We start from the raw sequence: 568594 nt of genomic DNA on the forward strand, positions 1-568594 counted from the left end.
GGGGGGGGGCTGGCAGTGGCCGTGCGGGGGTGGGGCTGGCAGTGGCCGTGCGGGAAGCTCCTCACTGCAGGGTTCTGTTCTGGGGGCGGGGGAGGGCGGTTACCAGGCAGGGGCTCAAAGTTGCAGGGGTGAGGGGAGCGGATCCTTGTGCTCAGAACCTGTCCTTGTCTTGTTGGGTGCTGGTTCACTGAAGGGGTCTTTCTTACCCCTTTGTGCCCCTCTCCCCTTCTGGGCACCCCCTTTTCTACCTCTGAGCCCTCCTTCATGCCCCTGCTTGAAGCCCCTGGCTCACTCCAGCCTCATGGGACCCCCCTTCTCTTATTTGGACACCCCCCCCCCCCGCTCTGTCCTTCCCCTGAGCTGACCTCCCTGCTCAGATGAGCACTGTGTCCTTTCCTGCCCCACCGCGGTCTGCTCAGACCCCCATAGTCCTAACTGTTTTTGCAAATTCACAAGGGCCCGGGAGAACCCTGAGATACCCTTTCCAAGAACTGGCGGTTCCCTGCCTGCCTAGGAGGGGCTGAGTCAGGGGCTCACCCCCCCCTTCTGTAGTATGAGCCTGGCATTTCCTGCCACCTCCCCACAGAGGCCGGAAGGGAGCTGGTGGGAGTTCCCGGCTTCCTGCTTTGGGGTCCAGGAGGGTCCTGGGGGCATTTTGGAGGGAGCTTGTACAGTTCAGAAATTTGACTCAGTGGGGATATCCCTTCCCTCTCAAAGGGACCTCAGGGCTCAGGGGTCCCTTGCTCAGCCGTCCCTGAGAGGTGGTTGTAGTCTCTGCTTGCATACAGCAATGGTGGGGAACTCAGCACCTCAGAAGCACCTCAGAAGCAGCCTGGCCACTGTCAGTGGCTGTGAGAACATTCTCTGTTTTAGCTGCACTAACTGGAATGTTCACACTCCCACTCGGGTCAGGGACTCCCCTCTGACCCTGCTCGGAGCAATGATCATTCCCGCTTCCATGTTTGGCCTCCAGGTATTTTGCATTTTTAGAGTCAGTTTTGTGGCCTGAAATACTTTTCTGTAGCAAGAGAGAGAGGTCTATCTACCACCTCTTCCATGCTGCCTTCCTGGGTTTACTCCGGCAGCTCTTTGAGGTCCCTTTGCTCGTGTTAAGGGCTGCCAGGACCTCCCTTCTGCCTGGACACAGGGCTGCCTTTTTCTGGAGGTTCCTGTTAGTTCCCAGGCTCTGGCGTCCTTTCCCTGAGTCTCAGTGATTGCTGGTGGTCTCAGAGGGTAGCCAGCCATATGGGGTGTGAGGGGCTGGGGTCCAGCCCGGTGAGGCCCAGGTTCTGAGGGCCCCAGATTCAAGCACTTGGCTTTTGCCCTCCCGTAGAGGCCCCTCGGCACCCTCTTGGGGGAGGGTTGGGCTGAGTGTCAGCTGGCTCCCAGGGTCAGGCTCCCAGCCAGGCTGGGTTCCCTGAGCCCCGCTGAGCCGTTCCCTGAGCCCCGCTGAGCCGTTCCCTGAGCCCCGCTGAGCTGTTCCCTGAGCCCCGCTGAGCCGTTCCCTGAGCCCCGCTGTGCCGTTCCCTGAGCCCCGCTGAGCCGTTCCCTGAGCCCCGCTGTGCCGTTCCCTGAGCCCCGCTGAGCCGTTCCCTGAGCCCCGCTGAGCCGTTCCCTGAGCCCCGCTGAGCCGAGGATCAGATAAGCTTGTGGTGACATGTCCCCTGCGAGTCCAAAGTATGAGCTTTTCAGAAGAACGCCTTATCGCCTAATCTCACAGCCCCTGTTAACACTGGGTGGGGACAGGTAATGGCCGGGAAGGGCAGTGCCCACAGCGCCAGCCAGGAGGGAGGATGGTGGGCAGGGCCGCCCCTGCAGCCAGCAGCAGCAGAGGATATTGGGGCACTTGAGCCTTCCCTTCTAACATCCCTTTCTCCAGAAGACTCCAGAAAACACACCCAGCCCATTGTCACCCAGGTTGAGGAAAGTGTGTTCTGTGGCTGGTGTGTATAAACAGGAAGTGCCCACGTGGGGCCTGGAGGTAGCCGGTGTCTTGAAAAGCAGGTGTTGGGGGGTCACTGCCTACTCTCGTCGTGGGGGGTGGGGGGGCAAGGGACTCACAGTCTGCCCGTTTGGAGCAATTGCTGCACCCTTGACTTCGGGGTGCAAAGGATGGGCCGTGCCTGAAGAGCCAGGCCCCCTGACTTGGGATGGGCTGACCCAGAGGCCGCGGCTCCTTCCCCGGTGTCCCCCCCATTCTCTGGAGCCCCTCCTCGTGCCCGTCTTTCCCCTCCTGCCCAGCTTCCCCTCCACGTTGGTTCTGACCTGGGCTGGGTGCGGATAGTGCCGGGTGGGGGGGTGCTGGGGATCTCTGGGTGCAGCCTGGCAGCTGGCAGTCATCTTCTTTCCCTCCCTGCCTCCCTCCCTTCTTCCTTCAGGCCAAGCGTTCTCTTGCGTCTCCCTCCTCTTCCTGCCCTGGAGCAGCAAACAAACCAGCAGGCGGCTCAGGCCCAGCCTGGCTGGCTGGCAGGACCCTCAGCCTCAGCAGCTGCAGCTGGTGGGCGGGAAGTCCCCCTGCCCCAGGCAGGGCACTGCCTGTCTGGTGCGGCTGGCCAGCGGCTCCCGGCCCTCCTGGCAGGACAGCAGCTCTTCCCTGTGGTTCGGGGACCATCAGCCCCCAAGACTTCCCAGGCAGACAGTGGGGAGAGGTGAGGAGCGGGGAGAATCCAGGAGTGTCTGCTCCTTTTTGAACCCCGGGGCTGGGTGGAAAGGTGGCAACTCCCCCCACCCTTCAGCCAGGCCCTCAGGCTTCAAGGACGAATTCCTGGGGGTGGGACCCACCTGGGACCCACCCTCGGACCCACCCTTCCCTCCCCTTCCCCACCCTTCCAGGTCCAGCCTTTCCCTGGACACCCCAGCGGTCGCCCTAGCTCCTGTCAGTTTAGGCTCTGGTGATGGCTGCAGCACCTCCTGCACTATCTGCCTTCCTTCCCTTTCCCCTGCACCTTGGACTCAGCAGGGGTTTCTGGCCCCTGTGACAAGGGAGGGCCGCCCGGGTCGCCCTGGCCTGCACCTGCACAGTGGGCCTGCCTGCCTGTCTGCACGGACCGGACACCTGGGCTTGGGCAGGGACAGAGCTGGCTTGCAGGCAGACCATGTGAGGTGGACGCTCCAGTGTCCCGGCAGGGGCCTGGGCAGGCAGTGGTGACACGGCTGAGGGGCGGCTGGGGAATTTCTGAGAGTGTGCCTTCCCCGGTCTGTCACAGGTGGGTGGACAGGGTGGACCGGGTCACAAAGGTTCAGTGACATCAGGATATGCCAGTGCGTTCCAGACTCACACGCGCAGCTGTGGTGTGTTACTACGTATAAGAATACTGTCCATAAAAAATTTAGTTAAAAAATGGAATTACAAAAGTTATATGTTATGTACTTTTTAATGTTTTTAAATTCTTTTTTTTTTTTTTTCATTTTTCTGAAGCTGGAAACAGGGAGAGACAGTCAGACAGACTCCCACATGCGCCCGACCGGGATCCACCCAGCACGCCCACCAGGGGCGACGCTCTGCCCACCAGGGGGCGATACTCTGCCCATCCTGGGCATCGCCATGTTGCGACCAGAGCCACTCTAGCGCCTGAGGCAGAGGCCACAGAGCCATCCCCAGCGCCCGGGCCATCTTTGCTCCAATGGAGCCTCGGCTGCGGGAGGGGAAGAGAGAGACAGAGAGGAAAGCGCGGCGGAGGGGTGGAGAAGCAAATGGCGCTTCTCCTGTGTGCCCTGGCCGGGAATCGAACCCGGGTCCTCCAAATGTTTTTAAAATCTTATATACATAAGATGCTTTGTGGCCTGACCTGTGGTGGCGCAGTGGATAAAGCATCGACCTGGAAATGCTGAGGTCGCCGGTTCGAAACCCTGGGCTTGCCTGGTCAAGGCACATATGGGAGTTGATGCTTCCAGCTCCTCCCCCCTTCTCTCTCTGTCTCTCTCTCTCTCCCTCTCTGTCTCTCTCTCCTCTCTAAAAATGAATAAATAAAATTTAAATAAATAAATAAATAAAGGAATCTACATATTTGATGCAGTTTAAAAAAAAAAAAAAATGCTTTGTGAGCACTGAATGAGTGGGTTTTGGAGCCCAGTGTGTGTTTTTACTTGCCTTCTGGGTGCAAGCTAGGATTAAAGATGATGGCCCAATAGTTCTTGGATCTATTGTTTGATTACTGTAAAGCCAGTAGGCAGGGCCAGGGCCACTATCACAGCAGCCTCCTGGCCCATGCAGGTTCGCATTGGATTTGGACAGTCGGTGAAGAAACAACGGAGCCAAAAACTGATGGGCCATAGTCTTTAATCCTAGCTTGCACTCGGCGGGCAAGCAAAAAACACACACTGGGCTCCAAAACCCACTCACATTCAGTGCTCACAAAGCCAATGACTCATCCGAGTTTCCTAGAATCAAAGGTTTCTAGCTCACCAGGCTTATTCTCCTCAGTTCCCCATCTCCTTCCTTATCCCAGATACAAACTCGGCACAAACTGGCATCTCACTCAGCACTCCGCCATCTTGGCTGCTTCTCCTGGCCACATGGCCTCTTTCTGCTCTCTGCTCTGCTCCCTCTGCTCTCTCATGCTAATCATCCCAGGAACCAAGAGCGCAAGTTCTCGTTCTGCCCCCACTTTATATTGTAGCTTCACAACTTCTAATCCAATATACAAAATAGGGAAGTCCCTAATACAAAGTCACTTCTCTGAGGCATGATTGGATTGTACCACCCCACATCAAAAAGGGTAGGAAAGGCTTAATCCCAAAACCAAGCCCCAGGCTACGAGTATTCTACCTGCCCACAGAGACACACATTAATATCACCTGGGCGACGGCCTCCTCGTGGGCAGCGTTATCTTTAACAAAGTGAGCATAATATATTTTCTCTGCCCAACAATTACCTTCTGTCCAAATCTAATGCCAACCCGCATAAGCCAGGTGGCTGTGATGGTGACCACGGCCACTGGCTTTACTTTTGGCGTAGATATCGCTGGATTCGATACAGATCAGAAAGGAGCCACCACCACCTTTGAGCGCTGGAGTAGAGAACTGGCTGCTGTTATTCTTCCCAAACATGGCTGTTGTTGGGCAGATAAAATGTATTATGCTCGGCCCTGGCCGGTTGGCTCAGTGGTAGAGCGTCGGCCTGGCGTGCAGAGGTCCCGGGTTCGATTCCCGGTCAGGGCACACAGGAGAGGCGCCCATTTGCTTCTCCACCCCTTCCTCTCTCCTTCCTCTCTGTCTCTCTCTTCCCCTCCCGCAGCGAGGCTCCATTGGAGCAAAGATGGCCCGGGCGCTGGGATAGGCTCCTTGGCCACTGCCCCAGGCACTAGAGTGGCTCTGGTCGCAACAGAGCGACACCCCGGAGGAGCAGGGTAGATCCCGGTCGGGCACATGCGGGAGTCTGTCTGACTGTCTCTCCCCGTTTCCAGCTTCAGAAAAATACAAAAAAAAAAGTATTATGCTCACTTTGTTAAAGATGGCGCTGCTCACGTGGAGGCCGTCACCCAGGTGATATTAATGTGTGTTGGGGGCGGGCTGTGGGCAGGCAGAATCCTTGTAGCTTGGGGCTTGGTTTTGGGATTAAGTTTTTCCCACCCTTTTTGATGTGGGGTGGTGCAATCCTATCATGCCTCAGATAGGTTACTTTGTATTAGAGACTTCCCTATTTTGTATATTGGATTAAAGGTTTTGATTTCTACACTATAAAATGGGGGCAGAACGGAAGCTTGCTCTCTCGGTTCCTGAGATTAGCATTAGAGGAGAGAGCAGAGAGAAGAGCAGAAAGGCCACGTGGAGGAGGCCAGGGGAAGCAGCCAAGATGGCGGAGTGTTGAGTGAGAAGCCAGTTTGTGCAGAGTTTGTGCAGGGAGAAGGAAGGAGATGGGGAACAGAGGTGAATAAGTCTGGTGAGCTAGAAACCTTTGATTCTAGGAAACTCGGATAAGTTAGTAGCTTTGTGAGCACTGAATGTGAGTGGGTTTTGGAGCCCAGTGTGTGTTTTTACTTGCCCGCCGGGTGCAAGCTAGGGTTAAAGATGATGGCCCATCAGTTTTTGGCTCCGTTATTTCTTTACCGACTGTCCGAATCCAATGCGAACCCGCATGGGCCAGGCTGCTGTGGTGGTAGCTCTGGCTACTGGCTTTACAGCTGTCCTTCTGGGGACCGTAGGCTGGCTGACTTTTCCAGCCATGCGTGAGGAACCCGAGATCTCTGTGGAAGAGGCTGCCCGGGACCTGCAAACAGAGTAGTGGACGGAGCTGGAGGAAATGTGGGAGAAACAGATGCTGAGCCTGGAGCTGGAGGAAGCGCTGGAGGAGGAAGCCATCCAGGTTTGGGAAATTCACCTGGAAATGGAGCAAATGCTGGAGAAGGAATCACAGGTTCATCAGTTGCAGCTTGCCCAGAATGTTGTGCAGAGCCAGCAGCTGGGGGAGGCGGGGGCTGAGCCCGGAGCTGGGGCCGCAAGGTCTGCAGAGCAGAAAGCAGCGTATCCCAGGAGCTCGAGCTTGGCAGCGGGTGCTGGATTTTCCGTTCCTCTTTGGAGGATGAGGAGAATCGGGCTAGAGTTGTGATCCGCAGTCTCCAGAAGGTGAGAGCCCAGCCACATAATGTACTTTCTACAATCCTGGTAGGTCTGCAATTTTGGGACATAGCGCTGGATGCCATCATGCTCTCTGGAGCAGAGATGGAAATGCTGACTGCCATTGCCACGTGCTCCTCTTTGGGACAGTGTAAGACCTGCCAGGATGGCAGGGATGAGGCGGGAGGCTAAGGCCCCATGTGCGTGGACCTATTTCCTGGACTATGACCGGAGTGAGTACTGGCTTTTTTTTTTTTTACATGGGCTTACGGATTTTGGACAATGTGAAATACCCTGATGGGGGTGGGGTCGGCTTTTTTGAAGGACCTCTCCCTGACCTGGGAAACTTTTCCCTTGGCTAGAAAGATGTCGAGGGCATTTAGCGCTTTTCTCAAAGTGCTCAGAGACTGGTGAAGTGTATCTTTGTAATTGTTGAAATCGTATGATTTGTCATGTTGTAATTTGTGTAATGTGCCTAATTTTTTTGAACAGAGATGCCGGTGGTATAGATTGGGAGTAGTAAAGTAAGCATAGGGGTGGACTGCTCAGCAGATAAAATATATTACGCTAATCTTGTTAAAGATGGCGCTGACCATATGGAAGCAGGTTGCATAGGTGATTGCTTGAAATGGGCGTGATTGCATGAATGTTTGTTGGGAGCTGGTTGTGGGCAGGCAGGATCTTTGTAGCCTGAGGCTTGGTTTTGGGACTAAGCCTTTGCCACCCTTTTTGATGGGTGGTGCACTCTCCTGAGGAATCCCATTATGCCTCAGATAATGTTGGTCAAATAAGTTTTTAAATATGATATATGTTTGCTCGTTTATAGTTTGTATTGTGTGTGGGGAACAGGCTGTAAGTAGGCAGGGTCATTATAGCCTGAGGCTTAGTTTTAAGACTAGCTTTTCTCCACACCTTTCACTGATTGCTTGATGTGGGGTGGTGCACTCTCATGAGGAATCCCATTATGCCTCAGATAAGTGACTTTGTATCAGAAACTTCCTTATTTATATATTGCATTAAAGGTTTTTGTTTCTACACTATAAACTGGGGCAGACCTTGAGTTTGCTCTCTCTGGGTTCCCGAGATTAGCGTTAGAGGAGACAGCAGAGAGCAGAGAAAGGCCCTGTGCAGGAGGCCAGGAGAGCAGCCAAGAAGGTGGAGTGCTGAGAGAGAAGCCAGTTTGTGCAGAGTTTGTGCAGACAGATGGGGAACTGAGGTGAATAAGTCTGGTGAGCTAGAGACCTTTGATTATAAGGAAACTCGGGTAAGTCAGTAGCTTTGTGAGCACTGAATGAGTGGGTTTAGGAGCCCAGTGTGTGTTTTTACTTGCCCGCCAGGTGCAAGCTAGGATTAAAGATGATGGCCCACCAGATCTTGACTCCATTGTTTCATTACCATCTTTTCGAATCTAATGCGAACCTACTTGGGCCAGGCAGCTGTGATGGTGGCTACGGCCACTGGCATTACATCTCTGGTAGGTCAAAGATTTGGGGATATAGGGGTGTATGCCATCTTGCTCTCTGGATCAGAGATGGAAATGCTGACTGCCATTGCCAGGTGCTCCTCTTTTGGACAGCATAAGACCTGCCAATACAGCAGGGATGAGGGTGGAGGCTAAGGCCTTATGTGCGTGGACTGATTTCCTGGACTACGACCGGAGTGAGCACTGGCCCATTTGTTGGATGGACTTTCGGACTTTGGACAAGGTGAAATACCCTGATAGGGGTGGGTGGCAGTTTTGCTAAAGGACCTCTCCCTGCCCCGGGAAGCTTTTTCCCTTGGCTAGAGAGAAGTCTGACGACATTTTGCACTTTTTGCCAAGTGCTCAGAGACTGGTGAAGTGTATCTTTGTAATTGTTGAAATTGTATGATTTACCTGAGCTGTGGTGGCGCAGTGGATAAAGCGTCAACCTGGAACACTGAGGTGGCTGGTTCAAAACGCTGGGCTTGCCTGGTCAAGGCACATATGGGACTTGATGCTTCCTGTTCCTCCCCCCTTTCTCTCCCTCTCTCACTCTCTCTCTCTCTCTTCTCTCCTCTAAAATAAATAAATAAATAAATAAATAATGTTAAAAAAATTGTATGATTTTTTTTATGTTGTTGTAATTTGTCTAATGTGCCTAATTTCCTTGCACCAGAATGCCGGTTGTGAGATTGTGGGTAGAAAAGTGAGCCTTGGGGTGGACTGCTCTCATGTAATATATATTATGCTCACTTTGTTAAAGATGGCGTTGACCACTTGGAAGCCTGTCGCCCCAGTGATTGCTTGAAATGAGCGTGATTGTATGACTGTGTGTTGCGGGCAGGCTGTGGGCAGGCAGGATCCTTGTAGCTTTAAGCTTGGTTTTGGGACTAAGCCTTTTTATCCCTTTTTGATGTGTGGTTGTGCACTCTCAAGAGGAATTCCATTATGTCTCAGATAATGTTGGTCAAATAAGTTTTTAAATATGATATATCTTTTCTCGCTTATACTTTGTATTGTGCGTGGGGAACAGGTTGTAAGCAAGCCAGGTCGTTATCGCCTGAATCTTAGTTTTAACACTATGCTTTTCCCCACATCCTTCACTGATTGCTTGATGTGTGATGGTGCAGTCTTATGAGGAATCACATTATTCCTCAGATAAGTGACTTTGTATCAGAAACTTTGTATCAGAGGCATGGGGGCTGTGAAGTCAGCTCAGATGAATAAGCACCACAAGGATGAAGACAATTTTTGTACAAACATATGCAAGAAGTTTTAAAAGGTGCATTCAACATCCATTTTCCTGCAGAAATAATTGTCATGTCAGACAGCTTAACTCCTGAAACAAGTTTAGATTTTAACAGAATTTTAATTCTCTCCTATATTTACCAATGGAATCAGAGCCTTGCTTGGGGTGGCTCTTCTTTTCCCCTTGTCACCACACAGGCTTAATTTTAAGCATTTGTTGAGTACACTTTATAATACCTTTACTTCAAAATTGTAAGAAATACTTGTCTTTATGTTAACTTAACAAAACATAGTAAATGCATTTTCAAGTAACATTTCTATCCCATTAATTAACAGGCAAATTAAAGTGCAAAATAAGGCTGGAAAATTCGAGTGTGGCTTTTATTATTTTTCTATATTATTAATAAAAATCCACACCTTTATTAGGTAAATTTACTGTTTCAAGCTTTGCAGCTTGCAGTAGCAGCCTGAAGTTTGAAGCAGTTTAGCCAAAATTAGCAAGTTTTTAGGATTCACATTCTATTCTACTTAAATTTAAATGAGCGCGCTATATTTACTCCAATTAAATTAGAAATTTGGCCCTGGCCGGTTGGCTCAGTGGTAGAGCGTCGGCCTGGCGTGCAGAAGTCCCGGGTTTGATTCCCGGCCAGGGCACACAGGAGAAGCGCCCATCTGCTTCTCCACCCCTTCCCCTCTCCTTCCTCTCTGTCTCTCTCCCGCGGCGAGGCTCCATTGGAGCAAAGATGGCCCGGGCGCTGGGGATGTCTCCTTGACCTCTGCCCCAGGCACTAGAGTGGCTCTGGTCGCAACAGAGCGATGCCCCCGAGGGGCAGAGCGTCGCCCCCTGGTGGGCATGCCGGGTGGATCCCGGTTGGGTGCATGCGGGAGTCTGTCTGACTGTCTCTCCCCGTTTACAGCTTCAGAAAAAATACAAAAAAAAAAAAAATTAGAAATTTGTAGGGATATCATCTTTAATCCTAGCTTGCACCTGGTGGGCAAGCAAAAACACACACTGGGCTCCAAAACCCACTCACATTCAGTGCTCACAAAGTACTGACTTATCCGAATTTCCTAGAATCAAAGGTTTCTATTTCACCAGATTTATTCACCTCTGTTCCCCATCTCCTTCCTTCTTGTAAGGTCCGTGGATGGAGGGATGGTGATGTAGGGACTCAGACCCGCCCACTTTGGCTAGGACTGCCCACAATCAAGCCCGCCAAAGGAAGCTTCCCAGGAACCATTTGGAAAGATGCGATAGTCTGCCAGCCAGTGAAATTTCACCACGTCATAGTAGCTCCACTTCCCTAGAGGGACCCTTTAAATATTTCCCATGCGGTTTAATCTTTGCAACTTCCCTAGCCTCCATGTTTCTTTCCTCGGGGCCAGGGAACTTTGCCGGGTGGGGTGTGCACTCTGTACTCAATAAAGCCATTTACTTATTCCACACCTTGCAGTTCTGGCCCTCTTCCTTCCTTCTCGGCGGGGAAAAATACCTTACACTTCTCTCTCCTCTAATGTAATCTCAAGAACCAAGAGAGCAATCTTCCGTTCTGCCCCCATTTTATAGTGTAGAAATCAAAACCTTTAATCCAATATATAAAATAAGGAAGTCTCTAATACAAAGTCACTTATCTGGGGCATAATGGGATTGCACCACCCCACATCAAAAAAGGGTGGTAAAGGCTTAATCCCAAAACCAAGCCCCAGGCTACAAGGATCCTGCCTGCTCACAGCCCGCCCCCAACACATTAAATCACCTGGGCGATTGCTTCCATGTGGGCAGCGCCATCTTTAACAAACTGAGCATAATAATATTTTATCTGCCCAATGTGACATTCGAATAAAACCTATAAAATACATTAATAGGCTTGAGAAAATAACTTGAAAGGAACTAGTCCAGTAAGTACAGCACATTCCCGGAATAGATGAGACCAGACTCCCAGGATGAATAAGACAGATGAGTCCTAGAGATAGGGAAGTCGTTAGACTCCCAGGATGACTAGGAACTGATGAGTCCTTGAGATAAGGAAGTCGTAAAAACTCCTAAGATAGTTAATGTGACCACATCCTAGGGGATAGATAGGGACATTTCCAGCTGGGGGCTTTCAACCGTATGACTGGTTACTAAGGCACATGACTAAAAATTTAATTTGGAGGAGCCAATTGCTAAACGCCAAATCCGCTTCTGTATGAACTGCTTGCTTGCTACGCTATAAAAACCCCTAGACTGTAGGCACTCGGTGTGGCTCTTGTTACTACCACTTGAGTCCACCCCTGCGCAGGTTTTATTTTCCTTTGTTTTGTTCTCTAATTCTTTTGGCCATAAAGATTTGTCTTAAACTCTCCAAGCGTCTCCAGTGTCTGTTTTACCCAGTGAGTGCTACACCCAACAAACAGTAAAGAAATAAAATGAGTTTAGAGAAAGAGAATAACTGGAAAAATCTGTATTTTTCCCAAACTCTTAAATATTTCTATTTACTAAAGAAAATCAGATAATAACACAACTTTAAAAAGCATCTCAGTCTTCCAACCATTCATAAATTCTAAGAACTGCAACAACCAGCAGCCTAAATCCACCTCAGCCCCCCCCCCCCCCCACCTGGGAAGCCACCGCCCCTGCTTGCGCTGTCGCAACCAACCCCCAACCCGGGGACGCCAAAGAGGCGGCCACTGAACTGCGCGGTGAGAGAGGGCACGCGCCCTCGGGGCTAGCCAGCGCCGGTGGCAGGGAAGGCCAGAGGCCCAAGGCAGGAGGGGGAGGCGGGGCCTCGCTGACAATGAGCACTAGCGGAGGAAACCAAGGTGTGGGAAGTTCCTTGGGGCAACAAGCGGGTCCACTGGGAAAACACACGGGGAATCCCCAAAACCGTCACACATGGGCGGCCCATGACACCCAGGATGCCCAGGCGGGCGCACACACGCCCACGCCTTCCCTTCTTTCCCCCCACACTGTACTTAAAAGCTTCACTCTCTAAAGGCTTTGACGGGAATGCAGTGACAAAAACAGATAGACAAACAGCAAAAACAAATAGACAAACAGGCGCCACCTTCCCTCGAGCTCGGAGTTCGGAATATCTAAACTCAACCGGGGTTCCCTAAAAGCGGGCTGCCCCCAAATCTCCTAACCTCGCATCCAAGGGTAGACGGCCATCGGCTCTTTCCTGGCCCGTCAGCCAGGGCTTGCGCGGCAAAACAGTCGTGACCTTGTTCTACTTCCCCGGGTTTGAACAAGAAAGCTCCGTTGTGCAGGCCGATGGCGGTCCCTCAATCCCGGGACGAGCCCCCAAAATGTTAATCCTAATCCGGAGGGACTCGAAACACTGAAGACACAAACAAAGTCCGTTGATTACACATCAAAGCTTTATTGTCTAGCTTGGCCAAGCGCTGGTAACTCCCACAAAGGTCTGAGGGAGAGAGCGCCTGCCCTTTGCTCTACTTTAGTGTTTAAAGTTTTGTAAGTGGGAAGTACAGAAGCAAAAATTGTAATTAGGAGCCCCTTACCACTATTGGTTATAGTCATATGTCCTTTAACATGATAGGACCACGTTCAATTTGCAAACCATACATTATTTTGGAGAAAACAAAATTTGCAAGTCAACACAATGGCAGAAAGATATCTTTTTACATATTAAAAGGTATTCCTATATTATCTAGTGTTCATCTGCTATCTCTCTGTCCAGAGTCACACGTGTTAACCACACGCATTTATTATACATGAGAGAGGTAATATACCCGCAAATGGTTCATTGCTATAAGAAAAGGTTTGTTTTGGCTTTTCTCTCCCTGCCCCTGGCTAGCCATTCACCCCTTTGCCCATAGGTGTGGTAGAATGTCTGGGGATCCATGTTTTCCTCCCCTTTGCATTTACAATACAATACCAAGGGCCATCCTGGTTATGCCAATCACACAGTACAGAGACTACTCTCACAATTTCTCTGCACACCTTAACCCAAACTAATAAAATGTTCTCCAAGCCTCTTAAAATATTAATATTAATTCTGTAGTTTTTGGTACCTTACAACACCTGCGGGTGAAGTGGCTCAGTGGCTCCTCAATGATGATTCAATATTTGTACATGTAGGAGACTGCAAGTGGACAAAGATCCCTGCAGTTTAAGATTTAGGCCAAAAAGCTACAGCTCTTCCCCACAAACCTCTAATTAAGTTGCTAAAGGCTATGCCTGTCCCCACACCTCCATGTTACTTGTGAGGCTGCTGGTTTCCACTGTGCCAAACCCCATGTCCCTCAAAGAGACTGGAGCCAGTTTTGTTTTTACCCTTTGTTTTGTAAAGTTAAAATGTTACACATATTGGGGATTTTCTGCACTTGGGAGAATTCTTGGTTTGCCTCGGAAATGTTACTTTGTATCTGCAAATGGCTTTTTGTTTTGCAACTGACTTTTCTTTACACTATAAAAATAAAGCTTTTGGGGGTGCAGGCTCAGTTCTTGCAAGTTATTAGCTTGGCAGGAGACCTCCCGATCCCATCAAAAAAGCAGAAATGTCTTACTAATTTTTGCATAACTTTATAGATCTTTGTACAGACAGTGTCTTGAACATAGTAGGTACACGATTTATTGAGCTGAGTTGAATTTTCTTTGAATATCAAAATAGTGATTTGAATATATATTCTGACAAAACAATCTTTATTTCAGCATTATATATACATCTTGTGTCTAGCACAGTATACAGAACTCCCTGGTGATCGATAAATAGTGGTTTAATAAATGTCTTGTATATGTTCTAAAAGTACAGATTATGCTCTATATAATGAACTGTAATATTATAAAGTAGTTAATTTATCACCTTAAAAGGCACAGCATTAGTTAATGTTTTTCAAATAAAAGATTCCATATGAAACATTTTATGAAATAATACTGTTTTTTAGAGTTGGGGGTATGGATAAACACATAACAGATGAGATTTTCAACAGGGTCATTCAATTCCATATGTTATTCATTTAGAGATTACTTTCCAGATTAGTGATTTATAGCAACAATAAAATCACTAGTTCCTAGGACATAACATAATTGTGGTTGTTGTTTATTAAGACAAATAAAAACTACAGTTGTCATTCCTGTTTTACAGAGCTGGGAGTGATTCTACAGTAACAGCTCACGTAGCCCTGATTTTTTTGAACTTGTAACTCTGAGATCTAATAGAGCCACTGATTTTGCTTTCTCAAAATCAACAGTTCCAGCCTGACCATGTGCTGGCGCAGTGGATAGAGCGTCGGACTGGGATGCAGAGGACCCAGATTCGAAACCCTGAGGTCGCCTGCTTGAGCGCGGGCTCATCTGGTTTGAGCAAAAAGCTCACCAGCTTGAGCCCAAGGTCGCTGGCTCGAGCAAGGGGTTACTCAGTCTGCTGAAGGCCTGTGGTCAAGGCACATGTGAAAAAGCAATCAATGAACAACTAAGATGTAGCAATGAAAAACTGATGATTGATGCTTCTCATTTCTCTCCGTTCCTGTCTATCTGTCCCTATCTATCCCTCTCTGACTCTCTCTCTGTCCCTGAAAAAAAAAGAAAAGAAAAAAAATGAACAGTTCCACACCACTGGCTGGGGTGGCTGTTATCGACTCATTTGAAGCCCTAACTCCATTTGGAGACTGGGCTTTTAAGGGGGTAATTAAGGTTAAGTGCGGTCATAAGTTTGGGGCCAGGAAAGGACTGGTGGCCTTATAAAAAAAAAAATAGGAAAGTCACCAGATCTTTCTTTCTTTCTCTCTCTTTCTCTTTGTGCATCGACAGAGGAAAGGCCATGTGAGCACACAGAAAGAAGGTGGTCATCTGCAAGCCACAAAGAAAGGTCTCACCAGAAACCAACCCTGCAAGAACCTTGATCTTGAACTTCTAGCCTATAGAACTGTAAGAAAATAAACATGTTATTTATTTAAGCCACCCAGTTGTGGTATCTTGTTATGGTAGCCCGAGCAGACTAGGACAGTGGGCAGTTGCCACCAAGACCACAGAGGCCCAGCCCTCTCCAAAGGCCTGTCCGTGCTCCCCCTCCCCTTTCCAGTGTCAGGGTGAAATGGGGTGGTGGCAAAGGGGACAGCTTGTCTCATTTCTCTCCCGGGTCCACAAGCAGACAGACTCTTGCTTGCTTGAGTGTGTGTGTTTGTCATCAGAATGAGTGGCCTGGGTGTCTGGGCATGGAGAAGGGGAAGACCTAAAGGTCCCATTTGTCCTTGATGCAGGATCCTCAGACAGACAGAAGCTTCAGTCCAGATTACACTACTTGCAACTTTGACAATGTTCTTAAAGTCTTTGAACCTGAATCTTTTCATTCATTGTTGGAATCCATGGGAGTCTGAAAGACCAGAGTAACAGGCTTTATTGAAAGGAAGAAAGGAACCCTGCCGGGGGAGAAGAGCACGGGTTATAGACTAGGGGCGAATTATATAGTGTTTGGGATAGCCTGAGGGGATGTTCCCTTTTACAGTTTTAGGATTTCAGCTTTCTGGAATGCTCCTTCTTGGGGCAGGTTGATCAGCTTTCTGGAATTCCTCCATCTCAGGGGAGATAGTCCAGTAAGGGTGAGGTTTGACAGATAAGCAAAACATCAAGAGGGCAGTTTGGAATTCACGTATCTATCATTCATAAAATGGGAAAAATTCCTTACAGGGTTCTTTTGAAGACAATGTGTGTAAGGCACTTGACACAAAACAGTGGAGCAGTGTTTTTGGTTTTTTTTTACAGAGACAGAGAGAGAGTCAGAGAGAGGGATAGACAGGGACAGACAGACAGGAACAGAGAGATGAGAAGCATCAGTCATCAGTTTTTCGTTGCCACACCTTAGTTGTTCATTGACTGCTTTCTCATACGTGCCTTGACCATGGGCCTTCAGCAGACCGAGTAACCCTTTGCTCAAGCCAGCGACCTTGGGTCCAAGCTGGTGAGCTTTGCTCAAACCAGATGAGCCCGGCTCAAGATGGCGAGCTCGGGGTCTCGAACCTGAGTCCTCGGCATCCCAGTCCGACGCTCTATCCACTGTGCCACCGCCTGGTCAGGCTGGAGCAGTGTTTTATTGAGTTCTTATACTCTGCTGTGTTAGACGCTGGGACTGCACACGGTGAATGTTAGTTCTCTTTTTTTTATTTCTTTCAGTGTTAGGACAATTACATTGTGTATGTGTTCTTTTGACTGACATCTTTTTATAAATTAGGGTATTAGTAACTAGCACACTACTAGGAACATTGTAAGAGCTTAATAAATAACTGAACTAAATTAAACTGAATTAGGAGAACCACAGGAAATTTCTAAGAGACTTCAGAGATGAGGGTTTTTTTCCAAATACTGTTTCTTACCTTCTTCCATAGAAATTGCTGGGCACAAATGATTAAAGGAGAGAGAGAGTACATATTAGTCTATGCTCAGTTTCTCAGATTAATCTACAGTAAGAAAAATGAAGTGCCAAAATTATAATAGTTAATATTCTGGGCTTATTCTTCATAAATTTAGTAAAAATTTAGTAACAAAATGATAACTGATAGAACAAATATATTTATGAATCTTGTTAAAAATGGAGATCTACTTGTTTCTGGCAAGTCCTACTCCTTTTTATCCCAATAAGCTATAAAAGATTGCATTCTACTTTCTTCTGAATTAATACAATTAGTTCAGCATATTTTAGAAACTCATATCTTGATTAGAAGGAAGAGAGGGAAGAAGGAAGGATGAAGGAAAGAAGAAAAGGTGGAAAAGAGAAATGACAACTATAAGTGCATATTCAGTAAATAACTTTTTAATAACCATCTTCAAGCTAATATAGGCCTAGAATTTTTTAATAACTCTTGATTAATAAAAATGCTTACATCTCTTGACTCAGTAAACTGCTCCTGAGATTTCTTTTTCCTAAGGTACCATTTAAGCAGAAAAGGAAGATACAAACATCTATTGCAGAATCATCTATGTCAATTAAAAAGAAATGATCTAATTGTTTAGAAAATGATCACGCTCCATCAGAAACACACCTGTGCAAGGTGACCCTTTAGGTCAGTGGCTTCAAGCCTGGCATTCCTGGTCTTACAGCTTTGTGAGGATATCTTACAAATAAGGTCTGCAAGCTATTTTCAGACTGAAAGAGGCCTCACACTGAGGAATCTGCTGTGCGGATTCTGCAGTGTAAAAGATCTGCCTCCTATAGAAGTCTATTGGGGGTGGCGGATTCTACCTTTGGAATTTTTCTGCTCTAGGAAAAGTTCTAGCGTGAAAAAAATTAAGCAACATGCTCTATATTTGAGCGGAATCTGCTGCGGCCTCCCATTGACTTGAACAGGAGAGGAAGAAATGTGTCGGAATTGCATTTCTGCCGTACAGGGGATCTCTCTTCTGCGGAATCCACGGGTCTCCCATTGAAGTAAATGAGATGTGGATTCCACTGCAGAAACCGCTGCTTTATAGTGTGAAAGAGCCCTGAGAGATACCATGCTGTGCAGAAACTGCAGTGTATTCTATGACGTAGTTCACACTGTTCTATATAGAAAACTTGCCACTAATCTGGAAAAAACAGATCCATCAGTTAAGCAGCTATTTATGGAATGGTAGCCCCAATACACTAGGTAAGGAGGTCCATTAGTAATAAATATTTCTCAATATATAATTATTGTTTTTGTGATTAATCACTGTTTAAATTATGTTTGATTTGTAGCAATGAGAATACATAATGCATATCAGGTATTTACATTCCGAATCATAACTGTAGCAAAATTACAGTTATGAGGTAGCCACCAAAATTATTTTTTGGTTTGGGGTCACCGCAACATGAGGAACTGTATTGCGGGGTCACGGCGTTAGAAAGGTTGAGAACCACTGCTCCAGAGGGAAGCACTCCCGGGGGAGGGAACAGAAAAGGGAGATGGAATGTCTGTCTGCGCCACAGACTAAAGCCAAAGCTAACAGATGGATCTGACTCCATGCCATCATATTCATCAGTCAGCCTCTCAAAATCTGTTACCCAAAGGGCATCTCAAAACTCATACATCCTTAGTGGAGCAGTACAGATTAAACAAGCCAGCTGCTGTGTGTGCATCACTAGGTGGACCGCATTTCTTCCAATATTTAATGCTCAAGAGTGTGTCATCGAAGCCTTTCCATGCAGCAGATGGGGGCACTAGAGCAGCGACCCCTGTGTTTTGGTCGTTCGACCCCCGCCGGGGTCGCGACCCACAGGTTGAGAACTGCTGCAGTAGAGCCTATAGATTCCTGAGATGAATTTACTGATAGGGAGATTGACAAATAGACTGGTTTCAGGCAGTAATTTTTTTAAAAATTATTTATTTATTCATTTTAGAGGAGAGAGGGAGAGAGAGAGAGGAGAGGAAAGGAACAGGAAGCATCAACTCCCATTATGTGCCTTGACTGGGCAAGCCCAGGGTTTTGAACCGGCGCCTCAGCGTTGCAGGTTGATGCTTGATCCACTGCGCCACCACAGGTCAGGCTCAGGTAGTAAATTTTAATTATTAAAATAATTTCTAATAAATCTCACCACACCAAGGCTACACATACAGATAATTCATATATCCTAAAAGGCCCATTTTGACTAGTTTCTCAATCATAGAGGCATAAAGTCATTTTCATCTCCACAATTTGGTTGAATGCTAAAAACTATGCTTGCCTGGTCATCCTCAGCTTTCTGAGACAAATTTGCTATGGACTGAAATTGTGTTCCCTCCCAGCCCAAATTCATATGTTGAAGCCTTACCCCCAATGTGATATTTGGAGATGGCGACTTAGAGGATAATTAGGTTTAGATGAGGTCATGAGGTGGGGCCGTCATGATGGCACTTCTGAGCTGATAGTGACCCCGTAACTCTTTCTCTCTCTGCCCTGTGAGAACAGAGGCATTCTTCAAGCCAGGAAGAGCCCTCACTAGAACCTGACCATGTAGGTACCCCGATCTCAGACTTTCAGCTTCCAGACTACGAGAAAACACGTCTGTTTTCTAAGCTTCCCAGTCCTGGTACTTTGATATAGCAGCTCAAGCAAAGACAAAAATTCATAGAAAAGGTTTTTCCCTCCCTGTCTCCCTCCAGGTGGCTAAGAAAACTAAAGTGATTCATTATCTTCAGGGCACTTACCACGCTTCACAATTCTCTCACACATTCACCTGTTCAGTGTCCGGCTCCTGTGTGGGTCGGGCATGGACACACTGCTGCAGCCTCAGCGGCTGTTATAGTGCATGGGTCATAGCAAGCACTTGGTAGTCCCAGGTTTTGCTGGGAAGGAGCAGAAAATGGAAGTAAAAGGCTGATACCTCCCACAAGTTCAAGAGAAGCTGGGTGTCCCCCCTGAGGTGGGAAGCTGCTGGACTCGAGGCCTGTGCCCTCCTCTCCTCAGCCTGGTCACACTGACCTCCACCTTCTTCTCTATCAAACTTTGAAATCGGACTGAAGATCTTAGACATAGTCAAAGGCAACCTTCACTAGCCAGGCAAGGAGTGAACACTCACAGAGGTATGCAGTAGACTTATCAAGCAGTAAAATCAAGTTTTCCTCTTTTGTTTCCAATATTAGTCCTGAAAAAGCTAGTGCCTGGCAGAAGACTGTGATGTCACTTTCTTGTCTTCCTTTTCATGACTTCTGCACCAGTTTTATTGGTTGAGGCTTATCTATTTGTGCTGTCTAGAGAATGAGAATTCTTGATTGAATTGTTGAATACCCAACCACATGCGATTCTGGACTGAGAAACAGCATAGCCAGTTCTGTTATCAACTCAGAAGCTGCAGTACTTTACTGAGTCCTGAGGAGTTTGTTGTAAACACTTCTTTAAAAAACAGTATTTTCATGAACTTTTAAAAAATACTGATTACTATTAAGTGCCACACCCTATACCTCTATTATGCTTTCTCAAAATGATGCTTTCTATTAGACAAAGCCTGAAAAAGGACTTAAACATGTAATGAGAAATGGCCTGTACGAAAATGGCTGTTTTTCTCTGGGTCACAGTGCTGATTAGAAAGAACTAAGATAAAGGCTCGATTTTATTTACTCTCCATGACAAGTCATTATTTTATACTATAAAAATAACTTTTGAAAAAAACCCTGTCAAAATCATAACATTTCCCATACAATTTAGATTACAATGAAACTAAACCACTTAAATCAGATTGCCCAGAATTGTATCATTAGCTGTGAAAAACTGCACAAGGGCAGACACATAGATAGATCTCTGGTAATAGGACCATTTGGCAGGGTCTCTTACTTGCAAGAGTACAAACACGTAATGTGGCTGCAATCCAGAGGAAAGCTTTTGTAGGAGATTGTAGTGGGCTATTAGCTGCCAAAGTCACCTCCCTGTTCTAGATAGAATCTCAGCACATCCTCTTTGATTTAATCCACACAAGCCTAACCTCAATTACTCACAAGCCTCCCCTGTCGCAAATTTTAAGAGTCAAGCAAGAGTCTAGTAATTTCTATCATTTTCAATCTTCACTTTAGTATTTTTTCTCAAATTGACAGCACAGTTAATAGTTTATAAACAATATTTTTGCTATTCCCAGATAACAGATACCTCACAACAGAAAATAGCATTTTTATTTTAATAAAAGGAAGAACTGTGGAGATACCCCAGTAAGTGACCTGTTAACCTTGTTAATTTGATCATATTATGATGAAAAAGTGATGAAGACTCTTCATCCAGTAATAATGAAAACTATGACAAAAAGTCCTTTCTGGAAGATTCCCCACCAACCGACTGTTGTGAACTTTAGCCCATTCTCTCTCTCCGATTGCAGCTACTTCTTTATCTGAAAACTTTATGCTGAGGGGGGAGAACATTTGAAAGTAAGTAGCATAGAAAGAACAAGAGAAAGAATACTGCTGACAGCCAGGCAAAGAGTAAAGACCGAATAGCTGTTGTTAAGAGGTTTATCAGCCCGTCTGTCCTACATTAAACATATGGCTTTCCCCTGCTTACCACTGTAGATGAAAATCCGAGCTGGAAAGGTGATATATTTGTGAATGTTTTGAGCACAGCATATTTTATCAAAAGCATCAAACTTTATTAGAAGTTTTCATTTCCACTCACTTTGTACTTTTGAACTTTGACTGCATAACCAATATGAAACGATACCTCTGGCAGCTGCAGAAGGAAAGAGCACTGTGAAGTTCTAGGTTCAAGTCCCACTAACAGTGAGCAAACCAGTCACTTCCTGTCTGCAAACAGGGAGGGGCGTGTGAGAGGCTCTGCAAACTGCTGCACGAGCGCTAGGGATTTCTATTTACAGACACTGGCCTGGAGATGTAGGGATTTTCCCCCCAAGAGAAGTGAAATTTTGTAATATAATAGATAAAAAATACATAGTATTAAGAGTCTAAATTAACTGGACAGTTTCATTCATGACTCCAATAAAAGGATGAATTATAATTTTTTTAAAATTAAGACAGCCTACCAGCATTTAAGAATTTCTCAGTGAGGCACTAGTTTTTCTTTGTCCATTTCCACAATTTACCCAGGTTTCTCTCTCTTAAGGGGTCAAAGGCATTCAGTACATTTGCCTTTTCAAGTCAAATGAGGAATCTGTATGTTTATTTAGAAGTCAAAGCATCCCTCATGGAAATGGAAATGTTTAACATAAGCTAATCTTTAAGCGTGGTCCCTTCCCAACACCGAGCAGGCAGGCACAGGCTGGCAGAAAGCACCAGTGAGACTGACGGGCTTCTGGAGAAGACGTTACAACAGGGAGACAATCACCCAAGGCCTAGTATTTCTCACCAGAATTTTAAATCATCACTCTTCCCTTCCCTGTGTCTATTTAGAAAAGAAAAAAGTAACTATCAAAATATGCTTTTTATTCAAAGAAATAACAGATTTCTTTTAAGACGCTTGTCTTTGGGTTATTAGGATCAGAAAGTTCATTTGTCCTCTGCCATCAAAGGTGCTATAATCAAGTTTATATATATTTATTTTAAAGAGAGAGATGTCTAAAACCCTAGAGAAACCTCGGCCAATACAAAGAGGCATGGATAATGATGTAGGCAAAAAAAAAAAATACTAATCCTGGATTTCTTTTAAAGTTTTAGCTATCTTGCGGCATTTCTTTTGCAATTAAAACAACCTCGTAAAGGTGAATGTCTTTTATTATAAAAATTGCTGTTACATCACAGCCAACATTCCAAAATAACATTTTAATAAACATGTGTCTTGATTATAAAGTAGAGCAGAAACCATAATCCTTTTTTAAAATTGATTAACACCTGCTGATGTTAACATGGATCAGGAGGACACTCCGCATGCTCACCATGTGTGCAGATGAGATGAGGAAGAGCACCTATGTTATTCAGAACAGTTACAAGTGTTACTTGTACAATATAAACAACCGCTTACAACTGGACATTAAAAAAAAAAACCAAAACAACCAAAACACTGAAAGTTCGAAGTGTCACAATACTTTTGAGATGGGAGGAGCAAAGCTTGTTTCCTTTTCTTCACCTCTGTGAGTTCAATGTGGGTACAGGAAGAGCCACAACTCTAAGTCCGGGAAGGAGGCAGCTCTTCCTTCCCCATCTCCCAGGCTTCTGTCTTGCTCTAAAACACTGCCTGCACGCACAAGCTCCTCCGCTCTCACTCACAGGCCTCGGCATGCAGCGTCTGCACGTGAGCCAATGCGGATCCGTGCAGCTCAGTCAGCGTTTGAATTCCAGTGTATTCGCTCCGTCGCACTGTACAGAGACCAAGGACAGAATTCCTGTGTTCTTTTACTCAGGAGGCAGGTTACTCCTACAGTATTTGGATGCGTTGTGTGTTTGGGGTTGCGATTTGTTGGTTGTTATATTGAACCTCTCCCATGATGATTATCCTGGTGGAAAAGCTTAGAAAAAGTTAAAACAGCAGTTTTAAAAGTTCTTTCTCCTCTCTCAGCCAAGAAGCATGATGCACACAGGACTGCAAGGAATTCAGGAAGGCAGAGTGTCGGTACTGTAGTTCCAAGAAGAACAATCCGCTCCTTGCAAGGGGCTGGGGTTACTGCAGGCAAACCAGAAACTCAGAAAACATCCATCAACTCCTTCAATGTAAGAAGCTATACTGAGGACTTATGTCATGTACGTAGTTGGCATACCCTTTACCGTAAGAAGGGATATCCTCTTTATTCAAACAGTAGATGTACGATATTCTGGAAACTTAATATAGACCAGGGGCTGGTGGAACCTGATTTCTACCTCTTCTTCAATCCTCCCTTTAAACTGTATTTTTCTTCTGGACTCAGGACTCTGATCATTATTAGTGAGGCTCAGAAATAACAACCAAAATGACACAGCATTCAAGACCATTCTTTCCTGCCACCACAGGAAGACGCCAGATGGCGCTATGGCACTCGGTCCAGATCATCCAGTTGTCAAGCTGTTCCATGGCCTAGTTAAGCTTTTCACGCTGGATCTGGAAGTAACATGCCTGAAAAAAGGTTCAAAACAATTTCAAATTTACTTTGAAAGAAATTACATAAACATAGCAATGTATATGGGACTAAAGGAAGGAAACCCTTTGTTATTCCAAAAGTCAAACAAAATTAGTTGCTTTTATTTTTGTTTTCTTCCAGCCTCCCTATCCAATGTCTTTATTGCTAGGTTGCAAAGAACAGAGATAACACTTTCCCTCTAATTTTAAAACAACTAATAAAACTTTTCACAAGCTATATAATATTCTTTACAAAGTACAAATACTATGTTTTCCTAAGCCACTATTAATTAGACATTTAGAGCAGGGGTCTCAAACTCGCGGCCCGCCGAACAATTTTGTGCGGCCCGCAGACTAATCCATGAAGTTCAAAATATTTTGGATAAAATTAAGTAAGCCTAGGGGCCTACTTGTATTTTTCATTTCTCTAGCATCCTAGCTAGATATTAGCTTAGTTAACAGCAGTTGTGATGCGAACTACAGTTTCTGGTCGTTTTGTGACACTGAGTAAACTGCATGTATGATTGTGCTTGTACTGATTTTTTTTTGTTTTCAACTGCAGTGAGAAAAGTGTTGCGTAACAGTTGCCTTTTGTAGACCTAGTGCGGCCCGCCTAACGGGTGTGATCTTGCTCTGCGGCCCACATGCTGAGTTGAGTTTGAGACCCCTGATTTAGAGTATGCTGCTCATTATAAGGTGCTCAAATAACTACAATCAGAATCATTTAGTATGTTTGTTAAACAAAGATTAAGTATCATTCCAGATCTAGCAAGAATTCCAGGAATGAATTTTTTGTTTTTAGATTTATTCATTTTTTTTTTTCGATTTTTTTTTTTCATTTTTTCATTTTTCTGAAGCTGGAAACGGGGAGAGACAGTCAGACAGACTCCCGCATGCGCCCGACCGGGATCCACCCGGCACGCCCACCAAGGGCGACACTCTGCCCACCAGGGGGCGATGCTCTGCCCATCCTGGGTGTCGCCATATTGCTACCAGAGCCACTCTAGCGCCTGAAGCAGAGGCCACAGAGCCATCCCCAGCGCCCGGGCCATCTCCGCTCCAATGGAGCCTCGGCTGCGGGAGGGGAAGAGAGAGACAGAGAGGAAAGCGCGGTGGAGGGGTGGAGAAGCATATGGGCGCTTCTCCTGTGTGCCCTGGCCGGGAATCGAACTCGGATCCTCCGCACGCTAGGCCGACGCTCTACCGCTGAGCCAACCGGCCAGGGCCATATTTATATAGATGGTTTACATTTACAAGCATTTGTAATGCTTTAAATGATCAATTTATAGGAAAGATTGGGTGGTGATTAATTTGCTTTAGTATTTTGAAGAATGACTGATTAGTACTTTTCTTTAATATATTATCATATTTTAAAATATTGATAATATGTGCTCTAAAGGCACTTAATGTTTACGTTCAACTTATATAAAGAAGTAGATAATGACAGATTTACAATATGGTAAGTGAAGGACAGATTTTAAGATAACAAATATTAAATAATACCTATACTTACTTTTAAGGTCGTGAACATTATGCCCTGTTCCCCATGCTGAAGATATGGGTCCATTAGATCCTCAATGAGATGTACTTCAGAGCCTAAATTCCTAATCCTGCCCAATGAGAAAGAGATAGATTAAAAAAATGGGAAGAGGACATGAACAGACACTTCTCCCAGGAAGAAATACAAATGGCCAACAGATATATGAAAAGATGCTAATCTTCATTAGCTATTAGAGAAATGCAAATCAAAACCACAATGAGAGGCCCTGGCCGGTTGGCTCAGTGGTAGAGCGTCGGCCTGGCGTGCAGAGGTCCCAGGTTCGATTCCCGGCCAGGGCACACAGGAGAAGCACCCATCTGCTTCTCCCCCACTCCCCCCCTCCTTCCTCTCTGTCTCTCTCTTCCCCTCCCGCAGCCGAGGCTCCATTGGAGCAAAGATGGCCCGGGCGCTGAGGATGGCTCCTTGGCCTCTGCCTCAGGCGCTAGACTGGCTCTGGTCGCAACAGAGCGATGACCCAGATGGGCAGAGCATCGCCCCCTGGTGGGCATGCTGGGTGGATCCCGGTCGGGCGCATGCGGGAGTCTGTCTGACTGTCTCTCCCCGTTTCCAGCTTCAGAAAAAAAAAAAAACAACACAATGAGATACCACCTCACGCCTGTTAGATTAGCTATTATCAACAAGACAGGTGTTGGAGAGGCTGTGGAGAAAGAGGAACCCTCATCCACTGTTGATGGGAATGTAAAGTAGTACAACCACTATGGAAGAAAGTATGGTAGTTTCTCAAAAAATTAAAAATAGAACTACCATATGACCCAGCAATCCCTCTACTGGGAATATACCCCCAAAACTCAAAATTACTAGCACGTAAAGACACATGCACCCCCATATTCACTGCAGCATTGTTCACAGTAGCCAAGACATGGAAACAACCAAAAAGCCCTTCAATAGATGATTGGATAAAGAAGATGTGGTACATATATACTATGGAATACTACTCAGCCATAAGAAATGATGACATCGATCATTTACAACAACATGGATGGACCTTGATAACATTAATACTGAGTGAAATAAGTAAATCAGAAAAAACTAAGAACTATATGATTCCATACATAGGTGGGACATAAAAATGAAACTCAGGGACATGGACAAGAGTGTGGTGATTACTGGGGGTGAGGAGGGGAAGAGAGGGGGTGGGGGGAGAAGAGGGGCACAAAGAAAATCAGATAGAAGGTGACGGAAGACTATATGACTTTGGGTGATGGGTATGCAACATAATCAAATGTCAGAATAACCTAGAGATGTTTTCTCTGAACCTATGTACCCTGATTAATGTCACCCCATTAAAATTAATTAAAAAAAAGATTGTTATTTCTACTTATGTGTATATCCCCTTCTGAATCTATTTGAGGGGAAAAGTAAGAATAGCTCAACAATGAGGTAATGCCATAGTGGAATGGGTTAAGAGAAATAATATTTTTTTTCTAGTGGAGGAGCATATATCTGTCATTAGTTCAAACAAAGCAAAAGACAGACATGTTAAAATAAGCAGTCACTAATATTAAAGTCAGAATGATTGGTCACCTGGCCCGTAGCACCACATATAGGAAAACAGGAAACAAGTCATCCATGGACCACAAGAAGTCTTCCTGAAGTGATGCCAGGACACTCTGAGAGATCTCTTCAAAAGTCTGCTGGATGACTTTAAGTTTATCTGACGGGGTAAATGTTGTGCTGTTGAAAATAAAAGATAAAAAGATACCTTATAATTCTCTTAATAGAGCTATTTCCTATTAATTTTTTGAAAGTACTCCCTCCTGGGGTACATGTGCCTTAAATTGGACACATCAGGCATAATGAGTTGCTGGAAGGCCTGACCTCTGGAATTGCACGGCTCTTTGAGAAAAGACATTGCTAACCATCTATGATGTACTTGGAACAATTCACTAAGTCATACAGAATCTCCTTTTACCCAAGTGAATCTTATTTCCCTAATATATGCTCTTCTCCGAGTAAGAAGTTCAGTTAATTTCCATTTGACTAAAGATGTGATTATATGGACCAGTACAGGGTAGACGCTCCAGCACTTCTGAAAATGCGAGAGCCTTGTAGAGTAAAAGGTAACCTCCAAAGAGCCTTTCTCATCTCCAGGCTGACTGACACCATCTAGGAGTGGGGGGGGGGGGGGGTGCTTAGAGCTTAAGTAAAAATAATAACATTAATATCTAACACTACTTTGATTTATGTGATTTTTCAACAAATCAGAGATTACCTGATCTGCTGTAGACATTCTACGGCTGAGGCAAAACAAGCATCTTTTGTGGTTGGCAAAACCTGCAAAAAGAGAATTTATGAAGCTCAAAGAGCAAAGCTGTCTTTCACCATCATAATAGAATGATACTGAAGGCAGGGTGCAGATCTTTGGTGAGTAATTCATACTTGTGTACTATTCTACCATATTGTTTGGTATCTCAAAATTTCTTGATATCTCAAATCCCCCATTCCAAAGAAAAGCACAGTTGCTTAGGAAACTAAAATTTACTATACCTTTTTTGTCTCTCCAAGGATTGACAAGGTCACTGGCCAAAATTTCCTACAATGGAATCCATACAAGTTGTTACTTACAGTAAATTAATCCCCATAACAGGTGGTGGCTATATTGGCTTCCCTGTGCCCATTTAAAACAACTGTTCCATAGACAGGTTAAGTTTTAATAAACATTCCATAAATAATTTAAAAGTTTCTACCATGTCCCTAATGAATTTGTCATTCTATACTCTAGTAACCTTATACATTATGGATATTACCTAATAATGGCCAGAATCTTTCCGTCACTCAGTTTTGTTATGGTTTTTGTTTGTTTTTTTACAGGGACAGAGAGAGAGTCAGAGAGAGGGATAGACAGGGACAGACAGACAGGAATGGAGAGAGATGAGAAGCATCAATCATCAGTTTTTCATTGCGAAACCTTAATTGTTCATTGATTGCTTTCTCATATGAGCCTTGACTGCGGGCCTTCAGCAGACCGAGGAACCCCTTGCTCGAGCCAGTGACCTTGGGTCCAAGCTGGTGAGTTTTTGTTCAAACCAGATGAGCCCGCGCTCAAGATGGCGACCTTGGGGTCTCGAATCTGGGTCCTCTGCATCCCAGTCTGATGCTCTGTCCACTGCGCCACTTACTGGTCAGGCTCCTTCACTCAGTTTTATCTTTTTTTTTTTTATTTTTTTATATTTTTCTAAAGTTGGAAACGGGAAGGCAGTCAGACAGACTCCCGCATGCACCCGACCGGGATCCACCCGGCATGCCCACCAGGGGGTGATGCTCTGCCTATCTGGGGCTTTGCTCTGCTGCCACCAGAGCCATTCTAGCACCTGAGGCAGAGACCATGGAGCCATCCTCGTGCCCAGGCCAACTTTGCTCCAGTGGAGCCTTGGCTGCAAGAGGGGAAGAGAGAGACAGAGAGGAAGGAGAGGGGGAGGGGTGGAGAAGCAGATGGGCGCTTCTCCTGTGTGCCCTGGCCGGGAATCGAACCCAGGACTCCTGCACGCCAGGCCAACACTCTACCACTGAGCCAACTGGCCAGGGCCTATCTTATTTTTACTATTAAATTATCCCACTAAAATTTTTTACCTTCCAATTCAAATTTGTTCACTTTTTTGATAGCACAAATTTATAAATATTGGGAGTTTGAGTGATCAGCCTTATCACATCACTAGAAAGAAAGCATAATTTTATGCTTAGTATTCCCCTGGAATATCAAGAAACAATGCCTTATAATAAAAAGAGCACTTCTAAAACTTTTCCATTAGAAATTATAGATGAGGAAGAAGGAAAGAGAAGCAAGGAAGGAAGAAGGCCAAAGCCTGAATGAACACAAATAGCTTTTCCTGAAAATGTGAATATACAGAATGGGGCAAAAGTAGGTTTACAGTGCAAGTACACAAAAACATTTACTCTCGTATTATAATTTATTAATTATTCTATTATTTTCCATATAAACACCTGTAAATCTACTTTGCCCAACCCTATATGTATTTTGCTTTAAGGAACTGCAAAATATCAGGTGGGATAACTCAAAATACACACATACGCAAATAAAAAACACATTTCAAAGAACAATTGGGTTCATACTCATCTTCAAAAATTTTCAAAAATAACAATTGAAGATGACTATTTTGTGGCATAAGATACATATGCAAATAAGTAATAAACTGTAAATCGTATATATAATTAGATAGCAAAGTATCACATTCATAATAATGCTGTTTGCATTTTAAAATAAAGCCACTTGCCCTGGCCGGTTGGCTCAGCGGTAGAGCATCGGCCTAGCGTGCGGAGGACCCGGGTTCGATTCCCGGCCAGGGCACACAGGAGAAGCGCCCATTTGCTTCTCCACTCCTCCGCCGCGCCTTCCTCTCTGTCTCTCTCTTCCCCTCCCGCAGCCAAGGCTCCATTGGAGCAAAGATGACCCGGGCACTGGGGATGGCTCTGTGGCCTCTGCCTCAGGCACTAGAGTGGCTCTGGTCGCAACATGGCGACGCCCAGGATGGGCAGAGCATCGCCCCCTGGTGGGCAGAGCGTTGCCCCATGGTGGGCGTGCCGGGTGGATCCCGGTCAGGCGCATGCGGGAGTCTGTCTGACTGTCTCTCCCTGTTTCCAGCTTCAGAAAAATGCATAAATAAATAAATAAATAAATAAAGCCACTTGATTTCACGCATAACTACTTTACTTACCTCTGCACCCCAAGGAAGCCCAGAAGAGCTATATCTGCCTGCTTATTTAGTCGCAGAACACACTCCCAGTAAATGTCTTCCTCACGGTCATTATCCAGGGCATAGAGCATGAATAGTGGTGGGTACAGGCGAGGTAGCAGCACAGGAAGCAGTAACCCAGAACTTGTTACCACGTAACTACAAAATATTGAGTGAGAGGGAGAGTCTTTAAAATTAAAATTCAATACAGAAGCCAAGTTGAAAGTAAAGATGGGGCCCTGGCTGGTGGCTAAGTGGTTAGATCACCAGCTCCAGGTATGGATGCTCTGGGTTTGATCATTTCCCCGTCAGGACACCCAGGAGAAGTTGACCATCAGCTTCTCTCCTCCTCCCTCTTCTCTCTTCCCCTCCTGCAGCCAGTGGCTTGATTGGTTCTAGCCTGGCCCTATGTACTAAGGCTCGTCAGCCTCAAGTGCTAGCTTGGTACTCTAGCCTTGGCCCCAGATGGGGCTGCCATGTGGATCCCAGTTGGGATGCATGTGGGGGAGTCTGTGCCACTATCTCTGCCAAATAAATAAATTAGATAGATAGATGATAGATAGATAGCAGTTATAATATCATTCTACTTTTACATATGGATGAGTTCACATGAAGAACTTAGCCTGAGTTTTGTCCTGAACCAACTGTGAATTCTTTTCATAACTCAAAATCTAACTGAAAACCTACTTGATTTCCATTATGAGACTGATTTCTCTGATTATTCTAAATATATTCTAGGTCAGCATGATGTTACTTTGTCCAACTGCCTTTGAGCCCAGTCATTTGTGGTTGCACTTTCATGACGTTGAGAGCTAAAAGAAATCTCAGATTACCTAGTCCAACCACATCATTTTAGAAATAAGGAAACTGAGACCTACAGAAAACACCTTTTCTGAGTTCTTTGGATAGGGTCGTTTAGTCCCCAACCCCTTTCGTCACTGCCTCACACAGCTCCATTTACCCCGGCTCTGGTGATTCGGATCTGGACTCTGACTTCCCAGGGCAAAAGGATTTCCTTTCAGTGGGCAGAGGAGCAGAGAGAGGAATTGTGCTGCCCTCTTCAGGAAGCTCAGGAAATAAAAACCTAAAGAGTAATAAAAAATATACTTTTATAACTATACCTCCAGAGTGTCTAAAAAACACATTTCTGTTATTTAATCTATTTAAGGACCTACAGAATCAAACTTTATATCAACCAAATATTTTAGTTATATGAGATTCTTAACTAATGCTTTTCACAGAATAAAATTAAGAGCATAGCTAATGAATAATACCACTAAAATCTTCATGTGCTATGAGTTTCTTTTCTGTATAGTTATTTAAGAATAAGGAATTCTGATCTATATGATATGTTTCTTGTGCTGGTAAATCTCATCTGAGGATAATTTGTATAAACTCTTCGAGCTGAGGCCACTATTCTCAGAATATAAATAAGAATCATTAAGAAAAAAATGACAACCCAACTATTGTAAAACATTTTTATAACTTTTTTACTGAATTTATTGGGATGACATTGATTAATAAAATTATGTAGGTTTTAGGTAAAATTGTTTATATAAAAAGTTGCCGAGGCCCTGGCTGGTTGGCTCAGTGGTAGAGCGTCGGCCTGGCATGCAGGAGTCCCGGGTTCGATTCCTGGCCAGGGCACACAGGAGAAGCGCCCATCTGCTTCTCCACCCCTCCCCCTCTCCTTCCTCTCTGTCTCTCTCTTCCCCTCCCGCTGCCCAGGCTCCACTGGAGCAGTTTGCCCGGGCGCTGAGGATGGCTCTGGGGCTTCTGCCTCAGGCGCTAGAATGGCTCTGATTGCGGCAGAGCTACGCCCCAAGATGGGCAGAGCGTCGCCCCCTGGTGGGCATGTGCATGCCGGGTGGATCCCGGTTGGGTGCATGCAGGAGTCTGTCTGACTGCCTCCCCTGTTTCCAGCTTCGAGGGGGGGGGGGGAAGTTGCCGAAAAAATTTTCTAAGTGATTGAGCTGCCAGATTGTCGAGCTGCCAGATTGTCGAGGATTTTTCTAGGCTTTGCATTTGCCCTACATTTTACTCCAGTCTCTTGTATTGAAATGGTGGGCTCTGTCATGAACAAGTTTATTGTCCTCTTTATTTTTACAGACTTTTACCAAGACTCTCTCTCTCTAAAGGCAGTCTGTAATCTTCTCTGTTTTTGTGGACTTATACCCTGCCTCTGCCCCTAATTTTAAAGCTGGGAAAGCTAAGAAAGGTAGAAAACATCGTCATTATGCCCAGCTTGCTGATGTTAGAGCTGAAACACTCCAGGCCCAGGGGTCTTTATAGTAGATCAGACTGCCCGCTAAAACCTGAAACATTTTTAGATCCATTTATTAATTTCGAGGCCAGAAATATAAGGGAGTTTTCTGAGACAAACCCATAAACTTGTGTGTAATTATCTCAACATAATATTTTCTTGTTGGCTTAAACCCAGTAAAAGATCTTGAATTTCACTAGTTCCAGATTAACTTGCTGCCTTGCTTACTTGCTTGCTTGCTTTCCTCCCTTAGTGTCTCTGCTAAGATGTTACCGTATTTCAGGCCTCTTTGACCTTCTGTTTAAAACAGTAGCATCTTACCTCCAGTCCCATCCTCTTTCCCTCTGTCACATTTATTATCATCTGACCTCCTACGTATTTTGTTTACTCTGTTCCCACGACAATGTAAGCTCCATGACAGAATAGATTCAAAGCAATCTTTTTTATTGTTTTGTTCACTGATAAATTCCTCCAGGAGCCAGAATACTGGCTAATATACAGATGCATTCAATAAATGTTTGTTGAATAAATGAACAAACATGATGCTGCTCTCAAGGGACAGGACATAAATACTCAAGGACAGAACGTCATATTAGAAATTCTGAGGTTAGGTTTCAGAGACATGATTTTGCCTAGCAATGAAATCCAAATAAGACTACTATATTTCATACCAAAATCAGAATTAAACAACATATTTATTTTAACCTTCTATTATACTTAACGAGTAATAAAGATATAAAGGAAATAAATAGCAATAGCTAAGGTTCTTTTTTATATTTTAGCATAAAGTAAAAACATGTTTTCATTATTCAATCTATTTAAAGATTTCTGCCATAAAACCATTTTCTTGATGAATAATTTCTGCGATAAAGGGAAACATTAATGATTCTTCACAAAGTTGTAATCTCTAGATTCAGAGTGAAGATACCCAAACATTAGTAAAAATTAGTATTCCACAACTTGCAGACTTCAACAAAAAGATCTTTACTTGACCAGCTGGAAAAGTCGCTTAAGGTAGGACTTAATCTCCTTCACAGCCTCCTGCAACAACCGGCGGTTGGCTCCCACACCCACGTACGTCATTCTATACACTGCAACCAGTGTCTCCACCAGCCTGCCCAGGGGGTGCAGAGGAGTGTCGCAGGCCTGAGCAGAGAGAGTCAATGAAGTCGGTCACCGTGCATTAACAGAGAAAGAATCAATCAATAAATAATAAGTTTTTAAATTTCAGGGGTCAACATTTGAACTAGAAATATTCAAATACTCTTAACTTTGCTGAAACTGATGAGTCTACCCAAATTATATGAAGTAGGAATTCCTAATCTTAATAAAAAAATCCTTCTCACATCTTGGGAAAATACCTTCAGATATACTGATATAGCCTAACATTAAAAGATAGGTTCTAACATACTTTAAAATTCACCAAAAATTTATAAAACGTTACACTGGAGAAAACTAAAAAATGACTTTGATTATACTTTGAAAGAGTAATTTTTCAGTTCCCTTGATTTTTCTCAGTATTCCCTTCCTGTACCTCATGTCAATGCATGTCACACTTTACATCGTAGCTAATGACACAGGATTTGAGAAGGAAGTAAAGACAGCGTGAGCAGGGGATGAAAGCAGACCAGATTGTTTATATAATCTCTAATTTGCTAGTGTTAGCAATGAAAAGCCATTTTAAATTCTGACCCTAATTCTTAACAATCCCCTTGAATATTTTACAAACTTACAAAGCTTTATTGTCATTATAGGGCAATCTTCATGCAGAAATATGTTTTAGTCACAGAATTAACAAAATAAATACATAGAAAGTAAAAAACAGGATCAGGATAAAAATGAGTTGTGAGTAGACTTCAATGATAAATTTTGGTGGCTGCATCATTAAATCACAAGACGAATGTAATTTTGACTACAGCTTTACCTTTATTAAATATTTCCTGATGTCATCATATTTCTCCACTGAGAAGGCACCAACATGCTGAGGAATGAATTCCAAACTCTCTAGTGTCTGAGTCTGTGAGCGACTTAATATCTCTGGACTAGTAAATGGAAAAAAAAAAAGCTTATTAAGAATTTTACATCAAGAAAGCAAGATAATTGAAATGTGCACATAAAACACAGTCACCAACTAAATATAAAATGGAGCAGTGTTTGGACCAAATGATCTCATAAATTGTAACTGATCTGCTATTAAGTTTATAACAGTCATTCCATAGCGATTAATGTTACTTCATAACAATAAGTTAATGAAGATCTTACTCCAATATAAACCAAGGTGTTAGAAGATACTATAACATTAGCTTGAAAAGAGAACTAGTGATAAATTTGTTAGAGAGAGAAAAATGGAATAAAAGGGAGAGGGAAAAGTAAGGAAAAAGGAAATCAAATAAAAGAGCAAAGACAAATAAAAATGAGCCCAAGAAGTAAGGAGATAATGAGGATGCTACAACAGGTGGTGAGGTAAGCACATAACGGATAAAGGGAAGCTTTGGATGAAGAGGTTAAGACAAAACACATATTACAGGTATTGATTGACTTACGACCTGTGCAACTTACGACCATTTGACTTTACGACCACAATCGCTAGCCATGACTGCTCCGCATCTGGCAGCGCAAGCGATGCCCAGCTGGGCGTATGACAGTGCAGACCAGCTTTCGGCAGCACTACCATCTCCACGTGCACCATTCAACCAACGGCCAATAAAATGTTTCATATATTTTGATATATTTTGATATATTTTGCAATTGGGAAAATGTTTCCTATGGTATTTTTTACACCTGTATTTTGTATTTTTGTATGCACCTGTATTTTGTAATTTTGTATGTTTTGCAAATATTAAACCAGTTGTACTGGTAATAGTGTTTTACTTAAACCTGACAAATGTAAAAATAAGAAACAAAATGGTGTAGAGATGATACAAATGGTATAAAATGAACAAAGAAAATTATGATATATAACAATAATAAAAGAAAATTATGATAAAATATGACTTAAAGATTTTTATAACATCATTTCACAGTACTGTACATATAGCCTACTCAACTTACGACCAAGTAGTGTTACGCCCGGTCCGTTGGAACCAATCGTGGTCGTAAGTCGAGCACTAGCTGTAGTAGTAATCAACAGAAGCTTTTGGGGTTGTAATCTACTATTAAATTACAACCAATCAGAAATTAGAAACAGTGCACAAATCATTATTATTGTACTATTTTAGAAAAACAAATAAGATATGGTTTTATATAAGTTAATTCATTCCCTTTCCTTGGAATTTAGGTAACAGTTAACCAAAGTTAACTGGAGGCCTAAACTATCAATGTCTACAATAACGGGCTCTATTAGTGAAGGCTGACCATCTGCATCACACACAAGGGCAAGTGCACAGTTCCAATCAATCCTAAGAGTTTCTATTTCTTCTACTGATAGAGTAGAAGATAAAAATCATGAACTCCATGAATGAAACACTATAATCAATCCCTATGTATCCCGAATACAGAGGACCCAAACTTCCTTCCACACTGCGGTTCTTTAGGGCCAAAAGCTCGGCAATGCTGGTGGAAGTCACGGGCCACGTTAAAGAAAAGGGTGTGAAAACAGGCAGGCAGAGAAAAGAAAAGCAGGGAAAAAGAATGAGAAAATGAGATAAAGGGAAATAAGAAAAAGTAGAAAAATAAAGGAAACTTAAAAAGTACATCTGTAATTTTTCTTTTAGCATGTCAAAATTGTGCTGCTTTTGACAGGCCTCCGAAGCACACTGATGGTAAATACGCAGGCATCTGACCTGCTGTTTCCCCGTACGTAAGACATCATTTTTATCTAGTTGCTTTCAAAATCATGCTTTTTCTATTTAAATATGATGTGTTTGTACAAGGATATATTTGTTTTTTCCCCCCAGGATATGGCTTGCTCAGCTTCTTGAATATGTAGGTGTATGTTTTTCACCAAACTTGGGAAGTTTTCAACCATTATTTCTTCAAATATTTTTTTGGCCTTGCAATTTTTCTCCTTTCCTTCTGAAATTCCAAGGACACGAATATCAGACAACCAGGGCCTTAGAGCTTCACTTTTCTGTTTTTCAGTTTGGGCAATCTCTATTAAACTACTTTCAAGGTCACTAAACTCTTCTGCTGTCATCTTGATGCTGCTATTGAGTTTCCTCGAGGACTTTCTAAAATTTTGGTTACTATATTTTTCAATTCTAAAATTTTGATTTGGTTCTTTATAGCTTCTGTTTTTTGCTTAGACTTAACAGTTTTAATATTTGTTTCAAGGGTGTTTCTGATTGCTCATTTGAGCATTTTTATATTACTAGCAGCTACTTTAAAATTTTCAGATAATTCCAAACTCTATGTTAGGGTGTCACTGACTTCTACTGATTATATTTCTCCAAATTGTTAGGATTTTCATGGTTCTTTGCCAACTAATTTTGATTATGTTATGAGACTCTGGGTCTTATTTATAACAAATGGAGAATTTTTTTTTAAATAAATTTTTATTAATGGTAATGGGATGACATTAATAAATCAGGGTACATATATTCAAAGAAAACATGTCTAGGTTATTTTGTCATTAAATTATGTTGCGTACCCCTCGCCCAAAGTCAGATTGTCCTCTGCCACCTTCTATCTAGTTCTCTGTGCCCCTCCCCCTCCCCCTAACTCTCTCCCTCCCTCCCTCCCATGTCCTCCCTCCCCCCCCCACCCATGGTAACCACCACACTCTTGTCCATGTCTCTTAGTCTCATTCTTATGTTCCACCAATGTATGGAATCATGTAGTTGTTTTTTTCTGATTTACTTATTTCACTCCTTATAATGTTATCAAGATCCCACCATTTTGCTGTAAATGATCTGATGTCATCATTTCTTATGGCTGAGTAGTATTCCATAGTGTATATGTGCCACATCTTCTTTATCCAGTCTTCTATTGAAGGGCTTTTTGGTTGTTTCCATGTCTTGGCCACTGTGAACAGTGCTGCAATGAACATGGGGCTACATGTGTCTTCACGTATCAATGTTTCTGAGGTTTTGGGGTATATACCCAGTAGAGGGATTGCTGGGTGATAAGGTAGTTCTATTTGCAGTTTTTTGAGGAACCACCATACTTTCCTCCATAATGGTTGTACTACTTTACAGTCCCACCAACAGTGAATGAGGGTTCCTTTTTCTCCACAGCCTCTCCAACATTTGCTATTACCTGTCTTGTTGATAATAGCTAATCTAACAGGGGTGAGGTGGTATCTCATTGTAGTTTTGATTTGCATTTCTCTAATAACTAATGAAGCTGAGCATCTTTTCATATATCTGTTGGCCATTTGTATCTCTTCCTGGGAGAAGTGTCTGTTCATGTCCTCTTCCCATTTTTTTTATGGGATTGTTTGTTTGTTGTTGAGTTTTATGAGTTCTTTGTAAATTTTGGATATTAGGCCCTTATCTGAGCTGTTGTTTGAAAATATCATTTCCCATTTAGTTGGCTGTCTGTTTATTTTTATATCAGTTTCTCTTGCTGAGCAAAAAACTTTTTATTCTGATGTAGTCCCATTCATTTATCTTTGCCTTCACTTCTCTTGCCATTGGAGTCAAGTTCATAAAATGTTCTTTAAAACCCAGGTCACAAATGGAGAATATTGACATGATTAATAGAATATGCATAGAAGGCTTGAAATTATCTTTAGAAGAATCTGCTTGTAAAGTTGACTCTTGGCTGGTACCTGTGCATTAAACTTCCTAAAGATTCCCTATACTGACCCTGACTAGGAGGCAGCACAGTGAATAGAGTATCATACTGGGACAATGAGAACCCAGATTCAAAACCCTGAGGTTGCTGGCTTGAGTGTGGGCTCATCCAGCTTGAGCATGATCTCACTAACTTGGGTGCAGGGTTGCTGGTTTGAGCGTGGGATCATAGACACGACCCCATGGTCACTGGCTTGAGTCCAAGGTAGCTGGCTTGAAGCCCAAGGTCACTGGCTTAAGCCCAAGGTCGCTTGCTGGCTTGAGCAAGGGGTCACTCGCTCTGCTGCAGATCCCTGGGTCAAGGCACATATAAGAAAGCAATCAATGAACTAAGGAGCCTAAGGAGACACAACAAAGAACTGATGCTTCTCATCTCTCTCCCTTCCTGTCTGTCTCTATCTGTCCCTCTCTCTGTCTGTCACAAAAAGAAAAAAAATACCTTATACTGATATAAAATATTTCCTAACTGATAAGGGTATTTTGTTGTCCACAGACTATATAACAATGTGTTTTAAGATGCATATCTTCTTTCCTTCTGGGACTGTGGAATTTCAGTAGTTGCTAAACAGAATCCCCATTAAAAACATTGGGCAATGAATCTCTAATGGGTTTCCCTGGGCAGAAACATTGTATATTTGTGGCTGCATTTTACTCCTGGGGGAAGGAGTGTGTTCTGTGTGATCCTCTCAAAAGAGAGAAAGCTGGGAATCTTGCACAAAGACTCCTCTACACTCCTCCCTTCTGATCTGGTTGTGTGTCCTTTCTGAGTTGCTGTAATAACTCTTCTCTGTGAATACGACTCTGTTGAGTCCCTCTAATGAATTACTGAATATGCAGTCATCTTGGGAATCTCCGAAACAGCTGATATTTTTCTTCCAGCTTTCTGTGGGCTGTGGTTCCTGTGTCAGTTCACTTCCGAAGCCTTAGCAGTCCTGTTTGGCTCTGTCTGTGTGTACCACTCAGTGGTCAGTCTGGGACCTGGCTGGAACTCTTCCTGTTAGCTCAGTTCTCAAAGTGTTGGGTATGCCAACTAGGAGCAAATCCACCCGTGTGCAAGTATGGGGTGAAACCAGGAATTCATAAACAACCTTGCAAGGTGCTTTCCAGAGCTCCTCTCTCTGCACTCCCTCCACAGCATGTTCTGGTGCCCCTTTTAGGTCCTCTGGCCAGAAACTGCTTAGTCCTACCAATGTGCCACATCTAGGGCCATGCGGTAGGAGGCTAGAGGCCAAAACATTCAGTGGGATTTGCCATGACTCCTGGACCTGAGAATCTACCAATAGCAGCATCAAGGTGACAGCAGAAGAGTTTAGTGACCTTGAAAGTAGTTTAATAGAGATTGCCCAAACTGAAAAACAGAAAAGAATTCCCTCAAGTTTTAGCTCTTGCAGGCTTCCTGCCATGGCTTCTGAAGCAGCTATAGCTGCTGCCCCTGCCACAGAAGCACTGGAGGCTGGAGCCTAAGAAAATGGAGAGAAAGGGGAGAAAGAAAACCCAGTGTATCTCCACTCTATCTCAGCTTTAGGAGTCTCTTTTTCGCATCCTGAGTCAGAAGCAGAGTTTTTTTCTGGCTCTGTCCATCTACTCCACAGTCCTTACTCCAAGGCTTCAGGTTTGAGTACAGGCTGAGGGATACTGAAGTTTAAAAACTCAGTGAATTCGTAACTGGTTCAATGGTACTTTCGATTCAGGTGTTCTTGCCCAATACACGAGCTGATACTTACTTTTCAGGGTTTTCAAATAGCTTTCCCTGTATCCTGTGTGAGTCTTATAGTTGAGTTCAGTAGAAGATCAAGGAAGGTGTGTTTTATCCTTCTTACCCAGAAAGAGCAGTACATCAATGACTCTTAAATTAAATTATAGTTTTAAGTTAAACGTGGCAAGCCTTGACTAGTTACTGATTTTAAGTTTCCTCTTTGTACCGTGTCTGCCCTACGCTGGGCAGGCGTTGACTCACCTGTCTCTGTGCTGGCGCCGACTGGCAGTCAGGGCCACAGCAATACTGTCCCATGCTTTCCAAACTTCCCCTTGGCCTGCACTTTCACAGCCCAGCTGATGCCAACATTCATCAAACACTGCTTTCCACTTCTCATCAGCTCGCACGGCCAGATTTCCTAGCTTCCTGCTAAAGAAGTAATGACAAGCTTTTATTAATCACCTTTTTTTGTGAAAAAATCATGACTAGAAACTAAATACAACTGGGAGTGCTGTGACAAAACTGACTAGATTTGATGGCGGTTCTATTTTTACAGCACTGAATAAAAATTTTAAAGAGATGGTTTTTAACTACTTAATGTTCATCAAATACTCAAGTCCATGAATTGTTAGGAACAAAGCACATCAGAATTCACTCCTTTACTCTACATTTCCACAGAATTTATTTTGTGAAATTGATTCCTGTTAAAATAAGGACCGTTTGTGCTTTGCACAACTCATAATGGGAATTGTGAAATGCATTACATACGGGGTTCTAAAAATATTGTAAAAATAAACAAAGAAAATACATCAAACTCTCATCGGAACAAAGAATCTAAGATGCTACCAAAATATAAAAACAAAGCTAAAGTTGGAATCAATTAAAAAAAGAACATATATGCCAAAAACTTGTTGGAAGAACATAATATAAAGGCTTAGATTTTGCCTTTCTTTTCGGTATGGGCAGAGTATAACATTCCACTTGGTGTATATACGTGCTTGATCTTTACTTTTCAAAATCAAGTTGTGTTGTAGGTTCCATTTAAGGATGCTTTTTTTCAGTCAACTTGGATACCTGCACCATTAATAGTGGCATTATTCTCAGATACCGAATCTTTTTTTTTTTTTTTTTTGTATTTTTCTGAAGCTGGAAATGGGGAGGCAGTCAGACAGACTCCCGCATGCGCCTGACCGGGATCCACCAGGCATGCCCACCAGGGGGTGATGCTCTGCCCATCTGGGGTGTCGCTCTGTCGCGACCAGAGCCACTCTAGCGCCTGAGGCAGAGGCCAAGGAGCCATCCCCAGCGCCCGGGCCATCTTTGCTCCAATGGAGCCTTGGCTGCGGGAGGGGAAGAGAGGGACAGAGGGGAAGGAGGGGGGAGGGGGGGAGAAGTAAATGGGCGCTTCTCCTGTGTGCCCTGGCCGGGAATCGAACCCGGGACTTCTGCATGCCAGGCTGACATTCTACCACTGAGCCAACCGGCCAGGGCCACATACCAAATCTTTATTTGAAACATCTATGCACTAAGGCGTTTATCTAAATCAAGAGTATAGATTTGGCGATCTAGTGTAGTATCAGATGACAATTCAAGAAGGTTACACTTTGTTAAAAAAAGACTTTAAAAACGTGCTCTGCATTTAAAATATTAACTAGCTTTGATCAAAGCAAGGCAACTCAAAATATTCAATAATTAATCCAGAATTAACATTAGTTACTCACAAGACTTTAGGTTTGTCTTTATCACTCTCATACAGACTAGGCTTGAAGTAGGTTCCAGTGATTTTTATCCCAGATCCCCATTCTCCACTAAAACAACCTTCAATGTAATCTCCATTTGGCATAGTGAGTGTTCCCTAGGTAAAGGTAGAAAAAAATGTGGAATTAGAGAAAGTATTTTCAATTTAAAAAAAAAGAGGAAAAAGAACATCAAATGATTAACATTTCCCTTTCTAACTTATTCATTACCAACCCCCAATTTTTTTCTTTTGTATTTTTCTGAAGCTGGAAATGGGGAGAGACAGTCAGACAGACTCCGCATGCGCCCAACCAGGATCCACCCGGCACGCCCACCAGGGGGCGACACTCTGCCCACCAGGGGGCGATGCTCTGCCCCTCTGGGTCATCGCTCTGTTGCAACCAGAGCCACTCTAGCGCCTGAGGCAGAGGCCAAGGAGCCATCCCCAGCACCCAGGCCATCTTTGCTCCAACGGAGCCTCGCTGCGGGAGGGGAAGAGAGAGACAGAGAGGAAGGAGCGGGGGAGGGGTGGAGAAGCAGATGGGTGCCTCTCCTGTGTGCACTGGCCGGAAATCAAACCCGGGACTTCTGCACACCAGGCCAATGCTCTACCACTGAGCCAACTGGCCAGGGCCTTTTTTCTTTTTTAAATGTGTATATATGCATTTGCAAAAGGAGTATATGAAAATAAAACTTGGATAAAAGAAAAAATATCACAGAAAAAACCCAGTAGCCTGACCAGGTGCTGGCGCAGTGGATAGAGCGTCGGACTGGGATGCAGAGGACCCAGGTTCGAGACCCCGAGATTGCCCACTTGAGCGTGGGCTCATCTGGTTTGAGCAAAGCTCACCAGCTTGGACCCAAGGTCGCTGGCTTGAGCAAGGGGTTACTCGGTCTGCTGAAGGCCCGTGGTCAAGGCACATATGAGAAAGCAATCAATGAACAACTAAGGTGTCGCAATGAAAAACTGATGATTGATCCTTCTCATCTCTCTCCGTTCCTGCCTGTCTGTCCCTATCTATCCCTCTCTCTGATTCTCTCTCTGTCTCTGTAAAATAAACAAAAAACCCCCCACAAACTGGTAAAATACTTTGAGCTAAATGAAATGAACACACAACTTATCCAAATATAGTACTCAGAGGCAAATTTATAGTTGTAAATACCTATGTTAAAAAATAAAAAAGATCTCAAATAGTAATCTAAAATTTCATTTTATAAAATTTAAAAAGGAGGTGCAAGCCCTGGCCAGTTGGCTCAGTGGTAGAGTGTCAGTCCGGTGTGTGGATGTCCCGGGTTCGATTCCCAGTCAGGGCACACAGGAGAAGTGCCCACCTGCTTCTCCACCCCACCCCTCTCCCTTCTCTCTCTTTCTATCTCTCTCTCTTTCCCTCCAATAGCTATGGCTCGATTGGGGTGAGTTGGCCCCAAGTGCTGAGGACAGCTCCATGGCCTCCATCTACCTCAGGTGCTAGGAAGACCTTGGTTACTGAGCAACAGAGCAACGCCCCAGATGGGCAGAGCACTGCCCTCTAGTGAGCTGCCGGGTGGATCCCAGTTGGGGCACATGCGGGAGTCTGCCTCTCTGCATCCCTTCCTTTCACTGAATAAAACAAACAAACAAAACCCCACACAATCATCTCAATAGACACAGGAAAAGCCCTTTGACAAAATCCCCAAATCATTTATGATCAAAACTCCAAACAAACTAGGTATAGAAGGATACTATCTCAGTCTAATTAACCTATGAGAAACCTTTACCTAATGTTATACTTAATTATGAAAGATTTAATGCTTTTTCCCTAAAAGCATTAAAACAAGGGGAACATGTCAACTCCTACCACTTCTATTCAACATTCTACTGGAAAGTCTAGCAAGTGAGATCAGACAAGAAAAAGAAAAAAAGCCTTCCAGATTGCAAAGGAAGAGGTAAAATTATCTTTATTTGCAGACAACATGATCCTATATGCAAAAAATACTAAGAAACACACACACACTACTAGAACTAATAAACAAGTTTAGCAAGCTTTCAGGATACGAGAACAAAATATAAATATCAACTGCATTTTTATAAAATAGCAATAAATAATGCAAAAGTAAAATTAAGAAAAGAGTTCTCTTTATAACAGCATAACAAATATAGGAATAACTAACCAATAATATACAAGAAATGCATACTGAAAACTATAAAACACTGCTGATAGAAATTAAAGATCTAAATAAATGGAGAGACATCCATGTTCATGAATTGGAAAATTCAATATTATTAAGATGGAAATTCCCAAATTAATCTATAGATGCCATCCCTATCAAAATCCCAGCAGGCTTATTGCCGATTTTGACATGACAGTCCTAAGTTGATATGAAAAGGCAAAGGATCCAGAATGGCCAAAACAATTTTAAAAAATAACAAAGTTGGGCCCTGGCCACTTAGCTCTGTTGGTTAAGAGTGTTGTCCCAAAACAAGTGTGTGAATTTGATCCCCGGTCAGGACACACATGGGAAGCAACCACAGAATGCATAACTGAGTGGAACAACAAGTGAATGCTTCCCTTCCCCTTCCTTTTCCCCTTTGTCTCCCTCCCTCCGTCTCTCCAAAAGTCAGTAAAAATTAAGCCCTGGCTTATACAGCTCAGTTGGTTGGAGTATGGTCTACAGCACAGAGCTTGCCAGTTCAATTCCCTGGTCAGGGCATGTACAGGAGCAGCTTGATGTGCCTATCTCTCTCAAATAAATTAAAATTAAAAATAACAAAGTTGAAAGACACTTCCTGATTTTACAACTCAGTATAAATCGATAGTAATCAAGATAGCGTGGTATTGGTATAGAGACATGAGGATCGATAGAATAAGTATAATTCAGAGTCCAAAAATAAACAAACTTATGATAAATTAATTTCAACAAAGATGCCAAGAAAATTCAATGGGAAGAGTTGCTTGGGCAATTAAATACCCACATGCAAAAAATCAGTTTAGACTTCTAACTCATACAATACACAAAAGTTACCTCAGTATGAATCACAGGCCTAAAGATGACAGATAAAACTATAAGACTTTTAGAAGAAAATCTTAACAACCTTGAGTTAGGCAAAAATTTCTTATATATGACATTAAAGCATAATTTATAAAAAATTTTTAATAAATTAAACTTGACTAAAATAAATTTGTGTTTTTAAGGGCTCTACTAAAAAATAATAAAACAATATAATATGAGAAAAACAGCTCTATTAACATAAGATAAGTCACAGTCTGCAAGAAAATATTTGCAAATCCTATATCTAATTAAGGACTTGCATCCAGAATATATAAAGCACCATTAAAATTCAATAAAACTATAAACAATTCTTTAAATGTCAAAATATTTGACTGGGCAAACTGTAGTGTTTATTGCTCCTTTAAACTGGCCTAACCTTTTAAAAACTATGTTTAAATACACATTTCACTGAAGAAGATATTATATGAATCACTAATAAGAACAAGAAAATATGCTCTAATGACATATGACATCATCAGTCATTAGGGAAATGTAAATTAAAACCATAACATAACACGACGTGCCCTCTAGAAAATTAAAAATATTGGCAAAGATGTGGAGAAATTAGAACCTTCATACATTAATGATGGGAATATAAAATGATTCTGCACTTTGAAAAACAATTGGCGGTTTCTTAATATGTTAAACATCAATTTACCATACAACTCAGCAATTGTACTCTTAGGCATCTACCCAAGAGAAATCAAACTATATGTTCATACCAAAAGTTGAAGTCCAATGTTTATAGACTATTATTCATAATAGTTTAAAATTCAAAATAATAGAATACCCATTAACTGGTGGAGGAAGAGATAAACAAACTGTGGTTTTGGAATACTATTCAGCAACAAAAAGGAATGAAGTATTATACTGCACATTCCGTAATACGGGAAGAGCTCAAAAGCATGCTAAGTGTAAGAAGCCACACAGAAGAGATCACGTGTTTGTATGATTTCCACTTTACATAAAAGGACCTAAAGGACAAATTTATTGAGTGATGAAGTTCATTAGAGGTTCTCTGGGACTGGGGTGGAAATGAGATGTGACTTCAAATGGGCAGGAGATGGTGATGGAAATCTTTTTACGTGATAAAATGTTCCAAAATTGGATTGCAGTAATAGTTGTGTAATTCAGTATATTTACTAAAAATCATTGAAATGGGTAAACTTCATGAATTGTATCTTTTTAAAAGGTCAAGAAAAATTTAGTAAAATACTGTATTTTACAGGAGAGAAAAGTTAGTTTCCAACCTTTCCACTAAGAGTCCAGTCATCTGAAAATTCTCCCTCATAAATAGTATCATCTTCGGAAAGTAAAACTCCATTTCCCTATGTGAAAAAAACAAAACAAAACACAGCTCACAATACATAAAATGCAGAGTAACTTAAAGAGTACATTCAGCCATATTCTGCAAAGCCTTCCTTAATTTTAAAAGATAAGAAAAATAGTACTAAGCAGTAGAACTTTAATAAATAGATCTTAAAACTTAAGGACATAGGAGTTTTTAAAATGAATAGTAACTGTATGCAAATATTCCACTCACCATCATTTTATTAAGGTGAAAGTTGCCTTCATAGTATAATCCAAACTGCGTAACTACCACGCCATTCCCTTGACACACATCATCTTGCCACATTCCCATATACTTCTCCCCTCTGAATAGAAAGAGAAATGAAGTGAAATGAAAAATCAGTGATGTTAATGATGATGTGGAGACAAAACAATTATCATATGGAAGATACTAAGCATCACCTAGGTTGGTATGTGTTCAGTATTTCTAGCACAAGTAGTTAGCTGCATCTCCTCAAACGTGAGACACTGTGATAGCAAAAGGCATCTTACTCAGAGCGATGTTCTCTCAGGAATTAAATGTTATAGTCTACCTAACATAGATCTGCATCTACATCATGTGTTTCTGTGATAACTTTAAAATATATCATTATAAAAGAATGCCAACAATTTAACTCTAAATAATTTCATTCGAGATGTGATGGGTAGACTCAAACCTATGCACTATTCTTTTATTACCTAAAAGTTTACTTACAAAAATAAAAGAAAGAAAGAAATGGGGATTATCATAAAAGAAGGTTCATGCTTGACCTACTTGAACTTAGAGAAATCTTACTAATTGCCACTAAAAAGAAAAAATAAGTACAAACACCTTGTTAAATAAGCATGTAGTTTAGTAATAATAGCAAGTTTTTAAAAATTCCACATTATGACAACATGAAGGGGAAAGAGTATATAATTAAGCCCAAAAGCAAGTCAGGCTGAGTCAATATAGAGGCAAAAGAACTATGCCCCTCCCCGAGGTTTAAGTGAACTTAACTAAGTTTGATTCTTGGGTTGCTGACATGGTGACAAGTATCTGCCCTGACAGGACAACCTTAGCAGAAGGTGTTTAGATACTATTCTGTGACCCCCAAATGGAATTTCCATAGTTTCTCTCTGACCTTTCACTCCTATTACCTTCTGATTGTACTGGAAGATTTTTCTTTGAAGAGTAGTTAAAAAGATTTGGTAGCCTCTTTGAGCCACTAAAAGCTTTTAATGTGTGAAGCTTTAAGAAAAATGGTACCAATGTTAATTTTGAATGGCCCTAACCTTATAAAAAAGTAACCTGTTGTTTGATTCACAAAAAATGAATACAATGATGCCTGATAACTATTTTCTTATTAAAATTTTTCTCAACACTGTCATATTAAGACACTTGGCCTTCATGAAATCATCACTGTTTTTTGTTTTTGTTTTTTTGTATTTTTCTGAAGCTGGAAACGGGGAGAGACAGTCAGACAGACTCCCGCATGTGCCCGACCAGGATCCACCCGGCACGCCCATGCCCACCAGGGCCAACGCTCTGCCCCTCTGGGGCGTCGCTCTGTTGCGACCAGAGCCACTCTAGCACCTGGGGCAGAGGCCAAGGAGCCATCCCAAGTGCCCGGGCCATCTTTGCTCCAATGGAGCCTCGGCTGCAGGAGGGGAAGAGAGAGACAGAGAGGAAGGAGAGGGGGAGGGGTGGAGAAGCAGATGGGCGCTTCTCCTGTGTGCCCTGGCCGGGAATGGAACCCGGGACCTCAGCACACAGGGCCGACGCTCTACCACTGAGCCAACCGGCCAGGGCCTCATCACTGTTTTTGAAGAAGTAGAGGAACCTTATCTCCCCCCCCCAACCCCCCTTAAACTCTGGGATTAGAAGCAGAATACTGTACCTTGTGATATCATCAAAGACACCATATCCTGCTTTCTTATCCATTACCCACTGGCCAATGAACATGCTGGGAGAAGAGGAAGTCAATTTTCCACTTCGTAGGAGACCATGACCATGACGCATGTTATCTTGAAAACAGCCTTCAAACACTTCACCAGAGGCATAACTGTGGTTAAAAAATGGATAAACATCACAAGCACATTGAATTCTCATGCTAAGTTTAGCACAGTTAGAAAATTCATAATTAAATTCATGTCTCACTCATCATTGTAATTATTCATTTATATGATTATTTTTCACAAATCAAAAGTCTCATTTTTGAATGACTGAGGTGAAGAAATGAAAGAAGCCATAGGTGGTATTCTGTGTTCACATGGGGAAAGTGTGCATTTGTTCTTATAGGTAAAGGAAATGAGTGATCTCTGAAAGAATGATACGTTTGTCCCTATTAGAGTCATAAAATAAATATAAATTTATAGGCAAGACATTTAGGAGATTCTATAAGAAAGTTAGGATTTATAACGTTTGTACAGATTTGCTTAGAATTAAATAACCTAATACTTTCATCCTATGATAGATGAGAGGTTGAACTTTATTTATTTATTTATTAAAAAAATTTTTTTTTTCTTCTTCTCATTTTTCTGAAGCTGGAAACAGGGAGAGACAGTCAGACAGACTCCCGCATGTGCCCGACGGGGATCCACCCGGCACGCCCACCAGGGGCGATGCTCTGCCCACCAGGGGGCGATGCTCTGCCCATCCTGGGCGTCGCCATGCCGCGACCAGAGCCACTCTAGCGCCTGGGGCAGAGGCCACAGAGCCATCCCCAGCGCCCGGGCCATCCTTGCTCCAATAGAGCCCTGGCTGCGGGAGGGGAAGAGAGAGATAGAGAGGAAAGCACGGCGGAGGGGTGGAGAAGCAAATGGGCGCTTCTCCTGTGTGCCCTGGCCGGGAATTGAACCCGGGTCCTCCGCACGCTAGGCCGACGCTCTACCGCTGAGCCAACCGGCCAGGGCCGAGAGGTTGAACTTTAAAAGGAGATTTACAGTTTGTCACAATTTACTCCTTGAAAATTATGGCTACATAAACATTTAAATTGACACGACTCTTTACAAAGCACCACCAGTCCAACAACTTTCCCAGTGTTATTACCTATAGACCCCCTGACCACACATTCTTCCTTCTTTCCAGTGGCCCGCATAATGGTCTTCTTTGTTCAGGGCTCGGTTTGGGATTCTGTATTCTCCATACCTGCCAAGCAGAATAAAAAACAGCAGAAGATGCCTTTGCGCATATTCAGCTTTTGTACGTATACACTTGTAAACATTATGACAAGGGAAAAACAAACAGATTTACCATAGGAGGAAAGGGAAACATGGAGCCTTGGTTTCAGCTGTTTCTACATATTATCTAAGCCACTTGCAGCCTTACAGGAGTAGGACAACACCCCACTATGCAGAGATTAAATGTTTTATCCCAAGTCCAATGAAAACCAGAGCACCTGTGTGCTAGGCCTGTCTCTGCCACGGATTAGCACACCATCTTGGGCAGGTAAGTCCTGGTACCCAGCTCCCTCATCTGTATAATAAGAGGGTAACTCAGTTTATCTAAAGTCTCTTCTTATTCTAAAGTTCTAGTAAAAGGAAAAGATATCACAAAAACTGACATTATCACACACATATCACCTACCCAAGCTATCTAATAATCTTTATATAGTAAAATAAATTACTTTTCTATCATAATGCAAAATACTTCATTGCTATAAATTTATCATGTAAATATATTTAAGGGATAGAAAACATGACATGCTTATACAAAAATAATGCCATTGAGTACCATTATGAAAACATAGCACATCCGATTTCTCCTTTAGCATATCACAGAAATTATGATTTAAATTCACTGAAAGGAAAATTTCTGTATGTCCTTTGTATAACAGGGGCACTACCATCTCAACAATGTCATCAACATTGCCCAAGATTCTCAGTCTTTACAACTGAGATGTGGGTAGAAAACATTTCCATTTTAACATATGCGAGGCTGTGTAATTTGAGGCCACATGGCTGTCAAAGTAATTGATGTGTTCTAGGTAAATCAAGCTACAACCTAGATTCCCAGCTCTCTTCATGTTCACACATCTGCATTATAGGCCCTAATACATGGTATGCACATATTTCTGAAAAACAGAAAAATCTACTTCTTTTGAAAATAACTCTGAACACACAATTATATGACTTGTGACTGAAGTTGAATTTACCCTAATGTTTCACACAATTTTCTTACCCATCTTCCAAGCCATTCCTGAACATGCCAGAATACCTCTTCCCATCTGGCCACTTCAAAACCCCTCTGAAATGCATAAGGAAAGAATAATACATGTCAATTTATGTCTCAGAGAATCATTACTTTCTCAGTAATTAGACTATCATCCTCACCCCAGGAATAAATCTTAAACATTTTCACCTGCCATGAGGCTTCCCTGAAAACCAGCGTCCATCATAGGTTGCATCCTTTAGGCGGGAGTCCTTGTAGAAAGTGTATTTAGCACTGCGTGATATGGGTGGTTCCTGCCTCTGAATACTGCTGCCACTTCCATAAGGTGGAAGATCAGATGTTCCCCTCAAAGCCTGATCCACGGCTTGGCTTATAGCCCGTAGCCACTTAGTCTAGGACCAAAAAGTGTCAATAAGTCTAAGGCAATAAGTCATCAAGTATTGCTTTAAATCCTGCTAGCTTTCCTTGGTGTAAATAATTTTTATGTCTTCTAATGCTTTCCTTATTAAGTTATGTTGATTGGTTCTTAGAATTCACTGCTACATGTTTAAAAGTAAGTCACGTTAAAAAAAACAAAAATCTATAGTCTTTCTATAGTCTTGGTTTAATGAAGATTTCATCAGGCGTAATCATGGATCATTAGAAAGCAAGAACAATTTTTATCTCTTTACTACCCTAAGAGACAGGAATATCTAAGTCAAAGGTTGAAAGAAAATATCATAATGGACTAACCTTTTCCTGGGGTGTTGATGAAATGAGAGTGAACTGCTCCTCAGGTGTAGTTATCTTTAAGCCATTCCTAAAACATTCATAAGGATAAATACCAGTAGGTAAGGACAACCTGTCATTACATCAATCCTCAACCATGAAAAGCAACTTGCTTATTTCGAGAGAAGCAGAAGTCAATTACATATAAATGCAGTCATGCCCTGGGTTTGGGTCCCAGAGTGGGAGAAAGGACACAGAGTTACTTTACTCTGTGTTGAATAAGGGGATGTGAGCAACAGAGAAACCCTTCCACCACTTATGATCTCTCATGATGCGCACGACAGGCCACGTGACTGTCTACATGCTGGAAGGGTAAGGCTCATTAGGCAGAGCAGGGAGGCCCCCTGAGCTTTTTTTCATGTCTAAGGAAACCACCCGGTAACACAGGGAGAGATTTAAAGTGGAGGTGGGGGAGGGAGGCACACTTACACAGCACCAGCTTCTTCAGAAAGGGGCTCTGCCCACAGCGTGGCCAAAGGGAACACATGGTGTGTGGAGAACTGTAAGAGACACAGAGACAGAGCTGAGAAAGCCCGTGTAGGTCCTGGGGTCTCTGTCGCATAACTTGCTTCAAATGGCTAATTCCACATGGGTGCCGCCATCACAGCCAAACAGTCCCCATGATATAGCTAACCGCAGTGGGTCCGGTGACTCTGCTGCAAGGATCCTGTCACACGGCTTATACATATTTTCAAGATATAAACTGAAAAAATTCCCTGAAATCCGGCCCATACCAGAAATGCAAGCTGAACGTTCTTTTTCATTCAATAGTTTCTTCAAAATCACAATAGCTATTTTTTTTTAATTAAGTGAGAGGTGACAGGGATCCACCCAGCAAACCCCCTACTGGGCAATGTTCTGCCCATCTGGAGCCACCTCTCCATTGCTCGGCAACTGAGCTATTTTAGCACCTGAGCTGAGGTCATGGAGCCATCCTCAGCATCTGGGGCCAATATGCTCTTAACCAATCAAGCCACAGCTGCAGGAGAAAGAGAGACAGAATGAGAGAGAGAAGGAAAGGGGGAAGGGTGGTGAAGCAGATAGTTGCTTCTCCTGTGTGCCCTAACCGGGAATTGAACCCAGGACTTCCACATGCAGGGCCAACGCTCTACCACTGAGCCAACCAACCAGGGCCTAAAATCACAACAGATTTTAGCACAAACTGATGGTATAATTAATTAAGTAAGTATAGTACTCCACTTTCCAGTGCCCTTTTTTTTTTTGACATATTATTATTAATTTTCTTTTACTTTTTTTTTTTTTTCATTTTTAGAGAGGAGAGAGAGAGGGAGAGAGAGAGAGAGAGAGACAGAGAGAGAGAAGGGGGGGGAGCTGGGAGCATCAACTCCCATATGTGCCTTGACCAGGCAAGCCCAGGGTTTCGAACCGGTGACCTCAGCATTTCCAGGTCGATGCGTTATCCACTGCGCCACCACAGGTCAGGCCCAGTGCCTTTTTTAAGGTTAGGAATCTGGCCTACCTGGGCGTGGACTAGGGCATCATTAAAGAGAATGAACCAGTTCACGGAAAACCTCCCAGCATGCTGCAGAGATAAGGCTCGGTTACTGCTCTCACACAGCAGTCGACGCTCTGGTCTCCTTAAGGAGTCCTGGAATTTAAAACAAATATAAAATCAAATAATCAATTATTTTAATATGCAAAGAGAAAATGAAAAAAATATAAATCACATTTAGGAAAATCTGTTGGTCCTAGATTACCTTGGTGTTAAACCTAATTTACATGTAATCCAAACATTTAATAAAATTAGAACCCAAAGGAGATTAAAGAAGATAGAAACGAACAAAGGTGAAATACATACATGTTCAGAAAGGGTTCCAGGAATGAGGAAATGTGCTGATGTTGAGAACATCCGTTGCTATGGTCCTTAGACCACCCTTAGAAAGGGGCTTATTAAAGTATTAGTACCATAAACAAGAGAGGAATGAAGAAAGTGATGACAGTTGCTAAGGACATGACACTTGGCATGGTTACCGTCATTTTCCCAGGGAAGGTCTTCCAGAAGCCCAATGTGTATTCTGCTTCCTTCCTTTTCCTGCCGAGATGGAGAGCAAGAGACTCATAACAAGAACTGGAATCCTGCAGTTTCTGGTACTCTGGAGATGTCTGGAGGCCAATATGTTAGAGAGGGGAAAATAATATAAAACAGTTGTCCAGAATCTGTAGCCTCAGTGTGGTTTAGATACATGATATTGAATTTAGGGAGGAAATCCAGCCTAAAAATAGACATGGTAAACTAAATGGAACTGAGCTAAAAGCAGGTCAGTTCTAAAAAATTCTGTAACAGACAGGTTCTAGGCAATAGAGAAATATCTCAAGGAGAAAAGAAACAAACACTGGCAATTACCAGCGAGGACAGCAGCAGAGAACTCAAGATAGACGAGGAATTCTCAAATCTTGGTTTTGGTTTCAAAATGCCTCTAGTTTGCTTATGTGGGTTATATCTATTGACATTTACCATATTAGAAGATATAGCTGGAAATAAAAATATCTTTATAATTTACTTCAAATACAATAACATTTTAAATAAAAAATAAGTACATTTTCCAAAACAAAAAACTGGCGAGAAAAGTTGCATTGTTCTATGTTTTTTCAAATCTCTTTATTATCTGGCTTAAAAGATAATGGCTGGAGTTCCATTTCTGCTACTGCATTTCATCTTTTACAGTTGAAATATATAAAGAAAATCCTGCTTTATAAAAATATACAGTTGGGGCCCTGGACAAGTAGCTCAGTTGGTTAGAGCACTGTCCTGATAACACCAAGGTTGTGGGTTTAATCCCGGGTCTGGGCACAGAAGAATCAACCAATGAATGCATAAATAACTGGAAAAACAAATTGAGGTTTCTTTCTTTTTCTCTCTTTCCCTTTCTCTCTCTCTAAAAAAATCAATCCATTAAAAAATTATATATATATATTAATATATATATATATATATTTGGGAAAGGGAGAAGTATTTTAATAGCCATTTCAAATAATTGTGACTAGTTTCCTTTGAAACTGTACCAAAACTTAAGTGATGGTTTCTTAAAGAATAGCTGAAATGTGGAACCTGAAACTACATTAACTGAACCTTTTGTACTCTGTCACATTAAAACCCACTGGTCCATCTTATACTTTGAATAGAACTTTTACCCACACATGATTTTATACCATGAAGATTGGACATCTGGATATGGGTTCACTGAGTAATGCAGATCTTATAAATATTGACACATTTTACTGTACAACATCGAATATTACATGTTAGGTAATATTATTGCCAGTCTTGTCAGAAAAAGTCTTTTAAGTATTAAAGAATTGCCAAGCTCACTGAGGTACATGTTTTCCATGTATTAATTTTTGTTTAAAAGTTCAGATTTTATCAACAAATACTGTCAATTTTCTCCTCAAAGTGACAGACTCATTTACTCAATTTTGAGAAACTAGTTGCCAAAATCCAAATCTGAATAACCAGTTTATCTGTTAATTGTTCTTTCAAGTTAAAAAAAATAGCTCTCAACTCACAGAATCACAACCTTACACTTTTCCTGGGGAAACCTCCATACTTCAGTATGCAGCAGAGCTGCCTCAGGTGTTTCCCATTTCATCATGCAGAATAGGAAAAAGACGTATAGTCTATGTGTGGTAATGGATGTTAACCAGACTTGTTGTGGAGGTAATTGGCAATATATAACTATCTCAAATCATCAGGTTATAATCTGAAATTAATACGTCACATGTCAATTACATATCAATAAAAACATGTTCAATGGCTGAGGTTAAATAAAATTAATTTTTTACTGCTTTGTCAATAATATCCTTAAGTGAATATACAAGGTGATCACTTTTTAAGTTATATAAATGTCTAATCACCATGTTGAACACCTGACACTAAAATTATATTGTAAGTCAACTGTGAGTAAAAAAAAAATAAATTTAATTTAAAAGTAAAAATAGAATTCTTATGTGAAACTGGCATATTTTTGTTTGTTTCTTTAACTGCAAGTGTATGGCACTGTAGAACACAATGACTCTGACAGCAGTTTGTGCCTCTACTTGATTCATGCTAAGGAGCCAACAGTTTTACTCATCTTTACTCTGCACTGTCAGTGCAGATGACACAGTGAAGAAGCAAATGCCTTAGCCCTGTCCTAGAAACAGTCTGATCTTGCAACCCCCTGGAGGTGTTTGGGAGCGACAGGAGTTCGCAACCAAGCTGTGACCAGTCGTGGGACAGGGCATAATCACTGGGCCTTGTGGCGAATGAGCAGAAAGTAAAATGAACAGATGATCCCTTACATTTATGAGTGATTACTTTACACTCCACAATTCTTGAAGTCCTTCATATTCATTTTTTCTATTCACTTAAGAAACATTCAATGGTTTCTACTACATACAGACTGTAAGTCAGGTATAATGTTTGGGTGCTGAGATCTTAAAAGTAGGCAAAGAAGATAGAAAAACATAAGCATACCAGGACAATGCAGTGGTTTCATTAACAGATTATCTATCAGAAAGACAATACAGTAAACTTAAAAGAAAAGACTCTGCACCCCGAGTGCACGGATATGAATTACAGCTCTACCAGTTCTCAGCTGTGCCTCAATCCTCTCATCTGCAAAAGGGGGATAATAATATCTACTTCACAGGGATGACATATGGATTAAATTAATATAAAAATAACATACTTAGTATCTGACACATGAAATGCAATCAATAAATATTAGGTATTATTATTTTTACCTAGAGAAGTTTTTTACATATATGATGTATAAATTGTACCTCAGACTTCCTAATTAACAGTTTGAAGTGACAACATAGCTAGCTACGTGTTTTGAAAAACTTCAACAGATGATTTTGATCCTCAACCCTGGTTAAGAACAAACCTAACTGGACAAGAGAATAATGGAGAGATAAAGTAGCAGCAAAACACAGAGGAGGGAGGAACTAAGTCTTAAAGCGACGGGAAGAGGAGGGAATGTGGTGCAATGAGAGGGGCTTCCTTTTCATGAGAAATTTTTTAAACAAAAATTTTCTCATTTTCATGAAAAAATGACTTTTGACCCAGGCCTTGAAGGTTTTCCATCTCGAAGATGAACGCAGGGGTGTTTCAGGAAGGAAATATAAAATGTATGAGAGCCACACCTTGGAATCTGAACTAACATGCAGGACACAAGGTAGAAAAATTAAAAAAGATATCTAGTTGAGAAGTCTGGAGTTTTTACAGAGTTTGCACCCATGAGACTGAAAATAATATAATATTTGATTCTTTGAAAAATTCCAAGTTGATCTAGGAGGGAAGATATTGAGAATATATGGAGGTAAAATCTGTCTTGTTGGGTTGTGTAGCTCAAATATTCATTGCTAAAACTAAGCCAGTTTGGGTTCAACTAAAGAGCAGACCTACACAGCCACAACAGGATCCAATGCAGAAAGCCCACATCAGCTCCTGGGTCACTTTAGAGACGGAAATGTGTCCAGATAAGGAGATAAGAGCCCAATATTGAAAAGATTCTGAACTATAAGAAACCCTGTAGTCATTATGGCTTCTCTAGAGCCCTTCAGACAGGAAATATTAAAATGAAATTACACATTTCAGTACAAGTTCAAAGGTGAATGTCTTAGGACCAGCTTTATCATACGCCCATATTCTAGAGCAGTGCTAACGTTCTAAGATTCCACCTGATTTTATACTGAAAGTAGACCTGTTAACATATGAGGAAATCCTATGACACTGATTTCTCATAGCCTATAGCAAGGTGACCCAAACACCTGGTGTGAATCTATCACGAGTTCAAGTCAGGTGCTAACTCCACTGCCTCATAGGTGTGTGTTGTTTATAAAGAAAGCCCAGGTTTTAAAGAGCTCTGTACAAGTTGTACTCAGTATACACACAATAAACTTTGACAACTATTGAATGAGTAGCACTCATACTTGGCTCTCAACTTTAGACACAGTTTTCCTAAAATGAGTAGAATTCATCTTGATAACATCCTGAGAGGAAAGTGAATCCACAGCAAAGAAAACTACATTTACCTGCAGTTGTATGTTTTTCTTTCATTTCCCTGAAGAACAATAAAATTAATTAAACATATATAAATATTAAGTTAGTGGAGTTCCAGACTGTAGGTGACATAATCCAAACAAACAAATAATAATCCTTGGCTACCCAAGTGTCCAAACAGGGTATATATATGGGAGCTTACCACTTCAAAACAAGTAGCAAGCTTTAGCAAAACTTCTGCATAATTATGAAGTCGTCTGGTTGGCAAGAAAAACAAAGTATTCAGTATTTCTATCAACTGGGTGTTTTCATCAGTCACTTCTGATAAATCTTGTAACAGCTCCTGGCTTTTATTTAGGAAATCACTGGAAATAGAAGAAAAAAAAGAGATTCAGATAATTTTGTATTGACAATACACATGATATTGAATAAAAATATTTCATTAGGTCCTAATTTATTATAATGCACATTTTTAGGTGCTATAAAATAGATGATATATACAATAACATAATAAGCCAGACAAAATTAAAAGAATTTTTGTGATTATAAGATGGGACTTTTAAGATATGAAAAGTAGCAAATGGGCCTCACCCATGGTGGTGCAGTGGACAGTGTTGACCTGGAACGCTGAGGTTGCCAGTTCAAAACCCTGGGCTTGCCCGGTCAAAGCACAGATGAGAAGCAACTACTACAAGTTGATGCTTTCCACTCCTCTCCTCCCCTCCTCTCTCTCTTTCTCTCTCTCTCTAAAATCACTAAATAAAATCTTAAAAGAAAAAGTAGCAAATGGTAGGAATAGTAACTCTATGATAGAGATGGTTAATAGACATGTGTCTGATGTTCTGAATAAATCATATACTCCATAGTTTCAGGGAATAATTGGAGACCAGTTAACATGACCTATTAATTTCCAAGCCAAAAGTCACAGCAATAAATGGCAAGACTAATTGCTCTAATCAGCTGTACTAGAGGAAACACAAAGCTCTTTACTCCAACAAAATTTGCATGAAATATTAAAATACTTCTAATTTCTTCTTTTTTCCCCCTTCAATTGTTGATTACCTAATAAGTTTATTACAGGAGAATAATAAAAAGCTATAGGTACTACTACTATAATTAACAGGAAATAATAAAAGTCAAATATATGCAAAGATTTCAATGCTGAGGTCTCCAAAGCATTTCAAACTAAAACCAACATTTAGTTTTTATCTTAAATTTTATATATAAGTTCATTATTAAAATTTTACTGTGAATTTTAATGCTGATCAGTGCCCACTGAGACTATGCTTACTAGACCAAAATACCTTTGTCAAAAGCAGAATTAATGTGACAGAATAATACACTGGGGAACAATTTTTTTTTCATTTTCTGTTGCATGAGGTTTTAGAACTATATATTTCTGCATTGCTGATTCCAAATCTGAAATCTGTTTTTTGGTGCATGCTCTAGTTTTTATGCAATTTTAATTTCTCTTTGTTACAGTTAATGGCATGCATTGGTTTTTAAATTGGAGTTAAAGGGCAACGACTCTTGGATTGAACATAACCACAAGGCAATTAATCTTTTATAAACATCACTTTTACATAATTGTAGTTGTTTTTAAATGTAAAAAATTATTATCTGATAAAAACACCCTCTTATTTTAAGATTAGATCATGGTTTCTTTGAGTAGGCATACATGTAAGAATAGTCCAGACACCTTCTGCTATATATGTAGCTGTTACACACTTCAACATCAAAAGGCACAATATTTCATCATTTGTGACATGTGCATATATTGCCTATTTTCAAGTTCCCCTTGGTGATCAAGACAAGAATTGGGCTCCTCATATTGTGGGTCATAATTGTGAGGAAATGCTTCATGACTGGACAAAAGGAAAAAGCAAAGGAATGCCTTTTGCTATTCCCATGGTTGGGCGTGAACCTAAGGACCACAGCAGTGACTGTTGTTTCTGTCTGATCCATACAAAGGTATCGGCAAGAAAAAACGGCATATGACCACATATCCTAATATTCCTTCAGCAAAACGACCTACCCCACACTCTGAGACACTCCCGGTTCCAGTTTTCAATGGTTTTATTTCTTCTAAGGACGAAGAAAATGAACATGGTGATCAAGTGTATTTTGATAAGATGCATGAGAAAATGGTTGTAGAATCTGAAGGGTCTTCTTCTGATGCCAAGCAGTCATTAACCCCTCAGCAGTTTAGCCAACCCGAATTGAATGACTTAGTAAGAGATTTGGGCCTATCAAAAAAGCAGCTGAATTATTAGCCGTCAGGCTTCAAGAAAAGAATGTACTTCACCGGTCAGCTAAAGTATCTCATTTCAGGAAGTGTGAACAAATTTTTGTGGACTTTTTTCCCGAAGACAAATACTTTGTTTACTGTCATGGTATCAGTAGTCTTTTCAGCCAGTTAAGGTGTTACCACTTACAGTCCAACAGAATGGCAGCTATTTCTTGACAGCTCTAAACAGAGTCTGAAATGTGTTCTCCTACACAACGGTAATGTTTATGCAGCAGTTCCAACTGGTTATTCAACTCATCTGCCAGAAGATTATAATGACATAAAAATTGTCCTCGACTTTCTGAAGTATGAGGAGCATAACTAGATCATCTGTGTGGATCTTAAAATGGTAAGTTTCCTGCTAGGACAACAGAGAGGTTTCACGAAGTATCCTTGCTTTCTGTGTTTGTGGGACAGCCGAACTCGGGAGAAACACTGGACACAGAAGGAGTGGCCAAAACATGAAGCTCTGGAAGTAGGGATGCAACATATTGTGAATGAACCTGTAGTTAATCGAGACAGGATCATTTTCCCCCCACTTCACATCAAACTTGGCTTAATGAAGCAGTTTGTTCAGGCTTTGAATAGAGAAAGTGAATGCTTTCAACATATTATTTCTGCTTTTCCTGCCTTGTCTTTCAAGAAGATAAAAGCAGGTGTATTCGATGGACCTCAAATTTGAACCCTCATACATGACGAAGAATTTGCCAGAAAGATGAATGAGGAAGAGAAAGCAGCGTGGCAGTCTTTTATAGTAGTTACAAAGAACTTCCTTGGCAACAAAAAAGCAGAAAACTATGAACTTCTGGCTCAAAGGATGCTATTGGCTTTCTGCAACATCGGATGTAACATGAGTGTTAAGATTCACTTCCTGAACAGTCACCTTGATAAGTTTCCTGAAAATCTTGAAGCTGTTAGTGATGAGCAGACTACTGCTGGAGCATCAAACGAGACTGTCCTCAACAAGTACACAAACACAAGAGCTACAAAATGCAAATTTTTGTCTGAATAGAATTTCAATAAGTTTTGCGCAAATTTTATGATTAAAATACATGTTTTAATAGTTCTATTTTGAAACTGTAGACAAATTCTGATGCAATCATATTTTTTAGTGTACTAGTATATTTACTGCATTATATAAATTATTCTATTTTCACAAAGATGATGCCCAAGACATTCTACTTGATTATGTTAAACTAAATGTTGAAAATTTTACAATAAGATGAAAACCTAAAATCTTGAATTGCAAAAAACTGTAGCTTACAGAGAAAAACTGATGTCAGATTTGAGATCAGAACACTCAAATTATGTAAAAACAAGTGTTCTGGTGGATGCAACAAAAATTTTGTCCCCCAGTGAGTTATTTGCCACTTAATGAACAATACAATGATGTGCCAGGCCCTGAGTATTTTATAGGCAGTCTACAAGTCTTAGCTACAAGGCCTCAAATAAGACAGAGTCACATAAGATAAGGCAAGACTGAGTCATTTTATAATCCCTTAGAGAACTATGAAATAACGAGATGTTTAACTCCACTTAGAAATTATGAAATATTAGTGTGGAAAGATGGAAAAATACAGAATAACTTTCAGGAATCCAAAAGTTCAATGGAACAAACTGGATTATTTTATAATGCAATCAAGAGCTCTAAGAGAGGCCCTGGCCGGTTGGCTCAGCGGTAGAGCGTCGGCCTGGCGTGCAGAAGTCCCCGGATCGATTCCCGGCCAGGGCACACAGGAGAAGCGCCCATCTGCTTCTCCACCCCTCCCCCTCTCCTTCCTCTCTGTCTCTCTCTTCCCCTCCCGCAGCCAAGGCTCCATTGGAGCAAAGATGGCCCGGGCGATGGGGATGGCTCCTTGGCCTCTGCCCCAGGCGCTAGAGTGGCTCTGGTCTCAACAGAGCGACGCCCTGGAGGGGCAGAGCTTTGCCCCTGGTGGGCGTGGGCGTGCCGGGTGGATCCTGGTCGGGCGCATGCGGGAGTCTGTCTGACTGTCTCTCCCCGTTTCCAGCTTCAGAAAAATACAAAAAAAAAAAAAAAAAAAAAAAAGAGAGATCTAAGAGAGAGTAGCCTGGGGAACATGTCCCATATTTTTATTAATACTTGGCTTATGTGACTGTTCCTACTTCCACCTCCATGTTCTGCTGCTGAGATCACCTGCGGACACACATGTAAGCCTTTCAGAAGTGTTCTGCTTTGCCCGCTCCTGAGAGGAGCAGGTATTACAGGTGAACACATACTCCCTCTGACCACATTTCTCTTGAACATCCTGTACTAGACAGAAATATTCCAATTCTTGTGACCCCCGTTACTTTTCAGGACTTTCTCATTTCCTTGCCTGTAGACTTTCCCAACAGGGGCCCTGGTGTGCTCTCAGGACATCTAAACCAGAGAATCTGCTTAGCTTCTCTTCTCTTGGGAGTTTTTGATATAATAGTGGCAATACTCTTTCCTTACATGGCTCGATTTGTAGTTGTTACTCAAAATATAAATATATTAAAGGCAGAAACAACTCAAGTGTCCATCAACAAATGCCACATTTGGATAAACAAAATGTGTTATATATATATACAATGGAATATTATTCAACCATACAATGGAAAAAATTTTGGTATATCCAACAACATGATGAACCTTAAAAACATTATGCCTAGAGAAATAGGCCAAACAGAGTAGGACAAATATTATATATTTCACTTATACAACAGGCAAATTCATAGACAGGAAATAGAATATATGTTACCAGGGGCTGGGGGAGGGAGAAAAGGTAAGTAACCGTTTAAGGGTACAAAGTTTCTGTTGGAGATGATAAAAAAAAGTTTTGTTTATAGGTAATGGTAATGGTGATGGTTTACAAAACATGTGAATATATTTGATGCCACAGGAGTGTATACTTATGAATGGTTAAAATGATAATATGTTGTATATATTTTATAATAATGATTATTATAAACCCTATACGTATAATGATCAAACCACCAAACTATCTTGAGATTAGTAGCTAAGTGATAAAGCAGCTAAGTGATGGGAGCCAGAGCCTTATCATCTAAGATCCACAAATGCCACATGGGCTCACTAGCTTTCCTCTAGAAGTTCTCAAACTGTTCTCTTTTAAAATGAATATTTTAAGATGACTTTAAATATTGACTGTGTAAGTAGAAGTTGAAAAAAGACATTTTCACTGCCTTTAACTACGTAAAATCCTGCAGTTCATAAACTACTGCTTGGGAAATACTGCCTAAATCCAGGCTTATCTGCTGCCATAGCTCGGTGTCACCCAGTGTTCATTAAGTGCTTTCCATTCATCCAGGCTCTGGCAAGAGCCATTCATTCATGCCATATGATTTACCTCTCTCACAAGGAGTTGGGTACTCTTAAGTACTAGGAACTCAACTCTGAAATACTAAGGGAAGGTTAACAATAAAGTATAATAAGGCACCAGGGTCAGCAAATGCCATAGTCCTTTAAGAAGTCCAGAAGCCTCCCCATGTAAATCACCACAAGTATCCACCTATTTTTGCATTCTCCTGTAATTAAACCTGCTTTTCTTTAGGCATTACTATTTGTAAAGTAACTATCCAATTTCTTTCTGCTTCATTTAATTATTGCTTTGGCTGCAGTCAGTCATTTTCTCCTATTTTCTTCAAGATTCAGCATTCCACCTATACTTTTTTCTTTTAATTGAATTTATTGGGGTGACACCAGTTTACATAATTATGCAAGTTTCAGGTGCCCAATTCTGCAACACACCTCTGTACAGCACACTGTGTGTTCAACCCCACCTACATTTTTTTTTTTTTTTTTTAGGTTATATTTTTTTTATTTTTTTTTATTTTTTTATTTTATAATTTTATTTTTTTAATACACATTTTTAATTATTATAATATGCAGATAATTAAGAAAACACCAAAGTAGTAAAGTCCATTCACCTGCTGCTTACAAGAAATATACAAAAATATTATAATACAATGCAGAATCACAGAAAGTAAAAGAGTAGAAAATGATGTCATTATATTAATATTTAAAAAATAGCAAGATCAAGGATTTTAAAATTACAACATAAAGTTAAAATATAATACTCTTTAACCTGTCATTAAAACTATGAAGGCCAAACCCCTGTATTTTGGAAATGAATGACCACATGATATGAAACAAAGAAAAAACCATGATAGAAATTTAAAAAAAATTATAACTGAAATTTATAAAAAACAAAATGCATCAACTTTTAAGATAAAGCTAAAGTAATATTTAGACAAAAATTTATAACTTTATATATATAAACACATCAGAAATATTAAGATTAAAAAATGGCCAAACTTCTGTAGTGCTAAACTCATGAAGTTGGAAGGTGAGCACAAAGAAAGTAGAAGGGCCCGACAGCCTGGGGACACAGAGGACCCACGTATGGAACCCGAGGTTGCCAGCTTGAGTGCGAGCTCACCCGGCTTGTGCGCAGGGTCGCTGGCTTGAGAGTGGGGTCACAGACATGACCCCATGGTCACTGACTTGAGCCCAGGGTTGCTGGCTTGAGCAAGAGGTCACTGGCTTGGCTGGATGGAGGCCCCACACCCCCCGTCAAGGCACATATGAGAAAGCAATCAATGAACAGCTAAGGTACTGTACCCCTTCCTGCCTGTCTCTGCCTGTCTCTCTCTCTCGCTAAAAAAAAGGTAGAAATAAAAAGCAGAAATTAATGAAATAGAAAACAGAAAATACTAACTAAAGCATAATCTTTGAAAAGAATAATAAAAAGGGATAAACTGCTGATAAGACTAACCAAGATAAAAAGATAAAGGTTCAAATATTAAGATTAAAAATTAGGGCCTGACCTGTGGTGGTGCAGTGGATAAGGTGTTGACCTTGAACGCTGAGGTTGCCAGTTCAAAACCCCGGGCTTGCCTGGTCAAGGTACATATGGGAATTGATGGTCCCTATTCTCATTCCCCCACTTCTCCTCCCCCACCCCGCTAAAATAAATAAATAAATAAAATTAATAAAAAAATAGGGGCACAAGTACAGTTCTTATGGAGGTGAAAGCATCTTAAGATAGTGGTAGGAATAGCATGCCAATAAATTTGAAAACAAAGATGCATTGAACAATTCTCCAGAAAAATATAATTAAAGCCATGAGAAGAAATAAAATCCTGAAAACATCAACACATTAAAAAAACCCAAATCAGTAGTCTAAAAACTCCCTACAGGAAATGCCCCTATGAAGGCCATATATTTTTACAGATGAATTCTACCATTTTATACTTGCTAGTGTAATCCTTTCACCAAAACTGGGCAAGTCCAGAAAAGAAAGAACATCTCTTATTCACATAAGATGCAAAAATCTAAAATATAGGCAAATTAAATCCAGCAATGTATTAAAAACTAAGACACAGACACCACTGAATTTACTTTGAAACTCAAGAATATTTAATATTAAAAAAAATCCTCTTCAACTTTTAAGAATAGAAGGGAGCTTTTTAACCTGATTAAGGATATTTAACAAAATTTAAGAAATGATAAGGATATTATTACTCTTTCTGTTAGAAGATCAAAAGTAAATGTCCATTAAATCTAAGCCATGAGTAAATATTTGAAATGCTTTCTCTTAGCATATGACTGAATTTTTTAATCTTGCCTTTGTTGTAGGACAACACTTCTTGAGAAACTACATAATGCAGAATGACTGGCCTCATAAGGGGCTTTGATATTTATTACTTTTCCAGAAACTGAATGCAAAAACTTTTATATTTGTGTAACCCTTTGCACTTTTCTGTGTGGCATCATACACATTATTTGTTCCTCACAACATAGAAGAGAACATTCTCATTTTTCAGAGGAAAAAATTAAACTCAATTTAGTGAAGACAGTTGTCCAAAGTTTCAGAAATAATATGTGGTAGCAATAATGAAAGACTAAGATCTTGTGGCTTTTCAAAACCATACTACTTCCAATGATAATCAGAGGTTACCTGCTCTTTATAATAATAAATACCTACACTATGATTTACTTGGTAAAACAACCAGGTAAAAGCTTTGCATGGGCCTGACCTGTGGTGGCGCAGTGGATAAAGTGTCAACCTGGAAACACTGAGGTTGCCGGTTCAAAACCCTGGCTTGCCTGGTCAAGGCACATATGGGAGGTGATGCTTCCTGCTCCTCCCCCCTTCTCTCTCTCTTTCTCTCTCTCTCTCTCTCACCCCTCCCTCTCTAAAATGAATAAAAAAAAAAAATTAAAAAAAAAAAAAAAAAAAAGCTTTGCATGGGCACTCAAAAACACTAAACCTATTAAAACATGACCTTTGGTTGTTAGAATAATTGGAAGGTATTTGCTTACATGGCAGGCTTAGCAAGAAGCTGAAATCCTCCCATAACCAGGAAATTTGTAGTAGATGTACAATACCTTGAGCAAAAAAGAAAACACATGTACATTAGTGTTAAAATATATATTAGTTCTTCAGAGGTTTAGAATAAGCATCTGGAACAGATACTTCTTGGTATCCCAGCCATGAGTTTCAAAACATTTGTGATGTCAGAATTCATGAACTACAAACAACTGGGCAGGTTATGTGGTAATCATAGTAATCAGGGGAAGAAAACAGCCATTTCAGTAAAGATGTTGATATAACAGAAATTTCAAAAAACACCTAAAGGTATGTAGATGATGCTAGAATTTATCTGGTACAGTTTACTTTGTAACTTAACAAATTTGAGAAAATATGATTAGAACTGTTGGATTTTTAATGAAAAAGTTTCTCTAAACTTCGCTTTTAGCTTCCTAATGAAGTCTTTAGAAGTAAATAACAGAGATAAGACAGTAAGAAAATATGCTAAACAAGCTTGAGTGAAAGTTAAAAAATGTTAGTTAACTGCCTGACCAAGTGGTGGCGCAGTGGATAGAGCGTTGGACTGGGATGTGGAGGACCCAGGTTCGAGACCCCAGAAGTCACCAGCTTGAGCGAGGGCTCATCTGGTTTGAGCAAAGCCTGGACCCAGGGTCGCTGGCTTGAGCAAGGGGTTACTCAAGTTTGCTGAAGGGCCGTGGTCAAGGCACATATGAGAAAGCAATCAATGAACAACTAAGGTGTTGTGACGAAAAACTGATGATTGATGCTTCTCATCTTTCTCTGTCCCTCCCTGTCTATCCTTCTCTCTGACTCTCTATTTCTGTAAAAAAAAAAAATGTTAGTTAGCTATCGATCTACTGCTAACAATTAAGTCTTGATATACTGCTTTGAGTCACGTACATTTTTTCTATACTCCAGGGTTGGCAAATGGAATAAAATGACTTTGAAAGAGAAGGCAGCTTCAAAAACAGCCCAATATACGCTTAAAAATAATTACAATGGTAAATTTTGTTTTATGTATTTTACAATTTAAAAATTTTTTATATTTAAATAAATTATTTATAAAAGTTAAATAATTTGTTTTGTTTTTTTCTTCTTTTCATTTTTCTGAAGCTGGAAACAGGGAGAGACAGTCAGACAGACTCCCGCATGCGCCCGACCGGGATCCACCCGGCACGCCCACCAGGGGGTGACGCTCTGCCCACCAGGGGGCGATGCTCTGCCCATCCTGGGCGTCGCCATGTTGCGACCAGAGCCACTCTAGCGCCTGGGGCAGAGGCCACAGAGCCATCCCCAGCGCCCGGGCCATCCTTGCTCCAATGGAGCCTTGGCTGCGGGAGGGGAAGAGAGAGACAGAGAGGAAAGCACGGCGGAGGGGTGGAGAAGCAAATGGGCGCTTCTCCTGTGTGCCCTGGCCGGGAATCGAACCCGGGTCCTCCGCACGCTAGGCCGTATAAAAGTTAAATAATTAAAAATAAATTTTATTTATATTTTAAATAAATAAAAAATTTTACTTGCTCCATCTATGTAAGTTATGTTAAAAAATAGCCCAAGGTATAAATAAAAAGCATTTCAGGCATAAATTCTGATTAGAGACAAAAAAGAACTGAAATAGATTGCTACAAATACAAATAAAAAAAACTGAACCTTTCACACAAAGAAAATTTAGCTTAAAAAAGTAAACTAATAGGCCCTGGCCAGTTGGCTCAGTGGTAGAGCGTTGGCCTGGCGTGCGGACGTCCTGGGTTCAATTCCCGGCTAGGGCACACAGGAGAGGCGCCCATCTGCTTCTCCACCCCTCCCCCTATCCTTCATGTCTCTCTCTTCCCCTCCCGCAGTTGAGGCTCCGTTGGAGCAAAGGATGGCCCGGGCGCTGGGGATGGCTCCATGGCCTCTGCCCCAGGCGTTAGAGTGGCTCTGGTCGTGGCAGAGCGATGCCCCGAATGGGCAGAGCGTCGCTCCCTGGTGGGCGTGCCGGGTGGATCCCGGTCGGGCACATGCGGGAGTCTGTCTGACTGCCTCCCCGTTTCCAGCTTCAGAAAAATACAAAAAAAAAAAATACAAAAATAAAAATAAAAATAAAGTAAACTAATATCAAATGTTATTTTTTATGTCTGAAACATGATGAATTAAGATTCCAACCAGTGTCTTTCTTCTCAGACAACAGCTTCAAGTATATATTTATTAAACTTTGCTTAGAATTAAAAATCACATATATTTTGGCCCTGGCCAGTTGGCTCAGTGGTAGACCATCGGTCCAGCATGTGGATGTTCCAGGTTCATTTCTGGGTCTGGGAACACAGGAGAAGTGCCCATCTGCTTTACCATCCCTCCCCCTCTTGCTTCTCTCTCTCTCTTCCCCTCCTGCAGCCATGGCTTGATTAGAGCAAGTTGGCCCCAGTTGTTAAGGATGGCTCCATGGCCTCTGCCTCAGGTGCTAAAAAATGAGTCCCATTGCAATGTAGCAAGGGCCCCAGATGGGAAGAGTGGGTTTCCCTAGTGGGCTTGCCAGGTGGATCCCAGTCAGGGTGCATGTGGGAGTCTGTCTCTGCCTCCCCTCCTCTCACTAAATAAAATTTTTTAAAAAAATTTGCATACATCTATTTGCACAAATAAGCTAGGTCCAAAAGGAAATACACTGATTATTAACAATGGTTATTTCTGGTGGATGGATTATGGGTGACTTTAAATATCTTTCTGATTATCTTTATTTGTATAGTTTTCAATAATAAACGCACTTTATTTATATTATAAATAACCTAACAGAACACCAACAGAACATGAACTCCTTGAGGCTGGTGCTTTCCATGGGCACTACGCTGTGGCTGCTATGGTCTCAGAGCTTCCCCAGAGCCAGCACTTACTGCGTATTCAGTCAAAGAAGAAAACCTATCCTCAGTTCAACAGTAACATTTAATGTACATTAAAGTAACACAAATTATATCTCAAATCATAATGTCAAAAAACAAATTAAGAAAAAGTAAGAAATACTTAAATTTTCAAATACATTTGGGATAGTTTACTTGGAAAACATGAAAAGAGGATTAGATAACTATCCTCAGTTTTATTAAGAAAATACCTTTATTTTAAAGATACTTTGTTCTTTAAACTCTCCATTGACACAACAGTAAAAACCAGACATTGGAACAGTTCCATATTTACAATCAGCAATCTGTCTTAAAATAATTTGTTTATTTATTTCCTCAATTTACTTAAGTAAACAAATATGTTCTCTAAAGAGAATGTTTATATATTCATATTTATTATAGTACATTTTATATAAAGTATACTATCAATTATCCTGCTAAAATACAGAAGGAAATATGAGAATTATTTTTAAACCTTCCCTGTAGAAAAAACTAAAATATTAGCAATGCTGAACTATAACTGGCTTAAGATTAAAATACTGCTTTGCAATTTCTATTACCTTATATCACTCTCCCTAATCTAGTCTCTTCTGATTAAGGAGCTGTTCTCCTTGGCAGAAAAACCCTGCAGAGACTGAACATGACACAGGACTGGATACTTGCTCTGTGTAACTATCCAAGAAGAGACTTGCATGCTTCAGAATGGCCAAGCTCCTGGCTTCCTTTATCCCGTGAAGGAAGCTGCTCAGGGAGGCTCCATGCTGACCAATGAGGTAACACAGCTTGCTGAACCGGCTTGCCACCTCCTGCAGCAGCTGGACAGTACTTGTGGTGCCCAAATTATCTGTAATAAAATGGTGATGATGATGACAGCATAACCTAAAGATTCATTACCTGAATACTTCCTTATGATCAAGATTATGAATTTCCCCTTTCTAAAAATACTTAACATGTTGAGATGTATTCTCAACTGTGTAACTCAATGTGTTAAAAAAAAAAAAAAGCTTAAGCCCTGGCCAGTTGGCTCAGCAGTAGAGCGTTGGCCTGGCATGCGGGGGACTCGGGTTCGATTCCCAGCCAGGGCACATAGGAGAAGCGCCCATTTGCTTCTCCACCCCCTCCTTCCTCTCTGTCTCTCTCTTCCCCTCCCGCAGCCAAGGCTGCATTGGAGCAAGGATGGCCCAGGCACTGGGAATGGCTCCTTGGCCTCTGCCCCAGGCGCTAGAGTGGCTCTGGTCGCGGCAGAGCGACGCCCCGGAGGGGCAGAGCATCGCCCCCTGGTGGGCAGAGCTTCGCCCCGGGTGGATCCCAGTCGGGTACATGAGGGAGTCTGTCTGACTGTCCTCTCCCCGTTTCCAGCTTCAGAAAAATACAAAAAAAAAAAAAAAAAAAAAAGCTTAAGAGATCAGAGAATCCAGTCATTTGAGGAACTTGTTAAAAGCACCTTCACAGAGACCTGTTCAAATTGTGACTAGTAGGCCAGGCTTAAGATCCCAGGAATAATATGTTAAGAAGAAAATTTTTCCATGTAATCTGAAAACCAGCCAAATTTGAGAACCACCGAGCTAATTTAACTCTCCTCTCATTTTGAAGATAAGTAATCTCAAGACAGGAGAAAGGAATTATCTAATTTCACACAACTGGTTAGTGACAGGAATGAAACTCACTTCTATAACTTCTACGGTTATATCTTGGTTACATTTTCAACTTTTTGTACTGACTTCTCAACTTGTCCTTTGGACAAGCCCAACACTTCAGTACAGAGAGGGTAATCCAAAAACCAGACTGCCTAGGTTACTCTAAATTTTTATAAAGGGCATCAGATTATTTGCTTTGTCCCAATCCCAAATTCCTAATTTCTAGGCCTTCTCACCAAGCCATGAGGATGAGAAGACCAGTTAAGACCAACGAAGAAGTAAAAACTCAGGCAGAGAAAAGGCAGCTTTCACTTCCTCTGAGAGCAATCCAGGAAGCCTCCAGCTGGGACTGCTTCCTTTCTCCTGCCTGTCTTGGGGTAATGGGTCCACCCACTGGCAGGGAATTCTTAGAACAGGGGATGCGACCACATTTAAAACAGCAAAATATAGTTTTTAAAAATGCAGATAGTGTCCAACTTACAAAGGAAACACTAAGTTAGTTGTTTGAAAAAATGTTTCCTCACTGAATATGTGGAAAAGCTGATGTACTAGCAAGGTAGAAGTGAAGTACTGGAGTGGGGCCTGAACTGAGTCCGCAGAGGATGCCCAGGGGTACAAAGGAGAGAAAGAGAAAGAAAACGTCCTCTCCCGGCTTTCCCCAAGGTGTTTCTGCCTCTCTACCATGAACATTCTGAAAGCTTCATTTTCTACTTCCACAAGTAAGAGGAGCTATGGGAGTGGAAGCCTAGGGCAGGGGCAGCTGGACTACTGAAGAGTGGAAACGGCTTGCCAGGCATTGACAGCCTGTGTACAAATAGAAGAGAATGGAAGGAAAGGAGAAAACCAAACTCAAAGGTTTCTTGTATATAGGAAGAGCAGATAAAACAAGAGTGTTCTACTTACCTAAACTGAGAAGAGGCCTGAGGATCTGAGACTTGATATCACTTAGTTTTGAATAAAACCGTCTTTCTGTAGTAGCCAATTCATGGAGACTGGCAATGTATCCCATAATGTTCTTGTCCACCAAAGCTAGATAGCTATCTTTTCCTGCTGTCACTCTGCTTATATATCCAAGCTAAAACACAGGACAAGAAAAGATTAAAGATGAAATATAATTTACTAATAGCAACTTGGGTAGTAGAGCTGGCTTGTATCAGCCAGCAAGAGCCAACTGGTAAATATTCAGGAATTTTGCAAGCTGATAATGAAACCATTGATAGCTTGAAATTGGCAATAAAAAAATTACCTCTCCACCTTCCCCTTCAAAATGTCAAACACTACAGATGAAAGCTTTCTGGTTTTGTTTTGATTTGAATTTTAGAGATGGCTTACCACTAGACCATTGCTATATATATATATCTGGATACATATACATATATGTACTATGTACACTATACTTTTACTATATACACTATATTTTTATTTGTTGCCAAAATGCATTTTATTTCATATTACGTTTTAGAATGACACACACACACTGAATATACAAAGATACAAATGATAAAGACACATGTCTCCAGGCTCCTTTTTGTATAAAATAGGACAAATGAGAGCAGAGAGGACTCTGGGCTACAGAACAAAATATCGAAGGTCTGGGAGTTACCTTGTCTCTTAGAAGTACTTTACAACATACAGGGATTTTCTTTAAAAGATACCTTTTTTTTTTGCTTACCATGACACCACTGAATAAAAACATTCAATGTCTTTATTTTATATCCCTATTAAAGTAGGCAACCAAACTGCAGACCCAATAGAGACTGTTAAAATCCCATTGTAACTAAAGACACATATTAGAGCCTCATCCCTTTCATCAGAGTATTCCATCTTTTATCTGGACTGTGGCATTTTGGATAGGATGTGGAGCCATGGCCAATAAATACAAAGAGTCAACTGGCATGTCTGGAATAACAGGCTATATGTACGGTAAGAGCCAAATCTTGGCCAGTGTTGCTTTAGCAAGAAAGATCTTGCTTCTGTTCATTCATAGCTTACATATTTAGCCAGAAAAACAAACACTAAGGATAAAAAACAAAACAAAAAACAGTCCATAGGACATATTACTCAATAAGAATAAGAAATCCAGAATGTACCAGCTTTGATGGTTAATTTCCTTGAGGCATATGACTTTGGGAATGTACGTAGCCTTAGTGGGGAGGGACGCACGACTTAAGTTTATAAAAAACAGAAAGTAGGAAAGCAAAGAAATTCAGATCAACAAATGAAAAAGATAAACAGTAGTAAATAAAATGAAAAGCTAAGAGAAACAGGGCAGTGATGGGAAACAGAGTGCTGCTGGTGGCCTTTCAAGCCCCTAAAAATTTTAGTTCCCACTTACAGTAAAAAATTCATCTATTCTGTTTCTATCCTAATTCACCTCTGAGAGATGCACAAATGCAGTCAGGAAACTTCATTGTAAAATGTACTTTTTAATATTCCTACATGAGGGTGTTAATGCAACAAACATTTATAAAATATTTACTACAAGGATACAGCAGTAAACAAGAAATCCTAAAATCCTTACTCTTACAAATCTTACAGTTAAGGAGGACAGACAATAGACAAAATAAATTACATAGTGTATTAGTGGTGATGTGCATTGTGGAGAGAAGGAAGTTAGGAAAAGGAGATAAGGAATGAAAGAGGGTGGGAAGGGGCTTGCAATGTTAAACTCAGTAGTCAGAGGTACCTAATAACAGGCACACGTAACAAATAACAAACACAAATTCTTTCATGTGCTACAGAATGTGGGCCTTAGGATCCAATTCCTGTTCACCTTACTACAGGAGAGAAGTACTGGAGTCTTAGGACCACTGTGATTCTCTGGAAGGCTGTCGCCTTCCATAGGGTCCTGTCGGCCACTGTAGTATAATCCAGGTTGGAAATCTTCTGTATCCACTAAAAACAAGGAGTAATCCTGGCCTGCAGCTATACTCCAAACTCCACTGTTCACCTGTAATGACAGTAAGATAATGTTAGTCCCTGATGAAGGAATCAGTACTTCAGAACCACAGGAACTGAACAGATACAGAGGTAAGAAGAAATTATTTGATCCATTTTAAATGTAGAATTGGACTATTTTAGTAAAAATCTAAAATATTGGAATTAAAAAAAGAAACACCACATCTGATTTTTTTTTTTTAAATTTTATTCAGTGAGAGGAGGGGAGAAAGAGACAGACTCTCGCATGCACCCTGACCAGGATCCACCCAACAAGCCCACCAGGGGGCAATGCTCTGCCCACTTGGGGCACTGCTCTGTTGCTCTTTCTAGTGCCTGAGGCAGAGGCCATGAAGCCATCCGCAGTACCCAGGGCCAACTCACTCCAATCAAGCCATGGCTGCAGGAGGAGAAGAGAGAGAAGTGAGAGAAGGAGAGGTGGAGAAGCAGATGGGTGCTTCTCCTATGTGCCCTGACTGGGAATTGAACCCAAGACATCCACATGCCAGGCCAATGCTCTACCACTGAGCCAACTGGCCAGGGCCTAGATCTGATTTTTTTAATTATTACTTTTGTAAGTCCCCACAGGGCTTACCCCATCCTACAAACAAGGGGCCCAGAAACTTCCTGAGCCCTATTCTGATAGCTAGCACACACCTCTTTCCTTCATTTTGGCTGTATACACATAATTAAGGATAAAAAAAAAAAAATCTAACAAAGCTAAGTTCTATTCTGGCCAACTAAACCTTTGGATACTAAAATTCGGTTCTCCCACTTGAAACTCGCTACCTCTCTGATGTGACTACACTGTGCCAACTCCAGGGTGTAGAAAGAGGCAGGACCCCTTAGAATCGACCTACGTGGATCCCCTAGACCAGCAGTTCTCGGCGAGCAGCCTTTGCAGCAGCAACCAAGGAACATGTTAGAAATGCAGACTCTCAGGCCACAGGGTTTCTGGGGGCAAGGGTGGGACCTGACAATTTGTTTTAACGAGCTCTCCAAGTGATTCTGATGTATGCAAAAGTACGCCTTAAACCAATGGTTTTCAAACCTATTAGGATTCCAGAATGATTTGGGAGCTACCATGGAAAGGCAGGCACCAGGGCTCTGTCCCCACCCCTCTCCATTCTTCAACTAAAGTAGTTTCATGTTTATCTGTTTTATGTATGGAATTTCACATAAGATTTCATTTTAAGAAAGTGTTCTGCTATGAAAACTAGTAACCCTAACATCCAGACCCAACTTCAGCATGGCTCCTAGACGGATAAGCAAAAATAACTTCTATGAGATTTATTTTTCTTCTTTTCCAAGTGAGAGGAAGGGAGATACAGAGACAGACTCCCACCCAGACCAAGATCCACCCAGCAACCTCCATTTGGGGCCATGCTTGCAACAGAGCTATTTTTAGTGCCTGAGGCAAAGGCTCCATTGAGCCATCCTCAGTGCCCTGGGCCAATGTGTTTGAAGCAGATGGTTGCTTCTCCTATGTGTCCTGACCAGGAATTGAACCTGGGACATTCACACACCAGGCCAACACTCTACCACTGAGCTAACTGGCCAGGGCCTATTAGATTCTTTGTGTCTAGATAGGCTCCGAATCCTAGATGTTAGGTGACCGTGTGAGTGAGTGTGTGAATATGTGTGCATGTGCGCACGTGCCCGCATATCTCAACTACTTTATAGCTATCCTCTTCCAGCATGACACTGTCTTCTCAAATTCGGGCTACCCAGATAACTGACTTCCTTCATTTTTGCAAAGAATGAATTAAATTTTCTTGCAGGACAAGAGAGTCTTCTTCTTAGTCCCTAAACAAAATTAACTCAGATCTCACTCTACCTTGCTTTTATTTCGTAGATTTGAGTTCAAAATGTTTTTCTCACCCTTCCCTTCCCCTCAAAATATAAAATTCCTAATGTTATTTTTATAGGTACAGCTAAATAGTAATGAAATTAAAAACTTGTAACAAACTCTATTTTCTCTTATCTGACTCTTAAATGTGAAATAAAAAGTTTATTTTCAGGGTCTCTACGCTATACCATAAAACTTTTCCTTAGTATGAATAAATGCATGTTGTATTTTATGAAAATAAAAAAATAAGTAACAATGATTTACCATATCTTTGTGACAAAATAACAGAAATAAATAGCTTACCATCAAAACGTATTATACTGAAAATATTTTTTTAAGACTTTATTCATTTTAGAGAGAAGAGAGAGAGAGAGAGAAGGGGGAAGGAGCAGGAAGCATCAACCCCCATATGTGCCTTGACCAGGCAAGCCTAGGGTTTTGAACCGGCGACCTCAGCATTTCAGGTTGACGCTTTATACATTGTGCCACTATAGGTCAGGTTATATTGAAAATATTTAAGATGGGAACTAGAAAAAATAACTGTTCCTGATATTTTATTTCAGTCTTTCCTTCTCAGGAAAACTAAGTTCACTGGAAGAAAAAGCAGATGTAAAAGTCTTTATATAGTGTTGTACGCAATGCACACTGAATACACGAATCGTTGGACTATGTATTAACATGAATCACTGGATTGAGAGGTTAACGATCCTTTTTTAGTCTTTGTTACTTTCAGTGGAAGGAGCATGTCTTGGGGTGGGGAAGATATCAGAATCAAACTACAAATACAGGAGCTCCATATTCCATTCTGTTAGGCTATCACCATATGTACTCCCCCACTCATTACCCCCCTAGTAAAAACAAATCTTATACAAGGAGACAATACTATTGATGAGGATTTAGTAGTTCTTCAGGGTGTTGGGCCAGAAAAAACATTGAGAAACATTCCTCTAGAATTGCATCAGAGATAAGAATTACCAATCTCTGAATAGCATTACAAAAACTAAAATCAATTCATGCAACAGTGAAGAAATCATCTATATTTTTACTTTCACTATAGAAAATGAAAAGGTTTACAAAAGGTTTTACTACTATGACTGTATGTAAAAGAAACCAAAACAAGAAGACATAACACCACCAAATAAGTTATGTAAAAGTCCAAATTAAGTGAGGAACCAATGAGTAGGCATTGGTAGTATAAAGTCCTAGAAGCACTTGTTTTTAAAAGAAAGAATTTTTTCATTTTTACTTTTAAAAAAAGACAAAAGAACTATGAATGTTCAATGAACAGTGGAAGCTAAGAGAAAAAAATATAACACATTAGTAAATATAAATATAACATCAAAAAAAGAACATTTGGATTATAAACAAGTGGTTTCATATTTTTCTTAAGTATAGCAAAGCAAATTTAGGTTATAAATATACAGTTCTAGTTTTTTAAAACATGAAATGGAGAAATAAAATGTATTACCACTTAGAATTCTGGAATAAGTTGCTATAGAAGTTATCAAGTTTGCAAAAGTACCTTTGCAAGACGAGGAACTGTGGTTGGAAAATCGCAGTGCCCAAGCTGACCAAAGGTATTGCTACCCCATGAATAAACCTATGAGAAAACCACAGGAAAGTAGGTAATATTTGTGAATCTGACTCTGCATGTCAATTCTGAACCTTTATAATAACATATATTTATGTTTAATTTATCCAGAACATGTAAAGTATATATATACTGCTCACAAAAATTAGGGGATATTTCAAAATAAGTATGAAGCCATAAAATATTCCCTAAGCTTTGTGAGCAGTGTATATGTACTATATAGTATATAAAGCAACAATTATACATAAATTACTCATACTAGTCTTTCCATAAATCACTTACAGTAGCCTTCCTACACTTTAAAATAACAGATATTAAGGAAATTCATTTAAATAAGACCAGAGATAATGGGCAGAGTACATGGAAAGACAGAATCCAAGGGTTACCAACACCACAAACACTTTTCAGGTGTTTAACTGCCAGGCATTGTTCTTAACAATTTCTGTATATTAATTAACTAATGTTTCATTCTCATAACTCTTTTTTTCCTCTTCTTTTTCAAGTGAAAGGAGGGAAGAGAGACAGACACCCGCATGTACACAGAACAAGATCAACCAGGCAACCCCACCCCCACCCCCCCAATGCTCTGCTCATCTGGGACCACACTTGCAATTGAGTTATTTTTAGCACCTGAGGTGAGGCTCCACAGAGCCATCCTCATTGCCTGGGGCTGATTCTCTCGAACAAATTGAGCTATGGCTCCGGGAGAAAGAGAGAGAGAATGGGGGGGGGGTGTGTGGAGAAGCAGATGGTCTCTTCTCCTATGTGCACTGACTGGGGATCGAAAGGGGACATCCACACACCAGGCTGACGCTCTACCACTGACCCAAGCAGCCAGGGCCAGTATTCTTTTTTTTTTACAGATAAGGAAACTGGCCGAGAGGACACAAATTTGTAAGTAGCACAGTCAGGATTTAGTCCCAGGAATGATCCTATACTGTCACTTACAAAGGAAATGATAAAAAATAAAGCTAAGTATCATGATTCTTTGCTCTGTACATAGGAGTACCATGGAAGACTAGAAAGCCTTTTCATATATGAAGGAGGAACTCTAGTACCTATATTCTACTAAAGACAAAAGAAAACTAGATTACAGGGACTATGTAAAATAAGTTTTGATTATTCTGATTATAAAAGTAATTCATGGTCACTGTACAAAAGTACGACAGTATAAAGAAATTTTTAAAAAGTGAAAACCACTGATGAATCAAACACTTATAAACAACTACTATTTTGTTTTGGGAACACACACATATATGCTTCCAGAAATTTTAATGTCTACTAGATATAATGTATATATCAAATGAAAAGTGCAAAATGGGACTATACTATCAAAACTGGTTTTGTCATGATGTTTTTTATTTAATGCTATACAGTGACATTTTTCTATGTCAATAAGTATAGAGCTACAACATCATTTATAATAACTATATAAAACCCCATCGTGGGCACAGCTTATTCAGTTACCCAATGAAATAAGTATATTTATTAAAAACTTCTTTAAAAATTATATTAAAAAATCTTTGAATAGACATATTTGTGTATATTTCCTGAGGATAAATTCCTAGACAAAGACGTGTGGGTCACTAAATAGGCACACCCTGATTTCTGATATATACTGACGAACTCTCTTCCAGCCGAGTCCATGCACTCTCACCAGCACTGCATGGACCTCTTCCCTACATCTTCTCCAACACTTGGCATTAAATACAATTGTTAGTAATCTGATAGCTGGGAAAATATATATTTTACCATTATTTCTATTTAAATTTATTAAGTGGTTGACCATCTTTCATTCATTGCTGGCCATTTCTATTTCTTCTTTTTTAAATGGAACATTAATGTATAAGATGCTCCCCATGTATAAGATGCACCTTATTTTGGGGACCCGAAATTTGAAAAAAAATGTATTACATAAAGTTATTGAACTCAAATTTTATTCATCATAAAATTCATACAACTCCTCAAGTGGTAAATGCAAGGAAAAAAAAATCTATAAACACTGTATAAGATGCACACACTTCTTAGACCCCAAATTTTTTGGGAAAGGGTGAGTCTTATACATGGGGAAATATGGTAAATATGCTATGATAATATTTATGTTTCAGGTGATAACACTTTGTCATATATGTTATAAATGTTTTCCCCAGTATGTATCTTAATTTTGTTTGTGGTGTTTTGCTGTTGAGGATTGTTTATTATGTAAACAAACATCATTTTTACTCATTAATTTCTGGTTTTGATGTCATGTCTTTTTCTACTCCTTGGTTATTTTTTAAAAATCATTTAAATTTGTCCTTTTACATATGAGGTTTTATTTTTTTAAATCTACATTTTTAATTTATCCAAAAGTAGAATATGTAAAATTATCTTAATTTTCTTCTGGAAATAAGTCATTGGTTCCAACAGTATACTGAACACTTTAGTTTTGTTTCTCTGACTAATCTGAAATGCCCACTTTTATCATACATTATTCTCCTATACTCTTGGGTGTATTATACTCTTGGGTCTACAGGTATATTTCTGTTCCACTGATCTTTTTTGTAGTTTTACAATATATTTTATATGGCTAATTCTCATCCTTCCTTTCTGTTCATTTTTAGAATATATGGGCTCACTGCCTATATTTACTCTCCTAGAATAATTTTGGGATAATTTTAACAAGTTATAAATATTATATTGGAGTATTTGGAAGACTGTATTAAATTTGCACTGTATTGATTTAGTAATCTGGGGAGAAATGGCATTTTTGCAACACTGACTCTTCTTATCTAAAAATAAAACCTCTCTCCCTTTACTCCTATTTTCTTTTACGATTATAAGAATTCTTGAGTTTGTATCATATGGGCTCTACACATTTCCTATTAAAACTATTCCTATTCCCTTAACACTTCGGTAGTAATTGTGAACAGCTCTTTTTTCCTCTTGGTATATTTTCTGCTTTACTTTATATAAGAAGGCTGGCAATTATAATAAATTTATTTTGTAACTGACCTAATCTTTTATTTTTAAGCCTTTTAGATGATTCAACATGTTAATAATAGCAAGCTTCTTTCCTAATATTTATAGTTATTTACATGGGCTATGTTATGTTAGTTTTTTTGTAGACTGCTATGTGAAATCCTTCAATGACTTTTTCTAAAAGATAAAAGGGATTGATGAAGAATCATTGTATGTATATATTTAAGAATAACTTAAAAACTACTTCTATTAAGAGGGTTTATGTATATTGTCCTGCCTTTAAATGGTTCTGGAGATCACTTTCAGGTCCCATAATTTTAACAGACAAAAATGCCTTTGTTTTCTTTCCTTAGTGTCTTATTTATGGAAGTTCACCAATACCCTGGCAAATTTTGAGTTCTGTTTTCAGATGAGAACACATTACAGAAAGATTCTTTGACAGGTAGACTAGTGTTTAATCTAAACTCAACTATCACATATGTGTCTTTAGAAGAGTTACTTAATTTCTCTAAATCTTCCTTTCCCCATCTGTAAAATGGAAATAATGCTATGCAATGTAAAAATCTGGAAAGATCAAGTGGGAAATGGGATTGTTGCCTGACACACAGCAGATACTCAAATAATGGTCCAATCTTGTCATGTTGGCTTTCCATGAAATCACAACCAGCTCTACTAGTTTGCCTCCTACCTGGGATTTCGCAGTAAGCGCAAGAGAATGGCAACCACCTGCCTCCAGATGGATCACTTCTTTACCATCCAGACATTTTACACACAATGGTTGAAGCCTTAAAGAAAAACATACACAAGGTAAGAAGTATTCTCAGCAAGAACCATGAATTTATCATATTATACAGTGCTTTCAAATAATAATAAACATTTCTAAAGAAAACACTGAAATAAAAATGATGAATACATTTTCAATCTACTCCTAAAGATAAGTAATTTTGGATGGTTTTAATTTATCTTTGTCTATCAATCACTAATTAGCCACCATAATTCAGAACCTGTTAAAATCATCAAACTACTGAATGAGTCATATAGTAGAATATTTGGGATAATGAAATAGAACCATACAGGAGAATTGTCTTTTTTTTTTAATGCCACAGTTGCTTATATTCTGCTAAGAATAGATATTATTATTAACCGCTGTTTTAAATAATTATTATATTTACACACCTTCAATAATGTCTAACTTGTTAGTATCTTTAAGAGTTCCTCTTAAACAAAACAAGGTTTTCCTTAAGGTAGGTGGATAGACACAGTTTAAAAATTAGGTATAGTTATTCTGGTTGCAGCTGTGAAACATCTTTCAGGTTAAAAAAAAAAAAATGTTGGGCCTGACCAGGCGGTGGCGCAGTGGATAGGGTGTTGGACTGGGATGTGAAGGACCCAGGTTCAAGACACTGAGGTCGCCAGCTTGAGCGTGGGCTCATCTGATTTGGGCAAAACTTACCAGCTTTGACCCAAGGTTTGAGCAAGGGGTTACTCAGTCTGCTGAAGGCCCACGGTCAAGGCACATATGAGAAAGCAATCAATGAACAACAACTAAGGTGTCGCAACAAAAAACTGATTGATGCTTCTCATCTCTCTCCGTTCCTGTCTGTCCCTATCTATCCCTCTCTCTGACTCTCTGTCTCTGTAAAAAATGAAAAAAGATGTTGGTTCTATTTTATAAGTTAAAAATTTGAACCATTCAAGAGTTCCAATGAAATACAATCTTATCCCAAATACGCCTTTCTGTGTCCCAACATGAGTATAATAGTCATCAAAGATGAGATGGAAAGGTACACCATGGATACTCATTTGTTAGGAACAAATTCAAGACTAAGATGAGAGTTGTTTTTTAAATCAGAGTTGGTGGTATATAACAATTTTGAATTAGAAGAGGCCAGATTTCCTCTTGAGGAAACAAAGATTTAGAAACCTTCACGGGAAAGGTTACCGCAAGTCATTTCCCAACAGTAAACCCTGGCAGCACTCACCTGGGCAGAACGTCACCATGGCCCAGCTGTCCTTCCTTCCCTTTGCCCCAGGTCCACACCTCTGTTCTCAGAGAAGGCAGGAGTGCATCTGCTTCTCCACTGTACGTAGGGGTCAGAACCACTGTACGCGTTTTCACCCGCGCAGCTTTTCTTAACAACCTGGGGGAAACTGAATACAAATCAGACATGGGTGAGGGAGTGGACGGGGGTGGGTGGGGGGATCGTTTTTGATAAACTGTTCATTTTCAAAGACATTTACTAACATGGTTTTCTGAAGCATATTCCATAGGCTCTCTGCAAAAATGGAGATTTAGTAGTCAAATGAGTTTGGCAAATGCTGCCTACTACATTCTATCCTCCCACTACCTGCCCTGAAGAGAAACACACATACATCAGTATGCTACAGCGGCTGACAAGTCCTGCACTTAAAAACTCTATTTAAATGTGTCTAACCCCACAACTTCTCCCAAACACTTGGCCATAGAACCCTTTTCTGTATAACATTTCTGTATAACAAAAATCAGTATTCCATACTTGTGGTTCAAAGAGATCTCAAATATAAAATGTTAGAGGATATTTAGGAATAAGAAAATTTTGTCCTGTCCAGGTGATAGAGCAGTGGAGAGAGAGTTGGCCTGGAACTCTACGGACCCAGGTTTGAAACCCCAAGGTCACTACCAGCTTAAGCATGGACTCACCTCCTTGAGCGTGGGGTTGCCAGCCTGAGCATAGGATCATAGACATGACCCCATGGTCACTGGCTTGAGCCCAAAGGTCACTGGCATGAGGCCTAAGGTCGCTGGCTTGAGCAAGGGGTCAGTGGCTCAGCTGGAGCCCCCCAGTCAAGGCACATATGAGAAGTAATCAATGAACAACTAAAGTGCCGCAATTATGAGTTGATGCTTCTCATCTCTCTCCCTTACTGTCTGTCCCTCCTTCTCCCTCTCTCTTGCTAAAAAAAAAGTAAATTTTGACAGAGAATTCTCCTTCAGGCTTAAGAAAATTCTGGGCTTTCTTTATACACACACACTCAAATTAATCAAGACTAAGGGTTTTACTTGCATAGATGAAAATCTAGTGGCAACAAGGATTGCTCAGTCGCACAAGAAAGTGTAATGAGTAAGTAGAACAAGTGTAGGGAACAGGGTCAGAGTAGAAAAGGTACATTTTATTACAGTCTAGGATTCCTATCTTTAGAGCTTTGCACAAAATGGGTACAAACCAGGGCTTGGTAAACTACAGCCAGTGGGTCAAATACAGCCTACTGATTGTTTTGTAAATAAAGTTTTATTGGAATGTAGCTTTGATCATTCATTTATCTATTATCTTTGGCTGCTTTTAAGCAACAACAGCAAAGTTAAGTAGTTGTAACAGAGACTACATGGCCCACACATTGTAAAATATTTCTCTTTAGCTCTTTACAGGAAATGTTTGCCAACTCCTGATCTAATCCAATATTTCTCAAACTTTAAAGCACACACTAGTAACCTGAGTATCTTGTTATAATGCATAGTCTGGTGCATTCAGCTTGGAGTGGAGCCTGATATCCTGTATTTCTAACAAATTCCCAGATGCAGCTGAAATTGCAGGTTTGTAGGACACATTTTGAGAAGCAAAAGTCTAGATGACCAAGATTCCCAAACTTATTGAGAAATGCAGAAGGAACTGTGTAATATTCTTAATATTCTAAGAATTTACTGCTAATGGCTTCAGAAAATGAAGTTTTCTCTTACTGAAGCTTAAAATGGTCTCTACTTTCAAGTCAAGCATAGTAACTCCTCATGTATCCAATGGTCACATCTGCAACTTCCTCTATCCGGAGTACAGGCCCCAACTAGGAAATAAGGAGGCCATCGCTACATTCTAGAACAACCAAATAAGACTAAAAATGAAGTTCATAAGCAGAAGTAAACATCATGAAAGTTAAGTTCTGAAGTTATTTCTAGAGCAGACATGTAACTTTTTTTTAAAACAATCTGATGACCAAAATTAAATTTTGATACTTCTGTTAACTTAGCAATTACAAAAGCTCATTTATTATAATGTGATATCAAGAGCATCTTGGATTCAGCAAAAGTCCAGTCACAAAACCTGACTGTTTCCTTACCTTGTGACAACAATCCAGGGAGGGAGAGTCTCCGGCTGCCTCCCTCTGATTCTTCTTCTCTGATATCCACAAGACTTGAACTTTTCTTTCCTTGCATTGATTCCTGTTTCACTTGTTCTTCTCTGCTATCCTTCAGACCTTCTGGGCCCACTGAACTACTACCTGCCTGAGCTCCAGGTTCACAAGGAGCTATACTATAAAAGTTCATAACTTTCTTAAGAGACAAGGCCCCAGCTTCATAGGTAGCAGCCACTCTCACACCAACAGCAGATGCACAAGAGACCACTAGGCTGTTTAGAACTGAGTTGCTTGTGGTTGGTGGGCTGTGAAGATTAGGAATTGTTTCTTCTACAAGAGGCTAAAATACATACACATAAAAAAGTATATAAAAATACAATCCCTTATACAATAGCAATAAATAACAAAACGTTTAACATCCATCACTATTTGCTAATATAAGAAACTAAAACAGAGGTCTCTTTCTCTCCAACTTAAAGGTCCGCCTGCCCTCCAAATCATGGATTTAAGAACATTATATGGAAATGAGCACACAAAATACAGTTCCTCATCAAAAGTACTTCCTTTTGAGTGTTCTACTTTTCCCTGGTATTTAAAAATAAGCCCCAGATGCTTCCATAAAATAAGTACAGTTAAAGGAAAAAGGAGAAGAAAGGTGTGAAAAACAATCTTTAATATAAAGTACACAGTGACAACCCTGGATAGAAGGATGAAAAGATGAAAGTTGTTTTTTAAAAATATTTTCTTAAGTGAGAAGCAGGGAGGCAAAGAGATAGGTTCCTGCATGCACCTGACTGGGATCCACTGGGCAAGCCTATTAGGGGACAATGCTCTGCCTATCTGGGGTGTTGCTCCATTGCAACTGGAGCCATTCTAGCTCCTGAGGCAGAGGCCACAGAGCCATCCACAGCGCCTGGGCCAACTTTGCTCCAATGGAGCCTTGGCTGCAGGAGGGAAAGAGAGAGACAGAGAGGAAGGAGAGGGGGAGGGGTGGAGAAGCAGATGGGCGCTTCTCCTATGTGCCCTGGCTGGAAATCGAATCTGGAACATCCACATGCCACTGAGCCAACAGGCCAGGACCAAGATGAAAGTTTTATCAATCACTTTCAGGAAAATTTACACAGAATACTACTAAGAAATATCAGAAAAATATTGTTTTTCAAAAAAGCTTTCCCTAAAATGTTTCATAAATGGAAATTTAGTTACAACATATAGAGGTAGCCCCAAAATTACACTCTTAAGTTTTAGTCCTTCTACTATCTCATCAGTGAGTTATTTTCCTTGACCCAGGGGCTAGGTAAACACAACAATTACCTTTGCTCTTGCTATCATGGAGAATAAATGTGATAGGTTAATAATTAAACATTTGGAACCAATATTCTTTGTGTTATGCATTGCTGTATTAGAAAGTCAAACTAAAGTTTTCTAATATCTTAGTGAAAAATCAGTTGGAATTTATTGTGAGCTATCAAGCACCATTATTTACTGAAAAGGAAAGTCTTTTAGTATTCCCACTAGCCACACACAAAAGCTTCTGACTTACCAGTATAGGTTACAATAAACAATTTGATTCCTATGCTACCCTAAGGTCAAAGGTTATACATTCATTCTTTTTTTTTTTTTTTTTTTTTTTTAACAGGGACAGAGAGAATCAGAGAGAGAGAGATAGTAGACAGGAATGGAGAGATAGAGATGAGAAGCATCAATCATTAGTTTTTCGTTGCACATTGCAACACCTTAATTGTTCATTGATTGCTTTCTCATACGTGCCTTGACCGCAGGCCTTCAGCAGACTGAGTAACCTCTTGCTCGAGCCAGTGAACTTGAGCTCAAGCTGGTGAGCTTTTGCTCAAACCAGATGAGCCCTCACTCAAGCTGGCGACCTTGGGGTCTCAAACCTGGGTCTTCTGCATCCCAGTCTGACGCTCTATCCACTGCGCCACCGCCCGGTCAGACTATACATTCATTCTTTAATTTATCCTGAACTAAAAACCAAACCAAAATATAAGTTTTTAAACATCAATTGGCTTTTGATTTTCTTAAAGGAAATAATTCCTGTTGACATGTAGTAGATACTCAATATATTTGTTGAATTAAATACTAAATTCAGGGCAGCTATTTCTGTGCAAGTAAGTGATTAATTAAAATACAGAGTGCGGCAAAAAGTAGGTTTACAGCTGTGAGTACATAAAAGTTTATTCTTATATTATTATTTATTATTGTTATTTTCCATACAAACAATTGTAAACCTACTTTTGTCCCACCCTGCACTCAACAAAATAAATATACAATATAAAACATAGGAAATATATAAAGGCTATAACTTCCTTGGTGATACAGTCCCCATGATAACTTGTTCAGAAGAATTAGCATCACTATTTCTAGCCCTTGTTTCTTAAGGCTGCTAATAGAAGCAACAATGCTATGTAGGGGTGACTATTTTAGGGGGTTCTTAACATTAGCTAAAAAAAAATCACAAAACTCTACCTTACATAAACTTCAAACTATTGTTCTGTCTCCTCTATTTAATTATATTTAACAATACATAAAATAAACAAAACAAAAAAACCCAGCAATTTTGATGAAAGACAAAATTTTAGGTGTTCCAGTCTACCAAGAATAAAATTCAATAGTGAGAAATAGGCTTGATAAATATTTTGGTTTATTTCACAAAAAAAAGATACTTTCAATTATATTTGGCCAGAAGAGAAAAAACTTGTCCTAAACACAAAAACTCTTAATGAATTAGCTGTATGACTGAGACACTATTTGCAAATACTGAATAATTTTAGTCTAAACACACATTGACAAAACTAGCATAGGTAACAAAAACTACATGTTTAACAAAACAAATCCAAAGAAAAATGCAATTTCAATGATGCTAATCTAATAATCAAATAAACTATATACAATAGTTTTAACTTCAATTTAATAAATTAGAGAAATGGCTTCTTAAAAGTCAAACTTTTACATAAGCATGTACAAGTGTAGAAATTTTCTACATGCATTCCTGCTAACTTATTACTTTTGTTTTGTTTGGATATTTATAATATCTTCCTCCAAACAGCTTATTCTTAATTTTTAAAAAATCCAATATCCATAAGATTCAGTGAGTAGACTGCAATAAAAACTGTTTTTCGAAACACCTCTAAGGGCCCTGGCCGGTTGGCTCAGTGGTAGAGTGTTGGCCTGGTGTGCAGGAGTCCCGGGTTCGATTCTCAGCCAGGGCACACAGGAGAAACGCCCATCTGCATCTCCACCCCTCCCCCTCTCCTTCCTCTCTGTCTCTCTCTTCCCCTCCCACAGCCAAGGCTCCACTGGAGCAGTTTGCCCGGGCGCTGAGGATGGCTCTGTGGCCTCTGCCTCAGGCACTAGAATGGCTCTGATTGTGGCAGAGCGACGCCCCAGATGGGCAGAGCATCGCCCCCTGGTTGGCATGCCGGGTAGATCCCGGTCAGGCGCATGCGGGAATCTGTCTGACTGCCTCCCCATTTCTAACTTCAGAAAAATACAAAACAACAACAACAAAAAAAAACAACCAAAAAACACCTCTAAGGGCCTGACCTATGGTGGCGCAGTGGATAAAGCATCAACCTGGAAATGCTGAGGTTGCCAGTTCAAAACCCTGGGCTTGCCTGGTCAAGGCACATATGGGAGTTGATGCTTCCTGCTCATCCCCCTTTCTCTCTTTCTTTCTCTCTCTCTCTCTCTCTCTCTCTCTCTCTCTCTCTCTCTCTCCCCTCTCTATAATGAATAATAAAAACAAAACAAAACAAAACAAAAAAACAACCTCTAAGCCATGTTCTCATTCTGAGGGAGTAAACAACAGGAGTGAAGAATCAAAAGCTATGCCATTTCACAAACCTGAAAAAAAAAACACCTCTTTTATGATTAGATGTTTTTTGTTTTGTTCTCTTATCTAAGAGTTTTGATAAAGCAAAATCAAAAGGCTTACAAAAGAGTAAAAAGTAGATTATCCTTTAGAAATTCATTTTAAGCAGGATTACAAACTTTATTGTATGCTACTGGTAAATAACTTTTCTCCATTTATTACAAGTTTTTAAAATGAGAGTAGTTTAAATAAGATGGAGAAAATATTAACCAACTTCACCGCTCCAAATAAAGCCTCGTAAGGACCAAGGTACAACTGAAAAAAAGTCAAACAATATGTAACACCAGTAAAGATTTTTTAAGTCTGCTTACAACTGAAGGATCCACTGCATAGCAACCTTGTCTGATCAAGGAAAGGATTTTTCTCTTCAGAATCTGAAGAGTGTACAAATACAAGTCAGGGGTCTTATGACTTTGATTAACTATAGCTTTAAATCCTAGCTTTAGTAATCATTTCTCTCCCTCTGACCCCCTAACCCCCAAACCTTTCCCTGGATTATCAGCAACCCCTGAGGCAGCAGAAGACCTGACTAATGATCACAAGGTCTGGCTTCTGGCAGGCTAAAGATAACATGTTGACCTAAGTTATGATTCCTCGTGAGCCCTAATGTGGAATGGCCCCTGAATACTTTCCCATGAAACTAGACAGAAAACACAAGAAGAGTCCTCAAAACTGTCCTCAAGATCTAAAGAAATGATTTATTACATTTACCACACCTCTGACCAATCAGCTCCCAGAACTCCCCCGAACTCCCCAACCCACAGTGTCTTGTGATTCCGCCCTATATAATCTGTAACCTACACACCATCAGGGAGTTTGGGCTTTTGAGCACCAGCTTCCTGTTCTCCTGAATGGTGCCATTCATGATAAAATAGCCAGTATTTCTCCACTGCAGTTCTCAGTGTTTACTGTTTGGCTATGCTAGTGCCGGGTGGTCTAACTCTTTCAGTTCTGTAACAGGATCTTTGTTAAACTATTTGGCCCACCAAAATGCAGTACCTTAGCCGTGGGGGGAAATGTACCAAGAAAAAAAGAAAAGAGATTTTGCTACTTGTAAAAGAAGCCTAGCATGACATCTTTCAACATCGTAAAGGGCCAGATTTTGAACATAAAGAGTAATTTTGAATTAATCCAGATATTTCCTTACCTAGGCTTACATAATGAAACATTCACAGTCAAATTCAAAAAATAAAAAGTGCTACCAAGCCTTAAGCATTTTCAAGTTTCTAAAAACAAAAACAAAAACAATTAAGACGGTTCAACTCCAGAAACAGCTTTATGGTATAAAATTTAGCAGGTACCTGGGATGGCACTGGCTCCTCACCGTTCTCTGAGTTCTCTCTCTTTGAGTCATCTGACAGTTTCTGCATGTATTCATTTACTGCCTGAGTGTCAGGGTACGATGGTATATTTCTAGCAGAAGACATATCTGTTGTTCCCACGATGTCTAGTTGGGAGGAAATGGCATCGCCACTTGTGGTCTGAACATTCCCAACATTCAGTTGGGCAGCTGCAGGTGGATGATTTTCTACAAGAGTGTTCTCAAATACTTCTCCCTGGCTGTGAGGGGTTTCAGTGGGGGGGCTGATGGCAGTGCCAGCCTGGTTTTCCGCCTGGGATTCTGACAAAGTCACACCTAATGGGCAACAATGACTGTCTGATATAATCACATGGTCTTCTTTGTCAGTCATAGTAATTAACAGCTGGCTGCACTGGTTGCATCTTTCTGGGACTGGCTTCAGATCCTGGGAAGGAAGGCACTGTACAAGTGCTAAGCTGTGGAACGCACCACAAGCAACTTGCAACACTATACGGCCAGCAAGATGTTCCACCTTTTGTGGCTTTGTCACTGGGAAGGTAGTGGTAATGAGCCCCAACTGACAACCGGTACCCCATGCCCAAATCTCTCTGCTTATTGACAACGCCAGAGTGTGCTCCTCACCACATGCCAACTGCAAAATCCTGACCGCTAACAAGGGACTGGTGTCAGAATCAGAGATGCTGACAGGACTAGGTTCTGGAACATACTGCTGGCTAGCTACCGCACACTGGCCGGCAGAGTTCTCTCCCCACATGTAGACTACGCCACTTTCTGTCACTGCTCCATTGTGGAAACTGCCTGCTGCCACAGTAACGACACATTGCCCCACCAGGGCATTTTCTAGAATGGGGCTACTTGGACAAATCTCTGCTGGTTCATTTCTCCAAGGAAGAGTCCCAAAGCTGTAGACTGCACCACCTGAAAGTTAAAAAAACAAGAAAAGGAAGTGAGGGTGTTAGTGAATTACCTAGAAATGTTATCAGCAAACTTTTAATCTACTCTAGGTTTAACAAAATAAGATTTTTACTTTGAAAGCACAGTGTAGGGATTTGGTTCAGGCATATAATATTTCAAATTTATTCATCTTTTTAACATGCTGAAATATAGTAAGAATTTCTACAAATTGCAGGAAGCTGCTTTCAAATAAAGGGTATTTCTCCTTTCCTTCGGTCTTATCCTACAAACTCGAGCATCCATCCACTGCTACTGGCTACCATCGTAGGCTATTACAGGAGCAGAGTCTAACTGTGCAAAGACAAAATGATTATGACCAGATAAAACAAGCAGAAGATAAAATTTGTTTAGGAAAAGACGCATTTATTAATATCTATAACATTCGCTACTACTGAATAAGTCACAGCAGCAAAAAATTCATGCAATGGCATAAAAATATTAGAGATTCATTTCAGCCAAAATTAGGAAATTAGCTTTATACATCCAGGTTGTTCAGAAAGCACCAGTTTTAACAAGATATGGCTGTCTTTAGGTTGTGTACCATGTGATGTGTAACTTCTAAATGTTTTTTATAATACACAGTCAGGTGCTGCTTCACAACAGGAATACATTCTGAGAAATGTATTGTTAGGCAATTTCGTCATTGTGTGAACATCATAGCGTGTACTTACACAAACTTAGGTGGTATAAGCCTACTATACACTAGGGCTACATAGTATAATCTACTGTTCTGTAGGGGAGAAAAAATAATCTTCCCTCTGGCCTTCTGGGTTCTTGGCTGAGACATTCCTTTAATAAAAGATAGGTTAACAGGAGAAAAATAAAAGTTTAGTAACATGTGTACCTCTTGTATACATTGGAAAGACCCAGGAAAACTTAGTACCGTATTTCCCCATGTATAAGACACACTCTTTTTTGAGAAATTTGGGGTCTACAAATTGGTTGTCTCTTATACAGTGGTTGTAGATGTTTTACCTGCACTTCCCGCGGATGAGGAGTTGTATGAAGTTCATGATGAATAAAACTTGAGTTCAATAACTTTAATACATTTTTTTTTTCAAATTTCGGGCCCCCAAATTAAGGTGCGTCATACATGGGAGTGTCTTATACATGGGGAAATACAGTAAGTCACCAAAATGGCTAACTAAAGCCACCACCTTCAATACCATCTTGAACTGAAGTCAAAAGATGCTGGGGTGGACAGGAGTCAGTTACGGAGGTTACCAGGAAAAGCACAGGAAACAAAGGTAAGGTTGTTATGCAGATCTGAATCATTATATTCAGTATTAATAAGTTTCTTAGTATAAAAAACAAGTATTATTTTTGCTCCCCCACAAAGCAGCAATTCAGTTGATGATGAAAAAAAGGTATCCTTTCTCTTTGGCCTATGATATGTGGCAGAGATATTTCTATGCTTACATAACTTACCACCACATCTATGTGAAAAAGAATACAACAGTGGCTAGAGGAAAGATATAAGCTTTTGTTAGGGAATTTTGAATCTGAATAAAAAGTACTGAGAAAATAAGCTTACTGGTTAAAATCTCTGAAATATTTCTCACCAAGTGATATAACAACATACTCTTGCAATAGCTCACCAACTCTTTCAATTGACATTATTCCACGAGAGAAAGCAGTATTGTAAAGAATGGCTATTTCAACCTCCCCTGCTTTGTTTAACCTAAAGGACCTCAAAACAGTGAATCAATGAAATGTCCTCATTGAAATTATGAGCTAATAATCAAATTAAATAGATACAAAAAAGCTTTAAATTTTCTAGCAGTAATCAGTATCATTTTCTCATTTAAAAAAGACAGCACTAGGCCCTGGCTGGTTGGCTCAGCGGTAGAGCGTCGGCCTGGCGTGCAGAAGTCCCCGGATCGATTCCTGCCCAGGGCACACAGGAGAAGCGCCCATTTGCTTCTCCACCCCTCCCCCTCTCCTTCCTCTCTGTCTCTCTCTTCCCCTCCCGCAGCCAAGGCTCCATTGGAGCAAAGATGGCCCGGGCGCTGGGGATGGCTCCTTGGCCTCTGCCCCCAGGCGCTAGAGTGGCTCTGGTCGCAACAGAGTGACGCCCCAGAGGGGCAGAGCATCGCCCCCCTGGTGGGCGTGCCGGGTGGATCCCGGTCGGGCGAATGCGGGAGTCTGTCTGACTGTCTCTCCCGGTTTCTAGCTTCAGAAAAATACAAAAAAAAAAAAAAAAAGACAGCACTGGAGATCTTTCTTGTATTTCAAACCACACACTTGTAAGGTAAAATTTTTTGTAACTTTGATTTAAAACCAGAACTGTGAAGTGTAAGTACAAACAGTAATAGGAGATATATATATATATATATATATATATATATATATATATAATAGGAGATATAGAATATATGTATCTTTTTTGATTGATTTTTTTAGAGAGAAAGAGAGCAAGCAAGAAACACTGATTTGTTGTTCCACTTATTTGTGCATTCATTGGTTGATTCTTGTATGTGCCCTGATCAGGAATCAATACTGCAACCTTGGTGAATTGGGACAACACTCTAACCAACTGAGCTACACCCTGGCCAGGTAGCTTGGTTGATTAGAGTGTTGTCCTGATACGCAAAGGTCACACATTCAATCTCCAGTCAGGGCATACATAGAATAGACTGAAGTTTTTATATTTCTCTTTCTCTAACTTCCTTTCGCTGTAAAATAAATAATGATATTAGCTATTACTAGTATTAGTATTATTATCCTGATACCCTTAATGAACAAGAATAGCAAAAGAGTCTCTGAATGGGTCATCTTTCAAAAATGTTTTTTCATGTACTCATTTCAATTTTATAATTGAAAAACTATAACTCTCCCTTTTCTTCTAGTTATGCTATATCTTAAATATAAGAACTAATCTGATTTCTGATAAAGAACATATTTTGAAAACAAATAGAATATAAGCTCCAGTTCATTAAAAACACCTATCCAGCCTGACCGGTGGTCCCCAGTCAAAACCCTGAGGTCACTGGCTTGATAGCAGGCTCACCAACTTGAGCAAGGGGTCATCGGCTAAAACACTTGATCATCGAACTGATCCTGTGGTTCCTGGCTTGAGCTCAAATGTCACTGGCTTGAGTGCAGGGTCATCGGCTTGGGTGTGGGATCATCGACATGATGCCATGATTGCTGGCTTAAGCCCAAAGGTTGCTGGCTTGAAGCCTAAGGTCACCGGCTTGAGCAAGGGGTCATGGCTTGACTGGAGCCCCCCAGTCAAGGCATATATGAGAAGCAATCAATGAACAAATAAAGTGTCTCAACTATGAGTTGATGCTTCTCATCTCCCTTCCTGTCTCCATCTCTTTCTGTCTCTCTGTGTTTCTCTCTCACTAAAAAACAAAACAAAAACACCTATCCAGTAACTCTCTCACCTGCTCTTACACACTCAGGCATTTGTAAGAGCTTCAGCTAGTATTTGTTAAGCCATTCTTTTCAATACCTTCGGTCAGGAGAACTCCATGTTTCACTCCAAGGGCCGCTTGAAGAACAGTCCTTTCCCCCCAGCCCGGCAATCTCTCTGGTGCTGCAGAACAGGATCCCGCCTTCCAGACATGGACGAGGCCTCTTTCTTTGGATCCTTCTGTCTCTGTTGAGCTAAGAAAAATGTTTCTGCAATTCAAGCTGTATCTTTTGTTCTTAATATTTTCATCAGATTTGTATCTTTTACCAGCACAGGAGACTGGGTCAGATCATTTGACTAGTACCTACTTTATGCTTTGGTATGACACAGGATTGGAGAAAATCTAAAGACAATCTAAATTCACAAATTATTTATCTCTCAGAAGCAAACATTTTGAAGTTTTATGATTTAGTAGCATAAAATCTCAAGATTCTACTTCTCAATACATTGACTCCTTGATTAGATATTAAAGTTATAACAGGTCCCAAGTTGGAGAGCTATTTAAAAATTTTAATTTAATTAAATTTTTAATTAAATTTTAAAAAGTGTGGTAAAAATGTATTTGATGAGAAAGAAGGGATAGGGATCCATATTTCACTTTAGACTGAGTTGAAGCTCTATACTTGCTATTAAAAATTTTTATAGAACCAAATTTATAATAGGTACCAGTAAAATCCTTCATATTCTTCTCATGTTCTAGCCAAGGAATTCTATCCATCTGATGATTCTGGTTCAAAGAACACAAAACACAAAGCTGCATAACTATTACCATATTCTACTCTCCATTCAAAGAAAAGGGAGGGCACATTAAGATACTCTTGACTTTGGTCTGGCCTGTGGTGACACAGTGGATAAAGCGTCGACCTGGAACGCTAAGGTCGCCGGTTCAAAACCCTGGGCTTGCCTGGTCAAGCCACATATGGGAGTTGATGCTTTCTGCTCCTCCCTCTCTCCCCCCCCCCCTCTTTCTTTCTATTCTCTCTCTCTCTAAAAATGAATAAATAAAATCTAAAAAATAAATTTAAAAAAGTTAAAAAAAAAGATACTCTTGATTTCAATTATACAAAGTTCTATGTTTTACCACTGACGGTACATTTTTTTTCCATACTTTTTTCTAGAACACTGAAGTCAATATTTTAATTAGGCACAGAAACTTTTTCAGTTTTACTTCATAATACTTAGGAATTCCTCTACTTTAATACTATTTCTCTAAATTGTAATTAGGCATACTATAGTTTCATGGAAAGGAAAATCCTTCTTTTAAAATATCATCTATGACTAGTTTTCTAAAGATAAAAGATGATTACAATTAAAAAGGCTATTTAGGAAAACCTAAAATCATGTGTGAGAAAAAAAATGGTTTCAAAGGCTTTAAGATGATAACATGAAGACATCTTGGCTTTTAAAAGCATAAGGAACTAGCAACAAAGCTTATCAGTAATTAGCTTTATTTTAATATCTTTCTCTTTACCAATCAACACAAATGTCACTCACTATTCTTAATAACTACCACTAAGAAAATTAAAGTGAAAAGAAGCTACATATATGTGGAATTGTTTGCTGTTTTCCTAAAAGGATAGGGGAGAAAGAAGAAATGGTTTTACCTTCTCTTCTTTGAGTCCATCGGTCAGTGAGAACACTCCATCACCAGATCATTTCTTCTTTGCAAAAGTATTTAAATGCCTAAGTGGCAAAAAGCACAAAGAACAGTGAAAGAATATTTTTGCTGTTATCTTACAGATTAAAAAAAAAAAAAAAAGGCAGCCCTCTAATAAGTGCATTCACTGGACAATAAACATACAGTGAAACTATTTAAACTATTTCATATCTTGCTTGCCAAAGAGGTCTATCTAGACTGAGCCTGCCCACTGAGCTTATAATAATGCCTGTTCACTGTCAAATGTAATGTCAAAGGAAGACTAGCTATAATTAAGCTGTACTTTGTCAGGAAACAAACTTTTTGGGGTGTTTTTTTTAAATATAAAGAAGGCAGTTCGATCTGAAAACTCAATGTGTTAAGTTCATTTCATAAACATTAAGGCTACTTTTTAAATGCCTCTAAACACATGAACATTTAAATATCAATTAAGTAAGAATTCCTAAAATCTCTTCAGTAATGTATCAGACTCAAGTAGTTTTAATTATCATTTTTTGGTAATGTACATAAAAATTAATTATTAAAGTAGAAAGTTTTTCATTTCTTAGAACTAGCAGCATTTTCCTAAAATCAATCTCAATTCAAAACCATAATCCAAAGGGAAGAATAAAATCTTCTAAAATCAACTACTAAATAGAAAAGTTATATGAAAATTATAATACAAAATATCATGACCCATCAGTTCAGAAACTCAATGTTTAATAAAGAGATAGAAATATAAACAGGCAGACAGTAATGCTCAAGGTATTTCAGCTAAGAAATTCATATTTTTAAGGGCACCAAAACTCTTGAAAATAAAGATGAGGTTTTATTTATGAATCATAAAAATACTGGGGCCAAGTTTATGATTTTTTCTGCAGAAGGATGTGGCACGGGGGCATGGTCACTGTGCTCTGAAAACAGCCCATACCAGCAGGAGTGATGTAAGATCCATCTGTTTACTCCGGGTACCCTGTGAGTTCTTATGGTGTCCCATCTGTGTATCTGGAGGAAGTTACTCTCTATCTAATGCTTATTTTAGAAAGATTTTGATTCACTCGAAGTTGGATGAAGGGTACTAGGTAAACAAAATTTATAACTGAATAGATTTGATAAATGTTATTCATTTGATAAATACAATCACTGAATGACACTATGTTTTATGTGTGACAATAATTAACTTTAACTAAAATGTACAGTTTATGCTGTACAGAAAAGCTCTGAAGCCAAATCTACCTTGTGCTGATCTATCAGAGATCAAGAAGTAACTGTTCCCTTGATTAAAGTTAAACAACACCCAGCAGAAACCGGAGAACTCCTCAGGGAGGGTGTGTAAGTACAGGAGCAGGAGCACACTTTACAACTGATTCACTGTAGGTAACTGAGTTTTCTCCTACTGTCTAATATTCAAAAATGCTGAGAATCTTTTGGTAAAGTGAATAAAACAGTCAATCTTCTCTTTTAGTGTCCTATTTTTGAATACAGAATTTTTATAAAGGAGATTTCACCTTACATGATATGATTTCTCATTTTTTCAAATTCAAAGGGAATTAAAACTCTATAAACTGTTTAACTATTTGCTTTTGTTACTTACTATATATGATAGGCACAATAATGGTCCCAAAGGTATCCATGTCCTAAGGCCCGCAACTTGTGAATATGTTAGGTCTGGCAAAGAGAAATGAAGGTTGCTGCTCAGCTCATCTTAACACAGTTATCCTGGTTATCCAGATGGACTTGATGTAATTACACGAGTCCTTAAAAGTGGAAGAAGGAGGCAGAAGGAGAGAGAAAGAGATGTGATGATGGAAGCAGAGGCAGAGAGATGCTTTGTTATTAGCTTTCAAGATTGTGTGGGAAGAGGGGGATAAACCAAGGAATGTGAGTGGCCTCTAGAAGCTAAAAGGCAAGGAAACAGATAATCTCCTAGAGTCTCCAGAGAAGAATGCAGCCCCGTGACACTCAATTTCAGCCCAGAAAGACCTGTAGACTTTTAAACTAAAAAAGTGTAAGGTAATACATTTGTGTTATATCAGCCACTAAGTGTATAGCAATTCATTACAGTAGCAACAGAAAGCTAGCTAATATATGATACAATACTACCTCATAGATGTCTTTCTGTATCCGTTTTTATAGATCTACCACATTTTGTTTTAATGGTGCTTAATGTTTGACTTCTTCCAAGAAATGTCTGCCTGAAAGTCAAACAGTGTAATGGAAACATAATTTAAAAAGAATATTAGCTAAATAATATGGGAAGATTATATCATAAAGTTTCACCTCACATACTTAAATTTAAGTGGCATTTACCAACTCCATTTACTCTAATATTTTCTTTCTTTTTCTTATTATTAATTTTAATGAGGTGACTTTGATAAATCAGGGTACATATGTTCAGAGAAGACATCTCCAGGTTATCTAATATTCTTTCTTAATTATGCATCCATACAGAAAAAATAAGTGAAAATTTTGTTTTTCTAATATTTTTTATGATTCCCCTCTCCAGGAAATCTATGAAACTTGCCTCAAACATTCAAATAGCATTTAAACTGCTTTAAATTCTTTCAGTGCTGCACATGTTTTTTTTTGTTTTTTTTTAATTTTTATTTATTTATTTATTTATTTTTTACAGAGACAGTGAGTGAATCAGAGAGAGGGATAGACAGGAACAGACAGACAGGAACGGAGAGAGATGAGAAGCATCAATCATTAGTTTTTCATTGCGTGTTGCAACACCTTAGTTGTTCATTGATTGCTTTCTCATATGTGCCTTGACCGCGGGCCTTCAGCAGACCGAGTAACCCCCTGCTTGAGCTAGCGACCTTGGGTCCAAGCTGGTGAGCTTTGCTCAAACCAGATGAGTCTGCACTCAAGCTGGCGACCTCGGGGTCTCGAACCTGGGTCCTTCCACATCCCAGTCCGACGCTCTATCCACTGCGCCACCTCCTGGTCAGGCAGTGCTGCACATGTTTAATTGTTATAAAATTGCCCAATTGTGCAGCTTCCTCTAGGGATATTTCTCCCAGGTGAGCTTCAAGGTCCTTACTCAACATTCCTTTGGGGGACAAGATCCCTGTACTTGCTCTGATACAGAAGCTGTGAACAAGAGTCAGAAAATGTGGGGTCCTCTTTTGCCTTGCATGGCCTTTCCAGATATCAGTGAGTTCTGCAAAATGAGCAAAACAGACACTAGCATCCCCTCCCAATATTATGTTCTAAGAGCCACAGAACAAAGCTAGCTTCATTTTAAAAGTATACCACTCAATACTTCAAATTATTGTCTCCTGCACAGCGAAATGTAAAGTAATTAAACTCTCAGATAACACTTTAACACAAAAAGCAAACGTTCATTCTTAATGAACTGATTTCATTTTTGGATCCCACTGGACACATACTCTCCTGTGACATTTAACAGAAAAATAAGCTATCTTGTACATCCAAAAGATGTGGTTTTGACACTATGATCTGAGAATGACCTAAAAAAAATCTTGTCTAGATATCCGAATTATTGATAAAAAGAAAAACTACAAACAATCAATAGATCTATATTACAGTAACTAGAAATCCACAGTACAAAATACTGAGTCTTGCTCCCTTCTTTTTTTTTTTTTGGTCCTTTTTTTCATTTCAATCCCTCCATCCTCCTCACCCAGCCCCCACCCCCAACAGCTGTCTGCCTGCTTTCTATGCGTGAGTCTGTCTCTATGATCCTATTAACCAATGCCACCCTATTAATTTAATAAAAATAAATCTTTAAAAAAATAAAACATTTTTGTTAAAAAAAGATTCTGGTAAGATAAAATTTTTTATATTAAGTTTAAGATGCATGTGAGAAATCCAAGAGTACATACATATCAAGTGTATACATGAATATATGAATATAGAGTTCAGAAGAAAGATTTCAGCTACAGATATAAAGTTGGGAAGGCATATGAATAATATTTGAAATTAAGAATGGAGAAGATCATTGGAGTGTGTACTAAGAGAAAGGAAAGGCAAAGATGAAGCTGTGACGAGCTCCTGCACCTAGACTGGATAAGATAAGGAACAAACAAAAATGACTGGCGTGAGACCTGGCCTGAAAGAAGAAATATGAACTGGTGTGGGCACTGAAGTGAAGTAGAGAGACCCTGGCTGTTTGGCTCAGTGGTAGAGCGTTGGCCCGGCATGTGGATGTCCTGGGTTCAAATCCCCATCAGGGCACACAGAAGCAGCCATCTGCTTCTCCACCTCTTCCCTTCCTCCTTCTCTCTCTTTCTTTCTCTCTCTTTCCCTCCAGCAGCATGGTTTGATTGGTTCAAGCACATAAGCCCTGGGCACTGAGGATGGTTCAATGGAGCCTCTGCCTCAAGTGCTAAAAATAGCTCGGTTGCAAGCATGGCCCTAGATGGGCAGAGCAACGGCCCCAGATGGGGGTTGTCAGGAGGATCCTGGTTGGGGCGAATGTGGGAGTCTATCTTCCCTCCTCTCCCTTGGAAAAGAAGAAAAAAAGAAGTGAAGCAGACAGTGCTTCCAGCAAGAAGGCGTGGTCAATTAGTCAATGCAGCTGGGATCTCAGGATGAGAACTGAAAGTGTCCACTGGACATGCCAACACAGATATCAATGCTGAGCATAGCCACAGTTTCAGCAGTATGGGAGGGGGCTGAAACCCAGACCGGAGTAGGATGACTATAAATGGGAGGTTGGGACATGAAATTAAAAGTTTATGTAATTGATTCTTTTAAAAAATGTTGAAATGGCAAATAGAGAAGCGGAGCAGTAGTTGGAGAGAAATGTGAAGATCAAGCGTGTACGTGTTTATTTGTGTTGGAGGGAGATAATCAAACATGTTTGCAGGACAATCATACTGGTTCTAGCTGCAAGGGAGATAAAGATAAAGGGCAGAACCAAGTCCCAGACAAAGTGAACCAGGAACGTGTGTGGTGGGATTGATCTTTCACAAGAGGAAGGGTCTACATTTTAAAAAGAAAGGAAATGGCAGGTAAAGAGGCAGGCACGATCACAGATTTTGTGGAGGTAGGGTAACAGTCCCAGATAATGGCACCTGTAAGTAACTAGGACTTTCCAGAATGTGTGCTACGTGTTCTAATCTCACTCCTGGCTCCATTCAGTCTGTTTTTATTTTATTTTACCTTGTCATATTTGTACATTTTTGTAAACTGCATTAATTTTTATTAGGAACAAGGCAGAATATAAATAATTTTTAAATGGGAACATAAATGTGTTAGTAGACTATTATCCCAAATGAAAACAGAAAATTAAATCATGTAGGAGTCTATGCACTCATCTATAGCATACTTTATTCTGTGAATAAAGTTCTTATGCCTTAATAATTAGTGGCAAATTTGCAAGTCATAGTATACTAACTTTCAAATGCTCAAATTTCAACAACTAAAACCACATGTATTTTTTGCATGTTACAATGCAAAAAGTTTTACTATTGTTACCAGAAAAGTTTTACTATGTTACAGATTTGTTCATCTAAAACTGCCATGGAAGCCAATAATACCTTATTCCGTTATATCCCAGCTGCTTTAACACAGTCCTGATATATGACAGGTACTCAATAAATATATGTACAGACTAGGCCTATATAAATAAGCAAGTTCCTGCTCTTAAGGAGTTTATGTAGTATGTTCTGCCTTTCTGACTAGAAGAATGACTCTGTTATGCAGAGAGTACCCTCAACATATAAAAAGCTAACTTATACTAGCAAAGTTGGGCTCTTCTAGTCTTATTCTCCTGTCTCACTTACTAGTTTAAGATAGGTGTAGTGATTAAAGTAGTAAACTAATAACAGTAATTGCAGCTACAAAATAATGAAATTATGTTTAGAAAGAAAGACATTAAGATAAAAAGACAATAAAAAAATAATAGGGAAACAAATTGTATCATAATGCTCTGAAAGGAATCTGGACATAGAGTGAATCCAATATAAAATTACTACAGATTTCAAAGTCATTTATACTCTATTTTGAAAGTCTGACTACACTTTATTACAATGTAGTAAACCAAAGTTTATACTGTGAATAATTTAAGACACTGGTATCCTACACCTCGTACATACTTAATAAATGTTTGCTTTAGAGGCTCAGGCAACATGTTTACACATAGATTAAGGCAACTTTTGACTCAAACGCCTGATTTACAATTAATCTAAACACCAACAACCGCTACTTCCTGGCTACCCTGCCACGAAAGCCTTTACCAACACTGCTGAAGGTCAACGAACATTAATCTTGCATCTAAGCTTTGACAAACCAACCACCATCAAAGGTCAAGGCCACTTCAAGTCCCAGTCCTCTCAGCCTTAATTGATGCAGTGGAAGCACTGCCTGACAGCACTGTAGGAGCCGTCTAGCCCCGTATATCCTGACCCCATAGTTCAGGAATACAGTAAATTAATGCACTGAATAGTCGGTAGGCTGGCTTAAAAGTATTTGTTTTTCACATTGTTGTTATTGATCAGATAATACTAAGTCATTGATTCAAACTATAAACTCCTAGAGGTCAGAAACTATGACTTATTCATTAGTAGACTCTTGCAGCCATAGCAACAACCACTAGGTATAAACTGAATAGAGCCCTTGATCCCAAGTTCCAATCCATGGACTTCCAAATGATATAAAAGATTTCTAGTGCTTGTAAAAAAAGTCAATATCAGACACAAAAAGGTAAGTGTCATCTCATAATAAAAACTCTCATACATAATTTGCTAATGGTATTTCCTAACAATAGACACTTATTTCATGTTGCTTCACAAATGTTAAGACACCCCAAGAAAGTCCCTTTTTCCATAGTACATGGAGACAGTTTTGAGCACAATCAGGGATACTAGTCTCTTTTATATGGCCTAATTTCACCTTGAAAAATTACTAAAAATGCACTCTAAAATGGATATTACCCATGATGGAGGTTAAACACAGGGGAGGGGTAAACATAAATACCCAGCAATGCCCACTTACCTCCTTTTTGTACCCTCTGCAAATTTTTTCAGATTACTGTAATTCCCATGAAACATTTTGATGAATATTATAATACTAGCAACTGAATTTCAAATTCATAGGTGCTGCAATAATTTGTGCCTGTTATTACATGTTGCAGTACATTTCTGACACAAATTGTTTTTCATTAATGTTTTGATATTAGTTTATTAAAAGGCAGTATTACAGAAACACAGTTCAAAGTATGCTGACCTGTTTTACCAATCAGTGACATCTAATGCTTCAGATCATCAAGGGAGCACACAACTGAACAGGGAGTATATACACCAAAAAAATAATCCTCTGGAAATGTTTCACTTACTTTGAAAATGTTAGTAACAAGTATTCTGGATTAGAAATAAAAATAATATTTAATTTACAAATTTAATCAGATTAGAGATCAGCTATTAACTTTACTATTCACTACTCAACCACTTAACATAATGTTATCATGCTTACTAATTAGTACCTGTAAATAATTATTTTTTCTGGGCAATGACTAGGACACCTGCAGTCACAGTATAAACTCAGGTATACTACATTGTAATAAAATGTAACCAACCCAAACTTTAAGTGTAATAACTAGATAGTTTCTGTGGTAACTTGGTACCTGAGTCCCTCTGTCAATCTGTTCCTCAGTACTTCCAGAGTTCATAATCAGTATTCCCTATATTTCCCAAGAGTCGCTAGAATTTAAATTGCCCTGTAGCCTATTAAGAAAAATCATTTCTCATATTCTAAGAAAAGTATTTCCTCAGGAGCACAAATCGAATAACAAAATAAAACTGAGTAAATAATTACTCAGTCTTCTCCCTGGAAACGCTTTACACAGGGGCGCTGCACAAGCACATTCTTTTCCTATTGCGGGGAGAAAATAATTCTTTTTCCAGAGTTGATTGCTTTGAGACTAGCAAGTAAAATAAAGAAAGCATATTGGGAGAGAAACTTGATTATATAGTGCTAGTTTCAGAAATTATCTTAATCATACAGAAATCTGTAAAAAAAAAAAAAGTTACAGGAGCTCCACCCAAACCTTTCTTCTCTAGAGTTAATATTATTCCTCAAGTTATTGTGTCTTTTTTCTGTGTATGTTCTTATACTATTATGTACCTTCATTAGATATATGTCTATAAATAAACAATGTATGCTATATTACTTTAAAATGTTACATAAAATGCTACATAAATGCACATAAATGTATATATCCTTTGGCAACTTGCTTTTTTCACTTGATATTATGTACTTGAGATATACCCATGTTGATGAGTACAGATCTAGTTCATTCATTTTTACCAGGGGATAGTATTCCATTGCATAAATAAACCATAGTTTATCTAATTTCCCTACTAAAGTACAGCTAAACTGTTCTACTTTATTGCCATTTTAAGAATTGCTATAATCATCTTTGCTACATGTTTATTTGGGCAATTGCCCCAAGTTCAGTTAAGAATTTGGCTCAACAAAAATTCAGGCGGTGGAAGGAAAGGACCCTAGAATAAAAGCTCAACCATTCTTAGGCCTAACCACCACCTTCCTAATGTGGAAGTCATGTAAACTGAAAAGCTGCACAATGACTCAGAAGAAAAACATTTAAATAATATGCGATAATTAAGGGAAATCTGAGTTGATCAATTTGTGGAATTATGGAGACTAGAGCTGATCTCTCTAAGCATTATTCACTGGCAGTCAACTGCAACTACCAAACTGCCCCAGTCTTTTTCTCACAGGAGTTGAAAGAATTGTCCTTTTCGAAAAAGAACTCTACAATAAACAACTACAAGAACCCAAAAAAGTACTTATTACCTCGCTGATTTAAATATTTTTGGTCTACCCATATGGATCAATTCATCCAGCTACTTGACCAATTGTTCACAGCTATTCCACCCATTGCATGATGCATGTAAACATCAAGACATAATGTAAAGACAGCACCATCACAATATAAAAAGAGAAACAGGAGATGGGGATAAGAAAATAAATGCAATACTAAATAGCACCACGTCATAGTTTGTTGCTATTTTATTTGTGGTTACCATGTATTTTCTTAAGGACTGATACCCTATAAAATCTACTACTCTCTCATTACTGATGACTGAATTGTTTGGTCATCAATAGAGGAGTTAAAGAAAAAAAAATGTTTAAAAAAACTCTACCAGAAAAATCTGTATCCTTAATACAGTTGAAATAAGTGGTAGGTTTAATTCCACAAAATTATAAAAACCGCTAAATGATTTAGAAGTTACTGAAATTCTCACAGCATTCCTCTGAGTGTCTGAGAAAGGGGTTCAAACACTACATCAAAGCAGGACTTCTTTTACACTAGCTCATAAACCACCACGTTTTACATTCTTTCCTGTTTTTCAACTCATAACTTACATAGTCTCATACTAACATAGAATTATAGAAGGTTTTTACAAGTCAGTCTTATCTTTGGAAATACTTTTAGAATGGACCAGCAATATTATATTAAACCAGGGGTTCCCAAACTGCGGCCCCCTGAGGCCATTTATCCGGCCCCCACCGCACTTCCAGAAGAGGCACCTCTTTCATTGGTGGTCAGTGAGAGGAGCATAGTTTCCATTGAAATATTGGTCAGTTTGTTGATTTAAATTTACTTGTTCTTTATTTTAAATATTGTATTTGTTCCCGTTTTGTTTTTTTACTTTAAAATAAGATATGTGCAGTGTGCATAGGGATTTATTCATAGTTTTTTTTATAGTCTGGCCCTCCAACGGTCTGAGGGACAGTGAACTGGCCCCCTGTGTAAAAAGTTTGGGGACCCCTGTATTAAACCCATGTTTTTTCATGAAAAGATAGATGATTAATAGTACTCTTTCCACCTAACTACACAAGAAACTAAAGTCAAGTGTAAGGGAAGTTCTTAACATACATCTTGCTTTTTTAACAGGCAAAATGTCCCAAGTGTTCCAAAAAAACAACCTAAATTGTGAAAGGCTGAGATTTGGATAGAAAAAAATCCAGTTGACATTGCTTAAATCTATTTTTTTAAATTATATAATGTCACTCAAATTGTCCCCCCAAAAAGCCTGCTTGGTAGTTTATTTTCTTCATAATTATCTTTTTAAATGTTAATATTGTGAAACAGCTTTGAACTTTTTTTTTGCTATAATTATGAACCTTGAATCTGTCACTAGTAGTTAAAACTTGCAAATTAAGTACAGTATTAAATTTAAACTAGGTATAGATTCCATCAGCATCTTTTCCACATCAAAATGCCCTTATGGAGGCCCTGGCTGGGTAGCTCAGTTGGCTAGAGCATTGTCCCCACATGACAAGGCCCTGGGTTCCATCCCAGGGCAGGGCACATACAGGAATCATCCAATGAATGTATAGATAAGTGAAATACATGTTTCTCTAAAAAATAAAATAAAATGAATACAATTTTAAAAAATTACAGTGGATAGAGCGTCAGACTGGGACACAGAGAACCCAGGTTTGAAACCCTGAGGTCGCTCGCTTGAGCACGGGCTCACCAGCTTGAGCAAGAGGTCGTTGGCTTGAGTAAGGGGTCACTCACTCTGCTATAGCCCCCCAGTCAAGGTACATATGAGAAAGCAATCAATGAACTAAGGAGACGCAATAAAGAATTGATGCTTCTCATCTCTCTCCCTTCCTGTCTATCTCTATCTGTCCCTTTCTGTCTCTGTCATACACACACACACACACACACACACACACACACACACACACAAATTTAATGCTCTTCTGATATACCAAAGTCAGTATAAACCACCCTGAAATCATATTTTCTCTAACTATAAGTCCATGTGTCATAAAATTATCTGGAAACTAGCCCTTGATTTTAAAAAGTGAATTATAGTTCTTACCTAAAACTATTCAGTTCTCTTTCTCGCCATTAAAAAAAAAATGTCAGTTTGGGTCATGATATAGGGAAATAAATTAATAAATTATAAAAATAGCTAATATGCATTGAATATCTACCAGGTACCAGGCACTGTAATAAATATGATACACAAAATGTTGTTATTATGAGGAAGGTACTTTTTTTTTTAGCACAATATTCTTTTTTTTTTATTATTCATTTTTAGAGAGGAGAGAGAGAGGGAGAGAGAGAAACAGAGAGCGAGAAGGGGGAAGGAGCTGGAAGCATCAACTTCCTTATGTGCCTTGACCAGGCAAACCCAGGGTTTCAAACCAGCGACCTCAGCATTTCCAGGTCGACGCTTTATCTACTGTGCCACCACAGGTCAGGCCGAGGAAGGTACTTTTATTACCAATTTAGAGATAAAGAAAACGAGGCAGAAAAGTAGCTTTCTCAATATATGTGGATGTATGTCCAGATCCAAATCCTCAGACCATAACCATTATGCTATATTAATAGAATTAAATGATTGCAAGTTACTGCAAAAGCAAATTTGTCACTGCTTTAAATTCTTTAAGTATTCATAAACTCAAAGGTCAAGCGACCACTCACCATTCATATTAATGATCAAATGAAAAAATACTGGACCAATAAGTTTGCTGAATGTTTATACCTGTTCAGAATATACGTCATACAACTGTAAAGCCTTTTAAAGAACATTCACAGCCACCAACAAATCGAAAAGGCAATAGATTAAGGAGATGCATTTATGTTCAAAAGTTATTTCCATCCTAAACCAGCACGAGAATACTGTACTTGTAATATGCTTCCTCAGCCAGAATGCTTTTCCCCTTCCCTCATCATAAAAGACCTACTACGCTGTAGTACTACCACACTTCTGCCAAACATCTATTTGTTTGTTCCAAAGTTGCCCTATTTGCCCAAAAGAGCGAACACCCGCGTCAAAACTATTTCCTCAAGGATACCCATGATTTTCCTGTCTTCTCATCTCAAAAGAGCTTACCACCCTTTGGGTAGATCACTTGACACACCAAAGGACTTGATTAAACTACTCACTCTTAATATCAAAATCATTTTCTTTCTCCGCAACCGCCTTTTCAAGCCACCAAAACCCTGGGTCCACTCTCCACTGCGACCTGCACGCATCCTGGGGCAAACCCGTCTGGTACACTCACCAAGGTTCGCGGCCAGGGACGCAGGTTTTTCTGCTCAGCACCTGGAGTGAGCTTTCAATAAATCCTCTTGAATGAATGGGTGGCAGGCAGCGTGGGTGGAGCCGGGAAGACCCCCGGGCTTGAAGGAATTTCACTCCGTTGAGACCGCTGCAGTGATGCCCCCGCTCCGGAGGGAGAAAAAGCAGCAGTGGTAAAACCCGGGGTCCGGGCGAAGGGGCGCCGTCGGTCGGATGCCGGCTTGGGAAAACGCGGGAACCGTCCCCGTGGGTCCCCGTAGCGCGCTCCAGGGCCTCGACCTGCGCCTCTAGCTCCCTCCCAGTCCCCGCCACCCGGACACTGGCGGCCCCGGCCGGTCAGCCCTCTGAAGCCTACTGCTGACCCAGTACGCACTCCGGGTCACCTGACGCTCCACCCACCGCTCCGCGGTATACAACCGGCGCGAGCTTGCAGCCCGGAGAGTCCGCGAGATCAGTTGATTCACGGGGGGCGGGGCCTCGAGCCCGAGCAGAGGGGCGAGGCGACGCGCGAGTGTCTGGGCGGGCGGCATTGCTCCTGAAGTAGGTGGGGTTAGATGTCGACGGTGTCCGGTAAGGGCCAAAATTACCCAACAGGCGTTGCTTACTCCGGGTAAAATCCTCGGAGGTACTGCCCCTCCTTTAGGTTTGGGCGGAGCCACGGGTCCTGAGGTACACTGAACATTGACATGCAGTCGCTGGGGGCTTAACCCCACCTCTTTGCTTCCTTGGCAACCGTTGGTGGTGAGAGAGGTTTGGTAGCTGCAGTCATTTTGTTAGCACCTCAAACAATAAGAGTCAGAAGGCCAAGTTTGCTACTCTTTGCAGCGAAAAGACCAAATAGCTCCAAAGTGCTTCTATGGACTGTCCCCTAACGGTGGTCGCTTCCCGCCCCCGTGAAAGACATCGCCTAGAGGAGCGGGTTGGCCCTAATGTCCACACAGTTTTCTCTACTTAGTTGCCTCAAAGGATGGAGTTGGGTAGGAGGAAATGAATCGGCCTCTCCTAAGATTCCCACAAGACTCTCCATTCCCCAATAGGAGTAAAACCAGTTTGCTAGCTCAGTCCACAGTTTCAGGACAGTCAGTTTTCTGTGACTACAGCCACACTCGGACTCAGCTCTCAATTCCTCTCAAGATTTTCCCGAGCCCCGCCGCCGCTTGTGGCACACAGTGGGTGCCAACTCTCTGCTGCCAGGCAGTGTGCCATCGCTGAATCTGCAAACCTGTATTCAGACCACCTACGACAGATGTGCAGTCAGGGTCTGAAGCTCCTGGCATAAATGGTCTCTCACATTCACTAACCCTCAACTCAGTTGTCTCCTCGATCCTTCACCCACCTGCGAAACTGTTGGTCTACGACAATTCAAGCAACATTGTTCACCCTGCACCAGTGCTGGGAAATCACATAACCCTGAGAATTGGCACCAGTCCAAACCTAAGGCATCCAACTTCAGTCGGGACTTCCATGGGACCAGGTGATTTGCCAGGCCTAAAGCAGTCTTTTACAAATTGCTACTCAGAATGTCCCATATTACCAGTCCCCTGATATTCCCAACCCTTACTCTCTTGACTTCTTACTGAATTCTACCACCCCTTCCCTTTGGTAAAAATGAAAAACTGTCTCCTACGTTTCTGAGAAAAATGAGACCACTGAGAAGGACTTGTTTTAAATCCCACCAGTCATTATTACAGAACCTGCAGCCCTTCCTTTCCTTCTCCTTAGATGGGGTGTTCTGTCCTCTCAGGGTTAATCCCTTCACCTGAACCAGGATTCCTTCCAATCCTTTTATAGACTTTGCTCCATTATTATCCCTTCTCTTTTCAATCTGCCACGAACCTGCGCGGCTAGTAAATCTGGGTCCTGAGAGAGAGGATGCAAAATTAAGAAAACAAACTCACGGAGAAAAGAGGATGGGATCGGGAGGCCTCTTCAATGCTGATAGCAATATCAGAAAGAGAGAGAGAGCCCCCAGTCTTTGCTTTATTATATAGCATACCAGGCGTCCCCAAACTATGGCCTGCGGGCCGCATGCAGCCCCCTGAGGCCATTTTTTCCCCCAACCCCCACCCCCATTCCCACCCCCGCCCCCGCCACACACCGGAAGGGGCACCTCTTTCATTGGTGCTCAGTGAGAGGAGCACTGTATGTGGCGGCCCTCCAACCGTCTAAGGGACAGTGAACTGGCCCCCTGTGTAAAAAGTTTGGGGACCCCTGGCATAGACAATTATAGCCTTTAATCCAATATACAAATAGGGAAGTCTCTGATACAAAGCCACTCATCTGATGCATAAATTGGATTCCTCATAAGAGTGCACCACCCTACATCATGCAACAACAGTCAAGAGCAGGGGTCCCCAAACTTTTTACACAGGGGGCCAGTTCGCTGTTCCTCAGATCGTTCGAGGGCCGGACTATAAAAAAAACTAAGAACAAATCCCTGTGCACACTACACGTATCTTATTTTAAAGTAAAAAAACAAAATGGGAACAAATACAATATTTAAAATAAAGAACAAGTAAATTTAAATCAACAAACTGACCAGTATTTCAATGGGAACTATGGGCCTGCTTTTGGCTAATGAGATGGTCAATGTGCTCCTCTCACTGACCACCAATGAAAGAGGTGCCCCTTCCGGAAGTGCGACGGGGCCAGATAAATGGCCTCCGGGGGCCGTAGTTTGGGGACCCCTGGTTAAGAGTGTGGAGGAAAGCTTAGTGTTGAAAAGATCTTAGTATTTAAAGAGTGGGAAAGGCTCAGTCCCAAATCAAGCCTTAGTCTACAACACCCCGCCAGCCCACAGCCCGTCTCCCACATATGTCCCTAATTTATATTTTTTAAATTTAGCTCATGTGCTGAGATTTGCATTCATCTGATTTCCCAGATTCTAATACAGAGGCAGATAGGAAAAATACAGAATGAACAGAAAATTAGCATAGCCAATGTTAACAGATACCGAAACAAGTGTCTTAGTACATTACAGGGATTAAAGCCTTTAAGCAAATTCTTAGCCAATATAACAGGATCTATAATAGAGTCTTTGCTGTTTTGAATGTCCTTAACATGTTCACCAAGTCCATGCTGACACCGGGAAAAATGGGAACCGGAGGCGGCAGCACCCGCAGTAGGGGACAGAGCCGCTGAGGGGCGGGGCGGGCCATTGTGACCACGTTCCTTCACTGGGAGGCGGGCGGTGGAGAGAACTCTGGGCGTGATTCGTCCCTCGTGACCAAGTGACTGTAGAACGCGTTTCGGTTGGCGGGTGCCAGTTAGGACGGTTGCAAACACGTTAGAGGCGGCTGCGGAAGGAGGAGGAGCTTTGGCTGAGCTTGGCCAGTGTAACTTCCTTTATCTAGTCCCCACCCCTTTTAAACACTAGTAGTCTAACCATCTCCCTGTAGCGGAGCAGTGGCAGCAGCTGCGGGGCCTGTGGCCGGCGGGCCAGGCCGGCGGCCCTGCTGCAGGGCGAACAGTGGACAATGTCACCCCCGTTCTCGGCTCCACATCGTAGCCCCCAGGGCGAGCGAAGGCAGGGACAGGGCAGTGAGTGTAAGACTGAAGCCCTACGGGTAAAGCCCTGTCTGTCCTGCTGCCGGAACCCTCAAGGCAGCCCAAGGAGGGCCGGCATGCAGCGGCAGAGGCTGATGAAATGTATGAGGCGGTGGCAGTAACACCTAAGCCCGCTGTCCCGGAGCCCGCTGTCCCGGAGCCCGCTACCCTGAACGGTAAGAAGACGGCGATGGGCGCTCTCGGGCGTACCTCTGGCTTCCCCGGCCCCCGCGGTCCCCGGGGAGGGCGCACCCCCTGGGCTCCTTCCTGCCCGGAGCAGGCTGTCCCAGGGCTGGACAGCGGGCAAGAAGGCTGGCTCTGCCTGGCGTCCCCACCCTTTATTCTTTCCCGGTCCTGACTGGCCAGTTTCTTTCTCTCGTCTCTATCAAACGTCCCATTCTGTCCCTGTTCCCATTTCCCAGCCCAGCCTGAGACCCTCCAGTCCTCCGCCCTGCCTGCCTGGGGTTCTCTTTAAGGTTCAGTGGGACTTGACTCTTTCCTCTCTTTTCTCAATGAAAACTTGAATACCCCACTTCAGAGTATGCATCTGATCTCCCCATCTTTTCCTATCCAGATGGTGCTGAAGGGAAAGAACCCGGCAAGGGCCTGGTGGTACCCTTGCCTCCCACCCGTAATGCTGATACTCGGGACAATTCAGACACAAACGTTTTAGTGTTTTTATTTAAGTTCAAACTAGCGACCGGCATAGGAGAGCCTATATAGCGTTCTGAAGTAGGCAGTTTTCAGTGGGATGGAAGCTGCTTTATTCCTTCCGACTATAATTTGAGCACGGAAGGAAAGAAAATGGTGGGAGAGGGAACTTAAAATAACTGAACAATGTGAAATGTTACTGCCAGCGCTGCAGAGAATAGTTTAGTTTTGTCCAAAGGAGAACCTACTATGGAGTCCTGATTACTTTAAAATTCCCCGTGGGACCCAAATATGTCGTCTTCAGTGACTTAACGGACTTCACTGTCACATCACCTGCCTCTTTTTTTTTTTTTTTTTTTTTTTTTGTATTTTTCTGAAGTTGGAAACGGGGAGGCAGTCATGCGGGGAGTCCCGCATGCGCCCGACCAGGATCCACCCGGCACGCCCACCAGGGGGCGATGCTCTGCCCATCTGGGGTGTTGCTCTGTTGTGACCAGAGCCATTCTAGTGCCTGAGGCAGAGGCCACAGAGCCATCCTCAGCGCCTGGGCCAACTTTGCTCCAGTGGAGCCTTGGCTGCGGGAGGGGAAGAGAGAGACGGAGAGGGGGAAGGGTGGAGAAGCAGATGGGCGCTTCTCCTGTTTGCCCTGGCCGGGAATCTAACCCCGGGACTCCTGCACACCACACCGACGATCTACCACTGAGCCAACCGGCCAGGGCCCACCTGCCTCTTCTAAAGGAGACGTGGAGTGACTCATGAGACTGTTGCTCACAAGTTTCAGAAGAGAGGGGAAAACTTAAATTTAGACTTTACTTTATAATATAAAAGTTTGGGGGTTAAGATCCTGCACAAGAATGTTTGTCTCCATGGCTACTTCTCCTTGTTCTCCCCTCCTGCGGGTAGAATCCTGTTCAACTTTTAGAATGTTGAGTAAATGTTCTAAAGAGCAAAGAGCTGGGGGGGGGGGTGAGCGTGAGGGGGATGGAGAAGAGAGGAAATGTTTGATTTAAAATAATTCTGGGCCTGACCAGGTGGTGGCACAGTGGATAGAGCGTCAGGCTGGGATGTGGAGGACCCCGAGGTCCGCCAGCTTTAGTGCGGGCTCATCTGGTTTGAGCAAGGTTCACCAGCTTGAGCCCAAGGTCGCTGGCTCGAGCAAGTGGTCACTCGGTCTGCTGTAACCCCCCCACCCCTACCAAGGCACATATGAGAAATCAATCAATTAACAACTGAGGAGCCGCAATGAAGAATTGATGTTCCTCATCTCTCTCCCTTCCTGCCTGCCTGTCCCTATCTGTCCCTCTCTCTGTCTCTGCCACAAAAATAAATAAATAAAATAATTCTGGGTAGCAGCTTGGTTAATGAAGACTGTGTTCTTTGGAGTAGAAAACAGTGTATCATAAACATGGTCAAGGCCCATTGACCCATTTGTTTCATTTAAATGCCAGAATTTACTTCCTTATTTCTATGAAATGTCTTATTAAATTTGAGTTGAGCTCTTAATTTTCTTAAAAGTTAGAATACTTAAGCCTGTGGATTCACCCAGATGATGGACTTGGCTTTGTAAGTGGGTAGTACTACTCCTTTTTCAGAATATTCAATATTGTGGAAATAAGGGAACAAATTATGTGAATTAATTGTACTTTTTTTTTTTTTTTTTTTTTTTTACAGAGACAGAGAGAGAGAGAGTCAGAGAGAGGGATAGACAGACAGGAACGGAGAGATGAGAAGCATCAATCATTAGTTTTTCGTTGCATGCTGCAACACCTTAATTGTTCATTGATTGCTTTCTCATATGTGCCTTGACCGTGGGCCTTCAGCAGGCCGAGTAACCCCTTGCTCGAGTCAGCAACCTTGGGCTCAAGCTGGTGAGTTTTTGCTCAAACCAGATGAGCCCTCGCTCAAGCTGGTGACCTCGGGGTCTCAAACAGGGGTCTTCCGCATCCCAGTCTGACGTCCTATCCACTGCGCCACGGCCCGGTCAGGCTAAAATTTATTTTTAAACACAAAGTAAATAAGTACTGTGGAAACTGATCTGCTTGGGTGATTCTCAGTGATTTTACAAACCAGTTGGTGGATGGGTACTGCTGAATGAGAGACCAAAATAGGACCTTTATATATTCTTTTAAGATTACAACACATTTTCATGTATGTCTCTAACTATGAAGAAGACCCATGTATACTTGCCCTACACTGCTGGTGAAGAAATGGAGAATTAAAGATCTGGAATGATTGTGTAACAGCTGCTGGGCAGAAGAGGCTGACAAGGAGGTGATAGATATACCAAACTCAGTTCCTGTGGTGCTTTAAAAATAACCTCTTGAGAATGTAGCTTATATTTGATAGTTTCTCCATGAAGTAGGCCTATCTTAACTTATTCTAGTCTTGATTATTTCCAATCAAAATTATTGTACATATGCAGAAGCAACATTTACCTCCCCACCCTAAATTTCTAAATTTGTTTCGATGAATAAGAATAAAAGTAGAAGTCATGAAATAGAATGAACTTACCAGGTAAATGAGTTGATATATCTTAAAAATCTGTTCTGGTGACTTCAAATTGAAGCCGAGAATGCCTTGAACAGAGGGGACTTTTGGAGAAGGTGGTAAGAGGGCAGGTAAGGTAATGAGGATGAAAACACAGGGCTGTGAAAAGGAGTGTCAAATCAGAAGAATAGAAAAATGGAGTTCTTGAGTACCTTTTTATGTTTAACATGAGAGTTGAAATTTCATTCCAATTTGTTTTAAACTTTTTTGGGGGGATTCAATAAAGTGATACAAGAAACTTCAGTTTCAGCATTTGGTATTAAGTTTCCATGGAAACAAGGTTACAACACCAAACACAAAGTAAAAGCTTATTGAGGGTTTGCTTTTTAAAAAAAATTTTAGTGGGGTGACATGAATTAAATCAGGGTACATATATTCAGAGAAAACATCTCCAGGTTATTTTGACATTTGATTATGTTGCATACCCATCACCCAAAGTCAAATTGTCTTCAGTCACCTTCTATCTGTTTTTCTTTGTGTTCCACCCCCCTCCATAACCACCACCCTCTTGTCCATGTCTCTGGAAGGTTTGCTTTTTTTTTTTTTTCAGAGACAGAGAGAGAGTCAGAGAGAGGGATAGACAGGGACAGACAGACAGGAAAGGAGAGATGAGAAGCATCAATCATTAGTTTTTCGTTGCTCATTGCAACACCTAAGTTGTTCATTGATTGCTTTCTCATATGTGCCTTAACCGTGGGCCTTCAGCAGACCAAGTAACCCCTTGCTCCAGCCAGTGACCTTGGGTCCAAGCTGGTGAGCTTTGCTCAAACCAGATGAGCCCACGCTCAAGGTGGCGACCTCTGGGTCTCGAACCTGGGTCCTCCGCATCGCAGTCCAATGCTCTATCCACTGCGCCATCGCCTGGTCAGGCTGGAAGGTTTGCTTTTAATGTCTTTATTTTGAAATTTTTCATATCAGTTTCTTTGGAAACTAAGAAATATCTGTTTAGATGTAAAACATTTCAGGTTTTCTGCAATAAAGAATTATTTGGTTACTTACCCAAAATCATAGAACTGTTGCTCTGAAACAGAAGAACATAATTTTTCTCATGCCATTTTAAAGGGATATTCCTAAGAACCTAGTACAGATTTCAGATAGACTTAAAAGAATTTTTCTACTACCTTTCTTTGTCTAACAGTCTAATATAACTGATTCTGGTATCAGTAACACAAAAAGAAGACAAGACACTAAGTTTCTGTTATCCAGTTTTATTATTACTCATCAACTTTTTGTACAGCTTTTTATGTTCTGACCTTACAAGCTTAGCTAATTTGCTGGCTCAAGGTGCTCTCTCACGTGACCACTTCTTCCCCTCCCTGAGGAGTGAGTAGGGAAGGAATTGGCAATATTATGTGGAAAAACCTCTGAGCAACAGATCTTTCCTCTTTCCAGTAGCTATTTTAAATCCTCTTTTTCTTTTGTTTTCTTTCTTTCTTTTCCTTTTTTTTTGTGTGTGACAGTATTAAGCATTTGATGTAGAAGATTTAGAAAGTCCAGAAAAGTCATTCACTTATGCTAAGAACATTTGTAACTTTTATTGATCTTTTGGCATTGATTCTTCCTGAAACTTTTGTACGCATCTAACCATAACATTTTGTTTATTCTGCAAAAATGAGGTTATTCTTTATATGCTTCTTTTAGCTTTTTGTTATGGAGAAAAGTAAGAAAGTAAAGCACCTGGAACTGTGCTTGGCACCTAGAGAGCGCTCCAGGAAGTATCTCCATGCAACTGCGTGGAGCTCTACTACACGCCTTTAGTAACTGTTCAGTGCACCATCAGATGGTTGGAGCATCATTCATTCACCCACCCTTTGTGGTTGGCAGTCTTTTGAAGCGAAACTGCACATAATCCCATTATGCTTTATTCTTGGGACACAGATTTTAAAAAATGGATGTGTTGTACTTCCTTATGGAATTCAGATGGTATACTTTCTTATAATTTAATCAGGATGTCATTTTCTAATTAAGGAATTTTAACATTAAATGTTCTTATCCCAAATTAAAGTCACCATTGTTTTTTCACTGGCTATCAGAATTCCTTTTAGGTTTCTGTGGTTCTTGTGCCTTAATTCTGAATACTTCTCTAAGATTTGCAAATAATGCTGATCTTAGATGACAAATCAAAGGATAGCAATAGATGAAACCTTAAATGATATGAGATTAGGAGAAACATAACTGGTTTTGGGTACACTGAAATGGTGAGATAATCTAGTAAGCACCATTCCAGATGCAGGACAAACTGATATACAAGACAAAGCCCTACCCTAACTCAGGTCCTAACATTCCAGAGGAGCCTGGGGGCAGACAGCATGTGAACAATGGGGAAAGTCAGAAAGGTAAAGAAGTGTCCCTCCCTAAGCGACTGAGAGGGAGCCTTGTGAGGAAGAGGCAGGAGAGGCTTCCGTGCAGTTTCTCAGATGGGAGTGCCCTGAGTGCAGGCAAAGGACAAGGGGACACAGGGAGGGCTTCGGCAGAGCAAAAGGGACGCCAGGAGGAGTGTAGTGGATTAAGACCTTATATGCCTAGTGGGCCTTGACAAAAATATGAATCTAGTAATGATAAACCCTGGAGGATTACATGCAGGGAAATAAGGTTAATTCTAGAAAAAAGAGAGGGAGAGAGAAAAAAAGCTACTGTGTTAGAATAGGGTGGAAGCAGGGAGACCAGCTGACAGGCAGCAGTGGCTTAAACAAACAAAGAAAAACAAAAAACAAGAGTGGTTTAAAATAGGCTGACTTAAAGAAATTAAGTGAATCTAAAAGTAGTAACAAAGATATGAATGGATAAGTCACAGAAAAAGAAATGAAGATTACATTTAAATATGCCTTTATGAAAAAGAAATACAAATAAGATTGTACTGTAGTTTCTCTCCTATTGGAAAAAGGCCCATACAATTGGCAGTGCATTCTTTGATCAGGCTGTGAAGAAACAGTTACCTTTATATATTGCTGATGGAAATGCAGAGTAGTTCAACCTGGTGAAGGGGAGCCATTGGCACAATCTCACAACAGCATAGATGCATTAATCAAGAATCCTACATGGGGGGATTTATCCTGAAGACATACCCCACAAACTTGAAACCATGTAGTCACAAAATTCTTGTTGCATTATTTTCAAAAGAAAAATAATAGAAGTAACTCGTGTCCAATAAGGGTTTGGTAAAATAAACTAGTATATCCACACATTAGAAAATTATGGAGCTATAAATAATAAGATCTTCCTTTACTGCAATGTGGTCATTTCTAGAATAAGTTACATGAAAAAATGGAAGGACATACAGTAATATGTGACAGAAGCAGCGAAAATATGTATTAAAAAAACTCACTGGGAGAAATTCTTGCTAATGTGTGCAACTATTATTTCCCTTTTGTGGGTAGCTCAGTCTTTTCAGAACTTGTCTCAGTTCTTCTGTTCATCTGAAAAGACTTTTTCTTCATGATGACAAAGGGGGCATCTACAGCTCCAGACTATCTGTAAAGACCCTAGAGTACAGATCTGCTTCTCCTCTGGTTCTTTGGAGGTCCCAGGGCAGCCCACCCTAGAGCCACGGCAGTAGAGTAAGGGCTTCCCATCTTTTTTCTTGTCATTTGGGCTAGTTTTACTCTCCCCGCATTTTGTCTTTTAATTTTTTCTTTCCTGAGTCTTTATGATTTTGAATTTAGATCCATAGCAATACATCTTGATTTGGGATGTGTGTGTGTGTGTGTGGCAATACATCTTGGCCCGCACGTGTGTGTGTATGTGTGTGTGTGTGTGCGCGCGCGCGTGTGCATGTGCATGTGTGTTCCTGCTGCTGCTTTGATTCTGGTACTTTCCCTGGACTTCCCTTTAAAAAACTTAATCATGCTGTAGATACTGATACATAATATGGCTACATCAGCAAACATTTCTACCTTTTCTTTTAGATTCAAATGTAGATATATTTGCTTTATTTTGGCAGGAAGTAGTCTTGAACCCTTTCAGAAGCCTGAGGTTAGAGGCAGCTGTGAAAGTCTGCCTGTCATTTTGTGCACAACTGAATTTATTTTTCCAAATAGCTAATGTCTCATTTTTAAAATATGTGGGAAAAAACTAAAAATAGTTTTATGAGCCTTTTACATTAAAATGTTGGGTAGGAAAGTTGCTCCAAAAGCAGTTTAATAAACTTGTAATTCACTGAAGGAATTTCCTTATAAAAAACAAAACGGTTCCTTTGGCTATATAAATTTCTGGTACTAGCAGTACCATTAAAATGGATGGTTCCGATTTCTGTTAAAGCAGCAGTCCCAAATTATGTTGGTGCAAGATTCTATCTGTATTATTTGAGGAAAAAAAGGCTTCTAGGTAGATATTTTTTGTGAAATGCTGAGTTAGATGTTTTCATTATTAGACTGATTAGTTTATAACACATCCATGTGCATTTTGATTCTCTAAGAACCAGGGATACAGTGTATTTAGACTTGACCACCAAATGCAGTTTTAAAAAACAGAACCATGTGATTTGGGAAGTATTGCCTTACCCATTCCTCTATCAGGATTTTGGTCCTCTTTCTTACGAGATTGGTTAAGTGGTTTGAGACAGACATTACTGAGGTGTGTCATAGGGTTCTTTTGTTTTGTTTAGTTTTAGTGACAACTGTATTAATCTGTATGGTGGCAAACTTTGTTTTATGAAAATTCAAGTACCTGTTTTGGATTCTTGCTGAAGTAGTTTATCTCACCTTGGTGCAAGGTGGACTACTTTTACATAGGCACAGCAAAAATTTTTACAAGCTGCCCTATGATCAGCTCCAGAAAGTATTCATATTGAAGTCCCAAAATAATTATGTGGCATGGAAGGAAGAAGTGAGACTTTAGCTTTGGAAGTTGAAGGCAAAAGTTAAAATTATGAAAGTATTAAAAATCGCTATCATGAAAGTATTCCTATAAATTGAACATTGAGCTTTTATACCATTTCTTTTAAGTCTGCCACAATGAATACCCTCCAAGTAAACCACAGCTAACTAAATAAGTTCATTTGTTCATGGAGTTAGAATTAGCCTAAATGTCTAAAGAATATTGCCGAAAACAACTCACTTGATTTTGGCATCTTTAATGTACTGGTTAGTATCTGACAGTAACTGGCCATAGCATAACTTGCTTCTGGAAACAGTTCTGGAATGTGCTAGTAATATTATCAGCATAAAGAGAGTGACCACGTATTTTAAATTGATAAATAGAAGGGGGAAAGCACATATATGATTCATCTAAAAGTTGCATAGATTATTTTGCTGCAAGTTAAAAAATAAAGTCTGATACAGAGCCTAGTTTTATCACACATATATAGGAAGATTCTACAGTTTTACATTTTTCCAGGTTTTTTATGTTAATGCCTTTATTAATATTTGTTTGTTATCATTACAAAAAACTCTTCCCAACAGTGTTAAAAGTGATTAAAATTGACGTGTAGCTACTTTTTTTTTTTTTTTTTTTACAGAGACAGAGAGTGAGTCAGAGAGAGGTAGACAGGGACAGACAGACAGGAACGGAGAGAGATGAGAAGCATCAATCATTAGTTTTTCATTGTGCGCTGCAACACCTTAGTTGTTCATTAATTGCTTTCTCATATGTGCCTTGACTGCAGGCCTTCAGCAGACCAAGTAACCCTTGCTGGAGCCAGTGATCTTGGATTCAAGCTGGTGGGCTTTTGCTCAAACCAGATGAGCCCACGCTCAAGCTGGCGACCTCGGGGTCTCGAACCTGGGTCCTCCGCATCCCAGGCCGACGTTCTATCCACTGTGCCACTGCCTGGTCAGGCGCCGTGTAGCTACTTTTAAAATCATATGTTTTTCTACTTAATTATCACACCTTTTCCTCTTCTTTTTATACAGATGCATGGCTACACCCATACGACATGCAGAAAAACACTATTATATTGAGACACTCTGAGGTGAATGGTAAGACAGTATATTTTTTCCTCTGAGAAGAAGATTCAAAACTGTTTTTGTGTATTACATAAAGTATTTAGAAGAACTCATATATTGGTTTAAATGTTTCCCTTTTTTATGTATCTACTTGTCTTATTTTAATAGATGATGATACACGTCCCTTTAGGTGTCACTGTTTCACTGAGAGAACAGGTAGACTAGACTATCTGCTTACAGGTCTGCCATTTCTTTGTTGGCATGGTCAACTGGACATGTGATTTAGTTGTGGTCTGTTCCTCCAAAATCCTATGTCCTTTTCCCCTTGCTCCAAAGAGCACAGGTTTTAAAGATGAATGATAGGATTTATGTCACAGGTTTTCATTTGAACAAATAAAAAGAATCAGTTTATTTGTTTTCTTAAGATTTAGAAACTTTATTATTATTGATTTTAGAGCGAGGAGGGAGAGGGTGGGGGTGGGAATAGGAGCTGGAAGCAACTCATAGTAGCTGCTTCTCCTATGGGTCTTGCAAGCCTGTGGCTTTGAACGGGAGATCTCAGCATTCCAGGTCAGTGCTTTATCCACTGCGCCACCACAGGTCAGGCAAAAAGAATCAGTGTATATATGAGGATTGAATTTGTGATTTTGGCCCCATTTTACATAGTCCTCCACCCAATGATCCTGTCTCACATCCAGATTTAGCCTACTCAGAACTTTTAAGCTATTCAGATTTTCTCATTCTAAGGTGCTGCTGTGCCCAGGTGCATAGACCAAACATATCCCTGTGGGGTTTCCCAGATTAGCCTCTGTGTATAAATTTCCTACATCCTGTTTATTTTAGGAAAAGAGTGAGACCTGTAGAATTTTAACACTCCTACTTGTCTGCTTATTTTCTTTAATGTTATGTTAAATCTAGTTTACTTGCTTAAGAAGCCACATATGAAGTTTTTAGTTAATTATAACAGCTAAAGTACAAGAAGTGAAGATTCCATAATATTTGAAGTAATGCAGCACAATAAAATAAGGCAGTTTCTAATCTGTTTTCATGGTGTATGTGTATTTTGCCTGTCTTGAGCTGATCATTTTTGGTTAGATTTTTGTATTTCTCAGTTTCTTCCAGAACCATGGGCTGCTCACATATATAGAGAGAGTGCAGACAGTAAAGGAGAAGCTCTCTTCTGTTCCACCTTATAGGTGGGGTGTGGGAAACTGAGTATAGCCTAATACCCTCTCTGGAGCTTTTATTCCTCTTCCGGCCTTTGTTAGAGCAAATTGATTTTGTGTTCTATAGATATATATGTTCAGTTAGGTTAGCAGAGTCATTTTAAAATTAAAATTAAAATTTAAATTGGTTACTTTCCAATTGAGTAAAGACCCATTTATTTTTTAGTAAGGTATTTTATTACCAGTAAGTGGTTCAGGACACTTCTGGGGATGCTGGTGCAATTAGGGATTAGTGCCTGGCCAAAAGTGATTCTTAGAGCTGGCCACTGTTGGATCCTGGTGGTTCAAGTAAGGTGGGTATAAACGTAGAATTAGAAACTACTACTAGGTAGTCGTTCAGATATGCAACAGTAAAATTTGTTAGCTGAGTTTCCCATTAGCCTAATTTGCTTTGTCCTTTTCTTATGTATTTGGAGAGTCTTTCATTTGTACCTACTATAGGATAGCTGTTAGGTCAAAAAGTAAGTTTTTAGATTTACTTTATGAGACTCATTGTGGCAGGTGATTTAAATTATAAATTTTTTTGAAAATTATTTTTAAAAAATAGAATTTTGTTTCATTTATGTTGGTAGTCTGTCAGACAATCAGCAACTTTTATTTTTCTATGGCATTTGTATCAGAATTAATCAGTTAATTTTTTTTTTATTCTTAGAGGAGGACAAAGATGACGATTTTTAAAATTGTGTAAGTAAACAGTTGAAGAATTAAGTAAGAAAATAACAGTTTGAAAAAAAAAAGAATACAGTTTGAACTAAAAGTTGTCTGCCATGATTCCTAAAATATATAATGGACTCAATACCAATAACATGGACATCTTTATGTAGATTTTCTAAATCTCTTTCGTTTTCCTAGTTATCAAACATATGTATTAAAAAAAAATCTTTGGCTTAGTAATGCCCACTTTTTAAAGAATTCTAACATTTAAGTTCAATTTCAATTTCATGGTCGTGGTATAAAGATCTACCCTAATTTATTGCCTTAATTTTCAAACCTCATTTTTTAAACAGAAGTATAATAGCTAAATGATGTTTTAGCGCTATTTATTGACTTCCTGTCAGAGCAGTTGAAACCTTAGCTTTCTCACTCCACAGGGGCCTTATTTCCCTCCCTCTGTTATATGGTGCTTATTAAATCAGAATCAGTGGTTACATTATTATAATTATGCAAATATTTATCTTCTTTTTTTGGGGGGGGGAGTGGAGAGAGTAGAAGCATCAACTCTTAGTTGTTTCACTTTAGTTGTTCATTAATTGCTTCTCATACATGCTTCATCGGGGGAAGGGGGGGCTCAAGCAGAGCCAGCAACCCTTTGCTCAAGCCAGTGACCTTTGGGCTCATGTCAGCAACACTGGACTTTAAGCCAGTGACCTTGGGATCATGTCACTGTGCTCAAGGCAGTGACCCCACAGTCAAGCTGGCGAGCCCTCGCTCAAGCCAAGGAGCCTGCACTCAAGCCAGGGTTTCAAACCAGAAAATAAAAATTTTTTTGTACCTAATAATTGAGTAATTTGACAAAGATGACTGTCAAATAAAAATACTACATTTATGCTATGTTAACTTAATACCTAGTAATTCTTCATTTCTGTGTGTGTGGAATTAATTTCCAGACTCTATTGTCTTGCTTGTTTTCTAACAACTGTTTTTTCCCCCAAATGTTGTAAGATTTTTCACATGCCTATCAAAAATATTTTCCATCTACTATATATATCTGTTCCATTTTTTTCTTGGAAATACCCTTCCTCAACATTTTATCATCTGATTCTAGTATAGACTGGTTTTCCCTAGGCCTTCTCTGTGCCTATTTTCCTGGCATGTCTCTTTGAAGTCATCTGCTGTCTCACATAACTGCACTCTTTTCTGGGATCCCCTATGACCTGGATTCTGTGTTTACCGCTGTCTTTTTAATCGTATTGTATTGGAGCACAGTCTTGTCCCTGGGAAAAGATAGACAGGCAGAAGTTTTTAGAGCTCTAGCATCTTTGAAATGCCTCCTATTTGATAAAAGTATAGAATTCTAGGTTGCAACTAATTTTTGCAGTTCTAAAGACATTTCTGCTGTTTATTCATTTATAGTGTTGCTCCTAAATCTGTTGACATTGTATGACACATTGTGTATTACTAATATTTGTCATTTCACTCTAGCCCTTCCTTCTTTGGAAGCTTTCAGTACCTTCTCTGTCCCCGGGATTCTGAAATTTCATAATATGGCTTGGTATGTACCTTTTTATTTTTTGTGTGGCCATTAAGTCTGTAGATCTCTCATTTCAGTGAATTTTTTCTTCTTCTTTTCCAAGTGAGAGGAGAGGAGATAGACTCCTGCATGTGCCCTGACTGGAATCTACCTGGCAACCCCTGTCTGGGACCTGTAATCTGCCCATCTGGGGCTTGCAAGCTATTTTTAGCATCTGAGGCTTTCTGGAGCCATCCTCAGCTCCTAGGGTGATATGCTTACATCAATCCAGCCATGGCTGTGGGAGAGGAAGAGAGAGAAAGAAGGGGTAGGGGTAGGGGTGGAAAAGCAGGTGGTCACTTCTCCTGTGTGTCCTGACCGGAAATTGAACCTGGGACATTGCTATGCTGGGGTAACACTCTACCACTGAACCAACCGGCCAGGACTCATTTCAGTGAATTTAAAAAAAATATTTTTTCTATTTCTTTTTTCTAGTATTTGTATAACTCAGAAATTGGAACTCTTAGACCAGTATTCCTGCATGAATTTCTACATTTTCCCCCTCCTATTTTCCATTTCATCTTTTTCTACTTCCCAGACATTTGTTTGACTCTGTACTCCAACCTTTCTATTGAGTGCTTGTTTTGTCTATCTTGTTTTTAGTTTATAGAGTTCTCTTATATTTGGTCACTCTTTTTTTTATAGCATTCAGTTTTTTCACCAATGGATTTTTTTTTTGCCTTTCTGAGATTAAGAATTATATTTTGTTTAAAGTTTTCATTTGCTCCTGAATTTTATCACTTCCATTACTTTCCTTCTTGTTTTGATCTCTCTTGCTTGTTGGCTTTCCTCGGCTGTGTGGTGGCTCCTGGTATCTTAAGATCTATAATAATTGGAAGCACCAGGAGTGAGCACGACTTTTGTTAACTGACAGGCCTCAGTGTAGGATTCCGGGGTCAAGCCTCTGAATTCTGAACCTGCCTGTGCTTCTGTCAGATAAACTGGGTTTCTTATGCCTGTCCCAGCTACTCTCTGTTCCACCAAGTTTGTGCTTCCTGTGTTCTGCCTTGGCATTTACTCTTTTATCTAGTCTACAGCTTTCAAACATTATAAATTACCGCTGTTAATCCTATACTGCGAATAACCTTTATTTTTCTGCCTTTAATTCTAATAACATACCTCTGATTGGATGGGCAGAGGAAACAGATTTGTCCATCATGTTTAACATACACTTAGAACCTATATTTGAAGTGTGTATGTTAAGTTTAAAGTTTTAATTCAATATAATTAATGATATTAATTTGGAGAGTATTTTTGGCTGGACCTATAATTAGCATACTATACTTTTCTAGTAATGCCTTATTCCATCGAAACCACACACCCTGCCATACTGTTCCATTAATGTGCAACATAATGAGCAGTTTTCATTAGTGCATAAAGTGTTAGAAGAAAATTTTAAGTTAATTAAAAGTCATCCTTAACATTCAAAACTTGTGGAGAAGTGGAGAGAAAACAGTAAACCTCAGCTTTATTTTTAATGGGCTAAGACGAGGCAGTAGGAGCAATGGCACAATGGGTGGGGCAGCATGTCAGCAGGTACTTGACCTTGATAGTAAGGTTTGGGTTTTGATTTGTTAGACTTCTGGGTATGATTATTTTTCTATTCTTTACCATTGAACGCTTTTTTTTTTTTAACTGACAGAAGATGAAGCAGAAGGGAGAGAGATAAGAAGCATCAACTTGTAGTTGTATCACTTTAGTTGTTCATTGATTGCTTCTCATATGTGCCTTGACTAGGGCAAGGGACCTTCAGCTGAGCCAGTGACCCCTTGCTCAAGCCAGTGACCTGGGCTTCAAGCCAGCAACTATGAGGTCATGTTGATGACCCCACACTCAGACTGGTGACCCCATGCTTAATCTGGTGAGCCTGCTATTGTGAATAATGCTGCCACAAACATGGGGGTGCATTTCTCCTTTTGGAGCAGTTCTATGGTGTTCTTGGGGTATATTCCTAAAAGTGGGATAGCTGGGTCAAAAGGCAGTTCAATTTTCAATTTTTTGAGGAATCTCCATACTGTTTTCCATAGAGGCTACACCAGTCTGCATTCCCACCAGCAGTGCAGGAGGGTTCCCTTTTCTCCACATCCTCGCCATCCTTGTTTTGTTGATGAGCGCCATTCTGACTGGTGTGAAATGATATCTCATTGTGATTTTAATTTGCATTTCTCTACTGATTAGTGATGTTGAGCATTTTTTCATATGCCTATTGGCCATCTGTATGTCCTCTTTGGAGAAGTGTCTATTCATTTCTTTTTCCCATTTTTTGATTGGATTGTTTGTCTTCCTGATATTGAGTTTTAAAAGTTCTTTATAAATTTTGATTATTAACCCCTTATCAAATGTATTGTCAAATATGTTCTCCCATTATGTAGTTTGTCTTTTTATTCTGTTCTTATTGTCTTCAGCTGTGCAAAAGCTTTTTAGTTTGATAAAGTCCCATTTGTTTATCCTGTCTTTTATTTCACTTCCCTGTGGAGATAAATCAGCAAATATATCACTGCGAGAGATGTTGGAGAGCTTACTGCCTGTGTTTTCTTCTAAGATGCTTATGGTTTCTTAGATGAATGTAACAGAGGGAATCTGGTCATTAAAAAAAAATAAAACATCGTTCAGACTTAAATATAAATAAAATGGAAATAATATAAGTTATTTATTCTTTCTGTGTGGACACAAACCGGTAGAGGTCCGCGGCCGGGGGTTAGGGACCACTGGGTTAGAGCATCGCCCAGAAGCGCAGAGGTTGCCTGTCTGCTCCCCGGTCAGGGCGCAAGCAGGAACAGACTGATGTTCCTGTCTCTCCCCCCTCCCTCCCTCTTTCTCCCTCTCACCCTCCCTCCCTTTCTCCCTTCCTCTCTCTCTAAAATCAATACAATAAATACTTTTTAAAGAAGATGATAAAGCAGAGTAAAGTGATGCAGTGATTAGAGAGGCTCGCTACTTTAGATAGGATGATCAGGAAGAGCCTCTGTAAAGAGGGAACATTAGAACGAGAGCTGAGTGAACTGAGGAAGACAAGGAGCTCCGGCCTTACAGGCAGAGGGGGAAGTGCAGGACCTCGGACAGGAACATGCTGTGTGTGCTCGAGGGACAGGAGGTCTGGCCAGCGCAGTGAGAGTGTGAGACAGGAAAGCTTGTAGGACGGGAGGCACAGAAGGCCGGTGTCCTGTCCTGTAGAACCTGTAGCTGGCAGGCCATGCGTGTAAGTGAACATTTTGTTTGACGGGAAACCTTTGGCAGGTACTGAGATACTGAGCAGGGGAGTGAAATGCTCTTAATTAAAGAGGCTACTCTGGCTGCTTTGGGGAGAACAGACTAGTTGGGAGCCTGAGTGGGCCAGGAGGCAATAACCATGATACAGGTGAGAAGCTACAAATAGTGATCAGATTACCAGTGACAGGTAGAGATAACAAGAATTGTTAACAGATTGGAGCGGGCTAACTCAGATGGAGGTTTTTGCCCCAGCAACTAGGCAAATGGCAGTGTCCCTCGTGTTTTTAGGGCATACTAACCAGTGGAGTTGGTATGTATGCGAGAAGGCACCTCAGTTAGCAGTAGTGGTTGGAGTAGAGTGACGATGGCGGGGCGGACTAACGTGGGCTAAGGAGAGAGTGGGAGATAAGAAGCCGCGTAAGGGCACTTAACTCAGCGAGGTGAGAGGAAGCATTCTGGGAGTTGTGGAGGGTGTGGTGGCAACAACATAAACACAGTCACATTGGGGAAAATATATGACAGATGGAGGATTCTTCAAAAAGGTAATTGTGAGCCCTGGCCGGTTGGCTCAGTGTAGAGGGTCAGCCTGGCGTGCAGGAGTCCCGGGTTCGATTCCTGGCCAGGGCACACAGGAGAAACACCCATCTGCTTCTCCACCCCTCCCCCTCTCCTTCCTCTCTGTCTCTCTCTTCCCCTCCCGCAGCCGAGGCTCCACTGGAGCAAGGTTGGCCCGGGTGCTGGGGATGGCTCTATGGCCTCTGCCTCAGATGCTAGAATGGCTCTGGTTGCAACAAAGCAATGCCTGGGATGGGCAGAGCATCGCCCCCTGGGTGGGCGTGCCGGGTGGATCCCGGTCGGGCGCATGTGGGAGTCTGTCTGACTGCCTCTCCATTTCCAACTTCAGAAAAATACCAAAAAAAAAAAAAAAAAAAAAAAAGGTAATTGTGGGAGCAGTGTTCTGCAGAAGTAGAATGAGATCAATTTGGTGATAGATGAGTTAGCTTCAGTGAGAAGAGACATCTCAATCCCACTGACACAGCAGGCCAAGTGGTACGAATGAATGAGTAAGGGCACATAGCAAGTCTGCCGTAAAGATGACAGGAAGTTGAGAGAAAGCCAGTGTTGTATAAGTGCCTTAATTATTTTTATAGACAGTTGAATCATACAAGGAGTTTGTTCTTAGGATACCTGAGAGCACTGTGTTTTAGGGAATGGGTGCAGAATTTCACTAAGAACATATGTTCAATAATCATTTGTTTGGAAATCACAGTTAAGTTTGGAGAACATCGGCAAATCTGAGCTGTCAATCTGATAACCTTCAGACAGTAAACATACTCTCTAAAACTGAACTTTTTTCTGTTTCTCAAATGGCATATGTACTCTTCTGCAAAGCACTTTTTGAGATAACAACCAATCAAAACTTAAATCTATAATCTTTACTCAGCTGTTAACTTTGCCTAGTTCTTTGTAGAATAGACATTTAGTACATGAAAAAAAAGTCATGAAATCTCACAAGTTACCGGCAGGTGTAGAGGAGTGTCAGGGACACAGACTGGCAGTTCCGTTACCACCTGAAACCAACAGAATTGACTAAAGCTTCAGATTCTGTAAGACAGAGATGCATTTCATAAAGTGATAATGCAGGTGTGAATATTAAGGAGTATGAGAAAGACTGTCCTTTGTATGGATGTGTGTTCCTCACAAAGGCGCCCAGGCAGGAACACTAGGAACACTGTCTATTGTACAGACCAGCCTAAAGCCCAGCTGTTTGTATTGCTGTCCTGCTGTACCTCACAACAGCCACTGGGAGGCTCCGTTGACCACCAGTTTTTATCTTTAGCTTGTGCCAGGAAAGGACTGGTTATTATGAAAAGAAGAGCTAAATGTGTTCAGGATTTACATATGCAAGAATTATGTAAAATCCCCATATAACTACTAGCCAGGTATGAAACACTGCATGTGGTAGTATTTATTGAACAACTTGAATCTACACTGGGCCTGTATATGCTGCCCGTTACAAGTGGAAAGGTAATAAGAACACAATGCACTTCTTCAGCATGACCTTTGCTAAGATGTACATTCATTCCTGTGTCCAAAAGTTGGGCTGTGACTTAGCCTCTGACTTTGGCCAACCAGCCTCTGTAGAACCTAAAAATAAAGGGCATGTTAAAAAGATTAGATAAAATCTGCCATTCCTAACAGTTCTTATCACAGCACTTAAACTGAACTAAAATCAAAGACTGGTGCTCTACTTTTGCAGGTTCTTCTAAAAAGACTTGTAACTTCTGCTGAAATTAACATCTGCCCCAAGAACTGGAGGAGGCTTGTTGTGGCAGCCGCTTACCTTGCCTGCAAGGTTTTGGGTGATCAGAATGCATTGGATATGGACTATGTCCAGGACACTATAGGCGTTGCAATTAAGGACATGTGAGTTTGTTAAGGTTTTGGTGAGATTTTTTAACCGTTTAGCAGTACCTCATGTGCCCCCATGAAGCTTATATGTTAAGAAATATTTGTAGGCCCTGGCCAGTTGGCTCAGTGGTAGAGCGTCGGCCTGGCGTGCGGAAGTCCCGGGTTCGATTCCCGGCCAGGGCACATAGGAGAAGCGCCCATTTGCTTCTCCACCCCCCCCCCCCCTCCTTCCTCTCTGTCTCTCTCTTCCCCTCCCGCAGCCAAGGCTCCATTGGAGCAAAGATGGCCCGGGTGCTGGGGATGGCTCCTTGGCCTCTGCCCCAGGCGCTAGAGTGGCTCTGGTCGCGGCAGAGAGATGCCCCGGAGGGGCAGAGCATCGCCCCCTGGTGGGCAGAGCTTCGCCCCTGGTGGGCGTGCCGGATGGATCCCGGTCGGGCGCATGCGGGAGTCTGTCTGACTGTCTCTCCCCATTTCCGGCTTCAGAAAAATACGAAAAAAAAAAAAAAAAAAACCTTTAAAAAAAAAGAAATATTTGTAAAGGTAACTTTGTGCAGAGACATAGGCATAAAATTATATACTTCTTTTGTGACCTAACAATTCATATTCCTCATCATTTAATAAGTCTTGATATATTATTGTTGTAATAATCTATTAGATAATTGTTTCTCTGCTGGTTTTGGCAGACATTTTACAAGCTCATGACCAGAACAGCAGTACAGTAAATATCTTCATGCTTTATTTATTTATTTATTTATTTTTTTACAGAGACAGAGAGAGAGTCAGAGTGAGGAATAGACAGGGACAGATAGGAATGGAGAGATGAGAAGCATCAATCATTAGTTTTTGTTTTTTTTGGTACCTTCTGGAAGCTGGAAATGGGGAGAGACAGTCAGACTCCCGCATGCGCCCGACCGGGATCCACCCAGCACGCCCACCAGGGGGCGATGCTCTGCCCACCAGGGGGTGACGCTCTGCCCACCAGGGGGCGATGCTCTGCCCCTCCGGGGCATTGCTCTGACACGACCAAAGCCACTCCAGCGCCTGGGGCAGAGGCCAAGGAGCCATCCCCAGCGCCCGGGCCATCCTTGCTCCAATGGAGCCTCGCTGCGGGATGGGAAGAGAGAGACAGAGAGGAAGGAGAGGGGGAGGGGTGGAGAAGCAGATGGGCGCTTCTCCTGTGTGCCCTGGCCGGGAATTGAACCTGGGACCCCCGCACGTCGGGCCGATGAGAGCCACTGAGCCAACCGGCCAGGGCCAATCACTAGTTTTTCGGCGCACATTGCGACACCTTAGTTGTTCATTGATTGCTTTCTTATATGTGCCTTGACCATGGGCCTTTAGCAGACCGAGTAACCCCTTGCTCGAGCCAGCGACCTTGGGTCCAAGCTGGTGAATTTTTGCTCAAGCCAGATGAGCCCATGCTCAAGCTGGCAACCTCGGGGTCTCGAACCTGGGTTTTCCACATCCCAGTCTGACACTCTATCCACTGCGCCACTGCCTGGTCAGGCCCTTCTTCATGCGTTCTTAAAGCCATCTACCAGTTCCAGTTCATTTTTAAGGGGCCTACATTTGGCCCTTGAAATAGCTGTTTGGCCACTGTTGCACAGGTCTTAGGGCCACGAGACTATTGAGAGGTTATAGCTTAAACCTGGGTTACATATTGTATATTTGCTTTTACTGGTCTTTCCCTCCTTTCCATCTGAAGTTCTGTTGTTAAACTCGCCATAATAGAAAACCACATATAAAGGTTTCATCCCTGTGCTCTCTCCTGTCTCTTTAAGAGAATTGCATGTGTTTAAAAGCAGGTCTCCTGAGTTAGAAAGCTACTCCCTCCCAGGCAGTTGGAGGGGGAAACATCACTGGCCTTCACTAGCGCTTATCTCATTTGAGAGTTTCCGAGGCTCTTGGCAACCATAGCAGTGCACTGTGGGGGCTGTAGGTCAACCCCGAGGGCACTCGCATAGCTGGCACACGTGAGAGAAGCACTAAACAAGGGCATTTGATCTACTGTGAGGGCCGAGGGTGGCAGGCAGGATGAGCCAAAGAGGTATTTCCAGCAGACTTTCAAACTGCCCACGTGACAGGGAAAATGTCTTTGTGGCGGCATTTAGCAAAGTGTGAAAGAACACCTCTTGATAATACTGAACAGCATGAAGAGCAGGATCCTGGCAGCAGGGCCCAGAGTTTGTTTCCTTTGCTCGTTACTCTAGGTCAGACTCATTCCGAAGTACCAAAGTGCATTTGTACACTTCCAAAAGTAAGATGCGGAAGCTAACATGACTGATCACCACCGTGGTGAGTCTTCAAATTGGTCCCTGAAAGAAGGAAAATTTGTAACCATGAATACTAGCCCTGCCATGGTGGCAGCTGACATTTCCTCAAAACCTGCAGCTGAGCTGGCTGGGGCTCTGGCTCTAGTTATAACATCAGAGAACAGGCAGGGAAATGTGTGGGTTTTCACAGGCGTGAGCTCCAGGGGCAGTGGGGGCCGTGTCTAGTATAGGAAGACTGGTTGTAAACAATGCCTTTTACGAATGAACAGAAAACCTCCAGGAGCGATGTTTATAACAGGCTGCTTTTGTTTATGACCTTTGGACATTGGAAGGGATTACAACAATGTTTAGTGTACACTGGGATCATCTCTCTGCTGTTGACGATTTGTAATGGTCTCATTTTGAATCTAAATTGAAAAATTGGTGTCTGCTTTCTCTTAAAACTTTCCAACATTAGAATATATTTCCCTTCAAAAGAGTAAGTTAAACTGAGCAGCTGCGATTCAGAAAATTTGCTGTACCTGTAAATGGTATGCTATTCAGCCATCTAGCCATTGAAAAAACAACAAAAAACCCTGAAGGTGCACATTCTGCAGACGTAAAGATTTTCTTCCATGATTAAACCTCTATTAATAGGCATGTTAATCCTATGAAGTACTATATTTCTAGACAATTAAAGTGTATTAGTGGAGAAAGTATAAAAGGGATAGTGAAGTGCAATTATTCCTGTAGTGAATTAAGTCCTGATTAGCTGATTATCAAAACATTATCTGATTTACATTTCTATAGACTATAAATAAAAAATTAATTTTGGAAGTAGGTTCAGTTGGGATTAAAGTTTAACAAATGAAAAAGAAATCTCTTTTCCGCTCATATTCTGACTGCTATCCAGACAGGAGAACATTGAGCCTTTTTTGACCTATCCAATGGATAAAATATTAAAACTAAAAAACCAAATATGTTAAGAAATAAGTCTCTCATGTTTGTTCAGGTATATATCATTTTTATATAATTAATTCTATCAAGGGGTTAATGTAAAGTGATGTGCTTTAACTTCACATGTAAATACTTGGCAGGTGACAGCAGTATGGTCACATAGTAAAGGCCTGCTCCCAACTTTCCTTCCCCACTTTATTGAGCTCACCCCCGGTGGCCGTGTTCCTGTTCTGTCTGTCAAGGGGTGGTGGATGTGAGCATCTCAGGATTGCATTCCCAACACGGGAGAAACACTGTTGGATTTTTAGACCTGTGCTGTATCAGAGGTTGTATCATAAAGTGGGGTTAGTCCAGCCAAGACATCTCTCATTAATCTTTCTGCCTTCCAGTTTAAAAAGTGAATCCTTTCCTGTCATAGTGACAGTTTCCCACCCCAGAAAGATGAAGGTGAACAGAAACTAGCATATGCCCTCTGACATGAGCCCCATGCACTGGGGCAGCGGGAAGGGTTCCCTTTCCCATTGAATGTGGCTTGTTTACTTATTTATTTATTTGAGCTGAATCTTTGCTGCCTCAAGAGTTTCCCCCTCTGGGATAATAGCCATGGCTCTCGATGCATCCACTTGTTGCTGTGGTGATGTGCCCACTCCTTTTGTTGGTGCATCTCTACTTCAATAAGCCCCCTCTTGTTATCAGCCTGCTGAAAATGTCTGCAAGTTCTTCAGAGCTGATAAACAGCATACATCATTCCTTTCATCTGATCTCTACAGTGGGGCCTTGCAAGCGAGTGGGGAGCGTGAATTGTACAGCTGCACTAATGGAAGTCTGGAGAAGGTGCCCGAGTCAGCAGCACAGTGCACAAGAGGGCCATAGCCTCCTGCCCTCATCCCAAACTCAGAGTGCTGGGATGCAGACAGGACCACACACAGCTGTACCTTGTTTGAACTTAGTGTTATTGACACAACTGAGTATTAGAGCCACCCTCGTAGCTTAGAGTGGTATTTTTAAAGATAGCCCAGCTGACTAAAATTGTCCTGTGTTGGTTTTGTCTCCTCTTCCTTCCCCAGGAAGGAGATGGTAGAAGTGTTGGAGGACCTTCTTCAGTATGATGTTAAGATTTCAAAGAAAATTTATTTTGGGTACTACTGGGAGCTCCGTTTGAGAGTATATAAAGACCTAGACTTTGATTTCATCCTCTCAGCCAAAAAAGAGCACGGGAGCTGGAGGTAAGGCTGTGGACTCACTGAGTGGGGTTTCTGTCAGTCAGCACAGCCAGCATCTGGGGACAAGTCATATCAACAGTGATTATAAAAATGGAAAGTTTTTTAAAATTAACCCATTGAGGAAGAGTTTATCAACCCTTCTGCATCATATATATGGAGTCTTTAATGGTTTCTACAAAGATACATTACTAAAACAATTATAGATTTCTTTTGTGACCATAACTCTGAATATTTTAAAGATTTCATTTATTAATTTTAGAGAGAGAAAGGATGGGGGAGGAGGAGGGGGACGGGAAGCATCAACTTGCTTCCCATATGTGCCTTGACAGGACAGCCCAGGGTCTTGAACCGGCGACCTCACCATTCCAGGTCAGCACTGTTCCACTGTGCCACCACAGGTCAAGCTAACTCAGAATATTTTAAATCAAATTTAATCTGTGAATGGTTTTCCATTTGAACCTCTTCCTTTCTTTATAACCATGCATGAATAATTTTTACAAATGTATCACTAAAGATATCTATGTACATAATGTACTTGCTACTCTTAATTCAGTTTGAAAATTCATGTCTTTTCTATATATCAGGGTTCAGTCCCATGAGATTACCAGACAAAGCATTAGTGACTAACCTGAGAGAGAAAATGTGTGCTGGGTGTCAAGCACTGGGTGTAGAAAGTGCAGGGGTTTTTAATGAAAATGGTAAAGGACACGGGACAAAATAATGTTTATGGTTTTGACTTCCGGTGAGTATACAGCAAAGTCTTCACAACTGAAACAGACACGTGTAAAATGGACCCTGTCTCTGGTACCTTGGTAGTTCTTTAGAGTCAGATGTTTTTCTACCATAATTAATGTGCTTCAGTCACTGGAGCTTTCGGGCCTCCCGATAAATTACAGCACGTGGGTGCCTCATTAAAACATGCTCAGAGTGCATAACAACTAATGAAGGTTGGGTAGAATTTGAATAGCTGAGTAAACACTGATTTTGCCCAAGTGTATGTTCACTATGTTTAAGGAACAAGCAGCAGATGATATTGCTGTTGGGAGCCTGTCATGACCTCGATATCTTAAACCCAATTTAAGAATAGTTCTAGTTCCCTTTGGCTCTGGCAATCTAATCGTAGCCACTAAAGGACTCACCTTAGTGAATTAGCAGGAAGTAGCATCACCATAGCCTGGCAGTGTCAGCTACGGAGGGCGGGAGTAACTCTCAACCATATAAAGGAGTGTGAATGTGTGTACTATCAGAGACACTTTTTTTAAAGGTTGGAACCCTTGTATTTTTTATTGTACCTGTGTTCTGTTGATTGCCCTTCCTAGGCCTTTTCCAGATTGTGTGGTGATGAAGACCTGCACAGAAATGTTCTGAGAAAGTCTGTCAGTGCCGATAACCTTACTGGTACTCAGCGCCCTCAAGCCGTCCTCCCTTAAGGAAGAAATGAGGGGCTGAAACATCACATCCCCCTCATCTCTAAGAACTGAAGAAATACCATCTCACAAACCAGCCAAATTAACATATCAGCTATGAGTGCACACTGCTTATCTGAAGTACTATATAATTGGATGTTAAAAACAAATAATAATGATGCCATCTTCAAGAGAGGAAACAAAACAATTAAAACTAAAAAAAAAGTTTATTATTTAAGATTTTAAATTAGTTAACTTTAATTTAAAAATTTAATTTTAAATTTAGCTCTAAGAAAAATAATTTTAAATTTAATTAACTTTAATTTAAAATATTTAATTTTAACTGTAATTTACTTTTATTTATTTATTTAAAAATAATTTTTATTTATTCATTTTAGAGAAGAGAGACAGAGAGAGAGAGATAGAGAGAAAGAGAAGGGGGGAGGAGCAGGAAGCATCAACTCCCATATGTGCCTTGATCAGGCAAGCCCAGAGTTTTGAACCGGCGACCTCAGCATTTCAAGGTCAATGCTTGATCCACTGCACCACCACAGGTCAGGCCAACTTTACTTTTAAATAGTAAACTTGGCCCTGGCCGGTTGGCTCAGTGTAGAGCGTCGGCCTGGCTGCAGGAGTCCTGGGTTTGATTCCCAGCCAGGGCACACAGGAGAAGCCCCCATCTGCTTCTCCACTCCTCCTCCTCTCCTTCCTCTCTGTCTCTCTCTTCCCCTCCCGCAGCCGAGGCTCCATTGGAGCAAAGTTGGCCCGGGTGCTGAGGATGGCTCTATGGTCTCTGCCTCAGGTGCTAGAATGGCTCTGGTTGCAACAGAGCAATGCCCCAGATGGGCAGAGCATCGCCCCCTGGAGGGCATGCCAGGTGGATCCTAGTCGGGCGCATGCGGGAGTCTGTCTGACTGCCTCCCCGTTTCCAACTTCAGAAAAATACAAATAAATAAATAAATAAATAAATAAATAAATAAAAAAAATATCTAGGTTGAGAGTAGAATCTCACTAAGAAGTCACAAATGGACCTGACGTACATGAGGGAGGCAGTCCTTAATACCTAGAAAACAATAACAAAGGAAGTGCACAGGCCACGGGGAGCATACTTGGGGAATTTGATGAACAGCAAGGGACCTGTGCTGAGGGAATGGCAGGAATGAATGTGCTCCAGAGGAAAGGCTGAGATCAGGGAAGGAGTTGGGACTGACCATAAGGCTCATGAATGCCATCCTAGGGGTGTTAGCTTTTATTCTGACATGAACTGGCACAACAGTAGAGGAGCAATGTGAATAGGTTTACACGTTAGAATAATCACATTGGCAGCTCTGTGGTGACTAGACTGTACCTTATTTCCATTATAGAACACAATGTAAGCTGTAACAATAGAGTCTATATTAATAGTAATAATAATAGCAACAATGTCATACAGATATAAAGTACGTACTGCATACTAGGTCATATACTCAGCATTTTATATAATTACATCACTTATTTTCCATAAATTGCCAACACTTGAAGATTAAAAATATAAAAATTAAAGTTTGACGATTTTTAAGTAGTCAGCCCACAGTCACACAAGTGGCAGTGTTAATGTCTAGATTCTCAGCCTGGTCATCTGATTCCAGGAATGAACCTCTCTGGATACACAACAGAGTATCCTGGGCAACCTTTAGAGTGTATCCCCATGCACTGCCTTCCAGAGCTGTATGTAATTATTCAGGAGTGGTACCTAAGCACTAGTACTATTTTCAGTGTTCTAGAGCAGTGGTCTCCAACCCCTGGGCTGCGGACCGGTACCAGTCCGTGGGCCATTTGGTACTGGTCCACGGACTAGTACCAGTCTGTGGGCCATTTGGTACTGGTCCACAGAGAAAGAATAAATAACTTACATTATTTCCATTTTATTTATATTTGAGTCTGAACAATGTTTTATTTTTAAAAAATGACCAGATTCCCTCTGTTACATCCGTCTTAGACTCACTCTTGACGCTTGTCTCGGTCACATGATACATTTATCCATCCCACCCTAAAAGATGGTCCGTGAAAATATTTTCTGATATTAAACCGGTCTGTGGCCCAGAAAAGGTTGGGGACCACTGTTCTAGAGCATTCTAATGTGCAGCCAGAATTGAAGACAACCATGTATTAAGCAACTACAGTGTAATGCCTAAAATTGAGTTATTGTTACTAAAATTAGTAGCAATGCTAAAATTAGTACAATGTTTTTCTTCAGATTTATTTTTAATGAGGTAAAATAGAAAAGAAGCTACTGAGCAGTCCTTCTCAAGGCAACCAGAATTTATCATTTTTTCTACGTATAAGTGTTAGGATTAAGTAACCTGCGTGTACATTTTAACAGAGAGAATAATTGAAGTACATCATCTATCTATTCCCACCTCAGCCTGGTCAGCCCCAGGAGGCCGATGGCCACGTGGCACTACTGCTCTCTAGAGTGCCTGTGATCGACCTTCGCTGATACTCTACATCCCACATCTGCTTTGCTGCAAAAGCCAGGGCCTTTTCCTTCGCTTCATTCATCAGAGGCAGTATAAGGTTCACATGCAGCATGTGCTTGGGTTTGCATTTCAAATACAGAACTGGCTTTTTCTCAGGAACCACTAGGGGAAGCAGAAACATTCATCACTGCAATGATCTTTATGCCCTTGACATCACCATTCAGGATGGACTTGGGAGGATTGAAATTTAAAACTGCCATGGTGGTCTTGAACAGAGTAAAAAGAAATAGTTAACACATTTCTAGTAGTACTAATTCAGTAATTCAAGAATAAGTATTTGAAACTTAAAAATATTTTCTTGGGGCCCTGGTCGGTTGGCTCAGTGGTAGAGCGTCAGCCTGGCGTGTAGAAGTCCTGGGTTCGATTCCCGGCCGGGGCACACAGGAGAAGTGCCCATTTGCTTCTCCACCCCTCCCCCTCTCCTTCCTCTCTGTCTCTCTCTTCCCCTCCCACAGCCAAGGCTCCATTGGAGCAAAGATGGCCCGGGCGCTGGGGATGGCTCCTTGGCCTCTGCCCCAGGCGCTAGAGTGGCTCTGGTCGCGGCAGAGCGACGTCCCGGAGGGGCAGAGCATCTCCCCCTGGTGGGCAGAGCGTTGCCCCCTGGTGGGCGTGCCAGGTGGATCCCGGTCGGGCGCATGCGGGAGTCTGTCTGACTGTCTCTCCTGGTTTCTAGCTTCAGAAAAATACAAAAAAAAAAAAAAATTTCTTGGTACTCTCTAAAAAGAGTTCTAGTGAAATGGTTTTCTTAGTAGCATCATCAACATGATAAAAAATAATTCAGTGACCATTGTGCTCCTATCAGTGATTAGAAGGTAGGGGGAGTAGAAATAAATGTAAAGATAGACATCTGTCAAGGACTGGAATGAACTGTAATTTTCTTTCACTTACAACCTTATACTTTAAACTAGAATATACTGTATATTTCTGACATAATAAAGTGAAAATCTAATTATATATTGGAAAACCTTGCTACGAAAAAACTTAGGTAACTATGAGGAAGAGTCCCATCCTTCAATGTTATAAGTGAAATAAAAATAATACACACACACACACACACACACACTACCTTCTGGAGTATTTCTGTAGTCATATGTATGTGAAGTTGTGGACATCACTGCATGTAGTACAGAAGGCAAGTGGGTCACACCTGTTTCTTCCACAATGTATCCTAAGTCTCCAATCTAAAACACAACCACACAATAATAGTACATTCTAAAAGCTGAGACAAAATTAGGATAAATCTTTCTGCTGCGAGCGGAATCTGCGTGTTATAAAAACATCACTGCATTGTGCATTCTTTTTTTTTTTTTTTAAGAGAGGAGAGAGAGAGAGACAGAGAGAGAGAAGGGGGAAGAAGCATCAACTCCCATATGTGCCTTGACCAGGCAAGCCCAGGGTTTCGAACCGGCGACCTCAGCATTTTCAGGTCGACCCTTTATCCACTGCGCCACCACAGGTCAGCTGCATTGTGCATTTTTAAGCAACATATGTCCTAAATATGTGGAGAAAGGTAAGGCTTAAATGTAGCCCTACCATAGTATGGAGGAAGCTCTGCATGCAACAGAACACAGAGGTGGCTTAAAAACATTCCAGGATCACACTTCCAGCCGTTGATCTTTATAGCTACAAATATTCAAGGCAGACTGCTAGCTTATAAGCAAGCAAGACATTTTCCCCCTCTACAGTGTAATTTCTTGTTGGAGAGGAGTGACATCATTTTTGCAGGGTATCTGGGTTCCCAAGAGTTTGTATTTCAAAGCACAGGTTTTCTAACTGCCCTTTGATGGGTGATAGGACAAATAAAATGTGGTATATAAAGAAAACTGAGCATTATACAATGGAATATTACTCAGCCATAAGAGGACGAAATACAGCCTTTTGTGACAACATGTATGCATCTTGAGAGTATCATTGTAAGCAAAGTTAGATGAAAAGGACAAGAACCATACGATTTCACTCACATGTGGGATACAAAACAGAAAGCAACAAACGAACAAACAAAATGAACAAACTCATAGACAGAGATAGCAGTATGGTGGCCACCAGAGGGAAAGGGAGTTGGGGGGATGATAAAGAGGATAAACGGGCTCAGATACAAGGTGACGGCAGGGGACTAGCCTGGGTGGTGACACACAATGGAATATACAGATGGTGGACTATCAAACTGTACACTTGAAACTTACAGAATGTTATTAACCAACATCGGCCAAATAAATTTACTTTTAAAAATAAAGTGCAGGTTTTCAAAGCAAGTATTGAGAGTCTGAAGAGCTTTTAGAAAAAATAATTAGGCAAAAAGAACAAAAGTATAAACAGTATAAATAAAGTGGGGTCGATGCAAAGGCAGCAACATGACACAGAGAAAGATTCACAGAGGTGGACAAGCCTACTTTAATCCTGACACTCTCATTTATTAGCTACTAAGCCTGAGGCAAGTTTGCTAGAGCTCTGAGTGCTGGTTTATTCCTCTGTAAAATGGGATGAACAATATTCCTTCATTTTCGGGACCTAGGGACTAAGTGAAAAGGAAGGGGAGAGGGAAAGTCTCAAAAGACATATCACACAATCAGAATGGATAAATGTTATTTAGACCTCGATTCTGAGGGGTAGCAGAATATGCCACCTCAAAATAGGATTGTTGGGGTTCAAGACATGCCACCCCCAAATATGTCACTTTGCTATATTAAACGATTTTGAGCTGTAAACGTGAAAAATAGCAACTTTAGGGAAAGGCTTTCTCTTATCTGCCTAGAGACAGATCCTCCAAAAGGAACTCAAATGTCATAAATCTCCTGGGAGTTTCATCAACCAAGGAAGACTGACTCTTTTCACAGGAGAAGAGACTAGAAGTTGACACTGTACCCAGACAAACTGTCACAAACTATCACATCTCCCATTTATTATTTCAAAGGCCCATTCATCTTTCCTAATAAATCATTTTATGGCTGACATCCCTTTTCAACTTTCCCTAGTAAAATGGTACTTAAGCCTGAATTCTAAGCTATCTTGGGAAGTTGTTTGATTTTCCTGGGTATATTCCATTTATACAAAAGATATATATCTTAACAAATTTGTTTGTTTTTCTATTGTTCATTTTTTATTACAGGTGGGAGTTCTCAGCCAAGAACTAAGAAGGATAGAAAATACATTTTTTTCTTCCCTACATTTCAATCAAAGAAATTCAAAATACAATGACAGGAAAAAAAACACAAACATGAGACAATCAGGAAAATATGAACAATGCTCAGATGTTTAATGTTATTAGGAAAAAAATTGGCCCTGGCCATTTGTCTCAGTGATAGAGCACTGGTCCCGCATGTGAATGTCTTGGGTTTGATTCCTGGTCAGGGCACACAGGAGAAGTGACCATCTGCTTCTCCACCCTTTCTTCTCCCCATTCTTCCTCTCTCTTCTTCTCCCTCTCTGTCTCTCTCTCTTCCCCTCCCACAGCCATGGCTCGATCAGTTCAAGCGCATTGGTCCCAAACACTGAGGATGGCTCCAGAAAGCCTACACCTCAGGTGCTAAAAATAGCTCAGTTGCAAGCATGGCCCCACATGGGCAGAGCATTGGCCTCAGATGGGAGTTGCTGGGTGGGTCCCAGTTGGGGCGCATGTGAGAGTCTGTCTATTTGCCCTCATCTCATTTGGAAAAAAAAAATTACAATATATTATTTAGTAGTAATGCTATTACAGCTATGTCAAATTTTTGTTATTGTAGAGACAATTACTGAGTTATTTATGGATAAAATGATGTGATGACTGGGATTTGCTATGTTAGAATCGTGAAAAATATCTGGCCATGCACTGTTGAAGATGAACAAAGGGTACCAGGGGGATTTATTATAGTTTTCCATCATCTAGTTTCATATGATAATGTCCCATAGAATTTTAATACTTATGATCCATAATTATATTCAGTTCATGCTGATAAAAGAAATATGGAAACTTTGAATGTTTTAGATTGTTCAGCATTTAAATCTGTGCACATCTGGCAATAATTAGAACATTATATATAATTTTCACAAAGTAGTTTTTCCTAAACAGCTATGTACTTGCAAACATAAACCCAAGCTAGTGAACTGAACTGCATTGTGTGAATGTCTTACTACAAATAAAACTGAGTTATCAATACTGATGTAAAATTTTCAATAATAATTCAAATAGAGTACGAATGTGTAAGTTCAACAGAGACTGAAAAAAACAACATATTAATATTTACTGTCATTATTACCTTTTTCTTATCATTACTTTTATCTAAAAATCAGTTGTTTTATCCAAAATATAGTATTCATAGGATATGAATACTCGGGGAGTATAGTTATGATAACTGCATGTTTTTTTTTAATCTGTGCCAGGATGAAACCTGATCTATAGTTTGTCTACTTCATGAATATAAATACAGACCCATGGGAGTTGATACAAAAGGAACAAACTACTATTTGCCATACTATTATTCTTAAATATAAATTATTAACAGCTTCCCACCCTTCAATTAGCCAATGGAAATAGCAGTAACTAAGAGTCCATTCAATTCTGTTTAAATTCATATATTACAGAGAATATATTATCATTTCTCAAAAAAATTACTTTGTCTTATTTGTTCACTGTCAATATATTCTTTTTATTAAAAAAAGGTAATATAATGGGAAATAATGCATTCCTGAAAGTTATTCAGGAATGTAATCTGTAGCATTGTTTAATTAGTTCCCTTCCTTGAAATAAAATCAGACCAGGCAAGAAATGCAAATGCAACAAATAACTCTTTTAAAGTATAGAAGCCCCTTACCTTCCAACTCTGGAGGCTGTGATAAAAAATGACATTATCTGACACCTAGCAGACACTTGTCAGTGTGTGCTATTCCAACAGTCACCTGTTACATTTCCTTTCTACTCTAAATTGCCATTTACCAGTTGGCATGTTTACTTAGATTTATGTTATTATATTTTCCTGGAAAAAGCCACAGCCCAAGGTTGATGGGAAGAAACCCTCACAAAAGATATTTTGTTCTTCCTGTGTATCTAGTTAAATAAAGTCTTTAAATAACACTGTTACATACAACTTTACAAGACCAGCTGTCAATGACCCAGAAAGGTGGAACACTGGGTCACTGGAAGAAAAGTTTTTATTCCACCTCTTCCACTAATTAGCTAGTAACCTTGGGCAGGTCATGGATGCCCTCCAGATACAAATAAACTCAATCTTAAAAAGAAAATTCTAAAGCATTTCCAGACAGAAAATCAACATGTTATGAAAAATACGTGAGCATTGCTTGTCAGTCCTAATAATTTTAGTTAGTACTCAAATGCTTGATCAGGGATTTTTTTCTCACTAAGGGATTAGGGAAAGAACAGGGAATTCTCACCCCCATAGAAGTGGCACCCAATACCAGAAAAGTGTGGATTAGGACATCAAAATTTATCATAGGGGCCTTGGTAGTTCCTGCTACCCTGATAATGCATTGTGCAGACCCAATTACTTGGAAATCAGATAATCCTGTATGAGTAGATCAATGGCCCCTTTCTCAGGAGAAACTTAAGGCAGCTGCTCAATTGGTACAAGAGCAGTTACAGCCTGGGCACATTGAACCTTCTAATAGCCCATGGTATACACCTATATTTGTCATTAAAAAGAAATCAGGAAACTGGAGGCTGTTACAAGATTTGAGAGCAATAAATAAGACTGGAAATTATGAGTCCTCTCCAGCTAGGACTCCCTTCTGCTACTGCCATTCCATGGAATTTTCACCTTGTAATTATTGACTTGAAGGATTGCTTTTTTACTATTCCTTTAAGCCCTCATGATTGCAAGTGTTTTGCATTCAGTGTTCCTTCACTTAATTTCCAGGCTCCAATGGAGCGATACCAGAGGAGAGTTTTGCCTCAAGGTATGGCTAACAGTCCTACCTTGTGCCAAAAATATGTTGCTCAAGCTATCTCTCCAGTACGAAGGCAGCACCCTGGAGTGTACATAATTCATTATATGGATGATATTCTTATTGTTCATCCAGATAAAGACACTGTGCTGACCATTTTGCAACAACTAGAATATTCTTTGAAAAAATCAGGATTTTATATTGCTCCTGAAAAGCATTTTCATTATCTTCCTATAGTAAGCAAATCTTCCTATAGTACAGTAATCTTTACCTTTCTCTCATTTATAACAAATTATTAAGGGACAACAAATTCGTCCACAAAAATTAGAAATCAGGATGGATCATTTGCAAACTTTAAATGATTTCCAAAAAAACTATTAGGAGATATTAATTGGTTTAACCTTCCTTGAAATTAACTACCAGGGAACTGAAGCCACTTTTTGATATTCTTAAGAGGCTCAGCTGAACCAGCTTCTCCTCGGCTACTTACAGCTGTGGGACAGCAAGCTTTTAAGCTTGTAGAAAAGCCTTGCAACAAGCACAACTAAAACGCATAAATCCTGAAGAATCAATTGCCTTATTAATTTGTCCCTGAGTTACACTCCAACGAGACTATTGTGGCAAGCATCAGGTCCTATTGGATGGATTCATTTAGCTGTTACTCGTAATATAAGGAAAACCTTCCCTGAAGTGTGATGGAGGGACCCGCTCTCAGGAATCTGGAAAGGGCCAGGCCCTGTTCTCTTATGGAGTCAAGGATATGTGTGTGTTTTTCCTAGGTCTGCTGAAGCTTCTCAGTGTGTTCCTGAATTTGTGAAACACCATGATGTTGGATGAGAGACTCACTTCACAAGAGCAGTTGTATAAGGCTTATTTTACTATGCTCTCATTTTTTTCTTTGTCAAACTTATTATCCAGCTAATAATGCCATGCCTGGAAAGAGGGTGAAGGGAACACCTGTTTGGATGTAGCTAAACAGAGATCTCATGCGGCCGCCTTGAAACTTTTTGAGAGAGAGTTCTGTTTATTTTTTATTTTTTATTATGTTTCTATCAAAATAGCCCTGTGTAAGATTAAGCAGGCCACGGTCTAATCTCTAAAATCCCAGGTTTCACTCTTGATTTGTGTGATTGTATGTGAAGTCTTTGTTTAATGTCTAAATGTGTCTGTTTTTAAGGCCTGAATTAAGTTCTTGCGTGAAAAAACTGAAAATGCTGGCTCTAATATTGAAAAAATGATTTCATCCCTACAAATATATAATTTTAATTGGAATAAGTAAAGCACGCTCATTTAAATGTAAATAAAATGGAATGTGGATCCTAAAGACTTGCTAATTTGGTCAAATTGCTCCAAGCTAAGGTTGCTGCAGCTGCAAGGCTTGAAGCAGGGTGGATTTGCTCACTATAGGAAGATAATGAAAATTAAACTGGAATTTTTCAGCTTTAATGCGCTCTTTAATTTGCCTGTTAATTAATGTTAAGGAAATGTTTTGATAAATATAGGAATATTGCTTGAAAATGCATTTACTATATTTTGTTAGAAGTTAACATAAAGACAAGTATTTCTTACAATTTTTGAAGTCAAGGTATTATAAAGTGTGCTCAACAAATGCTTAAAAGTTAATTGTAAGTAATATTTGAAAAGGGGGGAGTCATATCCTGGAACTCCTGCAAATTTTTTTTATCATAATTTTTACTTTAAAAAATTTCTTTTGAATGCTGATGTACAGGGTTATTCAGCAGCTGAGAGACTCTGAAATCCTGAAAGAGATACCAAACCTCTTTCTCTCGCAAACTTCTAACCTCTTTTATTTGGTCCAGCTAATAACGCTGTTTTGTCTTTTTCCAAATAGCTCCAGATATATGGAAAATGTTTATATAGGTGGATAAGGACCCTCAATCCCCTCATTGAGATCTTCTGAGCATGGCTTTTAAGGTCTATAATGACCAAGAGGAACAAAAAGGCAGAGACAGCCCAAAAGAGATCAGGCCAAACACCAGCTCTTGGCATACACCCTTAAAGGCTCCAATGCCCCAAAGGGACCTCATAGGACTCCATCAGGGCTCTGCTTCAAGAGTGGAAAGGACATTGAGCTAAAGCCTGCCAGGCTTCTCTGTCCCCACCAGGGACATGCCTTTGCTGTGGGAAAAAGGGACACTGGAAGGTAAGCTGCCCCCTCGCTCCTCTAAGGGAGAGTTCAGTCTCTTCCAGCCCTGCTCCAGCCACCTGTGACCTAAACTTGCCTAGCCTGCTGGAACTTGCCACTGAAGGCTGAAGGTGCCCAGGGCCATCGGTCCCATCTCACATTACTGTGGACAAGCCTAGGGTATTTCTTCCAAGTAGCAGGTAAACTGATCTCATTTCTTATGGACACAAAGGCCACTTTCTATGCCTTGCCTGAATATTCGGGTTTTTAGTCATCCCTTGAAGATCTCTGTTGTGGGTGTTGATAGTCTTATTTTCTGCTGCTTTGTTTCTCCTTTATTCCTCTTTCCTCAATGCCCCTTGCCTCTTTTAGGCTGGGACCTACTCTATCTCTCTCCTTTTTTCCAACTTCTGTTACAAATTTACCTTTGCCACCCAGCATAGTATATCTCAAGGTTCTCTTCAGCACCTCACAGCTGCAAAGCTCCAGGGAAAGGCCCACTAGGTTCATCTCTCCAGGCTAAAGAAAACAGAAGCTTAGTCCCCATACATGCTGCAGATGGCTTTTCCAGTCTACCTGAATTGTTACCAGCTAGAAGCAGTGGTCATTGGGACTTGGACTCTAGCTGCAAAGTGTGGAAATGTGACCACAACTTCAGTGCCTTGTGGACTTTTCCTGAATGTGTGTGACTCTTGCTCCTTGGGACAGTTCTCAGGCTAAAGTGGGGTTGGGTTACATTTACAAATAATATGAAGTGGTGATGGTGTCAACATGGACTTGATGAAATTACATTAACATGTTAAGGACAATTAAGACTGTAAGAATTTTATTTTAGATCCTGTTGTATTAGTTAAGACTTTGATAATCTAATAAGCTTTAAGCACGTTATTGTATCAGAACACTTGTTACAGTATCTGTTAGAATTGGCTATTTCAATTTTGTTGTTTATATTTTTCCTATCTGCCTCCAAATCAGAACATGGGAATTCAGATGAGTATGAATCATAGCATAAGAATTGAAGTAAAAAAAAATACAAAAGGGGGGATCTGTTGGGGACCGAATAAATAAACTGAGTATTTTTGCAATCTGGATAGAGGTGCTGGGCCCAGCCCTCACCTCACCTGCCTAGTTAACAAAGAGCTACACCTGATTCTCGTTTGTCTCACCCATGTTCTCTGGAGGAGGTTGGAAGCTAGTTTCTTATTAGTGTAAAGTAGATTTGGATGGTATAGTGGGGGTGGTTGTCTTTGATTTTCCTTGGAAACTTAATTGAATTGCTGATGGGCCATGTTTTTTCCATGAATAAAAGTGGATGCATTTCTGGGAGCAGCCACGTTACGGCTAAGGAACAGTAGAGACTGTTTGCCGTGGCATCCTCCCGAACCCATCTGTATGTATATATCTTTAAGTCTTTTATTTAATTCCATACTTTTTCCCATTCAAAGACCTCGTAATAGACTTGTCATGGCTGGACTGCGACATGTCCCTGAGACCCTGAATGCAGCAGACATGGGTTTGAATCTCAGCTTCAGTACTAGTGAGCCAGGTGAACTTGGGCTGTTTCTCTCCTTCTCTGGATCTGTTTCATCCGGTGTAAACTGGGGCAACAGCACAGCCCTCTCAGGGGGCTACCGGGAGACTCAATGTAGTGAAGCAGGCTGAGAACCTGACACAGCATGGCACCTAGGGGGTGCCCACACAGGTCACTGCGGGCATGCCACCCACACTGTGGGAGGCCCACCCAGACTGCAGTGGGGCCTGCTCCATCCAGCCCAGGCCACATGGCAGGCTCTGGGCTGGGCTCCACAGGGGCACCCGTCCCTCCTTGCAGGAAGAGTCCCTCAGGCAGCGTCCCTGGATGGGAACCAGGGTAGACATAGGACTACCAGGGGATTCTGGAAGCTTGACACAGACCTAAAAAAGGGCAGGAGGGGGGAGCAAGGCATTTAGACTAAGGGGGTGGCTTGAAGAAAGGCACAGAGGTGAGAATGCAATCCCTAGTGGAGGAGGGACACTCGGGGGGACAGTGAGCCAGGTGGCTGTAAGGGGGTCTGAGGCCACACGGAGGATTTGGAAGCCATGAGGACGGGCAGAGAGGATGTGGGGCAGGAATGGGCAGGATGCAGCAGTGCTGGGGGGTGTAAGGGGGAGAGACCCCCTTCCTCCAGTAAAAAAGGGAGGATAAGAGCCCAAGGTAGGTAGGACAGAGCAGGAAGGGTGGAAGGGAGAAGCTGTTCTGAGGCTGGGAAATGAGGACTCGGTACCAATGCACCGAAGGCAGAAGAGGAGCAACAGTGAAGGCTGCACTGGCGTGCAGCGAGCTCTGGCTCAGGCAGGTCCAGGCGCCCTCCGGGGCCAGAGGGCAGACTCGGGCCACGGCCATCACCGGGCACAGCCTTCCTGGACAGGGCCCCGGAGGAAGTGAGAGGCAGGACACCAGGAAAGGCCTCAGGATTTGGAGACCAGACAGGTGTGATCAATCCAATCAAAGTGTCCTTTAGTTAGGGACGGTGATGCTGAAGACTCTGTGTGGGGAAACACTGGTGTAGACCTATGGGGACAAGGCACTAACTGTATGTATGTATGTATGTATGTATGTATATACTTAAAAAAGAGATTCCCACAAGAGCCTAGATGCTCACCTGGGCAGGTGTGTAGATGGAGGTGCTGAGCGTGGTGCAAAACCTGACCCTGGGGGATACTTAGCACAGAGGATGCCATAAGCCGCCCCCTGCTGTGTCCGATTGGTCCATGTCTATCGGATACATTGTCTGTGCCAGTCTGTGGGCTACACAGTTGATCGAGGGGCAGGAAGTGTAGCAGGAGCCCACCGAGGGTAAGTCCGCAGTCCCCAGAGGCTTCACCGGACCAGACAGCGAGGCTGACATCCCAGGAGGAATGAGGGGCAACTGGCTAACAGAGGAGGTGATGGACCAAGGGTGTTCCAGGGAGCTGGAACAGTAAGTGCTAAGCCCCTGAGCTGTGTGGGAGCCAACTGAGTTCTGGGAATTGAAACTAGATGAGAGTGACCAAAAGGAGAAAGAGGTAGGGGGTGGGCAGAGAAGGACGGGAAAGAGCCCACTGCCTTGTGGGCCATGGTAGGTGTGTGAATTCTATCATGATAAATGGGGGTGGGGGGTACTAGGAGCCAGAGCCCAGTGAGGAGGCCAGGACACCTGGCCAGGCTGGAATTGGCATCCCATGGCATTGGGACCTAGCAGAGTGGCTCAGCTAGAGGTCTGTACAGGGGAGACTCTTAAGCCCAGCCCAGTGAGGTCCAGCAAGTTTGGGGAAGAGAAGGCCTGGGAACCTTTGAGGCGCAAGATTCTGAATTATGCAGAGCGCAGGGGCCCACCCCTCCCTGGCCCTCTGCCTGGCCAGGAGCAGAGTCCACTGCTCAGGCGACTGATGGGTACCCATTCACCCACTCTGGTCATGGCAACCGGGTGCACACAACAGGGCAGAATGAAGGCACAGGCGGGCGGTGGGGTATGTGGGCCTTTAGCGTCCCAGGTCTGCTGTGGGCACCCAGATTTCCAATCAGAGCCTGAGTCAGCACCAGAGTGGCCGCCTCGTGGCTCCAGCCCTCGCCACCCCCTCCCAGCCACCCCAGCCACTTGGGAGAGTCATTTCATTTCTCAAATTAAAAATCCATTCTGTGCTGTGAATAACATGGGAAGAGCCTTGGGAGGCTGGGCAGAGGACAGGGAGCTGGTGGGGGGATGTTTTCCAGGGCACAGAGATGCCGCAGAACTACCACTGCCGGGGAGCGAGGGCTGGCTGGGCAGGCTGGGCGCTGGGGCGGTCTCCCAGAGCAGAGGCAGGGCTGCGGCTCAGCTCCCGAGGGGCAGGCAGCAGGCAGATGCGGGCCCAATCAGTCCTCCAAAGGACTATGGGCATGCCAAAGAGGCACACAAATGCATCTGATCAGGCCTGACCTGTGGTGGTGCAGTGGGTAAAGCGTCGACCTAGAACACTGAGGTCACTGGTTTGAAACCCTGGGCTAGCCTGAGCAAGCACCTATGAGAGCTGATGCTTCCTGCCCCTCCCCCCTTCTCTCTCCTAAAATGATGGCAGCCCCCACCCCTTGGAGTGAAGCACCCAGCACCTCACTTAGAGCTCAGTAGAGGAGAGTCATCAGCTTGAGGGCTGCTACACCCAGTGGGTTGGGACTGCTCTGCACCCCTACCCAGAACCCAGATCCTGGCAGGGGGTGTTGGGGGTTGGGGGCTGGGCCATAGTCAGGGAAGGGGTACAAGTGAGGGGTTCCGGAGCTGACCGGAAGCCCTAACCGCTGTCCTCTGCTGTATCCCTCCGGCCCTCTCCTTCCAAGGTAGCTCTGGCCCAGGCTCTCTCGCTCCTGCCCCCCCCCTCCCCGAGCTGGGGCATCCAGGGGCCCCACTCAGGGCTTGGCTGGAAGCTGCTGTGTCCAGTCATTCTCTTGTCCTCAGGGGACACCTTAACAATGTGTATGTGTTGGGGGAGAGGATGGAAGAGCTCTAGAAGCCTCAAAAAGAGTGAGGGAGCTCCACTCACCCGAGAAGGGGTGGAGGAGCGAAGGAGACGAGGCCTGCTCACTCTTATTGCTGGGTGTGTAGGGCCACTGGGACTGAGGGGTCATGGGCCCATCCCGGGGTGGGGGCCGGCTGCTGAGCTCAGGGCTGGGTGAGGGGGCGCGGCGCTGCACAGAGCAGGCACGCTGGAGCCTGCCGGCCAGGAGTGGGGCAGTGAAAGGACGATGGGTCCACGGCAGCGGGGTCCCGGAGAGGCGCGGCCAGGAGGAGGTTCAGACCGCTGAGCTGGGAGGCAGGGAGGCTGGAGGGGCGAGGAGGGCTGAGGGCCTGGGCGCCCACCCCGCTGTGAGTGGGCACAGGGTCCCCAAGGAAGCATGTTTGCCTTTGCACCTTTCTGCTTTCCTGTCAAAAGACAGTCGGCTCCCTGAGACCATGTCTATTTTTGTATTTCTTGGAAATTTCACAGCATTCATTTCGGGGAAAATAAAAGCTGTCATTGCTGGAGAAATGATACCAATCAGAGCCCGAAAAGGCTGGAGAATTATCCTCCTGAAGACAAAACATTGAGGGGAATAATGCAGATTAAAAACACAAAGAGCCACTTTGCCACCGCCCTGCTCTCCCCTCCCCCTCCCCCACGGAATCACCGCATTTACATAATTCCATCTCTCTTCTGTAGAACTGGACCCAAGAAGAAGGTAAGGGGCAGACGAGGACCCTAGGATGGCCAGAGATGGAGGCAGAGAGTATGCAGAGTGATGGTCTAGAGGACAGACAGGTGGACAGACACGGGTTAGGCACAGTGGGGACAGAGCTGGCCACTCAGGGCCAGGGCCCAGTGGCAGGGCCAGAAGACCCAGCGAGGGGACGGGCACTGGGTCCTCTGAGTCCTTGCTTTGCCATCAGTTCTAGCAGGTGGGGCTCCATGGCAGTCTTAAGCTGTCAAATACTGTTCAGGCCAGCCCTGCAGGCCTGGGAGTGCTGGTGCTCTGTGGGGTTCCCGGCCAGGGACCCGGGAAGCAGAGGAGGTAGCGAGGGCAGGGCAGAGAAAGCATAGACTCCTGAAACAAACAGTAGCGTTCATCCAGAAAGCTCAGCGTTCCCTGTGCCCCACATGGGCCAGGCTCTGGGTACCGTGGTGAACCAGGCAGAAGGGGGCTCTGCCCCGAGGCTGGGAGCCATGGGAGGGAGGGCCCACATTAAAAAGCAAATTGTAGGGGAAGAAGGTAGGGCGTGGATAAAGCCACAGTCCCCCACTCTTACCCTGTCCTCCCACCAGTCCAAGTACCAGGGTCCTGGCGCCCAGGGCCTGCCTGGGACAGGCTGCAGGACAGAGCAGGCAGCCTCCCTCTCTGTCTCCAGCAGCGTGGGCTCTTCTCCACTCCCCAGTTCTTCTCTCCCTCTCTGGCCAGGGGGCTCCTGAGCAGTGGGTGCCAGGACCAGTCAAGGCTTGGAATGAGGGGCTGTCTCATCCCTGAGGCCCCCCGTTCCTGCAGCAGCCTCCAGGCCTCTCCCTCCACCAGGCCTGGGTGAGGGTTGCACAGGCAACCCAAATCACAGACGTCCTCGGGGGAGGGCTGGGATGCGGGGGCTAAACCGGAAGACCAGGAATCCCCTTACTGAAGTCCGCTCAGCGCCAGGAACATCCTGCAGCTTCTACGAGAGTCCTCCCTGGGCGCTCGGTGCTCCAGGCCTGTGGGCTTTACTGGGATGACCCATCTCCAGCCTGAGCCCCTTACTGGCCGGCTAGTGGGCAGCTCCAAGTGGGGACATGGGATCGGGAAGGTAGAACTCCTTCCTGAATTAGCAGGAGCCCTCACTCTTTCCGGGACGCAGTTGAGACTGGAATTCCCCAGCCCGGAGTCGGTGCAAGACCCTCGGGAGCGTGTCCCCGCAGCCGTCGTCCCCGCTCCCGAGCTGCCACCAAGTAGCCGGGATGGAGGCAGGAGGAAAGAGGTGGCGAGGGGGGCGGCCAGAGGAGGGTGGAGCCGCCGGCGCGCCCCCTCCCTCAGGTCCACGGGCTGCGCAGCGCGGCGCGGCCGCAGAGAAGGCGGCGGGCGCACGCAGAGAGCGGCAGCAGCCTCGCTCCGGCTCGGGCTAAGGCTCGGCTCCGGCTAAGGCTCGAGCTGGACCCAGTCTGTTCCCGCTCGGCCTGGGCGCGCACCTGATGAGTAAGTGGCACTCGAGTCTTCTCCGGCCGCGACCACCAACGCAGCCACCTTCGCCGCCGAGGCGAGTCTCTGGGCTTTGTCTGCGTCCTCGCAGTTATGGCTCCGGCTGCGGCTGCGACTCCCGGGCTCGGCTCTCCTGCTCCACGGGCTGCGCGGCGCGGCGCGGGAGGCTCGGCACCCAGAGCTCCGGGAGCGCGGGGTTGGCTCCCTCCGCGCCAGGGGTGAAACTTCGCCCAAGTTTGGGTTCTGGGGGGAACCTGTTGAAGCCGGGAGTAACCCGGGACGGTACTGGGTTCAGGTTCTTAGGGCCGTGAGCGGTTCCGGCTTCAGGGTCCGCATAGACGAGCCCCTGCCCGCGCCTCCTTTCTCCAGCCTCCGCTTTCCCCCTCCCCTGGCCTTGGCTGTGTTAGGTCGTGAACAAGAAAGGCAAAAGGCAGAGGAAACAGCCTTTCATTGAAGGCCTACTACGTGCCTGGTGCTCCCAGCTTTCCAGCAGAGGCCTCTCAATCTGCCATGGCATAGGTGTTTAGGGAGAGAGAAACAGGTCAAAGGACGCCACTTTGCGAGCGGGAGGTGGTGGCCACTCTGAGCCTTCCCTGAGGAGCCACTGAGCCATTTCACCCGCAGGTGTTGTAAAGTACCAAAGGCTACAGAATTAATATTAATATTTTAGGAGGCTTGGAGAACATTTTATTAATTTGGGATAAGGTGTGCAGAGAAATTGTGAGAAGAGTCTCTGTACTGTGTGATTGGCATAACCAGGATGGCTCTTGCCATTGTATTGTAAATGAAAAGGGAAGGAAGCATGGATTCCCTGACATTCCATCACACCTGTGGGGAAAGGAGTGAATGGCTAGCCAGGTGCAGGAAGGGAAAAGCCAAAATAAACCTTTTCTTATAGCAACGAGTCATTTGCGGGCATTTGTCCCCACCGAAACTACCTCTCCTATGTAAATGTGTGTGTGACTCTGGACAGAGAGATGGCAGATAAACACTAGATAATATAGGAATGCCTTTAATATGTAAAGAGACATCTTTCTACCATTGTGTTGGCTTGTAAACTTTGTTTTCCCCAAAATGATGTATAGCTTGCAAATTGAACGTGGTCCTATCATGTTAAAGGACATATGACTATAACCAATAGTGGTAAGGGGCTCGCTCCTAATTGCAATTTTTGCTTCTGTACTTCCCACTTACAAAACTATAAAAATTAAGTAGAACAAAGGGCCGGCGCGCTCTCCCTCAGATTTCTGTCGGAGCTGCCGCCTCTTGGCCAAGCTAAACAATAAAGCTTTGGTGTGTAAACTACGGACCTTATTTCTGCCTTTCATGTTTTGGGTCCCTCCGAATTTGGATTAACATTCCCCTTCTCTCGTTCTCCCAGTGGTGCAGGGAGGCCGCTGCTGTTGGGGACTCGGGTGACTTTCAGCCTCTGGATCTAGGCCTGCACGCACCCCTTTCCGTTGTGCTTGTGGGCCCCGTCGGGTCCCAGTTCCTCTCTAACCCTGCGCCTACCCTTCCTGCAGCTGCGGCCCCGAGGGCCATGCGGAGGCCAGCCAGGAGGCCGGCGGCCGGATGCCTTCTGTAATCGAGATCGCCAAGGACTGTGGGATGGTGCCAGCAGCGCCATGGAGGCCCCATATTCGATGACTGCACACTACCATGAGTTCCAAGAGATAAAGTACGTGAGCCGGTGCTGCACGAGAGGCGGGGGCGCAGGACCTCGCTGCCCCCTCCCCCCCGTTTCCCGTTGGGCGCTGGACGGAGCGCCACCGGGGTCCGGGCCGGTCTGCCACGCTGGAACCGGCGCGAAGTGTGCCTGCTGTCCGGGCTGGTGTTTGCCGCCGGCCTCTGCGCCACCCTGGCCGCTATGCTGGCGCTCAAGTACCTGGGCCCGGACGCAGCGGGCAGCGGAGCCTGCCCCGAGGGCTGTCCGGAGCGCAAGGCCTTCGCGTGCGCCGCCCGCCTCCTGGCCGCCAACCTGGACACCAGCACAGACCCGTGTCAGGACTGCTATTCCTCTGCGTGCGGAGGCTGGCTACGGCGCCACGCCATCCCCGACGACAAGCTCACGTACGGCACCATGGTGGCCGACGGCGAGCAGAACGAGGAGCGCCCACGGCGCCTGCTGGCGCGGCCCGCGGGTGGGCCGGGTGGCGCGGCTCAGCCTAGGGTACGCGCCTTGCGCCTTCTTCCGCTCCTGCCTCGACATGCGCGAGATGGAGAGGCTTGGCCCCAGGCCCATGCTGGAGGTCATTGAGGACTGGTGGCTGGGACCTGGTGGTGCCGCCGAGCGCCCGGGAGCCGCAGCGCGCTGGGATCTCAAGCGGCTGCTGTACGAGGCGCAGGGCGGGTACAGCGCCCCGCGCGCTTCTCACTCACCGTCAGCCTGGACGACAGGAACTCCTCCCGCTACGACATCCGCGTGAGTGTTCCCGGCGCCCCAGGAACCCCTCTGGCGGGCAGGGACCGGGGGCTCGCGGCCCCGCATCCCAGAGACCCGCGCGGAAGGGGCGGGGACAGAGAAGGAGGGGGGCGTGCGCTGGCAGAGCGCGGGAGGAGGGCACAAGTACTTTCCCTCCAGTAACTGCGGTGTTTAGCGGAGCCGCGGGAGCTCCATTTTTCCAGCCCTCTGGCAGGCTGTGAGAGCACGGAGGAAGGGACGTCCTGGAGCCCTGTGGGGCTGGGGCACGCCGGATGCCGGGGCCCCAAATGCCCCTCACAGGTGGGGAAAGCGAAGGCTCGGGGTGGGGTGAGGGGTTGGGGGCGGGACCTCCTCTCTGTCAGTTCCAGGCTAGACCAGTAGGGGTGGGGGCTTCCGCGCCCTCTTCTCTGTGTAGATGGAGGGGTTATTGTCTTTGTGGCCCTAGGCTGGGACAGTGGATGTCTTACCTGTTTGGACATTTGAATGAAATTCAGTCTGTTTGCCTGAATTTGGCTTGTTGTCCTCTGACCTCTGACCCCCAACTCTCCCCCCAGATTGACTAGGATGGGCTCACCCTGCAGGAGAGGACCCTGTACTTAGCCCAGGATGAGGACAGTGAGAAGGTGTGGGAGCATGGGGTGGGATTGCAGGGCTGACGCGGCGCTCCAGGAGGCATGGACCGGCATCTAGCACTGACCCCCACCGTTGACGTGCCCGGTCCTGGTGCAGGTCCTGGCGGCGTACCGGGGGTTCATGGAGCGCCTGCTCAGTCTCCTGGATGCCGACGCCGTGGAGCAGAAGGCCCAGGAGATCCTGCAGCTGGAGCAGCAGCTGGTAATGTGAGCAGGGGAACCTCCGTGGGCTGGGGGAGGGGACCGCCAGACAGGGCTGGGTCAACCTGATCTCCACCCCAGATCACGGTGTCGGAGTACAGTGATCTCCGTCAGGACATCAGCTCCATGTACAACAAGGTGACACTGGGACAGTTGCAGAAGATCACCCCCCCCACACACACATGAGTGTGGTCTGGTCCTGGAGGGGACGGTGCTGACCCTGGAACTCCTGGGTCAGCTCCTCTCCAGGACTCCTGGGCCCTCTTGTTGTATCTCCTGAAACTCCTCCCTGTCTTCTGTGGTCCCTGCCGCACCCAGCCCCACTGTGCCCACCCATGCCCCACAGCTGCAGTGGAAGTGGCTGCTGGGCCAGACCTTCCAGGAGGACTTCTCGGAGGATGAGGAAGTGGTGCTGCTGGCCACAGACTACATGCAGCAGGTGTCCCAGCTTATCCGCTCCACATCCCGAAGGTACAGCTGCCAGTCACCCACCCAGGCCGGCCCCGCCCCTGTATCCCAGGTCATCTTCTTGGTGAGCTTTGAATTTCCACCCCCAGCTCCGTGCAGAGGCCACACTGGGGAGGCCTGTTAGGAGCACGGGAGTAGGAGTCCTCTTCCCTAAGTTCAGACGTGGCTTTCTCCACCTCCTCTGTGGAACCCTGAGCAGGGCTATGAGCTCATCTGGCGACAGGTAGGCTTGAATGGGTCTGGATATCAGAAAAAGTAAGTGTCGCCACCACTCTGTCACCCCAGGGCCATTTTGGAGAAAGCCTCCCTGCTCTCTGACCACCTTGGGGAGGAGCAGAGGCCCCTCAATGCTAGCTCTTAGGTGGGCAGTCACCAGTGCCCCTCTCCCACTCATAGCAAGGCAGAAAACGATGCTGGCCTGTGACCCACCAGCATCAGGTACTCTGCTTGGTGGCCAGAGGTGTGTCCTGCTGTGTGGGGACCCAGCCCTTCTCCCTGACTAGGCCACTCCAAGCTCTGCCCTCATGTGCCTGGAATGACCCTCCCTCCTGGGGGCCAGGACCCAGGAGATTCTGCTAGGTCCAAGCCCAGGCTCGGGAGTATGGGTGGTGCCGGTTGGTGCTCTCAGATGGCCCAAGCCTGTGAGTCTGTCTGGATACCCAGCTGCTCTACCTGGCCCTCAGGATCCTGCACAACTACCTGGTGTGGCGCGTGGTGGTGGTTCTGAGTGAGTATCTGTCACTGCCGTTTCGAGAGGTGCTGCTGCCGGGTGAGCCTGCACTCAAGCCAGCGACCTCGGGGTTTCGAACCTGGGTTCTCCATGTCCCAGTCTGATGCTCTATCCACTGTAATTTTATTAAATTGTATTCATTTTATTTTACTTTTTAAAGAGAAAAATTCATTTCACTCAATATACTTTCATTGGATGATTTCTGTATGTGCCCTGCTCTGGGATGGAACCTACAACCTTGTCATATGAATACAATGCTCCAGCCAACTGAGCTACCCAGCCAGGGCCTCCATAAGGGCATTTTGATGTGGAAAAGATGCTGATGGATTCTATACCTAGTTTAAATTAATTCGCAAGCTATAACTCTAGTGACAGATTCAAGGTTCATAATTACAGCAAAAAAAAAAAAAGTTCAAAGCTGTTTCATAATGTTAACATTTTAAAAGATAACACTGGGGAACAAAATTTTTGTTGTATCCACGAAAACACTTGTTCTTACCTAATTTGAGTATGCTGATCTCAAATCTGACAGTAGTTTTTCTCTGTAAGCTATAGTTTTTTTTTGCAATTCAAGATTTTATGTTTTTATCTTATTGTAAAATTTTCAACATTTAGTTTAACATAATGAAATAGAATGTCTTCTTGGGCATCATCTTTGTGAAAATATAATAATTTATATAATGCAGTAAATATACTAATACACTAAAAGATATAATTGCATCAGAATTTGTCTACAATTTCAAAATAGAACATATTAAAACACTTATTTTAATCATAAAATTTGCGCAAAACTTATTTAAATTCTATTCAGGCAAAAATTTGCGTTTGTAGCTCTTGCGTTTGTGTACTTGTTGAGGACAATCTCGTTTGATGTTCCAGCAGTACTCTGATCATCACTAACAGCTCTAAGATTTTCAGGAAACTTATCAAGGTGACTGCTCAGGAAGTGAATCTTAATGCTCATGTTACATCCAATGTCATGGAAAGCCAGCAGCAGTCTTTGAACCAGAAGTTCATAGTTTTCAGCTTTTTTGTTGCCAAGGAAGTTCTTTGTAACTGCCAGAAAAGACTGCCATGCTGCTTTCTCCTCCTTATTCATCTTCCTGGCAAATTCTTCATCACTTAAGAGGGTTCGAATCTGAGGTCCATTGAATACACCTGCTTTTATCTTTCGAAAGACAAGGCAGGAAAAGCAGACATAATATGTTGAAAGCATTCACTTTCTCTATTCAAAGCCTGAACAAATTGCTTCGTTAAGCCAAGTTTGATGTGAAACGGGGGAAAAATGATCCTGTCTCGATTAACTACAGGTTCATTCACAATATTTTGCATCTCTACTTCCAGAGCTTCAGGTTTCAGCCACTAATTCTGTGTCCAGTGTTTCTCCGACCTCGGCTGTCCCACAAACACAAAAAGCAAGGATACTTCGTGAAACCTCTTTGTTGTCCCAGCAGGAAATTTACCATTTTAAGATCCACACAAATGATCCAGTTATGCTCCTCATACTTCAGAAAGTCAAGGACAATTTTTACGTCATTATAATCTTCTCGCAGATGAGCTGAATAACCAATTGGAACCGCTGCATAAACATACTGTTGTGTAGGAGAACACATTTTAGATTCTGTTTAGAGCTGTCAAGAAATAGTTGCCATTCTGTTGGACTGTAAGTGGTAACACCTAGCTGGCTGAGAAGTCTACAGATATCATGACAGTAAACAAAGTGTTTGTCTTCGGGAAAAAAGTCCACAAAAATTTGTTCACGCTTCTTGAAATGGGATACTTTAGCTGACCGGTGAAGTACATTCTTTTCTTGAAGCCTGGAGGCTAATAACTCAGCTGCTTTCTTTGATAGGCCCAAATCTCTTACTAAGTCATTCAATTCGGGTTGGCTAAACTGCTGAGGGGTTAACGACTGCTTGGCATCAGAAGAAGACCCTTCAGATTCTACAACCATTTTCTCATGCATCTTATCAAAATACACTTGATCACCATGTTCACTTTCTTCGTCCTTAGAAGAAATAAAATCATTGAAAACTGGAACCAGGAGTGTCTCAGAGTGTGGGATAGGTCGTATTGCTGAAGGAATATTAGGATATGCGATCATATGCCGTTTTTTGTTGCCGATACCTTTGTATGGATAAGACAGAAATAATAGTCACTGCTGTGGTCCTTAGGTTCATGTCAAACCATGGGAATACCAAAAGGCATTCTTTTGCATTTTCCTTTTGTCCAGTCACGAAGCATTTCCTCACAATTAATCACACAATATGAGGAACCCAACTCTTGTCTTGATTGCCTAGGGGAACTTGAAAATAGGCAATATATGCATGTGCCACAAATGATGAAATATTGCGCCTCTGACGTTGAAGTGTGTAACAGCCACATATATAACAGAAGGTGTCAGGACTATTCTTACATTTAAACCTACTCAAAGAAGCCATGATTCAATCTTAAAACAAAATAAGAGGGTGTTTTTATCAGATAATAATTTTTTACATTTAAAAACAACTACAATTATGTAAAAGTGATGTTTGTAAAACATTAATTGCCTTGTGGTTATGTTCAATCCAAGGGTCATTCCCCTTTAATTCCAATTTAAAAACCAATGCATGGCATTAACTGTAACAAAAAGAAGTTAAAATTGCATGAAAACTAGACAATGCACCAAAAAATGGATTTCAGATTTGGAATCAGCGATGCAGAAATATATAGGAACAGTTCTAAAACCTCATGCAATAGAAAATGAAAAAGAAAATTGTCCCCCAGTGTAATCTGTTAACAAAACCACTGCATTGTCCTGGTATGCTTATGTTTTTCTATCTTCTTTGCCTACTTTTAAGATCTCAGCACCCAAACATTATACCTGACTTATAGTCTGTATGTAGTAGAAACCATTGAATGTTTCTTAAGTGAATAGAAAAAATGAATATGAAGGACTTTAAGAATTGTGGAGTGTAAAGTAATCACTCATAAATGTAAGGGATCATCTGTTCATTTTACTTTCTGCTCATTCGCCACAAGGCCCAGTGATTATGCCCTGTCCCACGACTGGTCACAGCTTGGTTGCGAACTCCTGGAGCCCCAAACTCCTCCAGGGGGTTGCAAGATCAGACTGTTTCTAGGACAGGGCTAAGGCACTTATTTGCTTCTTCACTGTGTCATCTGCACTGACAGTGCAGAGTAAAGATGAGTAAAACTGTTGGCTCCTTAGCGTGAATCAAGTAGAGGCACAAACTTCTGTCAGAGTCATTGTGTTCTACAGTGCCTACACTTGCAGTTAAAGAAACAAACAAACAAAAAGATGCCAGTTTCACATAAGAATTCTATTTTTACTTTTAAATTAAAAAGTTTTTTTTTTTACTCACAGTTGACTTACAATATAATATTAGTGTCAGGTGCTCAACATGGTGATTAGACATTTATATAACCTAAAAAGTGATCACCTTGTATATCCACTTAAGGATATTATTGACAAAGCAGTAAAAAAATTAATTTTATTTAACCTCAGCCATTGAACATGTTTTTATTGATATGATATTGACATGTAACATTGTATTAATTTCAGATTATAACCTGATGATTTGAGATAGTTATATATTGCCAATTACCTCCACAACAAGTCTGGTTAACATCCATTAGCACACATAGTCTATACGTCTTTTTCCTATTCTGCATGATGAAATGGGAAACACCTGAGGCAGCTCTGCTGCATACTGAAGTATGGAGGTTTCCCCAGGAAAAGTGTAAGGTTGTGATTCTGTGAGTTGAGAGCTATTTTTTTTAACTTGAAAGAACAATTAACAAATAAACTGGTTATTCAGATTTGAATTTTGGCAACTAGTTTCTCAAAATTGAGTAAATGAGCCTGTCACTTCAAGGAGAAAATTGACAATATTTGTTGATAAAATCTGAACTTTTAAACAAAAATTAATACGTGGAAAACATGTACCTGTTCCTGTGAACTAAGCAATTTTCCAATACTTAAAAGGCTTTTTCTGACAAGACTGTCAATAATATTAGCTACCGTGTAGTATTCGATGTTGTACAGTAAAATGTGTCAATATTTATAAGATCTGCATAACTCAGTGAACCCATATCCAGATGTCCAATCTTCATGGTATAAAATCATGTGTGGGTAAAAGTTCTATTTGAAGTGTAAGATGGACCAGTGGGTTTTAATGTGACAGAGTACAAAAAGTTCAGTTAATGTAGTTTTAGATTCCACATTTCAGCTATTCTTTAAGAAACTATCACTTAAGTTTTGATACAGTTTAAACAAGGAAACTTCACAATTATTTGAAATGGTTATTAAAATACTTCTCCCTTTCCCAAATATATATAATTTTTAATGGATTTTTTAGAGAGAGAGAAAGGGGAAGAGAGAAAAAGACAGAAACATCAATTTGTTTTTCCAGTTATTTATGCATTCATTGGTTGATTCTTCTGTGCCCAGACCCGGGTTTAAACCCACAACCTTGGTGTTATCAGGACAGTGATCTAACCAACTGAGCTACTTGTCCAGGGCCCCAACTGTATATTTTTATAAAGCAGGATTTTCCTTATATATTTCAACTGCAAAAGAAGAAATGCAGTAGCAGAAATGGAACTCCAGCCATCATCTTTTAAGCCAGATAATAAAGAGATTTTTTTTTTTTGTATTTTTTATGAAGCTAGAAACCGGGAGAGACAGTCAGACAGACTCCCGCATGCGCCCGACCGGGATCAACCCGGCACGCCCACCAGAGGGCGATGCTCTGCCCCTCCGGGGTGTCGCTTTGTCGAGACCATAGCCACTCTAGCGCCTGGGGCAGAGGCCAAGGAGCCATCCCCAGCGCCCGGGCCATCTTTGCTCTAATGGAGCCTCTGCTGCGGGAGGGGAAGAGAGAGACAGAGAGGAAGGAGAGGGGGAGGGGTGGAGAAGCAGATGGGCGCTTCTCCTGTGTGCCCTGGCCGGGAATCAAACCCAGGACCTCTGCACGCCAGGTCGACACTCTACCACTGAGCCAACCGGCCAGGGCCAATAAAGAGATTTTTAAAAATGTAGAACAATGTAACTTTTCTCACCAGTTTTTTGTTTTGGAAAATGTACTTATTTTTTATTTAAAATGTTATTGTGTTTGAAGTAAATTAATAGAGATATTTTTATTTCTCAGCTATATCTTCTAATATGGTAAATGTCAATAGATATAACCCACATAAGCAAACTAGAGGCATTCTGAAACCAAAACCAAGATTTGAGAATTCCTCGTCTATCTTGAGTTCTCTGCTGCTGTCCTCGCTGGTAATTGCCAGTGTTTGTTTCTTTTCTCCTTGAGTTATTTCTCTATTGCCTAGGACCTGTCTGTTACAGAATTTTTTAGAACTGACCTGCTTTTAGCTCAGTTCCATTTAGTTTACCATGTCTATTTTTAGGCTGGATTTCCTCCCTAAATTCAATATTATGTATCTAAACCACACTGAGGCTACAGATTCTGGACAATTGTTTTATATTATTTTCCCCTCTCTGATATATTGGCCTCCAGACATCTCCAGAGTACCAGAAACTGCAGGATTCCAGTTCTTGTTATGAGTCTCTTGCTCTCCATCTCGGCAGGAAAAGGAAGGAAGCAGAATACACACTGGGCTTCTGGAAGACCTTCCCTGGGAAAATGACGGTAACCATGCCAAGTGTCATGTCCTTAGCAACTGTCATCACTTTCTTCATTCCTCTCTTGTTTATGGTACTAATACTTTAATAAGCCCCTTTCTAAGGGTGGTCTGAGGACCACAGCAACGGATGTTCTCAACATCAGCACATTTCCTCATTCCTGGAACCCTTTCTGAACATGTATGTATTTCACCTTTGTTCGTTTCTATCTTCTTTAATCTCCTTTGGGTTCTAATTTTATTAAATGTTTGGATTACATGTAAATTAGGTTTAACACCAAGGTAATCTAGGACCAACAGATTTTCCTAAATGTGATTTATATATTTTCATTTTCTCTTTGCATATTAAAATAATTGATTATTTGATTTTATATTTGTTTTAAATTCCAGGACTCCTTAAGGAGACCAGAGCGTCGACTGCTGTGTGAGAGCAGTAACCGAGCCTTATCTCTGCAGCATGCTGGGAGGTTTTCCGTGTTCATTCTCTTTAATGATGCCCTAGTCCACGCCCAGGTAGGCCGGATGCCTAACCTTGAAAAAGGCACTGGAAAGTGGAGTACTATACTTACTTAATTAATTATACCATCAGTTTGTGCTAAAATCTGTTGTGATTTTAGGCCCTGGTTGGTTGGCTCAGTGGTAGAGCATTGGCCCTGCATATGGAAGTCCTGGGTTCAATTCCCGGTCAGGGCACACAGGAGAAGCAACCGTCTGCTTCACCACCCTTCCCCCTTTCCTTCTCTCTCTCATTCTGTCTCTCTTTCTCCTGCAGCCGTGGCTTGATTGGTTAGAGCATATTGGCCCCAGGTGCTGAGGATGGCTCCATGGCCTCAGCTCAGGTGCTAAAATAGCTCAGTTGCCGAGCAATGGAGAGGTGGCTCCAGATGGGCAGAACATTGCCCAGTAGGGGGTTTGCTGGGTGGATCCCAGTCACCTCGCACTTAATTAAAAAAAAATCTATTGTGATTTTGAAGAAACTATTGAATGAAAAAGAACATTCATCTTGCATTTCTGGTATGAGCCAGATTTCAGGGAATTTTTTCAGTTTATATCTTGAAAATATATATAAGCCGTGTGACAGGATCCTTGCAGCAGAGTCACCGGACCCACTGGGGTTAGCTATATCATGGGGACTGTTTGGCTGTGATGGTGGCACCCATGTGGAATTAGCCATTTGAAGCAAGTTATGCGACAGAGACCCCAGGACCTACACGGGCTTTCTCAGCTCTGTCTCTGTGTCTCTTACAGTTCTCCACACACCATGTGTTCCCTTTGGCCACGCTGTGGGCAGAGCCCCTTTCTGAAGAAGCTGGTGCTGTGTAAGTGTGCCTCCCTTCCCCATCTCCACTTTAAATCTCTCCCTGTGTTACCGGGTTGTTTCCTTAGACCAGGGGTCTCAAACTCGCGCCGTGCGGCCCGCCCACCAATTTTGTGCGGCCCGCAGACTAATCAAACTTCGTGGATTAATCTGCGGGCCAGTCTGCGGGCCGCACAAAATTGGTGGGCGGGCCGCGAGTTTGAGACCCCTGCCTTGGACATGAAAAAAAGCTCAGGGGGCCTCCCTGCTCTGCCTAATGAGCCTTACCCTTCCAGCATGTAGACAGTCACGTGGCCTGTCGTGCCCATCATGAGAGATCATAAGTGGTGGAAGGGTTTCTCTGTTGCTCACATCCCCTTATTCAACACAGAGTAAAGTAACTCTGTGTCCTTTCTCCCACTCTGGGACCCAAACCCAGGGCATGACTGCATTTATATGTAATTGACTTCTGCTTCTCTCGAAATAAGCAAGTTGCTTTTCATGGTTGAGGATTGATGTAATGACAGGTTGTCCTTACCTACTGGTATTTATCCTTATGAATGTTTTAGGAATGGCTTAAAGATAACTACATCTGAGGAGCAGTTCACTCTCATTTCATCAACACCCCAGGAAAAGGTTAGTCCATTATGATATTTTCTTTCAACCTTTGACTTAGATATTCCTGTCTCTTAGGGTAGTAAAGAGATAAAAATTGTTCTTGCTTTCTAATGATCCATGATTACGCCTGATGAAATCTTCATTAAACCAAGACTATAGAAAGACTATAGATTTTTGTTTTTTTTAACGTGACTTACTTTTAAACATATAGCAGTGAATTCTAAAAACCAATCAACATAACTTAATAAGGAAAGCATTAGAAGACATAAAAATTATTTACACCAAGGAAAGCTAGCAGGATTTAAAGCAATACTTGATGACTTATTGCCTTAGATTTATTGGCACTTTTTGGTCCTAGACTAAGTGGCTACGGGCTATAAGCCAAGCCGTGGATCAGGCTTTGAGGGGAACATCTGATCTTCCACCTTATGGAAGTGGCAGCAGTATTCAGAGGCAGGAACCACCCATATCACGCAGTGCTAAATACACTTTCTATAAGGACTCCCGCCTAAAGGATGCGACCTATGATGGACGCTGGTTTTCAGGGAAGCCTCATGGCAGGTGAAAATGTTTAAGATTTATTCCTGGGGTGAGGATGATAGTCTAATTACTGAGAAAGTAATGATTTTCTGAGACATAAATTGACATGTATTATTCTTTCCTTATGCATTTCAGAGGGGTTTTGAAGTGGTCAGATGGAAAGAGGTATTCTGGCATGTTCAGGAATGACTTGGAAGATAGGTAAGAAAATTGTGTAAAACATTAGGGTAAATTCAACTTCAGTCACAAATTATATAATTTTGTGTTCAGAGTTATTTTCAAAAGAAGTAGATTTTTCTGTTTTTCAGAAATATGTACATGCCAAGTATTAGGGCCTATAATGCAGATGTGTGAACATGAAGAGAGCTGGGAATCTAGGTTGCAGCCTTGATTTACCTAGAATACATCAATTACTTTGACAGCCATGTGGCCTCAAATTACACAGCCTTGCATCTGTTAAAATGGAAATTTTTCTATCCACTTCTCAGTTGTAAAGACTGAGAATCTTGGGCAATGTTGGTGACATTGTTGAGATGGTAGTGCCCCTGTTATACAAAGGACACACAGAAATTTTCCTTTCAGTAAATTTAAATCATCATAATTTCTGTGACATGCTGAAGGAGAAATCGGATGTGCTATGTTTTCATAATGATACTGAATGGCATTATTTTTGTATAAGCATGTCATGTTTTCTATCCCTTAAATATATTTACATGATAAATTTGTAGCAATGAAGTATTTTGTATTATGTTAGAAAAGTAATTTATTTTACTATATAAAGATTATTATATAGCTTGGGTAGGTGATATGTGTGTGATAATGTACGTTTTTGTGATATCTTTCCCTTTTACTAGAACTTTAGACTAAGAAGAGACTTTAGATAAACTGATTTACCCTCTTATTGTACAGATGAGGGAGCTGGGTACCAGGACTTCCCTGCCCAAGATGGTGTGCTAATCCGTGGCAGAGACAGGCCTAGCACACAGGTGCTCTGGTTTTCATTGGACTTGGGATAGAACATTTAATCTCTGCATAGTGGGATGTTGTCCTACTCCTGTAAGGCTGCCAAGTGGCTTAGATAATATGTAGAAACAGCTGAAACCAAGGCTCCATGTTTCCCTTTCCTCCTATGCTAAATCTGTTTGTTTTTCCCTTGTCATAATGTTTACAAGTGTATATGTACAAAAGCTGAATATGCGCAAAGGCATCTTCTGCTGTTTTTTATTCTCCTTGGCAGGTACGGAGAATACAGAATCCCAGACCCAGCCCTGAACAAAGAAGACCATTATGCGGGCCACTGGAAAGAAGGAAGAATGTGTGGTCAGAGGGTCTATAGATGATAACATTGGGAAAGTTGTTGGACTGGTGGTGCTTTGTAAAGAGTCCTGTCCATTTAAATGTTTATGTAGCCATAATTTACAAGGAGTAAATTGTGACAAACTGTGTAAAAAGTCTTCTTTTAAAGTTCAACCTCTCATCTTTCATAAGATGAAAGTTTTAGTTTATTATCTAGTTCTAAACAAATCTGTACAAACCTTATAAATCCTAACTTTCTCATAGAATCTCCTAAATGTCTTGCCTATAAATTTATATTTATTTTATGACTCTACTATGGGCAAATATATCATTCTTTCAGAGATCACTCATTTCCTTTACCTGTAAGAACAAGTGCACATTTCCCCATGTGAACACAGAATGCCACCTATGCCATCTTTCATTTCTTAACCTCAGTCATTCAAAAATGAGACTTTTGATTGGTGAAAAATAATCATGAATAATTACAATGATGTGTGAGACATGAGTATAATTATGAATTTTCTAACTGTGCTAAACTTAGCATGAGAATTCAATGTGCTTGTGATGTTTATCCATTTTTTTTAACCACAGTTATGCCTCTGGTGAAATGTTTGAAGGCTGTTTTCAAGATAACATGCGTCATGGTCATGGTCTCCTACGAAGTGGAAAATTGACTTCCTCTTCTCCCAGCATGTTCATTGGCCAGTGGGTAATGGATAAGAAAGCAGGATATGGTGTCTTTGATGATATCACAAGGTACAGTTTTCTGCTTCTAATCCCAGAGTTTAGTAGAGGGGGGAGGGGATAATGTTCCCTTACTTCTTCAAAAACAGTGATGATTTCATGAAGGCCAAGTGTCTTAATATGACAGTGTTGAGAAAAATTTTAATAAGATAGTTATCAGGCATCATTTTATTCATTTTTTGTGAACCAAACAACGGGTTACTTTTTTTTATAAGGTTAGGGCCATTCAGAATTAACATTGGTACCATTTTTCTTAAAGCTTCACACATTAAAAGCTTTTAGTGGCTCAAAGAGGCTACCAAATCTTTTAACTACTCTTCAAAGAAAAATCCTCAATACAATCAGAAGGTAATAGGAGTGAAAGGTCAGAGAGAACCTATGGAAATTCCATTTGGGGGTCACAGAATAGTATCTAAACACCTTCTGCTAAGGTTGTCCTGTCAGGGCAGATACTTGTCACCATGTCAGCAACCCAAGAATCAAACTTAGTTAAGTTCACTTAAACCTTGGGGAGGGGCATAGTTCTTTTGCCTCAATATTGACTCGGCCTGACTTTCTTTTGGGTTTAATTATATACTCTTTCCCCTTCGTGTTGTTTCATAATGTGGAATTTTTAAAAACTTGCTGTTATTACTAAACTTCATGGTTATTTAACAAGGTGTTTGTACTTATTTTTTCTTTTTAGTGGCAATTAGTAAGATTTCTCTAAGTTCAAGTAGGTGAAGCATGAGCCTTCTTGTATGATAAACCCCATTTCTTTCTTTCTTTTATTTTTGTAAGTAAACTTTTAGGTAATAAAAGAATTGTGCATAGGTTTGAGTCTACCCGTCACATCTCGAATGAAATTATTTAGAGTTAAATTGTTGCCTGACCTGTGGTGGCACAGTGGATAAAGCGTCGACCTGGAAACACAGAGGTCGCCAGTTCAAATCCCAGGGCTTGCCTGGTCAAGGCATATATGGGAGTTGATGCTTCCTGCTCCTCCCCCCTCCTCTCTATCTCTCTCTCTCTCTCTCTCCTCTCTAAAATGGATAAATAAATTTAAAAAAATAGGCTTAAATTGTTATTATTTTTTATAATGATATATTTTTAAGTTATCACAGAAACACATGATGTAGATGCAGATCTATGTTAGGTAGACTATAACATTTAATTCCTGAGAGAACATCGCTCTGAGTAAGATGCCTTTTGCTATCACAGTGTCTCACGTTTGAGGAGATGCAGCTAACTACTTGTGCTAGAAATACTGAACACATACCAACCTAGGTGATGCTTAGTATCTTCCATATGATAATTGTTTTGTCCCCACATCATCTTTATCATCATTCATTTTTCATTTCACTTCATTTCTCTTTCTATTCAGAGGGGAGAAGTATATGGGAATGTGGCAAGATGATGTGTGTCAAGGGAATGGCGTGGTAGTTACGCAGTTTGGATTATACTATGAAGGCAACTTTCACCTTAATAAAATGATGGTGAGTGGAATATTTGCATACAGTTACTATTCATTTTAAAAACTCCTATGTCCTTAAGTTTTAAGATCATCTATTTATTAAAGTTCTACTGCTTAGTACTATTTTTCTTGTCTTTTAAAATTAAGGAAGACTTTGCAGAATATGGCTGAATGTACTCTTTAAGTTACTCTGCATTTTATGTATTGTGAGCTGTGTTTTGTTGTTTTTTTCACATAGGGAAATGGAGTTTTACTTTCCGAAGATGATACTATTTATGAGGGAGAATTTTCAGATGACTGGACTCTTAGTGGAAAGGTTGGAAACTAACTTTTCTCTCCTGTAAAATACAGTATTTTACTAAATTTTTCTTGACCTTTTAAAAAGGCATAATTCATAAAGTTCACCCATTTCAATGATTTTTAGTAAATATACAGAATTATACAACTATTACTGCAATCCAAATTTGGGACATTTTATCACGTAAAAAGACTTCCATCACCATCTCCTGCCCATTTGAAGTCACATCTCATTTCCACCCCCGTAGTCCCAGAGAACCTCTAATGAACTTCATCACTCAATAAATTTGTCCTTTTAGGTCCTTTTATGTAAAGTGGAATCATACAACACGTGATCTCTCCTGTGTGGCTTCTTACACTTAGCATGCTTTTGAGCTCTTCCCGTATTACGGAATGTGCAGTACAATACTTCATTCCTTTTTGTTGCTGAATAGTATTCCAAAACCACAGTTTGTTTATCTCTTCCTCCACCAGTTAATGGGTATTCTATTATTTTGAATTTTAAACTATTATTAATAGTCTATAAATAATGGACTTCAACTTCTGGTGTGAACATATGTTTTTATTTCTCTTCAGTAGTTGCCTAAGAGTACAGTTGCTGAGTTGTATGGTAAGTTGATGTTTAACATATTAAGAAACTGTCAAATTGTTTTTCAAAGTGGCTGAATCATTTTACATTCTCATCATTAATGTATGAAGGTTCTAAATTCTCCACATCTTTGCCAATATTTTTAATTTTCTATTTACAAATATATATTTGTGCCATTCTCGAGGGTACCTCATGTTATGTTATGGTTTTAATTTCGATTTCCCTAATGACTGATGATGTCATATGTCATTAGAGCATATTTTCTTGTTCTTATTAGTGATTCATATAATATCTTCTTCAGTGAAATGTGTATTTAAACATAGTTTTTAAAATGTTATTCAGTTTAAGCAAGAAACACTACAGTTTACCCAGTCAAATATTTTGACATTTAAAGAATTGTTTATAGTTTTATTGAATTTTAATGGTGCTTTATATATTCTGGATGCAAGTCCTTAATTAGGTATAGGATTTGCAAATATTTTCTTGCAGTTTGTGGCTTATCTTATGTTGATAGATCTTTTTTTCATATATTATATTGTTTTACTATTTTTTAGTAGAGCCCTTAAAAACACAAAAATTTATTTTAATGAAGTCCAATTTATTAAATTTTTTTAAATAAATTATGCTTAAATGTCATATATAAGAAATTTTTGCCTAACTCAAGGTTGTTAAGATTTTCTTCTAAAAGTCTTATAGTTTTATTTCTCATCTTTAGGCCTGTGATTCATACTGAGGTAACTTTTGTGTATTGTATGAGTTAGAAGTCTAAACTGATTTTTTGCATGTGGGTATTTAATCGCCCAAGCAACTCTTCCCATTGAATTTTCTTGATGTCTTTGTTGAAATTAACTTATCATAAGTTTGTTTATTTTTGGACCCTGAATTATATTTATTCTATTGATCTTCATGTCTCTATACCAATACCACGCTATCTTGATTACTATCGATTTATACTGAGTTGTAAAATCAGGAAGTGTCTTTCAACTTTGTTATTTTTAATTTTAATTTATTTGAGAGAGATAGGCACATCAAGCTGCTCCTGTACATGCCCTGACCAGGGAATTGAACTGGCAAGCTCTGTGCTGCAGACCATACTCCAGCCAACTGAGCTGTATAAGCCAGGGCTTAATTTTTATTGCCTTTTGGAGAGACGGAGGGAGGGAGACAAAGGGGAAAAGGAAGGGGAAGGGAAGCATTCACTTGTTGTTCCACTCAGTTATGCATTCTGTGGTTGCTTCCCATGTGTGTCCTGACCCGGGATCAAACTCACACACTTGATTTGGGACAGCACTCTTAACCAACTGAGCTAAGTTGCCAGGGCCCAACTTTGTTATTTTTAAAAATTGTTTTGGCTATTCTGAATCCTTTGCCTTTTCATATCAACTTAGGACTGTCATGTCAAAATCGGCAATAAGCCTGCTGGGATTTTGATAGGGATGGCATCTATAGATTAATTTGGGAATTTCCATCTTAATAATATTGAATTTTCCAATTCATGAACATGGATGTCTCTCCATTTATTTAGATCTTTAATTTCTATCAGCAGTGTTTTATAGTTTTCAGTATGCATCTCTTGTATATTACTGGTTAAATTTATTCCTATATTTGTTATGTTGTTATAAAGAGAACTCTTTTCTTAATTTTACTTTTGCATTATTTATTGCTACTTTATAAAAATGCAGTTGATATTTATATTTTGTTCTTTTATCCTGAAAGCTTGCTAAACTCGTTTATTAGTTCTAGTAGAGAGTGTGTGTGTATTTCTTAGTATTTTTTGCATATAGGATCATGTTGTCTGCAAATAAAGATAATTTTACCTCTTCCTTTGCAATCTGGAAGGCTTTTTTTCTTTTTCTTGTCTGATCTCACTTGCTAGACTTTCCAGTAGAATGTTGAATAGAAGTGGTAGGAGTTGACATGTTCTCCTTGTTTTAATGCTTTTAGGGAAAAAGCATTAAATCTTTCATAATTAAGTATAACATTAGGTAAAGGTTTCTCATAGGTTAGACTGAGATAGTATCCTTCTATGCCTAGTTTTATTAGTTATTTTAAAATTAGAGGGAAAGTGTTATCTCTGTTCTTTACAACCTAGCAATAAAGACATTGGATAGGGAGGCTGGAAGAAAACAGAAAAATAAAAGCAACTAATTTTGTTGGGCTTTTGGAATAATAAGGGATTTCCTTCCTTTAATCCCATATACATTGCTGTTTATGTAATTTCTTTCAAAGTAAATTTAAAATTGTTTTGAACTTTTTTTCAGGCATGTTACTTCCAGATCCAACGTGAAAAGCTTAACTAGGCCATGGAACAGCTTGACAACTGGATGATCTGGACCGAGTGCCATAGCGCCATCTGGCGTCTTCCTGTGGTGGCAGGAAAGAAGGGTCTTGAATGCTGTGTCATTTTGGTTGTTATTTCTGAGCCTCACTAATAATGATCAGAGTTTTGCGTCTAGAAGAAAAATACAGTTTAAAGAGAGGATTGAAGAGGAGTTAGAAATCAGGTTCCACCAGCCCTTGGTCTATATTAAGTTTCCAAAATATCATACATTTACTGTTTGAATAAAGAGGATATCCCTTCTTACGGTAAAGGGTATGCCAACTACGTACATGACATAAGTCCTCAGTATAGCTTCTTACATTGAAGGAGTTGATGGATGTTTTTTGAGTTTCTGGTTTGCCTGCAGTAACCCCAGCCCCTTGCAAGGAGCGGATTGTACCTGAAACTACAGTACCGACACTCTGCCTTCCTGAATTCCTTGCAGTCCTGTGTGCATCATGCTTCTTGGCTGAGAGAGGAGAAAGAACTTTTAAACTGCAGTTTTAACATTTTCTACGCTTTTCCACCAGGATAATCATCATGGGAGAGGTTCAATATAACAACCAACAAATCGCAACCCCAAACACACAACGCATCTAAATACTGTAGGAGTAACCTGTCTCCTGAGTAAAAGAACACAGGAATTTTGTTCTTGGTTTCCGTACAGTGTGACGGAGCGAATACACTGGAATTCAAACGCTGACTGAGCTGCTAGGGATCCGCATTGGCTCACGTGCAGACGCTGCATGCCGAGGCCTGTGAGTGAGAGCGGAGGAGCTTGTGCGTGCAGGCAGTGTTTTAGAGCAAGACAGAAGACTCGGAGATGGGGAAGGAAGAGCTGCCTCCGTCCCGGACTTAGAGTTGTGGCTCTTCCTGTACCCGCATTGAACTCACAGAGGGGAAGAAAAGGAAACAAGCTTTGGCTCTTCCCATCTCAAAAGTATTGTGACACTTCGACGTTTTAGTGTGTTGTTTTGGTTTTTTTTTTTAATGTCCAATTGTAAGCGGTTGTTTATATTGTACAAGTAACACTTGTAACTGATCTGAATAACATAGGTGCTCTTCCTCATCTCATCTGCACACATGGTGAGCATGCGGAGTGTCCTCCTGATCCATGTTAACATCAGCAGGTGTTAATCAATGTTGAAAAAGGATTATGGTTTCTGCTCTACTTTATAATCACGACACATGTTTATTAAAATATTATTTTGGAATGTTGGCTGTGATGTAACAGCAATTTTTATTTAAAAAGACATTCACCTTTACGAGGTTGTTTTAATTGCAAAAGAAATGCCGCAAGATACCTAAAAATTTAAAAGAAATCTAAGATTAGTATTTTTTTTTGCCTACATCATTATCCATGCCTCTTTGTATTGGCCACAGAGGTTTCTCTAGGGTTTTAGACATCTCTCTCTTTAAAATAAATATAAACTTGATTATAGCACCTTTGATGGCAGAGGACAAATGAACTTTCTCATCTTAATAACCCAAGGACAAGCGTCTTAAAAGAAATGTTATTTTTTGAATAAAAGGCATATTTTGATAGTTACTTTTTTCTTTTCTAAATAGACACAGGGAAGGGAAGAGTGATGATTTAAAATTCTGGTGAAAGGCCCTGGCCGGTTGGCTCAGTGGTAGAGCGTTGGCCTGGCGTGCAGGAGTCCCCAATTTGATCCCCGGCCAGGGCACACAGGAGAAGCGCCCATCTGCTTCTCCACCCCTCCCCCTCTCCTTCCTCTCTGTCTCTCTCTTCCCCTCCCGCAGCCAAGGCTCCATTGGAGCAAAGCACCTCAGACGGGCGCTGAGGATGGCTCTTTGGCCTCTGCCTCAGGCTCTAGAATGGCTCTGATTGCGGCAAAGCAACACCCCAAGAAAAACAGAGCATCGCCCCCTGGTGGGCATGCCGGTAGATCCCGGTCGGGTGCATGCAGGAGTCTGTCTGACTGCCTCTGCGTTTCCAACTTTGGAAAAATACAAAAAAATAAAAATAAATAAAATAAAATTCTGGTGAGAAATACTAGACCTTGGTTGATCATCTCCCTGTTGTAACGTCTTCTCCAGAAGCCCGTCAGTCTCACTGGTGCTTTCTGCCAGCCTGTGCCTGCCTGCTCGGTGTTGGGAAGGAACCACGCTTAAAGATTAGCTTATGTTAAACATTTCCATTTCCATGAGGAATGCTTTGACTTCTAAATAAATATACAGATTCCTCATTTGACTTGAAAAGGCAAATGTACTGAATGCCTTTGACCCCTTAAGAGAGAGAAACCTGGGTAAATTGTGGAAATGGACAAAGAAAAACTAGTGCCTCACTGAGAAATTCTTAAATGCTGGTAGGCTGTCTTAATTTAAAAAAAGTTATAATTCATCCTTTTATTGGAGTCATGAATGAAACTGTCCAGTTAATTTAGACTCTTCATACTATGTATTTTTTATCTATTATATTACAAAATTTCACTTCTCTTGGGGGGAAAATCCCTACATCTCCAGGCCAGTGTCTGTAAATAGAAATCCCTAGCGCTCGTGCAGCAGTTTGCAGAGCCTCTCACACGCCCCTCCCTGTTTGCAGACAGGAAGTGACTGGTTTGCTCACTGTTAGTGAGACTTGAACCTAGAACTTCACAGTGCTCTTTCCTTCTGCAGCTGCCAGAGGTATCGTTTCATATTGGTTATGCACTCAAAGTTCAAAAGTACAAAGTGAGTGGAAATGAAAACTTCTAATAAAGTTCGATGCTTTTGATAAAATATGCTGTGCTTAAAACATTCACAAATATATCACCTTTCCAGCTCGGATTTTCATCTACAGTGGTAAGCAGGGGAAAGCCATATGTTTAATGTAGGACAGACGGGCTGATAAACCTCTTAACAGCTATTCGGTCTTTACTCTTTGCCTTGCTGTCAGCAGTATTCTTTCTCTTGTTCTTCTGTGCTACTTATTTTCAAATGTTCTCCCCCCCTCAGTATAAAATTTTCAGATAAAGAAGTAGCTGTAGGCCCTGGCCGGTTGGCTCAGCGGTAGAGCGTCGGCCTGGTGTGCGGGGGACCCTGGTTCGATTCCCGGCCAGGGCATATAGGAGAAGCGCCCATTTGCTTCTCCACCCCCCCTCTCCTTCCTCTCTGTCTCTTTCTTCCCCTCCCGCAGCCAAGGCTCCATTGGAGCAAAGATGGCCCGGGCGCTGGGGATGGCTCCTTGGCCTCTGCCCCAGGCGCTAGAGTGGCTCTGGTCACGGCAGAGCGTCGCCCCGGAGGGGCAGAGCATCACCCCCTGATGGGCAGAGCGTAGCCCTTGGTGGGCGTGCCGGGTAGATCCCGGTCCGGCGCATGCGGAGTCTGTCTGACTGTCTCTCCCCGTTTCCAGCTTCAGAAAAATACAAACAAACAAACAAAAAAAGAAGTAGCTGTAATCGGAGAGAGAGAATGGGCTAAAGTTCACAACAGTAGGTTGGTGGGGAATCTTCCAGAAGGGACTTTTTGACATAGTTTTCATTATTACTGGATGAAGAGTCTTCATCACTTTTTCATCATAATATGACAAAATTAACAAGGTTAATAAGTCACTTACTGGGGTATCTCCACAGTTTTTCCTTTTATTAAAATAAAAATGCTATTTTCTGTTGTGAGGTATCTGTTATCTGGGAATAGCAAAAATATTAATGTTTATAAACTATTAACTGTGCTGTCAGTTTGAGAAAAAATACTAAAGTGAAGATTGAAAATGGAAATTACTAGACTCTTGCTTGACTTAAGATTTGCGACAGGGGAGGCTTGTGAGTAATTGAGGTTAGGCTGTGTGGATTAAATCAAAGAGGATGTGCAGAGATTTTATCTAGAACAGGGAGGTGACTTTGGCAGCTAATAGCCCACTACAATTTCCTACAAAAGCTTTCCTCTGGATTGCAGCAATATTACGTGTTTGTACTCTTGCAGGTAAGAGACCCTGCCAAGTGATCCTATTTCCAGAGATCTATGTGTCTGCCCTTGTGCAGTTTTTCATAGCTAATAATATAATACTGGGCAATCTGATTTAAGTGGTTTAGTTTCACTGTAATTCAAATTGTATGGGAAATGTTATAATTTTGACAGGGGTTTTGTTTGCAAAAGCTATTTTTATAGTACAGAATAATGACTTGTCATGGAGTGTAAATAAAATCGAGCCTTTGTCTTAGTTCTTTCTAATCAGCACTGTGACCCAGAAAAAAACAGCCATTTCTCATTACATGTTTAAGTCCTTTTTCAGGCTTTGTCTAATAGAAAGCATTATTATTATTATTATTATTATTATTTTTATAAATAATTTTATTTTTTTAATGGGGTGACATCAATAAATCAGGATACATATATTCAAAGATAACAAGACCAGGGTATCTTGTCGTTCAATTATGATGCATACCCGTCACCCAAAGTCAGATTGTCCTCTGTCACCTTCTATCTTGTTTTCTTTGTGCCCCTCCCCTCCCCCCTTTCCCTCTCCCATTTCCCCCTCCCCCCGTAACCACCACACTCTTATCAATGTCTCTTAGTTTCACTTTTATGTCCCACCTACGTATGGAATAATGCAGTTCCTGGTTTTTTCTGATTTACTTATTTCGCTTCGTATCATGTTATCTAGATCCCACCATTTTGCTGTAAATGTTCCGATGTCATCATTTCTTATGGCTGAGTAGTATTCCATAGTGTATATGTGCCACATCTTCTTTATCCAGTCATCTATTGACGGGCTTTTTGGTTGTTTCCATGTCCTGGCCACTGTGAACAATGCTGCAATAAACATGGGGCTGCATGTGTCTTTACGTATCAATGTTTCTGAGTTTTTGGGGTATATACCCAGTAGAGGGATTGCTGGGTCATAAAGTAGTTCTATTTTCAGTTTTTTGAGGAACCACCATACTTTCTCTTCCATAATGGTTGTTACTACTTTACATTCCCACCAACAGTGTATGAGGGTTCCTTTTTCTCCACAGCCTCTCCAACATTTGCTATTACCTGTCTTGCTAATAATAGCTAATCGAACAGGTGTGAGGTGGTATCTCATTGCTGTTTTGATTTGCATTTCTCTAATAGCTAAAGAAGATGAGCATCTTTTCATATATCTGTTGGCCATTTGTATTTCTTCCTGGGAGAAGTGTCTGTTCATATCCTCTTCCCATTTTTTTATGGGATTGTTTGTTTGTTTGTTGTTGAGTTTTATGAGTTCTTTGTATATTTTGGATATTAGGCCCTTATCTGAGCTGTTGTTTGAAAATATCATTTCCCATTTAGTTGGCTTTTCTGTTTATTTTTGTTATCAGTTTCTCTTGCTGAGCAAAAACTTCTTAGTCCTGATGTAGTCCCATTCATTAATTTTTGCCTTCACTTCTCTTGCCATTGGAGTCAAATTCATAAAATGCTCTTTAAAACCCAGGTCCATGAGTTGAGTACCTATGTCTTCTTCTATGTACTTAATTGTTTCAGGTCTTATGTTTAGATCTCTGATCCATTTTGAGTTAATTTTAGTACAGGGGGACAAACTGTAGTCCAGTTTCATTCTTTTGCATGTGGCTTTCCAGTTTTCCCAGCACCATTTATTGAAGAGGCTTTCTTTTCTCCATTGTGTGTTGTTGGCCCCTTTATCAAAAATTATTTGACTATATATATGTGGTTTTATTTCTGGACTTTCTATTCTGTTCCATTGGTCTGAGTGTCTATTTTTTCTGCCAATACCATGCTGTTTTGATTGTCGTGGCCCTATAATAGAGTTTGAAGTCAGGTATTGTAATGCCCCCAGCTTCATTCTTTTTCTTTAGGATTGCTTTGGCTATTCGGGGTTTTTATAGTTCCATATAAATCTGATGATTTTTTGCTCTATTTCTTTAAAAATGTCATTGGAAGTTTGATGGGAATTGCATTGAATTTGTATATTGCTTTGGGTAATATAGCCATCTTGATTATATTTATTCTTCCTAGCCAAGAACAAGGTATATTCTTCCATCTCATTATATCTTTTTCGATTTCCCTTAACAATGGTTTATAGTTTTCATTATATAAGTCCTTTACATTCTTTGTTATGTTTATTCCTAAGTATTTTATTTTTTTTTGTTGCAATCGTGAAGGGGATTATTCTTTTGAGTTTCCTTCTCAGTTGTTTCATTGTTGGCATATAGAAAGGCTATTGACTTCTGAATGTTAATTTTGTATCCTGCGACCTTACTGTATTGGCTTATTGTTTCTAGTAGTCTTTTTGTGGATTCTTTGGGGTTTTCGATGTATAGGATCATATCATCTGCAAAAAGTGATACCTTTACTTCTTCTTTTCCGATATGGATGCCTTTTATTTCTTTGTCTTGTCTGATTGCTGTGGCGAGAACCTCTAGTACCACATTAAATAAGAGTGGAGAGAGTGGACAACCCTGTCTTGTTCCTGATTTAAGGGGGAAAGCCTTCAGTTTAGTGCCATTTAATATGATGTTAGCTGATGGTTTATCATATATGGCCTTTATCATGTTGAGATATTTTCCTTCTATACCCATTTTGTTGAGAGTCTTAAACATAAAATTGTGTTGTATTTTATCGAAAGCCTTTTCTGCATCTATTGATAAGATCATGTGGTTTTTGTTCTTTGTTTTGTTGATATGGTGTATTACGTTAACCGTTTTACGTATGTTGAACCATCCTTGAGATTCTGGGATGAATCCCACTTGATCATGATGTATTATTTTTTTAATATGTTGTTGTATTCGATTTGCTAGTATTTTGTTTAGTATTTTAGCATCTGTATTCATTAGAGATATTGGTCTGTAGTTTTCTTTTTTTGTGCCATCCTTGCCTGGTTTTGGTATGAGGGTTATGTTGGCCTCATAAAATGTGTTTGGAAGTATTGCTTCTTCTTCAATTTTTTGGAAGACTTTGAGTAGAATAGGAACCAAGTCTTCTTTGAATGTTTGATAAAATTCGCTGGTATAGCCGTCAGGGCCTGGACTTTTATTTTTGGGGAGGTTTTTTAATGGTTTTTTCTATTTCTTCTCTACTGATAGGTCTGTTTAGGCTTTCTGCTTCTTCTTGACTCAGTCTAGGAAGGTTGTATTGTTCTAGGAATTTATCCATTTCTTCTAGGTTGTTGAATTTAGTGGCATAAAGTTTTTCATAGTATTCTACAATAATTCTTTGTATATCTACGGTGTCCGTGGTGATTTCTCCTCTTTCATTTTGGATTTTGTTATATGAGTTCTTTCTCTTTTTTCCTTGGTAAGTCTTGCCAAGGGTTTGTCAATTTTATTGATCTTTTCAAAGAACCAGCTCCTTGTTCTATTAATTTTTTCTATAGTTTTTTCTGTTCTCTAATTCATTTATTTCTGCTCTGATTTTTATTATCTCCTTTCTTCGGCTGCTTTTGGGTTGTCTTTGTTCTTCTTTTTCTAGTTCCTTAAGGTGGGAAGTTAAGTGGTTCACTTGGGCTCTCTCTTGTTTGTTCATATATGCCTGAAGTGATATGAACTTCCCTCTTATCACTGCTTTTGCTGCATCCCATAGATTCTGATATGTCGTATTGTCATTTTCATTAGTCTGTATATATCTTTTGATCTCTGCACTTATTTCTTCTTTGACCCATTCATTTTTTAAAAGTATGTTGTTTAGTTTCCACATTTTTGTGGGATTTTTTTCCTCTTTTTTGCAGTTGAATTCTAGTTTCAAGGCTTTATGATCAGAAAATATGCTTGGTACTACTTCAATTTTTCTGAATTTGCTGATGTTGTTTTTTGTGGCCCAACATATGGTCAATTCTTGAGAATGATCCATGTACACTGGAGAAAAATGTATACTCAGTCACTTTGGGATGAAATGTCCTGTAGATGTCTATCATATCCAGGTGCTCTAGTGTTTTGTTTAAGGCCACTATGTCTTTGTTGATTCTCTGTTTGGATGACCGATCTAGAGCCATCAGCGGTGTATTGAGGTCTCCAAGTATGATTGTATTTTTGTCAGTTTTTGTTTTTAAGGTCAATAAGTAGCTGTCTTATATATTTTGGTGCTCCTTGGTTTGGTGCATATATATTAAGAATTGTTATGTCTTCTTGATTCAGTGTCCCCCTTAGCCATTATGAAATGGCCATTTTTATCTCTGAGTACTTTTCCTGTCTTGTAGTCAGCATTATCCGATATGAGTATTGCTACACCTGCTTTTTTTTGGATGTTATTTGCTTGGAGTATTGTTTTCCAGCCTTTCACTTTGAATTTGTTTTTATCCTTGTTACTTAGATGAGTTTCCTGTAGGCAGCATATAGTTGGATTTTCTTTTTTAATCCATTCTGCTACTCTGTGCCTTTTTATTGGTGAGTTTAATCCGTTTACATTTAGTGTAATTATTGATACTTGTGAGTTCCCTATTGCCATTTTATATCTTGCTTTCTGTTAGTTTTGTGTCTTGTTTGATCCTTCTCTTTCGTTTTTCTATCTTTTGTTTTTATTTGGTTGTATTCCATACATCTTTCCTCTGTTGCTATCTTTTTTATCTCATGTGCTTCTGTGGTGGTTTTTTCAATGGTGGTTACCTTTGAGTAATGAAAAGGGTCCCTACCCTGTTCATTGTAGCAAACTATTTTGTGAGTACTTTTGCACTCCATCGTCCTTTGCTACTGTTAATCTCCATCTTCTCCCCCTCTTTCTTTTTGTTGTTGTCACAGTTTAAATTTGGTTTTATTGTGTTCTTCTTGGAGCTTTTACTTGTGGCTCTGTTTTTTTTTTTTTGTTCTTTGTATCTGATTGGAGAACCCCCTTTAGTAATTCCTGGAGTGGGGGGTTTTCTGATGATAAATTCCCTCATCTTTTCTGTATCTGTGAATGTTTTTATTTCTCCTTCGTATTTGAAGGATAGCTTTGATGGGTATAGTATTCGTGGCTGAAAGTTTCTCTCTTTCAGGACTTCAAATATTGGGGTCCACTCTCTTCTAGCTTGTAGAGTTTCTGCTGAGAAATCTGATGATAATCTAATGGGCCTTCCTTTATATGTTGTATTCTTCTTTTCCCTGGCCTGCCTTGAGAATTTTTTCTTTGCTGTTGGTTTGTGTCAATTTCATTATGATAGTGCCTTGGAGTAGGTTTGTTGGGGTTAAGAAAACTCGGTGTTCTGTTTGCTTCTTGAATTTGAGGCTTTAGTTCTTTCCACAGGCTTGGGAAGTTCTCATCTATTATTTGTTTGAGTATGTTCTCCATTCCATTTTCTCTCTCTTCTCCCTCTGATATACCTATTATTCTTATGTTATTCTTTTTGATGGAGTCAGATAATTCTTGTAGGGCTATCTCATTTTTTTTTAATTTTTGAGTCTCTTTCTTCTTCTCTCTGTTGTGCCTCAAGTTGCTTGTCTTCTATTTCACTAATCCTCTCTTCTATCTGACCTGTTCTATTAGCTAAGCTTGTTACTTCGTTTTTCAGCTCGTGAATTGAGTTTTTTCATCTCTGTTTGATTTGTTTTTATAGTTTCAATTTCTTTGGACATATATTCTTTGTGTTCATTGAGTTGTTTTCTGAGCTCCCTAAATTGCCTTTCTGTGTTTTCTTGTATATCTCTGGAGGATTTTTAGGATTTCTATCTTGAATTCTCTGTCATTTAGCTCCAAGGTTTCCAATATATTAAATTTTTTTCTCCATAGATTTTTCCTCATCTAGCTGTGTTACCTCTCTTTCTTTTGTATCCATGATATTCGATTTTCTCTTCCTTAATGGCATCTGAGGGTGGTTTTGTTGATAGTATTAATGAGATTTAATAAAGAATAAAAAGTTAAAAAAATAAAAAATCAAAAAGAGTTGTTTTTTTTTTTAAAAAATTAATAATGAAATAAAGAAAAATAAAATAATAATTTTTTAAAAAAGGAAATTATTCCCCCCTCCTTTTTTCCTCTCCTCTCCCCTTTTTCTTGAGAAAATCTTGTGGTGAACTGTGAATTATAACAAACAATGCCTGTGATGGAGGTCCTGAATTGGGGAAAAGTAATAAAGTGGCAAAAAAAAAAAAAGAAAAAAAAAAAAGGAAAAAAAAAAGGGGGGGGGGCGGTATGGACCCACAAAAAGCAAATAAGGAAAAAATTTGGGTCAAGAATAAAATGATTTGCTATTAGGTGTTGGTGTTGTCTAAGAGTTATGATGAGAGGAATAAGAGAACAGAAAAATGGGGGGACAAATTAAAAAATACTATTGTATTTAGTGGAACAAGAACTAGATAAAATGGAGAGCCAGGATGGGAGCACTGCTAGTGAGTTAAAAAGGATGAAGTAAAAACCCCCAAAATGCCACAAACATAAGTTTGAGTCCCAGATAAGATAATTTGTTTGTTATTGAGGTTTGAATTGAGAGGAGTATGTAAAGGGAAAGGAAGAAACTATATAGAGGGAGAAAAGAAAGAGAGAGAGAGAAAAAAAGAGGGAACCAGTAAAAGAAGAAAAAAGAAGAGAGAGAGAGAGAGTTAAGGGTTTTGGAGTGCAACCCTCATAGAGAGAAAGGAAGAGGAAGAAAAAGATAATGGGAGATGTAACACTTATGGGTAGTGTAGTTCAAGGAGAGGAGAGAGTAAGACCGGCAGAGAGTTAATCGGCCAAATTGGAGGAGGAAAAAAAGTATCAAGAATGAAGATAAGAGAAACAAACGAACAAATATAATAAAATGGGATAGGTTATAAAGTCTGCAGATTATTCTTGATTTTGAGAGGTGTATCTTCTTGCTTTTTCTTTTCTCCTCCCTCTTCCTGGTCGTGACTCTGTACCCCTGGGTTCTGCCCCTTTGGCACGCTCAGGTAGAGGTTTGCAGTTGATAAGTCTTCTATGGCTAATGTCATGTATTGTGCTTTAGTCTCGTTGGGAGTCTAGGCTCATTAGCATTTCATAGGCTCCGACAGTGAGAGAGTCCGTGTTCCTGGAGCCTTTCTCCTAGTCTTTCCTTCCTCAATAGTAGCCTGATAATCCAGCTTATGGGGTTGTTGCTGCCTGCTGCCTGGATAGTAAGAGGTTCAAATAGCTGGATAACTCCCCACTCTATTTCCACTCAGCACAGGGCTCTGGGTAAGGCTCAGTCAGTCAGAGCTGCTAGCATAATCAGGGGGCTTTCCGCCCACTCAAGACCTCTGGCTCTGCCACTCTGATCCGGTAACACAGGCGGGGCACCCACTTCCGGGGTGCTTGGAGGAAACTCTCATTCACTATCTGCGCGCGCAGACCAGGATATCCGGCCAGTAGTTTCACGCTCTGAGTGAAACCCCCAACCGCATGGAAATTTGCAGCGCTGGAATTCGCTCTCGCTCCGTCCCTGTGCGCGGCTTTTGCAAGGTGCTGGGGCGGCCCGAGATTCCGCTTTTGCCCACACAAAGGCCCTTGACTCTGCCCCTCTGTGCGATAACACGGGCGCGCCCTGCTGAGGCACTCGGAGGAATCGCTCACTACCTATCTGCGCGCGCACACCAGGATATGAGGCCGGCCGCGTTTCCCTGAGTGAAACCCTCACCAGCACAGAAAATTTCCACCGTTGGAATTAGTTCTCGCTCCCTCCCAAGTGCGGCTTTCCCAGGGCGCTGGGGCTGCCCAGAGATTCTGCTTTCGGCCCACAGAAAGGCCTCTGACCCTGCCTCTCTGTGGGGCAACACGGACACCCACTTCAAGGGCTTAGGAAGAGATCTCTCGCCCACTAACTGCGCACCAACCAGGAGAATGGGTAAAATGGCTGCCCCGCTTGTCTTTCTTTGTTTGGGTTTGGCGCGAGTGTTAGCTTGTATTGCCCGGCTTGCCACAGGAACAGTTTTTCCTCCGCTAGGATCTCCGTGCCACAGCCTGGTTCGGCCTTTTGTGCGCGGCCTGGATGTATTCACCCCCTTTGCCCGCCTCAGTTTCTATATTCACAGTTACCAGAGAAAGCCGCCCTGTTTAGGTTAGTGAGGAAGGCGGAGCATTTCTTACTCCCTATTTCCTTCAGGATTTGGTTATATATTTAGCCAATTTTTCACTCGACCATACCTTCGGGTGTATTGTGAAGCATCTGGAGGCTCCAAGTTTTTCTGTTTCTGGTTGAAGATCTTGTTGAGTTTTGGGGGAGATTTATCGGTATCGCTTCCTACTCCGCCATTACTCTGACGTCATCTGTTAGAAAGCATTATTTTGAGAAAGTATAATAGGGGTATAGGGTGTGGCATTTAATAATCAGTATTTTTTAAAAGTTCATGAAAATACTGTTTTTTTTTTTAGTTTTTTTTTAAAATAATTTTATTTTTTTTTAATGGGGTGACATCAATAAATCAGGATACAAATATTCAAAGATAACAAGTCCAGGGTATCTTGTCGTTCAATCATGTTGCATACCCATCACCCAAAGTCAGATTGTCCTCGGTCACCCTCTATCTTGTTCTCTCTGTGCCCCTCCCCCTTCCCCTTTCCCTCTTCCATTCCCCCCTCCCCCCCCCCCCGTAACCACCACACCCTTATCAATGTCTCTCAGTTTCACTTTTATGTCCCACCTACGTATGGAATAATGCAGTTCCTGGTTTTTTCTGATTTACTTATTTCGCTTCGTATCATGTTATCAAGATCCCACCATTTTGCTGTAAATGTTCCGATGTCATCATTTCTTATGGCTGAGTAGTATTCCATAGTGTATATGTGCCACATCTTCTTTATCCAGTCATCTATTGATGGGCTTTTTGGTTGTTTCCATGTCCTGGCCACTGTGAACAATGCTGCAATAAACATGGGGCTGCATGTGTCTTTACGTATCAATGTTTCTGAGTTTTTGGGGTATATACCCAGTAGAGGGAGTGCTGGGTCATAAGGTAGTTCTATTTTCAGTTTTTTGAGGAACCACCATACTTTCTTCCATAATGGTTGTACTACTTTACATTCCCACCAACAGTGGATGAGGGTTCCTTTTTCTCCACAGCCTCTCCAACATTTGCTATTACCTGTCTTGCTAATAATAGCTAATCGAACAGGTGTGAGGTGGTATCTCATTGCCGTTTTGATTTGCATTTCTCTAATAGCTAAAGAAAATGAGCATCTTTCCATATATCTGTTGGCCATTTGTATTTCTTCCTGGGAAAGTGTCTGTTCATATCCTCTTCCCATTTTTTTATGGGATTGTTTGTTTGTTTGTTGTTGAGTTTTATGAGTTCTTTGTATATTTTGGATATTAGGCCCTTATCTGAGCTGTTGTTTGAAAATATCATTTCCCATTTAGTTGGCTTTCTGTTTATTTTGTTATCAGTTTCTCTAGCTGAGCAAAAACTTCTTAGTCTGATGTAGTCCCATTCATTAATTTTTGCCTTCACTTCTCTTGCCATTGGAGTCAAATTCATAAAATGCTCTTTAAAACCCAGGTCCATGAGTTGAGTACCTATGTCTTCTTCTATGTACTTAATTGTCTCAGGTCTTATGTTTAGATCTTTGATCCATTTTGAGTTAATTTTTGTACAGGGGGAGAGACTGTAGTCCAGTTTCATTCTTTTGCATGTGGCTTTCCAGTTTTCCCAGCACCATTTATTGAAGAGGCTTTCTTTTCTCCATTGTGTGTTGTTGGCCCCTTTATCAAAAATTATTTGACTATATATATGTGGTTTTATTTCTGGACTTTCTATTCTGTTCCATTGGTCTGAGTGTCTATTTTTCTGCCAATACCATGCTGTTTTGATTGTCGTGGCCCTATAATAGAGTTTGAAGTCAGGTATTGTAATGCCCCCAGCTTCATTCTTTTTCTTTAGGATTGCTTTGGCTATTCGGGGTTTTTTATAGTTCCATATAAATCTGATGATTTTTTGCTCTATTTCTTTAAAAAACGTCATTGGAAGTTTGATGGGAATTGCATTGAATTTGTATATTGCTTTGGGTAATATAGCCATCTTGATTATATTTATTCTTCCTAGCCAAAAACAAGGTATATTCTTCCATCTCATTATATCTTTTTCAATTTCCCTTAAAAATGGTTTATAGTTTTCATTATATAAGTCCTTTACATTCTTTGTTATGTTTATTCCTAAGTAGAAAATACTGTTTTTTAAAGAAGTGTTTACAACAAACTCCTCAGGACTCAGTAAACTACTGCAGCTTCTGAGTTGATAACAGAACTGGCTATGCTGTTTCTCAGTCCAGAATCGCATGTGGTTGGGTATTCAACAATTCAATCAAGAATTCTCATTCTCTAGACAGCACAAATAGATAAGCCTCAACCAATAAAACTGGTGCAGAAGTCATGAAAAGGAAGACAAGAAAGTGACATCAGAATCTTCTGCCAGGCACTAGCTTTTTCAGGACTAATATTGGAAACAAAAGAGGAAAACTTGATTTTACTGCTTGATAAGTCTACTGCACACCTCTGTGAGTGTTCACTCCTTGCCTGGCTAGTGAAGGTTGCCTTTGACTATGTCTAAGATCTTCAGTCCGATTTCAAAGTTTGATAGAGAAGAAGGTGGAGGTCAGTGTGACCAGGCTGAGGAGAGGAGGGCACAGGTTTCTGGAGTCCCGCAGCTTCCCACCTCAGGGGGGACATCCCAGTTTCTCTTGAACTTGTGGGAGGTATCAGCCTTTTACTTCCGTTTTCTGCCCTTTCCCAGCAAAAACTGGGACTACCAAGTGCTTGCTGTGACCCAAGCACTATAACAGCCGCTGAGGCTGCAGCAGTGTGTCCATGCCCGACCCACACAGGAGCCGGACACTGAACAGGTGAATGTGTGAGAGAATTGTGAAGCGTGGTAAGTGCCCTGAAGATAATGAATCACTTTCGTTTTCTTAGCCACCTGGAGGGAGACAGGGAGGGAAAAGCCTTTTCTATGAATTTTTGTCTTTGCTTGAGCTGCTATATCAAAGAACCAGGACTGGGAAGCTTAGAAAACAGACGTGTCTTCTCGTAGTCTGGAAGCTGAAAGTCTGAGATCGGGGTACCCGCATGGTCAGGTTCTAGTGAGGGCTCTTCCTGGCTTGAAGAACACCTCTGTTCTCACAGGGCGGAGAAAGAAAGAGTTACGGGGTCACTATCAGCTCAGAAGTGCCATCATGACGGCCCCACCTCATGACCTCATCTAAACCTAATTATCCTCTAAGTCCCCATCTCCAAATATCACATTGGGGGTAAGGCTTCAACATATGAATTTGGGCTGGAAGGGAACACAATTTCAGTCCATAGCAAATTTGTCACAGAAAGCTGAGGATGACCAGGCAAGCACAGTTTTTAGCATTCAACCAAGTTGTGGAGATGAAAATGACTTTATGCCTCTATGATTGAGAAACTAGTCAAAATGGGCCTTTTAGGATATATGAATTATCTGTTTGTGTAGCCTTAGTGTGGTGAGATTTATTAGAAGGTATTTTAATAATTAAAATTTACTACCTGAAACCAGTCTGTCAATCTCCCTATCAGTAAGTTCATCTCAGGACTCTATAGGCTCTAGTGCCCCCATCTGCTGCATGGAAAGGCCTCGATGACACACTCTTTGGGGCATTAAATATGGAAGAAATGCGGTCCACCTAGTGATGCACACACAGCAGCTGGCTTGTTTAATCTGCACTGCTCCACTAAGGATGTATGAGTTTTGAGATGCCCTTTGGGTAACAGATTTTGAGAGGCTGACTGATGAATATGATGGCATGGAGTCAGATCCATCTGTTAGCTCTGGCTTTAGTCTGTGGGGCAGACAGACATTCCATCTCCCTTTTCTGTTCCCATGCAACTGTTGTGCTAAATGATTTAGTGGAGGCTCAGAAATTGGAACACAGGAAAAGGCAGGGTTTAACCTGACTCCTGGGGGCTGGGCAGGGTAGGGATAGTGGGCAAGGCAAAAACATACGATATCAAGTTGTGGTTAAATCTAGCAAACTAGAATACTGCAGTGTGACTGAGAAGAATGTCTATGGGAAAGTTGTCTAAAATTCTGCAACAGCTCTCTGTATGGCTTACCTCACTGCCTTTGAATGTAGAGGCAGCATAATGATGTCTTTTTCTAGATAGGTTCCCTGACTCAACCCCACAATCTGTCTAAATTCTAGACAGTTGTTCTCAAGCATATCAGATTCAATACCCCAGTCTTTAATAATTAATTTGAAATGTTCCTTTAAAAAATAATCCAGATTAATCCTTTATTATCTTATTGTGCCAGTGCCCTACGAATGTCCCTGTTGTCCTTACAATTTGGTGTACTCTAGGCCAACCTCCAACGGCCAGCCCCTGTGCTCACTATCTGAAAGTACACATGCAGCAAGGTTGGAAGTCCAGAGTAATGCTCTCTGGGAACAGCCCTCACCAGTGTCACCAGCACTGGTGCACAGAGACCCCCATTTTCTCGTCCCTATTTCCTCATGGGACTGAGCTCCAGTTCCCTATAGTAGTTACTTGTTTGGTAGACCTTTTACTTGCTCCCCCCACACACCCTGCCTCAGTACCTCACTTCTCTCTCTCTTTTTAAATTTTAACAGGGTAACATTGATCAATAAGTATACATAGATTTCAGGCAAACATCACTCCATCATTTGATTATGTTGTATATCCATCACCTAATGCCAAATCATTTTCCATCATCTTATATTCGTCCCTCTTTACATCCTTCCTCTTCCCCCCATCCCCCTCTCCTTCATCTCCCTCCCCCTGGTAACCACTGCATTCTTATCTATGTCCATGAGTCTCAGCTCTGTACCCCACCTATGTGTGAAATCATAGTTTTTAGCTTTTTCTGATTTACTTATTTCACTCAATTTAATGTTCTCAAGGTCCATCCATGTTGTTGTAAAGGACCCTATGTCATCATATCTTATGGCTGAGTAGTATTCCATTGCATATGTGTACCACATCTTCTTTATCCAATCCTCTATCAAGGGGCACTTTGGTTGTTTCCATGTCTTGGGCACTATGAATAATGCTGCAATGAATATGGGGGTGCATGAGTCTTTACATACCAAAGTTTTTGAGTTATTGGGGTAGATGCCCAGTAGAGGGATTGCTGGATCATATGGTAGTTCTATTCTCAATTTTTTGAAGAACAATTATGTTTTTTCCATAATGGTTTTACTAATTTACATTCCCACCAGCAGTGAATGAGGGTTCCTTTTTCTCCACAGCCTCTCCAACACTTGTTATTACCTGTCTTGTTGATAATAGCTAATCTAACAGATGTGAGGTAATATCTCATTGTAGTTTTTATTCGCATTTCTTGAATAGCTAGTGAAGATGAGCATCTTTTCATATATCTGTTGGCCATTTCTATGTCCTTTTGGGAGAAGTGTCTGTCCATGTCCTCTCCCCATTTCTTAACTGTTTCGCTTGTTTGTTGCTGAGCTTTGTAAGTTCTTGGTATATTTTGGATATCAACCCCTTATCAGAGCAGTTGTTTGCAAATATCATCTCCCATTTTGTTGACTATCTATTTGTTTTGCTGTCAGCTTCTTTTGCTGTGCAGAAGTTTTTTGTTTGATATAGTCCCATTCATTTATTTGCCTTTACTTCCCTTGTCTTTGGGGTCAAATTCAGAAATCATTCTCTAGAGCCAAGGTCCATGAGTTTAGTGCCTATGTTTTCTTCAATGTAATTTATTGTTTCAGATCTTGTGTTTAGGTCTTTGATCCATTTCAAATTGATTTTTGTGCAGGGAGACAAATTGTAGACGTTTTATTCTTTTGCATGTGGCTTTCCAATTTTCCCAGCACCAATTATTGAAGAGGGTTTCTTTTCTCCATTGTGCGTTTTTGGCTCCTTTGTCAAAGATGATTTGTCCATATATATATGGTTTTATTTCTGGGCTCTCAATTATGTTCCTTTGATTTGTGTGTCTATTTTTCTGTGAAAAACTCACGTCTCTATCGGTGTTTCTTAATATCATTTTCTAAATAAATCACCTTCCTAGAATCCTTGCCCTGTGTCTAATTCTGGGGAAAACAAAAGTAAGACACTTACCTACACAAAACTTTAAGAAATCCATATATGTGTGTGTGTGTGTGTGTGTGTGTGTGTGTACACATATATATAAAGAAATTGGCATTGACTGGATAGCTCAGTTGGTTAGAATGTCATTCCGGTACCCCAAGGTTGCAGGTTTGATCCTGGTCAGGCACATACAAGAATCAACCAATGACTTCATAAATAAATGGAACAACAAATTGATATTTCTTTCTCCCGCTCTCCCTTCCTGTCTCTCTAAAATAAATAAATAAATAAATAAATAAATAAATAGAGACATTAAATAAGTGTAGTTGATAAAACACTGCACATTTTAATAGGTGAATATGCGATATCACAACACCAAGGATATATATAATGAGGTAACACATGGTTGCACCTATAAGAAATCTATCAGGGATGCTGCAGTTTTGAGTGCAGACACAGATAGAATTGTGTGTGGTTGTAATACCCCCTAAATATTACCATCAGTGACATGACTTTCTGAAATAGTGAACAACTGGATAGAGTCCAAGCAAACCAAAGTAAATTGATTCCTCAGTTGTGGTAGTAGCGTTCCAGAAAATTCGATATATATTTAAATTGTACAAAAATACTTAACACATATATGAAGAGAAAAGTTAAGTTCTAGGCTCAGATAATTATAGAGATTTTCTTCCTGCAACACATCTGAAGACTATACAGGGCATGAGGTGATTCCTCATTCTGTAGGGCAACTTCTGGGAAACTTCCTCAAAGAGCCATGGGCATATTCCCTTTGCCCTCATTTTCTTAAGCCCTCCCCCATCCTGCTGGCTGAAATATGGAAGTGATGCTGGAGCCCCAGCAGCCATTGTGGAGCAGGAAGTTGCCATTCTCTGAGAACTTCGTGGAGCAATGCTGCCCTTCCAGGCCTGAATGTCTCTGCCTCTCGGCTTTTATATGAGCAAGATATAAACTTCTATCCTGTTAAGCCACTATTCTTTTAGATTTCTGTTTCTCAAAATTAAATCTACTTAAAGCAAAAACTCTAAGAATATGGCTCACTAGTCACACACCACTCTTGAAATTGCAATGAATGCCATGAAGAACTATTGGATACAATAAGGAAAAACAAACACGTGAGTACAGTCAGGCCAGGGGAGGTTCTTCTGAGCTCCAAATGATGATAAAATTAATTAGGCAAAGAAGTGGAAAATAAATATAATATCACTTGTTAAAAAAGAGGGAGGATATGATGGGGTATTTCATGAAATAATTTTCTCTTTTGCACAGCTGGTGATGGTTGGAGAGTAAGGGCCACAGTGCAAGAATTTTTATTTGATGAGGATCTCAGTGTGTAGCACACTGCCTGACTTGCCCAGTAAATGCTGTTGAAAATATATTTTAGTGTGTTAAAAGCTACATGGCCTGACCAGGCGGTGGCACAGTGGATAGAGCATCGGACTGGGATGAGGAGGACCCAGGTTCGAGACCCCGAGGTCGCCAGCTTGAGCGCGGGCTCATCTGGTTTGAGCAAAGCTCACCAGCTTGGACCCAAGGTCATTGGCTTGAGCAAGGGGTTATTCGGTCTGCTGAAGGTCCGCAGTCAAGGCACATATGAGAAAGCAATCAATGAACAACTAAGATGTCGCAACAAAAAACTGATGACTGATGCTTCTCATCTCTCTGTTCCTGTCTATCTGTCCCTGTCTATCCTTCTCTCTGACTCTCTCTCTGTCTCTGTAAAAAAAAAAAAAAAAGAAGAAGAAGAAGCTGCATGGACAGCGTGAGAAAATGAACTATGTGGTGTCTGTTGCTCTTCTCCCTAGTCCTCAATTCTTTTGGAAGCTTGGGCCAGGAGGATGATACAGTCAGACAAAGGAGCAGATCCCCCCGACAAGGACGCGAAGCGTTCTATGCCATCCAATCCAGAGAATGGTATGTGGCTCCAAGATTCTTTCCTTAAACTGGGAAAGTCTGATAATATCACTGTGAATGTGTGATCAAGTGAATGGGTAGAATTTCTGATAGATTTTCTGTGATTCCTATAAAGAACATGTGCACTTTTGAGTGTCCTACTACATTTATCAGTTATTATTAGTCTAAGCAATTTTTCAAGACAGGAGGGAAATAAATTGACACAATGTTTTAATTAAACTTAGAACTTCATAATTTGTTCACATTCAAAATATCACTACAAGTAGAATTTCTATGAAAACACTTGCAAAAATATCAAGCATTCACTAAATCGATTGAGATCCTTTTATCAATGGAATCCTGACATGTGCATTAAAAACTTATTGGGAGTTAGAGTTTTTCAATAACACTTTCAATAAAAATTTTCAGAAAGGGTAAAGACAAACAACTCTATGTTTGAACTGGAGAAGGGAGATCCAGAAAACATCTAGATAATTTTGGAATAAGCCAAAGGCTGGTAAGATTGGGGAGGAGAAAGCGACATTGCTCTCATAATGTCTTACGTCTGTATACTATGACCTAATACAGGGACGGGAACCTTTTTGGCTGAGAGAGCCATGAACGCCACATATTTTAAAATGTAATTCCATGAGAGCCATACAATGACCCATGTATGTTATGTATTATCCAATAAAAATTTGGTGTTGTCCTGGAGGACAGCTGTGATTGGCTCTAGCCACCCGCAACCATGAACATGAGCGGTAGGAAATGAATGGATTGTAATACATGAGAATGTTTTATATATATATATATATTTTTCCTGAAGTTGGAAATGAGGAGGCAGTCAGACAGACTCCCACATGTGCCTGACCGGGATCCACCCGGCATGCCCACCAGGAGGCGATGCTCTGTCCATCTGGGGCGTCGCTCTGTTGCAACCAGAGCCATTCTAGCACCTGAGGCAGAGGCCACAGAGCCATCCTCAGCGCCTGGGCCAACTTTGCTCCAATGGAGCCTTGGCTGTGGGAGGGGAAGAGAGACACAGAGAGGAAGGAGAGGGGGAAGGGTGGAGAAGCAGATGGGCGCTTCTCCTGTGTGCCCTGGCCGGGAATCGAACCTGGGACTCCTGCACGCCAGACCGATGCTCTACCACTGAGCCAACCGGCCAGGGCCGAGAATGTTTTATATTTTTAATGTTATTATTTTTTTATTAAAGATTTGTCTGTGAGCCAGATGCAGTCATCAAAAGAGCCACATCTGGCTCGCAACCCATAGGTTCCCGACCCCTGACCTAGTATTTCATCTAACGTTGGCAACAACCCTGTCGGAAAGCTAGCATATTCTCGCCTTGCCACAAGGAAACTGGATTTCAGATAGTTGGGTGACTTTCTGAAGTTCACAAGCAAGTGACAGAATAGGGCTTGAAGACAGCTCTTTTGGCCTTATATCCAGTGTCATTTCCCATCCCCACCACGAGCCCCTGTGGCACGTCCCAGCTTTCTTGTCCTTCACATTTGCAGCTGCCTTTCTTTCCACGCCCCCTGCCTACCAGCCAGCTCTGCCCTCTTTTTTTTCTAGGACTCTCCCAAATCCTGAGGCTTGTGCTGCAAGAGCTCAATCTGTTCTACAGCCGGGACGTGAACGGACTGTGTCTCCTGTACGACCTCCTGCACTCCCCATGGCTGCAGGCTCTGCTGAAGGTGAGCGCCTGGCAGCTTGGGAGCCTTTGCTTACTGTGGGAGCGGGAACTATGTACACCCAACAGGGTCACTTGTCAGCAGGCAGGAAATTTCAACTGGGAAATGTTCTTAGAAAGCAATTTTCAGAGAGCTATTAAACATCTTAGTTTAGGAAGGAATTAACTTAGAATATGGCAAAGAATATGGCAGCTCCTTTCTGTCCTGCCCAGGCCTCTGCCATCTCAAAGCCTTAGTTGTCCACAACTCTTTGTCCTTGAGGCCAACTGAGGGCAGCAAAAGTCTTCTAAAGAGATCACTCCAGCCCTGGCCGGTTGGCTCAGAGGTAGAGCATCAGCCCGGCATGTGGAAGTCCCGGGCTCAATTACCGGTCAGGGCACACAGGAGAAGTGCCTATCTGCTTCTCCACCCTTCCCTCTTTCACTTCTCTCTCTCTCTCTCTCTCTCTCTCTCTCTCTCTCTCTCTCTCTCTCTCTCCCCTCCTGCAGCCAAAGCTCAATTAAAGCAAGTTGTCCCCGGGCACTGAGGATGGCTCCATGGCCTCCACCTCAGGTGCTAAAAAATGGTAGGCCCTGGCCAGTTGGCTCAGGGGTAGAACGTCAGCCAGGTGTGTGGAGGTCCCAGGTTTGATTCCCGGCCAGGGCACATAGGAGAAGTGCCCATCTGTTTCTCCACCCTTCCCCCTCTCCTTCCTCTCTATCTTTTTCTTCCCCTCCCACAGCCAAGGCTCCATTGGAGCAAAGTTGGCCCGGACGCTGAGGACAGCTCTATGGCCTCTGCCTCAGGTGCTAGAATGGCTTTAGCCGCAACAGAGCAATGCCCCAGATGGGCAAAGCATCGCCCCCTGGTAGGCGTGCTGAGTGAATCCCGGTGGAGCACATGCTGGAGTCTGTCTGACTGCCTTCCTGCTTCTAACTTGGGAGAAAAAAAATGGCTCTGGTTGCAACAGAGCAAGGGCCCAGATGGGCAGATCATTGCCTCCAGTAGGCTTGCCAGGTGGATCCTGGTGGGTGCATGTGGCAATCTGTTTCTGCCTCCCTTACTCTCACTTAAATAAATAAATAAATAAATAATTTCTTTTTGTTTTTTAAAGTCAGGAAATGAGGTACTATAGTTGCATTTAGGTATCTTGAATTTTTGTTACTCTGAAGATTTCTTCCTTTTTTTTTGAAATTCAGCTAAAATTTCAACACCATACAGTAGCTTCTACTATCTGACTAGAACAAATGTTATTATTAAGAAAGATTCTTTTGAAGTTATTTTCTGGGATGTGGGTGTTATTCACTTAAGTGTGCAATGTGGTCAGCTTTATGATGCATGTTATTGTTACACTTTTTAAAATAGAAGTAACAACTTCTTTAGCATGAGCAAAGAAGCACTCCTCACAGCACTTGTTTTAAAACACCTAATTTCTTTGTTCATTCATCCATCAGTGGACACAGGTTGTTTCCATGTCTTGACACCTATGAATCATATCACAGTGAAAATGGGGGTGCACATATCTTCAAAATAGTGATTTATTTCCTTTGGATATATATATCTAGGCATTGCACACACAATGGAGTATTATTCAAGCATAAAAAAGAAGGAAATCCTCTCTTTCATAGCAACATGGATGAATCTTGAAGCATCATGCTAAGTGAAATAAATCTGACAGAGAAACACAAGGCCCTGGCTGGTTGGCTCAGAAGTAGAGCATCAGCCTGGCATGTGGAAGTTCCAGGTTTGATTCTCAGTCAGGGCACACAGGAGAACTGACCATCTGCTTCTCCACCCCTCCCTTTCCATTTCTGTCTCTCTCTCTATCTCTCTCTCTTTCCCTCCTGTAACCATGGCTCAAATAGTTTGAGCAAGTTGGCCCTGGGTACTGAGGATGGTGCTAAGGCCCTGCCTCAGGTGCTACAATAGCTTGGTTGCCGAGCAACAGAACAGTGGCTCCAGACGGGCAAAGCATTGCCCCATAGGGGCTTGCTGGGGGATCCTAGTTGGGGCACATGTGGGAGTTTGTCTCTCTGCCTCCCCACCTCTAACTTAATAAAAAAGAGAGAGAGAGAGAGAAAGAGAAACACAAATACTATATCTTCTCACTGACACATGGAATCTAAGCAAACAGATCTCAGAAACAAAGTAGAATGGTGCTGCCAGGGACTGGGGTGTGGAGGAAATGGGGAGATGTTGGTCAAAGGGTACAAAATTCCAGTTTAAGATGAATAAGTTCTGGGGGGAGGGGGGATGCTTTTGGAGAGACACTAGAATCTATGTAAACACAATAAATAAATAAATAAATAAATAAATAAATAAATAAATAAAAATTTTAAAAAGGATGAATAAGTTCTGGAGATCTAATGTACAGCATAATGGCTATAGCTAACAAAACTGTATTATATACTTGAAAGTTGCTAAGAGAGTAGATCTTAAATGCTCTCACCACACATACAAACTCAATTAATTACCAGTATATTAGGGGATGGAGGTGTTAACTAACCTCAGTGTGATAATTATTTTTCAATATATATGTATATTAAAGCATCACACTTGTATCTTAAACTTACACAATTTTATATACCAGTTATATCTCAATAAAATGGGGGGGGCTACCTGATTATTATCAGGCACTTTTTCCTCCTGGGATTAGCTGAAACACAGGTTGTTTCACTAAATGACCGTGTGTCACTAAAGTTGTTGCGCTTGCTCACCACAGGCAAGCTGTCTGCACTTTGCACTCCCTGCATCAGCCCACCAGCCTACTCACTTCTGGGGGGACCCCAGCACTGGCACGGAGGTAGAGCAGAAAAGAGTCACCACTCCAGGTCTGGATGGAGGAAGACTAGGCTGAGCTGGCCTCTCGGGTCTCATTTCTGCATCCATAACAGAAATTGTATTTCTGAAATAAGGTTACTCTGGAGCTAGGCAGGCCTTGCTGTACTCAGCCCAACCTTAGATCCTGGTATGGAAAAAATATTCCTTAGGATTGGCAGAGATGAAGTTGGAATTTTTATAAATGAACTTTTACTGGGAAATTAAGAGGAGAAGGAAACAACCAAAAGATAAGAACAGAGTATAAATAAACATATATTGTGCCCAGCCTTTGATTCGGATCTTTTTGTGAGCCCTGGTCCCATAGCTCGTGTCCTGTCCAGATGCCCAGCCCAGGTCCCAGCAGGTATCTGGCCCCAAGTCCCACTTGGAATCAGCCCGAGAAACCCTTCTCTTCCTTTGTTTAACAAGAGCAAAAGTTTCAATTTTTTCAATGAGATCAGTTAGGGAAGATCACTTTCGAAAAGGCAGCCAGTGAACGAGCCTTTGGAGCATTAGAATGATCAAACTTGAAATCATTTCTATTTGACAACTAGAGACACCTTTTTAAAGGCCAACACTTGTGCTGCTCAGCTGCTTGGGCCGTTTCCCAAGCTGTTTCTTCCCTTGGAGATTCTGAAATCCCAAATGTCACCATTTCTGTTACCAACAAACCGTTCTTGCACTGTTACCCTTCTGCAGGTTTATGACTGCCTCCAGGAATTTAAAGAAAAAAGACTCGCTCCTGCCACCTCCCAGGCACAGGCATTGTCCCATGAGGTGAGATGATTTTAGTCAGCGGAACAGCAGAGCTTCCGTGTGATGCCATTCTACTCGCAGTGCTAGTTCAAGCGGATTCAAGGCTCCAATAGAGACGTTTAATTGATGATTATGCATCTACTAAGTGCTCCTGATTGAGCTTTATTACAAGGAAGAAAACTGGCCGCTATCTCCAAAATCAAAACAACAACAACAAAGTAACACTTTCTTTTTTTTTTTTTTTTTTTTTTGCATTTTTCTGAAGCTGGAAACGGGGAGGCAGTCAGACAGACTCCCGCATGCGCCCAACCGGGATCCACCCGGCACGCCCACCAGGGGGCGATGCTCTGCCCATCCGGGGCGTGGCTCTGTTGCATCCAGAGCCATCCTAGCACCTGAGGCAGAGGCCACAGAGCCATCCTCAGCACCCGGGCCATCTTTGCTCCAATGGAGCCTTGGCTGCGGGAGGGGAAGAGAGAGACAGAAAGGAAGGAGGGGTGGAGGGGTGGAGAAGCAGATGGGTGTTTCTCCTGTGTGCCCTGGCTGGGAATCGAACCCGGGACTCCTGCATGCCAGGCCGGCGCTCTACCACTGAGCCAACTGGCCAGGGCCAAAGTAACACTTTTAGCATGTATCCATTTATTCTCTCTCTCTCTCTCTCTTTTTCTCTGAATACCCTGTGTAATATATAGCTCTGGGCTCTTTCCTGAACTGTAGACTCATAAGCAGCTGCCTCCTTCCCACCCTCCGCAGACCCCTCACACTTGGTATGTTCCCCACCGAGCTCCCGGTTGGATATCCCCCACTCGACCACACACACACACACACTAAAGCCACTCCTCTCCCAGCCTTCTGTCTCAGTAATGATGTCTTCCTTCTTGCAGGGCTCAGGCCCCAAATCCTCAGGGTCAGCTTTGGCTTTCTCTTTCTCTCATACCTCACACCTAATCTAGTGGAAAACCCTCTCAGCTCTAGGAACACCCTCTCACCACCTCCACTGTGCCACCTAAGATAAGCCACCGTCACCCTATGTGGATAACTGCAATATAGCCTCCTACTTGGTCTCCTGCTCTCCTCTTGTCCCCTGTAGTCCATTCCCAACACAGCCACCAAGAGACCCTCTCTAAAGGCAGGTCAAATCATATCACTTCTCTGCCCAAACCCTTCCATGACTTTGCATCTCAGAGTAAACTTCAAAGTTCTTACATAGCCAACAGAATGTAGCTCCCATTACCTGTTTTATGTCCCAGTTTCTGCTCCTCTTTTTTCACTCTGCTCCAACCAGATTAACACTTTCTGCTTTTTGAACTTTCTAATGATTCTGCCACAGGCCCTTTGCACTTGCTATTTCCTATGTCAGTAATGCTCTTGCCTGTATATTCACAATTTCCTTCCTTATCTCTTTCTGGTCTCCACTCAAATGTCACCTTCACACTGAGGCTTTCCTTGATCATCTTATCTAAAATTGCAACCCCCTGGTGGCATGCCCTTTCTGTCTTCCCTGTTTTATTTTTCTTCTTAACCCATCTCACCACCAAATAACACTATTTCTTTGACTTTTCTTGTCTGTGTCTCCTCACTTGAATGTGAACTCTATGAGAATGGGGATTTTTGTCTACCTAATTCACTGCTGTAGTTCCATCACTCAGAACAGTACCTGGCACATAGTAGATGTTCAATAAATATGTGTTGAATAAAGGAGTTAATATAATCTATTTTACTATTTTTTTTGCTCACATCATATTAAAAGAAATAGAAGGAAAAAAGAAGAAGAAAAGTTCTCCCCTCAATTCCAGTAATCAACAAGTCAAATAGTTAGTTGTCCAATTATAATCCTAGTGAATAAAGGTAAAGCCTAACAAACTGCTTGTTTTCATTTAGTTGTACGTGATGACACTTGACTACTAAAGACTCATGGGCTGATTAAAGTCTTGAGAAGTCTTATACCTTGTCAGAAAGCAGGTCTACATCTAAACCACAGAGTAAAGATCAGAATTTATCCTGTTTCATAATTTTCCCTTGCACAAATATTAAAATTGCTAATCAAAAAATAAGTCCAAAATACAAATTACCATTCTTACTTTCCAATAGAAGAATAGGGCATAACATGGGAGTAAGCTACCTGAGTTCTCCAGGTATTTGAGCTTGTACCTGGGGAACTCAGGTCCCTTAACCTGCCCATAGAGTCCTGGGGTTAGCAAACAGACCTTATAGAGCCACCAGAGGGAGACTGTCTGGGAACACATGACATCACAAAAGTCTGTTAGTTCTTCTAAGCCTGCGATGTGCCAGGCCTGGGGCACTGGGGTTTAGATCTACCCTAAATCTTGAATTCTTCCTACTATAAAGTATAATAAATAAGAAGTGATTGTAGGCTTTGGCTTTAAAGATGAAAAAGAAGACTTAAATAACAGCTTTTCTTAGGTCCATTTTATGTTAGTTCGTTTATCTGTGATCCAGTCTGGGTGAGGTTGACTAGGATCAGGGTTTTTAAAAAATTCACAGTGTATGCTTTTTCATCGACCAGGTGGTAGAGGTACTACAGGCAACCGCTGGTTCCCCGGAGACCCAAGAGCTGAGACAAATCCTCCAGGCTCCACACTTTAAGGCAAGTGTTTGCTAAAATAGACAAGACGCACCCATCTGGCACATGGACAATGTGGGGGAAAGAAAGAAATGTGATGAAAAATGTGCACTCTGAACAGATGTCTTATTACTGAACACGGGTGACCAACACTTTGTACTTAAACAAGTGGGACTCAGATATGAGTGTCTCAGTATCGTCATCCATGGAAGCCAAGCCTGACATATTTTTGAGGAGATATCTAGAACTTTCCATGGTATTTTATTTTCCCCTTGCAAATCCTCTAAAATTTCTGGGGCAGTCAGGGTAGCATCTTTCCTTTTCATCTTGGGAATATTTTAAGTTTTAGATAAAGTGTGTGAAGGCATTTGGATACCACAGTATAATGATGATAAGCTCTAAGGGAGGGAGAGGAATATTTGAAAAACATTTGATGGCAAAACAGAAGCCTACCTCTTAGTACTTACAGATTTTGAGGTCAATTAATCAGCAAATTAGAACTTTAAGAGAATGCCTGCATTTGGAATAATTCCTCCACAGAGCAATTTGAGTCAAAAATTTGAGTTCACAAAATAACTAAAGAACTTTCTCTGAGTTCCAGCGAAGTTCTTCCTGATAAACTTAGGGCTGTAGGACAACTGTCCCCTCACCCCATGAAATGAAAATGTTAACACAGTGGGTCATTAGAAGGAACTTTTTGATCATACTTTAAACCAGGAAACTACTTTTTCTCATTCTGTTCCACCGGGCTTTTGGCTGTCACTGACCAGTTAAACCAGCAAGGTATTTTGATTACTGCCCCACCATTATGCTTTAATTAGAGAGAATATTAGAAAAGTTGTTTTTTAGTTCAAGATCATAGGAGCACCATGGATGGCATGGGTTTCCAGAAAATGAGAAAGTAACAGAATAATGCATTTTAACAGAAATGAAAGAATATAATATATATTGCTTAACCTCTCTGTGTCTTGTTTCTTTACCTGTAAAAGGGGGACGATGAATGTGGCTGCCTCATAGGGTGACCCTGACAAGTCAATCCACCTCAAATGCTCGGAACTGCACTGGGCATGTGTGTTGGTTGTGGTTATCGATGTGTCTTACATAGTGTAAAGTCACCGTTTTCTAGATGGGGATGTCCTGTGTGTGACGTTGGTTCACCTTTTCCTTCTCTGTTCCCAGGCCTTGCTCAGTGCCCATGACACTGTGGCTCAGAAAGATTTTGAACCCCTTCTCCCCCCGCTGCCAGACAACATCCCTGAGAGTGAGGAAGCAATGAGGATTGTTTGTTTGGTGAAAAACCAACAGCCCCTGGTAAGGAAATAAGTGTATTTTCATTCATAATCATACCAGGGTTAATTGTGAACTCAATTATCTCTAGTAGTCATTTGGTCCGTATTCTGGTCTGCGGTCACAAATACAGTAAGAGACATTCAGAAAATGTGAGGGGAATCCTTCATAATAATGACTAAACTGTATCTTAAAGATTTTTGCCGGTGACTTCAAATACATTACATGTTGTGATGTTTTCACTAGGAAAGATTTTTTATTTAGTGTTTCTCTTTTTTGGAAAACACTGTGACAGATAAGAAATATATTTTATTTTGTTATTTGGCTTTCTGGCATGTATGTACATATATTTATTCAATTCCAATGTATTTGCCTAAGTTGTATTATTATTTTTTCTCCATTAATGGGAAGTAAAGTAAGTCATCCATTTGGTTTTCTAAGAACACCCCCCTTAATTAGCTGTAATCACGGGAGGTTTTATTATCTTTGTAAGGATCTAAATATTTTTTACGTCTATGTGGTTAGATAGAGAACTCAGGGGCCGTAGTTAAATGGCCTTTCCCTTTGAAGGCATGGGGTGGCCCTGCTTGGTATGAATATCCATCTGAAAGACCAGAGCTACATTGAAGAAAGCCACCAGAAAAATGGCCACATTCACTGAAAGAGGGATTCCACTGTACTTTCTCCCCAGGGAGCTACCATCAAGCGCCACGAGATGACAGGAGACATCCTGGTGGCCAGAGTCATCCACGGTGGACTGGCCGAGAGGAGTGGTAAGCCAGAGCAGCAGGGTAGCAGTGGGACCAGAAAAGGAGGAAACTCTGATTGTTTATTCCACTGTAGGGAAACCCTCTTCCCTAACTCAGGTTGGGGTTTTAATAAGTTCCACCACTTGGCTCGGTTACTAAAGAAAGAAGGAATAAACAGTCCAGAGAGATCCTGTCCCTCTCCTGCATTGACTTCCTCCATTCTAGGCACCGTATTAACGTTCTCTCAGTTTACATTCTCATAGCAACCTAACAAGGTATTAGCAGACCATTTTACAGATGAGGAAACTGAGCCTCACAGTGGTTAAATAACTTTCATTCTTCACTCGATCCTTCTGCTTTTGAAAAGGCATAGCTCTTCCCCATCCTGAGAAGCCTTTGCTGGCCCTTCTCCCAGGGCACCTCGCACTGCTGTGCTACTGAAGCAAGCAACGCTGCACCTGCTGTCCCTGTCCTCACTGCCCACGGCCCCGGGAACCTGGCGCAGGCTTTGACCCCAACATTTTAGAATAGGTACCCCCAGGATTTCCCAGTTACTGAGTCCATTGGACCTTCCTTCAGCCTTAGTTTTATGTCTTCTTTTCAAGCACATTTAATATCATTGACCATATCTTTCTTGAAATTTTCATCATCCCTCATTTCTGGCCAATGACATTATCCTGCTTCTTGTCTCCTCTCTGACAGCCCCCTGTTTTACTTTGTATTTCTCAAGGCTTAATCTTAATCCCTAGGTTTCTCCACTGTGTCTCTTTTGAACTGTTTCCCCTTTTTCCTTTTTATTTATCATTTCCTTGTGACCCTGACATCTTCATTTTTCTGTGTGATCTTACCAGTGTTCCAGTTGCATTTTACAACATCAGATTGGCAAAAATAAAGATATCAGCATCAGTTAATACCCAGGGTTGGTGAAGAAGTGTGAAAATGCAATTTTCACACACATTGTTGGTGGTGTAAATTCAATGAACCATTTTGCCTTATTAGTATTAGTATTTCACAATAAAATTTAAAATATTGAGTTAGCGAGTTTGCTACACAGCTTTGGGATAGGTGGCCCTGATTTTGCCAATATCCGTGTACCCTTCCACGTTTTATGTTCCTATTTGCTTAGGTTTGCTGTATGCTGGGGACAGACTGGTGGAAGTGAATGGAATTTCAGTTGAGGGCCTGGACCCTGAGCAAGTGATCCATATTCTGGTACCATCTCCTCTTGGCTTCTTCCTGACTCTGAAACACAAGGCTGAACTGGCACCATCCAACCGCCGTGTGCTCCCTGTAATGTGATGGGAGCTTGATTCCTCTTGACAGCTTCCTCTCTCCTGGCCCCAGGCCTTGTCTGTTTCTGTATTCTCCCCCCCCACCCACACACACACACAACCACCATTGGAAAGAGACTTCTCTTCCCAAGCTGCTCTTCCTGTCTTGGGGAGCCTGTCAGGTTTCCTGCCCGGGTCCCTCCCCACCTGGGTGCTCCACTGGAAACTGAGCCCCCATGGGCAGAATCAGACGGTGGAGGAGAGTCTGAACCTGACCAAAACACCCCTTGCTCGCCAAACATTTCTGTACAGCTGAAATCTGCTTGACATCTTCTTTGAGGCAGGCGGGGGTCGAGAGAAGTCATCGGAGGGCCCACGGGGTGGGGACGTCCTTGCTGGCTCTGCCACTGTCCTTGGTGGTTTGAACTAGAAATTTCTGACCTGGTTGTACAAGCCTCGTCTTTCCCCGTAGGTCCTCATTTCCATCCTTCCAACAGTCGCCTGAATCACAGTCCCCCTGCCAACAGCACAGCAGCTCGCGAGGCCCAGGCACACCCAAGTGATTGCGGTGGATCACAAACCCCGGCAGTCCGCATGCGGGGTTCTTTGGGGAGCGCTAACATTTTATGTGCCTCCGGTACTGAGGGGAGGGGTGGTGTTATAAGAAGTATGTGAAGCACCTAAATAATTTGCAACCACTGCTGTCAGATTCTGTGTGGTATACAAGACACTGTGAAGGGGACTTAGAGTACTGTCAGTCACTGATGCACATGCCTCCATCTCAGTCCTGGTCCAGCTGTGGAGTTGCCAGGACAACGGTGTGGGGGGTGTTGTGAAATTCCTAAGAGTGAGAACAAGGTCTTGTTAATCTCTGCATCTCCAGAGCCTGTCACAGGGTGGGTGACAGAGTGGCTCTTACCTTCCCTATGAGGCTGACAGATTCCGTCTCCTTCAAATGTGTGAGGGCCCCACGTTCCCACCCTTGGTTCGGAAGCTTATCGTTCCCCACGGAAGACTTGGGGGCCGTCATTTTCCTCACCAGGCTGGCTCCCTGAGGCAGAATAATTACTGACTGAGGTAGGAGAAGGAGTGTCAGACCGAGAGCTCCTCTTCTCCCCCAGTGCCCGTGGGAAGAAGACTGTGCTGAGTGGGGTGGTCCTGGCGGCAGCGAGATGGGGCCTCCGGGAGAGGCGGGGCCTCCGGGAGAGGCGGGGCCTCCGGGAGAGGCGGGGCCTCGGTGTGGGCTTAGCGGACGGGTGACTCTGGAGCCCCACCAGCAGCTCTGGAGCAGGGCAGGAGCAGAGCTGAAGTTCTTCTTACTTCCCATGTCTGGGTGGTAATATTTAGCTGTTGAACCCTTTTAAAATCCCTCTGGAGGAAATCACCATTAGACTTGAGCATTTGAGTTGTAACTCCATGTGCTGAATCCCAGTAACTCATTGGACTCTGTTATTTGTCATTGTTCCCCCTTCGACATTTTCTAGGCCATGTCTCGTGGCACAATCATGTTCAAAGTGGTTCCAGTTTCTGACCCTCCTGTTAATAGCCAGAAGATGGTAAGAATTTACTGAGCCTTCAAACTCACACACAGTGAGTATGAAGTACCATACTATACTGTTCTCTATAATGTGTTGAACATTTGTTCAATACTGTGTTGTATATTTTTCAATACTGACGACATGAATGAATACAATTAAAGGAGATGAGGTATCAAAAAATTAGGAAGTCACATCAAGGCCCTGGCTGGGTAGCTCAGTTGGTTCGAGCATTGTCCCAATGCGCCAAGGTTGCCGGTTCGATACCTGGTGAAGGCATGTACAAGAATCAACCAGTGAATGGCGTAGATGAAACAAATTTATGTCTCTCTCTCTCTTATTCTCTTTCTCTGTCTCTCTAAAATAAATAAGTAAAAATAAAAATAAAGTCAAACCAATAATGGTGAGTGTTTGAGCAAAAACGCTCTGATCTAAGATCCAGTCACTTTTTTCTTAGGTCTTAGACTCAGCTCAAGAGGCGAGGTTTCCATTTTGTGAGGATGGAGGTGAAAGATAAGAACAGTAAATGGAGGAGTGGAAGAAATCGTTTTGTCTCGATAGCCCGTCTGCACGGGCGCTTCTGATGGCGCCACTATGCTCCTGCTCGCAGGCGCACGTCCGTGCCATGACGGACTACTGGCCCCAGGAGGACCCCGCCATCCCGTGCACCGACGCCGGGCTGCCCTTCCAGAAGGGGGACATCCTCCAGATTGTGGACCAGAATGATGCCTTCTGGTGGCAGGCCCGGAAAATCTCAGACCTTGGTACCTGTGCTGGCCTAATCCCTTCTAGCCACCTCCTGAAGAGGTAAGAGAAGGTACTGAGAGGCCAGGGGATTTACGTGCCTAATAAAAGCATCGGAGTTCTGACAGAACAGCGTTGAGAGTGAGTGTGAGCAGGAGTGACCTGGGAGTGGTTACCAGAGAGTGGGGGGACCAGAAGTGTGGATGTGTGCACGTCTCACATCCACAGTCCGTGATGTCAGGTGACAGCTTGAAACCTGCCACAGGAGCATACTGACACGAGAGAAATTGGCAAAAGCCACACCAGGGGCTCCCCTGCCCCGGGGCTGCTGTACCAGCTTACCACTAGCAGTGGGACGAACCCGTTTCCCCCCAAACTGCGCGGGAAGCTATGGTCTCAGGGAGACCTGGGCTTCAGCTGGAGCTGGAATGCGAAGAGCTCACTCAAAGAGGCTGAGGTCAGAGACTTTGCTGGAGGTTTAGAGTCCAGGGTGTGTGTAAAAGGGCTTCCGGAGGGGTGGAGGATTATAGTGCAGAGGATAAGGGATGACCTGAGCTTTGGGGACTGAGGACAGAACAGGGATAAAGGCCTAATGAGATTAGTCCTCATGGTCTCATGATGGGCAAAATATGGTGAGGAGGCTCCGGTGGGGGTCTTCCAAGGAGTAAGCAGAAAGGACAGGTTTATCAGATTAGTGTCCAAATAAAGAACACTAGAAGGAACTGAGATCTTGTGTTGCTAAAGGAACTGTAGGCGTCCCCCCACCCCCAACATGCTATGAAAATTCTACTGAGACCAGCTGAAGGGGGCAGAGTGGCCAGGGGCCAGACCTTCGCTCTCAATCAGGGTGGCTCTAAACACATCCCATGAGGCAGGAAAAGAATAAGAGGCTGTGTATATTAGGGAATGTGTTTGACAATGTGTTTGGAGAAGAAATCTTTTTTACTTGGGTAGAGGGAGGAGAATTCTAAGAATATTTTGTCCTGGATCTATTTCATCCTAGTTAATCTGGATTGATTTTTTTTTTTCTCTCATAGTGTATTTCTTTTTTTCATAGGAAGCAACGAGAGTTCTGGTGGTCTCAGCCATCCCAGCCTCACACCCACCTCAAATCAGCCATCTGTGAGTGTGCTGATAGCCCAAACCCACCATGTGTACTTTGGGCAAACTAGCTGCCTCTCTCCAGGGCTGGCTTCCTGCCCAAGGAGAATCTTTAAAGGTCCCCAGTGCCCCAAATAACCTGGCAGCCATCTGAAATCCTACCATAGACATACATTCCTGTGGATTTAGAAGAGTTTTCAGTTTATGAAAATGCAAAGGTTCTCGTTTTGGTGACACCTTCAGTGGTCACCCCCACCTTGCAGTCCCGAGATCCGTACAGGTAGCCGACGCACACACACTGGCAAGCAAGGCGGCAAGACTACACACAAGACTTCATCTGGGTTCTCTTTGGGGGGCTGAAATTTCACACTGTTCAGGAGCTCTGATAAACAGTTGTGTGTGCCTTTGATGAATAAACGGCATAAATGGCAGACTGAATTATCACATAATGAATGTAGTTTGTTTTCTGGACAGTATTTTTCAAATGACAGGAATGGTGAGTGAAGGGATTCATAGAGAGGTAGCCGCGGCTTGTGAACTACTTCCTGCCTTACAAAGGTGGGGTCGGGTGCAGAGCCCTGGACTCGCTGAGTAAGGCCCTTCAGAAACTGCCCGAGGCAGCCCTGGGAAAGGCGTTAACAAAGGGGTGGGGCTCCGGAGGAGGGAGAGGGAGACAGAGAAGACAAAGTCAGCTTTGCCCATGGCAAGTCCTTGCTTTATTTCTCTGTTCTCTGAGTCCAAATCTATTGTTTATTTTTCTCTGGAAAAGATCTGATGACAACTATAGAGACATTCTTCTTTTACTTTATTATTTTAATTTGCATTTACATAGATTCAAGTGTCCCACCGAATATATCTCCCCCCACCCCCTTTATTCCCCTCAGCGCCCCCCCCCCAGTCCCTTCCCCTCATGCCTTCCCCCCTTCCCTCCAGGATTTGAGGTCCTATTCATTATAATGCTGTGTTATGTATACATAATTTCATTAATCTCTTTCCCTTCTCTGATTTGAAATAAGAAAATACTCTTATAATTCCTCACACTGACTACATTTTCATACTATCTTCCAGTTATGGAAACATACTTTACATGGTCACAGTAACAGCTACAATACCACCTTTAATCTTTATTTTAACTTAACATTTATCAGAAATATGAATTAAAGGTATAATTTTCATAATGATGTTTTAGTTATTTCCCTTATGTTTTGAAAAAGTTTGTTTACCAACTTCTTTAATTCATTTTCCTATTTCATTTCTCAAAGACACATGGAAATGCTAATAAAGCTAATCAGAATCTGATAACAAGTATGCCCGCTGGTTGACACATAATTTGCTCGTGTAGCCTAAGTGAAATTTTTATCAGAGTTTTTGAAAAATCCATTCTGAAAATAGCTTGCAGACCCTATTTGTAAGATATCCTCACAAAGCTGTAAGACCAGGAATGCCAGGCTTGAAGCCACTGACCTAAAGGGTCACCTTGCACAGGGTTGGTTCTGATGGAGCATGATCATTTTCTAAACAATTAGATAATTTCTTTTTAACTATCGTAGATGATTCTGCAATAGTTGAGTTTGTGTCTACCTGCTCTGCTTAAATGGTACCTTAGGAAAAAGAAATCTCAGGAGCAGTTTACTGAGTCAAGAAGTTTAAGCATTTTTATTAATCAAGAGTTATTAAAAAATTCTAGGCCTATATTAGTTTGCAGATGATTATTAAAAAGTCATTTACTGAATATGTACTTATAGTTGTCATCTCTCTCTTTTCCACCTTTTCTTCCTTCCTTCATCCTTCCTTCCTCCCTCTCTTCTTTCCTTCAAATCAAGATACAAGTTTCTAAAATATGCTGAACTAATTGTAGTAATTCAGAAGAGAGTAGAATGCAATCTTTTATAGCTTATTGGGATAAAAAGGAGTAGGACTTGCCAGAAACAAGTAGATCCTCATTTTTAACAAGGTTCATAAATATATTTGTTCTATCAGTTATCATTTTGTTACTAAATTGTTACTAAATTTCTGAAGAATAAGCCCAGAATATTAACTATTATAATTTTGGCACTTTGCTTTTCTTATTGTAGATTAATCTGAGAAATTGAGTATAGACTAATATGTACTCTCTCTCTCCTTTAATCATTTGTCTGTGCCCAGTGATTTCTATGGAAGAAGGTAAGAAACAGTATTTGGGAAAAAACCCTCATCTCCGAAGTCTCTTAGAAATTTCCTGTGGTTCTCCTAATTCAGTTTAATTCAGTTCAGTTATTTATTAAACTCTTACAATGTTCCTAGTAGTGTGCTAGTTACTAATACCCTAATTTATAAAAAGATGTCAGTCAAAAGAACACATACACAATGTAATTGTCCTAACACTGAAAGAAATAAAAAAAAGAGAACTAACATTCACCGTGTGCAGTCCCAGTGTCTAACACAGCAGAGTATAAGAACTCAATGAAACACTGCTCCATTGTTTTTGTGTCAAATGCTTTACATACATTGTCTTCAAAAGAACCCTGTAAGGAATTTTTCCCATTTTATGAATGAAAAGATTCAGGTTCAAAGATCTTAAGAACCTTGTCAAAGTTGCAAGTAGTGTAATCTGGACTGAAGCTTCTGTCTGAGGATCCTGCATCAAGGACAAATGGGACCTCTAGGTATTCCCCTTCTCCATGCCCAGACACCCAGGCCACTCATTCAGATGACACACACACTCAAGCAAGCCAGAAGCTGTCTGCTTGTGGACAGGGGAGAGAAATGAGACAAGCTGTCCCCTTTGCCACCACCCCATTTCACCCTGACACTGGAAAGGGGAGGAGGAGCACGGACAGGCCTTTGGAGAGGGCTGGGCCTCTATGGTCTTGGTGGCAACTGCCCACTGTCCTAGTCTGCTCGGGCTACCATAACAAGATACCACAACTGGGTGGCTTAAATAAATAACATGTTTATTTTCTTACAGTTCTATAGGCTAGAAGTTCAAGATCAAGGTTCTTGCAGGGTTGGTTTCTGGTGAGACCTTTCTTCGTGGCTTGCAGATGACCACCTTCTCTCTGTGTGCTCACATGGCCTTTCCTCTGTCGATGCACAAAGAGAAAAAGAGAGAAAGGGAGAGATCTGGTGACTTTTCTTCTTTTTATAAGGCCACCAGTCCTTTCTTGGCCCCAAACTTATGACCGCACTTAACCTTAATTACTCCCTTAAAAGCCCAGTCTCCAAATGGAGTTAGGGCTTCAAATGAGTCGCTAACAGCCACCCCAGCCAGTGGTGTGGAACTGTTGATTTTGAGAGAGCAAAATCAGTGGCTCTATTAGATCTCAGAGTTACAAGTTCAAAAAATCAGGGCTATGTGAGCTGTTACTGTAGAATCACTCCCAGCTCTGTAAAACAGGAATGACAACTGTAGTTTTTATTTGTCTTAAAAAACAACCACAATTTATGTTATGTCTTAGGAACTAATGATTTTATTGTTGCTATAAATCACTAATCTGGAAAGTAATCTCTAAATGAATAACATGGAATTGAATGACCCTGTTGAAAATCTCATCTGTGTTATATGTTTATCCATACCCCCAACTCTAAAAAACAGTATTATTTCATAAAATGTTTCAAATGGAGTCTTTTATTTAAAAAATATTAATGATGTGCCTTTTAAGGAGGTGATAAATACTACTTTATAATATTACAGTTCATTATATAGAGCATAATCTGTACTTTTAGAACATAAAAGACATTTATTAAACCACTATTTATCAATCACCACAGAATTCTGGATACTGTGCTAGACACAAGATGTATAATGCTGAAATAAAGAAGATTTTTTTTGTCATAATATATATTCAAATCACTATTTTGATATTCAAAGAAAACTCAACTCAGCTTAATAAATAATTCGTGTACCCTCTATGTTCAAGACATTGAACAAAGATCTGTAAAGTTATGCAAAAATTAGTAAGACATTTCTACTTTCAAGGAGATGTCTAGGATGGTGAATAAGGCAAACACCAATTGATTATATTTATATTACAAGGTAGGTAAATGTGCAGCAGCAGAGAGTTCAGATTAGTAGGAAGACAATGCTATCCTGTCCACAGCAGGGGTATTCATTTTCATCTGTGTTTGAGACGGACCGTGAAGCCTACAGGCAAAAGGACCAACATAAGCAAAGGCACAGAGGAAGGTCTTATACTATTAATGGTAACATAAGATCTGTGAAGGCGAGAAGTAGACAATAGCCTTCAAAGTTGGGTTTGGGTCATGTTGTAAAGTAGTGATTTTCAATCTTTTTTTATCTCATGTCACACATAAACTAATTTCTAAAATTCTGCACACACACAAAAAATATTTTTTGCTAATATGACAAAAAAGTATAAGTTTGATAGATTTACAAAAGAAAATAATACTACTAATTACCTACCTTTTTGCTCCAAAGTGACTTCTTAAACAACTAGGTATCTATTACTTGTATATAAAGATTTCTGGTACCAAGAATTAACCAACCAGATGCAACCTTATTATGCAATGTGACCAATAAGATGCAACTCTGTTATATGACCTTATATATTTATGGTTCAAGACAGGGCATTCAGACCAGAAGGCTATTACTGTGTTGGCTGTTGTCATTTTTTTATTTGACAATCTAAGGGAAAAGAGATCAGTGCCCCTGACTAAATAGTCAGGTATTGCATGTTTTAAAAACTCTTGTAGCACATAGTTTGAAAATCACTGTTGTAAAGGGTTTCCAGTTTTAGACTGAATGGTTTTAAAAGTTATGCTCTGGCTCTGGCCGGTTAGGTCAGTTGGTTAAGAGTGTCATCCCAAAACAACAAGGTTGTGGCTTCGATCTCCCATCAGGGCACCCGTGGGAAGCAACCAAAAAATGCACGACTGAGTGGAAAAACAAATGCTTCCCTTCCCCCTCCTCTCTCCCTCCCTTCCTCTCTTTGTCTCTCTAAAAATCAATAAAAATTAAGCCCTGGCTGGATAGCTTGGCTGGTTGGAGCATCATCCTGGAGCATGGAGGTTGTCGGTTCTATTCTCTGGCCAAGGCATATAGCGAAGCTCAATGTTCCTGTCTCAATCTCTCCCTGCCTCTCTAAAAAAAAAGGAAAAAAAGTTATGTTATGTTCCTTTATTCTCTTACACATACCTAAACTAAAGATAAAAGTACTTAACATTTATTGAGTACTTACCATGTGATTGAAGTTTTCATGCATTATCTCACTGATTCCTATCCTATATGGTAGGTATTACTATCCCCACTAATAGAAAGTAAACTGAAGCTTAGAGGTAAACTAATTTGTCCAGCATTTCAAAAGTGTATGCTTTTTAAATTTTTAACTATTTTATGTTATGTAGCCTCCCATAGCATATATTTTTGTTTAATACAGTAGACTTCTTCATCTCTCCATGTGAGAAAAAAAATTGTGAGAGTAACATTATTATAAGGTGGTCTGTGTTTTTTTTTTTTTTAATTTTTTTAAATTTATTCATTTTTAGAGAGGAGAGAGAGAGGGAGAGAGAGAGAGAGAGAGGAGGGAGAGACAGAGAGAGAAGGGGGGAGGAGCTGGAAGCATCAACTCCCATATGTGCCTTGACCAGGCAAGCCCAGGGTTTCGAACCGGCGACCTCAGCATTTCCAGGTCGACACTTTATCCACTGCACCATCACAGGTCAGGCAAGGTGGTCTGTGTTTTATTGACATAAGCCTACATATAGTGAATTTTGTTTGTGACATTAAAACATTTTAAGTTCTCTTCTCTTTCTATGCTCTTTAATAGATGACGACATGAAGATTGATGAGAAATGTGTGGAAGCAGGTAACATTTCCTCCTGATAGATTTACCAGCAGAAGAAATATGAAGCACCTCAGCTATAGATATAGATTATCTTTAAGCAGAGCCAGCCTAAAGGGCCACACGTAGTTTCTCTGGAAGCAATGTGTAAAATGCAGCCCCCCACCCTATCCTTCTCCTGTGGTTCTGACACTTGGAAGGAAAGGACAGCTGTGGGAATGTCTCCAGGTCCAAACCAACCTTCTACAAATCAGTATCTTAAAAATGACCACAGCAACACTGAGTAACACTCAGGTTTTTATTCAGTAACATTCAGCTGGAACATCTGGAAACCACCATGATCTTTGTGAAATACTATAAAATATTGAGATCAAATTTTTAAAAACCAAAAAGTATATTTTGTTATTGTCCGATACCATCTTCTGGTAGATTCTAGTATAGATAAATAGTGGCAGGTTTCAAATTTGAGAAGCATATAAAAATTTTATATTTCTTTATTAATTTTTGGGGGGGTAAATTGGGAAAAGAGTTGTAGTGGCAGAGCTAAGACTGGCTCAAGAATCACTTGGATGTTGTTGGGAGACTAGCTGGAGAGACTTCGGTCTGATATGTGAATTTGTCTAGACTTTATAGTGCTAAAAACAAACTCCCACTGAGTATGTTTTATTGGCTTTATTTAGCAATTCATAGATTGGTCAGCATCCCATCTAGCAAACAGAAAGGAGCTTGGAACAGCTGTACAAAACCAAAGCCTTTTATAGGCAAAGAGAGAAGAAACAAGGAAATTATACTAGCAACAAGGAGATTGGTTTTAGCAAGGTTAGGGGATGGCAAGGGTCTATGAGGCAGGAGAGGACAAATTATAATTAAGATAAGTCTCAGTATAGTGATGTGGGGCTTAGCATAAGTGACTCCATTTTGGGACTGTGGTCTTCTTTTTAACAATAAGCTAATCTAGTTTTTAGGAACTGAATAAAAATATAAAATCTTTAAGTAGTGGGTTTTTTAAAGATTCACAAACACTTCCTAGAATAACTACAGAATAATGCTGATATTAATATTTATTTTTCCAGGTACATGTTGTTTTTTTAAATTTGCAGTAATATTCATTTCCTTTCTACAATTTGTATTCAAATTTTTTATTAGGCAACGCATTCACATAGTTCAAATTCAAAAGCTACAAAACTATTTTCAGTAAAAACTTCCTCTCTTTCTTCACTGCTCTACTCAATTTTCTTTCTTTTTTTTTAATATTTTTTAAATTTTTTTATTTTTTAATTTTTACACCTGGTGTTCAAGGTCACAGCCATTTTTTTTTTTTTTTTTTTTTTGTATTTTTCTGAAGCTGGAAATGGGGAGAGACAGTCAGACAGACTCCCGCATGCGCCCGACCGGGATCCACCCGGCACGCCCACCAGGGGGCGACGCTCCGCCCCTCTGGGGCGTCGCTCCGGTGGGACCAGAGCCACTCTAGCGCCTGGGGCAGAGGCCAAGGAGCCATCCCCAGCGCCCGGGCCAACCTTGCTCCAATGGAGCCCTGGCTGTAGGAGGGGAAGAAAGAGACAGAGAAGAAGGAGGGGGGGGTGGGGGGTGGAGAAGCAAATGGGCGCCTCTCCCACGTGCCCTGGCCGGGAATCGAACCCGGGTCCCCCGCATGCCAGGCCGACGCTCCACCGCTGAGCCAACCGGCAATTTTCTTTCTTGAGGCAATAATCTTCCATGATCCATAAAGATGTATTTTGTGCATATGAAAGCAGTGATGTATAGTTTTTCTCCCTTCTCCACTTTCAACCTCACCTTAAAAAAAACAACAAAGCCCTGACCCAGTATGTCAGTTGGTTAGAGTGACGTCTGATAGGCCAAGGTTGCAGTTTCAATTCCTGGCTAGGGTATATACAAGAATCAACAAATGAATGTATAATTAAGTGGAACAAAATAATTAATGTCTCTCTCTCTCTTTCTCAATTTAAAATTAATTAAAAAATTTAATAATAAAAAACAAGTACAAATATGCTTTGATGGTATGCTACACAAACTATTCTGTTCCTGACTTTTTTACTTGACATTATTTATCTTGGAGATGATTCCATTTTAGTACATAAAAAGCCACCTCATATGTTTAAAACAATTATTGGCTAAATAAGATATTGTGCATTTATGCAGTCACTTATTGGTAGATGTCTGAATATGTCCAATCTCTTTTAAAGTTTATTTTATAAAGATTTTATTTAATAGAGAGGGGAGGGAGAGAGAGAGAGAGAGAAGGGGGGAGGAGCTGGAAGCATCAATTCCCATATGTACCTTGACCAGGCAAGCCCAGGGTTTTGAACCGGTAACCTCAGCGTTTCCAGGTTGACACTTTATCCACTGCGCCACCACAGGTCAGGCTGTCCAATCTTTTTAAATTATAAACAATGCTACAACAAATAGCTTTATAAATATTTTGTTTCACATGTATGAGTATACCTTAGATATAGTATTGCCTGGATGTGTGCATTGGTAACTTTGCTATATATTTTAAGTTGCTCTCTCTATAAAATCTAGTTTCTTTTTTTTTTTTTTCTTTTTTCTTTTTCTTTTCTGAAGCTGGAAACGGGGAAAGACAGTCAGACAGACTCCCGCATGCGCCCGACCGGGATCCACCCGGCACGCTCACCAGGGGCGACGCTCTGCCCTCCAGGGGGCGATGCTCTGCCCCTCCGGGGTGTCGCTCTGCCGCGACCAGAGCCACTCTAGCGCCTGGGGCAGAGGCCAAGGAGCCATCCCCAGCGCCCGGGCCATCTTTGCTCCAATGGAGCCTTGGCTGCGGGAGGGGAAGAGAGAGACAGAGAGGAAGGAGGGAGGGGGTGGAGAAGCAAATGGGCGCTTCTCCTATGTGCCCTGGCCAGGAATCAAACCCCGGTCCCCCGCACGCCAGGCCGACGCTCTACCGCTGAGCCAACCGGCCAGGGCCTAAAATCTAGTTTCTTAATCCTTAGTATCTCTTTGAAACACTACCAAGAATGTTTCAACTGATGAAAAAGTTGGGTTTTATCAAATCTTTCCCAGTCACCTAAACAAGCCTACTCAATCAAACCATTCATATACTTTCTCTCCTTGCCTCATTTCCCTGGCGTATGCAGCCCCCAGTCTTCAGGCTGGGGCATCCCTCTGTCATCCGCAGGCCCTCTAGCAGCAAAGCTCTGCAGTATCCAACAAGCTCCAGGAGCTTCCCGCAAGGTTCCACCTTTCCCTTCCTTCTGAGCCTATTTTATTTGCTCTCTTCTCTTCTATTTCATTACTTTATTCACTTAGTTAAAGCTTTTGCTGCACCCCTGCTTGTCATCATGGCCCAACTGCTTCACACCACACATCTCATTTAAGATTTACATATGCCATAGAGACATCGTTGACTTGGTCTTGATTTAGGGGGAAAAAAATTTTACTCAATAAGTTGGTGTGTGGAGGAAGCATAGGCTCAGGGAATGATACTGTTAAAATACAGACTCAGGATGGCTAGTAATATGACACTTTTGTTTTCTTGCCTCCACGGAAAACCATAGATGAAGAAACATTTGAATCTGGTAAGTAAAAAATGAGCATCTGATACTGATTTTAAAATGTATATGGTATTTCAGATTTTGGTGTAATTTAAACACATATTTAGGAATATAATACAACAATTGTTTAAATTCATCAACAGTATAACTGGGAGTTACAAATTTCACCTTAATCATTATGGTCATTTTGAAACACCAAAGGGCTTTAATTGGTAGGAATCAGGAATGCTAGACATGCTGCAGATACTGTCCTGCATAATGTTTTGAATTTCCTGCTGAACAAAACTCGCTACAAATATAAGTGAGTAGTTCTTTAATACACAATAGTGATGTCAGTTTTCACAAGACTAACATGAAAAGCTGGTGGTTTATAAGACAGCCGTTATGGAGAGAGACATTTGAACAGAATAAAGACATCGTCTTGCAATTACTAAATAATTTATTCCACACATCTGTCTACTCCATATTGATAGTAAATAAACTAGAGAGTGCCTTGATCTTCTCAAAGGTTAAACTTTTTAATGTTTTTTTAATGCTTACTCAAATATCCAGAGGAACTTTCAGAAGGTAATTGTTTTTATTTCTGGGTAAGCCAAATAAAGCTATGCTTAAGATCTTTCAGTGCCTCAAAGTGAATGCTTGACAGAATAAATTTTAAGATACATGATGTTTTAAGGGTGAAGTCAGTGGTGAAATACTCCATTTCATAGAAAATACTTTTAAATTAACCAATGAAAGAAATTCAACTTGATGAATATATTGGTAAGTAAACATTTCCTTTCAAACTTGCTGACATATATCAGTTAGAAAAATGTGCTTACTTACCAGAGATAGGATTGATATTGGTCTGTTTTCCTTATATTTTAAAATGTGTATTTAAAAAACAACAACAAAGTAAAAATATAAGAGAAAAAGATTATATGTATCAGTTCATTCTATGAACAAATAAATGCTCTTTATGTATTTTTCCAGTGATTACAACAGACTGGGATAAGTGAAGAGTAACATGTGTTAGTAAAAAGTAATTTGAAAATGATATTTTTATTTTATTTTTTTCTGGAATTTATAACAATTTTTCCAAGATTCCAATGAAAGCAGAGACAGGAGTTTTAGAGCCGCCAGACACAGTCTTCCTCATTTTTGCTTCTCACATTCTTGGACAGTTATAAATAATTGGCAGTTATAGAGCAAATACTATTAGACAGAATGAACCATTTTATAAGGGATAAAATAAAAACCCATCTCTAACAAAGAGGTTAATTATAGGACCTGCAGAAACCAATATCTACAAGTTAAAGCCAAAGACAATTTATTTTTTTTTTAAAAATCAGTTTACTTTGAGTATGTTTAAAATGTACATATACCCAATTTCTATGTTTTTACAATGACTCAACATCTTTTTTTTTTTTTTTCTGAAGCTGGAAATGGGGAGAGGCAGTCAGACAGACTCCCGCATGCGCCCGACCGGGATCCACCCGGCAAGCCCACCAGGGGTGACACTCTGCCCACCAGGGTGGATGCTCTGCCCCTCCAGGGCGTCGCTCTGTTGCGACCAGAGCCACTTTAGCACCTGGGGCAGAGGCCAAGGAGCCATCCCCAGTGCCTGGGACATCTTTGCTCCAATGGAGCCTCGGCTGCGGGAAGGGAAGAGAGAGACAGAGAGGAAGGAGAGGGGGAGGGCTGGAGAAGCAGATGGGTGCTTCTCCTGTGTGCCCTGGCCGGGAATCGAACCCGGGACTTCTGCATGCCAGGCCGACGCTCTACCACTGAGCCAACCGGCCAGGGCCAACATTTTTCTTATAAGTTTACATGAGCCAAAAATAAATTTTTGTTCCCCACCATACTAGACAGAATATATTCAGTTTACTGCTAAAATTCTGAAGAGTGTCTTCATATAGCTTGGTGCACACTATGGGACGGAAAGTGCTTAGGACTTCAGTAAGTTGCTCAGGGCTAACATAGGTATGCTGCCAGCTGATGAAATAGTGTCACTGAAGATTTGGAGATACTTTCCTGCATCTGTTCTAAGTAAGCTTCTCGTCTTCCACTGCTCCTGCCATTCCCTGTGCTGCAGACAAGGAAGAATTTGTTGGCTATGGTCAGAAGTTCTTTATTGGTAGGTATTGATTCCTAAGAGGTAGGTCTCTGTCACTTCCTAAGTTATATTCATACCAGCCTGCCATTCTTCTGAAAGCTTGTTTTGCTGATGGACATTTCCAGACTTGTTCATGTTCTGGTTTGATCATTCATCTGGTTTCTACTGAATATTTATCAAATATAAATATTTTATTTTCATCCAAACTGTTCCATAACATATTTATCTTACTCTAACGAGACAGATTCTTTACTAACTTAGTTTTTATGGCCACCTTTTCATAATCTGTCAACTGGCCAGAGCTTTCTGCAGGACTATGGACCACTCATTAAAAACTGCAGTGGGCTTTCTCCTCTGTGTGACAGTGTGGGACGGCAGGGGCGCAGGGTCTAAAATGATAAAGTAGCATGTTAGTTCCCAGACCTGGGTGCACATTGGCATCACTGGGGGATTTTTAAAAAATCACTGCACTACCTTTCTGCATCCATTCCAGAAGACTTCACTGTCAAAGCCATAGTTAGGCTGAACAGGGTAGGCATCTGCACAAAGGTGGGGAAGAAGCAGGCGGGGTTGGGCATCAGAGCCAGAGCATCTACACAGGGAGCAGGGACGATGGCAGCCCGGTGCAGGTTGTCAGAGCCAGAGGAAAGTGCAGAGTGCAGCTGCCGGCCCTTGGGTCCTCACAGCCTCTACAGAGATGCCCTCCTCATCCAGCTTGGGCTCTGACACTTCCTGCCAGGCTTCTGACACTGTCTGTGCCCACTCTGCACAGTGCTCTTTATTAATACAATAAATAAATGTACTGAGGATAATAAGAGCTGCTTTCCTTTGTTAGAGAAAGGAGTTACACATAGGGAAGGAACAGCAGGGGTGGGGTCATGCTATGATGAATCCTATAGTGTTGAAATGGCATCGTAGATGTTGGTGTGAACTCACGGTTTTCAACATTCATAGGTACAAATATAGATATGTGTGTTTGTTTGTGATATGCATATAGTCGCTAGCTCCTCTACTGAGGACCTGGGTATCTATCAGAAAGCCCTGTGGTTCGGGAGGTAGATTAAGCAGGACTCCAGGAGTTCGGCGATCACAACTAAAATGGCCAACTCTGACACTGTCACACAGTCGTGAGCAAGAACCCAAACTGTCTGTGTCTTAGTGTTTCCATCTGGGGAATGTGAGTGACAAGCCTGCTCCACTGTTTCCCCTGGCCCGAGTCACTAGCCCCCTCCTTTGGGAGTAGCCCCCTAACTGCTGTCCCCTGAGCCTGTACCTATTCTGCCTACAGTTTACGTCTCCCCTTCAGCAACCAGAGGAATTCTTCAGACACAATCAGATCATGGCACACCCATCTCTTGACCATCTAATAACTTTGCATCCCCCTTGACTACAGTCCGACCCTGGGCTGAGGCCTGTGTGACCTCCCCAGGTTCCTCTCCAGCCCCCTTGCCGCTACTTGCCCTACTGCTCACTGCCCACCGCTACACAGGCCTCCGGGCTCTTCCGCATGCACTTCAAGCGCACCCTCTGCCTGCACCTTTCAGTGGCTGTTCCCTCAGCCTGGACTGCTCCCCCCCTCCCCATGCCTCTTTAGCTGGCTCCATCGCTTCATCCAGACACCTGCTCACTGTCAGCTTTCCAGACACTTAACCTAACCCGGTACCTGAAGAAGCACCTTATCAACTATCTGCTGATCCTTCTTCTGAGCACTTACTTGCTTTAGTGGTGCTTTTTGTCTCTCCTCTTCCATAAAATGTGAATTTAAGGAGGAAATGGGCTTGGCTTACTTGACCACTATATGCTCAACACGTGGTACAATGCTTGGCACATTATGGGCTCGAGGTGCCACTTGGAGGTAACATATGGGGCATTTTGCTGTTTTCCTTCAGATGGCTTCCTGTCTTCTAGGGTCAGACAGGACTGTGTTAATTGACACTCTGGGATCTCAGTCAGGGCGTGCTCCACGGGGCTGGAAGCTGGAAGGAATGTCTCCTGCCCTGGGTCTGACGTTCTGTGCACTTCCACCCTCCCAGCTGGTTTCCGCCGCAGCATGCGCCTTTGTCGCAGGAAGTCGTCCCTCAGCCAGCTGCGTGCCAACGTGTACAGCTGCCCCGGCGCGGCGAGTGCCCCTTATGAGGAGGTGGTGAGGTACCAGCGGCGCCCTTCCGACAAGCACCGCCTCATCGTGCTCGTGGGTACGTCCTGCAGGCCTGCGTCTCCGTCCACAGCCAGCCTGTCCTTTCTGATTCAATAGCCTTGCTTTGGGAGTCGTGGTAAAAGAGTAGAACTCTTTGTGGACTGTCGTACACGCCGTTAAAAAGACAAAGCCTGTTTTATATCCCTGTGTTTATAAATAAAACATGGTTGCGTCATGCTTTTATTGTCTACAATGGAATGAGCTATGCTGTAGTGTATTTAAATTTATATAACAGCAATCTCTCTTGTGATGAAGTTATAACTGAGTTTTATTTGTTTTTACTTTGCTTGTTTAAAATTTTTTTTTCTATAAGCGTAGATGAGTGTTCTCTCCCACTGGATCATTAGTGTGTATAAGAAAAAAACATCCTTAAGATCCATTTTTCTAAGATATTGGCAACTACCTCCTTTAGAAAACTGTCAAAAATCTCCTGGGTTGTACCGTTGGTGCTACAGGAAAAGACGAACACAGTGCTTGGTGACCTGCCCTTGTGACCACCATCTCCAGATCTCCACCAAGCCGGGCCCTGCAGGGGCGGTAACCTCCGTCTTACTGCGTCTCTCTGTGTGTTCAGCTGTGACCAAGGCAGGTCCCCTATAGCAAACGACATGCCTTACAGCCAGGATCAGCGACAGAATTTACAGGGCACAGTGCAAAATGAAAGTGCAAGGGTTCCTTCTTCAAAAAACGACAAAAATTCCAGTGTGGCTAAAGAAGAGCATTTAACCCAGTTCAGTATCCTAAGCACACTCCCTGTGTAACTGCCGGGCTCTGTGCCCATGAAGTCAGCCCTGCCTCCAGCGGCACACAGGGTCTTGACTCAGTGGCCTGTGAGGAAGTGTTGCCCCTGACTCCTGTCAAGTCACAGGTCCTCTCATTGTGGAGCTGGGTTGTAACATGATACAGACTTCACTTGAAGAGGAAAGGTAGGTTATCTCCTCTAATCTAAAATGAAGCCAGGGAATTCGCACAGGGTCGCACATTAGGAGGAATTTGCTGGGGAAACGGGTTCTGGTGATTCCCCACCTTATTTCTGAATGTTGAAGAAGTGTGGGTTTCTCCACAGGTCACCAGGAAAATTCCCAAGTCTCCTGGGGTTGTTCCAATTCCTGAGACGGAAAGCTAAGTAATTTCCCTAAGAACATTGGCTCTTGGGTTTCTTCAGTAGAAGGACTGAGATGATGCTTTCACCACATAATTATGTTTGTCCACATCTAATGGGTTTTGTTTGTGACTTTTTGTGTTTAGGACCTTCTGGTGTTGGAGTGAATGAACTGAGAAGACAACTTATTGAACGTAATCCTCACCATTTTCAAAGTGCTGTGCCACGTATGTTTAGTTTTTCTTTCATCACAGTTCATGTTTTAGGAAAACTTTCTTTGTGTCTACAGTTGCACTGAGCTCTGTCATCACATCTTTGTTGTGAAAATATAAGACACATGGGATAGTTCTTAAAATTTCTAACTATATTTTAATAGAGGAAAATTATTTACTAACATGTAGCTAAGTAGGTTTTTAGAAGGTGACATTTTGTTTTTGTCTTTGTGTTTTTCTATTTCTTAAAAATCATATAAATGACCTTCCAGGAACACTAATATTTAACAATAATAGCTAACATTCAGTACTCAATCTTCCTGGCACTGTGCTTGACTCTATTTTTTTATTAAAAATTATAATATATGCACATATAATGTTATATAAATATGATTATAACATACTTGGAGGGAAGAGCTCACGGAGCTTCCTCTTCACCTCGAGGCAAGACAGAGGATATTAAGGAAACCCTTTAAAAAGCTTAATATGTGTTTCCTGCGATTTAGGTGTCAAACTATACCTACAAAAATTTAAATAATGATAGCTTAAAGGAACTGACCAGTGGCTGTAGTTTGGGGAGTAGCTGCCCTTTTAGAGTCTGTCAGAGCAGAAGTGTTGTGATGTTTCCCAAGGACTAGATCTGGGTGGATAGCGTGGGAGAAAGTCACCTAGGGTTGTCTTAGTTTCTGCCCAAGGGGAAATCTCAGCAGAAAAAGGCCAAAAGCAGAGCCCCAGATGCATCAGACTGTGGAAGAAATCACAGATGACTAGCTGGAACAGGGCTGGATTTGAGATACTCAGCAGTGGTAGAGTGGTAGTGGTCAGGTTTGCAAAATAACCTAAACATCTTCCAGGAAAGAAAGAGCTAAATGTAAACATCTGCTAAGTGTAAAGGAGCCACTGGCAGCCAGCATCAGTTTAGTGAGAATTTTCCTGCTCTGCTTCCTCTTCTCTCTGTCTGCGCTCTGGCCTTGGCGAGTTAGAGAACTGGGGGAGGAGCAGTGGGAATGCTGTGAAGGGAAGAGGAGTGAATTGATTTCCTTTCCTCACTTCAGGCTCCCTGAAGGCGGCAAGCCTGAGCAGGACGTGGGGTGGAGAAGCCTAAAATATAAGTGAAGTTTCATAATTTTAATTAGTATCATACATGGGAATGGAATTTAATTATTCAATTGAGATGGAGTTTTGTCATATAAATAATGGTGGACTTTTTTTTTTTTTGGACCCAAGATTAATCAGAAGAGTCATGGGAACAGCTAAGTTTTTATCCAGGGACAGGGGAAGATCTTGCTCCACAGAAGGGCAATGACAGACAATGAAAAAAAGTTACTTCACTCAAAGTGAGAAAGTGTTGCTCATATTTTGCCTTTTAAATGGATCGAACAGTTCTAAGTTTAAAATGAATACCTCAGGTCATGCACCGATTCACAGACTTTAACATACTATGTAAAATATAACCCAATGGAAGCCAAGGAGAAGGGGTCATCTTAGGTTTCTATTAAAAAATTTACTATCATCTGAGAACTATAAGTGTTTTAGTAGAATTTTTTTAGTATATAGCTATGGAAGAAGTGGCAAAATTGTAGGAACTCTAAGGATCTGAAGAGAGGCGTGAATAAAGAAAAGAACAAAACAAAAATGACCGCCAGGTAATGTTTGCTTTTAGAGCCTCTTGAATGTCCATAACTCCTTCTATATTTAGAACCTGTTTGAAGCTCCTACTATAGATCAGGTGTTGATCTATTTCATCCTTAAACTTTGTCGAATGCAAGTACACACTTTTTTATGAATAAGAATTTGTTGCAACGCAGATGAAAAGACTGGCTTTGCAGCATATATAGGACACAAAGTTGGAACAGTGCCTCATTAATCTTTGTGTTCTAAGAATCTAGCATGATATCTGAAACACAGACACTCAGCACATGTTAGTTGAATAAATGGATGAACAGACTATAAATCACTTTTAGGTATTCAGTGAACTCCAATGTTCCATACCAGGTGCTACTTAGGTTGAAGACTCTATAGGTATTGATCGACTTACAACCTATGCAACTTATGACCATTCAACTTTACGACCACAATCACTAGCCACGACTGCTCTGCGTCTGGCAGTGCAAGCGTTGCTCAGCTGGGCGTACGACAGTGCTGGCCAATAAAATGTTTCGTACATGTTTATATATTTTGATATGTTTTGCAATTGGGAAAATGTTTCCTATGGTATTTTTTACACCTGTATTTTGTATTTTTGTATGCACCCGTATTTTGTAATTTTGTATGTTTTGCAAATATTAAACCAGTTGTACTGGTAATGCAGTGTTTTACTTAAACCTGACAAATGTAAAAATAAGAAACAAAATGGTGTAGAGATGATACAAATGGCATAAAATGAACAAAGAAAATTATGATATATAACAATAATGAAAGAAAATTATGATAAAATATGACTTGAAGATTTTTATAACATCATTTCACAGTACTGTACATATAGCCTACTCAACTTATGACCAAATCATGTTACAACCAGTCTGTCAGAACCAATCATCGTAAGTCGAGCACTAGCTGTATAGTCCAAGTGGTCATATGAGCAATTCAGACTGAATTCAGGCTCCACCAATCTTTCCCTTCTAGAGATCCCCAAAACTCATCACCATTTCACTTGTATGTTAATGTATCTGGGCAAGACTGCAGACTGTCTTCGGCTTTCTCCATTTCAAATCTAAGACAATCTGAGGTAGTTGAAAAGATTAGTCTGGGAAGAGTCAGAACACCTAGGTTCTTGTTTTCAACTTTGCTTTTCATTAGTCTATGTATGTGAGCAAGTTAGTTACACTCTAAAATCTTCAGTTAACTATGGCAATAACATTTTACTAGCTAGGAGTGTGAGAGATGAAATAGGGTATTGTGAAATGCACTACCTAAACATAAGGTATTGCTGGTATTGCTTGCTACCTGGGAGCCGTAGGCATCTTAGGGCTCATACATAATTCAGTAGTGCTTATTTAGAAGTTAGAGCAGGTGTTCCCTTAGGGCCTTCTTGTCCACACCATGATCATTAAATAAAGGGTTAAAGATGGAATAATTTTTAGTATATGTGCTGCTGAAGTGAGCACAAAGATGGAATAATTTTTATATGAGAACTGATTTCTTATCATCAGTTCAAACTCCATCTTTTTGGTTCTAGCATTTTATTTATTGACCCGTTTATATATTCATTCACTTATTTATTTATTTATTTTTGTATTTTTCTGAAGCTGGAAACGGGAGAGACAGTCAGAAGACTCCTGCATGCACCAGACCGGGATCCACCCGGCACGCCCACCAGGGGACGATGCTCTGCCCATCCGGGGTGTCGCTATGTTGCGACCAGAGCCACTTTAGCGCCTGGAGCAGAGGCCACAGAGCCATCCCCAGCGCCCGGGCCATCTTTGCTCCAATGGAGCCTTGGCTGCAGGAGGGGAAGAGAGTGACAGAAAGGAAGGAGAGAGGGAGGGATGGAGAAGCAGATGGGCGCTTCTCCTGTGTGCCCTGGCTGGGAATCAAACCCGGGACTTTTGCATGCCAGGCCGACGCTCTACCACTGAGCCAACTGGCCAGGGCTATTCATTCACTTATTTTGATTGGACATTATCCAAATGCATGTTGATAATAAATCAAAACATTTTTGAAGACTCTAAAATCTTTTTTTTTAATTCCCTTTTTTGACAGACACTACTCGTTCTAAAAAGAGTTATGAAATGGATGGACGCGAGTATCACTATGTGTCCAAAGAAACATTTGAAAGCCTCATGTATGGTCATAGGTAAGCTAGACATTCAGAATCTGATTCTCGCTTCTGGTTGTTTTACATTCAAAATAGATTCCCTGTTTTTATGCATTGTCCAAACCTTCTGAGGGAATTTATTTTTGTTTTTCAAGAATTAAACAAGGAAATGTAAGTTGATATACTAGTATACCAATCATAGGATTCTGAGAGAATCACAGTGAAAATTTTAGAGAATTTAGGGAAGTCATTAAATCCTAGAACTCTTAATACTTTTTCCTGTCAAAAATCTTAAGAGATTTGACCATGACTTTCCATAGTAATAGCAAAAGACAAGTGGATGGTCTTTTGAAAGGACATTTGTTTTGGGGAAGGTGAATTTCAGTGTGCATGGTATAGATGGAGGTGTATGTGCAGGCTCACCGCACCATTCCAGACTGTTAAAGATACGTTATATGTTACACCTCACTACCCCTAATTATTTTTGTGCTAGCAAAGTACAATATTTTTTTCATCCCATTGGAGTTTATCTTCATGTTACTACTAATAATATTTTGCTTGTAGAAAGAGTGTTTTCTTTGTCCCACCCTTGCAGGATGCTCGAGTATGGTGAGTACAAAGGCCACTTCTATGGCACCAGTGTGGATGCCGTGCAAGCGGTCCTCGATGAAGGGAAGATCTGTGTCATGGACTTAGAGCCCCAGGTGGGTTTGCCGTGGAATACTTCGTTGTGGGCGAGTCCAGAGGCATGAGCTGTTTCCTAGCTTTTAATCCTTCCTCTTATCCTCTCGAATTCACTGACTGACTTCAAGGTCATCTTCTCCCTGGGAAAAGTGATGCTGAAATAAACAGCAATTTCCAATGGTATTGATTCTAATTTTTTGTGTGTATCAATTCTTAAAAGATTTTGACGGTGACTTTCCATAGTATCAGCAAAAGACAAATGGATATTTTTTGAAAGGACATTTGTTTTGAAGAAGGTGAATTTCAGTGTGCATGGTATAGAAGGAGGTGTGTGTGTGGGCTCACTACATCGTTCCAGACTGTTAAAGATACGTTATGTTACACGTCACTAACTCTGGTGGCAAAGGAAGGACCTGAAAAGTGTGATGTATTTGCAACCTCTGGGACAACTAAACAGCACGTGCGGTGTACTATGAATAAGGGGCCTTCTCAAACGTAGGGGTGTCGTGAGGCACACTTGGAGATGTTGGGACCTTGCTGTCCCAGGATGTTAGCTTGGAGCCCACATACCTTGTTTACCGGATCCTTGAGCAGATAGATAGGTTCTATTTTCAGCAGTAGCTTGGGACCCACAACCAGTAATTACAATGTACAAGAGATACTAACCATAGCCCTTCTTGGCAGCTTTCTAAGTTTACCTGCTAAGATCCTCAAGACTCGTAGAGGCAAGCTTCTCCAGGTTCCAAGGAACAGAAACTTACTCAAATGAGTTCCGGTCAAGCATGGGTGGGTGTAACCTTTAGAAGCTAGAGAGCTTCAGAAACTGACCCCCCCCACCAACCCGCAGCAGGAAAGCCTGAGAGCCCAGGACTATAGATCTCTATCTGCCAGCTGCCTCTTTCTGGTGGCATGCTGGACCTTGGGTAGGTCCCTGCCCAGTGGGCAGGTGCAGTGCAGGCAGAGTGACCGAGGTAACTAGTTGCTAGCAGAGATTCGAGGCTCTTATTCCCACCAGAACCCCTCAGATCTGAGGCCATGGAGACACTGTCTTCACAGTTCCAAGAATACTTTTTTAAAGAAAAAGCAAGCATGTTTTATGTTCAGACAAAGGAAAGAGGAAAGCATAAGTGACTCTTTGACCCTGTAAAATAAAAATTGTGGAAGTAAAGTCTTCCTTTGACAATTGTCCGAGGGAGGCAGAAGTAGGAGTAGTGAGTCTTGGCACTGTCAGTGATGGGACAATGTACGAGGCTGCCCCATACAGAATCAGGAAAAGCATCCTCGAGGCCCAGAGTCCCAAGTGGTTCTCCAAAAACTGTCTCCACTTGACATAAATTACTTGGTGGTTAGGCATGGAGGATTGGCAGGAGAGTGTTAGCAATTCAGGACTTAAGTGTAGTTTAAATCCCAGTACCTGGTGTGTTGCCTTTTGTAATAATTAAATGCCAAAAAGTTTAACTTGACTCCTGGTGTTGATTGTTGATAGGTTCTTAAATGCTTTGAGTGAATTCACCAGAAAATGACAGTGCTGTTTTCCTCTTTCTTGGATTCCTAAGCATTTAAGATTATATGATTGTGGAAAATGTTACTTTAAGTCATAAATAGATGCAAATAAATTGTAATTAAGGTTATTTTGACCCTAAAATATATATGCTCAGTTAAGGAAGTATTAGATGTTTTAAGATGATTCTGTCACACTCAGATAAAGTATTATTGTGGACTTTTAAATAATTACAGAATAAGGTCATCTCAATGATGTATTTTATACTGCTTTTCCCAAGAAACATCTGTGATAAAATTTAAAGCTTCTGTTTTCTGAATTAAAAAGTAAAATAAAATGGAATCTCTTTCTAAAAAAAGAAGAACATACAAAGTGTAGGTTCAGTTTTTATAATCCTTTTATTTTCTTTGCATTTTCTATAGACATTTAAAAATAAACCTTTTGTGCTAAAGAGAATTAGAGGACAAAAAATTTGTTCTTACTTGGATCAAAGCTGGTGGTCAGTGTGAAGATGTCAGTAGTATCAATGGCAAGAGCTGGTCCTCCTTGAGAATCTGTCTTTGTCCCTTGAGGTCATATTCTATTCTCTTATTTCAATAAGGGTGACATGGCTAGTAAGAGGAAGAGTTAGGATTTGAAGTAACTTTCGATTCTAGAACTCCATCTCTTAATTATTAAAATATTTTTAGAGTTGAGAACTTTGGGTGCATGAGAATCTACTCTGGCTAAAAATAACTTCTAATTTCTGGTTTTAGAAATTTGGAAAATATTCATGTTGACTCCAGGAAATCAGGATTTTTGTTTTTAAATATGTACTTAATTTTTCTGTGTAGGGTATTCAGGTGGCTCGAACCCATGAACTGAAGCCCTATGTCATATTTATAAAGCCATCTAACATGAATTGTATGAAACAGTCTCGGAAAAATGCCAAGATCATTACAGACTATTTTGTGGACATGAAGTTCAAGGTAAGACACAGAAGAAATGGAGAAATGTATTTTTTCCCTAGTCAAAAATTATGGTATTCTTTCCACAGCATCTCTATGTTAAGGAATATTATTTCTGTTTCTAATGAACAATGCCCTTATGACTTATTTTTACTGGACATAATTTATAAATATTAAAATAAAGTTTATTTCAGCCACGAATACTATACCCATCAAAGCTATCCTTCAAATACGAAGGAGAAATAAAAACATTCACAGATACAGAAAAGATGAGGGAATTTATCATCAGAAAACCCCCACTCCAGGAATTACTAAAGGGGGTTCTCCAATCAGATACAAAGAACAAAAAAAAAACAGAGCCACAAGTAAAAGCTCCAAGAAGAACACAATAAAACCAAATTTAAACTGTGACAACAACAAAAAGAAAGAGGGGGAGAAGATGGAGATTAACAGTAGCAAAGGACGATGGAGTGCAAAAGTACTCACAAAATAGTTCGCTACAATAAACAGGGTAGGGACCCTTTTTATTACTCAAAGGTAACCACCATTGAAAAAACCACCACAGAAGCACATGAGATAAAAAAGATAGCAACAGAGGAAAGATGTATGGAATACAACCAAATAAAAACAAAAGATAGAAAAACGAAAGAGAAGGATCAAACAAGACACAAAACTAACAGAAAGCAAGATATAAAATGGCAATAGGGAACTCACAATTATTGATATAATTACACTAAATGTAAATGGATTAAACTCACCAATAAAAAGGCACAGAGTAGCAGAATGGATTAAAAAAGAAAATCCAACTGTATGCTGCCTACAGGAAACTCATCTAAGTAACAAGGATAAAAACAAATTCAAAGTGAAAGGCTGGAAAACAATACTCCAAGCAAATAACATCCAAAAAAAAGCAGGTGTAGCAATACTCATATCGGATAATGCTGACTACAAGACAGGAAAAGTACTCAGAGACAAAAATGGCCATTTCATAATGGCTAAGGGGACACTGAATCAAGAAGACATAACAATTCTTAATATATATGCACCAAACCAAGGAGCACCAAAATATATAAGACAGCTACTTATTGATCTTAAAACAAAAACTGACAAAAATACAATCATACTTGGAGACCTCAATACACCGCTGACGGCTCTAGATCAGTCATCCAAACAGAGAATCAACAAAGACATAGTGGCCTTAAACAAAACACTAGAGCACCTGGATATGATAGACATCTACAGGACATTTCATCCCAAAGTGACTGAGTATACATTTTTCTCCAGTGTACATGGATCATTCTCAAGAATTGACCATATGTTGGGCCACAAAAACAACATCAGCAAATTCAGAAAAATTGAAGTTGTACCAAGCATATTTTCTGATCATAAAGCCTTGAAACTAGAATTCAACTGCAAAAAAGAGGAAAAAAATCCCACAAAAATGTGGAAACTAAACAACATACTTTTAAAAAATGAATGGGTCAAAGAAGAAATAAGTGCAGAGATCAAAAGATTTATACAGACTAATGAAAATGACAATACGACATATCAGAATCTATGGGATGCAGCAAAAGCAGTGATAAGAGGGAAGTTCATATCGCTTCAGGCATATATGAACAAACAAGAGAGAGCCCAAGTGAACCACTTAACTTCCCACCTTAAGGAACTAGAAAAAGAAGAACTAAGACAACCCAAAAGCAGCCGAAGAAAGGAGATAATAAAAATCAGAGCAGAAATAAATGAATTAGAGAACAGAAAAACTATAGAAAAAATTAATAGAACAAGGAGCTGGTTCTTTGAAAAGATCAACAAAATTGACAAACCCTTGGCAAGACTTACCAAGGAAAAAAGAGAAAGAACTCATATAAACAAAATCCAAAATGAAAGAGGAGAAATCACCACGGACACCGTAGATATACAAAGAATTATTGTAGAATACTATGAAAAACTTTATGCCACTAAATTCAACAACCTAGAAGAAATGGATAAATTCCTAGAACAATACAACCTTCCTAGACTGAGTCAAGAAGAAGCAGAAAGCCTAAACAGACCTATCAGTAGAGAAGAAATAGAAAAAACCATTAAAAACCTCCCCAAAAATAAAAGTCCAGGCCCTGACGGCTATACCAGCGAATTTTATCAAACATTCAAAGAAGACTTGGTTCCTATTCTACTCAAAGTCTTCCAAAAAATTGAAGAAGAAGCAATACTTCCAAACACATTTTATGAGGCCAACATAACCCTCATACCAAAACCAGGCAAGGATGGCACAAAAAAAGAAAACTACAGACCAATATCTCTAATGAATACAGATGCTAAAATACTAAACAAAATACTAGCAAATCGAATACAACAACATATTAAAAAAATAATACATCATGATCAAGTGGGATTCATCCCAGAATCTCAAGGATGGTTCAACATACGTAAAACGGTTAATGTAATACACCATATCAACAAAACAAAGAACAAAAACCACATGATCTTATCAATAGATGCAGAAAAGGCTTTCGATAAAATACAACACAATTTTATGTTTAAGACTCTCAACAAAATGGGTATAGAAGGAAAATATCTCAACATGATAAAGGCCATATATGATAAACCATCAGCTAACATCATATTAAATGGCACTAAACTGAAGGCTTTCCCCCTTAAATCAGGAACAAGATAGGGTTGTCCACTCTCTCCACTCTTATTTAATGTGGTACTAGAGGTTCTCGCCACAGCAATCAGACAAGACAAAGAAATAAAAGGCATCCATATCGGAAAAGAAGAAGTAAAGGGTAAAGGTATCACTTTCTGCAGATGATATGATCCTATACATCGAAAACCCCAAAGAATCCACAAAAAGACTACTAGAAACAATAAGCCAATACAGTAAGGTTGCAGGATACAAAATTAACATATAGAAGTCAATAGCCTTTCTATATGCCAACAATGAAACAACTGAGAAGGAACTCAAAAGAATAATCCCCTTCACGATTGCAACAACAACAACAAAAAATACTTAGGAATAAACATAACAAAGAATGTAAAGGACTTATATAATGAAAACTATAAACCATTGTTAAGGGAAATCGAAAAAGATATAATGAGATGGAAGAATATACCTTGTTCTTGGCTAGGAAGAATAAATATAATCAAGATGGCTATATTACCCAAAGCAATAAACAAATTTAATGCAATTCCCATCAAACTTCCAATGACATTTTTTAAAGAAATAGAGCAAAAAATCATCAGATTTATATGGAACTATAAAAAACCCCGAATAGCCAAAGCAATCCTAAAGAAAAAGAATGAAGCTGGGGGCATTACAATACCTGACTTCAAACTCTATTATAGGGCCACGACAATCAAAACAGCATGGTATTGGCAGAAAAATAGACACTCAGACCAATGGAACAGAATAGAAAGTCCAGAAATAAAACCACATATATATAGTCAAATAATTTTTGATAAAGGGGCCAACAACACACAATGGAGAAAAGAAAGCCTCTTCAATAAATGGTGCTGGGAAAACTGGAAAGCCACATGCAAAAGAATGAAACTGGACTACAGTCTCTCCCCCTGTACAAAAATTAACTCAAAATGGATCAAAGATCTAAACATAAGACTTGAAACAATTAAGTACATAGAAGAAGACATAGGTACTCAACTCATGGACCTGGGTTTTAAAGAGCATTTTATGAATTTGACTCCAATGGCAAGAGAAGTGAAGGCAAAAATTAATGAATGGGACTACATCAGACTAAGAAGTTTTTGCTCAGCAAGAGAAACTGATAACAAAATAAACAGAAAGCCAACTAAATGGGAAATGATATTTTCAAACAACAGCTCAGATAAGGGCCTAATATCCAAAATATACAAAGAACTCATAAAACTCAACAACAAACAAACAAACAATCCAATAAAAAAATGGGAAGAGGATATGAATAGACACTTCTCCCAGGAAGAAATACAAATGGCCAACAGATATATGAAAAGATGCTCATCTTCTTTAGCTATTAGAGAAATGCAAATCAAAACGGCAATGAGATACCACCTCACACCTGTTCGATTAGCTGTTATTAGCAAGTCAGGTAATAGCAAATGTTGGAGAGGCTGTGGAGAAAAAGGAACCCTCATCCACTGTTGGTGGGAATGTAAAGTAGTACAACCATTATGGAAGAAAGTATGGTGGTTCCTCAAAAAACTGAAAATAGAACTACCTTATGACCCAGCAATCCCTCTACTGGGTATATATCCCCAAAACTCAGAAACATTGATACGTAAAGACACATGCAGCCCCATGTTTATTGCAGCATTGTTCACAGTGGCCAGGACATGGAAACAACCAAAAAGCCCATCAATAGATGACTGGATAAAGAAGATGTGGCACATATACACTATGGAATACTACTCAGCCATAAGAAATGATGACATCGGAACATTTACAGCAAAATGGTGGGATCTTGATAACATGATACGAAGCGAAATAAGTAAATCAGAAAAAAACAGGAACTGTATTATTCCATACGTAGGTGGGACATAATAGTTAAACTAAGAGACATTGATAAGAGTGTGGTGGTTACGGGGGGGAGGGGGGAATGGGAGAGGGATAGGGGGTGGGGAGGGGCACAAAGAAAACAAGATAGAAGGTGACAGAGGACAATCTGACTTTGGGTGGTGGGTATGCAACATAATTGAACGACAAGATAACCTGGACTTGTTATCTTTGAATATATGTATCCTGATTTATTGATGTCACCCCATTAAAAAAATAAAAGTATAAAAAAAAATAAATAAAAAATAAAGTTTAGTAACTGCTATAATACTACTCTTATTTTTTCTTCTATTTTGGGTCTAGCTCTATAAAAAGGCCCTCAAACCACAGTTTGCAAAGCCACACAGAAACTGATATTTATATTTAAAATGAATTATTTTATTTACAAAATCATTTGAATGTTTACTTTAAAAATGCTTTAGTGAATATATCTCATCTGTATCTATATATATATTTCTAAACATAAAAATTTTTGTTAAAGATGATGGTAATAATAGAGAGGCCAAGCCAGGTAGGATTAATCAGTGAACTTTCCCTAAAATAGGGGACTCCCCCATTTTATATATTTATTTTCATCAAGTCCACTTTAAATACTTTAAATCATAATATATATTCAGCAAGGTATATAAATCTTCAGTGGACAGCTCAATGAATTTTTACACCCAGATAACCATTGCCTTTGTTAAGATATTACATCCATTTATTTTTGTGCATGTGTGGTAAAAAAAGAAAATAATAATGCAATATACAAGATTTACCATCTTAACTATTTTTAAGTGTATAAGTTCAGTAGTGTTAAGTATATTCACATTATGAAAAATATCTCCAGAACTTCATTGTCTTGCCAAAATGAAATTAATGTGGAATGTGTCACAAATTTGCATGCTCTCTTTGCATAGGGGCTATGCTAACCTCTTTATTGTTCCAATCTTAGCCTATGTACTGCTTAAGTGAGCATGAGGTATCTTTATATTATTCATTATCTTTAGTCTATCTTTTTTTTTTTTGACAGAGAGAGAGACAGAGAGAGGGACAGATAGGGACAGATAGACTGGGAGAGAGATGAGAAGTATTAATTCTTCATCGCAACACCTTAGTTTCTCATTGATTGCTTTCTCATATGTGCCTTAACCGGGGGGCTACAGCAGACTGAGTGTCCTCTTGCTCAAGCCAGCGACCTTGGGTTCAAGCTTGCTCAAACCAGATGAGCCCGTGCTCAAGCTGGAGACCTCAGGGTTTTGAACCTGAGTCCTCCACGTCCCAGTCTGATGCTCTATCCACTGCGCCACTGCCTGGTCAGGCTCTATGAGTTTATCTTCATTATTTTTATTCAATGACTACTTTTGAAGTTCTGATTCTCCAATGTGCATTTCAGACACTGGAGTCAGTGGATATATTCTCTGAGTCTGAGTCTATGGGCTTTTAAAATTATGTTCTGATGTTTATGGCTAGCTAAAGAAAGTAACAAAATTGTTTCTGGATCATGAATGTGGACACCTTGTATAAGAGCACTGCCACAAGCTTTCAGCGCCTGAGTTTATATGATTGCATCAGCAACAAGTTGTACTATTTTAATTGCTAAGGACAAATAAGAAAATAACAGCATGAATTTAATGCCTTAGTGCCAAGTCAAGGCCAAATGACCTTCATGAATGAACATTTCACAGTAGACAATATTAATAGGTGCATTAAGTCATCAGGAAGAAACTTAGGCATGCCTAATTCAATAGAACCATGTTATACTAACCTCACGTTAAAAGTGAGCATTTTGGCCCTGGCCAGTTGGCTCAGTGGTAGAGCGTCGGCCTGGCGTGCGGAAGTCCCAGGTTCGATCCCGGCCAGGGCACACAGGAGAAGCGCCCATCTGCTTCTCCACCCCTCCCCCTCTCCTTCCTCTCTGTCTCTCTCTTCTCCTCCCACAGCGAGGCTCCATTGGAGCAAGGATGGCCCTGGCGCTGGGGATGGCTCCTTGGCCTCTGCCCCAGGCGCTAGAGTGGCTCTGGTCACGGCAGAGCGACGCCCCGGATGGGCAGAGCATTGCCCCCTGGTGGGCGTGCCGGGTGGATCCCGGTCGGGCGCATTCGGGAGTCTGTCTCCCGGTTTCCAGCTTCAGAAAAATACAAAAAAAAAAAGTGAGCATTTTGTGTATGCCAAATAATGTCCTTCTTATCAATGACATTCTATTTAAACGTTTATTTGAAATGTATGTATAAGTTTTAATTATATTTAAGTGGTAATTTTTTTGGTTTTATGTTGTATATGCTTTGAGAGTTCAAGTGTTTATTATAATGTTGTTATTATAGGATACTTTAAGTCCAAACGGGAAGTTGAGAGGACTGGTCTGTCTACAAACCATTGCTTAATTTTGTAAGACCTTGACAAGGAGACAGTAGTAAGACTAAAGATAGAAACATAAGTTTTTTGTTTTTTTTTTTCATTTTTCTTAAGCTGGAAACAGGGAGAGACAGTCAGACAGACTCCCGCATGCGCCCGACCGGGATCCACCCGGCACGCCCACCAGGGGCGACGCTCTGCCCACCAGGGGGCGATGCTCTGCCCATCCTGGGCGTCGCCATGTTGCGACCAGAGCCACTCTAGCGCCTGAGGCAGAGGCCACAGATCCATCCCCAGCGCCCGGGCCATCTTTGCTCCAATGGAGCCTCGGCTGCGGGAGGGGAGGAGAGAGACAGAGAGGAAAGCGCGGCGGAGGGGTGGAGAAGCAAATGGGCGCTTCTCCTGTGTGCCCTGGCCGGAATCGAACCGGGGTCCTCCGCACGCTAGGCCGACGCTCTACCGCTGAGCCAACCGGCCAGGGCCGAAACATAAGTTTTGTTGTTTAAAATAGAAGACATTTATTTAACCTAATTTTTTATAGTTTGAAACTGAATGGAAAGCAGAGACTGTGTATTATTTCTACTTGTCTCATTAAAGTTTGTGTTATCTTTATTTTTCTACTTATCCTGAAGGATGAAGATCTACAAGAGATGGAAGAGTTAGCCCAAAAAATGGAGATGCAATTTGGCCAGTTTTTTGATCATGTGATTGTGAATGACAACTTGCAAGATGCATGTGTCCAGTTGTTGTCTGCAGTTCAGAGGGCTCAGGAGGAGCCCCAGTGGGTACCAGCAACGTGGGTTTCCTCTGATGCTGAGTCTTAAGGGTTTATGCTTAATGTTGGAGTTTTAAAATGTTCATCTGTTACAGACCTCTGGAATACTAGCTGCAATCTAATGTATGCAACTTTAGAAGTCCTGCCACTTATTAATTAATCTCACTTGAAAAAATATTTACATTGTGTAATTATGCAGCATTATCTACTTGGTTTTTAGAAAATCAAACTGTTTTCCTTTACCTTATATACAGCAATTGGTAGGAATACAAACATGGTCAACTCACTGAGTATGAGAACTCACTTTCATAGACTGTATGGTCTTTGTACAATTCAGATAAAAAGAGCTTTCCTAAATAAAGTAAGTAGTATTTAACTTCAGAAACAGTGTTTTACCTTGTGAAACTTGTTTTATGAAAATGGCTTTTACAAAAAGTGCCTAGTTGACTAACATAGCAAGAAAGATGGGTTAATAGACACAGTTCACATCTAACATCATACCCTCCAGAAACTGCCTTGCTGCCATCATTTTATACACCAGGCTACAAGGGAAAATTCTTCTGATCAGAGCTGTAGTAATCATTAATTTTCCTAAAAACCATATCTACGTTTATGCCTAAATTAGGACAGGGCAATGAATTTTAGTCCTAGAGACCAATATCTGGGGGGGGAAAAAAAAAAAAAAAAAAGCGCAAGGGGTGGGGGAGGGGAGGGGCACAAAGAAAACCAGATAGAAGGTGACAGAAGACAATTTGACTTTGGGGGAGGGGTATACAGCACAATCAAATGTCAAAATAATCTGGAGATGTTTTCTCTCAACATATGTACCCTGATTTATCAATGTCACTGCATTAAATTTAATTAAAAAAAAAAAAGGCACAAGATGAGGATGTTATTCCAAGAAGTCTTGTTTCTTTCTTCTCGAGGCCCGAGACTTCCAGGTGCTCCCGCCCCTGCATCTATCTACTGCGTGATCATTTCCCCACAACCGCACCATCCCCGCGTTCTTTCTTAAACTGTAAACAGAGTGCGGGCTTCAAAACATCTTTTTTAATTTAAAGCGTATATTGTCGTTCTTAAAAAAAAAAAACCCAACCAAATAAAACGAAAATGGAGTCATTTTTAATGATATTTCTGTGAGGCCAGATTTGCTTTTATATGTGGCTTGACAAAAACTTTTCCCAAGGAGAAATTTTGACAGTTGCCTGTATCAATACACACACACCGTCATCATCATCATCATCAATAAATAACCCGGGCTGGGCGCAGGCGGGCGGGGACTCGGCCCGGCGGCGGCCCAGTTAGGAGCCGCGAAGCCCCCGCCTCCCGCTGGTCCCGGAGGCGGCGGCGTCGCGGGGAGCTGCGCTCGGGCCGCGGCGGTTGCGCCGAGGGGACCCAGCGGGGAGAGTGTCATGAGGGCCGACTGGGGGCTTCCGCTGGAGAACCACCAGGTGAGCCGTGCGGAGCGCGTCCGCCACAACCGGTGGTCCGGGAGGGCGGTGCTGCCCTGCGGCGGCAGCTAGCCCCGGGGCGGGCCGACGCCAGCGCGCTGGGTGTCGGAGGGGGCGGCGGGCGGGTGGATGTGCGCCTCGAGCCCTTCGGCGTCCACAGGACTGCACTCCGGAGGGGGCTGTGAGTCCGTCCACCGCCGGGACCCGAACTCCCGGAACCAGGCGCTCAGTTTCCCGGGCCTGAGTGAGCTCGTTGCCATGACGACGCCCCCGTTCACAGCATCCCAGGGCCCTGCGGTTTCCCGACTGCAGGTGAGGCCTTTCCTACCGGCTCCTCCCGGAGGGCATTCAGCCGCCGGGGAAAGGAGATTGATCTTAGCCTGCGGAGACTCTTAATCCTGGTCTTTTCTCACGTTTCTCGAACAAATCGCTTGGAAAACCCTGGGGGGCGGGGGACGGACCGTGATTGCTACCCAACGCCCGCTGGAGTCTCTCCCCCCGGACACGTCAACCACGACTCCGATGGCCACTTGCGGGCCAGAGTAGACCCGAAAGCCTAGAGGCCAAGTCCCGGGGCTCCCGCTCGCTCCTGCGGCGCCCGGGGAAGGCTGCGGGGCCCCAGCGGCCTGTGCGGCGCAGCCGGATGACGCACCGTGTCCGCGCGCGCGGCCGGCCGGGCGAGCGGGAGCGCGGCCCCGGACCCGGCGGCCGCCGGGGACCTTAGAAAGAATGGGAAAGAAGCAGGTAGGTGGTAAGCAAGACTTAGTTACTTCTGAGTTATTTGCATTTTGTATTCAGTTGAACCAGCCTACTTTTGAGGGTCTTAAAGGGTGGGTTTTTGGATAGTGACACGCCATTTTTTGCGGGACGTTTGAAATGGGGAGTTAGCTAGAACGCTATTCATAGCATCACTAGAACAAAAGCGCTTTCGTGTGATTATTACTTTTCCTGCTGTAATTTAGGTTATGAGATAGTGTTAAGACAGCCTGCCTTGCCTTCATCTTGTAGCATTTATATTAATGTACAGTTTAAATGAATGGATTGCTAAATGGAACAGCTGCAGAACAACTACAAGAATATCTCATATTTAACCCTTTTGAATCAATGTTCTCCGCAAGCAGCATGAGATACTTGGAGCATTAAACTGATTTCTAGTCATTTGTTAGTGTTTTATTTTGAAAGATACCAGAATGCTTCTTTAACATAATTTCTCTGAACTGCGAACACAACTCATACTAGCAAAGCAGCATTTATAAGGGTTCCCGCCCCCCTATTCTTTCTGTCCCAAAATGCACTTGTTATCCTGTATTCAGAGTGACCTTTTTAAAAAAGCATGTTACTGTGTGGCGTAATACTTCCATTGGCTTTCCATTGAATTAGAACAAAATCTACATTCCTTCCCTCGGTCTTCAGAACCCTAATCAGTCTGGCCTCTGCCTACCTCTCTCCTGGGTAACTGCAGCAGCCTTCCTGGCCTTTGACCTGGAGCACAAGCCCAACCTCCCCTAAAGGTTTTTGTATTGAATTCCCTTTGTCAAAAATATAGGTTCCTTTCTTATTCAGTTCTCACCTCAGATATCTGAGAGGTACTTTCCCTAACTAAACTAGCAGCCCTCATCTTCCCTCATTTCTTACCAAATATATGTAAAATTTTATATATGTAAAATACCATGTAAGCAGGATCTCTCCATTTTGTTCATTAATGTATTCTTAGTACTTGGAGCAGGGCCTGGCCTGTAGGTGAAAATGAACATAGAAAGGAAGGAATTTGATATGAAATTTAGAATAGATAGACGGAATTTAAGTATTGCCCATTTGGTTCGCATTAGTACCTCCTGGCTTTCACTGATGAATAGGGTAATCAAAAGATTTGAATGAAGATGCTGCTGTAGGCTTTTACTTACAAGTCATTTTCTTCTTTTCCCCATAGCGTCCTCCACGAGCCCTTCCACCTGCACCAAGGTAAAAGTAATTTACAGTACTTTTATTACTGAGTTTTAAAAACGCAAAATGAATAAAGTGAAAAATTGGCTACCATTGTAAAGCTATAGTGATTCAGAAAAGATTTCTTGAAAATTTCAGGAACAGGCTTCCTACCAGTTTAAAGGTGAAAAATTCCCGAATCGTTAGGATAACAGTTATAATTAAATGTTCTGTTTCAAAACCTGAATGACAACACAGTAGGGTAATGGATCCATTCTGAATGTTTTAATGTCTTGTTTATCAGAATTCAGATCTTCTTTTGTTTGCTGGAATAGTTTTGTCAGAGTTTAAGCTGATTTTAATCAGTGACAAAATAAGAGTTCTTAATCTGTTTAATCTACTTTATTAATAGATAGTGGGGAATATACATATTATATGTAGATTCAGAAAATACTGGGGTTATTTTATTAGTCTTATTAAATAGCTTATTAAGCTAGCTTGTAAATTAGCAGACTGTGTGAAAGCTAATTTATTTTAAATTTGTAGTGATTTAAGTTAGTTTTCAGATCCTATAGTGATTTAAGTCAGGGCCAATATAAAAGATGTCTTATTAATAGAGTTTCTTTTCTTTTGTCTTTGTCCTGATTAAATTTGTTTGGTGTCATCTAAAGTGCTATTCAAGGTGAGTTGGTTCACTGTTAATGTAAAACTTTCTAAATATAGTATTTCATATTCAAAAGTTTAAGTTCTTAATGTTTCTTTTAAAATTGAATCTGAATGGTATAATTTGTAATACTCTCTATTTTTATCATATAATCTATGGATGCAATTTTTAAATGATGGTTGATAAATAACACTAGTTATATGGTTGATATTTGACCTTACAAATATAAAAGTACTCATCCCTAAATGGGGTCACCCAGATTATAACTCTAGGCTAGTTTGTAATTCTGTATTAAGGACTGCATCTTCCTTTGTCTCATTTAGTCAGGATAGACTGTGTAATGCTACACTAACCATAAAAATCTCAGTGACTTAATATCATATAGGGTAATTTCTGGTTAATGCCAAGTCCATTGTGGCAACAAAACAGGGCATTTGCCTTTTACCTCTTCACTAATGGTGTAGCTAGTCAGTCTATGTCCATTCTCTAGACTTTTGTCACAGCAAGGGAAGAGAAAGCTGGAGGTTTTCTTACTGGCTCTTTCAATTTTTTGGCTTCTAAATGACACGGATCTCTTTTCTTGCAATCTATCTGCCAGCACCAATTATAGGCTACACCTAAGGGGTAGGGGACTGGAAAATGTAGAGGACCAGATGAATGTCTGGTGAGCACACCTTTTGTGTCACAGTGTCTAACATTACTGACCAGCCGTGAGTTATTGGTACCACTCTATGGACTCTCTGACTTTGTCAATTTTTTGCCTTCTTCCCCTAATGTGTGGAAGTTGGCTGGACTCAGAAGAGAGGGGAAGGTCTTCCCTATTAAAAGTTCTCTTTTGACTGTTTCCTGCATAAAATTTTAGGTAGCCGTTTTTGTTCTTTTTGTTTTATAGATGATATTCCGCTTAGTCGTCCTAAGAAAAAGAAGCCGAGAACTAAACCCACACTAGGTAAGAAGTTCTTTGTTGTATGGAACTACAAGTTTTTCCAGGACCCCAGGCATGATAGACATCACAGATCAGGGAGAGACAAAAGCCCAGGAGTCCCCAGTCACTGCTGTGTTGAGGATGGAATCAAGGTCACTTTGAAGCAGTAGGATTTCTGGTGGGAGTGAGGGCCAAGACAGTAGACAGCCTGAAGTGTGTCTAGAAGGATTCATAAGATAAAGGATTGTACCACCAATATACTTACTTCCACTACATTATTACTTTTTTTTTTTGTATTTTTCTGAAGTTGGAAATGAGGAGGCAGTCAGACAGACTCCCGCATGCGCCCGACTGGGATCCACCCGGCATACCCACCAGGGGGCGATGCTCTGCCCATCTGGGGCATTGCTCTGTTGCAACCAGAGCCATTCTATCGCCCGAGGCAGAGGCCATAGAGCCATCTTCAGCGCCCAGGCCAACTTTGCTCAATGGAGCCTCCGCTGTGGGAGGGGAAGAGAGAGACAGAGAAGAAGGAGAGGGGGAGGGGTGGAGAAGCAGATGGGTGCTTCTCCTGTGTGCCCTGGCCGGGAATTAAACCTGGGATTCCTGCACGCCAGGCCGACGCTCTACCACTGAGCCAACTGGCCAGGGCCATTACTTTTTTTTTTAAGTAAGAGGAAGGGACATAAAGAAGCAGACTCCTGCATGCACCCTGACCAGGATCTACCCAGCAACCTCCATCTGGGGCTAATGCTTGAATCAACTGAGCTATCCTTAGCACCTGAGGCTGATATTTGGACCAACTGATCTATCTTCAGTGCCCAGGGCCAATGCTCAAACAAATTGAGCCACTGGCTATGAGAAGGGAAGAGAGAGAGAAGGGGGAGAGAAGCATATGATTGCTTCTCATGTGTACCCTGATCAAGGGATTGAACCCAGGATATCCATGTGCTGGGCCAATGCTCTATCCACTGTGCCAATTGTCCAGGGCCTCATAATGACATTATCATGGTTAATTTGCTAATGAAATACTAAACTGTATAGAGGCTAATAAGTGTTAAGGCTTAAGACAAATAAGAGAGTTCTGTATGGCGTCAGTTACCATTTTGTTTTTACCTTGTTGAAAATTCTGAAGCAAATTCTCCTTCTCCCCTTTTGTTCTTCTTCCTAGCCCCACTTTTTATTTTATTTTATTTTTTTATTCTTCCTTGTTCTCTCATTTATTTCTTTTCTCAACTTAAAACCCAAAGTTACAGATAAGGAGGAAGGAAATAAAAGATTTGGGGCAAAATCAGTTCTATAGGAGAAGGGGTTATTATATAGGAAACCTTGCAGTTCCCTCTTTTTCCATCATTTCAAGACTCAGTGACATATACTCAACATATCTCATTTTTTTTCACTCTGTTTCTGTAGCAAGTGCTTCTTTGGAAGGCCTTGTTCAGACTGGTATTCATAGGCCCTCTGAGAGCGTTGAGCCACCAACCAAGGAACACGTAGAGGCTCCAGATGCTCCTGTTCAAAGAAGACAGAGGAAGACAAGGCTACCTCTGGGTATGTAAAAAACCAAAGTTAGGTTGTGCTAGCAGTTACAATTTTGGGTATATGATTAAAAACCTGTCCCCATTTTTTTTTTACCATCCATATCCCATGTTTTTCTTTCTTGCTTATAATTTTTATCACTAGAGCGACTCCAATGGGTTAAGTCAAGTACACTTTAGAGCAGGGGTAGTCAACCTTTTTATACCTACTACCCACTTTTGTATCTCTGTTAGTAGTAAAATTTTCTAACCGCCCACCGGTTTCACAGTAATGGTGGTTTATAAAGTAGGGAAGTAACTTTATAAAATTTATAAAGCAGAGTTACAGCAAGTTAAAGCATATGATAATAATTAATTACAAAGTACTTTATGTTGGATTTTCACTAAGTTTGGCAGAATAAATCTTTATAAAACAACTTACTATAGTTAAATCTATCTTTTTATTTATACTTTGGTTGCTCCGCTACTGCCCACCATGAAAGCTGGAACGCCCACTAGTGGGTGGTAGGGACCAGGTTGACTACCACTGCTTTAGAGAGTATCTTTGGATCATATACATAGGTTATGAGGGACATGGTACAAATTCAGGACTAAAATAGGAAGTTTTGATTTTGATGTGAATAAGAATTTACTATATGATAAAACAGACATTTGAAACTAGTGGGAAAAGGATAGATTCTCTATTAACAATAATAAAGCAATAGCCAATGTTATATTGAGTTTTGCTTTGTCCTAGATACTGTTCACAAGGTAAACAATATTATATCATTTATTTTGCCTATCAAATTGGCAGTGGTTTTTTTTGGGGGGGGCAGTGTTTTTTAAAACTTATAAAATTCAAAAGTGTTGATGAGAAATGGGTACATTTATATGCTGCTAATAGGAGTATAAATTAGGATAGCCTGTTGGAACTTATAAGAATTGAAGCAACTACAACAGCTATAGCTACAATAATTAAAGGATGTTAACTGCAATATTGTTTATAAGAGTAGAAACTGGTAATGTCAAACATTTAACAATGTGAGCCTGATCTTTGGTAGCACAGTGGACTAAGCATCGACCTGGAATGCTGAGGTCACCAGTTCAAAATCCTGGGCTTGTCCAGTCAAGCCACATACAAGAAGCAATTGCTATGAGTTGATGCTTCCCACTCCTCACCCCCTTTTGCTCTCTCTCTCTCCTCTCTCTAAAATCATTAAATAAAATCTTAAAAAATAAAACAATGTGATACTGGCTAAAAACACCATTTTATCTATTTAATAGAAACAAATACCCATTAACAGGATTGTTAAAATGATATTGTGACATGGAAAACCATCAGTGATATATTGTTGAGTCAAAAACAAAGGCTATAAAATAGTATGTATTAGAGGATCCCATTTTGTAAAATATGTTGTATTAGTTTTTAAGGCTGTTGTAACAGATTAGAACAAACTGAGTGACTTAAAACAACATAAATTTAGTCTCTGACAGTTCTGGCAGATAAATTAAAAAATAAGGTGTGTGCAGGGCTATGCGGTCCATGCTTCCTCTGAAGGCTGTAGGAAAGAGTCTCTCCTTGCCTCTTCTAGCTTCTGGTGGCTCTTGGAAGACCTAGGCACTGTTTGGCTTATGACAGCATAACATCATTCTGTGCCTCTGTCTTCACATTTTTCCGTGTGTACCTCTTGGATTATATAATCTTTTCCCATATTTTTTGGTACTGTAATTTCAAATTTGTTTTCTTGTTTAGAGGTATAAAAATTTTCAAAATAAAAATTTGTAAGTTACTATAATTTTTTTGCCCAATTAAAGTTTTTAAGGTACGCTTACATTACAAAAGTCTTATGCATTCTTTTTTACAGTGTAGTAATTTAAAATTTTAATCTATTTTTTTTTTCAGAATTGGAGACTGCCTTCAACCAGGAGACATTTAGACCATCTTTATTACGGAATGAAAATGGTCTCGATGTGGAGCCAGCTGAGCGGCCAGTTATTCAAAAACCTCGAAGGAAGACAAAGTAAGAATTTATTTGTTTCTTCAAAGTATTCTTCAGTGATACTCTGGTGCTTAATTTGGAGCTCCCAAATAATAGCTCTGATTAAGCCTAATATAGTAAATACTTATAATTATATAGCTCTAGGGTAAGTAGTATTACAAAAATATCAATTAAACCAACCTGATGATAAATTTGAAAAGTGTAAGCCACTGAAAAAAGTAAAATATTGTACTTAAATAAAAATTCTTAGAAGCTGTCTTCTAAAAAAGAGACACAAATATAAGATTTTATAAAAGTAGCAAAAATTACATATTAAAGATACTGAAAATTAAAAGTAATTAACAAAATAGACTATTGTCATTTATTTTCTCATGTTAACAGAATTCAAATTATAACTGTTTCAGAAATAAGTAAAAATGTATATTTTAGCATAGGAAATTAAGTGTCAGATAAAACAGAATGAAGTACTTTAAAGAAGTGTACTGGAAGTTATATAACTCTTTTATTTGTATTTAGATATGACTATAAATAGTAGTCAATGTCTACATAAAATATAAAATGATATAATTTTAAGTCTGGAAAGAATCCCACAAACATAGTTTAGTCACTTCATTGTCTAGAGGAGAAAACTGAGGTTCCCAGAAATGTAGGTGACTTGCTGCATGTAACAGTTAATAACTTACCTGTTTTAGTAAAATCTGTATTTCTCTACTCAAAGTCCAAGGCTCTTTTCATTCTACTCACAGATACCTCCTTATATTGGTTTGTAAAAATTCAGTAACCATCCATTTATTTTTACATTCTCCCTGATTATAGGAAAACACAGCCCGCAGAATTGCAGTATGCCAGTGAGCTGGGAGTAGAAGATGAAGACATAATTACTGATGAACAAAGTAGTCCAGAACAACAGTCTGTATTCACTGCGCCCACTGGCATTAGCCAGCCTATAGGCAAAGTGTTTGTGGAAAAAAGCCGTAAGTAGTTCCTTGTTTTGGGATATGGGCTCTTTAAGAAGTATGCAAGTATATCCTTTGATCTAGGAATTATACTTCTGGAAACCTGAATTAAGAAAATAAGCTAAAACATGGACAAAAATTTATACACAAAGCTAATTATCACACTGTTATTCATGAGAATGAAAAACTAGAAATAACCTAAATATAAAAGAGCATGTAAATGATTTCAGTAAGGTATGCTTTATCTATTTAATCAAATCTGCATCATTAAAAAAATCTTTCTTGGAAAGACTCTAATGAAAAATACACACACACACACATATAGTTTGATCTGAAGTATAGAATGCACAGATCAAAAGAGTAGAAGGAAATATGCCAAAATATTAATGCTAGTTGTTTCTGGGTTATGGAATTTCGGTTAATATTTTAAATCTCCCTGTACCCTCCACCCATTTCTATATTCTTTGTTGTACCTTACCAGCTTTCTGCAATTGGTAGTTAGTGGTGTTGGTGGTGGGGCAGGTAATGATATAAATTCTAAAATTAAAAATATATGAGAGAACATATAGTACCTGATAGTGTTGCCATATTAAGTACAAAATATAACATTATAGCTGTACATTCTTTTGGAAAATAGTTTTGATGTTGTATAGTATGCACTGGCTATAAGACTGTTTGCAATCTAAGGAAAACTTACCGAAAGCATGGTCGTGACCATATGCCTCTCCCATGGGTGTGCTATGAATATGTTGATACAGAACTCATCTGAAACAGAGATTAGTCCTTAAAATTTACAATTTAGATTTTACGTAAGGTGTTTTAAAATTGTGGTTCTGTAATAGCCCATCTAAGGGACCTTTGCCAGTGAGAAACCTGTGATCTAGAGAGGCGACTTATCCAGGGTTTCACAGTTGGTTAGTGCAGAACTGGGACTCAGAGTTTCATGACTTCCAGTCAACTGCTTGTACTGTATACCATGTGGCCTTTTTTTATTTATTTCAGGCTATTTTCAAGCAATATCACTCATTTTTTTTTTAAGATTTTATTTATTCATTTGCTAGAGAATAGAGAGAGAGAGAGAAAGAGAGAGAGAGAGAGAAGGGAGACACAAGGGGGGAGGAGCAGGAAGCATCAACTCCCATATGTGCCTAGACCGGGTAAACCCAGGGTTTTGAACTGGTGACCTCAGCTTTCCAGGTCGCTGCTTTACCCACTGCGCTACCACAGGTCAGGCCACTCAGTAATCTTTTTAAGATTTTTTTGTTTATTCATTTTGGAGAGAGAGAGAGAGATTGGGGGAGGGGAGCAGGAAGCATCAACTCATAGTTGCTTCCTGTATGTGTCTTAACCAGGCAAGCCCAAGGTTTCGAATTGGTGACCTCAGCATTCCAGGTTGATGCTTTATCCACTGCGCCACCACAGGCCAGGCCATCACTCAGTTGTTTTTATTTTGCTTCCCCTAGCACAGAAACTTCCCTGCTAGGGTAACCATAAAAAAATACTAGTTGCCTGTCTAGCCGTTGTCTTTTCTTAGGGAGAATTAGGTGATGTACCTCTCTTTTGTTCTCCAAAATACCTGACAGCCAGGTTTGGCAAGCATGATTGAAGTGGAACTTTTCCTGCTGCCTGAGGTTCGTTTGTGGATTGGTAGATGTATGAAAAGGGACCTCCTTGTCAACAGTAAAAAGATAAAACTGCTCACCGTGTTGTGGTGTTTACATGTGAACCGATACTTTTCACAGGAATCTTCTTTTTTTTTTTTTTTTTTTACATATGGTCTATCCTAGAAAATGTTCCATGTGCACTTGAAAAGAATGTATATTCTGCTGCTTTGGGGTGAAATGTTCTGAAGACGTCAATTAAATGGAGCCAATTTAGTATGTCATTTAAAGTTGCCATTTTTTTTTGTTTTCTATCTGAAAGATCTATCCACTGATGTCAGTGGGGTGTTAAAATTCCCTTCTATGACTGTATTGCTGTCACTCTCTCCCTTTATGTCCATCAAGATTTACTTTACGTATTTAGGTGCTCCTATGTTGGGTGCATACATGTTTACAAGGATTATATCCTCTAGTTGGATTTCTCCCTTTATCATTTGTAGTGTCCTTTGTCTGTAACTATAGCCTTTGTTATAAAGTGTTTTTGGTCAGATATAAGTATTGTTACCCCAGCTTTTTTTCATTTCCATTTGTATGAAATACCTTTTTCCATCTCTTTAATTTTAGTCTGTGTGTATCTCATTCTGAAGGTAAGTCTCTTGTAGACAACATGTATATGGGTCATGCTTTCTAATCCATTCAGCTACCCTGTGCCTTTTGATTGGGGCATTTAAGCCATTTACATTAAAGTGATTATTGGGCCCTGGTGGTTGGCTCAGTGGTAGAGCATAAACCTGGTGTATGGAAGCCCTGGGTTTGATTCCTGGTTAGGGCACACAGGAGAAGCGATCATCTGCTTCTCTACCCTTCCCCTTCCTCCTTCTCTCCTCCTCCCTCAGCCATGGCTCAAATGGTTGGAGCAAGTTGGCCCTGGATGCTGAGGATGGCTCCCTGGCCTCATCTCAGGTGCTAAAATAGCTCAGTTGCTGAGCAATGGAGCAGCGGCCCCAGATGGTCAGAGCATTGCCTGGTAGGGGGCTTGTTGGTTGGGGCACATGTAGGAGTCTATGTCACTGCCTCCTGCCTCTCACATAATGAAATTAAAAAATAAAGTAATTATTTATAGTTATATATTTATTGCCATTTTATTCTTTTAACTACAATATGGTCCTCTATTTGTTTTTTTCCTTCTTCTTAAAGCAGGTCTTTTAACATTTCTTGTAGTACTGGTTGACAATAACAAACTCCTTTGGCTTTTTCTTGTCTGGGAAGCTCTTTATTTCTCTGCCAACTTTAAATGATATTCTTGCTTGTTAAAATAGTCTTGGTTATAGGTATTTCTTTTCTTCATTTTGAATATTTCATGGCAGTCTCTTCTGGCCTGAAATGTTTCTATTGAGAGATCAGCTGACAGCCTCTTTCAAGTTCCTCTGTAAGGAACTAACTGCTTTCCTTTTGTTGCTTTTAAGATTCTTTGTCTTTAGCCTTTGCCATTTTAATTATGATGTGTCTTTGTGTGGGCCTCTTTGAGTCCATCTTGTTTGGGACTCTCTGCACTTCCTGTATTGTGTGTCTTTTTCTTTTACCAGGTTAGGGAAATTTTCAGTCATTATTTCTTCAAATAGTTTCTTGATCCCTTGCTCTCACCCTTCTTCTGGTACCCCTATGATATGGATGCTATTATGTTTCAAGTTGTCCCAAAGGTCCCTTAAATTATGCTCATTCTTTTTCCTTTTTGCTGCTCTGATTGGTTTTTTTTTTTTCTACCTTGTCTTCCAAATCACTGATTTGATCCTCTGCTTCATCCAACCTACAATTTATTCACTTCCAATGTATTCTTGATCTCAGATATTGAATTCTTTGGTTCCTTTTTTTTTGTGGCAGAGACAGAGAGAGTCAGAGAAAGGGAGAGATAGGGACAGACAGACAGGAAGGAAGAGAGATGAGAAACATCAATTCTTCTTTGCGGTTCCTTAGTTGTTCATTGATTGATTTCTCATATGTGCCTTGACCGGGGGGTCTACAGCAGACCGAGTGACCCCTTGCTCGATCCAGTGACCTTGGGCTCAAGCTGGTGAGCCTTGCTCAAACCAGATGAGCCTGCGCTCAAGCTGGTGACCTCGGGGTCTCAAACCTGGGTCCTTCATATCCCAGTCTGACACTCTATCCACTGCATCACTGCCTGGTCAGGCTGACTGGTTCCTTTATATGGTTTCTATGTCCTTTTTTATGCTTGCTATCTTTTTGTTGAAGTTCTTACTTTATTCCTTGAACATTCATATAACCATTACTTTGAACTCTATATCTGATAAATTGCTTGTCTCTATTTTAGTTAGCTCTTTTTCTAGAGATCTCTCCTGTTCTGTCATTTGGGGCCTGTTTCTTTTTCTCCCCATTTTGGCTGTCTCTTTCTGTTGGTTTATATATAGTAGATAGATCTGCTATGATTCCCAGTCTTTGTAGGGTGGTCTTATGTAGTAAGTGTTCTGTTGAGTCCAGTGATGCAGTTTTCTTGATCACCTGAGCTGGGTGCTCCCAGAATGACCCCTGTGTGGGTTAATGGGCCCTGCTATTGTAATTGAGTCTTGATTGCTATTGGCCCGTTGTGTGTTGGTTTGACCCTCCGGCTGGCTAACTCTGAGGCTCTACCTCAACCAATGTGTGTGAGCTGCGGTGCAGGTGCTGACCACAGGAAGTAGAGTTTGCCTCAGCTGGGTTTGGTGCCCGATGAGCTCTTCTTCCTTTGAATATGCTGTTTGTGAAGTTAATCGGATCCTGTTCTGATGTTATTTGAAGCTGGCCACGGGGTGTGTTGGTTTTGGGCCTTTGGGTGGGAACCAGGGCAGGCCAGTGTAAGACACTGCCTGTGACTGGCCCTCAGCCACCTGTTGGGAGCAGTCTCAATGTAGCTTCTTCTGTGAATCCTTGGTTATAAAGCTCCTCTTCATTGAGTCTTGAGTTGGTTATTCAGGATGGTTGTTCTTAAATTTAGTTATAAGTCCCGTTTGGTCCTGGGAGGAGGTGAGTGTAACATCCACCTACCTTGCCTATCCTTTATTGAAGAATCTCTCTTCAATAAAATTTGTCTTGAGGGCATTAGAGAGCCATTAAGGAATGTTACAAGTCTTGTTTTTAGATGTGGGCCATGTGAATTTTCTTCAAAGATGTTTATGAAACAACCCATTTCTTTTTTGTTATCACAGAGTGCCATGCTGCATACACTGGTATTTCTTCCTAAGAAATGTAAAGTGTTTTCAAATATCGACTTACCTTTTTAGTGTTGATTTTTAAACATTAGCACTTCTAAAATTTCTAAATTAGAGTATTTTAAGCTTTGTCATGTAAAATGTATCTAGACTTCTCTCTTAGTTGGAAATTCATTATTATATTTCATTAAATATAATCAGTTTCCCAAACTGTTACTCAACATCGGTTTTGGTTTGAGAGGAAAGCACATGGACATTACTTATTGTTCCTAAAGATAAAAAAAAAGTAGTATGTTCAAGCAACTAATAGAAAAGAGTCTTTTAAAATAGGGACTAAGTCAGGGAGGCATTTTAGAAAGAAAAACAGCAAAATTTCATATTCTGTCTAAGGGTAAATTGTGGAATAAAACAAAGAAGAGACTGTCAGGGTTCTCTCTTGTTAATTAATGATTGTGTGATGAGTTCTTAGGGCGATTCCAGGCCACTGACCGCTCAGAGCTGATCAAGACCACTGAGAACATAGACGTGTCGCTGGTCGCGAAGCCCTCCTGGACGACCAGAGATGTGGCACTGTCGGTGCACCGCGCTTTCAGGTGGCTGCTTTGGTGGGACTTTTCTTAAAACAAATGTTGCTTTTTTTTTTAAAGTATTGACTGTTCAACACTGGTAAATAATCTGTCTTTTGTGTAGTAAAAGGACAAAGCTAGTTTTTACTGAAATGTTGAGTTTTATTCTTACATATAGATTTAAAAAATATTTAGCTTTTTACTTTAGTAATTCATGTGTAATAATTAAACCCTCTTTCCTTCAGGATGGTTGGTCTCTTTTCGCATGGCTTCTTGGCTGGATGTGCTGTGTGGAATGCTATTGTGATATATGTTCTAGCGGGAGATCAGCTGTCTAACCTCTCAAACCTTCTGCAACAATACAAGACCTTAGCGTATCCGTTCCAGAGCCTTCTCTACTTGCTTTTGGCTCTGAGTACAGTTTCAGCTTTTGACAGGTGAGACCACTGTGACTGCAGATCCTCCTAACTTTTCTTTAGAAGGCAGTGGTGAGCAAAATGTATCACTGATTATGGCAGTTTTCAAAATAAAATTATAGGATATTAATGTTATTTTGACTTTTTTAAAGACCAATCTGTTTTTGTTATTTTTCTGGGTAAGGGTGGGGATGGGAATACTGTGAAGAAAATACACAAAACTCTTAACTCATTTCAGCATCAACTCTTAAGTCTAAAATTTCTTCCAAATGTAATCAACTCCCAAAGTCCCAGATACAATCTAACAAATCATGTGAATCAGGTATAGATGAGAGTCTGGATAGTATGGTATATTAGTTTCCTAGCATCTCTGTAATAAAGTACTACTGACTGGGTGACTTAAAACAACAGGAATTTATTCTCTCACAGTTTTAGGGGCTAGAAGTCTGAAATCAAGGTGTCAGCAAGATTGGTTCCATTGTGAAGGGCCCTGAGAGAGTCTTCCATGCCTCTCTTCTGGCTCTCAGTGGCTGCTGGCAATCCTTGATCTTCTCTGGCTTTTAGAATCACCAGTCCAATCTCCGCCTCTGTTGTCACATGGCAATCTTCCCTGTGTGTCTGTGTCTGGATCTCTTCTCTTATAAGGACACCAATCGTATTGGATTACAGTCCATTCTAAAGGTCTCCTCTTAACTTGATCACATCTGCAAAGACCCTATTTCCAAATAAACTAGCTATTTAAAGCTAAGGAAGAGATAATAAATGTAGCATTAGCATAGAGAAAGGAAAACGGTAGTCCAGAGAGTGCAGTTTTGTAAGGAGTTTACAGTTGCACTGTGACAAGAGACTTGTATTTTCTAGGATTGACTTTGCCAAAACATCAGTAGCAATCCGAAATTGTCTTGCCCTGGATCCTACAGCTTTAGCATCTTTCTGTGAGTAAAGAGTTTAACTTGGTAATTGTGTTATCCTGTAATTTTGAATAAGAAAAAGTATAATTTTGTGTTTAAAAAGATTTATATTTTTGCTGCCTATAAACATTACTTACAGATGTTCATTAGAATTTGTAATTTAAAAACCATGATAGACATAATTTTGATAAAATTATTTTTCAGTAGAGGTTGATCTTAATAACTTTAAAAAGTTTAATTTGTTGTTTTATATTACGTAATATTTAGCTTCTGTAGTCTATTTGACATTAAACAGATTGAGCTGGCATGGCATTTCAGTCACAAGTAATACTTTTTTATCTTTCGGATAATGTGGAAAACATTTTGTTCTAAGTTATGAAAATATTAATAAAACTAGTTTTAGGACCATGAGTCAGTTATTTAATTTCTTAAAAGATCTTCTAAGTTTTTGTCAGTTCTAATGATGAAATAGTGGTCATCTCAGAACACCCTCTGTACCTGTGTTCTTGAAAAGTAATATCAGGCTCTTCAGCCAATTGAATTGATCAAATGAATTTCTTTTATGTCATCATTCCTTGAAGTACAGATTTTTTTTACCTTAATCTATAAATTCAAAATAAAATTGGTTTTAAAGTACAGTAGTGGCCCTGGCCGGTTGGCTCAGCGGTAGAGTGTCGGCCTAGCGTGCGGAGGACCCGGGTTCGATTCCCGGCCAGGGCACATAGGAGAAGCGCCCATTTGCTTCTCCACCCCTCTGCCGCGCCTTCCTCTCTGTCTCTCTCTTCCCCTCCCGCAGCCAAGGCTCCGTTGGAGCAAAGATGGCCCGGGCGCTGGGGATGGCTCTGTGGCCTCTGCCCCAGGCGCTAGAGTGGCTCTGGTCGCAACATGGCGACACCCAGGAGGGTCGCAACATGGCGATGCCCAGGATGGGCAGAGCATCGCCCCCTGGTGGGCAGAGCGTCGCCCCCTGGTGGGCGTGCCGGGTGGATCCCGGTCGGGCGCATGCGGGAGTCTGTCTGACTGTCTCTCCCTGTTTCCAGCTTCAGAAAAATGCAAAAAAAAAAAATAAATAAATAAAGTACAGTACTAATTTCATTTATCTTTTTCTCAGTGTACTTTACTGCTCTTACACTATCTTTGAGTCAGCAAATGACAAGTGACAGAATTCACCTTTACACACCTTCTTCTGTTAATGGAAGCCTCTGGTAAGATTCACAGTAACATTAGCAATTGTTGATGGTAATAACAGCGACAGTGGGAATAATGGTACTGTTCTAGTCCTTCCCCTCTTTTACATGTTTTCATCTATGAATAATGATAAAGGCCCTGTTTTTGTCTTCAAAATTGTGGCAAGAAAATACCTATTCCATTGGTTGTTAATGGATAACTATTGTTATAATCACCTGCATTTTTAATGAAATGTCTTTTTTTTTTTTTTTTTTACAAATCTGTTTTAAATCTCTTTAAAGTTATGGTTTTAAAATATGTCATTCATTATATATACAATGAACTGGAAGAGCCCTGTGCCCTCACCCCCAATCGGAGCCTAATACCTGGTAATAGTGGTGGGAGTGTGTAGCTGGGATAGAGTCGGAAAACCAGGAGATGCTGGAAAGAGCAAATGAGGGAGCTCCAACCTCCTCAGATCAGTTTCCAACCAGGAAGCTAACAGGATGGCTGACATTCCAGTTCCCCAATCTCCAAGCGGCAGTCTTATTTGAGGGAGTGGCTAGAGTCATGGGGCAGAAAGAGAAAGGAAAGATAATTCGGGCAGAGTAAGCTGCACTATAGTAGTTGGAAGGAAAACTTAGAAAAATTATTTGGCAACACTGAATTTTCATTTATATCTGTACAAAGCAGATCTGTTTAGAATTCAGTAATTCTGGAATTATATATATATTTGTATATTTTATTTTTATTTATGTATATTCTTTCTCTATATATGGAATATTTTATAGGTTATCATTTTATTCATTCTTGTTAGCCTTAGATGAGGGCTGCTATTTCTTTTTTTAGAATTCATAAAGTAGTTATATTTAGATATATGGACAAAACTAATGAGTATTTCTGTATCTTTAGGGCAGCAGGAGTTGAGGAACAGATTCTCCAGCCATGGATTGTGGTGAATCTGGTGGTGGCCGTTCTGGTTGGATTATCGTGGCTCTTTTTGTCTTATAGGCCAGGCGTGGATCTTAGTGAAGGTATTAAAGAATAAATAGCATAAGCATATCGTGAAATCTTCTGTAATGATTTCAGAAATCTTTTAATGAGTATAGCTTATAATATTTTGATAAAGACATATTCAAAATAAACATAAGAAGAATGACGATAAAGTGGTGAAACACCATGCCAGGAGAAGCAGGGAGGAGTGTTTAGAACTGGAGTCTCCAAGCACTGAATGAGGTTTTCCGTGGTCCTCGTTCATGATTAGGAGGTTGTTTTCTTTTCTTGAACACTTTGAGTATTTTATAGAAAGTCTTTGCTCTATATTTCTCCTCTTCTTTTTCTAATCAAAGTATCTCTTTATTTTATTTTTTATTAGTCTACTTTTCATATTATTTTGTATTAGTTGCAGCTGTGCAGCACAGTGGCCAGACAGTCATACACTTCACAAGGCCATAATATCTCTTTAAGTTGAAATAAATCATGCTTCATATATGTGGCCTCTGTAGGTGCAAAATAAAGTGAGTTCATCTTACCTCTTCCTCTATATGGAACAAGTTCCTAACCTTCCATTGTTTAATACAGTGTTCCATATTCTTACTTTTAGTGACATTTGCTAATCTCTAGTTCTCAGACCCCTTTTGGAACCCCTGGAGGAGAGGAGTCAGGTTAGCAAACTGCTAGGCCTTCAGCACTGCTTTAGAGACTAGTCACTCCTGTGGTGTGAGTTGTATTTCGTTGGCAAATGCTCCACAGTTTCCCCCTTGAATCTCTGATATTTTCTGAACTTTGGTTAGTATGTTCTTGATTGTTAAACATACTGAGCATTTAACTGCAATTTGATCAACTAATTACAAACTGTCTCCAAAGTCTTAGAATTGAGAACCTTCCCAACATTTCCATTTGTAAAAACCAAGACAAAAAAATGTAATCTTTTGTATTTTCACTTGTGAATGCGCCTTTTGGTGTTCCCATTCTTCTGTTGCTTGACTAACTATCCTGTTTCTTTATGCCTTTTGATATATGTCAAGTATTTTAAAAAATCTTTGCTCTTTCACTTCGTTAGTCACTCAAAGACTTATTCATACAACATTTACATCAGAGGCTTTATTAGGCTCCGAAGGTTTTCTTTTCAAATATTCTTTGGTATTTTACATATATATATGCTAAGTAATAGTTTAAATATAGAAATGTCAACTAATAACATTCCACACTGTAGTTGGGATTGAAGCTACATCTAGCTGGTGTGTGCAGTGTTCAGTTTAAATCACAAGGTGTGCCCTGGCCGGTTGGCTCAGTGGTAGAGCATCGGCCTGGTGTGCGGAAGTCCCAGGTTCGATTTCCGGCCAGGGCACACAGGAGAGGCGCCCATCTGCTTTTCCACCCCTCCCCCTCTCCTTCCTCTCTGTCTCTCTCTTCCCCTCCCGCAGCCGAGGCTCCATTGGAGCAAAAGATGGCCCGGGCGCTGGGGATGGCTCCTTGGCCTCTGCCCCAGGTGCTAGAATGGCTCTGGTCACAACAGAGTGACGCCCCGGATGGGCAGAGCATCGCCCCCTGGTGGGCGTGCTGGGTGGATCCCGGTTGGGCGCATGCGGGAGTCTGTCTGACTGCCTCCCCGTTTCCAGCTTCAGAAAAATACAAAAAAACAAAACAAAAAAACAAGGTGTGATTACTTTCCATATTATTTTAGAAAAAGTTACTAAATATTTGTAGAACCTTGCTCTCTTTTAGGGCCATATGAATTATATAACATTTTATTTTCATGTGTATAAAAAAGTATATATTATGTGGGGATAATAATCCCTCACTTGTAGGGCCGTTATGGTGATTAAATGGGATAAAGCATTAAGATATCCTAGCAAACACCTCGTGTTAGTTCCAGGTCCTTCCTTTACATCCATCCATTTCCTACAGTTAGGTGATCATGATTATTATAGAATTAGACATTTCAGCTGTTTAATGATCCGGGATTCGCCAAGTGACTTAAATTTCTTGGCGAGAGTTTATTATATTTATATTATCTCCATTATATATATTATACTTTATTTTTCAGGAGTCAACAATACATTTAAAACTTGCAAATATTAATTTTTTTGAAAAACTTTAAATACAAAACTTGTACATTTGTTGTTAGCTCATCTTTTAAATCAGATTTCACTGTCAAGAATTCTTACTTGTACTTGAGGGCTTTCTATTGTTGTATATCATATCAGTATTTTATAGGACTGTTTATAACTCCACTAAAAATCTCTTTTTGAGGTACTGGGAAACCATGTTGAGTATGATCTGTTCATTTTCTCCCCTAGAGTTAATGTTTCCCTCTGATGTGGAAGAATACCCTGACAAAGATAAAGGAATCAAAGCTTCTTCATAATGCCAACTCACCTTCAGAGGAATAATAACCCAGTACTTAGAATTTTTACCATTCTTGTTTTTAAATGTATTTTTATAAGATATGTACAGGTTTATTTAGAATTGATTTTTTGTTTATATAACACTGAAAATATTCTCAAGATTATGGAAAATGTTAAAATTGTATCTACAATTTATACCCAAACATTAATCTCAATAGCATTATTATCTTAATGACAAAGGAGATAATGAACTAGAAACCAGTGGGTGAAAGTGTTTATTTCCTTTTCTCTCAAATTAGTTATTTTTATAATCATTATCTTAAAAAGCAGTAATAGAGAAAAAGCTGTAACTTTAGTATTACAAAGGATTTATCAGGTTTACACATAAATTTAGGGGAAAAAGGGCAAAAAAGACCTTTATTATTTTTGATGTCTCCTTACTGAAGTAATTGAAATATGAAATTTGTCTTATTTTTTAAACTGACTTAGAAGTTGTATATCATGTAATAAGCATAATGAAATATAATTTGGAAAATGCTTTACTTAATGGCTAATAAAAAGAAAAAATATTTATTTTGTTCGAAAAGTGTTAAACCAAAACAGTTTACAGTGGTCTCTCGTCTATAGCAGAGGTTAGGTTCCAGAACCCTCCGCAATAGGCAAAAATCCATGAAGTAGCGACCTTATATTTATTTTATTATTTATATATACAGAACACAGTGCTCTGGTTGGTCGCCTCCTATCCATCAGACAATAGTGTGCTGTGTACAATCTCACATGGGCAAACTAGCTCAAGCGGAAATGGCTGTAGCTGTGTTTTCCATATGTGTGAGTCTTTGTCCAGTCATCTGCTGTATGCTACGTATTTTATTTCAATGTAATAGTCTTTTAATGTCTTAATATTTTGATATTATTTTATATTGTTTTCAATTTTTTTAGGCTAGAAAATGCTTATTTTACCACAAAATAATTAAAATAATAAATATATAAAAATACCTATAGACTGCAATATCCCGCTATCTAGTGAAAAATCTGTGATACAAAATTAGACATATACAATTTTAAAATCTGCGATTATGAATATTGAACCACAATATGGTGAGGAACAACTGTACTTCCCTTTAAAACCTATACTAGTGGTTCCCATTGCTGGTTGCACATCAGAAATCATTTAGGGAGCTCAGGGAAATAAAGGAGAGGCCAATGAGCTATTGGGCTAACACTCGGTTGACTTCTGCCTCTTTTTTATTATGTGTGTTTTTTTCTGAAGTGAGAAGCGGGGAGGCAGAGAGAGAGACAGACTCCCGCATGTGCCTGGCATGCGACCAACCGGGATCCACCCAGCATGCCCACTAGGGGGCGATGCTCTGCCCATCTGGGCTGTTGCTTCATTGCAACTGGAGCCATTCTAGTGCCTGAGGTGAGGCCATGGAGCCATCCTCAGGGCCCAGGCCAACTTTTGCTCCAGCGGAGCCTTGGCTGCAGGAGGGGAAGAGAGAAACAGAGAGAAGGGAGTAGAGGAGGGATGGAGAAGCAGATGGGTGCTTTTTCTGTGTGCCCTGACTGGGAATCGAACCCAGGACTTCCACACGTCTGGCCAATGCTCTACCACTGAGCCAACTGGCCAGGGCCAGACATCTGCCTCTTTTTTGCATGACAAGAAATTTGAGTAGAAATTCACTGTGCCTATTTTTAAGCTCTTTGTCAGAGAGATCTTAGTCTCTTGAAGTTTCACTCAAGGTGGGTCCTGCACTGGAAATGTTCTCTTTGAAGCTGTATCCAGTGGTGCCTCAGCTGGTATGAAACCCTATCGCTCAAGAAAACAATAAGATTATGGCAGCGATTTTTAGCCAGTGTGCTGCAGTATATGGGTGTGCTATGGCGTACGCGCATGCTGCAGGAGGCACACTGGTGTGCTATGGGTAGGGATTTTTAAAACATGCAATGCCTGACATTTACTCAGGAGAACTGACCTCTTTTCCTTAGATTGTCAAATAAGAAAATGACAATAGTCAACACAACAATAGCCATCTGGTGTGACAGAAGCAAAATCATACCTTTTTTTCTTGTCAGATAGGTCAAAATATATTTTTTGGTGTGCTGCAGAATTTTAATAATTGATTTATGTGAGCCATGAGAGGAAAAAGGTTGAAAATTGCTGCTCTATTCGGAAAGGTATCTCGAAGGCTCTGGAGCACATCAGTAAAACTATTGGTCGGCCCTGATTAGGAAGCAACTGAATATTGTGGAGAAGAGGATCGACAAATTGATGATAGAGATGGATGGCTCTGAGAATAGGTCTAAATTTGGTGTAAGCATCAAAGGAGTATCTTGCTATCTGTAAGGCTGGAGTCGCTGAAAAGGGAATTTCCTTCCTGTCACAGAAATGTGAATCCACTGGCATCCTGCCAGTCCCAGCTTTCCCTGTGATCAGCGAGGGTCCTCATGCTGACGGCAAGCTGGCAGTGCAAGAGTTCATGCTTGTGCCTCTCAGCAAACTGCAGGGAAGCCATCCTTATGAGAGCCGAGGTTTACCACACCTGAACAGTGTCATCGAGGAGAAACCTGAGAAAACTAATGGGTATTGTGGTAGGCTAAATAATGTCTTCCAAAGCTGTCCATGTTCCAGTTTCTGAAACCTGATGTGGCAAAAGAGATTTTGCAGATGTGATTAAGGTTGTGAACCTTGAACTAGAGAAGTTTTCCTGTATTATCAGGGTGGCACAGTGTAATTACACGAGTCCTTAAAAGCAGAAACTTGCAGATGATGATGAACGTTGTGATGTAGCTTGCTTTGAAGGAGAGGGCCACAAGCCAAGGAGTGTGAGTGACCTGTAGAAGTTGAGATAGCCCTTACCTGACAGCCAACAAGGAGATGGATATGGGCTTCACCCTACATCTTTAAGGAACTGAATTCTGCCAACATCCCCAAAGCAAGGAAACATCCTCCCTTAGAACCTCCAAAAAGGAATTCAGCCCTGCTGACTCCTTGGTTTTAGCCTGGTGAGACTTGTGTGGGACTTCTGACACACAGAACTGTAAGATCGCATATGTGTGTTGTTTAAGCTGCTAAATTTGTGGTCATTTGTTGTTGCAGCAATAGTAAGTTATACAGGGTTAAAGGGGGTTTTCCTCCCAACATTTTAGTAAATAAAGACACTGGAGCTGCAATGAATGAATGCCATTGGGAAAGCTGGCTACGTTGATAATATTGTAACTGGGCATAGTTGCCTTTGAATTTTTAGGGTCTTGGAAGTATGATCCCAGTCATCCTGGCATGTACAGAACCCCCAAGTAGCTGATGGAGCTGTACAGATTTTCATCAGGAAAAATCCAGTGGTGTCTATAAAAAAAAACTTTGGCTGTGATGATGGGGAAAGTTGGAGGAAGTTCATTGCTAATGTGTATCTCCATGATTGGCTCAACATCATTTTTCTCACCTTTCTCCTCTCATGGAGTGTGGGTAGAGTGCTATACTTAGTAGAGCTTCTGAGGTGTCAACAGACAAGATCCTTTTCTTTTTGGGGGTGCTAAATAAAGGGCTCAGTAATTAATACACACCTCTCCACACTCTCCCCAAGCAGAACAGAATATAGACTCCTAGGCCCCATCCCCAGAGACTCAGACTCTTGTGGTCTGAGGCGGTGCCTGGAAAACTACCTTTTAGGAAAAGATAACCCAGGTGATTGTGATATAGCCAATAGAGGAGCCAGCGTGGGGACCTCTGGTCTATTTGTAATCTATTATGAAACAAAGCTTAGATTAAGATAGATACTTTGATCTTGGTCAAATTGCTAGGTCTGTATGAAGACAAAAAAAAAAAAAAAAGGTAAAACATGGTACCTGCCTAGAGGCTTGTAATCTAGTCAGAGACATAGGTACGGGAGTTGAAGAATCTAGGAAAGTATTGTAATTATAAGTTGAAGCATACAGTATCTTGAAATTAGCTTCTACTCAGCATACTTCCTTGGAGATTCATTCAAGTTGTGTGTTTCAATAGTTCATTCCTTTTTATTGCTACATTGTATTTCAGGGTATGTATATACTGCAGTCTGTTTAACCATTTACCTGTGAAAGGATATCTCGGCTGATTCCACTTTTTGGCTGTTATGAATAAAGTTGTTATGAACATTTGTGTACAGGTTTTTGTGTGAATGTAAGTTTTTACTTCTCTGAGATAAATGCTTGGGAGTGCAAATGCTGGGGTACATGGTAATCACATACTTAGTTTTTAAAGGAATTCCAAACTCTTTTCTAGTGGTTCTACCATTCTATATTTTCCCCATGACATTTTTTTTTTTGAAGACTCCAAACCAGTTTTGTTTTAGAATGTCCCACCTACATTTTGGATTTGTTTGATTTTTTCCTAATTACATCATTCAGTTTGTTTCTTTGACCCTTTCCTGTCGACTGGAGGTTAAGGTCTAGAGGTTTGATTAGGTATAGGTTAGATATTTATATTGCATCACATGAACCATAAGAAAGAGTGTGCTGGTAGGCCCACGTCTCGTTGGCATAGTAATTAAACTCCACAGCACAGACCTAAAACGCCAACAAACTTGTATAAAGGGCCCTGGTCTATTGTGCCACACAAGAGTGCAAGGTCAGGGTCAGGTTCCTGCCCCCGAAGAACTCTATCTTTTGAAATTATCAACTAATTGAAATAGTATGAGCTATACTGAGTAGTAACTTGGAGACAGCAGTTAATTCTGCATCTGGGGTATGTGTGTGGGGTTTTATGGCTTAACAGAAAGCCAAACTTTGAGTTGGCCCTTGAATAAAAGAACAGAATCCAAATAGAATAGCAATAAATAATGACACTGAGGTAGCAGAGTGCATTTCAGACGCCCTTGGTTTCCCTATTAAAGAGTTCCAATTTATGGCCAATAAAGGAGTTCTGAAGTTTCTGGTTTTGCTTGTTTTTAAAAGTAAACTTCTTTCGTTTTAAAGGTAAAACAGTGGAAAGGGTGGGTGGCAGCAGGCCGAGAGACCCATGAATAAAACGATTCCCATCTTTGGTATGTGAAATGTCCTAAACTAGGTATCATAAAGAAAGAGTAGGGTTCAATTTTTAGTATATATGCTGCCAAAGCGAGCACATAGGGTTCAAGTATTTAAGGTGAGAATTCAAATATGTGTCTGAAGTTTTAAGCTTTTGTGGATATGACATTGCTATGTTAAATGAGTTTGGAACGTACTAGTGGTTTGGGACGGAAGATGCATATTAACGTGTTGTGTTGAGTCTATGGGACAACTGAGTAAAGATGTTCAACTAGACTGCTGGAAATAGACCCTCTGGAACTCATGAGATAGTGTAAGGAAGAGATTGATATTGGAAGTCTCCCAGAAAGAACTTGTGTAGGGAGTAGGGTTTATGATGGATTAAGGAGAAGACAAAAAATGTTCAATCACCGTGTTGACAAGACTTGCTAGCCACCAGCATGTTTTGATTCCCTTCTAAGAGAGCCTGAAATGGCCCCGGCAAGCATTTGAAAGTGACCCTCCAGGCTCACTAAGCCCATACGGCCCCAAAGCCATCCCGGGACAGTGCGGATTGCATGGGGTGGGGGGTGGGGGTGGGGGAGGTGTGAAGTGAGGTAAAAGGCGGAGAGGGCTGCGTCTGCGCAATAGCAGGCCGTCGGTTAGGCGCAGACCCGAGGGGCAGAGAATGGAGGGATGGATCCCGCCCGAAAGGTGGCCCGATCTTCCAACATCGCTGATAGCCATGGCGGGCGGAGCCATTCTCTGTTCGCAGCCCCTGCACTTCAGAGGAGTCACCAAAACTTTCTGGACATCACACACAAGAGAGGGTCAGAACTTCCTTCATTCCATAACATCCAGGAGTACAGCAAGACCCCGAGTATGTTCAAGAACCAGGCCAAGGAGGGTGCTGGCCACAAGCTGCTGGACGTGAGTGTCCCTCCACCCCCTAGTGGAGCCTGTCCCCTAGCTGACCAGCTAGCCGGCCAGAAAAGAACGAAGGGGTCAGTGCATGCCGATGGGAGGCAGGGGGACCTGCCCTAAATGGGAAGGTGGTAATACCTGAGAGAGAGCTTACTTGTGGGATCTTGACAATTATTTAACTTGTCAGAGCCTCGTTTTATTATCTGTTAAATAAATACAGTAATCACTGCCTACCTTACTTAAAGGGTTGTCTGAAGAACCAAAGGAGATAGGATATAAACACAAAGTAGTTAATAAATATTATTAGCTGCTGTCATCATCATGGTTGGGATTTTATCTATGTGGCTAAAGGGCTAAACTCCAGAATCTTCAGCAGTTACCCTTTTTTTCAATTCCTAAGGGTCTTTTCTTTTTCCAAATAGATGTCTTAACATCATTTTTTAAAATTCATCTTTTCCCTAATGAGCGGCAAATTTATTTTAGTATTTGTTTTTAATACTATTATATTGAAAAAGGTACTGTCAAAGATTTGCAATTCCAAAATAAAAGAGGTGCATTTTAAAGAGGTCTAGTAAATCACAATACTTGTCATTTCTGTTCTGTTGTGCAAACTTTGTAGTTCAGATTTCATCAGTAAAATGTCATCTTCTATGCTTATTTCTGACAAACTAATTGGAAGGTATTTCATTTTTTATATTTAAAAGGAAAAATGGTCTCATTGCATTTTTTTATATTTAAAGGGAAAAAATGGTCTCCTAACTTACTGAAACTCCATTTGTGAGATTTTTTTTTTTTTTTTTTTTTGTATTTTTCTGAAGCTGGAAACGGGGAGAGACAGTCAGACAGACTCCCGCATTCGCCCGACCGGGATCCACCCGGCACGCCCACCAGGGGTGGAAGCTCTGCCCACCAGGGGGGCGATGCTCTGCCCCTCCGGGGCGTCGCTCTGCCGAGACCAGAGCCACTCTAGCGCCTGGGGCAGATGCCAAGGAGCCATCCCCAGCGCCCGGGCCATCTTTGCTCCAATGGAGCCTTGGCTGCGGGAGGGGAAGAGAGAGACAGAGAGGAAGGAGAGGGGGAGGGGTGGAGAAGCAAATGGGCGCTTCTCCTATGTGCCCTGGCTGGGAATCGAACCTGGGTCCCCTGCACACCAGGCCGACGCTCTACCGCTGAGCCAACCAGCCAGGGCCATTTGTGAGATTTTTAACAAATAAGAATATTGTTTCTTAGTTTTTAAAGTGTAATACCATGAGCTTCTAGGTATAACATTCGCACACACATAAAATAGCTTTAGATGAAAGTATTTCCAATAATGTTCAAAATTTCAGGTGTAAGCATAGTGGCTAGACAATCATATACTTTGCAAAGTGTTCCCCTGCTATTTCTAGTAACCACCTGGCAACATACATAGTTATTACAATATTATTGACTATATTCCCTATGCTGTACTTTATATCCTTGTGACTATTTTGTAAGTATCAATAAGTACTTCTTAATCAATTCACCTTTTTTTACCTAGTTCCCCAACATCCCTTCTGTCTGGCAACCATCAGTCTATTCTTTCTATCTGTGAGTCTGTTTCAATTTTGTTTGTTTTAATTTTGTTCTTTAGATTCCACATATAAGTGACATCATATGGTAATTGTCTTTCTCTGACTGACTTATTTCATGTCTTAGCATAATACCATTCTTTTTATGACCAAGTAATATTCTATTATATCAATATATGTGTACTACCACATTTTTATCCACTTGTCTGTTGATGGGCTCTTGAGATGCTTCCTATCTTGGCTATGTAAATAATGCTACAATGAACATATGGATACATACATTCTTTCAAATTAGTGTTTTGGGTTTCTTTGGATGTATACCCAGAAGTGGAATTGCTGAGTCTTAAGGCAGTCCCATTCTTAAATTTTTGAGGAATCTCCATACTGTTTTCCATAGTGGCTGTACCGGTTTACATTCCCACCAGCAATGAGTAAAGATTCCTTTTCTCCACAGCCTCTCCAACACTTGTTATTACTTGTCTTGTTGAATTGGAAAGGAAGAAGTAAAAGTGTTACTTTTTGTAGAGGGCATACATGATGATCCTTTACATAGAAAATCCTAAAGACTCCACCAAAATACTATTAGAAACAATCAGCAATACAGTAAAGTTTCAGGATACAGAACCAATGTACAAAAATCTACTATTCCTATATATTAACAATGAAGTTTTAGAAAAAGAACATCTGATGTATTGTTAAATATGTTCTCCCATTCAGTGGGTTGTCTTTTCATTTTGTTGGTGGTTTCCTTTGCTATGCAAAAACTTTTAGTTTTGTGTTATTTTTTCTTTTCTTCCTCTTGCCCAAAGAGATATATGACAATGTTCGAGATTTTACTACCTATGCTTTCTTCTGTTTTAAATATTTTATGTATTTTGAGTTTGTTCTTATATATTGTATAAGAAGGTGGTCTAGTCTTATTTTTTTGTACCTATCTGTTCAATTTTCCCAATACCATTTATTGAATCTGACTGTCCTTACCTCACTGTATGTTCTTGTATCCTTTGTCAAATATTAGTTAAGTATATAAAGGCATGGGTTGATTTCTGGGCTCTCTATTCTGTTTTATTGACCTGTATGTCTGTTTTTATGCCAATACTATTACAAAACATTATTAAAAGAGATTAAAAAGATGCAGTGAAATGGAAAGATAGTCCATGTTCATACTGGAAGAATCAACATAGCTTAAAATTTAAATGTCCACATTACTCAAAGCAAATTACAGATTTAATACAACCATCCAAAAGGAATTTTTTAAAGAAATAGAACAAAAAAATGATCAGATTTGTATGGAACCACAACAGACCAAAAATAGCCAAGCAGTCCTGAGAAAAAAGAACAAAGCCAAAGGTACCACACTACCTGACTTCAAGTGATACTGTATGTAGTACCACACTACCTGACTTCAAGTGATACTGTATGTAGAGCAATGATAATCAAAAAAACATGGTATTGGCAGAAAAACAGACACACAGACCAATGGAACAAAATTGAAAGCCCAGGAATAAAACCAAATATAGATGGACAAATAATTTTTGACAGAGGAGCCACAAATATATAAGGGAAGAAAGAAAGTCTCTTCAATAAATGATGCTGGGAAAACTGGAAAGCCACATGCAAAAGAGTCATGGACAAAAATTAATTCAAAATGGATCAAAGATCTAAATATAAAATCTGAAACAATAAATTACACAGAAGAAAACATAGGTAATATTTGCTGATGACATGATACTGTACACATAGAAAATCCTAAAGTCTCTGTCAAAAAACTACTAGACCTGATAAGTGAATTAGGTAAGGTGGCAGGATATAAAATTAATATTCTGAAATCAGTGGCAATTTTATTTTTTCAGTGGCAATTTTATACACCAACAATAAACTGTCAGAGAAATTAAGGAAATAATCCCTTTCACTTGCAACAAAAAAAGTCTCTAGGACTAAATTTAACCAAGGACATAAAAGACTGGCACTCAGAAAAGAAATATAAGACATTGAAAAAAAAATCAAGGAAGATACAAACAAGTGGAAGCATGTACCATGTTCATGGATAGGAAGAATTAACATCATTAAAATGTCCATACTACCCAAAATAATCTATAGATTCAATGCAATTTTTATTAAAATACCAAAGGCATACTTCACAGATCTAGAGCAAATATTCCAAAAATTTTTATGGAACCAAAAAAGAACCCGAATAGCCCCAGCAATCTTGAAAATGAAGAACAAAGTGGGAGGTATCACACTTCCTGATATCAAGTTATACTACAATGCCATTGTAATCAAAACAGCTTGGTATTGGCATAAGAACAGGCATACAGATCAATGGAACAGAACAAAGAACCCAGAAATAAACCCATGTGTTTATGGTCAATTGGTATTTGACAAAGGAGGCAAGAGTATATAGTGGAGTAAATACAGTCTCTTTAATAAATGGAATTGAGAAAATTGGACTGGTATATACAAAAAAATGAAACTAGACCACCAACTCACAGCATTCACAAAAACAAACTCAAAATGAATAAAAGACTTAAATGTAAGTCACGAAATCATAAAAATCTTGAAAGAAAACATAAGCAGTAAACTCTCCAATATCTCTTGTAGCAAATTTTCTCGATATATCTCCACAGGCAAGTGATAAAAAGGATAAAATAAAATAAACAAATTGGACTATGTCAAACTAAACAAGTTTTGTACAGCAAAAGACACCATTAACAAAATAAAAAGACAGCTCACACAATGGGAGAACATATTTGTCAATACGTCTGATAAAGGGTTAATAACCAAAATTCATAAAGAACTTCTAAAATTCAACACCAGGAAGGTAAACAATCCAATTAAAAAATGAGTGAAGCGCCTGAGGAGGAGGTGGAGCAGTGGATAGAGCATCGGACTGGGATGTGAAGGACCCAGATTGGAGACCCTGAGGTCGCCAGCTTGAGCGCAGACTTCTCTGGTTTGAGCAAGGCTCACCAGCTTGAGCCTAAGGTCACTGGCTCGAGCAAGGGGTCACTTGGTCTGCTGTAGCCCCCTGGTCAAGGCACATATGAAAAATCAATCAATGAATAACTAAGGAATCTCAATGAAGAATTGATGTTTTTCTTCTCTCTCCCTTCCTGTCTGTCTGTCCCTATCTGTCCTTCTCTCTGACTCTCCCTGTCTCTGTCACAAAAAAAAAAAAAAAAAAAAAAAAGGGTGAAGGAACTGAATAGACACTTCTCAAAAGAGGACATACAGATGGCCAATAGGCATATGAAAAATGTTAAACATCACTAATCATCAGAGAAATGCAAATTAAAACTACAATGAGATACCATCTCACATCTGTCAGAATGACTCTCATTAACAAATCAACACACAACAAGTGCTAGTGAGGGTGTGGAGAAAAGGGAACCCTCCTGCACTGCTGGTGAGAATGCAGACTTGTGCAGCCACGGTGGAAAACAGTATGCGATTTCCTCAATAAATTAAAAATGAAACTGCCTTTTGACCCAGCTATCCCACTTTTAGGAATATATCCTAAGAATCTGAAAACACTAATTCAAAAGAAGGTATGCACTTCCATGTTTGTTGTAGCATTGTTTACAATAGCCAAGATCTAGAAACAGCCCAAGTGTCCATTGGTGGAAGAGTGGATAAAAAAGCCATGGTACATATACACAGTGAAATACTATGTACAATGGAATACTATGTGGTCATGAAAAAGAAGGAAATCTTACCTTTTGCGATGCCGTGGATGGACCTGGAGATTATTATGCTAAGTGAAATAAGCCAGGCAGAGAAAGACAAATATCATATGATCTCACTTATATGTGAAATGAACATGGCGAACTGAGGAATGGAATAGAGCACCAGTTTAATGTCAGAAAATATTTTCATGGACCAGCCTTTAGGGTGGGATGGATAAGTGCACAAAATAAAATTATGCTACCGGCGTAAAAACTGTGGTATTTTAAAATATAATTGTCGAACTTACGAGATAAGCATCAAGAGTGAGTCTTAGACGGGTGTAACAGAGGGAATCTGGTCATTTTTAAAAAATAAAACATTGTTCAGACTTAAATATAAATAAAATGGAAATAATTGTAAGTTATTTATTCTTTCTCTGCAGACCGGTACCAAATGACCCACGGACCGGTACCGGTCTACAGCCCGGGGGTTGGGGACTACTGGAAAAGAGGCAGAAGCAGGGTCATAAGGAATGGAGGGACAGCTTTTAGAGGAAAGGGGGTTAAGAGAATGGGATCAGAGACGGTGAAGAGATTAGTGAAATTATGTATACATAACACATAAATACATGTAACAGGCAGGACAGCAAATTCTAGAGGGAAGGGAGGGAGGGAAGGTGCGAGAGGGAAGCAAAGGGGGTGTATTGGGGGGCACCTTGTTGGGGGATGAGGGTGTTATATTGAGTAGGACAGTGATTTTCAACCTTTGTTTCTCATGCACTCATAAACTAATTACTAAAGAAAAAAGGGCCCTGACCTTTTCTTCTTTAGTAACTAATTTATTTGTGCCATGAGATGAAAATGGTTGTATTTAGTCAGGGGCACTGACCTTAGTAATTAGTGTGTGATTGTGCCATGAAAAAAAAAGGTTGAATATCACTGGAGTAGGATACTTGAATCCATGTTAACACAATATATTAAAAAAATTATTAAAAAAACCCATAGATAATAAACTTATGGATCTTGGTCTTAAGGAAGATTTTATGAATTTCACCCAAAAGTCAAGGGAAGTAAAGGCTAAATTAATGGCACTATATTAAAGTAAAAAGCTTCTACACAGCAAAAGAAACCACCAGCAAAACAAAAAAGTAATCAACCAAATGGTAGAAGATATTTAAACAACAGCTACAACAACGAGTTATTGTCCAGAATATGTAAAGAACTCAAACAACTCAACACCAAACAAACTATCTGTATAGTTTTGCGAACCAATGTCGCCCCAATATATTTAATTAAAAAAACGGAGAAAAAATGACCTAAACATTAAAAAAAAAATGGACAGAAGACCTGAACAGACACTTCTCCCAAGTAGACATACAAATGGCCAACACATATATAAAAAGATGTTCAATTTACCCTAGATATTTGGGAAATACAACTTCACACCTGTTAGCATGATACATTTTTGTGTTTGCCAACTTTTAAAATGCCTTGCCATAATTTTTTTATGGCCAATTCTCATTTATTTGTAGAGCAGACTAAATAGTCTACTACTTAAGGTCATGTAATTGGCCAGTTCACTTGACTAGCAAATGCAACACCCTGAAAGCATGAGGGCACTCATCGGAACCCATCTGAGCATGAAACTCACACTTTTCCTCAGATTATTTGAACACTGCTTAGAGTCAGCTATCTGTGTACTTTCTTACTTGTTAAAGAGAATCACTAAGTTCTAATATTTTCTCTTGCTACTAATATTTTCTCTTGCTACCCTAGGGGATAATCCCTGGGCCTTATTCATGTGAGGGTCCTTATTTCATGGTTACAGAAAACCAGAGAGGCTGAAAGAAGCCATTGCTCTTGAGCTTGGGCAGGAAAAAAGAGGATAGAAACAAATCTTTTTTTTTTTTTTTCTACTTTTTTTAAATTTTATTTTATTTTATTTTTAATGAGGCGACATCAATAAATCAGGATACATATATTCAAAGATAACAAGTCCAGGTTATCTTGTCTTTCAATTTGTTGCATACCCATCACCCAAAGTCAGATTGTCCTCTGTCACCTTCTATCTTGTTTTCTTTGTGCCCCTCCCCTTCCCCCTTTCCCTCTCCCTTTCCCCCCCTCCCCTGTAACCACCACACTCTTATCAATGTCTCTTAGTTTCACTTTTATGTCCCACCTACGTATAGAATAATGCAGTTCCTGTTGTTTTTCTGATTTACTTATTTCACTTCGTATAATGTTATCAAGATCCCACCATTTTGCTGTAAATGATCCGATGTCATCATTTCTTATGGCTGAGTAGTATTCCATAGTGTATATGTGCCACATCTTCTTTATCCAGTCATCTATTGACGGGCTTTTTGGTTGTTTCCATGTCCTGGCCACTGTGAACAATGCTGCAATAAACATGGGGCTGCATGTGTCTTTACGTATCAATGAGAAACAAATCTTTTAAGGAGTTAATAATTCCGTGTACCTGTAGCTTGCACAGAGAAGCGACCACCTGCTTCTCCACCCCTCCCCCTTCTTTTTCTCGCTTTCCGCCTCCTGCAGCCATGGCTCTAATGGTTCAAGCTAGTTGTGTCCAGGTGCTGAGGATGGCACCATGGCCTCATCTCAGGCACTAAAATAGCTCAGTTGCTGAGTGTTGGTCAAATAAGTTTGTAAATATGATATATATGTTTGCTCGGTTTGGGTGTTGGAGACAAGCTGTAAGTTGGCAAAGTCATTATAGCCTAAGGCTTAGTTTTAAGACTAAGCCTTTCTCACCCTTTTAATACTACGATCTTTCAAAACTAAGCTTTTCCCCACACCCTTGACTGATTGCATGATGTGGGGTGGTGCACTCTTATGAGGAATCTCATTTATGCCTCAGATAAGTGACTTTGTATCAGAGACTTTCTTATTTGTATATTGGCGTAAAGGTTTTGATTTCTACACTATAAAATGGGGCAGACCGGGGGCTCACTCTCTCGGTTCCTGAAATTAGCATTGCAGGGAGAAGCAGCCAAGATGGTGGAGTGCTGAAGGAGAAGTCAGTTTGTACAGAGAGAAGGAGATGGGGAACAGAGGTGAATAAGGCTGGTAAGGTAGAAACCTTTGATTCTAGGAAACCCTGATGAGTCAGTGGCTTTGGGAGCCCTGAATGGAAAGGGAAGTATTTTCCCACTGTGTGTATTTCTTGCCCGCTTGGTGCAAGCTAGGATTAAAGGTAATGGCCCACCAGTTCTTGGCTCTGTTGTTTCATTACCGTCTTCCAAATCAAATGCGAACCCCTACGGGCCAGGCAGCTGTGATGGTGGCTGTGACTCCTGGCTTTACTCTGAGCAATGGAGCAGCAGCCTCAGATGGGCAGAGCATCTCCTGGTAGGGGGTTTGTCAGGTGGAACCCGGTTGGGGCACATGTGGGAGTCTGTCTCTCTGCCTCCCCGCCTCTCAGTAAAAAAAATATAGTAAGTTACTCTTTTTCATGTAGAAAATCTGTGTTGGGCAAAGAAAGAATAAAGACAAAATTCTCTTTTCTTGGCAATTGATTTTAATATAGTGAAACTAATTGTTTTCCACCTGTCTGTCTTCAACACCAGACTGAATTTCTTGAGGGCAGGAACACTTCAAGTTGGAATCTGCACAATGCTAGAAATATGGTTGCAAATGATGTTTAATGTAAGGATAGTGAAGTCTTCTGTTAGGGCTAGGACGTAGGACTATCCTAGGCAAAGGTAAGCAAGTGGTTTTCAGAGAAAACCATGGAATGGAGGACAGTGAGTCAAAAAGGTCATTGGGAAATATAAAACTCAACAACAAACAAAGAAACAATCCAATAAAAAAATGGGAAGAGGATATGAATAGACACTTCTCCCAGGAAGAAATACAAATGGCCAACAGATATATGAAAAGATGCTCATCTTCTTTAGCTATTAGAGAAATGCAAATCAAAACGGCAATGAGATACCACCTCACACCTGTTCGATTAGCTGTTATTAGCAAGTCAGGTAATAGCAAATGTTGGAGAGGCTGTGGAGAAAAAGGAACCCTCATCCACTGTTGGTGGGAATGTAAAGTAGTACAACCATTATGGAAGAAAGTATGGTGGTTCCTCAAAAAACTGAAAATAGAACTACCTTATGACCCAGCAATCCCTCTACTGGGTATATACCCCAAAAACTCAGAAACATTGATACGTAAAGACACATGCAGCCCCATGTTTATTGCAGCATTGTTCACAGTGGCCAGGACATGGAAACAACCAAAAAGCCCATCAATAGATGACTGGATAAAGAAGATGTGGCACATATACACTATGGAATACTACTCAGCCATAAGAAATGATGACATCAGAACATTTACAGCAAAATGGTGGGATCTTGATAACATGATACGAAGCGAAATAAGTAAATCAGAAAAAACCAGGAACTGTATTACTCCATACGTAGGTGGGACATAATAGTGAAACTAAGAGACATTGATAAGAGTGGGGTGGTTACAGGGGGGAGGGGGAATGGGAGAGGGAAAGGGGGAGGGGGAGGGGCACAGAGAGAACAAGATAGAGGGTGACGGAGGACAATCTGACTTTGGGTGGTGGGTATGCAACATAATTGAATGACAAGATAACCTGGACTTGTTATCTTTGAATATATGTATCCTGATTTATTGATGTCACCCCATTAAAGAAATAAAATTATAAAAAAAAAAAGTCATTGGGAAAGAAGTGCAGAAAGTGAGTGAATGTATAGACTTTTAAATATATATGTAGAAGTGCTGAGGGGCTTGCATTCAGGGTGTGGCCAAAACTGACAGAGATGATAGGCATAGTAGAATTAACTGAAATCAAAATTCCCTGCACGTTCAGAAGAAGTTCTGGATGATGTCAGAAAGCTTTATGAGACTAATTTCTAGAACTTTTTGTTCAAGGTTCTAATAGCATTTTGACAAATAATTGTTTTGCTTATATTCCTGTCATTGAAGAGAACTTTGCTCAGATGAGGAAGGAAACGTTAAAAGGTAGCAAAATGAGGGGGAGGTAGGATTTTTTGCCAGTTTGTTAAAGACAAATTGAGCATCAGTATTCTAAAGGAGGGTTTTTTTTCTAATTATTTTGAATTTGTTAAAATGCACATTCAAAAAAGTAATAAAAGCACATTCAAAGTAGACTTACGTAATAAGGTTATCAAAACATGAGAAAGCACAAGGTTTCACAGTAAATACACATATAATCTTCCACAGTTTTATATTTTTGTGACATACAGTAATTGTTACTCAGTTCTCTTAAAGTACACATTAAATCATATAAAGGGTAGGTCAAAGGTAGGTTTACAGTTCATATGGAAAATAATACAATAAATAATAACAAAAATAAACTTGTTTTGCATACTCACAACTGTAAACCTACTTTTGCTTCACCCTGTATATAAAACACATTAAATTAGTCAGATGTAACAATAACAGAATGATCTAAAATATGTAAAAAGAATTTTAATACAACTAGATTATTATATATTTTAAAACAATAAATTCAACATAACTAAGGATTTATCACAGACTTTAAAAATCAAACAGTAATTCTTGAAAGACATGTAACAACAAAGATTCCTGAGAAGTTAATGTTTGTAAATAGGTCGTGTTAATTCAAGTATAGCAAAGATTGGGAATAAATATACTTCTTTTCAAGTTAGATTTTTAAAATTAAATTTATTGGAGTGACATTGGTTAGCAGAACTGTATAGATTTCGAGTGTACAATTTTATGATACATCTTCTGTATATTGCATTGTGTTTGCCATCCTAAGTCAAATCTTCCATCACCATATATTTGACCCTCTTTATCCCTTACTGCCCCACCCCTGCCCTCTGATAACCACCATACTGTTGTCTGTGCCTATGAGTTTTTGTTTTTCTTGTTTGTTCATTGGTTGCTTTCCATTTTGTATCCCTCATATGAGTGAAATCATTTGATTCTTAACTCTTTCAAATGTCTGGCTTATTTTGTTTAGCATGATTTTCTCAAGATCCATCCATGCTATTGCACACGGCAATTTTTAAGTTAGATTTTTTTTTTTTCTTCTTAAGTTAGATTTTTAATAGGCAGTTTTCCCCTATTTCCCTTGCCTCTTCCCTCTTCTCTTTACTTCTAACGTCTATATTAAAATGTCTTGTAATTTTTGAAGGCTAACCATTGTGTGTAGAGCCCTAAAAACAAAGATAAATACCAACCCACAAATATCAGTTAGTGAAGTTACTCTGGAGGAAATCACAATTAAAACCTCCAAACTATCTGTTCATTGCTTCATTCTAGTGTACTAAGTAGCCCAGAGGGTTAAATTCCAGTTCCAGTATAATTGAAGGAATACTGGGATAATTTGCAAGTAGGATCATTGCCATTTGTAAGATACAGTACCCAGTCCATATCAGATTAAGACTGGAATGTGCTAATGATGGTCTTTTTTTTTAGTTAATAAGAACTCATTGTTTATGCTACTGTTTACTTCTCTCCTTTGTTTCTCTGCTAACTTACTAAAATTTTGTTGAGGGTAGGGATAAGTTTTATAGTCATATTAATATTCCATTTCCTAATATCAATATTCCACTTCCTAATATCATACCCAATACTTACTCATAAAATTGAAGTAAACTTTAGTTATATTCTTCTTTGCCTTTTAAAGTTTTAATTTATTTACATTGTAGATGCTAAGAAAAACTTTGCACGAGTCTGAAAGTAAAGAACAGGACATAATACCTGAAACAGAAAATTTGGTGCCATTTGGGGATGTGGTATGTATGACTATCCTTAATAAATCTGTACAAGTTATTTATTATTTTAGATTAAGACTAGTTAATGTTTATTATTTGGTAATCAAAAAGTATGTATAGAAAAATGGTATTCTGATAACATATTCATCAATTTTCATTTTTATGAATCCGAAAAGCATCCAGATGATCACTGAAATAATGAAAAACACTCTGATTTACAGAAAAAAGAAATGTCTTCTATAGTAGGGATTTCCAAACTCAAGTTACATAAGAATCATCTGGAATAATTTTCAAAAACATTGATTCTTGGGCCTCACCTAAGATTTGCTAACTTAGAATTTGAGAATGAGGTTTATGAATCAGTATTTTAATTGAGTTGTTCAGGTGATTGTATTTATTGTCAGATTTAGGAAACTTTGAGCTACCATTTGAAAATTGACCCCACATCTCTCTCATCCAAAAAATAATAAACCCTGAAAACAAAATCAAACGCATATACACAAATACATAGGTAGGACCTGATATCTAGGCTAAGGACCAGAAAATTTTGTTTTCTCTTTTGAGTGCTATCGAGTATAGGACAGGAGGATCTGTGTACTTTTAGAACTGTCACATACTGTGATATTCTTTTACTGTTATCTTTTTTCTCTGAATACTATTAGAGTAGTTAATAGCTATGAGATAAGAGTTTCTCTTATATCTCTTCTCTAGCTCCCATCATATATTAATATACTTTTTTGGTTGAGAAACATGATGACCCTGACTGGGTAGCTCATGATCATGTAAAATGTCATCCCAATACACCAAAGTTGCATGTTCCATCCCCAGTCAGGGCACACACAACAATCAACCAATTAATGCAGAAATAAGTGGAATAATAAGCCAGTGTTTCTCTCTCTTTCTCCTTCTCTCTCTCTAAAATCAATAAGTAAAAAAATTTTTAAACTCTGACCTGTGGTTGTGCAGCAAATAAAGCGTCGACCTGGAATGCTGAGGTTGTCAGTTCGAAACCCCAGGCTTGCTCAGTCAAGGCACAGACAGGAAGCAACTGCTTCTTGTTCCCCCTCTTTTCTTTTCTCTTCTCTCTCTCTCTCTCTCTCTCTCTCTCTCTCTCTCTCTCCCTCCCCCTCTTTCTAAAATCAATAAATGCAACCTTTCTTAAAAATTTAAAAAACATGCTTAATTTAACATCACTATTTTGGGAGAAATAGTAAGACTATATTAACATACACATTTTTGATTTTATGAAATGACCATGGTGTGTATTTATATATAATTATATAACACTTAAAAAACCTCTCCTCCCTTCCCCTCCCCTGGTAACCACTGCACTCTTATCTATCTATTTCTATGAGTCTCGATTTTGTGTCCCACCTATGTATGAAATCATACAGTTCTTAGTTTTTTCTGATTTACCTATTTCACTCAGTATAATGTTATCAAGGTCCATCCATGTTGTCATAAATGATCCTATGTCATCATTTCTTATGGCTGAGTAATATTCCATAGTATATAGGTACCACATCTTCTTTATCCAGTCCTCTATTGAAGGGCTTTTTGGTTGTTTCCATGGCTTGGCAACATGAACAATGCTGTGATGAATATGGGGCTGCATGTGTCTTTACGTACCAGTGTGTTTGAGTTTTGGAAGTATATACCCAGTAGAGGGATTGCTGGGTCATAAGGTAGTTCTATTCTTAACTTTTTGAGGAACCACCATACTTTCTTCCATAATGGTTGTACTACTTTATATTCCTACCAACAGTGAATGAGGGTTCCTTTTTTCCCACAGCCTCTCCAACACTTGTGAGAAAAGATTTTTTGAAATCACTTTTGGCCATAAGCACTTATGCATGCCATTATGTTGACATACTCATTTCCATAATCTATGCTCTTGAATATGACTTCCACGTCTTTTTAGAACTGAAATTTTGAAGACCATTTTGATTTTACTCACACTTTCTAACTTCACAGTTTGTATTTTTCTTATTTGAATTACATGTTGCTAGATATGGAAAAATCTAGCTTCTCTTAAAGATCCACTAGAAGTTTTTGACAGAGACGTTTGACATCTAATTGATAGCTCCTCCCAATGCGTGATTTAGTCACACCACTTACTCTGTGAAAGTTTTGTGACTTATTCTGAGGTATTTGGCAAGGTTTCTACATGCATAAACAATAACTGCTTCACAATCTCAATACTCCTGTTTCTGATGGTCACATCCCATTTTCAGAAAAAAAAGTGAAAAAGCTGTGTCTTAAAGTTGGACTCAAAGAGCCTTTTGTGCATAGCTTTGTGGTTGCTTTCCTATTTTAAATACATGTTCCTGAGTGTTTGGGGTGAAGATATTGACATAGTTATTGCTTTGGGCCACAGATGCATCTCAGATTCTGTTGCAACATTTGTTATCTGCAGTCTGTGAGTGGTCATTATTGTATTTTTGAGTTAAATATTTTTCTATATTTGAATAGAAACTCTCTTTTCTATATTATATGATTATGTAAAAGTATAAAGAGCTATTGAAACATAAGGAAAATTAAAGTTCTTGCCCGTGATTTCATGTTGAGCTACTTGGCAGGCAGGCAGTGATTTGCATTGTATAGAATTATACAGTACAAGGTATAGCTACACTCCCCTCCTCATGTACAACCCAATTTTAAGAAATAAACAATGGTGCATGGAATCATCTATGGCAATACTGTTTAAAGTTTCTCCTAGATTATATAATAACCATTATCCCCCGCCTTTTGAATTTAAAAACTTAGAATCTTTGCTTTACTAATGTTTCCTTAAGAAGTAGACCATAGGCCCTGGCCGGTTGGCTCAGTGGTAGAGCGTCGGCCTGGCGTGCAGAGGTCCCTGGTTCGATTCCCAGCCAGGGCACACAGGAGAGGCGCCCATCTGCTTCTCCACCCCTCCCCCTCTCCTTCCTCTCTGTCTCTCTCTTCCCTTCCTGCAGCGAGGCTCCATTGGAGCAAAGATGGCCCGGGCGCTGGGGATGGCTCCTTGGCCTCTGCCCCAGGTGCTAGAGTGGCTCTGGTCGCAAAAGAGTGACGCCCCGGGAGGGCAGAGCATAGCCCCCTGGTGGGCAGAGCGTCGCCCCCTGGTGGGCGTGCCGGGTGGATCCCGGGCGGGAGCATGCGGGAGTCTGTCTGACTGTCTCTCCCCATTTCCAGCTTCAGAAAAATACAAAAAAAAAAAAAAAAAAAAAAAAAGAAGTAGACCATAATATTTTCTTCTTATGATTTCATCATTCAGATACAGTAGTTTTTTTTGTTGTTTGTTTGTTTGTTTGTTTTGTGTTTTTCTGAAGCTGGAAATGGGGAGGCAGTCAGACAGACTCCTGCATGCGCCCGACCGGGATCCACCAGCATACCCACCAGGGGGCGATGCTCTGCCCATCCGGGGCGTCGCTCTGTTGCGACTAGAGCCAGTCTAGAGCCTGAGGCAGAGGCCATGGAGCCATCCCCAGCGCTGGGGCCATCTTTGCTCCAATGGAGGCTTGGCTGCAGGAGGGGAAGAGAGAGACAGAGAGGAAGGAGAGGAGGAGGGGTGGAGAAGTAGATGGGCGCCTCTCCTGTGTGCCCTGGCCGGGAATCAAACCAGGGACTTCCGCACACCAGGCCGACGCTCCACCACTGAGCCAACCGGCCAGGGCTGATACAGTAGTTTTTAAATTAAACATTGAATGCTAACATCTTTTTCTGTATTTTTCTAAAATCAATTATATTACATTTAAAAATACTATTGGGCCATTTATTTTGTTTTATAATGTAATATAATATTGCTATTACATTTACTCTTTTTTTTTTAAAGCCAAACATGGCTAAATATATTTAGCTAATACTGCTTATTACTTTCAAGTGTTCCTGAATTCATTTTGTATTAATTTTATGGTTAAACACAAGATACAATTTTCTTTAATATCTACACACACTTTGTATATGAGAGAATAAATATTTCACAGTCCTTGGCATATTATAGTCGATGAATGATTGTTAAATGAATAAAGTGGTTTTAGGATACTGGATAAAAAGCTTATTTTAAGCAAGGTATATTTCTCATTATCATATGCAAGATGCTACATTTTATCACTTCTTACCTAATATAAAATAAAACCGATTCAAAGAGTGATGGTTGGATTTAGGTTGGTAATAAACTATTGTTTTACTTTGTATTCTTGTTTATTTTTGGTTTATTTTAAACAAATCCTGCCTATTTTTCTTCTGCATTTCTACTCTCTGGTGTTTTCTAATCACTGGATATTTCTAATGAGAAAGACTGATAAAGTGGAACTCTAAAAAAAATATGTGGTTTTGGTGTAGAATAAAATGGAAGAAAAGTTAACTTTAAAAAGTTCATTCACTGTGTTTTTTATTTTGATTGTTACAGGTTGGCTGCCTGGCTGTTCATATAAGGAGCTGCAGATATTTTACACCTAAGAGTATCCTTTCTTTTGACTTAAGAGCCATACTGTGATCATATATCAAGGCTTCGGTTATATAGTACTGCATTACAAGACACTTTAAGACTTAGTAGCTTAAAACATTAGCTATTTTATTATTAGTCACTGTCTGTGCATTCACTAGGTGGCACTTCTGCTTTGTTATCACAGCTGAGGCTGCAGTCATCTGGCAGCTCAAAAAGGCTGGAAAATCTAAAGTGGCCCATTTATGTTCTTGGTGCTTTACTAGACTCATTGGGATGCTGACATGGTTGGACCTTTCTCTTTCCATGTAATCCCAGGGTCTTGTCTTTTGTTATTTTTTTCTGTATTCTTTATGACTTTAAAAACATATTACATTAAAATATTATTTATCTTCATTACTGAAATTTGGTATCCCCTTAAAATTTTCACCCTGGCTAGTGCTCCTCTGACCTTATCCTAGTCCCAGCCCTGGTCATGTCCATTGCATGTTAAAGTAGTCACAGATCCAGGCAAGATTCGAGAGCAGAGGAAAATAAATTCCACTTTTTGATACGGAGAGTGACAAAAGATTTTTAGCCATCTTTAACCCACCTCAATCACTATATAAGTTAATAGAAAAATATATCTTCGTCTATAGTACTAATTTATTTCTGAGTAATAACTGTTCTCTTAAACATTGTTTAAAGGATTTATTTACCTTTAAATATTGATATATTGAATACCTATTATTAGATTTATCATGGCATAAACCTAGTCTTATAAAGACTTGGTGTTCCTTTTTTATTTTTATTAAAAAAATTTTTATTCCTCTCACGTAAAAAAAATTTTTTTTATTGTATGTATGAGAGAAAGAGAGAGAGGCAGGAAAGGAGAGAGATGAGAAGCATCAACTCATAGTTCTGTCACTTTAGTGGTTGGTCATTGATTGCTTCTCATACGTGCCTTGACCAGGGGCTTAAGGTGAGCCAGTGGCCCCTTTCCTTGGGCTCACACCAGTGACCCCACTGGGATTATGTTGATGACACCATCCCCAATCTGGCAAGCCTGTGCTCAAGCTGGATGAGCCCGCTGTCAAGCTGATGACCTCAGGGTTTCGAAACTGGGTCCTCAGTATCCCAGGTTGACACTCTATCCACTGTGCCACCACCAGTCAGGCCTGGTGTTTCTTTTTTACATAAATGAATTAGTGAAGAGAATTCTTTATAAAGAGATTTTTAAAGATAATTAGTAAAATTATAAAAACAATTTTTTTTTCCTTCTATTTTTCCGAAGCTGGAAATGGGGAGGCAGCCACACAGACTCCCGCATGTGCCCGACCAGGATCCACCCGGCACGCCCACCAGGGGGCGATGCTCTGCCCCTCCGGGGCGTCTCTCTGTTGCAACCAGAGCCACTCTAGCGCCTGGGGCAGAGGCCAAGGAGCCATCCCCAGCGCCCGGGCCATGCGGGAGGAGAGGAGAGAGACAGAGAGGAAGGAGAGGGGGAGGGTGGAGAAGCAGACAGGTGCTTCTCCTGTGTGCTCTGGCGGGGAATGGAACCAGGGACTTCCGGACGCCAGGCCAACACTCTACCACTGAGCCAACCGGCCAGGGACACAAAATTATTTTAATGCACACAGTGTTATGAAAGATAAACATGCACACCAATATATGTATTATAGTATAAGTGAAGTATATAGTGAAATGAATTAGAGTAGAATGCTGTTCTAAATTGTGTCTTAAATTTAAAAATAAATTACTCTCAGATGACAATTTTTGAATTTCTATGCAATTATGCTTAGAAAAAAATTTCAACTATATATTATTGTAAATGTTTATCACTTTAAAATGTTTATCACCCTGGCTGGTTGGCTCAGCTGTAGAGCATTGGCCAGGCATGTGGAAGTCCCGGGTTTGATTCCCATGCAGGGCACATAGAAGTGCTCATCTGCTTCTCCACCCTCCCCCCTCTCCTTTCTCTCCATCACTCTCTTCCCCTCCCGCAGCCAAGGCTCCCTTGGAGCAAAGTTGGCCCGGGCACTGAGGATGGCTCTGTGGCCTCCCACTCAGGCACTAGAATGGCTCCAATTGCAGCAGAGCAATGCCCCAGATGGGCCAAGCATCAACCCCTGGTGGGCATGCCAGGTGGATCCCAGGCGTGCGCATGCAGAAGTCTCTCTGACTGTCTCCCCACTTCTAACTTTGGAAAAATACAGAAAAAAAAAAAAAAAGGTAAAAGAAAAATTGCAAAGGAATTACAATGGAAATATATATAAGGATAAAAATATGAGAAATGACCTAAAAAAGATTCTTTTCCTACTTATATTGTACCTAATATTGATGGGCAAAATTATTATTTTTAAAGGGCTTTTTTACTATTTAATATGCTCTACAATTACCTCTTTCTTTATATGATTGATTTTTAGGTTTTGGCCTGAATTGTCTAATGGATTAATTTTATAATGCATTATTGTTCAATCACAACAAAATTTGCTTCCTAAATATTTATGTTTTCAGTCAATTTACAGCATTATGATAATTTGTGCATTCGCATCACTATAAACAACGTTGTAAAATGTACAAAAATGCGTAGCTTTCTACCCCAAAACACACAAAATGTCAGTAATGAAAGGAAAACCATAATTAAGTTTGATGACATGAAGTATTTTTCTGTACAGGTAATGTTAAAGTTCTCTTTTAAATATAAGAATGTATTTTATAGTTTCAAATATGCTACATTAGTTATATCTTTTTGTGGGGGATAGGAAAGAAACGAAAGCAGTACCTTTATGTTATTTTACAGTATTCTATTTCTATATTATGGGCTAGTTGATGTTTTTAAAAAAGATAAATAGCTTACTGTGAAGTATACAATCTGGTGATCGTTTCCCCTGAGTTCTTACTGTCAGTGTTTTATCACACATGCATTTGTCTGTCTTGCTCTTTCCCTCCCATCTACTATCTTCCACCCCGTCTTAGTCAGTTTGGGCTGCTATAACAAATTACTGTAGACTGGGTGGCTTAAACAACAAATGTTTATGATACGAAGCGAAATAAGTAAATCAGAAAAAAACAGGAACTGTATTATTCCATACGTAGGTGGGACATAATAGTGAAACTAAGAGACATTGATAAGAGTGTGGTGGTTACGGGGGGGAGGGGGGAATGGGAGAGGGATAGGGGTGGGAGGGGCACAAAGGAAACAAGATAGAAGGTGACAGAGGACAATCTGACTTTGGGTGGTGGGTATGCAACATAATTGAACGACAAGATAACCTGGACTTGTTATCTTTGAATATATGTATCCTGATTTATTGATGTCACCCCATTAAAAAAATAAAATTATAAAATAAAAAACAAAAAAAAAAACAAAAAAAAAAACAACAAATGTTTATTTCTCACCTTTCTGAAAAATGGGAAGTTCAAGATCAAGGTCCTGTCAGATCCGTTGTCTCGCGACAGCCTGCTTCCTGGTTTGCTGATGGTCATCTTCTTACTGGTACAGTGATATGGCAGAGAGCAAAGAGAGATCATCCTTTTTGTGCCTCTTTTTATAAGGAAACTAATTCAATTTATGAGAGTTCTACCCTCCCAAACACTCCACTTACAAATACCATCATCACATTGGGGTTTTAGGGTTCTTTTTTTAAATTTTTTATTTAGAAAACTAACTTTAACAGGGTGACATTGATCAATAGGAGTACATAGGTTTCAGGTAAACATTTCTGTAGCATTTGAACTGTTGATTATGTTGTGTAGCCATCAGCCAGTCAAATCATTTTCCATCACCGTATATTTGTCTCTCTTCCGCCTTTACCCCCACCTTCTCCCCCTCCTGCACCCGCACTTCTCCTTCCCCCTGGTAACCACTTCACTTTTACCTCTGTCCATGAGTCTCAAGTTTTATATCCCACCTATGTGTGAAATCATACAGTTCTTAGCTTTTTCTGCTTTACTTATTTCACTCAGTATAATGTTCTCAAGGTCCATCCATGTTGTTGTGGATTTTGAATTCAACATATGAATTTTGAGGTGGCACAAAAATTTAGTTCATAAATAACAGTATTTCTTTTTTCTCCATTCTTCTTATATAAAATCTCTCTACTTATTTTTTCTCCAATTATTTTTGTATGGATTAACCTCTTCAGTCTTTATAACAATTCCCCAAAATATACATACTCTCATTAGCATCAACAAAATGAAATACAACCTACAAAATGGGAGAAAATATTTGCAAATCATATATCTAATAAGAGGTTAATACTCAAATATATATAAAGAACTCTTTCAATTCAATAGAAGAAAAATCCAATTACAAAATGGGCAGAGGATCTGATAAACATTTTTCCAAAGCAGACATACAGATGGCCTATAGGTACATGAAAAGGTGCTCAACATCACTAATCATTAGGGAAATGCAAATCAGAACCGCAATGAGATATCACCTCACACTGTTAAAATGATTGTGATCTACAAGACAAGAAATAGCAAGTGTTGGCAAGGATGTGTAGAAAGGGAACCCTTGAATACTATTGATAAGAATGTAAATTGGTCCAGCCACTATGGAAAATAGTGTTAAGGCTCCTCAAAAAATTAAAACTACCCTGGCTGGTTGGCTCAGTGGTAGAGCGTCGGCCTGGCGTGCTGAAGTCCCGGGTTCGATTCCCGGCCAGGGCACACAGGAGAAGCGCCCATCTGCTTCTCCACCCCTCCCCCTCTCCTTCCTCTCTGTCTCTCTCTTCCCCTCCCGTAGCGAGGCTCCATTGGAGCAAAGATGGCCCCGGTGCTGGGGATGGCTCCTTGGCCTCTGCCCCAGGCGCTAGAGTGGCTCTGGTTGAGACGCCCCGGATGGGCAGAGCATCACCCCCTGGTGGGCAGAGCGTAGCCCCTGGTGGGTGTGCCGGGTGGATCCCGGTAGGGCGCATGCGGGAGTCTGTCTGACTGTCTCTCCCCATTTCCAGCTTCAGAAAAATAAAAAAAAAAAAAAAAAAAAAATTGAAACTAGAACTACCATATGATCCAGTAATCCTACTTCTGGGTATTTATTCAAAGAAAAGAAAAACACTATCTCAGAAAGATATCTGCATCCCCCACAGGTTCATTGCACCATTATTTACAATAGCCAGTATGTGGGGAAAGAAACCTAAGTGTCCATCCAAGGATAAAGAGATTAAAATTTTTTTTAAATAAAATGTTATTGAGTCATAAAAAAAGAAGTAAATCCTGCCATTGGCAACAACATGAATGGACCTTGAGGGCATAATACTAGGTGAAGTAAGACAGAAAAAGACAAATACTGCATTATCTAACTTAAATCTGGAATCTAAAAAAAATAAACCAAAATCCCAATTCATGTATATGGAGAACAGACTGCTGGTTGCCACAGGTGGAGTTTTGGGGGTGGGCAAAATGGGTGAAGGTACAAACTTCCAGTTATAATATATATATATAAAATATAAGCTATACCATATTTTCCCACGTATAAGATGCACCTTAATTTTGACCTGAAATGGGGGAAAAGGTGTATTATGTAAAGTTATTGAACTCAAGTTTTGATCATCATAAAATTCATACAACTCCTCATCCATGTGCAAAAGTGGGAAATGCAAGTAAAATCCCCTACAACCACTATATAAGACGCATCCAGTTTTTAGACCCCAAATATTTTGGGGGTGCATCTTATACATGGGGAAATACAGTATATGTTCTGGGAATCTAATGTATGGCATGGTAACAATAGTTAATGATACTGTATTGTGTATTTGAAAGCTGCAAAGAGAGTAGATCTTAAAAGTTCTAATCACAAGAAAAAAAGGTGTAACTGTATAGTGATGGGTATTAACTAGACTATTGTGATCATTCTGCAATATATACAAATATCAAATCATTATGTCATACACCTAAAAGTAATGCAATGTTGTATATTAGTTGTATCTCACTTAATTAAAAAAATGCTCTTAGAATCTTGGGGTTAGAAGGTATGAGATGTTTTTCTAATCAGCAAGAGTGTATAGATCTTAAAGGTGACATAATAATGATACTGTATTACAGATTTTTAAGTTCCAAGTTGATACAATGGTGTACATTTTATCAAAAAGTTAAAGAAAAAAGCTGAGAATGATGTTGGATATCTTTTGGTATTGGATGTTTGGATTACATTGGTTATTTGGATTGGCTATTGGATTACCTTTGATAAGTTTCAGTAGAACATTGAGGCTAAACTTCTATGTAGAATTAAAAGAGAGAATGTATATAATGGGTGTTTCAAAAAGACTACATTTGATATTAGATATAAACAAGATCCTGATTTTTGTTGACATTAGGGTATATGTGACTGAGATTGAAAAGTTATAAGGCTGAAAACTAATGATTAGATATGCACATAATATATAGTTTATAGATGTATTTATTCAGAAATTATATCTGAAATCAGACTGAAAATATAATGCTTCTTTTTTACGTGTATTTTGTATCAAGGTCCCCAAGCGTCAAGATGATGTGCGTAATAACATTCACTTGGATCTAATACAATATGACAATAAAGAGAAATGTGCTGTCCTGTTAGGGAGTGTTCAGGTACACCTCTATGAAGTAATTCTGGTACGTATGCAGATCATTTTTCACTTTAGTATCACACTGTCCAGTTGGTGTTTATTAAGATTTAGCTATACCTGAAGGATTCCTTGTGTTTATTATCTGCCTTCAAACTCGTGCTCAGGAAACATATCTCCCTCTGGCTACTAAAAATTTTTCTTTGGTTTATAACAGCATAATGTTTTTGAAAAATTTTTTTTGGAAGGGCCGTGGTACAATCTGAAAAATTAAGCATATTTTCTGAAATATTTTTAAACAAAACTAAAACCACAAATTCTATCTCTCAGTTGGCAGCATAAATTTCAGGGTTTTTTTTATCCTCAGCTGTGCTGCTTGCCATCTGCCCTGTGCATGTGTCATTTTGGGGTCAGCAAAAGTTTTGGGCAGAGTTTACACACAGATTTTTGTGGTTCCTTCTCTCTTGCTTTCTCCTTCCTTGGAGTGTCCTGTCCCCCACTCCCATTACAAATATTGAAACAAGAAAAATCCATGAATCCTTGGTGATCTTAAAAAGAGAGAGAGAGAGACAGCATGGGAAGAAAAAGGAAAGCCTTTTATTTTTAAACAGAAGAATGCCAGCTCCTAAAGTAGAAGGAACGATAGAATTACAAATTTACCATTTTTGCAACATTTTATAGTGAATAATAATTCAGTCAAGAGTTATCAGTGGTAAAACATTAGGTAAAAAATGTTTGGGAAACAAGATATTTGAATGGTGCCAAAGTACGAGACCACAGATTAATTGTTACAAAAGCGGAAATGTTCCTGTACAATAGTGAGATGTGATGGTTACCATTTTAACCAAGAGCTTGAACTTAGCATAAGTAATTGTAGACAACTTAACACCTAAGGTGGTATAATATGACATACACAACCTATGAATTATTCTTATCAAAAATGTTTAAGCTAGGTCTAATCAACCCAAGTCTAGATGTAATTTTTAGGAGATGGAGGAAAAGTTAAATAATGCCATGACAACATGATAAGGTAAATAATGTGAGACATACCATCATTGCTTTAAAAAGTTAAGGTCAGCCTGACCAGGTGTTGGCACAATGGATAGAGTGTTGGACTGGGACGTGGAGGACCCAGGTTCGAAACCCCTAGGTAGCCGGATTGAGTGTGGGCTCATCTAGTTTGAGCAAGGCTCAGCAGCTTGAGCCCAAGGTTGCTGGCTTGAGCAAGGGGTCACTGGGTCTGCTATAGCCCCTGGTCAAGGCACATATGAGAAAGCAATCAATGAACAACTAAAGTGTTGCAACAAAGAATTGATGCTTCTCATCTCTCTCCCTTCCTGTCTCTCTGTCCCTATCTATCCCTCTCTCTGACTCTCTCTCTGTCTCTGCCAAAAAAAAAAAAAAAAAAAAAAAGTTAAGGTCATTAAAGAAAAAACAAAGGTGCAACAACTGTTCTAGATTAAAAGAGATGCAATAACTTGGATTGAATACAGGTTTAAAAAAGTTACAAAAACATTCTTGAGAAAGTTATGACACTTAATATATACTGAATATTAGATAAAATTCTAAAATTGTTAATTCTCTAGTATGATACTAATATTGTAGTTATGTAGGAGAATATTCTTTTTTTTTTTTGCAAGACAGAGTCAGCTTATCATGTAGATTTATGTTTAACCTTTCAATAAGAAATTATATTTTCTAAAAGTACAGTTCCTCTAAGACTTCCATAAAGGAGTATTATAACTAGCAGGAACATTTTTTGTCTAAAACATAACTGTAGAAATTGACATTTATTTTTCGTACAATCTGGAATTCTGATTTTCTTCCAAATATTCATTTTATTTGTATTTTAACTACTAAATTAATACTAAATTAATCATAGGTGCATTGAAATCATTACCTAATTTTTAAAAATTTATGAAATGGTTTAAATTTTATATATGAGCGAGTCTATATTTAATAATTTTATTATTTATTTTTTTCTAGAAAGGGTGCTTTACTGAAGAATTTCAAATGTTGAATAAAAAAACAGTAAGAGCTTTATTGAAACTTCCAAAGTTTTATACCTACACTTAACATTTTATATACCTTTACTCTGATATTGTTTGTAGACTCTGATGCTGTTTTCATTCTTTTGTTGCCCTATTAGACACTATCTGAATTAATAGAAATATATTAAATGGAGAATACAGTATTTACTTACAAAATCTTCATCTCCACCTTTTTTAAAAAAATTAATAACCAATCTTACTGCTCAATGGTGAACAAGAAAATTAGAAACCATTGGGTAAGAGAGTAAAACGCCTCTAGCTGTTTCTCTGACAGTATAGCCTCAGGATTATCACTTGCTGAGGAAATATTATTTTTCTCCTTGAGTTTCTAGAGAGTTGTTTCCAGTTCTCACTTTAATTTCTTTTTAAGTACTTAAAAGTTATTATCTTGATTACTTGCTCTTCTCTATTCAGAGAGGCTTCTGCCACCAATGCTGAAACAGGGACAAGGAGCATAAAAAATAGAATAATGGACATTTGAGGTCATAACCTCTGACACCTTCTTGCATTTCACATATAAACAAGCGGGGTTTAGAGACTAAGCCAAAATATTATCTGAAAATGGAAGTGGAGGTGGGAGAAGTATGAGTAAATCTTTTAAAATATATATACATGTGTATATGATATATACATATATACATAATATGTATCTCAGCGTGTCCTATTAAGAATTATAAATTGATATCTCCACATTTTAGTCATATAATATGGCTTAACTTTAACATAAAAGTTTTTAACATTTTAGGAAGTCCATCGATTCTTTTATAGGAATTCTTTTGGTAACTTTATATTTTTTTTAATCAGGAGAATCATGATTTGGTTTTCTAATTTATAGATTTGTGAAGTAAAAATATCACTGGCTATCACTTCTTCATTAAAATAGCTTTCTGATCAAACCAATAAATTTGCCTCATGTTTAGTTTGTCTGCAGGTTGGAGGTGGAGTTTATGTTCTCCTATGGTAACTTTGGTTATGGATTCTCACATCAGGTTAGTTCTCTTTTTAAAAACTATTCTGTGGCTCTTCAGTCGCCTCATCCCCTTCTGAGCCCCAACCCTTTCCAGTCTGATAAATTCTTTAAAATAAATATTTTTAAAAGAATGCTGTTTTACTCCAGTCTAAAGAAAAATGAAACTTTGCCATTATTTGCTTATCCATTTTAAAGTAATGATCTTTTATTCAAAATATCTTTATTATAAAATTTGCTTGTGTGTGTGTCTGTGCATACTTATGTAATTGAAAACAATTATTTTAAGTATTCAAGAAGTGAGTGTAGATTTTTATATTTTAAAATATTCATTAAAATGAGTCATTGATGTTATCAGATAATTGTACTCTGATTGTTTATGCTCCTTTTCCTAGTGGTTATTTAAGTATCTGGTGTTATTTGTATCTTCCTTGATTCATCAGAAAGTAACATGCCCAAAGAAGATATCTTTGTAGCTTTGACCTGCTCCTTTAAATTCACCTCATATATCCATGTTATGGTGAAAATTTCTGTACATTAACCTATGTCCTTTCATTGTATACATAGGTTAGATTCCTATAATGAAAATTATTGTCCAAAACAATGAACTTTTTGAGAAATTGTTCTAGAAAAATTATACCAACATATAGTCTCATCAGATGTTTGAAATAATTCTTGATATCCCTGGGCATTACCACAGCTCTGGGGCATTTATAAATCCAGTCCTGTTAGTGCTGCAGTTATATTGGGGAAATGGCTCCTATACTTTGCATATAATCTTTCATTTTTAGTTTTTGCTATTTTTATAGGCTTGGTTCCTTTTTAATTATGAATTGAAAGTGGGTACAGTTTTATTAAAAAAATCTGCCACTTTGTTAACTGAGAAATCTCTGTAAAATATATTTTAAAATTTTACCTGTGGTAGATCATTATGATATTTAATGCATTTTTGAGTCAGAAGTAAGTAATATAGAAATGAAAGGCACAAACATTTTTTTTTCTCTGCTTTGACTTTTTTCCTTCTGTCTACAGTATTATCTTTTCTTATTGTGAATTAGGTCTTATAGAGGCCCCTAATTATTTAGTCTATTTTTTTTGGTGACAGTCACAGTTTATAAGCATCAACCTCAGAGATAGATTTTGTGTTTGAATATAACATGTAACAATCCCATTCTTAAGGAGAAATATCCTTTTCAAATAAAACTGGTCAAGAATAGTTTTATGTAAGTGGACTCGACAAAAGCAAGAAACAAGGCATTGTACGGAAAAGAGTAGGACATATAATAAAAGTTCAATTTTGTTTCTCTGGCTGTGAGCTGTTAGGTAGTATTGTCCCCTACTTACCTATCGTGATAACGTCTAAGAGAGGACTGCTCTGGAGGCGGATGAAGCTGCAGTCAAATCCTGGCTCTCATGCCTATTGGCTAACCTGGAACAAATTACTCATCTTCAGTATTACAGGCTCTGTAAAATAGGCATAGTTATCTACCTCAGGGGATTACTGAGAGGATTCAATAATCTTAAAGATATAAATTCTTGGCAGATATTGTTAGCAATATTCTTGGCAGTAAATGTTAGTTCTCTCGTCCTCTCTCAATTCCTTTTCTCCTTATATGGATCGTTTAAGGCCTATTTCATAGCCCAGAAGTGTAGGATTAGGGTGCACTGTAACTGTCACTAAACAGTGTTAAAGTCTACTTACTATTTTCTCCAGTTAAAACCTCTTCAGAAAATTGTCGAACCATCCATGTTTATGAATCCTGAACCACCTCCAGAAAGAAGAGACCCTGTGACGTAAGTGTTTGAAGTCTTATTAATACAGTTAGATCATGTGGGCTTTGAAACATTTAATCCATTTGATGGAGCATTTTGGTTTCGCCCTGGTCAGCAAATTGCTGCTCGCGGGCCACATGCAGCTCTTTGGCCCCTTGAGTGTGGCTCTCCCACAAAATACCACGTGCGGCATGTAGCCCCATGTTCATTGCAGCACTGTTCACAGTGGCCAAGACATGGAAACAACCAAAAAGCCCTTCAATAGAAGACTGGATAAAGAAGATGTGGCACATATACACTATGGAATACTACTCAGCCATAAGAAATGATGACATCAGATCATTTATAGCAAAATGGTGGGATCTTGATAACATTATAAGGAGTGAAATAAGTAAATCAGAAAAAAACAAGAACTACATGATTCCATACATTGGTGGAACATAAAAACGAGACTAAGAGACATGGACAAGAGTGTGGTGGTTACCAGGGGTGGGGGGAGGGAGGACATGGGAGGGAGGGAGGGAGAGAGTTAGGGGGAGGGGGAGGGGCACAGAGAAAACTAGATAGAGGGTGACGAAGGACAATCTGACTCTGGGCGAGGGGTATGCAACATAATTTAATGACAAGATAACCTAGACATGTTTTCTTTGAATATATGTACCCTGATTTATTAATGTCATCCCATTACCATTAATAAACATTTATTAAAAAACAAAAACAAAAAAAAACCATATCCACTAGGCTCCATGAAAACACTTTACTGGCTAAAGTAAAGAACTCAAATACTTTGCCTTTAGCCCCCTCTGTTGTATAAATGTTTCATATTATAAATGAAAAGCAAAAAAAAAAAAAAAAAATACCATGTGCGGGCGCTACCTCGATAAGGAATGTACCTACCTATATAGTTTAAGTTTAAAGAAATTGGCTCTCAAAAGAAATTTCAATCATTGTACTGTTGATATTTGGCTCTGTTGACTAATGAGTTTGCCAACCACTGGAAGGCCTGGCTAGAATGGGTTCAACTCCAAGGTAAAGAGAGCAGTGGATTTTTTTGCTTAAAAAGGAGAGAGAAAATTTGAGTTTCTGGTTGTAGCCCTGAAGAAAGATGGTGAGGAGGTCTGGAGACAAGAAAGCTAAAGGAGGCGGATGCCAGCTTCCTGGCTGAAAGAGCGAAGGGCAGAGCAGCAGATGAGGAAAGTTGGCTGAAATATTCCTTTTGTGGAAATAAATGAGGGCCTTTTATGATCAAGGTATCTAGTAGTTTTTAGTTTTCTGCTCTGCAGTATAGTAGTGTTTACTCGAATTCCACACGTTCCAATTGTTACTTTCAAATCTAGCCAAAAGTCAATCTCTGGTCAAAAATGTCATTAGCAAACCAAAAGTAAAATAGAATATATCAACCAGTCTTGAAATTTCTACAGTAAAAATAGATCAAAGAAAAATGAGAGAGACATTTTAATCTCTAGTGCTAAGAATAAGAAATGGAAAATATTTGAAATAGAATTAGGGAATTAGGTATAAGACAGGAAATTGTATTCTGAAATGTTTATTGTCCTATAGTCTCACCAACACTGGGTATTATATTAAAAATAAATTTTGTCTTTTTGATACTGGTGATTTGTTGAAATAGTAAAGTGAAGTGTTTTTTCTTAATGTTTATTGCTTGTTATTTCCTTATCCATTCATTTATTGATTGAATAAACATTTATTGAGTATCTGCTATGCCCCCATGACATTGCAGATGTCCCAGGTTAGAAATCCTGAGGTTGCTGACTTGAGCACAGGCTCGCCAACTTGAACGTAGGGTAGCTGGCTTGAGCATGGGATCATCAACATGATCCCATAGTCGTTGGCTTGAGCCCAAGGTCACTGACTTGAGCAAGGTGTCACTGGCTTGGCTGGAGCCTTGGTTAAGGCACACATGAGTAGCAATTAATGAACAGTTGAAATGCCCCTACTATGAGTTGATGCTTCTTATCTCTCTCCCTTCCTATCTCCAGATCTACCCTCTCTTGCTAAAAAACATTATTATAGTTCAAATGGGATGAGACCCCCTCAAAGGTGAACATAAAGAATTATGGGACAGGCCCTGGACGTTGATTGGCTCAGTGGTAGAGTGTCAGCCTGGCATATGGAAGTCCCAGGTTTGAGTCCTGGCCAGGGCACACTGGAGAAGTACCTATCCGCTTCTCTGCCTTCCCCCCTCTTCTTTCTCTCTATCTCTCTCTTTTCCTCCCGCAGCCAGGGCTCCATTGGAGCAGAGTTGGCCGGGTGCTGGGGATGGCTCCATGGCCTCTGCCTTAGGCATTAGAATGGCTATGGTTGCGACGGAGCAATGCCCCAGGTGGGCAGAGCATAACCTTCTAGTGGGCTTGCCAGGTGGATCCCGGTTAGGCGCATGTGGGAGTCTGTCTCTCTGCCTCCCTGCTTCTCACTTCAGAAAAATACAAAAAAAAGAAAAAGAATTATGGGACATAGCCAAGAAAAAATTTATACTTCTTAGGGGAATTAGGGAAAAGTATTCTCAAGAAAGACTCCACAAAAGAAAAGGTGTTTGATATAAGACTTGAAAAATGAACAGAGGTGATTTTGCAAGGGTAAGGAGACACATTCCACCAAGATGGATCATATGTAACAGGTGGGAGTCATAAGAGGCTGTGCTGTATTAGAGAACAGGGAGTAGTTAGTTGTGAGTGGCTAGGAGCGTAGGAGTGAGAAGGGGAGCAATGGAGGGTGAGGTGGAGCAGTCAGCAGGGGCAAGAGTTCGAGTTTAGGCTCTAGATCCAGACTGTATAGGCTTATATCTTGGGTCTGCTGGGTGACCTTGGGCAAGTTACTTAGGCTGTTTGTGCTTCATTTATTGAATGGGATAAAGATAATAATTACCCAAATGAGTTATTGTGATAAATAAGTTAAACATAAAGCACTTAGGACATAGTAGCAAACAGTAAAATGCTTAGTTGTTAGCTACTTATTAAAGTAATAAATATTCCATCATCACCATCATCATTATTTTAGGTTTATGCTTCTCAAATGTGAATAAATGTTACTGTTTGAGTCCTCAGAGGTGTGGCAGGGCAAAACGAATGCTCTGGAAAACATGGTGCATCTTTCTGGAGTGTTGCTTTACTCAAAGATTTTGAGAAGGAAAATGTTATATTAAAATTAACACTTATAAATTATGGAATAGAATTGTTTTTAATTATATAAATTTCTTAAGATAACGAAATGCTTCCAAGAAATGGTGTGCTTGTGTCTAACTGCATTAAGTTACACCTCCAGAGACCGTCACTGTTCTCTGTCCACAGGAGTTCTTCATTGGAAGTGTTTGGAGATGCTGCAGGCAGTACAGAACCATTGTAGAGGTTTAAGTAGGGGACATAGCATGACCAACATACATTTATAATGACGATATCAATAGGATTAAATATGGACAGAAACGGTTTAGGATTGAGTGTCGAGGATTGGTGGAAGCTATTGTATTTAGTCTACATAAAAACAATTATGACAGTCTGAATTAAGGCAATGGCTTAGGGCTGTGACAGTTACTTTTATGGGTCAACTCAACTGGACCATGTGGTGCCCAGATATTTTGTCAAACATTCTGAGTGTGTCTGTGAAGGTGTTTTTGGTTGAGATTAACATGTAATTCAGTAGACTGAGTAAAGTAGACTGTTGTCCCTAATGCTGATGGGCTTCATCCAGTCAGTTGGAGACCTGCACAGAACAAAAAATCTGACCCTCCCCAGAGTAGGAGAGACTGTCTCCTGCCTGACTGCCTTTAAACTGGAACATTGGCTTCTTCCTGCCTTCAGACTCAAGTGGAAATATCTACTGATTCTGCACTTGAGCCTGCAGACTTTAGGACTAGAACTACACAATTAGCCCCTCCCTTGAGTCTCCATCTTGCCAATTCATCCTGCGGATTTTGTGACTTGTTAGCCGCCATAATTGAATTATCCAATTCCCTATAATAAATCCATCTCTCACCTTATTGGTTCTGTTTCTCTAAACAACCTTGACTAATACAGATTTTGATTCTGAAAGTATCCACAATAGTAGCTCTAGGGGAACAGAATATTAAGGATGAATTTTCTGTATTGGTCTGTTTCTGGAACTGTTTCTAATCTCTAATCTGATTAGATTTAATACTGCTAATCATTTATAAGAAGCAAAGATCTGGGTGACTGTGTATATGATACTTTCAAACGGTTTTGTCACACTATTGAATATAATGAAATTGACTAGGTACTCTTGATGTTACGGCACAAAGTTGAGAAAGAAAAGAATTCAAATTTCTAGCATAAGCACTGCATAAATGACCTGAAATCTTCTACATGCACCCTGAAGGAAACCCTCATCTCCTGTAACAACACGGACTAAGTTACTGAAAATCAGACCCAGATTTTCATCCTGTGACTGGATGAATTACAATGCAAGTTGAACAACCAGCCTCACTGGATGTCTGTTAAAATGAGGGCATTGATTGGGAATAAATGGGATCCTTATGGTGGGAACTGTCATCACTAAACTTGAAAACCTAAATGAATTGGGAGTAGTCAGATCCCAGTTTGGTAGGGGCCAAGGGATGGCACTCAAGCACCGGAGGCAAAGTGGAGTAGTTACTGTAGTGGACACTGGTCATAGCAGCAATCAGAATAGTCTGACTCATACAGACACAGACCACTGTGGGGTGGATATTGGCTAGTTGATCACGTTTCTAAAAAAATACGTAGGAAGCCTACTAAGTTCTTACTTGATCTGTATAAGTGGAAAGTTGTAGGTCAAGTGAACAAAATTCTAACCTGAATTATAAAAACAAAGTCACAGCTCCTCGATAATGCCCAGTTTGAGCCAGTTTATAGACCCAGAACCCCTTGAATGAAGAAGAGGCCTGAACCCTTGAGGAGAGACTCTGGCACACTGCCAAAAATTTCTAATGTTACTCTCTCCCAGCTTTTTCCCAATGGAAACTAGAGCACTTTACTAGGGTAACTGTGCACAAGGGAAAAGGAGATAATCCAAGCTTTTAGAGACTACTGGACACTGGCTCTGAACTGACACTAATTTCGGATGATCCAAAATATCCCTGTTGTTGCCCAATCAGAGTAGGGGCTTATGGAGGTCAGAGATGGCCAGTGGAGTTTTAACACTGATCCATCCCACAGTGGGTGCAGTGGAATAGCCAAACTCAGCAGTTGGTGAATCCATCCATTTGTATCCTCATCCATGACCTGTGGAATGAGGGATATTATGGTGGGAAAGGCCAAATGGAAACCACTAGACCTACCTCTACCCAGGAAAATAGTAAACCAAAAGCAACACCACAGTCCTGGAAGGATTACAGAGGGTAGTGCTATCATCAAGGACTTGAAAGATCCAGCAGGTGATTCCTATCACATCCCCATTCAACTCGCTTTGCCTGTGCAGAAAACAGATGGATCTTGAAGAATGACAGTAGATTATCGTAATAAGGTGGTGAACTCCAGTTGCAGCTGCTGTGCCAGATATGGTTTCATTGCTTTGAGGAAATTAATGCACCCCCTGATACCTGGTATGCAACTGATGACCTGGCAAATGCTTTTTTCTCCATGCTTGTTAATAAAGACCATCAGAAGCAGTTTGCTTTCAGCTGGCAAGGCTCTCCCTGAGGGAATATCAATTCTCCAGTTCTATGTCCCAATTTAGTTCACAGGAATCATCATTTTTCCCTTACATAACTTATCACACAGGTCCATTACAATGATGATATTATGTTGATTAGGTCAAGTGAGCAAGAACTAGGCTTTTTTCAGATATACGGAATAGTGGTTAGACAGTTATATAATTAATGAAAAGATTCCCCTGATAACTAGTACCCTCTTGGCACATACATAGCTCTAGACTTATAGGTAGGATATTTGCATGTCAAGGTGGGAAAAAGTTAAACAGAATTCAGGGGCCTTCAACCACAGTGAAATTTTAGGAATCCAGTGGTATGGGGCTTGTCAAGATATTCCTGCTGGCCCTGGCCGGTTGGCTCAGCGGTAGAGCGTCGGCCTGGCATGCGGGGGACCCAGGTTTGATTCCCAGCCAGGGCACATAGGAGAAGCGCCCATCTGCTTCTCCACCCCCCCCCCCTTCCTCTCTGTCTCTCTCTTCCCCTCCCGCAGCCAAGGCTCCATTGGAGCAAAGATGGCCCGGGCGCTGGGGATGGCTCCTTGGCCTCTGCCCCAGGCGCTAGAGTGGCTCTGGTTGTGGCAGAGCATCGCCCCCTGGTGGGCAGAGCGTCGCCCCTGGTGGGCGTGCTGGGTGGATCCCGGTTGGGCGCATGCGGGAGTCTGACTGACTGTCTCTCCCCGTTTCCAGCTTCAGAAATAAAATTAAAAAAAAAAAAAAAAAAGATATTTCTGCTAAGGTAACAGATAAATTGTATCTGGCCCCTCCTAAACCAAAAAAAAAAAAAAAAAAAGCACAACACCGAGGGGACCTCTGGATTTTGGAGGCAACGTACTTCTCATTTGGGTGTGCTACTAGGGCCCATTTACTGAGTGATCTGAAAATATATCACAAATATCTATTTTCTTCCCTCTTTTATCTCCTTATCATTTAACATAGGATATAGAGTCGTCCCTCGCCTTATTGTGGTTCACTTTTCACGGCCTCACTGTATCGTGGATTTTTAAATTGTATATATCTAACTTTGTATCATGGATTTTTCACTATATCACAGGATTTTGTAGTATATAGGTATTTTTATATATTTATTATTTTGCGGTAAAATAAGCATTTTTAGCTTAAAAATTGAAAACAATATAAAAAAGTAATTAAAACATATTACAAGAATATTACTGTATATTCACTGGTGAGTACCCATAGAGAATTTTATATGTTGTTAAAATTACATAGGTTTAAAAGTATAGAAAATGATTAAGAGCATAGGAAGTGTTTATAAGAGTGTGAGAAAGGTTAATAACAGTGTGGGAAAGGTTTATAAGAGTGTGAGGAGGGTTTATAAAGCCTTAAAATAGAAATAAGTAATAAAAGAAATACAAGGTTGCTACTCCGCAGATTTTTGCCTATCATGGGGTGGGGGGTTCTGGAACCTAACCCCTGTGATAAACCAGGGACCACTGTATTGACTTTATATCATAATATTAAAATATTGTTAACCTTGCATCATAGTATTTAAGCTTCAGGATATTGAGAAGGGTAAACACCCAAGGACTTTGCACTTCTCTTCTGGGGAAGGGGCTAGTGAATTCTTGGGTGTGTGCACAAGAGTTATAGCATGTTATTGTTTCTTGCTTTCATTTGGAGATTAAATGTGTTTTAAGGAAATGCTTCTGAGTACCAAGTTGACAAAGGGTGAACTTGTAATAGTTAATTTTATGTGTCAACCTGACTGTGCTATGAGTTAGGAGATTTGGATCTAGAGATTGGGAGAGAGGTCTGGGCTCAAACATTTTCTGCTTCTCTTCAGAACTTTGGCTCCTTCTCTTTCGCATTTCTGCTGCCCATGATCTTAGTAGTAAGACTAATCAAGAGAGCACTTCTCTCAGGATTTCTGACTTTTGTCTTCTTTCCTAGCTCTAAGCTCTGAGGACCCAAGGTGGATAGTTGAGGTTACAGTATAAAAGAAAATGATTCAAAAGTGATAACTATCACCGGTTTTGGAAGTATACTTTTGTATTATTTCAATATTTAACTTTATTACCATTTTGCAGAAATGTTATTAAGCCACAGTCAATAGAATATCCAGCATTCTTATCCCCAGACCTAAATATTGCTGTTGGGATTCCAACTTCAACACCCCAGTCCAGACAGCCCTCTGTAGTGCGACTTGAAAAACTTCAGCAACAACCTCGGGAAAGGTAAAAAACAAAAAGCAATTTAAAAAAATCTTATTGACATGTTATTTGTATATTAATTTTTTTCTTTGAGACATAGGCTTGCTATTAATCTAGAAACCTTCATCATGGTTACAGTTCATGGGTTTAGAGGTTATTCTTGAGTTTTGCTTACCATATTTAGGTGCTTGTTTTAAAACTCAGTGCTTTGGCAAGAAAAGAGGTGAAAAATCATTTATAAGATAGTGTCAGCAAAGAGGTAACCTGGGGCAAGCCTTTTGGATTAGATGTTATTTCTTGGATCATATTGTATGTATTTTTTTTGAACCCACCATATATATTCCTATTGCTTTTTAAATCTATAACTTTATATTTTCTTTCTTTAGGCTGGAAAAAATGAAAAAAGAATATAGAGATCTTCCTACATGGAGAGAAAAAGCTATGTATTTAGAAGGACTTTTTACTCCCGAAATGGAACCTAAGGAACTTAAGGTAACCAACATAATACTTTCTCCCATATATAGCTTTTAATTCTTTTTTATTTAAAATGATTATGATAATTTAAAGTGATGACCAGATATTGTTAATGTTCTCATTATATAAAATTTATGATTCATGCAATTTACTATTTTGATAATGTGACATTTATCAATAAATATTAGTTGATAATTTATAAGGTTTAGTTTTTTAACAGCTTTGTTGAGCTATTTATATACCATATAATTCACCCATTTGAAGTGTACAATTCAGTAGCCCTTAGTATATTTGCAGAGTTGTGCATGCATTATTATAATCAATTTTAGAACATTCTTATTAACCCCCAAAGAAGCCCACACCTCTTAGGCTGTACCTTCCCAATCCCCATGTCCCCTAGCCCTACAGTCTGTCTCTATTGATTTGCTTTCTCTAGACATTTCATATAAATAAAATCATAAAATATATGGTCCTTTGTGACTTGCTTCTTTGACCTAGCATAGTGTTTTCAAGATGCATCCTTGTTGTAGCATATATCAATACTTTATTTCTTTTTATTGCAAAATAATATTCCATTGTTTAAATATACCATATTTTATTTATCCAATCATCAGTTGATAGGCATTGAGTTCTTTTCACTTTGTAGCCATTATGAATAATACTTCAATGAACATTCATGTATAGGTTTTTATGTGAGCATATGTTTTTAATTTTGGGAGTATATATACCTAGGAGTAGAATAACTGGATCACAGAGTAATTCCCTGTTTAACTTTTCAGGAATTGCCAAACTGTTTTCCATAGCAGTTGCATAATTTTACATTCAAACAGTAATGTATGAGGGTTCCAACATTTATTTTTATTTTTTAAAAAAATACAGCCTTCATGGTGGGTTTGAAGTGGTATTCCATTGTGGTTTTGATATGCATTTCTCTAATGACCAATGATATAAGCATCTTTGATGTGCTTACTGGTCATTTCTATATTTTCTTTGAATAAATCATTATTCAAAACCATTGATGATTTTTAAATTGGGTTTTTGTATTTTTATTGTTGAATTATAAGAATTCTTTACATAGTTAGGTACGACACCCTTATCAGATATATAAGTAAGGTTTAATATTTAGAAATGCAGTCTAACATATATTTTTATCTGGCAATAAAAGAGTCACAGGGATTTCAGTAGATAAAACATTGAAGTGAAATGGTAGTTATAACATACTGATATATTCATGATTTTTAATGCCTCTATTATAATTGGGCAGAGTTGTGCTGCTATAGAATAAACTGATTAGCATTACCAAATTGAATTGGTATTTTAGAGAAATTTGGAGAAGTCATTAAAAGGATTGTGGACTTTGGGTTTTTAGTGAAAGATCAGTATTTTATAAGAGTCAATGATCATTCTACCATATAATTCTTCTTGGAATTTTCTAATGATCCATATCACTTTTCAACTCATAGGCCATAACGTATCAATATTTTAATAAAAGGTAATATGTTTACTGGAGGTGTCCTCTTATAGTCCATGAAGTTGCATTATGTCATTTATCTTCTTTTTCTGTGTACATTCATCATTTTAGCACACTGTCAATTCCTGGGTATCCTCTCCCTGGAACTTCAACTCCTAGCCAATGTGGACTTTTCTTCAAATGAGTGCTATTTGGTTTGCTTTTCTTACAAATACATATCCTTCTTGTCTTCTGTAAATTTTTAAAAATGTATTAAAAGTTATAAAGACAGGGAAAAATGTTTTAGTTCTTTAAACATTTCTCCAATATATTTTCTTTTTCTTTCTTTTTTTTTTTTTTTTTTTTTTTTGCTTCTAGGGAAATAATACCAATGCGGTACCTGAAAGTCAATTTGAAGAGAATCCTGAAGATGTAACGTCAGGTTAAGAAACAAATTTACTTTTTGTATTTTTTATTGAGATAATTAAAAACAAAGTGATTAAGGGCCCTGGCTTGTTACCTAAGTCAGTGAAGAGCGTCATCCCGAAACAAGGTTGTGGGTTCAGTCTTCGGTCAGGGCACACATGGGAAACAACTGAAAAATACATGATTGGTCCTGACTGGTTATTTCATTAGTAGAGCGTGGTCCAGTGTGTGGATGTCCCGGATTCGATTCCCAGTCAGGGCACACAGAAGAAGCGACCATCTGTTTCTCCACCCCTCCCCTTCACCATTCTCTCACTCTCTCTCTCTTTCTTTTCCCCTCCTGCAGCCATGGCTCAGTTGGTTCAAGCACATTGGCCCTGGGAGCTGAAGATGGCTCCCTGGAGCCTCCATCTCAGGTGCTAAAAATGGTCCCAGATAGGTAGAGCATCTGCCACAGATGGGGTTTGCTGGGTGGATCCTGATGGGACCTCATACAGGAGTCTATCTCCCCTCCTCTCACTTGGAAAAATAAAATAAAATAAATGCACAACTGAGTGAAACAACAAATGCTTCCCTCCCCCCTACCTTCTCTCTCCCTTCCTCTTTCTTTCTCTCTAAAAATCAGTAAAAATTAAGCCCTGGTAGGATAGCTCGGTTGGTTGAAGTGATGTCTTGGAGTACAGAGGTTGTTGGTTCAATCCCAAGTCAAGTCACATATAGCTGATGTTCCTGTCTCTCTCTCCCCCTGCTTCTCTCTCTGAAAAAAAAGGCAGGGTGGTTATGTCACAAATATAAAATTAGTAATTTGCACTTTAAGTGGATTTCATATCTTTATAGGGAATAAATATATAATAGTTCATCATAATTTTGATATGTAGTATTTATTTTATATACTCCAAAGAAAAGACTTAATTCAGTGTTATCTAAAATATTTTAATGCTCCTCTACTCCTTTAAGGACAAAAAAAGAGTTAAAATTTAAAATCTATAAAAAGGTATTTTTGTTAAAAGTTATTAACTCAGTAGAGCTATTGGTCTCTTTTATGTAGAGGTGTGTGTGTGGTGTGTGTGTGTGTGTGTGTGTGTGTGTGTGTAAGGGAAAGGAGGGAGGAAAGAGAAGGACAGGAAATTAAAATATTGAATACTCAAACATACCACAATTATTGGAAAGATATTTAACTAATAGAAAATAAACTTCATGCAATCTTTTTTAAAAATCTCTATGAAAAGATTTATTTAGAAAGTAAATTAAAATGGATGCCTAATATTGTATCTTTAAAATCTTAAATTCTGCAGGTATTAATGATTTATTGTTATAAAACTTTTGCCACAGTGACTTTTCTGCTTTTCTCCCTCCACTTTCCTGGCTACATCAGGTGTCTATAGATACATTTTCTAACCTCTGAAGAGTAACCAGCCTAGAAGAGCTGGTGTATCTTTACCTAAAACATTGAAGTTTTAGGTGTAGGAGAATCACAGTTTCCTCCTCAGTATCACTGTTGAAGATTAGAGGTTTACCTCTTTTACTCACTGATGGTTGCCCTATTTTTCTTAAAAAAAATTTTTTTCACTTATCAAAGAGTTTAAGTCAAATCCCATTGGATCACTCTTATGGCTTTCTATAGTTATAGCTAACATTTATTGATCACAGTGTCCCAGGCACTTTACTTGGGCTCTGTAAATAAATCCTCACAGCAGTCAATTGAGGGTACTATTATTATTTATCTACATTTTTACAGATGAGAAAACTGAGAATCAAACCAGTGGTCACATGGCCATTAAATGATGAAATTTGAATTTGAGCCTAGTCTATTGGGCCTAAGCATGTAACCATATTGTTTCTCACATCTTACCTTTACTTGTATTGTACCTATAAGATACCATTAGCCTATTTTACATGTGAGAAAACCAAGGCTCAGAAAAATGAGCTGATCACAATCACACAGCTAATAATGACTATATAATTTTTTCTACTAGACTTATATATTCTTTTGTATCTCAGTTTTTAATTTCCACTCTCTCCCTTTTAGGTTTTCCTTTTCTGCTTGCTAAAGATGTAATCCTTGTACTTCTAGGAAAATTTTACAGGTGCCTTAATTAGCCTCTCTTGAATGGTTTATTCTAATCTCTTTTTCCAGTCCCAGCCTTATCATTGCCATCTGGGATTTGTTTTATTTCCTTTTGACTTTTAGCAAAATATACTGTATACCTGTTTTTTAATCTTAATTGGTGGATCTGAAATCTAGTCACTTTATATATTTTCATTTTATCTTCATACTTGCACATTTAGCACTTCCCCATTTTCTAAGAGATTATCGGTCTGTTTTTACTAAATAGCATTTGTTTGAATAGCTGCTCTGATTTAAATTGTTCTTTGTTCTTGGTTAGAAAAACTATAATAATAATGTATTAGTGTACATACATATAATATTTATTTTATATAAATAAAATATCCTATTAATTTCTTAACAGATATCCCTGTTATAAGTGAGGAAGCTAAAAATATTCCAGCTGAGGTAAGGGAACTTGGGAGACAACTCAAAATAGTCACCATTTCTTAAAGGGATGAAATATTTATAAATGGAGAAATATTTATAGATAGAAAAAAGTGCTCAAGAAGTTATCAGGTTATCCTGGTTATTTTTGTTGTGGCAATATCTTTATAGTTACATGATTTATTTAAGTAAAATCATACTCTTAAAATGAAAGTTCTAGCATAAAATAGTGAAATTTAAAAAATAAATATGAAATTTCCAAGATGGCTATGGAGTAGGTAGATGTTCAAACTGCCACTTCCCAAGACCAAATTGAATTACAATTTAATTTAAGAACAATCATCTTGAAAAACTAACTTTAGAGTAAACAAAGAGGAGCCTATAACCAAGGATCCCCGAAGAAGCCACACTGAGACTGGTAGGAAGGGTGGAGATGCAGAAAGGGCTGCCCCGCTCCCAGGAGTGAGTGGTGGTGGAGGGTCCAGAGGGAATCTCACTGTAGAAGGCCCACCCTGAGAGGTGTGGGTCCTCAGCACCAGGCCCATTGCCCCAGCCTAGAGTCCCAGAGCCTAGAAGAAGCGCCCACACAGCATTTGGCGGTGAAAAGAGCTGAGGTTTCTTCTGTGAGAAAAAGACCGGAACTCTGGGAGATGAAGGCTCCATCTTAAAGGGCCAGCGCAGAAAGTCTCGTTCACAGACACTTACCTAGGGCTCTGAAAGAGGGAGGTCTGAGAGAACCAGAGCTGAGTGAGGAGAGTGTGAAGTTGGTGGCCCAGAAAGAGACACTGTGGGGTATGGCCACCAGAACCCCTGTGCTGATTCATTCTCCACTACTGCTGTTACCATCTTTCTTGGATGGAGTAGTCCCCTCTGTGTGGCATCAACCTGGGGGAAAGCAATACAGCACCCTCAGGAATTCCTCCTGCCCCACCCCATGGAGACTGGCTGTTCTGAAAAGTTAGCCAGGAAGCAGGAAGTGTATCAGTGACTCAGTTTCTGGTGTTGAGGCCAGAGCTTCCCCGACCCCTCCCACACTCTCCCGAGACTATGACTGGTACTTCCACCTCATTAGAGATTCAGTAGAAACTGTCCAGACTGTGGCCAGACCACATCTCTGGGCCTCAGAGGCCACACCCATTGGACTCCTGGGCCACACCCTACTGAGGTCTTTGAAAAAAGTTTGGACAGACTGACCCCTAGGGCTGTCCACACTCACCACCCTTCCTAATCCCTGAATTGCCCTAGGCTCTAGACTCTACCAAGAGGTTTTATTTCAGTGGCCAAGGCCAACAAGCAGCCAGCAGACAGAGGCTGCAAGAGGCGAAGTTCATGGAACCTCAGCCTTTTGCTGACCTTCCTCCAAGGCCCAGTGTGAGTAAAAACCAGCCTAGATGTGTGGCTTGGTGTTTACATGTGCACCTGGGCCCAGCAGAGGTAGCTGCAAACTGGATTGCTTATAGCTCCAAGAAGGTTGCTGAGGGCCGTTCACAGGCAGTGTCCCTCACTGGTCTGTGCTGGGTTCCCTCAAGGAAGAGACCCAGGGCTGGCATATCCAGTGGCCAGCTGCAGAAAGCATCAGTTCAAGACCTAACAAACCTTGCTGGTGGCGTGTCTTAAAGAAAGGTATCTCATACCAGGCCCAGCTGAGGTGAGTTTCACTTTCTGTGATTAGCACCAGCACAATGGCTCATATGCATTGGACAAGGTGGAACTTTATAGTCAGCCAGCCCAGGTGCTGGATATCCTGGCCCCACTGGGCTAGGTTCCACAGGGGGAAGGAGAGGTTTGGAGCATGAACATTTAAAGTGTGGGTCCCTATAAGCCTGTTGTTTGATCTGGTTGAGGGGCTTAGCCACTTTCTGGGGGGCACAGTTAGCCCTAGGAGAGAATCTCTGTCTTCCTCTCTGAGACCAGGGGCTTACCAGCTGGAAGAATTTCTGCAGAGGGGAGTGTCAGCCCCACTTTGATCTGAACCTGCTGCTCACCTTGTTGGGGAGAAATAAAATTTGAGTATCCACCAGTGGCTGAGGTATTAGGCTCTGGAGTAGGGGCCATATTCCCCATAATGACCTTGACCAAGAGACCCCTGAAGTAGGGGGTCCCACTAACATTGTATTCCCAACCTCAGCTGCCCTAACCCACCAAGCTTGCAACCTATAGAGGGATTGGTGGGGTATGACCAGTCTTAGCCCATACTCAGTATTTCTACAGAAGACTGGAAAATACAAGCAGCTGCAAGAGGAGGTGGAGTAGCTGAAAAGTGGAGGCAAATCTTATGGAGCTTGGGGCTTTTATGGAGCTGCTATCATCTCCAAGCAGAAGGAAGCTGATCCTTCTATACAAGTTGGCCCCTCCCATACTACCCAGGCACAGAAAACACAGACACAAACAGCAAACAAAGCAGTAGGTCCAGACAGGTAGATCATGGCAGGTTACAAACAATGGTTGATGCCAACCCAGGAAGACCTAGAACCAACACAACCAGTAGTGGGTGGAAGATAGCACCAACACTAGGCTTAGCTAGCTACACAAGCAGCATGCCCAGAGGAGGAGTCCAGTAGGCACCAGACACTGGAGAATAAATATGCCCAACAGGACAGACACAGAACAGTGTCTAATACACATGATCATGGTTGACCCTTAGAACCAGCCAGCCTGAAGGGATAACTGCACCCACAAAAGGACCAACTGCATTTAATACGCACAACAAGAGGGTAAATTCTACCCTCAAGAAGCATTCCTAGAGTAAAAACATCAGGTGGCCTAAAGGTTGGTACCATCAAGCCCATCTTCCTTATAAAGACACCATCTAATACAAAGACAAAATGGGCAAAGAAATATGACCCAAATGAATCAACAAGAGAAATTCCCAGAAAGAGAACTAAATAAAATAGAAGTAATCAAACTACCAGATGCAGAGTTTAAAATAATAATTTTAAAGATGCTCAAGGATATAAGAGCAACAATGGATGGTCACAATGAGAACTTAAACAAAAAGATAGCAAGCATCAAAAAGGACATTGAAATAACAAAAAAGAACCAGCCAGAAAGGACAAATAGTATAATATCAGAAATGAAGACTGCACTAGAAGGAATCGATAGCAGGCTGGATGAAGGAGAGGATTGAATCAGTGATTTAAAGGACAAGATAAATAAAAGTAAAGAAGCAGAGCAGCAAAAAGAAAAGAGGCTCAAAAAAACTGAGGAAACTCAGACCTCTTCAACAACATGAAGAGAAACAACATCCACATTATAGAGTTCCTGAAGGAGAAGAGAACTAACACAATAAAGAACCTGTCTGAAGAAATCATAGCTGAAAAATTCCCTAAACTGATGAAGGAAAAACTAACACAAGTTCAAGAAACACAGAGAGTCCCATTAAAGAGGAACCCAAGGAGGCCTACACCAAGAAACATTATAATTAAAATGCCAAAGTTAAGTGACAAAGAAAGAATACTAAAAGCTGCAAGAGAAAAGCAGTTAATTACCTACAGAGGAGCCCCCATAAGGATGACATCTGACTTCTCAACAGGAACACTTGAGGCCAGAAGGGATTGGCAAGAAATATTCAAAGTGATGTAAAGCAAGAACCTACAATCAAGACTTCTTTACCCAGCAAGGCTATCATTTAAGATTGAAGGAGAAATAAAAAGCTTCCCAGCCAAAAAATGACTCAAGGAATTCATTACAACCAAACGAGTAATGCAAGAAATGTTAAGAGGCCTGCTATAAAAAGAGCAAAGGAAAAAATAAATTGAGAGAAAGAGGATTGTAGATTTAAAGATTAAAATGGCAAGAAATAAGTACATATCAATAATAACATTAAATGTAAATAGATTAAATGCCCAATCAAAAGACATAGGGTAACTGTATGGATAAGAAAACAGGACCCATACATATGCTGTCTACAAGAGACCCACCTCAGAACAAAAGATACACATAGAATAAAAGTGAAGGGATGGAAAAAAAATATTTCATACAAATGGAAATGAAATAAAAAGCTAAGATAGCAATACTTATATCTGACAAAATAGCCTTTAAAACAAAGGCTATAGTAAGGGATGAAGAAGAACACTAAATAATAAAGGGAGCAATCCAACAGGAAGCTATAACCATTGTAGATATGCACCTAATATAAGAGCACCTAAATATATTAAGCAGATTTTGATGGACATAAAGGGTGAGATTGATAGCAATACTATAATGACAGGGGATTTTAATACTCCACTAACATCAATGGATAGATCCCCCAGATAGAAAACTAACAAAGAAACAGTGGCCTTAAATGACACATTAGATCAACTGGATTAAATTGATGTCTTCAGACCCTTTCCCTCAAAACAGCAGAATATACATTCTTTTCAAGTGCTCATGGTGCATATTCTAGGGTAGACCACATGTTATGACACAGAACAAGTCTCAATAAATTTAAGAAGATTGAAATCATATTAAGTGTCTTCTGTGATCATGATATCAAACTAGAAATCAACTACAATAGAAAAATTGGAAAACATTTAAACACTTGGAGGCTAAATAGCATATTATTAAATAATTAATGGGTTAACAATGAGATCAAGAAAGAAATAAAAAATTTCCTGGAAACAAATGAAAATGAACATATAACAACCTCAAAACTATGGGACACAGCACAAGCGGTCCTAAGAACAAAGGTTTCATTACAGAATATACAGGCATTACAGAAATACCTGAAGAAGCAAGAAAAATCTCAAACAACCTAACACTGCACTTAAAAGAACTGGAGGGGAGGGGGAGGGGGAGGGGCACAAAGAAAACTAGATAGAAGGTGCCGGAGGACAATCTGACTTTGGGTGATGGGTATGCAACATAATTGAATGACAAGATAACCTGGACATGTTTTCTTTGAATATATGTACCCTGATTTATTGATGTCACCCCATTAAAATTAATAAAAATTTATTTATTAAATAAAAAAATTTTAAAAAAGATTGGGAAAAAAAAGAACTGGAAAAAGAACAACAAATAAAACCCAGAGGAAGCAGAAAGAAGAAAATAATAAAGATCAGAGTGGAAATAAATGACATAGAGGCTAAAAAAAAACAACAAAATATCAATGAAACCAAGAGCTGGTTCTTTGAAAAGGTAAACAAGATTGACAAACCTTTAACCAGACTCATTAAGAAAAAAGAGAGGACCCAAATAAATAAAATTAGAAATGAAAGTGGAGAAGTAACAACTGATACCGCATAAATACAAAGCATTGTAAGAAAGTACTATGAAGATCTATATGTCAAGAAATTGGGCAACCTAGGCAAAGTGAATAAATTCCTAGAAACATACAACCTTCCAAAACTTAATCTGGAAGAATCACAAAACCTAATCAGACTGATTACAACAAATGAAATTGAAACAGTTATCAAAAAACTCCCAGCAAACAACAGTCCTAGACCTGATGGCTTCACAGATGAATTTTACCAAACATTCCAAGAAGAACTAACACTTATCTTTCTCAAGCTATTTCAAAAAATTCACGAAGAGGGAAGACTTCCAAGCTCATTTTATAAGGCAAGAATTATCCTCATTTCAAAACCAGGTAAAGACACTACAAAGAAAACTATAGGCCAACATCCCTGATGAACATCGATGATAAAATTCTCAGCAAAATATTAGCAAACCAGATCCAGCAATACATGAAAAAGATCATACATCATGATCAAGTGGGATTTATTCTGGGGAGGCAAGACTGATACAATATACTCAAATCAATTAATGTGACTCATCACATAAACAAAAGGAAGGAGAAAAACCACATGATTATATCAATAGATGCAGAAAAAAATATTTGACAAAATCCAACACCTATTTATGATCAAAATTCAGTAAAGAATACAGGGAACATCCCTTAACATAATAAAGGCCATCTATGATAGACTTACAGCCATCATCATACACAATAAGCAAAAATTAAAAGCAATCTCATTAAAATCAGGAGCCAGACAGAGGTGTCCCCTTTCAGCACTCTTATTCAACATGGTTCTGGAAGTCATAGCCACAGCTATCAGACAAGAAGAAATAAAAGGCATCCAAATTGGAAAAGAAGAAGTAAAACTGTCATTATTTGCTGAGACATGATACTGTACATAGACAACCCTAAAGTCTGTCAAAAAAAACCCTACTAGACCTGATAAATGAATTTGGCAAGGTGGCAGGCTATAAAATTAATATTCAGAAATCAGTAGCATTTTTATACACTATCAATAAACTTTCAGAAAGAGAAATTAAGGAAACAATCCCCTTCACTATTGCAACAACAAAAAAAGTACCAAGGACTAAATTTAACCAAGGATGAAAAAGACTTGTACTCGAAAATTATTAGACATTGAAAGAAGAAATCAAGGAAGATATAAACAAGTGGAAGCATATACCGTGTTCATGGATAGAAAGAATAAACATCCTTAAAATGTCTATACTACCCAAAGTAATCTATAGATTCAATGCAATTTCTACTAAAATACAAATGGCATACTTCAAAGTTATAGAACGAATATTCCAAAAATGTATATGGAACCAGAAAAGAATCCAGATAAACCTCAGGAATCTTGAAAATGAAGAATAAAGAGGGAAGTATCACACTTCTTGATATCAAGTTATATTACAAGGCCATTATAATCAAAACAGCTTGGTATTGGCATAAGAACAGGCATACAGATCAATGGAACAGAACAGAGAACCCAGAAATAAACCCACGCCTTTAAGGCCAATTGATATTTGACAAAGGAGGCAAGAGTATACAATGGAGTAACGACAGTCTCTAATAAACGGTGTTGGGAAAACTGGACAGGTACATGCAAAAAAATGAAACTAGACCACCAACTTACACCATTCACAAAAATAAACTAAAAAAGGATAAAAGACTTAAATGTGAGTCTCAAAACCATAAACATCTTGGAAGGAAAAAAGGCGGTAAACTCTCCGATATCTCTCGTAGCAAATTTTTGCAGATATATCTTCACAGACAAGTGAAATAAAGGACAAAATAAACAAATTAGACTATATCAAACTAAAAAGCTTTGCACAGCAAGACACCATTAACAATAAAAAGACAACCTACACAATGGGAGAACGTATTTGCCAATACGTCTGATAAGGGGTTAATAATAAAAATTTATAAGGAACTTCTAAAACTAGGCACCAGAAAGGTAGACAATCCAATTAAAAAATGGGCAAAGGAACTGAATAAACACTTCTTCAACGAGGACATACAGATGGTCAACAGACCTGAAAAAATGTTCAATGTCACTAATCATCAGAGAAATGCAAATTAAAACCACAATGAGATACCATCTCACACCAGTCAGAATAGCAATCATTAACAAATCAACACACAAGTGCTGGTGAGGGTGTGGAGAAAAGGGAACACCCCTGCACTGCTGGTGGGAATGCAGACTTGTGCAGCCACTGTGGAAAACAGTATGGGGGTTCCTCAAAAAATTAAAAATGGAACTGCCTTTTGACCCAGCTATTCCACTTTTAGGAATATATCCTAAGAATCTCAAAACACTAATTCAAAAGAAGATATGCACCCCCATGTTTATTGCAGCATTATTTACAATAACCAAGATCTGGAAACACCCCAAGTGTCCATCAGTGGACGAGTAGATAAAAAAGCTGTGGTATTGTACATATGCACAGTGGAATAATACATGGCCATGAAAAAGAAGGAAATTTTACCTTCAGTGATGGTATGGATGGACCTGGAGATTATTATGCTAAGTGAAATAAGCCAGGCAGAGAAAGACAAATATCATATGATCTCACTTACATGTGGCATCTAATGAACACAGTGAACTGAGGAATGGAATAGAGGCAGAGATAGGGTCACAGGGAGCAGAGTGACAGCTGTCAAAGGGAAGAGGGATGAGGTGATGGGATCAGAGAAGGTGAAGGGATTAGTGAAATTATATATACATAACATAAATATAGATAACAGGACAGCAGATCCCAGAGGGAAGGGAGAAAGGGAATTAGAAGAAGGGGGACAAAGAAGGTGAAACAGTGGGCATGTGGTTGGGGATAAGGGTGTTATATTTTGTGGGACACTTGAATCCATGTTAACATAATAAAATTTAAAATTTAATAAAAATATAAAGCAATAAAAACCAGTATGGGAATATCTTAAATAACAGTTTAATGTTTTCTGTCAGGTATTATTTAATATTTTTTTCATTAATATTTAAAAAATCTTCTAACATAAAAAAAATATGTATGAAGATAGGGGACAAAAGGTGTTGATCAAGAGAAGGGAAAACAAGGTAAAAAAAAAACCCAAACCGTAAAGTTCTGCACAGTGATCTTAGAAATGGATGTCACAGACCTAACCATATTCTTTACTTTTTCGCTATGGAATAAGAATTTATATTTCATAATAGAAATAAGTAAAAATGGGGGTCACATGATATTATTTGCTTCTTATCTAATTTTACAGAAGGTATGTCTCATAAAGTAGTGAATCCCTATGCAAACCAATAAAGAATAAAAGATTCTTCTATATTACTTGACAAATGGGATTTAATGATTTCCATCCCTGGGTCTTTGTCTCCCAAATGCCATTTGAAGAATCAGTTATATACTGTTTTCCCCAGCCCAAGGAGAAAGGGAAAAAAAGATAATATAGAAAATGTTTCAGGCAGCTAAATTTATTTACTTTAACAGTCTGTTCTTCATTATAAAATACCATTCTTTGTACTATTTTGTTATTAAAATTTCTTTTGTGATATAGCTGTGATTTTTTTGACATGTGCTATTTGCTATTAAAATACTCTTCATTTTATGACATATTGGTAATAGTATTGCAGTAAAATGTTAGATGCTTCAATCTTCTTTTTTGAAATGTTGCTGATTTATAAAATCTTAATATATGAGAACCACTGATTTATAAAGTAGTTTGATCATCTTATGGACTCAGGCAAGTGGAAAATTGCTTAACTCTTTTAATAAAGACTGTAATAATTTACAAATATTGATATTAACTTCTTATAATAAAGGATAAGGGTACAAATGATTCTTAGTTAAGTTTTGTTTTAAATATTTTCTAATCAGTAGTGACTTCAGCAGCTTGTTTTATTGATATATTTTCTAGTTACTGGATAATGATAAAAAAGGCCTGACTCTACCAACTTCGAACCAGGTGGATGAAGATAATTTAAATGCTATTTCTCCTAAAAGTGACGAATCAACAAAACAAAGAGATACTCCATTGCCCACTATTCCTACCCTGACAATAACAGAAGGAGACAAAACAGTACCGTTAGAGGAACACCATCTGGAAGCCGTGGCAGACAGAAAACTGGATAATGAACACTTTCAACCGAAAGTCAAGTCAAAAGCTGAATACCCAGGAATTTTAAAATCACACTCATCTTCATCAGAGGTAACGTTGAAAAGTACCCCTAATAATTCCAAGTAGAATAAGGAGGAAGGACTTAGATTCATCTTCAACAGAAAATGGGTGACAGAGGAGCAATCTAAGCTTAGCTAGAAGGAAGAGCACAAACTTAGTTAACCCAGATTCAAAATGAAAAGGTAGCTTTCAAAGCCAAGATCCAAAAGAAGACCTTGAACTAAAGGTATCTGCTCTCATATTAGAAGTATAAGACAAGGAAAAAACAAAATTAATTCATTTACAATAACAAATTAAATACAAATAAATTGAAAATACATTCAAATGTCTCCAAGTGAAAGTGTGTCTAAGTATATTAAATATTCCTACCTTATTTATACTCATCAAAGGAGGGGGAAAAACCCCTTAAGGAAAAGCAAAGTGATCAGAGATGCTGGTAATACAAGTTAGTCTAATGAGTTGGTGTAAAATTCAGCTGAAAGTGTAACAATAATAACAAAATATAAATTCAAAGAAAATTTAAAAGTCTGGGAAGTTATTTCAGTGGAAATTTTAATAAAACTATTATATAATAGAAAATCACATATGTTCTCCCTGGTATAAATAATTTCACAATTTAAAATAAGAATTATCTGGCCTGACCAGGTGGTGGTGCAGTGGATAGATCATCGAACTGGGATGCGGAAGATCCAGGTTCGAGACCTCGAGGTCGCCAGTTTGAGAGTGGGCTCATCTGGTTTGAGCAAAAGCTCACCAGCTTGAGCCCAAGGTCACTGGCTCAAGCAAGGGGCTACTCGGTCTGCTGAAGGTCCACGGTCAAGGCACATATAGAAAGCAATAAATGAACAACTAAGGTGTTGCAACGAAAAACTGAAGATTGATGCTTCTCATCTCTCCGTTCCTGTCTGTCTGTCCCTGTCTATCCCTCTCTCTGACTCTCTCTCTCTGTCTCAAAAAAAAAAAAAAAAAAAAAAGAATTATCTGATTTATAATTTAAAATAAGAATTATCTGAATGTAAATTTAAAGGTACAATAGGGTAAAGCCTTTCTCAAAATGACAGTTATTCTATCTGGATCTTTACATCTTATTTGAATTACTGTTATAAGTAGTAGTTAATATGTAAAATGTGTATTTTTCAGTGGATAAACAATCTGAATTCTAAATAAGGCTCTGCCTCTAAATACTTCAACAAGCATGGACCCCTAAATCTCTAGGCCTATTTCCTCTTCCGTTGAATGACAGATCACACCAGGTCATTTTTAAGTTCCCTACCAAATTCAAAAAGATATAATTTTATTAAAAATCTCTAGTTGGGGGATTATTCTTCATTACCTAGATCAACCAATGTAACTTAAAAAGAATAACATTCTGGTTTTTACTGAATGTGGAAATGATATAGTCATTATAAAAAATAGAAATATAAAAGAGAAAATTAAAGTAGTTATAATTCTATTGACACATTTAATAATTTTATTTTCTTTTAGTCTTTGTTATGTATACCTTTTATTTTTAAAAACTTGAATCAAAATATATAATTTTATATTGTTATTTTTATATTGTGCTCTTTTAAAGTTGGCATTATAAGGCCCTGGCTGGTTGGCTTAATGGTAGAGTGTTAACCTGGCATGTGGAAGTCCTGGATTCAATTCCTGGTCAGGGCACACAGGAAAGGGGATCTGCTTCTACCCCCACCCCTTCTTCTCGCTCTTTTTTTTTCCCCTTCCACAGCCATGGCTCTATTGATTTGAGTGCATCTGCCCCAAGCACTGAGGATGGCTCCATGGAGCCTCCACTTCAGGCACTAAAAATAGCTCGATTATGAGCATGGCTCCAGATGGACAGAGCATCGGCCCCAAATGGGGATTGCTGAGTGAATCCCAGTCAAGGCGTATGTGGTAGTCTATCTCTGAATCTTCTACCCTCTCACTTAAAAAAAAAGAAAAAGAAAAAAAGTTGGCATTATAAGCGTGCAACCTGAATTTTCTTAAAAATTTGTAAGATGAAGAATATCTAATATTAATTCTTTTGAACACTTGTTATATTGGCCATATTGTTGGACATTAAGTTTGAAATTAATATTTTTACTTAACCATTTATTTGGATCTGTTATTATGTCCTCATCTATTCATAGAAATGGCATGCTGACAGATTGCTCTACAGATTGTGCCATTTTACATTCTCACCAGTGATATTTGAGTATTAATGGTCTTTCAAATAATGACTACAACTTTTTCATGCTATTAGCTATTTTTATTCTCCATCAAGTAGACATATTATCTCCTTTGTCCATTTTTTTCTAATAAGTACTTGGTAATGTTAAGTTTTTTTTATAAGGTCTTTAAGGTTTTTATAAAGTCTATCTTTATAATATGGGTTTTATGAGGTCTTTTTCTTATAAGTATATTAATTATTTGTATATTCATGGCAATATTTTTTCATAGCTTGTAGTTTGCCTTTTAATTTCTTTATTAAGTCTGACTTCCAACATATTTAGTTTTGATTTTAAAAGTGAGATATTTATTTATTTATTTATTTATTTTGTATTTTTCTGAAGCTGGAAACGGGGAAGCAGTCAGACAGACTCCCGCATGGGCCCGACCGGGATCCACCCGGCACGCCCATCAGGGAGCGTTGCTCTGTCGCAACCAGAGCCATTCTAGCGCCTGAGGCAGAGGCCACAGAGCCATCCTCAGCGCCTGGGCCATCTTTGCTCCAATGGAGCCTCGGCTGCGGGAGGGGAAGAGAGAGACAGAGAGGAAGGAGAGGGGGAGGGGTGGAGAAGCAGATGGGCGCTTCTCCTGTGTGCCCTGGCCAGGAATCGAACCCTGGACTTCTGCATGCCAGGCTGATGCTCTACCACTGAGTCAACCGGCCAGGGCTGAGATATTTATTTCTGCATAACAAACCACTCCAAAACTTAGTGGCTTAAAATAATCATTATCTCACAAGATTTTATGGGTTGACTGCCCTTAACTGGGAAGCTGATTTGTTCCGTTTGATGTTGGCTCATCCTGTAGTCATCTAGGAGTTGGATTGGGCTGGGACACTCATAATGACTCCTTTTATGACTTTCTTTTTGATGGGAATAACTGTAAGTCTTTGGCTCACTTAGAATATATGGACATCTGTTTTGATCTCTTTCCCTCCTTCTCTCTCTCTCTCTCTCTCTCTCTGCCCATGTAATCTTAATCTTAGGGATTATTCCTCTCCCTCTCTATTTGGCCTACTCATGTAGTCTATTTATGTGGTTTTTCTAGCAGGCCAACTGAACTTCTTATGGGGCTTCCAATGTACTTAAGACTTAGGCTTTGGACTAGCACAGAGTCACTTCTCCTGCAATCTGTTAGTTAAAGTAAGTCTCAGCCAGGCTCAGCCTTTATTCAGTAGGAGGAGGGACTACATAAGGGTATGAGTCTTCAAAGGTGTTGTTTTCAGGGGGTCATATTTGGAGATTAAAGACCACCTCAGATTAACTATCTCTAGCTCCAAGTAAGTCATGTCCATCCCACATATAAAATATGCTTACTCCACTTCCAAGATCCTTAGTCTCATGCTCTTACTGCATCAAGCTTAGGTTTGAGGTCCAGGTGAATGAGATTTCCTGAGTATGGTTTTTCTCAAATTCAAGACCTGTGTATAGAAGATACCAGTTATCTCCATACAAAAGTGAGTCAGGATCAGGAAAACTGGAATATTCTGAAGATGGAGGAAAGGAAAGTGAGGCATGTAGTAAGCACTGGGCCATAGTCACTCAAGCTCCTTTGGGGCTTGGCTTTACCCTCTGAATATTTTTTTATTTTTTATAAGAACAAGCTTATAGCCTGACCAGGCAGTGGCGCAGTGGATAGAGTGTTGGACTGGGATGCCAAGGAACCAGGTTCAAGACCCCGAGGTCGCCAGCTTGAGCGCGGGCTCATCTGGTTTGAGCAAAAGCTCACGAGCTTAGGCCCAAGGTCGTTGGCTCGAGCAAGGAGTTACTCGGCCGGCTGTAACCCCGCGGTCAAGGCACATTTGAGAAAGCAATCAATGAACAACTAAGGTGTCACAATGTGCAACGAAAAACTAATGATTGATGCTTCTCATCTCTCTGTTCCTGTCTGTCTGTCCCTGTCTATCCCTCTCTCTGACTCTCTCTGTCTCTGTAAAAAAAACAAAAACAAAAAAAACCAAGCTTATATTTGTAATTGAGTTGCTTTGCAGTTCACGTTTGTCTGTAGAAAGCTCAGAGTTCAAACCCTCTTTTCATTTTTAACCCTTTAGTAGTACAAACATTCATGTACATCCTCATGCCTTCTGACCATCCAGAATACAATAGTAACAAAAATTTTTATTTTAAAAATGTGTAAGGCAGTATTTTTAAAAAGGCACATGTATGTTCTTGTTTTTATAAATTGGCTAGCAAACCAACATGATTTTAAGTTAATAAAACTGGAACTAATATCATTTTTTGAAAAAAAACCTCACTCCTGGGGGTCAGCAAGCATGAAAAAACTCACTATTCAAAGGGTTAATTGTCTCTATTTTTTTTCAGTCCAAGATGCTATGACTTAAAGATGTTGTGAGCTTCCTATGTATCAAATTATGATCCCAGCCAAAATGTTACACCTCTAAGTATCTTGAAGACAGGCTCCTGTATACCTTTGGCTGATAGTCAAGGTTCTGTAAATCAATATCCTTAAAAATGGTAGAAGCTCTCCTGTTGCACAGAGATCTTAGAGTTCACCCTATCATACTTAGAGTACTTTTTGTCTAGCTGAGTTGGTCTGTGAGGTACCACCGTAAATTTGTTTGAGGTCTTAGCAACAGTTCTTACAGCCACACCTTGTGATCTTGCCCTCAGAACCACATTTTAGTTCTCAATGCCATTGGACCCAGACTAATGAAGTCATCAGGTGAGGATTTGGGGCTTTGGTTCAGTGGCTTAACAGTGTAACCAAGGATCTAGGAACCTAGCTTGCTCTTATCTTTTCTCTTTTTCTATGCTCATGATTCATCACTTCATGATTACAAGATGTTGCTTCAGTCCTAGCATCATATATAAAGCAAGGCAGGTGAAAGAATATGGGGGTAGAACAATCAAGTACTTCTTTTGTACTTGTCTCCTTTTATTTTTAGAAAGAAACAGTTTACCCAATAATCCTCCCAGTGGGTTTTGTGTCTCATTGAACAGAATTAGGTCACGTGACTACCTCGAGTTTCAAAGGAGAATTTTAAACTGTATATATTACTGTTAAAAGAAAAAAATTCTGGTTCTGTCAGTAACAAGATAGTATGGGGAGTGGTTATTATGTAATCGATTAGAAGTAGCCCCACCATTATACTCCTCTCTAATGGGATGCTTTTCCCCCACATCTTCTCAGGAAGTGATATATGCAGTATCATTAATCTTCTGTTTATCCATTTAAATGTAATTGCCTTCACTAAGCTATGAATTCCATTTACCACATTTTAATCATTGAATAGTGACTGATCTACAGATGGGAAATATGCCATGATCTCCTGAACTCTTTGTCTTTGCTAACTCTGAAGGTTGAATCAACCCAAGTCATGCATGTGAAATGCACCTTATAATTTTTTATACACTTTTATTTTATTTTTTGCACATGCGAGAGAGAGAAGGGGAGGGAAAGAGATGAGAAGCATCAACTCATAGATACGTCACTTTAGTTGTTCTTTGATTGCTTCTCATACATGCATTGACTGGGAGGCTCCAGCCAAGCCAGTGATTCCTTGCTCAAATCAGCAACCTTGGGCTCAAACCATTGACCATGGGGTCATGTTGATGATCCCATGCCTGAGCCAGCAACCCTGCACTCAAGCTGGTGAACCTGGGCTCAAGCCGGTGCACCTCTGCTAAAGCCAGTGAGTCCACACTCAAGCCTGCAATGATAGGATTTCGAACCTGGGTCCTCAGTGTCCCAGGTCAACACTTCATTTACTGTGCTATCACTGGTCAGGCTCCACTATCTTTTTTAATTCAAATATTTTTTTTTTGGCCTAGAAGTTTTTCTAATCTATATGTTTTCTTTTCATAGATGTAATGAATTTTTAAAACTAATTGAGACCATAAAATAAAGATAAAAAAAGAGTTTTTATGATATTTGGGATAAAGGAAACTTTTCCAATTGATCAACATAGACCCTCTTTTAAAATAGATAATTTTAAAATTTCTAATCATTTTTATCTTTGGTCATACTTTTCTTTGGAAGGATTTTTGTCCATCAGTATCTGAGATGGATTCTATCAGAGATTGTTCACTTAAATCTTTTGGTGTCAGACAAAGGGAAAGAAAGCATTTTATATTTTCCGTCATTTTAATGTCTCTGCATTAGGCTTTCCTTTGCTTCTGAAGAATAGGAACCAATATACCACTGTAGCAACACATACCAGGGAACATTACTGAATTTCAGACTATTTCCATATCCATTAGGCCAGCATTCCTTTACTTAGCTGGGCACCCTAGACTGAATGCTGGTGCTATGAACCTGTAGAAATGTGTTTCCACTGAGGTGTAGAGGGTTCTGTTCACTTTCTCTCAAGTCAGGATTGTACTTGAATACTGTAAGTTACGGGTTGATTGGTTAGCCCTTCAATCTGTTTTCATCTGGCTATATCTTATGGAAACACTTTTTAGACTCTTTATAGTACCTGTGCTTATTATTTTTCATCCCATCCTCACCTCTATTTTTTGTCCACCTTTTTTGTCCTGTTTTTTGCCCCAAGGTGATGACTCCTATGGACTGCCTCACCAGACTCTTTTTCTAGCTGACTTCTAGTTAGGTCCTGGCAAGACATTGGAGGGTGAGAGGGGAAAGAACGGTAGGGGTTTACTGTCCTACTGTCTTCCTGTTTTGGTGCTTTGATTCTGGCAATGAATTTTCCTTTTCCTTCCCATGGTCAGCTAGCTACTGTTGGGTGGTTTGACCTGCATGATTCCAGCTAACAAAGGGCTCTGGCTGGAGTGGTAACATCTTCTCACTGTTGCCCTCAACTTCCCTTTTTGGTTTCTTATCTCTACACACCCTTTTGTTTATCTTAAAGCCTCTTTAGTTGAACCATTTTAGAGAGGTTCTAATTCCTGCCCTAACTCTAGTAAGTTTCTCAGTTTTCTGGTAGGCATACAGATTTTTCTTTTTTCTTTATATATCTCTACTCATTTTACAGAAGCTTTGTAAAAACTCAAATTATTATCTTGACATGGATGTTTATAATGCATTTTTTTTTTAATGAAGTGAGAGGCAGGGAGGCTGAGAGATAGATTCCCACATGTTCCCCAACTGGAATCCACCTGACAAGCCTCCTACAGGACAACAATGCTCAGCGCATCTGGGGCTGAGCTATTTCAGAATCTGAGCTATTTCAGTGCCTGAGGCAAGGCCATGGACCCATCCTCAGTGCCTGGGGCCGACTTGCTCAAACCATTTGAGTCATAGCTGTGGGAGGGGAAAAGAGAGAGAGAGAGAAGGAGAAGGGGTGGAGAAGCAGATGGTCGTTTCTCCTGTGTGCCCTGACCAGAAATTGAACCCAGAATGTCCTCATGCTGAGCTGACACTCTATTCACTGAGTCAGCTGGCCAGGGCCATCAGTCTCCTATCTTTAATTCACTGATTTTATCATCTCGTTCCATGTGCTCTCAAACTCCTTGAGTAATTTTCTCATTTCAATTATGGTACTTCCTGATTCAGAATTTCAATTTGATTTCTTTTTATAATTTTTATCTCTTTATTTAAAAGTTGTTCATACATTATATTATTGTTGTTTAGTTCTTTGTCCATGATTCTTTTAGGCTCATTGAGCATATTTAAAGTTGTTTTAAAATCTTTGTCTAGTAAGTCCAATGCATGGACTTTCTCAGGGGTTTTTCTATTTTTATTTTTCTGTGAATGGGCCATATTTTCTGTTTCTTTGTATGCCTAATAATTTTTTATAGAAATTGGGCATTTTAAATATTATAATGTAACTCTAGAACTTAGATTATCCTCCTTCTTCAGGGGTTACTATTGTTGATTTTTGAGGGGTGCTGTCATTTATTTCTTTTTTTTTTTTTTTTGCATTTTTCTGAAGCTGGAAACAGGGAGAGATAGTCAGATAGACTCCCGCATGCGCCCGACCGGGATCCACCCGGCACGCCCACCAGGGGCGACGCTCTGCCCACCAGGGGGCGATGCTCTGCCCATCCTGGACGTTGCCATGTTGCGACCAGAGCCACTCTAGCGCCTGAGGCAGAGGCCAAGGAGCCATCCCCAGCGCCCGGGCCATCTTTGCTTCAATGGAGCCTTGGCTGTGGGAGGGGAAGAGAGAGTCAGAGAGGAAGGCGCGGCGGAGGGGTGGAGAAGCAAATGGGCGCTTCTCCTGTGTGCCCTGGCCGGGAATCGAACCTGGGTCCTCCGCACGCTAGGCCGACGCTCTACCGCTGAGCCAACTGGCCAGGGCCTGTCATTTATTTCTTTTGTGACTTTTCCAAACTATTTTTTTTTTTTTTGCAAAGACTGTATTCCTTGTCATTTCTGGTCAGTCACTGAAGTCTCTCTTCTGTTATCTCAGTAGCCAGATAATGACTTAATGCATTTCTTAAATCACCAAAATTTATCTGTTTTTTAAAAATTAACCAGTCCCCTGGTTGCTGTAAGTTCTGTATTAAGATTGTGGAGTTTGAAATAATTTATCTGTCAGTTTTTGACAATTTATACTTGTTTAGGCAGAGGGACCAATTCTTTGAGCACCCTGCTACCCCTTTTCTATAATGTCACTTCTCCCTTCTCTTTTGATTTATGCTTTTTTAATATTAATCTTATATTTATTTTATCTTTCAAGTTATTAGTTTTTTCCTGTAGGGTTTAGAGAGAATAAGAAGAGGTCAATGACATACAAAGTAATATCATGTGGGGTTTTTTTGTTTATTTGTTTGTTTTTTATGCTTGAGATTTCCTATATCAACAGCTTACTAATATAATGTTTCAGCCATGCAAGTTATTTCACTACCTCCAGTTCCACTGGTTAAATTGTAAATAAATTTTTTTCCTTATGTGAGATAAAAATCAAATGGTAACATTGGATCTCATCTTATTATTATTTAGTCATCAATAATGCTAAGTTTAAATTTCATATTGATATTAAATTATTGTTTCTATTAACTTTCTGTGGTCTGTTTTTATTTCAGAGTTTCGTTAACACATCGAGTGAATATTTAAATACCCCTAATAGTTCTGGTAAGTTATTATTTGTATGTGTATATATAGTTGTAATTTTCAAATGTTCAGTGAAATTGAAAACATAAACTCATATAAAACAATGATTATCCAGACTCTTTCATAATGTAAATCAAACCATTATATTTTGTGATAACTGGCATGAAAAATCTATGGAATCACAATATTAGTGGGAAATCAAACAAAGCAAAATATAGGTGGCCTTAAATTCTTAGATAATATTTATTTTTATGTACTATCATGTTACTAGACCATTTATTATATTTATCTGTGTGTACAAACATTTTGGCTACCCTGTAGATCTATCTAGTGAAGAGGTTTATCTAAATCAAGAAGTTCTTCACTGATATCATTATGAAAACATATTCAACACATCAGTAAACCCAAAGGTGATAATCAAAATATTTAACAACTAGTACAGCATGAGCATGGAACAATCAAATCAGACAATACTGTTGGATCAGAGTTCTGGAGCTTTCCTACTGTGCCATAGTAGGGTTGAAAGAAATTGGAGAGCCCCAAGAGACTCAAAATAGTCAGGGCAATGAATGCAAGGTGGATACTTGAACATTTTTAGGTAGCAACTTTTGGCAAATTAGTACAAAAATGTTTTTGTTTGTTTATTTGTTTGTTTTGGAGAGAGAAAGACAGCAAGAGAGAGATGAGAAGTATCAACTCCTGGTTGCAGCACTTTTAGTTGTTCATTGATTGCTTTTTCATATGTGCCTTGACTGGGCTCAAGCCAGACCAGTGACCCCTTGCTCAGGCCAGTGACCTTGGGCTCAGACCAGTAACTTTGGGCTTCACATCAGCGACCTTTGGGCTCAAGCCAGCAACCATGGGATCATGTCGATGATCCCATGCTCATGCTGGCAACCCAGGGTTTCAAACCTGGGATGTCAGCATCCCAGATTGATGCTCTATCCACTGTGCCACCACCAGTCAAACAGTACAGAAATGTTTCAGTATTTAACAATTGTAACATTCATAACTGTGTAGAGACTGAATATTCATCCAGAGGGGACTGCATTAATGTAATCTAAATGAAGAGAAAATCAGATAACTAGAACACCTGACATTAAACCTGAGCAAGCAAACACATTTCTTTGTAATGTGCAAGCATCCTTGGATTGTAGAGAGTGTTCTCCAATTAAGGACTTATAAGGAAAAGTATCAATGAAAGTATAATTGAGAAGTATATTTTTATTTTATTATTTTTTAAGTTTTATTTTTCAATTACAGTTGACATTTAGTATTATTTTTTATTAGTTTCAGGTGTACAGCATCATGGTTAGACAATTATATAATTTACAAAGTTATCCCCCTCGTAATTTAGATACCCTCCTGAGACCATACATAGTTATTACAATATTGTTGACTATATTCCCTGTGCTGAACTTTATATCCCATGACAATTTTGTAACTACAATTTGTAGAGAAGTGTATTTTTAGAATAAAGTACCCAAAAGGAGATTTGGCTTATTTTAAACAGTTGAATGTGGTAAAATAAAAATAAATAGAAATCAATGGTTTTGCCCTGGCCAGATAGCTCAGTTGGTTAGAGCATTATCCTGAAGTGCAGAGGTTGCCAGTTTGATCCTTGGTCAGGGCATATACAGGAACAGATCAATGTTTCTCTCTCTCTCTCTCTCTCTCTCTCTCTCTCTTTCTCCCCCCTCACTTAAATCAGTAAATAAATTTTAAAAAAGGAAATTAATGGTTTAGCCATATATGAATTTATATTTACACATCTCTACATATGTATTTATACATGTTCTATACAATGATAACAATTTTAAGAACATAGTGGGGTACAGGAAGCTATTGTGAAACATAGGATGTCAGTTTCAGAACTAATACTTTAAATATCAGGAAAAATTGAAAGTAGACCTAAATTATTATTTATCCTAGAAGAAAAAGTAACCATTGGAATAATATTCAGTAGTAATAGGACATCACAGGAGACTGGGATACCTGGGTAACCATAATATGATTTCTATAAAACTTCCGTTCTAATATCTTTTGGATTCTTCTAACCATAGAAGAACTTTGGGACCAAATGTAATAGAACAGCAAGCAAGCTCCTTCTTCTGTTATTTCCAAGTATTCCTTGAAAAGAAGAAATATTCTATCAAGTAATAGAACATATTAATGAGGAAACATACTGTCTCAACCCTGCCTTGCCACTTACTAGCTCTGTGACCTTAGGCTATCATTTGTCTTACAAAAGCCTCAATTTTCCCATTTTAAAAATGAAAATGTGGGCCTGACCTATAGTGGTGCAGTGGATAAGGCATCAACTTGGAAAGCAGAGGACACAGGTGTGAAGCCCCAGGCGGTCAAGGAACATACAAGAAGCAGCTATGCTTCCCACGTCTCCCCACCCTACTTGTCTCTCTCCTCTCTCTCTCTCAAAAAAAAAAATCAATAAATAAAATTTTTAAAAATTAAAGAGTGAAACTACATACAAAAAACAAGTATTTCATACTTCCTGTGATTGCTTTATATTGCCTATTTAATCATCATAACTTTGTAAACATTTTACATACATTAATTTATATAATCTTCTTAAAACCCTGTGATATTTATCCTAGCTTTACAGATGAGGCAACTGAGGTACAGAAAGGCTGAGTAATTTGAAAATTCTGTGAAAAGCCTGTGAAACAAACCAGTAGTCCAGTCCTCTCTGAAGAGTGAGAGCCTTTATTTATTAGCAGTGTCAAATCAAATATAGAATTGGAAAGAACAACTGTGGTATACTTTTTTTTTTAAGCAAATGCTTAGGGTGGAAAACAGGGCTTATTACCTTATTACACACTCTTATCTTACTCTTGGGCAGGCCATTAATTTTACTGGCTTTTTTTCCCTTATTTTTAAAATGAAAGAGATGAGTTTAAGACTGTGGGATCTCCTATTTATCTAAAAGTCTGTGTTCCTGAACATAAACTATTTAAGATTCCTAGTATATATTTTAATGGTTTTGTTGTACTTTGCATTATACTTTTTAGTTTATTCATTCAGACTAAGCTTATATACTTAACCCAATACTTCTATAGATATATTATATAAAATAAAATGCAGACATTAAAGACTTTATTTAGTGTAGTTCATATAACACTCCTGCTGAATTCCTAGAGCTATTTTTACTTGTAATAAGATTAGAGGCATGTGCCCAGCTCAGTTACTTTGGAGCCACTTTCTTAGATGCTCTCTGAGTCCTGATATTTATGCACATATATTTAATCATAGAACCACAATTCATTGAAGACCATGGTTGTTCTACTGCGTACTTTATAAATGCTTTTAGTTTATTACATAAGCATTCTCTGTAGGATCATGGAATAGATTCTTAAGGAAATGACAGAATTAATTATGGAAGCTATCCAGAATGTAGATTATTGTCCACACAGTTTCACAGTGTTGGGTTTGTATAGCAAGCAGATGTGTGATGGAAGATTACCCAAAGGACTGCTTGAGGATAGGCTAAAATGAAGCTCAAAGAAGGATGAGTAAAAGCAATCTTTTAAACATCCAGTCAAGCACAGCTTTGAGTAATGTGCATCATTTTTAACAATCACAAAAACATTCTGGACCACCTACAGTGCAATAATGAGTTGCTGGGTTTTGGGGGGGGGATTAGTTTTTTTATTTTTTGAACTGGCTTTAAGAGCCAGAAAAGTAGAAGTAATCAATACAAACATTGACTGTCATGTGACTAAAAGACAATCTTCTATGTACATAAAAGTACAGAGCACGATAACATTAAATTTTAATCACTTGTATGTGTTTTACCAATACTATTGAAAATAGTAATTGAAATTATTAGCGACAGACCCAAGAGTGCAGTGTGTCAGGGATTAGAGTAAAAGGAGTGAAATGATGGTAACAATAACAACAAAATTTGCTTCATTTTGTGCTTATTATGTTCCATCATAGTGTATGCGTTTAGCCTTTTAAATCACACAACAACTCTATGAAGGAGACTCTTCATCGTGTGACTAATGAGAAAACTGAGAGAGAGTCAAGATAACTTGTCTGGGGTTAGATGGTTTGTTAGTTGCAGAGACTATCTGAGAACCAGCCTGGCTCCAGAGCGTGTGTTTTTACTAGCTATGCTACACAATCATTAGTCAGACATGTGTGTAGACCAAGCTTGTCAAATGCCCCAAGTGCCAACTTATTTTTATCATTATTTAAAAATCTTTTTTCAGATGAGTTAATTCAAGATAAGACCTATGGTCAGCTAAATACAAATAAAAAAGGAAAAGCAGTAAGTAGATGATCTATCTTTTAAAAACCATTGTTAACATTTTACCTTGTTTTGAATTAATTTATTATACCTCTACTTATAATTTATTATAAATTTATAAATTATTATAAAACAATATAAATATAACATTAACTATAACAGGCTACACTGTTGAATTCTTTACTTTTGCCTCCCCCAAAATAGCTATTGTCTGGTAAACAACTCACAATATTACCAAGAAAGCATAGATTATCTCTGCCCATCTATTTATTATTATTATTATTATTATTATTATTATTATTTAAGCAGAGAGCTTGAGAGAGAGAGGGACAGACAGACAAGAAGGGAGAAAGATGAGAAACATCAACTCATAGTTGTGGTACCTTAGTTGTTCATTGATTGCTTTCTTATATGTGCCTTGACCAGGGGTCTCCAGCTGAGCCAGTGACTCCTTGCTCAAGCCAGCAACTTTGGGCTCAAGCTAGTGACCTTTGGGCTCAAGTCAGTGATCATGGGGTCATGTCTATGGTCCCATGCTCAGGCCAGCAACCTTGGGGTTTCAAATCTGGGTCCTCAGCATCCCACGCTGATGCTCTATCCACTGTGCCACCACCTGGTCAGGCCTGCCCATCTGTTATGATAGGAACAATTTAAAAGAAGCTAATCTCCTCATCCCAATTGCCCATTAATACTTAAAATTAATTATATTGGATTCCTTTCTTTGAAAAGTTTTATTTGTTCAAGATTCAACAGCCTACATGCCAGGCCACCAGCAATAAGTATTTCAGAAATGAAACAGGACTTGTGTGGCTTGGGATGAAGATTAGTCAAGAAATCAATACTGAGATGAAAGATGAGAAGAAGAGAAAGAAAACCGTATTCTACTTCCTAGTTAGCACTCAGTAGATAACAACCATGTTCACACAGGGGAGAAGATCCTAAGCCCTAAGAAGCATCAGTGCTTTTTCTTGACGTTTTTAATGACTTAACTGCCTCTTCAATTCAAGACATTGGGACCCCATACTAATACTCTTTTGTAGAATAGAATTTGATATAAGAATGTCTTGGACCCCGTGAGCAGGAGTTAGTCACTTTAAAGATAGCAATCCATAATTTTCAGGACCTTACTGATTCTAATATTCAATCCAGTTATCTTAGTAATTTATCAAAATGTCCTGGAAATTTTAATGTTCTGATATTCAAACTACTTCTTCCAGACTGATTCAAGCACCTAAAAATAGCATAAATCCCATAAGATTACTGGCCTAGCCTGACCAGGCAGTGGTGCAGTGGATAGAGCATCGGACTGGGATGCAGAGGACCCAGGTTCGAAACCCTGAGGTCACTGGCTAGAACGCGAACTCATCTGGCTTGAACACAGGTTCACGGGCTTGAGTGCGGGGTCGCTGGCTTGAGCGTGGGATCATAGACATGACCTCATGGTTGCTGACTTGAGCCCAAAGGTCACTGGCTTGAAGCCCAAGGTCACTGGCTTGAAGCCCAAGGTCGCTAGCTTGAGCAGGGGGTCACTCTATCTGCTGTAGCCCCCCAGTCAAAGCACATATGAGAAAACAATCAATGAACAACTAAGGTGCCTGAACGAAGAATCGATGTTTCTCATCTCTCTCCCTCCTGTCTGTCCCTATCTGTCCCTCTCTTTGTCTCTCTCCAAAAAAAAAAGAAAGAAAGAAAAAGAAAGAAAGAAGGAAGGAAGGAAGGAAGGAAGGAAGGAAGGAAGGAAGGAAGGAAGGAAGGAAAGAAGGAAGGAAAAAGATTACTTGCCTAAACTTTTATTTAGGAAAAGCAAAATGGCATACTGTTACAAAGCATATTACAGCACGAGCACAGGATTTTTTATTTTTTATTTTTTTATTTTTATTTTTTTAAAATAAATTTTTATTAATGTTAATGGGATGACATTAATAATTCAGGGTACATATATTCAAAGAAAACATGTCTAGGTTATCTTGTCATTAAATTATGTTGCATACCCCTCACCCAGAGTCAAATTGTCCTCCGTCACCCTCTGTCTAGTTTTCTCTGTGCCCCTCCCCCTCCCCCTAACTCTCTCCCTCCCTCCCTCCTGCGTCCTCCCTCCCCCCACCCCTGGTAACCACCACTCTCTTGTCCATGTCTCTTAGTCTCGTTTTTATGTTCCACCAATGTATGGAATCATGTAGTTCTTGTTTTTTTCTGATTTACTTATTTCACTCCGTATAATGTTATCAAGATCCCACCATTTTGCTGTAAATGATCTGATGTCGAGCACAGGATTTTGAGTCAGAAGACTCGGATTGGTCCTCTTCCTTATTCACTGGGACTTAAGTGGGGATTCATTCATGAAACATTTTTTGAATACCTATTATATAGCAAGCGCATGATAGTTAATAGTTAATGATAATATACTATAGATAGGCACATATTAAGCTTTTTATGTACATTATGTTTTTAACCCTCATAACAAAGTAGGCATTGTTATTGTTTGCATTTTGCAGATGAGAAAACAGGCTCAATGAAGTTAGTTAAATTATAATGTTACACAGTGAAGGAATTGGAATTTGATCAATCACCTTCTTTTACCGCCCAGCTTAGAGTAACTAAAACTGCATTGGTGAATGCAGATGTCAGAAAAGTAAAGCAGGTATTAGGATACAGCCACACTAGGTGAATGTGCAGGGTGCTGTGGGAGCACCCTGTGAAGAATGCAGGAACCTGGGGCAGGAGAGGGAGGGTAGATATGGGCAATGAAAGGCCTTTTTAACAAAAGGGAGTATTTCAGTGAGATAATACATAAAAATATCTTTTAGCGCCTTGCACATATAACTTATGTTGTATCCCCACAGCATTGGCATTCCCAGGATCATTCAAACAATTCCTATTGTGCTAGGATCAATAAACTAGAGAAAAGGAGATTTTGTGTCTACTCCAACTCAAAATATTTTGACCAAGATAAGTTTTATCAGAAATCTGCACTCCTAAGGGCCTCCAAGGGACTCACTTCAGAGGCTTATAGGCAAAGTACAAACCATCCCCTAAATGCCAAGTGTCCTGAGGTATTTAAGCTTAGTCGTCTATCTTCTCTACCAGGGTGTAAGCAGTTTGAGAGCCAAGAGTTTTTGTCTTGTTTTTCCAGCATCTGGAATAGTGTCTGGAACCTAGGCATTCAACAGATATTTTTTGAATGAGTACCTACTAGGTGCCAGACACTGTGAATACAAAAATGAAAAGAATATAGCTATTGACTTCAAAGACCTTATAGCCAGGTAGAGAAAAAGAAAAAGATCTACTTGGAGTAAACCATTATATTACAATAACATAATTGTTTTAAAGGAGATAAATTTACAAAGTACCATTGGCATAGGAAAAGTAGCATGGACAGCTAAAGATGATCTGGGTTGAGATGGCGCTTGACTCCGTATTAACTGAGGCACCTCAGATGATTTGGCAGCAGAGCAATATCCCATCCTTTATAACTGATTGTGTGATCATAGGCTTTACAGTTTTGGGGCAAGATATTTATCTCACTCATTTTTCTATCTTCTGGTACTTAGCATGAGGGTATAAAGTAGTCATCCAACAGATGTAATTTTGTCTATTTGCCATGTGGTTTTGGCTAATTTCTATTACCACTAATAGTTTCTATTTACCAGGTGCCTGGTGACTTCCCCCTAAGGGTGTTGGTAATGTTAGGCAAATGCCCACAAATGTTCTCTAAATATAGTTTCCTACTACCAGATATACTATACTCTTCATTCTCTCTAAGATCACCTGCAGCTAAGACCACCGATGGATGAGGGGAACTGAATTCCACGACTCCCCAAGGACCTAGATTATGGGCATCAAGGCCTAGGTAGGGAGGAGGAGGGTATTCAGCTCAGCTAATAATGGTTATATTTCTTTGTTAGAAACACATGCACATAAAAATGCACACAGTATTTATATAATGGTTATATAGAGTTTACCACTTTAAAGCATATTCAGAAGAAGAAAAGATAAATGAGCGATAAAGGAAAAAGAAGTATTTACCATGGCGTTAGGGAGAGGCACAGTGGCTAATGAAAGAGGAGAAAGGTCAACCTTCATATATATCAATAGAATAGGAAGCAAGATGAGATCTCCCTCTAATTCCTAAGGTAAAGACATCCAAATTTATCTTACAAATCATTAATCTGATGTTACTGCTGTTTAAAGTAAAAGGATTGTTACTGTAAGGGCACTGAGAAATTAAATAGCAGTAGCAAAGAAACCTACAAATCCTCAGACGTTTTATATTAAAATGAAGAAACTTCAGTTCTGATAAGGTGGAATAGCCCTATTCCTCCCAAGTCCAGGTGCTTCCCTAAAAGGAAAGAAATGTACATGCTAAGAAAATGTACAACTAAAAGAAGTGTACATTACAACACAACCAAGCATAGGAAGTCTCTGGAAGATGGAAGAAAAAGGTAAGCTGCCTGGAGATCTTGGGACTCGAGGAACACATGGTGGTGAGTTGTCTAAGTTTATTTATTGGATCCCATATATGCTGACGAAGCATCCAACCAGTTTCTAGTAGGCATAAACCGAAAAGCTCCAAGGAAAGCCTGTTCCCTCTAGTCAAGGGACTCAGAGGGTGGGCTTACAGCAAAAGATTGCTTTGGCAATACTCACCCTACTCCAGCCAAACACCAATGGGAAGACCACATTCTTTCTCTCCCCACACGTGATATCAGTGGGTACAGCAAGAATTTGATCTATCTCATATCCCTGTTGTCGCCCCTGGGAAGCAGGCGATACACTGATTTTCCCATTAGGCGGCGGTAGCACCAGGCAGGCAGCCTGTCTTCCTCCTCTGCTAGCATAATGTTGGTGGACCTAAGCTGGGAGCTGGTCTTTCATCCCCTGCCTGATGAAAGCTCTGATCTCCCACCACCGTAGTATCAGTGGGCTGCAGTAGTCAGCTGAGCCCTTATCCACACTTAGCAATAGGAGTTAGTGAGGCTATGCATATCTGGTTATTTTACTCAGTCACCTGGCAGGGAGTCTTTGGTTCAGAGAACTACAACAGGCAGCAGACACTCAGGGTCTTTATACCATCAGAGTTTATCTTCTCTATGACTGGGATGTGCTAGGCACAGTTTCATGAGGTATACAAAGCAGGCTGGCTCTAAATAGCTAAAAAATCTGCTTATTTGAGTAGCATTCAAAGTGACTGGATGCTATGAAATTGAGTTTGTCTCTGGCAGGTTTTTGAGCTAATGGGTCCTAGCCTGCCGTGTAGAAGTAAACAGCCTGGGGATGGGGCAGCAATATACGGCTGCCATCTTTGTCACATTCATACAACAGGGAATCACACTGGAAATCAGTAACAGAAAGACAACAGGAAAATCCCCAAACACTTGAAAGTTAAACAATAACCCTGGATCAAAGAGGAAGTCTCAAATGGAATAAAAATACATAGAACTGAATAAAAATTAAAATATATCAAAACTGGTAAGACAGTTAAAACTGCACTGAAAGTATAGCATTAAATGTGTACATTAAAATAGGAAAACTTTAAAATCAGTAATCTAAGCTCCCACCTCAAAAGCTTAGAAAAAGAAGAGCAAAATAAACCCAAACCAACATGAAGAAAAGAAATAATAAAAAACATTTTGTAAAGTATATGGTTGGCTAACCACTATGCTATACACCTGAAACTAATATAAAATAATATTGAATATATGCTGTAATTAAAAAATAAAATTATGAAACCTCTGTATTCTTATGGACCAATATTACCCCATTAAATTTAATTTGTAAATAAAAATTAAATTAGAATAGCAGAAATCAATGATTTTGAAAACTAGAAAAATATAGAGAAAATCAAAGAAACAAAGAAAGCTAGTTTTTCAGAATAATTAATAAAATTTATAAACCTCTAAAAAGACTGACAAAGGTAAAAAGAGAGAAAATGTGAATCACTAACATCAGGAATGAAAATATTAGCACATTAATACAACAATATATAAAAAGAATTATATCCATGACAGATAGTATTTATTCTAGGTATGCAAGGCTGGTTCAACATTTGAAAATCAATCCATGTATGCCTGACCAGGTAGTGGCGCAGTGGATAGAGCATTGCCTGGTATGCTGAGGACCCAAGTTTTAAACCCTGAGGTTGCCGGCTTGAGCACAGAGCATGGGGTTGCCAGCTTTGAGTGTGGATCATAGACATGACCCCATGGCCACTGGCTTGAGCCCAAAGGTTGGTGGCTTGAAGCCCAAGGTCACTGGGTTGAGCTAGATGTCACTGGCTTGGCTGGAGCCCACCCCTCCCACAGTCAAGGCATAGATGAGAAAGCAATCAATGAACAACTACGGCGCCGCAACTATGAGTTGATGCTTCTCATCTCTCTCCCTTCTTGTCTGTCTGTCCCATCTCTCTCTCTCTCCTGTGCTAAAGAAAGGAAGGAAAGAAGGAAGGAAAGAAGGAAGGAAGGAGGGAGGAGGGAGGAGGAAGGAAAGAAGGAAGGAAATCAATCCATGTAATCCACAATATCAATAGACTAAAGGGAAAAAAATCATATGATCAAATCAATTGACAAAAAACCTTGATAACATTATACTGAGTGAAATAAGTAAATCAGAAAAAACTAAGAACTATATGATTCCATTCATAGGTGGGACGTAAAAAAGAGACTCAGAGACATGGACAAGAGTGTGGGGGTTACAGGGTGGGAGGAGAGGGAGGTGGTGGGGGAAGGGAGGGGCACAAAGAAAACCAGATAGAAGGTGAGGGAAGACAATCTGGCTTTGGGTGATGGGTATGCAACATAATCAAATATCAAAATAACCTGGAGATGTTTTCTCTGAACATATGTACCCGGATTTATCAATGTTACCCATTAAAATTAATTTAAAAAATAAACCAGAGGAGGAACTAAAGGTCAAATACAAGTTGATAGATTTAATAGGCAAACAAACAAATAAACAAAAAGCTCACAGAATATTTTATTGTTAAAGTCTTATGCAGCTATTCATGTGAAGATACAAATTTTGACTTCAGATTCTTAGCAGTCAGAATAATCCATAAAGCATAATCAGCTATAAAATGGAAGTTTATAATAACTAATTTTTTTAATTCTATGAATTTTAACAAATGTTTAGTGTTCCATAAAACATGCAACAAATCAAAATAAGCACAAAAAAAGTTTTTACAAAATTTACCTAATCATCATATGACACCTAATTATAATGTGAAAACACTCAATAAATTAGTATTAGCAGATAACTTACTCATCTTAATAAAGAGCATCTGCAGAAACTTCCAGCTTATAAGTGAAATAAGTCAGACAAAGACAAATACCATGTGATTTCACTTATATGTGAACTCTAAAGAACATAAACACACTCAGATGCAGAGAACAAACTGATGGTTGCTAGATGGGAGGGGGTTTGGGGGGCTGGATGGAAAAGGTTAAAGGATTGAGAAGTACAGATTGGTACATGAGGATAGAAAGTACAGCATAGAGCAGGGGTCTCAAACTCGCGGCCCATGGGCCGCATGCGGCCCGTTGAACAATTTTGTGCGGCCCGCAGACTAATCCACGAAGTTCAAAATATTTTGGATAAAATTAAGTAAGCCTAGGGGCCTACTTGTATTTTTCATTTCTCTAGCATCCTAGCTAGATATTAGCTTAGTTAACAGCAGTTGTGATGCGAACTACAGTTTCTGGTCGTTTTGTGACACTGAGTAAACTGCATGTACGATTGTGCTTGTTGTACTGATTTTTTTTTTGTTTTCAACTGCAGTGAGAAAAGTGTTGCATAACAGTTGCCTTTTGTAGACCTAGTGCGGCCCGCCTAACGGCTGTGCTCTTGCTCTACGGCCCACATGCTGAGTTGAGTTTGAGACCCCTGGCATAGAGGATATAGTCAATAATATTGTATTAACTATGTATGGTGCCGGGGGGAACTTAATATATCAGGGGATCCCTTCATAAATTATGTAATTGTCTAATGACTGTGCAGTACACCTGACATAATATAAAATAATAATGTCCACTGTAATTAAAAGATAAAATTTTAAATAAATAAATATAGATTTGCATTATAAAAATAAAAACCTCCAGCTTATATTATGCTTAATGGTGAAAAACTGAATGTTTTCCTTCCTGTATCAGGAACAAGACAAGGATATATGCCTTACTATTATTTTTTTAATATAGTATATATTTAAAAGTTTTCACCATTTTAATAGAAAATAAAAGTAAATAAAAATCACACAGATTGCAAAGGAAGAAATGCAACTGGTCTCTATTTTCAGATGAAATGATTGTGTATATAGACAATACCAAGGAGTCTACAAAAACAAAAATACTGGAAGTAATAAGTCAGGGCAGCAAGGTTGAAGGATCAAAATGCATGAGTCAGTAACATTTTCATACACTAACATGTGGAAACAAAAATATAAAACAATAACGTTTACAGTAACTCCAAAGAAATTAAATTAAATACTTGTAAACCTAGTGTAACGTGCAGGATAAAAATTACAAGACACCGATGGAAGAAATCAAAGATCTAAGTAAATGGAGAGACATGTCATGTTCATGGATTGGAAGACTGAACATAGTAATGATGTCAGTTATCCCTAGATTGACCTATGGATTTAATTTGATTTTTATCTAAATCCCAGGTCTTTGTAAACATAGATCATTCTAAAATCTATGTAGAAAGTCACAGGCCCTAGAATAGCTAAAATAATCTTTAAAAAGAAGAAAGTGGGAGGAATCGCTTTATTTGATATTAAGATCTACTATATAGCTACAGTGATCAAACACCAAGAAGTGTGACATTAGAGGAGAAACACATACAAAGATCAAAAGAACAGAATAAACATATCAGAAGCATGCCCACAAAAACAAGCCCAGCTGACTTTTAACAATGATGTAAAGGCAATTCAATTGCGTAAAAATAACCTTTTTCAACAAGTAGTACTGGAGTAATTGGACATTAATGGGTAAACAAAACCAAACCTTGACCTAATCTCACACCTAAAATAAAAAGCAGTGATAAAATAAGATACTGGTGAAATGTGGAGAAATTGCTGATGGAAATTTAAAATTTTAGAGCCACTCCTGAACCGTTTGGCAGTTTCTCAAGAAATGATATATGTAACTACTATGTAACCCAATAATTGCGTTCTTGGGCTTTTATCCCAGAAAAAAATAAGTCTTATGTTCACAAAAACAACCTGAACACAGATATACTTTGTAGGCTTATTCTTAGTAGCCCAAGAGTTGAAACAACCCAGATGCCTTTCAGTTGGTAAATGCCTAAACTGTGATACATCCATAAAATGGAATAATACTCAACAATCAAAAGTAACAAAGTGTATTGATACATACAGCAACCTGGATGAATCAGAGAATTATACTGAGTGAAAAAAGCTGATCCTAAAATGGTACACATTGTGTGACTCTATTTGCATAACATTCTTGAAATTATAAAATTATAGAATTGAAGAACAGATTAGTGGTTGCCAGGCATTAAGTAGGGGGTGGGGGCAGGAAAGAAGTGAGTGTTACATAAAAGGACATTGGGATCCTTGTGGAAATGTTCTGCATCTTGACCTTATAATGTCAACATGCTGGTTGTGGTATTGTACGAATTTTACAAGACGTTAACATTGAGGAAAACTGGATGGAAGGGTACATGGGCTTTCTGTGTTATTTCTTATAATTGCACACAAATTAACAATTGTTTCAAAATAAAGAGTTACATTTTTTTTACAAATAAAGAAAAAGAAACCTTACCTTACATATTTTTCTTAAAGGTTGTAGTCAGACCAGTATACAACAAAAGAACTGAAGTAAATCAAACCAAATTAATTCAGTGGGTAGCCCATAAAACATAAGTTCAATATATATACAATCAACAGATTTAGAAGGTTGAAAGAATCCATCACCTAGGCAACAGGCTTGTAAGTTGAAAACATATCAGCATTCTGGAACAATTTTCTAAAAATCTAAGCTAATTACTTCACAAACAAATCACAAAATCCTCAGAATTCTATAGTAAAATAAACTAAAGTTATCAGAAGTTAAAGAGTTTTTTTGGGTTTTTTTAATGAACCAAGGTAGAGTGTTAAAGAAATGCAATATTTTGAGACAAACTTCTGGAGTGCTAATCTGCATTAGGAAGGACTAACATCTCTTTCAACTCATAGTTGATTCAGGCGACAATCTTTCAGTAGTTCTTCACATTTTTAGAGTCCCTTCATAAATTAAGACTCCAGATATGGCTTAATTAATTTCTGTTTAAACCCTAACAATGCTAAAATATTTCCCCAAAGGTCAGGATGCAAAAAAAGGTGGATAGGAATGAGGAATTTCATTTTTCTCACCAATGAAAGGCAGTGTTTGGTGATGATAAGAGAACTAGTATGAATAATAAAAAGAGCTTGGATTTTACAGGCAGAAATATCTAGATTCAATTCCAGATTTTTTCACTTGCATAGATAGCCCTATAGCTTTGGGCAGTTTCCATCAGAGTTTCAGTTTTCTCATCTGCAAAATGAGTGTACTATCATCTATTTCAAAGAATTTTAAAGGGCTTGGAACACAATAGTCACTTGCTAAATGGTATTATATATTTTTATCTGTACAAGTATATTATAGGATAAATATGAGAGGTAAAATTGTTAGGTCAAAGTATATTCACATATTTCATTCTCATAGGAACTACCAGATTATCCTTTAAACCAGATTCATTAATTTACATTTATACCCAAAATGTAGAAAAATACCCATTATCCCACATCCCGGTTATTTTAGTTTTTGTTAATTTGATGTATAAAAATTACATTTCATTGATATTTTAATTTGCGTTTTCTGATAATTAATGAGAATAAACATTTTTATGTGTTTATTATCCGTTTGTACTTTTGTTATTGAACTGTTTATCTCTGCCCATATTTGCAAATTGGGTTGTGTTTATTTTTGTGTGAGAATGTTTATATATTTTGGAGAACTACTTTGTTATCTATGATGTTTGTTATCTATGTTTTTTAACTTCTTTGGGAGTCCTTGTAGAAATTTTAACTGTTTATGTTGTCAAATCTGGTACCTTTGCCTTTGTGGCTGTTAATTTATATATTGTTTGGAAGGTTTTTCCTCTGCCCAAGATTATGTCAATATTCTCCTAAATGTTTTTCTTATATACACTTTTTCTGTTTAGCTATTTAATCCATCTGTACTTTATTATTTTTGTATGAGGTAAGAATATACTGATACTTCTGCTGCAATGGATAGAGAATTGTCTCAACTAATAAATGAAAAGAGATAAGATAGTAATGCCAAAAGTATGTTTGATTTGTCCTTAGAGTAGAAACCCCATATAATTGACTTCATTCAGGAAATCCTGTCATTTAAAAAATTTATTTTACATATTTAGAAATTTTATTCATTCTGTTATTTAATTTTATTTTAAAAGTATTCCTTATATAATTTTTCTATGAATTTATTTTTCATTAGTTAATTAATTAATAAACATAAGCAACTACTATAAACTACTATTTATTAGTTGTCCAGATAGTTAGCATGTTTTTGTCTGTCAGCGTCCTCTCTTGAGGATGATGTCCTTGGTGTACTAGACAAACCTGACACTCTGTCTCTGTGACTACAAGTATGGCCATATATACTGCTCACAAAAATTAGGGGATATTTTATTGCTTCATATTCATTTTGAAATATCCCCCAATTTTTTGTGAGCAGTATAATTTGATATAAGAATATTAAGAAAAGACAAGAAGTCTTTAGTTTTTTATTTCAAGAGCTAACAGTGGTCACTTTTCTACCAAGAAAGAATACATAGGAAAGACAACACAAAGAGAGGAACAAATTGCTGGGGAGATAGTTACTTGGTCACACTGAGACCCAGGAATCAGATCTGCTAGTTGTATAAGCCTATACATTTTTCTTTTTTATGAAATATTTTATTTCTAAAGCAAACATCATAAAATGTTAAATAAATCTAACTTTAAAGATAAATAGATATGTTATGTTTTAATGCTGATTCTATTTAAACGTTACCCCCATCATTAGGGCAAAGAATGAAGACAAAGGGAAGCAACTGTGATCTAGTACCTAGAAGAGTGCCTAGTTTATAGTAGTTGCTTATGTTTATTAATTAATTAACTAATGAAAAATAAATTCATAGAAAAATTATATAAGGAATACTTTTAAAATAAAATTAAATAACAGAATGAATAAAATTTCTACATATGTAAAATAAATTTTTTAAATGACAGGATTTCCTGAATGAAGTCAATTATATGGGGTTTCTACTCTAAGGATAAATCCAACATACTTTTGGCATTACTATCTTATCTCTTTTCATGAAAAAGAAAAAAGAAATCAGCAAAGCCCTTATCCAGGTGTGGCTTGGCGGATTATTTAAAACTAATGGCAAAAATAGCAAATGAGACTACATCAAACTTAAAAACATCCTCATGTCAAAGGAAACAGTCAACCGAGTGAAAAGCAGCCTATCCAGTGTAGGGAAATATTTGCAACTCATGTATCTGATACAGAGTTAATGTTCAGAATGGATCAGGAACTTCTATAACTCAACAACATAAAAACAAATAACACAATTAAAAAATAGACTGAGGGAGACGTGAGCCGGCGACCGGAGGAGGCGACTGACTGAGCAGCACACCCGGGCAGTGAGGAGGCGCGGGAGAACCAGCCGGGTCTGAGCTGACAGATACACTGCCGGCCAGCAAGCGGGCGCACTAGGGCAGGGTGCAGCCATGATCACATCAGCTGCTGGAGTTATTTCTCTTCTGGATGAAGATGAACCACAGCTTAAAGAATTTGCACTACACAAATTGAATGCTGTTGTCAATGACTTCTGGGCAGAAATTTCTGAGTCTGTAGACAAAATAGAAGTTTTATATGAAGATGAAGGTTTCCGGAGTCGGCAGTTTGCAGCCTTAGTGACATCTAAAGTATTTTATCACCTGGGGGCTTTTGAGGAGTCTCTGAATTATGCACTTGGAACAGGTGACCTCTTCAATGTCAATGATAACTCTGAAAATGTGGAGACTATTATAGCAAAATGCATTGACCACTACACCAAACAATGTGTGGAGAATGCAAATTTGCCCAAAGGAGAAAAAAACCCAATTGACCAGAGATTGGACGGCACTGTGAATAAAATGTTTCAGCGATGTCTAGATAGATGACCACGAGTATAAGCAAGCTATCGGCATTGCTCTGGAGACACGAAGGCTCGATGTCTTTGAGAAGACCATCTTGGAGTCGAATGATGTCCCAGGAATGCTAGCGTATAGCCTCAAGCTCTGCATGTCTTTGATGCAGAATAAACAGTTTCGGAATAAAGTACTAAGAGTTCTAGTTAAAATCTACATGAACTTGGAGAAACCTGATTTTATCAATGTTTGCCAGTGCTTAATTTTCTTAGATGATCCCCCAGGCTGTGAGTGATATCTTAGAAAAACTGGTGAAGGAAGACAACCTCCTGATGGCTTATCAGATTTGTTTTGATTTGTATGAAAGTGCTAGCCAGCAGTTTCTGTCATCTGTAATCCAGAACCTTCGGACCGTTGGCACTCCTATTGCTTCTGTGCCCGGATCCACCAACACGAGAACTGTTCCCGGGCCTGAGAAAGACAGAGAGTCAATGGAAACAGAAGAAAAGATGGGTAGTGTGCTTGTAGGAAAGACACCAGAAGCGAGTCCAGAGCCCAAGGATCAGACTTTGAAAATGATTAAAATTTTAAGTGGCGAAATGGCTATTGAGTTACATCTGCAGTTTTTAATACAAAATAATAACAAAGATCTTATGATTCTAAAAAACACAAAGGATGCAGTACGGAATTCTGTATGTCACACAGCAACCGTTATAGCAAACTCTTTTATGCATTGTGGGACTACCAGCGACCAGTTTCTTAGAGATAACTTGGAATGGTTGGCCAGAACCACTAACTAGGCAAAATTTACAGCTACAGCCAGTTTGGGTGTAATTCACAAGGATCATGAGAAAGAAGCTTTACAGTTAATGGCAACATATCTTCCCAAGGACACCTCTCCCGGATCAGCCTATCAGGAAGGTGGAGGTCTCTATGCGTTAGGTCTCATTCATGCCAATCATGGTGGTGATATAATTGACTATCTGCTAAACCAGCTTAAGAATGCCAGCCACGATATTGTCCGGCATGGTTGCAGCCTGGGCCTCGGTTCGGCTGCCATGGGGACTGCGCGCCAGGATGTGTACGATTTGCTGAAAACCAACCTTTATCAGGACGATGCTGTGACAGGGGAAGCAGCTGGCCTGGCCCTTGGTTTGGTCATGTTGGGCTCTAAAAACGCCCAGGCTATTGAGGACATGGCTGGCTATGCACAGGAAACTCAGCATGAGAAGATCCTTCGTGGTCTTGCAGTTGGCATCGCACTAGTGATGTACGGGCGGATGGAAGAGGCCGACGCTCTCATTGAATCTCTCTGCCGTGATAAGGATCTAATTCTTCGACGATCTGGAATGTATACCGTAGCCATGGCTTACTGTGGCTCAGGTAACAACAAAGCCATTCGACGCCTGCTACATGTTGCTGTAAGTGATGTTAATGACGACGTCAGAAGGGCAGCAGTAGAATCACTTGGGTTCATTCTGTTCAGGACCCCTGAGCAGTGCCCCAGTGTTGTTTCCTTGTTGTCGGAGAGTTACAACCCTCATGTGCGTTATGGTGCTGCCATGGCTCTGGGGATCTGCTGTGCTGGGACAGGAAACAAGGAAGCAATTAATTTGCTAGAACCGATGACCAATGACCCTGTGAACTACGTGAGGCAAGGAGCTCTCATAGCCTCGGCTCTCATCATGATCCAGCAGACTGAAGTCACTTGTCCAAAGGTGAATCAGTTCAGACAACTAACTGTATTCCAAAGTCATCAATGATAAACATGATGATGTCATGGCCAAGTTTGGCGCTCTTCTGGCCCAGGGAATATTAGATGCAGGTAGTCATAATGTCACAATCTCCTTGCAGTCCAGGACGGGGCACACCCATATGTCTTCTGTGGTTGGCGTCCTTGTCTTTACCCAGTTCTGGTTCTGGTTTCCTCTTTCTCACTTCCTGGCATTGGCTTATACTCCCACCTGTGTCATCGGCCTTAACAAGGACTTAAAGATGCCGAAAGTTCAGTATAAATCAAATTGTAAACCATCCACATTTGCCTATCCTGCCCCTCTGGAAGTACCAAAAGAAAAAGAAAAGGAAAAGGTTTCCACGCTGTATTATCTATTACTGCCAAGGCTAAAAAGAAGGAAAAAGAAAAAGAAAAAAAAGAGGAGGAGAAAATGGAAGTGGACGAGGCAGAGAAAAAGAGAAGAAAAAAGAACCTGAGAAAAACTTCCAGTTACTGGATAACCCAGCCCGAGTGATGCCTGCCCAGCTGAAGGTTCTGACTATGCCAGAGACCTGTAGATACCAGCCCTTCAAACTGCTGTCCATCGGAGGCATCATCATTCTGAAGGACACCAGTGAAGACATTGAGGAGCTAGTGGAACCTGTGGCAGCCCATGGCCCGAAAATTGAGAAGGAAGAACAAGAGCCGGAACCCCCAGAACCATTTGAGTATATTGATGGTTAAGGACCAGAGGATCCCATTGCTCGTTTGAAGACGGTCCATTGTCCAAGCTCGTGTTGGAATGCCGGTGAGGAGATTCGCGGAGACCTGCTGTTCACTGTATATATCATTGCCTCTGAGCTGACCCAATGAACCTGGTCTCCAGGTCTTCGGCTGAGAGAAGATATATGACTATTCAGTGTGCTCTTTCACAGAACTTGGTTTTCAAATAAATATGTTAAAAAAAATAGACTGAGGACTTGAATAGCTAATTCACCAAAGAAGATATACAAATATCCAACAAGTATATGAAAAGATGTTCACCATTACTAATTATATGAGAAATGCAAATCAAAATCACAATAAGATATCACCTCATACAGGTTGGAATAGCTTTTACCCAAAAAAGAAAAGACAAGTGTTGACAATAATGTAGAGAAACTAAAACGCGTGTGTATTGTTGGAGGGAATGTAAAATTGTTCAGCTGCTATGAAAACTGTGTGGAAGTCCCTTAAAAATTAAAAATAGAGTTACAATATGATCCAACAATGCCATTCCTAGGTATATATTCAAAATAATTCAAAAAAGGATCTCAAAGAGATATTTGCACACCAGTGTTTATTGCAGTATTATTCACAATAGCCAAGAGGTAAAGGCAATCCAAAGTGTCTATCGATAGGTGAATGGATTAAAAAAAATGTTGTATATACAGACAATAGAATACTATGCAACCTTTAAAAAGAAGGAAATAGCCTGACCAGGCGGTGGCGCAGTGGATAGAGCGTCGGACTGGGATGCGGAAGACCCAGGTTCAAGACCCTGAGGTCGCCAGCTTGGGCGCAGGCTCATCTGGTTTGAGCAAAGCTCACCAGCTTGAATCCAAGGTCAGTGGCTCGAGCAAGGGGTTACTCAGTCTGCTGAAGGCCCGCAGTCAAGGCACATATGAGAAAGCAATTAATGAACAACTAAGGTGTTGCAACCCGCAACGAAAAACTAATGATTGAAGCTTTTCATCTCTCTGTACCTGTCTGTTTGTCCCTGTCTATCCCTCTCTCTGATTCTCTCTCTCTCTGTAAAAAGAAGGAAATAATTTCACATCTTACAATATGGATAAACTTCAAGAACATTGTGCTAAGTGAAATAAGCCAGTTGCAAAAGGGCAAATATGTATGATTCTAATACTCCTTTATACCCCCCTCTTGTCATTTTTATATAAAACATCTCTCAATATATTTAGCTAAATGTGAATTTATATTGATTTAAAAAATTATATTTTAGTATCACAGAGTTCATTCTAGCCTTCCTTTCTTGTTTGTCTGTAACTTCTCAGTGAGAAATCTGGATCTCATCATTTACTATTCATTTACTTACTTATTCAGCCTCTCTCTCTCTCTCTCTCTCTATATATATATATATATATATATATGCAGTGCAAGTTTGAGAGTTGCTCACGTGTACTATACCCATGAAGAACAAATTAACATACTAGAGTACAGTACATATAATGTTTATGTACAGTTCATTTTATCTTTAGCCTTCCAATTTCCATTCAAAGCACCCAATTAGCAAGGTCAGTTCCTTTTCTCTCCTGCTCCCTTCAGTGTAGTTATGTCTTATATTTGTAATTGTTAGATTCATTTGTCACTGTCTGCATTATTCTTTATCTCCAACATCCTGTTTCTTTATTGTTTTTATTTTACTTTATAAACATTAATTCTTACTCTTTGTGAAATAGAGTTCAATAGATTTTGACAAACGCAGTCATGTATTTCAATTATTTTAAAAAAATTTTAAATATGATCTGTTCAAGCTTTCTCACTCCACTTGAATCAGTTTGGCAAAAAGACTTTTTCTGAATGTCACCAACATTTTTCCAGATGGTTTATCATGATCAACTAGCCATATTGTTCTCCTTCTTAATTTTTCACTTAGTATCACATTGTTTATACAGCCTATATATCTACTTTATTACTTTAAATGGCTAAAATATTTTTATATTAATAATAATAGTTAATACTTGTATTGCAAGCTACTATATTAGTGCCTTAAAATATTAACTCATTAAACCCTCACAACAATCCTAAGAGGAAGGTATTATTACTATATTTTAAATGTGGGAAAATTATGGATGGAGGGGCTAATTGATTGTCTAAAGACACCTAGCTATCAAGTGGTAAATATGGGTTTTGAATTTAGGCAGACTGGCTCTGGAGTCTATGTTGCAAACCACTAAATTCTACTGTCTCTCATTGTGAGTCTGTACTATAATTATTTAATCAATGCCTTATTAAGAATGCCCTTTATTACTTTTTATGTTATTAAGCCTGTAAACATTTTTAAAATTAAATTTATTAGGGTGACATTGGTTAAAAAGATCATATAGGTTTCAACTGTAGATTTCTGTGATCCCACCACCCAAAGTCAAATCTTCCATCACCATATATTTGGCCCCCTTTACCCTTTACTACCTTCTTCCCCCTTCCCTCTGGTGCCCACCATACTGTTGGCTGTGTCTATGAGTTTCAGGTGTATATCCCACATATGTGTGAAATCATATGGTTCTTGGCTTTTTCTGACTGACTTAATTCACTTAGCATAATATTCTTATGGTCCATCCATGTTGTCACAAATGGAAGTATTCCATCATTTTTTATGGCCAAGAAGTATTCCATAGTATATACGTACCACATCTTCTTTATCCAATCATCAATTGAAGGATACTTTGGTTGTCTCCATGTCTTGGCCACTGTGAATAATGCTGCAATAAGTAGAGGTATGCACACATCTTTGCAAATAAATGCTTTCATGTTTTTATAGGAGATACCCAGAAGGGAGATTACTGGGTCATATAATAACTCTATTCTTAATTTTTTGAGAAATTGCCGTACTGTTTTCCGTAGTGCTGGTGGGGATGTAAACAGTGAATAAGAGTTCCTTTCTCTCTACAACTTCTCCAACACTTGTTATTACCTGTTTTGTTGATAACAGCCGTTCTAACAGGTGTGAGGTGGTATCTCATTATAGTTTTGATTTGCCATTTCTCCAATAGCTAGTGAAGTTGAACATCTTTTTATATATCTGTTCGCCATTTGTCTTCTTGGGGAAGTTGTCTGCTCAAATCTTATGCCCATATTTTAATTGGATTTTTTGTTTGGTGTTGAGTTGTATGAGATCTTTATATATTTTGGATATTAACCCCTTGTCAGAGCTGTTGTTTGCAAATGTCTTCTCCCATTCAGTTGTTTTTTCTTTTGTTGTTGGTTTCTTTTGCTGTGCAGAAGCTTTTCAGTTTGATATAGTCCCATTCATTTATTTTTACTTTTACTTCCCTTGCCTTAAGTTATTGTCTCAGATCTTATATTTAGGTTTTTAATCCATTTTGAATTAAGTTTTGTACACAAGAACAAGCTGTAATTTAGCTTCATTCTTTTGCATGTGACTTTTCAATGTTCCTAGAAGCATTAATTGAAGAGGCTTTCTTTTCTCTATTCTGCATTTTTAGCTCCTTTGTCAAAAATTATTTGCCCAGATACATGTGGTTTTATTTGTGGGCTCTCAATTCTGTTCCATTGGTCTGTTTTTCTGGCAATACCATGCTGTTCTGATTATCATATTGTTCTGTAGTATAATTTGAAGTCAGAAAATGTGATACTTCCAGCTTTTTTTCCCCCTCAGGATTGCTTTGACTATTTGGGGTCTTTTATGGTTCCATACAAATCTGATGATTTTTTATTGTATTTCTTTAAAAGATGTCAGTGGGATTTTGATGGGGATTACATTAAATCTATATATTGCTTTGGGCAATATGTACATTTTAACTATGTTGATTCTCCCAATCTATGAACATGGAATATCTTTCCATTTCATTATACATTTTTCAATCTATTTTAATAATTATTTTTACTTTTCAGAATATAAGTCTGCACATTTTTGTTTATTTCTAGTTATTTTATTTTTCTGTTCCTTTGATTGCAAAAAGTTTTTTTCATTATTTTTCTGAAGTTTTATTGTTAGTACATAAGAAAGCAGTGATTTTTTTGTACATTGGTTTTGTATTATGCAACTTTATTGTAGAGTTGGTTGTTTCTAATAATTTTTTTGTAGAGTCTTGAGGGTTTTCTATATACAGAACCATGTCATCTGCAAAAAGTGACACTTTTACTTCTTCCTTCTCAACTTAGAAAACTTTTATTTCTTTCTCTTGCCAAATTGTTTTGGCTAGGACTTCCAGAACTATGTTCAATAAGAGTGGTGGGAGTGGGCATCCTTGTCTTGTTCCTGGTTTTAGAGGGAAAACTTTTAGTTTTTCACAGTTGAGTATGATATTAGCTGAGGGTTTGTCATGTATGACCTTTATTACATTTAAGTACTTTCTTTCTATACCCATTTTATTGAATGTTTTAATCTTAAGTGGATGTTGTATTCTCTCAAATGCTTTTTCTGCGTCTATTGAGAGGATCATATGCCTGACCTGTGGTGGAGCAGTGGGTAAAGCATTGATCTGGAAATGCTGAAGTTGCCGTTTTGAAACCCTGGGCTTGCCTGGTCAAGGCACATATGGGAGTTGATGCTTCCTGCTCTTCCCCCTTCTTTCTCTCTCTCTCTTCTCTCTAAAATGAATAAATAAAATCTTTTTAAAAATGAGAGATCATATGATTTTTATCCCTTGTTTTGTTAATGGATATACTACATTGATCAATTTGCATGTGTTGAACTATTCTTGTGCCCCTGGAGTGAACCCCACTTGATTGTAACATTATTTTTTAATGCATTATTGTATTCAACTTGCTAATATTTTGTTTAGAATTTTTAATCCAGTCTGCTACTCTATGTCTCTTCATTGGTGAATTCAGTTCATTTATATTTAGGGAAATTATTGATATATAAGAATTTCCTATAGCAATTTTATCATTTGTTATATGGTAGCTCTGTGCCTTCATTTGTTCTTTTCTTTTGTGTTTCGATCTCTGTTGTTGGCATTCCATACTTCTTTCCTTTGTTTCCTCTTTTTTAAGCTATCTGTCTCAGTTTTGGGTGAGGGTTGTATGCCGTTATGATTAGGTTTATGAAAAATGAAAAAATCTATGAGAACTATCTGACTCCATTAGAAAGAGCAATATAAGAATAATGGGTATTTCAGAAGAAGAAGAGAGGAAGAAGGGAATTGAGGGCCTATTCTAACAAATAGTTGATGAGAACTTCTCAAACATATGGAAAGAGCTAGATCCTTGAATCCAAGAAGCAAACAGTATAGCTAGTTACCTCAATCAAAAGAGTCCTTTCCTGAGGCATATCGACTAAAACTGTCAGAAATTAATGCCAAAGAAAGAATTCTCAAGGAAGCCAGGGAAAAGAAGAAAGTAACCTATAAAGAAAAGTCCATTAGGTTATCATCGGAATTCTCAGCAGAAACTCTACAAGTCAGAAGAGAGTGAAACCAAATATTCAAACTACCAAAAGAAAGAAGTTACCAGCCAAGAATAATATATCCAGCAAAGTTATCCTTTAAACATTAAGGAGAAAGACTTTTCCTGACATACAGAAACTGAGGGAATTTATGACCAGAAGAACTCCATTGCAGGAAATACTCAAGGGAGTTAATAAAAGGTCACAAAACTACAAGTAAGATCACCAACAAACTTACAGAACAAACAGAGATAATTTATGACAAGAAAAACATAAAAGGGGTGGCGGTCAATGTCTGAATTTGTGAAGGAGGGTGGATATCAGATGCATTCAGAAGAAAAAAAACTACTGTATATATGAAACTTTCTATTTTTTATTTCTAGCTTCATTCCATTGTGGAGGAATACACTTGGTATATGTGAAGGTTGTTGGATCAGTTTAAAATTATGTTTAGTTATAAGTGACAAAAATGTATAAATAGTGCCTTAAATAGTGGTGCAGTGGTTTCATGGTATCATCAGGGTCCTAGGTTTCCTTTCTTTTTTTGACAGTTATCCTCAGCATGTGCGTGTTTCTGTAGATAATGCAACATGGACTCTATACCTCTAAGTATCACCATTTATTTCAGGTAGAAAGAAGGAAAGGACAAGGATTAATCAGGTACCTGTCAGCTGGGTCTGCCTTTGTTATAAGATACTCTCTGAGAAGCTTCTCCCAATAATAGGTAGCTGGCCAGAACCACTGTTGTCTTCAAAGGATGCTGGAATATGTAGCATTATTTTTGTTTGTTTTTTAAGCAAGGAACATTTCTGTCCCCTAAATAATTGAGGTTTTTGTGATAATATATATTTTGCTACAGGCAATTATTAGTCTCTTTCACAGGGTGCAAGAGACTAGTTAGGAGACTATTGTTTGGGGAGAGATGATAGTGGCTTGTATCATGATGGTAGTGAGGTTGATGGTGAGATGTGATCAGATACTTGATATATTTTGAAGGCAGCAGCCTCAGGACTTAATGCTGGATTTTGATATGGAAAGCAGAAAGACAAAAATAAAAGGTGACACTCAGGTTTCTGGCCTAACGATTCAGTAGATAATAACACTATTAACTGAGATGAGGAAAAATAGAGAAAGGCCAAGATTTGAGGGTTTTTATGGGGGGAGGGAAGCAAAGTGGTCATTTATAATACTATTCAAATACATTACATTTGACATGCCTGTTACCCAGCTAAGTGGAAATCAGTACCTTTTTAAAAAATATCTCTGAAGAAGTTATTTAGAATCTTTTTTTTTTTCTTTTAGACACAGAGAGAGCTGGGGAGAGGGACAGATAGGGACATACAGACAGGAAGGGAGAGAGATAAAAAGCATCAATTCTTTGTTACTGCACCTCAGTTGTTCATTGATTGCTTTCTCATATGTGCCTTGACTGGGGGGCTACAGCTGACCGAGTGACCCCTTGGTCAAGCCAGCCACCTTGGGCTCAAGCTGGTGAGCCTTGCTCAAACCAGATGAGCCCACGCTCAAGCTGGTGACCTTGGGGTTTCAAACCTGGGTCTTCCACGTCCCAGTCCAATGCTCTATCCACTGCGCCACCGCTGGGTCAGGCTAGAATCCTTTGGAAGGGTCACCCTCCCTGAACCCACATTCCTCAGAAATATCTCTATTTACTCTATTTATGCTGGAGTTTGTCTGTCTGTTCTTACTGATTCTTTACTTATATGTATTGATTTCCCTCATATACTATCTGGTGAGCCTCGTTGGTTCATTATATTTATGAATGAAAGAGTGAATATGCTGACTGCACAGGTGTGCTCTGTGAGGCAAGCAGGCTTCCCCGAGGAAGGGTGGGATGGAAGGGGCTGAGCAGACAGTTGGGAACCCTACAGCATTTCCAAAGAACCCGTGTGTTTCTCTCCCCTGAATGAAGCTTTCTTTCCTTTCTTTTTATCCCTCTTCAGGTATCTGATGTGGAAATGTGAGTGACAGCAAGCTCTACTTTGCTTCTCTGTAAAGACTTAAAACTCATATAGGATCTCCCCCTAGACAGACGCTCATTTTCTATAGAGAGCAGTTTTTTGGATGTTTGGTGGGCGGCGCCTGGGGACAGGCGATGCTGCCCGCAGGCTCTGCTGCGTGTGCACTGAGGAGAGAGCAGGGACGGGGGGTCCACGTGGTCCAGCTGTTCCAGATACAGCCACTTATTGGAATAACTGTGACATTTTCACCATCATTAACCTGCTTTGTATATTCGGACCTTGGATTTATTGTTTCTCAGGCCCACCTGATTTCTGTTGTTTAAGGCTCTGGTTTTCTTGATGGGAGGGGGGGGTCTATTAAGTCAACCACATTTGCTTCCATATATATTTTTTTTAACTTTCTCAACCTTCTGGATCCTAGTGTCTCACCTTAGTGATTGTCATGCTATTTAAAAATATACATTATTTAGGAGAGAATGAGCCCTCATACTCAGCTTACTACCCTGACACTCATATATCGATTCGTTTCTATCTTCTGAAATGAATGCTAAAGCATTTCCTACCAGTATAACAGCACTGGAGTTTTTTATTCACAAAAGTATTATCTGTTTATCTAATTAATAATATGGAGTGTAACAGAGTAAAAGTTAGTATATTCTCTTTCCTCTCCTCCAGAGTTACTCCCCTGAGAAAACAATGCTAGTACTTTGTATCCTTTCACACATTGGGATGGGCTTAAAGAGCTAGTTTTATTTATTTATTTATTTATTTATTTATTTATTAACAAAAATAAGATCAGCCTGACCAGGCAGTGGTGCAGTGGATCATAGACATGATCCCATGGTCTCTGGCTTTGGCCCAAAGGTCACTGGTTTAAAACCCATGGTTGCTGGCTTGAGCCCAAGGTCGCTGGCTTGAGCAAGGGGCACTTGCTCTGCTGCCCCCCCTCCCCAATCAAGGCACATATGAGAAAACAATCAATGAACAACTAAGGTGCTGCAAGTGTTAGTTGATGCTTCTCATCTCTCTCCCTTCCTGTCTGTCTGTCCCTATCTCTCTCTCTCTCTGTCACAGAAAAATAAAAAATGAGATCTCATTTTTTTACTTTTCTTCTACTTTCTTGTCATATTTATTTAATTTATTTTTAATATTTCCACTAATTCATTTAAAGCAATAAACTTTTAAATGTTAGAATTTAAACTGTTTTTAAGGGATATTTTGGGAAATTCAAACAAAATGAACAAAACAGCTGGTGTTGGAAATGTGTAAACTGTATTTCAAGAATTCCAAGTTAAGCACATTTTCCTGAAAGAAAGAAACAATAGTGGGGGAATATTGAGGAACTTGCAGAAATTATTTAGAGTCAGTGTGAGGCCCATGAATAACAGCAAAAGTGAGAGAAGCCACTGAAGATTTAAGAATAAGGTCATGTTATTAACTTCTTAATATTCTAAGTGTTCCTTAACATTAAGCAATTAATGACTCTTTAATATTACTGATGGAGGCCCTGGCGTGCGGGAGACCCAGGTTCGAATCCCGGCCAGGGCACATGGGAGAAGCGCCCATTTGCTTCTCCACCCTCCCCCTCCTTCCTCTCTGTCTCTCTCTTCCCCTTCCCGCAGCGAGGCTCCATTGGAGCAGAGATGGCCCGGGCGCTGGGGATGGCTCCTTGGCCTCTACCCCAGGCACTAGAGTGGCTCTGGTCGCAGCAGAGCGACACCCCGGAGGGGCAGAGCATCGCCCCCTGGTGGGCAGAGCGTCGCCCCTGGTGGGCGTGCCGGGTGGATCCCGGTTGGGCGCATGCGGGAGTCTGTCTGACTGTCTCTCCCCGTTTCCAGCTTCAGGAAAAAAAAATATATATATTACTGATGGATGAAAACTAGACTTCTGGGGGTGAGGATTCTACAAGCTTATACAAATGTTGAATTATAATGTTGTACACCTAAAACTTATATAATGTTACAAACCAATGTTACCTAAATAAAAACAGAAAAATGCAAGTTAAAAAATAAAAAAGAATTTTTTATGAAAATGTCATTCACTGAATTTGTATTTCAACAAACTTGATATGTAACGAACTCTCTAGGGACTAAGGAGATAATATACAGGAAAGTGGCAGCTGTGTGTGTTCTGCACACACTGAGGAAGAGAACAATGATGAAGAAGGATCCAAGGATTCAGCTACAAAGTGTTCTACGAAGCGATGGTGTCAGTTCCCTGTAGATGAGTTGGCAGTGTGGAGGCACCTTAGGATGCTTCCAAACCATCATTCTCCCTCACTGCTGTCTTGACTATTTGGCAAAAGGAGCAGCAGATGAAAATTTAGGAGTACTAAATAAGCTTCTAATCATCTGGATAACTTGAAGCAACACACTTCATATTCTTGTGTAAAATGGGAGTAGGACTGGACTATCTCTAAAATGCCTCTATCTCTAAAAATTTGATGGGTCTGTGATTCTAATTGTTGCTTCTTAGGCAGTGTCAGGTACCCATTTAATAATTGCAGGCTGAGAGTCATGGAAAATACTATTTTAGTATAATATAAGATGCCATTTGTTATCTAAAGCATTTCAAAACCATTTAAAATTAGATTATAATTTGTTCTGACAATTCTGTTTTTTACTTTTGTTTCTGCTTGAAGTTGCTGTGCATTGTTTTGATTTTATAAATTCAATAGAATAAATATTACAGTATTAAGGAGGCTAAGATTATATATGTAGTATATCTATATATATACAGATTTATTTTGATAATTGGTAAAGTGTAGTAATTATGAGAAACCTATTTAGGTTTTAAAATTTTGTATACCTTTAATAACTATTGAAAGAGTAAAATTATCTTGGGAAATATTCTTTCATTACAACAGTCTAAAATTAAAACTTCTGTTTTTATAAGGTGGCTTTTTTACAAGAAGAATGCATTATACCATCTTTGAGATCAGAATATATAGAATTCAAACCAAAATATGAGGTGAGTGCTGAGTTATCCTTCCCCAATACCAAATATATACTTAAATCCTAGGTTTCTCTAATATATACTAGAAATGATAAAAATGACCGCTGTTCTAGATATTATAAATTGTAATTAAAATGATTTGTGCAAAGGTGTCTGCTAATTCAAACTGAATTACCCAGGGCAGGCAGCGAGGATGCTTAATTAGTGGAATTATCAATACAATGTTTCCGTACTTGCAACATTGAGAAAATCCTTTCTTGCCACGGTCAAATCAATTAGTTTCTAACTTGAAGTTTAAGGACTGACAGTGTTCACATTTAATATTCATGTCACCAGAGGAATGCTCAAAAATTAAAGTTTCTCCGTTTGAAACTGTTTTAATCCTTGTTGCGTTTCGGTCAGCATTACTCTGTTGGGGTTTTTTTGCATTTCTCTCCTGCCTTTGTTCAAGGGACTCATTTTGTCGAGACAGGCTTTTTTGTCTTGCATCTGAAGCAAGCCTTGTTTCTCTATGCTCATCAGTCTCATAATTGCTGAGAAAGACGCATTTGCTCTGCGACTGAAGCAAGCCTTGTCTTTCTCTGCTCAGTGGTTTCTTTTTGTCGAGAAAGCCGTTTTTGTGCAGCTTTAGCTCCTTTTCTCTCCTCTTCAGTGCTGTATTTTCTAGGAGGCATTCTTAAAAGAAATTACGTTAAGACGTAGTTTTTATGTAAAACAGATGATTGCCAATGCAAACAAATGTTCACCTTCCCCCTGACACGCTCAATTTGCGTTCAGCCTTAAATTGTTTCAAAAGCAGATGATTGCCAATGCAAACAAATGTTCACCTTCCCCCTGACCCACTCAATTTGCGTTCAGCCGTGGCAACTTCACCCCATTGGCTAGTACAGTTACGCAAGCAACCAATAAGCTATCGGCGACAGACACTTAAGCCGCATATAATAAAGATAATTCAATAGCTCCAAAAGCAAAGTACCCATTAGAAACACTGGGTTCTCTTTCAAAAGTACATATTCCCAGATCCCATCTCTGACCTAATGAATCTGGTCTAGAAACAGAGCCTAGGTATCTATCTGTACTTCTCAAAAAACCCAAGGGGATTTGTATGCTTTCACCTGGGAATCACCTAGCATTTGAAAACCAATTGTAATAAATTGTGTCCATTAAAATGGACCTTGAACTACTAAGTTGAAATAAACTAGAATAAATTCTAGGCTGATTATTTTACATTTTGCTTTTTCCACTGGATAATGTAGTTGTATGAACAAAGAATTTAAATGAGAGACTTCATTTTCAAGGCTACTTCAGTGGTATAACAGTCCAATCCTAGAGCTACAAAATTGCCAGTGGATCTTACACTGAAATCTTACTGTAATCAGAATTTTGTCTGCTTTTGTCCCTTAACCTTTTCTGAGGAATATATAGTTTCCTCAAAAAACAAGATTTTCCCTGGCCGGTTGGCTCAGTGGTAGAGCGTCGGCCTGGAGTGCAGGAGTTCCGGGTTCAATTCCCGGCCAGGGCACACAGGAGAAGAGCCCATCTGCTTCTCCACCCCTCCCCCTCTCCTTCCTCTCTGTCTGTCTCTTCCCCTCCCACAGCTGAGGCTCCATTGGAGCAAAGTTGGCCCGAGTGCTGGGGATGGCTCTGTGGCCTCTGCCTCAGACGCTAGAATGGCTCTGGATGCAACAGAGCATCGCCCCCTGGTGGGCATGCCAGGTGGATCCCGGTGGGGCGCATGCAGGAATCTGTCTGACTGCCTCCCTGTTTCCAGCTTCGGAAAAATACAAAAAAAAAAAAGAGCAAGATTTTATTGTGATGTGCTAATGGTTGAGTAGAACTCATCATCACTGTTGAAATTCTCAGACTTAAAGGTAGGTGATATATGCCTCTAAGTCATCTTTTAGGAATATTTATGATACTTCAGCCCGATGAGTGGTGGCTCGGTGAATAATAGAGCATTAACCCAGGACACTGAGGTGCCTGGTTCAAAATCCTGAGGTTGTTGATTTAAGGGTGAGCTTGTCAGCTTAAGCACAAGATTGCCAGTTTGAGCATAGGGTCATTGACATGATCCCAGGGTCACTGGCTTGTGTCCAAGGTCTCTGGCTTGAGGAAGGAGTCACTGGCTCAGCTTGAGCCTCAAATCAAGGCACATATGAGGGGCAATCAATGAACAACTAAAGTAAAGCAACTATGAGTTGATGCTTCCCATCTCTTTCCTTCCCCACCTCAAATAAAAATAAAGAATATTTATGGCTTGACCAGTTGGTGGCACAGTGGATAGAGCAGCAGATCAGGATGTAGAGGACCCAGGTTTGAAACCCTGAGGTTGCTGACTTGAGCGCAGGCTCATCCAGCTTGAGTGCGGGCTCACCAACTTGAGTGCGGGGTTGCTGGCTTGAGCATGGGATCAGAGACATGATCCCATGGTCACTGGCTTGAGCCCAAAGGTTGCTGGCTTGAAGCCCAAGGTTACTGGCTTAAACCCAAGGTTGCTGGCTTGAGCAAGAGGTCACTCGCTCTGCTGTAGCCCTGTCCCCAGTCAAGGTGCCTATGAGAAAGCAATCAATGAACAACTAAGGTGCCACAGTGAATAATTGATGCTTCCCATCTCTCTCCATTCCTGTCTCTCTGTCCTTATCTGTCCCTATATCTCTCTCTCTCTCTATCTCTCTCTCTGTCACACACACAAAAAGAATATTCATGATACTCTTAATGGGACATGTACTACTTTGCACTTTTAAAAACTTCCTACATTGATACTAAAATGATCCATACTTATATGGATAGGACTTAGATCCTGTTGTTAATCATTGTTTAAGCAAATGCAGCTAACACTGGAAATTGAATTCTTAAAAAAACTATGCCTGACCTGTGGTGGCGCAGTGGATAAATCGTCGGCCTGGGATGCTGAGGTCGCCGGTTCTAAACCCTGGGCTTGCCCAGTCAAGGCACATATGGGAGTTGATGCTTCCTGCTCCTCCCCACTTTCTCTCTCTCTCTCACTCTCTCTCCTCTCTAAAATGAATAAATAAATTAAAAAAAAAACTATTTATGTGTGCCTTTGAAGTATTTGCAAATATTCCAGGTAGCAAAATGCTCTTGGACACAAAATAGTATCAGAGATAGGAAATTTGAAAATTTTGCATTAGAATTTCAAATATTTTTAAAATAATTAGTTTTCTCTTTGTAGAAGGTAGGAGGATGAATAAACTGACAGGTTGCTCAAAGAAAATTAGCTATAAAATGTATTATAAATTCAAAATAAATGTTACAGAATGTCTTACCTTCTTTTTTTAATATTACAGAATTTCAACACCAAAGATGGTTTTGATCCTTCTCTAAGGAATGTAAAGAACAAAATTTCAATCAAAAAGAGGAATGACCAAGATATGTCCAGATGTGGAAACATTTTAAGTGAGGAGGTTATCGTACATGAAGACCAAGATCCTCCTTACCCAACACATTCAAAAACTCCAAGTCCTGCTGATAAAACCTGGCCCCTTGAACTTGATATCACCACACTAAATACTGTAGACACTAACATTAAGTTAGCCAGTGATCCTACTATTCCTACAATAAGTAGTTTAGATATGAAGAATAAGTTAAAGGAAAGACTTCCAAGTATATCTTTACCAAACTTAGAAGGAGAATCATCACTGACTGGAAATACCAATGTAAGCACATGTCGCATGTCAAAATCATTAAGTCTCACTTCCCACATAGAAAACTTAAAACAGTCAATGGTGCTCAAGTCAATTTTAAGTGAAAATCAGCAAGACCTTTCAGATCATTTATTTTCTAAACCAGAAGTGCCTATAGACACTGAAGCAAGAAAAAAAAGCCATAGCTCTCCACTTCTGAGTGTTCATGTTATACCATCCAGTAGTTTGGAAGACAACATATTTGAAAAAATCCAAGATTTAAATAGTGGGCTTTCAAAAGCAGACATTTTGAATTCAAAATCTCTTGTAAATCCAGTAATTAAAGAGATTTCTGCAGTTTCACTTTCAGAAGGTGGGCCAGGAAATTATCCAGAAGTAGAAACGGAATTTGTCTCTGAAAAACACTTAGAGGCTGGCGAGATAGCTTTTCCAATGAAAAAAAAGAGTAGTTTCAAAAAGAAGCATTTAGAAAGTAAAGAATATAGCGCCCAACCAGGTTCCCCTGGCATCAGGCCTGACTTTGTTATAAAGCAAATATTCACTGCCCCGGTCTTCTCCGAGTTGGAGACAGGAGTGGAAGAAACGAGTGAGACACAGATGAACTGGGAGACTTTACCTTCAAATATCCTAGTTCACTATGAGGAAAGCAATGACAAAATAGAATTGCCAGAGGCCAAATCTGTTATAAGCCAGATGATACAAACATTTCCTATAGAAACTCTTTTAGAATCTGGGATAATCAAAGTGATAGAAAAAGAATATGAGGAGAGTTCTTCGCTGGATACAGAAGCAGCCTTCACTGAAGAGAAACCAGAGTACTCCACCGAGGATTATTCAGACATCGAAAACAGAACAGATTCTCTTTCAAAGCAGAATATATTCATCGTTCCCAAAGAAACCGCTTCTTTTTTAAGTAGAGTTGAATTTATAGATGCAGGCCAAAATATATGCCCACAAGATTCAACATATCAGTCAACACCAGATAAAAAAACAGATCTGCCCAGTAATGGTCAGAGACTTGTTAGAGAAGACAGTGATCTATGTTCTATCTCAACACCAGATGAAAAAACAGATCTGCCCAGTAATGGTCAGAGACTTGTTAGAGAAGACAGTGATCTATGTTCTATCTCAACACCAGATAAAAAAACAGATCTGCCCAGTAATGGTCAGAGACTTGTTAGAGAAGAAAGTGATCTATGTTCTGTCTTAAAAAATTTAAGTAACTTGTTAATGGGTAAACTTAATGAGTCAGAGGTAATAGTGTTAGAATCCTTTTTCAAAAACGTGTTTAATGTTTTTTTTAAATATAATCAGTCTAAAGAAAGAAGACAACCAGAAAAAGAATTAGAAAAACTAATTCAAAATCCTTTTCCAAATAACACAGAAGACCTTGAAGAAATCGAAGAGCATTTTGATAAAGCAGACAAATTAGACAGAAAACCTAATTTGAATCCAAAGCTGCGCGTGTTTCTAGAAGCACTCTCAGAGTCAGAAATAAAAATTTTAAAATCTGAATTAAGTAAACGTATCCAGCACTACCTTGTAGAAAAACTCTCCGAATCAGGACATATCACCAAACAGGACTTACCGAAAATCTATCAAAATCTGTATGTGCTGAATGAGAACGCAGAACCAGAAGGTCAAAATGTTTTTCTGGAGAAATATTCAGAAACTGTGAAAGAAACCATGTCCTTTGTAAATAATTTTAATCATCATTTTATAGATAAACATTTAGAAATAAAGCTGAGATCTTTTTTAAATGAAATTTTTCCAAACGTTTTCCTAAAAAATCTTTCAGGAAGCAGTTTATTCAAAGAGACAGAATCTAAACCTATGCGCTCAAACATATATTCTTTCAGAACAGGAAGTGCTTCAATATCTTTTCATGAGTTAAGACAGGATATTTCAAGGGGGAGTTTTGGTAGAAGTCTTGAAATAAACATGAAATATCCTTTAAATAAATCTCTGCAAAAGTATCTATTAGTTTTATCTGAAAATGAACTATTAAATTTAAAAACTGATTTAAGCAAATACCTCCAGAGACTTTTTATAGAAAAACTTTCAAAATCAGGACTAATCACTGACAGGCAATTAGAGGGAATCAACAACCATATGAACTTGATTAATTCTAGTTCCACACCATTAAAATGTATAAAGCCAGATTTATCTTTTAGAGATGAAAATCAGCTTATGGAGAAGCATTCAGAAAAGCAAACCAAATATTCAAAAATTGTTTCTCAAGCCACTTTACAAAAAGTTTCTGAGGATAAAGTTGTAGAAACAGAATTGACCAGGAAGAAAGAAAAGGAGTATTTTCCCTTAAAGAACATTAAAGAAAATCCATCAATAATTAAAGAACAGAAAAGATACCCTAAAGAAGGAGCTAAAACACCGACTATAATTAAAGCACAAACTTCTTCCAACAAAAATACCCAAGCAATTCCATTAAAGAAGTCATCAGAAATACTTACAGATGTAGTACTTAAGAAACAAAGGAAAGAACATGGTTTCATGCAGCTTCCTCAAGCAGAAAATTTTGATTTTAAAACAGAGATTCAAGACCTCCGTAGTTGGTGCGGTAAATCAAAAAGGACTCAATCAAATGCTTGCTTTGAAAGGACACCAAAAATGAAGTTCTTTGAAAAACAGGAGCATAACATCTATAAGTTGCTAATACAGGAAAAACCGGAAGCAATGTTACCACCATGTCCTGGAATTCCTTACTGCAAAATGTCAAATGAAGATGAAGTGTATGTGAGTAAGTTCCCTTCTCCTTCCAGGCAGAGTAACACTTCAACTGATTTCAGTTCAGAGGCTGGGGAGAACTTAAAATTAGAAGACCAGTTTTGTCAGAGACTGAAAGGATATAATAACAATAAAAAACATTTAGTAGCATTTGCACATTACGAAAAAGAAACACAAGCTCTTTTTATAAAACCAAGTGAAACTTGTGGTGAAAAATGTGCAAAGGTCCTTGAATCACAGTCATCTAAATGTAAAGTTGTGGAAGCTGAGAAAATCTCAAAACCATCCCTCTTCCCAAAAGTATTAAAGAGAGGCAGTCTTAGGCCCAAGGTCCGAAAAGAAAGAGACCGTGTCAATAAACAAAAATCACTTTACAAGATAGTTAAGATACTACCAACCATAGAACCCAGCACGAGGACTCGGAGGAAATCTGGTCCAAGGACATTACTTCATTGGACTGCCAGAAGAACTATACACGTAATAATGTTTTTCTAACTCTTCTACCTTGTACTTTGCAAAATTCTGTAAATATAAAGGGCACCTCCTCCAGGGTATGACACAGAAAAAGGAACCCTTCCCTTTGGGAAGATTCTACAGGCTGCTCCAGCCTGGAGCCAGAGCACACAGCCCTGTCTGTGAACACTGGCTGGGTTTCAGCCCCAACCCACCCTGAACCAGTGGCTGTTGTACAGCATTGGCAGAGGGCTGTATACTTTGGAAATGGCTGGCATTTTCTTTTCATGCAGATATAAGTATAAATATATAGCCTTTTTTCAAGTGGCTGAATTTTTGTTTCAGTGAGTAAGGATATTATAATGTGCCAGTTACTTGGCTAAGCATTGGGTATGCAAATTTTACAATCGGATCATGAACCACAAAATTTTAATTTAACTTCTTTTACCACCACTTCACAGCTGTATTGTGTGCTGACAGACTTGGGAATTCAAATCTATTTTTAATATTACATAAAGCAGGAAGGTAAATCTGCTACTAGATGTTATACAAAGTGTTCTAAAGTTTTAAAATCTAGAAATGGAAGGGCATATCTATTTTAACTTTCTGACCACTATTATCGGTTGGTATGTATAAAGTGATGACCTACAGTTGGGAAACTCGTACATTCTATGATAATTTGATGTATGTAATTCTATCTTTGAATGAGAAAACAGATCTAAGTTCAGAATAGTTGAGTTTCCTTAGTAAATGGATTTTCCTTAGTAAAGCAAAAATGGTTAGCTTTAGTAAATAGTAAAGCAAATTAGTAGTAGGGTAAATATTATACAATCAACTTTGGATTTCTCTTTTCTATCTAAATTCAGTAGTTTAGTATCAAATGAGTGAGAGTATGTGTGCACTAGGAATAGAAAGAAGGTGGGTTTATAGTCTTTGGAAAAGAAAGACTTGAAGTTCCTTGGAATAGTTAATATCACTTTCAAACAAAATGAGAAATTGTGTTTATGTTATTTGGTAGGAGATCAAATAGGATCTCAGAATCTTTATCCTCAGAGAGGGCAAGGCAGATAGTTTATCTTTAATTCCCTCTGTTAACCCAGAGGTACCTAAACTTTTAGTGACACTAGCAACAGAGAATTGCATGGTAAGAGGGAATTTTTCAGATCATCAGAATGACTTGCTCATATGATTCTCTAAAATCCAAGAATCTCCCAAAGGAATCAAAACAAAAGACTGAGAAGCTGGGTTATAGGAGCATCCAGAAAAATAACCAACGGTGTGGGTATTCATGCACTTCCAGTCACACACTAGCAATCAGTTACTTTTACTGTGAAGCAAAAGTTATATATTACCAATGTAGCAGAAATTAATTCCCTTAATAATGTGGCTTGTTTAATTGCTCTATGTGCATAAGGGGGAAGAGAGAATGTTTCCTTGCCCTCTGCAAAACCTAGGCAAAAACGTAGAGTCGGTCAAACTTGTCTTTAGAGCAGGGGTTTCCAAACTACAGCCCGCGGGCCGCATGCGGCCCCCTGAGGCCATTTATCCGGCCCCCGCCGCACTTCCAGAAGGGGCACCTCTTTCATTGGTGGTCAGTGAGAGGAGCAAAGTTCCCATTGAAATACTGGTCAGTTTGTTGATTTAAATTTACTTGTTCTTTATTTTAAATATTGTATTTGTTCCCGTTTTGTTTTTTTACTTTAAAATAAGATATGTGCAGTGCGCATAGGGATTTGTTCATAGTTTTTTTTTTTTATAGTCCGGCCCTCCAACGGTCTGAGGGACAGTGAACTGACCCCCTGTGTAAAAAGTTTGGGGACCCCTGCTTTAGAGTCTTACTACCTCCTGTTTTGTAAATCTTCTCTTTATTGCGGTCTAATTCTTCTCAGTGCTGCTCAACCTCCCCCAACCCTCCAAGCTAATAATCGACTTTCTTTCCAAATGAAGGCAGCCCATTTTTTTGGTGCGGCCATCTGTGACATGTTAAAAGACAAGCTGTTCAAACTTCAAAGGAAACTGGTTTACACTAATCTGAGAATGATTAATAGCTCCGTATCCTCTTATGGGTACTTTCATATTATTATAAAATACAACCATATTACTAAAAATTTAAAGAAAAAAGGAAAACAAAGTTCATAACCCCACTACCTTAATGCAGCCATCATTAAAAAATTACAGTGCTCACAAAAATTAGGGGATATTTCAAAATGAATATGAAGTGATAAAAAAAAGAAGCATTTCATTTTTTTTAATTAAACAAGAACATCAGAAAAGCAAATGACAAGTCAAAGAAAGTTGTTTGGTTATGCAAATGAGATGCAAAACCAACTTTTATTTCACTGGTGAAAATGCACCAAACAAAAGGCTGAAAGTACTGGAGTATCTGCATGTTCCCTGGTCCCCTAATTTTTATAAGCAGTATATTTTGGTGTATATATTTTAGTTATTTTCCTGAATACTCTCAAAATACATGCATATTTTAAAAAATTTTAATATAAACATTATAACCATATTCTTAGATGCTGGGCTCTGTGTGTGTGTGTGTGTATTAAAGATGTTTATTACTTTTTAAGAAATGAAAATTTGGGTGATATAAAAAGTAAAATGTAAGAGTCCACAATTTATACTTGGGGTTGGAGAAGCTCTATTTCAGAGAAGAATTATAGACTAAGCTGTCCACATGGCTAAGGATTCCGACCCCCGAGGACAGCTTCCCTAAGTTTATCTAGTTTCAAGTTTTGTATCTTCCACCCCTTTTGAAATAACAGAGCCTTTGAAACAATACTTTTTCTTTAAGCATAATTCCTATAGTAGTTTCTAATTGGAGGCATTGGGTATAGGGTCTGACTTTACCTATAAAACATTTGATGCTCTCATGTTTTGTCTTTAACTTTGGTCCTTATAACTTTGAAATATTCTTTTAAGATGCCTAACTCACCAACCTGATCTTTTATTTTAATATTAGGATTGTTCGGATAGATTTGAGGATTTACACATGACCTCATTTCAGCATCTTGAAAAAGCGAAATCAAGAGCAAGGCAGTTAGCAAAGAGCCCAGATGCTAGCCACAATTGGTCAAAACACTCCACCAGACCATATACTGCTCCAGAGGTTAACAAACGGCGAGAAGGCTACACTGGAAAATTGACAAGTCCTCGAATGGTTTCAGCGGGGTTAGTTCATTTAAATGATACAATCCCAGATTATGAAATTCATAAAACATGGCCAAAAGATAATTAAGAGAAAATGTTGAAAAACTGTTGGCTCATTTGTGCTGTTATCCAATTGTTAAACAGTTCAGAATGATATTTGAGGCCAACAGTAAGAATATCACTTCTCCAATTAACAAAATGGTTTCGGGATCTATCCTTTTGTGTGATAGAAGTCAGCAACTACATTTCATCTTGTTGGAACCATTTTGTTTTAATTAAAATGAAAATGAAACATTTTCTCATGTATGCGTGTTTTTATGAACCTTAGGGAACAAACCCAGAAATACATATTCAACTCATACTGATTAGCAAAGTGTTTTTTAAATTATTTTATTTATTTATTTATTTTAGAGAAGAGAAACAGAGAGAGAGAGAGAGAAGGGGGGAGGAGCAGGAAGCATCAACTTCCATATGTATGATCCCATACTCAAGCCTGCAACCCAGCACTCAAGCTGGCAAGTCTGAGCTCAAGCTTGTGACCTTGGGACCTCAGCATTTTATCCACTGTGCACCACCAGTCAGCAAGGAATTGGTTTTTTTAGTTTTCCTTTATGATATTTCATTAAATTAAATAAATTTATTTAAAAATAAATCAAAACATGCCAAATAAATGGCAGCGCTGAAATTTGAAAAATTAAAAATTAAAAATCTCATAATCTTTATTCAAGATTGAATTCCTTAAATATTTATAAAATGTCCACAATATGCTAAACACTTTGCTAAACACTCGGAATATATTAGTGAAAAAGACAATATTCTCAAGGATTCCAGTCTATTAAGGATATAAGCACAGAAGTGGTTTTAATAGAGTTGTATACACTCTGTTTGGTGAAAGTACTATAGAAGCTCAGAGGATGGCATTTTAGCTAAGGTGAATGTGCTAGCTTGAGTCCTTCAGAAAGCAGACACTGAGATGATTGGACATGAGTGATAGGGCGACTAATGATCTATCTGACCTAATCCCAGGAACTGTGACTGTGGTTCCTTACACGGCAAAGGGACTTTGCAGCTGTGATTAAGTTAAAGATCTTGAGATAAGATTATCCTGGATTATTTGAGTAGTCCCAAAATAATCCCAAGAGTACTTGTGAGAGGCAGGGGGTCAGGGTAGAAAGAGTTGTGATCAGTGAACCAGCGGGTGTAGTTACACTGGCTCGTGAAGCCAGGGAGGCAGGTAGCCTCTAGAAGCTGGAAAAGGCAGCAGACTCTTCTCCAGAGCCTCCAGAAGGAACATAGCCCTGCCTACCCATGTTAAATGTCTGACCTCCAGAACTGTAAAATAATAAATTTCTGTTGTTTCAGCCACTGAACTTATGGTAATTTGTTACAACAGTGATAGACAATGCAGCAAGCAAGGAGTGTACGGTGTAAAATTTAAGACACTTTCAGGGTAAGGCTATCAGTCAAGTATAATATCTACTGTGATGGTTAATTTTATCTGTCAGTTTGGGCCACAGGGTGACCAGACATTTGGTGAAACATTATTCGGGGTGTTTCTGTGAGGCATTTTTGGACAAAATTAACATCTAAATCTATAGACTAACTATAGCAAATTGCCCTCCTCAATGTGGGTAGACCTCCAGTTCAAGACCTGAGAGAGCAAAAAGGCTGATCCTCCCCAGTAAGAGAATTCCTCTTGTCTGAGTGCCCCAAACTGGGCCATCAGCTTTTTCCTGTCTTTGGATTCAAACTGAAACATCAGTTCTTCCTGGGTCTTCAGCCTGCCAGCTTTTGGACTGGTACACTATTGGGTTTTTTAGGTCTCCAGCTTGCCCATTCACTTTGTAGAACTTGGGACTTGTTAGCCTCCATAATCATGTGAGGCAATCTCTTATAATAAATGTCCTATTGGTTCTTTTTCTCTAGAGAACCATGATACACTCACAGATCTGAGAGGCACTGTTTAACGATTTCCATAGTCCACCTTTTGCACTATACGTATCAGTGTCCCACAGATTCAGAACTTCCCTATTGTTCCAGTGAGCCTCTCTTGCTGAAGGGAATTTTAGAGTTAGTAGAATCTCTATCCCCCACCACTAGTATGTGATCTCAGGGCCTCAACTGGTACTGATCTCTCTCTTTCCTCTACCTTGGCAGGTCTTTGTGGCTTACTTGATGAAGTGATGTAAACATTTATTTTTATTTTTTTTGTATTTTTCCAAGTGAGAAGTGGCGGGCGACAGACTCCTGCATGCACCCAACCGGGATACAACCGGCATGCCCACCAAGGGGTGATACTCAGCCCATCTGGGCATTGCTCCAATGCAACTGGAGCCATTCTAGCACCTGAGTGGAGGCCATCGAGCCATCCTCAGCACCCAGGCCAACTTTGCTCCAATGGAGCCTTGGCTGCGGAAGGGGGAGAGAGAGAGAGAAAGTAGAGGGGGAAGAGTGGAGAAGCAGATAGGCGCTTCTTCTATGTGCCCTAGGCAAGAATCAAACCCAGAACTTCCACATGCAGGGCCGATGCTCTACCTCTGAGCCAACCAGCCAGGGCCTGACCTAAACATTCTTGACGAGAAATGGCCAACATGAAAAGATTTGTTTCAAATTGTCTATTGATTTATATACTGCCTCATTGGTTTTAATTTTTTAGTCTTAAGACAATCATTTAAAAATAAATTTTAATGGAATGTTAAATAAGAGTGAACAGATTAAGAAACTCCACCTGACCAGGTGGTGGCACAGTGGATAGAGCATTGGCCTGGGATGCAGAGGACCCATGTTTGAAACCCCAAGGTTGCTGGCTTAAGCACGGGTTCAACAGCTTGAGCATGGGGTCATGAACATGACCCCATGGTTGCTGGCTTGAAGCCCAAGGTCGCTGGCTTGAGCCCAAGGTTACGGCTCGAGCAAGGGGTCACTGGCTCAGCTGTACCCCCCTGGTCAAGGCATATATGAGAAAGCAATCAATGAACAACTAAGGTGATGCAACAAAGAATTGATGCTTCTTATCTCTTTCCCTTCTTGTTTGTCCCTATCTGTACCTTTCTCTGTTTCACTTGCTAAAAAAAAAAAAAATCCACTAACCAAGATAGGTCCCAATTTACTATAGTTCAAACTACATACTCTTTGAGACACAGCATCTGTCTTTTCCTAATATGATAATATTAGGAATTAGATCTTTACACTCTTCTACGTTGTATCACCTATAGGAGCAAGAATAATCTTATAAAGGACCAGAGCATCTTCTTCCTCCATAGAATCAAAGATCAGGTTGTCCCCAATTCATACATTATGTAAATAAATCTACTTGGTTGCAAACTGGCTTTCCTTGGCAAACAAATTACAATCTGTGTTTTAGCTTCCCAAACCACACAGAAAATAAATAAAAGCATAAATTCAATTCAATAAATCTTTATTGAGTTCCCACGGGGTGCATAAATTTAGACTTCATAAGTAGAGAAGTGTTACATAAGCCCCTTAAAAAAAGCAAATCACAACTTTTCTATATATTTCAAGTGAATCATTTAATGTGAGTGAGGCTCAGTTTAATATTACCATAATTATTAACAGAAGAAAATGGGAAAATTTAAACATTTTCCTGTTTCCAAGAAAGGGTTTGCTACCAGGATAAACTAGCCTGTTGGTCTAACAATAGCTGATCAAAAAGGCTAGAGAATCTGGAAGTAAAAAATGTACTTGGAAGCACTGTCCTTTAAGGGCTCATTCCCCTGAGGGCAGCAAATGCTGAAAGAATTAACTGGCTCAAAATTATACTGAGAGATCAAGAAGAAGAATTAGTCACAGCTTCGGGAAAATATTTGAGACTAGATGACACTAAATGTAGCTAGATGAATAATTCTAGCTTCCCTGGAGTTGCAATAGCACTCTGAGCTCACCAAAGGGGCTATAAACACTTGCTCCTTTGAATAGAGTGGTTTGAAATGATAGATTCTCCAGTGCACCAACTGTATTTTCAAGTATAATAATTCTAGTTTTTGTACCTAGCAATACAGAAGAAAAGCAGCAGGGAGAAAGTGTCAAGTATATAGGACATAAAAGGATTTGGCAGCCCTAGAATTCCCAGTTTGAGTCTTTTTCATCAGGAAAATCACATTCTGGCTCAGTCCAAGGTGATGCTGGAGGCAGTGCTATGGACGGCTTGTGATAAGCCGGAGGCAACAGTGAAAGTATGGAACGCTGGCTCTCTTCTTTCATCTGTTAAAGAAACTCAAAATAAGGCTGTTGGTACATAAATTCAATACATTAGTTTTGTTAGCAATAAATAACTTTTAAAGAAATCATTAAAGTTTTAAAAATTGTTTTCCTGTATTTTCACTAAAAATGTCTTTGATTCTGGTCATCTGAAAACAGGAAGAGGTGACAGCCAAATAAACTCATTTTTATAAGAATTATTTTGCCCTTAGATCATTTTAAGACAATATAGAAAAATAAAATTAATCAAAATATAAATCAAGGATATTGTAACATGATATTGTTTTTACTCGTTCTGCAGAATGAATATATTTAGAAAGTCTGTAACTGAATTACCAAAATGTTTTCTTGATTTTTAACTTTATTTTGTAAGAATGCTATTATTAAGAACCTTGGCAATTAAATTGTCCCATTAAGCCAATAAAATGAAGTGACCTTTTAATAGTATTTAAAAACATCTAGACAACAGAACAAAGGTCAGCTTACCTGTTTGAAGAAAACATGGGACAATAAACTGCTTGCTGATGGCCTGAAAAAATTTTAAAGTTATAAAAAAATAGAACTTCATATTAGTATGTACATTTTTAGATCTAAAAATATATTAAAAATAAGGTTTTAGAGCTATAAAACCAAATACAAAAAACTAAAAGAAAAAATAATATGTCAGGAAGCCTAATTCTTAGCTTTATCCTTGACTAATGAGAATTAATTCTAGAGATATCCTTCAATTAGTTCATAACTCAACATTTACTTGTCACTAATTAATTATAAAGAGTTTTTACTAGGCATTAAGGGGCTAAAAAAAGATAAGACAGACAACTTATTTCCAAAATACTAATGATAATAGTTATCTATGATAATAATTTATATTATTATAATAGCAGCAACATTTTTGTACTGTTTGGAAATTTCTAAAATGTCTTAACATAAACACAGTAATTAATGTCCAAAAAAATTGACTGATTTTTACAAGGTGACAATTAGGAAATCAAATAGCTAAAACTAGAGCTAAGTTTTTTGACTGAACCGTTTTGTCCCATTTGCTCACTGCCTCTAGTTGTTTTTAGCATTGATATTGTCTAGGTTAGACTATAATTTTTTGATCAAAAGATTGATTAAAGATTTGAATTTTATGGGAAGGGACTATCACAAAGCTATAAAATATAACGCACATGTGTTTTCTGTTACTTAGAAGTGAACAATATTACCTTTTCTCAGGATCTTGTTGCAAACAGAGCTGTATCATGCTAAAGAAGGCAGGAGAGAAAGTTTTTGAGGATGGTGTTTGCAGTCTGTCACTATTTACTGTGCGAGTTCCACTGGAGACAAGTACACTTTCTCCAATCCCCGAATCGACACCTGATCGGGAATTCTTCATTCTGGATTCTGACTGAGGGAAAATACTGATGATATCCAATGGACTATAAGGGGGACCTTTCAGTTTCTGTAATAGCATCTAAAAGACAGAAAAATTTCCTTTAACCCTTTTCAGGCACAATATTAAAATAACAATAAAGATCTTGAGTCCACAGCAAAGATGTTTAATAAGTCATTTATATAAGGAATTGTATGAAAGGAAGGTAGTTCGGGGATTTTAGTAGCATTTACCTGAGTCCTATGCATATCCTGGAAAGGGACCTGCCCACTGGCCAACTCACATGCTGTAATCCCAACACTGTAAATGTCTGACTTTACGTTATATCCATGTAAATCCTGCAGAACAATTAATTTGAAGTCCTTTAGTGTAAATGATTTAAAAAGTTACATACATGTGCTTTTCTGATAAAGAATGGTGAATAATGGAAGAAACTTATAAGTGAGAAATCAAGCTATACTTAATATATGGTACACATTTTTAAATTCCTAACATAGTAATTTCAACAAGAAAGAGAAAAAAATTCTTGCAGTACTATTCCATCCATCAATCCAAATATAAGGTCACAATTGTCATTTAGTCAAGCTTAGAAGACACTCGAGACGCACAGACAACCCAATGCCACGGTCACACCTGACCTGTCTCAGTAGTTCTGGACTCAGCCACGGCTGCACTGATGTGCTGAACTGTGGGAAGTCATACACAGCCCTATGCCTCTGTCCGTGCTTAACCAAACTATGCAGATGGGACAGGCCAGAGAGGGTCACTAGGCCATCACCAGAAATGAGGATATGGCTGGCTTTAAAACTCCTAGAACAAAAAGAAACAATCCTAAATATTAAGAAATTGGCCAATGAAGAAAGAATAAAAATCTGGTCAGAAAAAATCCATGTATTCTCTTGAAAACTAAATGCTTTTTATAAAACAGCAGAACACTGATGTGTATATGGGAAATGTTCAGGAACGAAGGAATCTCTTCAGCTATTTAATACAGCATCAGGACAAGGAAAGATAAAACTGACAACTACTTGGAAGTGATAATATTTTTTTTCAAACTTGGAATGGAATCAAATGATTAATTTCACTCTTTTAGGATGCTGTTACAAAACACCCAGGGAGAAAACTAAAAAAATCAATTAGTATTTAAAGCATAAAGTTAAATGCAATATTATCCAAAAAAGATAGCTTTTCATGGTATTTAAAGTATTTATAAAAGATATGTCTCATATAAAAATTTCCTTTGTCAAATAAATTACAAAAGAGCCTGTTTTTCATCCAAAACACTGGATTTGGAAACTAACAGAGCTTCTAATGGACTAATGGGAGTAGGATGACCAATAGTCTGGTGAAGTATAACATCTTAATTACAATACAGTCTGTTAGAAATCCTCAGTTTATCAGAATGATGCTAAAAAACAATAGTAAGGAAAAATAAGCTTTAAGGAGAGTGAAACAAACAATAAAACAAGGTTATTTTTTAAAAATTTATTGATTTTAGAGAGAGGGAGAGAGAGGGAGGAGGGAGGAAGAGAGAGAAGGAGAGAGGAAGAAAGAAAGAGACATCAATTGGTTGTTCCACTTATGCACTCACTGGTTGATTCCTATTTGTGCCCTGACTGGAGATCAAACCCACAGCCTTAGTGTATCAGGACCACACTCTGACCAACTGAACCAAGCTTATTTAAAAGTAACAATTAAAAGGAAAACAAAGTCCTGGTGTATCTTAGAATAGCATTGTTTTTAACATTAAGCCAATTCTGCATCTACAGTTTGATAACAAGAGAATTGATATTTAGTATGATAATCTCAAGGTGCTGCACAATATTTAAGAAATCAAAGAAAGATTTCGTTACAATCTGTACACGATATAACTATGAATTAGAGATGAACAACAGGTAAAGGAACTATTTGCTTAAGGGAAAAAGAAAAAAGAGCTGACTAGGATCCCACTCCTCATTAGATTGAGACTTGAGCTCCACCCCAGTTCTGAGCACAGCACGTGCACAGAGAAGGCGGTCTGAACGCTGTGGCGAACGACCACAAAATGGAATTATCAACAGTATCTGTGGGCCCTTTCCTCCCTCAATTTTCATTTACAAGTTTCCTATCCCTTCTTTCTGATACTCAAGTGCTTCTTCATTCCAAAAAGCTCCCTAAAAATGTCTTCCATTAAAATTCTTTCATTCTGCAAATACCTGTGAATACAGCCATTTTGGTGCAGATAGTTCAAGCCTCTCACTGCTCCAAAGAGAATGTTTCTTATTAAAGTTTCACTCATTCCCTCAGGAAAGTAAGTCTTCAAGAGTTGACTTGCTGAACCTGAAAGAAACCCCTGAAATATTTAAATGAACACTGATAGTGATTTTGTTTCTAGCTTTGTTTTATATCCTCTTTCCAGACATTTGCACATGTACGTGCACACACACAGAGACCCTTGTTACATTTTAGGGTCTAACCATTTTCCTATGCTAAGGTCATTTTCCTTCAAGAATATTTAAAAAGACAGTTCTAATGATACTCTAGAGACCAGAAAAGAAAACTAACAATTTTCATTATTACTGAAAAAATACATACTGTGTGTATATATGTGTGTATATATATTTAAATCCACAGGTAATTCACTAAAGCTGTTCTATAAATCAAAGTTCTAGAATCTATTTGTTTATTTATTCAACACACTCACTGAACACAACTTTGTGCCAGGCACTGTATGAGCACCTGAGTACCCCAAATGCCCCAAATGATAAAAACACACATAATCCTGCACGCAAGAAGCTCGAATCCAGTGAAGGAGTCGGGCACACACACAGATGTTTATCGTACAGTGACATAAGTTTACCACTAGAGAAACAGGAATGGGGATGATGTGCACAAGTAGAAACTCCTTCTGCCTAAAGAATAATGGTAGCTCTCCACTGAGAAGCGGAAGGAAACTGAAGGGAAGAGACAGCTTGCTCAAAGGCATGGGCTTCTTGGAGAAGCAGTTGATGGCTCACTGATCATCAGACTTAGTCTACTTTTTTCTGAAGACTAAAATTCAACATGAACCAGAAATAAAAATATCTCATGAAATTTGGAACTGGCCATCATATTTATAAATTAAAAGTAGTAATCTAAGATCCCACTCATCCTTTTAATTATGGAATCCAATCTAAACTGAGTTATTTTATCTAGAATGAGTTTTCTTACCATAGGCCATAAACGGAGAAATAGCCCAAAGCCAGCTGCCAACAGTAAAAACAGTCCAATAAGTTGTAATATTGGGGTGCCGAAAAAAGTGGGATAGAATCACAGCTTTCTAGGAGAGACACGTAAGATAAGACATTTAAAAACAACCTCTTTTTCTTTATGATGAAGATAACAGTAGTAGTGTCGCTAATACTCAGTAGAACTTATTAGTCCTAACCTCTGTTCTTAGCACTGTCATTTCTTTAAATCTCACCACCACTATACAATGTGATATTATGAGTCCCATTTTACAGAAGAGAACACTTAGAAATAAGTTAGAAAGCTTGTCCAAGAGCACATAATAAATAAAGAGAAAGTGGGATGCAAACTTAGTCTGACTCTAGAGGTCATACTCTTATTAGTAATACCTTGTTCTTAATATGGAAACATTTTTAAAAATACATAAATATATAAAATAAAAGCCTAACAATGGCCTGTTAACATTAAATCACAGAGAAAACTACTATTAACATTTTGGTATAATTTTTCCAATCTCCTTTTCTGTGCACTATACCTGTGCACATATAAACATTTTTAAAATGAGGACAATATTAAAACAAAATCTTTTCCCTCTTTATATCAAAAATGATTAGTGACAATGAAAATGGTATTATAATATTCCTGAGAGGCAATTGTGTTAAAATTTATCAATTTAGAAATTAATTTTACTGAACTGGATGGAAAGGAAACTGTTTGTTTTTGTGTTTTCTATTTCCCTAAATGACGATTTGTGATTGGGCCCACCGAGGGTATTGTAAATCTCCAGACCAGCAGTTCAAATAGGAGATTGATTTGAAGGAATTTATAGTTAACAAAGTTTGAACATATTTGTTCTTTCATGGATCTCGTTTTCAAGTATTCTTTCCAGTTCTAAAGGTAGAGAGCCAGAAAGAACGATTAATTTGGGGGAAATTCTTACAGACGCAGCTGCTCAGACGGACAGCACTTTGAATGCACTGTGTCTTCGCACTGTTACCTGCAAGGCTTTCAGACGGTCTTCAGTGCAGTTTTCCAGATTTGTAATTTTTACAGTCACCAGTGTTCCTGTAGGAGTATGCCGTGCAAGATGAACAGATGTTAGGTTGTCAAATCCTCTTCCTGTAATCAGACATAAAACTTGTGTTAGCAACCAAAGAAGAAAAAAATTTATAATTTGGACTTCATCAAAATTAAAAACCTCAGATCTTCAAGAAAACACTTCAAATAAAAAAGCAAACCACTGATTGAATGTATTACTAATACTTGTAACTGACAAGATTTGCAACCAGAGAATATAAATAATGCTTACAACTCTATAATTAACAAAAAAAACCCTCAATGAAAAAATAGGCAATCCATAAAAGAAGATATACAAATGGCCAATAAGCACATAAAAAAGATGTTCAAGAGAGAGAAATTCAAATTAAACCACAACAAAATACCATTATAGTGGCTTAAACTGTGACTTGATAAACAAATTTTGACAAATTCAAATAATGGAATGCTATTCAGTAATTTCTTATACCCACTCCCAATCTCTGGCTACCATTAATATGATTTTTGCAATGAAAATGGTATCATAAACAATCTACTTTTTTGTGTTAGCTTCTTTTGTTAGGATACCACTTTGGAGATTGACATTGTGTGCTTCAGTAGTTAATTCTTTTTTATTACTAAATAATAATTCATCTTATATCAGTTTATCCATTTACAAAGCTGAGAGATAATCTGGGTTGTTATATTTTGGAGATTATAGATCAAGCTGTCAAAAATATTCCGTAAGTAAACATGTTTTCATTTCTGTTTGGCAAGTAACCTGCAACTACAATTGCTAGGTCATGCTTGTTTAACCTTAGAAGAAGTTGCCAAACTCTCTTTTGAAAGTGAACCATTTTGTGTTCCCAAAAGCAATGTACAAGAATTGTAGTTGCTTGATATTCTCAGTGGCATTTGCTATAGTTTATAAAATTTAAAATACCAAGAGTAGCACCTATTAATAGGCTCCTAATAAACAGTATTTCCCTCCCTCTCTCCATAGTCCTCAAGTTCTGCCACTTCTATTTTTAAAAAGATATTAATCTCAAGTTCATCCCTTCCTGTACAGTGTCAGCAACACTGCCTTGGTTCAAGTCCTGTCCTCTTTCCCTGGATGCAGTGACTTCCTCACTGTGTCCTGTATTCTCAACCAGTGCATGCATCAAAATCACTGGGGGAACTACTTCAAAAGCCTATGTCTACCTTCCACTCGCCAGAAATTGAGATTCAGTAAGTCTATAATGGGATATAGGTACTGCAATTTTTAAAAAGACCAGGTGATGACGATGACATTTCCTCCTCACTAACATACTACACCATCTAGACTGCTGCCTGGAACTGCTGCCAGCTGGCTTCCAAATTCAACATTTTATCAATAGAAAGGTACTACAGTGCAGGAGCTGAATGCTTAGACCCTACAGTCAGGAAAGTTTACTTTCAAATCACTAGCTGTGTGACTGTTAAATTTATCTCAGAGCCTCAGTATTCTTACCTGCAAAATGGAATTGGTAAAAGGGTAAAAAGAAAAACTACATATAAAATGTTCAGTGTAATGCCTTTTAGATGCCATTATTACTGTCATCATTATTCCACAATGTCTTTATAGCTCACAAAGAAAAAATCCCAAATTTCTGCCTTAAATCCTTGAATAATAAAATGGACAAGTTGTGGAGCTGACACAGAGAGTCTGAATTTCTAAATACACTACATGAAGTCTTCCACAGTGTGTTCCGTACCTCTCAGATGTGTCTCCGATCACTGCCTACACTTCCCTTGTTCCCACTTATAGGCAACTATGTGGTAGTCCCTTTCTTACCCTCCTTCCTCAGTCATCTATTGAAGTAAATATCTTTTATCTTTTCTGAACTGATACCATCTGTACCTCATTTTAGAAAATGTCAGATCTTGATTCTCTCTTTGTCTCTTTGACCGGGGCATGGGAGGGTCAATGACATAGGTTTGGCCAACTGAAAAACGGAGTGAGTAACATAAAGCAGCAGGGGCAGTCAGAACTCAAGCCGTGAGATCCAGTCTGGTGGTAAGTACCCTACCAGGTAGTACAATACCTAGGCTGCTCCTATGCCATGGGCCTGGCTATAGTTCTAGTCACGTAGCTTCCTTTGGTTTCTTCCAAGCCTATTTATTGCCCTAGCTAATATGTGAGTTAGCAACACTGTTTTAAAAATTTATCTTTTGCTTGTTAGTTAGGGTTGTTTGCTATTGTTTGTAACAAACACCTTGATTAGAACATTTAGCAAACTTTTCCTCATTCCTCCGGATCCAGCTCCTTTTTACGATCTTTCCTGACTTCCAGATGGAGAGTCAGATGCTCCATCTTCTCTGTCCCCTAACACTAGCGCACTTCTAGTGGATAAAACAAACTATCTCATGTGTTCATCTTTCCAGAGAGAATGTAAACTCTTCAGGTGTTTTACATGGCTTTATATCCCTAGCATCTAACAGAGCGCCTGTTTGTAGTACTTAACAGATGTTTCTGAATATTCAGAGCAAATGTTTCACATGGATAAGGCTATAAATGATTCCCATACTGATCCAAACTTAACTGAGATAGGTTTCTATTACAAATGGAATTTTAAATAAAATTTTAAATTAAAAGAAAGTAATTTGATTAAAGGACTATGACTAAAAAGATTTTTTTTGAGAGAGAGGGAGAACGGGAGAGAGGGATAGACAGACAGGAAGGGAGAGAGATGAGAACCATCCACTCATAGTTGCAGCACCTCAATTGTTCATTGACTGCTTTCTCATGTGTTTTGACTGGGGGGGCTTCAGCCAAACCCGTGACCCCCTTGCTCAAGCCAGCAACCTTTGGGCTCAAGCCAGCGACCATGAGGTCATGTCTATGATCCCACGCTCAAACCAACATCCCTGTGCTCAAGCCGGTAAGTGACCTCAGGGTTTCAAACCTGGGTCCTTGGCATCCCAGGCCAACACTCTATCCACTGTGCCACCACCTGGTCAGGCTAAAAAGGTCTTTTTGTCCTCAATTGTATTTCCAACAATGCAACATCAATTATGTGAAATCCATGATTATTACCTATTTCCACTTGGAGTTCATAGTGAGAAACGTTGGTGGACCAGATCACTTCTCTGGGTCTAGCGGATAGAGACAACCAGGAAAGAGTTGGCTCATCAACCTGCACCATTTTAGAAAAATGAAAACAAAATAGGTATAAAATTTTATGGTCCCCCACTTTGATCCCCTGCCACAATATAAAAACAGATATTGTATTTTCAAACATACAAGTGCTCATTAGAAAGGCACACTGAAAGGTGACTTAAGATACTGTTTTAAGATCTAAAAAATATTTACAGTTGATGATAATTGATGCTAGTCAGAAAGCTATCAACCTATAAAGGAAGAGAAGGCAGGAAAAACAGATTTATAAGTAGTGACGAATACTTTCCAGCACAATTTCCAGTAAGCATTTTTAGGAGTTGGTAAGAATAGTTATTAATTCTTCAAGGTAGTTAATAGATAAATATATCAAAGGAAGAGATGCAGGGACCTCTGAGAAATATTCTATGCTTGCGCTACTGCTCCAAGTAATCATAAGTTTTGTCCATTACACATACAGGTATATGCTCAGCTAGTGAAGATATTAACAGTTCAGGAAAATTTTCCACACTCCAGTCTATTAAAATTGCTGAAGATGTTTTTCACAAGATGAAATGAATAAGAAGGCAGATCAGAAAAAATAAATAAATAAACGTCAAGAAATGGAAGAAGAGAGTACAGACTTCCTTAGTTAATGACCATGAACCAATATGGGATGTCTCACAGGTGCTTTAGAGTCAGAATCCTAGGTCTGCACCAATCCCAGTGGCAGTGAAACACACTCACAGGAGAAGGGGGAGGCTCACACCACTGGTGTCATTTGATAGCCATGAGGCTCTCTCAAAGGACACCAGGACTCCAAAAGACACTCAGGAGCCTTATAGGCACCAACAGGTGGCTAGAATCTTATTACTGCCTCCAAGGTAAAGAGAACGAAAAACCAGGTTAGAAATGATACTACTATGTGCTAGGAATTATGCTAACTGCTGTTTATATCCTTAATTCTACATGTTCCCTAAAGTTTTTTTTTTGTTTTTTTTTTTTCATTTTTCTGAAGCTGGAAACAGGGAGAGACAGTCAGACAGACTCCCGCATGCGCCCGACGGGATCCACCCGGCACGCCCACCATGGGGCGACGCTCTGCCCACCAGGGGGCGATGCTCTGCCCATCCTGGGCGTCGCCATGTTGCGACCAGAGCCACTCTAGCGCCTGAGGCAGAGGCCACAGAGCCACCCCCAGCGCCCGGGCCATCTTTGCTCCAATGGAGCCTTGGCTGCAGGAGGGGAAGAGAGAGACAGAGAGGAAAGCGCGGCGGAGGGGTGGAGAAGCAAATGGGCGCTTCTCCTGTGTGCCCTGGCCGGGAATCGAACCCAGGTCCTCTGCACGCTAGGCCTAAAGTTTTAAGAGAGCAGAAAAACATAATTATAAGCACATGACTAAACATAAATAAAGGTGTATATTGTTAAAGAGGGATGAAAGACTGTAAAAAGAAATTCTACTATACAATTGGGAATAATCCCAATGGAAAAAAAAAGAAATATAAATAAATCAATTTAATTTCTTTAGAATAGGTGGTCTTCAAATAAACAGGTTTAAAGAACACATGAAAAAGGCAGAAAGAAGAGCATTTAACAATTAAAAAAATTTTTTTAAGTGGCAACCTATAAGCCTGTCAGGGAGGCTAAAGCATAGAATGAACAGAAGCTTATGGTTCATTGTTTGAAAAAAATGGCCAAGGTTATCAGATGATGGATTGAAATCACACTGATCAACCTGTATTTTGCTTCCATCTTCTCCATGAGGGAAATAATCTTCTTTAAACTAGAAGGGGCATATATGTTGTGAATAACTAGCTGAAGCCCAAAACAGGTTGTTTTAAATATATTTAAACCTCTAGGCCAAAGACAATTAAATCTAGGATATTAAGTCTGCAGACATAGAACTTGAAGGAAAAACCAGAATGGAAACAAACATTGACCCAATTTTCAAAAAAGGGAGAAAACTACAAAGGGGCAAGCTTGTTGCAGTTGTCCAGTCAAGTCTGGTATCAAATTACTAGAGAGATAAATTATGAACACTTAGGAAAACAACATGGTAATCACAAGAAGACTGCACAGGTTTACTAAGAGCAAATCATTCCAAACTAACCTCTCTTCTCTTTTTGATTTGGTGACCAGTTAGAGAATTAGAAAGCAAAAAATCAAAGTCTTTTTTTTTGTGTGTGTGTTTTTCTGAAGCTGGAAATGGGGAGGCAGTCAGACAGACTCCCGCATGCACCCAATGAGGATCCACCCAGCACGCCCACCAGGGGGCGATGCTCTGCCCATTGGGGTGTCGCTCTGTTGCGACCAGAGCCACTCTAGTGCCTGAGGCAGAGGCCATGGAGCCATCCTCAGCGCCCAGGCCATCTTTGTTCCAATGGAGCCTTGGCTGTGGGAGGGGAAGAGAGAGACAGAGAGGCAGGAGAGGGGAAGGGGTGGAGAAGTAGATGGGTGCTTCTCCTGTGTGCCCTGGCTGGGAACTGAACCCAGGACTCCTGCACGCCAAGCCGACACTCTACCACTGAGCCAACCGGCCAGGGCCAAAAATCAAAGTCTTGAAGAGATATTTGTACACGCATGTTCACAGCAGCATTATTCACAATAGCTACAATGTAGAAGCAACTAGTATTCATCCATGGATGAATGATTAAGCAAAATGTGGTATATACATACAAGGGAATATTACTTAGCCTTAAAAAGTAAGGAAATTCTGAAATATGCTGCAACACAAATGAATCTTGAGGACATTATGCTAAGTGAAATAACTCAGTCACACAAAAGAACAAAAACAGTATGATTCTACTTATATTAGGTACTGAGTGTTGTCAAGATCATAGAGACAGAGAGTAGAATGGTGGTTACCAGGGTAAGGGGAGGGACGAGGAATGGGGAAATACGTGCAATGGGTAGAAAGTTTCTGTTTCACAAAATGAAAAGAGTAATGGAGATGGGTAGTGGTGATGGTTGCATAACATTACAGATGTATTTGATGTAAGTGAACTGTACACACTTAAAAATGGTCAGAATGGTAGATTTTATGTTACATGTATATTAGCACATACCAAAAAAGAAAAAGAAAAAAGAAAAAAAAAGCACATGTGGAAGTTTCCTGAGTTCTAGGCCTCTTTCTTGGCAACAGCAAGGAGATAACAGACACTACCTAAGTCTGAGGGGTAACATCTGAATGAAAACTAGAATTAGACACTATATCCTATTGTACAGGTAACTAGTAGACGTTATCAGTGAATAAAAAGTGAAATGACAAAAATGAAGAAAACTGAAGATAGAATCAGGATAAATGTATAAACAGGATTAAATGGGATTACCTTATTTTATAGGAAATAAGCCATTTGCAAGCAGGTTGCATTTTGCAGTGAGAATTACAGTATAAAGTAAGGAAAGGAGAGGAAAGATCCCAGAAAAAGAGTCATTCCCAAGAATGTTTCTTTAAATATTATTTACATCAGGCATGGCCCAGGGGAGACAAAGATGAAAAAGACAGGATGCCTATTTTATGGGGATGATGTTATAGCTGAAGAGACATATACATCAATCATGGTGAGATAACACAGTAAATGCCCTTTTATGGGACTAAGATATAGGAGCATAATGAAATAAAAAGTACAAGAGGAAAGGTTTCAGAGATGTGATATTTGAGTCAACTATGAATGAGGAGAAATTTTAGAGGCAGAAAAGAGAGAAGGGTATTTCAAGCAGAAAGAGGAGTATGTGCTAAGACTCAGCAGCAGGGAAAAAAACTCAAAAATTAATGATATTTCATACAACTAAGAGTCCTTACACCACACTAAGAAGTTTAGGCCTTCCCCTTCACCCACCTGGAAAACCTTTATTAATATTCTAAGACTCTTAGTAATATTTCCCATCCTTGACACATAAACTGATTTTCTCTCTAGTGGTTACTATCGTACACAGCCAGATTTCCTTTCAGAATGGAGGCACTAATTTCCCCAACTACTGGACAACTGAGTCTTGTACAGGGAATTGCCCTCTTCAGAAGGGAGCTGCCCTGCCCAAAGTTAGGTCACTTCCCTGGGGCAGCCTATATCCAAGACTAGTGGATACAGGAGTACAAATGCCCAGAGTCCTTGGACAACTAGGACAATTAGGTAGAGCCATGCCAGCTCCAGAGATGCTCATGGGGATAGCTAAGGTCTTGCTTCAGATTTCCTGGGTACAGTCAACTCTGCCTCCTCCACCCTTCACAAGTGTTGGTCTAGAAAGGACTTCCCAATAAACTTCTTGCATTAAAAAAAAAAGTTTAGGTTTTTATCCCATACTCTTTTGGAAGCCGACGAAAGTTTTAAACCTGGAAAGTGACACAAGCAGGCCTGTACTGGTAATGGTGTTGAACACGGATCTGAGTGGTGAGAGATCATATGCATGACTTGAAAACTAGTGGCAATGAATGTGACTGCAATAGTCCAGGTGAGAGGTAGTGAGACTTGAGTAGCAGTAGTAATCAAGTGAAGGAGGGCATGGACTCAAGGGCATTTCCGATACGGATTCGTAAGAATTGGTGTATAACTAGACACGGGAGCAGAGGCAGACGTAGTGTGAGGATGATTCTACAGTTTCCAGTTAGGCTGACTTAGTAAATGGGTTTTCATTAGCCAAAGCAGGGAATATCATGTGTGGGTGAAGTCTTTAAGGTTTGACTCAAACTGCATAAAGATGCCTTTGCAAACCCTAATCCAAGGTATTCTATAGACACCTCTGGTGCCCAAGAAGAGCCAGGATTGTAGGTAAAAATTTGAAAATCAACAGTTCTGCTTGATGGCTGGGTACCCTCTTCATCTTAAGGAAAACCTGAGGCAGCTCCAGGATATCTGAACTCTGAGCAACTGAAGCCACAGCAATGGGTGGGACTGCTCAGGGAGAGGTGGTTTCTGCCAGTGTTTTTCAACTGCTGGTCCATGGACTGACACTGGTCCCAGACTGGTGGCTGAAACCACTGGTTTAAGCAGAAGAGAAAAGGCCAATTATAACCTCTGGAGAATAGCAGGAGCAGAGGAAGAAAAAATAGTAAAAGACACTGTAAAGAAGAAGAGTCACAGGATAACCAGGAGTGAATGGTAATGCAGAAGGCAAAAGAGTAGTACTATTTGTACTCAATCATTTTCTTACCAAGTTTTGATGGATACTGGATTCAGACTGTTTTTCAGGTCTGAGTGATTCAACCTGTGTTCGTGAAGTGCAGAAACAATCCTGGAAATTCAGAAATTAATTAAGTAAGTGAAATAATCTACAAGATAAGCAGGGGTGGCATGTGGAAACAAAACAGTCTAGTGACTAGGGCGAGGGGCAGATAGAAAAGGTAGCAAGCAGGAACCTGGAACTGAAGCCAGGATTCATATATGCAGGTACTCGGTATGGGAGAGAAGGAAGAATCAACTGTGTGTGCAGAAGACAAGATTTCATCTCTAATTCTACCTGACATTATCTCTAATCTTTGTCTTCTCTTTGGAGGTCACTCATATTTATAGCTGGTGTTGATATCTAACCTATCATCTTTGCAGTTTTCTTTTGAATATTTAGCTAAAGATTATTCTGCTGTACCCATTATAATCATTTTTATTTTGATACTCAGATTTATTTTCTTAAGTGTAGAAACCATTTTAATCTACATTAAACCACACATTGAGTATATTTGGAACTACTGTTGTTTCTTAAGGTGATAAATATCTTCAACTTAAAGCAAATTAAGAGACTTAGTTCCATTATCACAATTTACATTTTCCTGCATTTTAACCCATGATCCTATTATCATGTATTGCCAATAAAGAAATGTAACACCTACTTATCTTATCATCATCAGTTAGTGGGGTGAAGCTGACCTTAAACTATTTAGGAAGAAAGGAAAAGGACATGTCAAAAGAAAGGCATAAAAAAATTCTATAAGGTTTTTATAATAAACTATTTTCAAGAATCTCATGAACATTCATTTTTATATAAATATTAAAGTACTAATATCAAATGAACTTTATGATAAATCCATCCATTAATAATTTGCAGTCAGTTACATAAAAGTAATCAAACCTCTTTTCTTTTAAAATATGCCAGGATTTCTCACTAATCAAACTAATAATTTTCCCACCTAGTCTGAATTACTAATTATTTTAAGTTGGATTGCTATAGTCTATATACCTTATCAATCTTATTGCAGTAAGTTGATATATATCCCTACTGTTTTAAGTAAAACTTGCTCTTGAAGAAGAGAAGCTAACAATGTCAAGATACTTATAGAATCATTTCCTTTGCAAAGTTTCTATTGATTTGCTTAGGGTGAATAAACTTTACAATAACAGGGTTGGATTTTTTTTACAATAAGTTTTTGAGGATTCTTATTACTGCTCATATTGAAAATAACCATCAATTAGCTCATTCATATACATATATGTTCATATTCATATATTTAGTATTTACATATCCATATATTTGGTATTTACATATACTTTGCGCCATTTACCCTGAAATTGTCACAATAATAATTAACACCATTGTGCAGAAAAAGAGTTAACATAGCAGGACTAAACTATTGTTAGTAAAGGCCTGCTTGCAAGGTTGACCCTTGGCTGGTATCTAGGAATTTAAATTTTGGGAGAGTTCCCACTATCCCTGATAAGAATGGCTCTCAGTGCCTAAACTGTTTGTGCAAACAGTATGATTTATGCTGATACCTGCTTTTTCCCCCAGGAGTCTGGAATTTGTTACCTGCTAGCAGAAAATACCTACATGACCAATCCCCAGAAAAAACCCCAAGAGTCTCTAATGGGCTTCCCAGATAGGCAGTACTTAATACATGTTGTCACATCTCTAGGGGAATTAAGCACATTCTATGTGACTCCCCTGAGAAAGGCTTTTTGGCAATTTGTGCCTGGTTTCCTCTAAAATTCATATACCTTTTCCCTTCCATGATTTTGCTTTGTATCCTTTTGCTGTAATAAATCTTACTTGTATGACTATACTCTTAAGTTTTGCAAGTCCTCTTAGCAAATCACCAAACGCCAAAGAGGTCTTGGTGGAGGAACCTCTGACACAGCTATCAAAATACATTTAAGCATGTAAAAAGAATCTTTCTCTCTAAAAATGCCCATCATATTTTTTGGATGGAAGAAAGTTAATTTAAGACACATTGGACATATTTTTTAAAACTTAAATTGACCCTAATTTATTTTCAAAATAAGAGTTGTGATCCATGTTTTCTAGTTTATAGAAATATAGAAAACATTTTATAAACTAACAGGGTAAACTTCAATTTCATTATCTTTATATAAAATTTTCACAGTGCAACAAAGTGGCCACTACTAAATACGAAGACATCTAAGGCCAGCCAGTATTATAAGGCAGAATATTTTTGTTGACCTCTCCTAAAAAATGTGAGAATATTCACTAGCTGCCCAGGTTATAAAAATAAAAATCACAAAATAGTCATTTTATTCTTAAAAATACATTTATATCCACATTGAAGCAACTGAATGCCACTGAATATAACAGCTCATAAAAAAATCTACACGAGTCTTTTAGGCAGTATACTGATTTAAAATCACCCAAAATATTTTGAATGTAATATTTTATCCATTATCATAACAACCAAATGAAAAGCAGTTAATCTTGTAGATAATTTAAAGGAAAATATTTTACTTATGCTGCTCCTTTGGAAACATAATTTCTTAACTCTTAAATAAATGGTAAAACTTGAATAGGGAAGAGTCCTTCAAAGTAAAAAGAGCAACTTCATCTCAGTTGTACAAACATCTCATTTAGGAAAAAATATGAATATTCTGATTCAAAGGAGTCTAAATATTACATCATTACAAGAAGATTATAATTTAAAGTAAAATTATTAATAAATTGAATGAATATAAATCACTCATTATTCTATTCTATTATTTTTTACAAAAACCATAATTATGGAAAGATTAATATATCTTTTTCCCAAAATTTAGAAGCCCTGTGTAACCATACAACTCACTGAATCTCAGGAACCCTACGAAATGCCCTTTTACATCTCATCCAATTTACAAATTATAAAATTGTTAATCTTAAGTAATCCTTTAGAACAGGGGTCAACCACTTATGATTAAACTAACCCACCACCTTTTGTAGTAAATAAGGTTCTACTGGAACAGACAAATTCATCCACACAAATTCATTCACTATGGCTACTTTCACACTCCAACGACAGAAGAGTAATTTAACAGACACCATATAGCACACAAAACTATCTGGCTCTTCAAAGAACAAGTGAGCTGATCCCCACTTTGGAAAAAGAGGTACGTTTATCTCACCTCAATGTATTTTTCAGATATATAAAGCTTCCCCTTTTAACTAGCAAAGCTGTACTTTAAACATAAAGTAAATGCATTCTTTATTTTCTATATAGTAACTAACAATACATTCTACTAACTTCACAGTTCAGCCTCTCATATTTGGCAAATGGTATTGATTGACAGATATGAGTTTGAGCCCTAGCTCTAATTCTTTGCAATCTTGGGCCTAACTCAAAATGAGGATTATACCACCGGCCCTGCCAATTACTCACAACTTTGAAGACTGAGAAAAATATACTGTATGAAAGTTTTCTGTAAATTACAAATCTTCATACAAATACACCATCACTTTTTAAAAGATCACTGCTTTAATAATAATTCAAATATTCAAGTATTGTATTGTATTCTATGTAAGACACAATGAAAGCCCTAAAACTACTTAATTTAAAGTAGATACCAATATCTAAAGTATCTTAGATATGGATCTAATATCAACAGAAAACAAGTTGGTATCTATACATCATATTATATATTGATCAAAATTCCTTTTGTCGTTAAGCCAAAGGGCTTATTTTCAATATTAATGTGCTTGCTTTTAGTCAGATGGAAATTTTGTAAAAGAAATTCTTGAAAGATTTAAAGGAGAAGGCATAGGTAACTGGATGAGACAGGCATATGCAAGTACAGCATATGTGTGAGAAAAAGTGGGGATGGGTCAGAGGAACAGAATAATGAGTATATCAGAAACTCTTTTTTGAAGAAACAAAAACTCAATGAGAATTTAAGTTATTTCTTAAGACCAAAAGTCATTCAGGTCAAAATAACATCTCAGAGTAAAGAATATCCCATCAGAATATGCCCTTTTGATTTGGCCCTAAATTAATATCTAACTACACTGATAGCACAAAAAATTAGATCCATGTTAACAAAAACTTACCAGAAGAGACATTGAATCGCTTTAGTTCACAGAAAGTGACAAAAATCCATCTACTGCAGAGATTTTTGTTTTGTCTTCAAGATGCAGAAATATCCTACTTTAAAAAACAAAAGCAAAATAATTTAGAGTTACATAAAAGTGTCTAGAAGAACTAATTGCCATAAATCCACACAATATTGAGGCAGCTATTTCTCTGACACAAGGACAAGAGATTCCTGGAAAGTATCTTTCAAGAACATTTCTGTTTACTGAACACTATTTGGGATCTGACATCACAACAGAAAGGCAGACTGAAGTTGAAGGAAGATTCTGGATATTTTCAAAGCCTCAATATAACTGCATCTCTCCTTCCCTATCTTTTCTGAACTTTTTTAAAGAACTCTGAGCAGATGTAAAAATAACACAGAAAAACTATATTGGACCCACTTTTGATATAAATGATGCCCAAGAAAGTCCAATGATTCCACTTATATGTAAACTTTGAAGCTTCCAAAGCTTCCTGATCAGATTAATTACCTTTTAATTTATTTGGGTTCTCTGACCAGCAATTTAGAAAGAATCTGGATTAGTAACTGATTAAGAATTAATTACCTTTTTTTGTTGCAAAAATTTGTTTTCATATGAAAAATAACTTTTTGTAGGTTGAGTATTTTTTACCTTATTTTTAGTTCTGAATTCTATTACTGTAATTTACTGACAGATATGAAAATATGCTGATTATTATGCAAATGATTCCTGTCCACTTTCATTAATAAGAGTGTTAAACTCAATAGTTTATGAAAATTCTGCAACAGATTTAGAGATTTAAAATAATAACTTGTTCAGATTCATGGAGCTACAAAGTCATCACAAGTTTCTACATCTTTCCTAATAGAAAGGGTAGTAATGTTCTAAACCTGCTAGTGTCTTGATGTTTCCTTAAACCTAATCAATATCTTTTCTTTCATATAAATTGTTTCATAATCTCATTTTAATGAAGTCCTCATTTTAAGGAGGGCATCTGCAAATATCTGAGCAAAATGAAAAAGATAAGGAAGATTGTGTAAACCACAGATATTATACAGTGGTACCCAATTTTATTGCTAAGGATAGATATGAATATATTTAGGATGTTCACTGCAAACCAAAGGTAAAGAACAGGAGGAAGAAGAACCTGGAAGCATATGACTATTTTTTCAGCTGTCATTCTCTATCTCAATTTAAGGCGCTGGAAGTTGCTATGTTACAAATGAAGGAATGCAATGCCTGCTCTGCTCACATCCAGGATGACGGAGATCAAGTAAGACTCACAACTACCAAAGACTGTTATCAATATAAGAGTTGAGAAGATGCTCTGAAAGGCACAAATATACCAGCGCAAAATGGCACGGCTCGATTGGATAGCTAGTTGGCAATATTTTGATAACCACAAAAATGTTCAAACCTTTTGACCCAGTAAAATTCTCCCTTCTAAGGAAACATGCAAGCAAATGAAACCATGCATACTTAGAAAGCCATTACACTGTTATGTGAAACTATCAAGTATTCATTCCACAATTGTTTAATACATGTCTTCTCTGGATCCTGCACTGTGCTGGGCACCGGGGGTACTCACTGGTGACGGGGCAGGTAAGACCCTGACCACTTGTAATGTACCTTCCCACAAGCAAAAAAGACTAGGATGTCATGATGAACTGAATTTTCTAGTTATTAGGATTTTATTTCCTGCCTTTTGTACTTAATAGCAATGTTCTTTCTTAACAAAAACCTTTAAATTTCATTACCTTACCTATTTTTTAGAAAAATTTACAAGAAACGGCTACAATCTGTGAGAACTGTTAGTATTAAAGGGGATGTCCCCATAGGTTGGTTTAATCCCAGAGATTTTTGCGTTAGATATACCAGTCTACTAAGAAATAATTTTACAAGACATTTTGAGGTCAAGGCAGTAGCTGCACCCAGTGAGGGATGGGGAGGTGGGTGAGTGTGTGTGTGTGTGTGTGGGGGGTGATTTGCTGTCATAATTTTCTCTATATGCTCTTTCACTAGGTATGCACATAACATACCTTTTAAAATTCATATTTCAGAGACCAAATTTTGAAAATGTATTCACAAGTACCTCGGTGTGATCCTTTGCACTTGTCTCTAGAAAGCTAATTAGAATAAAGCTTTATAAATAATTGAAATTTGTCCTATAATATTGATAGAATGGTAGTACAAAGGTTTTCATCTGAAAGGTTGACACTTTCTGTGAAAATCAGGAGCTGCGTCTATTCACAGAACGGGTTTAGAATCAATTTAAGCATCCATCAAGTCCATTGTTCCAGGGAATGCAAAAAAAAAAAAAGCCTTATTTAACTTTCTTTTCTGAGCTCTAAAATTACTGTAATTTTCAAAGTGATTTTGGGAACCCATAATCTCTATAACTTCCAAACTTAGCATCGTGGCTCGTGCTTTCAAAAACCATTTTCTGAACGCCTACTGTTTGCTCTGTGCTAGGTAGGCGCTGGGTCACAAATCCTGGTCAAGTTTTGAGGAAAAAGGGTACCTGACGCAAGAAACCCACGAGGCAAAAAACACAACGCTGAACTTAAACACTGAGGACAAAACGAAGCTTGGAGTTTGGGCATTTACTTTTGTAAAAAGTTCCTTCCTAGTCCTGCTTTTTTTGGGGGGTAGGGGGGGGTGGCAGGGAACTCGCAGAAGGTGGCACGTAGAGCCCGGGCCAGACGGTGTCTTCCGTCAGGAATGCCGCCAGGCCCGTGAGCGCCGCCAGAGGTGAGGAATGGGGCGAGGGATCGCTGCTGGCAGCTCGGACCCCGCACCTGGCGCCGCCAGCCCCAGCGGGCACCGCCTCCCCGACACGCAGGTGCCTCCACCACCGCGCGGTCTGGGACTCCAGGCAGAGCCCGAGCGGCACCGCGGACAGGGGCCGCGCTGGGGCCGCGGCGCAGAGTTTCAGCCTCGGGATTCCCGCGGCGTGCGCGGACCCAGCCGCCCTCCTCCCGTCCCCGACCGCCCCTAGGCTGTCGCCTCCCGGACCCGGCCTCCCCTCATTACCCTGGAGGCGATCACGGCCAGCGACTCTTCCTCCGGCGCCCAGCGGTGCGGGGCTCGAGCGGGCGTAGGAGCCCGGTCGGCCAAGGGGTCCGCGATCGCACAAGGCCCGCTCCCAGCGCGAGCCGCCGGGCGCAGGAGGCCGGCGCGACCCGGTCTGGGGCGGTCCACCTGGAACTCTGCCCCAGTCCCAGGCTATCTGTCTGGACAGGACTCGCCCCACCCCGACCCGGGCCGCGGCCCCGCCTCCCGCCCCAGGGCCGGGCCTCTGAGGGCGGGGCGAGGCGGAACTACAACTCTGGAGGATGAGGGGGCGGGGTCGAAAGGAAACTACAATTCCCAGCGAGTCGTGGGGTGGTGCCGTGGAGACTGCTGGGAGACTGGATCTGGTTTGCTCTTCCCCAATTGTGTGGGGACTATCATTGATCCGGCTTCGTTGCAAAACTGAAGTCGCCCAGTAATGATGTTGTGAAGTCGGCCGCCGGTCCCTGCCACGCCCGGGCGGATACAGGCGGCGGCGGCCGCTCGGCTGCTTCTCTGAGGCAGCCGCCGTTGTAGAAGCAGATTCTCTTTGAGGGAACGCGGGCGCAGGACGGAGGACTCCGGGCCATTCCTGTGAGTAACCTTCCCGTGCTTGACCCGAACTTGCCCTTGCCAACTTCCTTTGAGCGGCGAGGAGCCTGGCGTTCCTCCGAGGTCACTCGCGGATGGCCGAGCCGAAGGTTGGGTACCCCGCGGTGGGAAGTGGGCTGTCTCCCAAGTGTGGGTGCGAAGTGATGGGCACCGCACTGTGGCCTGCGGGGTCACCCACTTCCGAGGATTGGCAGCGTTCTCGTCCTCTGCGGGACGTTATCCATCGAGCGAGGGGCGGCTTTAGCGTCCGGCTGTTAAACCTTAAGCCTCGGTCGCCATCTGTGATGTGAGCTAGAGGAGAGGGTATTGGAAAGAGCTCTTTCGATGTTGAGTTGGACTTTTATTTGCGATGGCTTTTGAGCCAGACACCACACGTCTTTTTAAAAGGAACAGTTGACCAAGCGCAAATAAAGGATATTGGCAGATGTTCTTTTTAATGATGGCATAATCTTCCAAACACTTAAGAGATTTGTGTCATACTAGTGGTGAAGTCAGTTAATTGCCCACAAACTTTTTATGTAAACCTGCAGTTTCTGCGCCGTAAAATAAAACAAATAGCCAGTAACCATTCCCTGGCAGTTCATTAAGCTAGAGTGGATAATAGGGATAAAATGAAATGGACTCTTTCAGTTTAAGTTGTTTTTTTTTTCAGTAAATTTTTCCCTACCGTCAAATCTTTGCTGTAGAATTGGACGTCTGGGCTACAATGGTCTCCAAATTGCAAGCTAATGGTGGTGACATAACACTTCACAACAAATCGGGAAGGGCAGTTGGTGGTGAGAAAGGGCAGGATTGAAGACACTATCATCTCAGCATTCATCTCGCTTTCTATTTTTAAAATTAAGTAATGTTCAACAAGTCTTCAACATTCAGCAAGCACATACTTTATGAAAGAGTTTACAGGTTTTTAATCATATGGTGGAAGGGGTTGGAAAGAACAAACATGAGTACTTGCCATCTGCCAGACACCCCAGTTACAAGCTCTGCATGCATTCACTGAATCACTATAATAACTCTTTTGTGCTAAATCTGAGGGTCAAAGACGTTAAGTGGAGATCCAAACCTAGATTTACCTTGCTTCGAAATTACAGGTCAGGTAACTTGTACCTATCTGAAAGGCATTTTCTAGTATTACCCAGTACTGTTTCCTACATACTTTGGACATTTAGAATAAGTTCAAACCTCTGATTTAGTATGTTTGAACAAGCTGTTCTCTCTGCTTGCATCCCCTCCCCCCCTAAAGAGCTGCTCTTTTAAGACCCTAAAAGCATGTTCCAAATTCACCGCAGTTTACTTACGTGAGACATAGGATTGGATTTTCATTTCAAAGGTCCTTTCTGGTTCAAAGTTTTAGTGAGTCTGCATTTGAAAATATGATCCAAGGAGTGTTATTTTCCTCTAAAAATGCTTAATATCTATAGATGTTAAGAGTAGAAAAACTTGTTTCTTAAACATTTTACTTCAATACCCATATAAGTTTTTTTAAAAAACAGTATAAAGAATGAGACAGATGATAATATATCATGTTTATTTGAGCTCTGCTATATCATCTGTACCAATTTTTGAACCTCTTTAGTTACCATTCTGTTTAGTTGGTAAGAAATCTGACACATTAAAGTAGTACAATGACTTAGTAAAAAAAAGAACTAAGTAAAATAAAACAAAAAGGCAGTAACCATTCATTGGCAATTCATTCCGCTAGAGTGGATAATAGGAATAAAATGAAATGAACTCTTTCAGTTTTTTAAAAATACATATATTAGTAAATTCATGGTTTCCGGTTATAGTTGTTCAGACCTATAGTATTTATGTAATAATAGGAAACATTTATATAATACTTACTTGTAGATACCCATCTAAATGTTTTACCTGTATTAACTTATTTTCACAAAAGCACAATGAGGTGTTTTTAAAATTATATTTATTGGCTAATAACATTATATAAATTTCAGGTGTACAACTTTATAAGACAGCATCTATATACTCTGTGTGCTTACCACCCAAAATCTAGTCTCCTCTGTCACCTTGTATTTGACCCGTTTTACCTTCTTTGTTCTCCCTTCATTTCCCTTCTTCTCTGGTAAGCACCACTCTGTTGTCTGTATCTAGGAGTTTGTTTGTTTTATTTGTTCATTTGTTGCTTTTTGTTTTATATCTCACATATGAATAACATGTGGTTCTTGATTTTTGTCGTTTTTCACCTGACTTGCACTAGCTCTAAGGGAAACACAAATCAAAACCACAATGAAATACTACCTCACACCCATTAGAATGGCTCTTATCAATTAAACAAATAAGTATTGGAGAGGATGTGGAGAAGAAAGAGCCCTCATTCACTGCTGGTGGGGATGTAAATTGGTACAGCTACTGTGGAAAACAGTATGCAGGTTCCTCAAAGAACAGAGCTACCATATGATTTAGCACTCCCTGTTTTGAATATCTACCCCCCAAATTTGAAAACACTTATTCGTAGAGAATATATACATGTACTTCTGTGTTCATTGTGACATTATTTACAGTAGCCTAGACATGGAAACAACCCAATGTCCTCCAACAGATGACTGAGTAAAAAAGATGTGATATATGCATACACTAGAATTCTACTCAGGCATTAAAAAAAAAAGGATGGTATTGCTGTTTGCAACAACATGGATGGATCTTTAGGGTATCATTCTAAATGAAATAAGTAAAATGGAAAAGGTGATTTTATAGATAGGCAGCTGAAGCAGAGAATAAATTAATATACCCAAGGTCATTCAACTACTAAATGGTGGAACTGGGTGTCAAACCCAGGCAATCTCAGAATCTTTACTCTTTAACATTTATTGAGCACCTACTGTGTACTAACCTCACAACTGGATGGTTGTTTTTATTTTTTTTAATTATAATTAGGTCATTGATCTTTACAACTACCTTATTTAAGAATGGAAGTTCAGCACTTAGTGCCTTGCCCAAAGTCACAGGATAATTAAATGGTAGAGTCAGGATTTGAACTTGTGTTTGCCTTTTTTCTAGTCTGTTTTTTTTAATATACCTATATATTATATATGTATATATAATATATATATACTTTCAATAATCAAATCTTTGTTAAACACCTTCAAAGAGCCAGATACTTGAGTGCTAGGGATTTAGTCTTTTCTCTTAAGAAATACAGTCTGAAGAAGGAAAGAGATTATTGTGATAGTATGGTAATACATCTTGCAGAGGTACTGTGGGAACACAGAGAAAAGGGCACTGAAATCTTCCCAGGATGGGAAGCTTTGGGCCAGTCTTGGAAAAGCAAACAGGAAATAGCCTGGACAAAGAAAAGAAAAATGGGCTATTATGGGCTGAATTCTGTCCCTCCAAAATTTTTTGTTAAATGTTGAAACCCTAATCCCCATGACTGCAGAATGTGACTGTGTATGGAGATAGGGCTTTTAAAGAAGTGATTAAACTAAAGTCTTTAGGGTGGGTCATAATGTATTCTGTTAGGCATAAACTAAAAGTTGTTGCCAGCAGCTGCCAGTTTTAGTTAAGATTATGAAAATAACTGACCTTAACGAAATCACAACAGCCTGGCCCCAAGCCAATGTCAGTCAGGTTGTAAAAATAACTAACTAGACATGGATCTTGACAGTTTCTGTAAGTTCTGACTGCGGGCTGGAAGTAACTTTCCATCCCCAAGTGCACAAAGGAAGTGTGAAACAAAGAACATCTGTGAGAATGTCTGCCAGCTCTGGACAAGCCTAACCAGATGCCAGCAATCTGCGCCAACCATTCCCCTATATAACCTCTCCCTCCCTTTGCTTGCGGAGGTTGTTGTCCTTAAGACATGACCTCCCACTGCTCAAACAAGCCTCAAATAAATACTCTTTTACCAATTTTGGTCCCCTACTACTTCTTTCCGGCCATACCTAAAGACTGGTGTCCTTAGAACAGCAACTTTGGACACAAAAAGAGACATCAAGGATGTGTATGAAGAAAAAAACCATGTGAACACACATGGAGAAAGTGGCTATTTGCAATCCTCAGGAAAAACCAGATATGACAACACTTTGATTTTGGATTTGTAGCCTCCAGAACTGTGAGAAAATAAATTTCTCCCATCCAAGTACTAACCAGGCCCGACCCTGCTTAGCTTCCAAGATCAGACGAGATCGGGCGCGTTCAGGGTGGTATGGCTGTAGACGCCTGAGAAAATAAATTTCTGATGTTTAAACTATCCAGTCTGTAGTATTTTGTTATGGGGACCTTAGCAGATTAATACAGGGATGTCTTAGGCAAAAAAAAAAAAAAATGACATGAAAAGCCTTAGGTGTGGCCAGGTGATTAGGTTTTGTGGTAAGAAGTGTTGAAAGAAGACTAGGCTGGGGTTATATAAGGACCATTTTGTATGAAATGCTAAGGAGTTTAATATAGTATTTATCTTAAGGGAATGGGATGGAGAGGGTTTGTGGCAGTGGAAAAACATTAGAAAGATTACTCTGTAAGCCTTATGGAGGATAGATTAAAGGGGATAAAATTGGAGGCAAAGGAGACCAATTTAGGTGTCTATTGCTACAGGAAGTTGAACTACTAAATATTTTCTTGGATTATCAAATGTAAAACCAAAAAATAACGATTGTTAAGATAAGGAAGATTTTAAAGGGCACAGCTAACCTTTAGGGCACACATAAAAAGGTTTAGGATAGGCCCTGGCCAGTTTGCTCAGTGGTAGAGCATCGGCCTGGCGTGCAGGAGTCCCGGGTTCGATTCCCGGCCAGGGCACACAGGAGAAGCACCCATCTGCTTCTCCACCCCTCCCCCTCTCCTTCCTCTCTGTCTCTTTCTTCCCCTCCCGCAGCCAAGGCTCCATTGGAGCAAAGATGGCCCGGGCAATGAGGATGGCTCTGTGGCCTCTGCCTCAGGTGCTAGAATGGTTCTGGTTGCAACAGAGCGACACCCCAGATGGGCAGAGCATCGCCCCCTGGTGAGTGTGCCAGGTGGATCCCAGTCGGGCGCATGCGGGAGTCTGTCTGACTGCTTCCCCGTTTCCAACTTCAGAAAAATACAAAAAAAAAAAAAAAGGTTTAGGATAAATTTGTATGTACCTGTTTTATATATAATACTTAGAGACTGGCTTTGCTTTTGACATTTTGTTTTTCATAACTAAAGCTTTATTCAACAGAATACTCATTATTTTTTCCACTGCATTTAATAGATGCTCTTATGGTTCTTACACTGTTCTAAGACAAGTTCTCTGACAATCTTATGAAATGTCTGCTCTTACTATCTCCATTTTATACATACAAGAATTGAGGTACAGAGGGGTCCACTAACTTGCCCATGATCACATAGCTTGGTAATGCCTGTGTTAAGTTTCAAACTCAAGCTGTCTTCAGAGTCTGTCCTCTTAGCCATTATACTGTGCTGTTGCCATATATTATTAAGATCTTCAAGTACCTATAAAAGGAGGAGGAAGGAGTACAAAAATAAATTGGGTATGTTTTCCATAGGGAGTATATAGTTTATTAGAGGAGATAAGGAACAATGATAAATTTGTTTTTTGAGTGTTTTAGGGAAAAGTGGAGTATTGAAAGGCAGTGGATTTCTGGGGCTTCTGGGAAAGCTTAGTGGGAAAACTGGCATTTGAACTATAGTGTGAAGAGTGGCTAGACTTTGAGTATATAGAAGGGAAAGAAGACATCAAAAGTAGAAGCAATAGCATGAAAAGTTATAGGTTTAGGAATTTCCTGGTGTGTTTAGGAAACTAGTAAATATAGTCCTTTGTTGTGGCTGAAATATATTGTAAGTTGGAGAAGCCGATTTGGGGGGAGGTGTATACTAAATGTAATGATTTTTTAGGAAAGGATAAAGTTCATCTAATCCCAACTCATCAGTAACAAGTCCTGTCTTCACTGCCCCACAAATCCCTCTATTTCCATTCACCTTGTTTATGCTTTTGTTACAATAATTCAGGCAAAATGTGATAAAATTTCTTAATTATTTTTTTCTATCTCTAATCTCTAAAATCCCATAAATTTATGTGGGGTATTGCTCCATGCTCAGCAACCGAACTCTTTTTAGCATCCAAGGCGGAGGCTATAGAGCCATCCTCACTCCTGGGGCCAACTCACTCCAATCGAGGCATGGCTGCAGGGGGGGGAGAGAGAATTGAGAGGGGCAGGGGTGGAGAAGCAGATGGGCCTTTCTCCTGTGTGCCCTGACCAGGAAACGAACCCGGGACATCCACACACCAGGCCGACGCTCTACCACTCAGCCAACTGTCCAGGGCAGATTTCTTAGATCTTTAATTTTCCTAGGGCAGAGGCTATTGTATACTACTTTTTATCTCTTTTCAGTACTTTTAGTTTAATTTAAGAAGCATTGAAAGCTGTTCAATAAACAGTTGACTGGTTAATTGAGGTCATTTTATTGAAATTTTTTTTTTTATAATCGGTTTCCTTGATATGTAATGTTCTGACTTTATTCCTAGCTTTACTACGGACTCTTGTAACCTTGGGCATATTCTATTTGACCACCCTGTATTATGGTTTATTCATGCTAGAAAATGAGCATACAAAGTCCATTCATGGTATAGAGGTGGAACTAATTTATGTTGTAAAGATCATTGAGGTCTTTTTTGTGTGTCTCTCTCAGTGGTTGCCAAACTTTGAGTTCGTTTTCTTTACAAAGCTTTTTGACAAGTCATGATAAAGGAAGGAATGGTTAAAGAAAAGGGGGGGGGGTCTAATTTAAGAATGTTACACCATGTTGTGTAACAATGGAGTTGATAAATTATGCATGTTAATGGTGAAAAAATTCACCCACCAGTTCAGTTGATAGTTCAACAAATATTTATTGCGTTGTTTGAGTTTCTGCCATTATATTGTCATTCTGATCAGCAAGGAGGAAGAATGAGTAAAGATAGCACCTTCCCCCTTCCTTCCTGGAAGTAAACTGTAATATATGTTGTACAAGAAACAAATTAGTTGCTGAGTTAGAAAATAAAGGTGTCAGGGGAGGCCACTCTAGATAAGGTAGACTGGCATCTTCTCCCTTATGGTGACTTTTCAACTGAGACCTGAAGGATGAAAAGTAGTTACCATGTAAACTACAAAAGAGAAAAGTATTCCAGGTACAGTACACAGTTACAAAGGCCCAGAGATAAGAATATGATGAGAAAATGAAAAGAAATGATAAAAGGCCTTGTTTCTATGATGAGTATGAATAAGGAGGAGAGTTTTGTAAGATGATGGACAAATATTCAGGGGTCAGCCTAGGCCAGACCTTGTAGACTATGATTTGAAGTGTGGATTTTATTCTAGGTATTATGGGAACTTTTGTTTTATTTTAAAAGTTTAGTTTTAAAAACATGGAGTCCTGTTAAGTTGATGCATAGTCTAAATCAGTGGTCCCCAACCTTTTTTGGGCCACGAAACCGGTTTAATGTCAGAAAATATTTTCACGAACCGGCCTTTAGGGTGGGACGGATAAATGCACAAAATAAAATAATGCTACTGGTGTAAAAACTGTGATATTTTTAAATATATCATAATTGTCGAACTTAAGACAAGCGTCAAGAGTGAGTCTTAGACAGATGTAACAGAGAATCTGGTCATTTTTAAAAACATCGTTCAGACTTAAATATAAATAAAATGGAAATAGTGTAAGTTATTTATTCTTTTTTTGTGGACCCCCACGGACTGATACCGGCCCACAGCCCGGGGGTTGGGGACCACTGGTCTAAGTGATGAGGATGGCTTAAATTAGGATGAAAGAAGAGGGGATGAAGAGAAGTGGGTAAATTTGAGATACAGGTATGTATTAGAGTTGGACGGCACAGGATTTGATAATGGGTTGGATGTGACAAGGTGAGAGAAAGCAGGCATTTACTGGTCAGTGGATCAATTTAGGGGAATCATAATCAGCTTGTGAGAAATTTGTGTGGAGCTCAAGAAAAAGTCTGGCCTAAGAACTAGACTGGGATTATTAACACTAAAGTAGTAGTTTAACCTGTGGCAGTGGTTGGTTTGCAGAAAGGTAAATGAAAAACAGCAACATTAAAGAACGTGGTCACAATTGGAACTCTGGGAAACACCAGCATTTATGGAGGGAACTCGGTGATCCAATGAAAGAATTTGAAAAGAGCATTTATTGTGAAAGAGCCACAGGGGAAAGTCAAGGTAGGATATAGTCAACCGTATTGAACTGGAGATGACATAAGAGAACAGACAAGTAAGAAGGTATAAATGCATTGGTTAGAGGGACTATGGGTGACTGAGGCAGGGTAGTTTCAGGAAAATCAGATTGTAGTAGGGCTTGTGGTATGAGTGAGAGATGGGGAAAAGAGAATGAGAGCAAATGCCCTCTCAAGAAGCATTGCTGAGAAAGAGCAGTAGCTAGAAGGGACACCTTCTTGGGGAAGGGAGATTTTTGAAATTTTATGATGTTTATAATAAAATGGAAGATTTTGAACATGATAATAAACCCAGGAATAGGGTGAAGCCAGTGGAAGATAAGGGATAACCAGTGGAGCAAAGTTTAGATAAGGCAGGAATAGAGTTAAGCAACATATTTCATTATTTTTCAACTGTGCGGACATATACACATACTAGAAAAATAGAAAGGTATATTATGGAAAATAAGTTTCTCTCCCCTTTCTACCTTCTAGCTACCCAGTTCCTCTTTTAAGAGGATTGCTAATTTACACTCCCATCAGCAAGTGTGCAAGTGAATGATTGAGATTATGTTTGTACGTAATTCTCAGAGTTTGGAAGAACCATAGCTATAGATTTTGTGGATTTATTGGTGGGAGGAATGAGAGAATAAGAGAAACAGAACAGATAATAGGGTTTCAGAGATGAGTGAGAAATGTGTGGTATGGAATTGTCTCAGATGAGGATGTTTAAGAGGATAATGGAGGGCATGCCTGTGTGATGATGTCCAGGTTGATGACCAAATGTGCAACAGCCCCATTCACATGGTTTTGTGGCCTTTTCAGGAGAATTTACTGCATATTTATATTTAAAATGCATGTCAACTTAGAAAATGGACTCCTCAAAAATTTATCACTTATGTGAAGTACAGGTTTGGGGTCTAAGCTTTCTGTTCTTACTGCTTTCTGTCATTGGCATGTTGTATGTGGTGCTTTGCGGTTATTCAGGCCAGTGGTGTAAATCAAAACAAAGGGAAGTTTGTTGGTTAAGAAAGTGCATTCTCTGTCTGAAGGAAGAAAGGAAGAGGAGACTGGAATGAAGTGTCTCTGAGATGGTACAACTGTTCCTACTGCACATAATTTAACAACTTAAAAAAGCTTTTCCCATTTGTTCTCATCTTTTTAGCCAGTACTAGGCTAAACACTTTGTTTTTAGTCACAAAATCAAAGACTGCAAATGAGACATATTAGCAATTGTCAGCTTAAGTAGATATTTCTGGGACTTATTTTAAATGCAATTTATAAACAGCTGTGTAAACACTCTCAGTGGAAAACATGATAAAACTAAACAGTGAGCCAAAACCTCTTTCATAACTTTTATGTGAAATTGACAACCCGTTCTTTTTAGTTACTACAAGAAAAGTGGGTACTGTGTTATTGATATAAAAATGATAAATCATGCTTTTAACAGCAAACATTTTAAATTTTAATTTATTGTGTTGACATGCTTTCAGGTTAACGGCAAACTCTTATACAGAGTTTTTCATAAAGTAAAAACAAGGTTTTCTTTACAATTAACAGTAAAATTCTCACAAAAGAGAAGGACTTAAACTTTTCTTGGGAGACAGTGAAGAAAGGACAGAGTGTATTCATAGCCAGCCTAGGGAAAAGAACACCAGGTGAGAAAAGCTCTTGGCACCAGTGCCAAAGGAAGAGAAGCAAGCCAACTAAATCCCTAGTGAGTGCTGGAGGGATGAAAGAAAGGTACTTGAGGAACCAGCCAAGGGCAGAAAAACAGGTCCTAAGGTTCGGTCTCAAGCAGACTCCTTCTGGATTCTCTGATAACCTGGTTATCTGGTTGCTCAGCTAACAGCAGATGAGAAAGGGGAGAAGCATGCTGGCATCAGTCAAGTGTAGTAGTTGATTGCCTCACAGAGAGGCAGAAAACAAAATTAGAAATAGACTTAAAATCTCAAAAACAAAAAAACAATTGGAGATCATTTAGTGTAGGGAGAAAGAACTCTTTAAAAGCTTATAATCTTGGAGGATATTACTATAATCACTATATTATAGTACAGTAATTGCTTAGTGATGGTAATGACCCTGAGTCATCAAATTCTGTCAGTCTTCTATCTCAGGACTCCCAGCCCCAATAGCAGTTTCTTGGACTTCTCTTATTACTGTGTCTTAACTTTAATGGGGAAACATCTTAATACCAATGTTTTTAAAATAAGAAATCAGGGGTGGGGGTCAGGGTAGTATTAAAGATTTTGTGGTTTTTGCCACAGTGTTTTCAAACACATCTCTAGATGTTTGCAACTTCAGGGTAACTAATGGGCTTAATTGATATACCCTATACATATACTCACCTCTGTTACTGAAACCCGTGAGATGCCTATATAGATTTTTATAAATTGGGTTAAGAAATTCTTCAATTTTCAAATGCTCTAATAATCTTATGATTCTCATGTAGTTTTGTTTTTCTCTCCACTACAGATGGCAAGGATGTAACTTGACTACAGATTGATTTATTCATTTAACAGATATTTTTGAATGCATGGCATTTGCAAGATATTATGATATAGGTGGACTTAATTTACTGCAACAAAATTTTATTTTGTTTTATATTCCACCTCAGAATAAGTGACGGAATTATTTCCAATTTACAGTAATACATCTGTATTATTTTTTCAATACTGTTGAATAGTCATTTAATGGCAAAAGCAAACTCAGACTTGGAATTATCTTATTAAAGAAACATACTAAACATAAAAACACAGATCATTCTGCTTCATTGTAAATACATCTAACTTTGGGATCAGATGACTTATTTTTTTCTAAAAACAAATATAAACCACATAAGAGCAAATTGGGAGCTTATTTGCGTTTTTCTTTTCTTTTTCAGTAATCAATATTTGTTTTTTACAAATGGGAGTGGAGAGACAGGATTGTTTTAGAATGATCTCTGAGGCGTTTTCAAACTGCACAGACTCCCAGCCCCCTACACTCCTAGTCTCTGCCCACAGCGCTCAGAGGTGAAAGGCCCCAGCTCTGGAAGAAACAGTCTTGGTTTTGATTTTTGGCTCTTACTAGCTTGACTCTGATTAACCTCTAAGCTTCAGTTTTCTCTGACTCTAAAACCGTGACAGTAATATTGATTTGGTTGTTGTGAGGATGAAAGCGAATCATGTTCATAAAGCAAAACATTTCATGGGAAAAGGACGAAGTCAATGTCTAGCACATAGTTAAGTGTTCCATCATGTTAGCTAAAGACTGAATTTGGAAGAGTTGAGAATCTGTTTCTCTATTTTGTATTTTCCATTTGAAACACAGCTTTTCTGTATATCAACTGTGTAGCATTATAAGCCGATCTCAGAAACTTCTGTAGTGCTAGTTTCATATGGTATATTCTACAGTAAAGTCATGAATTTAAAATAGGTTTTGGTTTTTACTCTGTGTCAAAAGAGCTAGTTTTTGCTCGGGAATTTCACAGGACACTGGTGTTGCCTCTTCAGTTGTTCAGGTCTAGAAACTGAAGTTTTTCTCATTGTAATCGGTTGCTCAGGCATGGAGGAAAATATACACTAAACAAACTCATTAAGGAATGATTAAAAAAAGAATGAAGAAGAGGCCGGAGTGTCTGCTCTTAATTAGTACACAGTAGAACTGTCAAGTGGACCACATGTTTTGATTCCTATGGTTAGTATATTTTTCCATTATAGGAAAACCTGCATGAGAAACCAAGTTATTATCAGAAGTTTTTTTCTGTGTATTTAGAGGTGGAGGACATTTCAAGCATAAGGGACAGTAAACTAAGGGAATGGGAAGGGGTGAGCTGAGTTAGCAGTATGCATTTCAAGAACCACAACAGCCTTGGAGTGGAGGTAAGAGCTGAGGCTGGTAGACCAGGTGGCAAGTATTAAAGTGGCCAGGGACAGAGAGAAGGGCTTGAATTAGGTCATAGCAATAGACTTTGAGAATAAATTGAAGTAACTGGTAACTATGTGGAAAGCAGGGATTGAGGAGAGGTTTTGGGTTCTGCTGATCAAGTGAATTGACAATACTAGCTAATTTGTAAAGCAAGAAAAAAAATTTATGAGAGAAGGATAATGAATTCAGTTTAGAATATGGTAAATTTTCAGTATTAATTTTAAGTTGATATTGAGAGTTTCAGTTTAAAGTCAAGAAATGCCAGTTTAGGTTGAAGATATATAGACTTGAGGATTAATTGTTATACAACCAGAAATTAAGACCTATGAAGTAGATGAGATTTCTGAGGAGAGAAGGGAGGGCCCATGATAAAATCCTGAAGAACTAGGGGTACTAGCTATTAAAGGCAGTGGGGGAATAGAATTCTTAAATTTCCTCAGCCACCTAGTTACCATACTCATCAAGCTCATTTGAGAATCTTAATTGTCGCCTGAATTGCAAATAACCAACAGCCATGTCTCAGATTTTGATCTGTTCTTATTTGGTTCCTGAATTTCATTGGTAAATCAAAATTGTCCAATATATGTTAGTTCTCCCTCAAAAGATAACCTTATCATAAAGTCGTGAATTGACTGTGACAACTGGTTGGAAAATAATGAATCTTATGTTTCAACCATAATATTTGAACATTTTTTGCCTAGTAGAATTACATTACTAAAATGGTTTTATATCAGCCTGGCTGGTGGCTCAGTGGATAGAGAGTTGGCCTGGCATATGGACGTACCAGGTTCGATTCCTGATCAGGGCATACAGGAAAAGCAACCATCTTCCACTCCCCCACTTCTTTTCCCCCTTCTCTCCCTCTCGCTCTCCAGCAGCCAGTGGCTCAATTGGTTCTTCCCAGGTGCTGAGGATAGCTCTGTTGGAAGCACATCAGCCTCAGTTGCTAAAAATAGCTCAGTACTCCAGCATTGGCCTGATGTGATTGCTGGGTGGATCTCAGTCGGAATGCATATGGGAGTCTGCCTCACTATCTCCCTTCCTCTCACCTAAAATAAACAAACAAACAAATAAAAATAAAATGGTTATATATCTTAGATATATTGGAGTGTATCAGCCTTGGGTGCTAAAAATAGCTCGGTACTCCAGCCTTGGCCCGATGTGGTTGCTGGGTAGACCTCAGTCGGGATACATGTGGGAGTCTGCCTCACTATCTCCTCCACCCTCACCTAAAATAAATAAATAAATAAATAAGAATGGTTGTATGTCTTAGATATACAGAATTCTGGACTCACTCTAGAATTATGTATGTTTATAAATATGTTTCTATAATAAATATTCTACCCTGACATCATTGCTACCATTTTAAGTTACACCCTGTTCCTGGTCATTTAAGATTGCATGACCTGGTGCCACTGATTACTTTGTTGATCTGAAGAGCTATGTTGCCTACAGTTTTTCTCTTGGCACCTTTTGGAAATTTCTGCTTCTGAAGATTTCAAGTACTATAAGTTTAAAATATCTGAAAGATTGATGGTCATCATAAGCCAGCAAAAGCAAGTTTACATTTAATTGTTCGAGGGGACAAAAAGAAATGAGGACACAGATTTTCTACTTACTCTTGAAATATTTCTGCTTTTAATATTTGTATTTACTTTAGTGCTATGTGAAAGGGCTACTTCCAGGAGTCTTTTAGCTATTTAATTTGAGAATAGGACCTGAAGAGCAGATTATACAGTAATACTCTTTAAGTCTATGAGCATGATTATACCTGTTCAATTTACTCCTTAATCCGTGAAGTATTTGTTTCCATGTGATGGTGCCTTGATTTATTACCTAAATTTTGCTAGTCAACATTAAAAAAAGTACTTTTTAATTTGGTGAGGAAGAATTTTTTTTGGTTGTAGAAGTATATACTTTAGTACCCACTGAACTATTACATAAAATACCTCTGCTTAAACACTTCCCCCTCCATTTTTGGTTAAGAACAGGAAATTCACAAACTCTGTAATGCCAATTTCTCTGCACTACTCATATTTGAAGATACATAATTGTATTTTTTCTTTTTATTTATTACTATAATTATTTTATTTATTTTTAGAGAGAAAAAAGACAGGAAGGGAGAGAGATAAGAAGTGTCAACTCATAGTTGCAGCACCTTAATTGTTCATTGATTGCTTTCTCATATGTGCCTTCACTGGAGGGGGTGCTACAGCCAAGCCAGTGACCCGTTTCTCAAACCAGCGACCCAGCTGAAGCCAGTGACCTTGGGCTTCAAGCCAGTGACCTTTGGGTTCAAGCCAGAGAGCATGGGTTCATGTCTGTGATCCCATGCTCAAGGCAGTGAGCCTGCGCTCAAGGCAGTGACCTCAGGGTTTTGAACTTGGGTCCTCAGCATCCCAGGTGAACACTATTCACTGTGCCATCGCTTGGTCAGGCTTTTCTTTATTTTAAGCCAGTACTTCAGTCAAAGGACAATTTTCTATTTTAAAAAAAGATTTAAAGGCCCTCGGTGGGTAGGTCAGTTGGTTCAAGCATCGGCCCAACATGCCAAGGTTGTGGGTTCCATCCCCAGTCAGGACACAAATAGGAAACAGCCAACAAATGCATGAATGGGTGAAACAGTGGATCAATGTTTCTCATTCTCCCTCCCTCTCTCTCTCCCTCTTTCTCTCCCCCCCCTCTCTCCCTCTTCCCCTCCTCTCCTGTCCTTCTCTCTCCTTCTCCTTCCTTCTCTCCCTCTCTTCTCCCTTCCTTCCTTTCTCTATAATCAATAAATAACATATCCAAAAACAAATAAATAAAATTAAATTTAAAAGATTTTTAAATGTAATAATTATGATGATTTTATTACTATCCTGGAATATAAATTCTTGACAGCAACTGCTCTTGTGAGCAAATATTTTAATATGTCAGCTGAGGGTCCAGATGTTTAGTGTTAAAAGTTGTCTTGAATCTTCAGTCTCATGTTATAGGGAAGCCAAAACCCTCCCTAGGATTTTAGTAAATTCCTGGTGTCCTTGTGGCCTCTGAGCTACTGTCATGTGAGTGGGACTTCTTTGTGGTCTCTTCTCTCTCCCTCTCCAGAGAAAGAGAGAACAATTATTTCCCTAGCTGATGCAGAAGATTTTCCTTTTCCTTTTGTTGCAGCAAGGCCTCACCTTCCACCGTAAGTGGGTTTTTCATGTATTTTCCTAAACAGAAGCATTTCTTCCCTCAGAGGAGCTCTGCTGTCCTGTGTATAACTTGATAATAACCCTTCTAGTAATTATTATTTCTCCGTTTATCAAACTTTCATATATTTAAATAGTTCATGCTAAATTCAGTCTCCTTTTTTAGTGGGTGTAAGAAAGCCCTATCTTAAAAACCTTTCACCATGTTAGAATTGAATGTCTTGTAGTTTAAATATCAAGTTGCTCTTTCTCTTAGGTACATAAATCAAGGCTATTTTGTGAATGTGAGGCTGAAGTTTACTACTCTTTTGAGGTTTGCATTTGTTAGTTTTGAGCTATTTTCTATCCTGTTTCCTTTGACTAAATTACTGTATGACATCACTAAATTATTTTTTACTGCCAAATAATAATATGCTTTGTTTCTCGTATTGATAAGCCAATCATGATCTTTTATGGAAACAAGTTTGAAAAGCAAAAGATGGAATTCCTGTCTAGAAGTAGTTTGGAAAAGATGTTGTTATTTTTTATTTGGCTATTTGTGTATTTGCTGTAAGAATTTGGTGTAATTGTAGTCTTTTATTCTGTGAAGCAAAATGCCGTGAATAGACCAGAGATTGCCAAACTATATCCCATGGGCCAGATCTAGCCAGTTCTGTTAGCTAAGAATGTTTTTTACATTTAAACAAACAAAAATAATAGGCAACAGAAGCCTTATATGGCTGCAAAGCTGAAAATATTTACTACCTGACTCTTTACAAAAATGTTTCCTGACCATTTTTATGGATTCTTGAGTTTTAAAGTGGATGAATAACCTGTTTATTGTTAGAAAATCCCTAATGGAAACTATCAGTTATTATGTAATTGTATATTCTGAATATTATGTAATTCAGAAATAAATTACTTTAAAATGATGGCATATATTGATAACAGAAAGGTAAATGAGTAAGCATTTAACTAAACAGCATGTTAATATTCTACTTGCCAGTGAAAGTAATTGTAACGAGAAGCAAAAGTGCACACATGCATGTTTGTGTTGTGTGTTTTAAAAAGAAAGAGAAAAACTGAACAGAAATTTCCAATGTAGCTTGCAGCTACAAGCAAGATATTTATCAGATGAAAAACGGATTTGTTTATTTAAGGAATGTAGTTTATGATGCACCACTTTTAAACTCTTGTCATCTTTGAGCTTAAACATTTTTTTCCTTTCAAAGCTTTTATCAGCTAACTCAACGCTAAAAACGTCAACACTGAGGCTTTATATGATTTGTTTTATTTTGCATGGTCTTTTAAGAAGTTGTCAGGAACTGCGTCCACATAGTTTGCATTGCAAGATTGCTAATTCTGCATAGATTGTCTCAGCAAATGTTTCCATGCCCAGGCTCGTGTTCAGCGTAAGGGCTGAAGAGATGCAGTACACAGTATAATTATATTGTAAGTAGCCTGCTGAAGGTTTTAAAAATTTCCCCTTTATTCCCATACCATGCTTCAAATTCCTCTTACATTCTCCCCCCTCCCCCAGGCAAGCATTTTCATATGTTTATAAATGTAATGCAGAAGAGGTTGAATTTATGTAAATAGCATTATGATGGTGTCTCTCATTTTGCTACTTGCATTGTTCGCTCAGCACTGTATTTGCAGTGCTATGTTGCTCTGTGGTATGTATCCACCACATTTTGCCTATTGCCTATCTATTCTCCAGGGAGTAGGCCCTCACCTTACTATCACAAACAGCAATGCAGGAGATAACTCAGAAATGTCTCTTTATGGGCTGATATGGCAATTTCTCCGAGAAAGAGAGAGAGAGAGAGAGAGACACACACACACACACACACACACACACCCAGGAGTTGGAGTATGTATGTACTTAATTTGACTACATAGTTTCTGATAGTTTCTTTGTTTTCTTTTCTTTTCTTTTTTTTTTTCTGAAGCTAGAAACCGGGAGAGACAGTCAGACAGACTCCTGCATGCGCCCGACAGGGATCCACCTGGCACGCCCACCAGGGGGCGACGCTCTGCCCACCAGGGGGTGATGCTCTGCCCCTCCGGGGCGTCGCTCTGTTACCACCAGAGCCACTCTAGCGCCTGGGGCAGAGGCCAAGGAGCCATCCCCAGCGCCAGGGTCACCTTTGCTCCAATGGAGCCTCGGCTGCGGGAGGGGAAGAGAGAGACAGAGAGGAAGGAGAAGGGGAGGGGTGGAGAAGCAGATGGGCGCTTCTCCTGTGTGCCCTGGCCAGGAATCAAACCTGGGACCTCTGCACGCCAGGCCGACACTCTACCACTGAGCCAACTGGCCAGGGCTCTGATGGTTTCTTTGAATGGCTGCACTAGTCTGCATTTCCACCATGGGCTTTTCACTTCCAGGAAATGTATACAGGTCCCTCTAAGACCAGTAGTTAGTGACAGGAAAGGATTAATTTAGGTAGAGTAATTGTTAGAACCCCTGAATTATTGCTAGGTGGCAGCTCCAGAGGAGATATATAGCCTTTTTTTCTTCTTTAATAAGAACATGCTCTTTGAGAGCTAGAGGTATTAACAATGTGGAAAGGCAGGAACTGATCTTGTAATTCATGAACTTTCTGGATAGGGACGAAGCATGCTCCAGAGCAAGGGATTCAGCTCTGCGGGTCACCAGCAAATGATCATTTTCAACTCAGCCATTATAGTTATTGAGAGCAGACTTGTTTCATATGTGTATAGTTTGAGTTATTTTATAAATAGTACAAACCTTATTTTCTCTCTAAAAGCAGGACTATGATAAATTGATTTCTACAAAAGTAGATATAGTGTAAAAAATGAAAGAGACAGTTATGCATATTAAATAAATGATTGGACAATAAGAAAGATTATGAAGAACAGTTCCATATTTTGTTTAGAAAAAAAATTATGTATCTGTGCAGTTAACAATTGGCCAAAGGTGAAGAAATCTGAATGTCCAAAATGGTTTTGGTAGAGGGTCATTGTTAAAGTGGACTGTCTGTTTAGTCAAAGGTTAATTCAGGTTAAAATTAGGCATTCAAGAACTTAAGGCTGGTGAATGGACATGGGGCTGTGGAAATTTATCAAAAGGCGCAGATGGCACCATAGGTTCAAGGCCTTTTCTAATCTGCAGGTATGGATTCCTTAGCTGCCACGCGTTCCCTCCCTTCTCCTGTTGGTAGAGATTGTGACAGGGAGGGTTGCCCACTTCAGCAAATATTCATTTAAATCATAACAGGGCAGTTTTTTTAATGTCCAAATATCAGCCAAGAGGAAATGTGGACCCTCTAAGTCTAAAATCTCACTCATGGTTTCAGACTTTTAAACTAATGGACTTAACTGCCTTTTTGTAAGTAGAATCCAACCTGTTTGTAAGTAGAACTGCTTCTGTATATTCCATATTCAGAAAACTCTTTATCTTTAAGTTGAATTGCACTAAAGAAGAGGGACAGCCCTGGCCAGACAGCTTGATTGGTTAGAGCGTTGTCATGCTGCACAGAGGTTGCTGGATCCATTGCTGGTCAGGGCACATACAGAAACAGATTGTTTCTGCCTTTCTCTCCTGTCCTCTCTCTCTAAAATCAATTTAAAAAATTTTTAAGAAAAGAAAAAAGGGACAAAATATTTGCTAGGCACAAATCCTGTTTTCCCAGGGTGAGCTTTACGCTTAGTTGCTGGTGGAGGAGCTGTGCTGACGCAGCCGGCAGTGTGCTGTGGCCCGTTCGTGCAGGTGGGCGGGCTGAGTGTGGTCTCTGCCTCTGTCCGTCTGCCGCTCACTGCCCAGGCTGGATTCTGGTGGCGGCCCCTCCCCCTTTTCCTTTTTCTCCCAGCTCTGAACACTGAAGCCATCCTGTAGTCTTTTGTATTGCAGTGTCTGGTTTTAAAATTATTGTGGGGTTTGTTTGTTTTTATATCTTTGATGCAGCCAGGTACATTAAAATTAGTCTCTGTCAAAACTTATTATTTAATGTAGAGACAATGTACATTTATTTTCTAAATTACACAGTTTATCTTTTGTCTGGATTAGGGCTACCACTGCCTGAAAAAGCTGCCGCTGGAGTTGGTGATTGGCACTGCTCCTACTTCTGCATGTTGATCAGCAGCCAACAAGTATTTTAAATTAATCTTTTAAATTAATACCCAAAGTATTTGTACAATAAAAATTTAAAAATATATTTCTAATTTAAATGTTTCATTAAGTCATTATATTTACTATGATTCTGTCTCTGTACTCTTGTCAAGGTGAAGTCTCCCTGAATTGTTTTAGCTTTCCTATAAGGCTGTTTTGACCAGAGGATCCTGTGCTAAGGAAGTAGCAAGATTTTTTAAGGCTTGTAGACTACTATATTTAGGCACTCAGTGTTGACCATTAGTTTCCATGGCTAGGCTAAATTAAGTCATTAACCATGTTGTTTTCTGCCAGCAATATTTATATCAATGTCATGTTTTGGTTGTTCTTTTTTAAGTCTCATTCTTATTAAAATAAGTCACTTTGCTGTTTTGCTTTATTTTCTCCTAAGTGTTCATTAATTACAAAGGCTGGCTTCTTGTTAAAAATGCATGCTTGATTGATTCTTTTATAAGAAAGCAGCAAAGTTGTACCTAAAAAGAGTGACTAGAGATCCAGCGTAGAAAGTAGATGTATTCAAGGAAGTACTTAGAGTATGTGTGTACAAACAAGAAAGGGACTGAAAATGTGTTGTTTGGCTTACCAAAGTTTAGTTTCTACTATATTTAAGACTCTGATTCTGCATGCTTTCTCTCTCTCTCTTTTTTTTTTATGACAGAGACACAGAGAGAGGGACTAATAGGGTCAGACAGACAAGAAGACAGATAAGAAGCATCAGTTCTTTGTTGCGGCTACATAGTTGTTCATTGACTGCTTTCTCATATGTGCCTTGACCAGGAAACTACAGCAGAGTGAGTGACCCCTTGCTTAAGCCAGCGACCATGGGGTCATGTCCATAATCCCACACTCAAGCCAGCACCCCATGCTCAAGCTGGATGAGCCTGCACTCAGGCCGGCGACCTTGCAGTTTCGAACCTGGATCCTCTGTGTCCCAGTCAGACACTTTATTTACTGCTCTACCGCCTAGTCAGGCTACATGCTTTTTCTTTATTTGTGCATCAGAGAAATAGAAAATGAATAATGGCACTTGTCAGAGAGCAGGAAGTAAATATGACTTCTGGTGTTGAGGGGAGGATACCATTAAGGAGTCAAGAGTAGGGTTTATAGCAGGGATTGGGAACCTTTTGGGCTGAGAGAGCCATGAACACCACATATTTTAAAATGTAATTCCGTGAGAGCCATACAACGACCCATGTACGTTACACATTATCCAATAAAAATTTGGTGTTGTCCCGGAGGACAGCTGTGATTGGCTGTCCTCCACCCGCAACCATGAACATGAATGGTAGGAAATGAATGGATTGTAATACATGAGAATGTTTTATATTTTTAACATTTTTTTATTAAAGATTTGTCTGCGAGCAAGATGCAGCCATCGAAAGAGCCACATCTGGCTCGCGAGCCATAGGTTTCCAACCCCTGGTTTATAATGTGTGTAATGTTGTGTAAGATACAATAATAATAATGATAATAAGATAGTACTGCCTGACCAGGTGGTGGCTCAGCGGATAGAGCGTCGGACTGGGGTGCAGAGGACCCAGGTTCGAAACTCCGAGGTCACTGGCTTAAATGCAGGCTCATCCAGCTTGAGCGCAGGCTCGCCAGCTTGAGCAAGAGGTCGCTAGCTTGAGTGTGGGATTATAGACATGACCCCATGGTCGCTGGCTTTAACCCAAAGGTCACTGGCTTGAGCCCAAGGTAGCTGGCTTGAGCAAGGGGTCACTTGCTCTGCTGTAGCCCCCTGGTCAAGGCACATATGAGAAAGCAATCACCGAACAACTAAGGAGCTACCATGAAGAATTGATGCTTCTCATCTCTCTCTCTTCCTGTCTGTCCCTCTCTCTGACTCTCTCTGTGTGTCATAAATAAATAAATAATGTAGTACTAATTTGTGCTAATAGAAATAATACCTGATATTTGTATGATATTTACTGTACTCTAAAACATTGTTTTAAGAGTTTACATGTATTAACTCATGTAATTTCTGCATAGACACTCTGAGATAGGTGCTATTAATTTTCCTCTCTCAAGTCATTTAATTCCCATAGTAACCCCAGAAAGTAGACTCTGTTATTAGACCCATTTCACAGAAGAAGAAATGAGGTTAAGTAATTTGTCCAAGGTCATACAATTCCTAAGTGGTAGGCTGGGGTTCAGATATAATCAGTCTAGTTCCGGAATCCATGTTCTTAACCACTGTGGTAGGTTGAATAATGGCCCTCAAAGATATCCAGATGCTAATCCCTGGAACCTGTGACTATTACTTTATGTGATAAAAAGGATTTTGCAGAAGAGACCAAATTAAGGATTTATCATATAAAGAGATTATCCTGGATTATCCCATTGGGCCTTAAATGTAATTTCAGTTGTCCTTAAAAGAGGGAGATAAAGGAAGATCTTACAGAAAGCCGTGATGTGACATAGAAACAGAAAGGAGGAAAGAGAGAGAGAGAGAGATTTGAAGATGCTGTGCTGCTGGCTTTGAAGATGGAGTAAGAGACCCTGAGCCAAGGAATGTAGCTCTAAAAGCTAGAAAAGACAAGAATTCTCCCCTACAGCCTCCAGAGGAAGCACAGCCCTGCCAATACCTTGATTTTGGTCTATTGAAATAATTTCATCCTTTGACATCCAGAGTGTAAGGTAATAAATTGGTGTTGTTTTAAGCCACTAAACTTGTAATTTGTTGCAGCAGCAACAGGAAACTAATACAGTCACTATGCTGTAGATAATGGTACCAATTACAGTTAAGACTTTTATTATAAACAGCCCTTCCTCAGAATCCATGAAAAAATAAGCTTCAGTAATAATCTCCCTCAGTGACCCTGCTTTGTGCCACTTGTCTCTTTATGGCACATTTTCTCAGTTCTTATCTCATTATGAAGATTATTCAGATGTAATCTTTAGACTACAACTGTTCTATACTCAAACAGGGTAGCCATTCTGGGCTTAGAGTTAGCTTTTGAGCCAAAAACTTAAGAAATATTAAGGTAAAGACATCATATTTTTTTCAGGCCCAAGGGAAAGGCAGGAAGCTAAAGGTACCAAGCATTTTAGTCCTCATACTTAGCCCTTTCTGTAAAGAGTACAAATATAACTCCTATCTTGACAATAAGAAACTGTTAGATAATATGCTTAGAGTCAGAAAACCAGTAAGTAAGATGAAAATTCAGGCTTATCCAATGCCAAGTTATAGACATTATTCTATACTCAGTGTTGCTACTCCAAACTAGTCCTACTGAGAAGCTCAGATCCAGACCAGGGCATATCCAAAGTGTTTCTCTAGTTCTAAAAGAGTCACCAGGAAGGACATAACATTTACAAATCTTCCCTGACCTGCTCCACAGCTTGCTGGTTGGGGAGGTTCTTGGATTGCCCAGAAGGTCTAGATTCCTCCAACATGACTATGGAGATGGAGATGGACTTAGTTCTGTGTTCAACTTGGTTTTCTCTGTTCTTATAAGCAAAAGTTAAGACCAAACCATTAACAAAACCTCCAAAACTCATTAAGACATGGCCTGTGTTATTGCAATCGATAAAGCATCAACTTGATCACTGAGATCACGGATTTGGGTTTGCCTGGTCAAGGTACATATGGGAGTTGATGCTTCCTGCTCCTCCCCCCTTCTCTCTCTCTCCCCACTCCTCTAAAATGAGTTTTAAAAAACTGATTAACAAGCAATTCTCTGGAGTAAGTATCTGGTATCCATTGTAGAAACTTATGTTTAGGGTTTTTGTGTGCATGTTCCTATGTGATATAAGTAAATATCAAAAAAAGAAAGAAAAAAAAAAGAAAAGAAAGAAAAAACAGGAATAGTAATGTAAATGTAAGATTAAACCAGCTAGTGTGTAACTGTGTAACAGAGTGTCAAGCAGAAGGTCATTTTCACAATGGTCTTTGATTAAAATATGATTAAGAACTGCACTTCTGTTTAAGAGCCGATTTGGATTGGTATGTGAGACACTTGGCTTTTATCCTGTTCCTTTGCATCTTCCTCCTCCCTTTCTTTCTCCTGTCTCTTTTTCACAAGCAAATGTGTGACATTACTTTTTTACTGGGATTTTTTTAGAGGTAGTGATCTAACTATAAGTATGTAAATGTAGGGAGACCCCTGTTTAAGAGGTTGATGTAGGAAATCATTTATTTGGTTTAGACAGATGGTTGTTTGATGCCTGAATTATTATACTACTCGATCAGGAATTGATGAACTTTTTCTCTATAAATATAGAGTCAGATAGTAAATACCCTACTAAGCACATGACAAAGTGTTCTCTGGGCCAAAATGTCGATAGTGCCATGGTTGAGAAACCCTGTTTTATATACCATCCCCTTTGTTGGTTTATTATCTTGAGTTATTTTATTGGTTGCTTTAGGGTTTACAGTATATGTCTTTAACTTATCAGTTCACCTTCCAGCAATGATACTATTTCCATGTAATATAAAAGCTATACAACAGTGTATTTCCATTTTTCTCCTCTTGACCTTTGTACTATTGTTGTTGCACATTTTAATTCTGCATATATTATAGACCCCACAGTATATTATTACTTTTTTTAAAACAGTCAATTATATTTTTAAAAATTTTAAACAGCTTTATTGACTATAATTAACCTACATTAAAGTGCACATATTTCAAGCGTATAATTTGGTCAGTTGACACTTGTGAAACCATCACTACAATAAAAATGATGACCATATTCATCACCTCCAAAACTTTTGTCCTACCCCTTAGTAATTCCTCCCCCAACCCCCATCGCCACTGATCTGCTTTCTGTTATTATGGACAAGTTTGTATTTTCAAGAATTTTATATAAATGGAATCATAAACTATATCCTTTTTTTTTTCCTGTCTGGCTTCTTTCATCCAGCATAATTATTTTGAGATATATCCATCTTGTGTGCATCATGTTTTCCTGTTACTACTAGGAAAACATTCGTAGTAACAGACATCGCAGGTAATGGGACTGCTGTTACTAAAGAGCATGCTGAATTTCAAAGTCATTTGATATGTTCTTTGTTTTAGGTCATGACTGTCCAAAGTATGATAATCACCTGAGAGCACTCATTGCTGCAGATATTTGTCCATCAGAACAAAATCGATTGAAAAGAAAATATTCATACAACCGGATCCATTTTTTTATTGAATAGCTTGATGGATTTTCTTTACTCTAATTCATACCAAAGTTGTCCTCAGCCAAAGCAAGAAAGGATCCTGCATGAATCAATTCCAGAATGCCATTTTTACATCACCAACAAGTGAAGAAAACCTCATGAATAACAATCACAAAGACTCAGAGAGCATCACTGGTGAGTCCAGTTTAATAAATATTAAAGGGCTGTTGCTTACAGGATAAAATGCAAATGCCTTAATCCAACGTATAAGATCGTCATAATGAAACCGTGGCCTCCCTTTCCAGCCTGGTCTTCTCGGAGAATGCTTGAATGAATTCCTTCATCCCCTAGTTTCCTACCTTATTATCAGCATCTCCTTGTGTGCCGTTCCTTGTCTGTGTCTGACTTCCTGTACCATGTGAGCCCCTGCTCAGCAGAAATTGTCATATTTATATTCCTAAATCCAGTGGGCAAGGACACAATCGCTGTGTTTGTGTATCCTACAAGTCCCCGACAAGAATAATTGGCACATAGAGGCGCTCAGGACATACCGAGTGTACAAACACAGGTGAAGATCTATACACCCTCATTTGTAAGACTAAGTAAAAAATGTTGAACACCCAGTTTTTTCTAAACTTGAGTTCTAAAACTCATTGGTCCACAAAACTTGACCTGTGCAGCTATTTCTAAGCTTACCTCTCTAGTTTAAATATTTATGTTTGCTGAAAATGTATTACTGTATTTAAGTATGGGATGCTATTGTATAACCAGTTGAGTATGTTATATAACAGAGTAAATGTACAGTCTGCTTTACTAAAACTTCAAAAAATTCTGAAACCCATCTAAACCCAGTGTTTTTTTGTTTTGTTTTTTTACCATTTTTAAATTCAGCTTTATTGAAGTATTTTTATGAAGATACAATAAAATGTACTCATCCTATGTGTGCATTTTGGTTTTTGCGAGTATATACACATGTAAATAAAATTTGATTTCTCTAGAATATTGTGGATTTGATTTACTTTGTTAAGAGATGAGGGGCATTGTCTCTGATTGATTTTGGTATTAGGGTAATTCTGGCCTTACAAAATGAGTTGTGAAGTATTCCTCTATTTTTGGAGAAAGTTTGTGTAGACTATATGGTATTATAGTAGTTTCCATCCTAAGTTATCTGAATATTTAAAGGACGTCTCTTATAGTTAGATATTTTTTATCCAGTCTAACAATCTCTACATTTACATTTATTATAGTCATTAATTTGATTGAGGCTACTATACTCCTAATTATTTTCGATTTGTTTAAAAGTTCTTCCTTTTTTCTGCATTCCTTACTTCTTTTGAATTGATTTGTTGTTGTTCTTTGTCTTCAGGTTGCATTTTAATTTCACTGTTGACATGTAGCTATACCTGTCACTTAGTGTTTGTGGAGAGACTGTTCATGATGTAACAACTGCTGACAGGTTCACAAGGAGGAGCAGCCAGAGTGGAGATTGCTAGCACTCCGCCCCTTAGAGACTGTCTGATTGTAATTGATACTCGAATCAGCGCCCCTCCCTTGCCTTCTGCAATATGCTGGTTTGTGGGACAGGTTATTGTCCTTTACCTGGTCAAGCATGTAAAACATTTACCCGTACCTGGGTGGGTCTTTGCAATTATCACTTATCAGTACCTTTGACTATCCCATCTTGTATATAATTAGCTGGTGTGAAATATAATTATCTGGTATACCTATGCCCAGTATGTAAGTTTTCCTTAATAAACTATTAATTCCCAGACTGGAGTAGCCAAACTCTTTCTTCAGTCTTTTCCTGCCCTCAGCTTATGGAGATAGATTTCAGTCCTGGAACATTTCTCTGGGTCTGCATGTACTAACAGTTTGCAATATGCATTGTTAATCCCAGCCTATCTTCAAATAACATTATACTATTTCACTACATATATAGTATATACATAATTGTTACAGTGTTTTTGTTTTGTTTTGTTTTGTTTTGTTTTACAGAGAGAGAGAGAGGGATAGACAGGGACAGACAGACAGGAACGAAGAGATGAGAAGCATCAATCATTAGTTTTTCGTTGCGCATTGCGACACCTTAGTTGTTCATTGATTGCTCTCTCATATGTGCCTTGACCGGGGGCCTTCAGCAGACCGAGTAACCCCTTGCTCAAACCAGCGACCTTGGGTCCAAGCTGGTGAGCTTTTGCTTAAACCAGATGAGCCTGCGCTCAAGCTGGTGACCTTGGGGTCTCGAACCTGGGTCCTTGGCATCCTAGTCCGACGCTCTATCCACCGTGCCACCGCCTGGTCAGGCTACAGTTTTGCTTTAAATAATTATTAAATAAATTATGAAAATAAAAAGCTTATGTATTTACACACAGATTTACCATTTTTGTCACTTTATTTTCATTTTGTAGATTGAAGAGTCCATCTGGTATCCATTTGCCTGAAGAATTTTTTGTACTATACTTCATTTGGCAATAAACAGTGATTTTTGTTTGTCTGAAAAAGTCTTTATTTCACCTCTTTTGAAAGGTGTTTTCACTGGTACTGAACTCTTAAGTTGACTTTTATATGCACTTTAATGACCTTGCATTGTCATCTATCTTACTTTGGTTCTGATGAGTCATTCTTAATTCTTACCTTTGTTCCCTCAAATGTAATGTGTCTTTTTTTTTCTTCCTCTTTTTTTAAACTTTTCTCTTTGGTTTTTTTGTTGTTGTTGTTGTTTTCTCTCTCTCTCTCTCTCTCTGTGTGTGTGTGTGTTCTGTTTGATGGAGTTCATAGTTTTTTAAAAGTTTTAATTAAAAGTTCAAAGTTTTAATTTAAACTTACAGTTTTAATTAAAGTTGGAAGATTATGGCCATTATTTCTTCAAATACTCTCTTTTTCCACCTCTCTCTTCTTCTGTGACTCCAATTGCATGTATATTAAACTGCTTGATATTGTGATACAAGTCACTGATGGTCTGTTCATTCTTTCCCCAATATTTTTTTCTCTGTACTTCATTTAGATAGTTCCCATTGCTGTGGCTTCAAGTCTACTGTTCCGTTCTTCTGGAGAATAACCTATTAATGTTATCCAGTGAACTTTTCATTTCATTCAATAGATAGTGTACCCTAGTTCTGTTTGGGTTTTGTAAATATGAAAATATCTTCGGTTTCTCTTTTCATCAAGTCATGTTTTCCTTTTAAATCTTTGAGCATATTAGTAATAGCAGTTTTAAAATTGTTGTTTACTAATTTTATTATCTTTTTCATTACTGGGCTTGTTTCTGTTGACTTATTTCCAACTGCTTATGAATTACAATTTGCTTATTCTTTGTGTATCTAGTAATTTTTATTGACTGCTGAACATAATAAATGTTACATTATTAGACATTTGGATTTTGTTGTCTTCCATGGAGGACTTAAAATTTGTTTTGGCAGGTCCTTAAATTACTTATTGATAAAGTAGATCTTTTTGAGGCTTGTTTTGAATCTTTGCTATGTGGGACTCTAGATTATATTCTAGACCAGGGGTAGTCAACCTTTTTATACCTACCGCCCACTTTTGTATCTCTGTTAGTAATAAAATTTTCTAACCGCCCACCGGTTCCACAGTAATGGTGATTTATAAAGAGGGGAAGTAACTTTACTTTATAAAATTTATAAAGCAGAGTTACAGCAAGTTAAAGCATATAATAATAATTACTTACCAAGTACTTTATGTTGGATTTTTGCTAAATTTGGCGGAATAAATCTTTATAAAACAACTTACTAGTTAAATCTTTTTATTTATACTTTGGTTGCTCTGCTACCGCCCACCATGAAAGCTGGGATGCCCACTAGTGGGCAGTAGGGACCAGGTTGACTACCACTGTTCTAGACCAATGTTTTTTAACCATCAGTCTGCGGACTAGTGCTGGTCTGCTAGAAATTTTGTGCCCGTCTGAGAAAGAGTTAACCACCCTGATGTATGAAGATGATGCTTTATTCAAAGTTAACCCTACTAATCAGTGGGCATGACCCTTCTAGAATTTTTACTGATTGTCCCAACTATTCACGAGATTTGTCTACTCTGGCTACATGAAATTCAGACCTCTTAGCCTTGTGAAGGAGGATGACGTACTGAAGATATGAAGATGTGGGAGGAAATTTGAGTGTAAGGAGGACAGACCAGTTTTGAGGTTACATTCAAGAGAAATAAGAGGAGGCCTTGAACCTAAGTGAGGCAGGGTGTCCAGAAAGAAGTGTGCACCTGGAATAGACATCTGGAGAAGAAGATGGTAGAGGGGGTTGTTAAGATTGGACAATCAGGAGAGTAAAAATAGTAGATTATCAGAAATATAGAAGCAAAAAGAAGAACTAGTCTGAAGGATATTTAATCAACTAAACTTTGATTGTATTCTCATTTTTAAAATTACCCTTTGGAGTCTGACCAGATGGTGGCGCATTGGATAGAGCATTGGACTGGGATGCAGATGACCCAGGTTCGAGACCCCGAGGTTACCAGCTTGAGCGCAGGCTCATCTGGTTTGAGCAAAGCTCACCAGCTTGGACCCAAGGTCGCTGGCTTGAGCAAGGGGTTACTCGGTCTGCTGCAGCCCCACGGTCAAGGCACATATGAGAAAGCAGTCAATGAACAACTAAGGTGTCGCAACATGCAACGAAAAACTAATGATTGATGCTTCTCATCTCTTCGTTCCTGTCTGTCTGTCCCTGTCTATCCTTCTCTCTGACTCTCTCTCCCTCTCTGTCTCTGTAAAAAATAAAAATAAAATTACCCTTTGGAAATAGGGGATTTGTAACCTTGAAATTTTATAGAATTTCATTAATGATTCAGAGAAATATTCTAGGGAATAGTAGCTTTTTAAATGTTACTTTTGTTCTTCATTTCTGTTATACGTGCCTAACAACCCCAATTTTAGCTCTGCATGTATCTATAATCTTCTCTTCCTGCAAGTATTACAGTGACAACTTAGATGAGATATATTTGTGGCAGGAAAAATTTGGATAGTCATATGAAAATTTTTTTTTATTAAGTGAGAAGCAGGGAGGCAGAGACAGACTCCTACATATACCTGGACCAGGATCCACCCAGCAAGCCCCCTACTGGGCAATGCTCTGCCCACCTGGGGCTGTTGCTCCATTTCTCGGCAACCAAGCTATTTGTGTGCCTGAAGCAAGGCCATGAACCCATCTTCAGTGCCAGGGGCCAACTACCTCAAACCGAGCCATGGCTGCTCAAGAGGATGAGAGTGAGAAAGAGAAGGAGGAGAGGTGGAGAAGCAGATGGTCACTTCTCCTGTGTGCCCTGACCGGGACTTTAACCTACGACATCCACACGCAGGGCTGATGCTCTACCACTGAGCCAACCAGTCAGGGCCATGGAATTTATAGAAATAGAATTTGGTACAGTTTTAGGGCTCTTATTTAAGAGATCTGCTAAGAGCCTCTTTAGAACCATATTTAAGGTTTTAAATATACCTCATCTTTGTAGTTATGAAGCGACAGCATGTGCTTCTAGGTGGGTAGGGTTGTCTGATATTGTCAGTCTCCTTGTAATTGATTTATTACATTGTTATTGTTAAGGTCAAGTAGTAGTAATTTACTCTTTTAGGGTATGTTTTCACTTTGTTGTTCTTTGCCAGAGTTAGGAAATGTTTCTTTATACCACCCACAAAGGAAATACTAGATCTCTTTAAAAAGTGAGAGGGCTGGTGTGACATCCTGTATTTTCTCTATATTAAGCCCTAATATTTTAAGCACATTACAAAGGATAACTTTCCTTTCCTTGTAAATGGCTAAATTTGGGAAGTGTTAAGTGATAGGCAGTATTTGGGACAGAAAGCCAGGAGCAAACGCATAAAGGTAGGGAAGCCTTGGTGTGTTCAGAGATATGTATGTGTTGAGGAGTTAGAAGTGTGCATGTGAGAGAGAAGTGATGTGAAAGTCACTCGGGACTTTAATATACCACATCTTTCAAAGAAAAATGATGAAGTGCTTAGTCCAGGAGCACTGTGTTGGAATGTTAATGTTATTGGTTAATATTTAACCAGTAAATGTTAATTTTCTAAATTATCTAGCTGCTGTGGAAATATACTAAAATGTAATTTTTCCAGATATTAAAGAATCCTGCAGGGTTCAAATTCTGTTACTAAAGGACACATAGTAGTAGTTTTATTTCTAGAGAACTCTTTTCTGCTGGTTGTTTTGTGCTGCTTTTTTCACCTAAGCATATGAGTTATTTGAGATCAGGTCTCTTTTAACCAGCACTAAGTAGATTGATAAGGAGAAATAAATATTTTGTCTAAATTTACTCCAAACTTTAAAAACACTAAGCAATATATTTTTAGATATTCATGGTATTATTTTTACTAGAGAAGTTCTCATATTAAAGGAACCCAGAGAAGAGACTCAACTATAGTAGCAGGATATATTAATAAAAATCAGAGGAGAAATGATCATGGCTAAAGTGTCCTTGATTTTCCTACTTTCGCAAAACTAAGTTCACTTTTTTTCTCTGTAGCCTAGCAATGGAAATATATTGGATTCATTTACATGGACTCTCTTCTTTAGATGTCTGCTCCAATGAGGATCGCCCTGAAGTTGAGCTGGTGAGTCTACTAGAAGAACAGCTACCCCAGTACAGACTAAAAGTGGACTCTCTCTTTCTATATGAAAACCAAGACTGGACTCAGTCCTCACATGAACAGCATCATGTCTCTGGGGCCCTCTCTCCAGTCCTTGCAGAAGAGACCTTCCGTTATATGAGTGAGTTTTTTTGTTCTTTTTTTCCCTTTTAGAGTTTGTCCATTGAAATAAAAATTATGAGTATCTTATTAACTCTTAAAGCGTTTGACATCCCTAGCCATTGTTCAGTATATACTGACTTTAACGCGTGAAGTGATGATTCTAATTGTGTTCTGTTTAAACACAGCAGGTATGTCCCTCTGAGTACTTTGAGTGTCCAGGGTTGCAGGCAAAGTCAGATATTGCCATTTCTCTTATTGTTTACTTGATACTTGCTCAGACTGAGTAGAAAGGGAACTTTTAAAAAAGTTGTGAAATCATTTAAAAACTTGATCATCTTTTATATCTCTTGACATTTATTATCCCAGTAGTTTGATATCCTAAGCCATCAGCCTTTTGACTCTTATCTTCCCTATTAAACACAGACACAGGAACTATGTCAGTCATTAAGTATCGTTCTTGGATACATAAGTAGTTTTAATAATGCCAAGTAGAAATAAATGCACGTTATAGCGTAATCTTTGTTATTTACTTAAGAATTAATAGAGAGTATTTCAGTGAAAGGCTAAGCCAGATTTGTCTTAGAATACTTTTTAAACTTTAAAGGTTGAAGATCTTTTTGCGTTTGACCTCATTCCAAAATCTGCATTCAGGCTGGCCTTACTTTTTTCTTATTCCCTATAGAAATGTATGTGTATAATAGCTGTTATATAATTAAAGTTTATATTCACATTAATGTTTGTGCAATTCTTTTCACTTGAATTAGATATGAGGTTGCATCAGGTCCTAGACATTTTTCCAGTCACTGCTTCAGTGTTTTTAAAGAATGTGGCTGGAGAATGATTGTTGTGAAATACTCATTTTCATAATAATCATTAACTTGGTTTTAATAGCAGTTTCCTAGAACAAGGTTACTCACTGCTCAGAAAAGGAATTTTAAACATTGTTTAAACTTGAATTGGAATATCAAGAAACTCAAATAAAACTGTATTTCTGTCCTCAATATTTTTTTAAATAGCTGAATATTAAATTAAGGCCCATAAGGTTTTCTTAACTTTCTAATTTAAGAAATTGTGTGTTTAAGATTTTCTAGAAAATGCTTTTTTAAAAGGAACACTATTTGTTTTATAAATAAATTTTTATTAATTTTAATGGGGTGACATCAATAAATTAAGGTACATATATTCAAAGAAAACATGTCCAGGTTATCTTGTCTTTCAATTATGTTGCATACCCATCACCCAAAGTCATTGTCCTCCGTCACCTTCCATCTAGTTCTCTTTGTGCCCCTCCCCCTCCCCTTCCCCTCTCCTTCCTCCCCCCCCCCAACCACCACACTCTTGTCCATGTCTCTTAGTCTCGATTTTATGTCCCACCAATGTATGGAATCATGCAGTTCTTGGTTTCTTCTGATTTACTTATTTCACTCTGTATAATGTTATCAAGATCCCACCATTTTATTGTAAATGATCCTATGTCATCATTCCTTATGGCTGAATAGTATACCATAGTGTATATGTGCCACATCTTCTTTATCCAGTCTTTATATATATATATATATATTTTTTAACAATGTTTAAAGTCTTTAAGCAAACTCTTGGCCAATACAACAAGAATCCATAAAAGAGTAGTGTCCTTAACATGTTCACCAAGTCCAAGTTGGCACCAACACCATTCCAAATCCCTGCAAATGCAACCCAACCCCAGTTCAGTCTGTTAGGAGCTGTCACAAGGAGCAGGAGTCCAGGAAAAGTCCATATGGCACTGGAATTGTCACAATTCTATACTTTACTATTTTTGATTTCCATTTCCCTTTGTTCCATGAGTTTCAGATTTGTGAGAAGAAAATTTCAAACTGAAGTTTAATCATGATAAATTTAGTCAGTCATTATTTTGATAGAGTGGCACAGAAAGTAAACTTGTTCTTTGTGCTGTAAGTCATGGGGGGGTGTAGGGGGCGGTGCTGTAGCTAGAAAGATGTATTAGATCATGATTTAATGAAATTGTTTTTACGATGAATTTCAAATTAAAAAAACTGGAAAATAAAAGATAAGCAAATTTAAAAATACTTGTTTTTCAGGACTTTATACAAAGCAAATCATAATGTTCAATGGAGCAATTTAAAACTTGAGATTAATAGGATGATACAGATCCATCCTTCCAGGTTCTGGAAAATCGTCCTATTCCTGTAGTCAGATGGCACCATTTTCACTTGAACAGTTTGAAAATCAAACCTTGTTGATATACTTAAGGTCATGAAGCAAATAAGCTGGGAGTATAATTGGTCCACTAAAACTTTATCTTTGTACTGTACTTTAATTTCACTGTTATTTTAAAGTTATCAATTCTTTGGGTAACAGTTCAGTCAAATGTAAATAACATTTTACCTGGCCTGCTGTGGTGCAGTGGATAGAGCATCGACCCCGGAATGCTGAGGTCACTGGTTGGAAACCCTGGGCTTGTCTGGTCAAGGCATATGCGAGAAGCATCAATGAGTTAATGCTTCCTGCTCCTCCCCCTTCTTTCAGCCTCTCTCCTCCTCTCCTCTCTCTAAAAATATCAGTAAATAAAATCTACAAAAATATATATGAATGACTTTCATTAATTTGCATCTTATGAATTTAAAAGATAAATGATTTACTTTATTTAGCAAATTGGCTAAGGTTTTAAAAATCAAGATACAAAACACTCTTTTGCCCTTTCCCCCAGTTTTCTATTCCCTTGATATTTCAAGATCTGTGATTTTACATAATTATTATGTACCCTGGCAAGCCCTCCTGGGGTTCAGCTCCGTGGTGCTACTCCAGCCCCTTATCCCTACTTCCCACACATGCCAATAGATTCTGTGCTCATTAAATTCAGTTCTAACAACTAATGAGAGGAGTGACACAGTCTCTCTTATATAATGTAAATAAAGTGAAAGAGCTCTGAGAAGAAATAAAGAAATTTGGAAGGAAACATGGGCAGGGTTGGGTAGGAAGCCTGTCTCACATGAATGAAATGATACTGCTTGTGTTCCGAAACCCCCACCAAACAAATCTGAACAGGCCTGTTTACTTTCAAAACACAACACTGGGTGGGTCCAAAAAAAACACAATCCCGTCTTCATCCCCACCACACACAACATTTAAGATACTCAAAAAGATGTTTTGTATGCCAAAAGGTCACTCCAAGGTTTTTCTTAATTTTATTAAGGGTAAGACCAGAGTGAGCTCTGGGGCCATCAGAGCACACACAACAGGAAATACTATTGTTCTTGTAAAGGCTAAAACCTGATCTGCCTTTCAGGATATTTTTTATCTGGAAATAGGGATCATTTGTACCACTTCCAAATGCCTAAGAAAATGGGGAGAGGAGAATGATGGGTTATATACATTTTATTTAAGGCATCAACATCATTGGGGACCTTAGGCAAATTCTTGGACCCCCACCCCAGATGTACAGAATGAAACTGGGGTAGAGCACAGCAGTCTTTTTAACAAGTCTTCCTGATAGTGCTGACGCACTCTCAGATTTAGTATCCACTGATAGAAAGCCTTGTTGGGCAGCTAAATGGTCATTACACAATAACAATCAGAGAATTTAAAAAGTAAGAATACCTTTTTTGCAGAGAAATGCAGTACATTGTAGGGATTATTGCTTCTGGTTGGTAGTTATACTTTTCCTCAAGCTCTGTCCTCAAAAATTATTGACTGTATTTGCAGGAAAGGAAATGTAACTGATAGTGTTCAAGAAGCATTAACCATGGTCAGGTCATAGACATGAGCAGATGTGTAATACCTTAAATCAACCTTCTCAAGCAGTTCCACAAAAGAATTAAGCCATATATTCTAAAGCATTATGTATAATGGATTACCTTATCTTCCATGCATCATGTGCTAGCTAAGTGTTATCTCAAAGAGAATGGGAAAATTATCCCTCAAGTCAGTATTTGTGGGGCTGAATTTCCCCTGGAACTCTGTGAGAAAGGCTGCTCTGTGTCATCAGTCTCCTTTTTATTCTGTCTCAGTCCCTTTGAAGTCAGTTTTGTTTTGTTTTGTTATGCAGAAATGTTCTGTTTTATAACAGCAAGAACTGTAGTTATTTCTTTGGGGTTAAAACCTCAGGACATGTCTGTAGTTGTCAGGAGTTATTGCAGCTTTTGCTATACCACATGGGTGGTGTTTTTGCGGGGGTTTTTTGTTTTTGTTTTTTGGTGTGGGAGGATTGGAGAGTGGGTGAAATATTAGAAGTCTTCTTAAAATTTAGTAGTTGTGATAAAAACTCTAGATCTTGAAAAAGGTACATCTGAGGAAATGGTCAAGCATATCTCATATAAGTGACAGAGATGTCAGAATGGATTAACATTGGCAGTTCCCATCCTGAAAAAATGTGAGATTGGAGTAGTTGATGCAGAGTTAGAACATAAAGTGAGGATAAGGAAAGTGCTTTTGTATGTTACCCCCCCCGCCCCCATATTTTTTTTCAGGAACATTAGATTCTCTAAATATTTAACCAAAAATATTGAACATTAATTGACAGCCTTCCAAAACCAAGTTATGAAATTGTTCCTAAAAAATATTTATATGTCAATTATACCTCAAATATTTAAAATTAAAAATGTATTTAATTTAAAAATTATCTCCTGATGAATAAGTTGGGTTGTTGTTGTAGCTGCTGTTGTTGTTTCAGAGAATTAGGTTAAGGAAGTTCATGTCTAGAAACAAGGAACATTGCTAATTTCTGTACCATTTAGTATATTTCTATTTTAACAGCTGAGAACTGAGGGGAAACTATGATTTGATGGGATTGATTATAATGAAGTCAGCCTACTTGACTATGTCTTCATTCCTGGTTACAGAATTACAGTAAACAATCAGTCTGGTTTTAGAAGCATTTAATCACAATTTCTAAATGCCAAGAAAACATGTAAGACCTTTGCCCTGAGTACTTTTGAAATCATCCCAAGCAACATATTCCTTTTTTTTAGATTTTATTTATTCATTTTTAGAGAGAGAGAGAGAGAGAGAGAGTGAGAGAGAATGAGAGAAGGGGGGGAGAGCAGCAAACACCAACTCCCATATGTGACATGACCAGGCAAACCCAGGGTTTTGAAATGGTGACCTCAGTGTTCCATTTCGACACTTTATCCACTGCGCCACCACAGGTCAGGCCCAAGCAACATATCTTTATCAGTATTGTGACAAGGAAGAGAAGACAAAACTCATTAGGCTGCAGAGAGGACTCCATTTTGTTCCTCCCTTTATGCTTTGTGACTAACATCAACTGAACGGCTGCACTTGAGGGGCTCAGCCTTTGGGCTTAACAGTATATAGCCTGTTTCACATAAAACATAGGAATTGAAGATAAGAATTCTGGTTGCATTATCTCACTTCTTTGCCATAATAATTATTTAAGCATTTTAAAAATTTATTTTTGCCTTTTGAAACCTCTTAACAAGAGCTGCTATTTATTATTATTTCAAAGATAACATTTGTTCTTCGTGGGAGATTAGCCAAAACCTGAAACAGAAACAATAAATCAATTTTATAATCCCTTTAAAGAACAAAATTGGAATCTGTGGTTTTTTAAAATGTGGGTATCTAGTACTTCATCAGGTAAAGGCCTTTTGATGTTGGTGGGACTGTGGTAGAAACAGCAGGGTGGTGGTAGAGCCTCTTACGAGACTGAACGGGCCTAAGTTTTCTCTTATGACCTTGTGAGATAGGGGTTGCTATCACCTCATTATTATTCTGGCTTTGCCACTAGTGGCTTGCTCTGTGGTATTGGATGTCATATAATTCCTCTCAGTCAGGATTCCTCATATAAGAAAGTAAGATCATTGAACGAGATTAACTTCTTAAGATTCAGCTTTAAATTTGCAGGTATGACAGAAAGTAAGCATTTATAAGAAATACATTTTAGTTTTGCCTCTCCAAAATGTATAATTCTAAACATTTCTTTACATATTACCCTGTCCTTCATTTTCTTTCCTCTTTCATCTTGTGTGACTTATAGCTCACAGCTGTTTTTTACATCCTTAATTTACTGGCTTCAAATTAAATCTGCTGCTCCATTTTCAGCTCTGGTCAATCGTGTAATAGAAGCTATGTCATGTATTTTTTAAATTAATTGTATAAAAACTTTTAAACTGAGTCTTCTTAATCTGAAAATAAAAGGCCAAGCTAAGAGGCATGAGCGTTTATTTGAGATCACAAAGAATAGCTGTTCAGGAAGCACTGATTTAGGCAGAAATTCAAATAGTGTTCCAATTATGGGGCAAAAACAAGGGGTTTTTATGAGAAAGGAAAGGGAAGTAATTAGATGAATAGATGAAGGGAATTTCTGTAAGTGCAAATAAGCTGTTATTCTTTAGCTATACATGGCGGTGCTAATTCTGAAGAACCTCCTTATATTTGCAGTTCTATAGCTAAGTCTGCTTTCTGTTAGCTGTATAAACAGTTATTTGGAAGACAGTGCAGTTCTGGCCCCATCCAGCCAGTGCAACGGCAACTGAAAGCCTTAGATGGGACTAAAGAGCTACAAATGACTTACATCATAGTACCTGCTGCCAGCTCAGTGAGTTATTGCAGAGAAGGTAAAACCAGGGCTATTTCATACGCACTAGTTGTGTTTAATGAGTAATAACTGTAAGTAGTTGTGTATACTTAGCGGTTTTACTCAATAAATTATCATATTTGAAATACCTAATGACCTTGTGAGATGAATGTTATCATCTCCATATTATATTGTAAATAGGGAATCTGTACCTCAGAAGGGTCAAGTGACGTGTTCAAGCTCACTCAAATATGTGAATTCAGCTTTTCTGCTCCGAAGTCCCTGTTTTTTCTTCAAGACAAACTAATTATAACAGTCTAAATTAAACACAATTTATATCATGTAGCACACTCCAAAGTCAAAAGATTCCCTTTGTATTATGCGTTATCTTTAGCTTAAAAAGACATTGCTTATTGTGACTGTGGAATCACTGGAGTTATATTTGTCCTTTCTGGAGATAAATTCCCCAAGTGCATCAATAGTTCTTGAGGTTATGAAATTCAGAAATACTGGCCTTGAATTATGCAAGTAATTATTTTATAGCAAAAGCTCAGATATGAAGATTATCCTACGGGGTTTTTAATCAAGCTAATTAAATTCAAAGCAGATCTATAAGAAGTCCTACAGGTCCTATTCCTTGTTTACTATGGAGTGAAAGAACAGGAGCTTAATTTTAACTCATAGGTGGTGATATTCAAGATAATCACAACAGAATTCTAATTGAAGTTCTTTGTAACAACATCATCTCTCACTAACTCACCCCTCAGTAACTTTAATTTACATTAGGATATGAAACAATTGGTGATTTAATTCATTTTCTCAGCCCACATTCTCGAGTGTGAGTTGCCAAAGTTTAGTCTTACCAAGGGAGAAGGTAATAGTCAGGAGGTGACTGCCTTGTGATCATTTGATACTTTAATTTATTGTATGATATACATTTATAATAATTAGTCTATTTCCAAATTGTCTAATACACAAAACATTTCTTTCCCTTTTTTTTTCACAAATATTTTTATTCTCCTGAATGACTTTTTGTAAAAGCCTGGGTTTGATGTTATTGTTATCTTTCAGTTCTTATGAAACGTTTCTGTTATTTCTAACTCTTATAAACAGTGTTTTTCACTATCTTAGTTCTAGGCACTGACAGGGTGGAGCAGATGACCAGAACTTACAATGACATCGACATGGTTACACATCTCCTGGCAGAGGTAGGAAAACACCTTTCTTCCAGGACAAAAAACTAATACTTGGTTTTATTGAGTTGTACACTTGAAATTTGTATGGTTTTGTGAACCAGTGTAATCCCAATAAATTCAACTAATAAAATAAACCTGAAGATCATTTGGAATCGATCAGATTTTTATATTAAATGAAAAATGGTGTCTTTGCTGCTGGCTACTGTGTATAAGGTTGTTGAAACTGGAAAAATGGGCATTCCAAAGTAGAATGATTCCTGAAGTTAATTATGATGAAATTATAGAAGGTTTAGGGGTTTTTTGTTTTTTTTGTCATAATGGTGCTGGCTGGCCTCCCTGTCCTAGAAAAGTAGATGTTGTTACTTAATCTGGAACAGAACTGCCTGTTCAAGAAATAGCTCCATTGCAGATCTACACCTGCAATTTATAGCATCTTCACAAAGATTTTTGCTTTCAGTTTGGGTTATTTTTTTAACTCACTTTGTCCATTACACTTTAGTAAGTATAGTGTTTCTTTTCCAATTGGCAGTCATGGAGGTGTCTCCTTAGACTTCTAGTTCAGCTAGTCTTATGGAAGACTGTCTCTTTGAAGTATACCTTCTCCCCTCCCCCCAGGTCCCCAGAATGATTTTGTGTATGCCACTTTGCCTACATTAAATGTGAGATAAGTGGGCTTGTAATTTTTGGAATAGCCCATCCACCTGTTTATGTACTATGGAGTGAAAGAACAGAAGCTTAATTTTTATAGTTATTAATGTAAGCAGAACCCATACTCATATATAAGGCAGTTAAATGTATATTGACAGTTTTCCATCCTACAGAATACAGTCCTCACCACCAGCAGGTGGGAAGAATTTCTGTGTTCTTGCTAAGTATTACCATGTACCCAGAAATGCTTACTTGGTTCAGCTTTTCTATAGATATCCCTGCATCATTACCACCAATTTTGTTAGACTCCCTTTTTTCCCTAAACTCTAAGCAGAACCTTGTAGCTTCAGAACTTCCAGTCCTTTATCCTGCTTTATTCCACATCATCATTCTTGCACAGTTGGCAGTAAGGCTCTTGACTGCTTTCCTCTCAGCCTCTGGCTCTCAGTGCGTGTAAGCGTTGCCCTAAATGAAACTTTTAGCATACCTATCTGATCCCCATATCTTAAATATCTGATTCTATATCAGTGATGGGCAATCTTTTGAGCTTGGTGTGTCAAAATTCACCAAAAAACCGAGCATAGCTCAGGTGGTGTGTCACTTCGATAAAAACGGCCTAACCGAAGTCCCAGAACTAGACGCTCTGTGCCGGAGTTCTGTTGTTTTGGCCTACAGACCTCCGGCACAGTGTCTACACTACAGCAAATGTTTTATCCTCGGCTCCTGTGGCCATGCAGGAGCCGAGGATGAAACGTGGCCTTCTCAGCATGCGACCCCATACTTCTCTGGTATGCAGCTGTGTGTCACTGAAAATGTCTACACATGTCTGTGTTGACACGAGTGTCTCATAGGTTCGCCATCACTGTTCTATATCGTTACCACACTTGATAGGCAGGTGCATTCAACAAATGTTTGTTGGGCTTTTACTTTGTTCCAGACTCTGTCTTTAGGTTTAGAGACTACATTGATTTTTCTAATTCCTCAAAGTTGTAAGTTTAAAGGTTGGGTTTCTAGATCCTAAGTAGTAAGGTTGATTAATAACTCATTTATATCAAGAAAAGAAATGCTCTCTTGCATTTATAACTGGTGGTCATCCATTTGACCAATATGTATTAAACATCACCTATGTGCCAGGCCCTGTGTTTATTTGGTATGTGGGCATTAAAATGAATCTTGATGCTTCCTAGAACATTGCTTTTGAGTTTAGCAAAATTGACTTCAAAAACCTCAAACTGCCATTTAATTTTTTTGGTACTCAAAAGTGTACTTGTTATTTTAACAGAGAGATCGTGATCTGGAGTTAGCTGCTCGAATTGGACAAGCTCTCTTAAAGCGGAATCATGTCTTGTCTGAGCAGAATGAAGCCTTGGAGGAGCAGCTGGGACAAGCCTTTGATCAAGTAAGTCTTTGATTAAATATTTGCAGCGTAATAATTAGGTCTTGGGCAGTGGAGGAATTTATTGTCCTAGACGTTCCTGAGTTAATGACAATAAGTGGGTAAATGACAGTAGTCCATGTGGACTACCATGTTGGCAGCCATTGAACTAACCACTAAAGGCATGAAGTGATACTGTACAGAGGAGTGCTTATGTGAGTGAGTCTACCTTGTTATAAAAACCTTACTCAGTACCTATGGTACTGTGCAACTCTACTTAGATACGAACATTTTATCCTCATTTGTGTGGACTTTGTGATCTTTTCTTAACTTTATTTTGTTTTATTAACTGATTTTAGTGAGAAAGAGGGGGGGAGAGAGAAATAAACTCAATTTCTTGTTCCACTTATTTATGTGTCATTGGTTGATTCTTATATGTGTCTTGACCAGAGATTGAATCCGCAATCTTGGCTTGTGGGGACCATGCTCTAACCAACTGAGCTACCTGGCCAGGTTCTTAACTTTATTTTAAAAAAATATATCCCCAGATAATAGATATGCAAATGAAGTATCTTTATTCTAAACCCTAGCAAAAGGAAAAGAAATATTTAAAAATGTATTTATTCCTAAGCAATAAATATTTTGTGAGAACTGATTATTAACTTGAATAGTTAAAATTTCAAATTTTTTGTAATTGGTTATTTTTATCTAGTTAATTTACATTTTATAAATGCATTTATATTTATTAATATTTGAGCCTTTATGTTGCAAATAGTTATTCCCTAGAAGTTATGCAGAGTTCTGCAGCTTAAAAGTACAGGCCTGTAGGGTTAGCGTTTGAAGTGGGGATCTCTTCTGATACTTGGAAAGTTCTTCAGTTTTGTTTTGTTTTTAACTGTGAATGTATCATGTGAAAATTTCCTCCCTAGTTCTAGTATTCAATATATAGAATGTGAAAATTGTCTTTTCTTCTCACCTGCTCTAGAAAAAGCTGTATTTGTTGAGTTAATGCTCTAAAAATTATAGCTTAAGGAGTATCAGGTTTTCTGTTCTCTTTTTAGCTCTTGCTAGTTTAGTCAGTAAAATCTAGCAGCTCATTATATTATTTTGTTTTTTTTGTGAGAAATAATTGCTCCATGAATTAGAAGTTATATTACATATGTTATGTTAAATAACACAAAATAAAGGACATCTTGTAAATCAAGCCATTTTGCTGTGCAGGTTAATCAACTGCAGCATGAGCTATCGAAGAAAGATGAGTTACTTCGAATTGTCTCCATTGCTTCTGAAGAGAGTGAAACTGATTCCAGCTGCTCTACACCTCTTCGGTTCAATGAGTCCTTTAGCTTATCTCAAGGCTTGCTACAGTTGGACATGCTGCAGGAAAAGCTCAAGGAACTGGAAGAAGAGAATATGGCTCTTCGATCCAAGGTACTTTCAGCCGAATTCCCAGTTTCCTTTAACTTAACGTCTGTAAGGTTTAAGCCCAGGTAATGTTGAGTTAAAATGTGCCATAACTCAGGATTTGCTATTGACATTTGAATTAGGGGGTGGCAGCCAAGGCACACGTATTTATTTGCCTTCCATTGTTTCGTAGATCCCACTGGAGAGTGGGTAATAGTAAGTTGACAGATGAAATAGAGAAAGCCACAGCATAGAATATATATTTTGTGGAGTTTAAACAAATAACTCAATAAGTATAACTGTGATAAGAATTATGTAGAAAAATTACTAGGTTCTGTGAGCTTGTATGATAGGAAGAATCAAGAAGTCCTATGTAAGCAAGTGATAGAGTCCAAGGGTTAGAAATGTATTTCATACAGGCAGAAATGTATGGGGGCAGGAGGAGGGGGTTGGAAGCTCGAACAGGCATTTACAGAGGCCCTGAGAGGAAGGAGTGGGAGGTGTTTATTACATCCTTTTTCATACCCTTATTTTTTTTTTTTACGGTAGATAAAGCTTTATGGAGTTTCTTTTTCTTTGTGATTAACTTTTATCTTCAAATGAAAATTAAAGGGTTTTTTTTTTTTACTTAATACTATAAAATAGTTAGAAGATATCACATACTATTTTTTTTTTCCCTTGAAGGCTTGTTACATAAAAACAGAAACTATTACCTATGAAGAGAAGGAACAACAGCTTGTCAATGACTGTGTTAAAGAACTTCGTAAGTGTTAACATAACATTCTGTTTGCCTTTGGGCAGTTCTTTGGTAGGATATTTCCAACTCAGAAATTATATCAATGGTTTCAGTACAGACATCTCAGGAAACAGTATTAAATAGTTACTGAAGATCCTGGATTATCACATTGAGCCCACAACTCTAAATAAAATGCTGCGTGTACACTTAAGAAATATCTTTGCTTTAGTTGCCATCATCATTAAATAAAGGCCTGTATTTCTATCAGGTATTACATGTTAGAGTGAAAGAAACCAAAGCTCACATTCAGTTGATGAGGAAGTAGTCCTGCAGAGAGCGGGGTCTGCCAGAGTCAGAAACAGTAGATAAGTGGCAGAGCCAGGTCTCACATTCGGTGAGGAATTTGTTAAGTACCAACCATGTGTCTATAAGGGAATATATTTTGGTTTGACGTAATGTTAACTGAAATAATTTAAAAAACAAATTAGTTGGAAAAATTAGCTTTACTAGAAAAAGATGTTGAATTTCTTTGTATATATCTAGCCTTTTACATTGAAAGAGAAAATGTAACATCATATCAATTCATTTGGGCTGTGGGCTCAGAATGTGCTAACTTAGAATAACAATATTAGAGACCCAGAGGGAACGTAGATTGAATCTTCTCCGTGAACACTGTCATTACCACTGTCATTACCCGCCTTTTACACTTTAAAAAACAAAGAAGAACTTACTTGTTCAAGAGCTCAGCTCCAGGTCTCCTTATTCTTGTTGTCATCCTGTGAAATGTTACAGGCTTTTGTCAATTAAAAAAATAGTTTTATATGACACAGAAATGGTTCTGCCACTTGTGTTTAGATATCAAAGTGGGTTTTTTTAAGATTTTATTTTACAGAGAGAGGAGAGGGCAGGAAACAAGAAGTAGTTGAGTCACTCTGGCTGTCCGTTGGTTGTTTGTTGTGTGTGCCTTGAACAGGCAAGACCAGGGTTTTGAACTGGCAACCTTAGCGTTCCAGGTCGGTGCTCTATCCAGTGTGCCACCGTAGGTTGGGCTAGATATCAAAGTTTTGTGGGGGTTTTTGTTTGTTTGTTTTTTAGCTAGAGATACAAACAGGAAGGGAGAGAGATGAGAAGCATAACTCATAGTTGCAGCATTAGAGTTGTTTATTGATTGCTTTCTTATATGTGCCTTGACCAGGGAGCTCCAGCTGAGCCAGTGACCCCTTGTTCAAACCAGCAACCATGGGGTCACGTCTATGATCCCACGCTTAAGCCTGCGAGCTCAGGGTTTTGAACCTGGGTCCTCAGCATCCCAGGTCAAGGCTCTATCCAGTGTGCCACCGCCTGATCAGGCCTAGATATCAAAGTTTTTATTTGAAATAAATTCCCCAGTGAAATTGTAAAGGTTCTGTTTTCATGTGCATTCAAGAATGCCAGGCTTTAAGAATTGCTGTAGAGGCCCTACTCAATTTGCCAGGTATCCCAAGTCTTTCCTACAGAAGTATCTCAGTAGTAGCTTTATCAGTAGGTTTAACAGATTGTGACTGTTCCATTCTGGAAATGTTCCTTTGTTAGACTCAAGTTAATTTTCATTGCTTGTGGAAACTTATTTACATCCCTAAAGAGTTCTCAAAGACAATGAGATTATGTCTTGTGACTCACAAAGATAGGTAATTCATCTAGTCTTTTCTGCCTTCTTGTCCCTTAGAAAGAAAAGTATTTAAGCATGTATCGTTTTCATAACGAAAAAGATGGGAGCAAAACCTTTAGCTTGCTTTTACAGGTCGTCTCTTTTTAGCTTCAGTGCCTCACATTCAGTTCCTAAGATTAGCCTATTTCAGAAGAATCTTTATTTTTTAAATTTGTGTTACAGGACAATCAATATATTTGTGGTAGTTCAGTGCTTGGTACAAAACAGAATTTGGCCCACAGTGATAGTTTGCCAACCATACCCTACATTTATATTAATTTTTTAAATTCTTCTTTGTTTTCAAGGTGAAACAAATGCTCAAATGTCCAAAATGACTGAAGAATTGTCCGGGAAAAGTGATGAGCTGATTCGATACCAAGAAGAGATCTCCTCTCTCTTGTCTCAGATTGTAGATCTTCAGCATAAACTTAAAGAAGTGAGTTCATTCTTTCATTCAACAGATGTTAGGAATCACTGACCCAGTACCATGCACTCTGCTAAGTGCTAGATTAAGCAAAATAAACATGGTCTCTGCCCTTTCAAAGTACTTCAATCTGGTTGCTGTTTTAGTCTTCTCTGTGTGGTGAAGTATCATGAGTAACTACTTTCAAGTCAGTTTCTCTTCATAATGATACCGAACCCAGGTTTGGCTGCTTGCTGCTCGAAAGCCAGTAACCAAGAGACAGCGGCTGGTAGAAGGAAACTAGGTCCATCCAAGAGCTTGCTACCCGAGAAGATGGCAGAGCCCTATCACAAACACCACCTTAACATGTAGACATGGCAGGGGTTTTTGTAAGGAGGGTGGAGGCAAGATTAAAAAAACAATAAAGGAATCAAAAGGAGGGGGTTGAGCATTCTCTGCTGAGGGGACCGCAGGCAGCCAACAGTCGGTTCAGATAACTGTTGAAGGTCAGCAAATCTCCCGAAGCGGGAATGTCTGAAGGTTGGAGTCTGCTGCTTTTGAACTTAGTCCCTAGAATTCTCAAGCAAACAGGCTGTATATCTGCAGTCACGTGTTGGTTAACAGGTCATCATTTACAGAAATAATGTTAAAAGAATGGTGGGGTTGGTTACAATAAAATGGGGTTAGAACTTCCTTAGAAATTGTGATATGAATTACTGGCTCATTCTTCATGTCCTCTGAACACAGTGGTGGGATTCAGATAATTTAACAACCAGTTCTCTGCCCTAATGATTGTTTTAAGTATAAAAAATTATATTCTGAAAGATAGTTTATCATTTCATGCATTTAATACTTAAATAAGAACAGTAAAAGAGGTACACAAACTATATTATAAAAAAGTTTTAAAATATTAGTGAAAAATATTAAATACTACCTGACAAAAAACTTAAGATATTTGCAATGACAGCTTGTCAGCTGCTGGTTGCTTGGCACTTTTTCTCTTTACGTTATATGTTTATTTACTGAAGTAACAAACACGAATTAAAATGCAGTATTTCATCAAAGGTATAATGAGTTTTATGAAATAATTAATAAATATTACAAGCATAGTTCCGTCAAATTTTTTTCACCTGTGGATGGAATGAACATTACTACAGGCGCTTAGAAACACTGTTGCACAGATGAACGTCCACTGACCTGTGGTGGCGCAGTGGATAAAGCGTCGACCTGGAAACGCTGAGGTCGCCGGTTTGAAACCCTGGGCTTGCCTGGTCAAGGCACATATGGGAGTTAATGCTTCCAGCTCCTCCCCCCTGTCTCTCTCTCCTCTCTCTCTGTCTCTCTCTCCCCCTCTCTCTCCTCTCTAAAATGAATAAATAAAATAAAATTAAAATTAAAAAAAATCTTCTAAAAAAAAAAAAAAAAAAAGAGTAAGGAATGTAAGTTTGTGATTTCCCCACTGGGCAGCTGCCCAGGTGCCCACCTTAGAGAGAATCCTGATTACAAGTGCCATTTTAACAACCGGTTCACTGAACTCAACAAAAAATTAGGTATCGGTTCTGCCCAATTGATGCGAACTGGCTGAATCCCACCACTGTCTGAACACTTTGATGGATTTTGTATTCTGCCCGTTTTACTGCTCTTATTTGGCTTTTGGAAGGTAAGCTTTTTGTAGGCCTCTGCATATTCTTTACCCTGAGAGGCACTCTTAAGGTGTCTTAAAAAAGAGAGTAGTCTCTATTTTATGTGGGAAGGCTTCACGTGTCTCTTTTAATATGTTGTTAGCATGTGATTGAGAAGGAAGAACTGAGACTTCACCTTCAAGCTTCCAAAGATGCCCAAAGACAACTGACAATGGAGGTAATGAAATGTTCCTTTATCTTTTGAGATACAGGGCGGGGATGAATGAATAGTTTCTTTCATCTTTGTGAATATGATTTAAAATAACAACAGTGGATCAAGATGAATTTATGAGAGCTAAAGAAAGCATTTAAAAAAGTCAGTCTCTAAAACTAATAACATGGCAACATCCTTACTGGTTAAAGGGGAAAACCTTGACTTCTATAATATTCTTTAGGAATATGTGACCCTTTTACCAGTTTACCTTAACTAGCCCAATAGTTTTTAAAATGACAGGGGAAACAGCAAAAATCTCTTACTTCTTGGAATCTACATTAAAAATTTTATATTTTAGATATAATTTAGTGGTTATTTAGCAAGCATAAGCATCACCTGGCAAGGTGAGTTTTAAATAGAGATTCCCAAACACCATCCCCAAAAGTTTCTAATTCAATAGGTCTAGAATGAGGGCCTAGAATCTGCATATTTTGAGTAAGAGGAGCAGAGACAGAGACAGACTCCCCGCTTGTGTCCTGAGCAGGATCTACCTGGCAGTCTCAGTCTGCGCTGATGCTGGAATCAACCAAACTATCCTCAGTGCCTGGGGCCATGCTCGAACCTGTCAAGCCGCTGGCTGTGAGAGGAGAAAAGAGGAAAAGAGGAAGAGGAAGGGGAAGAGAAGCAGATGGTTGCTTCTCATGTGTGCCCTGACCGGGATCAAACCTGGGACTTCCACATGCCAGGCTGATGCTCTATCCACTGAGCCAACTGGCCAGGTCTAGAATCTGCAGTTTTTTAATAAGCATCCCCAGCCCTGGTGATGCTAATAATACAGTCCACATACTATACTCGAAGACATCTTTGAAGTTAAAATGTACTCTAAAAGTGTGTATGTACTCCTTGATCATGCTTGTGAACTTAACAATGAAGAGGATACTGAAACAAGGGAGAAGAAACTACTTGTTTGGGGTGACTGAGCACCCTGACATCATATGTAATGCTTGGTAGTCTAGATCTTGTCATTTAATAGACTTCAGAATGATGTTTTAAAAAGTACTATTATATAACAGTGTGCTGAATCTGACTTGACCATAACTATTCTATTTCCTCTAAGTTTTTTTAAGAGCATGAAACATTAAATATTAAATTGACGGTTATGGTTGACTCAGCTACATCTCAGATTTCTACGTAATCATGTTTATGTATAATTCTGGCCGAGACAGCCCTAATCTGGCAGCGTGAAATATATATGTACTCGCTTTGCTTGTTTGTCCATAAACTCGTCGCAGTTGGTATTTCCTCCATTTTTGTTGTAGACTGTAATAAAGTACACCACCTTCCTTTCTTCCAGCTGCATGAGTTACAGGACAGGAATATGGAGTGTCTGGGAATGTTACATGAATCCCAAGAAGAAATAAAGGAACTTCGTAGTAGATCTGGCCCTGCTGCTCATCTCTACTCCCAATCATATGGAGCCTTTTCTGGGGTAAGGAACTGAGAAAGATGTATGTATTTAAGGAAACTTGTTTAAGATTAGATTGTCCTGAGAGTGGTACAGTTTCTGATGGTGTAAAGCATCTTAAGAAGAAAGAACATGGATTGTCCTTTGATTTAGGCCTTAAATTGTATATCTACATCTACCTTAATATTCTTATTCATTCTAGCCTTCCTTCTAACAGATGACCATCCAGATTTATTGTAATCTATGAGATGAACCCCAGGTAAATTAGGTTTAAATCTGTTTCCTATTTAGGTCATAGAGTTACTTAAACTTGGATCATCCTTACCCTAGGCCAGGGGTCGGGAACTTTTTGGCTGAGAGAGCCATGAATGCCACATATTTTAAAATGTAATTCTGTGAGAGCCATATAATGACCCATGTACATTAGGCATTATCCAATAAAAATTTGATGTTGTCCCGGAGGACAGCGGTGATTGGCTCCAGCCACCCACAGCCATGAACATGAGCAGTAGGAAATGAATGGATTGTAATACATGAGAATGTTTTATATTTTTAACATCATTTTTTTATTAAAGATTTGTCTGCGAGCCAGATGCAGCCGTCAAAAGAGCCACATCTGGCTCGTGAGCCATAGGTTCCCGACCCCTGCCCTAGACCCACAACATCTCACTTATTCATATAGTACTCTTAGCATCTAAAATCTTTTTTAATTAATCTTGAGTTTCTTGGTATACTTAGCTTCAGTTAGAGTGTAAGCCCCATGATAGCAAGAACCATGTTTATTTAATTCATCAATAAACAGTATTTTTTAATTAATAAAAATTTTTGAGTTTTTGCCAGAATTTGTAATGTTGCTTCAAAGATTGATTTTAACAATCTAATTCTTAAACACGTACATGCAATCCTGTGAAATTTTCTAAAAGACCGAAACCATAAATTATAATAGATATTCTGAAGAATATTGGGGGCACATTGCTGGTTTTTAACTTTTAATTTTGAAATAGTCTTAAATTTAGAATAAAGTTCCAACAATAGTACAAAAACTCATGTATCCTTCACGTAGATTCCCCAAATTTTAACATTTTGCTGTATCTGCCACATTGTTCCCTTACTTTCTTCTGGACCATTGAATGGTAAATAGCAGGTACACCCTATTTTCCCTTAATGCTGAGGTGTGTGTTTACTGAAAACAAGGGCACTCCTGCATAACCATGCCATCACCATCAACGTTAGAAAATTGACATCAGCACAATACTGTAATTGCCAGATGGTGATTTTCTAATTTCATTGTGTTTTCAACATTTATTAATTACTATTCTTTTGTAAGTTAGAGCTTTTCTGTCTCATTTATTTTTTCATTTAGTTATTTCAGTATGGATTCATGTGTTCCTATTTTAGTCAATGAATTATACTTTATTATTATTTTTTATTTTTATACTCAAATTGTCCTTGGTGTGTCCAGGGATATCTCCTTTAAGCTCATCTCGTCTCTTCCCTGTCCCAGTCCTGGAATTAGCCATTCCTCTAAGTTGTGGTTACTTTTAGTGTAGAATGGTATTTAGAATCCAAGATCTGGGCGCTTTATGTCCATTGCCACTAGCAGGTGTCCCCAAACTACGGGCCGCATGCGGCCCCCTGAGGCCATTTATCCAGCCCCCACCGCACTTCCGGAAGGGGCACCTCTTTCATTGGTGGTCAGTGAGAGGAGCACTGTATGTGGCGGCCCTCCAACAGTCTGAGGGACAGTGAACTGGCCCCCTGTGTAAAAAGTTTGGGGACCCCTGCACTAGAGTATTGTTGCTTCTAGGCCCCTCATCAGATAAAGCTAAGAAATATACATATGTTCATACATACACCCACATAAACACATCCGTATTTTTCTGTCCATCCGTATTGTTCACACCAATACCAGTCATTGTCAGCTCAGTCCCACTGAGCTTACCACCCATGCTAGTTGAATTCTCATCTATGCCTGGGGAAGGGGAAGGTTGTTGCTTATTTTTCTTTTAGTGATTTTTCTTTTTTTTTTATATTCAGTAAGAGAAGGGGAAGCAGAGACAGACTCCCACATGCAACCCTACCAGGATCCACCCAGCAAGCCCACTAGGGGGCGATGCTCTGCCCATCTGGGGTGTTGCTCAGCAACAGAGTTCTTCGGGCCTGAGGTGGAGGCCATGGAGCCATCCTCAGCTCCCAGGGCCAACTCAGTCCAATTGACCCATGGGTGCAGGAGGAAGAGGAGGAGGAGAGAGAGAGAGAGAAAGAGAGAGAAAGAAAGAGGAAGAGAAGCGAGAGGGGGAGGGGTAGAGAAGCAGATGGTCGCTTTTGTGTGCCCTGACCAGGAATCAAACCCAGGACATCCACATGTCGGGCCAACACTCTACCACTGAGCCAACTGGGCAGGGCCGGTTTTTTGTATTAAAAAAGCTGTACATGTTTATTATAGAAAAGTTAGAAATTACAGAGAAACCAAAAGAATCATTAAATACCATCAAATTCTACCTTCCACAGAATCACTATTTAGATCTTTGTTTGTAGCCATTCATACCTTTTATTTTTGTGTGTATATATGTAATATTTTCTGTTCATCATACTGGTTTTTGCCACTGCTTTCCTGAAAAAGTAGTTGTTTCTTGTTTAAAAGTTACATCTCCAGAATGTCTTTTTTCTTCTATATTTACTTTTATTATAACACCAAAAGTACTGGATTCTGGAGACTGTTAATTAATTTAAGGAGAGTTCATTTCTCCTAGCAGGCTTCTTACATAATCACCATAGGAATCTCAAACTCTTCTTTTTAGGAATCTCTGGCATCTGAGATTGAGGGGACCATGCGTAAAAAGTTGAGTTTGGATGAAGAATCTTCTCTCTTTAAACAAAAGTAAGTAACAGATTACAACGTGTATCGTTACTCAACCACTGAGATGGAAATTTAAAAGAAGTCACAATCCAAAGTAATAGGGGTTACAAGATTCAGTAGTTGATCTTACTTTTCAGATTTTTCCTCTTAATACTAATATTTCTGAGAGAGTTCTCTTTGTTTTGAAGTTTATGTCCTAATGATCTCTTCTAAACTCTAGAAGTATTCAGAGTGGATTTATTTTTCATGAAATGTATGTATATATCACACATACATGTTTCTTTTCTAAAGCACTCCAGCAGTAGGGAGTGGCAGTAATGAACACCTTTTGTTTTGGCAGAGCCCAGCAGAAACGGGTATTTGACACTGTCAGGATTGCCAATGACACCCGGGGCCGCTCTGTCCCACTCCCAGCTCCGCTGTCCATTCCGGGCTCCAACCGTTCAAGTGTCATCATGACAGCAAAACCTTTTGAGTCTGGTTTACAACAAACAGAGAACAAAACACTCCTGAGCCAGGGGAACAGCTCGGAGGCGGTTCCAGGGTAAGAAGCATGGATTGTGGCAGTGATCTTGCATTTCTGTGGCCTTGACCTAACAGGTTCACACACTCAAATTCTAGCATTGCTCTCTGCTATTCCCAGGAAGTTCTGGAACTATCAGTTTTCACTCAGTAATGATGCCACATATCATTATTTATAAGATCAATCATTGATATAAAAGTTTATTTTTATTTTTTGTGTGTGACAGAGACAGAGAGGGACAGACAGATAGGAATGGAGAGAGGTAAAAAGCATCAATTCTTTGTTGCGACTCCTCAGTTGTTCATTGATTGATTTCTCACATGTGCCTTGACTGGGGAGCTACGGCAGACCAAGTGACCCCTTGCTCAAGCCAGCAACTTTTGGAATCAAGCCAGTGACCATAGGGTCATGTCTATGATGCCACACTGAAGCCAGTGACTCTGTGGCATGTCATAGTTAATGGGTAGTAGTTTTTCTTTCTTAGTAGTACATAAAATAATGGTACCTTTTGTAATCCATGGTGTCGTAGATTTCGTAGATTAATGAACTAAGAATATTTATTTTTTGACTACCTAAACTGAATTTATAGATGGTCATATCTATAGTTTATTAAGTGAAATAGAAAAGTTAGTAAAAACATGATAAAAGTATATTTTTGCCTATCTGAAGTTACTTGAAATTATCTATAAAAATATATAATATTAATGATTTTGGTTTGTTGTTACTATTTCCAGATATTGTAGAGAAAGTACTGTGTTTTTAAGGTCAGTCTTTTGAGTATTCACCACTGCAGAAAGGAGAGGTCTAGGCTGTGTTCATGGCCCTTGCAGACCCAGTCAGTGAATGTGGTTTTCCCACAGGAACATTCAGAAGGTGGGTCAACTAGAGCCCTCTGGAGACAGTGATTTGGCTACAGCACTGCATCGCCTTAGTTTGCGGCGACAGAACTACTTAAGTGAGAAGCAGTTCTTTGCTGAAGAGTGGGAGCGGAGGATCCAGGTTCTGGCTGACCAGAAGGAAGGGGCTAGCGGCTGTGGCACCCCCACAGAGAGCCTTGCCTCTCTCTGCACTGACCAGTCTGAGATCACAGACTTCAGCAGCGCCAGTTGCCTTCGGTGTTTTATGCCTGAAAAATTACAAATTGTCAAGCCCCTTGAAGGTAATAAATCAGTAAAGCACTTTCTTTTTGGATTTTTCCACAGTGAGAAGTGGGGGGAGGCAGACAGGCAGACTCCCACATGCGCCCGACCAGGATCCACCCAACATACCCACGGGGGGGGGGGGGGGGGGGGGGGGGGATGATCCTCCGCCCATCTGGGTCATTGCTCCGCTGCAACTGGAGCCATTCTAGCACCTGAGGCACTGAGGCAGAGGCCATAGAGCTATCCTCCGCGCCTGCCTGGGGCCAACTTTGCTCCCATGGAGCCTTGGCTGCAGGAGGGGAAGAGAGAAATAGAGAGGAAGGAGAGGGGGAGGGGTGGAGAAGCAGATGGGTGCTTCTGTGTGCCCTGGCCAGGAATCAAACCCGGGACTTCCACATGCTGGGCCAATGCTCTACCACTGAGCCAACCAGCCAGGGCCAGTCCAACCAGCCAGGGCCAGTAAAGGCCATTTTTAAGCCATGTTTCTTATTGGCCTTTCCTTCCCCTCAAATTAAGATTTGCATTGTAATTGTAAGAGCACTGTGTGCACAAGCTATCTTTGTTATTTATAAAGATTATCCCTAAATTCCACTGTTGGGGGACAGTGCTTTGTAGTCCTTTGTGGAAAATGAACAACGTGATCAGCATTCTCCGGGTCATCAGCCATCAGTTCTTTTTTACTGATTATTTTAACATAAATGTGAGATAAGAAGAGTAATCTTTTCTTGTCCTATGCTAAGGAATACCATTGATGGCAGTTTTTATTGTAAGATAAATGTGATAGGATAAATAAAAACAAACTAGGTGTAATACTTTTACTTCTACCTTCCTTTTCAAAAAAGAGTTCTTTACCTCAATAATGTCATTTACTTAGAGGTTTATGTGCCTGTATTTTTCTTTTCAGTTCTGTTCATTTCAGTTGTTTTTGTTCTCTCCTAAGATTGAACATAATTCAAAATAAATTTGTTTCATAGAAAAATTAACAATCTTCAAATGATTCTCTGCTATTATTACAAGAGCATCTATATTAGACGGACAAAATTTTGAGTAGGAAACCTGTGAGGACCTCTCAGACTCAAAGGTTCTATATGAGAGTTTTATTCATTAATGATTAGTACAGGTATTGTCAGAATTGCCATTTTTAGGATGAAGTAATTAGACATCATATTTGGTGCAATTGCTTGGGGTAATCATTCACCAGGGCTCATAGGCAGGAACCATGGAGGTATATCCTACTTTTATCATTTCCTTCCTATTCCCACTCTCCCAATGTGTGTTTACAAACACACATTGAAAAATCAAGGTGTTTTCCATCCCAGGATCCTGACTTTTGACTCAAAAGTTTACAAACCAAGGAAGTACTGATTTTTGTCACCCAGGAAATGGCATGCCCTCCTCTGAGGCACGTATATTTCTCCTCACCACCTCAGCATCTTAGTTCCTGTAAAGGGTTTGGCTTGTTTTTTTCACCCCTGCTTTAGATGTCCTTTTTAAAATCAACTTTTGAATAGAAAGATTATTATTCATATCAGCAACTTATCAGTCTTCCACAGAGAACTTCAAATTGCAGATTTTGCCAAAACATGATGACCAAATAAGAAGTTTTATTATTACTTTCTTACACATGTAATTTTAACTTCTGCTTCAAGATTTAATATTGGTGAGAAATTTACAACATGCCTTTCTATTCATTTTTGTCTTGCACACTCATGCCTTTTAATTTATTTTTGTCAGGATCACAAACTCTGCACCACTGGCAACAACTTGCTCAACCAAATTTAGGAACCATTCTTGACCCACGACCAGGTGTCATCACTAAAGGCTTTACCCAGCTGCCTAAGGATGCCGTTTATCACCTCTCAGATTTAGAGGAGGATGAAGAGGAAGGTATCACTTTTCAGGTTCAGCAGTCTCTTCAAGTGGAACAGAAGCCTATAAATTCCAAGCCAGCAACAGGAACCTTTCTGCTGCCCATTACTTCAGCAGGTGGTCCGGTTACAGGTGAGAAGAGTGCTCAGTTGACGTGAGTCCAGTAACTAGTAAAACTTCACATCCTGACTTACTGTATGGTCAGCTGACCACCTCTATTTAAGTCTCACTGCAGTGTACTTACTCTTGTAAGATAATATAATAATACTCTAGAAGTCTAGAGCATTTAGTGGCCCTTCTGTTTCTACTTCATCTTAGCCAGCCCACATAAATAGATTGGGCAGAGAAAGAGAGATCAGTTCAGTCACTGGCTAGCAGATATTTTGGGCTCAGGACCTCTCTACACTCTTAAAAATCATTGAAAATTCCAGAGAGCTTGTTTCTGTGGGTTATATTTGTTGATAATTACTACATTAAAAAGGAAAACTTAAGAAATTATGAAAATATTTAATTCACTTAAAATTGATTATTACATGCTAACATAAATATGTTTTATGAAAAAGCTATTTTTTAAGTAGTGGGAAGAATGGCTTTATTTTATAATTTTGCAAAGCGCTAATTTATGACTTAATAGAGGATAGATTCTCATATCAGTTCCACGTTCAGTTTATTATTATTTGTGTTTCGGTTGAAGAATGTGAAAAAGTGGAGTCTCACCCAGCTGTAGTTGGAGAAGGAAAGAGTATTTTATTAGCCTCTTCAGGTATCTTTGCGTATTCTTTGGTTTGACACCAGAGCTCGATAAGTGGTAGTTTAAGGTTTGTAGCAACATGGAATCTGAAACCTTATCAGTGAACTTTTCATACGCTGTTACATTAAAATTTATTGGTCTGTCCTATACTTTGAATGCATTTTTCCCCGTGCATGATATTGTAACATCATGCATTGTTCACTGAGTAATGCAGATCTTCATTAATGCCACTTTTCATTAATAACACATTTCGTTATATGTTAAAATCACGTTAATATCACTACCTGTCATCAGATGAGTCTTTCAGTATTAGAACGCTTTCAAGTTCGTAGTGGAGGATGTTTTCCAAAATCTCGTTTTTACTTGAAAGTTCAAATTTTGTTCATGGCAGCAAATACTATCAGCTGTTTTTCTTGAAGAGATAGATTCACTACCTTCATTTTCAAGAAAATTTCTGCCAGATATCCAAGTCTGAATAACTGGAGTTAGTTAGCTGTTCCTTCAAGTAAAAATGGTGTCCCATGAAGAAACTTCAACTCAGTTGCACGTGTTTTTCCTCTAATATCTCAGTTTTTTGGCCGAGTACTTAATGATTACTCCCCATTTCATCACGCAGAATATTAAAAAGATTCAAGAGTCAAGATTACTACTTCATCAAGGACATTCTTTTGTGAATCTGCCATTTTGTTTTGTTGGGGCTTTTTACTACTATGAGTAAGACAACAGTGAAGAATACTAATACAATTTAGTGCCATTGCCTTGACTGCTAAGGAACCAGCAGTTTTACCCACCACTGCTTTGGACCAGCAGTGCAAGTGCTACCCCAGGTGAAAAGGCAGATACCATCTGAGCAGTGCTGTGGAAGTAGTTCTGATCTGTAGTCTCCTACAAGGTCTACAAACCATACTTTGAGAACCACTAGAGTAGACAGTTTGGCTAGAAACAGTGAATGACTAGATCTTGGTTGTTGGTTTGTTTTTTATTTTCAGAATATGCTTTTCTCTATTTTCTAAGCTTTTTAAATCCTTTTAAATTACAGTTTTAAAGTATTAAAGGATTCAGCTATATACTAACCAGTCAATACTAATACAATATTTATATTTATTTCCAGATTTGGGGACTTTTGTACAAATAACACTTGATAAGTGCTGTATTATAAATAAATAATAATGAACTTTTTATATTATTAACATGGTCTTTCAATTTTGTGTTTGATTCCCTAAAAATCTACTTCAGTTGCAACCTCAAACCCAGGAAAGTGTTTGTCATGCACAAACTTGACATTCACCTTCACCACCTGTAGGATACTACATCCCTCTGATATCACTCAGGTTACCCCCAGGTAGGTCTGGCAATTTGAGGCCTCACTTCTATCCTCAACTATGTTTTCATGCATGCCTTTTAAAAATTACTTTCATTTTAATTCCCAGAATTCTAATTAATGTTCTGTGATCATTTGTCTTTAGAATATTTTCGTGTTGTATCTTCTCATTTGATCATTATAAGTCTTTGAAGTAGGCGGGGCAAGTGACTGTGTGCTGTGTGAATAAAGAATATGAGACATAGAAAGCTCCTGGGACTGGTCCAAGGACAGAGAGGTAGTAAATGGCCCAACTGGGACCATCCCCACTGGGACTTAGCCAGACTGCAAGAGCTGTGGCATCAGTCCTTTCTATACCAGAGTACCCTCACTTCTGATTCCACCTGCAAGTTCCGGGAGTTCGCAGAAACACTCCCTGCTTTACTAATTTGCTAAAAGGACCCAGAACCTCACTGAAAGCTGTTATGCTCATGGTAACTGTTTATTACAAAGAAAGTTTTCAGGTTAAAATTAGCCAAAGGAAGTGATACGTGGATGCGAGTCTGGGAGGGTTCCACTTGCAAAGCTTCCCTTGTCCTTAGGATTCATTACTTCCCTGGCATTGATGTATGATAGTGCCAGCCAGGGAAGCTCACCCAAGTGTCAGTGCCCAGGGTTTTTTTGAAGCTTCAGTGTGTGGGCATGAATGATTGATTACCCATCTGGTTGAACTCACCACCAGGCCCACTGACAGAATGCCACCACTCTACACAGAAGCCCCCACCCTACGGCTCTTGGTGTGGCCAGCTCCATCCAAAAAAAGACATTTCTGTCATATATGGCATAGATTACCTCCCAGAAGCTGAGAGCAAGGCCAGAGCCCTCTAGGCAAGGCCTAAGTGTTTACTGTATTTCCCCATATATAAGACGCACTTGTTTTAGAAAATTTTGGGGTCTAAAAACTGGGTGCATCTTATACAGTGGTTGTGGCATTTCAAATGCCATAGATGGAATTGACAATGAGGCAATATATGAAGACAGTGATTTGTCATGAGACACAGATGAGGACAAACTAATGGATGGGAGTTTTGACAGTGATGAGCTGTATGAAGTTTATGATGAATAAAACTTGAATTCAATAGCTTTATATAATGCATTTTTTTTTCAAATTTTGAACCCCAAAATTAAGGTGCGCCTTTTTCATGGGGAAATACAGTACTACACAAGCTAGAACATGGATATTCTAACATGTAGTTGAGGGCTCTCAAATTAATAAGCCATAATGCTGCTATCTCTATCCTATCAATTCCCAAATAGAATCTAAGGTAGTTTTCAAAAATATGTAGAATATTACTACTAGAAGGAGAGAAGAAAAATAAAGCAAAGCATAAGAATAAGGCTAAAGAATGGATAGAGGAATAAAACTAGTGTGCAAATTGTACCATAAAGTTTTAAATACTTGCTAAGGTATTTGAATCTTAACTTTCCAGCTGCTGATACAGAGGGAAATAAACATTATGATTCAGTGTCTCAGTTAGAAGCAAATCAGTTCTTTCGGCCAGGGAACTGTTTGGGTGATATCCAATGAAGAACTCAATAAAGTCTATAATGAACAAACATATCTGCAATCTTTCTACATTGTTCTTATAGTCAACAAGATACATTTTATAAAATTGGTTCCTGAAGGGACTCTCAGTTCAGGTCAGTACCATTATATGAAGTGTCAGCTTAGGAAAGGACAGGCAAATTCTACACCAAAGGGACAGGGAGGAGGGACACTGGCAGTCCCTGGCATAGACCTGATCAGTTTAGAGATCCTTAGTTTGACCAAGCAGTCAATTGTTTGCATTTTGCTGCTTTTATACAAGTTGGTACTTCGGAAATAATTATTTAGTAATCCTAAACTTGCATTTTGTTACTAATCTTTATTAAAATCTTGGTATCTTAATACACTGAGTCTTTTCTGTTGAAATGAAAGTTTATCTGTTAAGTGTGATAACATTTGCTCAAGGGGGAAAATTGACTAAGGAAATACCCTCCCCATTCTGTTGCCATTTCTTATTTAGTTTTTTTTTTTTTCCTTAAAAAAAAACAAAACCTTTTTTTTCTTTCCCAGAAATCTTATGTTCTAACTCAAGGTTGAGAGTAATTTGTTCCATGATATTCTTATAATATATTGTTTGGAATTAAGATTTTTGAAAATTGGAATTTAACAGTAAAACTTTATTTTTTCTCAGTAATATACAATTGGAATAATAAAAAGAAATAAATTCTCCTTAGAAGAGCATCTTGGTGGGTGACGTCACGGAAATGGCGCCGTGAGAAGCGCGTCCGACAGCTCTCCCCTAAATCACAACAAATTTATCAACTAGAAACAGAAAATTTTATCCTCGGAGCATTCCGGAGTTCCACACAAACTGAAAGCAAAAGGACTGTTATCACTTGAATCTGAGAGACGAGGGTGTGGAGGAAGCTACCGCAGCAGCGACACTCATTCAAGCCGCGAGGGAGTGCGCCTGCGTGCTATCAATAAGACCACCCTCAGATGCCGATAAGAAAGAGGAAATCGAATATTATGGATACAAAAGAAAGAGAGGTAACACAAATAGATGTGGAAAAATCTATGGAGAAAAGACTTAACATATTGGAAGCCTTGCAGCTAAATGACAGAGAATTTAAAATAGAAATCTTAAAAATACTCAGAGATATACAAGAAAACACAGAAAGGCAATATAGGGAGATCAGAAAACAACTCAATGAACACAAAGAATATATTACCAAGGAAATTGAAACTATAAAAACAAATCAAACAGAAATGAAAAACTCAATTCACGAGCTGAAAAACGAGGTAACAAGCTTAGCTAACAGAACAGCCCAGACTGAAGATAGGGTTAGTGAAATAGAAGACAAACAACTTGAGGCACAACAGAGAGAAGAAGAAAGAGACTCAAAAATAATAAAAAATGAGAAAGCCCTACAGGAATTGTCTGACTCCATCAGAAAGAATAACATAAGAATAATAGGTATATCAGAGGGAGAAGAGAAAGAAAATGGAATGGAGAATATACTCAAACAAATAATAGACGAGAACTTCCCAAGCCTGTGGAAGGAACTAAAGCCTCAAATTCAAGAAGCAAACAGAACACCAAGTTTTCTTAACCCCAACAAACCCACTCCAAGGCACATCATAATAAAGATGACACAAACCAATGACAAAGAAAAAATTCTCAAGGCAGCCAGGGAAAAGAAGAGTACAACATATAAAGGAAGGCCTATTAGATTATCATCAGATTTCTCAGCAGAAACTCTACAAGCTAGAAGAGAGTGGACCCCAATATTTAAAGCCCTGAAAGAGAGGAACTTTCAGCCAAGAATACTATACCCATCAAAGCTATCCTTCAAGTATGAAGGAGATATAAAAACATTCACAAATACAGAAAAGATGAGAGAATTTATCAACAGAAAGCCCCCACTCCAGGAAATACTAAGGGGGGTTCTCCAACCAGATTCAAAGAACAAAAGAAAACAACACCACAAGTAACAGCTCCACCAAGAACACAATAAAACCAAACTTAAACTGTGACAACAAAGGAAAAAAAAGGGGGAGAGGATGGAGATTAACAGTAGCAAAGGATGATGAAGTGCAGAAATACTTATAAGATAGGGTACTACAATGAATATGGTAGGTACCCTTTTCATTACTTAATGGTAACCACCCTTAAAAAAAACACCACAAAAACACTTGACTTAAAAAAGGTAGCAACAGAGGAAAGAAGTATGGAACACAAACAAACAAAAACAAATGATAGAAAAACAAAAGAGAAGAATCAAACTAGATACAAAACTAACAGAAAGCAATTTATAAAATGGCAGTAGGGAACCCACAAGTGTCAATAATTACACTAAATGTAAATGGATTAAACTTACCAATAAAAAGACACAGAGTAGCAGAATGGATTAAAAGAAAATCTAACTATATGCTGCCTACAAGAAACACATCTAAGCAACAAGGATAAAAACAACTTCAAAGTGAAAGGCTGGAAAACAATACTCCAAGCAAACAACACCCAAAAAAAAGCAGGTGTAGCAATACTCATATCTAATAATGCTGACTACAAGACAGAAAAAGTACTCAGAGACAAAAATGGTCATTTCATAATGATTAAGGGGAAGTTGAATCAAGAAGACATAACAATCCTTAATATATATGCACCAAACTAAGGAGCACCAAAATATATAAGACAGCTACTTATTGACCTTAAAACAAAAACTAACAAAAATACAATCATACTTGGAGACCTCAATACACCGCTGACGGCTCTAGATCGGTCATCCAAACAGAGAATCAATAAAGATGTAGTGGCCTTAAACGAAATACTAGAACACCTGGATATGATAGACATCTACAGGACACTTCATCCCAAAGCGACAGAGTATACATTTTTCTCTAGTGTACATGGAACATTCTCAAGAATTGACCATATGTTGGGCCACAAAGACAATATCAGCAAATTTAGAAAAATTGAAATTGTACCAAGCATATTTTCTGATCATAAAGCCTTGAAACTAGAATTCAACTGCAAAAAAGAGGGGGGAAAACTCACAAAAATGTGGAAACTAAACAACATACTTCTAAAAAATGAATGGGTCAAAGAAGAAATAAGCGCAGAAATCAAAAGATATATACAGACAAATGAAAATGAAAATACAACATATCAGAATCTCTGGGATGCAGCAAAAGCAGTAATAAGAGGAAAGTTCATATCACTTCAGGCCTATATGAACAAACAAGAGAGAGCCGGAGTAAACCACTTAACTTCACACCTTAAGGAACTAGAAAAAGAAGAACAAAGACAACCCAAAACCAGCCGAAGAAAGGAGATAATAAAAATCAGAGCAGAAATAAATGAAATAGAGAACAGAAAAACTATAGAAAAAATCAATAAAACAAGGAGCTGGTTCTTTGAAAAGATCAACAAAATTGACAAACCCTTGGCAAGACTCACCAAGGAAAAAAGACACAGGACTCAAATAAATAAAATCCAAAATGAAAGAGGAGAGATCACCACAGACATCATAGAAATACAAAGAATTATTGTAGAATACTATGAAAAATTATATGCCACCAAATACAACAATCTAGAAGAAATGGATAAATTCCTAGAACAATACAACCTTCCTAGACTGAGTCATGAAGAAGCAGAAAGCTTAAACAGACCAATCAGCAGGGAGGAAATAGAAAAAACTATTAAAAATCTCCCCAAAAATAAAAGTCCAGGCCCAGACGGTTATACTAGTGAATTCTATCAAACATTCAAAGAAGACTTGGTTCCTATTCTACTCAAAGTCTTCCAAAAAATTGAAGAAGAAGCAATACTTCCAAACACATTTTATGAGGCCAACATAACCCTCATACCAAAACCTGGCAAGGATGGCACAAAGAAAGAAAACTACAGACCAATATCTCTAATGAATACAGATGCTAAAATACTAAACAAAATACTGGCAAACCGAATACAACAACATATTAAAAAAATAATAAATACATCATGATCAAGTGGGATTCATCCCAGAATCTCAAGGATGGTTCAACATACGCAAAACGGTTAACGTAATACACCATATCAACAAAACAAAGAACAAAAACCACATGATCTTATCAATAGATGCAGAAAAGGCTTTTGATAAAATACAACACAATTTTATGTTTAAGACTCTCAACAAAATGGGTATAGAAGGAAAATATCTCAACATGATAAAGGCCATATATGATAAACCATCAGCCAACATCCTATTAAACGGCATAAAACTGAGGACTTTCTACCTTAAATCAGGAACAAGACAGGGTTGTCCACTCTCTCCACTCTTATTCAACGTGGTGCTAGAAGTTCTGGCCAGAGCAATCAGACAAGACAAAGAAATAAAAGGCATCCATATCGGAAAAGAAGAAGTAAAGCTATCACTTTTTGCTGATGATATGATCCTATACATCGAAAACCCGAAGGACTCCACAAAAAGATTATTAGAAACAATAAACCAATACAGTAAGGTCGCAGGATACAAAATTAACATACAAAAGTCCATAGCCTTTCTATATGCCAACAATGAAATATTAGAAAACGAACTCAAAAAAATAATCCCCTTCACGATTGCAACAAAAAAAATAAAATACCTAGGAATAAACATAACAAAGAACGTAAAGGACCTATATAATGAAAATTACAAAGCATTGTTAAGGGAAATCGAAAAAGATACAATGAGATGGAAAAATATTCCTTGTTCTTGGATAGGAAGAATAAATATAATCAAAATGGCCATATTACCCAAAGCAATATACAAATTTAATGCAATTCCCATCAAAATCCCTATGAGATTTTTTAAAGAACTGGAACAAAAAATCATCAGATTTATATGGAACTATAAAAAACCTCGAATAGCCAAAACAATCCTAAGGAAAAAGAATGAAGCTGGGGGCATTACAATACCTGACTTTAAACTATATTATAGGGCCACGATAATCAAAACAGCATGGTATTGGCAAAAAAATAGACACTCAGACCAATGGAACAGAATAGAAAGCCCAGAAATAAAACCACATATATATGGTCAAATAATCTTTGATAAAGGGGCCAACAACACACAATGGAGAAAAGAAAGCCTCTTCAACAAATGGTGTTGGGAAAACTGGAAAGCCACATGCAAAAGAATGAAACTCGACTACAGCCTGTCCCCGTGTACTAAAATTAATTCAAAATGGATCAAAGACCTAAATATAAGACCTGAAACAATAAAGTACATAGAAGAAGACATAGGTACTAAAATCATGGACCTGGGTTTTAAAGAACATTTTATGAACTTGACTCCAATGGCAAGAGAAGTGAAGGCAAAGATAAATGAATGGGACTACATCAGAATTAAAAGTTTTTGCTCAGCAAGAGAAACTGATATCAAAATAAACAGACAGCCAACTATATGGGAACTGATATTTTCAAACGACAGCTCAGATAAGGGCCTAATATCAAAATTTACAAAGAACTCATAAAACTCAACAACAAACAAACAAACAATCCAATAAAAAAATGGGAAGAGGACATGAACAGACACTTTTCCCAGGAAGAGATACAAATGGCCAACAGATATATGAAAAGATGCTCAGCTTCATTAGTTATTAGAGAAATGCAAATCAAAACTACAATGAGATACCACCTCACTCCTGTTAGATTAGCTATTATCAACAAGACGGGTAATAGCAAATGTTGGAGAGGCTGTGGAGAAAAAGGAACCCTCATTCACTGTTGGTGGGACTGTAAAGTAGTACAACCATTATGGAGGAAAGTATGGTGGTTCCTCAAAAAACTGCAAATAGAACTACCTTATGACCCAGCAATCCCTCTACTGGGTATATACCCCAAAACCTCAGAAACATTGATACGTGAAGACACATGTAGCCCCATGTTCATTGCAGCACTGTTCACAGTGGCCAAGACATGGAAACAACCAAAAAGCCCTTCAATAGAAGACTGGATAAAGAAGATGTGGCACATATACACTATGGAATACTACTCAGCCATAAGAAATGATGACATCAGATCATTTACAGCAAAATGGTGGGATCTTGATAACATTATAAGGAGTGAAATAAGCAAATCAGAAAAAAACAAGAACTACATGATTCCATACATTGGTGGAACATAAAAATGAGACTAAGAGACATGGACAAGAGTGTGGTGGTTACCAAGGGTGGGGGGGGAGGGAGGACATGGGAGGGAGGAAGGGAGAGAGTTAGGGGGAGGGGGAGGGGCACAGAGAACTAGATAGAGGGTGACGGAGGACAATCTGACTTTGGGCGAGGGGTTTGCAACATAATTTGATGACAAAATAACCTAGACATGTTTTCTTTGAATATATGTACCCTGATTTATTAATGTCATCCCATTACCATTAATAAAAATTTATTAAAAATAAAATAAAATAAAATAAAAATAAAATAAAAAGAAGAGCATCTTAGGTTTAATTATGAAAGGTGTTTTCTGAAAAGTCAGTTGTTTACTCATGAATTATTATCTCTTGGGATATTTTATTTTATAGAATGAATATACTAATAAAAATTTCTAAAGATTACTTTAATATTTAAATTTCTTTGATTTTTATCATAAAATTTAATTATATTCCAACACAGTTAAAATTTTAAGAATAAATTTAGGAGTATAGTACACTTTGTTTGATATCCTATGAAAAGAAATATTTTGGTAAATTAATAATTAAGTTACAAATTACAAATAATTAGCCAGTCATTGAAGTAACATCAAAATTTTCATTCCTCAGATCTCTACCACAGAGTTCAATTATTGATTTATTGCCAATTCCTATATATTTACTGTCAATAACTACTGTAATTACTTAAATATTGACTTGGAGATGGCTTTTTATTCTTAAACTGTCTCTTTAATTTTTTTTTTTGAAGCTCTGGGTTCCCTTCATTATCCTGTGGAAGCAGCAGTAGCAGTTCATCAAACACGGCAGTGAATTCTCCTGCTGTGTCCTATAGACTCAGCATTGGCGAATCAGTCACCAGCCGACGAGATTCCACTGTTACCTTGAGCAGCACCACAAGCTTGGCCAAGCTTCTACAAGAACAAGGCATCTCTGCTAAAGCGTATCACAGCTCAGTTTCAGAGAACCCCCTCCTGCAACCTCACCCTAAAGCGCTGGCTATTCCTTCCACACCCCCAAACTCACCATCTCACTCACCTTGCCCTTCTCCTTTGCCCTTTGAGCCTCGAGTACATCTCTCTGAAAATTTCTTGGCCTCCCGACCGGCTGAAACATTCCTCCAGGAGATGTATGGCTTGAGACCTTCCCGGAACCCTCCTGACATTGGCCAGTTGAAGATGAACTTAGTCGACAGGCTGAAGAGACTGGGAATAGCCAGGGTGATCAACACCCCTGATGCCCAGGAAAAGGGAAGAAGCCAAGAGGCAGAAATTGGTCTTCAAAGACCAGACTCTACTCTGTATTTAAATTCAGGTAGCAATTTACTGAGTGGATTGAGGAGGAATCAGAGCCTTCCCGTCATGATGGGAAGCTTTGGCTCCTCAGTTTGCACACCCTCACCAAAAATGGATATCGTAAAGGAGGACTGAGGTTCAGCAATTGACTTTTATACAAATGAGCAGATGAAGGTAGATTTGCACTGATACACGTTGTCTGGTCTGACTGAGAGAAAAGGAAGGTTGCAGATGGGTTGTGGATGTGGGAAGAGGAAAGTGAAAGAAACAATTGGGAAGAGGCCTAGTGAATGAGGTCTCATAAAGTGAAAGTATAAATGAATGGGTTGTGAGTATTTGGAGACAGAAAAGTTTAATGCGCTTCTTCAGCTGGGGATTCTTGTCTTGAAAATAAAAAGTGACCAGAAAATAAATTCAGTAATATTGAAATATACCAGGAATACTTAACTTGCTAGTACATTTACTTTTGTTAAGCATAAGCACAAAATGCCCATGTTAAGAGATGGGAAGAGAAAAGGAGCAGCTTCTAGACTTACCTAGAAAAAGCTGTTCTGGAAGGTTACTGGGGTACACTGTTGTTGAGACAGCAGTGAAGTGGCTTTTCCATTTCCCCTGATGTCTGGTTCAGTTTCACTTCATCAAATGGCAAGCTCACAGCCTTAGCAAGCAAGGAATTTCACCTTTTTCACAAGATCAGATTAGTGGAGACTCTTATTTGCTTTCTATTTTCAGGACTTTGAGTCTCTGGGAGCCCAAACACTACCCAAATTCCTTTTGTATTTGTGATTAACAAAAGTTCATTTTTAAAATTTGTATTTTTATACAACATTCAAAAAATACAACATGTGTGGAAGTAGGAGAGATTTATTTTAAGAAGGAAATATGGGTGAATTGGAAGTAAGGAAACTTGTTTTCAGAATATTCTGGATAAGTGTAGTGGCCAAGGAGTATGAACATAACTGAATTTCCTTGGAGGCTGGACGGGGTTACATCAGAAGTACAATCAGTAGGAATTAGAGAATGTTGTATATATATATGTTTGTATATTTTTTAATAAGGGAAGTTGGTTGCAACTAAACTTTTTTCCAAAGTGAACTATGCATATTTGTAGTGAAAGATGATGTGTATTTGCACAAAAATTCTCAGGCACATTAAATTATTTATTATAAGCTGAAGTAAAACCCAGGTGCTTGCTGTGAGACTTTTTTTTAAATGTAAAACAAAATTAAAACATCTGCCTTTTTCTAGATATCTGAAATTATAGAATGTACTTTTAATGGGAGAGTCAGAACTTGCTCTTTCTGTTTTCTTTCTTGTTTTTTACATAATATGTGAAATAGCAAAGTAAACGTGGGAAATTCGGTTTCAGCATGTGACAAACTGGCTGTGAATTGGGAAGAAACAGATCTGTTTTCTGGGTGTTGCTGATCAAGGTCTGCTTATCAGATAACAGGGCTCTATCTGAACAAGGCAGTTCAGAAAGAAATACCATTATGTGAATGGCATAGTGGAGAGAAGATGAGGAAGGGAACTGATTATTTTTAAAATGCAAGGCATTGACTTGACTTTTCGGTACTTAATTTACAGATCTTTTGCTCCTTTGTTCTGACTTAACTGAAAGGAATTTTCTGAATTCTTTAAAAAGAGAAACATCAACTTGTTGTTTCACCCATTCATAATTCACAGTTGACTCCTGTATGTGCCCTGACCGGGGATCGAACCTGCAATCTTGGTGCATCAGGACAATGCTTTAACCAACTGAGCTACCCAGCCAGGGCTTGACTTACAAATCTTGCTCCTGTGGTTCTCACCAATATACTTTTCCCCCCATCAATATAGTTATTCCTAGATCAGAGGAGGGTCCTTCCTCTTCTTGATGTGCCTTTCCTACATGACGAGCTATGTGCTCAAGGTAGTAGAAAAACCAACATGAGTACAGTGGTAAGAATGTATGTTTTCCATGCTTTTTAGAGTCTTTTATTAAAACTTTTCTAGATAAATTTATGAAAAATAGTGAAAGTATCCTGCCCTCCTCTCTCCTCTCAGTCATGCTGAGGTCAGCAGACGGTACACATACATATATTTAGGAAGAATTTCAGCAGGTCCATCAGTGAATATAAGTGTCCTTGAATCTGGTAGGCAATGGCCAGAAGAATTCCTGATGTTGTTTCCAAAATATCGCAATTCGCTTTTTGAAAAATAGTGTTTGAGTTTCTACTTCATAAAGTAACTCTGGGGTGCTTGTTTTTAGCTGATTCTTAAAGCTTTTTATTTATTCTCCAAGAAAGTAATCTTCCTGTTTCTAGTTTCTAAGACTTAAGGAAGTAAGAAAATGTAACTAGGGCCAGAGAGTAGTAAAAAAAATGTTAACTTATCAGATTTATGTCTATTATATAAATATCTATAAATTAAATATCTTAAATTAAGATTTTGGAGTATTCTTTATAATTAGTAAACTTTCTATAACCAATGCTAAAATGATCACTCTGGAGGCAGGGCAAGGGCGTCTTCACAGCTAAATAAAGTACATCTGAACAAAGGGAACCAGACTTAAGTTTTTGAAAATTAGAATGTTTCTGTTCCACCAGAAACATGCTAATTGTATACTGGTGCATGCTTGTCTCTAGAATTGAATTGTCTTGAACTGGGTTTGACTGTTCTCTGAAGTTTCCACCTAAAATCATCTGTTGTACAGCTGAATCTGTATTATAACAAACTTGTGTGCAAAGACAGTAAGAACTGGAGCCTTACAGCAAGTTCCTCCTCAATTTATCTGTTACGCTTTAACAATTTAGTTTTTCTAATATCAGCTGTGTATGTACTTTTATGCCAATATAGGAAACTACTTTTTCCTCCTTCGAGAAGGTTCTCAGTGATTATACCTCAGGTATTTCTGAGTATCCTATTATATAGTAGGAGGGATACCTTCCTAAGCTCAGAATTAAAAATTCTCTTGAATTATGAGGATCCCAAATCTTCTGTAAATAACCTAAGGCATGCGTCTTAGAGAAAAGTTAATGATCATTGTTAAAGTAGTTTTTTTTAAAAAGTTTTAGACTATATTTCCGTGATTTGACACAAATGAACAGGCTTTGGCAAAGGGAGGAAATAAGTTAGAGGCAGCTCACAACCGGAGTCTTCTCTATACTGGGTGTATTATAGACAGTATTCAGCCTGGTTTTTTTCTGGCCACTGTAGTACAAACTAGTAGTACTATTGGTTGTTAACATTGACTGTTGACACCTGAAATTAGAGCTCTGATAATGGCCCACTCCCTTGATGTCAGGTGCCTGCAGGCCTGTCCTCCCAAGTACAGCAGATGGTGTCCACTCGGAGTGGTTTGCACTGCAGAGCACAGCTACCTAAGAGTGGAAAACGCCCTCTGGGGCAGCCAGGAAACAGTGTTGCTTGATACCTGGGGCTTGACTTTTGTCAAACAGCTCTTTGTTTCTCCTATCTTTTTGCTTTGTCAAATGTAAATCAGATAATAAACATGAGTATCTTCTTAAATTTTCATTTGTCTTCATGTGTATTTGTCCCAGTTCTTTTCACAGGTAGTCCTGCATGAAGGCTTTCCTTTCCATTGTGTTGTGTTTTGTTTGAGTTTTTTTGGTTGGTACAGAAAACCACCTCTATTTGTCAAACCAACACAAAACAAACCAACAGTAGTTGTAAGTAGTAAACACCTTATTACATTTTCTTAGATACTTTTAAAAAATAGAATAGAGGGAGTGTCTATATATGTCATACTTTTTCCTTAGTAAAGTAACAGCAACAAAAAATAAAATCTGAAGTCATTGATAATGCAAGTCTTTAACTTAAAAAAATTGAGGAAGTATGAAGCAATTCTTTTTTTTGTCATCCACAATATGTTGTTGATGTTCTGTAACCGCACAGAAACTTCATTTCTAAATGTTTCATTTATTTATTTATTTATTTACAGAGACAGAGATAGAGTCAGAGAGAGGGATAGACAGGGACAGACAGACAGGAACGGAGAGATGAGAAGCATCAATTATCAGTTTTTCGTTGCGACACCTTAGTTGTTCATCGATTGCTTTCTCATATGTGCCTTGACTGCAGGCCTTCAGCAGACTGAGTAACCCCTTGCTCGAGCCAGCGACCTTGGGTCCAAGCTGGTGAGCTTTTTGCTCAAACCAGGTGAGCCTGTGCTCAAGCTGGCAACCTCAGGGTCTTGAACCTGGGTCCTTGGCATCCCAGTCCGACGCTCTATCCACTGCGCCAGTGCCTGGTCAGGCGAAACTTCATTTCTTTAACATGACCTTGTCTCCCTTTTTTATTCAAATTGGCCTCATCTAATACCCTCACTCATCTGCCTCCTTCTCCCTTGCATGTCCATTTCCTTAATCATTAAGCCCTAGGACAGTGAGGTTCTGATCAGCATCAAATAATCTTAGGAACAAGATTGACCACAGAGACCGAGTTTCAGTCAAACTAGAGATAATATCTAGGCCTCAGTTGTGTTTCAGCTCCAGGCCTAGAAAAGTAGTGAAACCAGATGAAGCAATGCCATGGCTGACTTCGGGACCAGATCCACTGATCAGCTACCCCTAGCCTAGCACCAGTCAGTACAGACCACAGCACTAATGTCCTTAGCCACCATGATTGATTTTTCCCTTTTATAACCTGTCCCCTAGAAGCCACTGGGGAGCCAGATCTTTGAGCATTAGCTCACCTGTGACTGGGCGTAGGCCACGTCCTAAAAATAAACTCTTACTTTCTTTGTTGCAAACTTCTGTTTGTGACTTATTGGACTTTGATGTGTGTGGGCCAATGGACCCCTTTAGTCCAGTAACAATTTTTAGCTATTTAATAGAAACTTCCAAGAAACTAAAATTTTAAATTATTGGACTCTAGTAGAAAAAGTTATCTGATGGTCTCTTTTCTTGTTAAAGTTTAGTTGTATATTTTTTCAAATTCATTTAATACCTATTTAGAATTACGAATAGTTTGTGAGGAATAAACAAAGTCTGAGTCCCTACTTCTTTGATATATTTAGTGATATTCCCAGCATCACAAACCATTCTCAGTAGATATGTATAAGTCTAATAACCTGATAAGGGGAGAGATTTGATGCTTACAGCATCCTGTTGACTTCCATCTCTTTTTGAGTTATGCTAGTATCAAGTTTGGTTTTCCATTAGTTTTTATTTTCTTTAATAAGGGCCAAATGCCATTGTAAAGCCAGTATCCATGGCCACCATCACAGCCACCTGCCAATGCAGGTTCGCATTTGATTCGGACCAACGGTAATGAAACAACGGAGCCAAGAACTGGTGGGCCATCATCTTTAATCCTAGCTTGCACCCGGCGGGCACGAAACACATACAGTGGGAAAACAATTCCCTTTCCATTCAGGGCACCCAAAGCCACTGACTTACCCGAGTTTCCTAGAATCAAAGGTTTCTAGCTCACCAGACTTATTCACCTCTGTTGGTCAAATAAGTTTGTAAATAATGATACATATGTTTGCTTGCTTATAGTTTGCATTGGATGTGGGGGAACAGGCTGTAAGCAGGCAGGGTTCTTACAGCCTAAGGCTTAGTTTTAAGACCAAGTTTTTCCCACCCTTTTTGATGTGTGGTGGTGCAATCCCATCGTGCCTCAGATAAGTGATTTTGTATTAGAGACTTACCTATTTTGTATATTGGATTAAAAGTTTTGATTTCTGCACTATAAAGTGAGGCTGACTGGGAGCTTGCTATCTTGGTTCCTGAGATTAGCATTAGAGAGCAGAGTAAGGCCACGTGGAGGAGAGGAGAGGCAGCCAAGATGGCGGAGTGCTGAAAAAGAAGCCAGTTTGTGTAGAGAGAAGGAGATGGGGAACAAAGGAGAATGAGGTTAGTGAGCTAGAAACCTTTGATTCTAGGAAACTCGGATAAATCAGTAGCTCTGTGAGCACTGAATGAGTGGGTTTTGGAGGCCAGTGTGTGTTTTTACTTGCCCGCTGGGTGCAAGCTAGGATTAAAGCTAATGGCCTACCAGTTCATGGCTCCATTGTTTCATTACCGTCTGTCCAAATCCAATGCGAACCAGGCGGCTATGATAGTGGCCCTGGCTACTGGCCATACAACCTCTGTTCCCCATCTCCTCTCTGCACAAACTCTGCACAAACTGGCTTCTCTCTCAGCACTCCACCATCTTGGCTGCTTCTCCTGGCCTCCTCCATGTGGCCCTTCTCTGCTCTCCTCTCTAATGCTAATCTCAGTGCAGAAATCAAAACCTTTAATCCAATATACAAAATAGGGAAGTCTCTAATACAAAGTCACTTATCTGGGGCATGATGGGATTGCACCACCCCACATCAAAAAGGGTGGGAAAGGCTTAGTCCTAAAACCAAGCCCCAGCTACAAGAATCCTGCCTGCCCACAGCCCACCCCCAACACACATTAATATAATCACACCCATTCCAAGCAAGAAGGGCAACTAATATCACCTGGGCAACAGGCGTCCATGTGGGCAGGGCTATCTTTAACAAAGTGAGCATAATACATTTTATCTGCCCAACAGCCATTAAATTTTCAAATGAAAAAATGTTGCTGTGCAGGTTTGGCAAAGATGCTATAAAATACAAAGCGGTGTTGCCAGCAATAGCATGGAGCATTTTGTTTTTCAGTGTAAACAAGTATGAATAAAGTGCACCAAAGGTGATAAGAAATTCGAGGGAAATACAGAAAAGCCAAGTATAAGAAAGTATTATTTCATAAAATTTATTTTTCTTGTCTTCTTGGCAAAATCACTAATGTTAGTAGCATCAGTCCTCTTCCTGGGCCCTTGGAAAGAGCCCTTCATGCAATGCCAAAGTTTCCCTAAATTCAGCCAAAGAGAGGAACAGTTAACAGAGCCCCTAAAAGCCTTCATTTGTTCTCTGCCATTTGGGAGCTGACAAAGTTATACTAACATCTAAAATAAGTAAAGAAGGGGGAAAAAATCCCAAAGTAGTGGTAATTAGTGCTAAGCCTTGGCCAAGTCAAGTGGCTGGCGTTTTCCTTCAGAACCTGCTTCTTTTGTATCTGTTTTTCACCACTCTTCACAAAAGACTCAAGTTCTGCCCTTTTTAAATCATAAGAAAGTATAAAAATATAAAATTTCACACAATAAACAGACTCATATCTAATCTTGCTGGAGGTGGATTTGACTAGATGACTGTCAAATCTATTCATTGTTCTCTTTGTAGCTTCTTCCCTCCCTTTTATTTGTTTTGTTTTGTTTTTTAAGATTTTATTGATTTTACAGACAGAGGAGAGGGATGGGGGAGCGAGAAGTATCAACTAATAGTTGCTTCACTTTAGTTGTTCATTGCTTGCTTGCTGAATATGCCTTGACCAGGCAAGCCTAGGGTTTCAAACCAGTGACCTCACCATTCTAGGTCGACACTCTATCCACTGTGCTAGCATAAGCCAGGCCCTCCCTTTTAGCTTTTAAAGTCAGTCTCCACCTAGTCTGCTCATGGTGGAGTTGTGGCAGCTACACTGCAACAAGGCTCCCCTCAGTTGGCACACTGAGATTGGCATGACAGGAAAATGGAAAGAACCCAGTTCTTCAATGATATTGCTGAGTCTGCATCAACTGGTAGGTAGCACTACCTCCATCCTTTAGTAAGGTACCAAAAAGCCGCAAAATTAATATTGATACTCTAGAAGGAAAGGTCAGGTTTTCCTGTCCCATCCTTCCTTTGGGGAGGGAAGGGAGAAGAATGTAGACGTTTCTGGCTTGCAAGGACAATGGGTCATTTAGTTTTAAAACTAAAATAAAGGTTAACAGAAATTTCTTCTCTTTCAATGGAAGACAGAATTTACATGCCACCCTGCATTGATTGTAGTTCCTCCCCATTCCTGGAATCCTGAGAGTAACATACCTCTAGGCAACGGAGGGAAGATGAACCCTGAGAGATTGTAAATCTTTGATTGTGTTACCTCGAAAGTCTTAATGTTTCTGTGTATCCCCTAAACAAACGTTGTAAGCTTGTGCCATCATGTCATAATCTCCTCAGCTTGTGTGTGATCAAGGGTATATAACCAGCCCGAGATGTATTTGGCGCACAGGATTTGAGTCTGCAAATGCCCTGTGTCAGCCATATGTGGCCGGCATATTTAATAAAGCTCCTCCTTTAATAAAACCCTTCAAGCCTGACCAGGAGGTGGCACAGTGGATAGAGTGTCGGACTGGGATGCGGAGGACCAGGGTTCGAGACCCTGAGGTCGCCAGCTTGAGTGTGGGCTCATTGGGTTTGAGCAAGGCTCACCAGCTTGAGCCCAAGGTCGCTGGCTCAAGCAAGGGGTCACTCGGTCTGCTGTAGCCCTCCGGTCAAGGCACATATGAGAAATCAATCAATGGATAACTAACTGCAACAAAGAATTGAGGTTTATCATCTCTCTCCCTTCCTGTCTGTCTGTCCCTATCTGTCCCTCTCTCTGACTCTTTCTGTCTCTGCCACAAAAAAATAAAAATAATAAAAATTAAAAAAATAAAACCCTTCAAAACTCATCTGGACTTGGTGTCTCTACGTAAACCCGCAGAAGTGAGATACAGTACTTCTCAGTATCTGGGGTACAGTACTTTACAACAGTAGTTCATGAAATTAATGAAACTTTAAGCCACTTTCATTCGATAGTTGTACATGTTTTAACTAACATGTGGCCCACACTTTGAAGAATATTGGTGGTCCTCAGAGAGTCTGTTTAGACTCTCTTCTCTTCTTACACTACACCGTTTCCCTGTGTGATCTCGTCAACTCCCTTAGCTCTAAATATCTACTTTGAAGACTCCTAGCACAGACTCTTTTTTGGAATTCCCAAACGTATAATAGACATCACCACTTGGATGTCTCCCTGGCATCAGTGCAAGAGAGGCACTCAATACAGGGACACTGGTGACTGTCCCTTCCACTCTTCTGGGTGCCAACCAAGTTTGTTCTTGCAAACCAACATGTCCAAACCTGAAGTGGGGCTCTCCTGCCCTGAGCCTGTTCGTCCCCAGTCTCGCCCATCTCAATAAGTGGCATTGCCATCTCCTCAGTGGTTTGAGTTAGAAACCATGTAATTACCATTGCCTCCTTTTTCTCACCCTGACATCCACATCCTCTAGTCTCCATCGCACTGCTGCTCCCTCAGTTTAGGCACCACTGTGCCTCATTTGACCACTAAACTGGTTTTCCTACCTCCTGTCTTGACTCCTCCAGTTGTTTCTTTACATTGAAGTCAAATGATCTAATACGCAAAGCTAGTCAGATCCCTTCTCTGATAAAAACCATTGTCTGATTCATTAGACTAGGAGAGAAATCCCTGCCATACACTCACACTGCATCTGCTAAGGACCTGCATGTAAGCTTCATTTTGCTTTTATTGAATTTATTGTGTTTCCCCCACTAGTCTAAGCTCCATGTAGCATAGGAACTGATATATCTTCCCTCTCCTCAAAAAAGTGCCTGGCACTGCAGTAGATAATAATGTGGAGTAGAATGAATGGATCAATATATAACAATGCTTGTAAACTATGGGCTGTGACTCACCAGTGGATCATGAAGTCAATCTAGTGTATTTATAATCAGCTTTCATTTTAAATAAAAATAAATAAAAGAAAATATGAGAATACGCCCTGGCCAGATAGCTTTGTTGGTTAGAGCATCAGCACGAAGCAGAGGTTGCTGGTTCAATCCCTGGTCAGGGCACATACACGAACAGATAGATGTTCCTATCTATTTGTCTCTCTCTTTCTCTCTCTCTCTCTCTCCTTTCCTCTCTGGCTAAAATCAATCAATAAATTTTAAATATATATATGAGAATACTATGTAACAAGGGTACTATTTCATACAACTTATTATAAAGTGTGTAAAATATGTTTATAATGAGTTTCAATAAAATAAAATGAAAGCCACTGGTCTATAATAAGCTCTTTTTTTTATATATGAGAAAAAGCAGCCTTACTTAGGAAAGAACTCCCAGCAACTGAAAAAGAATCCTGACCCTGGAGATTTGCACTTTTACAGATTTCAAAGCTTGAAATTCAAGGAAGAAAGTGCCTACTTTAGAATTTTAGGTTTCTGTAAGCAAACAACAGAGAAGCTTAAACTCCATCAGAGATTCTGCCTGGCTACTGCTGCCATAGGCCAATTAAGCGTGGGAATGCTACTTAATTTTATTTCCTCTGAAAGCGTATCTTAAGAGTATTTTGTCTTAGGCCCTGGCCGGTTGGCCCAGTGGTAGAGCCTCAGCCCGGCATGTGGAAGTCCCAGGTTCGATTTCCAGTCAGAGCACACAGGAGAAGCGCCCATCTGCTTTTCCACCCTTCCCCCTCTCCTTTATCTATATCTCTCTCTTCCCCTCCAGCAGTCAAGGCTCCATTGGAGCAAAGTTGGGGTGCTGAGGACAGCTCCACAGCCTCCACCTCAGGCACTAGAATGGCTCCAGCTTCAACAGAGCAACGGCCAGATGAGCAGAACATCGCCCCCTGGTGGGCATGTCGGGTGGATCCCGGTCATGTGCATGCAAGAGTCTGCCTGCCTCCTCGCTTCTAACTTCAGAAAAATACAATAAAAAAAAGTATTTTGTCTTGTCTTAGAGAATGTCTTAACTGTCTGCTTCTCCAGCCTTCTCTCTTTAAGAGCAGAATGCCTGAACACATAAGGTGCTGCCATTCTGTCATTCTGTTTCCATAGCAATAAAAGAAACAAACTGTTGCCAACTACCTACCAAGGACAAATCTCACAAGGCAAGATCTAAGTCAAGAAAGTCTGAGTAGAGGGGTGACTTTTTCCTCATTCGACTTGCAATCCTGTAAGACTCAAACTAGATTGTCTAGAAGGGACATCTGTGCTCATGCTAGCTCAGCCTTTGTAAAGACTGACCTCGTAAAAGCCTGTGCTGCTGGAGGTCTGTCTCCTGCACTACACCCACTCTGCATGCTCTGCCTTGGCATTCCAGCCACTTGGAATGACCACCGAAGTCTTGAGTTCTGGAACCTCCGCATTTGACCTAAAAGGAATTCTGATTTTGTGTTGATCAAAACAGTTTCTCTTGGAAAGAAACCACATGAGAAAAACAAATTTTGGGGCAGTCCAAGGTAAGCTCTTTGGGAAAGATGTTTTATATAATTATTTTCTTCTGATTATTAATCCTAACCAGTGCCCTTTCTGAAGGCTCGGCTGGCTCATTGATTACTATAGAGTCACCAAGGGGCACATTTAAGTCTGCTAAGCCTTGGGTAAAACCACCAGGGAGAGGTGCTGGAAAAGAACGAGGAGAAAAAATCCTAAATCATACATGCATGCACGTGCACACATATGCACACACACATCCTTATATTCTCAGAGCCATACAATGCAGCATGAAACCACTGTGAATGCAGATCTGTCCACACTGACACGGAAATAGTTACTAGACATGCTCTTATGTGAAAAGAGCAAGGCATGCTGTGTAGGGTGTAAAGTATGCTCTCATTTATGTAAAAAATTTTAAAGATTATATACATATTACCCTACATATATATATTACATTACATATACTGTATATAATATTTTATATATATATATAACATTTCTGGAAGGATAGTTAAAAACAGTGGTTACGTCTTGGGAGAGTACTGAAAGTCGAGGGCTGTTTCGCTGGTAAGCAGAGTTCTTGAAATAGTGAAATACTGCCACACTGGTTGTATGTATACTTACTTTGTCCAAGACTCTCAAATGTCCTCCTTGCCACCTGGGTTGCACAACTCCTCCCCTGCCCCCCTCCCACCGACTTCCTCATGACTCAGCAACTAAGGGGTTAATTCCTGGCATGGGGGTAGGAGTGGGGTCCTCCAGCGCTCTGCTCCAGCCCTGTAGCTCATTTCTACTCAGACTCATTCAATATCTTTGTCTTACTAGCTGTTAACTATTTTGAGTATCGTCCCCGTGGGTGTTTGGAAAGAGAGGCCTTATTTTTTTTAGCTAAAGAATACACACCATGGCATTGCTTATAATAGGAAAAAAAGGAAATAAAGAAGTTCATCAATACAAAACTGGTTTGAAATGTAAATGGGTATATGTATAAAATAGAAATTAAGTCATAATTACATAGAAACAAATCACAGACTTGCTTTAAAGATTTTCTGTAGGCCTGACCTGTGGTAGCGCAGTGGATAAAGCATCGACCTGGAAATGCTGAGGTCGCTGGTTTGAAACCCTGGGCTTGCCTGGTCAAGGCACATATGGGAGTTGATGCTTCCAGCTCCTCCCCCCTGTCTCTGTCTCTCTCTGTCTCTCTCTGTCCCTCTCTGTCTCCTCTCTAAAATGAATAAATAAAATAAAATAATTTAAATAAATAAATAAATATTAAAAAAAAAGATTTTCTGTAAGTATAATTTCTTATAGGTTTGCTTTAAATTTGCTTTATAATTATCTGATGTTGAAGGAGTGGACTGGGTACAGATAAATGAGATTAGTTCAAATTTGCTAACTGTTGAAGCTCGATAATGGAAAAGTTCATTATACTCTTTTCTCTACTTTTGTACTTTTTTTTTTTTTGTATTTTTCTGAAGCTGGAAACAGGGAGAGACAGTCAGACAGACTCCCGCATGCGCCCGACCGGGATCCACCTGGCACGCCCACCAGGGGCTGACGCTCTGCCCACCAGGGGGCGATGCTCTGCCCCTCCGGGGCGTCGCTCTGCCACGACCAGAGCCACTCTAGCGCCTGAGGCAGAGGCCATGAAGCCATCCTCAGCGCCCGGGCCAACTTTGCTCCAATGGAGCCTCGGCTGCAGGAGGGGAAGAGAGAGACAGAGAGGAAGGGGGGGAGGAGCAAATGGGCATTTCTCCTATGTGCCCTGGCCTGGCCGGGAATCGAACCCGGGTCTCCCGCACGCCAGGCTGATGCTCTACCGCTGAGCCAACCGGCCAGGGCTTCTACTTTTGTACATTTTTAACAATTTCTCCACAGTAATCAAGTTTTAAAATGATATATGTATAGTTACTGACATTAAAAGAAGCTCATGACATTATCTTTTTAAAAATAAGTAGAGTTTATTCTAGTTTATGAACATAAATAAATCTGTTTCTTTAGACTAGAAAGAATTCCAGAAGACATTAACCAAAATATTTTCAGTGGTCCTTTCTAGGTGTATTTTGAAAATTTTTACTTCCTTCAGATTATAATTTTCTTTATAATGACCCCATTTCAATTTAAAATATACACATAAAAATAAACCTATTCTCCCTCCAAAAATTAAAAATAAGTTTCTGTAAACAAAATATGACTAGGATTCATAATATTCCTAAGCTCAGTTACCTATTTTTGAGAACCTAATGTGTGCAAGGCAGTGTGCCATGGTCTCATTTCAGGCTCAGGACAACCCAGTGAAGACTGAACTCCCATGACCTATTTTCCAGATGAGGAAACTGAGACTCTGGGAAGTAAAAGTTAATTTCTTGAGGCCCCACAGCTGATAAACAGAAGAGACTCTATACCAGGGGTCAGGAACCTATAGTTCGCGAGCCAGATGTGGCTCTTTTGATGGCTGTATCTGGCTCACAGACAAATCTTTAATAAAAAAAATAACGTTAAAAATATAAAACATTCTCATGTATTACAATCCATTCATTTCCTACCACTCATGTTCATGGTTATGGATGGCTGGAGCCAATCACAGCTGTCCTCCTGAACAACACCAAATTTTTATTGGATAATGCCAAACGTACACGGGTTGTTGTATGGCTCTCACGGAATTACATTTTAAAATATGTGGCGTTCATGGCTCTCTCAGCCAAAAAGGTTCCCGACCCCTTCTCTATACAAAGTCAGGGCCACCCGACTCTGAAGCCCAAGGAAAATTTTAGTAAGCAATATTGTGAAGGGGAAAAAAATCATAGTCCTGACAGTCTAGAAGCCCATTTTTCATGTTTTAAATATGTTCCTTTCTAACCCTTTTCTATGCAAGTACATAATTGTATCCACTACATACACACCATCGTATATCTTTGTTCATGAGCATTTTTTCGTGTTTCCATCGTGGTTCAAATGGTCAATTAAAATCCATGTAAAACTCTATTGGCTAGTTATACTACAATTTACCTATGTATTTTGATTTTTTAATTCTTCTACTTTTTTCTCCACCTTTTACCTCACAGCCCTCGCTTTAAAGCAAGCACAAACAGCTAGATATGGCAGCCCTGTCACCTGATCTTCAGGTCTTTGCTGTTTCCCCAGCCTCCTGGCCTTCTTTCTAGCGGAGATCGCTACTCCATTCCGCCGGACCCGCCTCCTCCCACCCCCGGTCTTCTCACTAGCCCTATCACTCTCACAGCCTTGCTCGCCAGCAGAGATCGTGCCTCAGAGTGCCCGACACGCTCCAAGAGACGTGCGCACGGCGGGGACGTACGCGCAGGGGTGACGTGCGCGCGCCGAAGGGACGGGCGCGAGCCCGAGGCCTGCGCCTGGGTCCTGGGGCCTGAGACCTTGGGGCCTGCAAGGTCGCGCGCGGTGGCCTTGAGGGTGTCGGCCAGGCTCCCCGCAGCGGCATTTCCCGCAACCGTGCCTGCACTTTTTGGGTCAGGAGGCGGACCGGGGCAGCCGGTCCTGGGCGCGCGTGGCCCGTAGGCACTGCTTCATTCAGCTCGACCGACAGTTTCCGCTTGGCGGCGCCACTGGCCACCCCCCTCACCCCCCCGGTCTTCTTAAATATTATCTGTAATATTGTAATGACCGTTACATTTTTTGCAGTTTCATCTGTGGATCTGTTTCTCCCTGTTGAGATCTGTTTCTCCCTGTGGTTACAGTAACTCAGTTTATTAGTCCAGCAACAAATATGGATCGAACACTCATTGTGGACAAGCCGCGGTGCCAGGCACAGAGAATGACGTGGTGAAGTCCAGGCCTTCAAGGACGGCACAGTCCAGATGGGCAGGCGAGAAACGGAATAGGGACGGCACTTAGCTGCTGGGCCGGCCTGACTCAGCCTCCCACTGCCGCCTCAAGACTGACCCCTGTCCCAAGGAAGAGATACAAGATCCTAAACAGAAGCAGAGCTACTGACTGTCTTGCTGCTGCTGTAGTCTCCTCTCCTTTCGAATTTTCACCTTATTCTAGCCCCTGTGGCATTGTTTTCACACCTGGGCTGTTCCACCCCATCTTCTTCCCTGACCTCATCATCTCTCTGAGCTCTCCTGACCAGAGCCCCAAGTGCAGGGGAGTACAAACAGCTAGATATGGAGGCCAGTCACCTGGTCTTTAGGTCCTTGCTCTTAACCCAGCCTCCTGGCCTCCTTTCTATCCCTAATCTCTTCTTCACACCATGCCCTGGTCCCAGACCTCTGGCCAGCCCCTCCTGCACAGTCTGCCTTTCTTCAGGGCCTTGTCTCTTGCCCTGGCTCGATAGCTCACTCAGTTCCCTTTTAGACTACTGCTCTAGTACGTGCCCACTTTCTGAGGGCAAGGTGCAAGTGTTCAGTATCTCCCAGCATGGTACTCACAGCAGGAGCTATCAGTTTTTCTGCTATTGAGTGCGTATGTACGGGTGTCCCAGAGTCACTTCATGGCCCCGAGTCCGTTTCCTCATCTGTAAAATGTATATATTTAATGTTAAGGTCTCTTAGCACTAAAAGTCATTAGACCACATAACTGGGTTTCTCAGGAATCAGTCACATGGCCTTGGCCAGTTGGCTTAGTGGTCGAGCCTTGCAAGGCTTGTGGATGTTCCGGTTTGATTCCTGTTCAGGGCACACAGGAGAAGTGCCCATCCTTCTTCACCCCTCCCCCTCTCACTTCTCTCTCTCACACACTCTTTGTCCCCTTTCTGCAGCCATGGCTCAATTGGAGTGAGTTGGCCCCCAGTGCTGAGGATGGCTCCATGTCCTCACCTCAGGTGCTAAGAAGAGCTGGGTTGCTGAGCAACAGAGCATGGCCCCCTACTGGGCTTATGGGGAGGAGCCCAGGAGGGGTGCCTGCAGGAGTCTGTCTCTGCCTCCCCCTACTCTCACTGAATTAAAAAAAAGGAATCAGTCATGTTGGAAAATAAGATCTGTTTTATTTTTCATCTGATTCTTAAGCAAATTCATTCCAGTGAGCTATTGGAAACCAGTCACTGGCTTAGAAACTTGAGTTGAATCTGCTAGCCTTGTAATCTTTCTGTTGGTCTCATGGCTCTCGTAAGTCCTTTTTGTTTTTGTTTGTGTGTGTGTGTTAGTTTTAATTTTTATCAATTATTCTCTGACGTCATTTAAAAATCGAATTGTGTTAAAAGTCATTAATGAAAAGTTACAATTTCTGCCCCCCTTCCCTTCTTAGTTCTGCTCCTCAGTACACTGTCTAGACTCTAGAGGCTCCCTAAAGGTAATTATTTTCAACTTTTTTAGCTATTTCTTTTGGAACTAAATACTTCACACTTCTAAATAATTTGTTAATCTTTCAGTTTTAGACATTCACTATTGACTTCCTGCTATGGTAGATGAGGATTCAACACTTACTCATTCTCCCTCTATTGCCCTCCCCCCAATTGTAGTCACAGTTTACTTTTTGGTTAAATCAATATTAAGTGTTTACATAAATATACCTTACTATGATTATGTTTGCTTTTTTATATCATCTTTTTTAACCTGGAGTAATTATGCAATTTTTATTTTCTTAGGTTTCTATAAATATGTTTCTATTGCAAAAGTTCCCCTAAATTTTCTGTGGTTTTTAAAAAAATTATTACAAATGCTCTGTGATAAATTACCACAAATTTAGTGGCTTAAAACACCAATTTATTATCTTACAGTTCTGAGATCAGTACTCTGGAAATGCATCTCACTGGGCTAAAATCAAGGTGTGGGCAAGACTGTGAGACTGTGTTCCTTCCGCAAGCTCTATGGGAGAATCATTTGCTTGCCTTTTTCAGCTTCTAAAGCTTTCCCACTTTCCTTGGATTATGAACCCTTTCTTGATCACTCCTACCTGACCATTTTCTAACTCTGACCCTCCCACCTTCCTTTTATAAGGATGCTTGCATTAACATTGGGCTCACACTAATAATCCAGATAATCTCCCCATCTCAAAATCCTTAACTTAATCATAGATGTAAAGCTCCTTTGACACAAAAGAGTAACATATTCACAGGTTCCAGGGATTAGAACATGGACATATTTTGAGGGAAGGAGCGTTATTTGACCTACCACAGGCTCCAACAGATCTGGTGAACAGATCTGTATCATTAGATTATCTACCAGTTCCAAGCTCTGAGTCTTTTGGGGCCTTTTACATGAGATTTGGTTCCTTCTGGTTCATACCCACTTGGTGGGCACGTAGGCTGTAGCTTCCTGTGGTGTGCTAGGTGAGGAAGGTGCTGTGCCAAATGTACATTTTTGTCACTTGTGCAATACTGTCTCCTCTCCTACTCTCTTTGTTCTTATGATTTTAAACCCTTTTTAATCCAGCACTCATTTTATTGGGGATCTAGAAAAAAAAAGGTAATAAACAAGTGTGGTCAAGTGTGATCATGTTTATCTGGTAGTTGTCTTTCATGCAAACTTTCATAATAGGGATTTTTGTTTTTCTTTTTATGGAGCCAAGAAGGAAGAGTTTTGACTGTAATTCGGGCAGGTGAGTTTAATTTGAGTGACAGAGCTAATTTTCCACAAAGTTTTGTGCAGGACCTGCTGTAGGGATTTCTCTTTACTTCAGTGACAGCTAGTGTGGCCTGATGGGAGAGCAAGGGTTTAGGAGCCAAGCAGAATTCCGTCTGTTCCCGACTCTGCAGCTTGCTACCTCCACAACCTCTCTAAGCCTCAGTGTTCTCATCTGTAAAATTGGGATAGGAATAATCAATCACTTACTGAGTGCCTGGCTCACAGGAAGTGCTCAGTTATGGCAAATCAAATTTTAAATTGCTTTCAAGTCAAGCCTATTGGGTGACAAGGAGTGAGATGTGAGTCTATAGTCAAGATCCTGTACCATAGAAACAGCTTCCAGAATCTACGATCTGTGCTGTGAGGCTTCCCAATTTGTCTCTAAGTATTGTTGCTTTGACGCTGAATGGTGTAACTCTCTGCTGTTTTTTCCCCATTTCAGCAAGGGCCTCCGGACCTAGCAGCCATGACAGCCCCAGACCTCCTGCCATGTACCCCAACCTTCTCATCTACTGCACTTGCTGGGACCCCTGGAACTTGGGGCCACAGAAGCCAATCAAGACCCCTCATCCACCACGAAAGACCTGCACAGGGAAACCCAAGTAAGGGTGACTTGGAATGGACTAAGGCCTGAAGACTTGAGGTCCATTGCAGCCCTCTTTCTCTCACAAGATTTCCAAAAACAATGTGGTAGCAAAAATCACAAGAGGGCCAGAAAGCCTAGCTTTGCAAGACCTTCCCTGCCAGGCTGCTAGCTGCATGTTGCTCTTGCCAGTCCGGCCTAGGCTTAGTGTCATTTTAAATGAGGACATCTCAGCTAGATGGGCAGAGGAAGGGGGTCTTCCAACCAAAGGGCCCCATGGCAGTAGACCCTCCATATGGGACCAAGAGCTTTGGGAATTGGGGGACAAGCTGTGTTGCCAAGCCAGGGACCGCCTAGGACAGTGAACAAGTGTCAAGGCATTCGGCCTGAGGTTGCCAGCCCGCATATTCCAATTCTGGGTCACTGTGAAGATCTGCCTAATCTGGCAATCCATAAACAGGTTTCTGAACTTCCAGTTCTCTCTCTTTTGCTATTTATTTTTTTTCCTTTCAGGCTAACTCTTCCCTCCTCCAAATTCAAAAAAACAAAACTATGTCCAACCAACAGGAAAACCTGTTGTCTCCCCAAAGTATGTATTTGCATGTCTATAGGGTGGGAATGGTTTGAGTTTGAGGGATGCGAATGAAACAGTCTCCCTCCATGGCCTCACATGCCTACCTAACTTGAACTAATTGCTGCCGGGAATGTCAGAGAATTGCCAGAACCCGCCATGATTTCCACCAAACCTAGGTCCTACCTATAGATCCTGCACCCACAGCTTTCCAAACCTCTACAGATGACCTCCCAGCTGACCACTGTTTCCTGCCCTAGAAAGGGCACAATTCCACAATCCCTGATGCTTGTCTCAGGCAAGAGCCTCCTATTGGTGGTGTTTCACCCTTTTACTGATTACTTTCTTGTGTCTAAGATTTCCTGTAAATTGCAATTCTGTTTTTACATTTAAGCTTTTAGCCATATTTTATAAGCTTAGATATGTAACTTACTTTATGTCTTTGCATGAGTCTTTGTGTTTCATTTATTTGGAAAATATTTATTGAGCAACTATTATTTGCTAAGCACTGTTTCAGGTATGGGAAACAGCAGTGAACGCAACAAAGTCTGTGCTCTCCTGGGACTTGCAGTTATTATTTTATGTATGGCGATCAGGAAGAGATCCTCTGTAAAGGGGACAACCAGAGCCACACTGACATCTGGGACAATTATTCCAGGCAGAGGGAGCAGTACAAGGGCTGTGAGAAGGAGCTTGCTTGGCAAATCGGGCCCTTTCCAGGAAAGCGAAGAGGCCAGTGTGGCAGGAATGGAGGAACTAAGGATAGAGCAGTGGGAGTTGAGCTCAGCCAGGTAACGGAGGTGGAGAATATGGCAGAATAATGGTCCTCAAAGATGTCCATGTTCTAATCGCTGGAAAATGTGACCATGTTCTCTTACTTGCTAGAGGGGAATAAGATTGAAGATGGAATTATGTTTGAGATGGGCAGATTATCTTGGATTATCTAGCTGGGCCCCATGTAACCATCAAGGTCCTTATATGTGAATGTGAAAGTCAGAGCCTCAGAGAAGGAGATGTGACAATAGAAGCAGAGATTGGAGTGGTGCAGTTCTTAGCTTTGAAGATAGAGGAAAGGCAAGGGAGCGCACTTTCTCCAGAGTCTCCAGGAGGAGCACAGCCCTACCAACACCTTGATTTCAGCCCAGTGAAACCTACTGAAGACTTTGATTTCTAAAACTGTAAGGTAATGAATTGTTTAAAGCCACTAACCTTAGAGTAATTTGTTACAACAGCAATAGGAAATTTATACAGTGAAGTTTGCTGGCCACTGTAAGGACTTTACCATTTACTTGCATTTTGAACGGACTAATTGGGCTACTGCATTGAGAATGAGGACTGCAGTGGCCAAGAGCACAAGCCTTGGGGAGGCCAAGGGAGGCCAGGTATGATGTAATTGCAGGGACCCAGCAGGGAATGATGGTGATTGAACCTGGTGGAAACTGTAGAAGCGGTGAAAAGTGGTCACATTCTAGCAATATTCTGAAAGTAGGAAGCATAGAATCTGCTAATGGGATGGGTATAAAGTAGGAAGTAAAAACAAAAGGAGTTGAAGCTGACTTCAGGATTTTTGGCTGAGTGACAGGATGGATGGAGCTGCCATTTTCTGTGATTGGGGAAGACCGTGGGAGGTGCACATACATAGGGGATTGAGCTTAGGCAGTTCAAGATATGTCTTAATAGCCAAGTGGCAGTATCAAGTAAGCTGTTGGGTAAACTGGTCGGAGAGGTCTGGGCTGTGGGTACACATCTGAGAGTCATCAGCATATGGTACGTAGAGCCCTGCACCCAGCATATGGTGAGTCCTGCTGGATTATTAGCCTGCATCTTGGTGCCAACGAAGGCAATTGTCTCATGGAGTGGTGGTGGCAAAGCCTGAGGGGAATTGGATCCATTCGTAAAAAGGGATGCGCTGAATGCCTGTGTCAGTGAAACAGTTCCTTCTGTGTGCTGGCACCCTGCTGCGCCCCGCCGGGGCCATCTCACCCTGGAGCTCATCTAACTTCCGTCTTAATGGTCAAGCTCAAGGCCTCTTGTTGGGAAAGACCTCACTAACACCCACACCCCTGCTCTTACTGCCGACGTTAGGCCCTGCCAACATTATTCTCCTCCGGCTTTGCAATCGAGTGAGGAACACTTTGTGAGTATTTAAAAAATTCTCTGTCAAAGACCTGCTGATTATATTTATAACTTTCCAGTGAGATCTTTCAAAACAAATTATTCCCTGAAACATGCTGTCTTCTAAGACCAATTCAAAGAAGACACACTTGGTCAATGTAGCCTCTCCTGGGGTCTCCATGGCAGCCTGCCTTCAAGTCTGTCCAGACAGCACTGGGAAAGGGAGATGGAGCAGCCAGGCACTGGAGGCCCGGGGCTCCCGGCCTCACTCTTGGGAATAGCTCAAGGAGACATGACGCGACCTTCAAATGGGGACAGGAAGAAACTGCTCACGCGTCAACCTTTACCATGGGCCTCAGTCCTCAAACACGCCATCTCAACTTTCTGAATTACATCCTTTTTGTAAATCCTATCACTTTCTTGCAAACATATAATAGGCTTTTTGTGTTAAAGCTTTTAATTCTTTTTTTTTTTTTTTTTTTTCATTTTTCTGAAGCTGGAAACAGGGAGAGACAGTCAGACAGACTCCCGCATGCGCCCGACCGGGATCCACCCGGCACGCCCACCAGGGGCGACGCTCTGCCCACCAGGGGGCGATGCTCTGCCCATCCTGGGCGTCGCCATGTTGCGACCAGAGCCACTCTAGCGCCTGAGGCAGAGGCCACAGAGCCATCCCCAGCGCCCGGGCCATCTTTGCTCCAATGGAGCCTTGGCTGCAGGAGAGGAAGAGAGAGACAGAGAGGAAAGCGCGGCGGAGGGATGGAGAAGCAAATGGGCGCTTCTCCTGTGTGCCCTGGCCGGGAATCGAACCCGGGTCCTCCGCACGCTAGGCCGACGCTCTACCGCTGAGCCAACCGGCCAGGGCTAAAGCTTTTAATTCTTAAATGTGAACTATAACTCAATTGTTGTGACACTGTTTCAGCCATTCTTGGAGTTATTGTTTTTGTTTTTTATTATATCAGGAGCCTTGAAAAATGGCAGTAGCTGGGTGCTCTCAACCCCTAAGAGACACAATTAGTAAATCATTTTTATCTGCAGTTCTTTTTTTTATATATATACATAAAGTTTTATTAATTTTAATGGGGTGAACTAAGTAAATCAGAAAAAAACAAGAACTGCATGATTCCATACATTGGTGGGACATAACATGTCCAGGTTATCTTGTCATTCAATTATGTTGCATACCCATCACCCAAAGTCAGATTGTCCTCTGTCACTTTCTATCTAGTTTTCTTTGTGCCCCTCCCCCTCCCCATTCCCTTCTCCCTCCTTCCCTTCCCCCACCCCCCGTAACCACCACACTCTTGTCCATGTCTCTTAGTCTCGTTTGTCCTATAAAACATGGAGCTCTATGTTGACATACAAGTCTTCAAAGAAGGAGGAACTGCTGAAATAGTTCATTAGCAGTTGTCCCTAAGACAGCAGTCTTTATAGTGGAAACACCATAAGTAAATATTTGCTGTTTGTATATAGATTAAAGGAGGAATATGGCAAATGCTGAAAAGCCATGATAATGGCATATATTTCTAGTCTTTGAGCTGATTTTAAGTTGACTGTTTCAGTATAAAGTTGTCCATTGATTTGCAAAAGCAATTTGCCATTTAGTGGAAGTTTCCCAGAGTCATTGTTGTTGATCCTTTGAAAAAAAGGAACAACAATAATTTTGAGGCTCAAAACCTATAAGCTGTAAGGGTCACCTATGCCCCTTGATAATCAAGGATGCGACAAGATCAAAATATGGAAGTGTATTCCATGGGCTATTGGTTCAATGTGCCCAAGCTGTAGCTGCTCTTGTACCAATCTAGCAGCTGCCCTGAGTTTCTCCTGAGAAAGGGGCCATTGGTTTACCCATACAGGGTTATCTGATTTCCAAGTAATTGGGTCTGCACAATGCATTATTGGGGTAGCAGGAGCTACCAAGGCCCCTATGCTAAATTTTGATATCCTAATCCACACCTTCTGGTATGCAGTTCTTTATGGCACTTAACTCCTTTTCTTCTTCTATTTTCAGTATTATTATTATTATTTTGACTCTTTTTCTCTCTTAAATGAAAATATCACCTCTCATTTCATTTCTTTTGGTACAGAGCACTGTGGTTTGTGTATATTAACCACTCACTGAATTCATTAAGTGAGAAAATGTGAAGTGCTTTGATTGATGTCAACAGAGTCAAAATCTGGTCAGTGTAATTGGAGTATTCTGATAACAGGTTGACAAGGACAAAAAGTAAAGATGAATCATTCTAGATCTATTTTTTACTTTTCAATGAGAGAAACAAATGATCTGACGAAGTGGATGTCTTTGTGGCTACACGCTGACCCTTTCAGAAGTGCTAACGCTGATGCAATGCTGTGGAAGGTCTCAGTTTGCTCAATGAGATATACTAACAGCAAAAAAAGAAACTCAAATTCACGGTCAGCTTTTTAAAGCGACTCAGGGAACCTAGTGGTCCACCCACAAGGCTTTTCTAAATTCAGAGAAAACAAATCAAATTGTCACTGTGGATAGTTGAATTGGGAGCATGTGACTGATTTGAATTAAGTTGCATTTTAAATGGTTTTAAATCTTTTAAATCACATGTGGGCTTCATCACATTATCAGTATATATATTGTACACTTACGTCCGTTTTTTAACATACAGATTTTTTTTTTTTTTTTGCCAGTGAAAGTTAAAATCAAAGGTTGGTGATTGCATCTAAAGTAGCTGCATCTTACAATGGTTTTCTCAAGAGAGTCCTCAGTGCCTCTCTGAAGGTCCCACTCTGGGGGTGGGAGATGTGAGATCTAAACCGGACCAGTGGTTATTGACCAAGTAAAAGTGCTTCCACCAGGAAATGTCCTCCCAACACCACTCCGCACATCCCGAGTCAGCTGTAGACTCTGACCAGGCCCACCCTGGTAACCAACTCCACAACCCTTAGTGGTGCTGTGGTTGCTTTGATCACGAGGAAATAGAACTTCTGGAGCAGGTTTCAGTTCTCTCTTCACAGTAATTCCCCAGTGGTGTGCATACGTGTGTACATGAGTATATGCTGAGGCCAAGGGGAGAGACCCTAGCAACATATACCTAGGCCTACCTGTTCATGTCAGCACATCAGAAGGTAATTACCTTTCAGCCTTCTAGGTGAACTTCCTTATGAATACTCTTTTAAAAATTGTTTATTTTATTGATTTTAGAGAGAGGAAGTGGGGGGAGAGAGAGACAGAAACATCAATCTTGTCCTGTATGTGCCCTGACCAGGGATTGAACTGGCAACCTCTGTGCTCCAGGACAATGCTCTAACCAACTGGGCCATCTAACCAGGGCCTTATGAATACTCTTGATATTTGTGTATCTAATATTATACTCATGTTTCTGTACCTGAAAACTAAAATTCATTATGATCTCAAAATAGTAACTAACATTTTGCTAGCCTGAGTTATCTTAACTGGCAATTTCAGGGTCATAGAACACCAAATTCTGTGCAAATGCGAAGAGAGGTGCAGACAACATACATGTCACTAAAAAAGTGTGCATTTAAGATTATACACCATCCTCATAGGAGAGCCCTTTATGTCTTTATTTACTCCAAATCTCTTTGGCCCTTATTTTAGGCATGGTTCTTCTATTAGACTAGTATTTGATTTCCCACTTTTTTACTGCCATTTTATCACAACCTGTGTACCAATTATCCCTGGTCCATTAAATAGTCCCTATTTTCTAAAGTATAATATTTTGAGAGCTGAAAGGTGCCTCAGAGATCATCCCAGGAATGTCACTTTTTACAGATGAGTGGTGGGGTCAGGGCACAGCTCCTGAGCTTGGAAATTCTCTTTGTTCTCCGGTTGCTTCTGAGCATGCCTTTCCCTTGCAGAGTGAAAAGCCACTTAGGAAAACAAGAGGAGAGCAAAGATTTACCTTCGGTGAGTAAAAACGAAAAAAGATGGTGGAATTAACAGTTATTGCGTACCTACTGTGTGTGGGCATGGGGCTTTTAACATGTACTTATTTCATTGAATCTTTGCAATGATCCTATGAGGAGATACGGAATTACTGCATATATTGTGTGGCTAAGTGTCAGGATCAGGACTTGAACTCGGCTCAGCCAGACTCCAGAGAGAGTGTTTAATTACTTCTCTGCTGCCTTGTTTAGGCCAGGAACAGCTCATATTCAGATGCAGGAAACCCTCTCCCACACTTGGGAATCCACAAATGCTGGGTGAGGAGCCACCGGCACACCCGAGGGGGGCAGGGCAGAGCATACTGGAGAGAGATGGGAACCAAAACCTGAAGGACCCTGACAGCTGCCTGAGGTTTGGGCCCAATCCTTTTGGTGTCTGGGAGCCATTATGGGTCTGACACAGGCATGCGACCAGATAAGATTCACAGTTTAGAAAAACACCCTCTGGGGGGATATAATTGGTGCTTTTTACTACTTTCTGTTTTTATCTATTTTCCTTTCTCCCCCACAACCCCCTCAAAAAATCATGCAGTCCCTTAATGGGCAGGGAAAAAATAAACCAAACTGTCATAACCTTCCAGGTAGAGAGGATGATGAACTTAGGGAGCCAGACTGAAGGTGGAGAAGGCCGCTGGGAAGTTATCTCCAGAGCCAAAGAGACAGACGGTGTGGCCTTGGGCAGGGGCGGGGCAGGGGTGTGAGAGGAGAGGATGAGGATGAGATACATTTAGGAGATGGCAGTGGCAGGACTTGTGACCTGTAGGGGCGTCCTGCACAACTCTAGAAGGTACAGTTGTATCCAGGTTTATGACGGCTGGTTGCCCTGCCCAGATCTGTGACTTGGCATCTAGTGAGGGACAGAGGAGGAGCTGACTAAAAAAATTTTTCTGCAACTGTGCTAGACATTTTCTCATGTGTTATTTTGTTTTATCCTCATGAAACCCCTTATTTTCTGATGAGGATACTGGGGCACAGAGATGTTGTAGAACTATGGTGACAGAGTCAGGATTAAAACTCAGGCCTGTCTAAATCTGAAAATGGAGAGATTTCCACAATGCTTCATTGCCTCCTGGCTCTGGACATGATAGAGAACCAACAGGAGGAACGAGACTGGGGCGTAGAGTAGGGGGTGGCTGTCAGTAGTTAGGTTTTAGAAATGTTGAGCTCGAAAGGCCTATGGAAACATCTAGGATCCAGTTGAGTCTTGTGATTGAATCTCAGTAAAGAAGTCTAGAGTATGAGTGAGTGGAAACCTGGGGAAGGCACAGGAAGGACTTGGGCCCTGGAATCCCATCTCATGTCTCCATTTCTAGATGTGAGTAGGGCACTGGTAGATTTGGAGGAATCTCAACACTCTGCAATATTATCTTACTTTCCACCTTGATATTCAGGAAGTAATCGATGTGTCACCTGACTGTCGCCTCTTTCAGAATAGGGAGCAGATTTCTGTCACCTTCGGAGATGAGATGTTTGATAAGAAAAGGCGTTCGAAGTTAGAGATCATGGACAAAGTCAAAATTCCCAGGTAATATCTTTGGACCAACATGCAGCTCAAACCTCTCCCTGCCTGACTGGGCCTGGCCTTAAGGGGAAGATTCTAATGTCTACTCCCAGTCACAGGGTCCCTGCCATGGAGGTACCGCAGGTCACTTCACGCCTCAGCCCTGAGCCTGATCCTCTCCACCTCTCTGCTCCAGTCCCATTCTGGTCAGGATAAAGGTCAAGTCAGGCAAGCTGCTCTGGAGAATGAATGGGTGTAGTGTAATTCATACTAAAGGAAAGTGATTTTTCCTGAATGTGATGAGCTAATAAATAAATATTCATAAAATAGTCCAAATTTGTTGGGTGAGAACTAAAAGTAAAGTCAAGGTTTCTGGGAGGCCCAAGTGTGCACCCCCTTTTCATTATGTCCAAAGGTACCACTCAGTTCATGCCTCTGGCAGATGCAGCAAGGAAGAGTCTGGCCTAACTCCATCCCAGTTGAGTACACTGTCATCCTCCATCATTCAAGCCCCACCCACCCTCTGTCCTCCAGTGCCCTGTAAAGCCACATCCTTTTCATTCTCCCTCCTAAATCTCTCATTCCTTCTCCTTCCCCATCTCTTACTTCCTATCTGCATTATTGCAATAGCTTCCCAGTAAGTGTCTCTTCTTTGAGCTTTGAATTGCTGTGAAAATCACTTTTTCAAAGCAGAAATCTAAAAAACCAACAATAACAACAGAACATACACACACACCTACCTATTTGTAAGTGTATAGAAAGGATACAACTAAGCTATTAGCAGTGGTTTCATTAGGGAAGAAATTCACACTGGGGATAAGGCTGAAGAACACATAAGCCCACTGTTGAGAGAGGCCATGTATGGAGTCACTGTGATCTGACTTGGCCTAAAGAAACCAAACTCCAGTCTCTGTCTTCCCTCCAGGGAAACATTCAGGCCTCGTTTTCTTTGCCCTGCTCGTCCAAAGCTCTCTGCGGGAAGAGATGGGCCATATACCCACAGTCAAGCCAGCACCCTCAACCATCTCTTGGCCTCAGTAAGGAAGTTGTCACCAGTTGTGGCATAATAAAATAGTATAGCCCATACCTGTTTTATTCCCTGGTAAAGCTGTGAGTATTGTTTATATCAAAGATCGTGTTAAGAGTTCCCTAATTGTTCAGCTTCCTCATACCCTTCCTTCTTTCTCATAGTTTGATGCCCTCTCCTCCAACATCCTTTTGTTTTCTCGGCCTCTCAAATCAAGGATCTCTTTTCTGCTGTACTTCACACAGCACTGCCTAATACCCTGTTTACCCCAGCTCAACCAAATAGAGCTGAATAATCTTAGACAGCACAGACGTCCCAGACCTAGAAGCACAGAAAACCTTTATCAAGTCTGAAAGCCACTCCCTTAAATCCCCGCCTCATCCAGTTTTGACCCATTCCTTGTCTATGGTCCACTGTCAACATCAATACTATTCCCCACCTTCTCATTTCCTAACTTTTTTAACTATTCCCCCCTCCATTTCAACTATCATTACCACATCAAGGTCAAACCCTAATACATTTCTGACATATTCCTCTTTCCCTTCTATTCAAGGCCACCAAACCACCCTGCTTAGTTCTGACTAGCTTACCCGAAAGGCCATATTTGAGTCTCAACCATCCTATTACAAAATTCCTTCTCCCCACCCTTCTCCCCCTTCTCACCAACCTTGGTGACGGTGGAGCAGGGGCAGGAAATGGCTCAGCTCTCACCAGGCCACAGCCACTCATGCTCAGGAAGGGGCATGACTGGCATGAAATAGAAGCTCTGTGGCTGATTGAAGAATTACTTATCCAGTAGGACTGATATCATCACTGACCTAGAAGAGCAGATCTCAGAGCTGACAGGGATAATAGAGCAAATGAACAGGGACCACCAGTCTACGGAAAAATTGGTGAGTAATCCTTAAGTCAGCTGGCATCTCTATGGGTCCAGGAAAGTCCAAGATTTTCAGATCACCTGCTATCTGCCAGGCATAATGCCAAGTACTTGACTCATGGGAGCCACATTGTCTAGGTGAGAGCTCTGAAGATAGGACCACGGTCACCCAGTAGTATATCTCTCTCCATCCTCATCCATAATTGCAAGAACTCAAGTCCTTTCTCAAGGCCTAACTCAGTTTCTGGTTCTGGTAACATGGGCATGTTCAACACTACTGTTCTCTTCACTCTAGGTCAGGGGTCCCCAAACTTTTTACACAGGGGGCCAGTTCACTGTCCCTCAGACCATTGGAGGGCCGGACTATAAAAAAAAAACTATGAACGAATTCCTATGCACACTGCACATATCTTATTTTAAAGTAAAAAACCAAAATGGGAACAAATACAATATTTAAAATAAAGAACAAGTAAATTTAAATCAACAAACTGACCAATATTTCAATGGGAACTATGCTCCTCTCACTGACCACCAATGAAAGAGGTGCCCTTCCAGAAGTGCGGCGGGGGCCGGATAAATGGCCTAAGGGGGCCGCATGTGGCCCGTGGGCCGTAGTTTGGGGACCCCTGCTCTAGGGGGTGCCAGCCATTTCCTGCCTGGTGGTGAGTTAATGTTCAGAGGTTGTAGAGGCTCTTACTTAGAGCACCAGCAGTCAGGGCTGCCTGCGTTACTCAAAAGCTACCCAGAAGCGTCCAGCAACCACTTCCTGTTGTTATTGAAACTACCAAAATCCACACTTCAGATTCTGCTGATGTCAGTTGCACTCTTTGAGTTTTCTGGGGATTGTGGTGACACCCCCTTTAGACTTTGCCATCTATTTTATTATAGTCTCTTCTTACCCACTTCAAGCAGTTGTGCCTGGTGGCCTGGGCTGGAGTGATAAACTAGAGTGATAATAAGAATCTCTCTCTCTCTCTCTCTCTCTCTCTCTCTCTCTCTCTCTCTCTCTCTCTCTCACACACACACACACACACACACACACACACACACACACCTATTGTACTGAAACCCACTTGAAAAGGTTGAATTCCTAGCAAGCCAATCCCTCCCCCCTTCATATGTTCCAGATGCTTCTGAATCCTATAGGAACCCAGTTTATGACTCAGACTGAGCCTGTCCCGGGTACTGAGTCATTACTATATTTATCTGACAACCCTGCCAGGTTAATGATTTCTTTCTACAGAAAGAAATTTGAGTCTCAGGAAGTTGAATAATTAACATAACAGTATTTACCTTTATTGGGCAAAATGCTCAGTTTCACTCACTAAAGCATCAGTCCTGCTGAAGACATATTTAGAGATTATTTCCATGGAGGGACCACAGATTGTAATTCTTAAAATTCTCCCACCTGTAAACACCCCAAACTGTTGTGTGACGCTGTGGAAGGGAGGAGTCCTGGTACCACAGTTTAGTCAGAGAGGGACAAGGACAAGCCCTGGATCCTGGTCTCAGCTAGCAGTCAGCGCAAACTGGTTTGGAAGTGTCCATTCCTCCTGAGACAGTGGCCAGAGGACCTGATGTGTTACAGCGGAGGGTCATCTCTTATAAGTGAGAAAATCCTGCCTCTGTGACACAGCAGTTCTGCCCGTGACAATTCATTAACACTGGATTTAAAGTCTATTGGTCTGAGTCTTGGACCTCTTTGGATCTTCCAGGACAAGCCCTTTGTTCAAGAAATGATTGTTCAATTGAATTATGTATCCGAAGGTTCAAAGGCCGCACTCCTACAAAGAGACTCCAGTCTGGCAGAGGAAACCAGACCTGCTCACAAAACCTGGTAGTGGCAGCCTGACCTGTGGTGACACAGTGAATAAAGCAGTGACCTGGAATGCTGAGGTCACCAGTTCAAAAACCTGGGCTTGCCTGGTCAAGGCACATATGGGAGTTGATGCTTCCTGCTCCTCCTCCCTTCTCTCTCTCTCCCTCCCTCCCTCCCTCCCTCCCTCCCTCCCTCCACTCTCTAAAATGAATTTTTTAAAAAAGATAAATAAAATCTTTTTAAAAAACCTGGTAGTGACAGAGATGGTTTCCATGTACCAACACTACATACTGATTCCATACTGAACCACCTAGAGCAAGGCTAGTTCTTTCCCCTCACTAACAATGGAGAGACGTGGGCAGGGGGTGTACCCCACGAAGGAGAGGGCTTCTCCGGACTGGGAGTGGAGTCCTCAATCTTGTGTGGCTAACGATGGGCTCATTTTCAGCTCTTCAATAAAATGAAGCTCCACTGTGCTGAGCTGAAGCAGGACTTTGGAAAGAAGAACAGGTATGTTTTCTGGCACAGGCCCTTGTGTGCGGAAGGCCCAGGGCTCCTGCGTCCTTGCGGGACCAGCTCACGGGGATTTCAGACCGTGCCAACAGAGCTGGGCGGCTGGGCTCAGCGAGACGAGATGCCTCATCTCATCTGGAGAGCGGGATAGTTTGATTTGAGGCCACTCAAATGTAGCACAGAGAAGGTTATTCCTGGTTTGTATATACTTTCTCATACAGTTATTTCATTTTCATTATAATATCCCTTTTTGTTGATTGCTGAGAAGAGCCATTTTTTATTCTATATGAGATGTCTGTGGTAAAAAACAACAACTGTTGTTCTCAGCCCAGGCTCCTCCTCCTCTTCCTCTTCTCTTATTGCTACTCACCCGGCTGCTGGGTCTGGCCTGGCAAAGTGGGAAGAAGGTATGGGAGGAGCAGGAGCCAGAACCCTAAAGATGAACCAAGGGGAACTAAAGGAGGTGTTGTCTGTGTGGTGAGGAAGCCCACATGATAATCCCCTTCATGCTAACCCCTGGGCACCAGAGGAGCCTCAAGAGCCCTTATGGACAGAAGTCTTCCTAACTGAATCATAGACTTACTTAAAAAAATTTTTTTAGCCTGACCAGTGGTGGCACAGTGGATAGAACACTGACTTGGGACACTGAGGTCCCAGGTTCAAAACCCTGAGGTTGTCGGCTTGAGCGCACACTCACCAGCTTGGGATCATAGACATGACCCCGTGGTCACTGGCTTGAGCCCAAAGATCTCTGGCTTGAAACTCATGGCCACTGGCTTGTGCAAGGGGTCACTGGCTCAGCTGGGGCCCTCTGTTCAAGGCACATATGAAAAAGCAATCAATGAAAAAGAAAGAAAGAAAGAAAAAGTAATCAATGAACAACTAAGGTGCTGCAACTACAAGTTTTACGTCTCCTCTCTCTCCCTTTCTGTCTGTCTGTATCTCTCTCTTGCTCTCTCTCTCTAAAAAATAAATAAATGAGCCCTGGCCTGATGGCTCGGTTGGTTAGAACATCGTCCCAAAGCAGAAAGGTTGCTGGTTTGATTCCCAGTCAGGGCACATACAGAAACAAATCTATGTTTCTATCCCTCTGTCTCTCCCTCACACTGCTGGCCCATTCCTCTCTTAAAAATAAATAAATAAATAAATAAATAAATAAATAAATAAAATTTAGTTTATAATTAACTTATTTTATAATAGACTTTTTTTTAGATCAGTTTTAGGTTCTAAATTACAATGTAAGGTGCAGACAATTCCCATATACCCCCTTACTGCACACTGGCACACCTACACCATTATTGACATTCTGCACTACCATGGTGCATTTATTACAATTGATATACCTGCACTGACACATCATTAGCATCCGAAGTCCATAGTTTACATTAGGGTTCACTCTTGGTGTTCTCAAAACACAGTCTATAGGTTTTGACAAATGTATAATGCATGTACCTACCATTATAGTATCACATAGAATAGATTTACTGCCTTAAAATCCTCTGTGGTCTGCCTATTTATCCCTCTCTCCCCTCTAACCCTAGCAACCACTGCTCTGATCTTTTGATTGTATCCATAGTTTTGCCTTTTCCAGAATGCCAGATAGTTGGAATCATACGATTGCAGCCTTCTCAGATTAGCTTCACTCACTTACCAATATGTATTTAAAGTTTCTTCATGTCTTTTCTTGGCTTGACTGCTCATATAGCCTTTCATTTTAACACTCATCTTGAACACTAGAATGGAGGTTGAAGAGACCTTGGACTCTAAGATTATCCAGGGAGCTAATGTAGCCACAATTTCAAGACTGTGCTCTTAGAGAGCATCTATGGCATCCATTGGCCTCATTCAAATAGTGATTGGTGAAAACAATAGTTCTTTTCCCCTTCGTTGGATGGATGCCCAGAGAATGTATCAAAAAGTGTGGGTTCTGCCTGACCAGGCGGTGGCGCAGTGGATAGAGTGTCGGACTGGGATGCGGAGGACCCAGGTTCGAGACCCTGAGGTCGCCAGCTTGAGTGCAGGCTCATCTGGTTTCAGCAAAGCTCACCAGCTTGGACCTAAGGTCACTGGCTTGAGCAAGGGATTACTCGGTCTGCTGATGGCCCACGGTCAAGGCACATATGAGAAAGCAATCAATGAACAACTAAGGTGTCACAACGAAAAACTGATGATTGATGCTTCTCATCTCTCTCCCTTCTTGTCTGTCTGTCCCTATCTATCCCTCTCTGACTCTCTCTCTGTCTCTGTAAAAAAAAAAAAAAAAAAGGTGCGAGTTCCCTAGCCTGCACACCAGCTTCCTGTGTGAGGGAGGAGGGATGGGATCAGGTGAATATAACAGCTCAGCTCAACTCTGGACTTCTTTTCACTGATGACTGTGGCCTTCTTCCGGGGTCCCATAGGGAGCTCAAGGAAGCTCACGCAGCAGAGCTCAGGGAGTTGGAGAACAACTATAAAGAGGCCTTAACAGCAGAGAAGTTGGCTGCCCAGGAAAAACTAGGTATGTTCAGGACCTGGAAGAATGACCACAGTGAAGGGAGGGTACTGGCCATGTGGGTGTAGGCTGAGGAGCTCTCATGGCAGTGGATGGGCTATAGCTAGACTATCCAGGTTTCCTCCTGAAACTCAGGGAGAGGGAGTGGTTGAGAATGAAACTGAAGATAGAGAAGCTTTGTCTACCAATGTCCTACACCCAAGTTTTGGAATACAAGCAAGTCCCTTAATATCAAGTCTCAGTTTTCCCATCTGGGAATTGAGGACAATAATACTTGCCTTTATCAAAGTGAGAAATCACTTTTTAAAGTACATTTAAAGTTCTGCAAATATAATACTATTCTAATTCAACAAGTTTCCTCGCCTGCAAAATAATGGTGTTTTATTAAATTCTAACTGTCATACTATGATTTGTAAGACCTTATAGTCCATATGGGTGCGTTGGCCATTTTATCCCATTGTTTATGCTGCCATTGAGAAGAAGAAAGCGTGTGTTCTTCAAAATTCTGAGTTTATAGATTAATCTCCACAGAGAGAAGAAATTCTATAACCTCCCTTTCTATTGCCTTTTTAAATATCACTTTTTAATGGTGGTATTTATACCTGGCTGACTTCCCAGTTTTTTAAAGAGAACATGTATTTAAAAATCAATGTACCCTAGGAAGTGTTACTTTAAAAGAAGAGAGGCCTTGGTCAGTAATTCAGTGGATAGATCGTTGGCCCCGCATATGGATGTCCCGGGTTCGATTCCCAGTCAGGGCACACAGGAGGGGCAACCATCTGCTTCTCCTCCCTTCCATCCCCTTCTCTCCCTCACCATCCCCTTCTTTCCCTCTCCATTCCCTTCTCTCCCTCTCCATCCCCTTCTTTCCCTCTTTCCCTCCACAGCCAGTGATTTGACTGTTCTAGCATGGCCCCAGGCACTGAGTCTGGCTCCATTGGAGTGGATCAGCCTCAGGTGCTAAGAATAGCTCATAGCTCGGTACTAGAGCATCTTCCCCAGGCTGTGTTGCAGGGTGGATTCCAGTTGGGTCACATGTGAGAGTGTGCCTATCGCCTCTCCTCTCTCCAAAAAAAAAAAAAAAAGGAGAGAGGCAGGTGCCTGCTACAAGACTTTGCTTCTCTTCTTTCAAAGATTCAGGGTTACCCTGGGGCTTAGTTTTCAGACCTGTTGTCCATCAGAATCACCTGAAAAGCATGTTTTAACAGATCCTGGGCCTCTCCTCTAAGAGCTCAATGCCATAGGTTTAGGGTAGGGTCCAGGCATCTGAGTTTCTAATAAGCTTCCAGAGGATTTTACACCATGGCTTCACTGCCTAGGGCAGGGTCCCCAAACTACGGCCTGCTGGGGGGGGGGCGCATGCGGCCCCCTGAGGCCATTTATCCACAGCCCCCCAACCCCCGCACTTCTGGAAGGGGCACCTCTTTCATTGGTGGTCAGTGAGAGGAGCATAGTTCCCATTGAAATACTGGTCAGTTTGTTGATTTAATTTACTTGTTCTTTATTTTAAATATTGTATCTGTTCCCGTTTTGTTTTTTTACTTTAAAATAAGATATGTGCAGTGTGCACAGGGATTTGTTCATAGTTTTTTTTTATAGTCCGGTCCTCCAATGGTCTGAGGGACAGTGAACTGGCCCCCTATGTAAAAAGTTTGGGGACCCCTGGCCTAGGGGATGAGTCTGAGGTGGGAGCGTTGTGCAAGAGAGCTCGTATTTGAATGTGAGAGTGTGCATTTCAGAGCGGCAATAACGACCTCACTGTTCTCCTTTTGTCCAGAGGAGATGGAAAAGGAGTACAAGTATGTGAAGACCATGTTTCATATATACCAGGTGAGATGCAGAGCTCCTGTTGGGTTATAAGAATAAGAGAAGCAAGGCTCAGTCTCTTGCTTGATGATGTTGGGATGAATCTAGAGCTCTGGCTCAGGAAATAATTTTGTTAGATACCCAGTGCCCTTGGATCTAAATGGCACGCACTAACTGCACCCAGGGAGAAGAGTGGACCTTCAGACTGTGATGGTTCTCATGTGTGAAAAGTCAATCACCCAGATCCTAAAGAAACCCATTGAAAAATGTGTCTGTGATTACAAAAGTAATACCTGCTCAGTGTTTATATATCCTTCATATATATATATATATATATATATATATATATATATGAAGGATATATAAACGAACAACAGCAATAACAAAAAGAAAAAAACTATCACCACCCGAAGACAGCAACTGTTAATATTTGTACCTTGTGACATCCTTGATTCTTTGATTTTAGTAGCATGTTGTGTCAAAGGAATAACCATTGTAAAGGCCTTTGATACATTGGGCCAAATTGCCATCCAGAAAGACTGTATCACTCTGCACTACTGCCACTAAGCAGAACATCCCAATTCTCTAGCCATCTCAGAACATAACCCATTCATTTAATCAGCAAATTTAATGGAGGCCCGGGGACAGAGTGAGAGCAGGACTTTTTCCCAGAGGGACAGGACTGTGAGAGGTAGGGAGTGGACCACGAAGGGCTGAGGCAGCAGACCTCCATCCTCTGGGGACCAGCTAATCCCAGTCCGCCCAGAACTTTTAATGGGTTTTAGCACTGGGAGTCTGGAGTGCCAAGAAACAACCCAGTCCCAGGTGAACAAGGATAGTGGGTCATGCTATCACAGGAGGGAATCAAGTTCCACAGCAGCACCACTTCTGAAATTCAATTTACCATGCACAATTTCAGTTTTAAGCTTGTATCCAAAACACATTTTTTCAAGATGTAGCTTGATACAGCCTGATGCAGTCAGGGAAAACGCCACAGGCCAGACCTAAGAGAAACTCAGCTTGATGAACAAGTAGGCTGCCCCGATTCCCTGTGTATACTTTGTGTATGGTTCCATCGGGGCCTCTCGGAGTTCAGTCTGGAGACTGAGCTGCCCACCAGTCTTGAAAATGATGAGAGAAGCCCTGTTCAAATGGCCACAATTACAAATGAGTTCTGATGCCAGGCCCAGTGTGAATTCTGCTGCTAACCTGATGAGGAAGGGAGTCGGGATTCTGAGGCCTGACTGGCAGCATCCAGGGCCGGGCCTTCCCCAGGCTGAGGCCCCACCGTCATGGGGTCTGAGCCAACCAACAGGGGCTGACCGCTGGTTAGGCTTATTCAATTTCAACCACAAAGGAAGTCAGATTTGCTGAGGGAAATAGACGGCCTCTGAAAAACATCTTATTATTTTCTATGTGTTCAAATGAAGTACCAGGCATTTCCCTTGTTTCTCTGTGTGCTATTTATGAGTGATTCATGATTTAGCAGGAGTTGATATGTTGATATGTGAATCTTCAACATGGGGAGCCTTACCTGTCTTCAAAGGAGGCCCAGTTCTGGCAGGCGAACACCCTGCAGAGTCTGACTTTCAGGCTTCTGCAGCTCTCAGGGGGGCTGGGCTGGATTTTACCAGTCACCCGTGTAAAATCCCCCACCCCACCCCGCGAGGGTCCCAGGTGAGGGAAGCTGCAAAGGGCCCAGGCCCGGGCCTTGGGCCAGTGTGCTGCCTTTCTCAGGCCCCTTTTCTTCATGGTGCCTCTGTGCCTCCACAGGACAGCATTCATGATGAATTGGAAGATAAGTGGTCCCAGAAGAAGGCCAAATGGGAGAAGGATGAGAAACTGGAATGGGAAAAGATCCTGCTACAGCAAAGTGAGTGCCCAAACTTCTGAGTTCTGGATGACCAGGGCACCAAAAACTGCCATTGAACTTGACTCAAAGAAGGTGACCTTGGATTCACTAAGGGTGATGGGTCACATGGCTAGACTCCTGAATGAAAGGGAGTTTTTAAGAAATTGCTGTAAGAATGGAGTCTTTTATGAAGTTCAGCTACCGGAGGTTCTAAGCTTACACTTTCTAAAACTCACTGATTCCAAGTTTGACCATCATAGGCTAGAGCAAGTTTTGGGACCTCTGTAAGAATATGAATTTGTTATCTCCAAGATGACTCCAAAGTTCCAGAAAAAAAGTTCTTAAATTAGGTTTCAAATATTCAGTTCTTGGGGAAGGGGCAACAATCCATTGTACTGGATTGTACTCTGTTCTCACACCCCACCAAGTAAGCCATATTTGATACATATATATCTAGATAGAGATATATATTAAATTGAGATATAATTGCTATAACATTGTATAAGTTTAAGGTATACAATATTGATTTGATACATTTATATACTGCTATATATTTTTAATATTTCCAACACTGGGCACAGAGTTTGGATCATACAAAATGCTCTGTAAGTGACCCTTCTACACCTACTGAGCATCTTTTGTTTTTGTTTTGTTTTTTAAGTGAGAGGAGGGGAGACAGTGAGACAGACTCCCACATGCTTCCTGATCAGAATCTACCTGGCAACCCCATCTGGGGATGATGCTTGCATCAACCGAGCTATTTTTAGCACCTGAGGCTGACTCTCAGACTAACGAGCTTTCCTGAGGCCTACAGCCAACACTGGAACCAACTGAGCCACTGGCTGCAGGAAGGAAAGAGGGAGAAAAGGGAGAGAGGTAGAAGAGAGAAGCAAATGTTTGCTTCTCCTGTATACCCTGACCAGGAATCGAACCCGGACATCCATACACCAGGCCAACACTCTATCCACTGAGCCAACCAGCCTAGGCCCTGAGCATCTTAATAAATGGGAAAAGGAGAGAGGAAGTTATGAAGTCTGTTCCCTGGCCTAGAGGATTAGTTGATGTAGGAGTTGGGCCTTTACAAACTTATTCCACATCCTACCCCAACCTAATTCATGTCAAATATAGTTGATTTTAACAAATTACTAACTAAAATGCAGATACTCCCTGAGAAAGTTAATTCTTAAGGCCATTCCTACCCTGGTGGGGATGCTAGGCTGCTGGAAGATATCATGAAGACCCTGGAGTTAAGGCTTCTTAATGGAGCTGCTCCTGTTTGAGGCTTTGCCTTGAATTCTGACATAGCACATAGCCCAGGTCACCTCCCAGACCCCTAGCTACTCTAAGTACAGTCACACCATGTTGTCAGAGTTAAGATGTTACAACCAGTGTTGGAAGACCAGGCTTTAGCTGCTTTAGTGAGCCCCGGGGTTGCCTCCTTATCCATCCCAGCACTGTGATGCTGAATAAGAAATTTGTGTTAGCCCCTCCCCCTCCTTCTTCCTGCTCAGTGTTGATTGGGTCTCTGCTGGCAGTTACTGCAGCCCCCCAAAACCTACCTCTATCCCAGGCTAAGTGCAGAATAAATTTTATTGCTTGAAAAGTCATGTTAGCCAAGAGCTGTGTTTTAAGATAAGGATATTCAAGAAAGAATAGTGGTTACTTTAGCAGAGAGAATAAACAAAATAATAAGCAACAGATCTAAAATAAGCTACACGAAGGAACAAGAAACATGAGAGGTAGATCCCGTCGTGTTGACCTCGCTCTCGAGTACCTCCAGGTGTTCGTCAGAGGCTGAAGACCAGGTTGAAAGCACCTTGGGTTTGACCCAGTCTGGACTTTCTCTTATTTGTAAAGAGTCTGGTTTTCTCTCTGCATCTGTTTTTCCCCCACATTTACATATGTATGTGATTTCCTCTCACCTCCACAGAAAGGAAAATAACAAAAAAGTTTGAGTTAGAGTCAGAAGAGGAAAAAAGGAAACTGAATTACTCCTACAGTGCTGTCTTTGAGAACATCAATCAAGAGAAGGAGGTAATGAGGCCAGAGCACACAGGTGGTTGAATGTGCCGTCTTGATGGGAGATGTGGTTCCCAGGTGTGCCCTGGGAAGTGGGCAAGCTTTTGTCTCCCTGGGAACATTTATCCTTTCCCAGCTTCCCTGGGAAATGTGCAAGTATACAGACAGTCTTGCTGCCTTTATCTAGATAGCCACACTACAAGGTTATTGGAATAAAAATTATAATTAATAGGGAAATACTAGAATGTGAAATATATACAGAAGCTGCAATTCCCTATTTTGCCAAAATCCCAGTCTCTGAATGTTCTTTCCATTCTTGAGTATGCCTGAAGAGAAAAAGTATTCTTGCAAATTAAACTAAGCAACTTTGGTCATGTACACATCTTAGTAAATAAGGGTAGCCCCCTAAAAGTTAAAGGTTGTGAGGGTTAGCTACTCCTGTGAGTCACCCCTCTATAATCTTGACACTGATAACAGGTAATAATGAAAGCTGGTCTCAGACCAAATTCTACCAAACACATGGACATCTCCTAAACAAACACATTAGCCAGCAGTTCCAAGCAGTTATACCACCAGTTCTCTGAGTTTTGGGGTGCGTGAGAAATTCATCCTAGATATATGTGATGGTATTAACAGAAGTCGGCCCCTGTAATCATTCTGTAATTATTGTAGTCTGCATCAGGCAACCCGAGCTCCTCCCAGGCAGGACACAAGACCGTCTGGGGGTCATTTTGGGGTCTTAAACCCCATTCCTAACTGCAAAAGCTACAAGCTTTGTCAGATTCTTGTACCTATTTAATGAAAAGTGGAGAGTGTCTCTCAAGTATTTTAGATATCATGAATATTCCTTTTTTCCCCCAAGTGAGAACAGGGGAGATAGAGAGACGGACTCCCACATGCACCTTGACCGGGGTCCACCCGGCAACCCCTGTCTGGGCTAATGCTCTGCTCATCTGGGGCCATGCTTGCAACGGAGCTATTTTTATATCTGAGGTGGAAGCTCCATGGAGCCATCCTCAGCACCTGGGACCGATGTGCTTGAACCAATTAAGCCACAGCTGTGGGAAGAGAAGAGAAATGGCGAGGGTGGAGGGTGGAGAAGCAGATGGTTGCTTCCCTTGTGTGCCCTGAATGGGAATTGAACCTGGGACATCCATACAGCAGGCAAATTCTACCACTGAGCCAACTGGCCAGGGCCAGAATATTCCATTTTTAAGAGCCCATTTCTAACCATTAATTGAAAAGCCAGTAATTTCACCAATAAAAGCCCACTTAAAACACTTTACTGTGTCACTGAGCAAAACAACAATGAAGCAATGGGGTGCACTTGCAATAGTGCTTCTGGGGTCAAGAGAGCTCAGATGTCTGAATAAGAAAGAGCAGCAATTCCTCTGAGTGGGGAGAGATGTGTTCGCCTGCATGCATTTCCTCTTCCTCTAGAGACACTGGCTATAAATCTGTAAATGACTGTTCTCTCTCTCAAGTAAATTTTGCACTTAGCAAAATGCTCAGATGTTAATTGTACAGTTTGATGAGTTCTGACAAACGTATATACCCATGTGACCAATACCCAAATCAAGATCAAGGATATTCCTCAACCCAGAAATCATGCTAGTGTTCCTTTCCAGTTAATCTCTATCTCCCTCAAGATTTGCCCCCAAACAGCTGCTCCTTTGATTCCTACCACCACAGATTATTTTTTCTTATTTTTAAACTTCATATAAATGGAATTGCACAATATATGCTCTTTTGTATATAGCTTCTTTCCCTCAATATAATGTCTGTGAAAATTATCTATTTGTTGTTCATATCAGTTATTTCTTTCTTTTTTATTTTTCAATAGTATTCCTTTAAAGGACTATCACACAGCACATTTACCATTTTCCTGTTTGGGAGGTTTTTGGTTGTTTTCATTGTTTCACTTGTACAAATTAAGCTTCTATAAATATCCTGTACAAGTACTTTTGTTAACATATGTTTTTATTTCTCTTGGGTAAGCCTAGGAATGCTATTACTGGATAGGGTAGGTATAAATTCAACTTTATAAGAAATTACCAAACTGTTTTCCACAGTAGTTGTACCATTTCACTCTTGCATCTTAATATATGAGAATTCCAGTTCTTCTATATCATTGACAACAGTTAGTATTGATACTCTTTTAATTCTGACCATTCCAGTGAGTATGAAGTGGTATTTCATTACAGTTTTAGTTTCCCTAATGACTCAATATGTTGGACAATTATTTATATGCTTATTGGATTATATTCATCTTTTTTTTGTGAACTGTCAGTTTAACTCTTGCCACTTTAGAAAAATGTGGGTGGGTTATCTTTTTATTATTGATATGTAGAAGTACTTTTTGTATTACAGATACAAGTTCTTTGTCAGATATATGAGTTCCAAATTCTGTCTCCAGCCTGTGGTTATAAATGTCCTGTACAAGTACCTTTTTATTTTGTTCATACTGTCTTCCTATGGCAGAAGTTTTTAATTTTAATAAAGTCAAATTATCAATATATTTTTATGGTTACAGCATCTTGTTTTTTCTTTATGAAATTGTTTCCTATTCCAAAGACATGAAGACATTTTAAAATATAATTTTAGCTTTCATAATTCTGTGATCCATTTTGAATAATTTTTGTGTGTGAGGCAGAGGACATAGGTCATTTTTTCCAGATGAACATCCAGTTGTTCCAGAATGATTTAAGAGAAAAAAATAGAAAACACTTTTCTTTCTCCATTGAGTTGCTTCAGTGTCTTTGCTGTGTTTGGGAAGGAGGGTAGCTGGGCGCATCATTCTGTTCTGTTCAATTACTCACCTTTACTTGGGCCAACAACACATTGTCTTAATTACTGTAGCTTGAAATCAGGAAGTAAAGATCTTCTAATTTTGCTCTTGTTTTTCAAGATTATTTTGGCTTTTCTATATTCTTTGTATTTCTATATATAGATTTTAGAATTGTCAAGAAAGGCTGCTGGTATTTTGTCTGAAGTTGCATTGAATATAAAATTCAATTCGTGAGGAATTGCATATGCAACAGTATTAAATCTGCATACTAAGAAGAAAAGCCTTTGATGAGAATATTTCTTTTACTATTTGTCTGTGAACTAAGGTTGAACATAAGTGAGATTTTCATTTTTTAACTTTAACATGTGATATCATGAGTTTATAGTGTGTGCTTCATAAAGCCCACATCTAAACTTTGCTAAATATATTGTAGTTCTGAATCCTATTCTGGTTTTCCTAGCTTTTAAAAGAAGTGCCAGAACCCCATTACTGACCTTTTCCAAATAAAATTATTTTTAGGAGCTCTTGAAACAACATAAAAAGGATACCTTGCAGTTAGAGGAGTTAAAAAAGGTCAAAGAGGTAAGCTTTCTAATTTTTTTCTGTGGCATTAGCATCTTACAAATACATTAGTAAAATTATATACTCAATAAAATCGAATCAACGATAATTTTCCCCAGGCCCATAAAAAATAGAAGACCTAAAGCTGAGTTTGCTAGACTCAATAAGTCAAAAAGGATTTCAGAACTATCTGTAAAACAAAGCATTTGGTGTCACTTGGTGTCTTTTTTTAAAGCCTGATAGTAACAAATATACGAGCAATATACTGTGTGATCTTCAATGTCAAAAGGGTCTTGAATAGTAAAATGCCAGATTTTTTTTTCTTTAACCTCTGAAACAATACTGCCCCCTTGGAACTTTAACTCTAAGTCTGTCTTTAAAACTCGAAGTGTACCCTTCCTCAACAGCCTCATCAAGCAATCCTCTCCTTTTGAGACTTCCATGTGGGGGACACCGGGATGGAAACTGTTCAATCCCACAAAGTAGCTTGTGGTTCTTTCACGGAGAATTTAATTTGGATCCAGAATGGACATGTTTGGGAAAGGATTAACCATTATGAAAGCAGGAAATGGTACCTTAGAGTCCAGACAGGGTTTCCATATTGTTGGGCAAACAGACTGCAATGTTTTACAAAGGAAAGGAACGGGCTTTGGTGAAGAGAGATCCAGTGTATTCTATAACTGCTTCCTGAGCTTCTTCTAGTTCTATCATTTGTGTCATTTCTGAGTTTATTTCTATTAATTGATTTTGCTCCTTATTTATGATCAGTGTGTGTGTGTGTGTGTGTGTGTGTGTGTGTTCTTGTTTGTATACCTGGTAATTTTTAATTGGATTCCAGCCATTGTACATTTTACCTTGTTGGGTGCTGAATATTTTTGTATTCTTTTAAATATTATGGAGCTTTGTTCTAGAATTCAGTTAAGTTACTTGGAAATAGTCTGAGCTTTTCAAGTTTTGTTTTTAAGCTTCGTTAGGCAGAATTACGCAGTCTTTTGTCTAGGGCTAATTTCCCCTCACTACTGAGATGATAGTCTTCTGAGTAGTCTACCCAGTACTGTGTGTATTTAGAAGGGTCCTTCTACCCTGGCTGCTGGGAATAGGAAGTACTCCCAGTCCTGTGTTGGTGGTGGGGGTTTTCCTACCTGCCCCATGCTGGTGTTTCTCTCCCTCAGCCTCAACCCTTTGGTTTGCTCCCCTCCATCATGCCACTTCAGGGGCACTGGACATCTTACTGTTTCTTCCACAGGCCAGGAAGCTCCCAGTTGTGGGAAGTTCTTTGCTGGATATCCACATGGTTAACTCCCTGACCTCTTTCCAGTCTTTACTCAAATGCCCTCTTCAAGGGGCCACTCAACAACCTGCCTGACACTTCTTTTTCCCTGTTTTCGTTTTCTACACAGGTTTATAACCATCTAACCTGATAAGCTCAACGAAGGCAAGGATTTTTGTCTGTTTTCTTCACCACTAATACCCAGTTTCTAGAACAGTTACTGGCACTTCACAGATATTTAGTATATTTACTGAATTTTTGAATGAATAAATAAATGAAATAACATGCAAAATGACCTGTTTTGCACAGTACAGTTGCAGTAAATGATGGCACGTGTTGAGTTTACGCATAGTGGGAGGACTCGCATTACATAGGAAGAGCTAGGAGGGTGAGTAAGAGTTAAATGGGGCTGACACCTGAAAGCAGGGCCCCTTTGGTCCATTTTTATAGTCTCTTCAGCATCTCTCTAGTGCAGACCCCACACTTACCCCTTCCCATCACGTATGCTGCATCCTCCACGTGCGTCCTTGGTTTGTTTTTACTTTATTATTGTAATTATTTTGTTAACTTTTATTTAATTTTTTAATATTTCCCTCACTAGAATGTGTCCTCATAAGAGTAAGAATTGTATTTGTTTTGTTCATCATAATATTCCTAGTGCCTGATACAGTAGTAAAGTTTCTTTTTTCTTTTTTTAAAATTTAATTTAATTTTATTTTTTTACAGAGACAGAGAGAGTCAGAGAGAGGGAAAGATAAGGACAGACAGACAGGAACAGAGAGAGATGAGAAGCGTCAATCATTAGTTTTTCATTGTGATACCTTAGTTGTTCATTGATTGATTTCTCATATGTGCCTTGACCGCGGGCCTTCAGCAGACCGTGTAACCCCTTGCTCGAGCCAGCGACCTTGGGTCCAAGCTAGTGAGCTTTGCTCAAACCAGATGAGCCTGTGCTCAAGCTGGCGACTTCGGGGTCTCGAACCCGGGTCCTCCGCATCCCAGTCCTATGCTCTATCCACTGCGCCACCACCTGGTCAGGTGGTTTCTTTTTCTAATTAACAGACTACTTTCTTTGAGCGATGTTGAGTTTACAGAAAAATTAAGCAGAAAGTACAGAGATTTCCCATACACCTCCCCCCCAACACACAATTTCCTCAATTATTAATATCTTGCATCGTTGTGCTATGTTTGTTACAGCTGAGAAATTAATACTAATGCATAATTTTTAACTAAAGTTTATAGTTTACATTAGGGTTCATTCTTCATGTTGTATATTCTATAGGTTTTGTCAAATGCATCATGACACATATTCACCATTGCAGTATCACACAGAACAGTTTCTCTGACCTAAAAATGATCTGCTTTCCACCTATACATCTGTGATGTCCCCTCCCAACACCTGGCAACTGCTGATCTTTTCATTATCTCTATAGTTTCACCTCTTCCTGAATGTGATATAGTTGGAATCCATAGTAGATGTTTAACAAATACTTGTGTAATGAATGATTGATTGGTAGATGTTGTGATAACATATGCATGCTCTGGTGAGAGCTGGCTCTGGGGCACTGACAGTGAGATTTTAGAGGAGGGTGTAGATGGATGAGACATAGAGTAGGGAGAATTCACAGGGCATGGTGTCTAAATGGTGCAGGAGAGGGAGTAGCTAAAGTTGATGCTTCACATTCTAATCCAAGTACTGAGAGAAGAGAATAAATGGGTAGATATTATCATGATGTCCTGAAACAATTTCTTCTTACACAGATCCTAGAGGAAGAGCTACGTGCACAAGCTGTGATTCTAGAATCACTTAACTCAACCCTCTTCCAAACCCAGATGGAACTCAAGAGAGAGGTGAGTCCTGGCTGGAGTGGGCATGGATTTGGGGTAGGATCCCAGGACTCTGTGCAGCTCTGTCATTTAGCTCAAGTTCAGGAAAGGTAGCTATTAAATTTCCATGTTTTTCAGAGAGCTATGGTGGGAAATCTGGAGAAAACACTCCAGACCAAGCTTGCCAAATCCGAAGAGAGTTTTAAATACGCCATGCAGCAGCTGACAGAAGAAAACAGTCAACTGAGGTGTGAATGATGCACAGAAAAATGGCTGACTTAACTTTGGGAATTTGGGTGAGGTTTTTCTGGGGAACAGGTAAAGATGAACCCAGGTATCCCCTAATGACGCCAAGGCACAGACACTTTAAGGAGGAAGAAATTCACTAGGCTTGCCACAGTATTTATCTGCTATGGTTAAACAGTTCATTTGAGGTAGTGCTGGGAATGTGTCTAGACTCCTCTCCCTTACCTATTATGTCTTAGGTTTTATGCAAAATGACACATGAGATTTATCTGAGACTCTCTAAGCGTATTCATGTTTGTGACTAAAGATTATTTTTAAATCCATCTCCCATGAATGTTTACGGGTTTACCCTTAGATGCAGCTGCATTTGGTCCCTGTGGAAATCAACTTCAGGTCAGAAATTTTACTGTTACCTGAAGATACACCTTAAATCATTGAAATAAATTTCGGTCAATAATTTACTAAAGGGAAATATTCATTGTGTTGGTTTAGTAGAAAATTCTTTATGTGGACGCATTTTGGTCACCCAAATATCATATCTCATTAAATTCCAAACCACTGCAAGTAATAAGTGAGACTGCCCCCAGTAAAAGAACGAAACCACATTTTTCTTTGTCTGGATATCCTAAACCCCTCTCTCCCCTTTGGGTCTGTACTGGTATATCTTCTTTTTCTTCATAGGCAAAAGATAATTACCAAGAATGAAGAAATTTATGTGGGTAGATCAAGATCAACCTGTTTTACTATTTATGAGGAAAATTCTGAGACTTCAGAAGATGGTAGCAACAAAAGACAAGAATTATGAGCAGAAAAATTGTTGTTCGTCATCAGAAGTAGTAGGAACAGCATCTCTGTAAGCCTGGAGAACTCTTGTAAGGTTTTCTTGAGAAATGCCTGTGATGAGTTTGGATTTTGGGTTACCTTGATTCTGCTTTGGTTTTTTCACAGTTTGCTTTCTTCTGAGTGGTTGGGAATGTTTGAATTCTCATCTCAATTAGACAGATTTTTTCATAACTCTTCATTGAAAAGTGATGTTCTCTGCACCTGGAGCTGAGCTGCCTCTGGACATACTACTTTCTCTTCTACCTGTACGTGTTTCATTATGAAGACACTGATCTGGAAACTTTCTTCCTATTAAATGTTGACTATACTTTGGATTGTACCTTTTGTCCCCTGGTGTATTTAGCTAGAAAAAAAAAGAATGTATTGGTTTGATTCCAAAAACCTTTCTTTGTTACATGTGTCCCCACTCTCCCACCTCTCAGTCATATTTCCTAACCTATGATTTAGGAGGAGTTTCTGCCAGTTCTTGCCACCTTCTCTAAACCGTTGCTAGAATTCAAATTCCCAATGGGCAGGCAACATAAATAAGTGAAGTGGGCTGGACATAAGAAAAAACAACCCCACAAACACACTGATAGGTAATCGGCAGCAGCTTCAGGAGAGGGGATTGCGGTGCGGAGGCAGTGAGAGAACCCATTCCATTGTTGCCATACAGGAGCATGGGGTCAATGTGGTCAAATAGTCTGCTTTTTTCAAAAGAAGATATTCTGGTTTTTATGTGACATTTCCCAATTTTTAAGTAGGAACAACGATTAAAAAAAAATACAACCGTGTACCCAACATTTGGAGGTTCAAGTAAAACATATCTGTGATCCAAACATTTTCCACCTGTGAGATGCCATTGGCAAAAAACAAAACAAGCAAAACAATCTCTCAGAACAAATTTTATTAAATTTGATTTCATAATTAAATTTTATTGAACAAATAAGATTAAATTTTATTTTATTAGAAATATTTTTGAAAAACTGTTTTTTAATTTAGCTTTTAAAAAATAAAATAATTCCTAAATATTTTAAGTAAACAAATACAGTGTGTCCATAAAGTCATGGTGCACTTTTGACCGGTCACAGGAAAGCAACAAAAGACGATAGAAATGTGAAATCTGCACCAAATAAAAGGAAAACTCTCCCAGTTTCATACCTATTCAGTGCAGTTCGATGTGGGCTCACACACAGATTTTTTAGGGCTCCTTAGGTAGCTATCCCGTATAGCCCCTACAGCAGGGGTCCCCAAACTTTTTACACAGGGGGCCAGTTCACTGTCCTTCAGACTGTTGGAGGGCCGGACTATAAAAAAAGCTATGAACAAATTCCTATGCACACTGCACATATCTTATTTTAAAGTAAAAAAACAAAATGGGAACAAATATAATATTTAAAATACAGAACAAGTAAATTTAAATCAACAAACTGACCAGTATTTCAATGGGAATTATGGACCTGCTTTTGGCTAAATGAGATCGTCAATGTCCGGTTCCATATTTGTCACTACTAGCCGTAACAAGTGATATGATGTGCTTCCGGAGCCCTGATGCCTGCATCCTACGTCGCCGGAAGTAGTACTGTATGTGAGCGACGCCACGCTTTGCGTTGCCACTCTCACCACCAATGAAAGAGGTGCTCCTTCCGGAAGTGCAGCGGGCCGGATAAATGGCCTCAGGGAGCCGCATGTGGCCGGGGGCCATAGTTTGGGGACCCCTGCTCTACAGACTCATCACTGACTGATGGCCTACCAGAACAGGGTGTCTCCACCAAACTGCCGGTTTCCTTCAATTGCTTATCCCACCGAGTATGTTATTCCTATGTGGTGGCGCTTCGTTATAAAAGCGCCGATATTCACGTTGCACTTTGGTCACGGATTTGAATTTAGTGAACCACAGAACACACTGAACTTTCCTCTGTACCGTCCACATCTCGACTGGCATGGCCGTGGGCTGCTCTGCTGTATATATGGTGTTACGTCATCATCTGCGCATGCACACATGCTGCCACATCATCCTACAGAAACTGGGAGGGTTTTCCTTTTATTTTGTGCAGATTTCATATTTCTATCATCTTTTGTTGCTTTCCTGTGACCAGTCAAAAATGCGCCATGGGCCCTGGCCGGTTGGCTCAGTGGTAGAGCGTTGGCCTGGCGTGCAGGAGTCCCGGGTTCAATTCCCGGCCAGGGCACACAGGAGAAGTGCCCATCTGCTTCTCCACCCCTCCCACTCTCCTTACTGTCTGTCTCTCTCTTCCCCTCCCGCAGCCAAAGCTCCATTGGAACAAAGTTGGCCCGGGTGCTGAGGATGGCTCTCTGGCCTCTGCCTCAGGCACTAGAATGGCTGTGGTTGCAACAGAGCAATGCCCCAGATGGGCAGAGCATTGTCCCCTGGTGGGCATGCCGGGTGGATCCCGGTCGGGTGCATGCAGGAGTCTGTCTGACTGCCTCCCCGTTTCTAACTTCAAAAAAATACCAAAAAAAAAAAAAAAAAGTGCACCATGACTTTATGAATACACTGTATATAAAGAAATTATACATTTAAAAGCATGAAAGAAGCATAGCATTGCTAGAAAAAAAAGCAAATCAAACATATACAGATACTATATATGTAAGCAATAAGATGTAAGAAATAACATATTCCAATTTGTATTTTAAAGAAACTTGTTATAGGGTACAAGGCATATGAATTATTTTGAACTAAGGTTATTTGAGCCAGCACAAGATAGACAGTCTGACCATGTTTTATTCCCCTGAGTCCTAGAAATAATTCTCCCATGTGGAAGGCACCCTCCCTGTACAAAGAGGAGAGAAGGCACACTTAATACCAGAGCTAGGAAATTCAGGGACAAGAAGGCTGTGTAAGCAAAACTTACTATTTCCTTACTAATTTACTAACCATTTTTGGTTTGTAAGTTTTTCACAAATGTTTTGTTACTGTTTCTAAAAGGTATATAATTTGCATGATTTGGTCATTTCTTTGAGTCTCATGTTTCTATGAACTTGTTGTGTATGTATGAAAGTTGATTTTTTTCTCCTGTTAATTTCTTACATCCATGAAGTTAATAATAGCATTACTAGAAATAGTAAAGCAAACAAAGCATTGGAGATTAGTGTAGAAGATGACAGGGAGAGAGACTGAAAGTACAAAACCAAATCAGACACAATTCTTAACAATTTGAAGGAAATTAAATAATTATGGGTTGAAAGCAGATGAGAGATATGTGAAGTGCATTCTGCCACTGTTTTCAAACCATTATGATGTTACATTTCTTTTAAATTTACTATGCCTTGTTTATTTACTGTGGTGTTTTAAAAAACTTTTTATCAAATTAAAAGGACTTGAATTTCTATAAGCAATCAATTTCAATTGATTCCATTCTCTCCCTTTCCTGCCATCAAACGGAAAGTAGAATAGCAGCATCTTATTAACAAATTAAGCATAGTGTTACATATCAATCAAGAGGGAAGACGAGTTTTTTCCTCAGAGTGAAAGTAGGCTGTGGCATCTGCTTTCCCAGGTTTTTCTTGTCATCCTTACTGCTCACTTCAAAGTTTACCTCAGTCAGGATGGTGAGAATATCATCACCCCTGAAAAACATAATATAACACTGTGACCATCTTTGAAGGAGAAACAGCTGGTAAACCCTTTCACCTGCTGTGCTTATGGTAGTAACTTATTTCTATCAAAATATCAGGCATTTGAAATAGTAAGTTGCTAAACCAACACTTACCACAGCTTTTCAGGTCAAGGAGTTGTTTCAGAACTTAGCACTTTATCTTAGGTTTACTCAAGATCTCTCTAGTCCGTCCGAAACCTCAGTGTGAACATCAGATTTGGTTTCTCCCCCTCCCAATCTGTTTATACCTCACTCTACTCCATATACTGTGTTACCTGCCCCCATAATCACCTCAATGCCCCCCGATTTCCTCTGCCTCAAATTGACATTGCTTCTGTGAGTTCATCTATGATGCTACTGAACTTCAGGCAAGTGAAAATTGAATGTCTTCTGCAGTCACCTCACCCCATTCTCACCAGCCTCTCTAATCAGTTTAATTGGGCAAACTGTTTATCCACCTCTGCAAATAGACCCAGAACCTTGCAGAATTCATGGTCTTAATCACAAAATAAAAACATTGTGTTGATGTTATGGTTCACTATCTTCCATAGAAAAAGCTCTCTCTTCATACACTTAAAACATAATGATATAGAACTGGAAGGAACCTGCAGAAGATTCCTTCCTATCCACCTCTCACTTCTGTGTGCCTTTGGGTGAACTGTGACATAAAACCATAATTTAACTAAAGAGTACGTAAGGTATTTAAATGAGAAAAGAATATTTTCCTACATTTTATGGCTTCAAATCAGGCCAAACGAGTAAAACTATAAAGGGTTTCTACTCTTTGGTATTTATCTCTCATAATACACCAGCCGGTGTGAGGTTGGTTAACTAGTATAGAAGTTTTGACAGGGTTGGAAGATGTTAAACATGGAAAGGGGTTACTGCCTTTTTGGAAAACTTGGAAGTTTTCTAGTTGAGTTGGCGCAGTGATGTTTCTGCCTAAATACAGAGCTGAACTATATGACTTCACCATCCTTCCTAGCAATATGATAACCTGATTGTCCTTTGAGGTGCTAAAAAAAGAAACTGCTCACTAAGTATCTCATTTTTTTCTAGTGTGAACTAAAGATGTTACGACTTGTCCTCTCTCCCACTTTGCAACTGACCTGGAAAGTATAGCTATGCGACCCACAGCTAGACATTTGTAGATTAATCAAGGGTTGGGTAGGCAAGACTTACCTAGGACATCTTTCTTTCAGTCTCTGGCAAAGTGACTGGATATACCAGGTTCCCTCCGTAGGATTTCGGTAAGAAACACAGTTATTCACAGTCGCCATCCCCAGCAGAAAGTCAGCCTCATCTGGGATATATTTCTTCTGAGATGATGAATCCATTCCTAAATAGGTTTCCTTCTCGTCTGAGTCAGTCTCTACAGCTATACCTCTCTGGTAGTTATCCCCTTGACAAGCCTGAATGAAAAAGATTTTAGGTTTGCCTACAAGGGACAGGCACTTCAAACCAGTGAAGTAAGAGGTCAGTTCATAGATGAGGATTTCTTGCCCATCGGAGCCATAGATTGTGCCTTTGTCTCCATGGGAGAGGATGCAGCAGATGAAGCAGTCTTTGTCATGGTGGTCTTTCCTTTGGTAGTCTTTCAAAATCTCACAGATTTCCTGTGCTGTGCGGTCTTTGTAGTGCACTACCTCAAAATGAAGTTCGCTAAAGGTCTTGCGCAAAGCATCTGAAAAATGAAATACAAAATGTCATATTACACCTAACCGGTGGTGGTGCAGTGGATAGAGTGTTGACCTAGAACACTGAGGTTCCCAGTTCAAAACCTGAGGGTCTCCAACTTGAGCATTGGGTCGCTGGCTTGAGTGAGGGATCATTAACATGATCCTAAGGTTGCTAGCTTGAGCCCAAAGGTCGCAGGCTTGAAGCCCAATGTTGTTGGCTTGGATTGCACCCCCTGGTTAAGGCATGTACAAGAAGCAATCAATGAAGCAACTATGAGTTGGTGCCTGTTGGGCAGATAAAATGTATTATGCTCACTTTGTTAAAGAGGCCATTGCCCAGGTGATATTAATGTGTGTTGGGGTGGGCTAAAGGCAGGGAGAATCCTTGTAGCCTGGGGCTTGGTTTTGGGATTAAGCCTTTCCTACCCTTTTTGATGTAGGGCGGTACAATCCAATCATGCCTCAGATAAGTGACTTTGTATTAGAGACTTCCCTGTTTTGTATATTGGATTAAGAGTTTGGATTGCTACACTATAAAATGGGGACGAAGTGGGAGCTTGGGCGCTTGGTTCCTGAGGTTAGCATGAGAGAGCAGAGAGAATAGAGCCAGCAGCGGGAGGAGGCCACGTGGAGAAGGCCAGGAAAAGCAGCCAAGATGGCGGAGTACTGAGTGAGATGCCAGTTTGTACAGAGTTTGTATCTGGGATAAGGAAGGAAATGGGGAACTGAGGAGAATAAGGCTGTTGAGCTAGAAACCTTTGATTCTAGGAAACTCGGATAAATCAGTAGCTTTGTGAGCACTGAATGTGACTGGGTTTTGGAGCCCAGTGTGTATTTTTACTTGCCCGCCAGGTGCAAGCTAGATTAAAGACTATGGCCCACCAGTTTTTGGCTCCATGGTTTCTTTACCGACTGTCCGAATCCAATGCGAACCTGCATGGGCCAGAAGGCTGCTGTGATAGTGGCTCTGGCCATGGCTTCTGGCTTTACAGTGCCTCTCACTCTCCTTCCTCTCTTTCTTTCCCTTTCTCTCTTTCTCTCTCTCAAAGCAAAAAAAAAAAAAAGTCATATTACACCACAATAATACCAGACCACAGACCATAGCTAAAGAGAACATTGATCAGATAAGAATTTGAACCAGAACTTAAAAACAAGAATTTCTATATTAGTGGCTGGATTCCATAAGCTTCTAATATTGTCTTCTACCAGCTGAAAAAATGTCTGAGGCAAATAAAAAAAGGAGAGGCCCTGGCCAGTTTGGTCAGTGGACAGAGTGTCGGCCTGGTGTATGGACATCCTGGGTTCAATTTCCAGTCAGGGCACACAGGAGAAGTAACCATCTGCTTTTCTCATCATCCCTCTCTCCCTTCTTTCCCTCTTCCCCTCCTGCAGCTAGTGGCTTGATTTGTTCAGTTGGCATGGGGTGCTGAGGATACCACAGTTGTTCCAAGCATCAGCCTCAGGCACTAAAAATAGCATGGTTGATTTGAGCATTGTTCCCAGACGGGTTGCCACTGGACCACCTTTGGGGCACATGCGGGAGTCTGTCTCTCTCTCTCTCTCTCTCTCTCTCCTCTTCTCACTTAAAAAAAAAGGTGAATACTATTATTGGCCTGTTGTCTTATCTCAACTAGTCTATAAGATAAATAAACTATTATTTAGGTGTACTATCAAACCAACTTAAAAACTAATTGTGTTACTTACATAATCAGAAAATAACCCCCCCAAATTGAACAAAAGATCTGTACTTATTTTATTCCCAAGCCTCTCAAAATTATCAAAATACAATATATGAATGTTTAAAAACTCCAGTAGAACTGAAAGACCTATTACAAAATGGCTATTCCCTTTCTACCCCTCCTAATTAACCAGCCATATTCCATGAAGGCAACCACTTTCAACTTTTAACTATTTTATTTTTTGTTATTCCATTTTATAATAAATTTAGTAGGTACATTGCTATTTATTCATTGATTACTTTTTAACTTTTGTATTGAATTCTTACTATGGGTGATGAGTCTTTGGTGCTTTTATACTATTATTTACAATTTTTAGTTGAATCATCAGTAATGTTTGTATTCCTAGTACTATTTAAACATAATGTTATTTAATTATGCTTCTTTTATTTTATTTTTTTATTTTTTTTTTTTACAGAGACAGAAAGAGAGTCAGAGAGAGGGATAGACAGGAACAGACAGACAGGAATGGAGAGATGAGAACCATCAATCATTAGTTTTTCGTTGCTCGTTGCAACACCTAAGTTGTTCATTGACTGCTCTCTCATACGTGCCTTGACCGTGGGTCTTCAGCAGACTGAGTAACCCCTTGCTTGAGCCAGTGACCTTGGGTTGAAGCTGGTGAGCTTTTGCTCAAATCAGATGAGCTCAAGCTGGCTACCTCGGGGTCTTGAACCTGGGTCCTCCGCATCCCAGTCCGACGCTCTATCCACTGCACCACAGCCTGCTCAGGCTAATTATGCTTTTTTATTAAAGTTTTGTCTTTCCTGGAATTAGTAATCACACTTTTTTTTATTGCTGTTTTCTATGTGCTTAATGTTATTTGCCGCCCCCCCTCCAAATATATTCATACATCTATAGTCAAAATCTTTCAATGTCTTGGCTGCCTGTCTGATTCCTTTTTTAAAAAAATTAAAATTGTTTATATTTAAGAAGTACAACATGATGATATACATAATAAAATGATTCCAATAAACAAGCCAATAACATATTCTCACACATTGTTACCATGTGTATGTATATGTGATGAGAACACCTGAAATATATTCCTAGTATATTTCTAGTATTCAATACATATTATTAACTGTAGTCATCAAGTTGTACATTAGATCTCTATTCAATCTACATAACTGCAAGTTTGTACCATTTGATAAAATGCCAGAAATATAATCAAGTATTATTTGAATAAAAATGCTAGTAAGTGAATGGAAATCAAAGGCCTGAAATCTTTTCTTCAGTACAAAGATGTGTGATAATGAATGATTTTTTTTTTTTTTTTTTTTTTTTTTTTTTTTTTTTTTTAGTGAGACAGACAGGGTCAGTCAGGAAAAAGAGAGATGAGAAGCATCAAATTGTAGTTGTGGCACTTTAGTTATTCATTGATTGCTTTCTCATATGTGCCTTAACCAGGGGGCTACAGCTGAGCCAGTGACCCCTTGCTCAAGCCAATGACCTTGGGCTCAAACCAGCAACCTTGGGCTTCAAGCCAGCGACCATGGGGTCATGTCTATGATTCCACACTCAAGCTGGCAAACCTGTGCTCAAGCTGGTAAGCCCAATCTTTTTTTACAGTGACAGGAACGGAGAGAGATGAGAAGCATCAATCATTAGTTTTTTGTTGCGACACCTTAGTTATTCATTGATTGCTTTCTCATATGTGCCTTGACTGTGAGCCTTCAGCAGACCAAGTAACCCTTTGCTCGAGCCAGCGACCTTGGGTCCAAGCTGGTGAGCTTTGCTCAAACCAGATGAGCCCGCACTCAAGCTGGTGACCTCGGGGTCTCGAATCTGGGTCCTCCGCATCCCAGTCCGACCCTCTATCCACTGTGCCACCACCTGGTCAGGCAAGTGAGCCCAATCTTAAGCCAGCAACCTCAGCGTTTTGAACCTGGGTCCTCAGTTTCCTAGGCTGACGCTCTATCCACTGTGCCAGCACCTGGTCAGACTAGCTTTGCAGCTTTTTAAAATCATAGAATAGATTTGCTTGAATAACCAAATGTTAACAGAGACTTTCAACAGTCTTGATGATTAAAGTCAGCCTACCTTACTTTTCTAAACTTTACTCCACTTAAAAAAATAAGTCATAACCTGAAATGATCACCCACAAAAAACTTTCAAAAATTATTTGATCAAATAAAAATTCTTGATATCAAAATTGTTGGGTTGTAATATTGCAGTTATTACTTTTAGTTGTAGCTATTTCTATGTTCACATGCTGCAAATTATATTTTCATTTAACTTGTAAATTCTCAATCTTTGTTCAGATAGGCTGAGCGAAAAAAATTTCTGTCCAGTATAACGTTTAAAAATGCTATTTCTGTTGAGGACTCACAATTTCTGCTGCATTCTATTATTATTATTATTATTATTATTATTATTATTATTTAATTTTGAGAGAGGAGAGAGAGAAGGGGGAGGGAGGAGCAGGAAGCATCAACTCCTATATGTGCCTTGACCAGGCAAGCCCAGGGCTTCGAACCAGCGACCTCAGCGTTTCCAGGTCGACGCTTTTATCCACTGAGCCATCACAGGTCACGCCTGCTGCACTCTATTATAAATGTAAGTTCTATAAATGGCCTTGACACCAAGGCAATGTTTTCACACATCGTAATACCTAACACAGTCTACAGAAGCACTATTCATTTAGTTGAATTGAAAGCAAAGCTTATTGCTGCTTTTCAGTATAAGCCTTTTAGTAAGATTTAATAGTTTATTTTTATGTATACATTGCTTTAATTTTTTAAATTTACTTTTAAAAGGAAAGCAATTAACAAATATATAAAACTATTTCTTCACCTCCACGAGAAAATGTGGTTATCTTCCTTTTCTTAAAACACGCAGCCCTGTCGGTAGAGGTTTTGTTCTCCCCTTTTGAAAAAAACATTAAGTATTAGAAATAGTTTACTTCTCTTTTGGGTTCTACTATACCTGCATCCAAGTCTGTTCCACTCCTATCCTTCATATTGCAAAGTTTGGGCACGTTCTCCCGTGCTACGCTAAAATCATAATTGTTAATGATCACACAGTAACCACGAGGCTTGCTTTTCATTCGGTAAACATTGTCCAACGTCTGAAAAACAAAAATGCAACGCAGGAACTAACTCTGGGGATCAAACACTTGAGGTGTGAACAAACAACTCCTTGGTACAAGGTGAGGCTGTCCCCTAAGCCAGAGTGCACTGCAAGTGCTTGTTCCATGGCTTCAATCCAACATGACATTGTTCCCCTAACGAACTAGCTGGTCTCTCCCCCTTCTCCTCACACGGCATCCCCAGACACTAGCTGGTTTCACCCCTTCTCCTCACACGGGGTCCCCAGACACTAGCTGGTCTCTCCCCCTTCTCCTCACACGGGGTCCCCAGACACTAGCTGGTCTCTCCCCCTTCTCCTCACACGGGATCCCCAGACACTAGCTGGTCTCTCCCCCTTCTCCTCACACGGGATCCCCAGACACTAGCTGGTTTCACCCCTTCTCCTCACACGGGATCCCCAGACACTAGCTGGTCTCTCCCCCTTCTCCTCACACGGGATCCCCAGACACTAGCTGGTCTCTCCCCCTTCTCCTCACACGGGATCCCCAGACACTAGCTGGTCTCTCCCCCTTCTCCTCACACGGGATCCCCAGACACTAGCTGGTTTCTCCCCCTTCTCCTCACACGGGATCCCCAGACACTAGCTGGTCTCTCCCCCCTTCTCCTCACACGGCATCCCCAGACTTCAACCTTACCTTCAGTGTTTAAAGTCAATGTCCCAACCTGGGTCTCCTGAGTACTCTGCACTATTATTAATGTTGTCATTATAATGTATTATTTTTTCTCATTTCTGCTCAAGGCATATGGCATCTGTGTCAGGAATGAGCATTTATTGATTTAGGAGAGCTCTATCAGGAGTTGCTAATCAATGAGTGAATGTCTTAGGGACATCTTTGGGTTGCCCTTCCGTGACCTTGTGACTTCCTTGGCTATCTACTCCACTCATCCATGTTTCTGGGCTAACAGCTGAGGGCTTGCCCTTCACACGTGACAGACTGTCCCAGGACTTTTAAAGATGATGGATTAATCTGGCTCTCAGGACTAAAGCGACTAGAGGCAAGAGATGTGCTGGTCAGGCACGTCCTGGCTATGCTGCAGGTGACAGTGTCCAGACGCTAGTACCTGACATTGTCAGTTAGAAGTGGCCCTAGGCTGTCCTGATTTTCCCAACGCTGAAACATTCAGCATTTATTGGGAAATCCATACAGTTTCTCCAAATAAAGGAAAGGGTTGGAGGAGGGGGGCCCAACATTTCACCTTAAAACTTTGAGCAAGTCACCTAATATCTATTTATTGATTGATTTTAGAGAGAGAGGGAAGAAGAGCAAAAGAAACACTGATTTATTGTTCCACTTGTTTATGCATTCAATGATTGATTCTTATATTAATATATATCTTGACCAGGGATCAAACTTACAACCTTGGCGTACCTGGATAATGCTCTAACCAACTGAGCTACCTGGACAGGGACCTAATCTCTCTTTCACTCACTTGTAGAGTGCTTTACTCTGTAAAGTGCTACATGACTTTGGTTATTCCTTGATTTTCCGACAGAGAGGTCTGGTAATTTGCTCAGTAGCCCAGTAGGAAATTGTTTCAAATTTAAATTCAAGCCTCTTGCAGGACTCAAAACGTTCAGGGTTTCCTCTGCCTCCTGCCACAGCGAGGAGTGAATGGGCTAATGCAGGGGTCCCCAAACTATGGCCCACGGGCCACATGCGGCCCCCTGAGACCATTTATCCGGCCCGCCACACTTCCGGAAGGGGCACCTCTTTCATTGGTGGTCAGTGAGAGGAGTAAAGTACGGTGTCGCTCACGTACAGTAAGTACTACTTCCGGTGACATGAGACGTATGCATCACGGCTCTGGAAGCGCGTCCCATCACTTGTTAGGGCTAGCAGTGACAAATATGGAACTGGACATTGACCGTCTCATTAGCCAAAAGCAGGACCATAGTTCCCATTGAAATACTGGTCAGTTTGTTGATTTAAATTTACTTGTTATTTATTTTAAATATTGTATTTGTTCCCGTTTTGTTTTTTTACTTTAAAATAAGATATGTGCAGTGTGCATAGGGATTTGTTCATAGTTTTTTTTTATAGTCCGGCCCTTCAATGGTCTGAGGGGCAGAGAACTGGCCCCCTGTGTAAAAAGTTTGGGGACCCCTGGGCTAATGAGTCAGAACGTGTTTGGTGAACTGCTGAAGGTTACATAAACGGAAGTGATAATGTCTAAAAAGGCAGTTCCTGTACCAGCACACTGAGGTGAGAACGCAGAGATGGCAGATTATGAGCATTTCCTACTATACTAATCACAAAGGAGAAGCAGTTTTGAAATGTTAAGCTAGAAGAAAAGGCTTTGCTCTTTCCCGTTCTGCTGCACTCTTCCCCCCAAAGCCCTCTCCCATTCAGGCTGAAGCAGCTGCTGAGAGAAGGTTAGGAAGGAGACTTCTCAGCCCTCTGCCCTCCAACTGTTACAATGTCTTTTGTCTTTGGTTTAAAAATAAAAAGTTAACACATAAGAAACCCAAGAGATTACATTTTTTTTAAAAATTAAAAGTCACACTTCAGACTTGTCCTTCTGTGAATTTTTTCTATAGTTCTTAAAATAGTCACTAAGTTTCCCCTTACTAGCTTATTTGGAAGCTAAAAAGGCTAAGGAATACAATAACTAGGATTTGCAATGTAGAGAAAAGAAATGATGAGGGGTTTCCTCATACTTGTTGTGACTCGTTGTCCTGTTCTTGTGGTTCACTGTCCTGTTCTCTTGGATAGTCCGATATTGACAGCATCGTACGTAATCCCTCATCTATGGGCAACTGAGACACATCTGGAATGAGATATGGCAGAGAAGGTGTTTTAGTAAAGAAACATGTAGAATTTAGGACAACACAAAGTCCCCTTTAAAAAGAAAATTCACAGAACATAATATCCTTGCAGTCCACAGAAGAAGTAAAATTGTTGCTACTGACTAACTCTATATCTATTTCAAACTTGCGGGCCATAGGCTGCACACCTTTCATTGTGTAGAGAAGGTGATAACACGTAGCCACCCAACCCTCATCCTAATATTAGGTGGCAGGCCCATTAAGATGTGGGTATGGATGGTAGAAGGTTGTAGAGAGGAAGCAGTGAGGATATCAAAGAGTAAATTAGCTAAATGGGTCTTGAAAACATCTCCAGTTATTATCACTTGAAAATTCAAGATATTAAAATTTAAAAAAAACTCCCTGAGCAGACAAAAACAATATAATCATATGAGCAAAGCTTAATTTAGCTTATTTTGCAAGACTAATTTGACCTTGCTTATGCCTCTGAAAATCATGGGCAAAACTTGAAGTTTTTTCCAAGGTTGATATGAGGTAACCACTGAGCGTCCCCTATCATTTAAGAAAATTCTAACATTATAACTAATCACTGTGAAGAATAAACAGTCCCTGCTTTCTCACTATGTAAGCTGCTTTATAACAACATACTCTTGAGCCTCATCCCATGTTTTGTTTTGAGGGCTTCCAGTTTATAAACTGTTTTGGTGTGTCCACAATACATTTTTATGAATTACTACAATGATTCATTGGTTTGACTTCAGCTATTTATGAGCCTTAGACAAAGGCTCATTCTACCCTCTGAATTAAAATGGAAACACACAGTTTTGATCGAAAACATTGTGACATAGAGGGATTTGTCAATTTCAGAATACATTTTGCTGATTCACAGTGATCACATTGTTCATACCTGTGCTTAATTCTTCATAATCAGCGATTTTCTTCAGCAGGCTCTTGTTGACTCGGTCACAGATTCTTTTTAGGGTGTCCAAATTTCTTTCCCCAAGGATAGCCCTCTTTTCCATCTCTATGAAAACATCAAGCAAGGTCTAGAGGGAGGAGAAATAAAGTTGGAAGATGGAATTGGGCCATATTGAGTTTTAGAATAGATTTTTTTTAACTTTCACTTTCTCCAAACCAATGGCATACCCTAGCCCCCCAAACATATCCTCTTGAGAGGACATGCTGGTTTTACAAGGCCGATATACTACTATAAGGGCAATTCTGTGTTTTTTGACCCAAAAATAAGGAAGTTAGAAGACAGAGGAGAAGCTACATCAGTTCCCAGGACCCAGGCTCTGTGCTGAAACCTCCGGTGAACACCTTTGCATGAAGACCAAAACAGGCCCTGGCCGGTTGGCTCAGTGGTAGAGCGTCGGCCTGGCGTGCAGGGGTCCTGGGTTCGATTCCCAGCCAGGGCACACAGGAGAAGCGCCCATCTGCTTCTCCACCCCTCCCCCTCTCCTTCCCTCTCCTTCCCTCTCTTCCCCTCCCGCAGCCGAGGCTCCATTGGAGCAAGGATGGCCCGGGCGCTGGGGATGGCTCCTTGGCCTCTGCCCCAGGCGCTAGAGTGGCTCTGGTCACGGCAGAGCGACGCCACGGAGGGGCAGAGCATCGCCCCCTGGTGGGCAGAACGTTGCTCCTGGTGGGCGTGCCGGGTGGATCCCGGTCAGGCGCATGCAGGAGTCTGTATGACTGTCTCTCCCCGTTTCCAGCTTCAGAAAAATACAAAAAAAAAAAAAAAAAGACCAAAACAGCCCAAGGTGCATGGCTGAGACAGCCATGGTTCCCATGGTGACATCCCTGGAAACTGCCTCATACCCAAAATTTCCTTTGGCTTTAAACACACACACGCACACACCACATCACCCACAGGCACGCAAAACTGAACCAGACATAAGCAAGCGCGCGCGCGCGCGCGCGCGCACACACACACACACACACACACAGACACACCGTTCACATACACACAGAGTTCAAGGTCCCAGGTTCTTTCAGAAGTGGGGAAAATATCTCAGGCCCACCACTGTCTCTCCTGGCTCTGCAGGGTCTTACATTGTGCTCTGTCCCCACGACCAGCCTTCGTCTTTTCTCCTGACACTGCCTTGCTTCCGGTAATTAATGCAAGCAGCACTTCACAGTATACAAAGGAATCGCATCTCCAACATTCATGCCTGACAGCTAGCTTTCTTCTTCTACCCATGTTAAAAAATGCGAGTTTAGATTGCTTTTACTGGAGTAGCCCTCGCAGTGTCAGAAATCCCCACCGGCTGACTCTTCCTCAAGACTGAATCTTGGCAGGACACCAGGTCTTACCATGTTATCATCATCCAGTCTACATTTGGGGATCTCCTGGTTCAAAAAAAATTTAAAGTCCCTCAAGCCTGAAACGATTACTTCCTCTGCAATCTGGAAAAGCATGACCCTGTGGGGGGAAATGGAAACAATTGAGAAATACTTTCTTAAATAATTCCCCATTTGATATACAGAGAGGAGGCCTTCAGTTAATTTCAGATAAGTGAATTGTGGTTTTCCTATGTCTTCACTTTCAAGATCTGGTTACAATGAAAAAGTTTTGTTTTTGGAAATTATGTTTTTCAAAATGCAAATCACCATCACTTCCTAATTAACACTTGTCGGCCTTCTCTGAGCCATTGCCTTCAGTAGGAAGGTTGAACACCCAAGTGAGTGGAGCCCAGCCTGCCTCCTCATCTCAGCCACTCCTCACCTCCCTCTCACCATTTCTTCTCCAAACATCTCCCACACCCTGCTTCTCACCCTTCTGTTCTGTGCCACCCCCAAAAAGCATTGCCTATAGTGACTGTAAGCATTGCATTCACCCCACTCGGAATACCCTTTGTACCACCCAATGGGTAACACATATAATTGTTTGTTTATAAAGCTGACCAAGCTCCCTGAGAGCAAGGTCCATGCCTTTTTTGTTGCCATAAGCTCAGAGGGTTATGAGGTACAGTGTTTTTTGTTTGTCTGTTTGTTTGTTTGTTTTGTGACAGAGAGAGAGAGACAGATAGGGACAGACAGACAGGAAGGGAGAGAGATGAGAAGTATCAATTATTTGTTGTGGCACCTTAGTTCTTCATTGATTGATTTCTCATATGTGCCTTGACGAGGGAGCTACAGCAGAGTGAGTGACCCCTTGTTCAAGCCAGCGGCCTTGGGCTTCAAGCCAGTGACCTTTGGGCTCAAGCCAGCGACCCTGCACTGAAGCTGGTGAACCCGCAATCAATCCAGATGAGCCCGTGCTCAAGCTGGTGACCTCAGGATTTCAAACCTGGGTCCTCTTTGTCCCAGTCCAACGCTCTATCCACTATACCACCACCTGGTCAGGCATAGGTACAGTGTTTAAATGCAAGGAACCCAGACTAATGACATTGAAACTTTGGTTCTACCACCTATGAGCAGTATGACTTCAGACAGGTTACACCATTTTTTTTTCATTGCACACTGCAGGTAATTCTATATTTATGCCATTAGAATATGCTGAAGATTACATAAATTTTTTTGAAGTGCTTAAACCAATATTTGGCAACACAGTAAGTGCTCAGTACAAGGCATTATTATTTCTTAATCTATGACAGGCTTTTGGGATATGCTTGTCCAATGAACGAAGGAATGTTTTATAAGTCAGAAAACCTTTCATTCTTATGATATAAAGCAAACAACTTTAATGGAAAGATATGTTAACTTCGAAGTTAAATTAGAAAATTAAAAGTTTGAAAATAAAAGTATAATAGTATAGAAACAAGTTATTCAGTATTATCAACGGCTTCATCCTTCTTCTCATGGAATCTCTACACTAGAAATAGTTACTAAAGCTTTCCCACTTTGGCCAAGATTGGGTCCAATCAGAAGCTATTGTCCCTTTTAACTTTTTTCCCCTTTCTTTTCTCTTCTTTTCCCTTTCTCTTTTCTCTTCTTTTCCCTTTCTCTTCTATTTTCTTTTCTTTATTTCCTTCCTTTCTTCCTTCCCTCCCTCCCTCCTTCCTTCCTTCCTTCCTTCCTTCCTTCCTTCCTTCCTTCCTTCCTTCCTTCCTTCCTTCCTCTCTCTCTTTCTTTCCTCCCTTCCTCCCTCCCTCTCTCTCTTTCTTTCTTTCTTTTTCTTTTTTTTGAGAGAGACAGGGAAAGAGAGAGAGGCAGGAATATTAAAAGTCTCCTGAATGAGCCCTGACTGGGGAATTGAACTAGTAACCTCTGCGCTCCTGGCTGACAATCCTTTTAAACTTTATTACAAGGTATTTTGCCCTTTACTTTTCCTCATTAGTGAAACCTACTGGTATTTTTGTACCATCATTGTCTAGAAATAAGCCTGGATAGTTTATGAGATACTTATTTCATAGGTAGCAGTTATAATTTGAAAATTTTAATACCTAGTGTTTTCTTATAAATGGAAAGTGACCACACTATTATATATTTTATTAGTTAATGATCAACAAGGATGAACAAGCAGTAGAGTGTACTTGTGTTGATCTTTTGTTCTCAAACTAACATGTTGACTATTTTAACAGAGTCTGCCCTTGTTAAGGATTCTCGGCCCTGCCACAGAGAGGTACAGGTCATTGTCTGGCATTGGCAGTTTCTCTCAGTTTAACTCAACCACCAGAAGACCAAGACAGTGGGCACAGGAAGAGATCTTCCAGCCTTCCTAGAACTAGGGGTGTTGTTTTCTAGGATTAATTGATGCCTTCTGTAAAAATTCCTTAAAAGGGCCCTGGAGACTGGGTGAGGAGCACGGAACTGGGAGACGAACAGGGAACCGGGAGAGGAGCACAGAACCGGAACGGGGAAAGGAGCGAGGAACTGGGAGAGGCACAGGGAACCGGAGAGGAGCACAGAACCGGGAGAGGCGAGGGGAACCGGGAGAGGGGCACGGAACCGGGAGAGGGGCGGGGAACCGGGAGAGGAGCGGGGAACCGGGAGAGGGGCACGGAACCGGGAGAGGGGCGGGGAACCGGGAGAGGGGAGGGGAGCCGGGAGAGGGGCGGGGAACCGGGAGAGGGGAGGGGAGCCGGGAGAGGGGCGGGGAGCCGGGAGAGGCGCGGGGAACCGGGAGAGGAGCACGGAACCGGGAGAGGGGCACGGAACCGGGAGAGGAGCGGGAAACCGGGAGAGGGTCACGGAACCGGGAGAGGGTCACGGAACCGGGAGAGGGGCGGGGAGCCGGGAGAGGCGCGGGGAACCGGGAGAGGGGCACGGAACCGGGAGAGGGGCGGGGAGCCGGGAGAGGCGCGGGGAACCGGGAGAGGGGCACGGAACCGGGAGAGGGGCGGGGAGCCGGGAGAGGGGAGGGGAGCCGGGAGAGGGGCGGGGAGCCGGGAGAGGGGAGGGGAGCCGGGAGAGGGGCGGGGAGCCGGGAGAGGCGCGGGGAACCGGGAGAGGAGCACGGAACCGGGAGAGGGGCACGGAACCGGGAGAGGGTCACGGAACCGGGAGAGGGGCGGGGAGCCGGGAGAGGCGCGGGGAACCGGGAGAGGCGCGGGGAGCCGGGAGAAGGGCGGGGAGCCGGGAGAGGGGCGGGGAACCGGGAGAGGAGCGGGGAACCGGGAGAGGGGCACGGAACCGGGAGAGGGGCGGGGAACCGGGAGAGGGGCGGGGAACCGGGAGAGGGGCACGGAACCGGGAGAGGGGCGGGGAACCGGGAGAGGGGAGGGGAGCCGGGAGAGGGGCGGGGAACCGGGAGAGGGGCGGGGAGCCGGGAGAGGGGCGGGGAGCCGGGAGAGGGGCGGGGAACCGGGAGAGGGGCACGGAACCGGGAGAGGGGCGGGGAACCGGGAGAGGGGAGGGGAGCCGGGAGAGGGGCGGGGAACCGGGAGAGGGGCGGGGAGCCGGGAGAGGGGCGGGGAGCCGGGAGAGGCGCGGGGAACCGGGAGAGGAGCACGGAACCGGGAGAGGAGCACGGAACCGGGAGAGGAGCGGGAAACCGGGAGAGGGTCACGGAACCGGGAGAGGGTCACGGAACCGGGAGAGGCGCGGGGAACCGGGAGAGGCGCGGGGAGTCGGGAGAAGGGCGGGGAGCCGGGAGAGGCGCGGGGAGCCGGGAGAGGGGCACGGAACCGGGAGAGGCGCGGGGAGCCGGGAGAGGCGCGGGGAACCGGGAGAGGGGCGGGGAACCGGGAGAGGGGCACGGAACCGGGAGTGGCGCGGGGAACCGGGAGAGGGGCACGGAACCGGGAGTGGCGCGGGGAACCGGGAGAGGGGCGGGGAGCCGGGAGAGGCGCGGGGAACCGGGAGAGGAGCGGGAAACCGGGAGAGGGGCACGGAACCGGGAGAGGAGCGGGAAACCGGGAGAGGGGCGGGGAACCGGGAGAGGGGCGGGGAGCCGGAGAGGAGCACAAGCCGGGAGAGGCGCGGGGAACCGGGAGAGGAACATGGAACTGGAAGAGGAGCGGGGAACGGATTCTCCGTAGAGTCTTCACAAACAGGGACCAACCTTGTTGACACCTTGATTTCAGCCTATTAGCCTCCAGAACTACAAAAGAATAAATCCCTCTACTGTGTTATGCCATCCTGTTTGTGGTACTTTGTTATAGTAACCTTGAGACACACATACACCCAAAGTATCTTTTTGTCATTTAAAATCAAAGTAGTCAAGCGTCAAGTAGAGAAATATATGACAAGGAACATGCTAGAATCTTGGGTTTTAAATACAGAAAAACTAGGGCATAGGCCAATCAAGTAGAGGCTAGTGGCTTTCAGACAGAGTGAGGACTCAATGTCACATACACCACAGTTACCAGCAGAAATTTTTCTGAAAAGAAAGCTAAAAATAAGGAGTGTCTGAAAACAAGAGATGTCAAAAGAGAGAAGTTGGTAATGTGTTTCTTTTTTTTTTTTTTTTTTAAGTTTAAGGGCCTTGGCTGGTTGGCTCAGTGGTAGAGCATTGGCCTGGCATGTCGATGTCTCAGATTCTATTCCCAGTCAGGGCACACGGGAGAAGCAACCATCTGCTTCTCTATTTCTCCTTTTCCCTTTTCTCTCTCTCCCTCTCTCTTTCCCCTCTCCCCCTTACAGCTATGGCTCAATTGATTCCAGTGCATTGGCTCCAGGCACTGAGGATGACTCGGTTGCTAGCATGGCCCCAGGTGGGCAGATTGTTGGACCCAGATGGGGGTTGCCAGGTGGATCTTGTTCAGGGTGTATGTGGGAGTTTGTCTATCTCCCCTCCTCTCGCTTGGAAAAAAAAGAAGAAAAAAGGGGAAAAAATTATAAAGAGGTAACAGAATGTGACCTCTTTGGGGAAAGGCTGAGCTGCAAGGCCTGTGGCAGAATGTATCGAGTCGCCAGCATTCTCTCTGCAGCAGCCACCCTCCCAGAGCCTCAGAGTCTCTGTGGGGTCTGGCCTGGCCTGTCCACATGACTGGCAGCATCTACCTCATTGGAGGATTGTGTGATATGAGTGTGAATAAAAAGCCTCAAATTCCACTGAGAATTTCCACAGTCACTCACAAGCAGGTGGGAGGAGGATTTCGGGGTGAAAACTAGTGATGCTTTGTCCAAAATAGACCAAGTGAGCACACAATGTGAGCATCAGCAAAGCAGAAACACCAAGATAATAAACACATAACAGAAAGAGAAAAAGAGTTGGAACATATATAAAAAGTCTATTTTAATGTCAGCATACTTATAGGTAATGTTCCACTTTGAAGATTTTATTTTATGGTTTTAGCATTTTTTTTCTGGATTATATATCAGTCCCCTAAATTTCTTAATCTAGGCCTGGTAGGACATCTCAGAGCCTCCAAAGTCATGCTTCATGGACAATCTGCAATCACCCCTGCCCGTAAAGATGCACCCACTCCCCCACAGCTCCCAGCACTCACACTGGAGAGACTCACCCACCTGTATGCAGAGATCTGAGCCCTGCCTGGTTTCTGAAGCTCCGTCTCCATCTCTTTCTCACTAGTGTTCAGGTGCTTTTCCAGCAGGTCCAATCTACCAATTCGGAATAGCAGCTCCTTCAAGAAGGACAAGTTGTTTTCCTCCAACATTCCCTTTTCCTGGAGTCGCTGAAATAACATTAAGGCATCCTTGATGGGTTCTTGCTTTCTCTGTGATATGTAGTCCAGGCTCAGGAATTTGAGGAAGCCCACCTCTTCACTGTTCAAACCTTCTCCAATTTCATACAGACAATTGCTGTAATTCATGTTTGTTCAGTATTAGCTGAATGTAGCCTAGGTCAAAACAAAACATTATGTCCAGATGAGAAAGAAAAGTACCATTAATTTGTCAAATGCTATTACATCTATAATACATGTCACACATTTTGTTTTGGATACAGGGAAGAAAAAACAAACAAACAGAACTCCTGCTCTCAAGTAGCGTACTGCTTGGGAAGGTAGGTATACAAATAAACTAGCCAATGGTCAGAGAGTTGTGACTAGGGTGCAGTAGGAATAATAAATGTGAAAATTTAGTTGGAAAGCAGTGGTTTCCAAACTCTCGGCCAAGTTGAAGGACTCTTTGTTGAAGACTTACTCAGACTCTTCCTTACCTTAAGAAGTGGTACTGTTTGAAAAACTTGAACTAGAAAACCTTTAACTTCCCATTGGGCTTCATCAATCTCCTTGATCCCACAGACTCTGCGTCTTTGGCACTTTCCTTAACCTCAGATAACCTTACTCTGTTCAGACCTCTTCCCTTGAAGGCTCCTGGACCTTACAGCTCCCCACATTTATAACATTCTTAAACACAAATTCAGATTATTACTCAGAAGTATTATTCAGAGGTTGTGAACCAAGACCCATATATTTTGTATAAATGATGTTAAAATAGAAATATTTTTGATTTGCACATTAAGGTAAACTTTAATCTTTTTTTTTAAGTGGCCAAAAAGATTTTGAAACTTTTAAAAACAGCTTCCTGTCCACGACTTTATTATAAAAGCAGCATTTTTGTGAAAATTTAAAGTGAATTATAACATGGCCCAGTTGTCATTACACACACACACAGAGATACATTTACATACAAACATACAAATTAGGATCAGGCTGCATATCCAGGTGTGTACCCCTATTTTTTGTTTTTTGGTTTTTTTACTCACTTAATATTTAAAACAAACATTTATCCCTACCATTTAATATTATTCTTCTTTGATATATTTTTAATGTTTCTAGATTTTTTCAGCAGGTAGATATAACAATTTTTTTTAATCAAGTGAGAAACAGGGAGGCAGAGACAAACTCCCACATGTGCCTCGACTGGCATCCAAGCAGCAACCCCCATCTGGGGCTGATGCTCTGCCCATCTGGAGCCGCTGCTCTATTGCTCAGCAACCAAGCTATTTTAGTGCCTGAGGTGAAGTCGTGGAGCCATCCTCAGCACCCAGGGCCAACTTTTTTATTTGAGCCATGGCTACAGGAGGGGATGAGAGAGAGAGTGAAAGAGAGAGAGAGAGAGGGAGGGAGAGGGAAGGGTAGAGAAGCTGATGGTCACTTCTCCTGTGTGCCTTGACCAGGAATTGAACCCAGGACTCCCAAATGCCAGGCCAACACTCTACCGCTGAATCAACTGGCTAGGGCCAACAAATCTTATTTTAAGCAATTTTCTATTTCTTAACTGTTAAAAATCATATTGCATTGAGAGGCTTTTTCATGTATCCTATGCATATCCCTGATTATTTTCTTCTTAGAATTAGAATTACGAGGCAAAACCTTTTTCCTCCCTCTTAAGTTACAGTTTACACCATTGTTTAGAAAAGTTTTCCTTTTTGTTTTGGTGACAGAGAGACAGAGAGAGGAACAGATAAAGACACATAGACAGAAAGGGAGAGAAATGAGAAGCATCAATTCTTCATTGTGGTTCCTTAGTCTCCTTAATTGTTCATTGATTGCTTTCTCATATGTGCCTTGATCAGGAGCTACAGCAGAGCAAGTGTAGCTCAAGCCAGCAACCTTGAGCATCAAGCCAGCGACCTCTGGGCTCAAGCCAGCAGAAACCATGGGCTCATGTCTATGATCCCACACTCAAGCTGGTGAGCCTGCTATGAAGCTAAATGAGCTTGTGCTCAAGCTGGCAACCTCAGGGTTTTGAACCTGAGTCTTCTGCATCCCAGTCCAATGCTCTGTCTACTGCACCACCGCCTGGTCAAGCTAGATAAGTTTTCTTGATTCAGGTAACTAAGGGACAGTATTTTAGAAAGATACACTTTGCATTGGATTCATAAGGAGTGCCGTGCTGAGATCTTTCACTGCAAAAGCAATTATTATAAAAATAGCTTTGTTTAGGAAAGATTTTTTTTTTTTTTTTTTTTAGTGAGAGAGAGACACACAGATGGGGAAAGACAGGCAGGAAGGGAGGGAGATGAGAAGCATCAATTCTTCATTGTGGCACCTTGGTTGTTCATTGGTTGCTTTCTCATATATACCTTCACTAGGGCACTCCAGCTGAGCCAGTGACCCCTTGCTCAATCCAGGGACCATGGGGTCAAGCCAGCGACCTTGGCTTCTAGCCAGCGACCTTTGGGCTCAAGCCAGTGAACTTGGGGTTTCAAACCTGCATCCTCTGTGTCCCAGGCTGATGCTTTATCCACTGTATCACTGCCTGGTCAGGCAGGAAAGATATCTTAAATAAGGGGCCAGCACTTAACAGCATACATTCAAAGTGCAAAAAACAAAAACTGCTGGACAGTCAAGGGGACAAAGTAACAAGCCCATCCCTTAAGTCACACTCTCTACAAACACACCTGTATGCTCAATACGGTATGTTCGTGGAGTCTACAGCATGATGGGTAACCCCCAACAACTAGAAATATCCCCCGTGTCCTTCAATTAAGGGACAGCTAAATAAACTAAAGTATAGTCACACTATACAATATTATGCAGAGGTTAAGAAAATGCATTCCATCTTCTGAAATAAAAATGAATAGAGATTCAAAATACTATGTTATTATGATGATAGTGAAAAAAACACAAGCTGCAATATAACAAAGAAATCATACATCTACTTTTTAAAAATACTCAAAGCAATACAATTAGATTTTCAGTGATTACAGGCATATATGTAAAAGCAAGTTTCAGAAAGACACATACTAAACTCATAGAGTTGTTCCTTCTGGGAAATGGGGAAAAATCTACAACTGGGGGTGAAGGAGTGAGGAAAAGGGATTTGCCTTTTCCTGTAATGTGATAGGAACAACAATGAAGATATTATCGTGTATATGAAATTAATGTAAAATACTAGGTTGGGTGTGTTCTTGTGTGCAACGAAGTGGAACAGAGTGAGTGGAGGAGGGGCAGGAAATGCAGCTCTTTGGGAAGCCGGGGGCAAGGAATGCCAGGCAAGGAGATCAGATCCTGGAGGAGAGACACAATTACATTTGTGTTAAAAGAAAAAAAAGAAAAAAGAAAAAAGAAAAGTCGGAGAACTTAAACTTTCAAAAGAACTTCAGAGAACTCAAAGAAATTATTTCCCCTCAAATACCTGGAAACTTTCACACATCTCTCTAGAGACTAAAAAACCTAGTAGCTAAATATAAGAAGACTATAGAAGACCTGTGTAGCATAACTGTTAAACTGTAACAGACATTTCCTTTCAGTAGAAAATATACATCGATTTAAACACATACAAAATAGTTGCAAAAATTGTCCACAAAGAAAATCTTAATAGATTTCCAAAAAGCAGAAATAATGCAGTCTGTGTATTCTGGCTATTAGATATTAACAATAAAATTAGAAATTAACATGTTAATTAGAAGTTAACAGTGAAAAATGTCAAAATCAAACACACTACAAAAAAAGGCTATCCATTCTTAGGTAGTTTTTTAAACAGATGATGTTAGAAAAAATGAGTAGACTTCTAGAACAAATTGAAATGAATCCTAACTGATCTATATACATCAAAATGAACTGCATATGGATCAAAGATTTAATCCTCAAAATCAAAATATTAAAGAAAAAACATAGGAGAATTAAAAAAATAATTTTACAATGGTGAAGAACCTTTCTAAGTATAACAGAAAACCTGAAAGCCATTTAAGACAGGCTTATAAATGTCTTTAAATAATAACTCAAATATTCTGCAGAAACTCCCACAAAATTTGAAAAATAAATGAATCTTGCACTTAATAGAGCTCTTATGAGTCAGTTTAAGAAAAAAACAAAAAAAACCTAGAGAGAGAGACCAACCATCCAAGGCATAAACAAGTAAAAAAAGATCCTAAATGGACAGTTCACAGAAAAGTAAGTACAAGTGGTTTCTATTTTTACAACCAATAGCTTTTTTTACATTTAAAAAGATGTTCAATCCCATTCACAATAAATTGTTTTAAAGCAATTTACAAAAGACAATTTTCAACCACCAAATTGGTGAAATACAAAACTTGCAATAAGTAGTGTAAGATACTGTAAATAAAAACAGGTAGGTGGGTAATTTGGCCATATTTGTCAAAATATGAAAAGATGTACATATCCTTTGACTCACAAGTTAACTTCCAGGTGTTTATTAGCATAAACATCAGTGTACTTACTAAAACATATGTACAAGGCTATTCATGGCAGCATTCCTTGAAATAACAAAGGAGTAGAAACAGTTGTTTAAACCAGTATTAGAAGAGTTAAATAAGCTGTGAGCCATACCCGGTGGTACTCTATTTAACTATTAAAAAGGATGGAAATAGAAACGTGTTGGATATGTGTGACCTATATAAGGTATTATTAAGTGGTGCATAGATCTGCATACTCACCCAGAACACACAGCAAGCAGCCCAGAGTGGCTGGCTAAGAGGAGAGGAAATGAAGGCCCAGGCAGGAGTGTGGGGAGGCCTAACTGCGAACGGGGAACTGAAACCTAGTCTCTCTCTTTTTTTAAAAAATTTTTACCATATTTAAAGATTCATTTTTAGGCGTAGACTGGAACAAATCTAAACCAGATCTGTTTGGTACCTTTAGGTTCAGCGTCTTTACAATTTTAAATCAATTCTTATCACTTTTAAAATCTTATTTTACAGAATAAAATCAACCAAAGAATCTGATGCAAGCAGAATCTCTTTTTTTCCTCCATGATTATTTTTTCCTGATGACAACAATCCTTACTGTATTCATTTTAGAAAATATAGAAAAGATTAAGAAGAAAAATTAAAATTACTTATAATTCCATCATCTAAAGATAAACACCTAATATATTTTACTGTCTTTCTTACTGAACAGTCTATGTATAAATATTTTCCTTCAACAACCAAAAAGCCCTTCAATAGAAGACTGGATAAAGAAGATGTGGCACATATACACTATGGAATACTACTCAGCCATAAGAAATGATGACATCAGATCATTTACAGCAAAATGGTGGGATCTTGATAACATCATACGGAGTGAAATAAGTAAATCAGAAAAAAACAAGAACTACATGATTCCATACATTGGTGGAACATAAAAATGAGACTAAGAGACATGGACAAGAGTGTGGTGGTTACCAGGGGTGGGGGGAGGGAGGACATGGGAGGGAGGGAGGGAGAGAGTTAGGGGGAGGGGGAGGGGCACAGAGAACTAGATAGAGGGTGACGGAGGACAATCTGACTTTGGGCGAGGGGTATGCAGCATAATTTAATGACAAAATAACCTAGACATGTTTTCTTTGAATATATGTACCCTGATTTATTAATGTCATCCCATTACCATTAATAAAAATTTATTAAAATAAATAAATAAATAAATATTTTCCTTCATAACTGAACACACCATATTCCTGAGGTATAATTGAATTTTTCCACTTGATAATATTGTAAGTACATCTTCATGTCTTCCATCTTTCTTCTACAGTATGGATTTTAAAATATGTAAAGCAATCTCATTACATTGAGGATGATTTTAAAATGCAAATCCCCATGTACACCTCTGAGTATTTTCTTAGAATAATTGTCTAGAAGTAGCATTATGAAATCAAAAAGAATAAACCTTTCAAAAACTTTTGCTAAATAGTATTTTTTGACAGTATATATACAGGGGTGGGCAAAAGTAGGTTAATAAAAATAATAATTAATAGTAATACAATAATAAATAAATTAATTAATAATACAAAAATAAACTATGTTTATTCTCATATTGTGTATACTCACAATGATAAAGCTATTTTTGCCCATTCCTATATGTATGTATGTATAAGGCCAGGATGACAGGAATTTAGTTATAACATGATTGATGTCTGGTTCCTGTCCTATGCAGACAGCTTATCTCACTCATTTCATTATCTTTGCAGTAACAATTCAATGCTTTCTGAATGATTGTTGCATGAAATCAAAATGGCCACTTAAGAAAGATGCTGGTGAGTTTTCCTTTCTGGTCTGGATTTTCCAGGACACACTGGTAGGATTGATATTCGGTGTTGGTTTGTTTGTTTGTTTGTTTGTTTGTTTAGGTCACACATTTTTTTAGTCACCTGCCTGGGAAGCACTCACCTGCACAAGATTTTCCACCACTAACCACAGGCTGCGGTCAAGCACTGGGGTCCAACGGTAGGAAGCCTGGGACCGAGGTTTACTAGACAAACTCAAGGGCTAGAAACTTCATTAGAGTGATTTTTAAAAATTCATTGTTGTATTTTTCTGATCCTAAAATAGTAAAAGTAACACTAGTTCTTTCAAGAAAGTGCAGAAAAGTATAAAAAGAAAAATCATTCAGAAACTCACCATTTAAAAGTAATCCTTTGGTTACATTTGGCATTTTTTCCTCAGTTTTACTCACTTTTATGTATACATAATATAAACACACATATAATGTGTGTATATACATATATAAAATATATACATTTAAAATATAAATATCTATATACACATTTAAATATATATATATATACATTTAATATACACACACACATTTGAATACTTTGGGCAATAATGCATATAAGGCAAAAGAGAGATTGGGATAGAAACACCTCCAGGAAGTTTTCTTTTACTTGTGATTACAGAGTATCTGTTAAATAATAAATTCACATAAATATATTTGAATTACATAATATATAAGTATATTTGATATTTTATGCCCAAAAGTATATAACTATAAATAAATGTTTATATTGAGATATATATGTTTATAGCATATAATTCATATAAATATCAAAATATTTTTTTCTTGTCTCATTTTACTACAAGTCTGAAGAAATTGCAATTATTGTCCTCATTTTACTATTGTGAAAACTCAGTTTAGAATTAAGCTAGTAAGTGATGAGTAGGCTCAGATTTGAGCATCTCACTCGAAGGTTTCAATGACAGACCCTGTAAAGATTTTGATTTTATTCTAATTGCAGTTGAAAGTCAGTGGAAGAAAACATATAGTTTTAATATTTTTTAAAGACTAAAGTTATTTTTTAAAATGTTTACAGACCAAAAAACTATCCCCAAAACACAAAAACAGGAATTCTTAACAAATCTGCTATAGCAGAGAGAGAGAGAGAGGTTCAGAACCTTACAAATCGAGCTAGTACGCACTGGAGCCTAAACTTAGACCTCAGCATCTCATTTCCGAGTCACAGCCTCACTGCTGCCATATATGTCATGATTCAATGACAAATAAGTTAATCTAATCACAAATAATCCTAGCAATATTCTAGCAGCATCCTAGTTCCTTTAGTGATATGGATAACTGGGGAAAATAAGTCCAAAACTTGAATTAATCTTCTGAGACAGAAACTTACGTTTCATTCAAAGCTCAACAGTCCTTCAAAATGGCTCTCAGACCCAACCCCTAAGTGATCATCTGGCTACTCCCTCCCGTCCAGCATGGCCACCCCAAACTAGGACTGCCCCAGAACCTGCCAGATGTCTACTCTACACCCAACCACTGGTCACTACAGGCTCTGAAACCAGCACTTTCACGCAGCCCAGTAAAAGTGTTCAAACCTCAGCAACACCTCTAACCAACCCTGTAATTTTCAAACTGAATGAAATTCATACCTTCACCTATAAATCCTTAACCCCAAAGGTACAATCTCAGATTTTGTCGGTCTATGCTTGCCATTATATTATTCTCTGTACTGCTCTGTACTTTTTAAATTTCTCAAGAAGATAAATAATTGAATTATTAGGACTGTGCATGCGTGTGTGTTTGTGTGTATGTGTGTTCACGATTGTGGGTATATATGTGCGTGGGTGTGTGTTGACAAACGGTTAGCGGTAGCAGCAAAGTCAGTTGAGATTTAAATTTTTGTTTCTATTCTTTGACAGAGTTCGCCAGTTTCAGGATGAGATCTCTGTACATATAGCTGTATTTGGCGCATTCCAAAAAGACCCCTCTAAGAATGCATCAACCTGAGATAGAGGGGCTTTGAGATATGGAATCTGTGTGCCTAGAGGCTCTAGAGACACTGCTAATGGCTTTCTCATCAGCAGTCAAATACAAAGCTCACTTCCACGGACCCAAGACCTCTAGATCCCACCTTCAGCAGCCTAGAAAACTCTAGAATCAAAAGCCTTCCTCCCCAAAGGCCCAACTGACCTTAACAAAAGCAAAGTTGCAGCTGCTCCTTCACAGGCCTGGGACCCTCAGAGTGGCTTGTTTTCTTCTGCTGCAGCTAAGACAAAAGTGTAAGCCGAATGAAGAATCAAGAATACTTCCTGTTTTCAACTCCCAGTGACACCTCACACAGCTGCGCAATAGAGACTGGTAGAAGTAAGAAGCAAGTTTTGGCTCTGGCTGTGTGACTAAGGATGGATCATTTTATTTTGGGGGCCTTGTTACCATATTTCAAAATTAGGAAGTTGGACTGAATTAACTAAGAATGTTTTCTTTTCATACTTCAGGAATTTACAGATTTTTCGGGGTTTATTATTAAGACTTTAATATTTTCATTCAATAAATATTGATTGAGCACTTCTGAGAGATCTCAAGATTTAGAAACTGTGGGATTCCTCAGCATAGCTTGCAGAGGGTCTGCTAATCTCATGATTTTCCCATCAACACTCAGATACAAGGATCACCTCCATGGCTCTGAGGCCACCAGATACCACCTTCAGTGGCTTAGAAAACCCTAGTATAAACCCAGCCAACCTTATTAAAGAGGCCAGTCCTGGGGTCCTCATTATGATCTGAGCCTGGGGGATATGACAGTGAACAAAACACACATTAGCCCTCTTTGTGAGTCAGTTGAAATATTTTTTTTTCTTTTCTTTTTTTTTTTTGAGAGAGAAAGACAGACAGGAACAGAGAGACAGGAAGGGAGAGAGATGAGAAGCATCAATTCATAGTTGTGGCACCTTAGTTGTTCATTGATTGCTTTGTCATTTGTGCCTTGACTAGGGGACTCCAGCTGAGCCAGCGACTCCTTGCTTAAGCCAGAAACCTTGAGCTCAAGCCAGTGACCTCGGGCTTCAAGCCAGTGACATTTGGGCTCAAACTAGTGACCATGGGTTCGTGTCTATGATCCCAAACTCAGGCCAGCAACCTCATGCTCAAGTCAGATGAGCCAGCGTTCAAGCCAGTGACCTCAGGGTTTTGAACCTGGGTTTTCAGCGTCCCAGGCCAACATTCTATCCACTGTGCCACTGCCTAGTCAAGCAGTTGAAATGTTTTCTGATGTTAAAAGTAGAAACACACACAAAGAAATCCAAACACCTCTCATCTTTGAAACTACCTTTTTTCTTTCCCCAAATGGAATATAAGCTTTCAGAGGACATAGACCCAGTTTACAGCTAACAGGATTAAATGGGGTGTCTGAAAGTGCCTCTTCTCTGCAGAGGGCTAGGTAAAGGTGCCAGGATAACATGGATGTCCTTCGCTACCCCTTGATTCTGCTCATTACGTCTGAGTGAAAATACAACAACAGAATGAAATCTTATTAGTGGTTAAATCCTGGCCTAAGAGGTGTTCCCTGATTCTTTCTTTCTTTTTTTTTTTTTTTTTTTTTTTACAGAGAGAGGGATAGACAGGGACAGACAGACAGGAATGGAGAGATGAGAAGCATCAAATCATTAGTTTTTCATTGCATGTTGCAACACCTTAGTTGTTCATTGATTGCTTCTCATACATGCCTTGACCGCGGGCCTTCAGCAGACTGAGTAACCCCTTGCTCGAGCCTTGGGCTCAAGCTGGTGAGCTTTGCTCAAACCAGATGAGCCTTCGCTTAAGCTGGCAACCTCGGGGTCTCGAACCTGGGTCTTCCGCATCCCAGTCTGATGCTCTGTCCACTGCGCCACCGCCTGGTCAGGCCCCTGATTCTTTCTTGATGCTTCTTGAGCATCCACTTCAGATCTCTCCCACCACAGTTTTGTGACTAGTTCCTGTCCTAGTCTTTGAGCTTCACAAGGGCAGAGACTGCATCTTTCATGTCTGTGTCCCAGAAGCTGCCACGTGGCGAATAATAGCTAGAACATACAAAGGTTTCCCAAAAATCAACAAGAAAAAGAAACCCTGTAGACAGACAAAGGCTATGAACATGGGGTACCCTGACAAGGATTCTCAAAGAGTCAAAGTATAGGAAGTGATGCTTAACTCGTCAGTAACCTGGGAAGTACAAAGTAAAGCTATCACACACCCATGTTATATCTATTAGATTGGCAAAGATTTGCAAGTTGGATCAGTCAAGAAATGGAGGGCAAGTCTTTATATAAGATTAGAGAGACTGTCATCATGCAATGCTATGTAGTGTTTAGAAAGTGAAACCTGGCAAAATACGCAGAGGGTAAAATACAGGGTGCTTACTTTTGAAAAGAGAAACAGAATGGGCAGAAATCATGCAAGTAATAGGTTTGTAATAATAATTGCTAACACTTACTGGGTACTTAGCCTGCCACTGTTGCAAGTGGTTAACAGATAATATCTCTTCACAATCCTCACAGTCACCTTATGATGTAGTATTAACCCCATTTAAGGACATGGAAACAGAGGCACAGAGAAAGTACTTACTTGCTCCAGGTCACACAGTTAAACAAAATAGTGTACACACACAAAACAACAATACATTTTAAAAAGATACAGATCAAGTCAGGGACAGGTATCAAAAGATTTTAGAGTTGTCTTTTGGGAGCCATCGAGGGGCATAGGAAGTAGGGATCAAGAAAGTACCTAGAACAGGGCAGGGGGAGATGGGGATTGTGGCCCTTAGAGACTAAAGACCACAGGGCATTGGGATGTGACAGAAAGTTTCATTCAGCCCTCTGCCCCAGGACCAAACAGAAAAGAAAACAAAAAATAAAATCTTGTGGACTCTCCAAACTGATCCAGCAGGAGAGAGACACTGTGTCTATAGTTGAGCCCGCCAAGGATTCAAGGAGACTCTGAGAAATGCAGCAGAGGAACTAGAGATTTCCAGAGTTAAGAAGTAGCAAGGCCGGTGGCTGTAGCTCCGAGAGAAACCCACTCCGAGCTCCTGGAAGGACCTAGAGGTGTCCTCGCTCAGCCAGTCCCGGCAATGTGGTATCCAGAAGCGGTTTCTGCACCAGGCACTCACCTGCTTCACCCTGTCCCAGCAACATCACAGTCACCAAGTCCCCGATGCCAAGACCCCCAAACTGCCTAATGTCACAGTGCTTAAATGCCAAGGCTTGTCCACACAACCAGAGGAAAATTCCTTGAAACAAAGCAGGAAGAAAAAGGTGGGAGGTGGAACCATCTCCAAGAAGTTTCCTTTCACTTTCAATCACTCCACCAGGTTCTTCTGCCTCCTCCAGAGACTCACTTCCTGATTCTCTGTTTTAAACATTCTGAATTTATTAGCAGATTCAGCAGGGCTTTAAAAAAAAAATCATAAGAGACAAAGACCTGTGAAAATATTGCTCTGCAGCAGAAGGACAGAATCTGGTGTTCAGCAAGAGTGAAAGAAAATTTCTCAACAGGAAGAACTAAGGAATAAACTAGATTCCTAAGAAGGGAACAAAGATGACTCACAAGAAATGTTTCTTGTTAAAGGAACAGATGCTCAATTTCCAACCATTCAGAACAGGGACATGACGACAGTCGACATGCAAACTAAAAGCCAGGAAACTGTGCGTGCTTTATTGGAAAGCATTTACACCAGGGCTCCCCAAACTTTCTACACAGGGGCCAGTCCACTGTCCCTCAGAGCATTGGAGGGCCGGACTATAAAAAAAACTATACACAAATCCCTATGCACACTGCACATATCTTATTTTAAAGTAAAAAAACAAAACGGGAACAGATACAATATTTAAAATACAGAACAAGTAAATTTAAATCAACAAACTGACCAGTATTTCAGTGGGAACTATGGGCCTGCTTTTGGCTAATGAGATGGTCAATGTGCTCCTCTCACTGACCACCAATGAAAGAGGTGCCCCTTCTGGAATTGCGGCGGGGGCCGGATAAATACCCTCAGGGGGCCACATGTGGCCCATGGGCTGTAGTTTGGGGACCCCTGATTTATACTGACCACACTGAGTATTAATAACTCCTATAACTTTTAAAGACAGGCTTCAGACTCCTTGTGGCAAGCAAAATGGCGTCGTCCCTAAAAAACAGTCTGAGGAGAAGAATTGTCCCTCTGTACAGTGACTCAAATCTGCACTGAAGCCATGGACCAGCCCCTTGTGGGGCAGGGGCTCTTCTTGAGCAAAGCAGGCCTTAGCATAAATGTGGGGAGATTCACAAAAAAGATAGGAGTGAGTCTGGCCCAGCCCTGAGTAGGGGTAACAATACTCTTTGCAACTCTGACCAGACTCTTAGGTTAATAGTAACCAGTGTCTGTTCAGTGCCGAGACTGGGGAGGTGGTAAGGCGGAGATCTGTCCCCCTGAGACTGGGGAGGTGGTAAGGTGAAGATCTGTTCCCCCGAGACTGGGGAGGTGGTAAGGTGAAGATCTGTCCCCCCGAGACTGGGGAGGTGGAAAGGTGGAGATCTGTCCCCCGAGACTGGGGAGGTGGTAAGGTGGAGATCTGTCCCCCCGAGACTGGGGAGGTGGTCAGGTGGAGATCTGTCCCCCTGAGACTGGGAAGGTGGTAGGGTAAAGATCTGTCCCCCCAAGACTGGGGAGGTGATAAGGTGAAGATCTGTCCCCCCGAGACTGGGGAGGTGGTCAGGTGGAGATCTGTCCCCCCGAGACTGCGGAGGTGGTCAGGTAGAGATCTGTCCCCCGACACTGGGGAGGTGATAAGGTGGAGATCTGTCCCCCAGAGACTGGGGAGGTGGTCAGGTGGAGATCTGTCCCCCGAGACTGGGGAGGTGGTCAGGTGGAGATCTGTCCCCCCGAGACTGGGGAGGTGGTCAGGTGGAGATCTGTCCCCCCAAGACTGGGGAGGTGGTCAGGTGAAGATCTGTCCCCCTGAGACGGGGGAGGTGGTCAGGTGGAGATCAGTCCCCCGAGACTGGGGAGGTGGTCAGGTGAAGATCTGTACCCCTGAGACTGGGGAGGTGGTAGGGTAGAGATCTGTCCCCCTGAGACTGGGGAGGTGGTCAGGTGGAGATCTGTCCCCCTGAGACTAGGGAGGTGGTCAGGTGGAGATCTGTCCCCACGAGACTGGAAAGGTGATAAGGTGAAGATCTGTCCCGCCGAGATTGGGGAGGTGATAAGGTGGAGATCTGTCCCCCCCGAGACTGGGGAGGTGGTAAGGTGGAGATCTGTCCCCCCAAGACTGGGGATGTGGTCAGGTGGAGATCTGTCCCCCGAGACTGGGGAGGTGGTCAGGTGGAGATCTGTCCCCCCGAGACTGGGGAGGTGGTCAGGTGGAGATCTGTCCCCCTGAGACGGGGGAGGTGGTCAGGTGGAGATCAGTCCCCCGAGACTGGGGAGGTGGTCAGGTGAAGATCTGTACCCCTGAGACTGGGGAGGTGGTAGGGTAGAGATCTGTCCCCCTGAGACTGGGGAGGTGGTCAGGTGGAGATCTGTCCCCCTGAGACTAGGGAGGTGGTCAGGTGGAGATCTGTCCCCACGAGACTGGAAAGGTGATAAGGTGAAGATCTGTCCCGCCGAGATTAGGGAGGTGATAAGGTGGAGATCTGTCCACCTCGAGACTGGGGAGGTGGTAAGGTGGAGATCTGTCCCCCCGAGACTGGGGATGTGGTCAGGTGGAGATCTGTCCCCCGAGACTGGGGAGGTGGTCAGGTGGAGATCTGTCCCCCTGAAACTGGGGAAGTGGTCAGGTGAAGATCTGTCCCCCTGAGACTGGGGAGGTGGTCAGGTGGAGATCTGTCCCCGAGACAGGGGAGGTGGTCAGGTGGAGATATGTCCCCCCGAGACTGGGGAGGTGGTCAGGTAGAGATATGTCCCCCCGAGACGGGGGAGGTGGTCAGGTGGAGATCTGTCCCCCTGAGACTGGGGAGCTGGTAGGGTAGAGATCTGTCCCCCTGAGACTGGGGAGGTGGTCAGGTGGAGATCTGTCCCCCGAGACTGAAAAGGTGGTCAGGTGGAGATCTGTCCCCCCGAGACTGGAAAGGTGATAAGGTGAAGATCTGTCCCGCCGAGACTGGGGAGGTGATAAGGTGGAGATCTGTCCCCCGAGACCGGGGAGGTGGTCAGGAGGAGATATGTCCCCCCGAGACTGGGGAGGTGGTCAGGTGGAGATATGTCCCCCCGAGACTGGGGAGGTGGTCAGGTGGAGATCTGTCCCCCTGAGACTGGGGAGCTGGTAGGGTAGAGATCTGTCCCCCTGAGACTGGGGAGGTGGTCAGGTAGAGATCTGTCCCCCGAGACTGGGGAGGTGGTAAGGTGGAGATCTGTCCCCCCGAGACTGGGGAGGTGGGAAGGTGGAGATCTGTCCCCCTGAGACTGGGGAGGTGGTCAGGTGGAGATCTGTCCCCCAAGACTGGGGAGGTGATAAGGTGGAGATTTGTCGCCGCGAGACTGGGGAGGTGGGAAGGTGGAGATCTGTCCCCCCTGAGACTGGGGAGGTGGGAAGGTAAAGATCTGTCCCCCCGAGACTGGGGAGGTGGTCAGGTGGAGATCTGTCCCCCAAGACTGGGGAGGTGATAAGGTGGAGATTTGTCCCCGCGAGACTGGGGAGGTGGTCAGGTGGAGATCAGTCCCCCCGAGACTGGGGAGGTGTTAAGGTGGAGATCTGTCCCCCGAGACTGGGGAGGTGGTCAGGTGGAGATCTGTCCCCCGAGACTGGGGAGGTGGTAGGGTGGAGATCTGTCCCCCTGAGACTGGGGAGGTGTTAAGGTGGAGATCTGTCCCCCGAGACTGGGGAGGTGGTCAGGTGGAGATCTGTCCCCCGAGACTGGGGAGGTGGTAGGGTGGAGATCTGTCCCCCGAGACTGGGGAGGTGTTAAGGTGGAGATCTGTCCCCCTGAGACTGGGGAGGTGGTCAGGTGGAGATCTGTCCCCCGAGACTGCGGAGGTGGTAGGGTGGAGATCTGTCCCCTGAGACTGGGGAGGTGGTAGGGTAGAGATCGGTCCCCCGAGACTGGGGAGGTGGTCAGGTGGAGATCTGTCCCCCCTGAGACTGGGGAGGTGGGCAGGTGGAGATCAGTCCCCCCGAGACTGGGGAGGTGGTCAGGTGGAGATCTGTCCCCCCTGAGACTGGGGAGGTGGTCAGGTGGAGATCAGTCCCCCCGAGACTGGGGAGGTGGTCAGGTGGAGATCTGTCCCCCCTGAGACTGGGGAGGTGGTCAGGTGGAAATCTGTCCCCCGAGACAGGGGAGGTGGTAAGGTGGAGATCTGTCCCCCGAGACTGGGGAGGTGGTCAGTTGGAGATCTGTCCCCCCGAGACTGCGGAGGTGGTCAGGTAGAGATCTGTCCCCCGAGACTGGGGAGGTGATAAGGTGGAGATCTGTCCCCCAGAGACTGGGGAGGTGATAAGGTGGAGATCTGTCCCCCGAGACTGGGGAGGTGGTCAGGTGGAGATCTGTCCCCCCGAGACTGGGGAGGTGGTCAGGTGGAGATCTGTCCCCCTGAGACGAGGGAGGTGGTCAGGTGGAGATCAGTCCCCCGAGACTGGGGAGGAGGTCAGGTGAAGATCTGTACCCCTGAGACTAGGGAGGTGGTAGGGTAGAGATCTGTCCCCCTGAGACTGGGGAGGTGGTCAGGTGGAGATCTGTACCCCTGAGACTGGGGAGGTGGTAGGGTAGAGATCTGTCCCCCTGAGACTGGGGAGGTGATAAGGTGAAGATCTGTCCCGCCGAGATTGGGGAGGTGATAAGGTGGAGATCTGTCCCCCCCGAGACTGGGGAGGTGGGAAGGTGGAGATCTGTCCCCCTGAGACTGGGGAGGTGGTCAGGTGGAGATCTGTCCCCCAAGACTGGGGAGGTGATAAGGTGGAGATTTGTCGCCGCGAGACTGGGGAGGTGGGAAGGTGGAGATCTGTCCCCCCTGAGACTGGGGAGGTGGGAAGGTGGAGATCTGTCCCCCCGAGACTGGGGAGGTGGTCAGGTGGAGATCTGTCCCCCAAGACTGGGGAGGTGATAAGGTGGAGATTTGTCCCCGCGAGACTGGGGAGGTGGTCAGGTGGAGATCAGTCCCCCCGAGACTGGGGAGGTGTTAAGGTGGAGATCTGTCCCCCGAGACTGGGGAGGTGGTCAGGTGGAGATCTGTCCCCCGAGACTGGGGAGGTGGTAGGGTGGAGATCTGTCCCCCTGAGACTGGGGAGGTGTTAAGGTGGAGATCTGTCCCCCGAGACTGGGGAGGTGGTCAGGTGGAGATCTGTCCCCCGAGACTGGGGAGGTGGTAGGGTGGAGATCTGTCCCCCGAGACTGGGGAGGTGTTAAGGTGGAGATCTGTCCCCCTGAGACTGGGGAGGTGGTCAGGTGGAGATCTGTCCCCCGAGACTGGGGAGGTGGTAAGGTGGAGATCTGTCCCCTGAGACTGGGGAGGTGGTAGGGTAGAGATCGGTCGCCCGAGACTGGGGAGTTGGTCAGGTGGAGATCTGTCCCCCCTGAGACTGGGGAGGTGGTAGGTGGAGATCAGTCCCCCCGAGACTGGGGAGGTGGTCAGGTGGAGATCTGTCCCCCCTGAGACTGGGGAGGTGGTCAGGTGGAGATCAGTCCCCCCGAGACTGGGGAGGTGGTCAGGTGGAGATCTGTCCCCCCTGAGACTGGGGAGGTGGTCAGGTGGAAATCTGTCCCCCGAGACAGGGGAGGTGGTAAGGTGGAGATCTGTCCCCCGAGACTGGGGAGGTGGTCAGTTGCAGATCTGTCCCCCCGAGACTGCGGAGGTGGTCAGGTACAGATCTGTCCCCCGAGACTGGGGAGGTGATAAGGTGGAGATCTGTCTCCCAGAGACTGGGGAGGTGATAAGGTGGAGATCTGTCCCCCGAGACTGGGGAGGTGGTCAGGTGGAGATCTGTCCCCCCGAGACTGGGGAGGTGGTCAGGTGGAGATCTGTCCCCCGAGACTGGGGAGGAGGTCAGGTGAAGATCTGTACCCCTGAGACTAGGGAGGTCGTAGGGTAGAGATCTGTCCCCCTGAGACTGGGGAGGTGGTCAGGTGGAGATCTGTACCCCTGAGACTGGGGAGGTGGTAGGGTAGAGATCTGTCCCCCTGAGACTGGGGAGGTGATAAGGTGAAGATCTGTCCCGCCGAGATTGGGGAGGTGATAAGGTGGAGATCTGTCCCCCCCGAGACTGGGGAGGTGGTAAGGTGGAGATCTGTCCCCCCGAGACTGGGGATGTGGTCAGGTGGAGATCTGTCCCCCGAGACTGGGGAGGTGGTCAGGTGGAGATCTGTCCCCCTGAAACTGGGGAAGTGGTCAGGTGAAGATCTGTCCCCCTGAGACTGGGGAGGTGGTCAGGTGGAGATCTGTCCCCGAGACTGGGGAGGTGGTCAGGTGGAGATATGTCCCCCCGAGACTGGGGAGGTGGTCAGGTGAAGATATGTCCCCCCGAGACGGGGGAGGTGGTCAGGTGGAGATCTGTCCCCCTGAGACTGGGGAGCTGGTAGGGTAGAGATCTGTCCCTCTGAGACTGGGGAGGTGGTCAGGTGGAGATCTGTCCCCCGATACTGGGGAGGTGGTCAGGTGGAGATCTGTCCCCCCGAGACTGGAAAGGTGATAAGGTGGAGATCTGTCCCCCGAGACCGGGGAGGTGGTCAGGAGGAGATATGTCCCCCCGAGACTGGGGAGGTGGTCAGGTGGAGATATGTCCCTCCGAGACTGGGGAGGTGGTAAGGTGGAGATCTGTCCCCCCGAGACTGGGGAGGTGGGAAGGTGGAGATCTGTCCACCCGACACTGGGGAGGTGGTCAGGTGGAGATCTGTCCCCCAAGACTGGGGAGGTGATAAGGTGGAGATTTGTCGCCGCGAGAGTGGGGAGGTGGGAAGGTGGAGATCTGTGCCCCCTGAGACTGGGGAGGTAGGAAGGTGGAGATCTGTCCCCCCGAGAATGGGGAGGTGGTCAGGTGGAGATCTGTCCCCCAAGACTGGGGAGGTGATAAGGTGGAGATTTGTCCCCGCGACACTGGGGAGGTGGTCAGGTGGAGATCAGTCCCCCCGAGACTGGGGAGGTGTTAAGGTGGAGATCTGTCCCCCGAGACTGGGGAGGTGGTAAGGTGGAGATCTGTCCCCCTGAGACTGGGGAGGTGGTCAGGTAAAGATCTGTCCCCCGAGACTGGGGAGGTGGTAGGGTGGAGATCTGTCCCCTGAGACTGGGGCGGTGGTAGGGTAGAGATCGGTCCCCCGAGACTGGGGAGGTGGTCAGGTGGAGATCTGTCCCCCCTGAGACTGGGGAGGTGGTCAGGTGGAGATCAGTCCCCCCGAGACTGGGGAAGTGGTCAGGTGGAGATCTGTCCCCCCTGAGACTGGGGAGGTGGTCAGGTGGAGATCTGTCCCCCTGAGACTGGGGAGGTGGTCAGGTGGAGATCTGTCCCCACGAGACTGGAAAGGTGATAAGGTGAAGATCTGTCCCGCCGAGATTGGGGAGGTGATAAGGTGGAGATCTGTCCCCCCCGAGACTGGGGAGGTGGTCAGGTGGAGATATGTCCCCCGATACTGGGGAGGTGGTCAGGTGGAGATATGTCCCCCCGAGACGGGGGAGGTGGTCAGGTGGAGATCTGTCCCCCTGAGACTGGGGAGCTGGTAGGGTAGAGATCTGTCCCCCTGAGACTGGGGAGATGGTCAGGTGGAGATCTGTCCCCCGAGACTGGGGAGGTGGTCAGGTGGAGATCTGTCCCCCCGAGACTGGAAAGGTGATAAGGTGAAGATCTGTCCCGCCGAGACTGGGGAGGTGATAAGGTGGAGATCTGTCCCCCGAGACCGGGGAGGTGGTCAGGAGGAGATATGACCCCCCGAGACTGGGGAGGTGGTCAGGTGGAGATATGTCCCCCCGAGACTGGGGAGGTGGTCAGGTGGAGATTTTTCCCCCTGAGACTGGGGAGCTGGTAGGGTAGAGATCTGTCCCCCTGAGACTGGGGAGGTGGTCAGGTAGAGATCTGTCCCCCGAGACTGGGGAGGTGGTAAGGTGGAGATCTGTCCCCCCGAGACTGGGGAGGTGGGAAGGTGGAGATCTGTCCCCCCGAGACTGGGGAGTTGGTCAGGTGGAGATCTGTCCCCCAAGACTGGCGAGGTGATAAGGTGGAGATTTGTGCCGCGAGACTGGGGAGGTGGGAAGGTGGAGATCTGTCCCCCCTGAGACTGGGGAGGTGGGAAGGTGGAGATCTGTCCCCCCGAGACTGGGGAGGTGGTCAGGTGGAGATCTGTCCCCCAAGACTGGGGAGGTGATAAGGTGGAGATTTGTCCGCGCGAGACTGGGGAGGTGGTCAGGTTGAGATCAGTCCCCCCGAGACTGGGGAGGTGTTAAGGTGGAGATTTGTCCCCCGAGACTGGGGAGGTGGTCAGGTGGAGATCTGTCCCCCGAGACTGGGGAGGTGGTAGGGTGGAGATCTGTCCCCCTGAGACTGGGGAGGTGTTAAGGTGGAGATCTGTCCCCCGAGACTGGGGAGGTGGTCAGGTGGAGATCTGTCCCCCGAGACTGGGGAGGTGGTAGGGTGGAGATCTGTCCCCCGAGACTGGGGAGGTGTTAAGGTGGAGATCTGTCCCCCTGAGACTGGGGAGGTGGTCAGGTGGAGATCTGTCCCCCGAGACTGGGGAGGTGGTAGGGTGGAGATCTGTCCCCTGAGACTGGGGAGGTGGTAGGGTAGAGATCGGTCCCCCGAGACTGGGGAGGTGGTCAGGTGGAGATCTGTCCCCCCTGAGACTGGGGAGGTGGTCAGGTGGAGATCAGTCCCCCCGAGACTGGGGAGGTGGTCAGGTGGAGATCTGTCCCCCCTGAGACTGGGGAGGTGGTCAGGTGGAGATCAGTCCCCCCGAGACTGGGGAGGTGGTCAGGTGGAGATCTGTCCCCCTGAGACTGGGGAGGTGGTCAGGTGGAAATCTGTCCCCCGAGACAGGGGAGGTGGTAAGGTGGAGATCTGTCCCCCGAGACTGGGGAGGTGGTCAGGTGGAGATCTGTCCCCCCGAGACTGGGGAGGTGATAAGGTGGAGATCTGTCCCCCAGAGACTGGGGAGGTGATAAGGTGGAGATCTGTCCCCCGAGACTGGGGAGGTGGTCAGGTGGAGATCTGTCCCCCCGAGACTGGGGAGGTGGTCAGGTGGAGATCTGTCCCCCTGAGACTGGGGAGGTGGTCAGGTGGAGATCAGTCCCCCGAGACTGGGGAGGAGGTCAGGTGAAGATCTGTACCCCTGAGACTAGGGAGGTGGTAGGGTAGAGATCTGTCCCCCTGAGACTGGGGAGGTGGTCAGGTGGAGATCTGTCCCCCTGAGACTGGGGAGGTGGTAGGTGGAGATCTGTCCCCCTGAGACTGGGGAGGTGATAAGGTGAAGATCTGTCCCGCCGAGACTGGGGAGGTGATAAGGTGGAGATCTGTCCCCCCGAGACTGGGGAGGTGGTAAGGTGGAGATCTGTCCCCCCGAGACTGGGGAGGTGGTCAGGTGGAGATCTGTCCCCCGAGACTGGGGAGGTGGTCAGGTGGAGATCTGTCCCCCTGAAAATGGGGAAGTGGTCAGGTGAGATCTGTCCCCCTGAGACTGGGGAGGTGGTCAGGTGGAGATCTGTCCCCCGAGACTGGGGAGGTGGTCAGGTGGAGATCTGTCCCCCGAGACTGGGGAGGTGGTCAGGTGGAGATCTGTCCCCCCGAGACTGGGGAGGTGGTCAGGTGGAGATCTGTCCCCCCGAGACTGGGGAGGTGGTAAGGTGGAGATCTGTCCCCCCGAGACTGGGGAGGTGGTCAGGTGGAGATCTGTCCCCCCGAGACTGGAGGTGGATAAGGTGGAGATCTGTCCCCCCTGATACTGGGAAGGTGATAAGGTTGAGATCTGTCCCCCCGAGACTGGGGAGGTGGTCAGGTGGAGATCTGTCCCCCCGAGACTGGGGAGGTGGTAAGGTGGAGATCTGTCCGCCGAGACTGGGGAGGTGGTCAGGTGGAGATCTGTCCCCCTGAGACTGGGGACGTGGTCAGGTGGAGATCTGTCCCCCTGAGACTGGGGATGTGGTCAGGTGGAGATCTGTCCCCCGAGACTGGGGAGGTGGTCAGGTGGAGATATGTCCCCCGGAGACTGGGGAGGTGGTCAGGTGGAGATCTGTCCCCCGAGACTGGGGAGGTGGTCAGGGGGAGATCTGTCCCCCGAGACTGGGAGGTGGTCAGGTGGAGATCTGTCCCCCGAGACTGAGGGGGCGGTGGAGATCTGTCCCCCGAGACTGGGGAGGTGGTAAGGTGGAGATCTGTCCCCCGAGACTGGGGAGGTGGTAAGGTGGAGATCTGTCCCCCGAGACTGGGGAGGTGGTCAGGTGGAGATCTGTCCCCCGAGACTGGGGAGGTGGTAAGGTGGAGATCTGTCCCCCGAGACTGGGGAGGTGGTCAGGTGGAGATCTGTCCCCCCGAGACTGGGGAGGTGGTAAGGTGGAGATCTGTCCCCCCGAGACTGGGGAGGTGGTCAGGTGGAGATCTGTCCCCCGAGACTGGGGAGGTGGTAAGGTGGAGATCTGTCCCCCGAGACTGGGGAGGTGGTCAGGTGGAGATCTGTCCCCCTGAGACTGGGGAGGTGGTCAGGTGGAGATCTGTCCCCCGAGACTGGGGAGGTGGTCAGGTGGAGATCTGTCCCCCGAGACTGGGGAGGTGGTCAGGTGGAGATCTGTCCCCCGAGACTGGGGAGGTGGTCAGGTGGAGATCTGTCCCCCCTGAGACTGGGGAGGTGGTCAGGTGGAGATCTGTCCCCCGAGACTGGGGAGGTGGTCAGGTGGAGATCTGTCCCCCCGAGACTGGGGAGGTGGTCAGGTGGAGATCTGTCCCCCCGAGACTGGGGAGGTGGTCAGGTGGAGATCTGTCCCCCCGAGACTGGGGAGGTGGTCAGGTGGAGATCTGTCCCCCGAGACTGGGGAGGTGGTCAGGTGGAGATCTGTCCCCCGAGACTGGGGAGGTGGTAAGGTGGAGATCTGTCCCCCGAGACTGGGGAGGTGGTCAGGTGGAGATCTGTCCCCCGAGACTGGGGAGGTGGTCAGGTGGAGATCTGTCCCCCCGAGACTGGGGAGGTGGTCAGGTGGAGATCTGTCCCCCGAGACTGGGGAGGTGGTAAGGTGGAGATCTGTCCCCCGAGACTGGGGAGGTGGTCAGGTGGAGATCTGTCCCCCGAGACTGGGGAGGTGGTCAGGTGGAGATCTGTCCCCCGAGACTGGGGAGGTGGTAAGGTGGAGATCTGTCCCCCGAGACTGGGGAGGTGGTCAGGTGGAGATCTGTCCCCCGAGACTGGGGAGGTGGTAAGGTGGAGATCTGTCCCCCCGAGACTGGGGAGGTGGTCAGGTGGAGATCTGTCCCCCGAGACTGGGGAGGTGGTAAGGTGGAGATCTGTCCCCCGAGACTGGGGAGGTGGTCAGGTGGAGATCTGTCCCCCGAGACTGGGGAGGTGGTCAGGTGGAGATCTGTCCCCCGAGACTGGGGAGGTGGTCAGGTGGAGATCTGTCCCCCTGAGACTGGGGAGGTGGTCAGGTGGAGATCTGTCCCCCGAGACTGGGGAGGTGGTCAGGTGGAGATCTGTCCCCCTGAGACTGGGGAGGTGGTCAGGTGGAGATCTGTCCCCCGAGACTGGGGAGGTGGTCAGGTGGAGATCTGTCCCCCCGAGACTGGGGAGGTGGTCAGGTGGAGATCTGTCCCCCCGAGACTGGGGAGGTGGTCAGGTGGAGATCTGTCCCCCGAGACTGGGGAGGTGGTCAGGTGGAGATCTGTCCCCCGAGACTGGGGAGGTGGTAAGGTGGAGATCTGTCCCCCCGAGACTGGGGAGGTGGTCAGGTGGAGATCTGTCCCCCGAGACTGGGGAGGTGGTAAGGTGGAGATCTGTCCCCCGAGACTGGGGAGGTGGTCAGGTGGAGATCTGTCCCCCGAGACTGGGGAGGTGGTCAGGTGGAGATCTGTCCCCCGAGACTGGGGAGGTGGTAAGGTGGAGATCTGTCCCCCCGAGACTGGGGAGGTGGTCAGGTGGAGATCTGTCCCCCGAGACTGGGGAGGTGGTCAGGTGGAGATCTGTCCCCCGAGACTGGGAGGTGGTCAGGTGGAGATCTGTCCCCCGAGACTGGGGAGGTGGTCAGGTGGAGATCTGTCCCCCGAGACTGGGGAGGTGGTCAGGTGGAGATCTGTCCCCCCGAGACTGGGGAGGTCGTCAGGTGGAGTTCTGTCCCCCGAGACTGGGGAGGTGGTCAGGTGGAGATATGTCCCCCTGAGACTGGGTAGGTGGTAGGGTAGAGATCTGTCCCCTTGATACTGGGGAGGTGGTCAGGTGGAGATTTGTCCCCCCTGAGACTGGGGAGGTGGGAAGGTGGAGATCTGTCCCCCCGAGACTGGGGAGGTGGTCAGGTGTAGATCTGTGCCCCGAGACTGTGGAGGTGGTAGGGTGGAGATCTGTCCCCCCTGAGACTGGAGAGGTGGGAACGTGGAGATCTGTCCCCCCGAGAATGGGGAGGTGGTCAGTTGGTGATCTGTCCCCCTGAGACTGGGGAGGTGGTCAGGTGGAGATCTGTGTCCCGAGACTGTGGAGGTGGTCAGGTGGAGATCTGTCCTTCCAAGACTGGGGAGGTGATAAGGTGGAGATCTGTCCCCCCTGAGACTGGAGAGGTGGTCAGGTGGAGATCTGTCCCCCATGAGACTGGGTAGATGGCTAGGTGGATATCTTTCCCCCGAGACTGGGGAGCTGGTCAGGTGGAGATCTGTCCCCCGAGACTGGGGAGGTGGCCAGGTGGAGATCTGTCCCCCACGACTGGGGAGGTCGTCAGGTGGAGTTCTGTCCCCCGAGACTGGGGAGGTGGTCAGGTGGAGATCTGTCCCCCTGAGACTGGGGAGGTGGTAAGGTGGAGATCAGTCCCCCCGAGACTGGGGAGGTGGTCAGGTGGAGATCAGTCCCCCTGAGACTGGGTAGGTGGTAGGGTAGAGATCTGTCCCCTTGAGACTGGGGAGGTGGTCAGGTGGAGATTTGTCCCCCCTGAGACTGGGGAGGTGGGAAGGTGGAGATCTGTCCCCCCGAGACTGGGGAGGTGGTCAGGTGGAGATCTGTGCCCCGAGACTGTGGAGGTGGTAGGGTGGAGATCTGTCCCCCCTGAGACTGGAGAGGTGGGAACGTGGAGAAATGTCCCCCCGAGAATGGGGAGGTGGTCAGGTGGAGATCTGTCCCCCTGAGACTAGGTAAGTGGTAGGGTAGAGATCTGTCCCCTTGAGACTGGGGAGGTGGTCAGGTGGAGATTTGTCCCCCGAGACTGGGGAGGTGGTAAGGTGGAGATCTGTCCCCCCTGAGACTGGAGAGGTGGGAACGTGGAGATCTGTCCCCCCGAGAATGGGGAGGTGGTCAGGTGGAGATCTGTCCTCCCAAGACTGGGGAGGTGATAAGGTGGAGATTTGTCCCCCCGAGATTGGGGAGGTGGTCAGGTGGAGATCTGTCCCCCGAGACTGGTCAGGTGGTCAGGTGGAGATCTGTCCCCCCAAGACTGGGGAGGTGATAAGGTGGAGATCTGTCCCCCTGAGACTGGGGAGGTGGTACGGTAGAGATCTGTCCCCCTGAGACTGGGGAGGTGGTCAGGTGGAGATCTGTCCCCCGAGACTGTGGAGATGGTCAGGTGGAGATCTGTCCTTCCAAGACTGGGGAGGTGATAAGGTGGAGATCTGTCCCCCGAGACTGGGGAGGTGCTAAGGTGGAGATCTGCCCCCCAAGACTGGGGAGATGAGAGGTGGAGATCTGTCCCGCCGAGACTGGGGAGGTGGTAAGGTGGAGATCTGTCCAACAAGACTGGGGAGGTGGTCAGGTGGAGATCTGTCCCCCAAGACTGGGGAGGTGGTAGGGTAGAGATCTGTCCGCCCGAGACTGGGGAGGTGGTCAGGTGAAGATCTGTCCCCCATGACTGGGGAGGTGGTCAGGTGGAGATCTGTCCCCCGAGACTGGGGAGGTGGTAAGGTGGAGATCTGTCCCCCCGAGACAGAGGAGGTGGTCAGGTGGAGATCTGTCCCCCTGAGACTGGGGAGGTGGTACTGTAGAGATCTGTCCCCCTGAGACTGGGGAGGTGGTCAGGTGGAGATCTGTCCCCCCGAGACTGGGGAGGTGGTCAGGTGGAGGTCTGTCCCCCCGAGACTGGGGAGGCGGTCAGGTGGAGATCTGTCCCCCGAGACTGGGAGGTCGTAAAGTGGAGATCTTTCCCCCCGAGACTGGGGAGATGGTCAGATGGAGATCTGTCCCCCAAGACTGGAGAGGTGGTAGGGTAGAGATCTGATTCCCTGAGACTGGGGAGGTGGTCAGGTGTAAATCTGTCCCCCTGAGACTGGGGAGGTGGTCAGGTGAAGATCTGTCCCCCAAGACTGGGGAGGTAGTCAGGTGGAGATCTGTCCCCCGAGACTGGGGAGGTGGTAAGGTGGAGATCTGTCCACCCGAGACTGAGGAGGTGGTCAGATGGAGATCTGTCCCCCAAGCCTGGAGAGGTGGTAGGGTAGAGATCTGATTCCCTGAGACTGGGGAGGTGGTCAGGTGGAGATCTGTCCCCCCGAGACTGGGGAAGTGGTCAGGTGGAGATCTGTCCCCCCGAGACTGGGGAGGTGGTCAGTTGGAGATCTGTCCCCCGAGACTGGGGAGGTCGTAAAGTGGAGATCTGTCCCCCCGAAACTGGGGAGGTGGTCAGGTGGAGATCTGTCTCCCTGAGACTGGGGAGGTGGTCAGGTGGAGATCTGTCTCCCCGAGACTGGGGAGGAGGTAAGGTGGAGATCTGTCTCCCCGAGACTGGGGAGGTGGTAAGGTGGAGATCTGTCCCCCGAATCTGGGGAAGTGGTAACGTAAGGAGATCTGTCCCCCTGAGACTGGGGAGGCGGTCAGGTGGAGATCTGTCCCCCGAGTCTGGGGAGGTTGTAAAGTGGAGATCTGTCCCCCCGAGACTGCGAAGATGGTCAGGTGGAGATCTGTTTTCCCGAGACTGGGGAGGTGGTCAGGTGGAGATCTGTCCCCCTGAGACTGGGGAGGTGGTTAGGTGGAGATCTCTCCCCACGAGACTGGGGAGGTGCTAAAGTGGTGATCTGTCCCCCGAGACTGGGGAGGTGGTAGGGTAGAGATCTGTCCCCCTTAGACTGGGGAGGTGGAAAGGTGGAGATCTGTCCCCCGAGACTGGGGAGGTGGTAAGGTGGAGATCTGTCCCCCGAGACTGGGGAGGTAGTATGATGGAGATCTGTCCCCCGAGACTGGGGAGGTGGTCAGGTGGAGATCTGTCCCCCCAAGACTGGGGAGGTGATAAGGTGGAGATCTGTCTCCCCGAGACTGGGGAGGTGGTCAGGTGGAGATCTGTCCCCCTTAGACTGGGGAGGTGGAAAGGTGGAGATCTATCCCCCGAGACTGGGGAGGTGGTAAGGTGGAGATCTGTTCCCCGAGACTGGGGAGGTAGTATGATGGAGATCTGTCCCCCGAGACTGGGGAGGTGGTCAGGTGGAGATCTGTCCCCCCAAGACTGGGGAGGTGGTAGGGTGGAGATCTGTCCCCCGAGACTGGGGAGGTGGTAGGGTAGAGATCTGTCCCCCGAGACAGGGGAGGTGGTAGGGTAGAGATCTGTCCCCCGAGACTGGGGAGGTGGTCAGGTGGAGATCTGTCCCCCGAGACTGGGGAGGTGGTCAGGTGGAGATCTGTCCCCCTGTTACTGGGGAGGTGGTCAGGTGGAGATCTGTCCCCCGAGACTGGGTAGGTGGTCAGGTGGAGATCTGTCCCCCGAGACTGGGGAGGTGGTAGGGTAGAGATCTGTCCCCCGAGACAGGGGAGGTGGTAGGGTATAGATCTGTCCCCCGAGACTGGGGAGGTGGTCAGGTGGAGATCTGTCCCCCGAGACTGGGGAGGTGGTCAGGTGGAGATCTGTCCCCCTGTTACTGGGGAGGTGGTCAGGTGGAGATCTGTCCCCCAAGACTGGAGAGGTGGTCAGGTGGAGATCTGTCCCCGGAGACTGGGGATGTGATAGGGTAGAGATCTGTCCCCCGAGATTGGGGAGGTGGTAGGGGAGAAATCTGTCCCCGAGACTGGGGAGGTGGTCACGTGGAGATCTTTCCCCGCAAGACTGGGGAGGTGATAAGGTGGAGATCTGTCCCTCCGAGACTGGGGAGGTGGTCAGGTGGAGATCTGTCCCACCAAGACTGGGGAGGTTTTCAGGTGGAGATCTATCCCCCCAAGACTGGGGAGGTGATAAGGTGGAGATCTTTCCCCCGAGGCTGGGGAGGTGGGAAGGTGGAGATCTGTCCCCCTGAGACTGGGGAGGTGGTCAGGTGGAGATCTATCCCCCAAGACTGGAGAGTTGGTAAGGTGGAGATCTGTCCCCCCTGAGACTTGGGAGGTGGTCAGATTGAGATCTGTCCCCCCGAGACTGGGGAGGTGGTCAGGTGGAGATCTGTCCCCCCGAGACTGTGGAGGTGGGCAGGTGGAGATCTGTCCCCCTAGACTGGGGAGGTGGTAGGGTGGAGATCTGTCCCCCGAGACTGGGGAGGTGGTAGGGTAGATATCTGTCCCCCAAGACTGGGGAGGTGGTCAGGTGGAGATCTGTCCCCCGAGACTGGGGAAGTGGTAAGGTATGGAGATCTGTCCCCCTGAGACTGGGGAGGTGGTAAGTTGGAGATCTGTCCCTGTGAGACTGGGGAGGTGGGAAGGTGGAGATCTGTCCCCCCGAGACTGGGGACGTGGTAAGTTGGAGATCTGTCCCCCAAGACTGGGGAGGTGGTCAGGTGGAGATTTGTCCCCCAAGACTGGGGAGGTGGTAGGGTGGAGATCTGTCCCCCTGAGACTGGGGAGGTGGTCAGGTGGAGATCTGTCCCCCGAGACTGGGGAGATGGTCAGGTTGAGATCTGTCCCCCTGAGACTGGGGAGGTGGTAGTGTAGAGATCTGTCCCCCGGAGACTGGGGAGATGATCAGGTGGAGATTTGTCCCCCGAGACTGGGTAGGTGGTAGGGTAGAGATCTGTCCCCCTGAGACTGGGGAGGTAGTAGGGTAGAGTTCTGTCCCCCTGAGACTGGGGAGGTGGTAAGATGGAGATCTGTCCCCCGAGACTAAGGAGGTGGTCAGGTGGAGATCTGTCCCCCCAGGAGTGGGGAGGTGATAAGGTGGAGATCTGTCCCCCCGAGGCTGGAGAGGTGGTCAGGTGTGAGATCTGTCTCCCGAGACTGGGGAGGTGGTCAGCTGGAGATCTGTCCCCCTGTGACTGGGGCGGTGGTCAGGTGGAGATCTGTCCCCCGAGACTGGGGAGGTGGTAGGGTGGAGATCTGTCCCCCGAGACTGGGGAGGTGGTAGGGTAGAGATCTGTCCCCCGAGATTTCGGAGGTGGTCAGGTGGAGATCTGTCCCCCGAGACTGGGGTGTTGGTAGGGTAGAGATCTGTCCCCCGAGACTGGGGAGGTGGTCAGGTGGAGATCTGTCCCCCGAGACTGGGGAGGTGGTATGGTGGAGATCTGTCCCCCGAGACTGGGGAGGTGGTTGGGTGGAGATCTGTCCCCCGAGACTTGGGAGGTGGTCAGGTGGAGATCTGTCCCCCGAGACTGGGGAGGTGGTAGGGTGGAGATCTGTCCCCCGAGACTGAGGAGGTGGTAGGGTAGAGATCTGTCCCCCGAGACTGGGGAGGTGGTAGGGTAGAGATCTGTCCCGAGACTGGGGAGGTGGTCAGGTGGAGATCTGTCCCCCGAGACTGGGGTGGTGGTAGGGTAGAGATCTGTCCCCCTGAGACTGGGGAGGTGGTAGGGTAGAGATCTGTCCCCCTGAGACTGGGGAGGTGGTAAGATGGAGATCTGTCCCCCGAGACTGGGGAGGTGGTCACTTGGAGATCTGTCCCCCCAAGACTGGGGATGTGATAAGGTGGAGATCTCTCCCCCCGAGACTGGGGAGGTGGTCAGGTGGAGATCTGTCCCCCGAGACTGGAGAGGTGGTCAGGTGGAGATCTGTCCCCCTGAGACTGGGGAGGTGGTCAGGTGGAAATCTGTCCCCCGAGACTTGGGAGGTGGTCAGGTGGAGATTTGTCCCCCCAAGACTGGGGAGGGGATAAGGTGGAGATCTGTCCCCCTGAGACTGGGGAGGTGGTATGGTAGAGATCTGTCCCCCTGAGACTGGGGAGGTGGTCAGGTGGAGATCTGTCCCCCGAGACTGGGGAGATGGTCAGGTGGAGATCTGTCCCCCCTAGACTGGGGAGGTGATAAGGTGGAGATCTGTCCCCCGATACTGGGGAGGTGCTAAGGTGGAGATCTGTCCCCCCGAGACTGGGGAGATGGTAAGGTGGAGATCTGTCTCCCAAGACTGGGGAGGAGGTCAGGTGGAGATCTGTCCCCCAAGACTGGGGAGGTGGTAGAGTAGAGATCTGTTCCCCCGAGACTGGGGAGGTGGTCAGGTGAAGATCTGTCCCCCAATACTGGGGAGGTGGTCAGGTGGAGATCTTTCCCCCGAGACTGGGTAGGTGGTAAGGTGGAGATCTGTCCCCCCGAGACTGAGTAGGTGGTCAGGTTGAGATCTGTCCCCCAAGACTGGGGATGTGGTCGGGTAGAGATCTGACCCCCTGAGACTGGGGAGGTGGTCAGGTGGAGATCTGTCCCCCCGAGACTGGGGAGGTGGTCATGTGGAGATCTGTCCCCTGAGACTGGGGAGGTGGTCAGGTGGAGATCTGTCCCCCGAGACTGGGGAGGTCGTAAAGTGGAGATCTGTCCCCCCGAGACTGGGGAGGTGGTCAGGTGGAGATCTGTTCCCCCGAGACTGGGGAGGTGGTCAGGTGGAGATCTGTCCCCCCGAGACTGGGGAGGTGGTAAGGTGGAGATCTGTCCCCCTAGACTGGGGGGTGGTAAGGTGGAGATCTTTTCCCCGAGACTGGGGAGGTGGTAAGGTGGAGATCTGTCCCCCGAGACTGGTGAGGTGGTACGGTGGAGATCTGTCCCCCTGAGACTGGGGAGATGGTCAAGTGGAGATCTGTCCCCTTAGACTGGGGAGGTGATAAGGTGGAGATTTGTCCCCCAGGACCCTGAGTCCCAGGCCCTTCCCAGCTTTTCTACATCCTCCCTCCATGCTTCATGCTCTGTTTCTCATTTGAATTTGTTAAGGGTTTCTTGCCTTTTTATTTTTGCATCTTGTACATTTTATGCCAAAATGCTGAAATAATGCAATACCCAGATGTTGTATCCTTTACACTAGTTATTTGTAATTCTTACAGCATTGCAAGGTATTGTTATGGACGAGGAAACTGAGGCTCAAATAGAGACATAGATTCAAATTCAGTTCATTTGGACCAAACACAGGACTTTTCTGCAATAACATACTACTCTCCTCTTCCTCCAACACTTAAAATTTGGAATAAACAATGTGATCTAATGGCATACATGTCCCGAATTTCACTTCTTTGTTGTTCCTGAATAAAGCCATATTGCTGGAGAAATATCTGGCTATTTGTTAAATATCTCCCAGTCTTAGCTCTTTTCTAAAAAGAAAAATGAATAATTGACTAGTGAATTGTGAACCTGAAGCTAGTTAAATTCCTATTGTGATATGCAAGAATCACTTGCTCTGAACAGTTTCTTGCCTCAATCTTGGGATATATGTCTGTGTCTACTTTTATTGAAAGGAATAATGCACGTGGTCTTTCATTCCAGGGAAGCTGGAAGGCCTGGAGGTGTTGCAGTAGCAGCAGGACATGAGAGAGCTTGTCCCTGCCCAGCGCAGGGTGAGGACAGCCGGGTTTGACTTAACCACCTTTTACTCTCCCCTGTCTTGAATCTCGGTTCCCACCTGAAAGCCTGCTTAGTGACTCAGGTCTACTGATCTGCTAAGAGCAGATTTGGCTTTGTAACTTGCCTAAGAAAGTTAGAAGGATGAAACCTCTTCTCAGCTTGCTGCAGCATACCCTTCCCATTGAATGTGCATGTTCTTTATTTGTTGCTTCTTCATTAAGTTTCACTTAACTGACCCACAGGTCCTACCCCAACTCCTTCTTTGATTCTAGCAGCTGGCCTTGGTTCTGCCTTAGAATCCCTCCAGGAAGTGGTGAGGGAAAGGAAAAAAAAAATATTCCAATCAATTTATTTCATCCCTTTTTGGACCTTGCTTGAAGAGACTCAGCTAGTTGTTTAAAAGTTCTTAATTGCTGGGATTTTAAGTCTTTTGAATTTTTTTGGTATTGAGATGATTAGACAGTTACAGGAGACAGAAGAGGTTATAGTCATCAACTTCAACATGTATGTTCTGCAACTTGCCGGTGACCAGTACTTGCTCCCTCTACTTCATCAAAAACTACTGCAAGCCCTGGCAGGTTAGCTCAGTGGTAGAGCATTAGCCTGGAGTGTGGATGTCCCGGGTTCAATTCCCAGTCAGGAGCAGAAACCATTTGCTTTTCCACCCATCCTCTCTCTCTCTCTCTCTCTTTTCCCCTCCCACAGCCATGGATTGATTTGTTCGGGTGAGTTGGTCCAGTGGCACTGAGGATGGCTCCCTGGCCTCATCCAGTGCTAGAAATAGTTCAGTTGGCGAGCAATGGAGCAACATCCCCAGATAGGCAGAGCATGCCCATAGGTGGCTTGCCAGGTGGATCCCAGTCGAGCACATACAGAAGTCGGTTTCTCTGCCTCCCCTCCTCTCACTTAATTAAAAAAAAAACAACCAAACTACTGTGAACTAAGACCTTTACACCTAATCTAGAAAAAGGGAAACTGAAGTAATTGTTGGGTGGTGATGCCAATATTCATGTCAACAACCTAGTTTTTATTGAAGGTTTGAACATAGACAAAGTGAGGGTCTTTCATGTTCTTGCTTTATTATATGTTTCTACTCAAGAAATGGAGCACCTCAAACCGTAAGGACAAGTGTCAAGAGTTATTAAAAATATTTTTATACCCTGACCAGGCAATGGCACAGTGGATAGAACATCAAACTGGGATGCAGAGGACCCAAGTTTCAAACCCTGAGGTTGCCAGCTTGAGCGCAGGCTCACCAGCTTGAGTGCAGGGTCGCCAGCTTGAGTGTGGGATCATAGACATGACCCCATGGTCACTGGCTTGAGCCCAAAGGTCATTTGCTTGAAGCCCAAGGTCACTGGCTTAAGCAAGGGGTCACTCACTCTTCTGTAGCACCCCTGGTCAAGGCACATATGAGAAAACAATCAATGAACAACTAAGGAGACTAAGGAGCTGCAATGAAGAATTGATGCTTCTCATCTCTCTTTCTTCCTATCTGTCTGTCCCTATCTGTCCCTCTTTCTGTCTCTGTCACAAATATATATTTATAATGGTAAATATATATAATATAATGTTACCATTCTAACCATTTTTAAGTGTATAGTTCAGTGGCATTAAGTACATTCACACTATTGTGCAATTATCACCACCATACAAGATCCCCTTTTAATGACATAATAAGAATATATTCATTAAGTATGATACAGTTCTAAGGCATATTTCGTATTATGTCATTTTACCCTCATTGGAAACCACATTTTTTATTCTAAGATATACAGGGCAGGTATTACAAAGACATTTAGGAAACTAAAGCTCGGAAAAGTGAAGTAACTGAGCTGAGAAAAAGGATAGTTTTTTCATGAAATAGAAAAATAAACAAAACTTCAAAACAAAACAAAAAAGAATCTAGATCCTGACCTTAAACCTTTCAGGAAATTTAATTCAAAATGGATCTCTGATATAAATGTAGAACACAAATTTCTAAAACTTGTAGAAGTCATCACTGGAGAAACCACGGAGACCTTGGATCTGGTGATGAGTTTTGAGATACAACACCAAAAGCACAATCCATGAAAAAAATAAGTGAGAAGTTGAACTTTATTATAATTAAAATTTTCTTTTTCAAAAGAGCATGAAGATACCAGCCACAGATTAGGAGAAAATATTAGACACATCTAATAAAGGACTATTATTCAAAGAATATACAAAGAATACTTAAAACTCAACAGTTAGAAAACAAACAACCTAATTATAAAGTCAGCAAAAAAATCTGAACAGACATCTCACCAAAAAAAGATATATAGATGACCAAAAAACAAACAAACAAGAAAGGATGTTGAATACAGTATGTTATTAGGGAAGTACAAATGAAAACAACAATGGAATGTTACAATATACCCTCTAGAATCAAATAAAATTCGAAAGATTGATAACACCAGTTGTTGGTGAGAATGTGGAGCAACAGGAACTCTCATTCATTGCTGGTGGGAATGAAAAACGGTACAGCCACTTTGGAAGACAGTTTGATAATTTCTCACAAAAGTAAACATGCTTTTACCATACAATCCAGCAATTAGGCTCCTAGATATTTGCCCAAATTAGTTAAAAAGTTATGTCTACACAAAACAGGCACATGACTTTTAATAATAGTTTTATTCATAATTCATAATCGCCAAAACTTGGAAGCAACCAAGATGTCTGCCAGTAGGTGAATGATAAACTGTGGTGCATCCATACCACGGAATATGATTCAGTACTAAAAAGAAATAAACTATCAAGTCATTAAAAGATATGGAGGAGCCTTAAATGCTTCTTCCTAAGTGAAAGAAGCCCACACGAAAAGGCTACATGTCATATAATTCCAGCTATATCTCATTTGGGAAAAGGCAAACTATAGAGACAGTAAAAAGATCAATGCTTGTCAGAGATTAAGAACACAGGAAATTTTAAGGGCAATGAAACCATTCTGTATGACACTATAATGATGGATATGTGACATTTTGCATGTGGAAAAAGCAATAGACTTAAGTTAATAATAATAATGTGTCAATATTAGTTCATCAGATTGAACAAATGTACCACATTAATGCAAGATATTAATATAGAAGACAGTTTGAGGAAAGGAGTATAAGGGAGCTTTACTTTCTACTCAAGATTTTTATAAATCTAAAACTATTTTAAAAAATAAAGTCTATTACTTTTTTTTTAAAAAGTCTCACATGTATAACATCACCTGATCATGGATAAAGATGGCACTGCAGTAAAACAAACAAAAAAAATGGTCTTTAGAATAAACAAGAGATCAATTAGATAGCCATAAAAAAATAAAATGAACTTTTATTTTCTACCTGCATAAATTTAAATCCAGATGGGTCATGAACCTAAATATGAAAAAAGGAAAGCAACAAAGCTTTTATAAGAAATGCTAAGGACTTGTCAGGTGGCTCCTGGTCAGGGGCACATGTGGGAGCTTGTCTGTGTGCCTCCTCCCACTTAATACAAAAATAAAAAATATTAAAAAAAAGAAAGAAAGAGAGAAGGGATGGAGGGAAGGAGGAAGGAAGGAAGGAAGGAAGGAAGGAAGGAAGGAAGGAAGGAAGGAAGGAAGGAAGGAAGGAAGGAAGGAAGGAAGAGAGGGAGGGAGGGAGGGAGGGAGGGAGAGAGAGAGAGAGAGAGAGAAAGAAAGAAAGAAAGAAAGAAAGAAAGAAAGAAAGAAAGAAAGAAAGAAAGAAAGAAAGAAAGAAAGAAAGAAAGAAAGAAAGAAAGAAAGAAAGAAAGAAAGAAAGAGAAAGAGAAAGAAACCAAAACCCTAAGAGAATGTCTTCATGATGCTGGCATAAAGACTCTTAAATAAGACACAAAAAGTGCTTATCTTAAGGGAAAAAATGATCAGCTGTATTGTATTAGAATTAAAAACATCTGCTCCAAAGATGATGCTAAAAAGAGTAAAAAGGCAGGCCAGCGAACAGCAGAAGAAATGTTATGACTTGGAGCCATCTCAAGATGTGTTGGTAAACAGAAAGTGGTGCGCAGAACGGCACAGCCGGTACACGCAGGGCTGCCGCTGGAAATCACATAATGGTTTCTTCCCCATTCCAGCTCCTTCAATATCATGGGTCAACGCCTCTGAAGTGAAAAACCTTCAAATGGTTTTCTGAGGGAAATTTTGCATCTGATTTTGAAGTGAGTATTAACTTAAAGACTCAGTCTGAATACCTAATCTGACAATGTTACCATCTGGGATTGTCCAAGATGGCCGCCAGTCAAGCATGTCCTCGCCGATCTGATCCTTCACTCCTCACACAAGCTATATCAATAGTTATACACTGGGCTCCCTTAAGCAGGACCTTCACACACCCAGCGTGGTCAATCCATAAGGTAAGGTTCCCCGTGACTGTCTTGCAGTACATTTTCTAAAATATTGTTTCAGACATTCCTATCTTGTTAATCATTTAGTAGGGAAAAAGAGAGAGAATTAAGTACCATGACTACAGAAGTAGGATGTTTGGGGCTCAAAAATTGAGACTGTTATTCATTAATAAGTTGTGATAGTAACTATTCTGAGAAATCCAGCCACCCCTGGGGAAAGGCAGAGCTGAGGGGAACGGGCAGAGCCAGAAAGAAGGAAGGCTCTCTACCCTGGCAGCTGCTGGGACCCAAACGGGCCCTCGATTGATTGCAAGAGAAACTCGTAATTTATTCAGTTAAAAGAAGAGTATTATCTGGATGTCCCAGTGCCTCCAGCCTAGACAATTTCAGAAACAAAACGGTTCCTTCCCAAAATTGTAAATAAATCTTTCCAGTGGGCAAATACAGATGCTGCTTTCTGGATGTGTTCTGCCAAGAAAATATGGTTAAAGTCAAATGAAGAACATTTTGTTAGAGCTCATGTGAACACAATTTCTGAAATTTCCAAGTTGAAATAGACTCTGCAACTCAGCATCAGAGGTGGGGCTCTGAGCAAAAAATGAGATAAAGGTATGGTTGGGCTCAGAGCAGAAAATGAAACACCATTTTCTTTTTTCTTCTTTTACAAGTGAGAGGAAAGGAGGGGAGATAGAGAGACAGACTCTTGCGTGCTCCCTACCAGGATCCACTGGGCAACCCCTGTCTGGGGCCGATGCTCTGCTCATCTGAGGCCAATGCTCTGCCCATCTGAGGCCATGCTGGCAGCAGAGCTATTTTTAGCACCTGAGGTAGAAGCTCCAGGGAGTCGATCTAAGCACCCTGGTAGATGCACTGGAGCCAATTGAGCCATGGCCTCAGGCAGCTTGAAAGAGAGAGACAGAGAGAGAGAAGGGGGAGGGGGGAGGGGGAAGAAGCAGATGGTCACTTCTCCTGTGTGCCCTGACCAGGAATTGAATCCAGGTCACCCACATGCTGGGCCGAGGCTCTACCACTGAGCTAACCAGCCAGCGTCTAAAACACACCTTTTTCCATATTATAGGTGCGTGACAGGCCATGTGGCAGAGTGGAGACAGCAGGGGCCACTGTGATGTACCCAGACTTTGGTCTGGGCTGGTCAAGTTGGCTCTCAGTCCAATTTCCACATTGCAAAATGAGGGAGTTAGAATAGCCAATCTCTGAGGTCATTTTCAGTTCAGATATTTAAAGAGTGCATGATAATGTGTTCTTTTTTTCATTTAGAGTCCCAACTTTTCTTCCAGGATTCTAGTCAGGGCATTCATTCATTCAAATATATATATATCAAATATATATATATATGATAAGGGTTCACCACCCTGAAGGATGAATGAAAGGAACCATTCTTGCTCTTGGTACAGAAGAGATTGCCCACCTACAGTTGATGGGGAGCGGTCCCTCCAACTGATAGGACAGGAGCACCTTTGCACCTGTGAACTTGGATGTGGGAAAGGGAGAGGTGAGACTCCAGCCTCTCCCCTCTCTCTCCCACAGAGTTGCCTGTGTGACGTATATCACCCAATCCATTCATTTTCTGTCCCAGGAAGTGGCCCTTGATCTATCTGTATTTGACAAACTGCTGGATGTGTCACCCACCACCCGGCTCCTCAGATAAACTTCTGATTGCATTGCTGCTGAATACTAAAAATGAACAATTCCCTAAATATGGACCTTCCTGGTACCTCAGCTACCCCAGCCTCATTATTCTGGATCCCCTGTGTTGCCGCGGTTGGACTTGGACAATGCAAGAGCAAATCCTTCCTCAGTGCCAACTGCTCCTCTTAGAGACAAGGGCACCAGGAACACCTGAACAAAGGGGCATGGTACCCACATTCGGGGCTATTTTGACCCTCAGTGGTGAAGGCTTTCTCCTCCCCTCTACTTGCCCCTGCTTTACACAGACTTTGTAATCCCACTCAAGGACCCCTGGGATTGATTTCTGCCTGGTAGACTCCCATGGTAGTGATGACTCACACTCTCAGCATTGTGTGTGTCCCTTTGTTCTTTAATAAACACAGGCCTTCACCTGCCTTCTTTACAGCATTGTAACACATTAATAAGAGACTTCCAAATATTCAAAACAGTCCCATCCATTGAGTGTATCACGCTACACTGAACAAGATGGAAACTCCCAAATCAGGGGATTTGTTACTCAGGAGAATTGTTAGGGGACATTATCAACTCCAGGTAATTGTTTCCACTGTGAGGTCCTTCTGTTAGAAAGGGTTGTGCACAACTTGTCTTTGACCATCTGTGAGGCCATTCACAGCACTACTTCAGCTTTGGAAGCACAGTAGATCAGCCTCAGTTCCTGGGCCCACGTAGTGTTATTACACCCACATAGCCCTCTACTTCTTATCGCCGCCAAGGTGGAGTCAGTGCAGTTGCCAACACTTTGTGTTGCACTTTGCCATCCATGAGATGGGCACAGTGAATGTGTCTATCTCTGGACTTAGGTAAAAAGCCTCCTGATCTCTACAGTAGACTAAGATGGACTTTTGAACATCTTTTTCTGACCTGGCAATCATTGGGGCTTATGGTTATTATATTCAATCCTTCAGTCAGGTCTAATCATCCTTCTTGGAATGATATTGATTATGACCTCAGAACAACTGGCATCATTATACTAATATCAAACAAAATAGACATAAAGCAAAAGTGATCAGAACAAAATGAAAAATAGACAATTCACAATCATTTACACAGGGGCCAGTTCACTGTCCCTCAGAGCATTGGAGGGCCGGACTATAAAAAAAACTATACACAAATGCCTGGTCTTGACACAGTCCCTCAATCTGTGACCCATTCAGATCCTTGATGGGGTAACCTATGTTTCTCCCTTGCACTCTGAAGAATCAAAGGATGATGTTGAACATCTGGCTCCAGGCCAAAATTCTATGTGTGGCCTTTCAGGTCCAGCCATAGTCAATTACAGAGGCTTCACCTGGCCAGCCTCATAGGTAAGCTGTCCTCACCACACCAGACCGATATATTAAAATAACTTGTGAAGTTGTCTAACTTATGAGATTGGCCAGGTCCTCCAAGACAGTGTAGAACAATAGCATCAGTAACGGATAGCTTTATCATGCTTTTGAGTTTAATAATAATACTTATAGTTTTCCTAATAAGTATGATTTTCATTTTCTGCTTTTGGTAGGTATTTTTATCAAGTTGGAAACTCTTCTGTCCACCTTAGTTAGCTTCCTAGCATTTTTTAAAAATTAGGAATAGGTGTTAAATTATTAAAAAAAAATTTTTTCAGAAACTTTTGAGATGATTATAGGATTTCTTAAAAGTAAAAGTAAATTGCTTGCATTGTGCTTGTGGATTAGCTGGGGAAATGTCTTCTTTAATGTCCCTTTTTTTATTATTGATTTTAGGAAGACAGGAAGAGAGGCAGAGAGGGAGGGAAGGAGAGAGAGAGAGAGAGAGAGAGAGAGAGAGAGAGAGAGAGAGAGAAAGAGAAGAACATTAATCCTTTCCTGTATGTGCCCTGACCGGGAATCAAACGGGCAACCTCTGTGCTTTGAGACGATGCTCTAACCAACTGAGCTTTCTCGCCAGGGCTTTTTTAATGTTCTGTAATTGTTTCACTAACAGAAATTTTATTATGTATATATTGACTGTTCATTTATATTTACCATTTGGTAAATAGATATAGAATATTGACCTTCTTACTGTATATGAATTCTTGATACCGATTTTTAAAGCTTTTATTCATTTCCTTTAAAATACATATTCTTACAACTCTATTAATTTCTTTTGCTTTATTTGTAAGAGAGTGTATATGTGCATCTTCAAATCTTTGAATATTCAAATGCATCTATTTTATTTTTGGTATTGGTCTCTGGTCATAAGTAGTTCTATTTAGTAGGTGTTTTCATAAAGAAAGAGCAAAGGATCCTATCAGAGAGAAGAAAACTAGGCACATTGAAAAGACTCCAAAAGGTTAAGAATCTAATGAAGAAAGTGAAAGGCTGAAGATTGAAATGGAGGGTAGAAATAACTGACACTTTCTCAGCTAAATTTATATTTTTATTGAAAAATAATGTCACACTATTCTTCTTATTTGTTTTGTATCTTTTTTGTTTGTTTTTGTATTTTAATTCAAAAGGAAGAACGTGCTCTGAGAGAGATCTAGGTGAGCATTCAAGATTCATTGATTGATTTCATTCCCTCACCTTTACTCCTGTTTTTCACCATTCACTTCTTGATAGACATGCTTGACAGAATAAAAGTTCAGTAACTATATTTGGTGTTTTTGCAATGGGAAGGGAAGTTTAAATTGTTGAAAAGCCAAAGCCCACTTGTGTAATTTAGGTTAGACTTGTGTAGGCATTTCTCCCCTCCAACCTAGGGGCTTGATAAATTCCCATTGTTGTCAAGTAATGAAAACAAAGAGTTCATTTGTCATGAGGGTCTTTATTCTGCTCAGAATTGCTTGCACTTATTAACCAAATGTGCCAGTTCAAAGTATATTTCAAAATGGCCTCATTTAATTTAGAAAAAAAAAATCTGTCATTTTGGTAGGAGGCATTTTGTCTACAGTACATATTTCTTCTCTAGCCCCTTACCAAATAAGGATGACTCTTCCCTGGATCTGAGCTCCCTGTCCGTCAGCCTACGCCACATGTGGATATTTCAGCCACATCAGACACAGTCACTATTCCTGACTAAGAACTCTGTCTAAATTCCTGCCCCTTTCCCATCCACAACGATAATTAAGTCTTAACAACCTCATTCAAAATTTTGATCATTAAAGTTTCTTCTGATTATAAAAGTGTCAAATACCCAGACAAGTTTGAAAATGCCAAAAAGAATAATAAGAAATATAAAATTCAGCAGCATCCCCTTTTTCCACAGGCATCATCTTTGTGTGTATGTAAAAACTAATGGAGCATAATGAGTATAAATTTTTCTTGTCAACTTTCTCCCTGAATTTTACCCTAGCCTCCTTCACCGCTACCTCCTTTAAAAACTAACCCTGAGCAGGGTCCATTCTACCAGCTTCTTTCTATCCTCATTGGCCTTGGCCCCATCTGCTTGACTGGATCAAAGAGGATTTTTGAATAAAATGTTCAAATGTTGACTTGTTACCCTCTAGTGATTTTATTAAATATTTATCCTACACCTAGTAGAATTCACTCTGGCAATGAGCACTGACATAAAATGCCTGCGATTCTGGGGTTTTTTTGTTTTTTTGTTTTTTAAGTGAGAGGCAGGGAGGCAAGGAGGCAGAGAGACTCCTGCATGTGCCTCGCCTGGAATCCACCCTACAAGCCCCCTATGGGGTGATGCTCTGCCCATCTGGGGACTCTGCTCTGTTGCTCAGCAACCGAGCTATTTCAGTGCCTGAAGTGAGGCCATGGAGCCATCCTCAGTGCTCGGGGCCAAACTGCTCAAACCATTCTAACCATGGCTGTGGGAGGAGAGGAGAGAGAGAGAGAGAAAAGGGAGAGGGGGAACAGTGGAGAAGCAGGTGGTCTCTTCTTCTGTGTGCCTTGACTGGGAATCAAATGCCAGGCTGATGCTTTATCACTGAGCCAACCATCCAGGGCCTGCCTGTGGTTCTTGTATATAATTCTCCTTCTGGCTAATAGGATATCTGATTTCATGGGGCCAGAAATTTGTTATTGGCCTGGACAATAGAAAAATGTCTGGAAAATCCCCAATACTTATACACTAAATAACATACTTCTAAGTAATCTATGGGCCAAAAAGGAAATCAAAAGAAAACTAGGTAGTATTCTGAGTTGAGTCAAAATAAAAGCAAAATTTTTTTATTGAGACACCTTAGTTGTTCATTGATTGCTTTCTCATATGTGCCTTGACCATGGGTCTTCAGCAGACTGAGTAACCCCTTGCTCGTGCCAGCGACCTTGGGTCCAAGCTGGTGAGCTTTTTGCTCAAACCAAATGAGCCTGCGCTCAAGCCGGTGACCCCGGGGTCTCAAACCTGGGTCTTCCGCATCCCAGTCTGATGCTCTATCCACTGCGACACTTCTTGGTCAGGTGGTAGCTAGATATTAATAAAAGAAGGCTCAGCTTTTCAATCTCCCCAGGGTACAATCAGTCCACCCCAGACAATGGGGGGAGGAATAAACAGCAGGAGAATTTCCTTGCTGGGCATGGGCAGCAGAAGTCAAGATGGTGCAGGTGGAGGTGCTTCCGCTTTGCGGCATGTGCTGTAAGAACCAAGATGGTGACCACAGAAGCCTGTCAGTCTAGCCAATGAGAAAGATCAGATTGTGTAGGCACACAGAATCTTGAAAGATCTAAGAAATGAATTGGTTAGGGGAAGGACCCAACCACCAACCCAGGAAAAATTGAGAAGTGGTTAGTTTGAAGAGTGTCTGGTCCTTCCTAACCCCAGATAATATAATCAGCCTAACAAAGGAGCTAGCCCCCCCCTCCCCCTCTCTCTCCCACAAGACCCACACAGCCCTGAGTGCTGTCTTGCAGCCAGGTGGCCATAACAGGGGCCTGCTCAGCAGCCTTGTGGACTCCAAGTATGGGCCTGGGCATAGCACCAGCCCTAGTGCAGCCTGCAACACAGGAGCTACACAGCTAACTGGATGGGGACACAGACGTGGACTAAACTATAGCACAATATGTCTGCACACTGGTTTTTCTCCTGGGCCCGCTGAAGACTAGGCTGGACTTTTTCCATGGTGGGACAAGTGGAGAGGAGACATTGGGAACCTGGGAGCAGCCTTCTATCTCCACTCAAATATACCATCCGAACCACCAAGCCGCAAGCTCCCATACATGAGCATTTTGGAATGCTTTCCTTGTGACTCCATGAAAGAACGCCATTTCCACTAACATCAGTGCCACAAATAATAAAAAAACTAGAAAGATATTAGATTTAAACTCTATTATAGCAATAGTTACATTAAACAAAACTGAACTAAATATTCTCATTTTAAGAAAAGACCAGACTGGATTTTGTTTTTTTGTTTGTTTGTTTGTTTGTTTGTTTTTTTGCATTTTTCCGAAGCTGGAAACAGGGAGGCAGTCAGACAGACTCCCGCATGCGCCCGACCAGGATCCACCCAGCATGCCCACCAGGGGGCGATGCTCTGCCCATCCGGGGCATCGCTCTGTTGCATCCAGAGCCATCCTAGCGCCTGAGGCAGAGGCCACAGAGCCATCCTCAGCGCCTGGACAAACTTTGCTCCAATGGAGCCTCGGCTGAGGGAGGGGAAGAGAGAGACAGAGAGGAAGGAGAGGGGGAGGGGTGGAGAAGCAGATGAGCGCTTCTCCTGTGTGCCCTGGTCGGGAATCGAACCTGGGACTCCTGCACGCCAGGCCGATGCTCTACCACTGAGCCAACCGGCCAGGGCCCAGACTGGATTTTGTTTTTAAAAAACAAAAAACTAACTGTACAGCCTGGCCTGTGGTGGCGCAGTGGATAAAGCGTCGACCTGGAATGCTGAGGTTGCCAGTTTGAAATCCTGGGATTGCCCCGTCAAGGCACATGTGGGAGTTGATGCTTCCTGTTCCTTCCACCTTCTCTCTCTCTCTACTCCTTCTCTCCAATCTAAAATGAATAAATAAAGTCTTAAAAAAGAACTAATTGGACATTCCTCACAACACTTTTTTTTTCTTTTCTTTTCTTTTTTTTGTATTTTTCTGAAGCTGGAAACAGGGAGGCAGTCAGACTCCCGCATGTGCCCAACCGGGATCCACCTGGCATGCCCACCAGGGGGCGATGCTCTGCCCATCTGGGGCGTTGCTCTGTTGCAACCAGAGCCACTCTAGCGCCTGAGGCAGTGGCCATGGAGCTATCCTCAGCGCCCGGGCCAACCTTGCTCCAATGGAGCCTTGGCTGTGGGAGGGGAAGAGAGAGATAGAGAGGAAGGAGAGGGGGAGGAGTGGAGAAGCAGACGGGCGCTTCTCCTGTGTGCCCTGACCGGGAATCGAACCTGGGACTCCTGCATGCCAGTCCGACACTCTACCACTGAGCCAACTGGCCAGGGCCTCCTCACAACACTTTTTAAGTGTAAGAGCAACTGACACACTGAAAATATAAGGTGAACAAAACATATACCAACTGGCATCATTATACTAATATCAAACAAAATAGACATAAAGCAAAAGTGATCAGAACAAAATGAAAAATAGACAATTCACAATCATAGGATGGGATATTTATACACCTCCCTCAGTAACGGATAAGCAGTAAAGCTATAGGAGATTTGAATAGCACAATGAATAACCTGACCTAAATGACAAAATTGATTAATCAAGGAATAGAAGTATTAGCATGTTATATATAAATATGGAATTAAATATAAAAATAAAAAACTTTAAATGTTCAAGGTTGTACCACCGGAAGAGAGCCTGGGAAGATGGGGTTTCCCACTGCAGAAAGAATGCTTCTGTTTCTTCTGGTAAAATTCACACCTGTGCAAAACAATTAAAACCACCAACTTCCTGTCCATTGTTTGTAGTATGTTATGTTTTCACTCTTCTGGATTTTCCCAGACTAAAAAGAGCACATGTTTAGTGAGACTCAGATATAAAAAGAATTCATTAATATCATCCTAAAAATACCGTATTTTCACATGTTTTAAAAAACACCCTTTCTCAAAAAATTTGGGGTCTGTAAACTGGGTGCGTCTTATACAGTGGTTGTAGTTTTTTTACTTGCATTTCCCATGTTTTTGTACTTGTTTTTGCGCTCATTGTTGAAGACAGTGATTTGTCATCAGATACAGATGAGAACAAGCTAATGGATGGGAGTTTTGATAGTGACGAGGAGTTGTATGGATTTTATGATGAATAAAAACTTGAGTTCAATAACTTTATGTAACACATTCTTTTTCAAATGTTGGTCCTCGAAATTAAGGTGTGTCTTATACATGGGAATGTCTTATACATGGGGAAATATGGAAACTCCCCTCTAACCAAAGCTTATATTCCCTAAAGAGTCTGGGCTCCTTGTGTGCAGTTTATTCAATGCTACTATGTATATAGTGGCCAAACTTAAATCCTTATTTGAAATAGCCAGTCTTCCTAGATGTTTAAAAGTATACAACAATCCTGGTCAGGTGGTGGTAGTATAGTGGATAGAGCATTAGCCTGGGATGCTGACGATCCAGGTTTGAATCCCAAGGTTGCCAGCTTGAATCTGGAATCATAGACATGACCCCATGGTCACTGGCTTGAAGCCCAAGGCCCCTGACTTGAGCCCACGGTTACTGGCTTGAGCAAGGGATCACTCCCAAAATAAAACCATTCTTATTAGTTAACAGGAAAAACCCTTAAAGGGTGTTACTATATACTGTAGCTCTCTTCTTTTTAACATATGTTGTCACCAAGAAAGGCAGGGTTACATTTTTTTTCTTCCAAATTGAGATAGTATTTTATATATATATACTATATATATATATATATACACACACACACACACACACACACACACACACACATACTATGGTGTATATGTGTGTGTGTCAGAGGCAGAGAGATGAGACAGAGATTAGGACAGATAAGGACAAACAGACAGGAAGGTAGAGATGTGAGAAGCATCATTTCTTCATTGCAGTTCCTTAGTCTCCTTAGTTGTTCATTGATTGCTTTCTCATATGTGCCTTGACTGGGAGGCTGCAGCCAAGTGAGTGACCCCTTGCTCAAGCCAGCAATCTTGGACTTCAAGCCAGTGACCATGGGATCAAGTCTATGATCCTATGCTCAAGCCAGCATCCCCACACTCAAGCCAAATGAGCCTGTGCTCAAGCCGGTGACCTTGGGTTTTCAAACCTGGGTCACCCACGTCCCAGTCTGACACTCTACCCTCCTGGTGAGGCTGAGATAGTATAGTGTATTCTTGGTTATCAAAATAATCTTACAGCTTTAGACTTTGAAATGGTAAATATTCATGATGTATAAGAAAGCATGATACATAACTGTATCATCTTAATTACATAAAAATGGAAGCTTGGTTGTGTAGATATTCATAAGGGACCTAGAAGGATTGTAAACTGTTTGTGATTGTGGATGACTTTGTCTATTGCTTCTTGTGTTTTTTCAGTTTCCTATTATATGCACATGTTAACTTAAAAACAATAAACATTGGCCCTGGCCGGTTGGCTCAGTGGTAGAGCATCGGCTTGGCATGCAGGAGTCTCAGGTTCAATTCCTGGCCAGGTCACACAAGAGAGACGCCCATCTGCTTCTCTACTCCTCCCCCTCTCCTTCCTCTCTGTCTCTCTCTTCCCCTCCCGCAGCCAAGGCTCCACTGGAGCAGAGTTGACCCGGGCGCTGAAGATGGCTCTATGGCCTCTGCCTCAGGCGCTAGAATGGCTCTGGTTGCAACAGAGCGGTGCCCCAGATGGGCGGAGCATCGCCCCTGGTGGGCATGCGGGTGCATCCCAGTCGGGCGCATGCAGGAGTCTGTCTGACTGCCTCCCCGTTTCCAACTTCAGAAAAATACAAAAAAACAACAACAATAAATGTTATTTCTATGCCTGACCAGTGGTGGTACAATGGATAGAGCATCAACCTGGGACGCTGAGGTCTCAGATTCAAAACCTTGAGGTCACCAGCTTGAGCACCAGCTCTCCAGCTTGAGTGCAGGGTCATCAGCTTGAATGTGGGGTAATCAACATGATTCTGTGGTCACTGGCTTGAGCCCAAAGATCAGTGGCTTGAAGCCCAAGGTCTTCAGCTTGGGCCCTGAGGTCACTGGCTTAAGCAAGGGGTCACTAGCTCGGCTGAAGTCAAGAAAAAAAAGTTATTTTTTTAAACCTAAAAAAAAAGGTAGAGTTGAGCTAGCATAGCTGAATTACTAACTAAGTACTTTAGATACTGTCTCTCAGAAAAGCATGGTCTATGTAAGGTCGGTGGGCAATGGGGAAGGTCATGTGAGGAACTTCTGCTGGAACCACCCACACCCATGCGCGCCAAAAGAAACTTCCCAGGAGCCCCTTGGAAAAGAGAGACCATCTGTCAGCCAGTGAAATTTTGCCACGTCATATTAACTCAACCACCCTAGATGAGACCCTATAAATTTCCCCCATGCGGTTTCATCCATGCAACTTCTCTGGCCCCTGGCCCCTGGGACCAGAGAACATCGTCTGGGAAGCGCTGTACTAAATAAAGCTTTTATTATTCCACATAATAATATAATGTGGCTATGCCCTTCCTTCTTCTTCAGCGGGGAAAAATACCTTACAGTCTATATCATGAAAAACACCAAGTTGCCCACTTCAGTCATCCTGGATAATTTTGACAATTTTTGTTATATTTCCTACTCACTCATTTTTTTATTTGTCTAATTTTTACCTGATTCACTTCCTTTACTTAAATCAATATTTATCTAAATAAATGTTGTTAATGGAATTTTATGTCACTACCACAAATGAAAAAGCATTACATTTGCTACAAAAAGAGGAATTGTAAAAATAAATAAAATGAAAATGTAACACTGTTAGTAAGTTCAAGGTAGATACTATTGTCTACTTACATGTTTTTTGTCAAAAAGGGAAGTTTGCATATTTTGAAACATATTAAAGATATATCATATTAGCACTGCCCGTGGATTTTTCCCCTGATATAAGAAAATTATATAACTTCTCACTACATTATTCATCATTGTTTAATGCATAATGTCTATGTACCTCCCCGTATCACCAGTGGCCCTTTCTCTGCTGTAGGGTTCCACACTGGAGGGCAATACTGCATTAGGTCACAGCACAAGTATAAAGGACTTGGCTAAATACTGCCCTCCTCCAAGCATACACAGCCTGGAGGTAGCAGTAGTAGACTCACGACCAAAAAGAGGGTGGCTAGATCTTAATTTGCTTCTACTTAGCCCACTACTAGTGCCTGGACTGAGCACACCAGCGGAGCTCACCACTTCTCCCCCAACACCTCTGGAAATTCCAGGTTCACCTTGATGTTCCCCAGGTGTGAGGGGCCAGTTGTGCTCAGGCTGCTCAGGCCCGACCCCATGCAGTCGGAAAGTGGATGTACTCAAGCGCTGCTCCTAGACAGACGGAGACGTGATGGTGAGTTGAATACCCATGTAAGCACCTCTGGCTCAGCCCTCCTCCCACTGACACCTTGACCTACAGCCTCTGGGAAAGGATCTAAAGTTGCTGGGCAGCCACCAGGGTCAGCCTTCCAGAAGCAGGTAGTTGAGGAAGGGGGCCGACTATCTGGAAATCAGCCAGGTGTAATAGACTGAGCTTGGACTTTGGGATCAGACAGATCTGGAATCAAATCTTGGCTCTGCCTCTTGCTGAGGGTCTGGGTACCTTCCTTTGCTTCCCTGAGCCTGGTCTTTCCACAGGAAAATTGGGATAGTAGTGACTGCTTGATAAGGCTGCTGCCAGCAGTGAGTAAAGAATATCTCTGGTGCTTCCCCCTGTTATCTCACAGAAAGCAGGTGCTCCATAAATGCTGATTCCCTTGCCTACTGGCATTCCTCAGGCAGCCATTGACCACCTTCTCCCTGAGGCTGTGGGTGGGGAGGGCGGCAGGAAGCTCAGTGTGCGTAACCAGGCACAGCTCGGCCCAGACACAATGTGAGTGGGAAACCAGCACTGAAGTGTGACCCACCCTCTTGCAACGTCCTGCTCAGGCCACTGCCACTCTCCCCCAGAAGCCCCCTCCCGCTGACTGCTGAAAGCAGTCCATTCTCGGCATGTGTTTCTTACTGCCTGGCACGGGAGTTGTCACTGACTGATTCTTTTTTTTAAGACTTTATTCATTTTAGAGAGAAGAGAGGGGGGGGGAGGGAGAGAGAGAGAGGAGGGTGGAAGGAGCAGGAAGCATCAACTCCCATATGTGCCTTGACCAGGCAAGCCCAGAGTTTTGAACCGGTAACCTCAGTGTTCTAGGTCGACGCTTTATCCACTGTGCCACCACAGGTTAGGCTGACTGATTCTTTTAGTTTCTTCTTTGCAAAATACCTCCCCCAAAACCCACTCCCATATACAAAAACAAAATAAAAAGCAGTAGTTTTTATCATTTTATTTATTTGAAACACTGATTAAAAAGTGAGAGCTTCTTATAGCCTCTTCAGTACTGCCTTCAGAGCTCAACACTGTTAACATTTGCATTATTTTCGTCTCTTTTTCTATGCTTATAAAACCATAATGTTTCTTGCTCTACCACTGACTAGCTGTGTGACATTGAGCAAGTTACTTAACAGCTCAGTGCTTCATTTATTCATATTATTTATAAATAGAAAAATTCATTCCTGCATTTAAGGGTTATTCTGAAAATCAGTAAGTTGATAATTAAATGACTTAACACATGCAAAAACCCTTAGAACATGTTCTGGCATGCAGAGTAAATACATAATAAGAAACAAATACTATTACAGCACCTATGCACATATATCACAAATACCATTTTGTTTACAAAAGCAGGATCAGTATACTGTGCCGACATCAATCAGTGTATTGCCTCTCAGCTCCAAATCCGCTCTTCTTCACCCTGTGGGGTGATACCAAAGTTACGTGGTGTAAACATGTCTCCTCGGCCAGCGGGCTCAATCCTAGGCTTTGTTAGTAGTAGAGGTTGCTGGAAGGACCGCACGAGGCAGAGCAGATGAAGGGGCTCTCCTTCCTGATTCAGGGTGATGTCTTCCTGCTCCTGAGGCAGGCTGCAGAAGATTTGGTGGTGCTCACCATCCAGAGAGTCTTGCCAGCACGCCAGGGTGCAGCCTCCTTCTCAGCAGCTGCCACTTCCTGCAGACCAACTCCAACTCCTAACACCGCAGTGAACTTCCCTACCGTCTCTGGACACGGCCACATCTCTCGCACCAGCTCTGATTCCCAAGCAGGGTGGGATGAGGAGAAGTCTTCCAAAGTCCTTCCTTGGGGACTCTCCCTCACCTTAGAGAGGTTCTACCTTTAGTAGTTAACCTGCTTTTACTAGTTGATAATTCTTCCTATTAAAATTTCCCTTTTAAGTGACAAGCGTGCTCTCCATCTCTAACTGGGTCTAAACTGGAAGCGATATATATGACTTTATATCCTATGTAGATAAAGAAAGAAAGCAAACCACACGTGCATGTGATTTAGTTATCAAGACACAATAGGCATCTTTCCAGGTCTCTAAATATAGCCCTAATTCATTCTTTTAATTCATGTCTAGTCTATTATTACATAGCTTGTAAATTTTATTTAGTCATTCCCCTATTTAAGGAAATAAGGTTGGTTTCTTATGCAGGGCTATTATACACCCTGTAGTACAGAACATGTGTTTTTGTAAACATGGCTATTTCCGAAGAAAAAAATTTCTAGAAGAGGAATGAATTGCTCTGTCATAGGGTTGCACAATGACATTTTTGA

The 568594-nt window shown here is 40.8% G+C and overlaps 10 protein-coding genes, 1 long non-coding RNA gene, 1 other non-coding gene and 1 pseudogene across 25 annotated transcripts; 9 read left to right on the plus strand and 4 right to left on the minus strand.

Moving 5' to 3' along the window:
* Positions 1-22330: 22330 nt before the first annotated feature.
* On the minus strand, positions 22331-106915 carry ALS2 (alsin Rho guanine nucleotide exchange factor ALS2). 5 transcript variants are annotated; one of them, XM_066278921.1, is made up of 35 exons: positions 106450-106914; positions 96020-96093; positions 94394-94472; positions 92829-92983; positions 88395-89332; positions 83184-83541; positions 81077-81245; positions 79783-79879; positions 76065-76142; positions 72530-72706; positions 70660-70831; positions 68783-68963; positions 65243-65308; positions 56833-56995; positions 52619-52750; positions 52107-52235; positions 51056-51126; positions 50591-50657; positions 50048-50250; positions 49868-49933; positions 48737-48835; positions 47586-47750; positions 45920-46031; positions 45627-45704; positions 41331-41464; positions 39871-40038; positions 34103-34220; positions 33167-33324; positions 30877-30999; positions 29898-30074; positions 27712-27757; positions 27437-27498; positions 26749-26898; positions 25177-25273; positions 22331-23660 (listed from the first exon to the last, which is right to left on the minus strand). In XM_066278921.1, the coding sequence occupies exons 3-35, from the start codon at positions 94411-94413 to the stop codon at positions 23622-23624; spliced, it is 4968 nt and encodes a 1655-aa protein (XP_066135018.1). In that variant the 5' UTR covers positions 94414-94472; positions 96020-96093; positions 106450-106914; the 3' UTR covers positions 22331-23621. The 5 variants fall into 5 exon arrangements, with proteins under 5 accessions (XP_066135018.1, XP_066135017.1, XP_066135019.1 ...); XM_066278920.1 differs by having other exon boundaries at positions 96020-96182; XM_066278922.1 differs by lacking the exon at positions 96020-96093 and having other exon boundaries at positions 39871-40035; positions 106450-106915.
* On the minus strand, positions 47422-47497 carry TRNAT-UGU (transfer RNA threonine (anticodon UGU)). Its single transcript has one exon. It is a non-coding gene; the product is annotated as a tRNA-Thr (tRNA).
* A 45006-nt stretch (positions 106916-151921) lies between the features above and the next one.
* LOC136306447 (endothelin-converting enzyme-like 1) lies at positions 151922-155082 on the plus strand. The gene is made up of 3 exons (XM_066233024.1): positions 151922-153657; positions 154387-154491; positions 154809-155082. The coding sequence occupies exons 1-3, from the start codon at positions 152861-152863 to the stop codon at positions 155080-155082; spliced, it is 1176 nt and encodes a 391-aa protein (XP_066089121.1). The 5' UTR covers positions 151922-152860.
* A 6133-nt stretch (positions 155083-161215) lies between these two features.
* On the plus strand, positions 161216-163222 carry LOC136306197 (uncharacterized). Its single transcript, XR_010725619.1, has 4 exons — positions 161216-161342; positions 161725-161847; positions 162583-162653; positions 163201-163222. It is a non-coding gene; the product is annotated as an uncharacterized lncRNA (long non-coding RNA).
* A 2008-nt stretch (positions 163223-165230) lies between these two features.
* LOC136338056 (alsin-like) lies at positions 165231-171701 on the plus strand. Its single transcript, XM_066280022.1, has 4 exons — positions 165231-165841; positions 167193-167304; positions 167521-167598; positions 170430-171701. Exons 1-4 carry the CDS (start codon positions 165693-165695, stop codon positions 170466-170468), a joined length of 378 nt encoding a protein of 125 aa, XP_066136119.1. The 5' UTR covers positions 165231-165692; the 3' UTR covers positions 170469-171701.
* Positions 171702-174307: 2606 nt separating this feature from the next.
* Positions 174308-234621, plus strand: MPP4 (MAGUK p55 scaffold protein 4). 4 transcript variants are annotated; one of them, XM_066232411.1, is made up of 22 exons: positions 174308-174412; positions 190089-190265; positions 191823-191944; positions 195440-195517; positions 198024-198104; positions 199260-199391; positions 200059-200140; positions 201243-201328; positions 202872-202943; positions 203533-203729; positions 204724-204788; positions 206913-206930; positions 210533-210571; positions 214090-214110; positions 214639-214653; positions 216161-216202; positions 218215-218376; positions 219627-219707; positions 223395-223488; positions 224045-224153; positions 226468-226602; positions 234094-234621. In XM_066232411.1, the coding sequence occupies exons 2-22, from the start codon at positions 190190-190192 to the stop codon at positions 234283-234285; spliced, it is 1899 nt and encodes a 632-aa protein (XP_066088508.1). In that variant the 5' UTR covers positions 174308-174412; positions 190089-190189; the 3' UTR covers positions 234286-234621. The 4 variants fall into 4 exon arrangements, with proteins under 4 accessions (XP_066088508.1, XP_066088510.1, XP_066088511.1 ...); XM_066232413.1 differs by having other exon boundaries at positions 190092-190265; XM_066232414.1 differs by having other exon boundaries at positions 190095-190265.
* Positions 234622-235343: 722 nt separating this feature from the next.
* TMEM237 (transmembrane protein 237) lies at positions 235344-259019 on the plus strand. Of its 3 annotated transcripts, XM_066279388.1 has the most exons (14): positions 235344-235687; positions 237618-237649; positions 238282-238292; positions 239167-239223; positions 240613-240750; positions 242620-242737; positions 243533-243690; positions 248946-249069; positions 249288-249479; positions 250320-250393; positions 251481-251574; positions 252449-252570; positions 254839-254938; positions 257271-259019. In XM_066279388.1, the coding sequence occupies exons 1-13, from the start codon at positions 235649-235651 to the stop codon at positions 254904-254906; spliced, it is 1227 nt and encodes a 408-aa protein (XP_066135485.1). In that variant the 5' UTR covers positions 235344-235648; the 3' UTR covers positions 254907-254938; positions 257271-259019. The 3 variants fall into 3 exon arrangements, with proteins under 3 accessions (XP_066135485.1, XP_066135484.1, XP_066135486.1); XM_066279387.1 differs by having other exon boundaries at positions 254839-259019; XM_066279389.1 differs by lacking the exon at positions 235344-235687 and adding an exon at positions 236335-236431 and having other exon boundaries at positions 254839-259019.
* Positions 259020-260562: 1543 nt separating this feature from the next.
* C2CD6 (C2 calcium dependent domain containing 6) lies at positions 260563-360071 on the plus strand. Its single transcript, XM_066233025.1, has 17 exons — positions 260563-260796; positions 272689-272775; positions 277148-277199; positions 279680-279840; positions 283640-283762; positions 285700-285744; positions 286685-286753; positions 288446-288525; positions 296211-296357; positions 296720-296825; positions 298636-298699; positions 301155-301198; positions 310296-310586; positions 349908-349988; positions 353276-354665; positions 354819-356854; positions 359796-360071. The coding sequence occupies exons 1-17, from the start codon at positions 260563-260565 to the stop codon at positions 360069-360071; spliced, it is 5286 nt and encodes a 1761-aa protein (XP_066089122.1).
* LOC136306175 (26S proteasome non-ATPase regulatory subunit 1 pseudogene) lies at positions 336758-339813 on the plus strand (annotated as a pseudogene).
* A 3313-nt stretch (positions 360072-363384) lies between the features above and the next one.
* Positions 363385-385416, minus strand: STRADB (STE20 related adaptor beta). 3 transcript variants are annotated; one of them, XM_066281011.1, is made up of 12 exons: positions 385207-385415; positions 382168-382261; positions 378085-378165; positions 372877-372976; positions 369781-369902; positions 368766-368874; positions 367772-367895; positions 366215-366386; positions 365810-365914; positions 365410-365657; positions 364688-364730; positions 363385-364204 (listed from the first exon to the last, which is right to left on the minus strand). In XM_066281011.1, the coding sequence occupies exons 2-12, from the start codon at positions 382177-382179 to the stop codon at positions 364061-364063; spliced, it is 1260 nt and encodes a 419-aa protein (XP_066137108.1). In that variant the 5' UTR covers positions 382180-382261; positions 385207-385415; the 3' UTR covers positions 363385-364060. The 3 variants fall into 3 exon arrangements, with proteins under 3 accessions (XP_066137108.1, XP_066137107.1, XP_066137109.1); XM_066281010.1 differs by having other exon boundaries at positions 382168-382264; XM_066281012.1 differs by having other exon boundaries at positions 363998-364228; positions 382168-382264; positions 385207-385416.
* Positions 385417-385567: 151 nt separating this feature from the next.
* Positions 385568-455260, plus strand: TRAK2 (trafficking kinesin protein 2). The gene is made up of 16 exons (XM_066233229.1): positions 385568-385818; positions 410191-410474; positions 416831-417025; positions 424673-424749; positions 426668-426784; positions 427982-428191; positions 428849-428927; positions 430893-431023; positions 432776-432850; positions 434181-434315; positions 437093-437172; positions 437492-437695; positions 438535-438833; positions 440551-440817; positions 442673-442778; positions 451201-455260. The coding sequence occupies exons 2-16, from the start codon at positions 410384-410386 to the stop codon at positions 451877-451879; spliced, it is 2745 nt and encodes a 914-aa protein (XP_066089326.1). The 5' UTR covers positions 385568-385818; positions 410191-410383; the 3' UTR covers positions 451880-455260.
* Positions 455261-469288: 14028 nt separating this feature from the next.
* On the plus strand, positions 469289-497955 carry FLACC1 (flagellum associated containing coiled-coil domains 1). The gene is made up of 15 exons (XM_066281063.1): positions 469289-469316; positions 469785-469943; positions 470442-470514; positions 476467-476515; positions 477945-478078; positions 479881-479974; positions 482226-482287; positions 484690-484787; positions 486559-486611; positions 488361-488460; positions 490370-490473; positions 493766-493828; positions 496839-496932; positions 497047-497152; positions 497832-497955. The coding sequence occupies exons 2-15, from the start codon at positions 469832-469834 to the stop codon at positions 497953-497955; spliced, it is 1266 nt and encodes a 421-aa protein (XP_066137160.1). The 5' UTR covers positions 469289-469316; positions 469785-469831.
* Positions 497956-498864: 909 nt separating this feature from the next.
* Positions 498865-530647, minus strand: CASP8 (caspase 8). Of its 3 annotated transcripts, XM_066281016.1 has the most exons (10): positions 530256-530647; positions 527306-527381; positions 525271-525423; positions 518721-519052; positions 513180-513288; positions 511774-511912; positions 510759-510868; positions 507936-508077; positions 502775-503276; positions 498865-501563 (listed from the first exon to the last, which is right to left on the minus strand). In XM_066281016.1, exons 4-10 carry the CDS (start codon positions 519023-519025, stop codon positions 501428-501430), a joined length of 1443 nt encoding a protein of 480 aa, XP_066137113.1. In that variant the 5' UTR covers positions 519026-519052; positions 525271-525423; positions 527306-527381; positions 530256-530647; the 3' UTR covers positions 498865-501427. The 3 variants fall into 3 exon arrangements, with proteins under 3 accessions (XP_066137113.1, XP_066137115.1, XP_066137116.1); XM_066281018.1 differs by lacking the exon at positions 525271-525423; XM_066281019.1 differs by lacking the exons at positions 525271-525423; positions 527306-527381.
* Positions 530648-568594: the final 37947 nt, after the last annotated feature.

This window comes from Saccopteryx bilineata, chromosome 5 (genome assembly GCF_036850765.1).
Source record: "Saccopteryx bilineata isolate mSacBil1 chromosome 5, mSacBil1_pri_phased_curated, whole genome shotgun sequence".
NCBI classification, from domain to species: domain Eukaryota; kingdom Metazoa; phylum Chordata; class Mammalia; order Chiroptera; family Emballonuridae; genus Saccopteryx; species Saccopteryx bilineata.

Excerpts from the sequence above, each read along its gene's own strand:
- ALS2 (XM_066278919.1), bottom strand. The coding sequence starts at position 94,413 with ATGGACTCAAAGAAGAGAAG. Across the intron at positions 52,236-52,618 it reads CCTTCCCTGGGAAAATGACG|GACTCCTTAAGGAGACCAGA; the intron begins GTAACCATGCCA and ends TTTAAATTCCAG. Across the intron at positions 50,658-51,055 it reads TCTGAAGAAGCTGGTGCTGT|GAATGGCTTAAAGATAACTA; the intron begins GTAAGTGTGCCT and ends TGAATGTTTTAG.
- LOC136306447 (XM_066233024.1), top strand. The coding sequence starts at position 152,861 with ATGGAGGCCCCATATTCGATGACTGCACACTACCATGAGTTCCAAGAG. Across the intron at positions 153,658-154,386 it reads CCTCCCGCTACGACATCCGC|GTCCTGGCGGCGTACCGGGG; the intron begins GTGAGTGTTCCC and ends GTCCTGGTGCAG. Across the intron at positions 154,492-154,808 it reads TGCAGCTGGAGCAGCAGCTG|CCCCACTGTGCCCACCCATG; the intron begins GTAATGTGAGCA and ends TGCCGCACCCAG.
- LOC136338056 (XM_066280022.1), top strand. The coding sequence starts at position 165,693 with ATGTTTGAAGGCTGTTTTCAAGATAACATGCGTCATGGTCATGGTCTC. Across the intron at positions 167,305-167,520 it reads TTCACCTTAATAAAATGATG|GGAAATGGAGTTTTACTTTC; the intron begins GTGAGTGGAATA and ends TTTTTCACATAG. Across the intron at positions 167,599-170,429 it reads ACTGGACTCTTAGTGGAAAG|GCATGTTACTTCCAGATCCA; the intron begins GTTGGAAACTAA and ends ACTTTTTTTCAG.
- MPP4 (XM_066232411.1), top strand. The coding sequence starts at position 190,190 with ATGATACAGTCAGACAAAGGAGCAGATCCCCCCGACAAGGACGCGAAG. Across the intron at positions 201,329-202,871 it reads AGCAAGTGATCCATATTCTG|GCCATGTCTCGTGGCACAAT; the intron begins GTACCATCTCCT and ends GACATTTTCTAG. Across the intron at positions 202,944-203,532 it reads CTGTTAATAGCCAGAAGATG|GCGCACGTCCGTGCCATGAC; the intron begins GTAAGAATTTAC and ends TCCTGCTCGCAG.
- TMEM237 (XM_066279387.1), top strand. The coding sequence starts at position 235,649 with ATGAGGGCCGACTGGGGGCTTCCGCTGGAGAACCACCAG. Across the intron at positions 235,688-237,617 it reads TTCCGCTGGAGAACCACCAG|CGTCCTCCACGAGCCCTTCC; the intron begins GTGAGCCGTGCG and ends TTTTCCCCATAG. Across the intron at positions 250,394-251,480 it reads TACAGCTTTAGCATCTTTCT|TGTACTTTACTGCTCTTACA; the intron begins GTGAGTAAAGAG and ends TCTTTTTCTCAG.
- C2CD6 (XM_066233025.1), top strand. The coding sequence starts at position 260,563 with ATGGATCCCGCCCGAAAGGTGGCCCGATCTTCCAACATCGCTGATAGC. Across the intron at positions 277,200-279,679 it reads CAGATATTTTACACCTAAGA|TCAATTTACAGCATTATGAT; the intron begins GTATCCTTTCTT and ends TTATGTTTTCAG. Across the intron at positions 296,826-298,635 it reads TGGAACCTAAGGAACTTAAG|GGAAATAATACCAATGCGGT; the intron begins GTAACCAACATA and ends TTTTGCTTCTAG.
- STRADB (XM_066281011.1), bottom strand. Across the intron at positions 368,875-369,780 it reads ACCGTCTGAAAGCCTTGCAG|AAAGCTGTGATTCTATCCCA; the intron begins GTAACAGTGCGA and ends TGTCTCTCCTAG. Across the intron at positions 366,387-367,771 it reads CAAAATGGCTGTATTCACAG|GAGTTTTAAAGCCAGCCATA; the intron begins GTATTTGCAGAA and ends TTTTTGTTCTAG.
- TRAK2 (XM_066233229.1), top strand. The coding sequence starts at position 410,384 with ATGAATCAATTCCAGAATGCCATTTTTACATCACCAACAAGTGAAGAA. Across the intron at positions 428,192-428,848 it reads ATATGGCTCTTCGATCCAAG|GCTTGTTACATAAAAACAGA; the intron begins GTACTTTCAGCC and ends TTTCCCTTGAAG. Across the intron at positions 438,834-440,550 it reads AATTGTCAAGCCCCTTGAAG|GATCACAAACTCTGCACCAC; the intron begins GTAATAAATCAG and ends TATTTTTGTCAG.
- FLACC1 (XM_066281063.1), top strand. The coding sequence starts at position 469,832 with ATGTACCCCAACCTTCTCATCTACTGCACTTGCTGGGACCCCTGGAAC. Across the intron at positions 470,515-476,466 it reads AAACCTGTTGTCTCCCCAAA|AGTGAAAAGCCACTTAGGAA; the intron begins GTATGTATTTGC and ends TTTCCCTTGCAG. Across the intron at positions 490,474-493,765 it reads ACATCAATCAAGAGAAGGAG|GAGCTCTTGAAACAACATAA; the intron begins GTAATGAGGCCA and ends AATTATTTTTAG.
- CASP8 (XM_066281019.1), bottom strand. The coding sequence starts at position 519,025 with ATGAATTACAGCAATTGTCTGTATGAAATTGGAGAAGGTTTGAACAGT. Across the intron at positions 511,913-513,179 it reads GACTGGATGATGATAACATG|ACCTTGCTTGATGTTTTCAT; the intron begins GTAAGACCTGGT and ends TCCTCCCTCTAG. Across the intron at positions 508,078-510,758 it reads AGGACAACGAGTCACAACAA|ACGTTGGACAATGTTTACCG; the intron begins GTATGAGGAAAC and ends TTTGTTTTTCAG.